Source organism: Chroicocephalus ridibundus, chromosome 10, assembly GCF_963924245.1.
Source record: "Chroicocephalus ridibundus chromosome 10, bChrRid1.1, whole genome shotgun sequence".
NCBI classification, from domain to species: Eukaryota; Metazoa; Chordata; class Aves; order Charadriiformes; family Laridae; genus Chroicocephalus; species Chroicocephalus ridibundus.
The window spans coordinates 7,894,484-8,310,969 of NC_086293.1; the positions used below are offsets into that span (position 1 = coordinate 7,894,484).

The 416,486-nt window shown below is 48.6% G+C and overlaps 8 protein-coding genes and 2 long non-coding RNA genes across 21 annotated transcripts; 3 read left to right on the plus strand and 7 right to left on the minus strand.

The window, feature by feature from the left end:
* Nucleotides 1-138,660: 138,660 nt before the first annotated feature.
* On the minus strand, nucleotides 138,661-147,059 carry DUSP7 (dual specificity phosphatase 7). Its single transcript, XM_063348131.1, has 3 exons — nucleotides 146,387-147,059; nucleotides 143,609-144,037; nucleotides 138,661-141,053 (listed from the first exon to the last, which is right to left on the minus strand). The coding sequence occupies exons 1-3, from the start codon at nucleotides 146,796-146,798 to the stop codon at nucleotides 140,746-140,748; spliced, it is 1,149 nt and encodes a 382-aa protein (XP_063204201.1). The 5' UTR covers nucleotides 146,799-147,059; the 3' UTR covers nucleotides 138,661-140,745.
* A 12,809-nt stretch (nucleotides 147,060-159,868) lies between these two features.
* LOC134521318 (uncharacterized) lies at nucleotides 159,869-166,886 on the minus strand. The gene is made up of 3 exons (XR_010072719.1): nucleotides 165,967-166,886; nucleotides 162,387-164,991; nucleotides 159,869-161,351 (listed from the first exon to the last, which is right to left on the minus strand). It is a non-coding gene; the product is annotated as an uncharacterized LOC134521318 (long non-coding RNA).
* Nucleotides 166,887-170,150: 3,264 nt separating this feature from the next.
* Nucleotides 170,151-259,206, minus strand: POC1A (POC1 centriolar protein A). 7 transcript variants are annotated; one of them, XR_010072714.1, is made up of 15 exons: nucleotides 259,106-259,206; nucleotides 257,577-257,661; nucleotides 253,452-253,623; nucleotides 249,787-249,966; nucleotides 248,574-248,681; nucleotides 247,105-247,220; nucleotides 241,596-241,729; nucleotides 230,389-230,457; nucleotides 227,353-227,451; nucleotides 210,644-210,784; nucleotides 197,806-197,941; nucleotides 197,473-197,619; nucleotides 171,408-177,415; nucleotides 170,455-170,771; nucleotides 170,151-170,280 (listed from the first exon to the last, which is right to left on the minus strand). XR_010072714.1 is itself a non-coding variant. In XM_063347564.1 (11 exons), exons 1-11 carry the CDS (start codon nucleotides 259,121-259,123, stop codon nucleotides 197,843-197,845), a joined length of 1,221 nt encoding a protein of 406 aa, XP_063203634.1. In that variant the 5' UTR covers nucleotides 259,124-259,206; the 3' UTR covers nucleotides 197,678-197,842. The 7 variants fall into 7 exon arrangements, 2 of the variants coding, with proteins under 2 accessions (XP_063203634.1, XP_063203635.1); XR_010072715.1 differs by lacking the exon at nucleotides 170,151-170,280 and having other exon boundaries at nucleotides 171,408-176,007; nucleotides 176,819-177,415; XR_010072717.1 differs by lacking the exon at nucleotides 170,151-170,280 and having other exon boundaries at nucleotides 171,408-171,626; nucleotides 173,726-177,415.
* Nucleotides 259,207-263,757: 4,551 nt separating this feature from the next.
* LOC134521647 (heat shock transcription factor, X-linked-like) lies at nucleotides 263,758-279,836 on the minus strand. Of its 2 annotated transcripts, XM_063348314.1 has the most exons (7): nucleotides 279,738-279,836; nucleotides 279,527-279,610; nucleotides 272,489-272,660; nucleotides 267,373-271,603; nucleotides 266,452-266,729; nucleotides 265,745-265,988; nucleotides 263,758-264,994 (listed from the first exon to the last, which is right to left on the minus strand). In XM_063348314.1, exons 4-6 carry the CDS (start codon nucleotides 268,018-268,020, stop codon nucleotides 265,982-265,984), a joined length of 933 nt encoding a protein of 310 aa, XP_063204384.1. In that variant the 5' UTR covers nucleotides 268,021-271,603; nucleotides 272,489-272,660; nucleotides 279,527-279,610; nucleotides 279,738-279,836; the 3' UTR covers nucleotides 263,758-264,994; nucleotides 265,745-265,981. The 2 variants fall into 2 exon arrangements, with proteins under 2 accessions (XP_063204384.1, XP_063204383.1); XM_063348313.1 differs by lacking the exon at nucleotides 263,758-264,994 and having other exon boundaries at nucleotides 265,682-266,729.
* An 8,109-nt stretch (nucleotides 279,837-287,945) lies between these two features.
* Nucleotides 287,946-291,338, minus strand: LOC134521648 (uncharacterized). The gene is made up of 3 exons (XR_010072822.1): nucleotides 291,111-291,338; nucleotides 289,282-289,448; nucleotides 287,946-288,055 (listed from the first exon to the last, which is right to left on the minus strand). It is a non-coding gene; the product is annotated as an uncharacterized LOC134521648 (long non-coding RNA).
* Nucleotides 291,339-292,729: 1,391 nt separating this feature from the next.
* On the plus strand, nucleotides 292,730-300,205 carry ALAS1 (5'-aminolevulinate synthase 1). The gene is made up of 10 exons (XM_063348163.1): nucleotides 292,730-293,047; nucleotides 293,742-293,948; nucleotides 294,909-295,064; nucleotides 295,146-295,368; nucleotides 295,940-296,124; nucleotides 296,728-296,907; nucleotides 297,091-297,255; nucleotides 298,349-298,617; nucleotides 299,084-299,246; nucleotides 299,824-300,205. The coding sequence occupies exons 1-10, from the start codon at nucleotides 292,855-292,857 to the stop codon at nucleotides 299,982-299,984; spliced, it is 1,902 nt and encodes a 633-aa protein (XP_063204233.1). The 5' UTR covers nucleotides 292,730-292,854; the 3' UTR covers nucleotides 299,985-300,205.
* Nucleotides 300,206-307,942: 7,737 nt separating this feature from the next.
* TWF2 (twinfilin actin binding protein 2) lies at nucleotides 307,943-331,621 on the minus strand. Of its 2 annotated transcripts, none has more exons than XM_063347827.1 (9): nucleotides 331,342-331,621; nucleotides 321,245-321,322; nucleotides 316,843-317,021; nucleotides 315,033-315,128; nucleotides 314,151-314,255; nucleotides 310,300-310,425; nucleotides 310,054-310,204; nucleotides 309,506-309,627; nucleotides 307,943-309,329 (listed from the first exon to the last, which is right to left on the minus strand). In XM_063347827.1, exons 1-9 carry the CDS (start codon nucleotides 331,364-331,366, stop codon nucleotides 309,162-309,164), a joined length of 1,050 nt encoding a protein of 349 aa, XP_063203897.1. In that variant the 5' UTR covers nucleotides 331,367-331,621; the 3' UTR covers nucleotides 307,943-309,161. The 2 variants fall into 2 exon arrangements, with proteins under 2 accessions (XP_063203897.1, XP_063203898.1); XM_063347828.1 differs by lacking the exon at nucleotides 331,342-331,621 and adding an exon at nucleotides 322,985-323,150.
* PPM1M (protein phosphatase, Mg2+/Mn2+ dependent 1M) lies at nucleotides 331,582-339,372 on the plus strand. Of its 2 annotated transcripts, XM_063347824.1 has the most exons (10): nucleotides 331,583-331,894; nucleotides 332,921-333,044; nucleotides 333,717-333,971; nucleotides 334,465-334,577; nucleotides 335,107-335,191; nucleotides 335,510-335,628; nucleotides 336,121-336,184; nucleotides 337,212-337,319; nucleotides 337,621-337,769; nucleotides 338,035-339,371. In XM_063347824.1, exons 1-10 carry the CDS (start codon nucleotides 331,680-331,682, stop codon nucleotides 338,177-338,179), a joined length of 1,377 nt encoding a protein of 458 aa, XP_063203894.1. In that variant the 5' UTR covers nucleotides 331,583-331,679; the 3' UTR covers nucleotides 338,180-339,371. The 2 variants fall into 2 exon arrangements, with proteins under 2 accessions (XP_063203895.1, XP_063203894.1); XM_063347825.1 differs by lacking the exon at nucleotides 337,212-337,319 and having other exon boundaries at nucleotides 331,582-331,894; nucleotides 338,035-339,372.
* Nucleotides 339,373-340,140: 768 nt separating this feature from the next.
* Nucleotides 340,141-357,487, minus strand: WDR82 (WD repeat domain 82). The gene is made up of 9 exons (XM_063347826.1): nucleotides 357,095-357,487; nucleotides 351,876-351,973; nucleotides 348,502-348,568; nucleotides 348,198-348,297; nucleotides 346,526-346,642; nucleotides 345,603-345,758; nucleotides 345,410-345,479; nucleotides 344,282-344,424; nucleotides 340,141-343,781 (listed from the first exon to the last, which is right to left on the minus strand). Exons 1-9 carry the CDS (start codon nucleotides 357,253-357,255, stop codon nucleotides 343,752-343,754), a joined length of 942 nt encoding a protein of 313 aa, XP_063203896.1. The 5' UTR covers nucleotides 357,256-357,487; the 3' UTR covers nucleotides 340,141-343,751.
* Nucleotides 357,488-357,567: 80 nt separating this feature from the next.
* GLYCTK (glycerate kinase) lies at nucleotides 357,568-372,394 on the plus strand. Of its 3 annotated transcripts, XM_063347820.1 has the most exons (6): nucleotides 357,568-357,671; nucleotides 364,127-364,238; nucleotides 366,122-366,517; nucleotides 366,872-367,023; nucleotides 368,905-369,080; nucleotides 369,718-372,394. In XM_063347820.1, exons 3-6 carry the CDS (start codon nucleotides 366,231-366,233, stop codon nucleotides 370,621-370,623), a joined length of 1,521 nt encoding a protein of 506 aa, XP_063203890.1. In that variant the 5' UTR covers nucleotides 357,568-357,671; nucleotides 364,127-364,238; nucleotides 366,122-366,230; the 3' UTR covers nucleotides 370,624-372,394. The 3 variants fall into 3 exon arrangements, with proteins under 3 accessions (XP_063203890.1, XP_063203891.1, XP_063203893.1); XM_063347821.1 differs by lacking the exon at nucleotides 357,568-357,671 and having other exon boundaries at nucleotides 364,044-364,238; XM_063347823.1 differs by lacking the exons at nucleotides 357,568-357,671; nucleotides 364,127-364,238; nucleotides 366,122-366,517; nucleotides 366,872-367,023 and adding an exon at nucleotides 367,049-367,450.
* The last annotated feature ends 44,092 nt before the right edge of the window (nucleotides 372,395-416,486 follow it).

Consider the following 416,486-nt stretch of genomic DNA (forward strand, 5'->3'; position numbering starts at 1 on the left):
AGAACTGTAAAGTGCAGATCTGGCTACAGGTAACACTAGCTAGCACATACCTAGGTTATACATCAAAAGCCCTTAGACACTTAAGGAGAACTGCCAAAATCAGGACAGAGTTCACAGCAGTTGAACCTTTGCACCTCTGAGTCCGTGCGCGCTGCCCCAGGGAGCTGAACTTGGATGCCTCTAAAGCAGAAGGAGAAAGAAGGCTTGGCTGGGTGGATACCGCATTGACAGCCTAAGCCCTGGGCAGCGAGAGCAGCAGTGAGCAGCAACTCAACCAAACGAGCCTTTTACACCCGCACCTGCTGTTAGGATCACCCCGAGGTACCAAAAGAAGAATCTCCAGAGTGCTCACGGCATGAGGCCCCAAGTCATGCCAGTCACTGTGTCCCATGAAAGGAACATGAGCTCCCCTGGAGACAACCCCGCAGGTGCTCACGCAATGCTGAGCAGTACAGCTCTCTGAGCAGCATGTCCCAGTATGACACCGTGGTGTGCACCACCGAGCCCCATTTGAATGGGACTGCGCAGAGTAAGGAAGACCCTGTAAAGTTGGTGGATGCTTCCTCCTTACCGCTCTTCCAGACTCGCACCAGCTAGAGAGCGGAGTCAGGTACAGATTTGCATGTGCTCATGAAAAAGGTGCACTTGGATCCAGCAGGTTGGCTTTCCCAAAACCAGGGTTTCTCCCACCTACCCTACACAAGGCCAGCGCACACTGGTGGCATGCCTTAGCACGCATGCTGTAGAAATTAAACCAGCTCAGCTACAAACAATACTACAGCCCCATGACAGCCTCGGCCCTCCGGGTTCCCCCGGCCTTCAGGAAGGCTGTGAGCCCAGGAGCCACCAGCCTGTCTCACATCCACATCTGGCCTCTCTGCTCACCAGGCCTGGCCTTGGCTTCTAAGTCATGACACCCCGAAAGTAACCTTTTCACTAAGGTAGCCCAGCTGATTTCCAAAGACAACACAAAAAGAAGCTAGATCAGAAGAAGGTGGCAGGCATTAGAGGAGGGGGGAAAAAGAAGACAAAAAAGAGAAGAAAGGGAAATACGGAACAGAGCAATTTTCTGCTCTCCATTCATGCCGTGTTCTCACACACTTCACAGTGTTCCTCTCTACAGCCCCCACAGCAACACAGAGTGCAGAAATCAGGCTGCCATTTCACATAGCGCTCGAGCACACGCATTGCTGAACAAGGAAAGGGCTGAGTCTGTGACTAAGTGCCTTGCAGCCAGCCCTTTCCCCCTCTTGCCCACCCTCCTCTTCTATACAACCTGATCGGGGGGCAGGGACTCAGAAGCCCACCATAACTAAGCCCTTCTCTTACTTGGTCCCTAGAACTGTCTTAATAAACTCAATGAATAATGGATGTGTTGCTTAACTGAGACTATGAACCAGCCTGTAAAGAATTCACCAAAAGTCTCGGTCTTGCATTGCAAAAAGGAATGTGAAATCCAAGAGTAGTATCATTAGCAGCGCGGCCCGGTCATGCCTGTGCTCCTGATTTCTCCAAGTCAACAGAACTCATTGAGCATGAGCGAAAATGACAGGATCAGACCTAGGGCGTTAGTGTCTTCCTTCCTCATTAGGTCACTGAAAACTCTCTGTGTTCCCAACAAGTCTCACTATTTACTAAAGTGCTCCAACCAAATGCTTTGGATGGGTGGGAGGACCATGCACATGCTAAAAAAAAAAATTAAAAAAAATATCATGGTCCTTGGTGGCTATGAAGAAGTTCCTCTGAAGACCACGCTCAGAGCAAACACGGCAATGAGGGGCACAGAGACAGGCTGTGTGCTGGTTGCGTTTTCGCAGAGCATCTGCACGGAAGGCCAAAATGAAGGCAGCGATAACAAATTGCATCTGCCAGGTAATACTTTAAAAATCGTATTTCCTGTAAAGTTACCACTGAAAAGTGCCAGGGAAATAGGGTCTTCAAATGAAACAGTTCCCAAACAGAATCTGTCCAAGGCAGTACAATATGTTTACTTTAAGCCATTTTTTTAATGAATAACATTCAGTAACCAAATAGAGTCAGAGATTAATCATGAACAGATGCTATGCTCCCCTGTTAAGATAAGATGATTATTAAAGGATAAACCACAAAGCTACCTTCGTTTGGAAAGGGGCCTTCTTCTTCAACTATCCACTTTCAGATTAGTATCAAAGTATAACTTTTTCCAGATCAGAGAGCACTGTATTCTTCTCTCTTTTTAAATACCATGGATCTATCTAGAAAAGAGGACAGAGCGTAACTGTACTCTGATTTTCGTATTTCAAGTCAAAGGCTACATACTCGATTCCTTCCCTGTTTCTGAACTCAACTCTGCCAGCACAACTCTTGTTGGGCAACGTGTCTTTTGAAGTCTCGCAGCAGGACAACAGTCTACTCAGTGTGAGCGAAGGTGACACGATATGTCCCGTACTCTTCTTCCCAAGTTTTCAGACAGTCTCCAAAAGGCATTCTGTTGCTAACAAACAGATTGTGACTCACCAGGACATTCAAAATTACATTCCTGTGATTTCCATTTTTACTTCACTCATTCATATCCAGCCCGTTGTGGCTTGCTCAGCTTCTGTTTGGCAAATACTCACTAGGCTGGCTCATATGGCAATAGAGTATGTTTGAACATCAGCTCAAAAAGAGATCTAGCCAGGACAGGGTTAGAATAGACTGGTTTCCATAGATGACAAAAAGCAAAATGAAGAAATCCAAATGAAGAAAGGATGTGAATGAAATATCAGTGTCTCCTCAATACCACTAACGCAGTGGTATTAATGAAAGGCAAGAGCTCGAGCCCCACAAGGGTGATCACAAAGAAGAGCCCAAGCTGAGTAGCAGCCAGCCTGAGACTTCCCAGAAAACACATTGCCAATTTGTGTCATCACAACATCAGCACGTTATCAACAGCAGCTTATATAGTTACTCTCGGAGCTGCGAAGTCATGGTGCTAATTATTTTGGCTGGTTATGTGAGCACTACATAGAAAGGACTTTAACTGCCATCACATCAGATAACTACCTTTTCATGCTAGCTTTTCATGCTGGATGGTTCTTCGATTTCAATCTCCTGCATCTAGATTACCCTCTGTGCAAGCCCAGAGCACTGAGCCTGTACCAGCACCCTGCAAAAAGCACCGGATGCAATCACTGCTCTTCCCAGCTGGGGACAGGGAGGACTCACCCAGCAGCTGCCTGAGCTGGGCTGTGGCTTTGGTACTCAACATGCAACAAGCTCTAACTTAATGTCCCATATTTTATTCCAAATTTTGTGATATTTGGACTCCGAAAACATCAGCTTATCACTCGGGAGGATGCCATGGGGCCCAGACAGTATTTCCCAACATGCAAACTGCTTTAGGACAAGAGAAGAGGAAGACAGGCATTTCTAGGGCTGGTTGGGAGCTAAGACATGTCAATATTTTGTCTGGTATCTACTCCGCAACTCATACAATTATTGATTGCAATAACTGAATATAGGGCTTTTTAAGAAGAGACCCCCTTCAGCGATTTTACATTTATAGGAATGTTTAGGAACTACATTATTCTTAGAACATAGTTAAGATGTTTTATTAATTCTTTCCTCCAAGCTGATTACAGGGATTTACCCAGAGCAATGCTCATACTTTACTACCACGATTGACGTGCAGACTCTCCCGGCTTCGCACAGCAGCTTTCACTGGGCCGTGGGGTGAAAGAAAAGGCAACATATTTCACCTTCTCTGCGGTAACACCAATCCTAACTACCACCTTTGAGCTGATGGGACTGACTTGAGCCAAGCAACGATCGCTGTTTCCTCACCAGCCCGACTCTGTCCCCAAGTGGCCCTGCAGAAATTTAATTACCTCAATACCTACCCAGACTTCCCCTCCATATAAATGCCCCAGGAGAGTCTTATCTGGAGGATCATAGTCCTGAAAGTCCTTGCAGACACACCCCTCAATTAACATGCTCAGGTGCATTGCTGAATCTACAGGCAGAAGAGACAGAGGAGACACCAAAATGGTGCTAAAATACCTGCTCTTGAAGAAATAAATAGCTCAGAATGCAGAAGTGATTTGCGAATGAGAAAGGCCATAGATTTCTGTTCATGGAGATGCTGAAAATACTAAAGAAATTGTTTTAACCAAACAACAGGATTTTAAAGGAATCTTTGTGGCGCTGAAGCAACTGTATTTTAAAGGAATCTTTGCGGAGCTGAAACAGTCCAGATAACAACGTGCTCAACTTGACTTGATTTTCCTAGGACCCTGATGAGTTATATTCTCAAGTAAAGAAGTTGTCTGGGTATCTGCTTGCTTTTCTTTGTCCTGTGGGTTCCCAGAAGAACATTGTCTAAATGTCTGAGGGTCTTGGCATTTCATCATTTTCTACAGCAACGCTTACCTGCCTGGCTTTCTAATCTAAATGGCAGTCATGAAGCAGGTTCTCTAAGATCCATTTGCAATTTCTCTAGAGCAAACACACCAGAAGCTGCTTAATGTTCTCCCTCTACCTATCACACACTCTCAGCTACACTTTACATTACAGTAAATGTTATGTTTACATAATACGTCCTTTACGTTACAGATTACGTTACTGGTACAGCCTGCCCAGGACTTTTCAGCATCCCGGTCTGTTCTCTATTGCACGCAACTTGGCAAAGTTTTAGCTCCTTGTGTTGCAATTTTCCAAAACAGGCAGCTACCTCAAACTGGATTTTTAAGCTATTTCTAAGATTGTATCTAAGGAAATAGATGTTTTTTAAGCATAACCCCCTCTCCCATGCCACCCAAACTAGACAAGCACTGAGACAAGCACAAGCACTGAGAACCACTCACATCTGTACGATTTGGAAAAAGATTTGAGATTTGGGAGCATTCTGAGGTTTGCCCAGGCACACAGCTCTAATGGCTTGCTGTTTTCCCTGCTTTCCTTACTCTTCTTGTTGCACATTTTAAGTTTTCCCTTCTCTAAATGAGATAGAAGAGAGGAAATATAACCTGTTCCAATGATCAACTGACAAAGTTTGGGATTTTTGGAAAGGATCTGATGAGTTCTGAAGAACCTAAAAATACTCTATACATTCGCATCGTCCTCCTCCTCATGAAGCTGTACCTGTAATGGAGAGGAATCATAGAATGGTTTGGGTTGGAAGGGACCTTTAATGATCATAGTCCAACCCTCCTGCCATGGGCAGAGATATCTTTCTCTAGATCAGGTTGCTCAAAGTCGCAGATGAACAAATAAATCTAATAAATCAATTGGTAAACCGAACCTCTTCCATACGGTTTTACGCTGCTCTGCAGATGCAGGCTCTGATCTGACTTATCAGCCAGTCACCCTCCTGTCCTCAACAGTGCCAACTGTGCACTGGTTTACTTGACTGGATTTAAAAATAAAATAGTAAAAAAAAAAAATAAATAAAAGAAACACACACCCCTGTAGACTTCCAGGAGCTGTTAATACTCATTTTAAGCTGTGACCTAAGATCTGAACCTAGATATTCAGAAGACATTCACCTTTTAAGCCAGAGTTTCCAGTTCCCTGCTTACGGCTCATTCCTTAACGCAAATACAATTTGACGGTATCTGGTGCATAAATCAACGATGTGGCTAAAATCTCAGTCAACTCTTCTCAGAATAAATGTTGCCATTTAAAATGTAGCAATCAAGCTGTAAAGGGAAGGAAAGAAATGTCACTTGCAACCCAAGTGATTCTGTTAACAAGCTGAGTTCCTGCTTCAGGTTTTTGTCTGATAAAGCCACTTATCTGAGTGTATGAAAGGTCGTAAGTAGTTGTTGGAACAGTGGAAAGTCCACACAAGGCTTTTTTTGCCATCCTGCAACTTTTGTTTAAACTTTTTGTTGAATCATTATTTCAGTTCCTGGTGCTGAGTCATTTCATCTGCCTTGCACACGAACACGTGCAAAGCAGCTCTGTACTACGGAGCAGGCACGGAACAAGCAGCCTTGATTTTCCAGGAGCGTGTATTTCCCTGCATATGAAAATGCAACGAACTGGCTCCAGTCATTTCAAAGCGTTTGCACGGGGATGCACAACTCTAGGTGAGAACACTGCATTCCTCATCAAACCTCATCCCAGCAGATCCCAGGGAAAAATCCGGGCCTTGATCTCAGTCCCACAGTGCAGATGGAGCCTCCGAGGAGGGACCTTGCATAAGATACGTTGCTACAAGGAAAAGGGTTTAGATGAGACTAACAACTTCCAAAGGTGTGGAGACTCAGTACCAGTATTTTGTGCTAAAATCCTGTACTCGTGGCTTATCTGTGAATGTCCTTTTATACAGCTCAAGTAATTAATTAATTAAAAGACGTATCAGCTCTCTGAATGCTGTTTCTACAGCTGCCTTTGTATGGTATGTGCATGCCATTTGTTGAAATATTATAAACCACCACAAGAGTTACTAAAATATTTTTTCCCCACTCACGCTCCCTCCCCCTTCTTTATTTCAAGTCTATGTAAAACCTTTTGCTGAAGATTCAGATTCTCCCACGAAAGCAAGTGCCACTTGTCTGGAAATAGATCTTTTCTCTGCCTCAAAAAGCACCCAGAGCAGATGGCCAGGGACAAGATGCTCTGGTATCACAAGCTCACGCTGTCTCTCTGATTACACATCAGAGGAGCGGTCGGAGTGACGCATTAACTACTACAGGGTTCGTTATTGAAGGGACCAACATCTGGCTGAAGTGGAGAAGAGAATAATTCACACCAATATTGGGGATGCCAAAGTGGATCCAAGTTTAAAATCTCGTAATGCTCAGATTCAGTGCCAGGCCAGAGCAGAACAGAGTGCTCCCAGGAAATACTGTCCAGGAGAGCTGACCAGAAACAGGTAATCCAAACTAACAGTAAAACTCTGTAACTCTTTCTAAAAAACTGGGAAAAAAGGTCCTTTTAAAAGTTCAAGAGCTGCGGTCCTCATTTCAGAGGATACAGGGCTGCTTACATCAAACTTTATTTTTACAGAACGTGAATCATTTCTCACTCAAAGGGAGCTGGGATCATTCTGCTGTTGGTATCTCTGCCACCAGCAATGCTAAAAATACAAAAAGCTCTGAAGTCGGCTCCGGCATGTTGTCAGCTCTGGACCTTTCTACATGGTCACTGTGTCTCTTGCATCTACTGACAAAGAGCAGGAGCTGCCACCTTTCAGGTCAGCCTGTTCAAGAGTGCAGGACTGGGCCCACTCTGCACACACACACTCCACAAAAGCTCTTGCTTCTCCATTCATCCTCAATAGTAAATATTTGGGTTTTCCTCACGTTCTGACAAAGAACGGCAGCCTACAGTTATACCTAATACCATAAAGGTTGCTGTGCTGTCACTCACTTTTGCTCTCAGCCGTGCTTGAGAACTGATGGACCGTACGTACCATTGCCTTCGCTGCACTGAACTGGTTGCTTAGTTCACGCCCAGCTCAAGAAGTCACGCAGTTGCGACTTTTCCCTTTGAAAATGATGACGTGTGAACCAGCAAGCAGCAGAATATCTTTTTCCAAAACACACATCTTTTTCTATTTTAATTTGCAGCAACAACTCAAGAATGTACGTTGTCCAAGTCTGTCTACCAAATTGCAGCTAGAGAGCAAGCTAATAATGAGCCCTTCGTTTTAATTTATTATTTACATATCCTTTAACATCCACCCCCTCCGGAAGAGAAATTATCTTGCAACATATGAAGATAGCTGTGCTAATTATGATTTCAGTTGGTTGCCATGAAACAGTCTTCAAATGTGGTCCCTCCCCATCTTGTTATAAACAAGGTCTTGGGGTGTGGTTTGCTCAACACGGAGCAATATCTGCAGCTTAACTAACCGTGTGCGTTTTCACATACGGTGCGATTGTGCAACCGCGTGCCACTAGCTGCTGTAGAGGCCAGAACTGTTTTTTGCACCAACTGAGACAAATTTACAAAGTCTGCTGGATATAGCCTCTGGTGGAAAAGAGAAGTGTGTTCGTGTAGAAATTGCTCTGAACCAGCCTCCTCCTGTATCTGGTTGCACAGCTGGAATTTGGGACCTGGGCTTTGGTCTCACCTCCTTTGGCCATTGTAACAAGCCAGCTGTAAGTCGGGCCTCCTACCAGGTTTGATCTGGTAGCAGACTGATAGGGTGGCCTGTTTGTTCTCATCCTCACTTCCACGATAAGTGCTTTGTCTAGGGGAAATGAAAAAAAGAGAAGGCACTTTGTAGTGCTGCTTTGAAACAGCTGTAGTTTGGTTGAACGTGGGTTCAGGACTCACATTTTGTCTGGTTTACACAAGATAATATTTCATTCAGTGGCATGGGAATCTCATCTCATTTCCCTTGGCAGAGTTGCTCTTTTGCGTCTTGTCTCTAACTAGGTGATAAGCTGATATTTGGAAGTATAAGGGTATACTCTGTATATTAACAGGAGTTTTGAATACCTAAGTGAACTTCAGCTCGGCATGATCTATAAGCAAGAATTCACCTGGCATCACGGAAACAAAGCCAGGACAGAACACGTGTCTCTCAGGAGGCAAGGTATATGACCCTGCCAGTATTTTCACTCGCCCAATGAAGCAATGGGAAGATAGAGACAAGACGGTCTCAAATTCATTATTGATACACCACCCTTCTTCCAAATGGAAAAGGAGGCTTCTCTTCACCGCGCACCAAGTCTGGCCTCCAGCAGAACAACCAAGTCCTGCCTTGGAGGCCACGGTGACACCAAGCCTGACTTCCACAGGAGAATGGGGCAAAGAGCTGCTGTCCCAGTAACGGCCATTTAGAAGAGCAAAACTATTTTGTTCAACTCCAAACTAACATTTTTGTTTTGTTCTTTGCATAGAGCAGATTTGGAGAGTGAACACTCAAGCTGACCCAAAACAGTGTCACTGTTCATTAGCGACCAAGAATTTTAAACCCAACTATTCCTACAGCACTAACAGCAAGCCAAGATACGCTTGTTATGATAAGGCTAAAAGAAAACGCTACCTGGGCTACGGAGATTGCTGGCCAAGAGACGGAGGGCTCTTGTAGCTCTGCTGTCGGTTGCGCTGATGCATACAGGATTTGCTGCAGAACTTTGCGCAGTGGAGATGAACCACATGCTCTCTATGCCCAGCATTCAGACTCCTAAGTGCACTGCCCTCCTTTTTGTCCCTTGTCTTTGTAAAGATTTATATCATAAATTTTGTTGGATCACTTCAACATTGAGTTATGTTCTGCAATAATTGTGAAATCCCTGCGTGGTAGGTTAAACATAACAAAGAAATCACTGCTAAAGGCCTGCTATATATCTTGCCCGATGCCCTGTACACCACACATGGTGTTTATTCCCAGTGTAACTATGGCAAGCCCAAGGGAGTTTCATCTTGGAGGAATTTTTCCAACAAGGCTCACCTCAGTGAGGGGGAAAAAAAAAAAAAAAAAAAGACAATTATCCTTCCCTGCCACCCCCCAGGTAAAACCAAACCAAAACACGTGGCTTAGGGCCAATGCAGGGCTCTCCCAACCTTCGAGCTAAAGATTAAAATACTTTAAAAGCAAACAACTATTTGGTTTCTGTATTTCTCCATCACCTTCCAGACAGATAATGAAGCAAAAAAATGGAAGGACTGCAAATACAAATGCTACAGGCTTCTCCTTACATCTGTCCTTCACAGCCATTTGCTTCATCCTCCACACACCCCCTTTTTTTAAGATAAAATCCTATCTTCAAAGCTACCTCTTTAAACCTTTACCAACCACCTCATTATTGTTGGTTTATTTTTCTAGACAAATACTCAGGTCTCAATCACCTGCCTTTAGGTGCAGATGAGTCAACTCTCGTGTGTAAAACACCTTCAAGGGGTGGGAGGCACTTTGAGTTTTTCTAACTTAGGGTCCAAGCAGGGAGGATGGGGAACTGGACTCTGGAGCGTAACAAAGCCCAGTGCTGCGGACTATCTGCTCCTGGAGCAAGAGCAATACCCTGGCACTGCAGAGGTCTCTGATCTGAGCTGGGTCAAGTACCCTAAAGGAGCAACCTGGTCTAGTGGAAGGTGTCCCTGCCCATGGCAAGGGGGCTGGAACAAGGTGATCTTGAAGGTCCCTTCCAACCCAAACCATTCTATGAAAGCTGAGACTTCCAGTGCCTCTTCTCCCCTTGTCCTGAGATAGTGCACGAGCACTGGTGGTGGGGACAGTGATGCTCTAATTACCTTAGAGCTTGATCCTGAGATGCAGGACTCGCTCCACAAAGAGGATACAGCCAGAGCCCTGCTGTACATTTTCAGCAGATACTGCATGAGATGAACTCACATCCCAAACACCTGGCTGTGGTCCGTTTTGGTTGTGAGAAAAGGGTTGCTGTTTCCCAAACCCCACTTTCTTGCAAAGTATGGGTTTTTCCTGCTCCAGGGATGCCCCCAGAGCCATCAGTCTGAAGTGCACAGTGACCACAGAAGAGCTGACAATTGTGTGCTGCTATTGCTATATGATTCATTCACTTGTGTATTTAATAGCAGTCAACTCTGCATTTATATTCAAGATAGAGATACAGCCCCATGTTAACAGCAGCAGCATCTCCTAAAATGGGTTTTCAAGAAAAGCTTTACTATTAGGTCCTGAATTCATTCAAATCAGCACAGCCCATGAACGCCAGCAGAGGTTCAGCTCATACCAGTCGGGGACAGGACCAATTGCTATTACACTTGCAACACTCTGGGTCTGCATTTGAACGGGCCTGATTGTGCCCAAACTACTAAGTGCTTCTAGAAGGCTGATGGACTGATGTTATTGATTGGGATGATGTGGCTGCCAACAGAGAGGCTGCATAGAGCATTTCAAGGCCCAATTTTGTGGCAACACTAAGATGCATTGTCCTGTAAAAGCCTCGGAAAAAGGTTGTGATCAGAGCTTTGTTAAAGTTGGAATCAGTCCCCTCCTAGAAACGCTACCAAAACTGCCTCCATAAGGCTTCTTAGGTAGGTCTTGCTGCTCTTGCCTTCACTTCCTATTGCTTGGGACCAGCTTTTCTCCTCCAAATTTTATCGACCATATCCCTCTCATCCCTCTTGCAGCCTCCAGCATCCCAGCCTCCTTAGCCCTCTCCATCCCCACCGCCTCCTTATGGTAAGGACAGACCTCCAGCATAGACCACAAACACCCAAGCCCAGTGGGTACCAGCCTGGCCCCGCAGCACCTGGGGACTGCTGGCACAGGCTACAGGGCATGTCCACCATGCTTAGGAATTATCTCCTTGCAGTTTCATTATCAAAATTGGAAAAAGCTTATTTATTGCTTTCCTGAGTTTTCCTAGAGGGCAGATTCTTTGCTGTTGTTCTTAAAGAACAGAGGTACAATTGGGATTTCCTTGAGTCTGACACTAGAAGGTATGTAATAATACAGATTAACATTATGTTCCTTCTTTTGGGATGCCCTGGCCCTTTACAAACTGCACAAGCATAACAAAACAACACAATAAAACATGCAAGCATGTTAATTGAAATACCTATCATTAAAATTTCCCACCAATAGTCTGCAGTATAAACCAGTGAAATCGGGCTAGTACTATGGAATAAACACTACTTTTAACTTTGCAGTCAAACTAAGAGGAAATAGGAGGAGAGAGGGCCAAGCCCCTCCTGGTGTAATCAGGTGCAAAGCCATTCATGCAGTGGCTTCACACCTGTTTACAAAGTTCAGCTGTGACCCAGCTCCTCAGTGTGCATCGAATCAACTTCAGCTTCGTGGAAAAGAGGAGCAATGCTCCAGTCTCTGAGGCTCAGAAGATTTTGGCCCTGCCTAATTCTGCAGGAAACAGCTTCCCGGTTAGGACTACTGGCTGCCAGCTTTCTACACAGTCTCGGGCACTGTCAGCTGGTGTAATATCTTAACTAAACTGGATGGAGAGGTCTCAAAGGTATTGCGTATCACATGAATATACCAAATCTAGTCTTCTATTAAGGAATCATATGCTATAATGCAAATAGGTCCTTGCTCCCAGCAGACAGCAGTTACACCGTAGTCCTTCAGCCAAGCAGGAACAGCAGCAGACGGGACCTAGATAATGATTATGGAAAAGCACAGGTCAAAACCACCCAAGTGCCTGACTGCTGGGGCTTGAAGCCACCACTGCTCCCACTGGCACTCCCCTGCGTACCTTGATGAATCCTGTCTCTTGTTCAGATATAGAAAAGGTTGCTGTGAAAATAATACTGCAGGTCACAGCAGATCATGTGGCGCAGAGAAATGCTTGTATTCAATTGTTCTTCAGTTCTGTTAGCCTTTTGGCCAGCTTCCTAAATTTGACAGACACGTCCATCATGTAAAATCAATTCTGGGTTACTTTTTTTTAAATGTCTTTATGTGAACATTCTGCATTTTAGAAGGCAGAAGGCCGATGAGAGCAGGGTAACGAGGAACTAACATATCCCAGTGGAGTTACAGAGAAAGAGGTTAGCAAATGCCTGTGCTGCTGCGGTCACAGCAGTGTTGCTGTAGCCACGATGGTCTAAGGATCGTGAAACAATTAACATCTCCCTAATATTTAGCAGCTTCTTTTTCAGACCTGAAAAAGCTCTCCAGGGCCATTTCTTGTCAGCTTTATTCCCAGCTCCAGCAGCTGGTTTATTCTGATATATTCTTCCCAGAAACCTCGTCTTGCTGGCGGTATTAGAGACAGGCATCTGTTTCGCTATTTCCAACATCTTGCATTTCATGTACAACTTTTACAAGGCACAAAACCCAGTTTACCATAGAATTATATAATTCTAGGATAAACTGGGTTTTGTGCCTTCTGGCATCTGTCATCCTGGACAACTTCTCCCAAAAGTTACACAACTGGAACAGCAGCCAAGGAGGATGATGAGCTTCCACCTGGAATGTAACTACACAGGTCCCACACCTGAGCCTGTCTCCACCAGAACAAGGACATCACCTTCAGCAGGAACAAGGTGTTTGCCAGTGCTGGCTCCTCCTTTGGTCCTGCGTCCAAACGTTTGAGATTTCATTATAAGGTCTGGGAATGGGGATCACGTCACCTGTGAGAAACACCAGGTTCCATTCATTTGGTTAGAAAGAAACAACAAAAAAAAAACCCTTATATCCAGATTTTTGATTGCCAGAGGCCTTCGGCACTGCAGGTCTCAATTAACAGCTGTCCATCAGACATACCAGTTTGCTCTGCTTTCTGAATGGCCTGTGCATGCAACACTGTCAAAGCTATTCAAAGCTATTTGTGGGGAAGGGGGTGGCAGATACAGCCTGTGGGACAAACAGAACACCTGCCCTGCTCAAGCCTGTCTCAGAAGCCATTCAGAAGGACTTCGGGAGATTAGCCCTTTAGGCAGAGGTGAATTTTAGATACCCTTCTTTGATACCGCAGAGATGTACACCACCAGTTTCTACCACTGTCAATAGAAGCTAATGTCAGGCCTCTGTGGGCAGCCCTGTGACCGTCTCTTTAAAGATTTATCAGCTTTACACCATAACACTGGTATCAGCCAGCTTTTGAAAACAGCCTCCGAGTGCACAGGCGTGAGCCTGCTCACAGTAACCCTGATTAAGCCAAGAACAGAATTCATTCCTTATTGCTAATAGAGGAAACAGAACAAAAATGAAGCTGCCATAAATAAACCAAAGTAAAGGCCAATTTCTGCCCTCAGCCGTACGCAAGCTGGAAGGGGTCGTTCAAGGGAGACAAGATAATTGAGCCTGGGGAACGCTGCCAGGGATAGGGCTGCATACCTGCCTCTGCGCCTCGCACTCCCCGAGCACCACCAGCAAGGCAAATTCTGCTTATTTCTTGTGTACCCAGATGGACTCTGGACTAGACTGCAGTCAAACAGGGACAGCCGCGGTCAGTCTAGACACATCTGTGACAGGGGTCCAGGAGCTAGACTAGATACCCATAAGCAGGCTAGCTGCAGTAGGATGGCATCAGTGTGGAAAAAGTCATGTGAAAGCAGTCATCTTCGGTGAGTTTTTCAGCAGGGGGGTAAACCTTTGTGCCAGATGCTCTGCTGACATAGGTGGGCAGCTTCACGGACATCGATGCCTGTGCCGGTGGCTGGCAGATAATGGTTTGGCTGCAAATGCCTTTAACCACATCAGTGCCTGCTGTGTTTCAGGTGGGAGCAAGATGACTTGAGGTTCCTCAAATGCCCCTTTCAAACCACAGTGAAGGGAAGCCATAACGGAAAGACTGATACAGTATACACACGAAGCAATGAATGAATTTACTAAAAAAGCTCCCCTTGTGACAGGGTCTTTCTCTCCATGAGGTTTCATTGCACAGCTGTAGTCCACTTTGCTTTGTCAGCCTCCTTTTTCCTTTATTAAAAATAAAACACTCAAACCCTGCAGCTAATTCAGATGAGAAGACTATAAATATTGCATACACGCAAACACCATACAGCCTCATAACATTTTCTTTTAGGAAAACAACATTTCCAAAACACAGTAGTAGAAGGATCCATTTAGGCCATGCTGCTGTAACTCAGCCCTTACTTTGCTCCTCCTGGCTCCATTGTACTTCTCTGTACTTCCCTCCTTGATGAATTGCACCTCACAGAAACCTGGCCTGGCTTTTAGCTACTCCAAAACCTGAGCCAGCACAGGACTGGGGTTGGCTGTAATCCACTTTGACGCTTTCACTAGTTAAGGACTATGACACGTTCTACCTATCTCAGGGCAACTTAGACTGTGCTTCTCTTAATCCTGGAAACAGAAAATAAAGCAAATTCTACCGGCAGTAACATGGGACTGTTAGCATGGACAACATCTGGGCTCCCAGGGAAAGCTCCTAGGAGTTCGTTACCAGGGGACTGTGTCCTTTCTCCTACCATCTATTTATTCAGCCAGGACTGGATGCTTTAGCTACACTGTAAGGGAGAGTCACCACATTATATCTCATGGGAAACTCATTTTCATGAGTTCAAGTTCGCTACAGCTGAAGGGAGTTGTGCAAAAGGAGTCTGGTAAAATGTAACCAGTCATCGGATGTGCCAGTTAATCATCTACCTTGAAGCTTGTCCCCTTTGATAATAATTTTCCATGGTTGCAGAATTAAAGCTTAACTGGTCATCGGCTTCGAAAATGACCTTGTCTGACAGGGAATGTAGAAGAGGAAACAACAATAACATGACCTTCTCGTGTAAATTCTACATGGGAACAGAAGGGGAGAAAAATACTGCTAGCAATTTCCAATTGACTCAGCGATTTATCTCAACTGTAACTGCCCCCTGCCCCCTACCCCCTTTCCCCGATCATCTCCAGGCCCCAAAGACACACCAGCTCTTGCCTCCAGGAGCTGCAGGGTAGCGTCAGTTCACAAAGGCAGCCTTAACACTGTATATTCTCTAAGACCCCTACCAACGTTGTTTATTAGACACAAAAGAAGCACTCTGGGGAAAGCACAGAAACATTACAGCTTTTGGACCTGACCGATAAGGTGCCAGCAGGGATGGATGCCTTTCTGCTCGGTCACCATGAACATAGGTCCAGGATGTGCCCTCGAGAAAGGACTGCAGGGACAAGCTGGTTCCAGTGCTGGCAAAGACAGGATGAGTCCAATCCTTTCTTCCTGCAGTTACTGACCTGTCTTGAAGAAATATGGTGGAAACATAATAAAGTAGTATTTAAAAAATTCAAACTACAGGTAGGAGAGTTTCTAAACGGATAGTGAGCATGGCAACCATCCTTACTGCATCCCGGATCAACATAAACAAGTGAGAGGTTGAAACTGCTTTTCCGCTGGACTCACAGTGTTAGCACAATTTTACTGCTCAGCCTGCTGTAACTCCAACATCATGCGTAGAACTATTTTAGCCTGCTGATGACGGGATGGAAATAAATCCTAATTTTTCCTAGACAGACAACCAACACTGCAAAGCAGAAGACAAGGATAAGACAAACATCACCATATGTCAAAACCTTAACGTGCTATGATACCCACGCCAGACTTTGCCTGGCAGCCAGCGTTCACTCAGACAAGATACTGGGGAGTCAGGGCTGGTCACGCACATGGTCACCAGAAGAATTTTTTGAGATGGGGCAAGAGGGGAACACAATTCACTGCCAGATATAAGGAGACTTAGTCACACAGTAATGTGGATAAGTGACTACTAGACAGATTGTCAAAACAGAAAAAGCTCTTAGCATGAGTCTTCTCTTTTTGAAAGCATCTTGCTTAAGACTTACAACTCCATTTCACTGACTGGGAGTGAAATTTAAGCTTAAAATCCCTGAAAATATGACTCAGTCCAATGAGATGATAAATCAACTATGTGAAGAAACATCCACTCATTTATGTAATTATTTATCCCATGAGCTAAGATAAAATGTAATTTAAGTTGGTCAAAACCATAGGGAGAGTTAAGCATCTAAGGGAATACTCATTTAAGTAGTAATTATATTTTTTTAAAAAAGGTTTTAGATCAAACCACACTGAAATCAGAAATTTTCAAAACTCCTCACAAATCAAGAGCTCCCCAGCCAGAAGGCCCCTTCTTTCCCTGCTTGTGCCCACTGATGGTGGTCTCAGTTTCGCTGGACACTTGCAATGTGCAGGCTTGGAAGAAACTCCCTGGCAGAACTGCTGAGCTCAAGTCTCCAAGCTTCCTTGGTGCTCTGCTTCAAGCCAGCTTCCCTGGGTAAACTGCCCAACAGCTAGAAACCTGGTGTTTCCAGATCCGCACAGCTATTTTGCCCAGAAAAATGGGATCTCAGGTCGCCTGCTCAGTAAGATCTTGGATTTCTTTGGAAATTGTCCGTGAGGAAACTTGGAGCTGCACTTTGGAGTCTGCAAAAGTTCAGAGCCTGAAACATCTTCGTCTCGGTGACCTCGGTTTCCTGGGAAATACACTAACCAACTCCAATGACACTACTTGCAGATACAGCTTGAGATCACACGGGGAAAAAACCCACGGTAAAAAGGAAGGGAGGACGCTTGAAAGAGTCTTGCAGCTGTGAGGCATCGAGTACTTACTGTTGTGTAACAGGAAAATTCTCCAGTGCCATGAAGAGCACAAAGATGCTGTTTATATTCACTGCCTGGTTTCAGCAAGCTATTTTGTACTAAATTTCCCTGCTGATCCAGCTGCATTGTGATAGCAGGTGTCTGCTAACATCAATCACATGTTATTGCATTTTTCCCTTCCACCTTCAGATGTACGAGACACAATGCATCACTGTACAATAGGAGAGGAAGAAGACGCTGCCTAATTTCCCATAGGATGCAGTATTTATCCTTAAGTGCGGATTAACTGAATAACTTGCTAGCTTTGTGTCAAGGCTTGTAAGAAGTGGTGACTAATCCTAGCTAGTGGGGATTAACAATGTTTGCTGTGGGAAATGTGCCAGACTTTTCAATTATATCATGTCTTACAAACAGACCGCAATAGTTCTACATGAATACAACTGTGTTCTTGCCACAGCACAGTGATAACAGGGTATGTCCTTTCTATTTTTTAATGCCACAGACTAGAGCAAGCCCCAACAAGAACATCACATGGAACAGACAGCAGTACCAGAGGCTGTTCTTCTCTTAGAGAAGGGCATGAGGAGGAGAAGGACTGTGTGTGCAGCCAGGAAGTCCTGAAGTTACATCTTAAGAAGCTACGGTTGAGTGTTCATCACCTGTGCTACCCTCGTAGGCCGACACATGCACATTCACACACTTTCCAGAAGGAAGGAGCACCAGAAGGCCATGCCTGGCAGCCTCGAGAAGTCGTGTTGAAGACTCAAGGTCCAAAAAACACACCAGGCCACTTTCACAGTTGCGGAACGTCACGTTACTAGGGCCCTTGTCGTCATTAAGGAAAAATGCAGAAAGAGGTAAAAACTGCTAAGGAAGAGTGTGACCACTCCAGCTGGTACAAAAACCATCAGCAGCTCAACATAGGCTTAGTTACAAGAACACAACTGAAAGCAAATGCAGTACCGTAGTTCATTAATTCACCGCTTCAGTGCTAGGCTTCCTATGGGACCCAACATCTACTGCAGCTACAAGGCCAAGCGCTTGCGTTCAAGTCCCCATTTTCAAACCTGTGCCCTTTGGAGGAGTCTGGTCTTGGACTGAGCTGCTGACCCATAAGACAGATACAGATGGCCCTCTCTGTATGAGGACTTCACTCTAAACCAGCAAGTTCAAGTTAAGGACAGTCGATCTGAGCAGGACAGCTGGGGTGCTGGTCACCTCAGAGAGGAGGCGGAGGCGTTGAAAGCACAGAGGGGAAGACCAGGATGGTAACTGTGGTGAGCAGCACTGCTAGGACTAACACAGAACCACAAGAGCTTTCTGATGTTGTTCCACTCACTGTTTATGGTCAGCCACAACACTGGGGCAAATATAACTAGTATGTACTAGGCAATCCTAGAGGTCCTTGCAAGAAAATCCTCCTACGTGTCCTTTTCCAAGCATCTTCACAGGGCAGCTAGAATTGCAGAACACCACAGCTACAATCAGGTTTGGATGCCTGGCTTTCAATGTATAGTACCCAGTACCACAACCCAAACAACTTCTGCGTTCTTTGCCCCACTCTTGACTTGTGTACAGCTAAATTCACTATGCTAGTAGTTAGTGGGCAACAAAACACTGACAGGACATGGCCTACAATAGGAATCTAGGTGCCGAAATACTAATTTTTGGGCCTCTGCTTCTCCCCATAGCAGCCTCCTGCCCTGCGGCACAGACCATGGTACCTGCAGGCACCGTCCCGGCTAAAGGAGAGTTACTGCAGGGGCCCTGCAAGTGCTGTAGCAAACCAAGAGCTCCAGCTGGCAAGCGCAACCATCCCACTGTGTTCTTACCAAGAAACCCTTCCCCATGCAACTGTGTTGTGCAGAGTTGCAGCTCACTCAGCTTTTCATTTCACTGCTTCAGTGCAACAGGGAGACACAAGACTCCCTACAATACAGGACAGAGGTCTGTGATACAGTACTCAAAGCAGGTTGGAGTGATACAGCCCATCTTGACCACTCCGATTCATTTCCACATGCCTACAGCCAGACCAAGGGCTTGACTCAACACCAGTTTGGAGCTTCCATTTGTTTTCAAAGCCCTCTGGATAAAAAGCAAAGCAAAATAAATACAAAAATAAAACAAACCACAGCGGCTCAACTTGTGAGTATTGTTATCCCACTTGCTAACCTGACAGCGTCCAATACCCAGGAACCAAACCTCTCATCTTCTGAGTATAACTCTTCTGCTAGCAAGCCTGCATTCAGACACACCCATGGGAGCTTCATGCATTGTACAAGACAAAACCCCCTTGCTGTGCTCCTCCTGGAGCTCTCTTAACAAGCCATGTATTAACCTTGATTTCTCCCACATGTATCAGTAGTTATTACTACTTAATAGTGCTCCAAGGTGCTTGGGAGTAACAGTAGCACAGAGGTAATTAGAGCATAAGGAACATCTACTTATGAGTAAGGTACACGCAGCTGAACAGAGAATTTTGTAATGGCATCACCGCCCAGTGACAGCTGTTCCAGCACACCAGAGCCAGGCTAGTCATTTTTCAGATTAGTGACAGATTGGCCCCTGGTAACTACACCCACCTCCACAAGGAGCTTGGGTGGAAAGGCAGAAAAACCCATCACAAAATGGCCTTCAGTCTATCAACATGGCCATTCTGTGGCACAGGAGACTTTTAAATCCAGATTCTGCATCTAAATATAGAGAGGGGATTTGAAACTGGGTCTTGTGCCTCACCTAGCAGTGCTGTCACCAGCTAATTACGGTGAACAGCACCACCACACATGGGTTTTCTGAATATTTCCGTATGAAATATCTAATTTCTGATTTATTAATTTAGCTGTAGTTATTTGCCAAACACAAACAAAAGCTGCAAGCAGCTTAAGACTGGTTGAAAATGCATTTTGGGAAAAATCACAAGCTTGAAGCAGGATGAACGCCAAAGGTGAGTTTAGGCTTCACACATGTTTTTTCTGGCTCCAGTTCATCACTGGGTCTTCTCCTGGATGATACAAATGTAGACAGACACCATCACCCCCACTTGGCAGTCAAGAGAACAGAAGGACAGGGAAGGGAAGGATGTCGCACAGGCTCTGCTGATCTACACTCAACCGAAAGGCTGGCCTGGTGAGGTTCTCATTGCTCATGTATGGACAACTTACTATCAGCAAAGACAAGTTTCTCCTGTTTGTAAACAGTTATTTAAGTAACAAACATTTCCATTTATTTCCACATTCCTACAATCCTACAAGTCCTCCTTCTGATTTTCAGGTAGCTCTGAAATTTGATGGAAGCTACAAGAAGCCTCTCTCTCTTCAATAGGCAAGTTTATAAGGTCACATAAGCCAAAACGAGAAGTGAGACATGACATGGAGCAGGGCTCAGGCTGCTGCATTCCAGAGGCCTACCAACTTGGGGTCCCCATTTGCTTGGCTGCACCTAGGAGCAGGGCTGCGCAAGGGAGCAGAAACCTGAGGTGGGAATAAGACAGGAGCAGTTGTAGGGGGGTGTACAGGAAGGGCAGGGAGACCAGAAGTGGGCAGACTTGGGGTAGGGAGGACGGTGGTGACAGTGAGACCTACTCCAAAAACACTGGGCTTTGCTGCTTCAGATCCTTCAGTAAAACGTGGAACAGGAAACCTCCTGTCAGTCTCAAAGAAAGCTTTGGTCATCTCCAGGCTGCTGTGAAGAGAGCTGCTTCCACAGCATTTGGAAGTCCTGTCTCCACCTGCCCACTCCTACCTTCCTTGTACTGAGCACTATATTTAATGAATCACACACCAACCTCCCTCCTTGATTTATTTGCCAAAAAAAGATTTGCATGGGGTGGCAATTAAAGAGGTAGAATGTGATATTCATCAGTGTGTGTGTCTCTAAACCTGACCACATCCTGGTGCAGCATCTCCCCACAGGTGTTCAGATACTGTGGTAAAGGGTGTTTGTACAAAAATTACAACACATTTCCCACAGCATTTACTATTTGATGACAGTTTGGGGTGTTCCTTACAAGCAGCCCCATCCACTCCCCATGAGAGTCTGCAAACCTTTTGCCCCGTTCTTGCATCCCAGCGCACTCCTAACACCGCAGAAATAACTACCATGATCACTACGCTCTTCACTGGACTTGCAAGCAACGAGTGACTTACGCAGTCTCCAACAAAGGTCAGGCTTTTGTGGCTCTGAATTACAAACTTTCCCCGGGGCTCTGCTGGACTTAACAAAGCACACAGTTATTACACCATCAAAAACAAGAGGAGGGAAAAGAAAGAGAAGGTTCCTCAGAGAAAGGGGAAGAAAAGATATAGGCTGGGCAGTTCCATTCCCCACAGTTTTTTTATCAACCTTCAGAGATTTCAGTCAAATGCAGGATTGTAATGGAAATGTTACAGCGGATAATATTTTACAGATATAAATTGTACACACCAGGTACCCAGTATGCATACCATGTAAAAATCTTTTCAATAATTCCATAGTAAAACCCACACTCCCCTGGAAGCAGTAAAAAAGCATATACTCATATTCTTTGTTTAGCTCACTTCCTTATGTAAGGTTCATGTTTTCTTCTAACACAGTGGTAGGAGAGTTGTGAAATACAAATAGTTTCTCTTTTTATTTTTCATCATCGTGTACAATATTGACTGCTCCCACTCACTAAGATTAGCTATATTTTGTAAACAGCAAATACACTTTAGCAGTGTAGATTTTTCCAAGTCTTTCTCAATTCTGCTGACGTAAAACTTCACATTGATCTATTAAAATCACTATTTCATTGAAGTACTTTCTAAATGGCCATATTCCTTTTCCTGGCAATGACCATGGTCTTTACCCTGTATTTTTCACCACCATTACAAAAGTACAAAACTCAGACCTACTACACCACATTTTTGACTGAGTTACAGTTTCATTTGAAAGTATTTGACTTGTGATGACCTAAGCATTCCGCAAAACATTCCCTAAACCTTGGCTCTTCTCTCATTTTCCAGGCTTGATGCTCTAACCATTCTGGCACTTCTTGTCCGGAGACGTAAGAGCCGTATAATTTGTGAACCTTCCTGATGGGTTGGTTTCACACGTGCCTTTCCAGTACTTAGATGAACACTTTAGCAATGTCAGATATTGTTTAAAACTCTAGTCCTGTACAGTATAAACCTTATCTAAAAGTATTTTTGTAAAAACCTTGTATGAAATACACTTGATTTCTCTAAGTATTGATTTTGTGTATGGCTTAGTACAGGACCTCATTGCTGCTTCTATTTAGCCATAATCATCATCATCACTGGAGCGTTTGGCCTCTCAGGCAAGAACTGAATGCGCTTTTTTTGGCACTAGAATGTTTAACAGCTGACAGTGTTTTTAAGTTAGCTATATCAATATTTCAACTTTTCCACTGGCTTGGGAGTTTAGTTTTGCTTTTGTTGCTTTTCCACTCTAATGTTTAATTCCTCTTGAGCAACACACATACGCACACACCTCTCCACTCTCCCATTTGTTCAGCTGGTTAATAAACCATTTCCACTTGTATTGTGTGTGTAATCATGCCAGAAACATTAGCTGTATGTTTTATAGCTGTTACTTAGCTGGTATAAATATCATCACTCAGTCTTAATTACCAAATTTTTGCAATATACCTTTAGCGTAAGTGATTTACACTATTTAAAATATGAACCGGTTGGTGCTGGTACAGCATTTTCCTCACTCAAAGAGAGACGTAATAGATTTTCTTGGACTACAGATGCTTTGGAGAAATTAGTCTTTGAAACCTAGACTGTCCAACTGGGCTGTTTCTTAATCACAACAAAGAAGAGACTGATTTCTCTCAACTGAGACTAAGAACGTAGTCGCTCCCTTCAGCATTGCTTTGATAAGCAAATGGCCTGTGGTCATTTCCTCACTGTGGAGCACATAATGGTTGGAAATGGAGCTGGTTCAATGTCAGCACTGCCTTCCTGTCCATCTCCATGCAGAAGTGAGTTAGAGACAACAGGTTTGCCCTGACTCTGGTCTTGCCACTTGGAAGTGGCACCTTTAGAGCAGGAGATATCGGGAAAAGGATTCTTTGTATTGGAGATGATTCTTCTTCATTGCACTACCACAGTAAAAAGGTATAAGATAACATTGATCCTGTCACATCTTTGCATAATAGTTTTACTCCCTTCTTTTGGAAGATATTGAGGTACTGGAGCACATCCAAAGAAGAACAACAAAGCTGGTGAATGCTCCAGAGAACAAGTCTTATGAGGAGCAGCTGAGGGAACTGGGGTTGTTCAGCCTGGAGAAAAGGAGGCTGAGGGGAGACCTTATCACTCTCCACAACTCCCTGATAGGAGGGTGTAGTGAGGTGGGGGTCAGTCTCTTCTCACAAGAAACAAGCAATAGAACAAGAAGAAACAGCCTCAAGTTACACCAGGGGAGATTTAGACTGGATATTAGGAAAAATTTCTTCACTTAAAGGGTTGTCAAGCATTGGAACAGGCGGCCCAGGGAAGTGGTTGACTCACCATACCTGGAGGTATTTAAAAGACATTTAAATGTGGCACTTGGGACAGGATGTAGGGGCGGACTTGGCTAATGGTTGGACATGATGATCTTAAGGGTTTTTCACAACCTAAATGACACTCTGATTTTTCAGAAAAGGTCCTGCTCTTTTCTTCCATGTGTTAAAACCCCTTGAAAAAGGTGAGGATTAGAAAAATTCCCCTCCTCCTTTTGTCCAATACTAGACAGTTGAGGCTTCTTCCTGTGTACTTGCAACTGCTCTTAGTATTTACATAACTGCACAGATAAGGGACCTATGATATCTTGGATCATGTTTCCTTACAGACACCATCTCACTGAAATGACAGCAAAGACCGTAAGGACATTTCTGCAGGTGTCAGAGGTGCCTGGCTGGACACCTTCCCAAACGGGGCACTGGGGTGCCCAACGCCGCAGCCGTCCCCGCTCCTCCCTGCGCACCCACGCCCAGACACAACTGGACACAGCACCGTCCTCTCACTGCCCACAACCGTCCCACACAGCTTTATTGACTCCTGGGCTCGGGAGTCCCACCACCCCCCTGGCTCTGGGAGTGAAGAGCAGCAAGTGCTCTGCAGCAAGGGCTCCTCTGGCTGCTCCCTTCTGCCGGGGCACCGCTGTCAAACAGCACCCTGATGTCACACTGTGATGTCCCCACTGTGCAGCATGGGCATCACAATGACATGTCAGAACGTCCCATTGGTGCCCCCAGTCACCCGGCACCAGTCGGCCTTCGCTTGCTGACTGGCAGGACGAGGCCAGGCTGCTCATGGCGATGGCCAGTGAGGAAAACTTTGGTCCATCTGGGAGAGAAGGAATGAAAAGGGAGCTGTCTCCCAAAGAAACACCATCGATTTCTGCTCCCGCTGTGCTGGACTATTCAGCCAACATGATTTCTGCTGGCTCTCCAGGACAGGGGGAAAGCACACCCTGCGACGCTGCCCGAGGAGAGTGGAAGGTGGAGCTGGATGTCCCACCTGGCTGTGAGGGACACGAGACCAAGCAAGTCCCTCCTGTTTCCAGCAAGAACGCACTTGAAGCCAATGGGTTCTCAGCACTCCGCTTCCCTCAGAAGCTTTGGAAGGTGGTGGAAAGCCACCAGTTTCAATCCATTTGGTGGAGTGCAGATGGAAAATGTGTTGCCATCAATGAAGGACTCTTCAAAGAGGAGGTGCTGGGTGGGGGAGGACCTCAACGCATTTTTGGAATGAACAGCATGAAGAGCTTCCTTCGGCAGATGAACCTGTACGGCTTCACCAAACAGCGACAGGATTTCCAACGATCTGCCTCCCTGCCCGAATTCCTGGCAGAAGAAGAAGCAGCTTCTGCTCACAGCCAGGTACAGCACTTGCTCTGCACTTGGACTGAGGCTCACAGTAGTCTTGGGGGAGAGACGGACCTTCACATCAAATTGGGCCTCGCAATATAGAGGATGGGGACGGTCGTGAGCTGTCTGGGTTTAACGACCTTCTCAGGTCATTTTCAGGAAGGTTTGAGTTAGTCTTTCTGACTAGTAGAAACACAGATAAAACACAGTTTGGTTATATCCGCTTAGTTTGAACCCATTAAGTGCAAAGTCAGATTCAGCATAACCTGATTTCTCTGAGTGTCTTTGCTTCCTGTCTTGCAAATCTGAAACCTTCCTGTGGCACCTGCTGAATGCTGAGAAGGTACATCTAAGCACCAGAGTATCACCTGCCCGCTCATTCGACACTGAAGTTGATGAACAATAGTGGTAGTTGGCTTTCCAAAGCAGCTCTTATGCTTTTGAAAAGCCTACGATGCTCTGGTCCCAGGCAGCAAAATCCTGGGGGTGGCGATAACTGAACAGGACCGTCAGGTAACGTTTAGGTTTCAAACGCTCTGAGAGCCCTTTTCAATGTCCATGCTGGTCTTTTGCAATTCAGAGTCCCAGTTCTCATAGCTTGGGGTTTTCCAGTCTCAAGATGGTGGCAACTGACTCTTCTCCTTTGCTTTTTTAGATCCTCTACTACTACAACCCCGCCTTCCACAGAGACCATCCCCACCTGCTGGCAAGCTGCAAGAGGAGGGTTGGCGTCAAACGCAGAGCCCTGGACGCCCCAGCGGTGGATGAAGGGCACCCCTCCAGAAGCCCGGGTGCTCAGCCTGCAGGGGACACGCAGGCACCCCCCAAGCGATGGGCTGAAGCACCTCCCAGCCTCAGCAGCAGCATCCCTCCGCCTCCCCCGGCAGCTGCTCCCACCATCCCAGAGCCTGCCGGAGCAGCGGGCAGCCAGAGGTTGATCCCTCTGGCCCTCTTCTTTGTGCCACCACCCATCAGCCAAGCCTCGGAGGGTCTCCAGTGTGCTGCTCCAGCTCCTCTGTGCTTTGCAATGCCCATGCTGGCAGCAGCCTCAGCTCTGCTGGGGCCAAGGCCACCCCACTGCCCCACCTGCACCTGCACCCCCAACCCTGCAAATCCTAGATAGAGCATGGAGAGTGGGCAGCAAGTCCATAGTGTCTCAATGCACAACGTTTTAACTAGATAGAGCTAATAGAGTTGTTAAGAAATAGACCCTGGTAGAGTTGGTAATAAACTGTTTGGTCAATGAACCTTTTCTGGTTGTCCTGTCCTGTTTGCACAGCAGAAGCCCAGACAGAGTTTATAGACTCACCAGACTTCCACCCATCAAAGTAGAAGCAACAGGTCCACAAGCCTAACAATCAAGCTTACATTTTTAGATTTTTTAGCTTTTACTCTTCTATTATAAATCTAACTTTAAGAGGGGTCATCTACAACTGCTGGAAAGGTGCAAGCCAAGAGTGGGACACAAAACAAGAGCTGCAGCTGCATTCTGCCTGAATGCAGAGATGGATGAAAAGTGCCCCGGAAGCCACCAAGATCTTTGGCTTCCATGGGGAACCCCTACTGGGGTGGAGAAATAGGTGTCTGCTCACAAAGGTGTCTGCTTACAGAAAGTCCATACTTGCCAACATAAAGCAACTAGATGCTAAAGCACGTCCCCACATCTGCAGACCCCATATAGCTCTAGACACTGCTGCCCACCCACTTCCTGACCCTGCTGGAGCCATAGGCAGGGAGAACTTCTAGGCTTCCCCATCTCTGGCACCACCACCCAGCAGCCAGGCCCCAGCTGGCCTCCAGCATGCTGCTGCGGCACTGCACTGGGCTGCAACTCCTGCACCACAGGTGCCACCATTGGCACCAGGGCTGGGCTTTCCCACCTTCCCCCCCTGCAGCCTGGCACAGCGGCTGAGCTGGTCCCCTGGGCTGGCCTCTCCCTGCTGCAGCTCCTGGCTGGCAACGCCCGTGCTGGCAGCAGCCCTTGCCATGATTTGTGCCAACGCCACCCCACGGCCAAAGCCCAACAGCCCCACAGTGTCCCACCTGTGCCACCAGCGCTGCATCTGGACCCAGTGTGGCATGTATTAGTTCAGGTAGAAATAGTCGTTAGCAAGTGAATAGAGCCTAATAGAGGTGGAAATAAATAGGGTCTAATAGAACTACTAATAAATAGTCTAATAGAGTTAGTAACATACAGTCTAATAGATTTTATAATAAATAGAGCCTAATACAGTTGGAAATAAACTGTTTGAATAAACCTTTTCCATTTGTCCTGTCCTTTTTGTACAGTGGAAGCCCAGATTAAGTTCTTATTTCACCAAAGTAGAAGTGGTCCACAAGCAATTTAATGATTTTCTGTAACAGATAAGCTCTAGATTCTCAGCATTACTTACTAAAAGATGGATAGTGCTTACATGATGTATGCACTGAGAATGATCTTCCTAATGACAACTTTTGAGCAAAAGGGGTATGTCATCAAAACTTTTGGAGGCTACCATTCTAAGGAATAAGATTTAAACAATTGCCCTGGTTATTTAAGGACGCATTTTCATAAGTTTGTATCAAAACCATGTGTCATTGCCCTTTTTAAGACGACACCCTTCAGAGGAGGCAAGGGGATTACTCAGAGGCAGGTCCCGACCAGTATAGCTGTGTATTAGCAAGCAAAGGGGACGGATGGAGAGTCATTTGGCTGCTTTTTGGATGCGAAAGCATCATCTTGGTAGTCTTAGGAACAAAGACCATAATAAGCACAACTTGCAACCATGTGACCCCAGGCTATGACTTGTCTTTCTCAGAGCGCAACAGGACTGGGTGTGGGCAGTGGTGAGCAGAGATCCCACAGGAGAACGTGAGCTCTTCGGGAAGCGGTGTCTGACTCAACCGTGAGGCAGCACACAAGCACAGCAGTAGGGCACTGCACTATTTCAGGGACGAGGTCTTGGATGTAACATAACACGTACAGCCCAAACTAGAGTCATCACCAAAGACTTTGTAGCTGCTCTTGGGAAAAGGCCTATTCCCAGTGATGTGATGACAGGCAAATAGCTACTGTTTATTCTGCCACAGCTTAGTCACTTTGGAAGTTTAAGAAAGAGGTAAGCGTTCTTCACTTCCTGTCCTGACAAACCAGGCGATGTTGTTCTGAATAGTTTATCAGCAGCACCTTAGAGAACATTTCAACAGAAAGACAAAGGTTGCGTATCGTTTCTTCAGTGACCATTTTGAACACGAAGTTCCATTTAAGTGCAAGATCTTATCTGTGCATAGGCACAAACTAAGTATTGGCTTCTTAGCAGGCTTTGCCCAACATAATGCCAACTCTCCCAGGCCTTGCTTTCTCTGTTGTAGTCTGTTCCAAAGGCACATAGCAAAAGACTCACGCGACTTTGCTTACCAACTATAAAACATGTAAATAGATGAATGCTTCGTTTGCATGTACATATATCTGATAACCCACCCCTCTCATTTTTTTTTCCCCACCGTGAGCTGGGACTGAGTCTCCATAAAGTGGTTATGGGACAGAAAAGGCCATCTACTGTGCACGGGTACAATATAAGCCTTGGACCTGAAATGCATTCATTCTGGGTGTTTGATCTGAGACATCACAAGGGACCTCTTTTTCTGCTGTTGGGTTGTTCCACTCCCTCAAGATCAGTATCCTCCTGGACACTAGAAAATGGACTCATTCAAGCTCATTGGTTCCTTCCCTGACCTGCAAGTCCCTGTTGTCACCAACCACGTACGCTGATGCCTCCAAACCCCAGTTAGTCACACTGACCAGCTCCTCTTCATTAAATATTCTAACAGGCACGTAACTCTCAGTCTCAGTAGCTTGGCTATAAGTCCGTATGTGATATGTGATTTTAAGAACAACTACTCGCATGTTGTACAGAACAGTTGCTGTTCTCTTACAGTCGGGGGAAGACCTTGAAGTCTTCCTGTCAGTGATAGCTTTCACCCGTATCTTCAGCCTTTACAAAAATTCTGTTCAAGGGAGGAATACTACAGCCAGTAAGTCCAAAGAACTTTGCTTCTATAAAGGCCAGTCAAGCCCAACCAAAGATCTCCTTCAGCTTCAGGGAGTTGGTTCAGTGAGTTCAGAGTTTGGATTGGGCCCTTAAACAGCAGCAGCACAAGGCAACAGGCACCAACAGAACAAACCAAGACGCTGTTACTGCTTTCGAAGTTGTAAGCGGATTTTTAATTATTTGGAAGAGCACTATTGTTAACAGCTTATTTATACTATAATAACCATCAAAAAGACATTTACTTAAGTTTCCTGTACACTGATACTGGTCAGAACAGCATTTAGATCACAGCCCTATTTCCTATAAGCATATATAAATGCGTACAGAAGAGGAGGATACTGTGAGTGTTTATATCTAACTTCCTGGGTAAGTACTGACTTTTCAGAAGGATCCGATGAAAAACAAAGCCAAACGCCAAATACTTGGGAAACATGGGTATTTAGAAATTAGATTACAACATCCACATCAGAAATATCTAGAGTTGGAAAAGAGTCAGGTAAATTGCAACATCAATTCTGCCAACTAACCCTTCCTCTCCAAACTCACTTTGATGTTCTAGTCAAATATTTCAGACTGCAGATCAAACCCAACTCTTTTTTTGGCAGAAGTATTTTTATGAAGAATTTCAGGAGTCAAGGACTTAGGGGTTTGTTTCTGTAGATCAGAAAGCAGGTTTTCAAAATAATAAGCAGCACAGCTATAGAGCAGGGCACTCACATAGCACTGTCATTGCATTCTCCTGACCAGCTCTGGGCTCTGCGCAGGAGGGAGCGCCGTGCCTGGGATGGGAGACTTCAGAAGAACACGTACTTGTCTTGACAGTCTCTTACAATTTGTAAAGTTTTCTCCCTTTCCTAGCACTGCCAGAAAGACTGAATTAGTGTTTAAACTACATGTATATATGTGTATTCACAAGTGCAGGTTCCTGGTGCCTGTGCTTGCTTTCAAGCATCCACATCAGTCAGCACAGCAAGTTTCTACAGCTATGGCTCAGGAAGAATTATTTTGCACTAGAGAAAAAGCCAGATTGTGGTAGCTTTGCAGCTTCTTCCAGCTGGAAAACCAGTTGCCGTCTTCCCAAGGACATCCTCCCAACTCCGCCAGGACAGTTTTTCTTCAAGAAGAGTTTTCTTCAATGGATACTACAAAAAGAAAAACACTAAAAATGCAGAACTTTGACACGAACCTCTAAAGGAGAACAGTCTCATGGGGCAGACACTACTCTTCTCCAAAAACGCACACATAGCTTAGCTTTCTCCTCTCCCTGGAACAGCTAGGCCAGGAGCATCAGGTACCTTTACCCTGACCTCCTCAAGGTGCACAACTCAGGACATGACCTTGCTTCAACAGGCAAGTCTGACGCTGGATACTTGCAATCATAGTAGGGCATCACAGAACAAACCTCGCACCGATTTCGGCACTACATGGCAACACCCCATGACTTAAAGGCTGCAGGGAGCTCAAGGACTGGAATTTGACTACTGTGAGGGCTGGGAACCCACCAGGAGTGTTTAATTTCCATCAGTTTAACATTTATGACACAGAAGAGCCTGAACTAGCCAAAAGTTAACAGAGAAAATGATTGTTCAAGGTACAGGGATGGAATGGTAGAAATGGAGCCTGGAAAAAGCAAGAGTGTTTGCTCTGCTTGGAAGACAGGGTACTGCCCCGGGGGGTTACCATAGTGTCTCACGCACTCAGGTCTAGTATTTTCAGAGTATACCAGCGCTGTCCCGCAGGGATTTCCTAACTCTTGAGATCATATGTTGCAGTGTGTGACAGCCTACTCATGGATTCCTCCGCAGCGCATCCCAGGGCCTGCTATGGAGAACCAAGGACTTATAAAGGAGAAGAAAAATAATGACACTTTTTCACTTCTCCTACACTGTTGCAGACACATCATTTGCAGAGCTTTTCTCACAGATGAGTTAACCACCTCATGCAGTACATCTTCTGTTGCTCACTCTGAAAAACAGGCAGAAGAAACAGAAGATAATGGACTGTGTCTGAAAAGGCACAAAACACCAGGGTCAAGAATGAGAGAGGGAGGGCTGAGGAGCAGGGATTCAAAGCCGAGGACTCTCCTCCTGTCATGGATTCCCCCTGAGGCCTTGGGCAACGTACTTCGCTCCCGTCCCCAGCTAAGGTCAGGTAGAGCTCTCCACATGACCCATGCCAGAAGCAAAACACTTAAAGAAAGCAAAGCAGAAAGACTTGCTTTTCTGTGAAGCAGCCAAAAGACCATTTCCAAGATACTGAGGACCTCGGATGAATGGAGTTCTATCTCTGTATACACTTAATTATCTCATTTAGTCCTAAGATAAACAGCAGGAAGCGTAAATAACTTCATGGCAACATATCAAACAGGACAAGACAGCCAGACAGTTTCCCTCTCTAACCCTGCTAATTCTGTTTCAGGCTGCCTCTACCATTCCCCTTCCTCTAAAGAAGATTTTTGGGTGTGAAAGAATGTAGGTGGAACAGGAAGTCCTCCGAGGGAAGAGAGGATTCACAGGCCTCATGGGGTGTCTCTTAGAGATGGCTCATTGTCCATGGACTATACATTTAAAATGCTTTCTGTCCCTTGGCGCCCTTTTTTTGATAAAATATATTTATGGAATAAGCTGTTACAGCGATGCAGCAGGAAGCGGAGCACACGATGCAAACCACTGAAGTCAAATACAATTTGCTGGAACCGAGATGGACTTCTCTTCATGGGGAAGCGGGGCACATGTGCGACAAGGAAAGCTGGTCTAGCCTAGGCCAGGGGAGACTGGAGAGGTGTTCACATCCTGGCTGTGAAATGGGAAGGCAGACAATGACTCTGTGCAGATCAGGACTGTGGAGGGAGATTAGTTAGAGGTCAGGAAAAGCAGCATCCATGACGAGGGTGAGGGGGTGTGTTCCCAGGACAGCCTGTTGCACAGCTGCTGAGCGTAGGTTCAGTGCAGTCCTTTGCACAACTTCACCTCGCCCTTCGTTTCAGGCTCCTCTTCCTCCCTGCCCACAGCGCAAGGGGCAGCACGCTGCCTGGGAACTGCCAGGGAGAAGCAAGAGATAATCCAAGCATCTTCTCAGACTGCTTGGTCTGAGAGAGGAACTGTCTTCTTTTAGGACTAAACAGGACCTCCAGCTGTCCCCCCATGGACAAGTTCTGTCCATGTCAGCTAGTCAATAGCCTCATCTTTCTCCTCATCCAGGACCTCTGACTCCTTATTCTCTCTCTAGTCATCGGAAAGGCAGAAGAACTTCAAGAGGTGCATTCAGCCCCCTAAAAGCCAAAGCTGACTGCAGAAGGCAGGCATTGAGGGCAAAAGGAGAACATGCCCCCAGTACAGTTAAATACTGAAGACCAGGTGGTAGGAACCTGCCAAGAACAGGCTTATGCTCCTTTCCCCCTCAGAGAAGGACAGTGAAACTGGGCAGAGACAGCAATGGGCTGATCTGACTGCAGATCAGTTAAGCCCCTGCTTAACATAGCTGTTCTAAAGCTGCCACCAACTATTTTCTTTATAAAATACTGGGTAGGAGTAGGTGCTAGCAAAATTGAGGGGAGAAAGAAGAAACCTCGGGAAGTACTAAAGGCTCCGATACGCCTCTAGCAAGAAGCAGTGCTCTCTCTTACTAGATGAGGTTCAATCTGTCAAAATTTTTGTTGGTCTTCTACTTTAAACGGATAAATTGTAAAAGTTTTTAATCACAGAACAGCGATTTAGGAGAGTTAAACAGACTTTCCTGAACCAGTCAGGTCTCTGTCTGGTCTACAGCAGGGTACTTCGTTGGGAGAAGGCAGGACGTTTCTGAGCAGTACTGTGGGGCTCAGCAACGCGCTCCCCAAGCCGAGGGGAGCACAGCACAGCTGTGACTGTCCGAACGGCTTTGTTTCCTACACATGCAACAGAGCATGCATTGAGATGAGAGATGTTTATTAATTTCGTCATATGAAACAAACTGTACGAAATTATTAAGACAAACTAGAGAGTCTAGTCCTGGCATGGTCTTTAATTCTGAAACCAATATTTATCTCTGTGTGACAGAAGAGGAAAGATTGGTAGACTGTAATAAAAGGGAAATGAAGGTTTAAGGACAAATTCCATTTCCCTGCTGTAGACCAGCTACAGTCAAGATACCAACAGCTTGGAGCGTATGCAAAGAAAAGTGGAGAAAAATTATAACACAGGAAGTCCAGGGCGTCCCATCCTGTTCTCAGATACTCAAAAAGAGGCGATAAAAAACTCTGTTTTCCACGTCCTGCTGTGCTACACTGTTGTCAGAGCCCCTCTTATTTTCCTGTTGGTCCTTTAACAAGCCACACACATACGGTATCACCAATTCCTCCTAACCTCTCTATCAATGCCTGCGCGCAGGATGGGTCATTTGGGAAGACCATCAGAAGTAACAGCAGAGAACGGACAAGATACATACGAAATATTTTCCCTCTTGAGTTGCCTGAGGCACCAGGATTCAGGAGTTTTGCCTACTGACTTCATAGGCACGTGTTGAATACAGATACCAGCTAAGCACAAGCAGGGATACGATCCCAAATTATTCATTCCTTACAATCTTTTGCAATGAGCTCCAGGAGAGCTCCTGCACAGTGGCAGCAGCAGTTCTGGCAATGGCAATGCCATTTAAGCCACACATTATTGGCGGGCTGGCAGTGAAACAGTGGTTCCAGTGGGAAGTCAGGCCTGGACAGATGGAGAACCTTTAGACTTGTGGCAGTATCAGACCAGAAATATCATCTCTCTCAGGATGCACCTGAAACCACTGAGCCCATGGGTGAAGGAAGCAGACAAGGGGCAAAAGCAAGAACAAGGTGAGAGTCTACCTGGATTTTGCCATAACTCCCCAGCTGTCTGTATTTTATGGCCTATCAGTATGTTTGCAATGAAGAAAGAAGCAAGGAAGAGCCTTTTCCTGTCATCTAAATCCAACTGTCCCAAACACCCACTCAGAGTGGGTCCCAGGCCAGAGAGGTCCATCCAGGTTTGCAGACCCCACATGAACGGGTGAGTCATTGTGGAGCAATGGGAGACACGTGTGTATGACAGACGAGCACAGTGGCCTCCATAAGCAACTCACTCATCTGCTCCTGTTCCATAACACAACCTGTCTGCTCAAAATCGTGTGGAAAATCCGTGGATGACTGGGCAAAAGCTTCAAACACTGAGTGACTCACATACATACCGCCTGTGCTGCTCTGAATTTTCTCAAGCCCTCATATCCTGGGAAACTAGCAAAAAAGCTTATTCCAAATGTTAAAGAGAACAAGGTTGAAACATGCTAGTGCAAATCCAGCCTACACAATTGATCCATTACATTCAACAGAGTCTTTTCTCTGGCTTCAGCAGGCTGATTATCAGGCCAAAGTTAAGGAAAAGGGAGAGAAGATCACCATCTGCTTGAATTCGGAGAGCTTAGAGCAGCTTTGATCTAGCCATGCTCCTGGATGCTGAAGAGGACAGGACAACAGCCACAAAACACTATTATGTTTTCAGTAACACCACAGCATGTTGGGCCTGTTGCCTCGCTCACACTACAGTCCTGAACACTTCATATAGAGGGAAAAAAAAAACCAACACGAGAGCCATTCACCTTGAAATACAGCTTCTCCACGGGACACCGAACAGCATTTAACTGTGTGTGCCTAAACTCACATGCCATGTCACTAAATGCAGGTTGGAAGTTGAGCACCAGCTTTGTTAGATCAAGGCTGAAAGGACAAACTGAGCCTTGTCTAGAAAGTACAATTCTGATTTGCAGTATGGTTACAGAAATGCTTCTCCCAGCTGAAGCTACACACCTCCTAGCTCCTATTCCAGTGCAAATTCCAAGGAGCAAGCTGAACCTTGTGCACATCTGGGGATGAGGCAGGTAAGGGGAATAGGGAAAGGCGGAAACACAGGGCAAGCCTACACTGTACAACAGAGCACAACACAGCATCGCGATGGCGGTGCTGGGAAGCTGTTTTTCCCTGTCCACAAACGCTGAGAACTACAAAAAAATATATAATGAACAAAAAAAAATAATATTATACATCAAATATATGTAAAATTTCTGACATAGCAAAATCTAGGGACAACATCATTCTGCTGGTCAGTGGCCATACCATCCTTGGCACGCACGTAATAGGCTAGTAGGAGCACAGCATTGCAAGTAAATGTAAGGCAAGCAGAAGGCAGTGGAAGAGAGGGGTCCACTTCCATCACAGCCCTTGGGGGGGGGCGGGGGGGGGGGAGAGAGGAAAAAAAAAAAGGATGAGGAATTGTAGTCTGTGACTGTTACATTTTGGGGCAGCTGTAGTAATCCCTAGGAAGACAGGAAGAATTTAAACAATGACAACTAGTGAGTGTTAGAAAGGCCAGTTGAGAAGCATGGCAGAGGGTTGAATCATGTAACAAAATGGGCTTCTCCTGTAGCTTGCTGGTGCTCTGCACAGTCTTGGAAGCCATCTCCGGCACCTGAGACAGGTGGAAGTGCACACTCATGCAACACAGCCATTCACAATACATTCCAAGGGCCACGTGTCCTTCCAGCTCCTGTTTGTCCCCTATGTAACTTAAGGCAGCCATGTCCTCTTTACCTCCCCAAGGGCAGCATGGAAGAGGGGACATGGGACTACGTGTTCACAGTGTCCTGCCTGTATTCCCCTCCCTGTTCTGGCCAATGTGCCACCACTTGCAGGGGACAGACCTCAGCAATGGCTCGGTACCCTGCAGTGGGGCACTGACAGGAGCTAGGAGGAGACAGACCCACAAAAGCCTGATATTTTACTCTTATTTGATTGCCATTTTTTCCAGAAAGTTGTTAAAACTATGAATAAAATGAAGTTTCAAATGGATTTTTGTGCCAAAATGGGAGAAGGGGGTGAGGGGTGGGGAGGAAGCCCCTCTTCATAAAAAAGGGATTCATATGTCCACAACTTTAAACTTGTTTTCATAACTACTTTCAGAACAGGAAATTCATTAAATCTGATCCTTTCCCACAAAGGTCTCAATTTTAGCAGAATTTTCTAATAACAACACTCTCATGGAAACATTTGTGGCCAGCTTACATTTTACGCTATGCCTAGGACATGCACCTTATGGTCCTGGAAACAAGATGGTAGTTGGAGGGGAAACAGGCAAGTTTTTCACTTTCGTAAGCGGGAGTTTTGCTTAAGGACCTTTCTCTCACCCAACAATTGGAAATGTTTATTTCACATTTGATATCTCCTAGCAAAGATTTTCATAAATTCACGGGAAAAGGCTGAGGCTGATACTTGACTCTACCTCTGCCTTCCCTGGTTCAGAACTGAGCCTTGACGCTTACACATGATTTCACTATTTCGCTACTCAAACAAACCAAAAGCCCAGCCTAGTCCTGCCGATATCCTGTCTCTGGAGCTATTAACCATTCCCGATTGCTGTGGGCCTTCTTTGCAAGTGAGACTGGTTAATCAACAGCTGCAGGTCTCTATCAGTATTCTTCTGCTCTTCAATACCCTCCCTTTGTCCCCACCAGCTTGTGAAAGGAGCCAGTACATACACAGGCATCATGATCAAATTCATGTCAGGACAGGAAGGACAAAGTCACAGATATGAGAAGATGGGATTATCTGCTTGGCTGCTGCTTGCTCTGAAAAAGTTGCAAAGTCCAGGACAGTAAAATTTCCACTGAGCTTGCATTTTCTATGATGTAACTCTGTTAAATGATTTAAAAAATGGAAAAAATAAAAATAAAAAATGCAAACCTGCTGCTGACAAAATCCCATGTAAACTATGTCACTTGTGATTAGGCCTATTAGAGTCCACTAATGTGCTGAGGAGCTGGAGGCTTTTGTTCAGCAAACAGACTAAGCACGTGCCTGTTCCACCCTCAGCACAAAGGAAGGAGTAACACTCCTCGGAGAAGCTCCAAGACCCAGCTCTCCCTTTGCATGGCCACCATGCCCCCTAGCTTCACCTTCTCTAGGTTCCAGGTGTCCCAGAAACAGAACCAAGCGATTGCTTCTCTCTGAAGAGCCACCAGCAATAAATACAGCTAGGCAAGCACGCAGCTATGTAACTGAGGTGCAGATGACTGGGGGAAGCATGGGCTTTGTTGCTCCACCTCTTCCCTCCTGATTGCATCAGCCCTGTTACACCTGATAAAGGACTGTGTCCCAACTGGAGCTGTATACAAGTCACACTCCTACTCTTAACAACACATTAGGATGGAAAGATTTCAAAATAACTGATCTTTGTTCAAGTGCAGGATATTCTTGCGTACTATATTCCCATTGCTTCACCTCTTCCACATCCAAACTGCATCCCAGGCTTGGAAGTGGGTGAAGCTCAGTTCCACTCTGGGTACATCCACACTGCATGCAGGGAGTTTGATCATTGCTTCATTGAGGACAGTATTTACCCCAGACTCAATCTCATAACATGGCTGTAAGAACAAGATCAGGGCTGAAACCGAAAAGGGAGAAGGCACTGGTTTTGATGCATTTAATTTACTGTTATCACGGCCTGATTCCAAGTCTCTTCTACAGTCAGCAGAATCACCAAAGAAAATCAGCTCACGTGCTTATGTGCCCACTTCTCTCATGTCTTTTTGTTTATGTCAGCTTACTAGTTAATACTTTAAACAGGTTAAAAAGAAAATACATCTTGAAATTACACGGATGTTTGTCAACACAGGCTTACTATTAATTTGATGAAGGCTGGGTCAGATACAGCCCACGTTCAGCTTCCAGGTACACCTTCAGGATAAATCCAGTAGCGAGGCAAGCAACGACACAACTTGCATCTCAGGTAAGAAAACAGATGCAAGCGGTTAAATATTATTGCTATCCTGTTAGCAGACAGGAGCAGGCTACAGGGAAGACTTTCTATTAAATCACTGTGATTGCATGGACAAAGCTAGGCAATTTTAAGAAAAGACTATACTAGAGTATAAGTTGTAAGAAGGGAATCGGCACCAGCCTATGACGCTGCATTGAGATGTGCTGTAGGCACCTGCTTGGGACTTCCCTTAGCATAAAACTGGCTCCGTTGCAAACCAGGGGCCTAGAAGTAACAGTGCAACATTCACCCCCCAGGGCCATTCAAGACATCTGAAACACGGGCAATAGTTGAAGGCTGAAATTTCCACTTAAATATTTTCCACTAGAAACTGTTTTAGACCAAATCATCCTCTGCCAGCGCTCGGTTGTATCCTGCTGCTCCGTTTATCACCACACACTCTCAGGAAGTCATGAAGCAGGAGGAGGATCCACGATTAGATGTAGGCCAAGAGAGATTCCCATAGGTGGACCATCCCCAAATCCCCTCGTTGAAGACACTTTCCAAAAAACTTACTGTACAGCAAGCTATTTAAACAGCTGAACTAAACTGTAGCACCTTTCTTCCCACCCCTCTCCAAATAAGAAAAGCCCTTCAAACCGCTTAGGTTGCCCTTTACCGCAACTTAAGCCTGACCAGAAGTGTTGCTTTGGGTGCCCTGAGAAGCCTGAACCCACTGGCTTGTCTAGCTCCAGGTACAAGATTGCCAATTCTCTACCTTTAGTCCCTTCTCCTGAAAGCAAAATACTTCGCCATGGTATTTTATTGAAGGCACCTTACCCGTAAGCTTGCTCAGATTCCCCATCCCCAGAGCAAAGCTGGGTTTTCCAGGCAGGGATAGGAGATGAGCTTTCTGACCCACCTGTCACTGGGAACACTGGCACCCCCAGGATTTCTCTCGGATCTCCTCCCTTTGCTCCTTGCTTCAGGACAGTGGGACCCTGAAACCTTGCCCTAAAAGCAAGCAGTGCTTTGTGCATTCCTTGTTCTTCCAGCAGCAAGGGAAACCTCTCCTGGCCTGTCAGATCTAACTGAAAACAAGGGTTTGGGACCTCCTTTTCCATGGATAAGGCAAAGCACTCAACTGAAATTGCAGGATTCAGCTTAACACAGCCTCTTGAGGAGATCAGAGTTTAAAGGGATGAGTATTCCTATTCAATTAAACAGGAGCAACAACCAAGGGGAGCTCCAGTTTCCCTTTCGTGGGACTCAGCCTTGTGAACTCAGTGATGGTACGATTCAGCTCTCAATAGCAAGTGCTTGACCAAATGCTGCAAAAATTTCTCTCAAAATCACTGAACATTCCACAAGTCCAGAAATCCTGATATGAAATTAAGTATTGGTGAACAGATCCATGCAAGTTTTCCTTCAGTTCTTTTTCTGAATCTTAGACAGGACAAAATACTAGGGCAAAAATGTGAACACGTATCCACACAGCTATTAATCCACACATTTCTCAGCTACTCAGTCTAAAAACTATACAGCCACACTTTCTAGGAAACACATATGAACTTTAATCAGCAAGATCTCAACCTGTGATGTGAGATCCATTTATAAGACTAATCTATCCTAGAAATTTTTGCCAGGGCTGTAATTGTTGTGGAGTTTTGTAGACACATGTTTGTTTCAAATACAGTAGCAGGCAAAAGCCACAGGAGCACATTCTGCAATGGGGGAGAAAGGGGAACATTTGTCCAGGTTGTACTTGTTTTGTTCATGGATAAATATTCTCAAGGCCAAAATAAGGCTTTTTTACCTCCCGGAGGGATGAAAGGGACTGGTCCAGCTCCCATTGCACAGTGTGACCAAGTTGGCTAAGAGACCAGACCTGCTCCGAGTGAGCTCCATGGAGCAAGCTCTCTGAAAAATAGGAAGCTCCCCTCATTTGAACTTTTGGAAACCTCCTGTCCCTAGTTTTGCACACCAGCAAAAACACAGGCCATAATGTCATTCCACTAGAGCTAGTCCCCTGGGTCCCTGTCGTGTCTTCCCCAGCAGACAGCCAACATCCCTGCCACCCCAAATCCTTTCATAGCTCACATAACACACATCCTCCAAGCACCTCAGCAAAAACCACCCTGGGATATTCCCCAGACGTAGGCCAAGCACAGCAGCACGGTGACAGCGCTTTGGGCGTGTTTTGGGAAGAGCATGTTAGCATTAGACTGGCACCGACCCAACAGCCAAGTCACCCAGGGCAGCTGCCTGCTGAAGCCAGCCCTAAGGACTCATTTCCCCACCAATAATTTCCACAACGTTTGGGTTCCTCAGTGTTTACTTTAAACCCCAGCCGTTTCTGCTAATCCAGTGAAGGCGTGGAAGACTCCTACAACTATCATGTTGATCAGCACAAGCTCAGCAACAGCTTCTCTGCAACTCCCCGCCTGGCACAAGCCTCCTCTTATCTGTGGGCCCTTGGCAAATAGGGCACTGCTGGCTCTCTCAGGCTAGCCTTTGCCTCCACCATCTACCTCTCTGTTTACGTTACTTTCCCAACACACTTGCAAATATGATAAAGGTTAATCTGGTACAAAAGGTAAATAGGGTTACACAAAGCTGGATTTAGCAATTTAGTTTTATTGGCCACTAAGGAAGGCAATTCTTCGATGCAGGTAATGAGGAGATAGCCAAGCCAGATAAAGGATCTGTGCAATATAAACATCCTCCCAAAAGCTTGCTCCCCGCTTGCATAAGCGCTGTAATCATGAAAGCAATTCTTAATGGAGCCACTTGGCAAAGGCCCTGGTACAGCAAGCTGTGAGCCTCTCCCTAGCTGATGGACCGGCTCCAAGAGCGTGTTACTACAGTGCTGCAATGGGGGAGGAGGAGGGGCAGGAGTGGGGGGAAGAGGTTGAAAGCTGGATCAAGTCTGCAAGCACTGGCACTGGAGCAGGGCCAGGGCTCCTCTAACAAGTCACCTGCGTGGTTTGGAGCAGGCCAGTTATCCCTCTGTGCTCTGCATCTGTAAATTGAAATTGATGATTTTCCCTTTCTGCCCCATCTTTTGTAGGTAAACTCTTACAATGAAGGCTGTTTCTTACATGAAGGTAAGGGCATCTGGCTGAAAGTGTCACTGTCACTCAGAAACTTGCAGTAATGTTCCTGCTAATAAGTGACTTCTCATTTTTCCTGACCTTCCAATATTTGTCCTTTGCCTTAAAGAAGGAAAAACAAAACAGATCAAGATCTGAGTTTCCTGTGCCAGTATCCTGCCCTCTTTCACCTCTCTGTACCAAAACCCAGGACAACACACAAGGCTGAACAGGAAACCTCTTGCCCCTTGTGTTTTGTGCTGTTTGGTCTTGCTTGCTCCTTTGTTATCAAATTCAGGATGTCCCCCCAAGTGCCAGATCTGCGTTGTCTCTCAGCAGAGAGATCGGCAGCGTTTCACACTTTCCTACTGCATGGCTTCCCATCAAGGTGACAGCTTGGGCACCACACAGCGGGACACAATCCTGAGCAGGTTCGGTCTATTCAACAGCTCTGGTTCCCCAGCAGTTCCAGGACTAAATACACTCAAGGCAGGGGGAAGTCTCGGGAGAGTCTCTGTCCCTACATATTCCATGAAAGGTAAAAGAAAGTAAAGTTTACTTCACCCTAAAAGTCACTTACTGCGAGATAGGTCTAGCAGTCACTGCTGCTCTTGACGGGGAGCTTTCTTACATGAGCAAAAGGGGCCTTGTTCCCATAACAAACAGTACGCATTTACCAGCTGCAGGACTGAATCAGAGTCTAGGCATTCACTCAAGTATCCATTATGCCGATTTCCAGTGCCATATATTAAGAATTCCTCCTCGCCTGTACTCATTTAGCTTTCAGCAGGGATCTTCATCAGATTGGCCTAGGAATTTTCCCTATCCTCTGCACTCTAAATAATTGTTGATAAATTACCATATTGGGAGTAACGGCGTGATCTATTGAGAAGTATTAGACTAGAAGTAGCGAGAACTGTTTTCTAGTCCACAGCTTGCCACTGGCCAACTTCAAATGAGTAACGGCACTTTGTACGCCTTTTCTGCCCTCTGTAAAACACAATGAAATGTACTTCTGCAAAGTGCTTGAAGATTTATGAATACAAAGTTCTACAGGACAATTTGGGGTTATTATGCAGAGCAGGACCCACACTGGTCCACATAAGTGGCCATTCACCAGCTGTATCAGAGAGGCCAGGAGCATGATATTGGCCAACAAGGAATTATCTCCAGCTGGCAGGCAGAATACATTTAGACTGACTACGCTCTGGACTTTGAGATTTTTTCAATATGCAAGTTAACTGACCTTTTGCAGAAGTACGAATCAGATCTGTAAGGATTATGGCCCTTTTCTTTCAATCTGGAGCTTGATCTTCAGCCTTCTGAAGCTAACACAGCTGTTTGTATCAACATCAATAAACTACCCAGCAAGAATTTACTCACCTAGGCAGCCCCACTGGCAAAATTAAGAAGATGGTCTGCCTTTATAGGACCAGGGCCCATATGAAGACTGCAATTTTATTTTCCATTCCTTCCAAAAACAACCCCAATACCTTTATCAGCATCCACATTTGAGCCAGGACACTGGGCTAAGGTGGGTCACTTCCATTTATATACTGCAAGGATTTACTAGCAGAGGTGATAGCATAGATATCCTCATAGTGCAAAACCTACTCAAATGTCCTTGTTTTTCTCATTTGCCCTTTTGCAAACCACCTTCAAATGACTACATGTAACAGGCTGTGAACAAGCAGTTATTTTTTCACTGAAGATAAGAGCAACGCTGCCAGCAGCGTGGGGTTTGGGCCTTTTGCAGCCACGGATTCAGCATCAGTATCTTGATACACTCCAAAGTGGTATTACTAAAGACAGAGTGATATATAGATATTTATTACACCCCCCCCTTCCGCCCCCCCGCCAAGAGCTATGACTCTTCCATACTTAATCAGCATTGTGAAGTAGAGTTAACCTGCCTTCTTTCCTTTTTCATATACCTGGAAAGTCTCTGACCTATGAGCTTGCCTTATACAACTTTCAACTCCAAATCTTATCACTTACCACCTTTGACAACAGAAAAAGCAACCCTGTCTGAAGACACAGTCATTTTCCAGCTTCAGGACCAGAGCTGGTTTAAGTTGACTGACCTCCACTGGAATTTAGGAAGCTACCTTGATTACTTATTGTTTTTAAACCAAAAGATCTGTTCTTCTAGGTGGAATAAAACAATACCTGACACAAGAAAAACCTTATCACACGTGTTACTTAACCGAGTGAGCAAAGGAGCAGCCCAGGCATTCTTCTGAGAGATTAAATAACAAGTGTTCTTCTGCTGATAATAAAGGCTAACTTAAGCCACCACAACTAATTCACAGTGCAGGCTTGACACTTGTTTATCTGGACAAACAATTATGAAATGTTCTTTTGTCCCTGCGAGTACTGCGTAGGCAAGAGTCATGACTTTCTGGGTTACTTTAAAGGGCCACTGTTTAGGTATCTATTCATTGCTCAGGAAACAAGAGATGCCTTGGGCAGACTCTGACCAAGCTCAAGGACCCCAGTTTCCTTCTGGCTCCCTTCACGGGATAGACTCCAATCTGCCCCAACTGGAGAGATTTCCTGGAAATGGCAGAGTGAAACAAGAAAATTATGTTTTCCCCGAGGCATTTAGTCCCCTAATGGCAAACTGTAATCAGGCATACAGGAGCCCTAGAGTAGTTTTTGGAAACAGAACTTGGGAGTCTAAACAATTTAAACGCTTCTGCCATTTTTTACGCATACGTCTGAACTAGGGCTTTAAAACAATCTGCCATTTTTCTCATTTGAAAGTTATTAATAATAATAGTAGATCACGTTACATCCTAGACCAGCTGCATACAGATACGATGGTCACCTCTCAGCACCTTCCCTGGTAAAGATGATTGCATCCCCTTTTCTTGAACAGGGAAACAAGCTGCTTACAGACCCCCACCCCAGGCGTCAAGCTGAACTGTGTAACCCCAGTCATGGAGCCAAGGGAAAAGACCCCCAGGAAGGTAAAAATCAACACAGTTTCCTGCCGTTTCAGGTTGAAGGTGCCCTATTGTCTGACTGCATGGCCCAGGGTGGCTCAGTTCTGGTCATAATCTCTTCTGAGAAGGAGCAAGTTCCCAGGGTAATGCCTTAAGTGAGAGAAGGAAAGAAAAATCCAAAGCTAGCACAAAATGGCATTTTAACAGTTCTTTTGGGAAGCCAGGGCAGAGCAGGGACAGCCACATTGTTACGTCCTTCATGACGTGGTCATACAATGCCATTACTTACACCGCACATCTGTTTCAGAGCAAAAGCCCTCCCCATTGAGACCTCTCTTTCAGTCACTGACGAGATAAGCAAGGCCTTTGAAATTTATTTTGCATCTGGGAATACAGCAGTGACTTACAAAACCCCTGCAATATACTTGCACATGGAAAAACCTTATCTGAATGTTCCATTACTGCTAACTCATACCCCTGCTTTCAAACACAACACTCTCCTAGCTGACATTGTGGACTTCACCTTTTTCTAACACAAAAGGAGAAAGACAGAGAGTTGCCTACAAGGAGATTCAAGAGCACAGGCTTTGCCAGAAAACAAGGGCGATTAAAGCCTTCATACAGGACCCAGCACCAGGACAAGAAATTATCACAGATGGCTTCAACCACAACCTATAAAGCTAATTGCCAACAAACACAAAGGATATCAAGAGCTTACACCAAGGGTTCAGAAAACAATTCGACAAATTCACAGAAAAGCCCATCAGAAGTTATTAAGCACGGGATACACCTCCACTGTAGGGCAGGAGAGCACATCCCAGAAGGAAGTATCACCGCAAGCTTGGTTTAGTCATCGTAGCCACTGTCAAGAGCCAATACAGGACTAGATGGGTCTCTTACCTGGCTCAGTATAGCCACGCTTCTCTTTTTAGGAAGGGAATAAGAAGCAACAAGACCCAGGGCATAGTCTGCAAGAGTATGGTGCATTGCTCACACCATCCAACAGTGGGTGGAAAGCTCCTTCAGAAGCCTCACACATGGATGAGGGGATAAGGAGAAGCAAGCTCCACAATGTGCCATCACGGATGCAGTCAACCTGTCGGCATTTCCATCTCCTTTCAGCATGCCCACATATAAAACCAGTTGATGGTATGTTCCAAATAGCCTAGCCATGTTTGCCCTTCCCTGACCTGGTCAACAGCACATGGCAAGCCAGATCCCTGGAACAAGAGCACAGGAATGGCTCTCAAACTCAGTTTCATCCAATTCCTTGCTCCAGGCTAGATTGGTTACAGCTGCACCTTTCCAGACAGATGACTACATAATCTGTTCCTTGAGAACCTCCAGTGATTACCCCTTGCCAGGTCATCTGCTCCACCGCTGAAAATCCCAAATCCACAGCAAAGAGTACAGCAGCTGACAAAAGTATCCGTGCCAGGTTAATATGCCCCCAAATAAATTGCTTACTACTATGAACCGAACAGACATTAAACATATTGTCTTTTTAAGGTTTATGCCAGTTCACAGCAACAGAGAAATTACGTTTATACTTTTTTCCCCTCCTTTTGTTTGTCTCAGCCTTATCCAAGACATTTTGCAGGTGGGAAAAATTAACAACACAAGGTCAAGTTAAGTCAGGTTTAAGGGCATCCTCCATATCAAACAAAAAAAATCTATGGAGATACAACATTTCTCCCAAGGCGGGCAATTTATTGTAGCTGTGCTTTTCATTAGCAAAGTGGAAGATGATGAAGAAATGCCCTTCACTTTAGATACACATCTCACCATAAACAGACTGCCTAATTAAACCACTTGTTTTTAAATGGGAACTAGAGAGATTTGGCTTGTTCATAAACCAGCTACGATTAAAGTTCTGAGACTCGCTATTGTCAGGACAACCTGCCAGCTTTTCCCACTGAGCTCAGTCCCTTATATAGTAGACACCAACAGCAGGGCTGCTTTAGCAGCTTGTTTTCAACCACCACTGAGACTTCACCCTGGGCCCATGGACTTAGCCAGGCGATGTCCCTCTATCGCTGAACAGTGCGGCTGCATAATCATAGCGATTCATTAAAATAATAAACGCCACATAATAAAAATGTTAAATACTCAATATATGCCGGTAGATATACAATTGCTTCTGTCCCTGTTAAATGACATCCTGATAAAGATTTATGTCACGTACGCCATTTTCAGGAGTAAAACACTATCTAAGGTGACTGTCCTGCAGGTTTTTGATCACTCTAATCTTATTTTTGAGCACGAAGTGCTGGTACAGATTGAGAAATGAGCAATAAGTCCTTATCACATAAATTAGCTTTCTTCAAAGCAGTGCTAATGTTGATAAGATGTCCGCTGATAGCACGTCATGCAGAAGCATGAGAAAAGCAAGTGACTACGTGGAACCCCGAGTGTAAAAGCAAGCAGGGCCCAGCTCCAAGATCTGCCCTGGACATGTGAACTGTTGGCAAAGGCTTTACCTGGGGAAACCAGCTCACGTGAGCCACTTGGAGGTGAAGGCACTATCCAGGCTGGCCATTTCACCTTTTCAGCTGAGAACACCTTCCAGTAGGAAGATGAAACAGGCACCATAAAGAAGATCAGAGGGCAACAACCCAACTGGGGATAAAGCCTCTAACCACAACATGAACATCCACACAACAGCCCAAATCCAAGCAGCTGTACTGCTTTACCAAGCTTGTTTTGCTGCTCTTTCACATGTACAGCTCAGTCCTATTCTGCTGAACCCATGAAGTCAAAGTTCAGTTTCACATTTACTTTCCTAGCTGCTTTCTGAAGGCTTAGGCTCATTAGGCAAATGAGCATATGACAGCTGCACTGCTGCTGCACAGCTACCTTGGCCCCAGAAGTGCAAGGCAGAGGCACTGAGAAACTGGCAGGTACCTCACAGGCTACAATCCAAAATATCTTGTACTTGAGTACAGACCAAAGTCTTCTCTCCTAAGGGACAGCCGAGCATTCAGAGAAATATGCTGAAGGTGCACAGAAATAGCCCTGTCATCATACCCAGCCTCAGTGCTAATCTACTGCCCTTTCTTATCAGGGAGCCAAGTGGATGTGTTTGGTAGCCCAGGCCACTGACGAAAACCAAAGAGCCCAGGCTAGAGCCATGGTTGTGACAGGCACACACACTCAGATCCACTGCCCACACATACTAGGTTGGGTGAGGCATGTCCATCCTCCTGCTCTCAGACGCACCTGTGTCGGGTGGCCTGCGGTGGGGTGGCAGGGAGTGGTACACACGCTTGCCTGAATCGGGGCCTATGGTCACTCATCCTTTTATCCTTCTTCTACGTTTTCTCTCATCTCTATTCTGCCCTGAGTTCCTGGCGGTGTGATGCTAAGTAACAGGATGAGCCATCTCTGTTGCAATAGGATTGGCTCACCCTCCTCTCAGCTGAGGGTCATTGCTCCCTTCACTTATCGTATTATCAACATGACACATATTTCTTTTTTCTTCCTCCTGTTTATTGCTGGAAATTGGTTTGATCAGAACCAGTGAATCATGAAGCCAGCAATAAAAAAAAAAAAAATAAAAAATCATGAAACCAAGAGGCTCAAATCTCACGGCACTTGTAGCTTTCCTGCATGAGGGGAGATGTGGGTCTCTCCCTCCCCTTGAAATGGAACTGCTTCCAACAGCTCGTGCTGGGGTGGGGTGGGGGGGAAGTGGGATCTGCATAGTCAACTTAACAAGTAAAATACACCTGGAAGGCCAAGGTGCAGAGGACTACAGCACTGCAACATATTCTAGCTAACTATGTTGTAAGCAAGCTGTTAGACATGGAAAAAGGAGGAAAGGCCATTTTTTAACCTACATTCTGAAACTGAAGCAGTATCGATCCTTTACCTCTATTCAAAAACCTAAGCACAATATTCAGAAAGCATGCATACTACACAACGCATTTAGGGGGAGGAGGGGAACAACAAGAGCACCGAGCAAACCAGCAGTAAAGCTGGTAACAAACCCATCTCCCTCCTGCATCCCAGCCCGATAAAGTATTTTGGTGCTACTTGCCCCCACCAAATCCTTTTTAATTTGAGTGTTTCTGTAGTTCCTAATATGTTTGCCTGGGATCAGAGAAAGCTCCCCTACCATGCTGAAAGCCATCCTTGCAACGTGCCTGAAAAGCTTTGCCTTTGGCATGTTACAGCTGACATTAGATTTACTGCAGCTGCAACAGCACTGCGTATAAATCTGCTATTTGGTGGCTGTAGATTTTGCCCAGAACCTCTCAGACGACAGGAAGTCTTACAGTGGCCTGACGGTTTGTTTCAGCAGTCATTTCTCCAGGGCATGGTATTAATATATCTTCATTGTGAGTCAAATACCACACCAGCCAGCGCACTCTGGCAGGAAAAAATCCCCTCCCATAAAACCAGGAGCCTGAGTCAAAGATCAAAAAGGCTTGTGGGCCCATAGGAATTGCACTTTTGGGATGCTTAAACTCATCTCAGCAGACTTTAAAAAGACTGAAGGCCCAAGAGTAGAAAGCCCAGAAGAACAGATTGCATTCTATAACCTGCTGCTCTCGGTCACCTCCAAGACACAAATGCTTTTAAGAAAGCAAAAGAAAAGAGCTGAGCAATGGATTTCATTACTGTTATTAATGCTGAATGAAACTTTTCTTCCCTAATAGTTTGACAGGTGAATCAATGGCAAAGGCTGGCCGCCTGCCAACCCCGGTGGCGAGCACTGGGGAGCACACGCTTTCCCAACCCCTGCAGATATCATCTTACAACCTGAGGCATACGATTTGATTACCCTTATCTGAACTCGCATGTTATTTGTATCAAGAGTTGCCTGGATGCAGAAATCACCTCAATGACTTCCCGTAATGCTGGATTCCACTAAGCTTGAGGCTCTGAAGAGGCTTTTCAGACACTTGCTCCAAGTTCATTAGCAATGCAAAGAAACATTTGTCAGCCTAAATCCTAACATACGTTACTATGATGTGACACAATCACTTTTACATGCAAATTTTTTGAATGAGACAATTCCTGATGCTCAGTCTTTCACCAGGACCCTTGCAGTATTAACTTTTTCTCGGAGACAAGAAAAATCACTGCTATCAGTGATTATCACTGCTACACAGAGGATCACTTAAAAAATGGATCCTAAAGTCTCAAAGACCAGAATATAAGTGAAATACAATTTCTATTCATTTATTCAAACTATTATTTTTACAAAACGTATTCTAAGGGTAGAAAAGTGCTGACCTATGATTTGCTAGACTCCTGAAACAGGCAGCAGCCAACAGAATGAGGCCTGACACCACAAAGATGACCAGAAAGCTGAACTCAAGTCCAAATTCAAGTGGAAATTAATGGGAAATTCAGGTTGCCTTAATGCAGGGGTAGATACACAGAAAGAGGTACAACAATTAACATCTCAACCACCAGAGCAAATGGGTTATCTACATCTCATAATAGAGGGAAAAAAAACCTGAAGAGCAACAGATGGAGGTTAGTGAGAGCAGAATAAACCTCCTCAAGCGTTGCTTTTACCAGACAGATACTGCACAAAACACGGAGATTGCAAATCCATTTCCTGTAGATTGTCTCGGGTTAGACAGCTAGCACAACAGCTCAGCTGTGGATTTAAAAGAAAAAAAAAAGGGGGGGGGGGGACGGGGGGGACGACAAAAAACCCCAAACCCCTAAGTCTCTGTCCACGTAACCTCCCGCATTTTTACATTTCCAGATGGACTCTTATAGGCCAGAAAGGAGAGATGTCTTACTAGACCCACAACTTTTAGCACAGTGTTTTTTGTAAAAACAGTTGATTATATATTGCTGTCATAAATTTAGCCTAGTAACAGCTGGGACAGATTTACAGGGGATGTGTTTTTTTTATGACTATCTATTATTCATGGTGTGTTAGCCCTTACAATGTGTTTAGCCAAGGAAAAAAAAGATAAGATATCCTCTGGTTGATTATTGACAGATACTTGGCAGCTTGCATCTCCGGGACTGCCTGGTCACAAATAAAATGAATCCAACCTCTAAAAGCACTGATTCGATAACTTGACCATGTCAGACTGGGAAATGATATGGACTGAAGAGGACAGGGGCAATCATTTGTAACAAACACTGTATTTTTGTCTCTTAAATCTCAGGCACAAGTTTGTCAGAGGAGCCACGCTGTCAGCTCAGGAAGCGTGCAGTAAGCACAGCCCCAGAAACATCCATGGCAAGATCTACTGACCCAGAAACTTCCTCCACATGAAAGCACTGTCTGCTCTGGAGGTACCGCAGCCCCACAGACCATGGGCTCGGGTGATGAGTGGGTATCCCAGCAGACTGTGTCAGGTATCAGTCAACCACAGATGCCCTTGTAGGGCATGGAGCCAACCTCGCCTCAGCCCGAAAAATGCCTTTGCTAACACGCTCTGCTTTAGCTGCCCAGACAGCTACACGGGCACGTTTAGCTAAGCTATAGACAATACAGATCAGAGCCTGGCCGGTATGATTTATACCATGCCAGACTTCAGGAGACATGGATATCAACTGCAAAGCCACTAGAGAGGACAAAAGTCAAGAATCAGCCCCAGGGCTGTTCAACATGCTGGTGTCCCCACAGACATCACTGTTCTTTCTAAGCAAACCAGAAGACCCCAGGACACGACACTGAACTGTGTTCCTCTTCAGCAGTTAAAGGCTGGTTTCTCTCCCAAGTTGTGCCTCTTGAGCTTCCCTAGTTTTGAGTAGGAGGCAGCTTCCAAGGGGCAGCGGGAATTGCCAGTGCCATCCCTTAAAAAAGGGTAACAGGGATGAGTTACATCCCTCACTTCACTCACTCACACATACATAGTTGCCATCAAAACACTAACCATATGTTTTTACCTTGCCTCTATCCTACAGAGTCCAAATGCTGCTCAGGAACAACACCCCTGTTGCACTTCAAGCATCTATAAGGCCTGATCCTAAGACCATGGCGTGCAGGGATTGTATCATTCAGAGGCTGAGCTTCCCCGAAGAGGAAAACTATGGGAGAAACCCGCAGAAACACGGTGTGTTGAGCAGAGGTACCAACAAATACAGAAGACAGCCCTCAACCCCTTTGAATGCACTGCAATTACAGCAGCTGAACTCTCTCAATGTACAGGTTCACACACACACCCCCCCCCCCAACTCACAATGAAAGAAAAAGCTCTGGGCACATCCCAGCAGCTCAACACAATCCTCTCGCTGGAATTTGACTGTCCTATGTACCACTTGCATCTCCCCTTAGTTTGGTGGGTTCACTCCCCTCCAAGACACCACTGCTCATGTAGGTGTATAAGCACCAAGACAAGCTTTACAGAAGTAATTTCTTTTAAACTAGGCATTTATATTGTGCTCTGAGCTGAGGATCTCTGCCAGCAACACAGGCAAGAGATTTTTTTGGTCAGCTGGGCAGGCTCCTTCTGCTGGGAATTACAAGGGCTGATTTCAAGCCTGAGTTTATTTTAATCTCGGTCAAGTCACTTCATCCCTCCAGAGCTTTTCTTTCCAGACTCACTTGTCTGCCGTTGACTATTAGATAAAGATGAACCTAGGCCAATTAAATAACAGTTCTTTAATTAGCTTTTCCTTCTCAGCAGTCATGTGAAACACTGTTTGCTTGCACAGCAGAAATAGCAGGATCCAAGGTGAACGCGCTTTATTATTGATCTTGCACAGTTCATTGTGCTCACAATTCCCTCACTTAGAAATAGCAAGATAATCAGAGATTGGAGATAGCTTCTCAGAAGAGTTTCCCTTCTAGTTATATCCTGAAGTGTTGTTTTAACTCATTCATCATTTGTTTGCTTTGCCTGCTGGTTAGGTACCTCACCCCACCCCTTCATATGACTTCTTCCTTTGGTTAACTCCATGCGTGACTTGACTTCTAAACTGCCAGAGGTCACCTGACACACAGCACTGTCAAACATTAACTGCAAGAACCCTGGTTCCAGCAGGGCACCAGCTGCTCGTACATCCTGACTCACCAGCCACCAAGCTAGGTCACCCCACCTAGGACATTCACGTACTACGCCGCTAACTGCTCTTACTACTACTCCATTAGCGGGAGTCATGTGCATTTCAGGGAAAAGATAAACTATTAGCTACATGCTCATCACTCCCGTGAACAAGTTCTAAGCAGCCTTCTGCTGCTGGTAGAGAAACCACGAATCCCCCTCCCCAAACATTTAACACCACCCCTGAAAGCTCAGATTGGTTTCTGTTTGTATGTCTTTACCAGGCATTAGTGACAAAAGCCTGAACTTAAACAACAAATACCTTACCACAGCCGGCACTATTGTCCTCCTGGGGGCTGTGTGGCCTCCAGAGATACTCACAGGCAGCATGCCCTGACCTCGGAGGAATGTCTGAGCTCAGAGGGCAGATCCCGCACATTTGCCCATGCCTGCCAGTGGAGAGACCCCCAGGGCAGGTGAGAAGCCGAGGCCACAGCAGTCACAGAAAGCAGAGCCCGGCATCCAGATGACAGCAGAAGAGCTGTGACCATCAGGGAGCTGGTTAAATGAAATAAAGCTCAGTTTGTGCATGCGAAGGAGAGGCTCATCTTCACTCCTGCTAAGACCTTCTGAAGGTGCTAATTGCTCTTTCTAGGAAATCTCATTCCCCAAACTCCAGTTATTTCAAGACACATGGTTCAGCTTTGTTTCATCTCTGGTTGTGATACCAGGTGGGTGAAACTGCAGCAGGGAAAGGAAGAAAACCAGAGAAGGTCTTGTCTTGCGTGACCGAGGCAGTGACGCATATCAAACAGAAGACTTCAAAAGCTCTTATCCAGCACAGGGCTGGGTGATGATGTGTCTCCTCAGCGAAAGCCAATAGCCTCGGCTATCGAGAGACAAAGGGCCCCTGAGAGCCAGGAATACACTGCACTTCCCCGCCTGCCTTCATTAAAGCTTTGGGCCAGTTCCCAAAGAGCCATGTCTCAGCGCTGAGGCTGCTGCCAGGGTGGTAGATAAGAGCACAGAAGAGCTGCATCTGCAAACCCTTTCCCCCCACTCCCCCTCCCCGTGCCTGCCTGTTGCACCAACACATTAACTTTTCTTGCTTCCCATCCTTTTTGGTTGGTTTTTGTTGGTTTTTTTTCCCCCGTCATGCATGTCTTCCACCATCACCACAGCCCCCAGGTACGGAGGCTGCACCAAAGCACAGCAGGTGCACAGCACCCTTCAGAAAGCACCACTGTGACAGTCTTAGCCTTGGTTTCCCCCAGGACACGCAAACCCAATGACCACAGCTTGCGGGGAAGGCACAGGCATCCCAAGGGCAGACGGCCAGCTTTAGGCAGAGGTCTGTGAAATAATACACAGGTGTCATACTGCAAATTCAGACAGGAAGGAGGGAGATGTACCAGATCCCACCAGAGCCCTGGGGAGGACTTTGGCAGGTAGGATGTTCTTACTCATAGTATAATTCATCTGGGAGAGAGCTTCCTTTGCTTCCCATTGCACAATTATCACTGCCACATTTTGAAGCACCTTAACTCATGCCTCAGATAACCTTCCCTTTTAAAAGCACCAGGATTTTAAAATAATTTATCAATTTCTCGTTATGAATACCATAACCAAAGAGTTCTTAAATGTGTGATTTGGCCTGGAACGGGGACAGGATAGCAAAGAGGCAATACAGTGAGAGATGAGAAATAAATGACACCTTTATCTTGCACAGTTTTTCCTTAAGAAACCCACCATTTTCTATTCCTGGATCCTTTGCAGCCCAGGTTAGAAAGGACACACATGAGCAAAATCCTAGGTGACAAGTTTTGAATTTAAGCTTGTATCAGCACAGGGCAGATTATGAAGGAGGCACACTATCACGTCTGTGCCAGGTCACCCCTTCCTAATCACCTTCTCACCAGGGCGCGCTTCTCTCTCAGGCACACACAGAGGTGTCACAGAAGATTCCAGCACCGCTGGCAGACAACACGCAGGCACAGCTTTTGGGCTCTGGCAAAGCCACATGCAGATACGGTGCATTCCCGCCCCAGTCCCCAACTCTGACACCCAGCTGACATTGTGCTTCACAACCTCAGCCTCTGTTCTCATCTGTGGCTGGCGACTTCCTTTCCTTGCAGGCAGCAGCTTTGTAAAAACTCAAGCTACTTAAATAAACCCCGTGACAGGGACTGCCAATGCTCTGATGCTTCATGGGCCAATGTTGCTTGTGACCGCTGCTTTCCTACACAAGCCAGAGTTGCCGACAGACGTGAGGCAGTTCCCCATTCAGAGGTGCAGCAGGGGCAGGTAAATGTCAAGGTTAACAGCCTCAGTTGTCCAGAATTGGTGACGCTGGCTTTCCCTATGCGCTACGTTTCATCTCCTGATCTGAAGCACCACACACAGAGGCTTAGATGGCGAGGAGCATGCCTGCCACTGATCTACCTGCTACGCAGCATTGGGACTTTGGTCAGATTGAAACATCAGCTCTCCTTAACCAGCAAAGCCCGCCCTGCCAGAGATAGCTTTAAGCAGCCAGAATGCAACACTCGCTTGCTCAGGTAGCAAAGCTGTAGTTCACCCTGTCTTGAAACAAAGAGACAAACCACCACACCACTGATTCACACAAACATGTGGGAGCACCTAAAATCAACTTCCAAACACAGGGAGGACTTGTTAAAGTCTTGGATGGTTCTTGCTTCTCATTGCTTGCCAGAGTGAATCTTTCCCAAGGCCTCCGGAAAGCCCGCATGCCCCAATGCGAGGCAGTCGGGGGGGATCTCCGAGCACAGCTACAGGAGGCAGCTTTCTCTTCCTGAATTTTGGAGACAGTATTTCAAAGAAAGCTGCTCAAACCGACCAAACTAGCAAGCTCCCCTCATTAAAAGGGAACTGCTGCCCTACCAGATACTGCTGCCCTGGCAAGCACCATTTGCGGCATTGCCAGTACTAAGCTAGCGGTAATTAGTAATATTATTAGACAAGCCACACTTTTGATGCATTTTACAACAACGGGCAGAAAGGAATACCCAAAGCCCAGGTACTTTGGGACTTTCAAGGAGCCACCTTAGGCCAGCTGCATAAGGTAACTCTGGATGCTGAGCTTTACATGAAAAGGAGACAAACTATTCCCTGTGGGGATATCTACAAGCCCTTTCCATTAATTGCTTTGTTAGCGTCTTGCAGGGAGAGTTCTGGGCACTGGAGCAGTAAAACCTAAGAAATGCACCCTGCTGGCAGGTGAACTCGCTGGCCAGAATCTACTCTCTTTGCATTTGCTTCCAAACTTGAAGCTGTGCCCTGCAGAAACCACAAAGCAACCATGCTTCAAAGCAAACCTCGACAGGGGGACGGGACTGGTTTGGCTTTCCTTGTTGCTTTCCAAAGTCCCAGAAAAAAGAGGATATTATTTGTCTATGGAAATCTCACATGCAGAGTTACATCTGCAGAAAATAATAAAGAGAGCATTGATGATAGAAAAAGCTCTAGGAGTTGTGTGTTCATAAAAAAACTACTATTTTGCTTGAGTGTAAACATATTTAAGAAACATGAAAATGCAAAGAATCTGGTTACATTACAGATCTGTGATTGCTCTGCTTATTTTACACACACACACACACCAGCCTTTTGAGTTACAGCTCAAACTCTGCAGTACCCAAAAGTACTGTGAAACTTCCAAGTCTGACAAACTCCTGGATTTCACTCTTGTACCCAGCTGAAACCCTTGACAAGATTTTCTGACCAGCTAGCACAGCAGCTCAAAATTAACACAGAAGTGACCAAGCAAGTAGTTTTGATGGAACATGACAAGCTGATACAAGAATAGATTGGTGAGCAGGTTTTTAATCTTTAAGTCTGAGAGTTTCTTTGGATCCAAAAATGAAACCAAAAACGCTACGCTTGTAAAATCCCATCACATGCTTATAAGTGATTTGAAGGGCCACTTATAAGCCAAAGCCTTTGACTTTCTCAGAAGCCGAGCTGCTATCCCCTTCTGATGGTAACAGTCAGGTCCTGGGCACAGTAACTGAGGAAAAGTGGATTCCAGTTCTTCAAGCCAATGCCCAGAGCAGGAAAACATGCTGCCAAGTGATGGACACATTAAAGCAGTGGAGAAGCCAACAGCAGAACAATTTGGAGCCACACCACTATCTCTGGCCACCCTGGCTTAGGATGTTTTCTAAGCATCCCCCACGACTGCCCACACTGCTCACCTTTCAGGAGCATCGCATGGCACTCAACGGGCTGTTTGTTTGCAGCCACCGTGTGCTTAGTGGCACCACTATGAGCTGGTCACGCGCAAAGGCAGCAGAGAGCAGCCTCCCATGGCGTGAGCTGTGCAGCGTGCCAAGTCTGATGGTGCAGACTGGAATCCAGATGTCCAATTTCCAGCAAAATCAGGCTGCTTTTCTATTTTTTAATTATGTAGGGCCTAGACATGGGGCTTGCGGGGCTGAAAGGCAGAATGGCACACTGAAGAAAGCGGGAACTCTGTCTGTTCTGGCAGACCAACCTCACGTTCTCGTGGTAAGTACCCACAACAATAATTTTTAAAAGTCCATTTTACATATTTAGAACAAAAAGCAGAAATGAAAGCAATGTCAACTATTAGGGAAAACCAGCAGAGAGGGGAAAGGGTTATAAGTTCTTTGTACAAGCCCTACATCCTTTTCATCGAAGGAACTGCTCAGAGGAACGCAGGCTACTCTTATAAGAGACAGTTTCACCCTCTCAGTTCAAGGTTATTTTGAAGCACACAAAAACGCACCAGTGGAACACAGCATCGCCTATACTCTGCTTCAAGGAGCAAATGTTCAGCAAGAGGAGCATTCAAACGAAGTGAATGGCTGCCAAGGCAGAAGTTACCTGGGTACCCAAAATAAGAATACCTGCAAGATGCATTTTAGAAAGCAGACCTGGTACTGAGAGACACATTAAGATGCAAGAAGTATTTCAACAACAGCAGTTTACCAGAGCGATCCGTTAGAAGCATTAGGCAAATTAAAAGAAAGCGGCTTCACAATTAAACATCAGAATTATCGCACTGAATAAAGTCTATATAATAGTACGGAGAATTTAGTTCTGTATCTCTCCTAGAAATTATGCATGTTGATTTTTCCATCTCAAATCTTCTATATTTGTATCCATTCATTCTCCCAGAATAATTGCACCCACCAGAGTGAGGCAAAACATCTTAAAAATTCCTCAAATTTGCCTGTGGGATTTTTTTTGTTGTTGTTTGCCGTTGTTTTGTTTTTAAATATCCTGTTTAAAATTGTTTGCTTACATCGCAACCTTTTCATATTTGGCATTTCTGCCGATACCAACAGGGAAACGAAGAAGAAAGGGCTTTGCTATTAGAGAACGGGGAACGGATGCAGGTCCAATTACTGGCTCTCCTACAGGAGCCCTTTTTGGGGCAAATCAGCTTGACAGGGGTTTTAAAAAGGCTCCATGTTTCAGAAATAGATCAATGACCAAGATAAAACAAATATTGCTAGCAACCTGTAATCAATATTTGTTGTTTATAGGAATGTTACACCTTACCATACATCAGTCCCCAAACTCTGCTTGCAGACTGCATCTTGCTCACACTACCTTCTTGTGGGGATCTGTAGGAGCACCCTTGGCACCAAGATGATCATTTTACCATTACTGTTCATTAATTTGCAGCAATTTCGTGGAACCTTATGACTTTGAAACTTGTAAACCTATTGCATTTGCTGATACTAGAGTCTTTCTGCAAGCTTACATGGACTTGGAAGGGATGTGCCTTTACTTTTTTATTTTATGAACACCCCTAGAAGGCAAAGCTGAACTCTGCAACCTTTGCACAAGGCTAAGATCCGTGTTATGAAGATGCCTCAAGTGCAAACTCTTGCTCCTGCTGAGGAGACTCCAAGAGGTGCAATAAAACTGTCCCACATCACCTCAACAGGAGAAACAATATACCCCAACCAAGGAGCCAGTACAGTAACACATGGAAGTCTAGAAATCACCACTCACCTATGGTGATGTGACCTGTTACCTGATGGACAAGGCAAAGACAGCAAAGCTAAAAGAGGAGCAATGAATGCTCTTTGCATCCACCAGAAACACATCAACAGATCTGGGATGCTGGGGGGGGGAGCACAGCCTCTTTTCCCATTGCACCCCATGCAACAGATCTTATATTAATCCTTTCCACTTAAGAAAGGAGATGGAAAGGTGCATTTTCACTCCAATGCAGAATTAAAGAGGATGAAGGTTGAAGCTTCAGGCCCTCCTGCTCTCTCCATCCCAGTTCCTTCACCTGACTGTAAGATGTCTGGTAAGTGCAAATGTCACATATGCACAGGCTTTTGCTCCAGCCAGTTTCACCAGATGACATTCCCGTTGTCTGTAGCTCTGGACCAGTGAGCAGTATTTGCTTGGTGAGGCTTTAAAGACATCCCCTGCTGCATAGTCCTATTTACCTTATATTCCGTATGTTTAGACAAGAGTCCTGGCTCCCAACTTGTACATACAACTGGCTCCTTTTAGCCATGGTACATTTAAAGTGATCATTTCATGCTTTCCCAGTGTGTTAGTTCAGCAAACACGGTGTGTTTGTCACTTAGCCACAGCACAAATCGCACCACACTGCTCACGCTCTTTCCTTTCATATGGGGAGATACAAGACTCGCCAGGAACCAACAGACGGTGCTGGGCAGACGAGAGCTGCAGGGACAGGCTGCACCCCAGTCTCTCTGCAGAGCCACAGACTCTCCCTTTGGGATGTCTGAAAAATACTTGTAGCTCCATCACAAAATAAAATAAAAAATCACTTTAATACTAGCAACTGCATTGGAGAAGGTGGATAGAGAGCCGGATGGGATGCCCTCCCACAACAATTTGTGAGGTTTTAAATATCCCAGTTCAGAGAAACAAAAAAGTCAAAAAATCTCACAATTTCCCCAGAAATAAGAACACCGGGGGAGGAAAAGAGGAAGAGAACGTTTTGTTTCTATTCCTTTTCAGGAATTTCATTTCAGTTCCAACATTTTTTTTAACCTTCAATTAATGCTAGCTATCAAAATGAAGCAGCATTTGGACCTAAAAACATTGAAACTTTGCCATTTAGAAAAGGTCGAACAGTTTTGAAAACATTTTCGTCCAATATTTTTCAGCAAATGAAATTCATCAAACCCAACATTTTCCCACGAAATTGTTCTGTCTCAGACAACTGGCATTTTCTGAAGCACAATGCTTCTCGGGGGATCTCCTTGCCAGCCCAAGGGGGTGGGGTCCTTCCCTTTTGTCACCAACTAGCCTCTTTGGCAGGCAGCCCATGCCATACTTTTGGACCTTGGAAAGTCACCCAGGCCCTGTTTTCAGATGATCAAGTCAACTAAAGTCAGACACCAGGCTGGAGTACACACTTCTACAAGGTTCATTCCACACCTCCCATCTCAATGTTATATTTGTGCATTTTGTATCTTGGTTTCCTCACCAAAAATCCACTTACTGAGCAGAGAGGTAAGGAGGGGTCTCTCCTTAGCTTTGAGATACTGTTACTACAGTATAAAGCTCATTTTCCTTTAGCTAGGATCCAAATCCATACCCACCTGGCTGAAGCTGATGCATGCACTAATAGCCCCTGTGCAGAATTACCTGTCTGGAACAACCATTCTGACCTAAAACTACAGCTGCCTTTTCTATCTTCTTTGGAAGATCTTAAATCCAAAGGCTGTCTTCTACTCACCCATGGAAGTTTAGCCCTCTTGAGAGGCCACATTTTACTGTGGAGTAAGGATACGCTCTCAGAGAACATGCTCATTTTGCATCTGAGCCCTGAAAGCTATCCTGAGGAGCAGGGTTCCTGCTGCCCGTGAGCATACCATGAGCCCACAAACCTGCAAATCCCCAACACCTGCTTGCTCTTGGATGGGATTTAATGACAAATGACTGTGCACAGGGAAGCTGTACAGCAAGGACTTCCCAGGGGGTAGGCACGATGCACAACAGGGATGCAACCATCTTCTCAGCTGCAGAAGGTACTTCCATGGGTTGTGAGCGGAGCTTTGTAGAGCCTGGCACACAGTTGCTTCTGCTCTGACTCCATGCTAAGAGGTGTCTGGCTCACATTCAACTTCATCTTTGCACAGGCAGACAAGCTCAGGTTTGTCTACGCTCATCTGTGTAGACATGAGTAACGTGCTGGGGCCAAAGTCACAATCTGGTCCGTAAAGAGAGTCTCCAGCAGAGCAGAGCAAACCACATCAATTAAAGGAGAAGAGACTGAAGCCTTCACCGGGAACTTACATGGGGCTGAGTCAACAGGAATGCAGACATACACCTGCGCTGCCAGTGTTGGCTGACATGGGAAGCAGGAATATCACCAAACAGCAGCCACAGGATTATGCAGGATTGTTAAAAACAAAACACAAAAATCCCATATTCTTTTTTCTATATACACTGTCTCTCCCCAACCCTACCCATTCTGAAAACCAGAGCAGTACTGAAGGAGCACCTCCATATTTCAATAGAAACTAAACAACACCCCCTTCCCTCCCTCGGAAACTCTCAAGATCTGGGCCTGCAAATTCAACTCTCTACACCCGTCGCTCTGCAATACAAGCTTTTACAAAAAATACTCTTACAAACACGCCCCAAGGAGCTATTACAAGGGAGCAGGACTGTGAACTTGCAGGGTCATCACCTACTCATTGATACACAGACCCACAGCACCGTCCTCAATTAAAGAAGCATTGAGTTAAGTCTCATTCTCCAGCTCCGGAGCCTTCTTGCCAGACATCTACAAAAGAGCTGGCTGTTGAAGGCTTTTGGACGTGCCATTCACCACTGCCTGTAGGTGGGAAAAGTGTTGTGCAAGGAAGGTTTTCATCAAGGACCTGTTTCCAGTAAATCCAGCTCTAGCACAGAATGCCAGAGGGATTTCTCTCACAAACAAAATGCTGCCGGACTCCTCACAGTGCTCCAGCCAGCGAGCTGAAAAGGGTCGTGGCACAGTGCCCTCCCTTACAGTACCACCACGGCGGCCTCGGCTCCGAGGGAGAGGCAATCAAGCATACATATTTTTCTTTTAACCTGGAAAGATGGTAAAAGCCAGCGCTGTGGTAACCCAGTTCGATGGGAGCCAGGGCAGCATATGGAAGCTGGAGAATCCAGACAACGCTAAGGTCACCTCTGTTTCCTTCAACAAAAACCTAAACAAGCCCCTCAAGGCCCCCAAAACCCAGAACTGAGTGCACAGGTTGTATCATCACCACTCTGTGCTTCACCTGGATGGTTCATGTTACTGAGTGAACAACTGCTGCATCTAGTAGGAGACAACGTGTGATTTTCCTGCAGCAGCATAAAACAATTCTTCTATGACTTGAAAACCCCCATCTTAGGGATTTTTCAAGTTTCCAAGTCCTCCTTCAAGAGAAACCCATTTCTCAAAGTTGTCTAAACTATGCAAGGGACCAAAAGGGACACTGAGCCACAATCCCACTTCAGAGACTGGGTTTTTTTCTGCTCACATACTCTCTGCAGAAATAATATTTCCCATCTTTCTATCTGAGTCCTCAGGAAGCTCCTGAATAGTCAAGGTGGAGAGAGTCAAGGCCTTCTTGTAACACGAATACAGCAGAAGCAATCAAACAGCTTAGTGGGTTCTCCACTGAAGCGAGAGCAGCTTAAACATTTTTCAATTAAAAATACATATGGCAAATGTTTATTTATAGTTTCAGTTTCTTGAATGCTTCTAACAGTCTAGGTTTTTAAGCAGCACAGAACAATGCCCCTAATCTAAACTGCAGGTTGGATTTAGGGGAAAAAATAATAAGTTTTTTCCAATATGAAGGGTGGCCAGAGCTCCATTTCCAAAACCTGTGTTTCTACCAATGACAACCAGTAGTGGCTGGCCCTCCTGTACACCTGATCTGTCGCATGCTGGTGTTCCACCACTCCTGAACCTTTACTAGCCATCTTGAAGAGGTGCACGAGAGTTACCCAGTCCCAGTTCTTCCTTACGTGCTTATTTTCACAAGATATATGGAGCACGGGTACGAGCAAGAGCCAGTTACTTCCCACCCTGCTTCCCCTATGACCAAATGTGCTGTTTTGGGTTATGTTTCTGCCTCGGCAAAGCTAAGTGTAACCCTTTTCCTGAGTGCAGCAAGTCCATGAGGAGGCAGAGCTGCATCAGGTCTGCAGCATGGGGATGCTGGCCACACGGTGGGTAGAACTGGGCCGGCCTGACACTGCTTGACTCTGGCCAAGGCGATTGGCCTTGGTTTGCTCACAAACCACAGGTGGAAGGGGGAGGCAGTAAGAGAAGAGGGGAAAGAATTAATTTGGAAGAGCTCCTGGATCCTGCATCTGCACCTTATGCTTGACAGGATGGGGTTGGACAGAGAGAATGACTATGTTTATTCAGCACATTTACACAGAGACGCTCTCTTTCTGGGAAACATTCAATATGTGATGCCACCCAAAAGTACCTGGCACCTGGAGACCTGCTAGGCTGGGCTGAAGTTCAGCTGCTCCTATGCCAGGTGGACACCAGTGTTTGTATAGGTGGTACTGGCCAATTGCCTGGCACAAAGACACTGCAGATAGAGATGATTTATTTCTCTTCAGACTCACCCTGTTTTGCTACTGCTGTGCCATGTTTCCCTCCCAACCTGCTCAGGTAAGGAAGGTGAAAGGAAACTGTTTGAATCCAAGAAAAGAGTTAAGTCTGTGGCAAAATTAAATTTTATTAATTCTACTAAAGAATTATGCTGTCTTCCCCCCCTCTCCCTGGCCAAACTTGCCTTCCTGGGAGGAATTCTGGGCAAGTCTTTGGCTTGGTTGTTTTTTGCAAATTCACACCTGAAGCCTACTGCAAAAAAGGGTGATTTCCTGTTCTGAGATGCAAAATATCAGGTAACCACTTTGCTTTGACCCTCGCATACACAAGGGACACCAGAGCAGACAACATCCAAACAGCTTTGTAAAACCAGCAGAGCCTCAGACAGGGCAGGGATGTTGTGACACTAACAGCATTTTCCTCAAGCCTGCTTTACCCTTGGGACCTCAGACAAGTCTCATTCCTTGCAAACATCAAGGTATGCCAGTGTAAACTGTTTGCTGAGGAGGTAAGAGCCTCCATTCAAGGAGGTGTTACTGCTGGGGAGCTGAAAAAAAGTGACATCCATTGAAGTCTTGCTTCTCCTCCAATACTCATTCCATGGAGTTGAATTTAGCTCTGCTACACTAAAAAGACACCCAGAAATCAGGGTGAGGAGTGCTCAGGTTGAAGGGCAAAGTCAGCTTTGGGTGGAGGGCAACTGGGAGACAATCAGATGAACGTTAAGAACAGATTCATCATCTTGGACATCCCCTTGTTACACATCCCTCCACCAAGCACAACTGGTCTTGGAAACCAGGAAGCAGTGAAAGGATGAAGGCAGTGGCACAGGGCCAGCTGCAGCCTCCAGACATAGAAAGATGGCATGGCCTGAGCCACCTACTCAAAAGTAGCATCTGCTGGTTTAAGGTGTCTACGGCTCGTCTAATACATCAACCTTGTGCCACTTCATTGTACCAGCTGCTCTGGTACTGAACCACACTGATGGTTTCTGTGCCTTGGATCCTGGACCAAACAAGGGACAGACCCACGTGGCTCCACTCCTTTGCCAAGTTCACCTCAGAACCTATGTCACAAATGTCACACCCAAACTGAGATGCAGTCACTGCATCAAGGCCCCTGAAAACTCCAAGCTTGTGTACTCATCAGAAGTTCATAAAAAAAAAAAACAAACAAAAAAAAACCCCAAAAAAACCCACCACAGTTTACATATATTTTACAGAGTACAAAAGAGAATGCTCCTTCCCAAATGGTAGGAGGAGGTTTTCCTGTATACAAACTATTCCCAGGAAGTTACAGATTTCCTGGAAGAAACCCTACAGCTCAAAATCAGTATGTGCAGAACAGCCTCCACACAAGCACACATTACGGAGCACTGCAGGCAGCAAACACCCCGGCCCAGCAGGGAGATGGAAGCCTGGTGACCAAAATGCTTGTCCAGCTCTGCTCCTTGAAAGTAGAACAACTTTGACAAGCCTTTGGTCTCTGTCTCTTCATCAGTTAAAAGCTGGTCTGGACCAGGCTGAATCAGACAGACTGGGGAGGTGGAATTGCCACATCTGTTCTTAGAGGCAGCCAAGGCAGAAGTCAAAAGGCTTCTGGCCCCACGGCTGTGTTTTATTAGAGCACTAAAAGGGTACAAACAGGACAAGATAACTCTAAATAGAGAAGAGGCAGGCATGCCATGCAAAACAAATTAAATCAAAAGCTCAAAAGTAAATATCTCTCCTACTGTCTAATCCCTCCCAGGATAAATGCTGCTCTCCACTTTATTCCCGCAACTTTTGGTGAGCTCCCGAGCTACACAAACCCCACAGTCTTTTCTAGGAAAGGCTCTTCATCCGTCCTCTCTGCAACTTGGTGGCTGATCTACACCCCACAGCCAAGAGGTTCTTCAGTGTTCAGAAGGCTGCAGGTTCATATTTTGGCTCCTGCACTCCTGCCTGGTGCCCCACGCTCTCGGGCAGCCCAGCATCCACCGACATTCCTGGGAAAGCAGCAGTCTAGGGCTGAGTGCAGTCAGGAGCATATAAACAAGTGTGCTCTCATCCCAGACCCACTGGCTACACCAGTCCTGGAGCGTTTATTTTTTTTATTACCAGCTAGCAACAACACGAGGCAGGACTGGGCAGCAGGCAGGTCTAGACCTGGGTGCACCAGCACGCTTCACACCTCTCCTTCTGCTTTACCGCTGCTGCCCTGAGCCCTCCCTGCACCACACGCCAGTCACCTCTCCCTGAGCAGCAGAAACACCCCTTACGCATTGGAGGGGTGAGCTCATTCACATTCTGTAGAATTTGGAGGATAAAAAGGATTTGGGATGGGACAGGGCTTTTTCCCATTCTCGGAGCTGTGAGACACAGCTGGGCTCCAGGATTGTAGCACCACGGCTTCGGCCTATTGTCCTACGCAGCCATGTTACTTAAGGAAGCTCCGACTTAGTCAGCGAGTGATGCCAGGGTACAGTCTGGCAGGAGTTTCCCCGAGGAGGTTTCTCAGTGCTGAATCACTGAGGTCTAATCCAGCTATGGGAACAGACCAGTTTCAGCAATCTCCCAGTTGAACATTTTGGGAGGGGGAGGCATTTTGGAATGGGACAGAAACATTCTTGTTTTAGAAAGTTGGAGTACCTTATGTGCCTTTTCTGCTGGTGCTGACCAGTACGGGGTTTTTGTCAATTACCAGGCAACACGAAACTACAGTAACTACAGTATAACTCATTCCAGTTTGGTAGGAAAATACTGAAAACAAATATTGAAAAAATCTTACAGCATGAGAAAACTTCCTCTTCCCTTCAAATCCACCCCTTTGATCCAGAAAGGAAGATGAGACCGCATGAACATTTGTAATTGACCTGACTCTTTCCAGCGAAACCAGAAGTTTCAGAAGTACCTACAGTCACTTGCTGAACCATGAAATGACAGAGGAGAGAAGGAAGAGTATCAAAGTAGGGAAATAAAGCTTTGAATTTGCTAAGCAGCTGCTTATGTTGTTTAAGTCCAAATCTAACTTGGCTGCTCCCAGACCAAGTGGTTACATTCTGGGTTGAAGCAGAGATGCTGGGTCAGAGTATAGTCGAAGATTTGATCTCTTTGAGCAATTTGCTGGTGGCACGTGTTAGAATAAGGGAACAGCCTCGGGGCTGCTCTACCTTGGTGCGGTTGCTGTGGTCTTGACTGAGGGATTAGGACAATACAAAGCTGAGCGTCAACCCAACACAGGCAGCGTTCAAGGAGAAGCAATTCCAGTCTGCGTCATCAGCTGGAGGAACAATGGTGCAACAGCCTCTCCCCACACTTCTCTCTGCAGGGCAGATAAAGCCAGCTTTAAAAATTCCCACAGGAGGTTTAATGGCCTTGTTACGCTGGAGAGTCTGGCTTTTGTGGCTGCAATTTCCAAACAGGTCCAGCCTTCACCAGCAGCAGCTGACTTCTGAAGGAGTTCAGTGCACTGCATAGAAGGATATAAGAACAAGGAGCAAAAGAGGTAGCTGTAGGAAGAGAAGGAGAGTGGAAGGGAAAGAGAGAGACCACTAAAGCAGCTCAACTTTTCTCAAGTTATAATGAGGGTAGAACTCAGAAATGGAGCATGAAGGAATCTGAAAATCAATACAGATGGAAGAAAGGATGCTTCTGCCATTAAGATCTAGGGCAGAGTCCTGTTTCTGTGCCAGAGAGTCCCTCTACGCTCTGGGCTATTATTATTACTTTCACCTCTGCTTCCTCCACAAATCATCTAGCTATGCCCCTGTCTTGCTGGGCTGAGACTCCACCCCAGTGCAAACCAGAGAGGCTGTGGCATTGCAAGGGAGTGGGTACTAAGACACCAGACACATCCAGGATGCACTGCCGGTAGTGTCACCCTGCAGAAACCATTTGACTGTGACTTCTGACCCACTACACATTTTGCTGTCCAGCAAAACTTCTGACTGGGAAAGTAAATCTGGATAGCCTGAATGGATGGTAACTTCACACCAGGCTCTTGTAAAGATACAGGAAATCCAACGTCAGCAGCGGGCCTGGGAGGTTCAACTGGAACATGATACTTTGGTGTGATGGTTATCTAGAGCTACCTCCACCAGGGAGAACCTTCAAAGGACATTGTGCCCTTTCTGGCCCACAGCTGTCATATACTGAGCCTCCTTCACCTCTGTTAGCATGGGTATTTCAGAGACCAATAGCCTTGCAGATTTGTACCTGCCCGTGGGAGGCAATTCTTTCTACTAGTGTGAACAATTTAAACTCCCAAGGAAGCATTGGAATGACAACTCGGGTACTTTTCTGACCCTTTCTCAGAGCTGCTGATGGAATTACTTCAATTTATACCAGCTAAGGAATTACCCCCAAATATTTATGTTAGACACAAAAGGAAAAAAGTCCTAGAGAGACTCTCCTCTTTAAGAAGAAAATACGCATTCAAAGTTCTGTGCTCAAAGCAACAAAGGTGGTTGAGTCCTGCCAATCCCCTAAAAAGAAAGCTAGCAGATTTTCCCATTTTTTATGGGAACAATAAAGGTCAGCAAGCTATGGAAAAGTCCCCAGGTGGTGAGGGTCAAGGGAAGGTGTTTCTCAGCAGGGACGTCAAAACAACTCAAGTTTCTATTTGTTGGCCTGTTTTAAACAGCTTACTTCTGCATAAGATCAGTAAGTAAAAAACAGCCTCCACCATCCCATAAATTGCAATAAGCTAATTAAGTCATAATATTTGTAATTCAACAATGTATGCGAAGGGAGACATTAATGAATTTTACATAACAAGCAACCAAAGAACATTACTTGTCTGATAGCCTCAGAAATTCATTAAATAGTCCTTTAAGAGACATGATTCAAGTGTGGAGCACTAAAATGATAACAAAACCTATTAAGGAGCCTGTTTAATTAAGCTCACTGGCAAATCTGACACTCAGACCAAGGTGTTTGCGCTAAGACAAATAAAGTCTTTCTTTTGCAGCACAGCCAAGGAGACTGTAGTCAAATCTATTCTTAAAACACAAAGATAACTCTGTGACTAAGCAGCCAAATACCACACTGTGGAAAATCTATACAAGCGCTAAGGGAATTGCGCATCTTTTCTGTAAAGGCCTAAATGAGATTTGCATGTGCTCCCGAGACAGCTGACTGACACAGTTTGACTCAGAGTCATGCCAGAGATGTCTGCTACATCGCACAGGAGGATGGAAATAGCTCATGCTGGGCTGCTCAAGTCTAGAAACCTGCTCCTGAGGAACTTGTAAAACACCAGCAAGCCCCCCGAGGAGTGGCATGGGCCAAGCAGAGTGGTCCTTGCACTGTGCAAAAGCGGCTGAGAAGCAGCCAGTGTCTCCCTAGGGCACAGGGTAGCCCTCCTCTGCATCTTTGTTTTCTGTCCTGCTTTTTGTGCATGAACTGCAATGCACTGGAACACTGTGCAATATGTGAGATTTATCATTTTGAGAGCAATAAACATGTTAAGGGTGGCTTGTACATGTATCTATTATACAGCGATGCCTGTGAGGAACAAGCTGCCTAGCAGTATGGTGCACCCATTGCTCACTCCCTCAGCCACAATAGGGACAAAACTCTACATACGTTCCAGTCAAACCACCCACGTTCCCCACATGCTCTGCAAAAAACAAAATACCATTTTACATTCTTCACCAGAAACATTTCTCTTCCTGTCCTGCCCTTCTCCTGCTGCTTCTTTTTGCTGTTGATAAATTACTTACAGCACACACAGCTTAGTTAAAAGCTACTGCTTAATCATCATCTCACCAGTACTTTGGGGATGTTTTATCACAACTGACCCACCAACACTTAAGTCTATACAATATCAGAACACGCTGTATTTTATCATTGAAACAAGCCAGCTGAGCAACTCAAACAAACCAAGGAAGTTCAATTAAAAGCAGTCTCATCCCACCTCCTGCCTATGGGCAAAAAGAGCCAGCCGTCTGTCAGCTGAATCAACTTGTGTTGGAGATAGCTTCCAAACAAGCAAATGAGGGACTACAAACTCTCCTCCTGCTGCTGAGCTTCCTGACCAACACCTTCTTTGGCTGCAGGGTTCTCACACAGGTTTAACAGTGCTATAAGCAGACCCCAGCAGCAAACAGCCTGTGCTTCTCTCCTACCTGGCCCTCTTCTAGTGCTTCTGGACTTTAGCACTGTGAGACTCAGACTCCTGAGTTTGCAATTCCACTGCAGGCCTGAGCAGCCACCTCTTATCATCCTCTACCATTCTGGTTTCTTTGTAGCCAGCACTTTACAAGGGGAGAGGACCAGAGACCACCTGCAGAAATAACTCATTTCCCTTTCTCAAAACTTCTCCACAGGGCAGCAGTTTTCTCAGCTCTTAATTTCTGCATTTGGAAAACTCCAGCTCCCTTACAGCTTATCCAGCTGACCCCTGTGCCTCCAGGGTTTTTTTCACAATCCTACAGACCTGTGCATCCTGTGAGCAAATAGCCACCCAAATGAGTTAGGATCTGCCCACTAGTGATGTGTTTGGGCAGGGGCTTGCACCGTATTCCCTGCTACCACACAGCCCACCTCTCCCCCAGCAACATCCAACACTGCTCTCTTCAAGCCTGTGTACACAAGCTGGAATTGTAGAGTTTCCTGAAGCACTTCAAACATAATCATGGTTGGAGAAACTCTAATCTTCCATTAACCTGGGGAAGCACTCAGGAACAGCAGGCCATTTGAACAACCAGGGCAAGAAGCCTCAAGACAAGCACCAAAGAGACGGAATTGCATGTGGGGAAGGGCTGAGAACTGGATGGGAAGGTAGAGCTCTTTCCCCAGATACACATAAGATAGCCAGTCAATAAAATTCAGATCACTTGTCTGCTCACAGTCACCTTTAACTCTGGAGCTTTCAGGGTGATGCTGCTTCCAGACAGCACCCAGCACATCACACGCCTTGAATCATAGAATCATAGAATTGTTGAGGTTGGAAGGGACCTTTAAGATCATCGAGTCCAACCTTTAGCCTACCCTGACAAGAGCCACTTCTAAACCATGTCCCTCAGTGCCCCATCTACCCTTTTTTTAAACACCTCCAGAGATGGTGAATCCACCACCTCCCTGGGCAGCCTATTCCAATGTTTAATAACCCTCTCAGTGAAAAAATGTCTCCTAATATCTAATCTAAACCTCCCCTGACGTAACTTGAACCCGTTTCCCCTCGCCCTATCACTTGTCACCAGGGAGAAGAGGTCAGCCCCCATCTCTCTACAACCTCCTTTCAGGTAGTTGTAGAGGGTGATAAGGTCTCCCCTCAGCCTCCTCTTCTCCAAGCTAAACAACCCCAGCTCCCTCAGTCGTTCTTCATAAGGTTTGTCCTCCAGGCCCCTCACCAGCTTTGTAGCCCTTCTCTGGACACGCTCCAACACCTCAATGTCCGTCTTGTAGCAAGGGGCCCAAAAAAAAGTTGAGGCAGATCTCAACTCATTACTCACAGAGCTCTCAGTAAAAACACTCTTCCTTGAAACAAGCCTTCACAGTTTGGCCCCAGCCTTTAAACAGACACAGACCCACAGATTCACTGTTTAGGGTCTGTCAGTCAGTCTCTGAGACTGAAGGAAAATAAAAATAGTAGAAACCTACCACACATATGAGAGGTCAGGCATGTTCTCCCATCTCTCCCCTTCTCACACTTGCAAAGTGACTGAGCTTCCCAGAGCAAAGAAAATCCAAATCTGTTCAACCAGTGCAGCTCCAACTTTGTTTCAGAGAGACCTTCTTCCCCAGCCTGACTTGATCCAAGTTCTACCTCGCCTCCTCAAACCACCAAATCAAAGGTAACGGTTACCACCTGCCACAGCAATTAGTGGATCCCACAGCTGACATAGATGAGTCAACCCACCACGACCCTGGTGACCCTGCCTTACACAAGGTGGCTGAGGCCACAAAATCCTCTATATGGTATGCCAGGCTTTATTGCAAGCACAACTTTATAGTTACTTCTATGTTGTTCTGCAACAGAGCAGAAACAAAGAGGAGGGGTGGAAAGTTTGAATACAGTGGTGCTGACAGAATCACTGCATTTCAAATGCCTTTATAAGTAGTTATTTACAAAGCTAAGGGCTCCAAGTATCCTATTTGTAGACATTTTAGACAACCCTATTTAGATGTACCTGCGTCTAGGGTCACCACACAGGAGAGGAGGGAAAGCCTGACCCCCCCATCATTACTGAAAGCATGCAGATCTCTCCTAGCATCTACAGCCGAGACCAAAAGCTGGACACTGGTGGGCAATTCCTGGCTGGGCAAGAGGTGAAGATGTCTCCCCAGGCTTTTGCACCCATGGCTATGCTTGTCTTGTCCCCATCTTCCTGGCTGCTGGGCTGGCAAAGCCAGGCATAGTCATTGCTCAGGCTCACATCTCTTAGGCCATCCTCTGTCACTGCTTCTCCCCTGACACTGTTCTGAAAGGATGGCAGTGTTCTGTGCAATGGCTTTGAAAACTAGAGTGCAGGTGCAGCCTGTAAGGAATGCCATATTGACCCCACTCAACTGGGGAGTAAAATGCTTTAAAAGAGCCAGGCAGAAAAGCCCGGGTGAGGTTACCCTAGGAGCCTAGACAAACTTCTCTTTCCCAAGCATTAGTTGGCATCTGTCTTGAACCCAGCATTTGAAGGGCTCCTACAATGATTCTGGTCTTCATTTCAGTATAGTTCTTTCATCAGGCAAGTCATCAAAAAGTCCTGAAAGTCCTAAGGATTCCCTAGTAATAGCTCACTGTGTTATCAGAACTCTCCATCTTCTCATCACCCACAGTGGTGCAAAGTTAATTGAATAATTAAAGCAATTCAAATTGCCCACAGCTTGTTCCTATCTCTGCCTTCAATTTCCTCCTTCAAGGGCTGATAGAGAAATGTCTCGCCTGTCTCCTGGTACCAAACTTCAGGCAAAGAAGGAATTTTCCCTAGAAGATGTTGTCCAGGGCAGCTGCACTTCACCCTTTCCTCTGCAGCATGCAAGTCCTGGGCTTCCCAGGACAGTGGGAAGGATTTTTCCCCCAGCACTCCTAGCCACGGGTGCTCTGCATTTCTCCTGCTCTCTTTTGTCTTGCAGATTGATCTTTCAGACTTTAGGGTAACTTAAGGGCAGCTCAAAATGAAGTATTTTCTTCCCCTTACACGGTCACCTTTCCCTCACATTACAACCGCTGGTTTCACTAAGAGCAGAGGTCTATCCAAGTGTGATTACACTGCAAGCCCCTGCTTGGCAAAATACATTTTGGAAACCAAGATTTACAAATTCTGATGGTTTTCCTCACTTGAATCTCAGGGAGAAAAAAAAAATCATTCACCTACTGATGACCGAGGGACAGAAAAGCAGCTTTGGAGACAATCAGGCTCCAGGTGTTGGACGTTTTCAAGAGCCACTGTCCCAAGCTCATGGGAGTTGGAGTTTAAACAGCTTCCCCTGAAACTCTGGTTAACGTAATTCAACAGTACAATTAGCTCTGAGTGTGTCGTCATCAGTGATGCACTCAACAATGCTTTTGAGTTATTTGTGGCATATTTATAAATGTCAAGCTCTTGTACAGTTTTAGGGCTAAGCAGCCTTCTTAAGGCAACGAAAAATTTAGCAACTAGCTGCTTTGTTTTTGTAGCTAGAGATAGGCTGACGTGCAATGCAGCAACACCTTGTGTATTTAACACCTCCCATCATCCAGAAGCCCAGCTCTGGCAAAAAGGCAACTGTAGTTTTCAATTTGAACAGTGTCAGCATTACAATAAAAATTACTTTCTACACATTCATTGAGTAAGAAACAGCAAAAAGCCACTCCAGAATATGTGCACTTGTGTGTTTCTGGTTAACTGAATCCGACAGAGCTGCCTGGGCTTCAAAGGTGAAAACATATTTGGTTCTCAGAGCAAGTACCTCTTTGGCAAAGACCAAAGACATCTACGCTGCCACCGTGATCAAGTAATGCCAGTTTCACTGGACACACAGGCCTAGGCTGGTTTATCGCAGGACTGGATAGAGTCTTCTAGGGACTGGGTAGAGCTGCTTCTGAGGGCACGATGGCAATGGAACATCTCAGAACAGAGGGAAAAGATAAAAAGTGATACACAAAAGTAATACCATTCTGATAAAAGCTATTGGGCAGAAAAACCCTGACCTGAACAATTTGCATTCCAAACCACCCTTTCTAGAGGGGAAGCTGAGAGCTCAGAGATCTCCAGGAGTCTGGAAATGGATGAAGTTGTCTTCAGAGGTAAGTCTTGCACAACAAATTACTACGTGATGATGGATGAAAGACATTAGTCTCCCTGTTCACGATTTTGACCCGTGTGGAGCAAACATCCAAACAGGCAGTACAGCTTTAAGAGTTGAAAACCACAACATCATACTTCCCCAAACTCTTGATGAAAAGAAAACAAATGCATTGAAAAAGAATGCGGGGGAATTTTGACATGGCATCCTTTTTTTCAAAGGCTGGTGAACAGATAAGACAGCTTTGCTCTTTCACAATAACCAAATGCTGCTCTTTCCCCATAAGCCCTTAGAAACAGGGTTTCTTGCCACTGGTAAGTCTCTTCCCTATTTGTGTTTTTCTGACCCTGTTTTCCATGCCCCCACAATGATATTTCATTGGGAAAATACTCGCCAGGCTGCTAAAGAACAGAGGGTGCCTCTCCAGGACCAAAAGCGCCAAGTGTAATCCTCAAGACATTTTGTCCATTTTCCCCCGCAGCAAAACTTCAGCCCATTTTTCTCTCCTTGTTTAACCAAAAACAATCGATTGAGATCTCTCTTCCTCCTGTGGGTGATGGTTTGGGAACCTGATTTCCATTTCAATAGTTCCCGTGGACTTAAGCAACGCCAAAAGGGAGCATTTCAATAGTCTACTCATACCTTCAACGGGTATAAATTTCTCGTGAGACAGAGGGAAATAAAGGATTAATAGCTCTATTAGCACATCTTGTTCAGCATCACAGGATACTACAGTTCCTCCCCACCCAGAAGGAACTAGAGAAATGAATTACTATGAAACATTTTCTATTTTATGAAAGATCATTTTTCTCAGGAAAAAAAAAAAAAAGGAAGTTTGCCGATTGAAGTTTTCTTCTGCAAAATTCAATGGTTTTGAAAAATGCAATTTTTTACACCAAGAGAACTGTCAAATTCATAATCTGTCATCCCTTTTTTTCACAATCTCTTATCAATCAGTACATCCTGAGGTGTCAGCTCAGCTTCCAGGTGTCCAAAAATACAGAATTTTCTTAACATTAATGAGACTGTCCCATGCAGGAGGAAACTCTGGTTGGGATGTGAGTGACTACTTCTGCCAACGCTCAACTCTGAAGGACTGACTATCTACTCGCATGTGACCTTTTTGCAGGAGAGAACCAGCAGCAGTGTGCCTGATGGGTTTTGGCTTTGGGATGATAAGTTTAAAATGTTCAAGAGGATCAATCCATTGTAATTATTTTTCATTAAGTGACTGATGAGGAAGACAGAAACAAATACAATTTTCTGATCATATGTCTGGTTCTGATTCAAGGTGAACGTCTCAAAGCAGCAGCCCTTACACAATATTTGCCTTCTTTTAGATAACAAGTCACAGCTCCTTCTCTCCAGCAATCACCTGGGCTGTTCAGTTGTTGCATTTGCTGCATATTGACAGGCCTCAGCTTTCCATTTTGTCAGGAGTGTTTCTGAATCTATTCACCCCACGGGACCTTTGTATATAACTACGCAAGAGCTTCAGAAATCACCTTGAAAGGCTGAGCTGCTGAGTTTTCTCTCAAGTATTTCTTGGTGATGGGGTAAAAAAGTTAAGTACACAGACCACAGTAAGAAGGTTCTTCTCACTGCCTCTCAGCTATCTGCTTCTCCCACCTCAATAACACTGCAAGCTTTATGTTCACTACAGGGGTTGGAGAGCAGAAGAGATGGGACCCATGAGCAAGGGAACACTTAGCTTCCTACTCAGGATCAACCAAATGATGGCAGACAGCGATTTACACACTTCACTTGTGTCTCGGGTTCACAGATGAGACGTGCTTGCTTCTCACATGCTCAGGTTACTTCAAGGGCCAAATGCCACATACGACTCACCTCCTAGGGATAATGGAAGAAGTGCAGATGTTTCTGGATACTGACCCTTTGGCCTCTGGTGTAAGCTTTTAGTAAATCCTTTGATAATGAGCTGATAAAAAATAGGTCACTCCAGCAGAAGACAAGCTAATCCAGCTGTCTGAAGAAGCCAGGAGAAGGTCAGTGGAAAAGCCGACAACATATCTTATAGATAAGAACAGAGATCAACCAGCCATTCAGTTTCTGTGGAGCAGCAGGTTTCAACCCCGAGTTCATATCTCATCATGATGAAGACTAAAGTTTCATTCCCATTATCAATCTTAACATTATTCCTGATGCATTTTTTCCATACTCCAAGGTATTTGCCGCCGATTCTATTCCTACCAATGTTCTGAGGGAGCCACCACTCTTACATATTCTGGGCTGGAGCCAGATCCCCCATGTGAGTGCTGATCGCTCCTATGAAAAACAAGGATCCTGTAAAGCGACCACGTGCACACTGAGCTAACTTCTGTGTTTCACTCTGCAGTACGGGCAGAAGCAGACTTCACCTTCTGTCAGACAGCAAAGAGAATCAGCCACTGGCCCTCTCCTTTCTCTAGCACTGACCAGAAGAAGGGGAGCGGCAAAGCACCAGTGTCAGCAATATTGGAAGGAAGACCGTATCCATTCAGTTAAGAGACGAGAATCATTCCTCCAGTTGCACCTTCCAGCTAGAGAGTAAACTTACCTGGAGCACACTTTGGAAAAGCTTGATTGTCACTTCTCAGCTGCAGCATTTTGCAACATCTGCTATATTTTTTGTGGTTAAGCTTCCTAGGGGTGTAAAATTGCTTTTCCTTATTCACCTTTCTCTTAAACCTCCAGCATTTCACAGTATGCAGAAACGTGATTGCCATGTTAAAGCAAATCCCTCAGTTCAGAGCAATCCTTAGCCAGTGATGACAATATTTTTCAAAAAGGAAGAGCAGCAAAGGATAGCCATGCATAACTTTCTGCAGCTCATTTTGGAGGACAGCTGCCTGTTACAATTTTCCATAACAGATCCAGGCCTGTAGCTAAGAACTGCTGTCTGAAGTTCAGGACACAAAAGTCTGCAGGTCAAGCCACGCACGCTGACTCAAATAGCAAGTTACTTCTACTAATTGTCTGCTTCACAACTACATGAAAAGAGACAAAAGAGTTTGCTGAGGCTCACACAAATTCAGTAGGAGAGAAGAATCCTACTCCTCACATTCTGATTACAGTTTACCCCAGGAACAGAACAGGTATCAGGCTAATGGCATCATGCAGAATCAAATAAGTAAGAAAATAACTGCTTATGGCCACTGCAAAGCTGCTAATTCCCAGGTCCCCTCCCAACGAACATGTTATTATCATGCATCCGTGATGCATGGAAGGAAGCATCCACCACAAGTAGCATATTGAAGACACAATTAGTTGAACACGTAGCTACTTTTAATTTATGAAATGGGTGGATATACTGAAGGGTAAACAGCATGGGTCGAGGGATGTCTAATACAAAAGTAGCAGTCTTTCAACGTCAGACCCACTGGGAATATAAGATTTGCCATAAAACCTTTTTGCATCTGAATCCTGTCTTTTACAGAAGCCAGAATAAGTGTTTGAGGGAAAGCATCCTCATCCCACAGATCTTCCAGTGAGGTGGGAGGTAGGATTATGCAGAAGTCCCTCCCAGGTGTTGCAGGTGACGGGCAGCTTGAGGTCACCATCACTCTAGATCAACACATGTAAAATCTAGCTCTCCGCTGTCTCCTTGTGAGACCCCAGCATAGAGGATACTCTCTTTGGTCAATCTGAAAGCAAACCGGCTCAGTCCTGGATGGACAGATCTGCAAACTGGTGTGCAGATAAATTTGGCAAATCAGCATTACGTTAAAAAAAGTACCCTAAAGATGTTTTTGAGTCATGATAATTTAAGCAGCTCCTGGGTGGTAATCTACATTTGCCTCAAAATAGAATAAAAAATGTGAGTGGAAGCAAGAGATTGTTACTGCAGGCAGCACTCCCCCAAGAAGCATTGTTTATCTAGAGCTGATTCATGATTTTCAGAGGGAACCACATACCCACCCATACGCTGAAGAGGAACAGGAGAAATGGGTTCACCTAGAGCAACATCCACTTCAGAGCAGAGTTTCCTCAAAAGGCCAACACCTGCTGTAGTGGCTCAGGACAGCCTAGCAAAGGAGAACATCGTATCTGAGTGGTTGTTAACTATTTGAAAAGAAACGCATATTCTTGATTTCAGTTAGCAGGTGACATCTTGTACATGCAAGAGCTCTATATACATGTTACCACATCAATTCAGAGGTGACAGGGAGCTTCGGATCCACCTTGACCTGGTAGTACATACGCAAGTTAATACTAAGAACCCATCTTTTCCCCCTGTGATGACACTGTGGATAGTCCAGGCTGTAGGAACATGTGTTGGCAGAGGATCTCTGCAGTGCCTGAACAGCTGGAAATATTTACCCAACACCAGGCCAGCTCCAATGCAGTCCCCACCTGAGAAGCCCAAACTTAGATAAGCTAGGGATAATTTTAAGATCTTATTTACAATCAGATCAGGGTTGCGTTACTTTACATTTTACTTGGGCAGAAGAGAGGCAGTAATAATATAGAAGAGATTTAAGACCTTAAAAGGAAGAAATTACTCGATAAAGTGCAAGAAAAAAGCAAACTAAATTTAGGAGCAGGAACACACTCTGGTTTTACAATAATTAAGAGTCACACAACACCCATTATCTGGGTAAGTGAATTATGTTTCACAAGGGATCACAGGAAAATTTTCATCAGCTTTGATTCAAGTTGTTCAACATTTCCCCAGTTCCAGACTTCCAGTTTAATCCAGTCCCAAATCTCAAGCAACACAACAGCCCTCTTCTGTGACTTTGCGTGGGAAAAACACAATTGTCTCTATTTTCTGCAACAATAAGATTCTTCAGCCTCGATTTGTCTCCACAATAGTCAGAAAAGCTTCAGAGGAACATGGTGTGAATTCTTACTTTGACAAGGACCTGTGCCTTGTGAGCTGCACGTAGTATATCCAATAAAACTCCTCTGCGGCTACAGCATGCAAACACAACAGGGGCTGCTGGATCACCCAAATCCTTTCATTTGGGAAGAAACAAGAGAACAGAGGCTCCCAGTGACAACATAGTTAGCCCACTTTACCCTTCAGTGACAAACGGGGATTTCCAAGAGGCCACGGACGTCTCCCAGCCATCCCCAGAACATGCCTTACGCTCTGCCCGCTGAGGTGCACAGTGCATGTGGGAGGATTTTGCTGTAAATCTCTGAAGGTAAGCAAGAACTTGCAACCTCCAATATCTGCAATCACAGGTGAAGTTAGGAACCTCACAGAAAAGAGGAAAAATGCATTTTATTTGCCATCAGTTTGAGACAAGCTTAACAAGGAAAGAGAGAGGAGCAGGAGGGATTTAGTACAAAACAGTGCTGAATTAAGAGTACACATCACAGGTGAGAACAGGTTTCTTGCACTGCAAGCCCCATGCAGACCTATTTGGGAGGGACAGTCCCCTCTGTACAGCTGTCTCCATCCCCCTGGGACAGCAACAGCTGGCAGAAACTATCACACACTTGCCTCTGTGTATTTACCTGCCCTTCAGGAGGAGAAGCGCAGCTGCCATGAGGAACATCAAGCGAGTGGGGTGACCTGGCAGTGCCTCTCACAAGGAAACCTCTGCTCCCTCCCTTGAGACAGCTGCCCTAGGGCAAAATGCACTGCTTTGCTTAGCTGAGCCTGTCTCCCATGGGACAATGCTGCAGCAATTCAGTTCACACTGCTGTCTTATCAGCGAGAAGGCTTTGCTTCACAGGTGGCCTCTGGACATGGCGCATCCCCTCTCCAGGGGCTGCTCCCCAGCCCCTGTCCCTCCTTTACCACCCTTGCTTTCTTGGCATTTTCTTCCCCCTTCTCATAAAACTTACTATCTAACCCAAGCATTTTTCTTTCCTTAGTCTGGCTCCTATTCTCAGAGGAGCCATTTCCTTCTGTCTATTGTTGATTGTTATTGTTTCTTCTCTGTAAATGCATTTGTCATGATCTTTGCTTCCAAGGAGCTAGCAATCACTAGTTCCTCATATTTTTCAGGGAACCTGTTTAGCAGGGATTCTACAAGAGTGGTTTCTCTTCTTGTCCTGGGAGGCTGCAAGCCTCACAATACAGGGCAGATTGCTGATCCCAGCAGAAACCACTGGAAGTATTAGCAGCTTAAAAAGCAAACAAGAAACAAACCCCCAAATCCCCAAACGTCCTTTCCTGAGACTGGAGAGAAGCTCTTGCCTGGCCAGCATGCTGGGTTAAGAACTACATCACATCCCACAGCTGGAATGCTAATTAATTTTACAATTAATGAGCTGGTGAGAACCTATTTACCAGACTGGAGATTTCAAGGAAGGTACAGCTTTGATGCACGCTGTCACCTTCCCCAGTGGGCAGACAGGATATCCCCAAAGCCACATGCTCTTGTTTTGTTGTGCTACTAGCTGAGGAAGTGTTTCACACCAAGATGAGTCTTTCCAAAGAATCAACCCTCCATAGAGACCTCTCAAGGGTCAGGGAGCAGCCAGGGCTGGCCGTTCTCTATGGGATGAGGAATATAACTCAGCTGGCAGAGCAGGGCTCGCCAGCCAGGGCCCCGTCCCACAGGACATAAGTGAGACGGCACTGGGGACGGCAGCCAGGATCAACCAAGAGTCCAGATCATTCATGCTGATAAGGCAGGTCAAGTCAGAAAGTCAAACTGCACGTCAGAGTCAGCGCCAGTGACAGTAACTAGGGTCAGACACAGTCCAGTGCTCACCAGGCAGGTCCAACGTCAAAACGGGGTCAGTCCATAGGTCAGGGTCCCAGTCTGAGGTCCATGGCCAGGCACAGGCATGGCTGTATGGAGTGGGAGACAGGTACACCTACACCATAGCTCAGGGAGCAATTGAAAGTCACTGACTGTGCTTAAATGGAGCCCGAGCCCATGGGCAGGGGAGCGGGTGAGGCCCCATGGCAGCTCCTCAGGGCAATTAAGTCCTATTAGGTGCACTCAGGGCCCTGACATTTCATCTCTGCAGCCTTGGCCAGTATCATAGCCAGCCAGTGAGATGCCCACAAATTCCATGCCATCTAAGTACAAAAGCTTATACCAGGTAACTGGGGATCAGCCCCCCTCTGACTTACACCTCCTCTGCCTCGCTGCACTTGCTCAGAGGTTACAGATGTATTTTGCCACTGATCCCCTTAGGTGCAAACTCCACAGTCTTCACAATAGACATAAAGGCTGCTTGTCCTCTCCCCTCAGAAATAAGAGGGACGATATTCCATGTTACAGAGCAGCCTGTGTCTAAGGCATTGAAAGAAGATGCAGCAATAACCAGGAACTGCTTTTTCTCTTCACATGCTGATGTGCCTTGGAGCAGAGAAAAGCAGCTGCAGGAGCAGTACGGTACCTCCCAGACCATCAGTACAAGAGCACGGAGGCAAAGACAAACAAAGATGCAGGAAGCGATTATACCTTCAGATAACAGAGTTGCAAAGCTGAGTAAGCAATTGGTTATTTGAGTTTGTTCCTAAGTGTGGGGCTTTCATTAGAGACAAACAACCTAAACCCCACAACACAACAGCAGCAGTTGTTCATATCAGCAAGGGACGTTAAATAACCTACTCCAATGGATACTGCAAAAGCAGAACACGTGGGGTAAGAGTGACAGTAGCATTAGAAAGGCTGGAAATCGGCCAAGACAACTCCCACACCCGCTCATATTTCAGGAGAAGTTCAGTGTTTCAGAAGCATCATGGAACGCTCCTTTCCGGGTGATATTTAACTCAGTCTTCAGACCCCAGCCAAGAACGCACTCCACAATAACTGACGATGTCCAGTAATCAAAACCAGAAAAACCTTTCCATTCTGTTGCTGAATTTTATCCCTGCCATGGTACTCTTTGACCCTGTGTCAGAACATACAGGCTTACATTCAGAAAGATTTAATGAAAAGCATGCAACGGCCAGAGATCCTGCTGCCAGGGGAGGAAGGGAAGAGAGAGAAAGAGAGGAAAAATATATCAAATGGCTTATAAAGAAAAGAAGCATGTGCATTTCCCAGCAGAGGATACAGTCTTTTAAGCCATCCCACTTGGGGGAGCTTCCCCTAACTCTGACACTTCCTTGAAGGCAAAAGATAAACACATCATGGGGCCAGTATAAGGGCTGTGCAGCTGCACAAGTCTCTTAGAAGGTCCCTTTTGTATTGCCTTAGCTTGTTCGTCAAGCTCAGAGGGAAGGTTAAGTTGAAGTCACCTGCTCCCCAATTCCCTGTGTATGCAGAACTGGCTGCAAAAGCATACTCTAGCCATCGCAAAGGGAGATGCAGGTTCTGCCAGGTACAAAATTTATGAGTTAGTCTTTTTAAAGTGAAAAATAAAGGAGAGAGTCCCGCAGTTTTGCTTTTTCAGAAAAACAGTTTTGGGAATAGACATTTCCCTGACAAAAGCTCCACGTAGACATGACATTAAGCAGTCCCTCAAAAATCCCTCTGAGGAGCTGTCAAACCTGCTGATACCAGTACCCGGGAAGCAGAGAGCCTGGTTTCCCGCTCTGAGAAAACCAACAGCCAGCATCGCTCCTTTGGGTTGGCTGTGCTCAAAAGCAAATGGAGCAATGAGACAGGGCCGCACCTTCCAGCTCAGAGCTTCTTTTTCACCACCAGTTCCTACTCCGGCCCAGTCCAGCTCGTGTGGACTCTTGCCCAGCTCTCCCAACCACCTATCAGTTTGTAGCCAGGTGAAACTTTCCAAGAAAATACAGCTTGCCAAATGTTACATTTCCAAAGTCCCACTGTAGCACCTTCACCCAGACCTCACCTTCCTCACCTGCCCCCTCTTGTGCATGGCAGCCTTACCCCTCCTCACGGGGAGGTCCTCATACTCAGGGGATACTTCCCTGTGCAAGCTGAGTCCTTCTTATTTACTGCTTATGTGGGCATGGAGGGCATTAAGGAAGTAATCTCTGAGACTGAAGACAATTTAGAAATAGCTTGGAAACCATTTCTAAGGAGATCAGCTGTCCTTGGGATGTTCTAGAAAGCTTTAGTTGTGCTGATGCTTCTTTGGGGAGACTAAAAAAATCTTAATGTTGTCTCCAGGGTTAACTGTTTCAGAACTCATCAGCCATACAGGTCCACACCAAAGAGTCAACCTATCCCACTACTGTCTCCAACAGAAACTATGAGTTGACACCTAGGAAAGAGTAAGAGGAGGCCAAAACTATATGGTACTTCCCTCCTCAAACCCAAATTATTTACTTAGCCATCAATTATTTTCAGCTGAAGAGACTTTTTTTGGCCTTAGAAGGTTTGTCTATTTAGTAATCTCTAAAAAATCTTGCTTTGAAACACTATTGTCTTCCTTCGAACCTTGCACCCACAAGACCCTTTGATGTGAAGTTCTCCAGGTCTATTACCTCGTATATCCAGAATCATCTCTCTTCATTTGTTTGAAATCTGACCCCCCTGCACACATTTGTTGGCCTCCAGTTCTTGCATAGGAAAAGGAAGGAACAGTCAGTCCCTATGCACTCTTCATGTGACTACAGATTTTGTAGGTTTCTGTCACATTCCCCCCAAAATCATCCCTGTTCCAGGCTGAAGTATCCCAAATTGCTCCATTGCTCCTCATATGGAAGCTTCCAAGTCTGGACTCAGAAGATCACCCATGGCAGGATGGGAACTAGAGGTCATTTGCCAATATTAGGCCAAAATTCACCACTGGGGTCAGAAAGCACCATATACCCCTTCTCTGACATAGCCCTGTTTCTCCAGAAGTCAATTTGACTTGTGCTTTCACAAGGCTTTTGCCCAGAGAAAGAGAACACGGACAAACATTCCTCTTTTACAATCACTTTTCCTCCCTTTGAAATCAAAGTGAACACTTAGAAAGCAAAACTAATGCTCTTCTAAAAGCAGAAAGATCCCCTTCTCAGAAGAGCAAGACGAAAGATCGTGAGTCAGACATGGGGCTGTAACTTCCTCATCCTATTACTCAAACCTTTGACCTCCAACATTTCTGTTTCTCAGTGAGGGTGTCATAGGTCTAGCTGATCTCACGATCTGTCGTACTGATCTCAGATATTCGTAGCACTTTTCAAATACCATTTGATCAACTCAACAGCATGCGTAAGCAGCACCTAGGAATTCAAAAGTTTGACCTTGCAATTGTTACTTTCTTTTACGCAGAACAGATTTGGAAGAGCGGGGAGGAGATGGCAGGGCAATAACTGGGTGGAGAAGAAGGTGGTGTGTTTAGAGAATACAGCTTAACAGAAGCATCCATTATAACCTCCCCAGCAATCCACAGACTTCAGGGACCCCACCCCTTCTGGGCAGGCCAGAGAGGTTTCCTGACTAATGTCAGGTAAGGGAAGATAATTCTCCTACATAGATGCATGCAGTTAAGTGGAGATGTATTTTATCGCCCCTTGGTTAGCCTGGAGCAGTTCACTGCTTGTTGAGAGGATCAACACGTCCATAGTGCTGTGATGCTTTGACATTAGATTCACAACACAGACATCACCAAGAAGTTCAGCAAGTCAAAGGCAATAGTTGGAGGATTTTTATTTACTAAGCCCAAAATAGGTAATAGGGTTAGAAACACATAAAATAAAATTTTAAAAAACTACAAATGAGCATTAAGAGTCATTTTGAAGGTTTCTCACACTTAGTAAGTATCCTGCAAACAAAACCTCAATTAGGAAACCAGTTTTAATACAGTCCTTCACAGTAAGTCTGTGTTTGTGGCACAGGGTGTTTCAGGAGGCCCAGACTTCCTTTCATAGCCTAAAGCCATTCAAGGATCACAAGGATTAAAACCCACTAATTTCCCAAATCTCAGGTCAAGAGTTTGGACCTTCCAGTCACTAGATCACTGTCTGTCCTACTTCCTTCAGAAACATCAGCACCCCTCGCACAGTTATCCCTGGCCTAGGCAGTGACTGCAGGGAGGTCACCAGTGACCAGGGCGCCTTGGCTGAGGTCCTAGTTAATCTCTGGCCATGACCATTCTCTCCTACCTGGTAAAGCAGCTCCCAATGGGTGCCTTTTTCAGCAACAGCCAGCTTATCCCGCAGGTCTTACATTCCCAAACTGGTCTGGAGACACAAATTCAGGCAGCCCTAAGACGACAGCCAAGGCTGAAAGTCAGCGAGAAAGCTCTCAACATGAAAGCCTTTGCAGCTGGAAGGAAATCACATTCTGACATATGATGGCGTTGGGAGCTTTATTACAAAAAAGAAAAAAAAAAAAGGCAAACAAGAAAGCAGAAAAGGAGCAGGAGTGGAAGGAGAAGCTTCTGAACGTACTTGCCACCAAAAGAAATGCTCAGCAAGCCATGACCTCAGCATGAAGCCTCTTCATAGACCAGCCTCATTTCACATCTGGGTATAAACTACCACTCCACATTATACAGGCATAGTGTGGCATTTAATGAACACAGCTTATGACTGGGTTTGATTACAATCCACCAGCTCAGAGCAACACGTTAGGCAAACAGTGTTAAGGCGAGGGAAAGAGGAATTGTCACAGAACAGCAATATTTATTCTAACGAGTGCCGAGTGCCTTTAAAACAACTATTTTTAGATTTCTAGATTTTAAGAGGGCAGCAGGAATGTTCATATTGGTCTCCTGCATAAAAATGTTTTGAAATTTCATCTGATGTCCCAAAATTTCTTCTGGTTGAGATAACAAGACGTGGTTTCTTCAGAGGCTTCAAGTGGCAGAAGAACCACTGTATCCCTTGGTAACTGATGCCAACAGTTAAATAGTCACTGTTAAAACCATGTACCTTATTTCTAGCTTACATTTATCTAACTTCAATTTCTAGCTACTGGCTTACATTATGCTTTCACCTGTTTTTCATCCATGCACAGGAATCACTTTACCCAGTGAAACTCACCCCTGTATTTAGGCCGGCACAGCAAGTGAGACGCAACAGTTTGGGCTGTGAAAAAAAGTATACTACATCCTGCTGCACGTGTAAGCATGTCACAGAATTCAACCAGGTCTAGAAGTAACATTTGCTTTGTAATTGAGGCTTGCTCACAGCACTAATGCCTCAACTCAGGGCAAGCAATATCCCCCAAGCACCCTGTTTCTGGAGCTTTCTGAAATGGTGGCCTGCAGCAGCCAGGCAGCAAGGCTGGTAGCAGCTGACTGCTCGTAACATCACTCTTGAATTACTGCCCTCATCAACCAAAGTTATGAATATAAAAGGAAGTGCAATAAAAGACAGCAAGTGTCATAAAAGTTGCAGAGAAACAATTTTTTAACCATTCCCCAAGGGGAGACATATGTGGGCAGGGGTGAGGACACGTAGCCCCCAGCAGCTCTGCACTACGTGATTGTGCTGCCATCCGTGACCCTGAACTTGCTGCTTACTGCTGCGTTTGAGAAACAAAGGCAGATTTACCCCTTACCTACGCATCTGGGCCAAGCTTGAACAAGTGACTGACTTCTCCAGCTGAAAGGTCTCTTGTCCCATGACACAGACTTTCTGGAGGCTTATGCAGCTGAGCCAGCTGGGACCAAACTGTAAATTGAGAATTTCAAGAATGTAAGTTAGAGTCCCATGGACCTTGCAAGGGCATAAAGAGGTAGAAAAGGGGAACCCAGATCTCTCTGTAGTAGGGAGAACTACAGGAACCGTGGTACCACCGTCTATCTCCAGGACAACAATGCCATTTCACAACAACAGTGGAAACCATATTTGTAACAGCAGCATCATGAACAGGCTGCTACCCCTCACAGTAATGACACGATGGAGGAAGCGGTCGGTGCAGCCAAGCAGCACCAATTGACGTTATCTTTAACACACTGGGCTGTAAACTGTGTCAGAGCTGCTTTCTGCGTGGTTCAGTCACTCCTTCCATGAGGGCATGAGCGCCTGGGGCAGGGGAGGGCAGACAGCCCTGGCCAGGACCTGCCCAGAAGCAGGTCCATACCAGCACCCTGAAGCAGCAGCTCTGCAGCAGACCCTTGGGCACTGGCAAAGGATTGCTACAGTCTTAGAAAAATAGCCACCAGGCTTTTCTCTCCCAGTCGCAGCCTCAACACAAGCCACGCTGGCAAGATGAGGCTTGGCAAAGAGGGCATGTCTAGGTGTAGAGATTAGGAATTTCCCCACTCGGAGCCATTGGGGAAACAAAGAGCAAAGGAGAACCAGCCCACTACACCTAACTGTGTTGTTAGATCAAACAAATCTGTTTTCCCTATGTCTGTCATCAAGAGGTGGAGGATTTTTTTTCCATAAAAAAAGTGACAGTGGGACCTGTATGTCAGACATAGAGAGCAGGTCTCTCTACTTTCCTGTGCCAATTAGTCTCTCATAAAAAACACTCTCTCTTTTTAACTCCAGCACCTTCTCAGTGTAGAAGACGTTCCAGACACAACCGATGCTTGGACAGCTGGGAGTCCCCCGCACCCTGAGCCAGGACAAATCCAGTTCTCCAGGTAGACTGTGCGTCACAGCCTAGGAAAATTCCTGCTTTCTACTGTGCCTGAGGCATGCACACTCGTGCACACACATGCACACACACCTGGTCTAGCTGGGGCTTGGAATTAGCAGGCACAGGAAAATGACTGAAACTTGACTCCAAACCTCCAGTATTGATTTGGCCCAAGTGTTCCCCTTTTCACACCTCAAAACTTCTTCTCCCCCCTCACCCGCATAGAGCGCTCTCAGCCGTTTGATCACCAAGCAGTATTCACCAACTTATCTAAATAAGCACCCCATGTTTCCTAGCCTACCAGGATGGAAAACCTGTCTGATTGCCCAAGCTCCTGCAGGAAGTATGATGAGGTGCTAAGAAAATAATTCTGCTTACAAATTCTTTGGGCTGAAACAGCTGCTTTTGTAGCTGGATGGGGTTTTTGGCTGGCAGTCAGCTCTCCCTCCAAGTTGTCTCTACAAGACACTCCATTTACTTCCTGTTTCCTAGCAAGTCCCTGCAGGAGAGCAAAGAAGCTGGGATTAAACATATACGACAGAGCCTAGCCAAGACACACAATCCGAATTCCCAGACAAAGTACAAGACAAATATAAGCATCACTGAGGAACAAACATAATATGGGCTTAAGTCTAGCATGAGCCCTCTGTAAATGTGATCTGAACAGCAGGCTGCACCTTCCAGACTGGCAGATTCCATAAAAACAAGGTCTGCAACACAGCAGATCTCAGGAAGAGAGACAGGAGGCACCAGGGATTTAGAAAGAGGCTTTAGGGATTCAACATCACCTTGAATGACACAGAACCACTGCCTTCAAACAGCAGTTGGTGCACCGATGTAAAATAAGCAGGTTCCCCGAGTCCCCACCCAGTTCTGCACAACTGGAGCCACGGGGCTCCAGCTTTCTGGTTGGTAAGGGAAGAAATTAAAAAAACCTGTCTGAATTGTCATCTCCTTGTATATCTGAGATAGGCACCCAGTAGCCCCTAACGCCATCAGAACACCCGATGTCAGAGTGACACTACCGGTGTACCTCCATCTGTACTACCTGCCATGAGTGGGCAGATTAAAGAAGGAATAAAGGAGTGAAGCAATATTACCCAGCCATGGCCAGATGGCTGGTGTTATATTCTTAGTTTTCCCAAACTAGCTCTCTGGAGTCCCAGCACAATACCCCAAACACTAAATTTCTTTTGTAAGATTGACAAATCCAAAGGCTGTCTTCCACCCGCGAAGGATTTAAAATAATACCTACTAGTAAAACCCTCAAGTGTGAAAACCTCAAGTATTTAAGTAGAATGTGGTCTTCACCGATTCCTCCTCTGCGCAGGAGGAGCCTGAGACTTCAGTTACTGTGCAGCCACACCATGTCCCCCTCACCACAGGAGAAATCCCACCAAATCCGACTGCATTGTCAGCACAGCAGGAAGCAGAAATCTCACAGGGAAGGCCATTCTAGTGACATCTCCAGGACAGTTTTGCAGATCAGAGACACTTTTGGACCAAAGCCAAGGCAGAGCTGGCCAGCACCTCCAAGAAGGTGGCTAAGTAGAAAATCTTCCCCAAAATAGTAGAAAAAATAAAAGATAGACACTTTTTCTGAAGTTTCAGTTACTGGTGAAAGCAATATGAAGTTTTTCTCTCTCCCTAAAATGTTGTATTCCTTTTGGCACTGGAGAAAAAGAACCCCCTCTCCATCATACATGTGTATTTCCCCACTACTGAAGTGACAGAGTTAGCAAAAACAGAAAAGGAAAAAAAATTCTGCCACCAGAGTCATGATTTTTAACAAGTATTTTCAGTATTCACCATGAATAGGGAATATCAAAGCAACAAACTCCACTTCATACAGTTGACACTTCTCCAGGAAACAACCATCAGTGCCACAAGGACATTTTCTGTCATGCTGGGGGGAGGAAGTGGGGCAGTGAGCTGTAGACAGTAGCTAAATGAACTCTATTCAAATGCTTTGCTGAACTGGTGTCTAAGCAAGGAAATGGTAAGGGAAGCCTGGAGCCAGAGCATTTCCCATGAGACAGTGAATCAAGACCTTCCTCTCTCCTGTGACTCAGTGTCACAGGAGGCAAATTGCAGATGACTTCTGGCTGTCTGAAGCTGCAGCCATGGCACTGCAAGCAGACTGGATCCTCCGGATGTGTGCACGGAGATGGAGCGGAAGCAGGACAGGAGACCTGCTGGGGAGGCCCCATGTTGCAGCTGCTTCTCTTTCAAAGCCTGGCTAGCCTCAGTCATGCTGAGAAGATGTCAAAGGGGCAGCAGGCACCTCTGGCCTGTGCTTCATGCACAAAGACGAGAAGAGAATGAGAAAGAACAAATCAAAAGACTTAGAGCAAAGGAAGAGCTAAGGGCTGGGAAGAGAAACACACTCTGGGTCAGAAGGAACAACCAAAGCACACACAAAACATGCAATTACCTGCTGCAGAAAAGGCAGCAGGATCATTTAATTTCATGCAATGTACAGATCCCTTGAGAAAATGCAGCCTTTCTGCCACTCCATCCTGTTTCAGAGGCTTTCTTTCGTCCCTGTGGCTCTCCTTAGCCTCATAACTCTCATAGAAAGTAAAGTCATTGCTTTCGCATATAACACTAAGCCTCTGGTTCGGTGTGACCACACCAGAGCCCGCGAGGATTACTAACAGCTTCTGCACGGGTTTCTTGCCCACACCCATTCAGCAAAGGGTACCCACAGCTAAGAGAACATGTGTTGTCTTCTCGCTCACTTATTTGGAGCTCTTGTTTGGAAGCTTGAGCCCAGAACACCAAGAGCAGCTATTTCCAAATACTTCTTAGGTGGTTATTCACGCACTTGCAATATTCCATGAGCATTTGTCATTGACAATTATCTTAGCAAGTACTGTTTGCAAAGCAGAGGTGAAGGAGTTGTGCAAAGACAAGCAGTTCACATCCCATCTTAAAACAGGCCCCACTGTTGTGTAGCATGGCTGAAGTGCATAGCCAGCCTCTTCCTAAAAGCTTTCAGGAACAGATACCACAAGCTCCCCAGGCAATCTACCCATCGCTTCCTAATCCTTAACTACTTTAACACAGCCTTCCCCCTTCAAAGTTTCATGCTATATCAGCCATAACAGCACACCTGAAAGCAGGGAGATGTGACGAAACGTCAGAAAAAAAAGAGCATGTGTGCAAGGAAACCCTGAAATTTCAATCCACCTCATGCAGTTAGCCTGAAAAACAGGAGGTGAAACCCTAGCTCTAGTGAGAACTGCAGGAGTCTGGCAACCAATTTAAGAGCTCCCTCAGGTACTGTGCTGAGGAGGTGCTGCAACCTCAACCCCAGGATGGAGAGAGCACAAACTGGAATAAAAAATCCAGGCTGAAGCCCACTCTTCATCCATGATGGAAAATAAACCCATGAAGGAAAATAAACCCATGAAGGACTGTAAGTGAAGTCTTCATCAAGTCTCACTGCAGGGCCAGCTTCTGTGAGCAGCTCTCATAAACACACACTAGACGCTCCTTGTTTTTCTCTTTCACGTCGGGACTCCTCCTCCAGCTGTGAGATACCCACCTGCTTGTGTGCTTTCACGCCGACAGTTTTAGCAGTGGCAAATGGTGCCGCACGGATTGCGCTGGAAAGCATGGTCTCTACTTCTTCACTCACCAGGGAGGACTGTGACAATTCTGCAAACTGCAGAAATTCAGGGATCCCGGAGACATACCTATGAAGGGAAGAAGAGGCATCAGGAGCGAGTAAACCAGAGTGGCTGTTTTAATCTAACAGCTGTCAGAAGGGCCGGTCTTGATTCCACTGTTACTCTGTATTCTGATGTTTCTGGCACTGGAGATAGTTCCGTGAGCCAGTTCAGTTCACTGAACTGGCAGAAAACTAACAGAACAGAAAAACACTACGGCAACAATAGGCTCATCCGTCTTCTCTGGCTGCATCCACTGAGTGCATGTGAAACTATGGCAACAATGTGCCAAAACCAACTATTTTGAGCTGAAGGAGCACTGGACATTTATTCCCTTGAGAAACTCACTTTGTGCACACTGAACAGTCTTTGCTGGGCCCCAGTGCCACTAGTCTACCAAAAGGACGTGGGACAGTCAATGATTCTCTGCAGCCTTTCCCAGCTTTCCCCTTAGCTATTTTAACATCTTCTGTGATTTAGAACAATCTGTTCCTATCCATGCATGCCTAGCCCAAGAGGACCCCATCTCTGATGGGAGCGTTTTGCACACCACGACAAACAGCAGCAGCAAAAGCCCTGCCCTCCAGTGAAAAGCCCCATCTCTACATAAAAGCAAGTCACTCCTACCTCACTGCTGGATGAAGACATTTTCTGCCTCCCACATGAGATAAGCAGCAGGATCTGCGCAAATCACACTTCCTGCAAGGCAAAGCAGCAGCAGGTAAGGCCAGTGTACGCTCCTTACAAGGAAGTGTCTAACACTCCCTTGCTCATGAACTGGGAACAACTGCAGCCACCCTAAAGGGTGAGGCAGCACAAGGAGATAACTGAGAAAACTGAGAAATACGTGGATTCATTAAGTTACTCAGGCTTGAGTTCCTAGAAAAGATTTTTTTTTTTCTGGTCTGCAGCAGCATGAAACATCCTTCAGATGACAGCAGCGTTTCTAATACCCTACAGACCATTCACGGCACTTGGAGAGAACTGGCAGATAAGTCCTGTCTGCTTGCTACTGCGAGGAACCTCTCACCCCACCACTGCTGCCCTGCTGGTCCTATCCGACCATAAGAGAGCTGGGTAATCAGTTTGGTTTTACAGAAAACAGTAAATTCACAGAAAAACATATGAAGCCATTCAAATCCCCAAATAAGTCTGGCAGTAAAAAGTCTGACGGTTACAAGCCCCCAACTCTTTTGAAGCAGCCATTTTAAACTTAACTTGATGTTTTTAGTTGATGATGTTACTTGGAGATAATATATTGCCAGTTGAATAAAGGCAAAATTTGGGGATAAATCTCTTCTTCCTCATTTGCCACCCCTTAAAGGGGAGGATTTCTGCCCTTTCTGTCTTATTTTTCAGTTTGCCCACCAAACTGCACACCTGTCCTCCCTGTCTCAGCCAGGGGGCTGAGGAGGCCAGGAAGTGGCTTTCAAAGGGCTGGGTCAGCTCTAGTTTTTATCATCTCTATGCCACCGGGGAAAGGAGTTATTAGCTGCCTTCTAACCTTACTGAGGAGGCGTCAAAGTCAACTTTCCCCTGCTGAACCTGTCAGATCTTCTAGTAGTACGAACAGGCAAAGGTTTGTTCATCCCGTGGTTACACCAGTTCACACCACCCATAGCTGATGACTCTATAGGAGATCACATTTACTGGTGCAGAGCAAGGCAGTTCGTTACAGGCCCACTCCAAGCAGCCAGGAGAGAAGTCAGAAAACTTATCCAGAAGTCCTGTGCAGTAACTGGGTGCCCCACGTATTTCTGTATCAAGGCTCCCCAGCATCAAGCAGCTCTGCACCCTGACAGTAGCGACCCCAACCCAGCCACTCAGAACTTTGTCTCCTCTGGGGGGAATGCTTGCAGGGGGGACTCTTCTAACAAGATTAGCACTTTTGCTGCAACTTGGTGTGAAGGAGTTAGTGTCTTTGAGTTCTCTTTAAGTTCACCACATCTGGCTTAAATCTGCACATGGCAGCAATGATACAAGATGTATTTTTTCACAAATCAGACTCAAAAGGACAGTGGGTAGGTGTTTCTACTGATGCACTTGCAAAGGCAACTGAAAGAAGTCATGGACGGCCATAGCAAGCAACAGTCCCCCTCCCAACAGTTGTCACAAAAACTTACACTGGGAGATAGAGTCACACCTCTTGGCTCCCAAACCAGCATTGATCCATTAGGCCCTACCCTCCCCAAATTCTGTAGGAAAAGCCTTTCTAGCTAAAAACAAGGATACTGCTAAGTCTTCCTTAACAATTTCATGTTAAAATGAGGAAGGCAGCCCAAGGTCCTTGTCACACCTGAGCATCACTGCAGTATTACTTCAGCCATGACAGTACAATTCCACCGACAGACTGGGATACAAGCTAAATAAGGAGGCTGAATCAAACCTGTGATGCTCCCAAAAGAATCCTGAAGCAGAAGTGCTCTACTCCTTTCTGTAGTTATTTTTAATCTAGGGTGGACTGTGTCATCCTGGAACTGAGTCAAATGAAAATGAGAGATTTAAAGCACTTCACTCTCCCCCTGCTGCCCCTCTGCTCTGCGTCAGTCATCACTTCTTGGTTTGTAAACGCTTAGTGGGATTTGCACAGGGCCAGGCAAATCAGGCTCCTCCATTTACTGCTATACAACAAATATATTCCGGTAACAGGCTGTACTCCTGCCAATGCCTTCTGTTTTCCCAGTCATTTCATTTTCTTTAGTGACTTTCTTTCAGACGAGTCGACCAGAGCCTTGGGTCGACTCCATATGGATTCTGCCTCTCAGCAGTGCCAGTTATTTCTTTGCAGAAATCCTGCTCATGTAGGAAGCAGGTACAAAATCTCTCCTCACCATGCCAGACGCAGTTTATTTGCTCCTGTTTCCGCTCCCTTTTCAGTGCCCACAAAGCACTGACTGCTGCTCTGCCCAAGGCTCTCCCTGGCTGCCTCCCCTGCCTTTCCTGCCAGGCTCTCCCAAGCCAATAGCCAAGGAAACCTGTCCACACCTATGCAGGCTGGGGCTGTGCCTTTGTTTTGGGCAGTGACGTGTGCTTGGGGTGGAGGCCACCATTGTTTCAGCTCCCTGATTCCACAAAGGAGCGTTAATAATTTCTTACAACTGCAGAAAATGAAGGGTGGCAGTTACACCCAACCTATAACATTATACGTCATTGTTTTTCCTGTTACCTGTCAAAAAGGGGGTTTCTTCCTTTTGCTGTGGGAAGGTGGCTGAGGTTGCAATGTCACCTAGGCAGAAGCCACTAACTTTAACAGGATTTCTGTCAAACACATGGACCATATCGATGCAGGGACAGGGTTACCCTGCCCTGAGCAGGCGTAAGAGCTCCTGGGACCGTCTGGATCAGAAATCAGAGCTGGGCCCCCTCTCCCAATGGCCACTGTGTCTCTCCTCATATGGAAGGGACGCAGTGGATAATGCAGCTGCCACCTGTGGTGTTCAAAGCAGCCTGACAGCACCAACAGAAAAATACAACTGTGCTGTGGAAAGCAGATGCTTTTTCACAAAAATGAAGTGACTCTCATTTAGCCCATGAAACGTATTTCTCGCAGAGAAGTTACACAAGAGCCAGTCTGAGATCCTCTAATTTGTCTCAAAAGGTACACAGCTCTTCAGGTGCTCTCTGACTTGAAGAGTGTAATCACACACCAACCCTTGGCTTCTTCAAGCATCATATAAAGAATAGAAAACAGCAGGAAACATCCCCCCCATCATCTTGCATAGCATGAAGGTTATGTACAAGAACTAAAACATTACAGCCAAAAACCTTATTTTGCAGAAGATAATCTCATTTTTCATATTCAGTGCAACATTAAACCCGTCCTTCCAAAACTCAGCTGTGCCAAGGCTTGTGAGCTTGGAGTGAAATTATCTCCAACAGAAAAGTTTCACTGCCCCAGCAAAAAATGAGTAGTGGAAAACATAAACAAAATGACACAAGTGGTGAAAAGTAAAAGGAGGTGGTTTAGACACATCCCATCTTGATATGCAGTGTTTCAGTAACCAGGGTGAGGAAACGGGTTTTCCTTTTACGCAAGGGTGGGCCAGAACCTTGGCTGGACTAAATCAGTGCTGCCCTGCTGAAATCAATGGATTGTTGCTGATTCACAGCAGCTGAGGGTCTGGCATGTGGTTTTCTCTTGACAGTATCACAGTAATTTAATTCTAAATTAAAATCATGTGGAGATGTTGTTTTGATACAACATTGTTAAATACCAAATATACCAAAACTGAACTGAACTAAACTAAAATTAACCTAAAATTAGAGAGAGTAAATGGAATGCCTCTCTATTATAATGCGGACTCAGAGGCTAGAAAGAATCACAGGACAATTTGATGAAATCCCTTGAAGCATTCTCACTGACTAATTAGTCTCTTCATTCTGGAACAAGGCCATTGGTGGTGTGAAGGTTTCAGGGTTTAACACATTTCCTCATGCTCACTAAGAGCTCGGTGTAAATCCCGAAGCTAAAAGCACCAAAGATGCAAAGAACAGCTAGATGAACTGGCATGAAAGATGACTAACGGTGATCCTCTCTCGCTAGCCCCCAAGAGCACAGGTGGCCAAGAGGGGCCTGCAGCCACACTGGCCTTGAAGCCGGTGAGTCCTGCACAGCACCCCACTGCCAAATGAGAGAAACTAAAGGATATTCTTCAGCTGCAGACGTGGAAGCAGCATCCTGGGAACTCCTTGAGCATCACAGCAAACAGGCAGGGAAGAGGCACACCCCACTGCAACCGCTTGCGCAACTCTGTCTCATTTAGTCACACGATGGTGGACGGGAGCAGGACTATTGCAGGCACACACCAAGCAGTGAGTGACGGCCTTCACACAGAGCACCCCCAGGCACTCTCCTCCCATTTGACACTCTCCCTCCTCCTAGATCTGTCCTCCCCACTTATGGCAGTGACCTACTATCATCCTTGCCCTGTCTGGCCAAACCCCAGTTCCCCCTGACCCCGAGTAACCAGGCCTCAGCAAGTGCTCAGCCTCTCTGAGGATCAGCAAGGATGATGCTAATTCACTGCTCAAGTGGGTGGCAGTCTTTATTATGTTTCAGGCCTGAGAAATCTCGCCAGTGCACCGAGAACCACAGGGCTCCTTCCTAATTACACAGCAGAGCACCGCATGATTCATGTCAGCAGCTCCTCAGCCCCCTCACCTCAATCCTTGCTGGTGTGACACAACAAATCCGAGTGGAAGTGATTAGCAGGTTGCAACCGCAGCCGCCTGCTCCCCAGCGCTATTAACAAATAAGGCGCCATGAATGAGCCGTCAGACGGCAGGCAGAGGCCTGTTGAATCATGCTCTTCTGCATTGCAACATCGGAAGTTGCACTCTAAAACCGATCGCCTGGGTTGCTCTCCGATTTCCCAATGAAGGCTGGAGGAGGATGGAGAACCCGGGCTGAGAACATTATATATGCGTTTTTGAATTCCCAGGAGAGGTTTGAAAATTAGAACTAGCTCTGGGGCCTTTTGTTTTTTCCTTCCCTCCTCTCTTTCCTTTTGGTCTGATTAACTTTGGTGACTGGCTTGCATAATTTTATCAGGTTGGGCCTGATGAATCATTCATCTTCAGCAAGCAACAGTGAGAGATTGCAGGCCAGGCAGGGTCTGTGTTTCAGTAACCAAAAACAGCACAAAAAACCCCAACACAAAAACACCCCACCAAAAGAGAGGGAAGGGGGGCAGGGAAAAAGAGACAGTGGGCCAACAGCACTCGTGGACAGCTTTCTGATGTCTGGTCTCAGACAACTAGCAGCACATTCATTTGTAAGACTGCCAGACCTCCTAGGAAACCTAAAAGGCTGCTGTTATTTATAAAGCTATTCTGCGTGCAAGACTAGCTCATTATATTTATAGGTACCTGTCCCATTCACCCACTTCAGGGCCCTCGTTCTCATAAATCTACGAGGCTCACAGGATCTGCCCTCAAACACTAAGATACCTCCCCTTTCTGAGCAGGGCCATTTGGAAGCATCTATCACCACTGCAGGGCACAGCAGAACATACACGTAAATATGTACCTGAAAGCCCCACATTACTGTCAATGCACAGTAAACCAGATTCAAGAATTTGTCTTCCACGTGGAGAGCACCAGATTTTGCATTTCATTTGTAAAAAGCTCCCAGTAAATCTTAGCCACAAAGGTTTGATTTAAAGATGGTTTAAAACTGTCAGCTGGCTTCAGGAGAGAAGATAGACAAGTCAGTCCAATCGATTCTGTCAGCCCAGACTCACAGCCCCCCCTTAAGAAGGAAAAACAAAATAAAATCAACCCTCCTAGGTTTTATGCCTGAACTTCAAACAATCTGCGCATAAATCCAAATCAGAGCTCGGCTGGTCAGACATGAAGAGCTTTGCAAACACAACCCTTCAGTGAAGCTGGGGACGTGGGCAAGCAAAGGCAGCTCCCTACAAATTGCACTGAGGACAGGAAAAGCAAGAGATTTGGCCTTTCCAGTTTGTGGGTGTTCACACACAAACACAAGCGAGCTTTTCTATTTTGGAGGTGAAAGACTTATTTCTTCACAAAAAAAAGTAAAAATGGTAGATACAGATCTTGCCTCCTACAGATAAAACAGGCAAGATTTTACTCTTGAGCCCAGCAGGGCTCACTCCTGGTCGACCATAAGCCTTGCCCAAATGTAAATACGGGAACTGAGGCAAACTGCTGCTTCCAGTTGTCCATATGTTAGCAAACTTTCAAGCAGAACCACGCTGTACCAGTCCCAATCCCAGATTTCTTCGGTGCTTCAATCTGCACCGTGATTTTGGGCACTGGTTACCAATTGCCAAATCAGAACCAAAACTTCATGCAGTCGCCCAGGCCTGACTCCCTTGAGCAGTCACACAATTGTGGTGAGAAGCATTTTGGCTCACTGCAAGTTGCAACAGTGGGCAGGTCTTGAGAGGAGTCTCAAAGAGCCCCCTCAGAGGTAGAAGCTTTCACAGTCCAAGGGCAGATACTATTTTTCCTGCTTAATCTCTTGGAAGGATTCCCTCTCTCAGTCATGAATTAAGAGTCATCCAGAGAAAAATATTTGCCGTTTTTCGATATATTTCAGGGACTGATGGTTTAACCATTTGATGTGGCATAAATTCAAACCCTTAAAAAAAAAAAAAAAGCGAAGGAAAAAGAAAGCGGCTTCCACAGCTTAGAGCATACCCAACCCTGCATGTCTACCCAAGAAGAGCCAACAGTCCAAAGCTGAGAGGGAAAGAGGCTGAAGATCTGGGGGGCTGGCTCTGGAGGTAAGAGCTTTCACATCTTAACTCCAGTGTCTGATCCCGGGCTGTACTACAGTGAGCAGTTGTCTCTGTATACAAGAGGTAGCCACAAAAATTTTAACCAAAATTTACATTCCTCTACTAAAAGTCATCATCTACATAATGCAGCATTTACTAACAAATAATCATCTCAAAAGATTCCCAACCAGTTCTACTAGGAACCTAAACAATGCAGCTTTGGGTTAAGGGTGTGAGAGAGATGAAGCAAAGCTGACTCAAGCTGCTTCCAGTGGCTAAGCTGAGTGAAATGCAATAAATACAGAGCAAACCTGATTTTTCCGTTGCTATTGCACACAATACTTGCAAGCAATTACACTGGCTGCAGCAGTTTAACATGGAGGAGAATAATCAAGATACTTCGTGCATAATTCACATATCTAGTTACGAAAGTTCAGGCCATAAACCAAAAAGGAAGCTGGATTTTTAGAATAATTTTGTGCCTTAAGATGTCCATTGCAGGCACAAATGGGAAACAGATAAATACATTTAGGCTCTTTTCTGTATGGCCTTCCATCTCACAGCCATTTGCTGCTACGTTAGGATTAACAGCAGCTCACAGCTCCCTCCTGTATGATGTATCATAGATTTTACTTGATCACTTATGCCTTATGCCATAACCATGGATGAATTATGGCAGGTTCTTTAAAAACCCTCCAGTCTGACTGTAAAGCAGTGATGAATTCATGTTCTCTGGTAGGTTATGGCCACAATCAGTTGACCTCAGAGGAATGAAATGCCACCATGTGTCCTAGGAGAATGGAAATGCAACGGTCCCTCTGGGAAAGGATGAAGAAAAAAAATCCATTCAGAGGTTATTTTGTTAACCTAACCAGACCGTCTCTCCGGTGCCTTAGAGGATACCTGAGGGCTTATCTAGCACAAGACAGGGTCGTGCTGTAGGGCTCAGCTGACTGGTAACAAGATGGCTACTGCGCACTCACAGTCCAGAACTCAGATTTAGTTGAGGTAAATAGTGGCCTACGGCCACCATTACCTGAAGGCTGATCAGTAACCTGACAGCCACAGTTCAGCTCCTAGAAGACAGCCATACCTTCCCCATCTCAGCAGCAAATCATGCCTGGAAGGTAAGCAGCCCCCTCCATCTAAGGGGTACTTCCCCTCAACATGAACATACAGGATCTACATTGATATGATGTGTGGGTAGCTTCACTGGGCCTGTACTCAGGGGACACAGGACCCTTACGATGCCTGACCTCTAGGTATTCCCCTGACCTCCTGCTCACATGCTACAGGGAGTTGGAGACCAGGCTACAACAAAAAACAGACATCTAGTGTCTCTGTAGGTCACCTCCCCATCTCCAGATCTTCTCTGGTGCCCCCAAAGGTCAACTCCCCGTCTTCAAAGCACGCACAGATTTTTCCAAGAATCCTCTCTCAAGGGAAAACCTTCTTCTCTCCCCTTACCCCCATCCTTGAAGCAGTGCTAAACAGTCAGGAGTCTGTTAATATGGATGTATCAGGGCTCGCTTTGCAGGACTTTTAACATCATCACCAGGGCACCTTATTTTTATGGGGGGAGTGGGGGGAAGAGAGAGCAAAGAGACAGACCTTGAAGGAGGAGGAGGCTCAGATACCACCTTCTCTCTCTCCCTGTGGCATCTATCCGTAAGTGCCTCTGTCAGGGTCACAGCAACTGAGCTGAGCAATAGACGATAGAGACAGTAGCTCTCCAAGCCATTTTGGGAACGTCCCACAGAGTCTGAAAGCAGCATTTACAATGCTGTTTTGCAACTGGGAGAAGAATCACAGTATGACCCAGTAATCAAGGAAAGCAGTCAGATTCACAGAATATTTTTTAACCCATAATAAATAATAGTTTCCTAAACTTTATTGCGGTCACAAAGTTAGAACAAAATTTGATAAAAAAATACAATTATTGTGCACACAAAATTTTGAAAAATGTCACTAAATCCTCAGGGGAAAAACAATGAGTGCCTTTTTAATGAAAACCAAGCTTATGGATTGTTGGTTTCTGAAAGCAGCCTGGTAAATGTTTTTGTTTTCCAATAAGCAAAATAAATACTGGAACAGACCCATGGTCCTTTCTCTTCCACTGCTCCAAACCTCCCCATTTTTCAAAGCAGAATAAAGGATGCTTGTCCTCCGATTTTAAAACCAGTAACTGGTTCCCCACTGTACAGTGAGCCGGGGGTGGGCAGGGCAGTGGAGGAAGGCCAGGAGACCCTGATGTACACTGGGGATTGCAATGAACGGACAACAAGAAGCAGAACCTGCTCCTGACAAACTAGATTGGGAAAGTGCCTGGAGATGGAGCTTATCATGCCACAACTTGAACCTCCCCAAGCAATTCACACACCCATGTCTCTACATGAAAGCAATGAGATGGGAAGGAAGCACAGTTAGGGTTTGGCGCTGCTCAAGCCCTATGCAATTACAGGCAAGAGTAAACATCTTATTCAAGGATGAGCAATCGTCCCTCAAGGGAAAACCCTGGGGCTTCCAGCCCTCCCAAGAAGGTCACAAATGGGTACAGGAAACAAGAGGAGACTTGCACAAAGGGAAGAAGCTAAACCTCGCTGCCCATGAGTGAGGAACTGAGCAGACAGGTCCATGTGCTCCAGCACGGGACACAGATTTCAGAACAAACGCATGGGAAGCTGTGGCATCACTGAACCTTTTGTTTCTGAAGCTCCAAGAGCATTATGTAGTCTTTCTTCCCAATAGAGCAATTGCAATAAAATCTCCAGCTTGCCAGGAGCACCTACTTTAGTGTCTTTCCTTTGTGGCAGGAAGAGGGGGCATTGTGAAGTTGGCAGCAGAGCTGTTCCTTATTGGAGACAGGGGATCCTGAAATTGTACCCAGTCTCTGGTCAAACCTCCCTTAACACACCTATGTGCCCACCACATGAGCTTCAGCATCTCCAAATCAATCCATGGCTTGAAAGAATAGTCTTTAAATTCATTTTTCACCTTCAGTGCCATCTGCTTAGTACAGCTAAGTGTACAGCCTTTCCAGATGCCATTTTCCATTCATTAAGGCCCAACAAAGGCATGAGCTGTATTCCGAGAAATTCATACTGTAAAGACTTACTTACTAGTACCTATTGAGAGCGCTTCTGCAGAGCTGTGGGGGCTCCTAGAAGACAAGCATATGCACTTCTCTGTGGTCACATCCCTGACACTGTCCCACGTGACTGGGCGACTCTCGGCAGGCTCAGAAGTCTTTCCTCCGTGGAGGAAGAGCGGGTACCGTGAAGTTGGCAGCAGAGCTGTTCCTCAAAGATGCAGGTGATCCTGAAACAACACCCAAACTCTGGTCAATCCTCCCTTAACACACCTACATGCCCATCACACAAGCTTCAACAGACACCTCAAGAACCAAGACAGGTAACATATGTCAGCACAAAACATCTAGGTAGCAAGGGCCTGAGGAAAAGTCCATTGAACTCCTTCAGCAGGCTCAGGAGGGGACAACTGACAGCTCATTTGTTGCCATAAGTACTTGTTTCTCAGATGCCAGGACTGGGCCAGTTGATGCTAGCTAATTAATCTCCCTGAAAAAAATGAAACCATCTGGCTGTACAGTAATTACTCTTCCTGCTTGGGCTCAGGAGCCCACATCACAGATCGTGGAGAGGCCATATCAAACAAGCAAGTATGGTAATGACATACTCTTTGCTGCTGTCATACAGCCCAAGTAACTGCTCAGGAAGTCCGGGCAGCCACCCAGCCTGCAGACACTTCCTTCCTTTGCTTAGTGTCCTGCTGCATGGAGAGATCCACCCTCACCCAAACATGCAGCTGGCAGCAAGGGACCTCGCAGCCATGGTGGTCTGAGCCAGACTGAGGGCTCTTTCGCAAGGACACCAGAGGAGGCCCTTTCCAGAGCACCCCACTGGCTGCAGCCTGCAGCTTGTGCAGCTCTGGTCAAAAAGAGCAGGGCTGACAGCACCAAGGTGAACAGGGGCAGCCCAGCTGCCTCCCAGCCCACCTACTCGTGCTGCTCCTTGTCTGTGAACGCTGACTTCTCTTCCTCTGCTGGTTTCCTGGCCTCTTGGGGAGGAGGAAGAGGGAGTTTCCTGCTCTGCAGAGCCACAATTTGACAGAAGCATCCGCAGCCTTCACAACCCTGGGATGGCTGTCACAGGTCCTTGGCTTTCCCCCTGCATAGCCGTATCACATACAATCCCCAAGCCAAGGTGCAGGCTCACAAGAATGATGGATCGTCGTAACCAGTAATCACTCCAGCTGCTCCCTGCTCTCCCACCAGTGCTATGGGCAGAGGCAGGAAAAACAGTGGAGGAAACAAGCCTTTCCTGGGAATGCCCCAGCTAAACTGAATCATCAACAAGTTTTGGAGGATGTTCAATCTGGTGGCCACTGAGGGGCCTTCAGAAATGCTTTTGCATCCCTTATGATGTTGGATACATCCACACATACAAAAGCTTTACGTATTGGTCATATAAACAATGTTTCAGGGCAGTAATGAAACAATCAAACCAATGGTTCATTAATAACATGGCATTCAGTGTAAGCTTTTTCCCTCACTAACCAAAGCACAGTCCATCTACCAAAGCAGGCTCAGAGTTATTCAAAATTGATTTTTTTTTTCATTACTAATGATGATAAAAACAAAGCAAGGATACTAAGAAACCAACACATGTAAACTACAAAAATTCCCTGAAGGAACCACAAATCATACTCCACAACAATCTGGCAGGATAAATAGAGCTGTAATTCAAGGGCCACATGCATCCCCCAACAGCACTACGTGGGCAGCCCATGCCAGCTGCCTGGACAACCTCATCATGGATGGCTTGCAAAGGTCTTCCCCAAAAAACGGGTCTTTGTACAGGGCTCATGTAGCAGTCTGACTGGGAAAGGAGAGGTGAGGACAAGCAGAGAGGGGAGAAGAGCCTGCTACCAGCTCCCTCCCATGCTTCCTCCTGTTCGGGGGAGCTGGACCTTTCCCTTTGGTTTTCAACAAAGGGCAGGGTTAAACTCAATTCAAGGTAGGTAAAAACAGGCAGAGCTTTATTTCAAACTTGCCTCAGTTGCTCAGTGCAGTACAACTGCAAGAACTCGGATGAAGGAGGAAATAAAAAAAGGTTTTGTGGTTAGTTATGAGTATGCTAACACGGTAAGAAACAAGGAAGCAAGAATGGGAGAGATAATTACTCTATGAGTTGCATTTCCGTTTTGGACAGAAGATAATGAGATACCCTTTGCTATGCAGAAGAGTCTCCTTGCAGAGCAAATGCAAGGCTGGCAAAGGGCAAGCAAGTTGGAGTTGCAGAAACCCAGTGTCCCCTTACCAGTGATGGCCAACAGGGCAAAGCTTTCCTAGCAATGGGAGGACAGAAAACGAGATTAACTGCCTCCTGGGAAAGAAAGTAGTCTTCCCTCCTCCTTGGGCACTACCCAGACATTCCTCAGGATCCCTGACCTGCGCAGCTGCCCCAGGTTTCCACAGATGTCACAGATGTGTCCTGCTTGGCAGGGCCCTTGGCTCAGGGAGTGATGCATGCAGACAAGTGCACTCTACTGCACTTCTTGAAGCCTGGGCAGGCAGAAACAAGCTGCTCGTGCTGGGAAGCCCCAGCAGACTCCAGGGAAATGCAAAGAATTGCGCAAAGCTGTTTGGAAAGAGCCACAGTAAAGCGGCCTGCAGATTACCCTAAATCCCTTGGCTGCAGTGAGCCAGAGACTGTTCCATACCTGTCCCCCCTGAGAAGGGTCTGCTTTCCAGTACTGTGAGCCCCCAAGGAGCCCTTTACGAGTGCTGCAGCCTTGCAAGGCCTACAGAGTATTCAGCTGCCCATGGAAAAGGCTCTGTGGGAACACTAAAATAAACACCCAAAACTATGTGAGCAAAATTAACATCAGGTACACGGTTACTCTAGCCAGCAAGGATGGAGAAGCCTCCTTTTACAAAGAGCGGAGACAAAAAGCATTACTGGTGCGTTGCCTTACAGGTCCAAGTTAGTCCTGGAGCTGACAGGTCAGTGGGACGGAGTTCCCTCTTGTTTATTTACGTTTTGAGTCCATCCCAGTACCTCTTCCCCAAGAGCTCCTTTGCTGATCGAGCAAAGTTTCAGCTAATGAGACTATTTTTAGCACCAATTGCTAGGAGAAGCTGAACCTTTTAACAAAGCCTCCTCAACACTGTAATGAGCATATTATTGCTAAGGGGAAAGAAAGAAAAAAGCTGGGGGTGGGCCTGTATCTAGGTCAGCATCAATCTCTCTCTGTCACCTATAGCGTTGTTTTATGGGAAGCGTGTGGATAATAAATGGCGATTATGGAAAGCGGAGGGGAAGAGGCAATCCTGAGAAATTTATAGATAGGAGAGAAATCACATTAATAGGAGATAATACAGAGCTGCAAAACTGTTATAAAAAAAGGCATTAGAAGAGCTCTGTAATTGGGGTTATTAGACACAACTACACCAGGCTTTTTTTTCCTTTTTGGGTGCATGTCACTGTGATGGATGTCACTTTCAATAGTGATAATAACAGTAAAATATCCATGTTAAAGCTGAGTACATTAACTTTTATATTGGTGTAATTTACTGCGTTACGAGTTCCCATCATTCAGGAGCGAAAGACAAAATGCTCTTCCTTACGATGTCGATAACCATGCATACACTTTACAGGAAGAAGAGTTTCTTTAAATATCTACTCTATGTTAAATAATTCTTTTAACTTTCCATTACTTTTTTCAGGAGAGACAAGGAGCAGAAGAAAGGGGTAAGCTATTCATATTGCTAACATACATCATGAGCTGGATTTGCCATTGCTCTATATCTGGTGAAGTCATTCACAGATGCTTTTCTGGCCACACGTACAAGAGATTGATTTGCTGCATGGAAAGGGGCAGAATGGACTGGACAGTAGTTACTATTTTTTAAAACCTACACGTGTGTCAATATGATATTGAAGGCAACATTAATTACCAAAATTAAAAAAAAAAAAAGAAAGAAAAAAAGGATTATTCAGTAGAGAACCCGCTTGCAGCACCGTGCTCTTTTACGTGTGGTTCAATAACGGAAAGGTGGAGTCCCTATCCCTCAAAGTCAAAACAATGCTGTACCTGCTACAGCATTACAGCCACGTGCACTTTAGGTGCTTAGAGTTATAAATAAAACAAGTCAAGCCTCAACTTGTTTCTATCTGTTCTCTATTGCAGAAGCTAAACGACTGCTAAAGGAATGACCTTTATTCCCAGGCTGTGAGTAGAAATCACAGCGGCATGAACACCACAAGCTCTAGGTCAGGCTTAGGCTCCACGAAGAAGCTGGCCGATGGCAGAGTCTTTGGCTCCAGCAACAGGAGAGCCATGTTCTGCTCTCACACTGCCTCCCCAAGCACATCCGCGCTCTTGGGCAAGTCGCTCCTTTGACTACTCTTTCCAAAAAGTGAATGCCTCCAGCTAAGCACTGTGATTGTACAGGACAAGCACAATGAGGCCTTGAGGGAATGCAGCAAGAATCCTTCCTGCTTCAAGATAAACTAGTTTTGATATGGTGCAGAGCTCTAAAGCTGACCAAACTACCCACAACAATGGCAAAAGCACTCGTAGAAAATCTGCTTCAAAACTGCGTAGAAGCTGACTTGATACCACTGTGATTTCAGAAATGGAGTGGGCATCCGGGGGCTGAGCTACAGCAAGTTTTAATGCTATCTAAAAATCACAAAAGGAGGAAATTTTCCTTCTTCCTGCAAGTCAGACCATATATGCAATACAACGCAAGCGTCGCTATTTAGGTGGGCTCCTGCTTTCACACAATTACTCCCAGTCTCTCCTAGCTGAGAGCCCACGTCTGTAACAGCAATGAGACATAAAGGCTCCCTCCAGCCACCGTATTCCTCAGGGCCAACGGGTCTGTAGGGCACTGAACATGAAGACAGTTCTGCTCGCATTCAGTTTTGTTTGTGAAATCAATCAGTTCGCTTGCCTCCAAAAGGCAGACCTACCCACCAGCTCTCACAGCGTGAACACAAAAAACCCCAAACAGGGTTGTGAGTAGCACAAGGAACAGGCACTGAGAAATGCAATCAGCTCCCCCAAGCTGCACTTTCAAATTGCAAATTACAGAATAGCTTCAATGTTAAGGAAGGATTAAAGGACTCTGGTTTGTTTCCAAAACAAAACACTGCAGTGTGGCATGACTGAAAGCCATCCCATCCAAATGGAATTCGACACTTCATTCAAGCCCAAACATTTTTCTTCCATGTGTTCAGCTGATTAATTGAGGATTCAACTGTTTATGCCCTACTATGTGCTGGTTTGGGGTTGTTTTTGTTTTTTTCTCTTAACAGTAACTGCAGTTGATCAAAGTGACTCTTGCCTACACACATAAAGGCTTTAGCTGGTACCTCAGAAGGAAGACAAGACAAATAGGAGGATTAGCTCCTTCCTTCACCTCTGAGCTAGAGAAGCTGAAATCTACTGAAGACCCTGACTTTTCTCTCCTTGTTCCTCACTTTATGAGCCAGACTCTGCTCTCTCCACCTCTGCGGAGACTGCACAGTCGCCTCTGTAAAAGGTAGAGAGGTCTCTTCCTGCTGGCTTGACTGGTGTTATCCACCCTAGCTCTGCAACACTGGACCTACGATATCTACAGCTACCTGCTATCTCCCTGCCTTCCTACTGTTTGTTTCACAACGGTTAGGCCTGCTGAGAAAATATTTGCTTTGCATTTGAGAAAAGGTCACTGACTGGTGGTATAAACCACTCTCCTTTGAGACAACAGGAATGGGACTCAGATCCTAGAAGAGAAAAATCAGCCTGGAGTCTTTTTCCTCCTCCCCTGCTTCCTCCCACATCCCATTCACATGGTATGAAAAGGCTCTCAGTGGCTCTAGGCCCAAAGAAAGGAGAACATATTTCGTGTTCCTCATGAAATCTACCTCCATTGGTCCCTTGTTCAGCTCTCAGCAGGAAGCAGGGCTCGCCCTAAATAGAACCGAGGTGGGTAACAAAACAGGAAGATTCATTTCCTGTAGCACCACGGTGCTGGCAGAAGCAGTTCCCTGTCCTCGGCGTGCTTTCCGAGGACAGTCCCCCAAGGTGGCACAAGCAAACACATGAACTGGAGTAGGGGCCAACCGCACTTTACTGGCCTTGCCTTTGAAATATACTTTGTTAGGTGAGCTCCTTATACCCAGCTGTAGAAGCAGTGACACAAGAGCACATCAGCTGCACCACACTGCTGCAGCACAGCGGGGGATGCAGGATATGAAATGAGTTTGGCAGCTTAACACTCAGTCAAAGGAAGCAATGCACTCCCCTGTGCACAACAGTGTTTTGTGTCAATTTCAAGTTTGCTTTTTACCAGCAACTTGGTGGTTCCTATGCGGTTTCACGTACATAAAGAACAAAAGGGCATAAACACTATAATTTCAATGGAAAAAAGTATCCCGCTTAAATGCAAGGAACAATAAAGTTAATAAACTATGTAATTACAATCCCAGAGTACACATCTGTCTGTGCAAAATACCCCCTAGTATTGTGCCCAGCCACACAGAAAATCTGTATCCTGCCAGTGCAACTGAGTAACGTCAAGCCTAATTCAAAGCCCGTTAAACAGAATGTGGGCCTGGCTGCTGGTTTCAGTAGCTTTGGACCAAGCCACTTCAGCACATGAATAGTTTCACCATTTCTTTGCTTGCATAGAGATATATCTGTCCATTCAGAGCAGCAACAGCTGTTTAACATGGAGCAGTGGTTGGAAAGAGCAAACATATCAGGGAGGAGGATGACTGAAAGAATATATGCTTCGGGAATGGAACGGGGGGAGAAAAGGGGAATTTTAACAAGGATGAAGATCGCTGGTGTATAGATTCTTATCTAGCTTTAAATGACTTCGCTATCTTGCTGTAACAGCACAGCTGCAGCAGCACAGCTTCAGCGTATGCAGTTCTTCCTGCCCCAGATCCTAAAGATGAGGTTTCACAAGATGGTTGGTTCAAACTAAGACCTCATTTCACTTCACCCCCCATCCTGTTCCCTGCTCCCCACAGCACTGCCTCCCCCTTTCCCTGAGCCAGCTGCAACATTGGTCTGATCCCCTGGGGAACTGCTTCATCTTAAAAAGACAGCAGCAAATAAGTTATTAGGGAAAGAAACAGTTGTAGCTTTTGTCTGCGTGTGAGAAAAGCCAATTCATAGACAGGAAGGTGAGTAAACAAGCTATTTGGTTTTTTGCAAGGTAAGGCAGAGTTCTGCAGAAAGCACCAAACTTCATTCATTCACCTCCAGAGTCATCCATACTCCTAGCTGCTCACGGAGGTTTTTGCACACACACGCTCAAGGAAGGGATACTATAGATAACAACAATCTGCTGAGAACATCATGCACTGACTTCAAACACGCACAAAAAGCCAATTGTGACTAGGTCGGGACTTCTAACTACTTTGACACCTTCATGGTCACCAAACATGATATTGCAGGCAGGTAATATTCCCTGCTCAGCGCTCAAGTCAGCCCCTCTCTCCTTTCAAGAAGCTCACAGTCACTAATGGTTATTCCTTTCTATAGAGCACTTACCAGAAACTCAGAGAGACTGCTCCACTGCCTCGCAAGGACTCCACCATGTTTTGCTTGCAGCGAGCTCTGCTGTACATGAGAAGGATGGAAAGGTGGGCTGACTCCTCGTGCAGTCCTTTTTCCAGGGGCCTGCAAGACAAAAAAGTCAGGGAGTGCAGAGAAAGGACAGCGGGGGAAGTTCCCAGAATTAAAAGATTAAGGAAACAGAGTTGCCACTACAATAATTTGTTGCAAGGTAGAGCCCCCATAGAGAGCCGTCTCTGTGCAACAAGAGCACAGGGGATACAGGAAGGCAAGTACTTGGCCCTTGCTTTGCTTCAGTTCCCTAATCCAGCACAAATGCATTTGGGGATTTATGGGTTTTTGGAAGCTTCCAGCAAAGCTCAGGGCCTGTTCCTTGGGTTATTGTTTTCCCATCTGTTTCTCTTCATTTTATTCCATCACAGAGGCCCCATCGTGGGACACAAGAATGTGACCGGAACAATAGGCAGAACTTGCTGCCTCCAGGACTGCAGCGAGGGCAGAGCCGCCATTGCAGGATGGGAGCCAGAGGCTTCTATATTTAGCCCTTTCTTGCTTATTCCAGATCACATTCATGCCCTGCACTCAAGAAGTCAGGAGGCTTTCACCACACCACTGTCCCCAAGCACTGCACATCCAGCAGAGCCCCTGAACATAAAACATTCATTTCCCTTCTAATAAATGCCAACAGGAAGACTTCCTGCTCCCCCCTCCCCTTTCCAAATCCCTATTTTGACAGACTTTTTCCTTCATATAAGCAAACTAAACAAAACCATCTCCTCCTCCGCAAGGCTGGCGGCCTTGCAGCAGCACCAGGACTCCAGAGCTTGGACAGGGCGGCACTGCCAGTCGGAACAGGGCCCTGCAAAGAGGCAGAAATGGGTGAGCTCATTTCCCCCTACGTTTGAACCTGAGCTAAACTCACCAACCCACAGAGACTTGCCCCAAGCCCACAGCCCAACACCTGAGGGACAGGGCAGGTGAAGGAGAACCAGGTCTGCGCACCCATCTGGTCCCAATCACCGCCGTAGCACGTGCATACACCTCTCAAACAGAATGGGCATGAGACTGCTGAGCAAAAGCTCAGGTCTTATTGCAAAGCCCTTCCCACCATGTCCCAAGGCACCTCTCTACCACTTTGAAGGCAGAGAGGGCTCTTACCCCACAGGAAGCCAAGCTGACTGTGGCACCAACCACAGTGCCATTTAGCACTTAACTCACTCACGTCATCAAGGCAAGGGGATCCTGCAGAGCAAGAGGAAAACCCATCACATTTCCAGGAACACTTACCTAAAAGCTGTGCTGCTTGAAAATAGTTCAATGATGGGCAAGTCCTCTTTCTGCTCCTTCCACAAGGGTTGTAGATCAGGACTGCTTTGCACTTCATCTCTCCAGTTCTACCAAAGTTCCACTAAAGACTGCTGGAGTCCCAGCGAGAGGTTTAGCACACATGTGCCTCCTGGGCACCTTGCTGCCATCCATATTACTCCTCCTGTGTACCAATGTGTTTCAACACCCTGCCTTTTCTGCTGTAGGCTTTCCCACCACTGCCAGCTCCCCATTCCTTCTGAAAGCCCTCCCACTCTAAGTGGCTGTATCAAGGAGAAAAGGCTGATGCTGGATGGGATGTAAGAATATTATTTTTTTTCCCTTTAAAGTATGTCTGTCCCCAGAAAATTAGTGGTACCTAGCTGTGGCCAAGCATGGATGGAGAAATCACATCTTCTGGTAGTATCACAAACCATGCCACTAATTTGCTTTGTGGCCTCAAACTTGTTGCAGGTTAAATTTTCCTCCCTGAGGTATTTGCTTCCAAGGCCTGCTCTGAGGTAGGGGTGTCTGATGAGTGTTTGGAGACGCCTGGACAAAAGGAGCATAGTTACAAGGCTGAGCAGGTTGTCTTCCTGCAGCTTGGGATCAGCCCTCTTCCTGTTGTGCTCACTGAACACCTTTGCACTGCCAGCACAGGCATGTGTTCATCTGCCATGCAGATCCCTCCACCTTTACTTCTTTTGTGTCCTGTAGCCTGGCTTCCCTCTGCTCGTGCCATGGAGGCAGTGTACAGGGAGTTCTCTGAACTAGCACATGCCAGCAAGCTGTAAACGAGCCCTGTGTGTACAGTGAGTCTGAAAGGAAGGGAACACTTTCCACCTGGCATTCCTGCAGGTCTTGAGACAGCGGTTATTTATCCAAGGTAGAGGAGAGAAGGGTACTGGAGTTTCCAGTGGAAGAAGCTGACAGAGAAGCAATAGCAGCACTCAGGGCCTTGCTTGGCCAGCAAAGCGCTGAACAAAAAAAACAAAAAAAAAATAAAAAATCATGCTGCTCCATCTTGCAGCCAAATTTTCCCTCAAATCTCCCCCTTCCCTCCCAGATATGCCTCCCTGGAACAGAGGAGATGAAGCTCAGAACCTTTGGAAGCTTCAGCTTCCACAAAGGCTTTGAGTTACTATCACCTCAAAACCAGGGCTGTGCTCAGGCTGAGGGCCACAGCACTGACATCGAACAAGAGAGGATCCTGCATGGAAAGAACCGATCCAGCCAAGGAGGGATGGGAGAAGACCCGAGGCACACACAGGTAACGGTGAGTTTACTGAAGGTCACACAGCAGATTTTATGGTAGTACTGGAAAATTACCTGAAGCCCTGATAAATCCTACACCGCAAGGATGCTTTTCCAGAATATCAAACATCCAGTCTACACCACCTTTCTCAGAGCAGGGACCATGCACAACCCATCAACTGGATACAGACTGTTCCTGCATGCCTCCTCCCCTGTGTGACTGAAACACCCCCACCACAGTGCCCAAGCATAAGTTTTCATGACAGATGCCTGGGGGAAGAAGATACTTGCACACCAGAGCTTTGAAAGCGTGTTTTGCGCAGCCCCTTCCATGAAGTGATGGGTACCCACCACGTGACAGGTAACACCGTATTGTGCAGTGTTACCAAGGAACTGTTTCCCATCTTGTGATTACAGACCTCTGGGGCAAACAGCCCTGATGCATCTCGTGATCACTCTCTTGGTTCTCATGTGAGCACATGAATTTGTTACAGCTAGAGCAGGAACGGCAACTATGGTAACCCTGGTGAATCCATGGGATCCTCAGATAACCTTCCTTTTGACTTGCCAACATCAATACCCACAGGTACTCAAGAAAAATCCCACTGGGTGTTATGGGAAGTGTTTCTAAGCCTAGGCTATGCAAGGGAAAAAGCAGACACAATGTCCCTCCTCAAACCGTCTCCAGACAGGAGCCTCCAGCAGGCTTCATCACTCTAGGTATTATGTTCAGTTGCAGCTGAAGCCATCCCAGTAAGGAAGACAGAGAGAGAGAAGGATACACCAGTGGTCTCCTCAGCACCCCTTTTACATGTACCAAAAAGTCCAATTTCCTCTGTCCTCCTCACCAAAAGAAAGGAAAGCTTGTCCCCCACTCTGGCATTGGCCAAGCCTGCTGTTCTCTCCTCCCCTCTTTACCCCTGAAGGATGTAAACCCTGTACCCCTGTATTCTCTCAGCTAGTTGGGGATGCAGCTGTCAGAGATACTAACTTTTGGTAAGTCGTGCTTCAGCATCAAATTCATCTGCAGGACACAAGCACTAATGCTAATTCTAATGCTATCCTCAACATTGTTACTCTGCCTCTGCAGCTGATTAACAAATGGCCACATCAGTTACCTGCGCCACATCCCTTTAAAAGACACAGACGTCCCAAAAGAGTTGTTCCCCGGATGAGAAGGCACCTTTCCACCCATCAGTCCCATGGCATGTGAGGCAATACTTTTGTATTGACACAGCATTTCCTATACCTGCAGAGCCAAAAGGCTTTCAAGATACCAAACAGACCTTGAGACCGTGTACAGGCAGAGACAGACACCAGGGAGGCCTTCCCAGTACACAAGGTGAAAGCCCCGTGAACACAGACAGCATCATTTCATAATCAACTCCCTTCAAAAACCAGTAAAACTCCCTCCATCAAGCAACTTGATCTCATTCTGCCCCTACAGGAAGATGTTCCATGTCTCAGCACCGCAGTAAATAGGAAACATCTTTGATTTCAAACCTAGATTACTATCAGGTCCTCACCAGTCTTATACCATCCTCACCTTTTAATTCTCAGAGCTCTTCCCCTCTCCTCATCCAATCTTCCTCCCATCCATTTAGAACAAAAGGGAGTAAAAAAGTTGTTCTCCTAGAAGTCAAATCTAGTCTATCTCCCTGCAGATACAGAGCATACACACCCTTTCAGGGAGCAACAGAAAAATCGTGATCCTTTCTGAACCCCAAGGGGAGGGTCTGGTTTCCCTAACCCTGCTGTTCCACCATCATCAGCCACTAGGCCTTGAAGAAATCTCTTATTTCCCATAAGCACATCTGGGCAGCAAGGCACAGCGACGCAGCCACTTTCCAACTGGGTGGAAGGCACCAGATGATAAAGACAAGTATGCAGCAGGGAAGGAGGTGGTAACAGGCTTAACAGAGCCTTGCAGAGCACGGACAGAGAATAACAAGCAGACGTATAATACCAGAAGCTTTGACTGAGTAAGGATTGTAACTTTACAGATAAGTGCAATCAATGCATATGCACAAACATTTGCGGTCAACAGTGCAATTTCATCCCTGGCTGAATGATCCACTGGGTACACATGTTCAAATGTGCACAACACCATTACTGCACAACTAAAAATCCTTTCCCATAAAGCCACACAGACTCCCTTGGGCAGAGGCCAAGCAGTTAAATAAAAAAGTCTATCCAGAGCGAGAACTCTTCAGAGACATTTCACCATCTGGAAAGAGGAGGGGGCCTTACCCTGAGAATGCTTGGAGAGCCCGACCTACCGCGGTTAAACACGTGCCTCGTCCAAGGTTAATTCCTGGGGAAGAGGATCATATCATTCTCACCGCCTTATGCATCAGGACCTGCAGTGAGCAAATGGGCCTGATTCTCCTCCACCCTCCAGACAAGAGCATACAGCCAGAGCCCAAGATGGGATGGAAGCTGGCCATTCAGCATTTGCTTTTTAGTGAGGCCAAACTCGCAGTATTGTTGGTGACAAACAAAAGCCATTGCTGTTAGTGTGGGCTTCTTCATTTCCTTTTATTATATCCCCACCCATGTCACGTAAATAAAGCTGCAGTTAGCTTCCTTGTAAGCACTGGGGCAGTGAAGATTGTACTGAGCTTCAGGAGGGAGGACAGCCACAGCCAAGGCGAGGACACCACCTCCTTACACCATTCCCTGAAGAGACCAGGCACTCCCAACAAACGGGAACAAGAATTTTGAACAAAGATCACAGGACCCTGCTCTCAAAAAGCCTTTGATATGCAAGCTGGACTAGGACAGCAGTGGTCAGAAGAAATTAAGTAGGATGTAGGACTTGGCTCCATCTGCCCCAGGAGGCTGTGTCCTGGTAAAGAGTAGCATTTTAGATGGCCATATAAAAATCTCTGTATTTCATAGTCACACGAGGCCTGTCTTCTGGTGGGCTTCCAAGAGCTCAGCTAGGCAGAGGCACCACCCATATGGATGCAATTGCAAACAAATGACCTTGGATAGACATGGCCCCACAGAAATTAACACATCCAGTGGGAGCTCTCATCCTATTCCCTTTCTGCTAAGGAACACAGGCAACATGGAGGAGCACAGAAAGTCTCATTTGGCAAACCTCAACCTGTATAAGGGCTCTGATCCCTACTCTTTCACTCAAGGCTGGCCCAAGCAAGTCTTGGTACCTCCACCCCTCTCTTGTGGTGGCAAACCAGAAGGAGGAACGCCTCTCTAGAGGTGAGAGAAGAGGCCAAACCCCACTGCCTTAAAGCTCAGAGCACGTCATCGGTCAGTGTCCTCAGTCTCTTAAGGGAGGGGCCCCCAAGGCAGCTCAGCCTCAACCCAGTGGAAGGTCCCAGGGAAGAGGAAGGACAATAGGGCACAGCTCTCATGACTGTAGGACAGCATACAGCTAGACACAGGCAGCCAATGGACCAGGAGTTATTCAGCATGAACAAAAAGAGCTCTTTCCAGCCTCTGCCTCACAGCTGCTCATCTGTATTCCAACCCTTTGACCCTGACAAACCTTCTGGCTGAGAGAAGGGGACCATCATTTCATCTGCTCCCTCCCATCACTCTCCTGTTCCAATATCCTTAGCCCACCCATCCCCACTTGCTATAAAGCTGACTGCTTCCTTCACCGGGTTCCCTCCCTGCAAATGAAAGAACTTCTCACCTGGACAACAAGTTTCCTGGATGTCATCTGACCAGGACGGGGAAGGAGGAGAGAAAGGTCTTTCTCCAGAACATGGGGATGGAATTGGCTGAAGCAGCTCCAATCAGGGCTGCAGTTTCTGAGATGGTATTTTGATTCCAGTCCTACAGCAAGACAGCACAAGGCCAGGCAAGGGCAGATTACACGATCTCTCAAAGCCGCCTTTCACTACAGCACAACACGTCCTCTGTGTTATTAGAGGGCTTTTTCAGACTGAATGAAATAACACTCTACAGCTCTCGATTCCTACCTCATGGCAGTAACAGCATCTCTCCTGCCCACCTTTCTCCAGGGAGGAGATTAAATATCAGAGATGAATCGAAATGCAGTAAATCAGGCAAGGCAATCTGCCAAAGTAGCAAAAAGGAAGGGAAGGAGGGAGGGAGAGAAGGTACTTTGGTACCGAAGTGACCTGTTTAAATGCTGCTGATGGATGCCGAGCTGATGGATCTCTCCAAGGCTCCGAGAGACAGAAAAAGAAAACACAGAAGTGGAACCTTCCTCCTACCCTGGAAGATGGGGATGAACACATGTTACTTCTCAGACATCAGCTGCACTCGAGGAAAGGGGCAAACTCAGCTGGAAGAGCTGAAGACATGGTACAAGGCTAGTCCAACCTGGTTCTGGGAACTCAGATCTGGCGATCACCTAGAGAGGAGAATGAGACTCAAACATGTGCACTATTTCAGGAACTGAGGAAAACGCACCCCCTCTCAGCCTAGAAATGACACAGCTCCAAGGGGCTTTGGGCAGTCCCAGCCTATGAGACCCTCTCAGAGCAGAGGTGCAAAGATCAAGCCTCCAGACCCCTCTGGGCCTCGATGGGTGTCTCCATGCAGGGCATTTCCACTTTCCAATAGCATTAACATAGCTGGAGTCAGATTCTTGGGACACAAAAGCACAAGCTGCTGGGGTTGGAAGCAAGAGAGGCTGTTTTAGTGCCTCTCTGTATTTTGGTCACGTTAGGCCAAAGACAGCTGGAGTCTGGGAACGATTCACATTGTGCTACTATATCAGAGTCCTGCTGCTCTGAACCAGTGCTCTGCTGTGCTACAGTGCTTTGCACAGACACACAGAGAAGGCTTTCCTCTCCTACCAGCATCTGCCTGCGCTTGTCATCTGGCTAACCTGCAAGCCACAGCATCCACGCTGCAAAGAGAAACTGTCACTGCTCAAAGAACAGGCTGATTTCAGAAATCACTGCAGTGTCTTTTCAGGGGTGCCTGAAACCCTACCCACCTCAGAAATCCCATGCCATCAGGGTGAAGGCCAGAGAGCACAGGCCAAGGTTCTCAGAAATGGGTCATTCCAAATCACCTACATCTTCACGTCAAGCAGCAGCAGGTAAACCACAGGAGGAAGGGAGGTAGGAAGGCAAAGCAGACCATCACCAGAAACTACAATGGAAGGATAGAAAAACCACACCAAATACTGGAGAAGCAAGCTGTGGGTCTCTGAAAGGCACACATGCACTCACACACAGGCGCAGTTTCTTGGACTGTTTATCAAGCTCAGGAAGGAAGAGGGATCGGTCTGCCAGAAAGATCAGAGATGCTGGGGCTGTCATATGACGCTCCCTTTAAGAAACAAAACCCACAGAGCGTGCACACACAGACAGAGAGGAAGCTACAAGGAAAGCCTTGAAAACAGCAGAGGAAACCCTAACCCCACCCCAGAGGTGCTACCTTCGACTAAACCCCATCCGAGAAGCTAATGAAAAGCACAGCCACACTTGCATTATTTCAGGCAGGCAGGGGACAATTTTCTATACTCCCCTGGCCCCTCCTGCCCTTACAACGTAGCAATTGGAAAAATCCCTTCTCAGCCTGGCTATGTAAAGGAGAGGGAGTCCTGCCCAGTCCCAAGCCTCTCCTAAGGGTGCTCAGCTCCCTTTGGAAAAAACACTTACTACGTGGGTGCACAGACATGCCACATATCCCTTCCTCATTCCCAGGAGTCTCCAGCTGGTATAAAAATCAGTAAAGTCAATAAAGCTACTGGCTGTGGACCCAGCTAGAAATGGAGGAAGGTTTGGCCAGCACAATGATTGTACCCTGGCCTAGGCAAGAGAGGTTGCCTCTTACCCTGTCAGGTAAATCCTCGTGCAAACTTCTCATACAACCCTACTCTGTTTACAACCACTGCAGAAAAAGGGAAGAAAAGCCTCAGCGGGTTGTTAAGAGGACATTGAGGCATGGCTGAGACTCCCATGCCTGCAAATGCAGGGAGGCCAGAGTGGGAAATACATCACAAGAGCCATACAGCATCAGATGCTCTCCTGCTCCGGTTTTTAACCGCTCATACATGAAGCCCAGATGGTTTCCAGAGTGAGGGAGAAGGGTGTGTTGCTTACACAAGCAATGCCATATTTCAGTAAATATCATATGCCATCCAGACATTCTGGACTGGATCCAATTTCCGTTAGGCTTTGCTCAACTGGGGACCTGGCTCCTCCAGCAGACAGCAAACTCCATTCGTGCTCAATGCATGTCTAAGGCAGATCCGTGTCTCAGGCAGACACACATTTTTACCAGATGATCCTTGTTACACCTGGCACGAAGTGAGGATTTCCAACGTTCAGCCAATAAACCTCTGCTTCCAGGCTTAGCTCAGACAGAGCAAGTTAACTCTTCCTCAACAGCTCTGTGTAAGGCTGTGTGGGCCACAGCAACCTGCTTCTCCCACTCACCTCTCTGGGGGTCCTCAGAGCCTCCTCAGATTCCTTTCACATGCTCCATCTCAGAACATCACGTGTGTACCTGCAGCGCTAGGAAGCACCTAGTCTATTTGTTTGATAACTATCACAAAAGACTGGTACTCACACAATTGGTAGTCCCCCAAAATGAGGTGTTAAAGTCTCTTTATAACATCAGATGGAAAAGAATATCTTTTTTCCTTTGGTCCCTTTCAAATGGTAATTGTTACTGTTGTCTTTAAACTAACAGGGAAGAACAGAGGTAGGAGGCATTTTAGCAACCACCTCTTTAACATAGTAAGTTTAAAGAAATGAGGGAACTCTGCAGGATATATGTAGTCCCAGGGACAGACTTGTCCTTGATATAATACTCTAAACACAATTTTAAAAGATGGTCTCCCCAGTCCTGATTACTGCTTGCTGCACTAGGAAGTCAGAGGTCTCTGCACAACCTTCATCTAGTAGCCTATCTGGCTTCAGGATCTTAAGCTAGCCAAGGCAAACAAGGCCTCATCTCAGGAATACTTGCAGACATGATCTTTAGCCAAACTCACCTTTTCAGGTCACAGTACTCCAAAATACATGCATCCCTCAACCTGCCAAGGAGCAAATGTGACCCTTGTGAAAGGGCAGTAGTAGCAGGAATCAGCAAAACAAGGCAGGAACCATTTCCCCCAAAGGTCCAACCTATGTTTTCTTTGATCAGAATTTCAATGCCTACTTCTCTTTCAGAAAGCACAGCACATCTTCCAGGCAGCTTTACTAACACACTCCCTTTAAAAAGCAAGCAAAACTCTTGCAGGCTTGGCAGAGGGAGACTAGATGTCTGACTCACTGGCAAAGGCAACAAAAGCAGGGCTCCTCTCCTACAGCCCATCCGCACGAGACACTGGAATGGACAACAACTTTGTTGAAGTCAAACAAGAGACCTGACAGCTTTTCTGGCATTTAATTTGGACACCAAAGCTAAAAGCTGCACACGCTCACGAACCAGAATGGGTTTAACACACAAAAAAAAAAAACAGTGAGCAAGTTCTGTTTCACTCAAGCTACAGATTTGGTTGGGGTTCGCCAGCATTAACGTACTGGTCACAGCACAAGAGTTGGAGCAGCTGCGCAGCCGCTTCCTCCCTGCTAACATCTAATGGGACGAAGCAGGAGGTGGGCACTGATAAAGCCACAGCATGAGGCACTGATGAAGCTGTTCTTGCCTTCTTAAGGAGCACTAATATCAAGTCTGCAGAGCCTCTCTAGCTCATTTCTTCACTCTTCTCTGACTTCCTAGCTCAGAGCTGAGAGTCTTTCTTCTTGCCAGCCCTCCCAGACCCTGTGCACTACGTAATGCCTGAGTTCTCCCTGGTGTTGCATCTAAGCTCCAAAACAAAAGGAGGCACATCATTCAGAATAAAGCCTCAAATAAACTTCTCTCTCTGGGAGCAAAGGAGTTTATGTTAAAAACCCAAACCAGGTATCTAATACATAAAGCAGCTCTCTCAGATCAGAGCTCCAGGGAGGTTAGGCTCAGCCCATGAGGCATCCGTAAGCCCCATTTTCAGTTGTTACACTGCTCAGAATACATGACTATCCCTAAAACAAGGAGGAATAAACCAAAAAAACCCTTCTTAAATCAGACCAGGTGGCGACATATTCCTCAAAAGCTCTGACAAGTTGTAAACATGAGTTTTTATAGCACACATACACACCCCAGCAAGCTGTGGGGTACCTTCCATGCTTCCTCAGCACTCTGGAACTTGGTGTTCACCTTGTTCAGACACTTCACTCAGTCCTTTTGCAAGCTCTGTGTGTCTGTGTACATCTCCCATGTCTGCTCCTTCTGTGGGACTCACGCTGTAAATCTTGGTATTGCTACAGCAATTTCCCAGTCTAATCACATGCCTTGTTGCATTACCACAGCAGTGATAGCTGGTTGAACCACACACCACATCCTTGCAATTGTTTCTATTACTCACAATTGACTTATTTATTAAATTTCAGCTTGCCGAGCCTTGCCAGAAGATGAGCAAGATCCCTGTCACCCCTCCTTGCTGTTGATCAGAGTGGCAGAGGGCAGGTGAGTAGGCTGCGAGTCTGAGCTGTGAAACAGTCCCAGCAATTTTGTAAGGACGAGCTTTCTCCAGCAGCCAAGCTCCCTTGCATCTAAACACCAGGGCTTGAGTCCTGGGAAGTAAACTCTTGAATTGCAACAGAAATCAAAAGGGAAAGTAGATGCAAACGAAGCGTAAATTAATTCATGATTTTAGAGCAGACAAGTATTTCCACAGACTTGCATGGCACCAGCTGCAGTCCCTGCATGCTGGTCTATCTCTGCACCCACCCTCACTTGCAGATCTACCTAAAGCAATCCATAACAGAAGAGTGAAGTGCCTCTAGATGCAAGTAACTCTGCTTGTGGGGGATTTCCTAGGCTTGGAACAAACAGCCTGATGGCTCCTGGCTGCTTTGGAGGCCCAACCCACCATCTTGTGCCTCACAAACACTCCTCTGACAAAAGACTTTGACTCCTTGCTTTCAAAGGGGAACAAACAGAAGGCAAGTTCAGACAAGGCTCATGGCTGCTTGCCCAGCCAGGCCTCAGCTAGTCCTTCATAGTAAATATTTGTTCTTAATTACAGTGCCGTTTGCCCCGGGAGCTTGCCTGCAATCTGTAGGAGGGAGGGGGATTATGTTGTTGATAGGTAAATAATAGCTCTTTCATCCAGAGAACCCAATGCATTTTCCAAAGATTAAAGCCTCCTGAATACTTTCCCCATAGGTTAGGGTAAGGATTTTAAATCTTAGTCCCACTCAGGGGCATGCCGAAAACTCCCACAGTAGGTTCAGAGAGAGGGAGACTGGAGCTTCACTGCGACAGCTCCCCCTCCAGCCTTGCTGCGAGCAGGAGTCAAGTGGGACAAATTCAGCGCTAGCAACTGGCAAAGCAGATGTTAGGCAGGATCTAGTCTGCCATCCTAATGTGAAGTGAGGACAGGGTCTGCTGCTGACCAGCAGCATCAACCATGTGCTGCTCTGTCATGCCTGGCCACCACACTGAAGCCAGGTGGTTGAAGTTAGATGGAGCCAGGAACAAACTCCATGCCTCCTGGTCCCCAGATCCTGCTTCTGCCCAGCAGACAGCCACGTTCCTTCATGCCCAGCTCCTGTACGGAGAGCTCCCAAGGACCTGGAGCATCTTCTAGGGAAGGGCAAGGCTCTGCACAAGCACAGAGCAGCCATGTGAAGCAATCCCACATATGACACGTGGGAAGCAGCCAGTTCTCACTCTTCCCAAAAGCTGACAAGCTTGAGTTTTGATCTTCCTGCACTCAGCTTCCAAAACATCATAAATACAAATATTTATCAGCAAGACTAAGGGAAATGTAAGCGAGACGGCTGCCCTCTGCTCTGTCTGAGGACAAAGTGAGAAGTGACTTCCTCCCACCCACCGCGAGAAAACCCATCTGACCCTCTGGGAGGCAGTGAAGGAACACAAGCATCCCCCTTCTCCCCAAGCCACTTAGCTAATGTCACTGACAAGACATCCGGTATCTCAGAGGTCAGAGCCAAGCTCGCTCCAGCCCCAAAACACATTACCCATTTCTTCCATAAAAAAGAAAAAAAAGAAAACCAAACAAAAACAACAACAAACCCCCACCATAGGCAAGCAAACCTGGTATCTACCCATGCTACAGCTCCTATGTTCCTAATCCATTCCCAGTAACCACAGAGAGCAGAGGATAAATGCCTGTAAACACCAGAAATGAGAGGAGGCTTCAAAGAGAACTTTCAGGGGAAAGCCAGACATGAAGAAGTCTGACACTATAATATTTAAAAATACAAGATGAACTGCTCTCCTTTCCTTCCATGTTCAGCCCATTGCTCATGAGAGTTTTTTCGCATGTCCCAGCTAGGCAGGAGCAGCCACAGAGATGATACTGCACTTTTAATGCCCAGGAAACCAACATAAACCCTCCAGCATCACCTCTGCTACTCTGCCCCTCCTTGTCTTATCATTTACAAGCAGATTTGCTGGGCTTGGTTTTGTTCTTCTTTCTAAACATCACCCAAGCCTTTTTTTTCATTCCTCCAAACTCTGCTTAAAAAAAAAAATAATTGTAAAAAAGTGCCATTCCCTCCTCCCAGCTGTAATGGACTGGCATGAAACCTGTTGCCAGGGTCAATAAATATTTGTACAGTTCCCTTGTAACTTCATTCATCTCTCTGTACTGCAACACTTGAATCGTTTATCATTTTTCCCTCTTATCCAAGGTCTTCAAGTTCCTAGACAGAGATTTAATTAAGCCTCTGAAAACCCCCACTCCAATATCCTCTACTAACACACTCACGATGAACTGGACCCATATATGAAATTGGCTGTGGTGTGAGCAGTGGGAAAGATAAAGATTTGCTCCATGCATCCTCCCCTCTACAGTAATACCTCCAATAATTGGGAGACAGACAGGCCCAGGCCCAACAGCCGTGCTTTTACACAATCCCCAATTCCATGAGCAGTTAAGACAAATGGTTCATTGCGTTATGTTCAGTAAAGGACTGCAGTGGATCTACGGGACCAGAAATATGGCTGGTGTCAAGTCTTTCCTATGGTATGTTGCTATGTCCTACCCACCTGAATCTCTTTATGACATCCTTTAGATGTTTACTTTCCTTCCTGCCACTAAATTCGTCAGCTTCCTAGCTATTATGGTAGTTATAAGTTACATGGTTAGAGGCACATTTTATAGCGTGCCTAAACGAGGTGTTAATCCTATAAATCTATGTAAGAAACACAGTATAAGAACAAGAAATCAACAAGGAGGAAAGTTTTGAAAGGCCACTTTCAAACAATCCTTTGCTTACCCTTGACTGAGGCTGAGTCTTTAAAATAACAGTCTGCCAACAAGCCCCAAATTATCTAGACCCTCCACCTGTAAAAGAAAAAGGCATTTTAAAACCAAAAGCACCACTGGATCCCTGTAGCTTGCCTGGAGTCACACTCCTGAGCAGTTCTGAGCCTTCCGAACCCTGATCGCTAGCTTACAACCTTGTCAAAAATGGAAGAACCTGGATTTGGTCTTAATACACCTTCTTCCTTTGAAAGGAACTGGGGAGAAGCAGCCAGGGGGCATAAGCAACTTTACATACAAAGGGTTGAAATGGAAAGAAAAAGTGTTCCAACAAACAAATTACTTTCAGATTAATGTTTTTTCCTTTCCTGATGCAGGACAAACTAGCTTAAAATGCTAGCAAGGAAAGTACGTTTCTCCTAACTCTGTTCCCTAACACAGGTGCAGACTACTACCAGAGAAGCAGAGAACAGGGATGAACAGATTTCTCACCAAAACCTGTAAGCCTGAAAAGAGCTACCAGGCAGTAGCAGCTACCAGTGACTTCTTGAATAAACTCACTTTGAGACCAAAGCAAAAAGCCCAGGCTCTTGATCCTTACAGTGCCTTGAAGTAATGAGTGGAGGGATGCACATACATTTAAGTTAATTCATGCAAAATTTCAGCGCACACCCCCTTACCTTGGGGAATACAGAGCATAAATATTCACCAGGGAATGGAGCAGGGCAGGGGAGACCAGAAGAAACACTACACATCTTGTGAGTCACAGCAAGCCATAACAGAGGATTCATTAACTGGATTCAGGTGATCCTATTAGCTTTGCAATTGCTGCACATCAGGCTGCAGAGTAATTAGGGCTGCAATTCAAAAGGATTTACCAGAAGATTTTTTATTAAAACACAGTCGTTGTTAATCAGCCTGACTAAAGTCTTCAGAGCTATTAGCCTGCTGCACAGAAGTCATAATTACTTCATCCACTGTGGAAGAAGGCATCAAAGAAACTGCCTGGGATCATCTGCAGGTTTAGAGGACTAAAGGAAAGCCAGGGAATTCAATGGAACATCTCCTTTTGGCATCACCACAGGCTTTTGACCAGGTTTCCAAGTGGAGCACTTGACAGGCTGGTGGAGAATGTAAGAACATCAAGCCTACACAGGAAGGATTTGACATCGGAAACATGCCAAGGCAACACCCAGATGTATTAGTTGACTCAGAGTTACTGAATAAGTCCTAATTGCTGCCTAAAAGTTTAGTGGTCCACCTGAATTACATGATCTCTATCTGCTGAGGATGTTTGGCTGCTCTGCAACATCTCACATAAGCGGGGCCCATATTTCCTCTTCCGGAGGGAGCATTTTTCAGTGCAGACAGACCCAACCACTCCAGAGAGGCGCAAGCATCTCCTACCAGAGCAGTGAAGCATGATCAGCTCCTGGGTTTCTCAGTGTATGGCTAGCTGTGGGAACAGGAGGACACATTCCAGCTCCAGTCCCTGACCTCACTTCCACCAGGTTAAGGCAGGTGTGATTCAGGTGACAGAGAACTGGGCTTAACAAGTCCGGCCACAGGATTGAGAAAGGGTGAGGCATCCGGGCACCTGCTGTCCTGCCCTGCTCTGCTTCCACAGACACTACACACACAGCCCTGTATGAGAGCAGCAGGGCAGTGGTGGGCGAAAGAAGAAGGGATTTCCCTCTCCACCCTCTCAAACCAGGCTTGGTGAGCGTAGGACAGGGTCTCTGTGAGTCAGGCTGTCCCTCCTCTGCCACCAGCACTGCACATTCCCCTTCCTAGCCCCCTTTGCTCAGAGGTTTTCTACCAGTACACAGAACATCCTTTCCCAGTTTCATACCCACCATAGCAGCTGGCATCTGCAGCAAGCACACCCACACCAGGAGAGAAGCAGAAGGCAACACTGCCCAACTGTTAGACCACGAGACCACACTTTAATAGGTCCTGTGCCACCAGGTACTCCATAAGAAACCCTGCCAGACCCTCCAAAACACAACACCCTCACCCATATTAAACAATACAGACAGTTTATCAACAGTCTAAATGGAAGCTCAGAAAGAAGAACATGATAAAAGGGCAAGTGGAAATATGCATGTACACACAGGCTGTGCGGATGTGGAAATAACATTAGGGCAATAACAAGTAGCCAACCCTCACCACAGGCTCTGGAAGGGAGGAGATCTGCTTGTAATTACTAGGCACCTTCAGAAGAGATACTTTGACTTTTATGCTCTGGAGAGCCAAGACTCTGATGCATTCTGCTTTGCCCAAGGTCTCTAAATAACTGATGGGATGCACCTTTGAACCGCCTGTCCCGGCTCCCAGCCTGGGCTTGCTCTGGTGGGAAGAGCATAGTGGACCTCTGACAGGGTGTCCCTCAAATGTCCTGCTCGGTTGCATGGCACAGAAATTATAAAGGAGATTCTAACTAGTGCAGGGATGTACTTCTGAAGAAGAATATTCTGTTTTAATAAGCAGGCTAAATGAGCATCTTAAATATCTTACTATTCCAAGCGAGGGGATAAGGGGCATTTTGCCAGCTTCCCCTCCTTCAGCACTTCAAACACTCGAGCACATACGCCCTACAGGGAAGCCTGTACAATGTCTAAACCTAGCAAAGGTTTTACATCATTAGGCTCGTACAACACCTAGCACAGGACTAATGAGGTAATGCAAATAATTAAACATAAAATCATGGTTGGCAGTTGACAGAAGAAGGGAGTTGGCTGGAACAGCTCACAGTGACAGTTTGTTCTTCCTTTGCCCTAATTCAAATTGCAGAGGTGAAAAGTGCTGTCCTGCCTGGGAGGACCACAGTACAGCAGAGACAAGGACCTCTCCAAATTTCCAGACCAAATAAACTGCTTGTTAACCGTCTGACCAACTGCAGAGGGGATAAGTGTCTGCCTCTGACCTGCTAGCATCCTGTCAAAAGGGTTAAAAAAGGAAAAAAATACAGACACACACCTCCAAAAACTTCTGAAGTCTTCCCCAAATAAAGCAACAATAATAAAAATAGATCTGATCTTCATAAACCATCAATACTGAGCTTAACTAAACATTTTTCTCTTTTACAGCTGGACACTAGAGCTAGGTGTACAACTTGGAACCAAATGCTTATCAAATGATATAGCTCCTGTGTCAGTTCACAAGTTAGCCACGAACAGACTTCAGTTTTGATGACTTTACTCATCATATTCAATTACTCAGTGTATGGTTTATGTGAGCATATTTCACCTAATAGATAATTCACAAATTATTCCTTTGGTTGCCCAAGTCACATGGTGACTTTCAAACATAAGATAACCTGAATCGCCTATTAAATCTGGATTCCAAGTGGAGACAGCTTTAAGGGACGTGATTTTCTAGACGCTATTTATGGGCTATCTCACCACTGGTTTGAGGGGAACTTCCACAGTCACTTTTTAAAATCTAGGACAGATTTCTCTTTTATTTTAAATTTGAAAGTCATGCAAAAAGTTTCCAAATTACAGACTCACATTCCACAGACACTGCTGAGAATAAACTATTAACCTTCCTGTGAAACTCATAAAAAGTGCTGCATACACAGTTGGAAGCCCTATGTGCTGTTTCCCTTTGAATCCTCCTCAGTTGTTTTTTTCTCTGAAGGCTTCATTGAGCTCTACTGGACATAAATAAAAAAGCTAAACATCTCCTTTCCTGGTACATCACACCAATTGATACTTGACCCATAGACCTTCCAAGGCCTAGAAGGTTTTGCATTCTTGAGGGAATATGGCTCCAAAATGAAGACTTTTTTCTATGTTTTCCTGTTTACACTTCCATTGTGTTGCAGTCGTAGTTTGCTTTTTTTTTTCCAGGCAAAGCAAGAAACAGTTTCAATTAACAATTACAGGTTCCTGTAAATATTCTCTACTTGGGGAGGGTAAAGGAGAGATTTTTCAAGGCAGAGGAAGAATAAAAAAAATAACAAAACACAGGATAAGGGTTATAAAACTGAAGAGTAAACAGGCTAAGTAACTTCTTCAAATCCCTTGCACAGAAGACACCTGTCTTCCAGCAGGCGCAGCAGAAGCAGTCATGTGAAGCAGCAAAAGGGGATATACAGAGACCCAACAGCAACTCAAGAGCCATGAGGCTTGCTAAAAGCCATTGGCCTTTATCAGAAAGGCATGCCAACAGCAGAACCACCCGTTCCTCTCAGTCTGTGTCTGCAGGAAACATGATAAAAACCTTCACCAAAATATAAATAAGGAGTCAGGACTTGCCAGCTTGTTCTTTCACACAACAGCCGTGTCACAGAGGTGCTGCCTGGGGTCACGTCCCTGCTGACTGGGGTACTGAGGAAAGTGGAAGGCAAAAGACAGCACCCACCCTAAACTGTCTCTCACTGCTTATTTTGGAGCCACACACCTGAAGTCATTCTTAGAGCCAGGAAAGAGGAAGACATAGACTAGAGGTAGGCTGTGCTCTTCATTCAATGCTTTGCTCTCTGCTCACAAAGAGTATCTGACTGCAGGCAATTAAAACTGGCTCCCTGCTCTTTGGTGTTGTTTGTTGCTCTCTATTCTTGTCTGCAGTCACCTGTAATGGAGCACACAACAAAACTCCCCGCTTTCCCCACCCTGCTCTTCCAGACATAGCAGTTCACCCAAACCCCAAGATCGGGTGCTCACTCAGAGAAGGCCTCCACTTTCAGGAAGCTGGTTACTTCCACCAAAGCTGCCTTTGTAGCAAGTATAATGAATGAAGAATGCCCTAAGGAGAAAGGAGACAAGCGAGAGTTTGGCGCAGAACATCCACCCCACCCTGCTCACTGAACACCAGTCCCTCCCAGTGCTGTGAAGTGCGTTTACCAGGGCTGCCCCAGAGCCGGACCTAGAAGTCAGCCTGAAACCCCACCCCAAGATCCTGCTGTGTGCTCTGCACCTCCTCCTGGCTGAGCCTTCTCTCTTTCAGGGCTTCCCACATGGCAGGATGCTGCTGCTTACATTTCTCCAGAGGAGACCAGGTGGGGATGGCTATAGATCAGGACTCCAGCAGTTGAGTACTCCAGCATGACACCTTATGCCTAAGCTTAGAGCAGGCCTTGGAGAAGGCGGCTGGGCCATAAGGTTCTGTGAAAGCTGGTTTGTTAAAAGCTCAGGGCTCAATGCCTGCTCTGCCACCAACTGACTGTTGGTGGCTCAGTCCAGGGTCTGCTCACAGCCTGCGTAGGACATTCCTTTCCCTCTACCTCCTGCCTGACTGAGCACCTTGTTGCTGACATGTGCCTTCCACAGCCAGACTGCAGCATAGAGACTCCCTTTCCTGCAGCAGACCACATCCCAATAGCACACACAAAACAAGAGTTCTTCAATCTGTCTTCTTTCTGCAGCAAGCCTAAACTTTCCCTACAGTCCTTCCACCTTCCCAGACTCCAGTGCCTCACCAGGCCACTCAGGGCTTTGCAGGAATGCTGGCACCTTCAGCCTCACAGCTCCTTCAACTGCAGGGTATCTATCTGCCACCCGTAAAGGGGGAAATACCACACAGCAGCACCTGGCTAGCAAAGGATCAACATTCAAACATCCACGCTACAGAAGGTCTTGGAGAGAAAACTAATACACAAGGACCGGCTTTGACCTATGCAAAAGAGTGAAGCACATGGCAAGGAGGAAAAGACAGCAAAGGCAGCGAAATCCAGTGAGCTCAGCAACCAGGCACAGCATTTTAGCAGATACCATGGAGCTCCACAGTCAATGTTTCCAGACCTCACTGGCAACCAGGCAGGATTAAAGCTCCACTTATAAAATTACAAGGTTAATAGATGTTACAAGCACGTTACCAGGTGTCGTGACTTGCTGGAAGCACATCCCTGAAGATAGCAAAAGCAATTATAAGCACTCTGTTCACTATCCAGCTGCATCAACCACCCGTAGGCACTACTTAGCAACCCTTTATCAAAGTAGACTTAGCACAAAGGAGGATCTGGAGTGCCCACACCAGTGTGTATGTCCTCTGAACCAGCCCTGCTCCCTGACAGAGTTCATCTTCAACAGAGCCCAAATGCATCAGTCGTTTTAAAATTTAAAAAAAACAAAACCAAAAACCACCAAACAAAAAAAAACCCCAGCCACCAGAGCCAAACTGTGCACTGTTTATAATAAAATAGAACCCTTAGATCACATAACCTGCTACAGTGAAGAGAAAACAACAAAGAAAACCACCTGTGGGAGGAATGGAAGTCCACATGGCATGACTCTTCTGCTGACTTTCAGGCAAAAATCAGCTATCCTGGGAGGGCCAGAAATGATAGGAAGTGGAAAAATTAAAATAGAGATGGCTGAAAGGCCTTGTCCTAACTTATACAGGAAGCCTGGGACAGGGAACTACTGTATCGTTCATCTTAGGCCAAGCCTATTTAAAAGGGACATAAAGTTTCTAGGAAGCAGCAGGGGTCTTGTACGTCACTGTAGCTCCACAAACTTGGTCCAAGACAAAACCTGTAAAGCTTCCGAAAGAAGAAGCAGTGATCAGCCCAGAGATGGGTAATAAATTAAACACCAACAAGCACCTGTGAGCTGGATGGATAGTAAAAAGTCAAACGAGTCCGAACCCGCAAGGACATGATGGCATTTTCCAGGAACTTGCGACACTGCCTTCAGGGTGGGGATGAGCAACCAGTGTCCACACCTTCTTGCATTGTAGTCATTTGTATGGTTATGGGATCATGCTAGAATACCGGCTGCACATGAATGTGTGGTTAAGGACCCTCACACACCCCTGTAATGGTAATTCTCACAAACATGCACATGCTCTCACCCTGCTGGCAAATGAAACACACAGAGGCATCAAGGGCTCTGTGTATGGTGTTGTGGTGTGGATAGGACAAGGACAGGTAGGAGGGAACTCTTCATTTTAACAGGTTGTCTAAAAAGGTTCACAAAAGCAACTGTCTGTAGAGAACTCTCCACCACAAACAGCTTCAGCACACTCCACCCAGCCCACGTGAAAGGCGAGCATGAGGGACAGGCCAAGTCTCTGACTGGTACAGGCTCCAGCTATGGGTCTAGGTAGGGGAAAGAAACACTCCACCCCACCAACCCACTTGTGCTAAAAGAAAAGATTTGTAGTTTTCTCTGTTTTCAGCAACGCCACGCAACATTAAATACTTGATGGGTATATTAGCACATCTGCTTCAGGAAAAATCATACAGCCCTTTTCTCCTCCGTATTTACTGTTTTATCCAAATAAAAACTGAGAAATAAAGCACTCCATCCATGCACTGCAGCTTGAATCAGTACACAAGTGACAAAAAATTGCTTTTAAAGACACTTTTCTCTGTTATTTTCTCAGGCTACTCCTCCTCTGGAGACACAAAGCAGAATCTCTCTTCCCCTCTGCTGAAGCTGAGATCAAACAGCAACTTTACCACATCATAAGTTACAATTAAGGCTACTCCTGGCAAAAGATGATCCTTCTCTAACCAAATGCTACAGCTCTCCTGGCATTTCTCTTCCTATTGTCTGTATCCAGCCCTGTATTTATAAGATTAGCCTCAAATTAGGACAGTTTCCTCATTCTTCCTTCACTCTTACTACAGCCTGGTTCCTGGGAATCTGATCCTATCTTCCACAGAGGTTACTCCCTGTTGATAGGAAATATCTAGTGTATGTGGGCAGGAAGCGCCAACTGAGGATAATGAGGATTAAGAGAGAGTCCTTGTTATGACTTATCACCACAGCAGATCAGGAGACTCAGAGGGCCATTTGATCAACAGGAATATTAGGGATTTGTCTCACGCTCCCACACAGTGTCTCGCCCCACTGTGTTGTTGGTTAAAGTAGCACACTGGGGCTTTGAGGGCAGAATCATAGGATAGAACCATAGAATCATTTAGGTTGGAAAAGACCCTTGGCATCATCGAGTCCAACCATCAGCCCCACTCTACAAAGTTCTCCCCTACACCATATCCCCCAACACCACATCTAAACGACTCTTAAACGCATTCAGGGATGGTGACTCCACCACCTCCCTGGGCAGCCTATTCCAGTGTCTGACCACTCTTTCTGTGAAGAATTTTTTCCTAATGTCCTGTCTAAATGAGTTGCCCTGGCCCATCCAGCTACTTCCATGTCATCCAGTTCTTCCTAACCAGAAGCACAGTACTAAAGAAGTGATGGGAGAGGACAGGTCAAAGGAAGTGAATCCTTTTGGAGTTGGTTTCTTGCCGAAACGTTCCTCAGAGGAGACAAGAGGCGAGTTTGTTGACCTGGGTGATGGCTTTCCATCACTTAAGGAAACTATTCATTTCAGAGTGACTGGTGCTAGTGGAAAAACAGATGTTTCTGTTGGTACAAAGCCCCTCTCCCTGCTTTGGCTGTCCTACGCCACATTGCAATGTCCCTTTGGCTGTCCTACACCACATTGCAACGTCCCTTTGGCTGTCCTACACCACATTGCAACGTCCCTTTGGCTGTCCTACACCACATTGCAATGTCCCTTTGATAACAGATGTACAACGACTTCAGGAATTTTCTCCTCCAGCCATACACTTCATCAGCTTTCTTCACTGAACAGAGAGAAAGAGAGCACAGTATGTCCAACCTCCATAAAAGCTCCTCATACACACACAGTGCGCCACACATGGCTTACTCCAGGACAGCGTCTTCTTGGAAAAGCAGATGAATCACAGCCACTAACTGTGGTTGGATCAAGCTTCATCCTGACCTGTGTCCTGTGTCTTCAGTGGTACTTGATAGCAGCACCTAGGGAAGAGTATAAGAACAGGCCAAGCACACAGCTATGTTTCACTGCAAACGCTTTCCCAGGCCCCAGCTATTTGCAGCTGCAGGACTTTCTCAACAAGAGAGAAATTACGTATTGATATTTAAGAGCACTCAATGGATTTTCCTTGCATTAGTTATTCCAGTCTCCCCCGAACCTACATAAATGCTTTTGTTCACTACAGATTCACACAGTGCATTTACACAGGTTGTTCTCAACTCCTTTCCTAGAAATTGATTGTTTTTGAGTTTTCTGACCATACTCAGAATAGAGCCTTGCTCCTATAGCCCAGTTCATTGCACTTCTGAGATCTCTCTCCCAAGTGACATTATCCCATTTTGAGCCCATTGCACTGCATTTTAGATTAAGATGGCTCCCTCTTCCCCCTTGGTTGCTTTGCTTTTCTCAGCATCATATGCGGCAACCCCACCACTCCGCATTGCAAGGACTTCCTACAGCTATTCAGTGCAGCTTTGCGGTTTTGCTACTCTGAATAGTCAGCAGTGAACTTCATCTGCCACTCACTCCTCTTTATCATTACCAGACACATTCAAAAGCTCTGGCCTTCGATAAGCCCTTGTCCCATTTGACTGATGTCAATTTTCCACTGAGAAATATGGCCCTTCACCTCTCCGTCTTTGTTTCCCATCTTTCAGCTTATTATTTACCCATTAGAGACCCCATGAGATATCTCAAAACCTTGGGAGCACAATAGGACCTCTGGCTGGCCAGGGTCCAGCCACCCATGGAGTATCTTGAAAAAGATGTATTTTCCCTTTTGCTCTCTCAGCCCAGCTCCTCAGCTTGCAGGCCTCAATGGCCTCCCCCAGGAAGGCTCCCAGTTAAATCACTGGGGAAAGAACAGCTGCACCCCAGGCACAGGGCAGTCATTAACATTTAGGACGGACTGACACAACATAATGGCAGCAGCCAGGCATCAAGGAGGCTGAACATCCTTGACTCTGCTGAACTCAAGCTATGCCAGACCACTGCAAGAAATTCCTGGAGATCGGTTTCCTTCCTGGGGGGATCCTGAACAGGTCCCCACAGAAACACCACCAGGACTTCCTCCTGCAACGCCCTGGGCTTGGAGCAGCCACAAAGAGAACTGTCATTACTCAGCAACCCAGCTTGCTCCCAAACCCTGGAAAACATCCGGAGAGAAGAAAAACATGGCTCTTCCTAACATCCCTTTGCTGAATACTATTCGTCCATCCTAGGGAGACAAACAGAGTGCAGCCTTTTCCTCCAAGTGGCAATCTTCCATCCTGCCACCCATCCCTAGCCCCTGCCCCCGACTGTCCCTGTGGACTTCAGTCTTCACCTCCCTGCCACACCATGCTTTTGCAAAGTGCTCCTTTCAGCCTCCTCCACCCCAGAACTACCCACATTTCAGCGCCCAGAGAAAAAGCCTCAGGAAAAGCACCTTCCTCTTCTTTCACAAGGAGCGGCCGACTGCTTCAGATAATGATATTAAGTGAACAAGTCGGACACTGAGCAGCAAGATTAGTTCCCACAAAGACTGAGTAGTAATGACAGTGGTTAAAGACAGGTAATGTGTGGGTGGCATTTGTCAGCTTCATAATGTAGGCTATAATTTGTTTATTACTCTTGCTACTGCTTTCGCTGCTGTTGGAATGCAATTAAATAACAGCACCTATGAGTCCTGCTGAGTATCTGTCATCCTTGACCTACAAACATCCCTGAGCCTACGCTGCACATGCAGTAGCACTGGACACGTGGTGGCATCGCATGGCCACGGCTCAGGAAGAAATGTGGAGAACTCCATAGATAAAACCAGACATATCTCCACAAGGAGCAGGCTCACAGAAGTTTTGGAGAGTCAGGAAAACTAAACATCATCCAGAGTTTCATTCATAGTTATTTCAGGACGGTGACATCTGGGAGTTATTCTGGACTACCAGGGATCAGAGTTTGATTTTAACACTGAGGGAGGGAAAATGTTCCTGTGTGTAACTCACCACTAGTCCCATCTCCAAGGCCAAGTGCTTCATCTCTTGGTGGCCAATCAACACAAGCTGCAAGAGCCCATCATTCTCCAGAGGAGCCAGCACGTATGATCCAGAAGCGCTCTTCACAAGACGGACATCCCTTTTCTAAGAGGATCTGCCTTCTCCCTCTCCATTTAAGAGGAGCTTGGTTAGCCCAGGCTGGAGGATGAGGCTGGAGGCACCAGACTGATACGGACACTAAGCGGAGCATGGAGAGGGGACAAGATGGGGCTTTCCTGGCTGCTGCTAGTTCGAGCCACAGATAGTGGCAGTCCCATTATGTTGACTGGAAACTGTATTTCAGTGGAAGCACTGATTTTGTATCAGGAATGCACACTGGCAGCCAGCAGCTTCAAACGTGACTGGATTTGTTTTCTTAAAAATACTGACATTTGTAAATCTTCATGCACACACATGCACTTTTCTCCACTTTTACCTGATTTAAAACTAGGTAGTTCTCTAAAACTGCCTGAGCAGCTGGCAACACAGGAAGGCAGCAAGTTGGCTGCTCCAGGCTTTTTCAGACGCAGTTTTTTTACAGTTTGGACACCCATTGGCATGGCACCCCTCAACACATGGTGCCTTCACCATGTTCTGCTGCGGGATTCACTGGACAGAGGCAGACAGGGTCAGCGGAAAACCTCTGCTTCACCAGCTTTCAATAACAACCCTCCTGCCCCTCCCCAAACCACTTAAGTCCTCCCCTTGCAAAGAAAAACATGCTGCAGGGACATAAATAAAAATCAGCGGCGAATTTCAGCACTGAACTGCACTATCGGTGCATGTTTGGGCACAGGCTAGCGCCCACTGAAGTCAGCAGAAGTTTGGAAAGACAAAAACACCTCCCACACAAAGGAGAGACAGAGGAAGCAGTCAGAGCTGCAAGGCAGATAAGCCGCCTGTCAGAACAGGCTTGGACTGTCCTAGCAGGAAGATGTTGTCCAAGAAGAGGGAAAGCTATTTGGGGAATGAATGAATAGTGAAGCTTCTTGTTAAAAAAAAAATTAAAAAAACCCACCAAACAACAACAAAAAAACCCACAACACTTTCCCAAACATATCTCTCTCTCTCAGCTTTCTGCCAACTGGATGCAAGGCCAAGACGTGCAGGAGCCTGCCTGAACCTCTAGCACAGGATCATTAGAAGGCAACAGCCTGAACGGGGGCAGAGGAAAGGTGATGAATGTCAGAGAGGACACGGAGATGGAGCTCACCTCAGAACTGATCCTTGTTCTGTCAGAGGACAGGACAGCTTTCTGCAGGCTCAACACCCGGAATCCCCTCAAACTCAGATTCAGCATCACACTTTGCACAGCTCTGAGAGAATCCTGCTTGGCTCTCAAGGATGCGATCCTGCCTGGACCGCTGCCTGCTCCAAGCAGCGGAGAACCAGCCATCCAGGGAGAGGAAGTGGCAAATTTAGAGTAAGAACCAAACTGCATTACTGGAGCAAAGCTTTAAATCTTCCACCAGGTACTCAGCAGTTAACTGCCAGGATTGCATGGTAAAATGACAGGTCCAATACAGAGCCACATTGGCGAAAGGGAGTGCTTACCCCAAACCCAAAGTCACAACCCCTCCAACCGCACCCCCTCATACACATTTCAATTCAAAATCTTCTGCACAGAAAAATGCTGTGCTTCTAGCGTGTCTCATCCGCAACCAAAGCTCAGAGGTCAGCTTCTCGCTGTTACAGAGCTTTCACTAATGCCGTATCAGTGCCCAGGGTCTCGCCAACACACCAGTCTGCTCCCTCCCACTTTCTGCAGGGTTTATCACAACAATTCACCTCTCAGAAGAAAACAAGGCAAAACCACAAGCCAAACTTGAGCAGTCCTTACAAGAAAAGGAAAGGAAAGAAAAGAAAAACACAACACAGAGCAGAAACAAAGAGTAAACTTCATAAAAGCAAAACCCCAAATCATGAAGAATCTGCCCTTGAGGCAGTGATGGGAGATGAGAAGAGCAGGGAGATGAGAAGAGCAGAGTGCCTGAATGCGGAGACTTTCAAAATAAAGCAGGGAGAAACCCAGCAAATGGCTTTACATAAGCCAGATGTTTCCCCAGGGAAAGAAAGTAGGAAAATAAATAAATCTGTCTGGATTCCCTTTCCCCCACTCATACTCAGTTCCCTCACCAGGTACTTCTCAAGGCTTTACATGCTCTTGGATCACTCACACCACTGAGGAGCACAGAAGTAACACGTATCCCTCCCCGAACCTCCCATAGCACAGCTGGTCTCCATTTCCAACATGCCATAATGTCTGTGAGACAGAGCCAGGGCTCTGCAGAAGGACCACAGCTTCACAGGAGCAGCCACCAGGTGAGAGTACCTCAAGTCCCAGTGATCCAAAGAAACAGAAAGCAGTAGAGAAACCAGGGAGAAGCAAATAAGGATAACACAGAACAAGTGCAAGTTTAGCTATGAGCACAAACAAACAGAAAGGAGAGAAAAAAAGGCCTCGTCTCAGCATGCACCAAGCAGGGGAGGGGGGGTCCCTATTGCCCCAGCACTGAGGGGTCCACACAGCCCAGAGCGGCTGGGCAGCAGCAGTCTGGGGCTGTACAGCCAGCCTGGGTGTCTGCGCCTGCCGCATGATTAATTCCCAACCCATAATTAATCCCCAACCCTTGACTGAGCCATCAAAGCTGAACCACAGCTTCCGCCCTGACCCAGCTCCCAACCTAAAAACACGATCGTGACACGGCTGAGCAGGGCAGCATGGAGGTGTCAGGGGAGGAGCCCGGAGGCACCAGAAACTTACAATTCCATTGCAAGCAGCTCATTGTCTCTGACCGCTGGTGCCAGCGCCATCACGGCTGCCGAGGACTGCCACCGCCATCACAGGCTGAGGGGTTCAGCTGCCGCCAGCTGCACGGAGCCTTCTTCCCCTGTCTGTTCATCCTCCCACGCCTCCTTTGCAGGACCCAGCCGTGTTTCTGCACCATCATGATGGCCACAAGTATTTCAGACCTTCCCAGGACTGCAGTCGGGGTCTCCACAGGTGCCACAACAGCTCCTCGGGTGTTTTGGAGAGGTAAAAGGTGAGAGCAGACAGCTAGCCAGGCTAGGAAAAGATGACATTTCTAACTGAGGTACTTTCCCCCCTCCCCCCTGCCCCCAAGCCCTGCTGGCCCATGAAGGGGGGCTGGTGCACTCTCCTGAGGGCAGCGGCGGCCATGACAGGAAGGGGCATCCAGTGGAGAGGCAGGACACAAAATGGCTGCCACTGCCCACCCTGGGGAGAATGCTGCCCCAAGCCAACGCCATATTGCTCCCTGCCTCACAGTTTCCCCAATTTAAGGCAGATACCTCACAAAAAGCCATTTAAACTTGAGCATGGACCCCAGGAAACAGCCACATTTGCTGCTTCATCGTCATGTCGCTACCTGAACCCCATATGGCAACCCAAACCCCACACTACCCAGCCAGACATGGCAGTCCTCAGCACCCGCTTGCCCCTTCCTGGCATGGTGAGCCTCTACAACAGCCAGCACACAGCACAGCCATTTCCCTCATGCCACAGTCCTGCCGTGGTGTTTCCCACACAAATCCCAGGCATCGCCTGGGCCTGGGATCCAGCAGCAACATGGCAGCAGCTCTGGGCAGCCTCGCTGCAGCCGGTCCTTTGGGCCAGCATGGCTGGGCAACACAGGGAGAAAGTCAAAAGACAAAGCCAGCAGACAGAGAATGTCGCAGCTTGAACAGAGGAACTCACAAGAACAGGACATGGAGGCTGGATGGGGCTCCTATGAGCTGCTCTCCCTACCTGCTGACCATTTCCTCACTTGCCCTCTCATCCCAAAAGCCAGCCCACCACTCTGACCTCAAGCATGATTAAGAAAAAAACCTGAAGACGCAAAGGAGCAAATGGCACAAAATCCAGAAGAAAGCCCACTTTCACATGCTTTCTGAGCAGCCCAGAGCATAACTATCACAGCCTGTGCCAATCAGCTGTAAATACAGGGATGTGTTGATTAGCAGAGCTATTTACATGCCTTCGCAACACTGCAAATAGCCTGATTTGCTCACATGAAGGATAAAAAAAGAAAATAACAGCCCACAAATAACCTGGTTACCTTGGAAATGTGAGCACCCAAATTCAGATGGCAGCAGGAAGAGTCTGCTTTCCCACGTGTGTCTCGGGGTGACGCAACAGCCAGCAAGTTCAGAGCTGCAGAGGTTGACTTGCATCATGTTCAGAGCACGTGTGATGCCACACCAAGAAATAAGAGCCCGGGAGAGGGGTAAGGGTAGACACAAGCAAGGGAAAGAAAGCTACAAATAACCCCATGGCCCCTTCCCTGAGCTCACATCCTGCTCATTGGGCTCCTGATGCTGCCTCCGCCACCCCTTCACACCTCCCTCCCGCGGTTGTTTGGAGCACATCTCCCCGGCCTTTGTGTTGTCTATGGCCACCAGTAATCCTCACTGCACTGCCCTGGGAACCTACTCTTTGCTCTCCCGTTTCACAAGATGCCAAACAGTCACCCTTGTGCTCAGGACATACCTGCTTTCCTCACCCTTCCCTCTCTGTCTGGGGTGAACAACCAGGCTCTGCCAGCTACCATGCCCACAGCATAGAGGGATCTAGGATGTGCTATGCTGTGCAGAGGGCTGCTGGAAATGTTTAAAATCAGCCACCTGGGCTTCCTGGTGGGGAACTGCAGAAGTTTAGCTCTACCTGAGTTCAGAGCTTTGTGCTTTTGCCATCACTTGAAACGGAGGGAGAAACTTTTTGAAAGCACCTGGGACCTGTGGTCCCTCTAGCTGTTCAAATCAGAGGTGTAAGACAAAGTCATCCATTAAAAACAAACAAAAAAATCCCACTTGTATTGCCTGAGGGCTTGTGGCATCACAAGTGAAAACCCAGGGACAGCAGATCTCTCTGCTTGTGTAGTTTACCTGGTTTTGTAGAGCAGAGCACCACAGAGCATCACGCAAGCGGCTTGTCTGGAATCAATGGGTTAACCAAGGAGCTTCTCCCTGCTGCGTGTGGGAAGCGGTATCTCCTTGCCAAATTCCACTGATCTGAACATAACCAGCTTTCTCACTCAAGCCTGTGCTCCTACGCTCAGCTAGTGCTCGTGCCCGCCTCTGCAAGGGAGTGTAGACACGCTCTCTCTTCTCTCTGTAACTATTTCTCTGGCATTGCCCCTTTCCTGATATCAGTTCTTGTCTCCTCACTAAATTACAGGACATCAGGTCTCCCAGGAAACCCCTCTGAGCCAAGAAGCACCACGCAATCCATTTGTAAAACACTGATGGCAGAAGACCAGCCAGGCTGGCTGCTCCCTGCTGTCAAGGCCAGAAAGCTTGGAAAAGGCTCCTTTGGGTCCTGGAGGAAAGGGCACTTGCAGGCAGCAGGATGGTTTTCAGACAAGCCATCTCCTTTCTTTGGCAACAGGGCTTTTGAGCGCAGCAGTGGTGGGACACACAACAGACTTGCATCTCCCAGGATCAGGTACCCCGAGGGAGCTGCCTGCTGAGGAGCAGCCTGGCAGCTGCCTGCACACCAGCTCTTCGACCCAGACCGTCACAAACAGCAGCTGTGCTGTTCCAGCCAGCCACAACACAGCTACCGCACAAATGTGCTTACAGGGCTAATGCTAACTGCTAATATCCTATTCCACACCTTAGCAGAAAATCAGAAGAGGAAATTAGATGGAAGCAAATATAGCACTACACCTGACAAGCTGTTCTGCACTCCTTGAGTGCACAGCCAGCCTCCAGCATGGTTTCATATCTACCTCAAGATACTCTACCATGTAATTACAAGGGAAAACCTAAAGGTCTTCTTTTTCCTGCATACCAGGTAGATTTTCATTTGTTGAACCACAAACAGGTCTCAAAATCAATATATAGATTCCCATCATGCAGTCAAGGAGTAAACAAACAAATTCTCACACACGCGCTCTCCCTTGGCTCCTGCTTCAGCCTCTGACCACCTACCCCCTGCTCTGCGATGGACTCTGCACCCATCAGCCTGAGCTCCTGGAATAAAACTAGCTGTCTTTGGTGCTCAGGCCCAGACACACACATGCACACTTTGAGGAACTGAACAACTGAGTAGATAGCAATTTAATTTCTTGACATTTAGGTTAAAGCAAAGAATGGGGACACACACCCCCCGCACTGCTGCTCAGTCCTGCCCAGCTATGAGCAGAGGCATGGGAAGCCACAGCTGCCTTAGCTGGGCTGCACTTGGATGCTTGGAGCCACCTTTCCCCCTAAAGCAGCCCCATCAGCCCTTCCTTGTTTCCCCACAAACCGCTCGCACCCACCGCCGAGGAGCACAGGGGGACAGCACAGCCCACATGTGACACTGCAGCCAGGGGCTTGGCCCCCAACCTGAGGATGCAGGACAGGGCTCCCACTCTCCATGAGACCCAGAAGAAGTCATCAGGTGGCTGCCCACGGAGCCACGACTTTTTGCTTTCCTACTGAAATAAAGCCTGCTATCATAACAGTTGTGGGCAAGGCCTTGCCATGCCTTTGTAGGCCACGCTTAAACAGTGAACAAAAGTGTCTTTAGTATCTATTTATTTTTGGCACAGAGGAATGGCTGGGGTCAAAGCCGGTCCCATTCTCAAGCTGTTCTTTGTTCTCTGGTTTATCCAATACCCCATATCCCTCTCTTTGCCCTCCCACCTCCCCCTCTCTGTTTTACCACAGGTCTTAAAAATTAAGCTGTGCATGAAACCAAACACCACACTTGAACACTGCCCAGCAAATGCTCTTCATGGTCACAGAAGAATACTAATCGGCCACAAAAAAAAAAGGGATAGGAGCAGCATGCCCTTATATGGGCAGAGGCTAGACAAGCATCTGACACAAACATCATTTTTAAAGAAAAAATAATATTTATTTGCAATACAAACAAAGTCCCAATATTGGATCAGTATATATAGGGTCACTAATTTTCCTTCATAACTCAGAAAGCAGAACCATTCCTCACTAACAAGCTCTCATTTGTACTAATCAGAAGATGCATCTTTTTTTTTTTTTTTCCTTTAAAGAAGAAAGACCACTAACAGCACAGGAAGCCTTTACAAACCAGCTTAGCTGTAATGCAATACAGATGCACTGTCAAAAAATCCCTGAAAAAATAAATTCCTCCATGAGGTAAGATGCAATTAGGATATTCTCACTTTTCTCACTCGCAACCATACTTATGCTCATTCTCCCTCCTAATGACCCACGATCCCAACATTGTTGCAAACAAAACCCAACGAACAAACAAACAAAAAACAACCAGAAAACAAGAAAGAGAAGTTCATTCCAACATTCTGGTAACATCTTTAACAAAAAGAACAGTTTCAGGATGTGACAGCGTCAAACATTCCTCCAGATGGAGATTTTTTTTATTATTTTTTCTTTTTCTTGAAAAAAGTACAAAAAACTGGATATTTAGAAAAAATCCGTGGCTTTTTTTTTTTTTCAGTTACATGAGAGTTAAAGTGGAAAGGGAGGGGGGAGAAAGGAGGGACTACATTGCAGCCAATAAAGAAATCTCCAAATCCGTTCTGCCCTCCTCCCAGAAATTATTACCACTTCCTCCCCCTCCCAGCTCAGTATAAGGTGTTTGCCAAACACTAGCCAGAAATATAAACAAGTCTTCTCAGAATAGAAGGCACGGCATAAAGTTATTTGAAAGAGGAGGAAAAAAAAAAAGTCAGAACCTCTGTTGAAAGCTCCAATCATCTCAGAATTTGCCAGTTAATATATATATTCATATATATATATAAAAAAATTCTCTGTTACAACGCTCTTGTCATCATTTCCACATCTCTTCACTCCCCTCACACGCACCGTGCGTGACGATTCAGTCCCGTCCCGCTACGCAATCCTCGCTCTGCTCCAGGCGCTCGCCGTGTTCCCCCCTCCGCCCCGCGCACGTGGGGAAAGAATTGAGTGTGCACGAGAAACGCCAACATCACAACTACCTTCTGTACTCGGGAAGCTGGAATGGTTTCAGGCCAGCTGGATGACGTTAAGTCAGTCAACAGGCAGCAGAGAACGAAGCTGGGCTCAGACATGCTTCTACCAACTCTGGAGGCTACAAGAGTTTCACCTCTGGCAATAGCAAACAGTGTTTTTGGCAGGGGTGGCATTAAAAAAAAAAAAAAGCTTGCGGCTTAGTCACCTTGGCTGAATCAGTGCAGAGTTTGTGATTGTGAGTGCAGGAGTGGTGAAGGGGTTGCGTTTAAGCCCAACTGGCCTTCACACATAACAAAGCTTCCTACCAGATGCTAACAACAACAGCAGCAGCATGTATCTCTCTCTGGAGTACCCAGTAATATGCCAGGACATACCAAGGCTTCACAAAGTGTGCAAAATGCATTTGGTCAATATAAACATTTGATTAAAAAAAAATAATAAATGATCAAACAAGAAACAGAATAAAATACTGGTTTTGCAACCTCGTCTGTACAAACAGTCAGGAACTTACATATTTAAAAAGAGTTTGAACCCAAAGCTCGAGTAAGATCTACCTTTTTTTTTTTTAAATCAAAAAAAAGTAAACTTGGGTTTTAAAACAGTCTTGGCCCAAACCTTTTGTTCAAGGTTTCCAAGTGCATAAATCTCCTCACTTTCCACAGCAAGCTAACCCCTGGTAGCTCTTCACACGTGTGCGTGCTCTGACAGTCCCAATGCACCCAGGAAAGCGGTTATTGCCGGTAACAGCTGCGTTCAAAACGCTGTAACATCGCCTGTATTAAGTAACCCCCTGTAAAAAGACTACCTCTTCAAACCACTTTGATCAGGACACTAATGAACGGCATTAGCCTTCTTAAAGCAGCGATCAGGCACCTCTGCCCAGAGAAGCTAGTCCTTTCAGAGCTGCCTGGCAAGACAGATATTTTCCTAAGAGTTGAAATGCTCAAGAGAAGCGATTCGATGCTCGAGTTCCCGACCAGGCGGCATCCCCTTCATGTGGACTCCAGAGTGTTCAGCTGAAACAGGTTGTGGTTGGTGGGGGTGGTGAAGTAGAGCTGTTCACTGGGCGAGCGGTTGTCACAAGGGCTGTTGAGTCCCAGAGTCCTCTCAAAGTCCAGGAGCTGGCCCATGAAGTTAAAGTTTGGGGAAATGTTGGATTTTTTCCTTTTCACAAAGTCATAGGCATCGTTCAGGGACAAGTTGAGTTTTTGCATCAAGTAGGCGACAGTGACTGTTACAGACCGGCTGATGCCAGCGAGGCAGTGAACAAGGATCCCACACTTCTTGGAACGGGCCTCATCTGAAACAAGACAAGGGGAAGGGGGAGTCTATTATTCTGCACCAAAAACGCATGGCTTTGGAGCAGGGCCAGGTGGCAGCTGCAGGCTCCCAGGACCAGGACGACTGCCAGAACTGGATACCCCGCTCCTAGGGACACCATCTCCTGTCCCTTTGACACCCGCATCTCTCCCCAAAGGGCTCCTGAGATATCCCCACTGCACGGCGAAGCTGCATATCCCCGTTTTGCACAGCAAGGCCAAGCATCTCACATGCTTGAGAAGTGTTGATCAAGCCTGGCAACACATCCCTTGGCAAGGGAGCATCGGTACCCCTCTATTCAAACCAAGAAATGGAGTAACCTACAAAAGGCAGGTGGAGCTGGAGACAACAGCTCCAGGGAGATGCTGGTGGTCGGGCACAGCACACCCACCTCAACACCAACTAACTGGGGAAGGCTGCGCACTTGATGTGAGCCTACAGACCAGCAACACGCCAGCTACTCTGTTCTGCTGTCCTTGTCCTCCTTCCACTACAAAGTTATCTGAATGTAGTCGGAGCCAATTTAAGCTGAGTCTGAAGTGCAGGAACTTCCCTTATTGTGAAACTGTTCTTCAGGATCGACAGAAATGCACTTCACTACAAACAAACGCTTGTGTTGGAGGAGACTCTCAGGATGAATGGTAGCGGGGAGCAGGAATGCAAGCTGGACCAAAAAAATGGCGAGAGAACTGCGACGAAATTTCCCCTCCGTGGCCACCAATTGAAAAGCGCACACACACACTCATTGTCTCTCGCACAGCCGGAACAGTGTGATCCCTTTATGAATTGACATCTTAGTGCTGAAAGAGGGACACGCCGCTGAGACCGCTGAATGCACGCAAGTACCCAGCGCCGCTTACTTCTGGGCAGCCCTATTTGAAGTCAGTCATTTGACTGAGAGCTTGGAGGGGAGGGAGAAGGTGGCAGGAGAAAGAGGATCCCCAGGCAAAGCCGGAGGTAAGGGACACTGGCACCACGAGAGCGGGGAAGGGCAAAGCAGAGCAGGCAAAACAAAATCCAGACCCAAGCCACAACAGGTTTTCTGCCCCAGCTTGCAAAACCAGGCAAGAATTTCCAGTACAGTAGGCAATAGCCCCCCAGCGTACCCAGCCCTCCCCCTAGCCTCTCTCCATTCAACATTTTTCTGAGACATTTTTGCCTTTCATCTGACCTGTGCTGCATTTCTCGGTGTTTGGTTTTAGAGTGAGGTAATCCTCCATTTCCTGTCATTAACTGGAAAGCACAAGCGCAGTGTTCAGAGACATCGTCTGAGCAGATGGATCCCAAATGCCACATGCCAGCAGGGACCCCGTACCTCACCCCCGACGTTTAATACTACACTTTGTGTGGGAAACGTAGATGGGACATTAGATGGGTCCCTGCTGCCACACTGGAGCAGCCGCTTCTGACCACAATCGTGTTACTAGAGGACAGAAGCTGGGGGCAAAGGAGAGTGCGTGGGAACCCGGGTTTCTGACAGCTGAAGAGCAGAGGAGGATCTACCACCGCTCTGCCCCATTTCAGGCCTTACCGCACAGCAAGCAAGCGCATGCAGCAGGGTCCAAAATGGGGAGGCAACACAACAGCATCGAAATGGGCTGCAGAGATTTCAGTCTGAAGGTAAAGGTCCTCCTTGCCTTTCCCTACACTGGTGTTTTTAAACCAGATGTGAAGCCATAAGGCTTTTAATAGTTAATGGTGGTAATGACTACCTGTGCCATTCACCTCCCGTAAATCAGAACTGATCAGGCTAACGACCATCGCCAGCAGACTGCACCGGTCATGCTGGAAGTACACATCCCTATTCAGTCCAACAGACACTTCTCACAGAATAAGAAGCAATTTTCAAAGTCTATGGTAGCCTGGGAGAAGAGATCTGCCCCCCACACTCCTCCCCACGACCAGCCACAGCTGTCTCAGGGGCCGTCTGCACAGCAGTTTTTCCAGCTGAGCTCTGCACTGCAATTATAATCACTAACTCATTGTGTTGACACTTACCTTAGGAGAAGTATCCATACAAGGAGTTAGTTATGCTAGGGCGACATACAGCGGGATCACAACTAGACTAGCAAATCCCCTTGGGAAAAGAAAACATCCCCCCCCCCCCCCAACCCCAGATCTCAACCACACTTGGGGCTAAGGAATTGCTGACACCAGTCAATGCAGCTCCCATCAACACTCATTCCTCCGAGCAACGCAGGCAAAGGAGCTCCCCACCACCTCGGTTCAGCCATTTCACACAAGCGCAAATCCCCATAGAAGGGCAAGAGACAGCCGGGTCCAGCGGGGCCGGTCCTACCACTTGCAGGTAATCCAGCTGTGGTGCTGTAATAGGGATGAATATTCGAAGGAGAGACCTCCCTGAACCCAGCCAGGGTGACACGCACCAGAAGTGTCACCTCGGCTCAACTGCTAAGCTAGCACCGATGCTGTGCCCCAGAGAGGTGAGGCCAGGGATGAACGACAGCCCTGGGAAGCAGCTCGCCACATTCCCAAGCGGTGAGTATGAAGAGAGATGTTCTGCCAAGTACCTACCAATGAAAGCAATGGCCTCAGGAAAGAACTGCGAGAGATTCTGGCTCCAGTGATCTGAGATGGGGATCTGCTTGTACTTGAACTCTCCATCGTGCTCAAACATGTTTGGCAGGTTGGGAGTCACATTCAGGATGTATTTAATGCCGTATTTGCCCAGGACGTCCAAGTTGGTTGAATCTTTGGCACAGCCCAGGTACAGGTAAGGTAGGATCTGGACTGGAAAGGCAGGCTGATTGTTAGGGATGGGGCTCCCGTCCGACTCCGTGGCACTGCTGGGTTCCCTGTCGGATTCGCCATCCGAGCAGTCAGAGCTTATCCGCAGCCCTCCCAGGCCAAGGACTGATGCCGGGGGAGAGTTGCTGGGTGAGGAGCTGTCAAGGTTCGTCTCGCAGTGCTCCGAGTATTCGGTCTGAAACTTGTTAAAGCCACCTGGGAAAGGGGAAAGGAGAGAGGGAAGGGGAGAGGCAGAGAGAAAAAGATGTTTTATTCTGCAGAACAGGAAATTCTTCTACCTAGGCAGAGGCGCACATTACTTAGCAAGTCTTTGCCAGCAAAAAGTTGGTATAACTTCAACTTCACCCCAAGAAAAGCATCTCCCTGCTCCCTCACCTTCCCTGGGCCAACTGTTAGCGAGCAAACAGGTCCCAAAAAGCCAAAGAGTGTTTCTTACAAAGTTCGATATTGCTTGAGATAAATAGGGGCCAAATCTCAATCACAAAAGAAAAACACCCAAAAATAAAATCAATGGCAAGAGACAATCTCATCTCGTTTAGCTTCTTTGAAATATGCGTCTGGGGCAGTTTAGGCAAGAGCTATTATGCCACCTAGACAGAAAAGCACAAAAGTATCTGCGTCTGAAAAGATAAAGCAAGAACAACCACATACCCAGCCCCGGCACTAAACCCAATGAAATAATTCACCTTCAAGCAGGAAAAAAAGGCCATAAGTTTTGCCAAAGAGCGATCCTCACACCTATTTTATCACTACAAACACGTTTTGCAACAGGTCAGTGTCACAGGTTTGTTCTTCACCTAAACCTCAGTGGGCTTCAGGAGGCAAGGGACCCCTCATGTCTGCTCCTAAGTCCTTTTCTCCAGCTCAACAGTTTGGGAAGGAAGGCAGAGGCAGGGAAGCAAAAAAAAAAAAACCAAAAAAAAACCAAAACCCCACCGATCTACCTCCTTTCCAGGCAATATTAAACCGGAGCTCAGCCATCGGTATCTGACACTGACAAATGGTTTAATTAGAAAGGCCTCCTGGAAACTTTGTTAGTGGGTTCGGTGGTTGTGGCGGGGTCACTGAGCAGGACAGACAGCTCCTGCCACATCCATTCATGAAAAAAAGGCTCGTCCTCGTCCTCCTCCCCTCGGTCGTCCCCCCCCGCGCCGCCAGACAGCGCCGAGGAGCCATTTTGGAATTTTAATTGGAAACATTTCCCACCGAGGCTCCCGGATAAAGGCAGAGAAAGGGGCTCAGCTCCTCCCCTGCCCATCGGGGAGAGCTTAGGAGTAACTTCAAAGTTGCTCCTTCCAGCTAGGGGTGAGGAGGACGGGGAGAGGAACGGGAAGACAAAGCGAAGGAGCAACGAAGCCCCTCGGGAAACCCCAAACCGGGATGGGATGGGATGGGATGCGATGGGATGGGGGACTCGCCCACCGGCACGGGCGGGGAGTGGAGGTACGAGAGGGGAGAAGTGGGATCAACCTTGTGCTTGTCCCCCTCACCATGTCACCTTCGAAGGAGGCTTGTGCGGGCAGCACAGCCCTGACGGCTGGTCCCCAAATACCCGCCTGTCCCCTTGCCACCCCAAACCCTTACCAGGGGCTCCCCGGGATACGAAAAAGGGTCTATCAAGAAGCAGCAGTGTTTTTTAAAGGGCTGCAAGTGGCAACTTTCTTCACCACTCTCCCCCCCACCCCCCCGCACCGCTCCTCCGCTCTCCTGTTATTTCTGCCTCAAACCCGCCACCCAGCGACCGGACTGGGAGCACTGGGAGGATGGGAAGGGTCCCAGCAGCCCAGCTGTGGGCTCTGCTCAGCCCGCTGCGGAGGCCTGCTGGGATCTTTCAAAATGGCCAAAAAAAAAAAAAAAAACCACGCAAAAATCACCAAACCCCCCAAAAAGCCCCAAACCACCGCAGCCCTCACGGAAGGGCATGTGCGGGGCTCGGCTCCCCCACACCAGGCTCCCCGCTCCTCCATCGCCCGGCCCCGGGGGACCAGGCGGGCTGCCCGCTCCCAGCCCCGCCGGCATTTCCAGGGAAAGCGGGAGAAAAACCCAAGCGCTCGCTTTTCGGAGATGAAGGGGGGGGGGGGGGGGACAAAAACAGGGGTGCGTGGGCTCTCCTACCCCCCCAAAAATCTGGCCATCTCTTCCGGAGGGGAGCCTGGCGCCGGGGCGGGGAGCCTCCGAAAGGCCCCCTCCGGGTAGCGGAGATGAGGGGCGCCCCCGGGGTGCCCGGCCGGGGTCGGCTTGGGACAGGGCAGCGCTAGAGAGCACCCCCCCGGTGGCAGGGTTGGGGGGCTCCCTTCTGCCGCTGCCGGAGGAGGCGACGCAGGAAGAAGCGGGGCGCTCCCGGCCGCTTCCAACCTGCGACCATTTTGTGCGGGGGATTAAAACGGGATGCAGAGGAGGAAAAAAAATACATTAAAAAATAATAATAATAAATTAGGCAGAGAGAGGTGAAGGGAAGGAAGCAAAACAACACAGCCACCTCCAGCCGGGGATGCAGGGGCCAACCGGGGGGGTATGGACGGACAAGGGCTGGGGGCACCTCACCTTTCAGGTAATAGGCTTTACAGCCGTCATCGCGCAGCTTCTGGAGCAGGAGCCCCAGGACGGAGGTGGCGGCGCCGCCGTCCTGCCAGTCGGCGGTGGCCTCGTCGTAGAGCAGCACGGTGTCGGCCTTGCAGCGCTTGACGAAGCGCTCCTTGTCCTCGTGGTTGGGGATGATGGAGCGGATGGGCAGGTTGCCCTTCTTGAGGCGGCGGAGCATGAGCCCGGGGATGGCCAGGTTGATGGCCGTCTCGATGTGCGAGCTCTCGAACAGCTCGTGGGGGCGGCAGTCGAGCAGCAGCAGCGAGCGGCCGCCGCCCGACTCCAGCTCCTCCTGCAGCCACTCCGCGCTCTTGCACGGCATCGCCGCAGCCATGGGCGCCCGCGGGGAGCTCCCCCAGACCTGCGTTTTCATGAGGCTCGGCAGCGGCGGCCGCCAGCGCCCGGCCCACCGGCCACCCACGCGGCGGCCGGACGCGGCCCCGCTCACTTCCCCGGGGCCGGGGTGGGCTTGCGCTCTGCCGGACGGCGGCTCCGCTCCCGCACGGCCGTGGGTGCGCGCTGCCTTGCGGCCCGGAGCGCGACGGCCCCCGCTCTGCCTTACGCGGTGCGCCCCATCCCGGCGGCCTCAATTAAAGCGGGGCTTCGCCGGCGGCTCGGCGTGTCATGCCTCGGGAGGCGGGGCGGGCGGCGGGGCCGGCCGAGCGGCAGCAACGCCCCGTCCCGCCCGGCCCGGCCCTGCCCGCCGCGATCGCGATGGGGATCGGGATCGAAGCGGCCCCCGCGCACACGCACCGGGGCGGTGCGACCCCGCGCCCCGGGCCCCGCCCACCGCCGCCGCGTCACCGCCTCCCGCCACGCCCCCAGCGCCAATGAGGCGCGGCGGGGGGAAGCGGGCGCTCCCAAATATGGGCAGGGGGCGGGGTCGGCGGCGGGGGCAGAGCGCGGGAAGGCGCGCGCGGGGTGCGGCGCGGCGCGGTGCGGCGGGAGCAGGGGGACTCGGAGCCGGGCCCAGGCTGGCGGGAGGCCGCGGTGCTGCCGGGCAGAGCCAGCAGCCTCGCCGCCCCCTGCCCCCCGCCCCGGTTAGTTTTCAGCCAAAAGCTTAAGAAAAAGTTGCGGGGGTTGAAGCGAGAGGGCCCACGGGGGGCGGGGGCCTGCGTGGGTTTTGAGCGGGTCGCAGGCAGCCCTGCCTCGGTCTTCGACGGCAGCACGCAGTTCCAAAATAACATTGACTTGAGGCTCGTTAAGCCTCCAGATTCTCTTTTGAGCCTCAAAAATAGATTATTTCATCTGTGCATCCTCACTTATTTTTAGAGTATCATCTTCCCTATTGGTATCCACTACTATAAATACAAACCTTTTGTGCTGCAATACTGAAATTTCAAGATAGGAATGTATCTGGAGGCATCCTTCTGGTTTCCTTCCATCTTTTACGTGCCTTTTCATGTGAATCAGTCCTCTGGTACCAGAAGTTTTCCGTGCCTCACATAAACTGTTTCTGCTACAAAATAGATTTGATCTTTCTCTTTTTAATGAGCAGGATGACATTAAAAATGTGGTTTTGCATGAGCTGCTTCTGTTGCAGTCTATTTTCACCACGCAGGCAGTCAGACATTGACGGCTAGCTCAGAGGGGTTGTGCAATCTCCATCCTTCTTGGTTTTCGAGATCCGACTCGGCGCAGCCCCAGGTAACCTGGGCTGACCCCGGGGCTGACCCAGCTTTGAGCAGGAGGTTTGACTAGAGCCCTCCTGTGGTCCCTTCTCACCTGGGTTATCCTACAAGCTCCCCAAACTCCCAAGGGCATCAGTGGGAAGTGAATGGCTCCTCTTCCCCGGTCTGGGACAGATGAGCCGTTCCTTTTTGGCTCTAACTTATGTTCACTTTAGCCTCTTGCTATAAACTTCCTCAGCAAATACTGTCACAAAGGGAAGAGCCGGGGTCTGTCTCACCAGCAGATTCCCAGGCTCAGCGACCTGACGAGGTCTCGACAGAGTTTTTTCCCAGCTGGCTGAATTTCAAGACCTGGGCTGTATTTTGTGTAACAGGAAAGATATTGTTCTTTAAAACAACCCCCACACGCAAACAAACACGTGCGTGCGCGCGCACACACACACACAGAGTCTTAGTCATAATGTTTAAAACTGTGCTGTTCAAATGACGTCTCAAGGCAAAAAATACAAATCGGATTGTATTTGAGGATGCGTCTCATCCAGTCAAGATCTGCTTTTCTCAAAGCCAAGATCTACTACTGAAACCGTCACAGAGCCGCTGTCTCCCCAGTGGTCTTTTATATACCCTCGACACATAAAACATCCCAAGGAGGCCATTTTCCTCTGTCTTTAGTACAAAAGCAGCACTCAGTTGCGCTGGGGTCCCTGTCTCCTTTTAGTCTAATTCCTAAGTCTGGATCCTGATGAAAAATACAGACTCAACACAGCACTCAAGCACATGCTTAACTTTGAGCACGCTGAGCATCCCATTGCAAAACACTCTGTGATTTCAGTGGGACTGTGCTCCCGACCGTTCGTGGATTTCATCGGCATCAGCAAAATAAACGGCTCGTCCTACATGGCTTTTTTTGTGACTCAAGGGTGCCCGAGAAAGCGGAACAGCAGAAGCCGTCCACTTCCCCTTGCCCAGTTTATTTTTACCGCTGGTTGCTGTGGGAAGCTATTGTGATTCAGTGTTGCAGTAGGAAGTTACTAACGCTGCTCTTGCAGCAGAGGATGTTGAGGTTCTTATGCAAGCCACAGTGAAAATAGCTGACCTTTCAGTATGTTTATCGAAGCACCTTCCATTCACAAGGGGAAGAGCGGCGGGTTGTGCAAACAAACCCCTTACCTCTGGGTCTAAAGCCCCTGCTGTACTGAAAACGGTGCCCAGAAATCTTACGGGGACTCCTTGGCCGCTCTGGGGCGGCGCGAGGGAGGCAGGTGTAACCGCCGGCATGCGGTGCCGTGAAACCAGAGGAGAAACGTTTCACCTCCATTTTGCGGTCGCATTAGCAACCGCATAAGTTTCGGGACAGGCTCCAGGCGCGTCACCTGCAGAGGCAAGACCAGATTTCGCCCTGACGAGGGCGAAAGCAAAATAATATCACCAAACGCTGGTGTGGCATCCTCTGCCTGCCCAGCCAGGGGCCGAGGGACGTTGGGAGGGGAGCAACAGAGATTCCCATCGCTTCTCCCAGCCGGAGCAGGGCTCATCCCGGTGGGTTCCCCCTGCAGCCCAGCAGGCAGGCGCAGGCAGGGCAGCGGGCAGCGGCCGGTGCCAGCCTGTCGGCATGCTGCCCTCTTGAGTCAAACGCTCCAAAATGCACCGCAGCCAGAAGCCAGCCCGAGGTAGCATCCTCCAGCGCCAGGCTCCCTCTGCCAGGCCCTGCATCCTGCCGGCAGCAGCCGGAGCTGCCATCCAGCGGGATTTCTTCCGTGAAAGAAGAGACCTCTGCTCTGCAGAGAGCCGTGGGCATCCCCCTCAAATCCCCTCCCAGGAAGAAGGCACCTCACAGCCGTGAGGTTTCCCAAAGTATGGCAGATCAGGGGCACGTAGACTGGGGCCAGGATGCTGGGGAGGAAGGCCAGGCTGGATGGGGCTTTGACCAGCCCGGTCTAGTGGGAGGTGTCCCTGCCCACTGCAACGGGGTTGGAACTAGATGATCTTTAAGGTCCCTTCCAACCTAAACCATTCTAGGATTCTATCATCTGTGCCAGCACCAGCGCAGAGGGGCTGGCCAGGGCTCAGGGCTCTTGGTGGTGTTTGTCTCACCATGTACATAGCTTTGCTGACAGCTAAAATGTCAGCACACGTCCAGAAATGAGCAGCTTACAGCTAAACTCCAAAGAGTCCCAAGTGCCTGCGAAAAGGATAGCATAAAGCGACAACCACTCTACATGTGGACCGCCATCGTCTCCATGCCATACCACCGCATGTGGCCTTGGGTTTCTAATACACAGGGCTGTGTGTGTCTTTCTGGTTGTTGTCCTGCTGTGGAAAGACTCTCTCCTCCATCAGCCTTTTTACTCAATGCCCAGCACAGTGACCAGCAACTTCCCCATTCCCACAGACGCGTCTTCCTGGCTTGATTTCAGATTGCTTTTGTTCTCATCCATCCCGGTCTCCTGCGATGCCAATGAAGCCACTGTCTCAAGTTCCTCATTTCCATCGCTGCCACCTCTCTTCTCCCAGCCTGGGTTTTGACGTCTCTTTTCTACCTGGGTCTTCATCTTGTGGTTTAGAAACACAGACCACAACTGTGAGTCACGGCAAAACACGAGATAAATGCATTGTTAGCAGATGTTTACCCCAAACTCGCTCCAGGTCCTGACTTAGCCCTGCCGCGGGAATTGCTCCCAAGGATGTCACAGCTGCTACTTTGAGCTGAAGGAACAGCCAAAGTCTGAGGAACGGGAGGAAGGTGTCACACAATGAGGGGACTCACGATACTAAATGCAGCTTAGGTGAGGGCTAGGGTTCCCAAGGGTTTGAAGAGTAAAGCAAAAGTATTTGCAATCAATCAGAAGCTGGTCAGAAGTTAAACCACATTTCCTTCTTAAAAATGAACCTCTGAAAAGCACATCTTTGCCCTTCTTTTTTTTTTTTTTTTTAACATGCACTTTCTCAGCAACATTGCATCACAAAACGATTTTCTTTCCCATCTCAGCTGTCAAAGCAGCCCTTTCCCCAAAAACTCTGGGCTGTAGCAGCTAAACCTTCCTAAGGCTTACTTTCTCATTGCTCAGTCAGCTGTTTGCAACATCTAATAACAAGTATCAGGTATGATTCATGGCCCAGACATCAATCCATGTACCTATTACGCTCCTCCTTGCAGGAGTCTTCACCTGTCTCAGGTGTGGGTGGTCAAATATCCATCAGTACCGAGAGAGGATGCTCCTTCCTGGCAGTTTAATGATGGTCTGGCGGCTCGAAGCAGTATTTTGTGAGCAGTATTTCAGCTGGGAATTTGCTCAGATGACCTGGGCTCCCAGGAAAGCTTCTCGTTTACTCTGTCACGTTGAGCGAAATCACAATTTTCTATACTGCAGTCTTCCCATCGGTAGAACGGGGCTGGTGCCTCCCCATCACCTTTGCAAGCATTTGGGTGCTAGGGAACCGGGCAGGTGGGCTGGTGTGACGGTAACATCCTCTCGCAGTGCTGAATTTCTTTGATTGAATCACTTTTTTCTATCTTTAAAAAAAAAAAAAAAAAAAAAAAAGGCTTTTTATTTAACTTCAGCTTTCCTTCCTAATTACTTAATTGAGGTAGGAGTTGTTTTGTCAGGGAAGGGCACTTGTTGATGGTTTACCCCATGTTTCATTAATGGATGTAAGAGGTTAACTCCTGGTAGAGAAATAGATGCATGGTTTTAACAGAAAAAAAAAGAAAAAAAAAAAAGGCCCAAATTTGCTTTCTACTCCTGCACTAATTTGTGACTATTTTTATCAACGTTAACACTGAGCCAGGGTAAAAATACTCCCTAGAAAGTTTAGAATTTACATTTGTCTTCATATATATTCAGCAGAAATCTAGCTCCCCGGCCTCCGCACTGCCTAATCGGGATTCATTAGCTTCACCCGCCCCCGAGAAAAATGTCAGATGACTTTGGCCTGGTGAAGCGCTTCACCCACAAAGGCTCAGCCGGAGGATCTAAGTGCAGTGCTCTCCTTTCCGCAGCGAGTCGTCCCTGTGGAGCATCAGCGCTGACACTGCAGGCGTCTAATTCGGCGATGGGAACAGATTCTCCTCCCTAACACATCCCCGCTTCAGGGCAAAGTGTCTGGTGGGCTCCATCCTGCAAGGATGCCGAGCCCTGGCAAGCATCTTCCCCTCTGCTGTCCCAGGAAAGGCAGGTAGATGGAGGCTGGAGAAGAGGAGAAGAACCGCCATGTGGAGAAACCTTTGTGGAGCATGAGGCAGCCACGAGCACAAGGAAGCTCCACGGCCAGGTCTTTGGGTGGTGAATTTTCTCCTTCGCCTCTCTGGGAGGCACTTTTGCTGCAGAGCTTGGAGACTTTCCCATCAATTTGTCAATGAGTTCTGGTCCAAAGACTACAAAATTATTCTCTGGCTTGTTCCTGCAGAAGCAGCAAACCAACCCCTCCTGTGCAAAAGCCAGAAGGCATGTGCAGTGGCTCAGGGCAGTTGTACCCACTTTGCGTCTGCACAACCTGACTGATGTAGGAGCCTTCTCCTTGGGCTGGTTCTGGCCTTTCCACTATGCAGGTCTCCAGGTAGATCTAGAAGCTCTGTGAAACTGTGGAGGAGCAAAGCTGTGTGCTTCCTTGGGGAATGTGGATATTTGCTTCCCTTTAAACATCTCCACAGCAAAAATCGAGGCTCCAAGAACCCCATTTTGCTGTTTTCTGTGACAAATTCTTAGAGGTCACAGAAGCCCAGAAGGGTTGAGGCTGGAGGTTCCTCCGAGGAGCCTCTGATCCAACCCGTGTCTCACAGCAGCATCCACTAAGGCAGGTACTGCATCCCAGTTGGCTATCCCAATATCTCCGAGGATGGAGATTCCACAGCCTCTCTGGGCAACCTGATGCAGTGTCTGACCACCCTCCCAGTGAAAAAATGTTTTTTTTATGCTTAACCATCATGTCCCATGCTTCCATTTGTTCCCATTGCCTCTTATCCTTTCACTGGGCACCCAAGAAAAGTCTATGTCCATCTTCAGGGTTTCAGGAAACCTCTGCATTGCTACAGAGTAGGGCATGCTTCCACCTGGGTGGAAGCAAAAAAATCAGATTTGCAGAGCCAAAAATTAATATATCTGGGAAATATTGGCCCAGCTCTTCTCAAAATGCTTTGGTTGGGATAGCTGCTTAAATGAGAACTTCAGACATCCCCACACTTTCTATAAAACCCAGGAGAGAAAGAGAGCTCATGTTTAAGCAGGGGCCAAGACCCCCCCCATGGGCTCCACCACCAAGGGAGGGCAGCTCCAATCTAATTAAACTGGGAAAACATTGTTGAGCATGACCGCTTCCCTTCTTCTCTACCACCGCTTCCTGAGCTCCAGGCTCCTTCCACAGGAGAATATTTAAGATTATTTACCCTTTTATCAATGGATTTTAAATGAGCAGGTATGGAAGCGGTGTGCCACCGCCTTTACGAAATTAGAGGAGGGGGCAGCTCCGAAGCTCCCTTTGGCATTAGACCCTCTAGAGTCTGTCACTGCGATCATGGAGCAGCACAGGGTATTTATGGGACTTAAAAAGTCAATAATACCTACTCTCAAGCCTGTCTCGTGCATGTTTGGGACACAAACTGCATGGTGTGTAATTGAATATATACCTACATACCCCATTTATAATCAAGCCTCCTTTTGTACACCAAAAAAAGAAGTCCTTTCTCCTAAGAAAACAGGCAGCGAGGAATGGCCCGAGACAGCGAGTGCAGGACCTGTTGGTGCTATCTGAGCACCTCCCCTTTGATCCGCTCACATCTCCATCGCTTCTCCGGCTCCACAGTTTTGGCGTCCTCGGCCGCCCGCCCCACGCACACGTCAGTTCCTCGGCAGCTTCTCCTGGGCGGCCGGGCTGTGTTCAAGAAGCAATTTCCTGCAGAGAAATATTTCTTTTTCAAGGAGCCTAAGTGGCAAGCTTCCTGGTGCGGGCTTTTCACAGGAAACAATTGCGAAAGCAGCTTCACCACCCACCAGGAAGGGCTGGAAATGAGCAGGGCGGGCGCAGGCTGCACCCAGCTGTGTGTCCCTAACCCAGCTCCCGCCCCATATGTGCCCAGGGGGTGAGTTTTGTGCCCCTCGCCCACCTCTCCCAAGCTGCTGCTGGGGTGCTGGCTTGGGGCAAGGGGAGGAGACGGATGGGGAAAACCTGAAATGGGTGCAGGCAGTGCAGAGCCTCCTGGGAAAGGTGCTGTGTCACCCCTCCAGCTCCCAGCCTGTCCCTCCAGTGGGAGAAGCTGAGAGAAGGTGGGAGAAGACGCCGTATCTTTGCCAGGCTTTGGCTCACCAGCCTTCGTGCTCTCCCTCCTCACTACTTTTCTGGGTCTGATTTCAAGCAGGGCCACCGAATACCAGGACAGTCTTCTCTCCCCACCCTGAGCTGGGTGGTCGCCGCTCCTCTGCCTGGTCCTGCAAGGTGCCTGGGTTTCTGGGTGCTCCTCTGCCACGCAAACCCAGCCAGGACTTTCCCTGCCACTGAAAGGGTGAGGCAGCCCAGCTCAGCCCTGCTGCGGCGGATCTGAGGCCGTCCCGGTGGCTTTGGCAGCACCATCTGGGATTTGCACCGTGACAAGATCAGAGGTGGACTCAGCAACGTGGCGGTGCACCACATCCCTGCCTATCAACGAAACCCCAAACTGCACCAATTAAGCCCTTAGCTGATGCAGAGATACTGGGGAAGGAGGTTGCACCATGCTGCCACTTCTCCATGCCTGGCTTTAAAGTCAATTATTTTTCATATCCTTTTCTTCCAACGAGCAGGGCAGGTCTCCCAGCCAGTGCACGTCCTCTCACAACGCTGCTTTTCGTGTAGTTGTTCTGGTTTTGGATGTATTTGGTGGCTACTAATTGACGGGCAGCCCAGGCTCCTGCCCTGCTTCAAGGTCTCACCAGCTGTGCTGTGGCAACACTGCTTTCTCATTGAGAAGTTTTTTCAGCCATCTGTGAAGATGCTCCGGTTCCTGAGGGTTGTTTTTTTCTTGCACCAAGTCCTCCGGTATTGCAACCCCTCACTGCGATTCAACTAAAACCAAACAAAACCCAAGAGGCCATTTCCGTGAAGCGTTACAGGAGCAAGGCGCTGGTTCCCCTTTCAGAGCATCGGAAAATGACTTCTGTTTTCCTCCCCGTGTTAGTCATGTTCAGCTGAACCCCACTGTTTTTCCCCCAAAAGTTTAGTTTCCAGGAAAAAAAGCTTTATTTTGAACACAAACCATCTCTTGGGACGATCTCTTTTTCGCTTCTTTTTGGTGCTTTTTATTTAGCGTATTTAACGGAACTCCAATTTGCTGTGGACTTGTTCAGCAATCCCTGCCGGTCACTGGTCCAGCCTGTTGGACACTCTTGGGTACACTCACAGCTTTCCAACGCACATATATGACCTGCAAGAACATGACCCAGCACAGGGGGAACTGGATCAGTTCTCAGGGAAGAGACTGGTCCCTTCCCAACTCACCACTGGCCTAACGTGTGATGCTGGGCAGGTCCCTACCCCCATCTGTATCCCGTTTCCAAGCCTTGAAATGGGAGTAAAGCCCCTCCATGCAGTGCTTCACTGGACCTAAGAGTTAGCAAGCAATATCTGAAACACCCACGGGGTGCAAGTCCCGTTTCCACCAGTGGCAGCAGTGCTTGGTGACAGAGGAACCAAAGCCTTCTTCATTCGTCTTCCTCGGCTTGCTGGCAACACTCTTCCTAACGCAGCCCATGCTGTTGCTGGCTGTGAGAGTTCATTGCTGTGAATGGTGAACTTGTCCACCAGGAACCCCCAGGTCTTTACCTGCAAAGCTGCTTTGCAGCTGGCTGGCCCCCATTGTGTACTGGTGCATGGGATTATTGCTCCCCAGGGGAAGGAGTTCATACTTCCCTTTGTTGGACTTCACAAAGCTTCTCTCTGCCCATCGAGGTCCCTCTGAATGGCAGCACGACCCTCTGATGGATCAGCCGCTCCTCCCAGTTTTGCATCTTCTAAAAGTTGGTGCACTTGGTCCCATCATCCAGGTCACTAACAAAGACGTTAAACGTATCGGGCCTGGTGCTGACCCTTGGGGCACACCACTGCCCTCCAGCTGGGCTCTGAGCTGCTAACCACAACCCTCGGAGCATGGCCATTCAGGCTGGTTTTAGTTCATCCCACTGCAGGCCAGAAAGGACGCACCAGCGTTGTCTGGAGAAGGAGACCTGCCCTCTGAGTGCCGTAGGCCTGTCTCGCTGTGCCTGCCTGGCTGCTGAGACACAGCAAAGATGTCCTGGCTGCGGCCTTGCTCCTCCTGTGCCTGGCTTTACAGCTGGTCCCATGGTTCCTTTGGTTCCTTGCTGTGCTGTAGGTCAAGGAGGAAGATGCCCCAATTTCCCCAGATATCCTCCGAGCCCCTCGGTGTGGCATCAAGCAATGTATCTATGTCACAACAGCCAAGCCCTGGAAGCTTTGCTGGACCCAGTCTATCACCCCAGCAAACACAGCGGACAAGACACTGGATGGTACCAGCACAAGGCAGCAATGCACGAGAGGTCATCGTCAAAGGCACTTGCTAGATCCCACCCAAGACACCATGTGCGTTGCTGTGCCCACTGGCAGCATCATCTCTGAAGGGTTCTCGAGGGTCTGGGGCTTGCTCGAGCGTGGCTTGTAGGGGCCAGCTTTGGTGGCCAAAGGGGACTTGGGGGAAACCTTCCCAGCTGTAATGACAGCCCAGCTTTCACAGGTGCTGCTGTAGCTGGGCTGGCCCTGGGGCACACGCAAAGCCAGGGGGGCAGGGAGAGCTCACATCATAGACATGCTTCTCCATATCTGACCGCTGACCACAACACGAGGGGACACGTGGCCTGGGGACACACAGGGCACACGGGAAGTGGGATCCTGCAAGTAGCTTGTGCCGTTTCAGCACAGGCGTGCGTTGTGCCTGTGTGTCACCGTTTCTTCACTCCCGCTTTGAAAAGCGAGGAAGCAGCGAGCAGAGAAAAGAGGTGACCAGGCAACTTTTAAGCAAACACATCCCGGGGAATGAGTCACCGGCTTTGCGTAAGAAGCCAGACTCATCTCTGGAGGGAGAGGGGCAGGCAGGGCAGCAGGCAAGATGAACGCTCCGGGGAGATGCCTGCAGTGTGATTAAAAGGTAACTTGGACCTTGCGTTCAGAGACCCGGCTGAGATGGCAGGTGGAGGTGTGAGATCAAAGCCGAGCAGGCTCTGGGCGCTCCCACGCAGGGAGCCCGTCCCAGCCCCGCAAACCGGCTGGCCATGGGGACACGGTGGCGGGAGCACAGCTCATCAGGGCTGCTCCCAGGAGCTGGAGACATCACAGCATCCACCTAACCCAAGCTTTTCTCAGGAAAGGTCCGGGTGGTGGCATTTCTCACGGGGAACGTTATTTCCTTGAAAACCACGGGTATTCAGGTCAAGTAAAAGCTATTAGCAAAGTGGCATCAGACGCATTGAGCCAGTTGAGTCAGAAGGTAATTTCCAACAGCATATAAGGTAATTTCCAAGGATGAGGAGTGTTTCGTCACCGTTGTTTTCCTGGTGACATCTTCAGCTGTTTTGCTTTTAACAATCAGCCTTTTGTTTACTATTTTAGCTTATTTCCCCACGGAAAGCCTTTCATTTACTCCCCAACATTACCTGTAGCTTTCCATCTGAGTGGGTGAAGAAGGAGGTGGAAGAGGAACAGCTCTTCAGCAGCGTGGCCACTGTGCCAGAAATTATACTTTTTTTTTTAAAGCTATTCATAAAGATAATGAGAGATGAAAAGGTTGTGTCGGGAGGGAGATCTCCTCTGGTTGGAAAACATGAGATACGAGAGCGCCGCTGTCTTTTCTGCCGGGGCCCTGGCATTTCTGATCTTATCTCTCCCAGGGTTTGCCCTACGGGGCAGATGCCACGGAAGGGCAGGCGAGGTGGATGGACGGGAGAGGAGCCCGCCGAGGGACTCACACCCATCCGCGAGGGGCTGCAAGGCCTCAAAGAGAAAAGAAAATCTGTCTGAAAAAAAAAAACAAAATAAAAAAATCTCAGAGTCCAGACTTGTTGGGTGAAAGGTGTTGGAAATGCAAATTATTAATTTAAAGAAGTGGGACAGGAACCAGGGGTGCCAGGCTGAGCTGTTATCTGCTGCATCAGCTGCGAGTCTGGCTCAGTATTTCAAAATAAAATTAGACTTGCAGTATATGTCTTTAAATATTTAAATTACTTTCAGTAATTCATATGGTGACATTTAAACAAAGTACACCAAGCAAACGGCTCCCAGTGCTAAAAGGAAATGTTTGCAGGTAATAATATTTAATTTAAGAGGGAACAGCTGATATCAAGGCAGAATCTTAATGCTGATTTCAACCTACATTCCTCTCTGAACCAAGCAATGAAGAATAAATCCCTGGGCCTGGGAGCAGTGAAACGCGCAGAGTGATGCGATTGAAGTGCTGGTCCCAGGCACCCCAGCAGAGCTGCAAATTGCGCCCGTGCCAAAATATTTGCAGGATCGGGGCCCCTGTGCGGACTTGCTTCCTGGGCTCCCAAAAGTGGGGATGGGCAGCTCCAGGGTGGGAGCTGAGGAGCGCCAGGCTTGGCCTTGGCAACCCCTCCTGCCCCTCTCTGCGGCACCTTCCCCCCTCCCCTGCGCGCCCGCGGCCTTCTTGGCCCCTTCCCCGTGACTCTGCGTTGGTAACTGAAGGTGAAATCCAGCCCGGGTACAAACAAGCAAAACTCAATGAAGTCAACTTACACACGGGGCTGTTGGTGCTCCCGGCCAATTTGGAGAGCTTAGCCGGCTCTGTTACATCAGTCACACTGGATTTCATAACATTAGACATTTCAATGAGGGTGACTCATTCTCCCTTGAAGTGTATTGTATGTATGAGCAAAGATGATTAACTTTTGCTGAATGGTATGATTTCTGGGATGGGAACTGCTATTAATTAGGAGCGGATCTCAGATGTTCACAAACCCTGTTTTCATGGCCTACTTTGTATATTTTTCTCCATTCTACGTGTTTTTTTAGCTCAGGATAAATACTAAAGTGCGCTTCCCTGCTATCTGCTAAAGCAGCCAGATGTCCAGCGAAGGCATCTGACTTTCACGGCCAGGCACGGCCCAGGGCTGTCAGTTCCTGTGGCCGAGCTCCAGCGACCTGCCCCAAAAATCTCTGTTTTCACATTAAAAGCACACAAAACAAAACAAAAGAGAGCTTCCAGCCATTGCAAGTGCGGCAGATAAAGTAGCAAGGGAAGTAAAATAAGCTTAAATGGCTCAGAATGTAAAATGTAAAGAATTACCCTTCCCCATCCTCCCCCAAAATTTTCTTTATCAAAAGAAACACAGTTGGGGGCTTGTGCTAATCTCATGCTTCTGACTGTTGAGGGTTGAGCTTTTGGGGTTAGCAACACCAGGGACCTTTGGGATAAAGAGTCTCCCAGGTTTGGGGAGAAATGTACTGTACTGGCTGCAGAACAGGACGATTTGCAAGTGCAAAGGTCAGGATGCTCAGCGGCTTCAGCCGCACCTGCAGCGCCCGACACGGTGGTCCTTTGTGAAGCCTGAAGGTATGAAGACCAGCCTGCTTGCAAAAGCCAGAGGAGGCAGGTGTGGGACGGAGTTGTCCTTCCCCACCCCACCCCAGGCACGGGCCCCAGGCAGCGCCAGGGGGATGCTGAGGAGCAGCCAGGGCCGAAGCTGGGGACCCGGCCGGCCAGGCCATTCAGTGGCATCTTGCCATCACCTTGTGACTCCCAGCAACCCCATTCTGATGACAAGGTGCCCTCCCAGCCTGTGAGCTCCCTCCCGCGCCATCCCACAGCACCGATCGACACACCGTCCCACAGAGCCAAACGCTCCTCGCTGCTCCGGCTCCATCGCTGCTGTGGGCAGCAAAACAGTCTCAGGAATAGACAAACTGTGGCCAAACTCTCTGCCTGGCCAGCGAGGAGCTGGAGGCAGGTTTCTTGTCCTTGGTTCCTGGCAAGTCAACTAGGACTTCCAGAGAGAGAAAGGACAGGCCACGGCTCAGCCTGGTACTCCGCCAGCAGGGATGAGGCTCGTCTGCTTTGCCCAGCACCCCCATCATCATGCACCCCCCCGGCACTTACGGTCGCTTCTCAAATGTCAGGCAGGGGCTGTGGGCAGTGGTTGTGCAAACAAAGGTCACTGGATCTGCGCTTTTCCCCTTCCATCAGCTGAGGCCGCACGAAGCTCCTGGGCACAGGCTGGGGGTCGGGTCCTGCTCCGCGGGAGACAGCCACAACGAGTGCAGGCAAAGCCCGAGAGGAGCAAACCTTGCCCATCTTTTTAACTGATCGAGACCGGGATTGCTGAATTTTTCAGTCAAAACTGGGATGAAAGGGACGGGCGTCTCTGTGCGAATGGGGGGTGAGCAGTGAATCCGCCCGTGTGGCTGGCCAGCCCTGACCCGGGGCGTTTTGGAAACCTCTGGGGTAGGGACCTGCTTGGTGTCCTCTGCTCCTCCGGCCTGCCACCAGGCAGCCCCTCTTCCCTGGCAGCGCGGGGTGACCCGCTCTGGCTCGGGCACTGCAACCAGGCTGGTGGCAGCAGACCTGGAAGCACCCGCTGCCCAAGCTTCCCCGTAACCACCGCGGCTCCCAGGCTTGCTCTCAAAAGCTGGGAGGTGTGGGAGCGTTAAAAGGCTTCTCCTTTCAGACTCAGCGGCGAGGAATGTGCATTCGAAACAGAGATAGGGCTGGTTTCTCTCGAGCTCATGGGAGGACATCACTTCTCCTGCACGCCAATCCAACCGTGAGAATCTTTGAGATAAAGTGGCATCTAGGGATGTGGGAAAACCCCACAATTTGCCTAAAATGGGGCTGTTTGCACTAGCAAACTGTAGATGGAAGTGTGGATGAGTGATTCAGGCACAAGTCTGGGACACGTGAGCCACTGCCCAAACTCCAGGCTGAGCCACGCAGCCCCAAGGGTTTCCTTGGAGACTGACGCAGAAGGGGCTGCTCCTCCTGAGGCTCCTTCTCCCAGCCTTACCCGGCAAAGGAACACCCTAAATCCCATCCCCACCAAGAGAACCGGCAAGGCCCCACCACGCCGCCGGAGGAAGGGGTATTGCTGGGAGCCCGGCGGGTGGTTTCCCTCCCCTCGCAGCGGTTTTCCTGCTGCGCAGCTCACTCACGCTTCTAAAAATGTACGCTGGAGCGACTGTCTCTAAGGCGATTTCCATAACAATGGGTGCAGAAGAACAATCCATGCTGCTGGTGTGCCTGGCTCGCTCGCTCGCTCGCACGCATGCCGAGGAACGGGCACGCTGCGATTTCAGCGGTGAGACGCCTATGTGAATGAGAGAAAAAAAATGAGTATTTAACCATTTTGCTCTCGATAGCTGCTAGAAAGCTCCCCAGGGGACCCGCTGTCCATTGCCCAGCCAGGGGCAATGCCCTTGCTCCCCCCTGCCTTGCCCGGGGGATAGAGCCTGTCCCCGGGTCAGTGCCAGACCGCTGTAGCCTGTAGGCATAAAAACACCCAACACCACGGGTACAAAATGACAGAAAGCGCTTCCACACCCTGCCCACCGAAGTGGCTTACCGGTGCCTTGCGACTGCCCAGTAAAGACACACCAGTGCAGGCAGACGGCAGAGGGGAAGGACCAGCGCCGGCTGCAAGGTGCTTCCGTGGGCTCCTAACACCAGCCAACAGCTCGTGCTTCATCCGAGGCCTCGGCCCTTGAGAGGCCGCGAGTTACACAAAACCCCCGAGTGTTGCTCTTTCACCTCACAGCTCGGGGCGCCCAGCCCCAGCCAATTCCCCCCCCGGCTACGCTCCTTCCCCCCATCTTTTCTGGCTGACCCGTTAAATCCAACACTCCGCCACTGCCTCCGGCTTGAATCGCTCGCATCCTGCCATTACAGCTTTGTTTAAATCCGTGCGGAGCTCAACCTGTTGTCAGACATACACTAATTTGTGTGTTTCTAATTATTTGTTTCCATCTTAAAACCTGTTTTTCAGCAGATTGCAGCTTTATTTTAATACGTGCTTGGCTAGAGCTCGATATACTGGTTGCCAGTAACCTAGACACAAATGGGCTTGCATTGCACAGGGGGAGCGGGGGGGGGGGGAAGAGACTGAGTTAAACTGAATTAAAAGCCTGTTCATAAAAATGAATTAAGCAAAACCATGAAACAAGCGGCAGTTTTGCATCACAGAAGATTCTGCTTTTATATTCCTCTGTTTCTACCCCTTGAAATAAGATGAATCCCAGCACTCGCAAAAGGGCATTTGAAACATCTCCTGACAGATACGCTTTGACCACCTCCATTCTATGTGATTAAAGCTCTTAAACTTCTGTTTAATCCTTTTTTTACTCACACGCTTGGCATTAAGGACTCGCTCAGGAATGCGTGACCCAACCAGGATCATTTTCCACCTGCTTTCCCAGGATGCGAGTGCAGGAAGTCGGGCACCGTCCTCAGCCTCTTCGCTCAAGCAACGCCCTGCCAGCAGCCTCTTACCCTGCCAGCAGCAGGCTGGGTGCTTTGGTCCTTGGTCATTTCCACACAAGTCTTCACAGGGCAGAAGAAGTAGCTGAAAGCAAGCTGGGGTGCTCCTTCCAGGCAGACGGCATCGCTGCAACACACCAGGCAGCCTAACTGGTGCTCCGGGACCTGCCCTTGTTTCCTTCTTTCTCTGGAGCTCTTTCTCCTCCGCTGAGGATTTTGGGGTCTCTGATTTAAATGCAGATTAGAAAACTTACTCTGAGGCAATTAAACCGAAAGAAAAACCATTATGTTATTCACTGGCAAATACTGACTTTTTAGTGTGTCAGTTTACTGACTTTCTGCATAACATACTGGGCTGGCTGCCCGGCCGGCCGGCCTGGGAGAGCAGGAAGGGTGCTGTGGTGCTTCCAGGGGGCTGGGGACATCCTCCCCCGCTCCTGGGCAGGACCCTGGGCCGACCAAAGCTGGAACAGCTACAGAAAGGTCCAGTCTAGGTTTAGCCCGTGATAGTGCTGGCTGCTCCCTGCGTTAGTGCTGGGATGGGGGGAGTCATTTGCAGGGGGAGATGCTCAGCAGCAGCAACCACCGAGCAGGTCCCCACCCCACGGTGTTTCACCCTCAGCTCCTGTCTTCTTCAGGTCCAGGACACAGTGCCGGTCCCTTCCCATCCTTCATGTGCACGGCCCTGCCCTCGCTGGTGATGGATGGAGAAGTCACCTGCCCACTGTATCTGTGTTAAACCCTTCACACTCAGCCACGTCAGCCCATCTTGCTGGAAAGCCATGAGGAAGCCTTGGTTTAAATGGCCAAATGTAGGGACACAAGACTCCAACATGCAGCTTCACAGTCAAATCTGCCTATCCTGCAGGGATGGAGAAGGCTCCACAACTAACCCTGTGAATGGGTGGTTTAAGAATCAAGTCCTGACTGAAGCTGCTCGCAAGAGTCTCGCCTTTGGCTTCCTCTCCCTAGCTCCCTGCATGTGTGAAAACCCAGCAAGAGCATCCCACAGGATGAAAGCTTCATCCCCCACAGCACAGGAGTTGTGGGTTGCCCTCCAGGACAGGCAGGAGCCACAGGAGGAGCCGGCAGCCACACGAGGAGCATGCATCTGGCAGCACGTTGTTTTCCCAGTGCAGCCTGGCCTCCAGCTGTCTCCATCATCAGCCACAGAGGGAGAGTGAAATCCTTGCTCAGTTTTTTCCAGCGGTGAACGCGGGTTAAGGACACTCTGATTTCTCTGCAGGCTTTATGTCAGTGGACATAGGGGCTCAAAAACTTATGCGACCAGTAGGGTGTGAGGATACACCTCCCAGGAGGAACTCCTAGAAGCAAGCCGCTTCCCTGTGTCGACGGCGTGGCCTGGGACTTTGGAGGAGGCTCTCAGTTTCAGTACACAGTCCAGAGCACCTGGGAAAGGCATCTTGCTCCTGGTGTGCAGAGGCCCAGCTGGAAGGCTGATGGCGTGCAGCATCTCCACGTGAGCACCAGTGACCTTCTCCTTCTTGCAGGTCTTGGACTCTGCGGGGTACGTGGCCCGGGCCAGGCCCTCCATCGGTACCAGACACTTGGCAGCAGCATGAAGGTCACCTGGGAAAAGGCATTTGCCAGGCCAAATTTTGATGTGGGCACCAGCAGCGAGATGCACTGGAGGTGGTGGCCACTGCCTTCTGGTTTCATCATTGCAGAGCAGCATCTCGTCCAGACACAGCTGCCTCCACCTGCCGGCTGAGCCAGTGGGGACACAGAGGGCCCATCACCTCCTTGTAGCCTTTCCCTATTTCTGCCCAAAGACATTTTCTGTGAGTTTCTGCTCCTTTTTATTATTTTTTTTTTTGCTAAAAAGGAAAGAAAAAGGGAAGAGACGCACTTGATGTTAAGGAAATCTAACAGAGCGTGCAGCAATCCAACTGCTCAGACACATATGCCGCCTTCCTTCTGCTCTGTACCAGCGAGGCTGTGCCATATTTAGATCTGGCTCCATCTCTTGCAAACTCGACCAACTGTTCCTCCACAGTGTCATCTTAGCTTGTTTACCCCCAAACTGTTCACTGAAATCCTCAATTCAGTGAGAGGAAAAAAAAAAAAAAGTTAAAAAAATAAAGTAGGTTTTTCTTTTTAATGACAGGAAAAGCACTAAACGTCAAGAGAGCCAGATCGCAACACTGCTGGGTGGAGAGGTCAAAAGATCCCTTGGTGAGTCACCATCTTCACCAGGGACCTGCTGTGTGTGCCAGCAGCCGTGCTTCCTAGAAATCGGCTCTGCCGCGGCAGCGGGGTCAGCCCTGCGCTGGCTGCCAGGGCCACGTCCGGCCAGACGAGTCATCGGCCCGCGGGATGCTCCTACTGTAAGCGTGCTCCCAGATGAGCGGCGAGTTCAGTGACCACAGGTGAAGGCAGGCAAAGAGCCGTGGTCATGTTTGCCGGTGGTGTAACTCCCCCGAGGAGCCGCCCCAAGCAGAAGCACTGCACACCTGCAAAGCAAATGGGTAAGAGTCTCCCTGAGGGAAAGGCTGCCACAAGTAGGAAACACGGGAAAGGACAGAGGACATTTCCCTACCTTCCTCATTGTGCTAAACCACTACAAGTTCACCCCAGTGTTTGGGCATTGGTTTTGGGACCAGGAGCCAGGCAGAGATGGTCTTGCCCAGTGCTTTCACCCACGGTTATGTCATGCACAAGGCAGAAGTGAGCCCTTGTCCTCCTGCACACGGTGGGGAGTCTTGGAGGCTTCTCGTCGAACATCTACATCCCTTCCTGGCTTGCCCTTGATGTCAACATACTGCTGTCTACTGGAGGATCTGGTGACAATGTGTCCTGCAGCCTTGCAGGACGCTGCGACATGCAGCATCTCAGCCCTCCCACCAGCTCTGGGGCTTGTATTGACGAACCTTTCTCATGCTTGAGGCAGATCTTACGGAGTTAAGAGCGTTTTCTTGGCTTGCTGTGCCAGTGGAAGAGCGACTTACAGCACAGCAGATGGATGAAATTCTAATTTGGGTTTCACATGATTTATATAAATAGGCTTAGACGAGGTTGCGCATAGATGGCGCAGTCATCTGCCAGCTTTGCTCTGTTTACCTTAAGACCCTCTCCTCCCTTCCCACTAATCTTACAGAGCACCCCGGTAACGTCTAGTGCATTCGCAGTGACGAGTCATCTCAGCCGGTGCCATCCCCCTGCAAACCACACAGAGCAGGTCTGGCCTCCCAGTAACACAAAGCCACCCCAGCTCCCTGGGGACAGCATTTATGTTCATCCCTCAACACAAGGGACAGCTTGCCAAGGAACACACCAGAGCCACAACTCCCCCGGGTGGCTCAGGAGACTGGGGACAGGGGGTATGGACCATGCTGCTTCCTACCCAGGTGAGGGGGGACAAGAATGGGGCTGCCCCATCTCCTCCACTCAGTCATAGGACACCAATTTCTGGCAGTGCTCCTCCTCACCTGTGGGTGCTCAGAGTGAAAGGACACCAGTGGGGCCACTGCCACCCTCGTGAAGATGACACAGCAGCTCCCTCCTCCTCCTTCTCCCCACCAGTGCATCACAAAGGAGCCTCCACCACATCCTAATGAGGAAAAAAAACCAACAAGACATCTTTATGGGGTTTAATTAGAAACCCCGGCCTCATCCCCACTGCTCCTCTGTCCCCTGAAGGGTGGCATGGGCTGGCGAAGCTGCCAAGAAGGGACTTACGACAAACAGATGAAAGTCTGGCTCCTGTGGGGCTCCAGCACACATCTGCTGAACATCTCCATCACGTTTATTCTCTCCTAGAAAACAAGCGTGACATGATCCCAGCAGTCCTGTTTTATTTACGCAGCCACCAGAAGCTGGTTATGCGATAGCTGCATCTTCCCTGGATACGGCTCAGGGGGTTAATCCATGCCTGGTGCAGAGGACAGTGGAAGGGCTCTGGTTTTAGCATCCATCAACCTCAAGATATCCCTATGTCCGAGCTGCAGGGTGATCAACGCCATAAACACCAAGTCTAGGCTGCAACGGGAACTCAGACAGAGGTTTCTCCAGTTTGAGGGCCAAAAGCCAGACTGCTAAACAGACCAACTCCACTCAAAGTACTCCAGCCCAACACTTTGTCATGCAGCACCTCTGCCTTTTGAGGTGCCTTTGCCCCCAGCAAAATGAACATCATCACAAAGTGGATGCGTAATTTGGGACAGAAACCGGTGGAAACACCATTAAGCTTCCCCAGAGGATGCTCTCTTTGCATCCTTCGTTTTACAACCTGATCTTCTATGGAAACAAGGTTTCCGCAGCCATACCGCCCGTGCACCCTCTTCTCCGCCTCTCCTTTTTTATGGACACTTTCAGCCATTCTGTACAGGGGCTCCCAGTTATTACGGGAATGTAAATTTTGTGAAGTCTGATGAGGAGCCGATGAGCACATGTTTAGCTTTTACTGGCCAGCGAGAGCCCACGCACACCCTTTACCCCACGACACAAACCCGTCGGAAACCCGGCTTTGCTCGTTTCCGCCGCTCGTGGAACAAGTTGTGTTGTTTGTATTATTGTATCCTAGGAGCCCTACTTTCTGTCCTGCATTCAGTCCCCGGCATGAGCAGGATTTTCCATGGTCAGCCTAGAAGGAGGGAGCAGACTTTAACCCCTTCAGTGCAAAGAGCAGATTCCCACATCACGCTATTTCCATGCAACCCTCCCCATGAGGAAAAAAGCCCTCCTAGGACCAAGGCACACACCCAGAAATCCTGGCACCAGCACGGGGTTGCCTCTCGGAGAGGTGCAGATGGCTCAGGAGCAGCTGGGGAGGCTCCTGGGGGGCTGCTCATGCAGCTGGTACCATGCTCAAACCCCACCTTCAGCCCAGCCACTGCCAAAACTCTCTGATTCAGCCTCTCTTTTCCAGCCGCACATCATAAAACAGCTCTTGCCCAGCTGGGCTAAGGCACAGGTCACCAAAGAAATGAAGAAAAAGGGATTTCTCAAGAGACAAGGTAGATAAACCATCATGTTTTGGCCTAGTTTCCCTGCTTGTGTGTCTCTGGTGGAGGAGAAGAGCAATGCTACACTGGCAGTCGGGGCTACCTCTACTCAGGGAGATGCAAGCAGAGCCAGGGTCCCTGCTCTGGACCCCTGTGGAAGTTAAGAGGAGCTTCATCATGCACCTCTTGGCTTGAGATGGGCAGGCCAAGGCTTTGCAGAAGCAACATGTGACTTGGAGCTTCCTGGGATCTGAGTCTGGTACACGTTGAAGGACGCCAAGTCAAGAAGACAAGGACTCAGGGAGGTCTTCAGGGAGATCACACCCATCCCAGAGTACAGCCACCCTAGATCTTGTGGTTTGAATCCATTATCGAGGTCCTCCTTAGCCAGCCTGAGCCACATCAACTACCATTCCCACTCCTACATGGGTCTGTTGTCTGAGATCTGCCCCTAATTATGGACAGCAGAGAGAAGAAAGGAAACACAGAAGAGCTAGAGATTGAGGTCTGGGAGCGGTGGGGTCCTGGGACACCAGCAATCCCTGAGGGAACTGCACACGTGCTGCAGATGGGGGCTAGGAGAGATGCAAAGTGCAGGGACACGTGGTCCATGGAGCCCCCCACCATCAGCACCTCCGGGGGCGCAGAGCCAAGCTGGGCCACTTGCAGTGGGGGTTGTGGTATACGTGGACCATGAAACTTCTGTTGAACTTAGAGACTCGGTTCCCCACTGCCCCAGGGAAAATACGAGCAAGTGGCAGACTCAGGATGCTGCCGGCAGAGCAAAGTTTACGAGGGCTGTTGGGCAAGCGCTCTTGCATTTCCCCAGTGCCCACGACAGTGGCTGATGAAATCATGTCATCTGGAAAATATTTGGGGTTTTCTTCTAACTTTTGCTGCCTCTGTGCTGAGGACATGCAAGAAAAAAGGGCTGGATCTTCCGTCAAAACCATTTCCCACTGTTGCAATGTTTTGAAGCAAAACCCCAAGCATTCCAAAGACGACTGAGGAAGACGCCCATAAGCCAGAGGAAAATCACTGAGGGGATGCAAAGCAACTCCCGGGTTTGGGTGTCATGTGCTCATGGGAGGAGTGGCAGCCTCTGCCCCGGAGTCACCCGGAGAGGAGGAGAAAACGAGCCCTGGGCTCAGGACCTGGTGTCCCCTCCTGCCTCCAGCGCTGGATGGTGTGTACCGGGAGGTTCGGCACCTCAGCAACCCATCGCCCAAGACGTCTCACTGTCAGAGAGAGAGCTGGGAACACGTCAGCTGGAAACGCCAAAGTCCCTGTGGAAAACCATTTGGAGGAAAGGGGCAGCCTGAGCATCACCAGTGGGGAGCGGCAAAGGCAGCAGGAATACCCCGCGGGGACGATCCCTGCCACAGAACCCAATTTTGGGCTGAAAAGCAGCCCTTTCACCTGCCAGGGCATCTCCGCTGATGGAAATTCAGCCCCCACCAAAGCTACGTGTGTTTCTTGCCGGAGTCACAAATGATTTGTGGCTGGATGCCGAGTCAGAAGAGTCGATACGCATCCCTCACAATTTTTCATACAGAAATTTCTCCAAAAGGGTTTGGGTTTAGAATCAATTTCAGAACTGGATAATTTGATTATTCCTGGATTTCATTTCAGCCTTCATCTTTCTAATCCTTTTAAAAAGCACCTGCTTAGTAGTAATGGCAAAGATATTCCCTTGGAGAAGTTTGAGTAGCTTGTAGAGGTGACGCTTGAAAAATAATAAAAAAATAATACAACTTTGCTAGCTCCCGAGAGTAAAGAAAAAAATCATATTTGTCTAGAAACATACTTACACCAGCAGGATTTTACTAGCACGGGAACCAGCGTTTAGTACGGACATAGTCTCTGAGGCTTTCTCTGGGTATTAACAATAAAGTGACGTTATTTCAGTCCCAAGCAGTAGAATTTCTTACATCTTTGACAAATACCCTGTGACCAAGCCGAGAGCTTGGATGAACAGGAAAGCTGACTCCCGCAACAGGTTACAAATCACTGCTTCCCCTTTGCGAGATGACCTTGAGTTAAGCACAGATTTCGGTGTGAACCATTAAGCACAAATCCAGACCTCGATCCATGCCAGCATAAAAGCTTGGATGAAGCATCTCCTGAAGCCTCTTTCATGAGCGAGAGAATTTCCTGAGCCAGGCACTCGGCGTCTCTGCTTCTCCCCTGGGATACAAGGGCATCGCCTCGGTTATTTCGGTCTCACACCGAGTGAAGTCACAGCTGCCTCAGCGCTACTTGCCCAGAGCCGTTCCCATTCACAGCTCCCGTTCATTCACTCCAAAGCATTCCCGTTGGCCAGATAGTTATCGTTCTTGTGTCACCCTCCAACTATTTTGCAGGGGTGGTAGGAGTGGCTTTTGGAAGACATTTGAGCACACATACAAACACAGACTTGGGCTGCTGTGCGTTTGGACAAATAAATAAGTGCAACACATCAGAAGAAATGTTCTTATGGTAGCTACGAGCAGGAAGAAGGTATCCCAGGAAAAAAAAAAAAAATCCCCGTGGGGATTTCTGGGCGCACCCAAAACCAATTAGACTGACACCCTGCCTGTCCACCCCGCTGATTTGCGTGGACAAGGAATTTGTGGAAGTAGGAAGCTTTTAAAAAATAAAACTAAACAAACAAAATAAAGTCTCCTTACCTTCACAAACACAGTCTGAAAACCAACACGGGTGCGCGGGTCAGGTGATACGGCCGCCGGACCAGGTGTCTCCAGCCCTGAGCTGGACGTGGAGTGCTGATGGAGGTGGCTGCTCCTGCAGCTCCCAGCACTTCTGCCCAAAACAGACACTCACATATATATATGTGTGTATATATATATGTATGTATATATATAAATATATACACACACACACATATATATATGTGTGTGTGTATAAATATAAATAATTTTTTTTTTTTTTTTTTTTCCAAATACCTCTTTTTCTACCCCATTTATAACACACCTAGGGAGGTCAGCCTGCCTGGGAGTGCTTCTCTTGGCCTCCTGTCATGGCAGCAGCAGGCGAGCGGCAGCCCTGGTGCAACACTCTCAGTGGTAGCGGTTTTCCAGCCACAGATAAAACCATCCCTGACCCATTTTGCCTCGACATTCAAAACAGATGCTGGCAGGATCTGGCATTCCTGCTGGCTACAGGCAGCGACGAGCTGTTTCTGTATCAGGAGATGGTTTCGAGGTGACTGAAGAATTAGCAGCTGCTGCTTGATGAGGTTTCACGGATGGCTTGAACGGAGCAAGGTGGGCTTGGTCTGGAGCCGGGACCTGCACAGGGGAGGGAAAGCACAAAGTTGGGTATCCGCTGCCATTTTAAGCGCTCTGCGAGCATGGCAGTGCCCGGGGAGCAGGATCCCAGCCGTGTGCTCGCCCCGGGGCAGGGCAGCCCGTCCTGCTGAGGTGGGTAGGGCAGATGTGCTTAACACCTGGCAGGAGCTCCCAGCCCCGATCCCTCTGACACCAGCAGCTAAAGCCCACATTTAACTTCAATGGGGCCAGGATTTGGCCTGGATGTCAACTAAATCCATGACTGTCAATGGCTTTGCTTGGGATTTAATTCCCTGAATTAAAGGGAATTTGCCCCGCAGTCCCCCAGGGAGCCCCAGCTCCCTGGGCAGAGCTCAGCGCCCACATCCCACCACCACTCCATCACGGCCGATAAGAGCAACCCAACCCCAGGTCCCCGGGTTTTAAACAAACAAACAGCAAAAAGAGAAAGAAAGAAAGAAAGAAAGAAAGAAAGAAAAGGAAAAAAAAAAAAAAAGAGCAGCAGCATTTATTTTCCCCGCAGCTGTGCTCTCCCGGACAGAGGATTTCTGTGGCAGGACAATAACGCTTTATATGGGGAGGTTAAGTTTCAGTTACTTGAAACTATCAGCTCTTGTGTTCGAATCATCTTATTACCTCCACAATCAAACAAGGCTTCCCCATCGGCAAGTATTCGGTCATGCTGTTTAAATCGGACACAGAGGCCAAGCAGGGCTGGATTTAAAGTGATCTAACAGGAGCTGCCCGAGGCCGCTTTGGGGAGGGGGGGTACAGCCATCGTGTTATTCATCCCGTTGTGTTGCCCAGGCCCTTTCCTGCAGGGGAGAGGCAGATCCCACATGCCGAGCCCTCTTCCTAAGAAAGAGGAACCCAAAAAATCAAGCTCTAGAGTTGTGCTTTTTGTTCCCAGATATCCCCTCCGACAGCGATGGGCCACCACCCAGCATCAGTTTTGGTCCTCTGCAAAATGCTGAAGGTATCTTCAGGCCCGGCGAGACATCCCCAGTAGACCTTCTCCTAGCAAACCTTCAACCCAGCTCTCTCCTGGCTGTCGCCTCTCCCACCAGCAGGTTGGGGAGGGCAGCGTCTCCTCTACCTACCCAAATGCTCTCCGTGACCCAATTGCAAAGAAACAGTCCTAGATCCCAGCAGTCTGAGCCAGACCCAGCTTGGGAAGTTACTTAATATTTGGGCACATCCCACGGTCAGTTCTAAACATGTGATAAAGCCAACGTGTGCTTCGGAGCTGTAAAGCTAAAGATAGCAGATGCTACAGCCCGAGAGGTGCTTCTGAGCTACGACTGCAAGGAGGCGGCAGGAGGGCAGGGAGGCGCGTGCCGAACACCCCCTGGGAAGGCAGTGGGTGACCGTTTGCATCTGTCCCCACGCAGGGGACAGATTTACAGACCAACTCGATGCCACGCAGACCCACAGAGACAAGGGGAACATCCTGGCCTGACACCTCACTGCACAGGCACGGAAGGCAACCAGCAGCGAAACAGGAGGAAAACAAGTTGCCTGTGCCTCATTGATTTGTACTGAAAACCGCTGCTCCTCCATCCAGTCTCACCCTGACGGCTCCGCTTCCCTCTCCCCCAGCCCGGAGAGTGCCTCGGAGCCACGGTTACAGAGAGGAGAAGCTGCTGGTAAAAAAATCAGTGATGCTTCAGCAATAAGCAGCAACCAGTTGCTGGTGGCTGCCGGCACCTTCTGCGGGCGGCGAAGCAGTCTGCCCCCGATGCAGGCGAGCTCCTCACGGCCTCGCAGACACGGTGTAATTGCGTTTGGGTTTCAGCCGCAGCGTGACAGCCCTTCTTCCACCGGGCACCCTGGGTACCAGCCGAAGCCTGGCTGATGCCGCGCCAGCGTCGGTCTGTCTCTTAGGTAGGATGCCGAGATTCGTTAGCAACAAGCTGCGCGGAGGGAGCGGGCAGCACTGAAGGAAACAGCCTCATGAAACACGCTCATGGGCTGGGGATACTTTACCCATCCAGGTACCATGGCTTGTGCCCCACAGCTACCCCAAACAGATGCTCCAAGCTGAAATCCCTCCCAAAACATCCACTTTTGAACCCATTCTGGGCTTCCTCACCGGTAAATGGTCTCTGGCCCTGCTCTGCACCAGAGCAGGCAGCTCCTCCGAAAAAAGCAGCTGAGCTGGTCTTGCAGCAGGATCCTGCAGGTTTCATAGCACCGGTGGCCTGGCTGCTTCTGCCAGCCTAAACCTGGGTGCTCCATCAGCCCCTCAACCAACGCGTCCTGGCACGGAGCAGGCACCAAGCCTGGGAGCTGCACTTGGAGCTGCTCCAGCTCGGCACAAGTCTCCAAGCGAAAACTGTGGCTCCCGTGATCTGATCTACCCCCTCGCCCCAAGGTAAGACACGGCATTCTCCATTCAGGAGCTGTAGGATGAACATGTGGCATGAAATTAGCTTTCTACCCTGCAGTTTTGACTACCAATGGAGTAGATGTCACATTATCAGACCCCAGTGCTTGGTCCTGGCTCTTGGGAGTTCTTCTCATGCCCTGGGAAGGGAAGGTGAGGGAGCAACACAGAATCCCCCAGGGATGCAGACAGGCAGTGAGCTGCTCAGAGCAGCCTTCTGGGCTGCATGCAGCAACACGCTAAGGAAGATCCAAAATGCATGAGGCCGGGGCACGTGTCAACTAACCCTGTGGCTCCTTTCAAACTAAAAGGCTTTTTCTCCCACCCAGCTTCCTTCCCAATTCCTTGGGATCTCAGTTGAGGGGAAGGAGGCGGCCAGGAGAAGGCACAAACACAGAGAATTTAAGCAGAGCCCTTTCCAAAAGCGATGTGGATACGTGGATGTTTCCACAAAGCAGGACCGACTCTGCTCAAGTCCAGCACCTGGGGTCTGCGTCCCAGATCTGCACGCCCCTTCCTGGATCTCCTGCAGGTCCTGCCCTAACGGGCACCACCAACCTGAACTCACTGGCTGGCTCCTCAATGCGAGGTGACATCCTGGCCTTTTCAGGTGAGCCCCAACCGTTCTGCTGAGACAGAGAGGACGCTTAGCCGGGCTTTCTGCGGGAGCAAGCTCTGCCCGTCCCTCCAGGGGCACAAGCCGAGAACCAGAGTCGCTGCAAACAGCAGCTCTGTTGGAGGCGGGCAGATGCTCAGGGGATCATCTAGACACGATCGCCATTTCATATGCCTGATTTCACATCTTCCATCTTCAAGTAGCTCTCAAGCAGCTCGATTTAATGATCCAACCACATTTCCACCCAAGCCCCAGGCTACGGGGAAATTTGCACAGGTGTGGCAGTGCTTCATCGCACAGCAAGAAGCAACAGCTCCCGGCCGCGCACTGGGGCTTCCAGAGTGCTCCAGACACAACCGCTGCGTTATCTCCTGCTCGGGATGCTCAGTGTGCGGCTGACATAATCCTCGACACCTCTGAGCTCACCGTCATCGGGCGGAGGAGCCAGCACAGCGCCGAGGCACGGCCACGTCCCACAGCAGTGGAGGAGCTGGGTACATGGAGTCCACCTGCCCTAATTGCTTCGTCTTGTACTTGACAACCTGTGGACACCCAGGGTGTGAAAAAGCACGGCGTAAATGAGCTAAATCCCATAATTGTTTAATATAACTAACCACAGGACTGGAATGGGTTCGTTATCGAGAAGATAGGCTGCTACAGATCTCCCCTCTTAGAGCACTAACCTGAACACGGGAAGGGCTTTGCCATATCTTCCCCACTGGAGGAGCAGAGAGGAGCAGGTCCTCCTTTTTATTTTATTTTCACAGATTATTGATCCTGACTTCAAAGAGAAGCCATCTCTCATCTCAGGCTCTGGCACCGCAGGATGCCATCGTGACCCCGGGTTTCCGGACAGCCAGCATGGGTGCTCACGCTGGTTTGGATCAAAGCAAAGGAGCAGCCGCCTTCCACAGCCCCATCAACCGCTTACCAGGGCTGTGGCCAGCACCCTTCCTATGAGGCTAGTGAAATTAATTGATTAATTGCCTCCATCCTTTAGTGTTTCATGTGAGACAGCTTACAAGAACCATCTGTTCTGCATTTCTCTGCCTTCCCAATGCAAAACAGATCATTTTAAAGCTCTTTTGGCACTCCAGCGGAGATGCCTTTGATGAACCTGCTTCTTGCTCTTGCAAAAGCAGCCCCGCGGGAGGGTTGAGGGGGACGGGGGTCCTCCCTGCACAACGCACAGCGATGGGCTCTGGCCGCATGCAGCCCTTGCACCCGGACTGGAGTGTTCCTGCAGTGCTCTTCTGTTGCGGTGGCGGGTTGCAGGGATACCTCACAGCGTGCCGAGGCCTGGGTTCGTTTCACTGGCGATCGATTCAGCCCAAGGGAGCTGAGCTGTATTCAGAGACCCCCACCATGTGCTCCAGGTGTAGCTGGAGAACATCACATCTGTAAATCCACAAAATCCTCTTCTTGCAGGCTGTGGGGTCCAGAAACAGCCATACTGGGTTGATCGTTCAGGCGGAGCTCATTTACTTTAAGAAAAAACAGCCAAATAGCCAGCTTTCTCCTTTCACCTCTTCCACTCCCACGGAGCCATCCAAACCCACCGCTGTGAGCCAAAACACACCGTGAGGCTCTCAGGGCTTTGAGCAGAGCCACCAAAAGCCACGTTTATCAGCCGAGCTGGCTGGCTCCTCACTGAACAGCATCGCCTCAGCGTTTGCAAACACTGCCCGTAACGGGGTACGAGGATGAAGACATTGTTGGCAGCGCTTCGCTCGGGCTCCCTTCCAGCAGCCCTCACTGCGAGGAGGGGGTGACCGATTCCCGGAGCGGATCCGTGAAGTCATTCTCTCCCCACGTGCCTTCTCCTCCCCGACATCATCAGCTGGGGAAAGCAGGCACAACAGCGGTCCCCTGCTGCAGGATTTGCTTCCGAAGGCGCCAGCAAAGGATGTCTCGCTGCTCTCAGAGATAGCCGGCACGTCAGAGGGTACGGCCGGGTGCGCCCAACACCTTTGCTCTGAGTAAAGCGCCGTGGAGAAGCGTCCCCAGAGTGCCGATGTTTGGTGAGCTGGGTGACGCTGGTGGGAAAAGGCTCGGAAAAGGCAGGAAGGAAATGACTCACCCACCTCAGTCCCTCTCATTGAGCCTGGCTTGGGAGCACCATCACGCCACAGATAACCAGGAGTTCAGGGGCTCAGCTAAACCTCCGTCTACCCTCAGGTCAAGGTCTCACAGCGGAGATCCATGTGGTCCAGAGCAGGGATGCAGAAACCTTCCTTTAAATGACAGAAACGTGGCATCAGCGATGAATGTCTTTCAGAGGGGCTCCGACAGGAAAGGAGGGCGCACACTCATCGCAGCTGGGTTTTTCCTCCAGTCCCTTTGATGCCCAGCAAAACACCCAGGCAGAGAGGGCAAGGTGCTGTCCCGGGGGATGCTGGGCACCCAGGCTGCTGGCCCCAGGAGCGGGGCATCCCCCAGACCCAGACAGAGCAGCTGGGAGTAGCTCCCAAAATTAACAGGAGTGGGGGCTGAGCTCCTGTGTTAGAAGTATTTAAAGATTTTCTGGGCTGGCGTCTTCACCTCCTCATCCACCCCAGCAGCACCCGCCGTGGTTTTACCCGGAGAGAGTCCCAGCGCTGGGGCTGCACGCTGCCCTTCCAGAAGCTTTTATCCACGCAGGATGCCCCTGCCAACACACCCACAAACACTCACCTTCTGCCCCAGTTTCCAAATCTAACTTTTTAATTTAAGGCAGGATGAATTATTTCAACTGGGGGGGAAAAAAAATTAAAAAAAAAAAATCACATGCACAAAGTGGAATTTCTCTTCTTTTTTCCAGAAATTAGCATGATCCACTTCTTTAAAGTTCTTAAGAGATTAACCAGAAAATGAAACATTTGGCCTTTTCATTACTTCTCTTCCATTTTTTCCTTTCATTTTTTTTCCCCCGTGACAAAATGAAAAGAGAAAAAAGAATTAAGTGTTGAAACCATTGGAAGTCATTTGTTAAAGAGAAGAAACTTCTGTTTCTCAACTACAACACAAGGGAGATTCATAGTCTTTTTTAGCATCTTCACTTTATACCTCCTTACTCGTAGAATTTAGCAGGAGGAGGAGACTTCTTGAAAAGATTTGGGGAAAAAAAGCTGGATTCCAGAGTTCCTGGCTCCTCATGCTCTAGAGAAGTTGCCAAAACTTATGGATACTTGAAGACCACATACTAGCACTGGAACAACGTTGGTGGTGGAAATAGCCAAGAATTGATTTGTAATTAAGTGGGTTTGATCGTGTCTGTAACCTTTTTGTCTTCACTTTCATGCTGTCAGAGTTAATAACGGGCCGAAACACAACCCTTAGGCTTATAACTCTCTAACGGAGGCAGGAATATTCCTCCAGGCTGGGAACAGCAGCAAAGCCACGCGCAAAGCCGCATAACCAGGATTTGCTCGTTTGACTTCCAACCAAAGATCAAGCGCCATTTGAGAATAAGCTTCCCCTGAGCAACTTCCATGACCAAGTCCGAGATAATCATGGCTCTCTTTGCGGATGCTCTGCCAGCACGGAGGATGCGCTCACGCAGGACAGGATCTGTTCCGACTGCTGGCGGTGGGCTGTCCGCAGTTTATTCAGATGGCTGGGGGATACCAGCTTGGGAATGAGCTCTCCTTGCGTGCCCCAGACCTACAGAGAGAAAACACAGAACGTGAAGGTTGCATGTAGCTCAATGCGCTTTAGAGGGGCTCTTTCAGGGGCCTCCAAGCTCTTGCAAATCAAATGCACCTAAATACCAACTGGATTTCAACCTAATTCCAGAGGTAACAACCACCTACTCACATGCCAAAGCAGCGAGCAGACGGCTTGCTAATTACCGTGTCTCCTTCATGAACATTACGCTTTCCGAGGAGGAATTTGGTGCTGGAGTGAAAGACTGCTGAAAGCGAGCCAAGCTCAGCTGAGCAGCGAGGAGGCTTCAGAACTGCTGAGATCCCCGCGGCAGGGCTGGTGCTAAACCCAGCCCCTGGTTTTCACACCCGCCGGGTGGGTCAGTGGGTGCTACCCCGGTGACACCTCCAGAACACACACAGAGCTCACAGCCACGTCACCGGGGACACAGGAGAGGTGGTGGCAGGGACTGCGCGGGGGAAGACAGCAAACCACAGGGTGTTTGTGGTCCTGAACCTCCGTGACATTTGACAGTACCTAGGGCCTGACCTTTCTTAACCCACACCCAAATCCTCCCCCTAAAACCTTCTGGGAGCTTCCTTGGGCTGTGACACCCCGCTGGCGCTTGCCATAATTTCTGCCGCAAGCAGCCGCCCCGGGCAGTGTCCGACAGTCCCATCCCCAGGGAAGGGCTAGCACAGCCACACGCTTTGTGCTGGGAAGAGCCGGCCTCGCCAGCCCGAATGGAGCCAGGCAGGCGGGTTTCCCTCAGCCAGGGCTCCCAGGGCTCTCCCATGACGAGGCGTTACCTCGGTCTCTACTGGTTTCCACTGGCAGCCTCCTTTGATGTTACCCCACGAGACTGAGCGGGGAGAAACCAAAGAAACCTCGCCGAGATGCATCTGGTGTTCTCGGAAAGCAGCAAGTTCCCTCAGTGTCCTCCCCACCCCAGCATCCCTGCTCCCGCTTCAGCACAGCTCCAAAACCCACCTAGCACCTAAATCCCCTTGGTCTTGTGTATGGTTTAGATATTTAGGTAGAAATTGCGCTCCTGAGCCTCTCCAGGAGTCTCACTTTACTAATTGTAATTGAACTGGACAGGGAACGCCAGGTCTCGCCACATTAAAAGGTTTCCTGGTTTTAAGCAAAGTGCCGGAACTGCTGCGCTGGGGTCAAAGGACTCGTCATTTTGGATGCCTGCAAACTCAGCTGCCGTGCTGACAGCGCTGGAGTACAACCAACCAACAGTCCCACCATGGCCTCATTAGGAAGAGGGTTCCAGAGGTACCAGACAGACACCTTTAGACTACAACACATGCTCCAGAGGAGGAGACAATGTCAGGATGTTGCAAAGGCATCATCTGCCAAGCCGTGTGGCTCCCAGCATTGGCTGCAGCCCCTACTCTACCAGTGTAACACGTGCCATGGGCTTTGCCGCTCACGCCTGACCCCATCAGAGGTGAGCAGGTTGTTGCAGAGGGAACAGGGACCACACAAGTCCTTTGGCCCAAAAGTGACCTACCACGAGAGAGGGTGGCACCCTGATTACCCCAGCAGAGAGGTGAAAGAAGGATGATAGAAGGAGAGCAGGATGGACCAGGGTCTGCAGAACAAAAGAACCTTTCCATTTTCCTCCCAGGTCAGCTCGAAGGATGCTGGTAACTCTGCTGAGAGCCAACAAAGCAGCTCTGTCCACCAGGCTGTCCATGGCAAGAGAGCAAGCATGGTCTCATCTTCATCACTGGTCAACCCAAAACACAGTCCTGCCCGGCTCTTGCTCTTAGGAGATGAAATTCAAGGGCTGTGTCGAGCTCTCCCTGCAGCCTGGCTGTTGGCATTCCGCCCACGACCAACAGCCACCCCCAGCAGATGACTCCAAGCTGAGACTGGATCCCACAGCAACCTTTAAAGCCACTTCCAAGAAAATACACAGCCCATGTTATTGCCCTGTGGGACAGGTAGAGACTTCAGAGACCTGCTCCGTCACCCTTTCTGGACAACCACCCTTTAAATTTAGGTCCTACTACAAGCATGCATGAAGTCTACTTGGCAGAGCAAAAAACCATCCCAGAAAACTCACTCAATCTTCGTTAGCCTTTCCAGCACTGCACAAACGGCCTCCCTAGCGGCTGGAAAGTCTGCCTTTCCCCAGCCAAAACGCTCCTCTGCAAGTCATTTGAGCTCTTACCTCAGAAAACTCCTTCCCTGCCTGCACACACGGAGAAGCAGCTGTAATCTGACTTTATTATGGCCGCGCACGTGCCGTTGCCATGGAAATGGCAGCGATGCTACTGGGGCCGACTGCGGCACAGCCGGACACAGGCAGGGACCGCAGCCAGGCTCCCCGGGACGGTGCTGCTGGAGAAACCCCCCTTGGCCAAATTGCTAAAAAAAAAAAAAAAAAAAAACAAAAAAAACTAAAAAAAACCCCACAAAACCAAAAACACCACCCAAACCAAAAAACAAAAAAAACCCAACACAACCTACCAGCAACAGCAAAACCCTCTCAGATCAGGGGCAAGAGGGTTTCACAGCTGCTCGAGCCCTTGGGGTAGCACCAACAGCATGTACCCCAGGAGAGCATTAGAGACCACTTGACATTTATCTTGGTAGCAGCGCAGCTCTTGCTATGTCCTCATCGACACACCTGCTTAATTGGCTCCACTGAAAAGTCATTAATAACCCCTAGGTAAGCTAATGGATAAACATCCCCAAATCTTTCTTGTTCTTCAGATAACTATTCTCAAGGGCTTGGTCTCTTCAACAGTTCGGCCAGTCAAGTCAGGAGTGAAGGTGTGATATCAGCCACCACAAGGAAACCGAGAAAAGTCCTTGCCAGTGAAGAGCAGGACATCTCCCAGTACAAAACGTCCTTCTCCTCAGTCTTAAACCTACAAGGCGAACGAGCAGGAAGAAATGGAAAGGTCTCACTGCCCTCCTTGCCATGGCGGAGCAGGCACTGCCTGGGTCCTGATCCTCAGGGTGTAGAGCAGCCTCAGGAAAGTAACAACAGCCTTGGTGATGGGGGCACTTCCACAGAGCCTGGAGGACAAGCTTAAATTGTGATAAAAAAGAAGGCTATAAATTCCTGGAGAATAAGTCATCCTCTCTTAAATCATGATGGATTGCAAACCACCTCTGCTGGGGAAGCAGAACTTAAACCACAGCTTGCCAACGGCTGCCTGCCACGGAAAGACGGGTCTACACATGCCCCTAATTCTTCTTTTAACCCCACGGTATCCCTCACGGTTGCTGCTGGAAACAGGAGATGCTTCCAGTTGGACCCATGGAGGCTGTACTTATCTCCTCCTTCAGGCCTGTGCTCAAGCCCCGTGATGGGCAGGGTTGGGGAGAAGCCCAAATCCAAGGCTTGGGCCATGCCGAAAGGGACCACGCACAATCCCGCACCAACCTGCCCTGGGGCAGGCTGGAGGATGGCTGCCCTGGGGCTGCACAGCAGCGAGGGCTTTGTAAGCACAGAGAGATGCAGAGACAGACAAGTCTTGCGAGTTTAAGAGTCACCAGGGTGTCAAGCAGAAGGGGCTCTATGGCACCCAAAGACGACAGCAAAGGAAAGCAGAATAAAAGTTTGATTCACTGAAAACAGAGAGAGGACAAAGCTTCATCTGTCACGTGTGGGACTTGAGGAAGCAAAAATGCTTCTCTAAGGCACAAGGAAGGAAGGAAGGAAAGGCATCACAGCACCAACCTGCCCACTGACGTCCAACTGCTCCACCACCACGAGGTGCACGGGGAGTGTCAGCGCTCCAAACCCCTCGCCCTTGAGCAGCGATGCAAGTGCCTGGAGGTGCATCCTGGCGCCACGTCACCGAGCTTCGTCTCTTCATCTGGGCAGGAACGCTTTTAGCGTCCTCCCATCCTGGAGCCAGCGCGAGTTATCTTCCAGGCTGGTGTTTGGCAGGTAGAAACCGTGGCGAAGGGAGATTCCCACATCAAGCGCGTGCCTCCCTGCTACACCTCGGCACTTGGGCTCCCAGACCGCATGGCTGAGCGCCCCGCTCGCAATTACAGATCTCCCCGACTCTTTGGCCCTTTCATCATCCTAGACGCGCAATACCAAGCAAACCTGGCAACTGCTTCTCATTTGCCTTCAGAAGAGTTGAAAGAACCTGGCCAATATTTATGGCAGCACATAGAGCTAGCAGTGCCCGGGCTGCTTTGAGAAAAATAGCTGAGGCTTTTCTGAGCCTGAGATTATTTATTATTCATCAAATTGGATTCCACCTTCCCCCTTCAGTTTTATGTGGTTTTTTTCCTAAAATATGGATTTTTCTTTACACTGAGGTTTTACTTAAGGATTAAAAAGGAGGACGCAGAAAGGGAAAACAGGAGAAAGGGAAAAGAAGGATAACAAAAAAAATGTCATTTTGTAAAAAATAAAAAAAAATATTCAGCTAACAAAACTTACCCTCTCAGAAGCCTGCAGAGGAGAGGACATCAACAAATGGCATGATGCACGTTTTTTTTTTTTTATGAACTACTTCTTACAAACTACCCAATGGATCAAGAACCCAGTTTACAGCAACACCTCCGCCAGAACCAAACTGGTTCAGCTGATAGAAAATGGTGTCCCAAATTGGCTGTGGGAACGAGTCCCCCGCAAACCAGGAGGATCCCTCTGGGAGGGCTGCAGTGGGGCAGGAGCGGGCGTTTGGCTGATGCAAGGCTCCTGCTCGGAGGACCTCGCTCCTCCACCAGCCACCCAGGGCACGTCTGACAAAGCTGGCTGACCACAGGGCCGTGAGAAAAGGACGGGATCTGCAACCGAATTACCACATCTGTTTTCTCCAGGGCTTGCCCAGGAGTGAGTCACGTCAAGAGGCGGCTTTGAGCATGGTCTGGACCTGGGCAGATAAAAGCCGTGTTATTTGTGTGCGTTTGCTTGAATTAGCCAGAAAGAAGAGTGCACAACACATCAATCCCGCAAAAGAAATACTGCGCCAAAGTGACTTCCTGGGAAATGCTCTCCTTCCTTTATCATCCGCCTGGGGAGGAGAAAGCACAAAGCATGAGCCAGAGGAGAAGTGCCAGGGCAGGGGACACCCTGTGCCCACCCAAACCCCGTGGTGGTGGCTGGGGCTGTCCCTGCGGAGGCAGAGAGTGCCCGGCACCGAGCGGGGCTGGGAGCAGGATGACAGGATCAGCTCTTGCTGAGGTTGCTCCTCGTGGGTCTTCACCTTTTCCCTCGGAGAAAGGCGTCCCCAAAGCAGAATACAACATCTGCCTCAGAGGTGGGAGAGCAATGGATGAGCCCCCTTTCCAGCACCAAAAGCAAGGCAAAACCGACTACAATAACCGCCCACTTGACATCTCCTCACATCACATGTCGGGCTGCCTTTCCGTGCTGTATGAGGCCGTGATGGGCTCATCGTCCCTTCTCCCTGCGCCGGGGACCCCATGCTGCGGGGTCAGGGTAAGAATTACCCCTGGAAGCACAAGAACACACTCCCACAGCACTGCCCAGTCTTGAATAGGGAAGGAAAAAAGACCAGGGGACTTTCTCTCCTGAGCAGAGTCCTTTAGGAGAGCCACCATAAGGGCTCGAATAGAGTCAGGCAGGCATTTTCCATTTCCCTGGTCAGTTTGGCAGTGACTGCTTTCACCCCTGTGTCAGAAGTACACTCCATGTGTTAGAGGATCACGTCAGGACAATCTCTCCAGTCCCCGGGGCTTGAGCAATTGGAAGTCAGAGATACATAGCCAGAGCGTGTCTATTCCACGCAAAGGAGAGGGAGAGACAGCAAGAACCACCTGAACGAGGAAAAACAAGTACACAAGAGGGGTACTGCTTCAGGGATCAAATCCAACACAAAAAAAAAATCAAACCCAAACCCAAGATACCGGTATGTTGGCAGGAGGAAGGCTACAGAGCAGGCTCAGGGTGGAAAACTGGGAGGGGGAGAGAGTAGCACCTGCAGTGGGGACCATGAGTGGAAAGAAGAGAACCAGGCTGAGGAAGACACCAGGAAAGGCAAGAAACAGATGGTCTGAAACGACAGGCAGGTCCTTGCGCGTCACATCAGGCACCGTTGGTAACTGTTCATTGCTGACGTTTGACACCTACACCAGGGAGCATTGTCACATCTCAGCACCCAGAAGGTGAGACAACATCCTCACCGTACTCATCCCCAGCGCCAGGTCCTTCAGCTCAGATCTCTGGAATTAGACTCCAGAACAGATCCCTTTCGCCCTCCCTGCAGGTGCACCCGGAGGAAGCATCGCCCTACCACCCCTTCAAAAGAAAGGCACTTTCCTTGGCAGGGGCTACCAAAGCAGTAGTATTAAACTTAACAGCTTTATGTGACCCTGAAATGTCTGCTATTAATTGGGCCACTGACTGAGGGAACTGAAGATCCCAAACTTCAGATAGACCAAACGAAAACTCATGTAGAAAAACAACCAGTGATATTTTCCACTGTTCCTTGAATAGCCTAAACAGGTCCATGCGTGGTGGGAAGGGAGTCTAGTTCAAGTGGCCTGCTGCTCTGGACAGATGCTGTGCCCGAGACATCTCTGCTCTGGAGGTCTCCCATTTATTTGGTCACTTTTCCCTTGTGGTTCAGTTCAAGGCAAGAATTTGCAAGTTTTCCAGGGACAGGAGAGCCCCTGCCTGAATTCCCTTTGATTTCCTCGCCAACCCGAGGGTCACAGCAGCCTTCCAATGCTTGTGGTGAAGGGCCACATCACTTGGAAGGGGACACCACTAACATCAACGAGTCGTTTCGTCATCTGAGCCCGGAGGGGAAGCACGCAGATGTAGTTACCCAAGCAGGACACGTCACCGCAACGGCTTTGCCAAGCCAGGGTGCGTGGCTTAAAGATCCTTTTCCTTCCTGACATTTCAGAAGTTACCTCTGATGTCTAACACCTTGATCATTCAGGGTTTATCTTCCCTCATCTCCATGGGCTTGACGACATTACAAACTGAGCAGCTTCCCACTTGACAGAAAAAATGTTGGAAAAAAAAAAAAAGGACAATAAATTTTCTCTCTGTCATAAAAAAAAAGTATTCATCGTTTTTTCTCCCAAAGACACCCAGAAGTCTCTAAACAGGGAGTGAAAACAGAAAATTGCTGCGTTGTGCCTCCTCCACAACATGACTCTGAGCATATGAAAACATATATGACATCTAGGTAACATAAAGGAGGGAGATCAGAATTACCTCTACAAGAGCAATAAGGCTCAGTTTCTAACATCCAATCGTGTATATTACAACTTATACTTGCACTAAGGGTGACTGATTACCCTCCATCCCAAAATATTTCAATGGCATCTGGAGTCAGCTGGAAAACAAAGGCACTTTTTAATGGCAAAAAGATTCACAGTGCTCTTCTGTCCACACATGTCAAAATTTGGGGGAAAATTAGGAAAGACAAGTAATGAGGGAACACAATAGTGTCACTATTTCCACCAAGATACTTGCTCTGCCTTGCCCAGCGGGCTGCGCGCCCTGGCACTGCTCACAGCCCGCCGGGGTTCAGGGCAGAGGGAAACTTTCATCTGTAACCTGGACTTTGAATGCTGAACCCCTGCAATGGGTAGGACACAGTCCCAGCTCCTTCAGCCGGGGAGCTGAGATGCGATTTTGTTGAGCTGGGTTATCACATTCAACAACAGAAACCGTTAGAGCTCTGAAACATCCCTCCCAAAATGAGTTTATATCGAAATGTTGCATAGGCTTTGAGCAAAGCAGACATCTGCCCTGGACCACAGCACCCGGAGAGGACACACTTGCTGCAGTGAAACTGGGGCTCCTTCACCAAGAGCTTAGACCAGTTGAGTAAGTGTTTCCCAACACTGCAGAGGACATGTCCCGGAAAACCATGGTGAAGCCGGAGGGCCACGCTCCTTTCCCTTCATTCACCACATTCTCACTGCCATTTTCTGCTCGCCAGCACGAAACCACACGCTCCAGGGCAGCACAGAGACCCAAAGCGTGGGGTCTTCCTTCAGGGGATGGAAATGGTTGAAATCAACTGGCCCAGATGCTTTCTACAAGTGTCATGCACCAAAGACAAGTTATTGCAAGCTGCCCTTCACTGCCAGGCATCTGCTGCTCACCCGTCCACACCACAGCTGCCACCTGGCAAACTCATTTCTACTCAAACCTGGAAGCTTTTGTTGCAGAAGACACAATTGAGGACCTTCAGATAAGAGGCGGCATTTAAGATAAGAGAAGGTATGATCATCTCCCGATTATGCCGCCCATGCAGCCTAATCTGCCCCCACAATCCGCACGCTGGCCTGACCAGAGACACCACCAAAGCACTGATCCCACTCCCCAGTGGTCGCCCCACGGACCCCCAGGCGCCGTGTGGGACCAAAGGCGTGCTGCACAACGAAGGCCAGATAAGCGTGCACGCTGCTTGACTAACGTCCTCTCCCTTTGATTTGCAGCTTATTGTCTTGGGGACAGTGTAATGAACTAATTTCTTCCCCATGGCTGGGGACTGGACACACCAACCTCCCAGGCTTCCCTCCAGCTGTGCAGCCCCACACACCGATAGTACTGGGGGGGAATTGAGCTGCTGGTTTGCCCATTGGCAGGTCAAGCTCACAAGCTCAGGGAAAGCATTAAGCATGTCCAACTTTTGTGGACTCCCCATTAAAAGCACCTCTGAAACCCTTCTGCTCCACAGCAGCCAGCCTGAGCAGCAGGAGCCTCACCACCCTCCTGGCTCCTTCTCCTGCCTATTGCACCAGCCTCCCCTCGTGCCCCAAACCACCCTGAGAAATGGTGAAAGTGCGGGTGTCACTCCAAACGTATTGGAGAAGGAAGTAAGACTGCCTGAGCAATTCACTTTGTGCAACACTGGTGTAACACGACCAACCAGGGCAGATCCCATCCAGCACAGGCTTATCTCATCGGCACAAGCCCCGTGGGTCAGGTTTGAGAGGTGATTTCCCACCGCACGTTATCAGGAACACACCACGCAGCAGCTCCTGTTGGGCAATAGGAGATGCTGTTTCTCTTCCACCGGACAAGCCAAGTCACCGAGCTCCGCGGCACCGCCCACAGCGCAGAGGACCTGCTCCTCTCCCAGCCTCCTGCCCGGGATGGCAGAGTCCCACCAGCCTTGGCTGAACACAGCGATGGGAGAGTGGTACGAGGCTGGGAAGGGAAATTTAAGCTTGGGATTTGTGCCTGAAGCCCCACCACCACGGTAAGAGGTCTCAAAGCGTTAGCAGCAGCTTGTTGCACACCTGATGCTAGAGGAAAGGGATCATTGTAAGGAACTACAAACCCTATTAGCAAATTCTGAGCATGTTCAGGGTGAGGAAAGAAAATGGGCTTGAAGTAGGGACATACGCCTGGTCACTCAGCACAACACAATGGGGAGAAAGGCTTTGTATCAAGGGAAGCAAGCTGCAGGGAGGAAAAAGGATAGATGGATCTCTCCCTTCTCAGAGGTCCCCAGTGAACCCACCAGGTAGCATCAAACTCTTCGGAGACAAAGGAAGGGAGTAAGTCACAAAATCTGACTGTAGAAATCAGGTGGTGGAGAGTCAATAAGGGAGGAGGTTTGGTGTAGCAGACAAGATAGCCTCTTGAGAAAGCACTTGAGAGATGAGCTGTAAGATGCACAGGAAATCAAACAGCTCCGCACCTGGGCTGTGACCCAACCTTACGCATTTCAACACAGCCACAAGCTATTTCCTCAGCCGAGCACGGACACTGGTGAGGGATGAAGGCAGTTGTGAGGACCTGGCTTTAGGATACTGTTCTGCAGTCTCCAAAGAGACTGGCTCACCCTCAGCAACCCTTGTTCGGACCAACATTTCTGCCTCCTGGAGTGTATTAGTGGAGAGGAGAACATCACCACAGCAGGGACTTCTTGTAGCTTTCCAACACCTGCAGGTCTTTCAGCATTACCTCTGCTCACTTGGCTCGGACTTTCACACCACCCCATTAATAGAAATATTATCCCTATCTATGGGAGGAAAAGGCCTTCGGGACCCAGCTCGCCAGTTCCAGCTCAGGACAGGGAACCCAGAGCCAAACCAAACTCTCCCTGCAGCGCTGCGTCTCCATCCAGCGCCCAAACGCCGGGGCGCCTTCCAGAAGGCAAAGCCGCAAGTGTCCTACGGGATGGCCCGGCCAAAAGAAACAAGAACACAGGTGCTGATCTTGGCTCAGCCTCTCGCTGGCTCAGATCGTGCAGCTGCAGAAGCTGAGCTCCGCACAGGCTGCAAAAGTCAGCTGAGACAGTGGCAAAACAACCAGACGGTCCAGCCATGCTGGCTTCCACCGCCAGCAGCACCCTAGCCAGCCAGCTTAAAGCAAATCTGCATCTCCGTGTCCAAGCTGGAGATCGCAAGCAGACAAGTTACAGAGTCTTAAGCAAGTCCCTCCACCTTCCAGTGAGTCAGGATCCCCATCCACGAGGGGTGGTTTGAGTATGACCCCTCCCATCTCACAGGGCTCCAGCAAAGATCTCAAGGGTGCTTGCACAATGCCACGATTACACGACATACCATCTACGTGATAGCTTTCATCGGACAGGAGCACTGGGAAACCTACTGGCAGGGATGTGGTTGGGCTCTGTGAAGGATTCCCCACTGGAGGAATTCCAGCACTATCCAAGACTTTTGGGGGTAGGTTGACTCGCTGGTGAGACCCATATATCAGCACACGAAAGCGGTAGGTGTTGTTCCCTTCAGCCCCACTTTGTCAGGTCCAGCTCACAGAACTGGCCTGGAAAGCCTTTCACAAAGGGGCTTTGCAAAAGCCCCTCCATTCCCATCTCTTGAACGGCCCCTTCCTCCACAAGGGAACTCTAGCAGACAAAGCCTACCTAGAAAGGGTAAGAAATCCTGATCTGTTAGCACAATAAAGTAAAGGAAGAGAGATTTACCCTTCAACATCGGCAGATGAGACAAGGATGGCCCTGATGCTAGTGAGAGGATCTGAAAAGACAGGCTTCCCACGTGTCATTGGAAGAGGTCCCCTTCCTCTGCACACCGACTGCCCTGAACCCATCAACCAGGCTTCAGCCTCCAGACAAGACCTCAGCCAGAGGGCCTGCAGGAGCCCACAACTGCCAGGGTGTGATGAGAAACACAGCGCGCAGTTTTGGTAATGTAGTTCAGCCAGGCCAGGCTTCTTAGCAGAGGCCACAGGTAAGTAGAAGGAGCAAAGAAAAACCAGAGCTGCCCCATCAGGCAAACTCCGAGCGACCCTGCTGAGCTGCCAGCTGCTTGGTGGGCTGCAACCACATTTCTTCTCTTAAGGTTTCCCAGCTATTGCTTTCCTTAGCATTCCTGACATCGGTTTTCTGGCTTTACCTGGTTGTCACACCTGAGGGCGACGAGAGGTTTCCAAGTGCACGCCATCACCCTGAGACACAGTGGTCTGTTGATGGGCTGTACCAGCTGATGGACTTCATCCCTGCACAGCATGAGAACAAAGACCACAAAATTGAACACAACCCCACACAAAGCCTCCTGCAAATGCCACCTCCCACACTTTGCACAGGTCTGCCACCAGCCCATCTGTTGCTTAGGTGCGACAGGACCCATTTGAACACCACCAGCTGCAGGAACAACGTGCAAGTCATCCTGCAAGGCCACAAAGCAGCTTTATGTCCATCCAGGACACAAACACAAGGAAAGAAAAGGCCCAGGGAAAAGGAAAATCAGTGTTGCGGCTCAGAGGAAAGGAGGCATTAAAGTCTCCCCAGCACAACAGTCCTGTAAATGGTTGCAAAGACACTGTGTTCAGTCAAAAGCAATTTCACTGCCGTCTTTCCACGCAACACGTTTTGCATTTGGACAACTCAGCAGAGCTGATAACCTCGGAAGGGGCCTCCCAAACCATCTGGCCCCAGCCCCAGCTCTGAACAATTTCCATACAGGTACCTGATCTCCCCTCCGGCGAGGGAAAGCTCCCGGGTGGCCAGCTGGGACGTCACTGCTCACTCTGTGCGACTGGGAAGGGAAAGCAAAGGCTTAAATCCCTTGCAAAACCCCTTTCGGTTAGACACAGAGGCTAGTTTTAACTAACCTCGGGGATTTAAAGTGGGTTATTAGTTAAACTGGTGCAGGTAGATGTGGATGGATTACAGCAGTATTGCTTAGATTGCCAAGGAATCAACTTCAGATGAACTGATGTAAAACTTTTTAAGAATAATTTCCATGCAGCCCAAGAGTGAGTAAGAGCAACAAGAGGGGAAAAAACCCTTCACTGAGTAGTTAAAACCACTTGAAATTTCTCACTGTATAAAACCAAGGAGTGTTTAGTGGGAAAAAGGCAAAGGGGTACTCAGAAGAATGGCCAACACAGGCTACAGTTCTCCACCACCCCATAGCCACAGTTCACCAAAAGCCCTGGGGCGGTTCACACCTTGGGGAAAGCAGAGATACCTGGGGAGGCGGTGGAGCCCAGATCCAGCATCTCCCCCTCCGGCAGGAAAGGAAAGTGTTCAACTGTCCTTGGACCACAGGACGGGACCATCCCAGCTCGTTGCAGGGTGAGGGGCAGCTGATCCCGCAGCTTTCCAAGCAAGCCTGGGTAATGCCGGCGTGAATTAGGGAAAGATGGCTTTAGCTGACCTTCATTTAGCTTTCTGCTGCTCCTTTACCATCATTGTACATTAGCAAGGTATTTGCATCTAAAAGGCAGGCAAGCCAATCCCAGAGGGGCCAGGGCAGCAGGCACTTGCAGAAGGGGGCAAAGGGGCTTTTCATTTAAAAGAAGGAGGGGAAAAAAGCTACTTTCCTGACTACTGGGGCCAGGCTGGAAACCCCAGTAACACAGAAGCAGGTAAAGCATGCCCCTGGCTTTCCCCTCCAGTGCTGCGGTGGAGCCCAGCGCAGTCCTGGTGAGCTGACCACATGTGGTTTCAAAGCCACCTCCCACCTTCAATAGGTGGGAGAGAGGGAAGGAAAACGGCCCCCAACCACCGTGCCAATTTTCATTGCTATTAAATATAATCATCTCTGCTCTTTCATCTTTGCTTCTCCTCCGAGAGCTGGCAACAAAGGCAGCACACAGCACGGAGAGGCAGGAGAGTGGGGTAACTGCAGCAAATAACGTAACCTCCGAAATGCGCTGCCGAGCCGCAGGGCGGGGAGCGCAGGGAAACCCACCGGCCGCAGGGAAGGGAATGGGCCCATCGCTATCAGAGGGGTGAAGTGAAGTGAGCGGTTGATTCCCAGTGCAGGGAACAACTCAGCACCAATCCCAAGCAAGTCTCACTATGTTAAAATATCACTTCGGAAGCGGGCAGGAAGGTTGGCCCTCGGCACAGGCAGCTGCTTGAGGCAGCAAATTGCCAGAGGTTGGCAAAATCCTCCCAGGCTGTGCCATGCCCTCACCCACAGCCCGGGAACAGCAAACCCATCGCTGAGTTACACAACATCGAGCTTCCCTGCCAGCTCCCACCTTTTGCAGCACCGGGGGATGATGGAGGTAACTCCAAGCAGGAATCGCTGCTAGGGAGCGCAGGTACCAGAGGGGCTGTTGGCACAGACCTCGCGCTCCATCCGGAGATGCTGTCAGGCAGAAATCCCTCAGAGGAGAGCAGCAAGGGGCCAGGGTTTCACCCCGGTGCTTGCTCCTGACCCCACAAGTGGGTATGGCAGCACAGCAGACCTCCCTGTCCTCCAGGAGCAGGACCTACACGTGCACAGCACCCTGCCCTGCAGAGCTGTGCTCCCCATCCCACCCTCCCGACACAGGAAGAGAGAGTGGTGCTCCGGTTACTTAATTTATTACCTGGTAGCAGCAAAGGGCAGTTTAACCCCAAGCTCCCCCTGGTCCTGCTGCCTGTTTTTTTCCACAACTCTTCTCCCCTCCCAAGGCCACCCCCACAGCCCCCGAGTCCCTGCTCCAGCTCTGGAGCATCCTCCAAGGACTTATTCTGCAGGCTTCCGTGTTCCATCCTGTGGGACCCAGACTAGCAGCTGGCCTTTGACTCAAAGGGAGCAGACACTCACTTGCAACCAGAAAAAACACAGCAGCAGCAAGGGGGAAATAAGCACTTTCTCTTACTCAGCTCCACATTTGCAGGAGATGCCTCTGCCCAAATCCCCAGCTGATATCAAAGGCAGGTGCTACATCAGCTGGCTCAGAAACTGGTTCTTCTGGTGGCTTTGGTTTCTCTCAGAAAGCCATGTCAATGCTGGGCTATTAATGCCTGGAGCATTAGTAACAGTTGGCTCTTCGCTCACAGCAGCTCGTGACCATACCTGAGCCAGGCTGGAGGCTGAGGGCCCCTCTCCAGCTCGCACGGGTGCGGAGAGAGAAGACAAAGCCAGGATGCTCCTAGGCTGCACCCCGCTGGCTGGGTCAGCTGAGACTGCTCACTGCTGCCTCGTTACACACAGAATTTGACTCTTCCTGTCTGCACAGAGAGGCTGGCAGAGCCACAGCTTGGAAAAGCAGCAGGCCAGTTTGGGGTATGGGACCCCAGAGGCAAAGGAACACGTGGCACCTTGCCAGGCAAAATCCTGGGCTGATGCAGATGTATTCGTAAATGACAGTCTGGACAGTCTCGGCAGAGGCGAGGGACAGCTTTGTACCATCTTGTGCAGGGTGCTGCACAGCAGCAACAGATCTGCCCTCCAAAAGTAAGATGAAGCAGCCCCACGGACTGCGGTAAAGTCTCCAGAGCAAACTGAGCCTGCTCAACACCACCAACACGGCTCCGGTTAAAGGTATCTAAGGAATTTTCAGTGTCCTCCACAGCACATAGCCCGGATCACGCCTCCTCTTTCCCACCTGGGCTGCCAAATTTAGAAGACCGATCCCATGGCCCACCCTTACTCCTGCCCCTGCCTCCCTGAGTGACCTGCAGGTACGCAGGCAAGAATTTCTGCTTTTGCCACCCATCACCTGGGCCACTGTCAAGGCATTTTCAAGGACAAACCACCCCTTTGTGCTCAGGTGAGCTCCTCTCCCCGTCTCCAGAAAAGACGCCTGGCTGATGGGAAAGGCCATGCCAGCAGGCAGGTTTTCACATTCTTCTCCAGCACACCTTGCCCCAGACACTTCGCGCAAATGTTCTTTTTTAAGATCTATTGATTTCATAAATAATAGAGTAAAGGAAAGAAACACATCACACAAATACACAGGTCAAATAATCTCTCCCTTAGGAAACAAACAGGAGCTAAAAAAAAAAAAAGAATAACCCAGCAGGCGCACACTGATCTTTAAGCAAAAGATCAAGTGGTATTAAAGCTATTTCTTAATCAACTTAACAGCACGTAGGTATGGCCAGATTAAAATGGGTCACCTTGAGGGGGTCTTGCTCCACAAACCTGCAGCTTGCAGCCTGCCCTTCTCACTCCTGAATCTGTGGAAGCAGCCGTAGTATTTTGTCACATTGTCGTACTGAAGACAAGCCCTTGAAGAAGAGAACAGCTCCATGGCGGGGCAGCTGTACCTCTCCCAAATCACTCCTCTCCATCATGCGTGCAGGATTTTAGTCTCTGCTGCTAGGGCATCGTCTTGACAGCTTTTGTTGCAGTACCTCCCCCCCGCCCCCATCCTGTGGTTTTGTTTTAGCCAGATGCTTTCCAGCTGTGCCACCGCTGCTGCAGAGCACGACAGGGGAGATGCCCAGTGAGCAGGAGGGTTTGCAACCACCTTTCCTGGGCAGCATCAGCGCCAAGAACAGAGTCAACCTGCCATTCCCCACCTGTGCTCTCAGACCTGAAGCCTGGGGTAAGTCACTTCCCAGCTGAATGCTGCCATTTCCACTCCAGCCCTTCACCTCCACACAGGAAAGTACCACCCTGTTAACAGGGACTTCACCTGCAGCCCAACACAGACAGTGCCAGAAATAAAGAAAAGTAGTAAGTTCCCTCACTAGACATTTCCAGAAAAATCATGTTGCCACACAGAGCACCACCACTGTGTCCTCAGCCTGACCAGGGTCCGGAAGGCAGCAGTGAGTTATCATCCGCATGGAAGATGCCTACAGGGAGGAGAAACAGTGAAGGAGAAGCGAGGTGACAGGTTTTTGGCACTGGGTCACAGCACTGATTCAGCCTAACTGTTTTGCAACAACAAAATGGTGCATTTCCAGCTGTATTGCATTATCAGGGACAAGGGCTGGAGTGAGTATAAAGAAATCTAAGGGTAGTCACTGGGGAAAGACTTCCTTGCAGATGGCAAATTCATGGCCTCAAGCAGTGGTCACCTGGCATGTCCCAGCTGCAGCTAAGCAGACAATGAGCCGCCCTCTGCCAGAACATCCCCAATGGTTCACCATGCTCATCCCCCACCAGAAACCACCCCACAGCACCCTCTCCCAACAGGCTGATGTAAGCACATACCGCCGATCTTTGCTCAGAAGTGATACCAGTTAACTCCAAACTCCACCCAAAGCCCTAGGTGACAGCCACCACAGGTGCCAAACAGCAGAAAGGTGCGCAGCACAAATCCCCAAACAGCAGAAAGGTGCCCAGCACAAATCCCCAAACAGCAGAAAGGTGCCCAGCACAAATCCCCAAACAGCAGCGCCAGCTGCTGTGCTACAAGGAGACAGGGAGGAAGTCAAGGATGCTCAAGACCTGTGCTCTGGAAGCAAGCCCACCTCTCTCTTCCCTGACACACTACAGTCAAATCTCTAATGAGCTCTTCATCCACAGAACCTGTACCTCAAAAGAGGAAGTCATTTCTGTGCATCTCCCCTGACAAGGAGAACAGGGGATTGAGGAGTGATGTTTGCCTACGATGACAGTTCTGATGCAGGGCTGGAAATAGATCCCAGCTTTCCCAGAGACACACATACGCTTCCTACAGCGGGCTAAATCCAGGTTAAACATGCAGAGGAGCATCAATAAGAGCATCTTCCTTCCCATTGCGTTTCCTCCCCAAAACTCCAGCTGATCAGGTCATGCCGTTTGAGAAGCAGTTGGAGACCAACCATTTCTAAAAGCAAGAGAAGAAACGCAGCCCTGCTCTCACGTCACAAGTGACAAACCTTTGCAAAACGACTCACTTCCCTCCCCTCCTACTCACTCGTGTTCCAAAAAAACATTTTGTTCAAAAGCAGCTCTTCAAAGAGGTTATATAATAAGTGATTTGTACCACAAGGATGGCTAGTTTTAGCCCAGCTACTTAGATCATAGTTGGATTTTTGTTTTCTAGTTAGCTGGCAGACTCGCGTCCAGTGACGACCCTGCGGGCAGAGGGTGCTCCTGGCCATCTCGCTTCCCGGTCAGAAGAGTCAATACCACAGCACTCTGGTGATTTTTGCCTATTCAGTTATGAGCTCAGCTGTGGTATCTGTCCAATTCCAGCTCCCAGACAGGAAGGAAAGTGGGCAGTGCTTGAAGATTCTTACTTTTTCACAGATCACCGTAATGTTTAACATGCTCCATACTCATAGCAGCCAAAAAGCCATTTGCAGCAGCGCCGGGCTCCCCAGGGGCCAATCTCGGCACAAAGAACTGTTGCTAAAAGTTTAGTGAGGTCATTCATCTGGCAAATGTAATGGCAACAACTTAAACTACTTTTTTAAGAACTTGGCTTCAAGCATGCCTTGGAGATCCAAAACAAAATCCTTAACTCTTTGTAGCCTCCCCGTCCACAGTTCACCACAAGCGGTTTTCAAGGTAGGGTATGTCCTCATGCGGCGTAGAAGCGATGTCAGCCAAGTACAAACAACGCACTCCTCCTCCCTCGGCTCTTCCACGGCTCCCCGAGTTAACAGCTTCGCAAATCAGTCACTGTCAATGTTCCCAAGTCAAAAAAAGATTGTGAGCATAAAAGGAAAAGTGGATTTAACTCATTCCAGAAGCTACTCTCTCCTCAGCACTCAAAAGCCATGGTGCTTAGTGGATCGAGTTAAGCATGGAGCCTAGGGACAAGACAGGCAATAGGATGTGTTTTTGAGGTTATTGCTCAATGTTTAAGCACAAGGATTATAATTTAAATCTCATATTGTCCCCACCTTGCCTGCTTCTCAAGCAATAGCCACCTTCAGAAGTGCTGGTACGTTTTAAGTCCTGATATCTTACTCCAGGTAAGAGGTTGTAAGGAGGGGAAATGAAGAGAGGGCAAGATGCTGAGATTTGGGACAAGGGAATGATCACGATGGAGCGTACTGTCAGAAGAAATTCCTTTCAGATTACCTTTCTTGCCATCTAAATCGTACAGCGGTTGTTGGATTCCCTCTTCTGCTGCTCCCCACACCCACTCACCCTGGGTTACCTCTACAACAATACATTGTATTGATCAAATGAGTGCTTTTAATAAGTTGAGTCCAGAAAAGCAACTTTCCCTATATCCCACTGGCTTGCCCTTCATCACCTGAGCATCTCATCTGTTTTAAAAACACAATTAAATCTTTCAAATGGATTCACTCAGAACATCTGAAAAGAAAGAGTGTCTATATTGGATGTGTCCAAGTCATTTGTATTGCCATTCTCCCTAAAATATTATATACAAATTGCTGCTGTGGTCTCTAGGATATTAGAAACTACACATTAAAGGGAAGCAAAGGCTATTTTTAAAGCCAAGCTTAAAACTAATGAATGCTGGAATAGCTTAAATAGTCCTCTCCCCTCTACACCCCCACCCCAAAGGCCAGTGCATAACATTGAGAATCAAGTTGATAAATTAGGCTCTTTCAACTCATTTTTGTCATTGCTTCAGCAGCAGCAGCTCAGGGCAGGACCAGCCTTCTCCTAGCAGCAAATTGGCCACACGTACCTGCGAGTCCCCTCCTCCCCACCCACCCGCATCCCAACATAAGCTCATTTCAATCAAAATGATGTCAGCCTCTCAGCAGAAAGCCACTGAAAGCTTATAGCAAGAGCACAGAAAAAGATCGCTGAATCGATTCCATTAGCGTAATCTAACCGAAAATAATGATTTATCAGCCTCGGAGCTTGGAAACAGAAAACAAACAGTCTGTGGCAGAGCAGAGAGAAACTCAGATTTATAATCTACCCAATAAGCATGGAAATGAGAAAGCTCTCAGCCTCTTGCAAATGAAAGAGTGAAATATTGTGATAATACCAACAAGGGGCTTTTAGAGATATAGAAAGTACCAGGAGGGAAGGAGACCAGAAGCTTCCTGGAGGTGGCAGGGGAATGCGAACAGCTTGACCCAGATGGGATGAGGAGTACTACACTATCAAGACGCTGTAGGAGCAGACACAGCCTGCGAAAGAAACAGGTGCAAAAACAAATGAACCAAACCCAAAAAACACGTGGGCTGGCCTTAAGATCTGCTAAGCCCCATGTGAAATAAGGATGCCAGCCAGTTCTCAGGCAAGCATCCAGAATGCCCACAGCACATCTGGAGATGTGCGAGGCTGGCAGGCGGCGGCAGGAGGGACCACCAAGGGTAGGGATTGAGGCAGACGCCCCCTTTTCGAAGAGGTCAGACAGTGGTGAGGAGGGTTTCATTAACCCTGAGGTGCTCAAGTTCCCACAGCTCATTTCTCCAGGATGTGGGTAATGATTTATTGCAAGAAAGGAGATCTCCAGTGTGCGTTAGCAGAAGAGGTGCTGGAGAACAGGATCTCCCAGAAGTCCAAATTTTTGTGCAGCTACATATTGAACACCTGCTAAAGCCCTGAAAAAGTCATGAGGAGCAATAAGGGGACCAGGGTGAGAGCGTAGGTGTGAGTAATGACCTATTCAACTGTGAAAACATCTGCAAAACGCCTGAAAATTAAAGGCAGTCCAGTGCAAGAAGAGTGAAGTTTCACGATGGAGCAAATGTTCTGCTATTTGGTTGCCTTTCCTCTCCCTCTACCCTGCCTTTAGTTTAAGACGACGACAAAGCAAAATCCACTTGGAATCCACCCTGCCTCTAACCCGTCAGGGCCTCTCTCCCAGCCTCAAGCAATTGTTTTTCACACCTACTCCCATCATTGGATTTAATCACCTCTGCACAAATACCACCCAGGGTCTGAACTGCTCTTTGTCAGATTTGCCAGGCACCACCAGGGACCCGGTGAGACAGACCCTTCTCCAGGTTCTGGTCGCACAGGGACCTCACCTGCTTGCTACGGTCTGAGAAGAGATGTGAACTCCCACTGCCCAAAATATCCTGGGAGCTCTTTGCTTGTCACCTGTAGCCGGCACTCACCTCAGCAACAAGCTTAATACAGCCCGCACCAGACATTTGGCAACTTCAAGATTCTTAAACATTTTAAAAATAACTCAGCAGCACCGAAGGCAGGAGAGATGCAATCTTCCTAGTTAGCACTCAGACCACACGCTGGCTGCTATATCTCTGGAAAACACAGGAGATCACAAAAGTTATCCACGCTTATGAATAAAATATTCCTTTTATTTTAGTAAAATAACAAAGCTTATTTACAGATACAATAACTGTACATTCCAACTGAAAAATAGATTGCGCTCAAAATTGTTAAAGCAAGTCACACGCAGTCTGTTAGGAACACAAACAACTTCAAACCTCCCAACGCCTTCAGCTCCCATCTTCTCTCAGGAAATCAGCTCGTTTTGTTCTGAATGATTTTCTGCTGATTCTCAAGACATTCCTTCAGTTTGTCTTCAGTGAGTGTCAGCCTCTGCTCCAGGATGGAAACCGTCTGCAAAACAAAAAGAAAGCTGCTGTTGAGCTGCTCAAAGACAAGCTACGTACTGTATTCTCAGTGGGTAATAAAATGCCAAATTCACAGGAGTATTTTGAGGTATTTTAGCAGGGCAGAGCCCCACACGACTTCAGAGAGCAGCAACAGAGGCTGGCAGGCATGAAGCTCTCCTGCAGACACCACCAAGCACCCATTTCAGCATTTGGTGCTTTCAAATTGGACTCTGCATTTTCTTTCACGGACAGGTTCTGTCCTTCCATGTTCATGAGCTATCAGACACCAGAGTGACACCAGACACTCCTCTGCTAAGGAGACACAGGTTTTGAACAGTTTTGCCCAGTTTTAGCTTTGATTTTTGCCTCTCTGCTTCTGACTCTTTCCTCTCTTCCCTGAACGCTGTCAGTTTTCTGCAATTAAAAAATGCAAAACTTGCTGGACAAGCCCAATGACAAGCAAGAAAATCCTCCCAGCATAAGGCAGCACAACAGGTGATGGAGGGGAACTGAAACCCAAAGTAGCAACATCTACCTCAACATAATGCCTAAATGTTTCTGTGTAATCCAGTTACCCCACAAAAGACTGTTATATCTTTCTCCACAAGCTGCAGTGACCATGTACAGGATGCACAGGAAGAACATTTTAACCACGTGGCAATAAAAGCTTCTGCTGAAAACCTTTTATTGATCACTCTGAGGTAATCAAGGGACCCGGCTATGCAAAACCACTTTCAGCTTCCAAAGACACCGGAACAGCTGATAATAGGCCGTGATGATTTAATACTTTAATATCCATAAACTTATCAGCAACAATCAATAGCTTCACATTTTGAGCATTTTTACTGCATAAATAACATCCTCTGTTAGAAACAAAGGATGTTCAGAACCTTGGACTTCAATAAAGTAATGCAAATAAACTTGGACAACCACTGCTTGTATAGAAGTTATACAGAGAAAGCCTTTTAACAGCACGCTTCGTAAGCCCATCTCTAAGTCCCTGACAAAAGAAAGCAGGTCTCACTATCCCCATTTTACAACTAGGGAAACTAAAACACAAAGAAAGGAAATAGCTTGGCTAAGGCCACGCTAGTGACTAAGGAAAAGCCTCCCGTAAAATGATTTGGGGAATGAGATGAATAGGGGGAAAGCGGAGAAACCAGACGTACTAAAAACACACCACCAAGCACTACGGCAAAGCCCTTTCCCTCTGCCATCTTGTAAGATCACATATCAACAGAGTCAGAAAGGGCCATGTACCATGGCATTTACCATGATGCACTTCGTTCTTTTTTTCCCCCTCCACAAACATAGTTCAAGGCCTATTTCTACTACACACGCGCTACCGCCCTGTGACAAGGCAGATGAGCTAACTCCGCTGCCTAATGCGGCATTGCTGCACCGGTAGAAAGCTTCACCTGAAAGAACAAACCCTGTGTTGCTTAAACATTCCCCTGGGCTATGGCACTAGCTTCCTTTAAGTTTTTTCCTCCTCTGCTGTCACCCCTTTGAGGCACAAGAACTCAGTACACAGAGAGCCAGAAGGAAACTTGTGGAGCCAGCAGGTAACATCCCAGGTGCCCCAGAGCCAGCAGGAGCCCTCCCATCTATTCAAACGGGAGAGGATTTCATCTTTTTCATGCATCCAGCCATGCCATTGCCTAGTGACTGTCTCACAGAGGTCAGGAGTAAAGCTGCTCAGGACAGAACACAGCAGGCTGAACGTCTACCAGGGGTTTACAGCAAAGATCTTACCCCGCAAGCAACCAGAGAGAGAATGAAAAGCAGTAGGGATCCTGGCTTTTCCATTTAAAAAGGAACTAGTAACTTAAGACTGTTAAAAAAAGGAGGGGCAGCGAGACATTGCATCAAATTTCTTTTAGAAAGATAATCAACTGAATTCATGTGCTGGTCACACTGCCCCACTAGAAGCAAAGCCACAGATTATTTATGGTTCCTATATCCCATGATTTACCGCCACCACGATCCTGCCGATCCGAGTTAAGTGCTGTTACATGAGGCACCGTGAGACCAAGGCACAAGTAAAGCAGATTTCAGAAAGTGTTGAATTTGTGAAAAAGTTGTAAGGAAAATGTTTATTGGAATGGAAATTGCATGTAAGTATAAGCAGAAAACTTGTAGTGAGTATTTTTTGGAAACTAAAAGTGGAAAAGTAGCAGTCAGAAATTAAATCCAGGAAGTCCAAAGTAGGAACTGATGACTACAGTCCATTTAGACTTCAATATATGATGCCCAAAATACCCAGGGCATCTGACATCCTACGAAGGCAAGGGAAAGCACGACTACTGCCCAGCTGCTATTAGTGCTATATTGTAACTTACACATAAAAAAAAGCTCCTTATTAGCAGCTGACAGTTTTAGTGTATTTCCATGTTGTTGTTTATAAAGCAAGTCCTTGTTGGTAGGCAAATTAAACTGTACTCATTTGACTCCTGCAAGTTTTTGCTATTGCTTTCCAGAAGACAACAAACCAACAATGAAGCCAAGGAGGAAAATGTTGTTAGCCAGATTCAGTGAGGATTCACCAGAGCCAGGTTCGCACTGGAGCCTTTTCTCTGTGGCAGGATCTGGGCCTCCCCGTCATGTCAGGAGCACAAAACGTGTCTCCATTACACACCAGGGAGTAAATGCTAGATAATTTCTTAAAGTCCTGGCTCAAATTGGCAGAGAATAACAGCTTAGGCTGAAACAAGAAGAAAGATCAATCTATTTGTTTTTTTAAGGAGTATTTCTGACATTACAGTAATATACTGAGCATTACTATGGACACCAGCACAGAATATGGAATTTTTCACACAAAAGAAAACTCACTTAAATCACTTTTACTGACACTTCCTGCAACATTTCTCTTCATTCATCTTCGCAGACTTAGCCTAGAAGAAAAACTGTTCTTCTCTTTGGAAACATTAATGAGAAACTATGTAGAAAAACCCCCAATTGCCTCCTATTTAAGTTCTGGGGAATACTCAGCTCCATCCTCCCTGAGGACACCTAAACTGAAGCACCCAGTAGCCACGCTTGCTTACATGACAAGCCCCCTGTGCTACTCCTCCAAGTTATTTTTACTCCCTCAACCCAAATAGTATCGATTTGTGATGCTGTTCCAAGATGCTTTCATCAGTATCTTTTCCTTAGTCCCTGTTAAACGCTTCCCTGTCTGATTAAGCAGCACAGATAGTTTAAGAACCATTAGCCTCAGGGTTGAGGCTTTTGCAGCAGCCCTGGAGGGGCAATCAGTCCTGCCTCTTTTGAGGACTACAGATAAGGGGAACCAGGTGCTAACTGAATGCCAACAGAAACCAGTTCTGCAACTGCCAAAGGAAACCTGACAAGCGAAGTCCAGAGCGGCAAGCAAGCAGAGGCCATCAGCAACCCTCTGGAGCAGCGGTGGGAGTCCCTGCCAGGAGAGAGGGACCCACCGAGATAGGCTAAAGCATTAACTCCTCATTAACTAAAGCCGGGCTTACCCTGGAGCTGGGCAAAGCCGGCAAGAGCACAGGAAGGGTGGAATAACGTTAGGCTCACCCCGCTACAAGGGACCACTGTTCCGCATGCTGAAACGTGCAGCTCCTGCCCTGCAAACAGCACACAGGATTTCAGTATGTCACTCACACCAGCTTTGATTTTAGCACACATAATAGCATGGGGGACATAACACTGCTCCAGCTGATGATCAGTAATCGTAGGACCCCCAAAAACCCCATGTATGATACAACAGTTACGCAAATCAGGTAACAACAGCTTGGCTGAGCCTACAAGGGATGCGATCCCGCACACTGACTGCAAAGCAGATATGCTCTGGGCTACATGCAGGCAAAGTATTAACACTTGCACTTCTATTCCTGCCATCATTTCATAGCATAAAATCCACCTCTCCATGGATCTCAAAGGAGGCAGAAGTAGTTTCCTAGCTTTACTCAAATAAAAAGATTCTTAAAAGTTTGCTCCACCAGTGTTTCTAGGCATATACTAAAAAAAGATTTTGCAGGACACTAACATATCAAATAGCCCAATAAAAAAACCCCATAACTTCTACCTCTTCAGATTTTTCTTTCCCATCTGACACATTAATTTATGAAGACAGCATTTTCTTTTCAATTTATCAAAAAAAATGCACAAGCAAAAGAACATACAACAAACACAGAAGTCTAAAGTTTCTGCACCCTCAGTTTCCCCACTGCACTGTGCTGGTATAAGATGAGGCTTAGGGATGCCTTGCAAGAGGTCCAACGAAGGCTGCAGATTGCCATCGATTTGCAGAATGAGGGTTGTCAAGTCTGACCCGGAGCTGCAGGCATGAGAGCTCTGCCCTCTGTAACGAGCAAGCCCAACGCTGGTTTATTTTCAATGAGCTACATGCCCTGCTGTAACTTCTTATGGTTTTCCCTAAAAATGGTCATTTCAGAGCTGACTTCAGTCCCAAACATGGCCAAGTACAGCAAGAAAACTGCATCATAAAAAAACCTGCCTTAGCATCCAAGGGTCCCTTCCTCAGCAAGTGCTAATGAGCGGGTTCAGAGGTACCTACGTACCTCTAGGGCACACCTGGACCACAAACTGCAGCCCAGCATGGAGGAGAGGTGTTGGCACTACACTGGAAAGCGAAAACAGTCTTGCACAAAAGGAGTACAGCTGCCAGTACAGGCACCAGTTACAGTGAGTAATATCAACAAGAGACCCCAGTTATTGTATGTGGACGACTAAAATAGTACCTCCAACACCCCCTGTACACAGTCTTGAGCATATACATAGTCTATGTGGAGACAAGAATTAGCAAATATTTGGAAAAATTAAGCTTGGGAGCCCTTTCTCTAAACTAATGCAATAAGGGAAATAAACTAGCAAAGGAAGGATTTGGACCAAGGTAGCCCTACCTATCTTTTACAGAAAAAAACCCCTAATTTAACTCCTTCCACCAACAATAGTTTAAAACGCCAAACTTCAGCTGCAAGGCTGAAGGCTCATGGGACAACTTGTGCAGCAAAAGTCACTCTGATGTTCAGGCATGAACCTGTCTGGTAAGGAGCTGCTTCTCCTCCTATCGTACTAAGTTTTGCCCTGACTTGCTGTCGGCCTCCCTTCGATCTCAGCAACTGCATCCAGTGCAACTCAAAGCGGACCCCTGCTATTAGAAAGCACGCGTAAAGAAAGTCAGGCTGCCCTCCGCACACGCAAGTTCTATCTCAACACGGTTTTGGGATGGGACCCAAAACAGCTACTGACATTCAATATGCTCTGAAACATTTTCGGCAAAAGCTGGCAGTTCAGACTAACTGAGGAAGAAAGCCTCACATCTGAGAGTGTAACAAGGTGTGAAGCCTTCACAGCCATTAACACTTTATGTAGCAAACAAATGCATGCGAGGCTCTTTGCATGCTGGGACTAGCCTTACTCTAGTGGTCAAAGCCTTAATCTCAGAGATCAAATACATAATTAAGGCTTTTTTTTTTTTTTTTTTAAATGTAAGATGATAGCTCCTCATCTGCTCAGACTAAAACAAGATCTGCTACCCCAGAGCCATTTTAAATAAGTTCCGTAGCACTTCACCATCTCAATTGCTTTGAATGTAAACTCTAAGGGAATTCTCACAAAGCCTATTTGCATAGACTATTTCACACCAGGCTGATTTAGAGATAGCATATTGATTATTTCAGGATTAAGAAGACAGTTCGTGACATGCTTTAGTCTTCTCCTTGATATTTCTTCATTAATTTTCTTGGATTTACTTTGTGACATGCTTCAAATTCCGTAATTTTATATTTGTAACTACAAAGCACCTAGCTCCAGTGTGGCTAGACAGGAACACACTGGGCACTGCTACTGTATAGCTGTGCGTTAGGAAGTCCCTTGACACAGGTTTTGAACATTCATCCAATATCACTGTTGTGTCACGTGGATTAGGAAAATGTGACTATGCCTGCAGATGTGCAAATGCCTCATCAGGATCCCTACGCAGAGCTCCAGATCTGCTCAAGAAGTCGTGCAGCTAAACCACCTTGTGGGCTGTTCTCTAGTGCAGCGTGCAAGAGCTCATAGTCCCACCAGTGCTCTTCAGCCAGTCCAGACCTGTGCTACTCACAATACTTGAAAAGAAAGAATTTTTTTATATTTAGCAGCCCAAAGCACTACAACAAGGAAGTGGGTAGTTATAAAATTCAAACCCAGTATTGCTTCGCTATTGCTTCCTCCTTAGTACTGACAGTGGTGCGCCGCTGGCCCAGGTTGCCCAGAGAAGCTGTGGCTGCCCCATCCCTGGAGGTGTCCAAGGCCAGGTTGGACGGGGCTTGGAGCAACCTGGTCTGGTGGGAGGTGCCCCTGCCCAGGGCAGGGGGGTGGAACTAGATGATCTTGAAGGTCTCTTCCAACCATATGACTATGATTATCAGCTGCCATCTCTCCTTCCACCTTCCAGTACACTCCACTTCCTACAGATCCTTGAATCACAGTTAACCAAACCTTTAACTAAATTATAGTTGCAGCTTTGGTCTCCTCCTAGACTCAGGCAGAAGACTCAGAACAGCAACAACAAGTTATCACTCACAGTGCTCATGCTTTTTATTTACAGTAGGAAACCCATACAAATGTACCTGAAAATTTTAGTATTGTCCACTTAGACAGACCAAGCAGCATGGTCAGTACCACATTCACAGTGACCCAAGGGATCCTGGAGGACAACAAAGGGCTCCTTTGTACTAAGCCAATCCTAGCCACAAAGATGATGAGCCACAGGCTCTGCCAGTTTCCTCTGCGCAGTGTGGGGACACAAGGCACACAAGCCATCTGTAACCGAGCATTTCCATTTACAGCACTCTTACTAAAAATGTTTCATCACACATTGCTGGTGCTTCAGCCTTGACAGTTGATCATCCAAAGCTAAACTGATGGCACTTGCATCAGATCATGCAAGCTTCTGGAAGGGCTTGGCTGCGTGTTTCTGCACAGGTATGGGCAGCCTCCCTGGTGCAGAGCTCCTAGACCTCTGGGGCTACACCAGCACAGCCCAAGGAGTCAGGAGACTCCAAGTTTCACCACACGGTATGAAAACACAGCAAGTTATGATGAGCTACAACAAAATATCCAAGCACATACCATCAGAGCAACTACATAATACAGAGTTTAGCAACCCCAAAAGACTACAAGCCTCCCTCAACCACAAGGACTTCAAAGGCCTCCCATATCCTTCCTCTGCCACCCAATCTACCTCTTGAAAGGATGCAAATCACTCAGCTAAATTAACCCAGCTGCTGGTACCCAATGGCTGAATAACATTTTATATTAATCTTCAAGGTCTGCTTCTGAAAACAAATTGTGGGAGGTGTTTAATATTCCTCCCATTGAAGGATAACGGAAGGTGAAGGTCCTGTGGACCTCCAGGGAGATGATCAGCACTTTTGAGAAGCCAGCCTTTGCAGTGTCCTGCTAATACAGCAATATCCCAAAGAGTGCATTTAGTTTAGGCAGCCTTAGAATGAAGAAAAATCTATTTGCTTCTAGACTTAGAGATTTTGTAACAAGCTTATTTTGAAAGCAAATTTCAGAGAAATAGCTCTGATGACACGATGCAGAGGACCAGCAACAACCAGGGTACTTCATTTGTTTTCTTTGAGTGAAAGATCAAAGCTACTGCATCTCCAAGAGATGGTTCTGACTCATGAGAAATAGCCTCTCTGTCCTTTAAATTAAGATTTAAAACCAAGCTCATCTGATATGTCACAGATTTTTTTCAGATGAGGGCTTTTTTTGCTAGTGTTTTGGATTTCAAACTATTTCTTTTGGAATAAAGACTGCTTGCAGTTCTTCTCCCATGTATGGGGTCCACCTGTAGCCAGTGAATGTTCAGGTATTGAGAGCAACATAGAAACTAAGACATTTGTGCAAGGCAGAGGTAGCACTTATGACCAACAGGAAAAAAAAAAAAAATCTTTATTCTTGACTTAACTACTTGAAGTCATAAAAACATTTATTTTACTAAACCAGTTGCTTAATCTACATTCAATACTTCTCAGAAGAAAGGAGCCATTCATTCTTCCCCAACACAGGCTTTGGAGACCACATCTCAAAAAAACCAGGAATAGTAAATTTGCTTTACTGGGTTTCACTAGAACTGAAAATGTTGTGCTTATAATTGAAAAGCAACCTTACTTGTCCAAGTCTTTTTTTTTTTATGCTAAAGAATTTCATTTAAAAAAAAATCTCCTCCCTTCCCCTGCAATCTTTTCTGGAGTGAAATAATCCTTTAATCTCACATGAACTAAACTGTCCTTCAGTTCAGGCTTGGATTATTTTACAGATTTAGCAAGTCTTCTCAATTTCACTGTGTTGTTTTCTCCCAGTTTCAATGCAAGATTAGTTTGGGGAAGCGTCTAAAGCTGTTTCCTGTGGGTGGATTATTGCAGCTATTTATGAATTTTTATGCTAACCTGATTCTGAACTCTTCATTTGGAGCAGACATCTTCCCTCCCACATAAAACCAGCGGCTTTTGCCTTGGTGCCTGTTGCCCACCAGTCCTATGGATTAACAGTTTGAATGTGGCAGCTGCAGGTGTTTGGAGTGAGGGCAAGAGTACACAACCTCTTTGAAGATGATCATTGCAAAGGCAAGGATTCTACTGTGGCCAAGATGGTTACTCACAGATGATCTTCTTTTAGAAGTGCAGTTCAGCAGCAAATGCAGAAGATATATTTGAACCAAGTAAACTCTTAATATCTGCTCCACTTTTGTTCCAGCCAAAACACACCTTTCTGTTCCAGGAAGTTATCCAAGAGATAAAAATCACCTTGCTTTTTGCCTTAAACTTTAATATTCAGCCCGCCTCTTCATAGAGGCACTGAGATACTGAGATCCAGCCTTTGATTAAAAAAAAAAAAACAAACACAAACTGATGAGCATTTTGCGTTTTCCTCCTTTTCACGTCTCTGAAATGCCAGTAAAAACCATGACTTTTAAACCTTGAGACACTGACAAGATACTAAGCTGCAGGAAAGGGAGGAGCAAAGCATCTATATCATACATTTAATACTCTCATCTTCCTCATTCCTTTGCCAGATTTGAATTGCCTGCTTTCCTACAGAGGGGCACCAGGGTATCTTTTAGGTCATCCAAAAATACCGGAAACAACTGCCTTATGTCTGGGTCTCAACTTCACTCCATCCTTCAAGGCAGCAGAATTACTAAGCACATGCTACTCTTTTGAAAGAGGCAGTCAAACATTAACTCCTTTATTTGCACGTGAAGTATGGCCAAACACAAACCACGTTTAGAAAATACACGAAGACCCTGCCAGGTTACATTAGACCGCTTTCTTACATGTAAAACAAAAGATTTCCTGACCATTCTGGTGAGAAGGGGGGAAAGGTCTGACTGAATCAAAAACCAGTTTGAAGAAAGTTGCCAAAACACTAAAGAATAAAATCATAGCACAAAGTCAACACCACGAAAATGAAGCTTCGTAAAACCTGAGGGGGGCCACACCTATTTGCTACAGCGGTTACTGCTAGATGTGGTGCACAGCAGCCACTAGTTTCTTCTGATACATCTTTGGTAAGAGCTGAAGTGCCCAACTGAGGGAGCGAGTCTGCTCCCGTGCACGGTGCTGCGCGGGGCACAACCCCTCTACAGCCTCAGCGCTTCCGCTTGCGATGGGTGTCTGGCAGCAAGAGACCTCGTAATGGAATAAAAACAATCCCGCTGTCTCCACGTACATGGACACCCCACTTCATCTGGAAGTCTCTTGTCAAGAGAGGGAAGGTGTCGATCACTGGTGAGCAGCAGACAATGCAGCTTCAAGTGTGCAGCTCAGAACAAAGCCGGGCACCGGGAAGCGATGACAGCCTTCAGCTGATGTCTTACTATTACCTCTTTCAGCAGAAATTGAAAGTATTTTCTCTCCTTCCCACTTTTACATGATACCAAGTTTAGCGTGATAAACTTTAAAATGATAGCTAAGGAAAAAATTTCAGGAAAATACATTAGTTTTATATTTGCATAATTTCCCAGAGTAGTTTATCACAACTTTAAGTTTTCCCTCACCGGTACATTACATCACATTAATAGTGTTGGAAACTACACCACCACAAAGAGTGCAGGAACTCAAGGTACCACATTAGAAATACACCCAGTCTCCCACAGAGCTAACAAATTACAAATTGCTGGAAAACCTGTGGATGGCTACGTCCATAGAGGGCTTCTGGGACTGTGCCCTTTCGCTCCAACTGTATGGCCCTGCCTATGCCATTACTGTTCTCTTTGAACAAGCACCCCTCAGGAATTATGAATGGATGATTTATAACAGAGCACCAGGAGACTACCGCTACATCTTCAGCCCTTCCTTCTTCAAGGAGGGAAATATACTGACACCTGTTATGCATTATTTATGAAAGCTTTTTGTTCTGTTTTTGAAGTAGTGGTGTCGTCCTTTCACAAAAAGGAGTCAGTACGCCCGAAGCTGCCATGTGAAACACACAACATTGGTTTGAATCTGCTACACGCGTGGGAGCAGCATGCAGCTTTGCTGCGGCGGAAATGGTTAGGAAGGACGACCAACCCAAGGCCAGCTGCTGCTGTTTCCATTTCACTTGGATCTCTGATAGCAATCGGCACACCATGGCTCCTCCCGGTCAACATCTAACTGCACGAAAGAGGGGTGACAGCAGCTCTCTCAGAGCCGCATTCCCTTCTCTGTTACAGCCATCAGCACTGGAGAAACCAAAGTTTAGCTACACAAGCAGATGCCCTCCAGAGTTACCTTCCACAGCTCTGCCTTGCCACCTGCCTGCATCCCTCCTCTTTGAGGAACCTCCTCCCTTACTCTAGGAATGAGGACTTCTTCCATGCTCATTTGCATTAGCTTGACTATTTGGTGTTGGTTTGTTTCACTGCTAAATATCAAAATCTTGGCATGAAAATGAAGAATTATGAAACCATTTCAACAGCGTGTCAGAACATCTACTTGTACAAATGCATTAAAGCGGTGTTAATACAAAATACAACATACAAAGATTAGAACGAATGGGAAATTAAGTACTTCAAAGATGGCAGAAAAAGCTCCAAAAAGGTAAAAGGTTGCTGAAAGCACAGTTACTCAAGGCAGCTTTTTGGTTTTTTACTATAATTTCAGGCCTATTTCCAATTTTATCCTATAATCTACTAATTTATTCCTCCCCCACTGATCTCAGTTTCTCTTTCTGCTAGGTTTAAAACAACATTTGGAATCTTCTACGGTTACACAATATCTTCGAGAGAGATGTTTGCATTGCTTATATCTAGTTTAAATCCCCCACATACTGTTTACTGCAATATTTGCCTCCTCTAAACACCTATGAAGTTGAAAAGGAGCCATTACATATCCATCATCAGGAGCGTAGAACTGATTTATGTAATGAAAGATAATGATCACATTCCAAACTTACTAGGGAGACGTAAAAACAGTAATAAAATATTTTGTATATACACTGGGTTGCATTTTACTTACAAGCACAAGGGCCCAATGTCATACAACATTTCCATCCCACCCCCCCCAGTGTTCAGCGTTTCAGAGATCACAGGGTAAGTGCTTTCTTGCATTTCTGCCAAATGAACTTAAATACCTTTTGGTTTTCACCCTACGCTGTTTTAGACTGTCTGTAGTCCTGGAGTGATTTTTAATCCCCAAATCAGCCCTACTTCAATCCCCTGATGGGCTCTCCAACCCATCATCTTACATTTTTTGACAAGTACTTCTCAAGAGCAGATAGCTAACTCGGACTAGTAATCAGTATGTTCAATACCAAGTGTTCAAGACCTGCTTGTTCTTCCTTAGAAACAACACTCAAACTCACAGAAAAACCCTCCCACACAGATTCTTTCATCGTACGACCACGGTCTCATCTACAGGAGGTCGCCATTGCTTACTATCCCATATTTTCTCCCTGCTTCTCACATACCTCAAAAATAACACAATGAAATTCAGCCCCAGACAATGATCAGAAACAGTGTTTCTTCACAGAAGCAACAAGCAGCTGTACAGTTAAGCAAAAAAACAGCTCTATCCCCAAGTTCTTATTAAGTAAACACATACTGTGAGGATCCCCATTAAGGGTTGGTGCTACTCAGGCATTGCTCAGTGACTCTGAGGAAGAGCTGTATGTTAATGCTTTAGCAAAGGATTAGCTGTTTGCTAGCTGTGGGTGAAAAGCATGTTTCAGAGATGAGGCACAGAACGGCCCAGACTTGTTGATGGGAGGAGAACACTGCAGAAATTGGACTGTGTAGGTGAACGTCGGGTGGGGGAAAGGAGTGGGATCTGAACGGAGTTTACCTATAGACTGCAGTATAACGGAGGAGGGAAGAGAGAGAGAGAGAGGGAGAGATTATTCACCAAAACAGCCCTACTGCCAACCACTCCTTTAGGCATCACCTTAGATAAACCCTGGCTAACAGCACAGGGTACCAGAGCTGGCTCAAGTAGTGCTTTGCTATACTGCAGCACAAGGAATCAGGGGAAGAGCATGGCCTGAGCTGGAAGTCAACAGGAGGGAACCAACAGAGATAAGCCGACAAGCAGATGAACACAGATTTATCAAAAAAACAATGAAAGCATACGTTTTGAACTAGCCACACTTTTATTCTATGAAACTATTGCAAAATATTCCCAATTCTTCCAATCAGAGGTATATTTTTTGTTGCAAAATTAAACACCAACCATACCTGAGTCAGAACATCCAGCTGTCCCATAATATGCTCCAAGGTATTTGCGAGACTCATCTCCTCCTCTTGCTGCTCCTGGTTCCTACTAGAATCCTGAGTTTTTGTTTTCTTAAGATGAACACCACAATCCATTTCTGATTGCTAAAAAAAAAAAAACCAAACAGACAATCTGCTATTGCCATAGTTAACAACTGGAGAAGGATTGCTGTTTCATGGAGGGCAGACAGTAAACAACAGTTTATGTTGGGACATAAAAATAGGCAAAAGAGAACAGGAATTGTTTGTTCTTGCCACAGCTAGAAAAGGAAAAGCTGCTGCAGACTTGCCTGTCTTTACCAGGTAGAGGGGTTTTTTTCCTGTTGTTTTCAGGGGTTTTTTTTGTGCATGGTTTTTTGTTTGTTTTTAAACCCTCATCAGGAAAGGCAAACTTTAGATAACAATCTTGAAGCAATCCTGCAAGGTTCAACTTCTGTACGTGCAAAGAGCTTTGACATGCTCGTGTGATACACAGGCATAGACAGTACAGGCAAATGAGGACTTAACTGGAGCCACATGGAAGCACTACATCCAAATTATAAGAATAAAGCAAGCTACCCTGAGAGGAATCCAATTATTTCACTCCAACAGTAAAGTAAAAGCCTCTTGTTTGGCAGTTGTAAGAAGGCAAGGATGCCATACCACAGTTAAGTTCAGCAGAAGCAAGATGTTTCAATATGCATTAGAACAGGCAGTTTTGATTTAGTCATTTTCATTTTGTTTGTATCTTAAACTGGTTTTCCCTCCTCAATGAGGTTAAGAACAAGCTTACTTTGAAGTTTCAATTTCAACTTTTAGTTATGCAAGCCTGAATATTTCATTCAGAATAAATTAAGTTTTAAAAGCACAAATAGATCTCTAGTAGAGAACTTATTTTTGTTTCCTTTTCTTCCAAAATGGTATTTTCCTTCTAAAGCAAACACTATTTGCGTTATTTGTCTGCATTACCACCAGTAGAAGTTCAGAGTTTATCTAACTAAACGAGGTAGCCAACTGATTAAGCAATTGGAGACTTAAGTTTCTCAATTTACACTAACAGACAAGATTTGAATCTAAAGCCAAGATCACAGCACTCAAAATGTAGTTCTCCATGGCCCGATGCCCAGTGCAGCTCCATCCCATGCACTTATTACTCACATAAATGACTGAAGTTTTGCAAATCAACAAGGCAGCAAGGAATTCTGACAGAATGAAAAGTGGTCTCTGAAAGTTCTCCCTCATGTACTTTTTCTAAGATTGAAAGGAAGAGTTGCTCCCATCTCTTCTCTCACACGCACTACTGTGAATGCATTTCTCATCAGCGCTGCACCGATCTACCTGCTCATCTCCATACCTGACACCAGGTGTATGCAGATGTGCAACTCAACTGCAGCAAGGCCTCAGAATAGCTCACATAACTTTAAACCTAAAACTGTTTAGTGCATTATAAAGATATATACACACATATTAAAAAAAATTTAAAAAATAAATATAGAAGAAGAAAGAGAACCTTGTACTGCTGGGAGTCGCTGATTTAGGAAGTCACTGATTTGGAAAGGAAGGCTCCCAAGACTGAGGTCAGTCCAACAGTTAGGTAAAATAAGCAATAAGCAGCGCAAAGAACAGAAACATAGGAAAGCGGAAGGGGGGAGGGGAAGAGAAAAGGGGAAAAAAAAATAAAAATGAGGCCACAGCAATAGTAGGCTTTGACAAGAGAATGGCCTGCTGCTGTCTACTAACTGCTAGTAAGGGCCAACCATTCTTCCAGACCCTGCCAACCAGACTATCCTTGTACAGCCAAGCATCACAAGACCAGTTTTGCATAAGGAGCAGTAAAAGGAAGGGAAAGGTTTAAAGGATACATATAACAACTGCTCCACAGGGATCCCTGTGTTACACCACAGGCTTGGGATGCAGCTGGGTAGCAGTGGTACCAGCCACACCAGCCTCAGCTAATTTGCTTCCTCCTACTTGCTTGGATAATTTGGATTATCTGCAGGCCCTAGGCCAATGCAGCCCACACTCTGGGTCGCATTGCACAGCCCCACACGGGAGCCACACTCAAACTACTCCTGTGCTGCAGGTAGCCCAAGAGCCACATGTTGCTCACCGATGCATTGATTTCATCAACTAAAATATGCTTTTGCAGAGACAAGATAAAGCCAGCTTTACAAAGCTGCTATTTGCTGTTTAAAAGTAAAAAACAAAAAAACAAAACACTGCTTTTCAATAGGTAATTAGCATTAAAAAGCATGTTTTCTTCTTATTTTAAGGCTGACTATCATATTTTGATGATGTAACTTTAGGCCAGTCAATCATGGCAGAGCAGAAATTTGAGTGAGCTAACACTGCATACAACCTGCACTTAAAAACCCCAAATGATGATGAGCTATCCACTTCAAAACCCATTAGAACAAGCTGACTCACAGAAGCAGTAAAATGACTGTACCAACATATTTTCTCCCTCTACCTTTATAGCATATGTCAGACAGCTTTTCATAAAAAGCTGCTGGGTTGAAGTCAGAGTTGATATTCTCTTTGTTACAGTCCACATAGTTTAAGAGTCTGGCATATTTGCAAGGACAATATTGCATAGATGTTCCCACACCTGATGCTTTAGGGGTCAAGTGGTCCCTCATCATATCAAGTTGAAGCCAGAGGCGGCGGCAGCAGCTCTTTGTCACTGATGCTACATTCTGCTGATCAGCTCACAGGCTATGTACCACCTCCGTGAAAAACCAAGCGAGCCACCTCCACGAAGCCCATGCGGGCTCCCAAAGGCACTCTGAGTGGTGGCACTACCACCCCCAAGAACAGAAGTATGAAGAACATTTAATAACAGAAGCACGACAATATGGCATACTGCCCCATTTCAACTACAGCTGCTTGAAAGGATGCTTACAGCCCACCATCATCAAGAAGAGAAGCTGTAGCTAGTGCCTTCAGCAATGAAGTTCTGAGTTAGTTTATCTACCTAAACCAGGGATACATCCAGGCATCAAATTAAAAAAAAAAAAAAACAAACCCTACGTCAATGTGTTATGGAGAGCGACTTCCAAAAGGGAGGCTCTCAACTGGCCAAGGTCTTTGAATATTCAATTCTAGGAACACACACATCCTACCCTGCCACAGCGGGTGCAAAAACCAAGTATCCAACACCCACACCTAGAGACAGCACTCTGAATCGCTGCCCACCAACAGCCAGGCAGAGCAGCTGAAGTCAGTTTGCTCTACCTTCTTACTCATCCCACCCACTTTGATGGCATCAAGCTGCAATCCAAAGTCTGAGACCCATCCAAGTAGGCTTCTCAGAGGGGCCCTAGACAGAGCGCTCAACCAAGGTTAAGCCTGGATTTGCCCAACGTAGGCATGTCCAGCGCAAGGTGGGGCTCACTGAAAACGCCTGCAAACCCTCAGCTAGACACACACGGCAAGCTGGAAACGCAGCCCATGGTGTATGGAACAGCAGACGGACAGAGGCAAAGGACTGGCTGACAGCCAACATGGACATGCACTGCACACTGCTGCTGCTCACAAAGGCACAGCACTCTCACAGGTTAAAGCAGAGCGTTTGCATCCATCTGTATCAGATTCACTAGACTAATTTCAACTTACTTTTTTTTTTTTTTTGAAGATGCTGAGGAGCCCAAGTAGGAATATTTGTATTGACACTGGCCAAAGCACATCCCTCCACTGCCAGCTAACAGAAGCCTTGTGAAGAGAGGGGAAAAGTGATACCGTGGCCTTCCTACCATGGCATCAAGGAGAAAAACAGGCTGAGTCTTCCATGCCAAAGTCTAAATTTTTTTTATAGTCAAGGAAAGCTTTGCCTGCTAAGTAAACACAACAACTGGGACTTCACAGGGCATTTTACAAGTATCCTGGATCTGAACAGACACCCTGAATTTTGTTTCACATTAATTTTAGAAGCTGACAAACATTTAGTGAGCTCAAACACGCTCTTCTTTAATAAAAAAACCTGGAAAGAGTGCAACGCTCAGAGAGACACTGTCTGCCATAAGCACCCACCTGAACCGTAGTTCAAATATGGCAGTGACACCGGTTGAAGCTGCCTTACAAAGGCAATACGGCTGCCTCTACCGAATCGTTAATACAGCTTCCAAATTAGACAGCGGTAAGCATCACTGTGGGGTCCTTCAGGGGAAGCTTAACAAGAGGGAAATGTTTGGGAACTTTCCCTTAACAGCCAGACCACACCTTGTACTTACCACTACCTTAATGGCCAGTACATTTGAAAGGAAATGTGCTCCCAAGTGAGGAAGAACTGAATTGCCCCCAGATTGAAACCTTTTCAAATTTTCTAAGAGAGGATTAAATCATCCCTGCTACTGTCCATAAGAGTGAAGAAGAAAACCCTCACAGACCCAACTAAATCTACCCTTCTGCTAATCAAAATCTGTATCATGCGGTGAGGCAGCCACTAGTGATTTAAATTCTAGCAGATTTAAAAAAAAAAAAAAAAACACATTGCAAAAAAATACAGAAAAAGCCCTGAAATATGCATGGGCTTTGTGACAGTCTCAGTACTGATGAGCATCACGATTACAGACACCTGTGCTCCCATCTGACTCACCTGCAAGGTGAAGTGCCAGCTGAATCCTGGGGACAGGCACCAGAAACAATGACACTGCTGCAGAGGTTTAATTTCTTTCAGTCAGAGCTCAAGTGCACAATTTACTCAGCACAACCGAACAAATGTATTTGCCATTAAATATCTTATTACAACATCTGCTTATTAAGCACTGGGAGTATAGCAAGAAGCAGCTGAACATTAAAGGAAGAATAGATGAGCAGTTTCAGAATACAATACAGCTCTCAGTGACAAAGGGAAAACAGAAGTGATTTATTTATAGCAACCACTTAAAGACAGCACAGTGCAACTACTTGGGGGAAGGGGAAAATTAATCAGCCTTCATTCCAGAGGTCTCTTACAAAAATTCTTCTGGCTAAACAGCATTCTGGCCAGCTGTTATAGTGCTGATCGGGGGTGGGGGGCAAGCACTAACTACACAACACATGTACGTCCACATAGTAAAACTGCAAAAGATTTAAAAACATGCCATTTTGCTTTCCAAATGGTGATATTTAGAAGACATATTGACAGGATAACCACCTGTCTGAATTTTACACCTACTAACAAAAAGTAGGATTCTTATAATTCAATCCAGAGGAAATATTCCTTTTCCCTTCATCACTCTCCACTAAAAGGTAGAAACTGAGTGGTGCAAGGAGAGTAGGCTCAGCTCTACCTTTAAGTCCCTTTAAATCAATTTCCACCATGTACTTACTGTTATGTGTTTGTCTGTTTTTTGTTTGTTGTTGTTTTTTTTTTTTAAAGAGAATGTGATGTTAATAAGAATGAATTTTCAAGTATCTAGAAAGATGTCATTCCCTTTAAGCATCACATACATCCAGTGTATTCAATTCACTACAGACAGCTAATGTATTGAAATTCACTAAGTGCAATTAAGTTCACTTCTTAACTGAAAAAAAAAAGAAAATTCCCCTAGAAACAACAGAGGAGCAGAAGACTCCCAGAAGTGATGTATGCTGTTTATTTGGACCCAAATTCTACTAATCCAAATGAGAAAGAAATACCATTAAAGGTCTTCTATTTGGAGGAGTCATTTTCACCACAGGTAGAGTGATATTTTAAATGTGTTCCCAGAGAGCAACAGTGACATCCAGTGGAAGCATATTAGCTTCAAGGTAAGCTTCACAGGAAGGTCAGACTGCGTACACCATGCTAGACAGGACAACTCATTAAAAACTGAGAGGTAACCTCATTTCTCCCTGATACATAAAAAATACCATTGACTGAACACATCTCCAAGCACAAGCGCATCTCTCTGGTCTGGAATAGCATCCCTTCTTCAAGGGAGCACTGAAATTTCTGGAGCAATCGCATTCTCCAAGACTTGCGTTACTCCACATCTACTGTCCAAAGCAGCATAGGGTAACAACTACAATTAGGATATAAGTGAAATTAGTTTTGTGAAACAATTCATAGGACCATTCATCCCTGTCACCTCTTATTTCAGGACTCGAGTTTTGATAGTGGAAGGGGATCTGGGAGGGAGAAGGAGGGGAAAAAAAGGAAGGGAAGTGAAAAGAACATTATTCCCTTTTCCCCCCCTCCGCCACATTTCTGCTTCACACCAAAAGGTAAATTGGGTTAGATATGCAAGAGGCCATAAATGATTGAGACAGAACCCTTCTACCTACTAGTGCTACTAAAAATACCAAATTAAAAACATTAAAACTTGGCACCTCTAGAGTAATGGCCATGTTTTGCCATAGGCCAATAAATATTAAGTCTGTGATAAACCCAAGAAGAAATACAGTTAATAGGTACATCTCAAACCTCTTTAAATCCCAAAGCACTCTTGCGCCAAAGCCTAAGTGAATCACAGGCAGAGGCGGGCGGATGGAGTAAGGTTCATGTACTTGAAGCGAAGCAGCATCATCCCATCCAGCTCCGCCGACCAGGCTGCCAGGAAGGAGAGAAACAGGGGTAACAGCTTGCACTGAGCCAGCTGCAGTACTCAAACATGTGTGAAACCAGCCTGGCCACACACAGAAGACTGCATGCGGAGTGAAATTTGTATCTGCCTACAGAAATACTAGGATCCCATCTCTGAAAGTGATGCTGTCTGATACTCCCTGGCCAAGAGTAGGTCCTTACCCTGCTCCTGCCAGAAGGAAAAAGCTGCTCCCCTCCCTTGTTTTCAGTGACCTTGCTCTTCTGGTTCACTGTCTGCTGGTCCACCTAACTTACCGCTATATTCTGTAAGTGTCACTTTTAAATTAGTATCATGGTTTTCAAGGTAACTTCAGGTAACAAGTGACTGCTAAAAGCACCCAAGCTACACGCTGTCCATGCTTTTCAGTTGGCTTTTACTGAGCACCACTACATATATACCATGGCATCAACTGCTGTGCCAGCTGAGATCAGGCTCATAGATTTTTTTTTTTATGCTATCTGATCTTTATTTTGTATTAGAAGTTGAAAGAAAGTAGATCCCTGCGCTGATTTCTGAGGAGGAGTGTATCTGGCACTGGAAGGAATGGAAGTCACAGCTTCTGATAAGTTCTGGTGAAGGGGATCGCCACAATCCAAACCCAGTAAGGAACACACCTCTAAAAGCTAGGGTTTTCAAATGACTCATAATTAATACAATTCTCCACCAATTCACACAGTCTTACTAAGAAAAGATGCTAAAATAATAGGAACTAATTTTCCACAGTCAACTCCTTTCCCATTTGAATTACTTTTTAAATTGCTAAAAAAAGCTCTCTATAAACAGTGAAGAAAAATGAGAAAGTTTTGTACAGATTACATTTCCACAAGCACAAATGGCATTTCTGTGATAAGTGAAAATGAGGAACAGTGATGCCAGACACTGAGAGACCAGTGAAATAGTTCATGACCAGGTAAAACTTAAGTGACTACCAGCTGTTGAAAAAGAAAAAGAAAAAAAGCAGGTCTTTATTTACTGAGAAGAAAAAGCTAAGTATCACCTTCAACATTTTAGACATTGTCTTTTCCTACTTTTCCTAGGCATTTTACCTCCCTTAATCAATTCTCCCATCCCATCAGTCCTAGCGTTTTGTTAGGAGATATGAAGACGACTTCCAGAATTTAGGATGGAATAATTAAGCTTCGCTGTACAGGTGATGCCCAACTGGCTATCCTGGAGAATAACATTACCAAAAACCTCAAAAGAACAGTTTTGCGTGGAAACAAGCCACTATACAAACAGAAATATAAATATGAGAACCATTGGTAAGGAATTTCACCATGAATTGAGCAAGCTACTGTCTTCTGGCCCCTTTTAAGATCGCTCTTGGGAAAAACTCCCGAGAAAAAGCAGCCAAACATTGAAACAAAGTGTTTCTCTTCAGCCTTGGGTTATCCAGCTCCGGGTTCTTTTATACTAAAAGCGACAGTCCCCAAGGCAAAAAGCAAAACATGCACAGCGAGCTCCTGAAGTGTGAACAACAGCTTCCAGCTTATTTTCTTCATCAGAATCATTTGCCTCTTTCTAATGAAATATGTATACGCTATGTAACATACATATATGCATGCCTGTGTATGTTACTTACATATAAATAATGCATGTTACATATATACACATATGTAAACATAAGCAGACACACACATAATATGCCCCTTTGTTATTACTCTTGCTGGAAGTTCGGATTTTAGCAGAAATGTTTGAGACCTTAGAAACTTTAACTTGAGCCATCTTCATCCATCTCAAAGCTGACACAGAATAGCTTCTTGGAAAAAAAAAAAAGAAAAAAGATTTCACCTCTGTCTCTTCTCTTTGAATTATGACTCAAGCATTAAAACAAGCCACATACAGTGGCAACCTAAGTGGATGAATTTACATTAATTAGCCTGAGATGCTGAACTTAAAAGGCAATTTTTATTCTGACCAATAATGACTTGTCAGGACTTGCCTTATTGTTCCAGAGCCTTAAAGAACAAATCTATTCGCTGTAAAATGACAGAAATTAAAAGCTGATCTCTTATTTCTGCAAAAAATCTTGTCAAACCAGACCACAAGGGAAAACAGCTGTAGCAGCACGGCTGCTCCCATCCACTAACAGGCAAAGCTATTCCAGGTTGTTGCAGTCATTCAGAGCCTCTTGGAAGGCCAAGCTGAAGGTGCCTATACCCTGCTTTTTCCCCTCTCAAGCCCCTCATCAATCAAGGTACGAAAATTCTGATAAACAGCCTGCAATAATGTGTAAAAAACCCCACCATTAACACACAAAATCAGAGAAGACATAAGCGTTCATTTGTCATGCACACCCTTCTCTCCTTACGTTTACCAGATCAATGGAAAAACAAACGCAAAAGTTTCAAGGGAAAAGAGCAACAATGTAGGGGCAAAACCCACTAGCTTGTGGAAAATTCAGTTTCACACAGCAACAACAAGCTGAAACAGAATATTAGAGGGCTAGCCATAACAGAGGCTTTCCAGAATATCATCCAGAAAGAAGCTCTGCTGTTAGCTGTTTGCGAGGTAAACACTCATTTAGGGGAGTGAGAGAAAACCATTTATTTTGCTCTGATGCAGCCTCAGAGTCAAATTAAGATGCAGAAAAACGGTGAGATCTGCAGGGAGGCTCCACAAAGAGCACAGTCAACTGATACAGCTAGCCAGTTCTGCTCAGATAAACTCTGCTTCCTGAGATGAAGACACATGGTACTGTTGCTAGACTTTATTCTCCAATGAATTACAGCTGGGACTCTTAATTCATTGGACTCAGTTGGATCCAGCCTTTTCAATGACGAAACTGAAGGGTTACTCACTCAGGCTACCCACAAAATAGATGATGCAACACTGATGCCTTCCTGCCTGATGTTCTGGGCTGGAACTAGGTTATCTGTATCAGGGTGAAGGAGATCAGATAGGTCTGTAAACACACAACATAAGATTAAGTTTCCATCTCTTTTGTTAACAAGAACGTGTGTTTATAAATGAACGGGCAGTCTGCTCTTTCTGGCTCACATTAGCCATAGTTCCTACTAATCACACTACCACAATGGGAAGAATGATTATTTTCCCCAAGTCTGAGGATGCTGAACTGGGCAGGAAGAGCTCAAGCAAACATTCTCAACTCGCCAGGCTTGCTCACCATGACAACTTAGTCGACTAAGTGCCTGGTACCTCCTGAGGGTTAGAGTTCATTCCGCTCTATATCTCTGGTTTCCAGCAAGATGAGGGGAATACACCATGGGAGCACACTGCTTGCACAGAAAGAACTATTAGCTGTTCTTGCTAAAAGAAGGATATGAACAATGAAAGAAAATTACATCCTTCTGGCTCTCAGAAGGTTTGCAAGCACAGCTTCTTCAGGCACAGGCCAAGGTAGAGTCCCAGCTTTGTCCACATCACAAAGGAGGGAGAGGAAAGAAGCCTTTTCCCCTGTTCCTGTTGAGCCTCTCTCTCCTTGCAAAAAAAAAAAAAAACCACACCAAAAAACCCCCACACACAAACAAGGTCACACATTGCAATAGGCTTACATGAGTGGGCTTCCTTCAGTGAAGGAAGAGTGAAAGGTTAGGCAGCTACGAGTAACCATCTGCAACTGCACTGCTTGTGAAGGATGTGGGGAAGAGCTCCTGAGCATCCCGTGATCCGTCCTAGGAAGACTCCTGCCCATCCGTATGAAGCTTCTGCTTCAACAGCCAAGGCGGGTAGAGAACAGTGGAAACATCTTGAGCACTCATCGCACTGTTGTTCTTTTAAGTAAATAATCTACCTATGTACTCCAAAAGGAAGACAATCCTGTACCAGACTAAAGCTTCTTGGAGTGGGAACATATCCTCAGAAAAACAAGGTGACAAGCAGATCAGGAAAAATAATAATTTTGCAGACCACATTTATCCTGAAGGCTGAAGGTTGGATCCCCTGCTGTTGAATGCAGGATTCCTCCCTTGTAACTCTTAAAAATAAATAAATAGAAGGGGGTGGAGGAGGTGCAAACGACAACACACATTCACATCCAATTGTGAAGAGTTGCAGCTCTGTGCAATGAAACTACTTCCCGGGAGGGGATTTTGCAGCAAGGAAAAAAAAAGAAAAAATGTACAAAAGTATTCATAAGTATTAACAGATGCCAAAATTAGAGATAGTTACCAATTCGGAAGCCAAAAGGTCAGAAAAAGAAAAGGCACATCTGGCCTATGAGTAACTGAGGAGGAATTTATTTACACAAGGGATGAGTGGCTGACAGAACGAACTGCTGCAGTCAGCACGGAGACCACGGGCTGAGCACAGGAGGCACCCAAGGTCACCAAACACAAAACAGAACCAGCAAAGGAGAGAGGTGGAGTCAGCTTTGGATGTTCAGTTATAGCCCTCAGACAGCTTTATGATCAGATTTGGAATTACTCTCCTATTCAACAAAACGTTTTGGAAAAATTGCCACTGAAGAAATAAGCATATTCCAACGCCTGGAGAAAATTTTAAACCAGCAGTGCAGAAAAAAGCCTGTCTTAACTGAAAGATCCTCACGGGCTACTTACCTGTTTAAAAGTCCCTTCCGTTGAAGTGCTGTGCTGCTCTTCCCAAGCTTCCCTTTGTGAAGTCTGCTACGCCATTAGCTTTCACATTTTGTAGCTCCATAATTGAATACCGTTTAACTTCAAAGGAGGTAGAGATACTTAAAACATTTGTGCTCTTGAACTTCAAAAGAGCAGAGAAACTTCTTGGCAAGACAGCGACAGAGGACAACACTGCACCTCTGCCCATGTCTCCCAAGTTGCCCTACAAAGGGATTACTGGCTTTTGAGTCTGTCTGCACATCCACTCACACAAGCAGATGTCTCAGAGTCCTACCAGGAGCTGAAAACTGAACTGCATATATTTAAGTTATATGGTTGCAGAATTCACAGCTGACATGGCAAGAGAAACGTTTCCCCATCACTTAAAGCTTATGTTTGCTGTACCTATTATCTCTCTCGCCACGATACCCTTGGTTTGAGATAAACAGACTATACACAACCCTTGCAGACTGTGCATTTCACTGCCTTCCGGACACCTGAAATTCCCACTCCCCCTCTTCAAGATATCTTTGTCTCTGACCTTCTGCAACACAAGCACATTTTAAAGTACTTTTCTTTAGAAAGCTACATGTAAAGACTTGGTCTAAAGTTTCCTTGTCAGCCTCCTCCTTTGCAAAATAGTATTTTGCACAAAGAATTACAACATGCCTAAAGAAGGTTCATGTTTAAACTTGAGTAAAGAATCTAAGAATCTCTCTATCAATGAGTATTTCCTATTTTCCATAACATTGTATGAAAAACTGTTTACCAACTTAGCTTATACTACAATGTTTTTATTCATTATTTTCAGCATACAAGTTTATCTAAACACCCAAGTACTTTCTAACTGTCCACATGACATCAACTGGTCAGCATTTGCTCGTAACACTTGACCATACATAGTCTTCCTGGAATTAGTCAACAATAGCAGCAAATCTGCCACATAATGAAACAAGTGTTCTTCTACACTCACGTCAGCTGTAACTGCATGTACGAAGCTTTCCTTGTATTTGGAAGAAACCACCACCAAAACACATTATCTGCCTTCTCTGGAAAGAACAAATTGTATGATGAATGCTTTCACAACATATCAGATCCATTAACATATCCTTCGACCTGATCCTACACAAATCTTCATGCAGAAGATGCATGCTTACAGTCACCGACCCCAGGACAAGCACAAGAGCCTGTATCCATGAAGTCACGTGCAAAATCTATACCTCTCATTCAGATTTTCCTCTGGGTCCTCACCACTCAATACTACAGCTTAAAGAATTTACTCTTACCCCTTAGATTCTAGATTAACACAAACACAAATGCTTATAAGATCAAGACGCAAGACTAAGACTTCATTTCTCCCAGTCAGCTTCCTACAAGCATGCAAGACAAGTGCCCTTAACTTCGGTTTTCAAGGCAATTATGCAACACTTAATAGCGACAATCGTTAGCATATAATTTAAGAGTAAGAATTTATTTCAGAGCTACTGTAACTCAGATCTAACATTTAGAGCCTCACATCTACGCTAACAGATATTTGTAACTCAATTCTGACAGCTTGAGTGTTTTCTTTATCACACTTTTGCGTCTATGCTTTTACACCAGTCGTGAGTGCAATTCCTGCTCATCGTGAGCTTCCCTTTCATACACATTAGTCCTTGCACAGAGCAGTTTTACTCTCAAAGCAAGCTGCATCTCCCAAACCTCATATTATTTACAGAAAACACAAGCAGGTGGGCAGAACAACTTTGAAGTCCATGCTGATTGTTGCAAACAAGCCCAATACCCTGATTCATAATGAACTTTAACCAACTGCCTGAGAAACCAACATCTTCTAAAGGCTCTGGTCTCCCTCTGCCTATGGAAGTGAAAATTGTTTTAAAGCAAGTTTGTTTCAAGCTCATCAACCTTGACAGTGTTTCATGCCTCTGATCCCACAGGCTATTTAGGATTCTTTTTTCTTCCTGTTCATCTTGATGACAAACTAGTTTTGAAGTCTGTTTAGTTATTCTTTCTTAGCACTGCATGTTAGTCTGACTCTCCCCGTGAGAAGCAAGATACTAAACTGAGTGTTTTTACACAGTCACCGTTCTGGTCACCATTTGTGCTTTCACAATGCTTAAGGACAAAAAAAAGTGACACAGCTACACATGACAGCATAAGCTCTCCTTGGAAAAATATTCTCTGAATTAAGTAAAGGGTGAAAACAGAATAGCGTCCATGTGTTTCAAGGGTACCAAACCCAAACAACAACCTATAGAGCCGTTTCAAATCCTAAAACGTCTGCAAAATCTCAGTATTATTGAAGAAGCAGAATCCCGGTGCACTAACACAGCAGTAGAGAAGGATGAAGCAGCTTCATTCCTCATTGAAGGAAAAGGTGATCTTGGCATGGAATCAAGAACCACAGGTGGCAGTTTCAAGTCTGATTTTGATGGGAAAAATAACTGATCTCAACTACACAAAATCCACCAAAATAAATACTTTGTTATTAAAAAGCAAACTCTTTGCTCCAAGGAAGGAGGAACTCAATATACAGCGAAATTTAAGTCTTGCAGTAAGTTAGTGACAGTACACTTTAAGAGCCTGGCATGATACAGTGCTAAAAGATAAAAGTCATGAAATTTACTTGAAAGAAAAAAAGTAGACTGCCATGAATGGACAAGTTCTTATGGAGCCAAGATTTCCATGTTCAGGCTGTACTTATTCCTTAAAATAACAAGCCAAGCCATTTTCAGAGATATCAGCTTCTTTTTAACAGCAAAGAACGTTTCATATCAATTCTAAATTTAAGCTTAACCTATACTATTCAAAACTAGCTCTTGGACTACACTGTTTATTCTTCCCCTTCTAGCTTCTGCAATTATAACTGCCTTAATATTAAGTGTTGCATTCCTAACAACTTAATACACAGAAATATTGAGCACTAGTTGTATTTTGCATTTCCATTCTTATGAAGTGTGGTGAGCTCTTAGTAGAGGCCAGGTACAGGCTCCAGCATGCTACATGACTGTTCTTATAACAGGCAGCCACGATACAGCTGACGCCACCCCAAAATTTAGACTACATTGGCTTTGGCAGCACCATTCAGACTGTGCAACAGGAGACAAAAACTGAAACTCCACTCCTTTATGGGAGGACAGAGCTGCACCAAGTTTCCAAGGTAAAACAATATTCTTAACTGCGTAAGAGAAATCACATTGTTGAACTGCATCAACAGACTATTCGATTAAGACATTGGTCTTAATTGTGCCAACTGGCACCCAAGCTCTCCATTGCAACCACCTTCACCCCTGCTTTATAACCAGGGAGAATTTTACTGTTGAAGGCAAAGGTTTAATTTACTAGCCTCTATCCGTGCCCATAGCTGATCTGGCAGACCTAATGCAAGCATCATTTGTGCTATTCAGACCAAAAGATAACACCATATCTGCCCAAGGAATAAACTGGAAGGAAGAATCCCACTGACTATCACTCAAGTTTGATCTTCTGGAAGTCGCACATAACACTTTTTATATCCAGGTAGTACTGCTGGGATCAGCAGCTCCCATGCTGCACACTCAAGCCAAAGGCTGCATTTGGGTGGCAGCTCAAAATACTCACTCCTTTGAAGTAATTTAGGTCCCCAAACCAAAGTCTGTGTTTCTTCTGCATGACTCAGCATGGATTCACTTTGCCCTCTGTAAAAACACAGCACCGAGTCCAAACCAATACATTGCACCTCAAAGAATTTGCAGCATCCTGTTTCCCATAGGGTCAGAGCAGGAGTAGAGCAAGCCCTTGTCAGACAGCATGACATGGATTTGCCTGTCAGTAGTACCCAAACAGTTGGTACCAGCAGCACCTGTTAGTGGTATTGTCAGGTAAACTCTTCCACAGGGGCAATTCTGGACAGACAGTTCAGTGTGGTTAGTCATTGTTCAAGGGTTTTTTTCAGCAGCTACCTTCAATGCAAACCTTGCCACCTGCTGACACAGGTTTTATAACACAGAGCTAAGTTTTAGAGAAGCTCAGGCATTTCCTTCCTTTCCTTAAATCACTGCTTGTTAACATACTCTAGTAATAACAGTGGTATAGGCCAGGGTAACCTTACCGTAGCATAATCTCCTATTAGCAGCCACCTCATCTACACTATTTAAGCCATTCCTTGGAACATTACAAACTGAAAACACTATTTCTTCCCACAAAGGCCTTCTTTGTCCCTGCTGTATTTCAGTCCAGAATTATACTACACAATATCTTAAGTTAAAGCAGATAAGAGTTCAAAGTCAGTCCAGTTCAACAGGCTAACAAAGAGGTCACTGGACTGCTAGTTTCATAGCCTCGTAACTTTAGGGTTAGAACACAGGAGAGGAGGAAAAGGAAGAAGTCAGTTTTAGCCAAAACCAGCCAAAGATCAATAAACACTTTCACCTCCTCCTTCCTTCTGTGTTTGCTTCCTACCATCCTCTCCCAATCCCCTACCACAAACATCCCCTGGTTTTCTTTGCTTTCTTTATAGATCACTCCACATCGTAAGGCACCATGTTTAGAGCTGCAGACTCAAATCTTGTCTGTTATAAAATACTACAGCTATTCCAACACCTCCAGCAATGGACTGAAGTCACATTAAATAAAAATGCTACTATAAATTTAGTAGCCTGATAAAGATGATCTAAGTCAGTAAGATTAAAGACACTGCCACAGAGGAACGGAGGTTGGCTAGAAACTTACCTTTCAAGTGAGGCAGTGCCATATATGCATAAACCCCCTGGTTCACAAACTGCTTTTCAGCTTATAGCTCAAGTTGAACAAGATGTACCAAAACCCATCCATGGTAATAATGTATCTCAGAATCCTGTAGGAATACTCCCGTGTATCATAAATACCCAAAGATCGACAAGACAAAGTAATCAAGTTTAAGTAAAGCATCACCACGTGCAAAACTTATACCTCAAACGGGCAGTAACTTTAAAGGGTTACTCTCATAATAGCGATGACATCCAACATCGGTTCTACGCTTAGATCAGTGCATCACACTGAATTTACTCAGCTGGTGGAGTTATCCATTAGATACACTCTAATGTCTCATAACACATGGTTCAGGGAACGGAGGTGAACTGGTGCCTCCAAGTATTTAAGAAAAAAGCTCCGGTACAATACGTCACCTATTTCTCAAGCGTGAAGTCTGTGCACAGATTTCTTTTGTCCCTGCTGACTGTCAGTGAAAAGGTATCATGAACAATATCTATTTTCAGGACTGACACCAGCTGAAAGGATTCATATCAGCTAGCAAAACTGACTTCAGCTGTTACTCATGTCTGTGCTTTTTTTGTGGACTGCCATCCAAGCCTATCACACATTCTTACACACAGGCTGTTAATAAAAAAATGCATATATACCTGCACTAAATTTGCTTCCCTTTTAAAATCATCATATATCATTTTCCTATAAAGTAAGTACAGTTTAACAAAACAAACAAGATGAGATCAGTTAAAAACAGACATCCTGCAGCTCAAATAAATACCAAGGAGAGATGGCTCTAGAGTTCAACTGCCTGAAAGAGACATGTGCTTTCCAGTTGCAGAAAGTGTACTGAAAAGGAACTCCACGGGATTTCTACATGCTGACGTACCAGAGTACGATGGGTCCCTTCCACACTAGCGCCAGACTTCTGTGTTTTCAGTACATCACCATAATCTGCTGCGTCAAAGTTAGTCTTCCACACCATCACCTGCAGGAGAAAGGCAAGTGACTAAGTTATCTCTGTTTTCCATCTACATTTGCTTAAAGGTCAATTTTGTCAACACATCAGAGTCAGACGCACACCAAAGCTTACTTAAGAAAGTTTTGGCATCAATTAAATTAAGGATGTAATTTGTAAATATACTACTGAATACAGACATAGCATAACCGAGTTCTCAATGGGTAAGTGATCTCCATCTTTCAACATTCTTTGTGTCAGGAACATCATGACGCTAGAGCTACCACGAGAACTTCAAAGCAACATACAGAATATACCATTAAAACCACAAATATATTAAAATGCTTGGCATTATAGCAGTTATCAGCCACACCCCAAACAAACAGTCACTGGTTTATCATCAGATTCATTCATAGGAAAGGAGAGTTAGTATTTTGAGACTAGCATTAGAAATCTTGAGCTAGTTTGTCAGCTACATACCAAACTTAAGTCCCACTTACAGTCGTCTTCTATCCATAATGCAGTATTCATTTCAGAACAGAAAAGAGGCCTCTAACATATAAACCACTTCACCATATCAAGAGCAAATTTATGGAGCAAAATCCTTAGCAGTGTCTCTAAAAGTCTAAAAACGTTTAAGAGCAATCAATCAACTATTTCCAAAGTCTTGGTTATTAGAAACATCAGTGTTTATTATTAACTTGCAAGTTCTCATCCGTGCTTCACCCAAATAAAAGGATTTTTCTTCTGAGCTGCATAGTTAGCCAATGAGGCCATTCCATTGCGTAGCAGAAAAAAAGTGATGCTCTCATTGTACAGATTGTCTCTTCACAGCTAGCAAGGGTGCTATTACAACAAAGATGGGCATTGCCACCTAGTCTAACCCGGGGGTTAAGGGCAATGAACACAGCTCTGCGAGCAGCAATGACAGGAAAATGGATACTCATTCAGACCACTACTTTAGATTGAAGTCTGTCCGTATCTTCAGCAGGGCAACTCACACTATGCTAAAACCAGCATATATTTGCAGCATAGGGTGCAAGTCACACCACCTGATTCCAGCAGGCTCCTACAACAGCCCTGTTGGCAGTTCAGTAATTAATCATGGCTTATTTTAGACAGGCTACGTGTCTAAATTACTCCACAAAAATAAGTTATTGTTATTTCTCTTGGATCCAGAAAGCTAGTGTTCAGCAAAGTCCATTCCACTGAAAAAGCTTCTTGTATATACACAACTGGAAGTCTAAGACTAATGTTGTATTTCATACATACATATGTTGTATGTTAAAGTTCTTTCTCCGTCCACAGAAGGAAGCACTGCCTGCATTTTCAGACACATACCTAAGTGGAGAGAGGCAACTCCCTCATGGGAGCTAAGAACGGGAAAGCCAAGAGCCACCCTTCCCAATGCACACAATTCAGAATCGCGCAACCTTGAGCTACGATGGAAAGGGCTGCCGAAGAAGTCAGTATATGACCACGTGCCAAAACATACCTTTAACAAAGCACTTTCTAGGGAGGCATTATCACTCACTGTTTCAGTTTAGCAATACCAGGTGATACTTTACAACAAGTATTGCTTTCTTTAAAAAAATCTCAACCATAGGAAAGACAAAGAAGGACCTGATAAAAGAAGCCTTTTGAAGTACTTTACACAACGGAGAAACGCAGGCTAACATATCCTCTGAAGCTAAAAGTGAAATAAAAAGTCAGTTTCTTGGCTATGCCTAAAAAAATCAATCACAAATAATTTCTGAAGATTTCCATTGAAAATAAGTAACAATGAATTGCTATATAGCTGCAACTTCCAGCTACACCAGGGCTTTTATGGAAGAGAGAAACAGCAGCAAAAAGGCATATTTATTTCTTGTGTTAGATAAGCATTTCAAGACCAAACCTTAACAGTGACCCCAATATACTTTTATTAAGACAAAAACAGGATGCACTACTTCAAAACAGTCTGTTTAAAGCCTTAAATAAAAAGTGGTCTCAAAGAGAGAGGATCACAAGCCATGCCACATATCTAGGCAAATCTATAAAACACAGTTAAAATGCAGTGGCTCATGAAACTGTCATGAGCTACAATCCTAGCACTGGTTCCTCCTCAATAGTATACAACTGAGCACACACATTGCGTAGAGAACCCAGCAAGTCATTTCAGCACAGTCCAGGCCTACTGGGTACATTTTTGCTTTCCCCCACTATCAACAGAAAACAAAACGCAGCAGGTTTTAAAGAAGTGTGGATCTGGATAATAACTCGGAGCCAGAAGTAGAAGGGAGAGATTTCCCCTTCTGCCCCAAGTGCTTCATTCACAAAACCCCTTTATCAACAGTATGAGACACCCAGGCTCTCAACCCGAGCGCACACATTAAGGTCAGCAGAGAAAAGTCCAGCTCTGACCTGAAGAGCTCTGCAACTGCAGCATTAGCGCAGCTTTGCGCCATTAATAGAGAGACTTGCAGCCTATATTTGTGTCCAATCAGACTCAAAACCGCCCGATCTCAGTCACTGGAGCTGGCTTTGCCACAGCAGCTCACATAAGACTGAGAGGACAGGTCTGTGGGAGGAGGAAAGCACTGAGGAATATCAAACACAGAGCACTGTAGGTCAGTGGAGCCTGGCAGAGTACTCAGAGGAAGCATCCCTGCCTGGTTGCCTTGTCCTTACCCTTGTGTCTCAGAACAGTGGCAGATCAGAAGCTGATCCATCAGCACAGCCCATGATATTCTATTCCTCAGCAGCAGATGCCTCAGAAGGACATATAACAAGGGCTGTACGTAGGCTAGTATTTCTTCTGTTGTACATACCCATTCCCAGATAATCCAGCTGAAGCGCTTCCTTGGTAAGCAAAATCTATGTTAATATCTTTCACTATTTTAAATATTTGTTTCCTCTTTGAAAGCAGTAAGATGCCAAGAAAACAGTAACAAGGCACAAAACGATCAAATTAAGTTAGTCAGATACCTGTTCATCAGAACCTCCAGAGGCAAATAAGTCTCCAGCTCTTGAAAACGCTACACAGGTAGCTGGCCCCTGCAAACAGATTTAAAAGATAGATTTTAAAAAAAATGTGAAAGAAAACAAAGCATTGTAAAGCCCCATTCATTACAGCTTTACAAGGCGTTTCTCATTTGACATCAGCAATCTTTACACAAAGTTTAAAAAGCTCTTACCTGTCAGGCAAGTAGGCCATGATTAACACGCTAAGCTCACTAGCATGCATTTACTATTTCCCACATTTTCGCCCCCAGTTTAAGACACCATATCCATGGCAGAACATCCACGGCATTAAGACAGAGACAGGAACAAACAAAGTTTTACAGCTTCAGGCTTTTCCTTGTTCCCTCTCTCTTCCCTTTAGAATTAGAAGTTTCTAAAACTCCTGTTCATTTATTAAGAGTGGTGAAACTTGAGTTTTATTGAATGCAACCTTCAGTTAGCCACCTGATGGAAAGGTTTAAGGCAGAAAAGGAGGTTTCGCACACAGATACACACAGAGCAGCATCAAAAGGCATACTAAGAAAGATTTTCAGATGTAAGATACCCCCACTACTGACAATTCTAAGCATTCATGAATCATAAACAATGTCCCACAGAAATACAAGCTTTTTTAAAACAAGTTTGAGGAGTGATGAATCCACCTTTCAGGCTTCAATTGCCAAGTCTTCAGAACATACATTTTCCAAGCTCCTCCTTACACCATGAATACTAGAACCTTGAAAAGTAAAATGCACTAAGCCAAGATTTTCACATAATCATGGAACTCCAGGGGCCAGAACGTCAAACATTACCTAGAATCCAGACACAGGCACCACAAAACAGCAAATTTCATGGACCACTGTGTGTACCAGATTCACCATGGGATCTTCCCTGCACACGCTTTCCCAAAAGACTTTCTTTGAAAGTACATCACTGTCACTAAGGGATAGTATAAAACATGTGACTGATGATAGAAATAGCCAACAGGCAGGGATACAAGACAAGAAGTGAAAGAAGTTCTATCATGAAGGAAAGAGTTGGGGGGGAGTGAGTTTCATTTTGTTGTTTTTTTATTTTATTTTTATAGTCATCACATGCTCTCCTATTATACTTCTAGGATATTCCACACAAACTACTCACTGCAGGAGACCCAAGGCTTAAAGCTCTTGCTTACCCCACCACAACATAACTTGACCAGCTATCAATGAAAGCAATCAATTTGTATCAATTAACTCGGCCAAGGTTCCAAGCATTTTAAGTCAAGAAATCTGTACTGAATATATAGCAGAATAACTGAATGCATAAGATTCAGTATTCAGAGCAGAACCCAATTGCTCATTATATTTATGACTTGGCAGTCAAGAAACCCAGAGTTTTCAGCACAGGAGGAAGACGAAGCCAAGGCTACCTGAGCAGCAGTAGTAAAAAGCACAGGTCACTGCATGGCAGACAGAGCAGCATCAGCAGATTATACCGTATTTGTACATTAGCTTCTATTCACTGTACTCTGTGGTACTATCTAGAGTTTTGCAGGAGGCAGCTATTCTCTTTGGATACCAACTAGCAGGACAAAGGCATGGGGGGACATCCAAAGGCATCAGAAACAAAACAGAATCACTGCTTCACAACCCCTTATATGTGGAACATGCGGCCAAGCAGTGACAGAAGCTTCAAACCAAAACGGGCACCTGGAACAGCACAGGAGAACGGAAGCGGCAGGCAGGCACTCCTTACAACATCATTTGATGTTTTAAACATACAGCCTAGTGTTCTCTAAAGGTTAGCGTTAGTTGTCAAGTCTTTTAACTGAAGAACAGAATCCTAGCTTAAACTGCTTTTCTCTTAGTAGTTTTACAGAAGAGAAGCCAGAATTGATGCACCCAGGATCATCTTTGTACAGCACAGGTGCTTGCATTTTCAAGAAGCCTTGCCCTTAAAACAAGTCAGTTCTGAGAGACTTTAAATTGGTGCTGACTGCTAAAGCACGGCTTGAGCAAAAGCAGGCATTTCACACCACGCATCTATTTTAATACATTTTCAACCTTTCAGAAAGCACACAGGAGGAGGCACACGAGAAGGATGAGGCAGGCACTCGGAGATGCAGTTAAACAGAGCTGGGAAATAATTACGTGTGTTCAAGCACAGGCGCAACAGACAAACTGTTCTGCTTAGAATGAACAGACAAGGACGCAGAGAGTGAAGTTTCATGTCAGCTGCTGAGCACCTTACTTCGCAGACTGCACTAAGCCTGAGCTTCTGCCCATGCTGGAATGGGCAGAGGCAGGGATGAGCACTTGGAAGAGGCAGCCTATGGCCAAGTTTGCTGGGGAAGTGAGCTGAACTAGTGACAGGCTGAAAAATCCACCAGAAAAGCCACAACAACCACCATCAGAAAACTCCACCACACACATACACTTCCTGACAGAAGCAGAGTTATCCTCCTTCAATTAAGATCATGGATCTCAGAAGCCAAGTAAGGAGCTTCTCACCATGTATCAAGTGGCAAGGACACACTATTCTATTAGGAGTCCACATCTTCCCAATGGGCATCACATGGAAATCTCACATCCATTTTGTTTCTGGTTGCCCTTCTTTCTCTCCTTTGTAAAAGCAAACTCATCATAAATCCTGAAGGTAGACAAATACCTAAAGATCACATTTGGGACAGACGCACAACTCACACTGCAGCCTGTGTTCCACAGTCCTGCGTGCTTTCAAATACACTGGCACAAGGTTATGCCAGCAAAACCGGAGTCTTCATGTGGTCACTCCCAGCGTGGAGAGTTTTAGCTTCCTTAAAACACATTAAGGTAATTCCATATTACCATTTCATGCTCTGTTATTTCCAAAGGTTTTGAGGTCTTCTCATAGCAACATCTCACTCGAGAGACCTTCCCAGAATTGATCTAGTAGCAGCAATTTCAAAATGCATGCGCAGTCATTAGCGTGACTAAGCTTGTTCAACCAACACAGCATTAAATAGCACAGATATTTCAAACCAAAGACACTGCCATCAACCAGCTGAGACAAAGTGCACTTCTGCCTTCTACTCCCACCCACCTTTCCCAGCCATTCAGCTCTCTGACCATACTCTCAGGAACGGAGACTCTAAAAAAATGCAAAAGACAAATAAACAGAAAGGGCAGAAACAAATGCATAGCCAGAAAACTGCACAGTGGTGAATCTTACTCAAAGATAACAGAGCTGAGGATACAGAAGCTACGCTGTGACTGTAATAAACCAGTCAGGGTTGGGAGGGCAAAAAAAAAAATGTTCAAGACATTGCTTAAGACAAAATGTTCAGGAACAAGCACAAGTGAGGAATACTGGAGAGGAGCAGTGTTTCACAAAACTATTTTTATCAGTCTAAATATTTCCGTGTATTTAGACAAAGTTTAGCACAATACAAATCACATCAAAACAGGCAGTGACTCCGAAGTCATGGCATTCTGAAGGGAGGGGGAAAAAAAAAAAAAAAAGGAAAAAGTCCAACAGAACATATTCCTCCCAAAATAGAAACTGCTATCAAAGACTGAATGTGCCTTTATAAATTGAAAGAAGTGGAACAGACAAGTCTATAGACAAAACATCCTCTACAGATTTGTTGACATAAATTAAGTGAAAAGTATTTTTGCTACGTACACTTACAGCTTTCCTCCCGGATAGAACAGGTTTGCTACAGCAACATACAAATAATAGTTTCCCAAATACACTCACAATTTAATATAAACACACAAAACAAAAATAAAGCACTACACATGCCAGTGATTAGACACAGACTAACTCCCATTTGTTCCAGGTAAGCACAGCAGAGATCCAACAGGTTTCTGATGCAGTCCTGGACAACAGGCACATGGTCAGAGACTGAAGAATTCAAATCTTCCTTCAGATTCCGTCCCCCCTTCAAACTTACCGCTTGCATTAGAAGTACCAAAAAAGCAGCAGTTGCCTATTCTTCTATAGAAGTTGTAGGGAGAATTTTAAGCTTATTTCCCACGCAACTAGAACATGAGTGATACAGCAGCCTTCTAAAGGACCACTTTATTCCTCTTCCTGTAGCAGCATACAAATGCCTGTCTGTTAGTATTTCCTGAGGGTTCAGAAGTTCCAGTTCTGCATCCTCATTGTGCTGGGTGCTACACACAAGCTGCTAGCAACAGTCCCCAAATCCCTACAGCTTCTTGTCTCAGATTAAACATCAAGCTGCAGAAAGAAGGGATTGTCCAATGAGATACACCAAGTCAGCGGTAAGGAACATTTCTAGTCCTCACCAGGCCAACAGCATGAGGACTGTTGCGCTTTTGTGCATGTCAAAATTTGACATTATAATAATAGTTTTGGTAATAACTGGGAAAGCGCTGCAGGAAGTTTGAGGGAAAGCACAGAAGAGCACAAAAAGTCATCCACTGGAAACGCCGAGTGGGAAAAATATTGCCACTAATCAATATTCAACTCATCTCCTCTAGTGAAAGAGTACCAGGCAGGGTGGAAATAAGCCCCAAGGAACCTTGGAAAGGACAAATAGCTCACATACTGCATGCAGCAAAGAAACTGGAAATTAAAAGAGGCAGCTATAGAGAAGGAATGGTAACAGGATCAAGCCTACTCCTTTGCAGCAGTGTTCCCAATGAACAACATTTGGGAAAGACCAAATAGCCATGCCATGGTAGCGGAAACACCCGGTGACATCCCAATTCTAGCTGCAGGAGTAAGTAAGAAGGGTAAGGCACAGCATGTTACACAATCCGATATATGTGCACACTACCCCCTGGAAACAGAAATTATACCTTCTTCTTGTTTTCCCACTTCTTACAGATTGAGGCTAATGATCACAAGGCCTTCATTGCCCTCGCAATTCACAGGTTGATCAGCTTACACTAAACATTAAGTGTGGCCTTTAAAAAAGATGTTCAGAACTATTCTGAGTGGCTTGAATGCATTCATCACCTAAAGAGATGGGATCCAAAGCCAGAACACAGATTACGACACTGAAGGAGTGACTGGCAGGATGCTAATTGCATCAGTAACAACTGACACAGGGATGACAAGAGACAACAGGAATAGCATCCCTGAACAGAAAAGCTTTCAAAGGTGGAGCTAAAAATAGATCTCTCTGAAATAAATACTTAAGAGAAAGGCCAAGAGTTTAGTTTGGAGAAATGGAAATATGCCTGGAGTAAACAGTCTTACCTGCATGCAGATAGCAGATGAATGTGTACTGTCTATAAATAACACGCAGGTACTGACAGAGAAAGCCCTCTTGAACACCATTTCCTCCCCCATAGAACTGCTGGAGGACAGAAGGCACAGGATTTCAAGAGCAGTAGGGCCAACACCAACAGTCAGTTCAAGTCAAGAGAGGCCAGACTTGCGAGCTTCAGCTAGGAACAGAGCTAACATTTTGGCTTCAGCATAACAGAAGAAACAAGAGCCAGGCTGGAGAAGGTCCAGGAATAAACCAGAGGAGAGTAGTTTAATAATGCACAGTCTGCACAGTGAAAGGAGAGGCAGAGAGGAAGGTAGCTGGAGAGACAAGCGAGGTCAAGGATGCCAGTAGAACTTTCTTCTCCCCCTCCTTTTTTTTTTTTTTTTTAAATCCAGAGAAGAACCAGATAAGAGAATAAGGAAGGTGCCAAAAAGCTGGAACAAAGCATATCTGGAGGATACAAATAGTTGAATTAAAGGAGAGCTTCCTCTTCCACTGTGCACAAAAAGGGGATGTAGAAGTGGGAAGATAAGAACCAGTACATTCAGTCAAACTCTCCCGGACTAGATTAATTGTGCGAAGAGAAGACGACGACACAAGTGCTAATGAGGTCTGAGAAGCAAATGAGAGGCGGCAACAAGCACACTGGGATCCTAGACATGGGATCATCAGTCCAAGGCATAAAAGGAATAATAATAAACAAACAGAGCAGTTGCTGACACTGTTCTCAGTGCTTTCAAATACTTCGTGGCACAGGAGAAGAGGGCAAGTCACACTTGGACATTGAAATGACAGAGGGTAGCGTAGCAAAAGATGCTAAGAATACGTGATCAAGACATTTAAAAAAATACCAAGAGCAGGTAAGAAACTTGATAAATGCATTTGAGTGCCAAAGAACATAAGAGGGCCTGAGACAAGATGCTGATGTCACATGCCTTTCACCTATCACTCGGTTTCAGCAGCAGATAAAGCAGTGAAGAGGGTTCAATGAAGACCAATTCAAATTAACAGACCTTTTGGTAAGGCAGAAGCACTCAGTCTGTATCTCAGGATCAATGACGAACTTGCAGCAAGGACACCCACAGCTGTGAAGATCTATTCAATCTCATCAGAAAAGGGGAAAGACAATAGCAGGATACATAGTAGGAGAAGAAAGCTGAATTCAGAGAAGACAACAGAGGCAGGAAGAAATACACGGGACAAGATAGGTGACAGTTAGACACCCTTATTTCACAGTCTGGTAGAGGATGCAGCACATATCCTCCAGAAGCAGCATCAGACAGGAAAATCCAAGTCTTAGAACGAGGCAAGAGCTGAAAAAAAGAAAAAGCTATGAAAGCCATGGATGTTTGTTGCCTTGTTGCAAACAACACAGATACCCTACAGAGGACGTGAAGAGTGGAAAAGGTGTCAGCATAGGCACTGTACACTGGCAAACAAAGATGTGCCGGACAGAGCTACGTACTGTCCTACATCCCTAAAGGTAAGGACAAGAACATACTCATCAATGACCTGGGCAAGGGGAGAGAGTGCACCCTCAGCAAGTTTGCTGATGACACAAAGCTGGGTGGGGTGGCTGACACACTGGAAGGCTGTGCCGCCATACAGAGAGACCTGGACAGGCTGGAGGGTTGGGCAAAGAGGAACCTTATGAAATTCAACAAGGGCAAGTGTAGGGTGCTGCACCTGGGGAGGAATAACCCCCTGCACCGGTACAGGTTGGGGGCTGACCTGCTGGAGAGCAGCTTAGTGGAAAGAGACCCGGGAGTCCTGGTGGACAACAGGATGACCATGAGCCAGCAATGTGCCCTCGTGGCCAAGAAGGCCAACAGCATCCTGGGCTGCATCCAGAAGAGTGTGGCCAGCAGGTCGAGGGAGGTCATCCTCCCCCTCTACTCTGCCTTGGTGAGGCCACACCTGGAGTGTGTGTCCAGTTCTGGGCTCCCCGGTTCAAGAGGGACAGGGAACTGCTGGAGAGGGTGCAGCAGAGGGCTACAAAGATGATTAGGGGACTGGAACACCTCTCTTATGAGGAAACGCTGAGGGACTTGGGTCGCTTCAGTCTGGAAAAAGGACAGCTGAGGGGGGATCTTATCAACACTTATAAATACTTAAACGGTGGGTGTCAGGAGGATGGGGGCAGGCTCTTTTCAGTGGTGCCCAGTGACAGGACAAGGGGTAACGGGCACAAACTTGAGCATAGGAAGTTCCACCTAAACATGAGGAGGAACTTTATTTTGAGGGTGGCAGAGCACTGGCACAGGCTGCCCAGAGAGGTGGTGGAGTCTCCGTCTCTGGAGACATTCAAAACCCGCCTGGACACGTTCTTGTGCAACCTGCTCTGGGTGACCCTGCTCTGGCAGGGGGGTTGGACTAGATGATCTCCAGAGGTCCCTTCCATCCCTATGATTCTAAGAAAAGTGTTTAGATAAAAAGGGCAGATTCCTAGACACTGCACAACGGGGACAATAAAGGAGAGAAAGGGAGAGTGAAAGGGAGCTGAGGAGAAAAGCACGGGGGACACAAGATGACAATGGCAACAAGGGATGTTTTCATGCAGAATACCTCTGACAAAGTCACAATGATTCTCAGTCCACTGAGCTTTGAAAAACTCCTGTATCACTACACAGACCAAGACTGTCATGCCTGCACCTTCCTTCGCCAGGGAGTAAAGGCTACAGCTAACCAGGAACCAGCACCTTGTAATTGAATCTTCAGTAGCTTTAACTCCTCAAAGCTTCAGTTTAAAAAAAAAAATTACAAGGGAAGAAGAAAGCACTCATATTTCCTTTTAATACTCAGAAATGCTAACCTAAAATCTATTGTTTGCTGTTTGCAACACATCCCTTCCCTCCCTTCACTGGTCCAGTTCTGTGCAGCCCTGAGATGTCCTCACACTCTTCAAAGACAACTGAGCCTGCACAGATGTCTAATGCTACCTAGGCAGAACTGGTAGGAGACCGTAAAGGAGCACATTTGTTTCCTGTGCACCTGCTCAGAAGATCTCGCTCTTTAGCCAGGCAGCAAAGCAGGGAGCACTTATGCCACCCAGGTAGGTGGAACGCAGCTACTTCACAGTTCAAGTTAAGGTTGCTTGGAGAAACATAACTTCGCATTTTCTGTCTTCCTATTTATAAACATAACCATACAGATGTTTTCTAAATATTTACCGAGAACTTCCATTCCACTAAGGAAGTCAGTCTGGAAATGTTCTCATCAAACCACCCCAAAGGGCAGACAGGCGCTGTGTACATACCTGCTCTCCTTTAGCCACTCTCCAGAGGTAACTTAGGGGCCCCAAAAACATTCTGTTCCTTAATGATGATTCCGTACCAGAGGTGGACCTACATACCAACTCAGTGTCTCATCTGTATGGAATTAGGCAAGAGTACTTCACAGCTTGAAGCGCTCCAGAACTAAAATATGCAGCACAATACAGAATGATATTTCGCAGCTGCAAGATGTCAGCTCCAAGCTGCAAATTCTGTCTCTAACGATCCTTCTGCTACAAGGAGGCCAGCTACATTACAATTAAAGACAGCAATGTAAACTTGGCAATCCTCCCTTATGTAAACTGCAGCTAATCAGCTGCTAACAAATTCCTGGCACTCCAGCAGTTGCGTCAAAGTATGTCTAAAGGACCTTACGTTTTTTTCCTTTAAGTGTCCATTCGCATCCAGCCTTCCCAGAACAACATAACAGCAGTCAGCTGTCAAGAGTCAGACCAAAGTCTCAACCAGCATATTCACCCACACAAAGTCACAACTCAAGAATGTCTTCAGAACAGGCTGTTCATTTGATGACTAACCTATAGCCCTCACTGAAAAAGGCAAATCTACTTAATAACCAAAAAAATCCACACCCACTTCATTTTTAGCCACTTGAGATATACTGGCAGAAATCACAGTGATCCTGGAGGAGAAAAAAGCAGCCCTCAGTATTAAGTGGCCTGGGTTTATCTGTGAGCAGAGCAGGCCAGAGAAGCAGCCAGCGCAGGAATCCACCCCAGCAGCTTCTGATGAAAGCAGGGCCTGTTGTTATTGTCAATGAAGCACAGGTTATCATACCACTTTTAGCAGAAAAGCAAGGTATCAGTTAAAACAGGCATTAAATGCACCAACCTACAGCAATATGGCACATGCCGGCAGAGGGAATGCCTGTCTAGGGCTATGCCAGGAACGGTTCACAGCCACCTCAGTGCAACAGCCTTCAAGAAGGCCAGAATGCAATACCAAAGGAGATGTAACCCCACAATGGCAGATATCCTTCAGCTGTGCCAGTGTCAAAGCATTTTGAATGTCAGTTAGATGCCTAGAAGAGAGTGGCAGGCTTCTAACTGATCGGAAACAGGATAGGGGGTGGGGAGGAATAATACAGAGCTTTAACTCTACTTCTGAACAGATGATTCACAAAAACTGTTTTGTAGAAGCCCGAGTCGAGTACAGCATCAGCCTAAAGGGACTTCTGTCTAATTCTGAGAGACCTTGATCACCATCATCAGTTTTGAACTCTTATTCAAAGCAATACCCTTTCTTTGTGCCACTGCACCGCTCAAAGAGAAGCCTACAGCTCAGAAGGGAGGAAAATGGAAAGCAGTTTCAGCCTCCTGCTGAACAATAACCTCCCTTCTTGAGGCAAGGATAAGAGGTGCGAAGACCCACGGTCCCTTCACACTTACTCTTTTCCAGAAATCTACTTCCTAAGCACTCACTTGGCCAATTAACACAAAAGACAAGTATGAAAATGAGATTAGGACAACAGTTTGAAGCTCTGCAGCCCTTGGTTGACAGGAGTATCCACTTAGTCCTGTTTTCAAACTAAGAAAGTTTTATGCAGTCAAGGTTTACGCGTTAGGATAGCCAGCATTTATCTTTCCCTCATTCGTTAAGGCATTTGAACCCTTTGGTCAGTTTAATCAGATCTTTCTACAAAGCAGAGCTTTAAGTATGAGGTTGTCCTATTTTTCCATTAATATGACAAAAAAGGAGAAAAGTTTATTGACACATAGTATAAGAGAAGTTACAGAACAAATGTGATCTTTTTAGACATCAGACAAGGTGGTCACTAAATAAAGCCACAAGAAGCCAGAATTATCAGTTTTGCATCTTACACAGCTACCATTATTGCTCAGAACCATCTCCACCTCCTCCAACAGCTTCAGGCTGTGTTTTTTTTCCACAGCTGGTTTTGATGCTTTAAGACTCATCCCCCATTTTAACAAGGAGACAAATGGGTTAAACATCAATTCTCTTCATCCCTTTGGAAAGGGAACCTTTAAAGCAGGTCTGCTTCTCCATGCCTTTGAGCCCCACTCAGCATGGACAATTAAATTAGTCTATTTATTTTCATTTAACATTTAAAATGAGAGCTCCAAGCATTCATATAATTAACCATACAAGCAACACATCCAGCAGCATAATACTAATAGGTCAATCAGTTAAACTTAACCAACCAGCAGCATTTATCACCTTCAATTATTTAATTCAGACTCTTAACAAAATGGAAACACGTTCCCAAAACACATCCCCAGAATATATTTTCTCCATTTTACTGCTACTGTCCTCAAGTCTCCTGCCAGGTGAATGGCATTTATCTTCATAACACTTAAATCAGGGGGTCAAGTGTTATTTGCATCACTCTGGAGAGGGAGTCAGAGCTACAGAGAGTGCACAATAGACCCAGGATTAGAGTCTGGGAAACAGCTCTGACTGTGGCCCTTAGGGCTCAGGTCTGCATCCTCAATACTGCAGCTCCCTTTCTGCCTTGTTTTCTCACCCTCTCCATTCCTGCCTTACCTCTTTCCCTCTCCATAGGCCTTCTCTTCAAGAGAGTCATGATCTTGCAGATTATTATTAGTACTATCATCATCATTTTATGCCAGGAAGTTTCCTAAAGACTTTTGGCCTTGAAAAATGAAAAGCTTGAGCACAAATTCACCCAGTTTGTTATGGGTTTGTACATTACTGTAGAAAAGGTTTTATCTTACCTGGTGACCATGAAGAGTATACAGAAGTCTTCCTTCTAGCAAGTCCAGAATTTTAAGAGTTGAATCATTGGAAGCAGTAACCAGATAGTTTCCAGAAGGGTGAAAGGAAAGACTGTTTACCACGGCACTGTGCACTGAAGATGGAAAAAATGTACATAATAATCACCAAGACCAGTTTACATAAGCCCAAGGCAAAAGAATAAAATAAAGTACAAGCACATTCCAATTTTCTGTTGTAAAGTTTAACAGGAAAATTATCATGGGGGAAACATTCCACAAAAACTCTTCAAAGCATTGGAGAACAAGGTCAGTATTAAATTCCTGTAAAAATAGGCACTACTTTATTGAGAGGAAAAAGAAAGAAGCTCTGCCAATTATTCTAGGAGATTTAAGACTACAAAAGCTTCCAGTGTAGCCCCCAGAAGAAACCATATGCGCAAGTAAGCGAAAGGATTCTGTGAGAGCACTGGACGTTGACATATTTTACCACCGTGGAGTCTTGTTCTCACTCCCAAGTGATTCTAGGATATAATCTATATGTTAGTACATTAAAATGACTGAAATTATGATGAAAGACAAACTTAAAGTTGGCATTGCACAGGTTCTTTTGGTTTACTACCCGACTCTAACCAAGACTGGGTTTCAGAGGAACTAGGAAAGAATAATCAGCAACTTGAAAATGATCCAGTACGAGCATTGTTCCTTCAGCCCTCCAATTCACCACCAAAACTTTAAAACAAGTATGAATAGCCAAACTATCAAGAGTGTGAACTTCCAGTAAAGCAATCCTCCCTGTATCACGATGAAGCCTAGGAGTTACTCTGAAAAGAGTTAAAGAAAATGCTCTAGGAAAAAAGTCAAACTACACTTTTAAATTCACTGTAACATTAAACATCTACCTAATGCAGGGCTTTTTTCCTCCCCCCTCCCCGAACTTTCACAAAACAGGCTATTGAGCATATTTATTTAGGAGAACATGCAGTACTTCACATATGCACAGCTTTCCCAGCGTATGTGACACTACAGAATATTAAGACTATGCTTGCAGAGGGTTTTAACTATCCAGTTACTCTTAATTGTATTATGTGCCCTCCAAATGTTCTGGTATCTCAAATCTACTACTACTACTACACACCCCTCCCCCCCAGAAAAAATTTATATTCCCTTGAGAGGCTACCGTGCCTTCCAAATCAAAACTTCATGTTAAGACCCTCAAAATACAATTTTAAAGACACTAGAAGCAAATATTACCTTTTGCAGATGCAGATTTGAAGCAAAAATCCGAAATAACCTTGCTCAATGGTAAAACAGAATACATCTACCTTTTAAACTCTCAGAAACACTAGATACCTCAGCTTAAGTTCTGAGAACATAACTCCTCTTGACCTGGACTACTAAAACACACAGCAGAAAACCTTAACACAGATAACTTCTGAACAGTTATTCCTGTTAGTGAATACTGCCTCTATCACACAGCTAGATCTTCATCTACCCCCCCCAGCCCTGTATTAAACTATGTATTAAAGGAGAAAAAGTCTATGTGGAGTTTTTTCTCATGAAAGAGTGCTAAATACATTTCTCCTTTGAAAATTTTATTCCGAGTGATTTGTAATATTCCTCACCCCATTAGTGTCTATATTCAGATAGCAAACGTTACTTTGTCAACTAAGGCAGGTCCTGAAAGAAATCACACCAGAGGCAGGTAAGTTAATGATACATACTCCAAATTCCAGATAGTGAATAAAGTATTTCCAGCTTCACCAAAAAAACCTTTTCATAATGTCAAGAAATCACACAGACCATGGCCACGTAAGCAGTCACAGCTTCTGTGCCCAAGGAGTTCTTGGCTGTGATAAGCTCAGAGAAAACGTGATCTCTCTTCTGCCAAACCAGCTCATACCTCACATGAGACCATTCACAACACCTCTCCAAAAATTTGCCAACACATCCAGCAACCCTCACTTGATTTTATGCTGTAATCAATAAATCTGGTGCAGCACAAGGTGGCATCTCCCAGTGATTTGTTGCTACAAGCCTACCTTTCTGCCAGCCAAGCCCTAGAAAAATAATGGCCAGTTAAAGGACTTAAACTGGGGGGTTAACGACTAAAATTGAGTCATGCCAGCCTATAGAGACTGAACATAACTGTTCTAAGTCTGACAATCCTAATTTTATGTTGTTGCAACAACTTAGTAACCACCAATGAGAAGAAAAATTACAATGGACTGGACACAGCCACAGTCTCCAGTCAACAGATAACCACCATCCAGCCCTGTCTGAAACATATAGAAGTACCAATTGCTCTTTTTAAACATCAATTAAAAAATAGGTTAGAGCTGTTTCTATAGACCTGCAATAGAGCTGCACCCCCCAGCTCTGCACAGGGGGAAAAAAAAAAAAAAAGTCATGCAATAAACATTGTCCATTTTTGTAGGGGGCTGATCTGCTGTACAGAAAGAGTTAGTCCCAAGTAGAGGAGTGAATAAAGCATCTGCCCGCTCTCCTGTACAGTAAATGTGACCAGAACATGCTTTACTCAGCTTAAAAAGAAAAAAAAAAAAGAACCACACTACACCACAGAAAAGATTTTGCAGCTTGCTCTCTACTTCCAACTTTCATTTCCAAATGTCACAGCTGGAACAAGTCCCAGCAACAAGAGCAACACTGCTAAAAGACTCACCAGTTTTTGAAAACAACCCAACTCTAACACGCAAGAGTCTGCGGCAGGGACACTCAAAGCTATTAACTCCTCGATGCAACTCAATCTTTAAACTGGATTCCCTTGAAACCAGGCAGCACAAGCGCACGGGGGGAGGAGACGCCCTCTAGTGGGACGGAGGCGGCAGCTGCACACGGCAGAGCCACAAAACCCAATCAATCCCATTTAGCCAAAAGGCATGAGCATAAACCCTCGGAAGAGCAAGACTCACAAACACGTCTCCAGAACACGGTACAAATGCATCAGTTTCCAGCCACAGGTGCATAAAGATACCACTGCAATTTCTGCAATTCAAGGTTTCTTCGGCTTTTATGACTATTCCTAATCCAAAGTTTAATACACAATTAGGATTTACACAGTAGCTGTTAAAAAATAACACTCATAACAGGAAAAGATAACTTCAATAGCAAGGGTGCCACTCTAAAATGCCATTCAGTAAGGGTGGGATACAAGGGAAACATATAACTCCAGGACACAAAAAATAAACCTGGCAGCCAACCTTAACGGCATTAGATTTGGACAATTTAATAGCAGTAAGTGGAAAGCAGGAAGAGATTATTTTTAAACCAAGTTATACTGTGACTGGAAACACACACTGCAGATCTTGCCACTGTTGAAAAGCTGATAAAGTAGGTTAAAGGACAATCTGAAACTGTTTTAGTATTTAAATACATTACCTAGTAATTTAGCAACAAGACTTCAGAAAGGCATTTCCAAGTTTTGATACAGGTCACAAGATAACAATACTTTATTACACAAAGAATCACATGTCGGTATTCATTGTTGTAATTGTACCAGCTCCATACCAATGAACCGGAACAACAGTCCTCAAAAGGTTTGACTTCCGTTAGATTTTGTTAACTATCAGAGAACTGGAAGTGACCATGAGTCCATAAGAATAACTGAAGAAAAAAATAAGTCACATTATATGAGAGTTCAAGGAGCTCAGGCAGGTTTACAGTTGAAAAGAGTCCAAAGAGTGCTCGACTGCACAGGGACAATACACTTGAGAGGAGGACCCTACATTTAGAAGCCAGGAATAAAAAACAATCCAGGAGCTATAAGCCGATTCTAAAAATAAGGAATGTGGTGGGGGTTTTTTATCCTAGAAAAAGCCCTGCTCCAGTGATGGTAGTGTCACCATCAGCGCTTAATAGTCAGATCAGATGACCATTATGGTAGTTCCATCTATATGCAAAGAGGAAGAGAACAGCCCCCTATATACAGCAGAATTAGAAAAGCATTCTGAAGTTTGCAGACTGTTTCTACTCCACAGCAACACCTCTTTCTGGTGAGCTTTTACTTACTTTTTTTATGGAACCCAAAGGCTTTCATAATCTTAACCGCGTCTCTGCAGGCAATTTGCATTTGCTTTGAGATGAGTAACTCCCATCACTCTTACCCCCCAGAAGCAGTCTAGTCTTGCACAGATTGCTGTGAAGGTAGACAAACAGAAGAACTCTGCAACTTAAACATCGCTACACTTTCTGTGCCTTTCTATATCAAGGGAAACTAGAGAACCCGTATTGAGAGCCGGCAAATTCTTCCATTGCCTTGTGAGTAAAAGGAGTCTAAAGCTCTGTCAAAAACAATTCTAGTTACATAAAGCCAGGAAGACCAACAGCTTTAATTTAGAGCTCAATTTTTGTCTCTCAACTTGCAAAATTAGCAGAAATCAACTGCAAGCTATTTTCCTACTCTGCCTTTCCTGCCTGGCATTCAGCTGTGAGGCTGTTGCAGCAGGAACCGAGAGTATCTGATGCAGATGGCAGAAAGAACAATACACCAGGCTCCAGCCCCCTATCTCTGATCTGCTTTACTAGCGTACCAGCAGTAGTCTTCATGAAAAGCTAAAAAAAAAAATAAAATTAAGTTTAATAAGCTATCTGTACTGGAAACAGTACTTGAGAACATATGGATTTACAAAATACTACAGCAGGCATAAAAATCACTAATAGCAAAGGAAAGAAAAGCTACATTTAGGCTCAAGCAACTAACATGCACAACACAGGACGATCAAACTCCAAGCAGCTTGCAGGGATGGGAAAGGAGGCTTTTCTATCCAGTTCTACCAAATAGCAGCATTAATTGGTTTGACAAGAGGAAGTAAGAAGAGGATATGCCATTTTGAAGGTAAGGGTGAAGAGAGAAAAAAAAATATGTAGAATTCTAAATATAAAAGCTAGCTACTCCAAAGACAAGCCAACCTGGACAAGTCATAACATGGTCAAAGCTAATTCTGGAAGCTGAAAACCAAAGGAGATACTGGAAAAAGAGCTGTAAACATGGATCACGGTATAGAAATGCAATTGGTCGATTTTGATTTTCCTCTATGTTAACTTTTCCTAGTTTTCTCATTGGGATCTTAACCTTTTGCTTTGCTGGAAAGCATCCTACTCCTCCTATAGGCTTATTTAGAGGCAAAGGCCACATCCTTTTTACTATTAAAAATTTCTTCAAGAACAGTGAAAACGAGACCAGTGGCATGGCAGATAACACCTATACACACCCTGCAACATGGGACAGTTTCAGCATCATGGCTTTTTTGCTGTTTGGTGGTGCACAGAGAAGGAGAAATCAGGCCAGAGGTGTTTTTCATCAATGTGAGAATCAGTCTCGGAGCCAACACAAAGCAAAACATGACGTTTGGTGAAAAAAACGCTTCCAGTGGCAGGTCTAACCCAGTGCCTTTCTGGCAAAGCAGCAGATGATGGAGAACCAGTCCTTGGACTTCAGAGCAATTCATATCAAAATGTGGAAAGGTCTGATTTTTTGAATATCTTAACTTGCCTTGATAATGTTGAAGAAGTCTATTCATCCTAACGTCCCACACCTTCACTGTGTTATCTGTGCCAGCCGCAGCAATGCATGTACCACTGGGATGAAAATCCACATGATTCACAAACCTGTAAATTGCAGTTAAATCCAGTTGTTTACATTCAACTCTTGCTGAAGATCAAAAAGGTCTTTTCAAGAAGGGAAGCTACATCATGATGCAGTGAACAATATGGAAAGGAGGAGATAACGTGAAAATTTGTAGCGCTGAATTTCTCTTAAGACCTTGCTTGCAACACCGAGTAGACTGCAGGATTATATCTAAGCATATGTTTTGCATTACAGCTGTAGGAGCTGTAGATACAAGCCTCCCAAAATATGATGGATCCAACTGTCAAAACAACATTTTCAAGTGTTCGTTTAATGTTTGCATAATATGTGTCTTCTATTAAATTAACATGATTTCTAGAGTGGTGTGTACAAGACTGAACAGATATTTTTCTTCTATTACACTTAACTAATTTTAGGATAGAACTTAACTGAATTTGTGCCCGAAATCATATGTTGCCACTTGGAAGGTAGTAAGGCTGAGAGCAAGTTCCTTTCTGGACCTGTATGCAATCAAATTATTTTGCACACACAGCAAAACCTTCAGAACCTTCTCTGAAGGGCACCTCCTAACTCCTCACCAAAACCACACAAGAAATTGGATGAAATAAATTATCCTTTGAGAATTCTTGTAACAAATGCTGAGGAAGTTGAGATATTTTAATTGGTTGTTTGGACAAGCTATATTCCTAAAAGCACTGGAAAAAAATAACACTGTCTGAATTCGCCTTAATATCATTCTATATTACCTGGAAAGAACAGAAATTTGTACTTAGAAATTCAATGCAGTGAGAAACTAGAAAGATTCTAGTCTCACTTCTCCAAGGACTTGTTTTGTGTTTCTGGACAAATTAACTTCTGCTGTGGCTCGATATTCTTCATGAAAAGAAATCCCAATTCCACAGCTGCTTTTCTGAATACAAAGTGGTTTCTGGAATAACTTTGTTATTTAAGAAATTGAAGACGAAATAAAGCATCCAAGTACCAATCTGCCAGTAGGCTTTTGCTCTTTTAATTTACTTCAACTCAGAGCAAAATAAAAAAAGCGTAACATAGCTGACACAATTTAAGCATCTCAAAAAAATAAGCATAAAGAAACTAAGGCTTGACACATTGGACAGTTATTGAAATATAACCCTCAAGGTTCCAAACTGGAGAAGTCATAAAAAAGCCAAACCAATTCCGGAAGCTCTTTTTTCATCTCATCCTCTGCTGGCTGCTTTTGCAATAGGTGCTAATGATTATTTTAAGAGGAAGAAAGGATAGCCAGGACAAGAACCTCTGACTGCAGTCACGAAGCCAGGGGTACATTCACCAGACACCTCCGTTTCAGAAATCACAAGGTGGCTGGTCCTCCTGCACCGCCAGGTACTTACCCCCCATGCTCACAGAAGGAGTGTATGCATTCTCTGCTGGTTTTATCCCACAGTTTGACAGTTTTATCATCACTGGCTGACACTATCAATCGTCCATCAGGAGAGAATCTAAAACAAGAGTTACAGCAATTAAGAAATGCCCCCAAACAAGAGGTGTACAGGGTCAACTGGATTTGGCCAGCTGTCAAAGTATGTTAGTAAACATGCCTTGCTCTTCAAGACGTCATGCTGGCATCAGTAAGCCTACAAATATGATTGCTGTAAATTGATGGAAAAAAAAGCAAGCCATAAGCCCTCAAACTATCCCTGCTTCCACAAGCACATAAAATAGCCCTCAAGAAAGTCTTGAGTCTGACTTAAGATCTCCTGTCCTACTTGTTTCAATTTATCTCAAGTTGTTTCTTGACCACGATTCAAAATAATTCTTACCTTTGCCACAAGCATTCAAAGCAATACAATTACCCCCAAGATAACAGCAGCAGCAGGAGAAACTTCATTATTTGAGTGCCTTAGAAGAACATATTAAGCTCCTATCTCAAAATTTCGTATACAAGACAGATATCAATATCTCTCTGCAGAGGCATACATTTTACAGGATCAGGACTTGAGTCCCTATCTAGAGATCATCACCATACATACTGGAAAAACATTTTTCTGCTTTACTGTGGGCACCTATAGCATAGATATATATAGAGTCACCACCACATTCAAGAGCTATAATGAACTTTTTCCCTACAGAGAAACTGTGACTTCATCCTAGATGCATAAAAACTCCTCAGAACAACTGAGATCGACAACTGAAAGCCAAATCTGAGAGAGTCATCAGGAAATAATGTTTTCATAGTGGCAGTGCTTTCAGCATTTTCAAAGGAGCACAGGTGATGATTTATAACTGGAGACATGACAAGTTTAAAAGTAACTAAGCTGAAATAAGCATAATAATATACATCTCTCATTTTGCTTCTGTTGGCAACTTCAAGATGCAGAAGCCTCCATACCAGGCAGAAGCAAAACACAACAAATCACTAAGCAGGAAAGTCCCTGCTTGACAGAGATCACTGCAGAAACACAAAGTGGGTACACAAGAACATATTTCAGTCACTAGGTACAGTTGAATTATCCTGAATAGAAACGCGTTACGCAAGACCATGATACTCAGTCTCTGCTTTGAGGGATAAAGCCCCATCTCTATTTATCAGAAAGCTGTCCTTACCTGGCACAGCGAACCCAGTTTATGTGTTGACTAAGTGAGAATAGAAACTTCTGCCTGTGAACCGTCCACACTTTGACTGTTTTGTCATCAGAAGCTGTAACTAAGGACTGTCCGTCGTTGGAAAAATGAACACTTCTTACAGTTGCCGTATGAGCCTTGAAGACAGTAGATTCCCCTTTGCTATACAGAAAGGAAGGATACTTTAGAACTGCACAATAGGACAGCAAAGACATTATGTACCTGAAAACACAAAGCTTCTGTATGCTGAGCGTGCTATTAACCAGTATTTCTATGGGAACTGCATGTGCTTACATTAAGAAGAAAATGTTGATCAACCCAAACACACACGCTTCACAGGCTATACAGAATATATAGCTAAAACCAGTTGTTCCAGTTCAATACTGGAGCCCAATCCAACAGGAAACAACCCACGTTCCCTATACAGGGGAAAAAATGCTATTGTTAAATTTGTGCAACCATTTAAAGACAACATTTATGGAAACATCAATACAAAAGAAGGCGCTGAGATTCTGTAATGTTACCAGGTCCTTTGCTGCAAGGCAGGCGAGGAGGGAGGTAAGTGTTTTCACAATTCATCTAGACAAACAGGCAAATACCTCCCAGCTAGTCCGGTAATGGCCCATACTCCAGCCAAACGCCTCCGATGGGGCACCACACAGGAAATAACAACTGAACTCAGCATGCCTGACGTGGTATAACGTGGAGCAAGCTACCATTAACTTAGCCAGGCAAGACGAAATACAAGGTATTGTTATTCTCCTTTACCCGTCATTTCCAAATAAATGCAAAAAGCATTCTTCTGGCAAATAAACACAAGGCATATTTAGAGATCGAAATTAAAACGTAGTTAGAGATCCAACAGGTATATGGGGCTCTTAGTCCAAAATAGATCTCCAGCATGTACTGTACTACCAGGAGCTCCATAGTCACAGTCAGAAGAGAACAACAGAAAGACACTGTGGTTTGCTCCCTTCTCTGTTAGGATTTAACAGACTTTATACTGAGGCTAAAACTGTAAAGGCCAAAAATCAAAATACTATATATCTTCCAGTAACATTCCCTCCCTCCCCAGAAAAGGTCAGAGCTGCCTAGTTTTATTTAATCTTTCAGCTGCCAGAAGGCAAAGAACAATAAAGGTTACTTCTCAGGAAAGTTAGCTTTCTGTCCAAAACCACAGAACATCCCCAAGTCTGATAAAAACTCATGCAGAAACATGAGATTACAAAATTCTGTCAGCCTGGCTTAAAAAAAAAAAACAAACCCCAAAGACAAAAATCTATACACCAGTGTAGCATTATCTCCTTGAGTAACATATCACCTTTCAGAGGGACTGCAAGTTTTCAGATTCCTTGGAAATAAAGTCCTGGCCCGCAAAGAGACTATAGGGCAGTTTCTCCCTTCCCTTTTAACGACGGCGCAAAACTAGCAAACTGAAGGTCTCAATCCTGATTCAGCCTCCTTGTTTTTTTTTTTTTGTTCTATCTAAAGAAGGTAAATTGACAAGGAATGCTAAATGAACACAGATTAAAGGTGCCATGCACTGAGGCATTGACAACTGGCACAACAATAACAACTCCCTTTCCACACTCACCCTTTTCTGACATGACAACTGAAGGTGCAATTTAGACTACAGAGCTCACATCCCTAAGCAACCAAGATAAAAGTCACACAACATATCCTTTAAGTTCAGTTTTCCCATCACATCCCAGCCCTTTCTTAAAATTTTAGCTTCTGAGGAATCTAACAAGTTTGCACTGTAATTTATTTTCAACGTGCTGTGTTAGCAGCACAGCTCTGGAGATAGCAAAATGACACTGTTCATCTCTTTATAGGAGATTGATGAGCAGTACGGTTAAATTTTAATCATAATCCACCTTGGGCCTTTTAATAATATATATGCTGACATGTCATTGTGATAATTTCTTCCAGGAAAGTTTAGTTAAACTGAAGTTAACTACAATTGAAGTTACAAGCTGCATATTTTAGTGTTATTTCACTATAAGTTTTAACTTTATGACATTTCTACCATATTTACTGTTTAGTCTCAGTGCATTCATAATGGTGGAGTGACAATTCTGTAGCTAAAAGATAAACTGTAATTTGCCCAAAAAGCAGGGTCTATACTTTTGCCACATATGAGTAATAGCATATCTGCCTCAGATGCATAACTCGATCTGAATACAAAATGAGTGCTAGGAATTTACATTTACAAGAGTTCAGGCATTCTGATACTTTCAGGTGAGTGTCATGATGATTAATGGGTTGGGGAAAACGGGGTCATCTATCTGGTTTAACTTAGAGCAGGGTATTACTCTAGCAAACATTATCATAGATATTTAAAGGTCATTTTTATCACAGAATTTAAAAAGTCACTTTCAGAACGTACCAGTTCCATGGCAGAGGTGACTTATGGTTTAATAGATCATCAAATAAAGCTTCCAATGGGTAATCATAACCAGAATAACTCATAAAAAATAAACTACAAATGCTTTCCCAGGTACCTGAAGTGTCATGTTTATCTTGGAATTGGGATACGTTTTTTGTGTGGTTTTGTTTAGTTTGAGTTTGTTAGTTTCTTTTAAAATCCCTTTTATTTGCCACCATAATCATCACGATCTGGACACGATCCTTTAGTCTTTGACAGTAGCAATTTACAACTTCTCACAAGCAGAGGAACCTCAAATACCTTTACATATGCCTGACCATTCCGAAAAAACAATCCCACTGGTTAGTGTGGGAATCAGGAGACAAGAGGAAACATTGACAGCTGCTTTTATGCATCTCAGCTGCAAAAAGCTTCTCATTACTTGCAGCAAGTTTTCAAGCAGAAGTTCTGCAGCTCTCTCCTGTCTGTGCTGTATTTCAACTAAGTGTTCCTTGTTGAAGCAGCATCACTTAAAACAATGCACTGCTCGGTGAAACAGAAGTTATGAGGTCTCTCAGACAATGATTGCCAAGGACTTGCCAAGTGTTAATGAGTTAAGGCAACTAAACCCTCTACTCAAAAATGGAAACTTCATAATTATACATTAAGATGGCTAAGGTACTGAAAGGGTAAGTAAATTCTTGTTAATCATATGCAGGCTCACAAAAATTCACTACACAATCCAGAGTAGTCTTTTGTCGTAGTAATATGCCATCATTTACTATCAGTGGAATGCAGAGTTACTAGTTTTAGACCAAGAAATAAAAATTAAAGGCACCTAACAGTTTTGTGGACTACAGCAAGCATGCAAGCTAGTAACCTCCACCCTGCTCACAGAACAGACATCTCCATCACTAAAACCCCAACTTGTGTTTCAGCATCTTGTTTAACACTGATCAGGAAAGGATCAGTTTGCCAGGAGGAAAGTAGGAGAAAAAAATCCAACAACACACCACTAATGAGTTACACTAGTGACTTGTTATATTAGCATAGGAAGTTAACACTGACTTTAAGCTTTGCAAAGGATTTCAGTTTTGTTTCCAATGCAATTTCAAGTGCAAATTACCTCTCCTCTCTTAGAGCTGCCACATAAAACAGTTCTTCTTTCCTTCAAAGAGATCCCAGTCCCATAGCTGGAGAACTGCTATCAAGAAGCAAAGGGAAATCCCAATCCATAGTTAAAACACAAAGAGAGAGACAGAAGGGAATAGATACTTACACACTGGGAACCCATAAACGGACCGTTTTGTCTCTAGAGCCTGAAGCCACCAGGTGACCAGAAGGTGAAAACTGAACGCACATCACTGCATCTTTGTGGCCCACAAAGCGATAGGCTCTCATCTGAGGTCTCATACTCCAGATCATGAGGCACGAATCCATCGAGCCACTTGCTGAAATAAAAAAAACCAAACACACAAGACCAAACTTGCGTTAATTCCCCTACATTGAAACTACATTTCAGACCCAATTCACCATCACAGCTTCCAGCAATCTCAAGCACATTGTCCTTTAAGCTTCACCAATGTATTGCATCCTTATATTTCATTAGTAATTAAAGCAAAAAAATCATGCATTGGTTTGGACTGCCAGTTCCACTTCCAAGGGTCAATTCATGCAACAGCTGCAGAGGCAAAAGCCACACAAGTTGCAAAACCTCTTCCAAATAAATACACACTACGGAAAGACATAAAAGGTCTGTGGATGAAGGTTATCTCATCACTTTATTGGGAAGCAGAGGCAGCTACCAGTTGCAGCAGGTTAAAGATTGCTTTAAGTCACCACCCTGAGTTGGTCACTTAAAGCTACATCTCCGTCCAACACCTCTCCCTTGTTGCAAAACGTTGATCAAAGCCAGCTCAGCAACTCTTAACAATATATGAAAAATCCAAGCTTGCAACACAGTTTGAGCAGTGTTCAGTTTGCTATTAGTAGGAGAGGTCAGCAGGACTTGATGGTAGTCATGAGGGGCTTTAAGGAAATATGGATGGAGATGGGATCCCCTTCGTCTACTCACACCCACTCTTTCACTCATGCCTACTTCTGTACTGTCCTGCATGAATAAAAAACAACCAACAACCACCACAACTTGCCTTTAATCTTGGGCTTCTCAGAAAGGGGTGGAAGAGGGCAAAGGCATGCTCCAAAGACAAGAAAGAAGAGAAAGGGCTGGACCTTTCTGGACCCCAGAGGACAAAGACTACTTACAAGGCAGCAGCTATGCCCCAGGACAGATGCTGCTTTTTCAAGATATTCCTCAGCAGCAAGAGGAAAGGGTCACTTAAGTAGAAGGCAGAGTTCAGGTGCACACGCTACATCCATTGCGAGCACCACTGACAGCTCATCTCCACAATACTGAACTTCATGCAAGCTACATCCCCCTCCCTATCTGACAGGAGCTGTATCAGTCCCCGCCAAGAATACCAGGCAAGAGGTTTCCCAAACACAAGAGTAAATTCCACTTCAGTCTAAAACTCTCCTGCTCAGGTCCTATCAGCACCTCTGCGCAGTGAAAACTGAAGAGCTGCTCCTCCCCTGTAACCCGCCATGCTGCATGAAGTCCAGAGAACTGGGACCCTAGTGGTTTGTAAAAGACCAAACATATGCCCGTGGCAACTTAAAGTCTCAAACAATGACAGTAAAAATACCCCTTCAAATCAATGTTAATGCCTAAATAACAGAAAACTTTGTAGATTTTCCACAGGCAAATACAGAAGACACACATCTTAGCCTGCCAACAAACCCAAGCTGCATCTGTATCTCTCTACCCGAGTGCCAAGTGGGACATATCTCCAGGGAGATCTTAACACGTTCCTAGGAAAAAAAAAAGATCAGTTTGATGGTAGGTTCTGACATGGCAGTATCATCATTACAAGATTTCAGTTCATTAGCATTATGGCAAAATACCAAATAGATCTTGCTTGAAATGTCCATCTATTTCACAGTCATTTCAACACAAAAAACAGTCATCTCTTCTGCTATTGATTTGGCATTAATACATTACCATTTCAAACAGGATCATTCATTATGCATGTCCCGTAAGGGGAAACCAAAAACCTGACATATTTGCCAGTTCAATTGTTGGGTTTGTATTTCATACAGGCAACACCTTTCCTTAGGGATATCAAAATTTAAGGGGAGACAACCGTGTAAAAGTAAATTAAGCACAAGACGTAGTGTAAAGAGATCTAAACGTTAGTCATAACTACACGAAGTCATTGTCTGGCAAAGATATTAAGTTGCAATATCACAGCTTACCCAGGACTGATGTTAAAAAAATTAAGGAAAACAATGCTCCAACATCTCAATAAAGCACTTCAGAATGATACTGCTTACATGCAACTTGTTGGCAATAGCTATTATCCCTCCTGGATTAGGCAAGCAATCTGATAGAATAAAAAGACTGAGTCCTCATCTAGGTTTGGCTGATTTATTTTTGGGGGCCAAATGGGGAAAGAGAACTTTAAAATCGCCTAAGAGTCAAGTACACACAACTGACTCAATAGTACCTGAAAAAGAAAAATTTCTTATAAGTTGTTTCTCTTTTTTAACTGATCTCATTTAGTAAAAACATCGACTATTCCATGGTCTAGATGAAGGCAGCAAGGGGCCCCGTACTACTTCTCAAAGGCCAATCAAAAGCAATGCTAAATTACATTCAGAGCACCCTTGCTAAACAGATCTGCACTGACTGAATAAAGTTTTAGGAATACAGAAACAGAATCACCAACACAGAGCAGACTGAACGTTTTTCTTTGCAATCAAGGACACAGGAACTGGAAAAGAAAAGATACCAGACAGCAATAAAAACAGCAGCAGGGGGGTGGTGGTGCAGACCCGCCCAGCACACATTGCAACGTCAACGCCAGACAACATCGTTCTTGCTTCAGTTACAAGGGCGGTGGACCCAACATTGGTCTTGTCTCAACTGTGAGCACAGGGAGCTGGCACAATCTGGCACTGCCTACTGGGCAGTGAACGGAGACAATCTGGTACCTTCTTGTCCCAGTGTAAGTACAGCAAGTTGGGGCAATTAGACACTCCCTGATTGCACCTACAACTCCTGTTGCCTGGGTAATGGGCCCAAAACTCCTCCTGCCTGCAACACAAGCCCACTCTGAAAGCTGCCAAGATCACCAGACAAGAACTGTGGCCACAATGGAAAAGTACTGACCCAGTCAGTCATCTTGTGACCCTATAAATATCAAACCTAAAGTGAGGCCCTTTGCAGCTCTCCAGGATCACAGCAGGCTGCTAATCCCTATTTCATGGCATGATTCAGACCATCTGCTGACAGAAGCTGACGCAGGGATAAGAGTTAGGAGTTTCAGACTGTCCGCTGACAGAAGCCGACAAAGGTAAGAGAGTGAGTAGAATCCATTTTTGATCACGGATATGGAAGTTTACTATAACCTGCATAAAAGGAAACAATCATAGGTTAACTTCTATATCTGTTTGTGTGTGTGATTGTGCATTTTGATTCAGGAAACTGTTGCAAGTCTCAGGTGAACCCTGCCATTTTCAAATCTTTAACTAAGTCACTGTGTTGATCATAGTAAATTTTGTTAAATCACTCTGATAATTGGCTGATGATCAACTATTGTTAAAAGTCATACAACCTAATCCTATGTTAATAAATCTTAAATTGCCGCTACCTCAAAGTTGCGTAGGATCCTAAATTAGCATTCACGACAGAGGGAGGGGGTCCATGACAATCTGATTCAGCTTCATTTCCTTGCAGCTTCCAGAACGCTGCGTAGGTTGCAAAATCCAGAACGGTACTATTACCTGCTAGACTGCTACCTTTCTATTTATTCATGCCTACTGCGCCCACTGCCTACCAGGTATTTTGCTTCAAACCATCATTTCTGTGAGCCAAAGCAATGTCCACACCATGCTACGCAAACTGAATGGTGACTTCACTAAGACCCCAAAGCCCTCCGAGTTCCTATTCAACACACACGCAGTGGATTATTGAATAGCAACTATGACACGTGCCTTGGCATAATCACAGGTAATTGTCTAAAGGGGAGAAATGTAAGACAGAAAAAAAGTAAGGTTTTACCTTAAGCTTACTGCATGGTAAAGCAAGGTAGATGAAACAATATGTGACAGTAGATGCCCCTAAAGCACCAACAAGATGCACACAATCTAACACTCCTATGGTTTAACAACAGGATTTTTTTCAAAGCACATAGAAATGTTTGTCCTGAAATACACCCAAATCTTTTCATGAAAAGAAGTTCTTTGCTCTTGTACAGCTCAGTACCTCCACTGCTCCCTCCATTTAACTAAAGGAGAGAAGCTCTTTATCATCTGGCTATCAGAACACAGAGAAACAATTTACCCAATTGTTTCTTATTGAGACTGAAGTCCACACTAGTGATGGCATCTCTGTGGCCTTTGAAGTGCCTCTCCAAGGACGGATCTTCCTAAAAGACAATAATGTTCAGACACAACAGATTAAGAACCATTTTTGCACAATAAAACCATTTTATTTCTACAACAAACCAACCAAGCCACATATTTATCCCAGAAAAACTGGGCAGAGATACAAACATCGTACAACACAAAATGCAAATTTCACATGTCTCAAAAAACTTGAAGAGGCAAATTATCCAAGCTGACTAGCCCCCTGGATCTTAGGTGGCTTGCACAAATCATTCATGCATTTTAACAACATGCTGCTGGTGCAGAGGCCTCAAAGCTGACTTTGGGACAGATCAGCCATGTTGATAACCACCTGAGCAGGCCGTCAAGCTCAATTTTGCTCTGACAGCTGCTCATCTTAGCCCAGGGGTAGCCAAGAGGCCACCTGGGACAAATTTGCAAGAGCTAACACACCTGTTAAAACAAGCAGGTAGAATCAGAACTGCACTACCCACTACCCTTCCCCTACAGCCAGGGAATACTGCACATCCTTACACAGCACCTTGCTGCAAAGGCAAAACAAAGCCCGAGGTCGGGAAAAAAAAAAACAACAACCACCACTAAACCCAAAACACTGAGAAGACCATTACAGGGGGTTGTAACACTTGAAAATTGTTCAGACTTCAGAACACATTGATTAGCCTTCATTCCCTGCTCTTGCACATACAGTCACTGCCTCCCTGGCAACCCCCACCACAGTCTAGCCTACCTCTTCCCCCTCCTCAAGCATCAGCCAGCTCTCCTGTCCCCTAGATGACCACAGCACCCTCCTAAGCTGCAGCCTGCTCGCCCCCCTTCAGGACTTGACCACAGTCCCAGCCTGCTCAAACAAGCACCCAGTTCCAGAAGAATGTGGCTGACACACACCTCCCTCCTCAGCACAGCCTTCCCCAGATCCAGAGCTCCCCCCCCCAGCACCACCACCACCCCCTCCAAAAACACAGTCCAATCCCAGCTGCAACAGCACCCTAGGACCCAGAGCTGCCCACCCCAGCAGAATTAAGCCACCCCAAGCCCAACTCTGCCCCCAGTTCCTCCCCAGCCCCAACTGTATGAGGCCACCCTACAGCCCAAGCCGAGGAGAGCCCTCACCACACCGCCCAACCCCAGCAGCACTAAGCCTCCCCCAGACCCAGAGCTGCCTCCTCGGCCTTCCCCTACACAGTCCAGCTCCAGCAGCACCAGGCCTATCCCCCCCCCCAAACCCTCAGGGACACCCTGCTTCCCCAGCCCTGCACCGTGCCATCACCCCAGGGACTACCCCCCATCAAACCCCGAGCCCAGGGACACCGCGAACCGCCACCCCCAAGAGCTAGAGCCCTCCAACGCCACCCCCAACCACGGAGGCCACGGCCCCCCACTCCAGCCCTCTCCCCAAACCAGCATCAGCAGCGTCCCAGGCCTTCGCCGGTCAGCGGCACTAGACCCCCAGGCCCGCCCCCTCACCAGGCAGCCGGCAGCCATGACGTCCCCCGCGCGCCACAGCTCCGTTCCCGCGCCGCTCGGTCCCCGCACCAACGGTTCCGCCCTTAAAAGGGCCGCGGCGCCGCGCCGGAAGGGGCGCGAGGGGGCACTTCCGGCCGCGGGCGGGGCCTGCCCACTGAGGGCGCCGCCATTACAGGCTTGGGAGCCGGGGTTGGGGGCCTGTCGCCCGTCAGGCGAGCTCGGGGAGCGTGGGGGGACGAGCCGCACAGGCCTTGCCGTTAAAGTCAGTTCCTCCGAGCGCAGCGGGCCCTGAGGGTGCTCACCTGCGTGAGGGAAATGTCCTTCCCTCACCGCTACATCAGTCAGTCTTTACAGTATGAAAGCCTTCTAGCTTTGGAAATATATAGTAGTTCACGTTACACGCTGCCATGTGAGGAGGTAGTGAAGTTTTACTGGAGGCTTCAGTTCCTGCTTAAGTAAAACAAGCTAACGGACAGCCCGAGGCATAAGGCCTGTGCTGTGTGGAAGCTCAGAGCTGCCTGCGAGGGATGAAGGAAACCCCTGGACAACCGAGAGAACACCAGCGTCCCGGCCCCTCCGACTGCGCCTTGAAACCCTCCCAGCATCTTACACAAACAACTCCAGCAACGCCGACTCCAGGGACGTCTGGATCGCCCTGGGTCAATAGACAAAACAGCAAGAATGCTGCAGAGACAGGGTTGCTTTGCAAAGTTTTCCTACAATTAAGTGATCAGTCACATTGAGTTGTACCTGAATGCTTGAAGGGTGTAAGATCCCGGTGTAAAACCACATTTAGGGTGCCCTGATTTGGCTGGGACACCTCATGGCGCATGAATATCTATCTACCCTTGTAATTGTAGACTTCGCGTCCCGGCCTCTCTCCTCGGTCAGCATGTGCCGGTTACAAATTTTCATAACATCGAACGTTGCTCGTGGTGCTGCCAAAATGGCATTTTCCATCCTGTTACGCCTCTCCCCAGCACGGCTCTTACCACATCAGCAGGAGACGTGCTTCCTAACTTTGTGCTGAAGTCCAAAAAGAGCAGAACTGCACATAATTCTGCCTGTATTTTACAGGCTCATTTTCAGACTGTCAAACATTGCATTCCTTCCTCGTCACCCTCTGGGCAGGAGATGCTCCTGCTCACTTCATCTGAGTCACTCCTGCTTTGTTCACAAATGCAGAGCACTTACTTGTTCGGAGGCCTTGTGACTTAAAAGCTGGATTTTTTTGAGGGAGCTTGTTCTACCATGTGAAATTGGGTTAAAATTGAAATGGATTTTTCTCCAGTTATTACGGAACTGACAGCTTCATTAAACACACGGGGAATCCTCCATCTTTTTTCCAGTTTTTTCCAAACTACTTCCAATTTACGCAGGTCGGGCTTTGTTGTTGAAAATGCCTGTTATGGTGTAGGGCCGGGGATGGGCTCTAACACGGCGCTTCTGGGGAGCACAGCTGAGCAATAAGGATCTCTACAAGACACATTTCAAGCTGTGCTGAGGTTGGACCAGAAATTATGTTGCTCCCATTCCCAATCAATAGCAAATAAAAGGAGTTTTCCCTAATGTGAATCGGCCCAAGCAATCAAGCTCTCCAATTCTCAGAAAGAGAATGTATTTTGTTTAAATGCCTATTTGTGCCTTTTACAGCTTTTTTCCTTTTTCTTCTTTAATATCTCTAACTCAAAAGTTGCTTCATGCAGGGTTAAAAGAAATTTCTTCCTTAAGGAAAAGCAGAGGCAAGTGGAACAGCTGACAATTTCAAACCTTTTCCTTATCTTTGGGCAATGTCCAAACACACCTCTCCCACCACCAGATCCAGATTTTTTCCACCTAAATCAGCCAACAGCATCAAGCAGGTCTCAGCGTGTGCTGGACGAACCCACAGCAGTTGTGACCGGTCCCTGGGGACAGCACTTGCACCTCCATGCCAGATTCCAGTGAGTAGGAAAAGGACAAAAATCCCCTGAGGCTGACATCGGTGCAAGGCTACATACACCGCTGCCAGCTTGCAGTCACTGTCTACATGTTGCCTCTTGAGCCTACTGATGTCTCATGGCCACAGCAAACCAACACTGATGCGATCCAGGCTGCCATGGAACTATAAACTCAGTCCCATGAATTCTGCTTCTCAGGGAAGCCATCCATCCGTCTCCCTCTTGCGCTGCCATCCCGTGGTCGTCAAGTCTGCTGGTTCAAGAGTGTTGGTGTGTCTGAAACGCTCTCCCTTTCCCCCTGCCCTTTGAGTTACCAAGTCTGAAGAGACACATGCCTCCCTCAGACACGGCCTTTCTGCCCGTGTCACTATGGATCTTGGATCTATAAATCTGAAGCAGTTTCCAGCATTGCTTAATCTGTTCCTCATGAAATACTTCAGCATTTGACTATTAGTTTTTCTTTCTCTGCACGGAAATAAACCAGAACACAGAAAAGATGATAAATATGCCCAAGGCACTAAAGAAGCCTTGTGCAACCATTTTAGAGAAATATGAAGTCAGAAACATGGTGTGGTTGCACTCCCACTTATAAAACCAAGAAATGGGAACTTTTGCTTTTATTGAAAGATACTACCACCGGAAAAAAAAGCCATCCCACCTTCTAGATGATACATTAGCAGCATCTCTGGTGGTCATGGATGGCCTCTTCACTTACCAAGTCCTCAGCCCTGGGGTGACACTGTACAACACCAACAGCTAGAGGAAACAGCAGCCCATTGGTGAGACATTCACAACTCCAGCAGCCCAGAACAAATGTCAAAAGAATAAGAACTAAAGAATATTCATGCCAAGGTCTTTGGAATAAAAAAGGGCCCTCAGGTGCAACAGGCACATATCAGGTCTTGTGGTGGAGACGACAGGGTCTCCAGATAGCCCAGTTCAGCTAGAGCAGCGCTGGCCAGGCTCTATCCCAGCTTCCAAATGTCTTTTGGGTGTTACCTGCCCTGGGTTTGGGCAGGATGGGATTTTCCCATCCCTCAGAAACCGTGTCCCTGGGAGCCAGCCCCCTCCCAACGCCCCAGCCAGGGAGAAGGACCTCAGCCCATGTGCTGTCACCCCGCCACAGGCAGCACCCGCTGTCACCACCCGCTGCCAGGAGTGTGATTCCTGCTTTTCTTCAGATGACCACCTGAGGGCAGGCTGACACCTCTTCCAGCCTTCAGTTTTCTAAAGATACAGAAATAAGCAGGAAAAATGGATAAAAGGCAGCATGATTTCATTAAAGATGAATCATGCCAAATTAGCCAGCTTCTTCATTAAGATTACCATAACTATGTGTGAAAAAAGCATTGAAGAGCCCCTTTCAAATACCACTTCCTGGCTTGCAATCTAGATACATTATATAGTAATTCTCAGCAAGTCCTTCCCTGGTGTTATTTGTGTATGACCATGAATCAGGAAGAGCGCAGAAGCCCCAGGATCTGCCACCTCTATCATCACAACAGAGCCCTGCGTTGCAGCCCCTGCACGCTGCAGGGCAGCACGCAGCCACGTGGGCAGCAAAGCTACTGCACAGCATCAGACCCACCCAGAATTCAGGTGGGTCATTCTTGCATGAAATTACGGCTAACCTTTGACTTCAAGCCCAATTCAGAAAGCCCTGAACTTCTCGCTATAGTGAGTTGGTCTAAGATTAGCAACTAAACTGAATGTTTACCACTTCTGTATTGCAACCCCACGTTCTCACGTGTCCTGTTAATATTTAAACTGCTGAGCACACCAATCTCTATACATTTGCAGTTTTAAGAATATGCCAACTGGGGGACAGTGTGTTAGGCTTTAGAAAACCACGATGAGATTGTTTTCCTGGAAAAGCTGAGGTTCTCAACGAGTAGGAAGAAGTATTTGTTGTCTACAGGGGAAGCACCAAGAGATGTGGAGTTGGTCAAGGCAACATGCATGAGCTAAGATGGAACCAGCAACCGCACCCAGCTCTCCCAGTTGCTAGCAGCCCCCTCAGAACAAGCTTTACATCAGCTGCAAATGTAGCTTGCTGCCACATCAGTGATTTTCGCTCTTACTAATGACTTCGCCCTCCCATGTGTGCCAAACCCATTTATTTATAGCCCACAATTTTTTTCTCCCTCCTGCCTTTGTGCTTATTTTCCTTTCTTATGGAGTTAAGAAAAAGATGGAAAAAAAATATCTTTTCCTCAAGTAAATCTCTCACTGACCTAAATGCAAATTTGTTCAAGCACATTCAAGGAGCTTTGATCCTGTGTGAGTTAAGAGGGGAAAGGGGAGGGGAGCAGACTCTGCTATCAGAATGGATCTTAACTGCTGCGTAACAACTAGGCAATGAAGCAAAAGCTACCAGAGTTTAAAGAGGAACCTCAGCCAAAGGTCACCTGGCTGTCCTAGGTGCTTGTTATCAGAGCCTTGAAAAGCGGGAGGAAGGTGACATGAGCTGATTATAGCAACAAGTGGAAAAGGCTGACAGGGCTGGGGGAGCACACCACCCCCCCACCCGCAGCATTCAGCATGCAGGAGTGTTCTGCTGTTGGAAAGCAAAGGGCCGGCAGAGCCTGGGCTCTGGAGCTGCTAGAGCCACTAAGAGAACACTTGTCCATCTTGGATCCAAAGCATCTGCTAGGCAGAGAGCCAGAAAGCACCCAGTTAATTGCAATACCGTATTTTATTTGCTGCCTTGTCTTTACAGGTGATTTGAACTACTTTCACTGTTCATTCATATAGCTGAAGTGGTGAGGGGAAGGGTGACAAGGGGACAGAGACATACTGTCACCAGGACATATCCTGGAGGGCCAGAGGGATATACTACTACTCCCTGTGTGAAGCTGTACAATTCTTCAGCCATCCAAGAGAGGTGGAAGGAAGGGAGCTCATACATGCCTACAGTTTCCAGAACTGGCCTAAAGGAGGAGAAGGATTCAGGAGTGAGAAATCATGGCAAGCTGGATCCATCCAGAATCCCATCAGCAGCTTTCTGAGCATCTACGAAGTTGTCTCTGACCACTTATGTTGGTTATATCTCCCAGTGGCCCCAGCTCTGCTGATCTTGGTGACCAACGGCAGGTGGCTGCTTTCAGTCCCTGAACTTTCTCTGCTGTTGCCTGCAGGGGTGAACGGAGTTCAGACTTTGCTGAACTCACGATTGCATCAATCCAGAACCAAAGGGCACGGAGACTGGTACTAGGAAAATGATAGCTGAGTTCACAGGAATGAATCTGAGACCTTTGGGATGTGGAGCTCCCCAGCATCTGCACCCGGCAAGGCCACTGCTGCACAGACCCTGGCACTGGGGCAGGCCTGCCCTGAGCGGGTAATGCTGCACACAGTCAGCACCGCCCACCTGATAAACCAGAATGGTATTAGCCAGAACAGTGCTAGAGGAGCATGCTTCGAGGTCTTCATCTCTCTCCATTAGGCTGCTTTCCAATCAACACTGATCACTGGGCTGGATCACATTTGGCCTTAACTTTCAAGCCTAGAATCCTATTGAAAATCTTTGTCCCAAAATATCCAAAGTCCTCACTCTGCAGATAGAGCAGAGTGTGGGTCTGCCCCTGCTCAAGGGTATCGAGTTTCCATACAAAGTGTTACATAGGAAGAGCCAAAAGGATCCGCACCCAGCCACGCCCAGAGCAGAGTGGGCAGGAGGACATAGACCTTTCTAGAGAAACTGCTGTTGGCAGTACTGAGTTTGGTCAGCGCAGGCAAGCACACAACCATCTGGTCCTTCTTCTAAAGCTCTGCGCTCACAATGGCCTTGCACCTCCTGAAGACCCAGAGTGGCCGTCTGCTCTCCTTTCCACACCATTCCTGCATGCTGCAGAGGGGAATGGCAGATAACACAGCCGGGGCCGACCACAGAACAAAACCAAGTATCTGCTGCATGTGGTGCCTTTACATGCTGAAGGGAAAGATGCATCTGTTTGCAAAAAGTCAGAGCAGACCTAGTTCAAACCAGCATTAACTTGATAGCATCCATCTAACCACCTCCCCTGCAGCTTCCTTCTCCTCTCTGAGCAAACTTGTAGAATTACTAAAGCCAAACCCTTCTGCAGTGAAATTAACTGCCTGAGGGGACAGTGGTCCTTTGTATTTCCAAGATAGTTTGAGGTAGACAGAGCCTAAAAGGCGGTGCGGCCCACAGCCCACCACCCAAACCAGTTGCTTCCCTTGCATGGATCATTTCCCCTTCCAACATCTCATCCTGGGAGAGAGGAAGGGATGCCTAGATGCTCTTCTGTGCAGTGCCAACAGGAGCTCAGCCTTCGCTGGACCTCTTGGCACTACCCTGACATTGCCATATGCTGGTGCTGGGATGTCTGTCTTGCTAAGACCACTAAAGAACAAATGGGAACATTAAAGCCACAGAACTAAATATGAACAGTGTTTTCCACTGTCCAAAAAGGACAGAACAACTGGAAATACCAACTCTGTTTGGCTCAATTTATTACTAACTCTAATAGACTATTTATTACTAACTCTATTAGACCCTATTTATTTCCACCTCTGTTAGGCTCTATTCACTCACTAGTGACTATCCCTACCCAGAAGCTCTCCCTGCCTGCAGCTCCAGCAGGGTCAGGAAGGAGGGGGGTCAGCTGTGCCTGGGGTCTGCAGATGCAGGGATGCTTTACCTTGGCAAGTATGGACTAGCAATTAGTTGCTTTACCTTGGCAAGTATGGACTTTCTGCAAGCAGACACCTGCATGTCCTGCGGTGGAGCTGGTGTGAACACCTTCCTGCACCCCAGCAACGGTTCCCTGCGCAGGCCGAAGATCTTGGTGGCTTCTGGGGTGCTTTTCATCCATCTCTGCATTCAGGCAGCTGCGGCTTGTTTTGTATCCCACTTTTGGCTTGCACCTTTCCAGCAGCTGAAGATGATCCCTCTTAAAGCTATAACAGAAGCCTAAAACCTAAAAAAATATAAAAATTGAAGCTTGATTGTTAGGCAAAATTATTAAAGTGCTCATGGACACATTGCTTCTGTTTTGACAGGTGAAAGTCTGGTATGTCTATAAACTTAGTCTGGGCTTCTGCTGTGCAAACAGGACAACAAACACTTTATTATCAACTGTCTAAGACCTGTTTCTTACCAGGACTATGAAGCTCTATCTATCAACAACGCTACTAATAAGAAACTATGGACTTGCTGCCCACTCTCCATGCTCTATCTAGGATTTGCAACACTGGGGTCCACCTGCAGGGTTGGGGGTGCAGGTGCAGGTGGGGCAGTGGGGTGGCCTTGGCCCCAGCAGAGCTGAGGCTGCTGCCAGCATGGGCATTGCAAAGCACAGAGGAGCTGGAGCAGCATGCTGGAGACCCTCCGAGGCTTGGCTGATGGGTGGTGGCACAAAGAAGAGGGCCAGAGGGATCAACCTCTGGCTGCCCGCTGCTCCGGCAGGCTCTGGGATGGTGGGAGCAGCTGCCGGGGGAGGCGGAGGGATGCTGCTGCTGAGGCTGGGAGGTGCTTCAGCCCATCGCTTGGGGGGTGCCTGCGTGTCCCCTGCAGGCTGAGCACCCGGGCTTCTGGAGGGGTGCCCTTCATCCACCGCTGGGGCGTCCAGGGCTCTGCGTCTGACGCCAACCCTCCTCTTGCAGCTTGCCAGCAGGTGGGGATGGTCTCTGTGGAAGGTGGGGTTGTAGTAGTAGAGTATCTAAAAAAGCAAAGGAGAAGAGTCAGTTGCCACCATCTTGAGACTGGAAAACCCCAAGCTACGAGAACTGGGACTCTGAATTGCAAAAGACCAGCATGGACATTGAAAAGGGCTCTCAGAGCGTTTGAAACCTAAACGTTACCTGACGGTCCTGTTCAGTTATCGCCACCCCCAGGATTTTGCTGCCTGGGACCAGAGCATCGTAGGCTTTTCAAAAGCATAAGAGCTGCTTTGGAAAGCCAACTACCACTATTGTTCATCAACTTCAGTGTCGAATGAGCGGGCAGGTGATACTCTGGTGCTTAGATGTACCTTCTCAGCATTTAGCAGGTGCCACAGGAAGGTTTCAGATTTGCAAGACACGTAGCAAAGACACTCAGAGAAATCAGGTTATGCTGAATCTGACTTTGCACTTAATGGGTTCAAACTAAGCGGATATAACCAAACTGTGTTTTATCTGTGTTTCTACTAGTCAGAAAGACTAACTCAAACCTTCCTGAAAATGACCTGAGAAGGCCGTTAAACCCAGACCTCTCACCGCCATCCCCATTTTCCCTATTGCGAGGCCCTATTTGATGTGAAGGTCCATCTCTCCCCCAAGACTACTGTGAGCCTCAGTCCAAGTGCAGAGCAAGTGCTGTACCTGGCTGTGAGCAGAAGCTGCTGCTTCTTCTGCCAGGAATTCGGGCAGGGAGGCAGATCGTTGGAAATCCTGTCGCTGTTTGGTGAAGCCGTACAGGTTCGTCTGCCGAAGGAAACTCTTCATGCTGTTCATTCCAAAAACTTGTTGAGGTCTTCCCCCACCCAGCACCTCCTCTTTGAAGAGTCCTTCATTGATGGCAACACATTTTCCATCCGCGCTCCACCAAATGGATTGAAACTGGAGGCTTTCCACCACCTTCCAAAGCTTCTGAGGGAAGTGGAGTGCTGAGAACTCATTGGCTTCACCCACTGCCTTGTTGGAAACAGGAGGGACTTGCTTGGTCTCACGTCCCTCACAGCCAGGTTGGACATCCAGCTCCACATTCCACTCTGCTACGGCAGCGTCGCAGGGTGCTCTTTCCCCCTGTCCTGGAGAGCCAGCAGAAATCATGTTGGCTGGATACCCCAGCACAGCTGGAGCAGAAATTGATGGTATTTCTGCGGGAGATTCCTGCCTTTTCATTTCTTCTGTCCCAGTTGGACAAAAGTTTTCCTCGCTGTCCATCGCCATGAGCAGCCTGGCCTTGTCCTGCCAGTCAGCAAGCGAAGGCCGACTGGTGCCAGGTGACCGGGGGCACCAATGGGACATTCTGACATGTCATTTTGATGCCCGTGCTGCACAGTGGGGACATCACAGCGTGACATCAGGGTGCTGTTTGACAGCGGTGCCCCGGCAGAAGGGAGCAGCCAGAGGAGCCCTTGCTGCAGAGCACTTGCTGCTCTTCACTCCCAGAGCCACAGGGGTGGTGGGACTCCCAAGCCCAGGAGTCAGTAAAGCTGTGTGGGACAGTTGTGGACAATGAGATGACCATGCTGTGTCCAGTTGCATCCAGGAGTGGGTCTGAAGGGAGGAGTGGGGATAGCTGCAGTGTTGGGCATCCCAGTGCCCCTTTTGGGGAGTTTTTGTGATTCACTGGAAACATCTTACAGGCCTTGGCTGCACATTAGCTAAAAGCCAGGCAAAATACTCCCTTGTCTAAATACTGCAGGACTGCACAAGAGTAATTTCTAGCCTCCCCAGGCACTGACAGTAATTTTGCTCCAAGAGAAGCCTAATGGGCTGATGAAAGATCAGCATCTTTCCCCCTGAGTTGCACAGTCACTTTCAGAGGAGCCCAGCATATAGCTCAGCCTGGCCCAGCACACCAGGGCAGTCAAGCTGTGCCTGATATGGGTTGTCATAACCTTTGTCACACCCACCAGGCACCCTCGTGCTCCAGGCATGTGGTGCCATGACGGGCTCCGACCTTTCAGTGTGCTCCCTCCCTGGTACTGGCTGCATCTTAAAGGTCCCCTCCAACCTAGACGATTCTATTGTGCCCTTCATCCTTTGGCTTCTTTAGCCCTGGAGGAATTTAACTGAGAGGAAGACATTTTGCCTTTTGTTTCTTGTATTTGACGAGAAAGGGAAGGGGGTACCTGAAGAAATTTGCCCTGAAATACCCTATTTGGGTATGAAGAGCTGGCAACAGTTTGTCCTGAGCCAGCTTTACGTGTTTGACACAAGCTATACTGACCCAATGCTCCAGGCACTACGACAATACTGATAAAGCTCCTTCAGGCCAGCATCTAAAGCAAGGACTCCTCATATGCCCTGAGATCTGTCCTGCAGCTGGAAAAACTCCCTGGTAGCAAACTACCTTTCAAAGGGGCTATGAACACTTCTGCCGAGCAAGGGGAAAGGGCTTCCCTTGTTGAAACACATTGCAGCAAGCCTTTGTGTGGCGTAAACCCTCTTCACGCCAGCAGGATCAACTGAAGGACCCATCTATGGTACCCAGTATCTGAGCTCCTGCTTCTCTCTCTCTTGCAGCCCAGTGTGAGGCGGGCTGGCTGCAGCATTTTGCGAGCTCTGTAACAGGGGAGGTTATTTCTAAGGTGACAGAGACCCAGCAGAGAGCCGACAGCCCAGAACAACCCCTGAGCTCACCTTGTTAGCAGTCCCAGGTTACTGTTCCCTAACAATCTGTTCTAAGCATTGGCTAAGTTTGGAAACGGTGATAAAAGCAGGCTTGCTGCTATCATGCCAATGAATAAAGAACTTGTCAACAGAGGGAGATTCACCAGCAGCAGGACAAGGGATCAGCACAAACATTACTGTCAGCGCAAACATTACTGTACAGTACTTCCTCTATAGAATGGTTTATATAGAATCATAGAATTGTCTAGGTTGGAAGGAACCTTTCAGATCATCAAGTCCAACCATCAACGAAACATGAGTCCTTCAAATTGCTGTAATAGAGCTTTAATACTGCATTTAAGTGCTGGAAAATGGAAAAAGCAGAGGGTATTTCACCATCTAGCTTCAGACTTTTACAAATAGATGTGAAATATAGAATGGTTTGGGTTGAAAGGGCCTTGAAGATCATCCAGTTCCAACCCCCCTGCCAGGGACTTCCACTAGACCACACTGCTCAAAGCCCCATCTAGCCTGGCCTTGAACACCTCCAGGGATGGGGCATTCACAGCTTCTCCAGGCAACCTGTTCCAGCGTCTCACCACCCTCACAGTGAAGAATTTCTTCCTGATATCTAATCTAAATCTACCCTCTTTCAGTTTAAAGCTATTACCCCTTGTGCTGTCACTACATGCCCTTGTAAAAAGTCCCTCTCCAGCTTTCTTCTAGGCCCCCTTTAGGTACTGGAAGGTCACTATAAGGTCTCCCCGGAGCCTTCTCTTCTCCAGGCTGAACAACCCCAACTCTCTCAGCCTGTCTTCATAGGAGAGGTGTTCCAGCCCTCTGATCATCTTTATGGCCCTCTTCTGGACCTGCTCCAACAGGTCCATGTCCTTCTTATGTTGGGGGCCCCAGAGCCAGATGCAGGACTCCAGGTGGGGTCTCACTACAGTGGAGTAGAGGGGCAGAATCACCTCCCTCAGCTGCTGGCCATGCTTCTTTTGATGCAGCTCAGGATACAGTTGGCTTTCTGGGCTGTGAGCACACATTGCTGGGTCATGTTGAGCTCATCAACCAACACTCACAAGGCCTTCTCTGCAGGGCTGTTCTCCATTCTCTGCCCTGTCTGTATCTGTGCTTGGGATTGCCCTGACCCATGTGCAGGACTTTGCACTTGGCCTTGTTGAACGTCATGAGGTTCGCATGGGCCCACCTCTCAAGCCTGTCCAGGTCCCTGTGGATGGCATGCCTTCCCTCCAGTGTCTCAACTGCACCACGCAGCTTGGTGTCATCAGCAAACTTGGGTGCACTCAATTCCACTGTCCATGTTGCTGACAAAGATGTTAAACAGTGCCAGTCCCAATACCAACCCCTAAGAAAAGCTACTCATCACTGGTCGTCACTTGGACATGGAGCCATTGACTGCAACTCCTTGAATGTGGCCATCCAGCCAATTCCTTATCCACCAAGTGGTCCATCTGTCAGATCCATGTCTCTCTAATTTAGAGACAAGGATGTCATGCGGGACAGCGTCAAATGCTTTGCACAAGTCCAGGTAGATGACATCAGTTGCTCTTCCCTGATCCATCAATGCCATAACGCCATTGTAGAAGGCCACCAAATTTGTCAGGCACAATTTGCCCTTAGTGAAGGCATGTTGGCTCTCACTGATCACCTCCTTATTTTCCATGTGCCTTAGCATAGTTTCCAGGAGGATCTGCCCCATGATCTTGCCGGGCACAGAGGTGAGACTGACTGGCCTGTAGTTCCACAGGTCCTTCTTTTTTCCCTTTTTAAAAATGGGGGTTATGTTTCCTCTTTTCCAGTCAGCGGGAACTTCACCAGACTGCCATGAATTCTCAAATATGACAGCTAGTGGCTTGCCAACTTCATCTGCCACTTCCCTCAGGACCCGCGGATGCATCTCATCAGGTCCCATGGACTTGTGCACCTTCACATTCCTTAAATGGTCTCAAACCTGATCTTCTCCATCCAAAACACAGATTCAACTAACAAGCCAGCTCCTAACATATTCTGACCGTTGAAAAGTATCCATATTCAGCTTTGGGCTTTCACTTTATCTCTGGAAAATCCTCAGCAATTTAGGCTTGCTCCAAGGGTGAAGCTTACCAAGTGTTCACATAAGTCGAAGAACAGCAAGCAAGGTGCAGTTGCTGGCAGCAGGGCAAACCCTTTGGGGTGGAGAGCCAGGACCCAGTGATCACAGCCACCTCTCCCATCTCTGCCTTCAGGAAGTGACTCATTCTGTTTTCTCCTGTGAAAGCAGGAAGGGGAAGAAAGAAGCTGGTTGTCACAGGTAGGCAGACAAGTCAAAAAAAGAGAGGTGCTACTGCTTCAGTGAGTTTGAGATGTGGTACTCTGAGTCATCCTGAGGTGTAGGAGAAGCCACTGTCCCCTGCAGCACCTCAGGCCTTCTTAGAAGAATTTATTTCTCACCACAAGTCACCCAGCCCTGCATTTCTTGGTCAGGTTTACTCCCTCTTGGAGAGCAAACACATTCCCCTGCCTTTCAGCTCAATGCCAGGTCTGCAATGTGCCTGACAGATAAACCAAGCCCCATCAAGACAAAGAGCATTCTTGTCTATCACTGTACCTTGACCTATTGTACGAGATCTTTTTTTATCAGCTCCTGGAGATGTGGGAAGCAGATGGAACCTGGGATATGTGTGAGGAAGGGACAGCATATCAGGCATCTCAAAAACAGAAAGATCAGAAAGGTTAGGCTTGAATCAAGTGAGGCAGACAAAGCCCATAACCCCTGCCAGGAGGATGAGCAATGCAAACAGTGGATGCCTGCATCTGAAGTAGAGATTTTTTTCCCAGTCACAGCAGAGGAATGTGTTTTAAGTAGCTGGCTTTTGGCCGCCTGTTTTGTTTACGCTTCCAAAGTCAAAACCAAAAGTGACGTCATATCCTGCTTTATTGAAGCACAGAAGGAAGCATCTGGGAAGGGGAGACAGAACATGAAAAAGTCCAGACCAGCCTAAAGTGAGACACGCACAAACCCTCCTGCTCAGCTTGCTGAATATGTAGATATTTATCTACACAGCCTGCTACCACAGCTGAATGGAAAATACTTGCTGGGCTTTGGGATGCTCCAAGAAGCCAGGAGGAGAACAGGGAGAATATCATACTCAACTCTTCCTCAGAGGTTGCTTGGTTTCTTGAATAATCACCACTGCACAGAAGGACCAGACTCTCAGCTGATGCGAGCAGGCTCCATGGCTTCCACCGTAGCTGTGTTCATACTTACACCAGGTCAAGAGCCATGTGGCTACTGCCCAATTTTCAAGTTCATGGTAACTTTTAACCTGTACAAGTAGAAGAGTAGAATGAGGAAGTGATCCACTGAAACTTGTCCTGTGTGAGGGACTTTCCTGGAGAACCGGCATGAGAAAGGTGCTGCCTGCCCAGAGAAGTGCCGCACTAAACCAGGCACTGGAGAATGGCCAAGCACTGGTTCAAGCTGGGTGCTTTGTCACAGAAAACAGTACCTCTGCCAAGCGTGGGCAGTGGCTGAACACTGTTATAATTAGAGCTGAGGTGCCAGGCCAGTTGTTTCTAACTCCTGTTATTTTTACCATGCGTCTTTCAGTATTTTGTATTAACCTGAAGAGAGTCCATGTTTGATTTCAGGGGGTAGGAGAACTTCATGCTAAGAGCATCCAGTGTTTTGTTTTCCTAGTTATGCAGAATGGTCCTCATCGCAAACCTAGGTGCGTGACAAAGGCTTACAACTAGAAGGCAGAGGGGAAGGACCCCACTTGCTAAGTTAATTTCTTGAACAATTAGGGTTGGCAGCATTTAGTTCTGTCAAATTACTCCAGGCATAATTTTTCTAATCAGCAAACGTTTATTAGAAATTGCAGAGGTACAGTAAGGGACTGGCACAGGGAGGGATAGGCTATTTCACCTGCAACTGTCCTGACCTTCAGGGAAAAAACCCTCCGGCATAACATAGTTGCCATAAATACTTACACTATGACAAAAGATGTCAGAAATGCAAGCTGTTGACATTACGGGATACTCAGCCAAAATGAAACCTTATGCCTTTCAAACTGTGAGCTGTAAAGACCAGCAAGTTTTATGACAGTATAATATGCTATCCTAGAGTTTATAGGGCGGGAAAGCGCAGCTGACGTTGAACACACAATACTAATTTCTTTGAAGGAAGTTAATTTCCAAATGATACACAACTGTCCAACTCATTGCCAAGTTCTGGATCTAAACTAAGCAAGTTCATAAAAGGGTTAGACAGATCAACGTATAACAGGTTGTGTCCTGGGCTGTATCCTCTTGCACAGGGGATTGCCAGGAGCATAGTGCACACCAGCATCTTCCCTTAGTGTCTGCTGCTAGGTGGATGGACATTTGGCCTGACTTGCTTGCCACATACAGTCAGCCAGGACCCAAGTATTCAAGGCTTAATTTTGTTTGTGTAAAACAAAGCCTCCTCGCCTGCTTGTGTAGGATTTTACAGGCTTGTTTCTCAGTGTCTCATGCATTTAGTTCTTCCTTCTGTCTCTTGTAAGCCTGAGCAGAAGACACCATCTCCAAAGAGGGCATACACCTCCACACAGGGCTGCTCTGCTTCTTGTTTGTAAGGTATTGCAACACACTGTACAAACAGTCTAACCCCGTATGAAACAGACGTCTTAGATAAATCCCATGCAGGGGATTAGTCACACTGATGTTGCAATCATTGGTGTCATGGCTAAAAACGACCCAAGGGAGTATGAGAATCTTCCATCACAGCTTATTTACATTAATTATAAACAAAGACACACAACTCTCTTGTGCTAGCCCAACAACTACTTGCATCTACCCAATGCTTGTTATCTTAGCTCAGGACTATCCTAGAGCAGATTTTCTGCCACACCTCTGGAGTCGGCTGCCTTCTTCTTCCAACTTCAACCAAACAGCAAAAGCATATTTTACTGCAACTGCTTTACATAGGTTTCTTGCACAGTTACAGCAACAATTCCTTGCTGCTATAAAGATGTACCCTCATCTCACCTCCAGATGACACAATTATAAGCTAAAGATTCCTGATGCCAACCACACCATAATCTCTTACATAGCTGAATGTCCTTGTTCAGCGTGGTACAGCACCAAACACTGCCCCTGAGCTGAGCCGTGGTTGCTGCTCTGCTAGTGATATTAGCACTCACAATGGTTGCTCTGGGCTTAGACCATGGAGATAAGGCTTTAGCATTAAAAAAAAAAATCACTAGTAAACTTATTAAATAGTTTTAAGTTAAACATATAGCTTGGCAGTGCTAAGTTAACAGTTGGACTCGGTGATCTTAAAGGTCTTTTCCAACCTCAATGATTCTATGTCTTTTATACAACCCTTCCCCTTCCCAAATGAAATACAGCTGTGCAGATGTGATGCTCTTACAGCTTTTGACCTAATGCTTTTATGCAGTAGAGGAGGTGGAAAGACAATACAAAGCCTACGCATGCTAAACCACCTTTGCAGCAGGAAAATCAAACCCCTTACATAATAAGAGCAACCACGAGAGTCAGGTCATGGGGTTAAATCAATTGGTCAGGTGGACAAACTGAGATGCCTGAGTGGTTTTCTTAGGAGTGGGTGACCATTTACACAGATTGTGCAACTAGTCAGTCTCTGCTCTGCAAACAGCCTGATATCCAAGCACCAGCATCTGTAATAGCATTACTCTGTATTGATATCCTTTGCGTGCGTTTTGTAAATAAACAAACAGTGACTCATAACTGATGGGCTTGGAGAAACCCAGGGCAGGGTTTCTGCCCAGGACACAGTCTAAGTCATCATCATCTTCTCATTTGTGCAAAGATACCATCGTACGTAATGGGACTGATTGCAGCAGGGTAACTCCAGAGAGGAAGCAACCCTGGATGCTGGGGCCAAATCTTCCTGCCCGTGCTTGCTGCAAGTAGCACCTTGCCTGTGGCAGAGCCCCGCAGCAGCACACGTTCACTCCAGCAGCTCAGTGGCATTCGCTCTAACCGGCAACAGCAGCCCTGGCCTGGCAGGATATCCCATAAAGGTGGACATTCACACTATATCCTCACCCAAAAGCACCTCTTTCCCCCAGCGCCATGTGTGCCATCCCACCCTCCACATAGCTAACACTGAATTAGTACAGAGCAAGTGAAAAAAAGTACATGATCACACACACACAGAATCACAGAATGGTTCAGGTTGGAAGGGACCTTAAAGATCATCTAGTCCCAACCCCCCTGCCATGGGCAGGGACACCTCCCACTAGACCAGGCTGCTCAAAGCCTCATCCAGCCTGGTCTTGAACACTTTCAGGGATGGGGCATTGACAACTTCCCTGGGCAACCTGTTCCAGTGTCTCACCACCCTCACAGGAGAGAATTTATTCCTGATATCCAATCTAAATCTACCCTCTTTCAGTTTGAGGCTGTTACCCCGTGTCCCTGATAAAGAGTCCCTCCCCATCCTTCCTTTAGGCCCCCTTTAGGTACTGGAAGGCCGCTATACAGAAGATACTAGATAGATAGAAATTAATGTTTAACCTTGTGTCTGCCTTACGCTACTGGCAAATAGTGGCAGGCAATCCAGAATTTTTTTTCACTTACTAATTTGTGAGCAACTTTGTTTCCTCTGCCATGCCAGCAGCTCCATCAGCAGCAGACCTAAGGAAACCTGGTCCCTCATGGATTCAGTATTTGGATAATTAGTTTCTGCATGTTTGTTCTTTTTTTCCTTCACGGCTACTACGGTTCGAGTCTGCTATAGCCTCTTTCATGGTCACTGTATTGTAAAGTGTCTTTCCAACAGCTATGTGGTTTCAGAGGTCCCTTAGGGACCTTTAAAAGCTTTACTGTTCCTTGAGCTTTTCACTGAACTGAAGCGTGGCCACCACATTCAAAGCTGCTGGCAGGCAGGCAGCATGACCACAACACAACTGTGTGCCATCGAGAAGTTCAGCTTAAAACTGATGGAAAAGGAAGCCAATAGGGAATCATATAATAGCCTATCTAAAATCCTTTAAAACACAAGCGAATTGCAATACCAAATCTAAAAAGAATCAAATCAGAACATTCTTGTTTGTAGCCTTGTCTCCTCAATTCCCAGAGACAGAGCTTGAACCTGCAAACCAAAAACCTTGAAGAATCATGATCTAGCTACCAGATCTTCACCCCTGAATGCCCTGACAGTAGGGAAGCTCTTCAGTCCAAATCTGGAGCCTTGTTCTTCTCTCACAAACAGTAGCCAGCCACAACTGCCTAGCATAAACCCTCCTGTCACAAGAGGAGAGTCAGTCCTTTATCCTTGCACCCCATCACCCTGCAGGACTGCCTGGTACCACTGGAGAAGCAGTAGCTGTAGATAAATGGATGGCTGATTCATGCTGGGACACTGGTCTATTTTCTTGTCCCCCCAACACGATCTCACACAGTACAAGAAAGCTGTAAAGCCAGTTCCTTGCGTGGTCCCACTCCAAGCTGCAGTGACCACATTGGGATGAGCAACCAGAGACGTCAGTGGCTTATTGGAGGCTGTGATCCTTAAGGCTTTGTCTGGTTGTAATTAAGCCATCTCATTCTTCTTGATGAAGGCTTGGTGGGGAAGGTATCCTGCTCGCTTTACTTGGCAGTGTCTGAAAATACTGTGTGAACAAGGGAGCAGTGTGGCCACAGGGACAGAGGCTGCTAGGACCTGTTTTCAGGCTGCAGAAAGAGGAGCAGAGCCATGCTAAGACCATCAGTTTGAGCTTCCAATGAAGCTCCTGCCTCCTCACCTCCCTCGACATGCACCCAGAGGCGCACAGTCATCTCCACGTCCTTCCTCTCTTGCCCAGCAGGGCCCAGCTGTGCTCTCCACTCCCACCCTGGCAGCCAGGTCTGGACTGGGGCCACTGCACCACCCCAGAAGTGGAAGCCAGGACCTGAGCACTGACAGGGCAGGGGGCATGCAGGAAAGAGCAATCCTGGGTTACAGTGAGCTCAATGCAGCACCAACAGCCAAGGTGTTTTACTCCTTCAAGCATCCGCTACTTTGAGATTAATTCAAATAAAAGTCATTTCATTCATAGGACAATGGAAGCTTGCAAGACTAGTAACCAGTGGGACAGCTACTTGCTAGCAGCCCTAATGATTATTCAAGACCCAGGCTGGTTTTTACTTTAAAGACCCTCCATGTTCCAGTACAGCTCTTCCACTACTCACAATAGTTCAGCAACATCTGAGGCTACAAGAACCGTTAAATTGTTGTCCCGTGGTTTGGATGAAAACCTGCATTAAACAATATCAAGACTTATCTTGAGATGAGCTAAGCAAAGTTGAGCAAACGAGAGATGTGCTGTCGCAACAGAAAGCTGTGCAGAGCCACAGGCTAGGTAGAGTGTTTCCAACACCTCCATCTCAAGAAGTCAAGTCCAAGGGCTGCCTGACCTCACCTTTTATCCAGACCAACACCAGATGCTCCCAAAGATGTGCAAGAACCCCAGCCTGCCTGCATGGGTCTCACCTGCCCTCCAATACCTTGGACTGGTTTATGTGTGGACCATAACACCCATTGCTCCCTGGGGAAAGTATCACCATTCATTACAAGACTGGGTTGCCTTGCTTCCCATTTAAGAACTTGAGTTAGATTCTCTGTCTTGCTAAATTTATGGCCTCACCAACTTCTGAAGACAATGAGACACACATAAGTAAACTCAGTTAATCAGTGGTTAAAATGTTTTTCTCACAGCCCAATCATCCTTTAGTTAAGTTCTACAATTTCATGGCAAGAAGCCTCAGACGGGCTGGAGATGTTGGGAACAGGAGGTTCTCCCCAGCTACCACACAATACATACAATTCCCGGGTAGTTATTTGTTGCCACTAATCATGCTGGGAACAGCATTGTGCCCTGCAACACAGTGGGTTCAATTTACATTAAAACCAAAAAAAGAAAAAATAGGGCAGCCTTGACAAGATTTGTTTGACTCACCCCTGCTGCTGTGTTTAATATTGTTGGAGAATTGCTCCTTGCAGGGAGCAATTTAAAAAAAAGCTTGATGAGGAAAAGCTTGTGATGAGGAAAGCTCATCTGCTTTCCTTTAGACCAGCTGTGTGTCTGCCCAGGACAGATGCACTTGGCACGTACATGAAGATGGCTCATACATACTGAAGGAGCAACTCATTCAATAATCACACATTTATGAGACAGTTTCTAATCAAACCCTTCCTCCAAGCAAAGATAACACGCTATCCTTGACGTTCTTACCACAAATACATGACAGCTCTAGCACTCTACTGTCTATAGCACACAGCAGCCTCATTGTTCAAGGACCCACCAAGCCAACGTGACAATCCCAGCCTCAGGGCACCCATCCCCTGTCTAACTCAGAAAATCTTGTGCTAGGAACTTACCCTAATCCTACATCTTAAGTAAGACTTCCAAGCTGTCTGTGGTACACTGGCAGATTGCATGGCAGCGCCTCTAGCTGAGATACATGCCTGCTTGCTTGCTTTCTTAATGCTCTGCTCTGTGTGGGTGCACAAAGCATGGCAGATGACATTTTACTGTAGGTGAAAAAACGTCATTCTGTTCAAAATGTCCCTGCTGTGTTGCTTTCTGCATTAACTGGTCTCTAGACTACTGTGGTGGGATGAGACAAGGAGGATTGCCTAACCCTGGGTTAGACAGCAGGAGAACTAGGATCCACAGAGAGATCTTCATAAATTAAATAGAAACCACCAAGATCAAGATGCTGAAGAGGGAGGACAGTCCAGTCACAGACATGTATGTGCTTTATCTAGACAGCACACCAGATGCTGGTATAAAGCAAAGAGCAAACGCTGCAGGAAGCGAGCACATGTAAAACAAAGTAAGCAGCTCTGCAAGAACCTGTATTCTGGGAAAAGATCAGTCACACCTTCAAGCACAAAAGTTTGTGCCAGGCGCCTCCTGTAACTGGAGAGGCTTCACTCAGGGTTGGCAGGAGTGAAGGCAGTGACAGCACAAGTGCCCAGCGAGGGGGTGCTCAGCCAGCCCTGCTACAGTGAGAAGCGTCGTAGCAGTGATGGGGACCTGCAGAGGGGACCCTGAAAACAGCAGAGGGGAGCAGAACCCTCTGCTCACTGCCCAACCCACCTCCACATACACCTCTCAAGAATGCAGCATATTAAAATCTCATTTCCTAAGGTATTTATGAGATTGTATTGTCTCACCTTGATTACTAGTGAAGCCTGTGAGTTGTTTCAGCTTCTCCTGTCATGCCTGGTTGTCTCAAAAACATCACATTTCTACGCATTCTGAAGGAAAAGAGAAATCCCTTAGTGAACAAATAGAGAGGGGAGTCGCATTCATGCTCCTGCTAAGGAAAGGCTGCAGCTTTATACCTGCCTGCTGGCTGGCCAGCAAACATGCACACACACTTACCCAAGTGGGAAGTAGCCAGGGCACAGGGTGTCTCCAGCCCAGCTGATATCTGGGGAATTTGGGAGCAAAGAGAGGATAGTGAGAGGTATTAAGAATTATTGCATCAGAGGCAAGAATGAGTGAAGTCAGACAGAAGCTGTTGTTCACAGAGACGTTTGTCCCTTGCTTAGATTACAGTCAGGAGTTTATGCTAAGGGCTTTCTCTTTTCTCAGTGGGTATCACAAGCTGTCAGCTCTGCTTCAAGCAAAGTGGAGCAGTCACAGGGTAATGGCACTGGCACGACACTGAGATTAATTTTGGTTCAGGTCCCAGTTTTACTTTTGGCATCCAGAGGCATTTGCTTGTTCCGTGTCCCCTTTTTACCCCTGGTGGGACAGTCTTGTCTCCCAGCAGGGACTGCTCCTCCAGCACACATGACACAGGTCTCTGCTGTGCAGACACATGACCAAGGTAAGACCAGCAGAAACAACCTCCTAATTACCAGAAACAAGCCCAAGAAAGAAATTAAAGGACAAACAACCCCTGACCATCCAAGTCAAGTCCCTATTGTCTACCTTAATGCACTGTTCCCCCATCACAGGGCACACTGGATCTGCTTGCTTTCAGTGTTGCACATCCCTCCAGCTACAGTTTCCCCTCTGACTGCTCTGCCCAGGGTGAGTGGAAGAGGAACAGGCCATGCTGCCTGCCACCTCCCCCAGGGCAACTTTCCCTGCTTTTCCAGAAAGAGCTGCTCAGTAGAGGAGCCCTGCTAGATTTCTCCTACTTTTGAAATTGTTTTTTCCTTCCAGCTTATGATGACCTACATAATAAGCAGGTCACTGGAACATGAGAGATGTTTTCTGAGGCAGAGGAGAAAAGCCAAACAATTCCCCCACTGCGTGTGCTTCTGAGGACAAAGTGAAGTGCTGTTTCCTAGGGGTGCCACTCAGCAGCCTCCTTCATGCTCTTCCTGTCTGAAATCAGTGGGAGCTGCTGGAATCCCACCAGGGACACGATCAGACCCTGAGCAGAACATCAGGCTAGTTAAGGACCAGCTCCACAGGGGACCGAGATGAGCTTCAGGAACATAAACCCTCCTCATGTGAACAGTAAACCTGCCATGTGCAGCCCCTGTGCTGTGAGCCCATGCAATGGCCCGGCTGCATGAGAGTCAATCCACCAGGCGAGGCAAGCTTTCATCAAACAAGCAGCAAAGGGAGGGAAGGAGAGAGCAGGAAGATGTGAAGGTGACAAGTTCCCACCATGATCCCTGTGGTGCAAGCCCTCCCCAGCCGAAGGAAGGATCTGGTTGTAGCAGGTCTGCAGACCACAGGAATACAAGACCAAGTCATCCCCAGCTGGAATCGTGCCCTACCTGAAAAACTGGCAGGCAAGAAGCAGCGTTAGAAGAGCTTGAACTCAATTTACTTCTCAAGCTGTAGTCATTTCTGCTCCTTTATGGGAAGCATTCATAAAGGCTTCCTACAATGAAGTACAAACTGGAAATAAGATGGATTTGAGTAGCCGAGAGAAGAGAGACCCTTGGATATCCCCTCAGCATCAGTATGGTTTAAGGCATGGCAGCAAGGAACTGGACTGTGTCATGGAACTGGAGGTGTTGTCTCCAGCACCATCCTCTCTAATCTTGCAGCTGATCTGCCCCATCTTCAGATCCCCCTCTCAAATGGGAGACAACACAGAGAAAGATGTAGGCCAGCTTATCTAATCCCTACAATGGCTAGTGCACTGCAAACAGGAAGCAGGTAGCTACATACCCAAGGGTAAGGCAAAAATCTACTACAGAAATGAATGTAACATGATCCTGCCTGGGGCTCAGAGTCAGTCCCAGAAGGATATGCAGAGCGAGTAACCAGAGCAGACAAGGGTAACAAGCTCTCTCAAACAGCCTGATGGCTCAGAGATCTCCAGTAACAATAGTGCAAGTCTGGTAACTAGGTCACAGTTATGATCCTTAATTAATCCTGAAGAGACCCCATCTGCCATGGGGAACATGACAGATAAGGTAGCTCATTAAGCCCAGAAGCAGGCCAGGGATAATGCCAGACCCCAGCCTAGCCCCCAGAGGTTTGGGGACAAAATCCTGTTTGGCAGCGGCAGCTGCTTTGCCCAGCCTGCTCTCTGCCAAGCTTTTATCCAGCAGACGCACCAGACTCCCCATCTCCTCCGAGGAAGCGATGGCAGCCTGGAGCCTGTTCACTAGACGCTGCCCAAACCACACTGACATAAACCATGAAACAGGAGAGAGACAGGATCAAAACCAGACCAGGGGCAGGCAGACATGAGGCTTCAGCAGAGGAGCTATACATAATTCTGCTAGATAGCTGAGCCCTGGCTCCCTGTACTGCACTTCACGTGCAACCCTGCTCTTTTCCCCCACACCCCTCTGTGCCAGGGTATGCTATCCCGAGTCACTTCTTCCCCTGATTCCTCTGGGAGAAGCTGAGAGATACCTGCTTCTCCATGTGTGCTGTCTCAGCTTGCACAGGGAGTTAAATTAACATGCTGGGCTTGCAGCCACAGCCCTGAGACACAGGTGCTGCAAAGGGGCATCAAGGCCAGTGGAGAAAAGGGACTGACACTACCACTGAAGTTAAAAGAGTTCATGTGCCAGCAAGGCCAGGTTGTTCACTTGGCAGAAAGACCTGGCCCAGACCACGACAGTGGAAAGCACATCTGGCAGCGGGTTGGCAGAGACTGGCTGAGGGCGAGGGCAAGGTCATGGATGACTGACACCTGGGAGAAGAGTCTAGGGGCACGTGATCTGCCCTGGCCTCTAGAGCTAGCTGTGTTTTGCATCTACACGGTCCCTACGAATGTCTTGATCTGTGTAAATCCACTGGTGACAGGTAGATAAGCTGAGATAATACTGATTGGGTTTTCAAGCCCCGCTTCTGCTACCTGAGCAATTAAAAAGCAGCCACCATCAGCAAAGACAGCCAAATCTAACAGGGCTTCTGAGGACTCATCACAGAGCAGCCGCATTAAAAATAGTTTTTTTCAAAGAAGGGATGTGTGACTAATAAGACCTAAACTAACAATTGTCTGGAGATGGGGGCAGCTTAGTACTAAAGCCACCGTCTCCAGGGCCCCTTATTAAGGTGTCACTTGTGCCCACTACCACCCCCAAAGGCACTGTGTTCAGCAAAATGCACAACTGACAGCACACCAGGGAACTGACACGACTCCATACAATTAAACTAGAACAAGTAGCAAGGAGAAGGGCTGCCTTCTATCCAAGGAAACTGTGAATAACAGAGCAATCAAACTCCAGGCATACACACCATAACCATACACAGGCACTGTTCTCCCTCATCCAAGTGAAGTGGGACTGCACCACTGCAAGATCACTCCATGAAAACTAGGTCACTGGCTATAAAACCCAAGAGACAGTGCAAGAACTTTGTGAAGGGTGTACTGAAATTACTTCTTCCAATTAAAACACAAGCTTAGGAAGCAGCTCTGGTTTATGTGCTGTTGTAATTGGGGCTTTAAAACTCAATTATTTGCTTAAAATCTCATCGTCCTTCATGGTAAATATATCTTAACAGGGGTTTTACTGTGGAGGAGACACACAGTTTTGGGAATCAAGCTGAAGCAAACATGGGAAAGATTATCACCCTTCTGAGACAACAGTACAGAGAGCACAGGTAGCATGGAGCAGTCCATGGTCCCAAAGGCTCACAAGGGAACCCAGAGCTTGCCCCCTTCACTCACACACAGAAGAGAGGCACTCTTGTTTGCTGTGCCAAGCACCAGCCTCTTCTCTCCCTCCTCCAGCCAAAGTGCAAGACCAGGCCCCACACAAGCCCTGAAAATCCTTCTGGATTTCAGCACTAGATATCGCAAGGATCCAGAGAGTTGGCATTCCTTTGCGTATTAGAGTTGTTGGCTTCTGTTTTGAGGCTGAAGTGGTAGCTGCCCCCCTCCCAGGTACCCCAGTACTCTGCTGCAGGTTGGACAGGATGAATGTCTGCTTCATATCTTAGAGCCTGGCCTAGTAAGTGTGTGTTGCCCAGCATGACATCTCTTCCCAAAACTGCTTCTTCCAAGACATTGTCGCCCCACAAAATGCACATTGGCAAAAAAGCCCTACCTCATACCCACGCAGACACAGAGGTTGCTTAGCACATTCCATCAGAGGCAGAAGAATTAATCAAGTAGGGCAGCGATCATCCCCCTGTACTCAGCACTGGTGAGGCCACACCTTGAATACTGTGTTCAGTTTTGGGCCCCTCACAACAAGAAAGACATTGAGGTGCTGGAGCACATCCAGAGAAGGGCAATGAAGCTGGTGAGGGGTCTGGAACACAAGTCTGATGAGAAGTGGCTGAGGGAACTGGGGTTTTTCAGTCTGGAGAAAAGGAGGCTGAAGGGAGTCCTTATCGTGCTCTACAACTACCTGATAGGAGGGTGTAGCGAGGTGGGGGTTGGTCTCTTCTCACAAGAAACAAGCAATAGGACAAGAGGGAACAGCCTCAAGTTGCACCAGAGGAGATTTAGATTGGATATTAGGAAAAATTTCTTCACCAAAAGGGTTGTCAAGCATTGGAACAGGTGGCCCAGGGAAGTAATTGAGTCACCGTCCCTGGAGGTGTTTAAAAGATGTGTAGATGTGGTGCTTAGGGACAGGATTTAGTGGTGGACCTGGCAGTGTTAGGTTAACGACTGGACTTGATCCTAAACGTCTTTTCCAACCTGAACAATTCTGTGATCCTATGTTTGCACTTCCATCTCTTTCTAGGACATTTCCTAGATTCTTCACCCAGGGCTGCAACAATAAGCATTTCCAAGAGAAAGCACATGCATCTTGCCTGATTAAGTGGAGGGATTCCTGAAAGAAGACATTTGATACTCCAAGTTCTTTACCACATGTCCTGGAGTTACAAGAACATGTTTTTCAACCATTACCACCACCCCAAGCCAACACCTGACAAAACTAGGTTTGCTCAGCATACTAACTCAGAGACTTTTAAAACTCACTCCTTTGAGTCCCCTAGTCCCGTGAATCTCAGCTGGAACGCTGTTCAAAGCACCTGCAAAACCATCAGGTCAAATAAACTACATGCAGAAAAGGCTGCCAGTGGGGTCACAGTACTCCAAGAAACCTCCCATGCCAGTTGTCCTGGCTGATCCTCACTTGCACTCCTCCTGGTACCGCCTGTGCTGCTTGGCAGGCAGAGCGGCCCAGGAGCCTTGAAAGCAGAGCCCAGAGCTTTGCGTGACTTATGCTGTTTGTAAGACAGTGCAAACAGAGCACTTGCCAGCTTTTTGAAGAGTTCAGCACAAAGGCAAACAAGGAATGGAAGCCTCATACACTCGAATAACCTGAATGTGTCACAGAGTTTCTCTAGTCTGCAGCTCCCAAATTCAGATTTGGAGATATGATGTGCTAATCTCCTCCTTAATATTTCAGCACTGGCCTCTTCTTCCCTATTGCTGACACTCTTCTCATTTTAATACCTTGTCACCACCGTCTAACTTTTTATCTATAATCTTTAGAGCACAAGTAGGAATAATAAGTCTTGCACCTCAAAGGTTAAGCAACAAGAGCTATTGCAAAATAGCACAGCAAAACCCATGGGCAGAAAGCACCAACGCTTACACTGGGAGATGGAAAGATTTGCAGAGGAAGGAGCTGGACACCAAGGCAGCTGTAGCTCATCCTTCCAGCTGTCTGCTGTGGCACACAGGCTAGGATGTTACACTGACTCGCCTCCCACTCACAGGAGTGGGTTTGGCCCTGTGATGTTTCATACCCACCGTTGCCACACATTTTCGTGCGATTTTCATGTCTGGAACATCTCCACTTAGATGGGAGGCATCCTTCTGCTCTACTGCTTGGCCACTTCCCTCTCAACCCTTTGGATTGTTTCTTTCAAGGAGCTAATTCTAATTGACTATACAACTATAGCAATTAATATTAACTACAACAACTAAATCTTTAACTATAAAGTTTCCCTGACCATTGATGGAAACAATAAAAGATCAAAACTGCTTTACACTTCCCTCCGTTTATTGCTTGCTTTCTCCAAGACAGTTCTTCAGATTGTCTCAAGACCAGCTATAGCTAATGCTATGGAACAGCTGCATAAGAAGAAAAGCCACCCAGATAACAGAAGAGTCCTGTTGCCTCACTGGGTACTTGTTCATGGGATAACACCCACACAGAAATTCCCAGCATGGGTCTAGTCAGGAGTGGGATTTTTCCCCACCTTCTCATGTCATCAGCAGGTATTTCATTCTGAAATGCTTCTCCTTCTCCTGAAATATCCATCCTTGCAGAAGGATTAAAATACCAGATGCATAAAAGAAGAATAAGCCTTTGCCGAAACATCAACTAGCCTTGCTTGTAGGTATACTGTACCTACAATAGACATTTTAAGGTGACAGCCTTTTGAAATCCCATAATTTTCACCTGCCCAAGAGAGATCAGAGACTATTAGGACTTCACAGGATGCCTTTATCCCTATTTCCATGATGAAAAGGCAATCTTATTTGTTTTACTACACTTGGGAAAAGAAAGGCAGCATGTACATCTGCAGGAAATAGTACTGATTAAAACCCTGTCTACTCAGGGAATCTCCATTTTGACAAACAAAACTACATTGACTTATACAAAAGATTTAACTTACTGTGTCAACCTGACTCTGGGGTGACAGGGGAGGAGTGAGGGCACTTGAATATGCTACTTCCTTGTAAGGTGTCCCTGGCGGGCCCACGGGGCAAGTGTACAAGTCAGAGATGATTTCTTCTTGTCATGGTTTAACCCCAGGAGGCAGCTAATCCCCACACAGCCACTTGCTCACTCCCCCCCAGCTGGGATGGGTAAAAGCGCAAGAACTTGTGGGTTGAGATAAAGACAGTTTAATAATTAAAAAAGAGGAAAAAAACAACAGAGAGATGAAAACACCCGCCAAACCCAAGAAAAAAGTGATGCAAAAGAAAACAATCGCTCACCACCAACTGACTGAGGCCCAACCAGTCCCCGAGCAACAGCAGCCCCAGCCAACCTCCACCCCCCGCCCCAGTTTTACTGCTGAGCTTGATGTCATATGGTGTGGGATATCCCTTTGGTCAGTTGGGGTCATATCCCCCCCCTCCCTCAGCTTCTCATGGACCCCCAGCCCACTTGCTGGCAGGGCAGTGTGAGAAACAGAAAAGCCCTTGACGCTGTGCAAGCACTGTTTAGCAATGACTAAAACATCTCTGTGTTATCAACACTATTTTCATCACAAATCCAAAACATAGCCCTATACAAGCTGTTAAGAAAATTAACTCTATCCCAGCCAAACCCAGTACATTTTTAGAGCAGGCTATCTACTTAATTCCTGTCTGGAAACTCCAGTTACAAAGAACTATAGAGAGCTCTGACTTCAGAGCTAAGTCCTTTCCCCACCCTCTCACGCCTTCACACAGGAAGCACTCAGATTCGCTTTTTCTAAGGTACTCCTGCTCTCTGCTGACTTCATCCAGCTCCTAACTGGATGTAGAAGATGGTGTTTCTGCCTGGTAGCTGATTAATGAGGAGAAATGAGGGCTGAGTTATGCAAGAAAAATGACAGGCTGAAGCCCAGCAATAAATGCTAACTAAAAATATACTGTTTGGAGTCTACTGGTTTCTTCTAAGAGAAGGACGAAAACTGTGTGAGAGAGGAGCAAGCAAGGGTACAAATGCAAATCATTGCAAGTACAGCAGAGCTCACAGCAGCAGGGAGGATTCGTGTATCATTTCCTGCTCTGTGCCACAAAAAGCAAGACAAACTCAAGGATCCAAGATGAAAAAAAGACTATGGTGTGATTTTCCACATCTGAAGCAACTGGAGGGATGTCAGGGAGATATTCTGGAATTAAGATAAATCACTGCTGGATATGTTAATCAGATGGGCTGTAGACCACAGCAGCCCTGGTGTGGGAGTGGTGCCCTTCAGCAGAAGGGCAGGGTACCTTGTATGAGGGAGGCAATAGCTTCTGCTGTCCTGACTGACCATGAGTCATGCCCCTGTAATGGGACTTTGCCAAGAGACAGAACTCCTCTGCACCAATGGGCAGCACCTGGGGCCTGGCAGATGGGCAAAAGCATCCCAACCCAACACCCTTGTAAGGACCCACAGGCAGTTCATTAATTTTAAAAGATATCCATTACATTGCAGAGAAAAACAACCTGGCGTTTGTTTGTATGAGGTGGTGTAAGAAGCTTGCCTGGCCTGCATCCGTGAAATAGGGGTGCTGCTCAGTCACTCTGTAACAGGTCACACGTGCCTCAGCATTTGGCAGGTCTTCCAGCTTGGTCAAATTCTCTATCGATTAGAGTGTCCTGTAAAGAAATGAGATTTCCTGTTCTGTCATGTAAAGATGACACTGGATCCAAATGAGGAAAATCTGCTAAAGAAAATCTGCATGGGAAGAATTTTCACTATGCAGCTACTATCTCAACCCTCAAATTTTGCCTTAAAAGGTAAACGAAGTTCTCTGTAAGAACTGCCGGTCTCAGGACCGGAGGTGGAAGTTCTCAGATCTAAGCCTGGAATTTGAGTCTGGATTAAATCCAGATGTCAGGATCACATCCACTCCCTTGGAAAATTCACATCTCAATATAGACAGTGGCTTGTGCTTGGGGAGGGGGAATTGTTTTTCTGGCTCGCCCTCTTGTGACACTGACTGGGTGGGAAAAAATTAGGAATACACACAGCTCTGACTTCAAAAGTGGGCAAAAGGGATTAAACGTTGCTAATGGTACAGTTATATGATTTCATTTGGATAGGCTGAGCGCAGAGGGGCTTTGACTCTTGCTTTTCTGCTGGAGTATCTAAATGCTCTCTTAAAAACATAAAATTCATTAAAATTCCGTGAAAGGAAGTAACTGCTGACAGATGTGAGGCCAGATGAAGGCTACAAATCTGTGAATAGAGTTCTGTTTTCAGGAATATTGGGCAAAATGTGCTCAAGGGATGGAAGGGAAGTATTGAACCCAAGCCTGTGTATTTTCACAGTACGTGGAAAGAGACCATCTTCAGCAGCAACTCTTCCTAAACATCTGCAGAAATCAACTTGACCCTGTGGCAGGGGATTTTTTTCCCCATTTCAATTTCTATATGGGAAGCGCTTTCTGTGACTTCTCATCCACCTCCCAAACTGCTGGAATTTAACCTTTTTTTTTTTTCCCCCTCTTGCAACTTATTTAGCAAAGAAATGGACAAATCATCAGAATGGAATGTGCTTTAGAAAACTAAAATCAGCAGAAGCTCTCAGGGTCAGCCGAGAGTCTTCCCTTCCCCTGCTGCTGCATCAGATGGGCCTTTCAGGCAGATCGAGCTTCCTCTGCTGTATCCATCCGGTACCCAGCATCTCAGGTACCAGGTCCAAAACACAGTTACAGCTAGGAACTACCCACCTTCCAACCTAAACTTTGTCACAGCCAGCTCAATAAATTTGTTCTCGCACCAATGCTATCCCCTCAGCTTAAACCATTTTCCTTCCTTATTACGTGCTACTCTGCCCTTAACATATTCACAGGAATCGCTTCTCCCCAGCCTGCCGTACCTGCTGTCTCTCTCCAGAGGGGCTCCATAAGCCTGCTTTCTCTCTCAGGACGGGCTCCCTGTTCCCCCTTGGGCTGCTAAGGTACTGTCCCTTGTCGCAGCCTGAAGTCCTCCTGGAGTGTGGCAAACAGCATTTGCATAGCACTTCACACTAGTTTCTCCTGAGCTCTGTAGGATGACAGTAATACATTGCCACAATTAACATCTTTAAATACCGTTTAATTAATCCACTGAAGCTGTAAGAAACTTTAATTAATGGCAGCTTTATTAGTATTTACTTTACTTTCAACATGTAAGCTCTGGCACTATTTCCAAAGGGAGCAAACTGTCAGAGCAGCTGAGAAGACACTCTTTCCCCCTGACTTTTCCCCGTTCTGTTGGACCCAGAGTTCACAGCCATCTCTGGACACTGACAAGGACATGTTCCTTCGGCAGCTCTCCAAGATGAGGGTCAAGTTAATGTCATTCCGTCACTATTTAGCTCTGCGCAACTCCTGTCACGTACAAGGTTAAATAAATTCACCAAAATCAAGCTCTGAAGAAGTGTTATTGTGGGGTCTGATTAATAGCACGGATTGTAGGGAAGTCTGACAGGAAAGCCGAGAGCTCTGCTCCACTTGGAGATCTCTGTATCATAGCCAAGGTCACTGTGCCTCAGCTGCCAACCTTGAATGATGTTTGTGTAAAAAACAGATGCTCTTCGAGCTTCAGACTTCACATGCACTTTTGAATACAGAACCACAAGTTTCTGAATTCCAGCAACAGAGCAGACTAATGTACTGCATCTCTCAACCTTGCAACGTGGTAAGATGCTGCTGTTAAGATTATCAGGATAAAGAAGGATTATCAGATTTTTGTGGGATTGAACCTGCTGTGGCAGGTGTCCACCAGAAGAGCTCTGCAGCCTCTTGCAGTACTCTGCCAGCATATTTGCACACCACCTTTCCCTGGCACCTCTTACAACAAAACATGTATTCCCTCTGTCCCTCTTAAGTACCACGGCCGATTAATAAGGGAAGAATAGGAGAAGCAGGAAAAATACTATCAACATACTACAAATCAAGCACGTGGGACTTAATTGCTGTTGTTAAAACTGAAATTAATCCCAGGAGCACTGGAGTGATCCCTTAGGTTCAGACACGTTAACTCTGTGCTTCTAAGGACGCTCATCAGATATCTACATGGTAGAATGTCATGCTGTTTCCTCTTTTTTTAAATTTGTGATACAAAGCTTCAGGGTAGGGAGTCAAATGTTGATGGTCAGGGGAATGGGGACAGCAGTAATCTGAAACACAGATCAGGTATCTTTAAACTTCAAGTACTAATTAACTATTATATTTTGCAAAATTTAAATATTTGAGGCATGTAACACTAACTGAAAGCCATTTGTGAAAAAAGAGCACTTTTCATGAGAAAACTGAACTAATAATTTGAAGCACTGTCCTGGTATTACCAAATGACCAAGACTCTTGCTATCATAACTGCTATATAGGCTCGTGTCAAATACTATAGCCTTAGTTTAATCATTTATTTACAGAATTAAAACTAGCATACATCTAGTTTAACAATGCCCACTGATGAAAAGCTGTTTCTTTATGGTAACTTCTGCATTACATTACTGGAATAACGAATTGAATTGTTTAAGATCTAAGCATTGAGACTCATTAAACAATGTTGTTTTAAATTTCTAATAAGCAAGAAGTGAGCTGTGTTTAAAAAACCATCTAGCCCTACTAAAACCTAAATCCCATGCCTCCACCTTGTAAAGCCCTACTTTTTTCACAGCCCCACAGGGAGTATGTGAAGGCAGAACTCTGTCCTGTTTCCTACCTCAGAGCTTAGTAACATGCTGGAGTTGACAGCGAGTCTGCTGTTTGACTATGGTTTAAGGCTGCCTTCCTCTTGATCCACATCGCATATCACAAAGTTTATATACCGCAGCCAGCATCCTCAAAGTGAGTCAGTGATGAAGAGAGGAGCGTCAGACAATATCCTGCTGGTCTTCTCCCTGCCCTCCAATGGTGGGGTTATCTAAAGATTAATTTGCAACATGTAAATACTGACCAATACTTTCTGAGTGCCTTTGGTATCCAAAATTGAATTCAGCAGCCACAGCCCTACGTAGGTTTTGTATTTCCCTAATCACTACTACAAGCACCTTCTAGTAACTACATGATGTGACTGCATGCAAGACATGAGTCAAGTAAGACCGAGCTTTAAAGAGCTCTCCTCAAAACTCTGTACCTGTTACAAAGAACACTCTTGCTTCAAAGTGCCCGAGCCGGCTCTCAGCTGGCTGACGGATGAGAGGCCGAGAGAGGCAGTACTCTGCCCGAATCCTGTCTTCCGTGAAATTATTGTTTCGCAAGATGAGGAAAAAAATGCATCGTCATCTTTCTTCACCATTCTTTCCACACTTCAGCAGTTAGTATACGCTTACAGGAATTAGTACTACTGCAGCTCAGCCAGATATCTAAGGAGAGCTCTTTTTATCATTACCCGCCTGTAAATATGCTTTTAAACAAATAAACTTTAATGTCCGTTGCAAACCAGGGGATGCAGGATTCAATTTTACTTGCTGCTGTCATTCTCATGAGCCTTACTTATCTTCAAAACCTGGGCAATGGTGCCATGCTTCAAAAACACAGTGGTGGAAGTCTGAGCATCACCAATAGAGAAACTCTTTAAGATTCATACCAGCTGTAGGCAAAGCGAGAGGGGTTCAGGATCCCACCACCAGCAGTGAGAGTACCTGCTGCTTTCTGAGCCCCTGTGCAAGGACCCCACAGTAAGCCAGAGGTGCGTGTTAAGGAAGAAAATACACGAGATGCACATGAGTAGCGCTGGGTTTCCCCACCCAGCTGACACACAGCTCCTGTTTTCCAATGAACAGGTGCGCTAGGGTCCCCCCAGTCTCCTGTCCTGGGTATCAGAGAATCCAGTACTTCTAGGAAACAAGCATTGCATAGTCTGGGGTTGAGGGGAAACCCAGGCAGAGCAGGATGACTACCCACTTCTTCCTCCCCCGCGGGCTACATCCCCCTAGTGGGTTGCCCTCTCACAGGCCCCCTCTGTCCCCTCACACACACCCCCGGCAGCGACTCGGGCCCCCTCCGTACCCTCACGGCTCCTCCATCCCCTCATGATGCCCCAGGAGCCGCCCAGGGCCCTCCTGGACCCTCACGCCCCCTCAGGAGCCGCCTGGGCCCCCTCTGGGCCCCTCCATCCCCTTACAGCATCTCAGGAGCCGGCTAAGGCCCGCTGCATCCCCTCACAACACCCCAGGAGCCTCCCGAGGATCCCTCCATCCCCACACGAATCCCCCGCAACCGCCTCCAGACCCTCACAGCAACAACCCCCCCTCCTCGATCACCGCCTCCGTCCCCTCACGGCCCGGCCCGGCCCGCGCCTGCGCCGTGCGGAGGGAGCAACCACACCGCGCCTGCGCCGTGCCCGGCGGGGCTATATAGGCGGCGGAGGAGCCGGTACCGGCTGGGAGAGCTGTTCGGTTCTTGAGTCCTCTGCGGTGTCCTTCCCGCTGAGGTCGCGTCCGGTCTCCCCTCAGGCGGCGAGGATGGAGGCGGTGGTGCGGCGCTGCCCGTTCCTGGCCCGCGTCTCGCAGGCCTTCCTGCAGAAGGCCGGGCCCTCCCTGCTCCTCTACGCCCAGCACTGCCCCCGCATGATGGAGGCGGCCCCCGCCCGCGGCCTGGCCACGTCCGCCGCCCGCGGGCAGCAGGCGGAGGAGGAGACCCCCGCCGCCCGCCAGGGTGAGTACGGACACGGGGGAGCGGCGGCCGGGCCTCTCCTCAGGGCGGGCGGCGGGCTGGGTCACGGCGGCAGTAGCGGGAGGCTTCGCTAAGGACAGACCTAGTCGCCCTTAATAAAAACAATGTATACACAGACATCATATATCGTAGCAGGAAACTTCTGGAATGGGCAGCTCCGAGATCAGGGTTGCTTAATGCTTTAAAGGTCTGTGGTAATGAAGCACGGGCACAAATGGGGCCTGTTAGGACGTTCCGCAGTGAGCTGCGGTCGGGAATCCGCGATCCTGGATTGTGGAGCTGGGATTTCCAGCGCTTGGGCGGCTCTTCACCCCAGCTGGTAACATTCCTTGGGGGATTCTTACCCTGGCGCTCGGGGGAAAGCCTTCAGGCTTGCAGCACAGGGAGGGCTGGTGGCTGAAAATAGCTGAACTTAAAATCTCCCCTTTGGGAGTGAAAGAGAGACTATTATCTTTTCCCCCCTCAAAGGGTACAGTGCTACATCTGGTATCTCAGATCATATGCCCCTTGGGTGTTACAGGGGTTTTGTGCTTGTATAAATGAAGTCTGACTGCTCAGTTAAATGCTGCTGAATAGCTTGTGCCAAATTAATTGTGAAGTAACGCATAGAAAAGCTTAAGGCACTGTATTAAAATGATGAAGCTGAAGTGCTTTCCTTTCTCCACCCCCACCTCAGAGGCCAAAAATGCCAAAGAGGTGGCCCAACAGAATGTAGATGGATCCCAGACACCTGCTGGCCACCCACCTGCTGGTGCTAGCCAGAGCTCTGCCACCAAATGCCCATTCCTGGCAGCTCAGATGAATCACAAGAACAGTAATGTTTTCTGCAAAGCCAGCCTAGAACTTCAAGAGGATGTGCAGGAAATGCAGGCGGACAGGAAAGGTATGTATTCTGTGCGGTGAAGTGTTGGTTCCTTCCAAGAGCTTCTGGTGCCTGACTTGTCCATAGAGTGTGCTAACTCTAACAGTCACTACTTAAATTATGCAGGTAGGATTGTGGGAGACAGCAACAAAAAGCTGTTGGAGAATGTAGGTGTTAATGCAATATTGCATACCTGCAATATCATGCAGTGTTTCCCCTGGATGACTTTCCTGTGGGAATACCATTTTGATACGCTGGCTCTAAATGTATGAATTGAGCTGTTACGCTTGCACCCAAAGTGGATGCTTAGAACTGAAGAGAGCTTTACCAGGGTGCTGGTATAGACAAAGGTGGTATATCCGGAAATGGAAGAAACGGGGTTGAGGTACTAAGCAAGTACCAGCAGAAATCCAAGCTGGAAAGCGAGCAAATTTTTTTTGTTTATGGAACTAAAGGGTGTTGGCTGGCTTGCAATCCTGACGCGGAAGGGCTGTCCCTTCAAAGGAAGGAACTCTTCACCAATATCAGTAAAGCCTTACTGTCTGTCTTAGGAAGCTTATTTTACTTTTTTGTTTTTCTGTGGCATAGTTTTTAAAAAAACCTGTGATAACTGAACAAAATACTAGGAATGAAAAGGAAGCAGCTAACTAGAACCCTGCCTTCAGTTAGGTGTGTACCAACTCTTTCAGATAAGATACTGTAGCTGTATAGAGTGGTGTTCTGAGTCATGATGAACCAAATATGATGTAAGGAAATGACATGTTATATTGTTATCGATTAGCAAGGCTTTCCTTTTGTCCTGTACAATACAAAATTGTAAGAAAATTAAATAGTAGATCCTAACAGAGGCACGTGGATTCAGCTATGTGTTTCCTAAAGAAAGTGTTAGAGTTACTTAAAGTGTTTGCTTTGCTGAGCTCAACTTACTTCATTTTGTTTCAAACTGATTCAGCTCACTGGAATTTATTACAATATCTGTAGGTACAGAATTTGCCAAAATACCAACTACTTCTACAGTGAGGAACATTGAGACTGAGGCAGAATCGCAGAGTGGCTTGCTCAAGAAGTTTAAGGATATTGTGCTGAAGCAAAGACCGGAAAGCGTCTCTCATCTGCTTCAGGATAACTTGCCAAAATGTAAGATTGTCTGGCAAAACCCCCATAGGCCTGGTCCCTTGTAGTTATTTCCCGTGTGCTGAAGTCTCCGTCTCATTTCAGCTGTATCAACCTTCCAGTATGATCAGTTCTTTGAGAAAAAGATAGATGAAAAGAAGAAGGATCACACCTACAGAGTATTCAAAACAGTGAACCGAAAGGCACAGATCTTTCCCATGGCAGATGACTATACTGATTCTCTGATCACCAAGAAAGAGGTGTCTGTCTGGTGCAGCAATGATTACCTGGGGATGAGTCGTCACCCTCGTGTGTGTGGAGCAGTTATGTGAGTAGTGCCATCTTCTTAAGAGGCAGTGTCAAGCTATAGTGCCTTGCAGAAGCTTTTGTGGGAATGCTGCTGAAGAATTAATTTATGTACTATATGCTGCGTAAGCTGCTTCTGATATTATTCTTGGTATACAATTAAGCTTATGCTTTTCTCTTGAGCTAGGGTAGCTAACTTAGTATTTAGCTCCAGGGCTGCAGTATACCTGTCAGTCACTGACCTTGCTCCTTGTATCTTCCTCACAAGCCCCCAGATCATAGAATCATCATGAATAGTTTCAGTTGGAAAAGACCTTTAAAGGTCATCTAAGTCCAGCCCCCCTGCAATGAGCAGGATGTCACTAGATAAACTGGATGGTATATTGCAGCTGTACTTGGTAACTGTTTTCTTAGCTTATCGGATTCCTGAGTTGTGCGGGTTGCTTAAAGACCTTAAACCTAACAGCCGCTTTTTGCAGCCAGTTCCATTTTAGAACAATACTGATTATGTACTGGAGTGTTTTCGGCAATGATCCTTTATTCATCTGTGTATCAGGCAGTAATGCTAATGCCTCTCTTCGGGCCCTCTGTAGGGAAACACTGAAACAACATGGTGCTGGAGCAGGAGGCACAAGAAATATTTCAGGAACAAGTAAATTTCATGTCGATTTGGAGAAAGAACTAGCTGATCTTCATGGAAAAGATGCAGCACTGTTGTTCTCATCTTGCTTTGTAGCCAATGACTCCACCCTCTTCACTCTAGCTAAGATGCTGCCAGGTGAGATCTCAAACTGTGCCCCCTCTTTACCACAAAAATACAACCCTGCCCTAAGCAGTTGAGAGTACATTTCACAAATGGCTACCCAAAGTGAGGATTCATCCTACTCTATCAGCAAAGTATGGTGGTTTGGGTTTTTTAATGCCATATTCAACTTATATTAGACACGTGCAAATCATAGTAGCAGCCTACTGAGATTGAGATCTAGGAGGTAGGAACTGCAGAAGGCATTAGACAAAGAGGACAGAACCTTCTGCTCTTACCTTTAAATTCCACCTGAAAATGAGGCAGCAGGAATTTAGTGTCCTCTCACCTCCGAGTGTGAACTTCTTTCCCTCTATAACTTATAAGGAGTTAGGGGAGTTAGATAAAAAATATTAAGGAGTTGGAAAAAGCCTTCTGTATTTCCTTAAGCTCATGTTTGTGTTAGTTTAAACACCTAAAATAAGCCTTAAATATTATTCTTGCTTCATGATCTGTAACTTGCTCTTTTGATCGCGAGCATTACTCTCTAGAACATCCTACCCTTGCTGCCTGAATACTTTCTGTACATAAAGCACATATGCTTTCTATACTTAAAGTGTAACTGGGCTGTTCCCTCAGGCTGTGAGATCTACTCTGATTCTGGAAACCATGCCTCCATGATCCAGGGGATCCGAAACAGCAGGGTGCCAAAACACATATTTCGCCATAACGATGTCAACCATCTTCGAGAACTATTGAAGAAGTCTGATCCATCCACCCCTAAAATTGTTGCATTTGAGACTGTTCACTCAATGGATGGTAAGCTGACATCAAACCCTTCTCTCTCTTCCATTGCAGTTAGTGCTCAAAACGTCTGTATTTTAAGTCTGGAAGTGTCACTGCTATAAAGGCTTACATGAAAGTAGTCTTCTGAAATGCCTAGTATTTTGGGGTACTGAGTACAGCGAATCCTAAACTGCCAGTCACTGCTTTGGTTCCTAGGTGCAGTCTGTCCTCTGGAAGAGCTGTGTGACGTGGCCCACGAGCATGGGGCAATCACTTTTGTGGATGAAGTGCATGCTGTGGGGCTCTATGGAGCTCGAGGTGGTGGTATAGGAGACAGGGATGGAATCATGCACAAGATGGACATCATCTCCGGAACGCTTGGTATGCATGGCCTGGCACTTTTACAGAAACTAAGGCAGCAAAGCTTCTGAGGAGCCAAATTAAGTGGGTTAACTCAAAATCAGTCTATTCACATGAACTTGCTAAGGGTTGTTGGGGGCTAGGATCTTTCAAAAAGCCCAAAGGATTTAAGTATGCCCCACAGTTTGAAAAGCTTGTGTTAAGCTGCTTACGCTGCTTTACAAATCAGTTAAGGTAGCATTGGTATTTTTTTTCTTTAAACAAGCTAGCAAAAAGTACTCCAGTGGCATATTATACAACTCAAGAATAAATTCAGGTGAGAATGCTAGTAGGGTAGTACTCTATATTTAGTAGTACTTAGTTCTTTTATGTGAAGTGGAGTGTTCCTAATCTAGAAACCTGAGATGGGGAGTTATGTAAAGAGATTTGGCAAGAACTGAAGCAACTGCTATTATCTGAGTAGAATGCAGGCTTAGGAGTAAGTTTACTGCTGCAAATTAGAAAGTTTAAATGGCTACCAAAACATAAGTAAAATTTACTAGGAAAGTTCATGGCTCTGAAGCTTACAATCTTGGGTTACAGCCTAATAGAAACAGAAGCAGTCACCAGACACCCTAGTTCTACCTGTGGCTCCGTTCTGGTACCTGAACGTTTGGAAAGCAGGGCTGGTATCAACTGCACAATCACAGTAACAACCTTGTGTGCTCCTTAGAAGCATAGGCTATTTCTAGCATCTCTGAAACAGATTAACTTAAATCTACTGAGAGACTTAGCGTTGACTCTTGGGGTCACTGTTGCAGTCTATGCTTGATGATTTGGCTTATAAAGTCTTCCCCAAAATCAAAACTTGAGTATTTGAGAAAGTCTTTAACTGTCCTTGCTGTGTAATAACTAGATCCGTGTTATCAGGATTGGCTTAAAAAAAAAAGCTGTAACATGTGCTGAGTAAATACAACATTAGCTGGGGGGCAGGGGGGGCTATAATTGTTGCCTGCCATGACTACCTTAAGTATGTAGTCAAAATAACTCATTCCCTCAAGTGAAAAGCTATAATACTTCAAGCCATTCTAGTGGGTAGAAGGAATAAGCTTGGCTGCCTTTTTTTTTTCCACAGGCAAAGCGTTTGGTTGTGTAGGAGGATACATCTCCAGTACAAGTTCTCTGATAGACACTGTTCGTTCATATGCTGCTGGCTTTATTTTCACAACGTCCCTGCCACCCATGCTCTTAGCTGGTGCCCTAGAATCTGTCCGAACTCTGAAGAGCGCGGAGGGGCAAGTCCTGAGGCGCCAGCACCAACGCAATGTGAAGCTTATGAGACAGATGCTGATGGATGCAGGGCTGCCTGTGGTGCACTGCCCCAGTCACATCATTCCAATAAGGGTGAGTACAGACCTGTGTCAACAGTGTCCTATTTTCCTGTCCATGATCACATTACACTCTTTCAGGTATTGGTTAACATTCACAAAGTTCAAATCTGTCCTTGTATTCAGCAGTGATGTGCAAGGAGTCTGGCTTAAGTTGACCTCAGTCTGCTATAAATGTTGTAAAGCAGAGTAATAAAGTGTATGAAACCCACAATCTCACAGTATACAGAAAGCAAGGAGGCTGATAACAAGCTAGTGAAAATAAGAGCTCGGGGATAAACAGCTACCTGTCTGGGTTGCGATGGTGTGCTTGTGCCCAGAGGGCTGTACAGCACAGGCTTTTAGCTCTCTTTTTCTGATGTATATGCTACTTACAGTGGCACAAGGAAGACTAATGAGCCCTGTTTGATTCTTCTGGATGGCTAAGTTCTGCCACCTTGCATGTTTCGATTGATCTTGTAACTTACAATTTTGAACTTTAGGTTGCAGATGCTGCTAAAAATACAGAGATCTGTGACAAGCTGATGAGCCAGCACAGCATCTATGTCCAAGCAATCAACTACCCCACAGTTCCCCGTGGAGAGGAGCTGCTACGTATTGCCCCGACACCTCACCACACCCCTCAGATGATGAGTTATTTTCTTGGTGAGTGGATTCTTGCATCAGTGCAACGAAAATACTGGGTTGTCTATGTAGTCCTTATACTAAAGATGAGACTAGGAAACGCTTAAGTTTTAGATGCCCCTAGCTGGACACTGTCTTTCCACTTCTGCAGCATACATAGCACATGCTTCTGCACTTAACCTGCCTGGAACATGACATGTCACACGTGCAAGGCCAGTGCAGTCCTGTATCCAGCCAGTTCTGTCACAGCCACCTCTGCATGAGCAGAGCCCCAGCACTGTCCAAACCAATCTTCATTTGTTACATGGGGTCCAAAGAAATCTGCTCTCCTCTACTGAGCTGTTAACATGGCTTAAACATGCACCTGTCCAGGGAAAAGTAGCTGCTTGATCCTGTCAAAAGAGGTAGTGTGAGGATAGCTGAGACTTAGTTGCAGCCCAGTCACCTCACTCAAGAGGTAAGTTATGTCACAGTGAATTCCTGTTATCCCTCCTCACTTGCTAGGTAAAACAGGTATGCTGACGCTACTGCTGCTGCTTCTCTAAAGCAATCCACTGTCTGAAGACTTGATCTTGATTGACTTTTCTGTTCCTAACAGAAAAACTGCTGGCCACATGGAAGGATGTGGGTCTGGAGCTGAAACCACATTCATCAGCTGAATGCAACTTCTGTAGAAGACCCCTGCATTTTGAAGTGATGAGTGAACGGGAAAGATCCTACTTCAGTGGCATGAGCAAACTAGTGTCTGTCAGTGCATGAAAGGATTGGTGTTAATTATATTCTTGTCTAGTTCTAGTACCCAGTCAGTAGCATTTTTAAATTGCTTAATATGTATTTTAATCATAGTTAAGCACTAAGCTCTGAAAATAAATTTCTAGAGCCATTATGCCCAGTTGTGGTTTTGTTTGCTTTTCTGCTAATCTCCCGTAAGTGAAACTGAAGCATCATTTGGTGGAATAAAATTAACTGCTTTTCAGTGAGTGTATGCCAAAAGAACTTCAGTAGTGTTTCCTGGTGTACTACAAGGGATGCATTTATTTCTCATGAAAATAAAAAACCCCTCTATACCTGAAAGCTTTTGAAAACATGCAGGTAGAGTAGTATTGCATGCTAAAACAAGGGTCTACTACATAAACAGGCCCAGGCTTATACAGCATTTCTTATTTGGAGGCAGGCAGTTAGACTGGGTTCCGCTAGATGCTGTCTCCCTCTGCTGCTGTATTCTTTGTTGTTGTGCGCACAAGCATTCCCCCTTTGGTGTTCAGCATGGTACTCACCATTAAGAGGAAAAGCAGTGCCAATGGGATTTAACGAGCTTGACAGAAAAACCAGGGTGGCTGGGTGGTGTAGTGGCTGGGAAAGGGAAGGCACATTAGCCACTGCAGGTGGTAGATGCAAGCTACTTCTGCCTGCCCCTGTCTCTTCAAGTCTGCTCTCCAGTGCACCCAGAGCCAAACTTCAGTGTAAAAACTGATAATCAGTAAGCAATCTAATAATTCAGGTCCCTGGACAGAAGTCATCATAAGAGAATACCAGTGCTGCTTTTGCAACCCCTCTGGAAACTTAGGCCTTTTGCTTAATTACCGTGCTAGTTAATGCTTTCATGAATAGCAAGGGCATGCTTTGAACAGGGGGAAGTAATTTTGTGCATTTATACATGTACTCAAAGGTCAATATTAGCACAAAGTCTAGAGTAGAACACTGAACGGCTTCCTTCATGTACAGGCATGTCCAAGAACTGCTACAGTCTAGCTTTCACAAGCTGCTCTGGCTGGGTACTCTCATTTTCTGAGTGTGACAAGCCAACCTCCTGGCACTGCCTGTCGCTGTCACGCTCACAGGCATGCAGTGAAGCTCCCGTTACGGATCCATTATAATAGCACAAACAGCCACATGTTGGGGAGGTGGAAGCCCAAGTTAAAGCAAATCATCAGCTCCCATCAACTGGAAGTCACCAGACATTTAAGCACATCCTGAACTGCTGTTCTCAGAAGAAGTCTTATAAAAATATTTGAGTTCCCAAGCAGTCAAGCTACTTTTTAAAAAGCCATGTGCCAGCCAGTCAAGTGGTTGCTGCCTCCATCCCATGCAGGTGTTCTGTAGGAGGGAGGAAGCTACCCGCCATCAGGCTACAGGATGAACAGGGTGGTTTGTTGCTGAACAAGGCAGTTTATGAACTGGTGTGCTCCAACCCGCCGCCAGGTCATCCTCTGTGCAAGTAGCTGCATTGCTGTTCGAGAGGATTAGCTTTCACACGCCGTGACACTACCCTGATCTCACCAAGGCAAGTTCAGTGCTACTCAAGGAAAAACGGTGTCACGCCCTGACTTCTTTGCCTTGCCATGAGCGACTAAGACAGAATGAATATGCGTCTTCATTACAGAGCTTTTCTCATTGTATGTTGGGTTATATCAGTACATTAACTTGAGCCATCAAGTAAAAAGCCACAGATCCTCCATCAGCCTCTCCTGGAGCAGCGCTCCCAACACCACAACATGCCTTCAGTGCCATTCCGAACTGCTGGCATAGGCAATCAACGTGTGGGGGGACAACACATGATGCGTTGACTAATATATAGCCATGACCTGACAGTACAACATTACTTGCGTTTCTAGTTTCTTCACTGAAAGCATTCAGAATTGGCCCAATGCATTTTACATACCAGTTTATAAACCAAATTTTTCTTTTTATAGCATCTGCTCTACACTCTGTACTGCAGAGGAGAAGAAAGACGACACAGAACAGGTATTGGCTACCAGGAGTCTCAAACATTATTCCAAATTAGTCACAGGAGAGGACCAAATCCTAAGATGCAAAGCTAGCAGCCTTTGAAATGACAGGAGCACGACTAACCTCAGCACGTGGCAGTCGGTACCTCTGCGCCCATTAACGTCCAACGTGACGAGTTACTTCAAGTTCAAGCGAGGGTGTAAAAGCGGAACCAGCGCACAGTAAGAGGCCGGCAGACGTCCATCACTTAACTGCAAAGGAAAGATAAAGACAAATCCAGTGACACATAGGAAGGATAAATTTTCCCCAATGAAAAGGCCAAAGAACGAAACCACAAACACGTATTGTTTCCCAGCAAACAGAACTTGAATGGCCGGTTGCATAACCAGGGGTGTTTGTGTAAGCTTTAGTTTGGTTTCTGGAAAATAATAGAGGAAGTAATCGGTAAAAGATGTTTAAAGTCTGAGACAAATGGCCCATGGCAGCAGCAGAGTAAGCAAGCACGAAGGCAGCCGTAAAGCCACCTCTGACATTTTTCTGGGGTGAAAATAATTCATCTAGTTGAACATTGCATAGCCCTAAATTCACAAACTCCTCCATTTCTCATCCTATTTACACAGCAGGGAAACCCCAGGTGGCACAGGGGCCATGAACACGTTCCCGGTGCAAAGAGGAGCACGCGTTCCCCCTCGCTGTGAGGGGGCATCAGGAGGATGCTCTTCCTACCACAGCCAGGAGCAGGTGCCAGGCCGGGCATGGTGGTGCCTTCCACCCCCTGGCTCCCTCCTCCTCCCCCACACAGCCCCACTGGGCAGAGACAGCTCATTTCTAGAGCTGTTAACGTTCATGAAGCTTTTTGGGGGCTTCATTTTTCTGCTAAGCGTCTCGCTGCTTGCTGTAGGTGGTTGGAGATAACTCGTGGGTTCAGCCGGGGAGGAAGAACCCAGCATCACGAGCCCGTTCTTTAGGGAACTGGACTAAAAATAGCCTGTCAGGCTGGGGTCAGCTTCTCCCGCCGGCAGGACCTTGCCGCAGGAGGAGGAGGAGGAGGAGGATGCTGTCACGGCTGCCGGACTGTGTGCTCATCCACCCTGCCCAGCCCCAGCCGCCCCTCGCTGAAACAAGCTCCTGCTGGGAAATAAATGCCCTGACCACCTTTTCCAGCTCCTGCTCTCACTGCTGCTGCTTTCAGCCGTTAAGTCCATGCTGTTTCCTGGACAGCTATTAGTCATTAATCATAACAATAATAGTAATTGAAGCATTATTAACACCACTAGACTCACGGCTCTTGTGCCCCTGGCGCCTTGCACCCATTTATTTTAGGGCACATCTCACACTCCCTCAGCCCCTGCTCAGTCTCCCAGCACCCACATTCCCCAGGGTTTCCCTCCCGGCACGGGGAGGGCCACGCAGCCCATCTCTGCCTCCGACGCCGGGGCTTTTAAAGCCCCATGAGCTCCCCGATGTCTGCAGCTGAGGGGAAGGGGCTCCTGTCTGCTGATGGGTGTTTTAGAGCCCGTGCTGGCGGCTCACAACGGGCACTTCCCTCAGGGTGTGTTGAGCCCCCAGAAGACCTTTCCTCTTTTGGTCCCAAAAAGCAAAACCATACTTTACTCCCCTTAAAAATCCAGGATGAATTTTGCTCCAGATAGACGCACACACCAGGTCTCAATCCAAACACCAGCAGCACAACCAAATAACTGCATCGTGGATCCAAACCTCCCGCTTTTCTTGTATTCAGATGGTCCAGCTAGCTACACATCACTCTGGGACTATGCCTTGAACCGACACTGGCTTTTAGATAATATTTATAACATTAGCTAAGCCTTAAATCATCGGGAATGACTGCTCATACCCCTGCCTAGAGGGACAGACAGGGCGCTTCAGGCACGAACAAGCTGGTAATGGAGGGAAACATCGAAGGGGTCAGGGATCTTAGGCCCCGGCCTTCTCCCAGGGTCATTGCATGGCGTAGAAGGCGGCAACCAATCCCCACTGCTTGGGGTTTTCCCTGACCCCCAGCAGAGCCTGATCTGCTGCTGCTGCTCCCCAGGGAGATGCCAGGGTGGGGAGGAGCTGCCTTTCCCCACAGCACCCCCCCTTCTCCTCCTCCAGCAAGAGCCATTCCCCCAGTTCTCCATCCCAGTGAGGGGTTGCAAAGGGATGCCACAGCCACAGACCTCACACCCCCCAGCATGGGGGACCCACTGGCCCCAACACAGGAGCCCCCCTGGGCTGCTTGGCTTGGCAGCCTGGGCACACAGACACCCCCATTCCTTGGCAGACAAGGGGTGGGCTGTACAGAAGGGAGAGAGGGGGCAATACTGGGCTCCTGGTTATTTAGGATGCTCCGTGCCCCAGCCACTCTCCAGCTTGATCCCAAACCCTCACCATCCCCCCCCTCCAGGCTCACACAGTCCTGGGGGGCTGATCCTGGATATACTTACCCCGCTTGGGTAAATATCCTTTCACTCCTTACTGCTCCTACACCCTCCTCCCTGCCGGCTCCATCCCCCAAGCAGGGTTTTGGGCAGGACACGGAGCTTTTGAGAGGGCGGGGGCTCGTCTCCTTTTCCCGCTGGCACCTGTGCTTTCCTGGCCCGGCCGCCAAGCAGCTCCTTCAATTCACACGCCGGGCTTACAACCAGGTGTAACTCCTCTGCAGCCCCCGCCCTGGCTCCAGCCCTCAGGGGAGCAGAAGCCAAAGGATTTCTCTCCTCTGAGATTTTGCCCTTTGCCCTTTTCGACCTGGGAATCCCATAAGGAAAAACATCCCGGTCCCATCTTTTCCCTGTGGCTCGTTTGCCGTGAAGCCTGTGAACCCTCATTTGTGAGTCCTAAGAATCCCGAGCGCTCGGGCTGGCTGTGGGGACGCTCAGTGACATCCACCCGCAGCTGCCTCCTCTCTCTGAAGCTGCTGTTCCATACCGCCCCCTCCCCGGCTGCACAAACACCCTGACGGGGTGGCCTTGTCCCCCGGCACACGTGCCCCAGGGTGGCACCAGCAGCTGCCGACCAAACCTGGGTTTCCCACGCATCAGCTCAAACCCAGAGCTTTGCATAGGCAGCAGGGGAGACTTTTTTAGCTCAAACCTCAAAAAGGAAGAGAGGGGTTGCTGCGCGTGTGAACCAGCATGTGTGCTGGGGGGGCGGGATGTGGGGTCAGGCAGCAGCAGCCCAGTTAGTGAGTGCTTTAATTGCCCCCGGGATTTGCTCGGCGTCGAGCCGGCGTTGGCTTTGTAACCCACTTCCCGAAGGGAACCCAGCGCATGCGATCACTGGTGCTCTGCCTGCGAGCAATTCGGCTCCTCTCCTCCTCCTGCACCACTTTGGCACCCCCCGGCCCGCTCTGTAGATTCTATTCCACTCATTTTCAACCCAAATTAACAGAGGCTGAGCTGCGACTCGATCTAAATCTTGACAAGCTTCACAAAAGCAAAGAGCTGCACGCGTGTCCCTGCTGAGCTGTGCTGCGAGCGAGGCAGCAGTCTGCACTCAACCCTTGTATTAGACCCTAGAGACTCCACTGGCCACCATCACTGGGAGAACTGGTGGCCTCCCTGGCTCTGCAGCTGGGACAAGGAAGGTGTTGTGTGGCGTGGGACAGGCGAGCAGGAGGAAGAGGGGAACTCGAGCTCCACACGAGGTGGGGTGAGCAGAGCCAGGCTGCCCTTGGCACAGTGCTGCATCCCTGCCTGGAGCATTGGTACCTAAGCTTGGTGAGGGGATGGGATGGGATGGGATGGGATGGGATGGGATGGGATGGGATGGGATGGGATGGGGGGGACAGTAGGGACAGACTGGGGTGAGGTGGAATGGGATGGGAGGGGATGGTGTTGGAACAGGATGGGATGGGATGGGATGGGACAGGGGGGACAGAAGGGGATGGGATTGGGCAGGATGGTATAGGAGGACAGGAGGGACAGGCTGGGGTGAGGTGTAATGGGATGCGGGGATAGTATTGGACAGGATGGGATGGGACAAGATGGGACAGGAAGAACAGGAGGGATGGGATGGGGCGGGACAGGACAGGGGAGGCAGAAGGGGATGGTATTGGACAGGATGGGATGGGACAGTAGGGACGGGACAGGATGGGATGAGATGGGGCAGGGGAGGCAGAAGGGGATGGGACTGGACAGGACGGGATGGGATGGGATAGGATGGGATCCCAGCTGGGGATCTACAGCCCTTGTGCTGCTCCTGGTCATCTCTCCCATGGCCACACGTAGTTGTCCTTTGGCACGGGGTGGGGGGACTTTCAGCTGCGGATGGCTGGGGGTCGGAGGCAGTGAGGGGGAGCAGCAGGTGGGAAGTGTGGGACACCCCTCACTCCCTCTCAATTTTGGGGCAAGTTTAAAAATTACCGAGCACAGAAGGGGCGGAAGACCCAAAGGAGGAGGGTGAATGAGCTTGTCAAATGACTCTGGTGGTGTCAGCCCACGCTGTCACCAAAGCACCTGGCTTCTGGCAGGCTTGAGCCTTGGTGACATTGGGACAAAGGACCAACGGGGCAACCTGCCTGCAGAGATGTGTCTTCTCCTTCCCCAGCTGTGCAGCCACCACCTCTGCCCCGGCCGAGGAGGGACTTGGCTGTCCCCCCCGCCTTTGGCGTCCCCGCTGGGGCAGCCCCCTCCCGAGCATCCCAGGGAGCAGTTGGGGTCTCCCCGCTGCAGCCGAGCCACTTCGCTCACCGGAGGGACGCCCACCAGCCCAGGGGAGGCTTTAGTCCTATTTATGGTGCAAATCCCTTCGACCAGGTTTTTCTCTCCCCATCCCAGTTTTTAACGCCCACCCCCCTGGAGTGAGCTCTGTACAGGTTTTACCAGTGTGTTCAGTGAACCATGGTGTGTTTGAAGGATCATTAGTAATTATACACAGAGGGACCTCTCCTGCACCAAGGCTGCTCCACACATAGCAGCATTCTCCCTCCTCCTCCTCCTCTGCACCAAAGGGAAACTCATTTGGGGTTGGTTCTTTTTTTGTATCAGACTTTTTTTTTTCTTTTTCCTCCATTTTTCTGGGAATAGTGGTGTTTTATAGCCAGCTTCCCAAATCGTCCATCTCATCCTGGGCACGGCGAGTAAAGAGGAGACACGGCACAACTCTGACCTGGTGCAAACCCCACCAGGCTCATTGCAAAGAGCTCCTTGTGCGGCTGTCCTGGCGTGGCACACAGGGAGCCTTCCCTCTGGGAAACCTGCTCAGGACAACATAATAAATAAATTTTAAAAATAAAAGGTTACATCCAAATTTCAGCTGAGGTCCTCTGGGGAAGAAGCAGGGAGGCAGCAGCTTTCGGTGGCTGCGTCGCAAGCTGGGACATGCTTCCCTGCTTCTCCATCAGGACCTGCTGTTGGGAAATTCAGACCTCGCAGCCCAGCTGGGGTTAGGAGATTTTGGCTGTGGGTCATTCTTCGGAGCTGAAGAGTTCTGGCAGGGCAGCAGAGACGTGCAGGGTCTGTCTCCTGCTCCAGGAGCCTGGGCGAGGAGCAGGAGGGATGGGGGCCTGGCATGGGGACAGACCCCATCGCCTTCCCAACCCTTCTCTTGGCTCAGCATCATCCCATGTTCTCTCCCCATCACCATGCAGGGATTCGCCCCCAGCCAAGAAAACAACAGCCCCAGGCAGTGGCGTCACAGCCTCACAAAATCATCACCCAGCCCTTAAAAGAAGGAAAGCCGGGCTGAGCAGGGATGGCACCTCCCGCAGCCGGCTCTGGCTCCGGGCATTGCTGGCGTTAAACCCCTGATGGGCATTAAAGGGTTGTTCCAGAGCTCTGGATTAAAGCATAAAGTCCTTGGGGGTGACGAGGTCTGGATGCGGCCACAGCGGGCGAGCTGCAATGGCTGCTGGCTAGCGAAATCCAAGCAATTTGCTTTGCGGATCCAGGACCTGCTAAATGCCCAAGCCTGGGGAAACCCAGGGGACCTCCAAAGAGCACTAGACTGTTTTAAAAATACTTTATTCTTTAGAAAATACAGCGTTCAGTACAGTGTGCTCTGCTCCCCCCAGCTTCAACCTCCCCCACCGCCCCACTCCTGCTCCCCCCAGGCCAAGGCAATGACGCCACATTCGCCAGGGCGGCAGAAAAGGGGAGGGCAGGTTTCACGGACCCCATTTCTATCTTCCCAGGGAGGCAGGTGGCTCTTGAGCCCTCGCTGGTACCCAGCAGCAAGGTGCTCTCACCACCAAAGCCCCCACTGAAGCCCCATTCTCAGCGCCAAGGTCATCCCCGAGAGCTGGTGATGGCCCTTGGTGGCTGGGGACGACCCTGAGGGGGCACATAAGGGCTGCCACACTTCCCCACACGAGGATTTGGGGTGGCCCACGTGATTTTTAAGACATGGGGCTGCCCCAGACCAGAGAGCCAGCAGCAAACCAGGGGGGTGACAGTAGGGACTGGGGCACAGGGCAGACCAGGGCTCAGGCCCCTCACAGCTCCCATCCTAAACAGGGATGGGGCTCCGTCAGGGCTGTAACAGCTCCCTCCCAGGGGAAAAGCCTTATTGGGGGGTGTCAAAAAGTAGATGCAAATATCACCAAAAGGCAGAGTGACCTTTTTCCAAGGCCAGAATGAGCTCAGGACTCGGGGGGACCTTCTGCTTCCCTCCTGCTGGCTCCCCCCAGGGACAAACTCCTGCCAGCAAAGCCCATGCCGCGGGGAGGGGTCCTGCCCGCACCCTGATGGGGTGCAGGATCGCTCCAGGCCTGGGGCAGAGGGGCCACGCACACCAAGAGAGGGACGGGGGGAGCAAAATCTGGGGTCTGGGGGAGCAGGGAAAGAAGCATTTTCTCTTTTCAAACAGGAGTCCCCAACACCATCCCCTTCGCTTTGCATAGAGCAGCTTGCAGGCGAGTGCGTCCTTCAGTCACCCAGGGGACACCCAGAGCAGCGGCTGTGACCCGGGGTGGACAGGAGCAAGGCTGCGGGACACGACCCTGCTGCTCCCGTCCTCCTCCGGCAGCCCCGGGGCTCGCACAAGGACGCAGGGAAAAGAAACACTGACAACCCTGAACCCTCCCCATCGCTCTGCCCCCAGGTGCAACAAGCCATCCTGACGTTTAAAAAAAGGAATGAAATAGGAAAAAGAAGGGGAAAAAAAAAAATATAGGCTGACATGGAGGGGAAGATCCCCAGGTCAGCGGAGAGGAAGCCGGGAAGCGCCGCGGGGATGCTGTCCGTTCACCGCCCGGTCCTGCGGGATCTAACTGTCCTCGCCGTTCTCGTCCGGCCCCTTAATCAGCCGCTTCTGTCCCCGTTTCCCCACGGGCCCCTTGGGCTTGGCGAAGGCCTGCTTGAAGGCGTGCTGCTTGGGGTGCACCTCCTCGTAGAGGAACTCCGCCGTCAGCTCAGCTCCATCGTCGATCTCGATCTGCACCCAGGAGCGGCGAGGGGGGGTTAGCGGGGTCTCCACACCCACCTTTGGGGCACCCAATTCCCTTCCCCCCTGAGCCCACCAGTACAGCTGGACCAAGGCAGTGGCATGTTCCTTTGACGATGCCTGGCACGGATCTCTGCTCCATCACCTCTGGGCAGGCTTGCACTTACCTTCTTGGCTATCTCCAGGCAAAACTCCTGCTCCACGGTGTCCAGCAACCGGCTCTTGCAGCTGGAGTAGAGCATGCGCTCCTTGATGCTGCATTTGTACCCGGGCATGGAGTAGATAAAGACTGCGAGAAGAGAGCAGGGCTTGTGGTGCTGCCCGGGCGCATGGCCATGGAGCACCCGGCAGCTGCATCCCAGCCCAATCATGGCTTTTCCAGCCCCGAGAGTCTACTCATCATCAGAAGGCGAAGCCATCCCCGTCCCACCACCCCTCCCCAAACCTCCCCCGGCTCTAGTATGCCTGGAACACAATGGCTGTACAGGTTTGCCCATGGCAGCACCTGGAAAACCCTGCACCACACATAGGACCTTCTCTTGGCACCAAAGAACGTGCCAGCAGCCCCCACCACGGATGGACGGCAAGTGGGAACCGACTCAAGGTCCCCTGCCATACCATCCCCATCCCCGTTTGCTCCCCACACGAGCCATGGTCCAGAGCGTGGGGACCAGTGTGGGCTCTACTCGCATCCCCCCGGTGCCAGGGCACTCACCGACGGACTCCAGGTAGTCTCCCTCGTGTGAGTGTTTGTACAGGAAGAAATGGTAGCGAGCAGAGTCCTGGGGGATCCTCTTGGGCAGGTCAGCGATCTCCGTGGGGCTCGTGTGCACCAGGTCGATGGTTTCCCGCTCCAGATCCAGCTTCTGATGGACAAGAGTGGGATGTGGGAGTGGACAGGAGTGAGAGGCGGCAGCAAGAGGCAGGGGCAGCGGGGTGCGGAGCCACCCGAGGGACCTACCAGCTGGATGTAGTTGATTTTCTTCTGCTTGAGCGCCTGGATGGCTTGCTGAGCATCCAGCTGCAAGGGGAAGGCCAGGCCCTGCAGGGTCTGGTGCTTGCTCTCCACGCTGATCTCCGTCTTCACCTGGGGATGGAGATCACCCGAAGTGTCAGGGCCGAGACCGGCAAAGGGTGGGAAAGGGAGGCAAAGGAAAACTGGCCAGTGCCACAGCAAAAGGCTTCTCAACCAAGGAGCCACCTGACACCCAGCTCACGGGAACTGCAGCATTAAACTACCAAAAGTCATCCAGGCTCGGGGTGGTGATGCTTGTCACCGTACCGCTGCTCTGGGAGATCACCCAGCCCCAGCCACGCACCCCCGAGCCCCCCTGTTTCACTCCCAGCAAAGACCATCTCAAACCCGATGTTTCCCAGAGAGCCCCTGGCAGGGATGCTGTGACCAACGCTGGCGCACGTCCACCTCCGACCATCTCCAACCGCAACCTGCGGGTGACAGGGGGAGCCCTAAAATCACAGCGTTCAGCTGCAGGGTCCCCTCCTCGGTGGGGCAAGCCCCTCCTCGGTGGGTTTAATTGCAGCAGACAGGCAGCCGCTCCAGCGCTGGAGCTGTGAAATTGGAGATCCACAGCTCAGAAAGATCCCGGCTGATCTTTTCCCCGGCAGAGGCTGCCGCCTGTACCCCAAGCAAAACCCCCTACTCCAGGAGACTGAGCCCCACAACAAAGAGGGAAGAGACAGAGATTGCGGAGACATCGCACCGCCCTTGGTGCCATCCAGCCGCAGCGTGGGGGTCCCTGACCGGGACTGGAGGGTGCCATGAGCCGGTGGCGGGGAAGGGGGTGCGGGACGCGGCAGGCGCGGGGCATACCTCCTCAGGGCCAGGGTACTCTACCAGCGATGGGCAGCAGCAACAGCCCCCCACCATCTGCCACAGAATACAGGGAGACGGCGTCACCCCGATGGCGGAAGAGCCCATCCAACCTCAAGACCCCCCCCACCAGGTAAACAGTCTGGACACGCAAACCCAGGTGCTCTCCAGCAAGCGTAGGTCCCTTTGGGATCAGTTTGGGGGATTTTGGATAAAGACAGTCCAGCCTTTTTTTTTTTTTTTCTTTTTTCTTTCTTTCTTTCTTTTCCCTCCCCCCAATAGAAAAAAGGAAGAAAAAAAATCAAAAATCACGGCATGCCAAGAGAAATGCGGGAGTTTTAGCTCACATCTCAAGAACAGCCCAGCAGCACCAAAGTGCATCTCGTTACACGGCTGCCCCTCGTTACAGCAGCCCCACACGGTACCCACACCCCGGGGAGGTGATGGAGCCGGGGTGCCCGGAGCACAGCATGCAGAAAAACACCACCGGGAGAAGGGAAAACCGGGCATCAAGCGGGCAGAACGGCCTACCATCTCGGTGTTCGAGTCCTGGGAACAGGAGTCCTGCGAGCATGGGGAGAGGAGACACACCATCAACAGCCCCCCGTGCGGGGACGGAGGGCAGGGGGGGTCTGGTGTGAAACGAGAAGGGGAGGGGGACACACGGACATGCCGGGAGGATGGAGGCGTACCATCTCTCTGCTGGAGGCCAGGGAAGGCAGGTCCTGGCGGTGCGGGCAGAGAGAGCGGCAAAAAACGACAAGGGAGACATCAGTGCTGGGGAGGAACGAGAGGGAGAGCCCCGGCTCCGGGCCCTGGCAGCCCCGCACGCAACATCTCCACCAACATCCCCGCGTGGAGCCCGTCCCTGCCCCATCTCTGTCGGCTCCACAGCCAGGGTGTCCCCAGCCCAGGGTCTGGAGGAGTTCCAGCAGCCACAGCAATAGATTTTTGGGCTAGCCCCCACCCAATAGCATATCCTACAGGTATGGGGGGAAAAAAGTACCCAAGCCTCTATCCATGCCAAGCATCCTGGAGGATGAACAGGGTGCGAATGCGCAGCTCTTGGGAAACAATTGCTCAAGGGTCACCCAGTGCTGGGTGGGCAAGAGGTCCAGCCGACCTCCAAGCTCTGCTGTCCCACTGTCCCCCGGGGTGCTGTGGCACCAGCAAGGGCCCAAGGGCAAGTGCGCAGGGGTTGAGAGGGCGCACACAAGCTCGCCTGGTCCTATGGAGAGGTGCAGCGTGAGGATGTTACCCCTGCCAGCACCTCCAGATCCTCACCTTTCGCCCCCATAAAGGCAAGGAGGCTGGGAGGATCATAGCGGGACTGGAGAGAGCTAAAGCACGCTGAAGTCCAAAAGTCTCAAGAGGTGGAAAGTTGTCCTAGCACCGTCAACTCCCCCATGTACCTCTGTATTTTCTACTCCTTCTCTTTTCAAAAAACATTAAAAGCTGCCTCACTGAAACACTCCCCAGGGCACATCCCGGGAGCCGCGCATGGGACGCTCCCCTCAGCCCCAGCCTTGCCAGCAGCAGGTTTGGCTGGGTCGGCCCCTGCACCAACACAGAGACCCTTCAGCACACCCATCTTCCCACCTTTACATCCACAGGCAAAAATATATCCACTTTGCTCTCTTTCTCAACGCCGGTGTGGCCCGGGCTGACACAGGTGACAGCATATCTTTACAATAACCCATCACCAAACCAAACAGCAGCTTCACCCGGGAGCTGCGTCTCACAAAGGCGAGGGTGGGAAGCAGAGCACGGTAGAACAACCAGAAAACAGGCACCATGAGCACCACTTACCTGGGCACCTGACGCTGCGAGACACAGGCCCCCCCAAAAAACCCAAAACTGCTTAATCATGCAGCACTGGCCAGCCAAGGCAATGGCACAGCCACCCAAAGATGCCAAACAAGCTGCAGAGCCACCGTCAGCATCCACCTTCTTCTCCAAACATGGGCATCACTTTGGATCCTCCAGCATAAATCCTGCCCAGCCCCTCCGGGCTGGGAGCTGGAATAACCACACTGAGACCCGTTGGTGGCATCTCCCAAGAGTCACTCAACTCCACCACCCCCAACCTGCTCTGGCCCCAGACCTCCTGCATCATCTTTTGCCATTAACTAATGCCATCAGGCTGACTGGTGTCACGTCTCCCAGGCATGTCCTCATCCACCCATGAGCCCCAGAGCCCCAGCACAGGCGGAAGAGAGAGGGATGCTCCTCTAGAGAGGAAGGCTTGCCATGGCATCCAAGTGAAATCCCCTCACCCCAACAAAATCCTGCTTCCAGGTGGGGTGGTTTTCCCACCCGGTGAGGCCATTCCCTCCCCTGCCATGACATTTCGCAGCACCACAGAGGTTGGCACGAGTGCCGTGAAATGCTGGCTGGGAGACGATGGCGTGGCAGCCAACCCTACCCCACGCCACTTCCACATCTTTTTCCAGCACATAAGCCCCCAAATTTAGGCTAAAGATCTGTATTTCTTGGGACAGCATCCCTCATATTTATAGCCACAGAGGAAGAGTATGGAAAAGGGGGCTGCTGCAGCCCAAAGACAAGCCTGAGGCTTCCTGCCTCCCCCAGGACTTCAAACTCAGCTCTGGCTTTTGCCCCAGTACCCAGAGGTTAGAGACTGCCGCCTGCTTTCAGCCTCAAACCACCTTCTGGCTGCCGATTACAGCGAGCAAAACACAGCCCTGAGCTCATGTCCTAGAGCAAGAGGAAAAGTATAGCCTGTAAATTCCTCTTTATGCCACCAATTTGACCGTGAGGATGCTCAGTCCAGCTCGGCAAGGGCAGGAATGGGTTAAACTGCAGAGGTGCAAGTGAGCGCAGTAAAAATGAGCCATCCCTTTTAGCTGGATGCTCGTTCCTTGCTCCCACACCTCCAGCAGCAAACACATCCCTGCATCCCGCATCCCTGCGTACCCCGAGGGCCTCGGGCTCCTTTTCCCAGGCCAGCGGACACCCACCTCGTTGATGCGGATCTGCTGGAGCTCCTGCTCGGCTGCAGTCAGTGGGGCCGGGGCAGAGCAGGAGGACACGTGCTTTTGGTAACCGCTCAGGGACACGTCCTCCTGCAGACAGAGGGAGAGGGAGAAGCATCAGGGGGTGGTTATCGCTGCGGGGCTGGATGCACCCCCAGCCTGGAGGCTGCGTCTGAGCAACCCAGTGGGTCCCAGGCTCAGTCCTCACCAGGAGGAGCAACCCGAGCAGTGCTCTTGGATGCCTCCATGCAAATCCCACGGTCGATTTTAAACAGTGCCCGTGACCACCAGTGCCCGTTGAGACCACCCTGCCCCTCTCCAGACACCCACGGCTGTGGCAGTGTGGCTCCTCTGGGTGATTAACGGAGCTCGTGAGCACTAAAGACAGAGACCGTGGCCCGGGAGCAGGAGGGCAGCAGCGGGGATGCTGCCTGGTCCCATCGGCGCCAGAAGCCCCAGAGCAGGGCTGATGCCCAGGAGGCCCTGGCTGTGGAGCTCCCTCTGTGAAAAGCCCATGGGAGAGAAGGAGAAACCTCCCACCAAGCGCCGATGGGGAAGCGCAGCCGGACGACCCCGGCGCAGCAGCAGCTCTCGCTGCTGGAGTGACACTGCCACCGCCTGGCGCTGCTCTTCCTGCTCAGAGTAAACCTCTGGATGTCTTCTGAGCCTTCCTCCCACCTCTTCCACGGTCCCCACCACAGACCGACCGCAGCCGTGCAGGCAGGAGAAACCGGCAGCGGCCACAGGGGAGACTAAAGCAGAGCGGGGGACAAGCCTCCACCCTGCCTGGCTTCCGTGCCAAGCCCAGGGTAGGGTGCCGACGCTCAGGGTTGAGCCCAAAAGGCCGCCCAGGAACCACCACCGTACCTTCACCGTTCCAAACATCTCGTCCTTTATGTGGCCCCCGCCAAACTCCTTCTTCACGGTGGCTCTGGTGGCGGCGTACAGCATCTTCAGCCGGACCTGCGCGAGGAGGCGAGCATGGTCAGAGGGGATCGGAGAGCAGCACCTCCGCACAAGACGCTCCCACTCACTGTCCCACCACCGGCTCCGCAAACTTCAGCCCTCCCTGGGAGCAGCCACCTCCTGTCTATCCAGGCTGATTTCCACCCGCAGCGCCTCCGGGCCGGGAGCAGCCAGGGAAACCCCTCAGCACGGCGCAGCCTGCGATCGGCCAGCTGATTCTGTGCTTTGCTTTGCCACCCCCGAGCTGCAGCTCGTCACTTCTACCTGCGCCCGGGTACGAGGGGGCGCAAACACCGCCGGAGCGGCCTAAAAGGGACTTTTGCCTTTCGGCACTTCTTTTGCATCATTCTTCTGCAAAATGCAGGGAAGCGTGCTCTTTGGCACACCGCCCTTGCAATAAGACCTTCCACACTTTGTTGAGATGCATAGATAAAAAAATATCTATCATTATATGTATACACATCTATATGTACGTATGTATAAAGTTATATATATTACCTTATTATAATTGTGTATATGCGTGTGTGGGTATATGTACATGTACACACATATGTCTATACACACACAAAGTTATACATATTATACATATTATAATTGAATAATTATAATTGTGTAGATATGTGTGTATACGTATGTATACATGTATACAATAATACGTATTTGTCAGCTGTATCTCAACAAACTGCAGAGGGTCTATTTTATATATGCATGTCATATTATACATGATAATGTATAATAAGAACAACTATTTGTTAGATATATAACAAATATTTACATTTTTTTATATATGACAAGCGCACATATTAACAAGGCAGTAAATCTATATAGCATATAGATTATATAAAATGTGTAACATACTTTTATACACATACATATGTGTATATATACATGTGTGTTATGTATACATGCGTGTATACACATATACGTGCATGTATACACATATGTGTATATACATATATACGTGTATATACATATATGTGTATGCACATGTGTGTGTATACATATACGTGTGTGTGTATACACACATGTATAGAACACGTATACGTTAACACTGCAGTAAATCACGGACTCACTGAAAGCCCGTTATGGAGATGTGCTCAACAAGACGGCATTTCCCAAGCCGCAGGGCTGACATCCTCTGGACTACCATCCCACCCAGCCAGACCTTCAGCGCCCGCTCTCCGACGCCGTCCCCGTCCCCACGAGCCAGCCCAGCAAGGGTCGATGCCGGCCCGGCCACACGCGGCTCGGGTGGAAGCAGCCTGCCTGGCCCTTTTTAAGGCTGGTTTTGGATCCGGGCTCGGAGGTGGACCTGCAGCTGCTCGGCGTCACCCCTCCAGCAGCGCAGGGCCAGGCGGGTCGGTGCCAGCCCCAGCTCCCCCCAGCGATGCTTTTGGCTAGAGCTGCGGTGGGACGTCTCCATCCCAGCCCCGCGGTCCACACCGCTCCCCCCGCTGCTACATCCCAGTCCCTCCACCTCCTCCCGCAGCGCTGCAAAGGGGACGGAGACGGCGTCCGGTGTATCTTACTGTGTTTTTAAAAAATCCCCCATCCCCAAAGCCTTCTCTGCTTCTTAACCAGGGCACGGGTGTGAATGCTCTTCCTCAGCCTCTGCTCAAAGTCAACTTGGCCAGCATCTCCTCCGTCCTCCACCTCCCAGAGCACGTCCCTGTCCCTACGCTGGGGTGCCACAGCCTGGCGCGGTGCTCACCGGGGAGCTGTCGGGGGACCAGGAGATGAAGAGCCACTCGTAGCCCTGGGCGTTCTGGCTGTCCAGGCGGTACAGCACGTAGCACGGCTGCTGCTCGTCCAGCAAGGGCAGCACAAAGGCATCGTAATCATTGTCCCAGCGCCGGGACAGCTCTTTGTGGGCTCCCAGCACGAGCTGTTCTGGAAGGAGAAGAGGGAAAAGGTGGTGTTAGGTGAAGGCAAGGCTTCGCTCACCTTGCAGGACCACGGGATGGCTCATCTAAGGACTCGCTGCAGTTCCATCCCTGACAATGCCATCCTGCAGAAAAACAAATGAAGGTCTCGAACCACATGCATGAATGTACACCCCCATGGGTGACCCCCAGCAGATGCCATCAGGGCTGCAGCCACTGTGGAGCGGCATCCCACTGCCTCCTGTCCAACCATCTCCTCCCCTCCCACGGTCTCCTTTCTGGTGACCATCTATAGCCTCCTTCCGCTCTGCTCTCTCCAGCCATGTAGTCGCCAACCATCCCTCCTTGCGCACAGGGGAACATAAGAGCTCCTCCATCCCACCTGGACAAGCTCTAGTGGTTTGCACACTAGAAGACCTCACCAGGGACACGAAGAACCACCTAGATTTGGGATGCTGAGAAAAATGAAAGTCCCATAGCAAAAGCCAGGATGATGAGCCAACACTGCTCTTATCAGATTCCCTGTAACTGAAAAGGGGTCAAAATCAGAGCTGATACCCAAAGCCCATGTCCATGGGGACCGGACCTGCCCCAGAGACCCCAGCCTGGGGGGGGGCCCATGCTGCCAGGAGAACCCCAGCTTCTGGAAGCGACCTACATATTTCACACACGTGGTTGCATCTCAAGTGTCTGGAGGGGATTTTTTTCAGCTGCTACGCAAGAGACGGAGGGGCTGGGAGCCCTGCAAGCTGGGCAGCGCTCGGCTGGGATGTGAACACTAGCGCAGGCATTCTAGGAACATGAAAAAAAACACAAGTTTTGAGACGGTTGGGTGGAAAAGCGATGGTGCTGGAGATGATCGGTGTATGTTGCTGGAAAACAGCCTGTGGTTTTATTCCATTTTTAGATGCAGAAAGGTCTGGGGGGAGATATCGGGACTCAGAACAAGACGTAGGAAAATCTGGAGGTGCCAAAGCAAAAGGAGTTTGGGCCTTGGACAGCTGGCACTCGAGGGGATGCTCAGCCTGGCACGTGCCCTGCCTGGACCTCTGCCCCTGGCCCCGCTGCCCATCGGGAGCGAGGGAAGCCCTCTGCTTCCCAACCCATCCAGGTCAGCAGCTCTGAACCCCGTGGCAGGAAAGCTTTTAAGGGAAAGAGGAATAAAGGGTTTGGGATGAATTACTCTCACCCCCCGCTTTCCATCCGAGCAGGGCATTCCCCCACCGACAGTGGCGTAGCCCTTCCCTGCCCAGCGCCACCCTGACACGGCATCTGCCACACACGCTGAACCCATCAGTATTTGTGTTTGAGGGGCACGTGCTACCGGTACGGTAACAAGGACAGCAGAGGAAAAGGTGCTCAAAATGCTTTCCCTTCAGCAAAACTACCTGTTTTGTGGAAGAAAAGTGCAAAATTCTCAATGCACCCCTAGCGTAAAGAGAAAGTCCCGCAACTGGATTTGTGCTTTGCAAAGACCTGGGATCCCAAAGAGACTGCAAGGAATTTCGCCCGGCCAAACCCACTGGCAGCTCGCGGGTCTCTCCGTCTGCCAAACATCCTGACACCTCACGCGCGAGGCAATCGCTGCCGAGTCACCCCAGGCTATTCCTGGGCTGCGCCCAAGCTGGATCCCGGACGCAGCACCATGAGCCGGGAGCCTCCAACTTTCCCTTGGGCTGGGGGAGCCGCTTATTCCCTCCCATTGGGCTCTTCGCAGTTCAGCTCAACCCATTCGGGGCCAAATTTTCCTCCCTGGGAAGCATCGGGAAAGGGAAACCCGGAGCAGCCGCCCTTCAGCAACGCACCATCGCCAGCGCCGGCCACTTCAGGCTGCGTTTCTGCAGGGCGCTGCTGCTGGAGGCGGCACAGCCGGGAGCGTTTCTGGCCCTGGAGGTGCCCCCAGCACTCAGCTGCGGGCAGGCTGCCTTGCTCCGAAATGTCCCTACAAGGCAGCGCTGCCCGCAGCTCTGCCTGGCACGGCGGGGGGACAGCACAAGAGCTGGGAGTCTGCAAAGCTCAGCGCACAACATCACCCACGTGCAAAGAAACGCACCCAGCGGGGAAGACCACAAAGCCAACCTTGTCCAGAAACCTGCTGACAGCAAGGAGTAGAGCATCACCTAAAACCGCGTTGGACCACAAGTAGTTCTCATGCCAGGAAAGCATTGCTGAGCCTCAATACACAACCTGCTCCTCCCCCACACACACCTTCTCCACCCAAACTTGGCTTCTCCTGGACAGCCCCCAAAGGCAACATCAGCTCAGGGAGTTCCCAAAGGGTTGCTCAGCCGTAGCTGGTGTTCTGGGGAAGACCAGACACAGAGCACCTGCCGTAATGCTCCTTGCACCATCTTCCTCTCCTTCCACCCACCCACACCTGCTCTGACATGCGCCGAGACTAATGCCCCGTAGGGCAGGAGGTCCTCTGCAAGTCATCGAGCAGGGCTGGAGGCTCCTCTTCCACATCCTCTGTGCAGGCAGGGCAGGTGACTTCTCCTCCCCAGCTGGCTCAGGACACATCCCCTCCAGGGTCAGCATGCTCGGGTCCATCTGTCCAGCTGTGACATCTGCCTGGCTGTTCATTACTGCCCAAAGGTCCTTCTCTGGTGAGTGGCAGCAGGCTGATGTCCCTGTGTTACACAAGAGTGGTGGCCCAGAGAGGCCAAGTGCTTTGTCCTGAGTCATGCAGGCTGGCAGATGGGAGGTCCCTAAGCCAGGCTGGTGGGACCACCACTACCTTGTCCCCAGCAGACCAAGCCCTTCAGCGCAGAGATGCTCCTGGTTGTCCTCCTTCCACCTGCCTCCCCACAGGACGCTCAGGCTCTGCCGCATCTCAGAGACTTCTGCAGACATCCAAGCTCCTCCAGAGCCACTCATGGCTGGTCCAGGAGACGGGAAAGGAGCAGGCAGGTGGGAGAGACAGACTGGGAAGCACAAAGCCCTGCTGAGTGAGGTTGGTCCATGAAGCAGCTGCTGCCGCCAACACATCAACAGATAAATATACTCCACTCAGCCCGAGTGGAGACGGTGGGACATGGTTTACATTCATGGTAAACAATCTCCCTTGCTGGTGTCACTGGCCACAATCCAGAGCTGGTGGCACAAGCCCTAGAACCTAAGTCCAGGCCTAGGGGTATCCATGACGTATCCTAACGCAAACCTGACTCCCACTTTTTAAAAAAAAAAAAAAGGAGCCAACAGAGCAACATCATTGTCAAAGATGCTCTGAAGAAACAATGCAGATGTCACATCCCAACAAATGGGGACCTCACCGAGGACAAAGCCAACACCGACAAACCCCGCAGTGGCCCTGCTGATGTGTCCCACGTGTTTCAAGTCACGCTGTTCTTCCAAATGAGTTTCACAGCCCCTCCAAAGCCAGAATGAGTTCCTTATGACCGTGTCCACCTTGGTGTTAGCAGCATGGTCCTGGTGGCCCACCTGAGAGAGGTGGCAACAACAGCTTGGCAGGGCATTAACTTCCCTGCTGCCATAAGAAACAAGTCATTCATATGCAATTGTACGAGGCTGCGGTAGGAAAACCTACACCACGGAGGCTCCCCGCTGGGACGTTCAATCAGTGCTCTGCTCCGCTCGCTTGTTTGATAGACGTAGAGGCCACCCAAAGGCATCTTTTGGTGGGGCAAACGCAGGCCAGGTTGGGACCAGCCTGCAAACTGGGCAGGGGCAGCCTCGCGCACAGGAGCCGGGGCTGGGACGGGATGGGTTTTCGGTGTGTATCATCCCTCCTGGGATGCAATCGGGGCCCCTTGCTGAGCCCCACGCTGAGGAGCGCCCTCCTGCCCAGAGCGTCTCCTTGCCTGGTGTGGGATGCCACGTCCAGGGAGGAAGATGCTGCGCATCCCCCCCAACCACGGTCCCACGGCACCCGCAGCAGCTTCTCACGGAGCTCCCCGTAACAAAATTCAATGCAGCTGCGGTAAAAGCCACCCAGAGCCCAGCACCAATCCCAGAAATCAGCGTCGGTCCGCCAGCAAAGTTGCTGCTCCTCCCTGGAGCCGCTCCGGGGCTCCCATAGCTGCTCACCAGCACACCCAGATTTTGGGCTTATATTTCAGCTCTGGGCTGCCGCGTGCCAGGGCGCCCCAGCAGGATTTTCCTTGGGGTTTCCAAACACACGAGCTGGCACAGCAGCAACAAAGAGGGAAGGAGGAGAGGCAAAACAGAACCGACACGGCGTAAATCAAAGCGCTTAAAAACAGGACTTACCGTCCTCAATGATGACCTTGATGAGCCGAACTGAACCGTTTCGGGCTTTAGCAAAAAAGTCCCTTAATTCCGTGGTGGCTGAAAGAACCAGAAACATGGTGATCAGATTTAGCAATCAAAGCAGGCGCTGGGCTGCTTGGCGACCGGCTGGGGAGAGGAACAACTTGACAGGATAGAAATTTAAAAATTAAAAAAAAAAAAATAAATTCTGGTGCCAAAAAAATGATAATAAAAATAATAATACAAAACCCAAACAGCTGGGAGTGAAGTGCTGCGGCTCCCCGAGGCGTCAGAGTTAAATAGCAACTGGGAGCGCATGTGATCCAGAGAACTTGATACTTGGCCTGGGTGAACATAATCACCCAAATTTAGACGACGGCTGGGCCGGTGCAGGCGGGGAGAGCTCAAGTGACAAGTTTATTCGCTTTACAGAGCAGCAGGGTTTGCATACAGGGGGTGGCTGGAAGATGTCCCAACAGGCTGTGACATCCTGGGCTCGTGACACGCGTCAGGGATGCTGCTCCCAAGGCAGCTGGGGACCAGCGTGACTCCAAACTGGAGGCACTGGTTTGAAGCTGAGCCCCTGGAGAAGGGAAAGGCAACAGCCCTGGGGTTTTGCTCCAGAGCCGGCGGGGCTTTGGTTGCGGGCGGCTTTTGGGAAGTGTTCTGGGGAGCCGCCTTCTTCCTCACCCCCCCTCCCTGAACACAGGCACCAGTCACCAGTCTTTGGCATCCCACCAGGAGGGAACAGTGGGCAGTCGATGTTGACCCGCAGCCGGTGTTGGAGGCTTAATCTGCCCACCACAAAAGCATCACCAGCACAGAGCTCCCTGTCCCATCCAGGACATGCTACCTGTGAAGGCAATGCCCAAGAGATGCAGCTTGGAGGGGCCAAACCCCCCAACAAGGAGCATCTCCCAGCCCAGGGAGTGCCCAGCATCTCCCAGTCTGACTCCCCACAAAAACCCCTTCCTGGATGCAGCTGCGCAGCCAAGGGGGTCTTGTGAGTTTGAAGCCGCAGGCAGCTCTGCGCTTGTTAGAAATACTAAAGAAATGAGCATTAGAAAGATTAGAGACGCCCCTTAGTCCGCACCAGGATCTGTGCTCGGAGTCACCATCAGCAGCCCCTCGCTCCTGGCACTCTGCCGCACCGCCCGCCCCATACCGATCACCGTGCTGGAGCAGCCCGCAGCAGGAAGGAGCCCTGCTTTGGTCCCCAGAGCCTGAGAGCATCCACGGCCGAGGCACTTTGCAAAGAAAGCCGTCCCTACGCCAGCAGGAAAGGCGCGGTGGCCAGAGAAGCCATCCCCTGCCAGCAAGGGCCGTATCCATCCCGCTTCAGTCCCACCGGCAGCAGGTACCACCCTTCGGCGCAGCCCCCCAGCATCGCCGCAGGAGGATGTTACCCATCACTCACCCAAGGGACATGGGGGGCCACCAACTCTGCCACACAGGGGCTCTCCGTCCCCTGGAGGGGCTCTCCAGGCTGGGGCACTGCCCACAGCTCCCCCAGCCCCGAGGGAGAAGGAGCGGGCATGGATTTGTCCCCATGCACAAACGTGGATGATGATGCAGGCAGAGAGGCGGACAGGGATGTCCTGGGGAGCCCCCTGGGGAACTCCTCCCTGACCCCCCTCCAGGCTGTGGTACCTCTGAGACGCATCTGCCCCGCCAGCACAAAGCCTGCCCTGATCAGAGATTCAAAGAGGGACAGATGGGGAGGAGCTCCCAGGCTGGTACCTGCACACCACAGCGCTCCCGAGGTGCCACCCCAGCAAGATCCCGCGGCAACTGGCACACAGACACCCCGGCGAAGGCACATCAGTCCTTTATGGAATTTTAGGGGACATGCAGAAGGTTTGCTGGCGTAATTCCACCACGAGCAAACCATCCTTCTCCCTCCATCAGCACCAAGACCCTCCCAGTTCCCAGAGCAGATCGTCACCCTCTCCCAGAGCCAGCTGGGAGCTCAGCCCGCTCCCGCTGTTCCCACCCAAGGATGAGCTGATATTTTTAGCCCTTTTCCCTGTTGAGAGCAGCTCTTTCCTTCCGGCAGCATCTGTGGTTATTGCAAACACACGAGGCGGAAGAGGAGGAGAAAAAGAGACATTTATACACCCAGGAAACCTCACGCAGGAGACAAAAACGCTCCTAATAAGCATTAAGCTTCACCGGTTCCCATTACACTGCCAAAACAGGGGAGAAAAACATCGGTCTTGGATGTTTCTATAGCATCAGCTTTGGGGTAGAAAGAGGAAAGCTCTGCAGCGCTAATCGGATCCCTCCAGCCTGACCCCATCCTTCCCAGAGCCCAGGGGCATGCAGGGGTCTGGAAAATGAGGAGTCTGGGCAAACGCCACCCCCCGGCCCACCCGGGAATGCCAGGAGTGCCCAGAAGTATCGAATCGACAGCTGAGATGACTGACAGTTGAGTGACTGACAAGTGACGGCCAAGCGCCGGGACCTGTGTAGGTACAGAGGGCTTTAAGGGGATGGGGAAAAGCACAGATGCTGCCGGAGGAGCCGGGAGCACGACGGGAAACACCACAGGGTCTGCCAAGGAAGGAGATGCTTTCCAGAGGAGACAGCGGCAGAGCTTTCAAAAAAACCTCAGAAAGGGCTTCTGAGCTTTAATTCTGCTGAAATAAATGATAAAGAAAAAGCGATTTTCATTTAAATGAAAAAATCACCACGGTGTCTTCGACGTCCCCTTCTGTCTCTTGCAAGACAGCCAAGAACCAGCGAGGAGGGAGAGGAATAAGCTAGCAAAGGTTTTCAGCACAAGCTCAGCAACTGCTTCATTATGGCATGATTACAACTTAATTGGCACAGCAGACTTGATGAGACAGCTCGCGTGTCTGAAATATTAATATAAAAGTCCAGAGCCAGCTCTGGAAGAGAAGCAAGGAGGAGACCTTACCCCAGAGATGGTGGTACCTCCGCCCCAAGGCATCTCCATGCCAGGAAGTCTCTAGGACCCAACGCAAGGGCTGAAAAACCCGTGTGTGAAGAAACCACAAAAATCAGCTTCTTTTTCTGGTTTGTCTCCTTCTGCATTTGACAATGAGGCAAGGTGGGAAAAAAGATGCTGGGCACACATCAACACGGCCAACGCATGGGGCCAGCTCCGACCATCCTCAAGCCCAGATGGGGAAGGGAGGAGTGATGGGGCAGAGGACTGGAGGGGCACCCGCATGTCCAACTCACCCTCTTGATATGGGTTCCTGGAAAATCCTGGAACGAATAATGCAGAAACAAACCCAAGCTGGGCTACAGCCAGCAGGAACCTGCCGAGAACAAAGTTGTATGAGATCTACAGCTTCCTCCAGCAGAGCCACAGACCCGTGGGCTTCAAGGGTCTCAATCAGCTTGGCTTTCTAAGTGTCTCCAAGAGTTGGAAGCCAGTTTGGGAAACACAGTCGTCGTGAACTTCTACAGCACCAGCACAAAACTGCATGGACAACTCAGTCTGGGAGGCATCAAAGGCTGGATCAAGCAAGGTCTCCTTGGGGGCCTGTGGTGGGTCCAGGTTTAGTCCATATTTCCATAAACATCTCTGGCAACTGCAATAGTGTTTTCTGCAGCGCTAAGGTGGGAAGCTAGAGGAGATGCGAGTGCGCGCTAGAGAAGAATTCACCGTTCTCTCAGGAGACTGGAGAAACGGTCTAGAAAAAAAAGAAATAGGATGAAACTCAATAGGAGGCAAAGTACCGTAACTAGGAGAAGGACCAGCTACACCAATGCAGGGCAGGGTCCAGCAGCTCCAGAGAAGAGAAGTGGGTTGCAAGCCAAGTTACAGGTTAATCGCTTCATGTTGTTACAGGCAAAGTCATTCGTGAAGGCATGAACAAGATGACAACCACGTTAGTTGGTGGTGATGAGGCTTCAGGCACAGCACAAACAGCATGTCCAGGCTCAGCATCGTGCAAGGAACAACGCACAGGACAGATGGCACCTATGCCAGGAGGCACAGCGTGCAGGAGTGACCGAAGGAACCAGGGCTGGTCAGCCCAGAGGAGAAAAATATGAACATTTTGTACTGGCTTTCCAGCCAGAAACATCAGGTCCCACCTCGGCATTTGGGAAATCTCACGATGAGGGTAACCAAACACTGGGAAGGACACCATGCCTCCATCCCTGCCCTGAAAGGCCTCCAGAAATCCTCCTGGGATGCTGCTGCTTTGAGGCAGGGTGAGCTCGGTGGCATCTTGAGGAACCTTCCGGCCTTTCTACAAGGCAGCCCTGCTGCCAACCCTCCTGGCAGACACGGTGGGCGCAAGCACCCGTGCCTCCTCAGCCACCCTCCCGTGACAGCCCAAAAATCGCCTCCGGCCATCGAGTCGTGCAACACCTCCCTCTTCCGCCTGTTCGTGGGCCGCAGATGAGCTGTCCCCTATTCATGAGTCACCTCCATGAATTAAAATGCATTCAGCAGCCTGCTAACAGCGCGTCCCAGGTCCCCCTGCGCCGCAAAACCTCCCTGCCCAGCAGTGCTGGGCACCCATTAGGGATGGAGGGCTGAGCAGAGCTGGCCATCGGCACCAGGGCACCCAGGTTGGGCAGCTCGCAGCATGGCAGGGAGGTGACATTTTGGCCAGCAGTGGCCTTCAGGTGGCCCTGACCATGCAGGCAAGCTGCCAGAGGGGAAGAGGAGCCGGTGGTGGGAAGGCACGGTGGTGGCTCCTCTCTTGGAAGCCCCAAGCGGACATGGACCAAAGGCTGAAGACTCCACGCCTCGGGGACCACAGGGCGGCCAGATCCTTCACCTACTGAAGGGACACGCTGTTTGCAGCCAGAGCAGGCAGCTGCCCTGCCCCAGGACGTGGTGATTCGGATCAGTGCCTGGGAGATTTCCGTGCCGGGCTCAAAGCATCACACTTCCCCAAAACCGCTGCGAGATGGAGCTTGTGGGTACCATCCCGCCACAAAAGCCGAGCCTTTTTTTTTTTTTTGCTGTTTACATCCCCAATTAGCTTATCCGAGCAGAGGCGGGCTGCGATGAGGCCGGAGGGAGGCAGAGGCACGGCGTAGGGATGACAGCCGTAGCCACAGCAACCGGCCGGTCTCTCCCTGGGGGATGCCGGGGTGCCAGCAGAGCTGCCCGCGCAACCCCCGGGGAAGCACCGCGGGGACGGGAATGGAGGCGACAGCCACACCGCTGCCCTGGCACCTTTCCCTCCTCCATCCTCTCGCTCACTTTTTGGGGGAGAAATAGGTTTTTAACTCTTCGACCCTTCTCGATCTCCCCCCCGCCACCCCGGTGACAGCGCCCAGCTCCCAGATCAATAATACATGCTGCCTGAAACAGATGCCTCTCTCAATACATCAAAGTCACCTTGCCCTCCCGACGGGAAACCCGAGCCTCCGGCCATCAATCTTTCATTCCCTGGACATAATCTTCACGTTGATGCGACTCCCGAGCGGCTGCTTCCCGTTCACCACCTGGGGCACAGCGTGCCAGGGACGCCACAGGGAAACTCAGTCAAAATTCCAGACACAGACCTGGACAAAACTTATCCCAGCTCCAGGGATGCTCGGCCAGACAGTAGTGGAGATGCTGATGGAGAAGACACGGTTACACCCGCACCACCCAGGCTCTCCCCGCACAGGCAGCTCTGCCGGCTCCTGCTGGGGCATCCTGGGAAGGGCACGACCGCAACAGGCGCAAAGTAGCTGTTGCTGCCACTAAAATTCCTTCTTTTCAGTCTATCCCAGTGTAACTCCGTCACGCAGCGCCCACTCAACCCGCTTGCTGCAGGGAGCTTTTCCGCTGAGGGATGTGGCCAGCCAGTATAAGAGGATTTTATTTCTCACTATGGAAAAAAAAAAAAAAAAATGTCCTTGCAGGGAATCTGCTCTGGGGAAAAGCTACAAATGTCAGAAGAAAACAGAAAGAAAGGAATAAAAAAATAAAAAAACAGGGGAAGAGAGGACACAAGCAAAGCTTTTCTCCCAATTTTCCAGGGGACTGGGCCATATCCCGCAGGATTTCACACAGACGACTCCTGGTCCGTATTACAAATCCTGCCCAGAGACTTTCAGGCACCCGCCTGACGCCAGCCCTTTGCTTCTCAACACCCCATTTTCCAGGTGCGTGGCTGGGACCTGTCCTGTCTCCACTCTGCCACCTCGGATCGGAGCCATTCGGCCCTTCCCTTGCTCCGGGGGAGGCAGTGCCTGCCCTGCGGGCACCGTCGGTCGGATCCAGCCGGCAACACAGCATCCCAGAGCAAAGCGGTGGTGCCAGCCCACATGGTCCTGCCTCGCCTGCAGAAGTTGCTGGTTGCTGTTCTGTTTCTCTGCCCAGTAAAGCCACCACTGGGAGCACTGGTTTGGGCATCAGGGTGGACAGGGACCCAGGGAAAGACCCTGGCATCGATCTTGTTGCATTTACAGCCTCCTGATGCATGTTTTCCGAGGGATTTCCTCTACCCCGCCATTTTAGGTGCTTAACTTCAAGGGGTTTGACACCTCAGAGCATTTATCTGGTCTTCCACCCACACCACTGGTCTGGTCACCCTGATGTGCCACCCACTAGCATATGAGCCATTGCTCCAGGTGGGTGTCAACCTCCGAGTTGGGTGCTGGCCCCAGGAAAGAGCTCACCAACAGGAACCAGCTCCTTAAAGCCATCCTTGCAGCAGCCTCATGCCCTCTGTCCCCTGGGGACACCATGGGCCACGGACCAGGGGCCATCCCTTCTCCTCCTCTGCTGATGGCACGGTGTGACATGTCCCCAGCATCCCAGCCATGAAGCCGCCCCCGAATTCAGGCAGCCAGGCACCTCGGGAGCCAGCGCTGCATCCCAGCGCGGCGGGAGGAGAGGGAACGAGGAAGCGGTGGGCAGGGAGAGAAGCTCCTTCTTTTTTCTCCAGCTTTCTTCTCGCTGAAGAGCTTTCGAAGGAGACCTTTGCAGACACAGCAGGTGTCCCCCCCCGGCCCTTTCTGCTCCTCTGTTCCCATCTGACATCACTCCTGCCTGCGTGCATCCCGGTTACTCTTCTCCTGAAGCAAACGTCTGTTCCTTCCAGATGCTTTCCCAATGCAAGATCCAGTCCTGGGGCAAAGTGGAGGCTCAGCCATGGACGGGAGCAAAGGTCCTTCCCCAGCCCCACGTCTTGCCACCTCTCCCAGAAAAAGCCAACACCAAACTATTCTTTTGGTTGAAGAACCAACATGCATTTGATTTCTTTGCTTTCTAGATGAAAAAAAAAAATAAAAAAAAATCTCCTTTAAGAGACTTTTTTCTCTCTACCCAGAGGTCACGAAAGAGCACCCAGAGGCAACTGGGTGACCTCCCACCACCATCAAAGCCCTGGTTCAGCATCGCCTTCTTAAGGCACAGGCCTGGCACAGTGAATGCTGTCCCCATCTAAAGCAACTCAGGGCAGAACAGGGATTGCAAAAATACTCATTAAATCCTCCCAGCTGTAGTTAAAAAGCAGTTTTCCAGCCCCAGGAAGCCCACAGCAACCCTCGATAGCTTCCAACCACCTCCCCAGCCCAGCAGTCTCCATGGCAGCCCCGTTCTCTTGCCAGCACCTTCAAGGGAGCTGCCACAGCTGCCTAAAAAGACAATAATTAGCCTCTTGCCCCTGTGTGAAAGGCTCAGCCCTGATTAAACACCTCAAACCTGCAGCTCTGCACCCCCAGCAAGCGCCGCCATTGCTCCCCCTCCCCGGGGACCACCCGCTTCTTCCCCAAAGCCAGGATGACTCGGTGGCATCGCAGCGGGGGGCTGATCCGGGGGCTCCCCCATCACCACGTCACCCTGCTCTCGCGCTGATCTACCACAGCGGCAACCAAAATCTCTCGCCGGCTTGCCCACAACCTCCCCTAAAGCCGGCTGGCGGGTCCAATCGTAATTCCCCTGGGAGCAGATGCCTTCCTGCAAATGGGGGAGAAATGGGAATGAAAAAACACACAGCGATGTGCGCACACAAAAACAACAAGGCCCCAGACACCAGGAAGATGTGGAAAATCCCTCCTCCTCCTCGGCAAACACCAAACCTCAGCGTCTCAGCACCGGGGATGAAAGTAGCAGCGGGATTGTTGCTCCTCATCCAATATCGAATCCGCTCTCTGCCGAGCAAAGGAATTAATTTGATCATCGTGCCGGGGTGGGGAGGACTGAAATATCCCCCCACACTCCTCCAGGGGGGTTCCCTTAAAGCATGGAGGGCCCCGGTTCAGCATGGCAGGTGTTGGAGGGGCAGATTTGCATTCAGGGAGGAAACAGCCGCTCCCCGGAAGAGGGACGGCGCAGCAGGGGATGGAGCAGCCCACACCACGAGATGAGCGACCCCGAGGAGCCCAGGGCGCTGGGAGAGCGAGACCACCCGACTCAAGTTCTTTTCCATAACCACGGGGAGGTTTTTACGTGGGATTCGCTGCCTGGGCAGAGCCGCTGGGTCTCTCCCCGCCCTGCCCCGGCTGCAGCTCCTCGGGGGAAGTCTGAGTCCCTTCCCCTTTCCAGCAGAGCGCTGCTGACGGGGCACGTTACGTCCTACAGGCAACGGGTGACTTGCAGTGACTCACAGCTGGTCCCGGCAGGGCGTGCCAAGAGGTGGGCAACCAAGGTGGGCGAAGGTCGGTGCTCTCATCGGCTTCTCCGAGGCAGCGCATCCCACTGGCTGGCGCGGGGGTGCCGGGGAGGACGGCATGGGCAGCGTAGGATCAGATGGGCATGGAGGCAAGCAACAGGCAGCAGCCTCTTGGGGTGCTGGCAGCCCAACAGGCCTCGCCTGCACCAAACCCCAAGGGAGCTCTCTGCAGAGCGGGGCCGGCACACCGAGAGGCCAGGTGGGCGCTGGCATCCCTCCTGCTGATTATTTTTTTTGTAAGTTATCATTATTTTTTTTTTTACAGTAGAGGGAACGTTCAGCTAAAACTTGAACTTCAGGGTCCCACCTTAAACCAGAAGCAACAAATCTGAACTCAAACGTTGTCAGCTACCAGCAGTCACCGGCAACGCAGGAGAGACATCTAAGCCCCATCGCTAACCGCTTCTCAACTACAGCTCCTCCGGGAGCACCTGCAGCGGAAGGATGGTCTTGACCAGGCAGTCAAGGAACAAGGATGCTCATGCCATGAAGGAACAGCAGCCACAAATTCAATGCCCTCACGCAAAGCTGCCGGCCGTGAGGAAGGGAGCTGGGAGGCCAACGTCCCAGCTCCCCTCCCAGGACATGCAGCGGCGCCGGACTGGCACCCGAGCGGCGCGGAGCAGGGCTTCAGGGGCGGCTGCTCCCACATCCCGGCTTGCATATTGATTCGGTTCCATAAATTATGCAGCACCTCTGCTCCTGATTAATATCGTTAATTGAGCTGGCAGGCGAGGAGCTGGAGGGAAACACCGTGAGGACACAGAGCCATGCACCCAAGGCGCCTATGGACGCAAAAGCCATCATCTCGGGGTGCTGGCCGGGTCCCGGAGGGAGCGAGTGGAGAAAGCGCAGAGCTCCCCCCCCCTCCCCAAATCCAACGGCCAGGCCGGAATGTATGCAGGCTCCCTGCAGTCCCCCTGGGAGGGGGCGCAGCGGGGGGGCCCGAGCGTCACGGCAGGGTGGGGAGATGCGGCGGGGGCCGATGTGGGGCTGCGGCGAAGCGGATCTGCGCGGATTAGGGTGCCGCCGCAGCAGAAGGCGCCTCGGCGAGCCCTGTCAGGGCGGTTTACGGAGCATCAGCCCAGACAAAAGGATGCAGGAGAGCCCCTCACCGGCAGCATCCCCGGAGCCAGGCCCCCCCCGCCTTCACCTCCTACGAGCACCCAGACGCTCTGAGCCTGGCTCAGCGCTCCCTCCCTACCCCCCCGCCCCCACCGCCCCCCCCGGCTACTCGCTGGAAAAACTGCCGGCTCTTTCGGGAAGCTTCATCTTATCGCTCCCATCATCGCGACACCGTCCGGCAGCCTCCCGCGGCGGGGCCGGGGGATGCTCGGGGCGCGTCCCCGCTGGCCGCCTCCCCAGAGGGGTGCGGAGGAGCAGCCCAGCCCGGGGAGGGGGCGGGGGTCCCAGCCCTGCCGAGCCCCGCACGGCGGCGCGGGCCACAGACACCCCGCAGGCAGGGGGCCGGCGGCTCGGCGGAGCGGCGCTTACCGTGGATGCCGGTCTGGTGAGTCATGGCTCCGCTCGGCTCCGCTCCCCCGCGCTCCGGCTCCGCCGCGTCCCGGGCAGGAAACGGCTCCGCAGGCAGCACCGCCCGCTTCCGGAGTCTGCAACCCGCCGCCGCCGCCGGGAGGAGCCGCCGCCGCCCCGGGGAGGAGCCACAGGCCCCGGGAGGAGCCACCGCCGCCCCGAGGAGGAGCCGCCGCCGCCGGAGGAGCCACAGGCCCCGGGAGGAGCCGCCGCCGGGAGGAGGCGCCGCGCTGGGGCCGCACTTTGGCGCCCCCTAGCGGAGCTGCGCGTGTCTGCGCGTCCCCGCGCCGGGCCCCGCCATGTCGGCCGAGTGGCTGCGGCGCTTGCGGCGGGGCGGCCCCGCGGAGCGTCCCGGCGGAGCCCAGGGGCCGGGGCCGGGCCCCCCGCCCGCCGCCCTCCTCTACCGCCGGCCGAAGTTCCTGCGGGGCGGCGGCGAGGAGAGCCCCCGAGACGGGCGGACCGTGCGGGGCACCGGGCCCGAGCGGGCCCTGCCCTGGGGTTCGGGCTACGCTGAGTGAGTGGGGGCCGCCCGGGGAGAACCGCGGGGGGTGGGGGGTAGAGGGGCTCCTGGGGCGCTTGTAGGGTGTTTATGGTGGGGGGGGGTTAGCGCAGATCTGGGGGGACGCCCAGGGTGTGCGTGGGGTCGGGGGGGTGTAGGGAGTGCGTGGGGGGGTCCCCGCCTGCCTTTGGCTGCCTGCACCCGGCCAGCCGCAGAGCGGGCCGCCATTCCTTGTGACAAGTGGCAGGGGCGGCCCCGAGGACAGCGTCAGGCCAGCTCAAGTATCTCGTCCCCTAACGAATGGTGGTTTTGCCGCTGGGATGTCACCCTGTCACCACTCTCCCGCGGGGCTGCTGTGTGGGGCAGGGGCGGGCAGCGCGCCCTCCCTCACAGGGGGACGCGCTAGGGGAGCAGGGAGGATGTTTGGGGCTGGGGGTGTGTTTTGGGGCCAGCGGCAGCAGGTGTCTATCCCTTCACTCCTAGCAAAGTGCCTTAAAAACAAAGGGAGGGGGAAGACCCAAGTTTTTCAAAATCTCTGAGTTTGCCTTTTTTAAGGGCAGAGCAGATGGATCAGGCGGAACGACTCCAGCCACAAACTGTCCCCACGCCCCAGCCAGACTATGTGACAACCCCATGTCTGTGGGATGGGAGGTGCAGGGAGAAGAGCAAACTCCCACCCAGGGACAAACATTAGCGAGGCTGGAAGGAAAAACAGCGATGGTGGCTTCGCCATTCACTGGGACGCCAAGGAAATCGCACAGCGTGGGCTGCCGACAAGGGCTGCCTGAGGCCAGGGTGCTCCAAAACCACTCATCCCTGTGTCCGTGGCCAAGCTTTTTCCCCACTGCGCTTAAAAGACTTGTTATTTAGGCCCCCAGCAAAGAGATCCTTGAGTTTAGAAAGAGAGCTGGGAGTGCGGGACTGGGAGGAGGGGGCAAAGCACAGCCGTCCACTGTGGCTGTGGGCACCCAGCAGAGCTGGCTGGGAGCAGGCGAGGTGCAGCATGTCCACGCACCTCACATGGCACATTTGCACCCCTAGGGTTATCAATGCCGAGAAGTCGGAGTTCAACGAGGACCAGGCGGCCTGCTGTCAGATCTCCATCCGGAGGAGAGAGCCGGGCCTGGAGGAGGACGAGGAATGGCTGATCCTGTGCTCCACGCAGGTATAGCCCACGGGCAGGCTGCGCTCACCCTGCTGCCGGCCCTGGTCCGCACCCAAGGGCTCAGGTACAAGAAACACAGGGTTCATGCCACATACCCACACGCTGAAACCCTTCCTTGGATGCATTTAGGGGACCTGTGTTCCCTGGCCCATGCCTGGCCAGCAAACACCCAACTCTGCCTGTACGTGCTATTTCTATTTCCTCGGCCCATGCCTTTCAGCATTTGAGGTTGTCCAAGCCCTTTACTCGGTGCCTTCACCTTTCCTTTACTGTCCTCGCTCTGCTTTCAAGGGCCGGTGTGCGTTGTCATCACCGGGGGACAGCAGCACGAACCGGGCACACGGGATGCGCTCACCTGATAACAGCTCTGCCTCACTGCTTGTCAAATGGCCCCATCTCCCCTAAAGCCCAGAGGAATAGTGTGTGAAGGGGGTGGCTGCGAATCCAGCCATTCAGAGCTCTCAGGATGGGCCTGGGCAGAGCAGCACACGGGCATCACATGAGTTTGAGCTGGGCAGGGGATTAACTGGTGGCAAGGGTAGGGTAGCTGGGGTGGAAGAGCCTGGCAAAACACATACAGCGACATCCTGGCTGCGAGCCTGCTGCCTGTACAACCTCTCCAGCCCGTCTTCTCCCTCTTCTTTGCTATCTTGTCCCTCTTCCCCACTGCAGTTTCTGACTGGTTACTACTGGGCACTGTTTGATGGGCATGGAGGCCCAGAAGCTGCCATCATCGCTTCCAACTATTTGCACTACTGCATCAAGCAGAAGCTGGAGGAGGTTGTGGGAGGCATCACAGAGGCCCGTCCCCCCATGCATCTGAGCGGGCGCTGTGTTTGCGACAGCGACCCCCAGTTCGTGGAGGAGAAGCACATCCACGCAGAAGACCTGGTGGTGGGAGCCCTGGAGAACGCCTTCCAGGAATGTGTGAGTACCCGGTGCAGGGCACCAGTCCTGATACCCCAAGCAGTCAGTCGGTCCCTCCCCGCCGCCCGGGGTGCACCAGGTCTGCAGTTCTGCCTCTCATCAAGGAGACAGGAACATTCAGCCAAACCTTTAAGCGTGCTGAGATCACACTGGGTCTGCTCCCCAAGATCTGCCTTGGATCCATTGCACATTGGCAGTACTGACCCAGAGCAAAGCTACAGCATCTCTGCTAAACTGCACCCAAGGGATATGTTTCTTTAGTGCTAGACAGTGGCTATTACCAGACTTGTACAGCATGAACAAGTTCCTCGTCAAGCTCCTAAAGCAGTCCTCAGTTCAGTGGCAACGGCTTTGTTGGCTGTACCGAAGCAACATCATCTTTTGCCTTGCTGGTTTCCCATGGCCCATCTGCAGTTGGTTTTGGCTCTAGATTTCTGCTGCAAGGCACGAGGCAGCAGTTCATATCACTCTCCAGACTTGTTTAAACCAACAGGATGAAGTCATCGGCCAGGAGATGGAAGCCACGAAGCAGACAGGAGGCTGCACTGCTCTGGCTGCCCTTTATTTCCAAGGAAAGCTGTATGTGGCTAATGCTGGGGACAGCAGGTGAGCCACAATAAAAGGGGGAAGTTGCTGGGGGATGAAAACTGTGAGATAAGCAGTTTCCAGCACCTTATTTAACCCCATGGAAGGTAAATGTGCAACCCAGACATTTCCTTCCCGCCTGCCGTGGGACATGTTGGGTGGAAGGATGCTCTCATGCCTCCTGGAAGGGTTTTGGGATTTCAAGGGACTAACCCTGCCCAGGCACAGGGCAGCGTTGGGAGGGTAGTGCAGCAGTAAGCTCAGCCTGGAAGGTGTTTAAAAGTGGCAGGTGATTTCAAAGCATTATAAACAGCTTCCTCATCTGGCTTTGGCCCACTGTTCCTGCAGGCTCAGTTCTCTGCTGCAACAGTGCAGTTGCAATTGAGTTACTTAAAATACACCGGCATTTTTAAACGTTCCTGGGTGCAGAGCTATTCTCTGGCATTGCTCTGCCGCTGGTTACCCCCGGTCCCACACCTGGCTGAGCCTTGGTAAGAGGAGGGCTGTGGTGATGGACACAGCTCAGCTCTTTGCCTCTTCCCCTTCATAGGGCAATTCTTGTTCTGAAAGACAACGTTGTGCCCATGAGCTGCGAGTTCACACCAGAGACAGAGAGGCAGCGGATCCAGCACTTGGTGAGTGACTCCTTCTGCACATCAGGCAATCCAGCTGCAAACACCCCATGGGGTCAGAGAGGGCTTGTCGCAGGAGCACCACCAGCTTTCCTCAAAGGCCTCAAATGTGATCTGGCACTAGCCAAGCAGGGCTGGGGGCAAGACTCAACCAACAGCCTTTAGTACGGGGGATGCTCACATCCTCCTTGGGATGTACTTTCCCGCTTCTGTTCTCCATTCTGCTGCTGGGAGTGCCAGTCCTGAGGCAGAAGCAGTTCTGATGCCCTGCTCTGGTGAAGCAGAGCCTGTCCATCCTCACGCCTTCCTTCCCTCCTCCAGGCTTTTCTCTTCCCCAAGCTCCTGGATGGTGAGTTCACACGCTTTGAGTTTCCACGGAGGTTGAAGGGAGATGATGTGGGCCAGAAAGTCCTTTACCGGGATTACTTTATGGAGGGCTGGTGAGTCCTTTCTACCTGAGGATAAGGCTGCAGCACAGGGCAGCTTTACCTGCTTGTAGCGATGGGGAGGTGAAGGGAGAAGGGCCATGCCCCACTGGTGAGAGCAGTGGGCTTAATGGTGCAAAGCCATGCCAGAGCAAGTGAAGGATGCTGTGAGCAACCTCCCCCCTGACCGAAGGACTGGGGCTGTGGCAGGGTGGTTAGGGAACAGTTGGGATGGTCCTTCTGGGATCCTGCAAGGTGGGGCTGGAACAAGGAGCCCCAGCCTGGTGCAGGTACAAGCTGGGGAGGAAGGGAAGAGAGAAAAACACCTGGCCATTCAGCAGAGGTCATTCTTCACTGCATCTGCTTCAGCAGGTCACCTTGCCCCTGCTTAGTCAGCTGCCTGTGCATGAGGGCACCAGAAGGGTTGAATCACAGTTGAAATGCTCTGGCTGTGTGGTACCTTTAAGTCAGACAAATCCCAAATCGACGCTGAATCCTCTGTTCTAGGGGATACAAGACGGTGGAGAAAGCTGACCTCAAGTATCCTCTTGTCCATGGTCACGGGAAGCAGGTAGCTTAATGCTTTACGCACTGGGAAGGCAGAGGTAAATCTGCTGGGGGTCCTGAGTGTCCCTGTCGGTCACGCTCTGGGACACTATGGCAGACTGTGGCTGCAGAGCGCAGTCCCACAGCCCTGATACAGCAATTCCCTTCTGGCCATGCTGCTTAGTTACCATAAACTAGAGCCCTCCAGAGCAGAGAGGTTGCATCCTCCTCCAGAGTAGAGAGGTTGCATCCTCCTCCAGAGTAGAGAGGTTGCATCCTCCTCCAGAGTAGAGAGGTTGCATCCTCCTCCAGAGTAGAGAGGTTGCATCCTCCTCCAGAGTACCTGCTAGCGGAGCAGACAGCAGCCCTGAGCCTGCCTGCCCTTTCCTCACTCCCCTTGCTCACAAGAATGCATTTGAGATGAGAACTTATTTAATCATCCCACTTTGGACTGCCTCCTCCAGCTCTAATGAGCACCTTTCCCACAAACCCTCTTCTTTGAGGAGAAGATGAGAAAAGGAGCCTGGAGAAGGAAGGAGGAGGCAGGGAGAAGAATGACTGCACACATCCAGCATCTGCTTGCTGGACTCGAGCAGAAGGAGCCCTGTCACCTCCCCCAGCACTCCAACCCACTTGCCACCCCCATTGCAAGGAGTCAGTGCAGAACCTCCTATGCCAGGGGAAAGGACTTCCCCCTCCCCTTTCTTCTTCCCCCCCAAACCAACCCAATTTTCTCCCTCGCCAGCCCAAATCAAGAGCAGATGCCACGATGGGCTTCCTGAGGTCCACAGCATTACCCAGGGTACGTGCTATTAACTCCAGAGCGCCCCGCAGGCCACCAGGAGCTGTCTGCATGCAGGCTGGCTGTCTCCATGCTCACGTCAGGTCACTTCTGATCACTCTTCCATCTCTCCGGTCTCCAGGGGATGCTCTGGGTGATGCTTGAAGGGTCCTAAAGGCAACACATAGGTCAGTCAGGACAAGCCACACATCAGCCTTGAAAGGTGCCACATTCTTACGTGTCAATACTGTTTTGCTTTGTTTGGGGCCAGGCTCGCTTGCTGGGGACTCTGGCTGTCTCTCGAGGTCTGGGGGATCATCAACTCAAAGTCATCGACACCAACATTGAAGTCAAACCTTTCCTCTCCTGCATTCCCAAGGTCAGTCATGGCACATGGGAACTGCAGGGTGGAATTAAACATCCTGCTTCCCCCCTCCACAGCAGCCACCTCTTACAGACCTGACAGGTCTTAGCTGTGTCCTTTTTGCATCCCCCATCTCTCTGCACGCTGCCCAGAGAATCCCCAAGACCGAGTAATCTAGAGGCATAGCAGCAAGGGGACATAAAAAATTCAAAGCACCCTGGTCCCACTTCAAGTCATCTCTCAGGAGAAGAATCATCTCCCTGACCCCTCCAGTACCTTGCAGGGATTGTCACTGATTTACTCCTGTGCTTTCCAGGTGAATGTATTTGACTTTGCTCTGCATGACATTAATGAAAACGATGTCCTCATCATGGGAACTGATGGCCTTTGGGATGTCCTGAGCAACAAAGAGGTGGCCCATGTGGTCAGGAGCTTCCTTGCAGAAAACAGGACTGATCCTCACAGGTAATACCAGCTTTGCCATCGTTTTCCCTTCCAGAGAACCTGGTCAGACCAAAAGCAGGCTGAGATCACTCTGCTTCTAGGTCAGCTCCAGCATGACCAAGCACTCTTCTGTGACTCTGGAAACTGCCTCCGAATCTTTCCCCGCCCTAAAGAAACAATTATAAAGCTGTGGTCTACTGTTCTGACAATGCAAAGCCACATCTCAATGTTGCCGTTAAGCGATAGTGACACATTACACTAAACCTTGCGTTTTTTCCACCCACAGATTTTCAGAACTGGCCAAGTGCTTGGTCTGCAGAGCAAGGGGAAAGCAGAGTGGCCACCAGTGGATGCTGGACGACAGCCACGAGGCATCCTACGATGACATCTCTGTATTTGTCATCCCACTACACAACAGGGATGAGGACTGACTGTTGGCATGGCACGCAGGATCTCGCTGTCCCCCTGCTGTACTGCTGTTCAGCATCAACCTGAGACTGAGGGATTTCTGCTGTGCAAGTATACTCTCTTCCAGCAAAACCGTCTGCAGTGGGACCTGAAAATGCACAACCAGCACTTATGCAGAAGATCAACAAGAACATTAGCTCCTTAAGAACATGCAACAGTGGGCAACAAATCATTCCCCTGACTCCTTTCTCTTTGCTGGGCCAAGGAGAAATTGCGAAGGGGGTACTGCAAGCTGAAGGGTGCTATTGCTAAGATCTTTGTGGTACAGTGAGCCTCAAATCCATGTTTCTAGTGACCCCTTCCCCCTTTTTAATATTGAAGAATGAGGATCAGTTAAGATCCAACCAGTCTCAAGAGCTGGATTTGAATCAGACTTGAACTAAGTTGTATAGAACTGGATGTATAAGCTAAACTGTCCCTTGAATCCATTTGCTGTAACACGAGATGTACCGAAAACCCGGGAGGTGCTGGTGAGGCAGGATTAGGCATGGCCGTGCCTAATTGCAGACGCTGAAGCAGTCGCCCAGACCTCTGGAGAAAGTTGCCATTTGTAGGCAGCACCACCTCAAAACAGACGACGTTAGCAGCTGGAGCTACACGTTGGTGTACAGGAGCCTCCTGTGTAAAGATACGTGCCTTACTGTTAATTAAGAGCATTTAAGTACATCAGCATGTAATGCAACTTACAGATTTCTAACAAACCTTAGTCCATAACACTTGCTAACGCGTTTTCTATTCATTCAGGCAATTTTTGACAGCGAAGCTGGTTTTGTAGCAGTAGCACTGACGAGAACGGCAGTGTTTAGGTACATCAGCTCATTTAGAACAGCTCCAAGTAAAATAAAACCGGTTTGTTCAAATTCATCTGCAGTGCTGGATCACAGGCCCTTACACTCATTGCAACAGGAACACCAGTGCACAAGACACGCCAAACCGAGTTGTGCCTTAAACTCTGAGGATCTGCTTCTCAACCACTTCATTAGCCAGGCAAATTCAGATCTGGACAAGCTTCCCATCTCCCCAGATTCCCACTTCTCTTTTCATTATTCATTACACTAGTCATAATACTCCCTAGTGGAGTGGACAGAGGCCAGTGTGCATTCAAGTTCCACAAGGATGAAAGTCCAAATAAAAATACTTTTTTCCATGTATCTTCCTGCAGTTTTATTCCTGTCACAGGTTTTACACAGACCTGGCATGGAGAAAAACGGTCTTAGAAAATTGCAGGGGAGTTTTTGCTTTGGATTTGTCTTTGCCAAGAACCAGTTTGTCACTGAAGTATTCCCTTAGCAGTACTACCCCGAGGGTTGGGTGTCAAAAGATGATTTCCTGCAGTGGGAGGCCTGGACCGAGGAACGAGGCAGCCTTCTCAGCTATCTGCTCATGGTTTCAGCAAGGGATAGAACAAAAAAACCCCATTTCTCTCCAGCTTGGCTCTTCCCCAAGCCTCTCGAGTTTAACCTGAAAATGATGCACTTGGGGTTTTACCCACGTTAAGCCGACACTAGCTGCCGTTCCCTACAGCAGCTGTAATGTTATATATACATGGACTTCAGTGATCCAAGTCTCCTGTTAGTCCAACCCAACAAGCTCTTTTTCCACCTTCCTGCTGAGAAAGGGCTCAGCTCTTCCGTCCAGACCACAGCTTCTGCGAACACCCCTCTGCCTGGGGCACCACACCTCGACAGGTAGCTGTCGCAAGGCTGCTTCCCTATCCTGACACATTCCTAGGCAAGAAAAACCTCTTAAAATGGGTAATTTATGTAAGGATAGCTCAGAGCATCACCATTTCCACTACAGAGCTTTGGACTTTACAAAACAAAGGGGCCTTAAAAAAAGAGGATGATTTTCCCATTCCCCCTCTTAAGAAACCAGCGAGTTGCATCACACCAGACAAATGCAGAATTTACAGCACTCGGTGATCTCTCTACAAAATATTTATTGTTAACAGCCACAACACTGAATTCTCCACATACGTAGTATTTTGTGACAAAGCATAATTTGACTTCATGTATTTACACTCATCTGGCAGATACCACCTAGGAGTAAAACTCCGCATACCAGCTCATGACCATAAAGACCAGTTTCTGAAAGGCTCGCCAGCATCCTAGCCCCTGACCCAAAACCAAGGTGAAGTCTCTTAAAGTGCAAATATAGTCAAGAGGCATTGGAAAAATATACACTGCTGCTTCCAAATTTGGTCACTCAATTGCTCCTGTGTCCCCCAGAGCAGGGGCTGGGACTTAACCAAGGACCTGGGTGCCTCAAAACTCTCAAAGACTAACTTGGAGAAGAGATTACACCCAAAGTCTCCTACAGCCCAGGCAGATGTGCTCCGCCACCACCACTGCTTAGAAAGGGACTGTTGAGTCTCACTCCCCTCTTGTTTTGAAGGTCTTTACTTCATCCCAAAGAATATGGCGGGGGGGAATTCATCTTTTAAACGTCAAATTTGGGGAGGTAATGCTGTTTCCTGCTTGGTTTTACATAAGGTTGGACACGCTGTTAGACCTGGGAGTGCTGTTTTTAATGAGGTCCGTTTCTGGTTAGCTGCCTGCCTTGAAGAGCACAGGAATTGCAGTCCCAATACTTTTAGAGAAACACGTGAAAGCTGGAAGCTAAAAGTTTTATTCCCCTTTCCTTCCTAACCTTCTAGAAACACATGATACTCGTGTTTCTTGACAATACTTGGCACATTTCCCTCTCTTCAAGGCAGATGGAAAACACACAGCACTACATTAAGCAAGAAAGAAGTCGTTACCTGGGTGGGTGGCACTCAGCCCTGGGAAGGCATTCGGTTTTAATTCTGAACTGAGCATTAGTGCTGTCTTGCGCATGAACCTGTAAAGTTCTCCTCCCTCCAGAAAGCCACTGATGTTCTCAGTGTACGCATCCTTCCAGATCAGTCCTTTGGTCCTCTTTTTCTTAAAGATTTCATGCTACAACGCACAATGTTTTACAAGACTGCATGTAGAAGAGAGCTGAACAACTGTCCTTAGACAAGCACTGGAACCACATTAGCAAAGAGCATTTTTAGAGTAAAAGACTTCCAAATGCTTCTCTGTGAAAAGTAACAAGAAGAATGTTCGCAGGGGCTCTCTGTTCACTTCCTCAGGCAACAGACTTGGTAAAACCCTGAATGATTTGCTACTGAATGCTGAAGTTTAACTGTTAAAATGCGCTACAAACCCCAAATACCTCTATGTTACAAAGCACTGCAAAATACGGCTGCTTACAGAAACACCAACAATGGTAAAATAGCACCAAGCAGCCTGAAATGCAACAATACCGAGTTGAAGAGGTGGCTGTGGAAACCTAGTCAACTGTGGGGACCGAGATAACCATCTCCCTTCACGATGGGCATTTATAGGTGACAGTGGGACAGTACACACCAGGAAGAGGGATGCTGCTGTAGTAGTACAAATTTTTCATCTGCGTCTCCAACAGCAGGCCTGTTTGTCAAGATCGAAAGCATCAGTCCACTGTTCCCTTCCCTCCTCCCTTCTAGGAGGGTGGCAAACTCACGCCACAGACCCATGCTGTTAGAAACGGCTCTAAACTCATGCAGTAGCATCAGCAGAGGCAACCCATGGGGCCTAAGGAGAAGCTTCAACCACAGCATCAGTTCAAACATCAAGCTTATCAGAATGCCTCGTGCACGGCAGTCCTCATGCCAACTGCCACAGGCAAATGCTGCGGCTCAGCATCAACAGTGGAGAAACGCTCATTCCCCATCCCCAGCCCTTCAGCACAGCACATTTCCACTGACAAGGGCTGTTAAAAAAAAAAAAAGGCAAGGAAAAGCAAAACAGAAGAAGCCATTCTACACGCTGATTTACTTTGCCAGGGAGACATAATCCGAAATATATACAGGGCACCACAGCTGAGAGAGCTGAGACGAACTTTGCTGTAATAAGGGATGTTCTAGACAACTGACCTAAGGGAAAGTCCTCGAGCACTGTTCTACAGTATGGACTTGCACTTGACAGCGGACAGAACACGCCCACTGCTGTGCTTCTCACCTTACTGGCATTTTACATTTAGGAGAGGGGAAGCACATGTGACTGGGCAAAGGATAGAATGGACTTTCCAAGCTGTGACCCAGCACAAGAAGCCAAGTGTGTTTGGAAAGGCAAAAATACAATCAACGCCATATTTACGCCAAGCCTGTCCCAGCCTGCTGGTGGATGCATCTGATCAATGCAATGCTTCAGGAAAAAGAAACTGGAACCAGGCTTGAAGACCAGCTCGCCAGCCTTTGTGTGCCACTCACCCACAAGCCCCTCTGAGGCAGGAGAGCACATCCCTCCCGTCCTTTTGCAGGGGCGTTCCTTGCAGCAGGGCCACAGCAAAGCAGAGTCAGCACAGTCACATGTGAAGTTTTTAAAATTCAATTTTGAAAACGTCATCTGACAAAGGAAACATCGTTGCTCTTTCAGGGCTATCACTGAAAACCTGCAAAACCTGTAACAAAATGCAAGATGAACTAACTGCAAGTCAGTTTTACCAGCAAGGGGATACAGGTCTAAGCCTGGTGTGGGGAGAATTTAATGGAGCTTATTTACAAACCAGGAAGAGAAAACTGCATCGGTGAAGGTAAACAGCCTAGACACCCCACAATACTGGCCCACATCATATTCTTTAATATCTAAAAGTAAAAAAATATGGCCCATTCCCACTGCCCTCCCCCCAACGCTATTTACAAGTAAAAGATCAGCCAAGATGATACATAAGGAAGGTACACAGGCAGACTGTGCTTTCAGTCCCGGTTTGGTTTCTCCATCTTCCTGCTGTCAGACTCCTTTATTGCTTGGGACACTGACCGCACCTCACCAGCACTGTCTGCGCCCTCCGGGATCTGGCACAGCAAACAGCAGGGAGGCTTCGGCAAGCTCTGGCAGTGGACAAAACCTGCACAGTTTGTCGCACGCTAAATTGCCATAAAAGGATGACAGGATGTATAATGAAAATTTACAGTCATCCACTCTTCAGTGCACGTTCCACTGCAAGAGAATCCAGCATCTGCTGTATCAGTTGGTCACTGTCAGTGTTCACATTTGGCACAGAAGTAACTTTGCATCTGTGGACTGCAGTGAAACCGGAGAGATCCCAGATGTGAAAAAACATGCACTTATGGGAAGGAACTGCACGTTCCACCTTGGAACATCAATAGCCGTTTGCACTTACAGAAGGAAAACACACAATTACAGCTTAAAAAATGCCACAAACATTTTGTAAATAAAACAGACTTAATTGCTGTTAGAAATAATACTGTGTCAGTTCCAACTTCGGCTGAAGCCTGCTGGGCACGGACTGGAAGGTGAGAACGTGTAGCATGCCGCTTCTGAACATGCTAGGAGGCTGAGTGGAAGAGTCCTCGCAAAGGAATGCAGCAAATAAAGGTAAGACATATGGAAACATACGCAGGAACAGGAACACAGTCTAGGAGACCTAGGCAATTCCAATACTATGCTTGCAATGATGTGCTGCTGTTAGCAGTATGGAAGTCATCTGACAACAGCTGCAGCGTAGGAATTAGTCATCGATAGTTGGCAACCAGAAGGCCTACAAAAGAGGAAAGAACAAACATCTTTTACAGAGCAGAACACAAATCTCTCCTACAGCACACTGCAGGAGCTTATCACTGCTACCTTCTATAAGCACACAGGCAGAGACTACCTAAGAGGCAGCAACACCCTGCCAACAGTTTAAGGTTACAAGCCTTGCTTACGCTGCTTTGGTTTGCGTTGCACGGTCTCCAGAGCAAGCCAGTCTCACACAAACTGAAAATACCAGCTGCGTACAGTAACCTAAAGGACTCACACTCTACATGTGCATTCACTCACTGCTCTGCTTTCATGTGTGTGTTCAAACGCTGGCTTGCCAGGTGAGCCGCCCACATATCTACCTGCCAGGTAAGGCGCAATCAAGGCACAACAGACAGGGGCCTGGCTCTCACCAAAGCCCAAGAAAATGCCCACCAGTGGCATTAAGCCTTCTCAGGTTTGTTTCTAAAAGGCTCAGCATCCCATTGAGCTAGGAGGAACTTAAAACACTTTCCTTACCATATTTGAACATGCGCTAGCAAAAGTCATGAATTTCGGGTTGAACTGCAGACAGGTTATAGGACCTGTATGTTTCCCATCCAGCACAGCCACCTTCATCCCACTTTCCCCATTCCAAACATGAATCTTCCCATCCTCCGAACCTGCAGGCAAGAATGGAAAACAGGACACTGGAGAGACCAACAGAGAAAATGAAGTACATAGTCTTTTCTGTCCAAGAACTGTAGGAACAAGTATGCCTCATGAACAGAAATAAGTGTTCTGGAACTTCTTCCACTATAGTTTTCATTTGGAAGGGCACAACAGGAAGGTAAATATGTGCAATAAAGTGCTCTCCAGAGACAGGCTAAACAAAGAACACACACACCCCGCTTTCACTGCAATCAGGAAGTTCTCAGCCAGAACAACAACAACAAAAAGTTTTGCCAAGACCATCACTCGTCCAGGAAAAATGAGGATCGGGATACCAAATACCACAAAGTTAAACATATTTGTTGTATCAGCCATATAAATAAGAAGCAGACTTGGGCCAGAGGAATCATGCTGGGAGCCATTAGGCTGATGCCTACTGCTTCTATCAAGGGTTAAGCAGAGCTTCTTCCACAGACATGGGGATTTGTAAGAGCTACATGAATAAAATACAGCTGCCCCAGCATGTGACCAGTGCAGAAATGTCCCTGAGAGGTGTACAAACGCAGCAGGCTATGAGACCAAGGGCCCAAGTACAGACAGGTGCCTCGCTCATCAGAAAATGGAGGGCAGGCACAACATACAGCCCCGAAACGCTTTGAGGCAGCACATGAGCACATCCTAGCCATGGGGTGAGGATCACTGACATAAATTACGTGACAGGTCTCCGTGCATTACAACGGTTTGCCAGTTTCTTATCTTTTTGGGAATAACATTCATATATAAAGGAAAAAAAAAGTCTTCTTGCAAGCTCGTTTATGTTTCAGTCCATAAAATGCTGAGTAATCTGGCAAAATGGAAAATTCTCAATGCAAAAAAAGTTTACAGCTGCACTGTATTATTTAAATACATTCTGCTTCCCAACAAACACAACTTCAGCCCCGCATAACAGACTTAATTTCAGAGCACTGAAATTCTTTCCAAGGAGAATCATCTTACCTATCATGATGAACTGAGAGTCTGGTGTGAATGATGCCTCCAGCGTGACAGCCTTACTATTGTTATAACCCTATGGCACAAAACAGGAGAACAGGTATTAGAGTGCATGTTCACAGTAATCTGGCAACCAAAGGGCACCTGCTCCCAAAACTAATACCAGTTTTCAGAGAGGTAACACGGGGAACATGCTCACCCCAAACGTATGCAGGATAGCTCCTTTAAAGGCATCAATCAGTCGAATGAACCCTCCATTAGTTGATATGAGGATGAGTTTTCCATCGTTACTGAACTTCAGGCCTGTCCACTCACATGTTCGATCATACTGCATCTTAAACGTAGCAAATGGCCCCTTCAAAGAAAAAATGGGAAATACAATGTAGACTCTCTATGCATTGCTGCTAACAAGAGTTTGCTTTTAACCTTATCTCGGGAATAAGTTTAAGATTTTTCAAAACAAGTCCCAAGATACCAAAGGAAAGTGTCATGGCAAAAACATGTCACTGCATGTCTAAGTTTCAAAGTAGTAAGAATCCAGTTTCCATAGCAAAGGAGAGCCACAGAAGGGTGTTTCAATACCAAATAGTCTCTACCACACTCAGCAGCAGAAATTAATTTAAGGTAGGAAGAACTTTTCAAACAAGGCTGCTAATTGAAGTTGGAGCAACAGCTTGAGCCAGTGTTATTGTCATCTGACTTTTTGAGAACCATGGAACTAATTATGCTCCGTGCTTAGCCAGTTCAGCTGCTCATCCAATTACAGTTTCCTTGGAAATTTCCATCTTTCCTGACAACTCTGGCTCCATCTTTGCCAGTGTTCTTCCAGAAAAAGCAGCAAGGAAAAAAACCCACAACAACAGAAAGCCTAAAAAGGAGTTTGGAATAACTTGAAGGGTTAGCAGAAGTAAACTTTAACGGTGGTTCAAGAGTGGATTTCAGGATTTGGTGACAGCATGTACACCTCTGTGTACTTACTGAAAACTCTCTAGGTGCAAAGTAGGCACCCCAGATAGTATATTGGAGTAAAGAAATCCAGTCTCTGAGTCTCTCTCTGAGCACTGAGTTTAGACTACTTCTTGCAAGCTAAAGTGTTTAAGAAGTGAAGTTAGGGTAGCTCACCTTGTCAAAAGAACGGAGATCGTAAAGCTTCACCATTTCAGAATTGACCCCAGCAGCAAAAATCAACCCTTCTGGGTCAAAAGAACACACAGGCTTCCCCTGGAGATGCATTAAACCCTAGAAAATAGAAGCAGCCCAAATTATTTTGCAAAACTGATGCTCGCATTTCTACCACCACCCTTTGAGCCCACTCTGAGCAGGACATCAGCCTACGGGCAGAATAACTGAATTACAATTGTAAATTTTGAAGGTTTACAAAGGTTCAGAACTCAGCTTCTCAAAGGCAACTCTGACTACTTCATGTCATCATGCAGAGCTTCCAATTTGTTGCAAAGACAAAGTTTACATTAGAACAAACAAAGACCTCAATCGAGCTGCCATCCATTCAAAAAGTACCCAGAAAAGGAAGGATGATGTGGCTGTATTAATAACTAATACTCGGGGCTCTCGAAAGTGGGACATCTCTGGTTTCCCGGTAGTATTTCTAGGCAGTACGGCTGCCATCTCATGGGCAAATTGAAAATTACAAGTAACACTTCCTCAACCTGTTCCCTAAACTGCTGCATGCAGCTTCCAGTTACAAGTCCTAGTTTTACCATTCTTACAACTTCAGGCATTAGCAAAAAATCACAGAACTGCTACTGAAGTTATAACCCTATCTCATGCGTAGCAACTCTGAGACTGAGATTCATCCCAAGGAAAATTTACAAACTGGCAAAAGTACACTCCCAGAGAAAGGCAAAATTAAGACTTCTTGTCAGAAAAACCTTGGGTTTAAGACAGATAAAACCATTTTGTAAGAAATGTAACCTTTTCTTCCTTTTGCATTTACAGTTCCATAATCTGGAATAAGTAAACAGCATAAGCAAATCCCCTCATAAGCAAAATGGTCCCAGTAAGATGGGAAAATATGAGACTACAACACTATGTGTCCAAGTACGGGGACAAAACAGCTCATCACCAATAAAAGGTGGAGATTCTACTCCTAGACTTCCATTCCTCCCCTGCTGTCAGCTCTGGTACTTTTCTCAGCCCACACAAGCCTGCTTCCACTAAAGTAAACTATTCCAGTAAAATAAATAGATAAAAACAAATAGGGGTTTGCCTTGCTAGAAAGTTAAATCTGCTCACAAACAGGTCTGATGAACAACAAAGGTGATGCAAGGAGGGGGCAGACCATATGGCTGCTATGTTACTTTAGATCATCAGTTTCTTCATCAAATTTAATTGCATCGAGGCATCAATTATAAACACAAACACACTATAAATGCTCAGATAAAATGCATCTCCCAATGCCCCTTCTGCTGCCATTCCCATCTCAGGAGAGATACCAGCTAAAAGACAACACTCTGCATGGGATAGCAGCCTGATGAAGCAGCTGATGGACAACACCCAGCTCTTCTCTTGTTTCATCAGCTGTGGGTGTTATTTCTTGCTCTTCCCAGCACCTCTCCAGCAGAGACATTGGTGAAAGTGAGTGGTGTTACACAATGCAACATACATATTTCAGAGATTTGTGATTGAGGTTCCTTCAGCATTCCAGGAAGGTGTCAACACTAAATCAGCAGCACATGTTTCTGGCAGTATTTTTGTTTTATAACAAGCACGCATCCATTTTTCATCCTTCTAACTGAAAATGCAACACACTGTGCACATGAATATGATATCCTACCTGGCAATTTGGAGAGCGGAGATCCCAAAGTCGAATAGTTTTATCAAGGGATCCAGAAATAAAAGTATCATCCACTGGAGACATTGAAAGAGCAACGACTCTGCAACACAGAAGACAACATGCATCAGAGACAAGTAAAAGAAGTGAATGGAGCAACACCCACCCCAGCAGTTGTGTACAAGCTTGTAATTGCCATGAACAGTTCTACAAAGCAAAAACCAGAGTGAATCAAACGTAACGTAACTCAAGCTCATTACAATCAGTATTTTGATTTCTCCTGTACTGTCTCCAAGCCACACCTTACCTTTTTGTATGTCCCGGGAAATACCGAATGTATTTGTTGTCGTGCAGGGAGAGGTATCGAATTGTATCTGAAAACACAAACAAACCATAAGCTTTATTATACCATGAACCCAATGTTATTAAAAGTGGTCACACAGTAAACTTGCTCCCTACAGCAACAGCAATTTTGCCACAAAAAGTCTCATTGTTTGATTTCAAGTCGATTTCAGACTTTGAAAAAGAATCAAGTTAGAAACTGACATAAAACAACTTGGTTTCCAAGGCAGAAACGGAAATCAGGCACCAGGAAAAGATACTTCCCACAGTCTGAAGTCATATTACAGCTTGAAGGCAAACTGTCATGTGATTTATTCAAGTTAGTTTCAAAGCTGCTAAAATTTAAGTACTAGTAGGTTTTATTCCATCTTTCTCACAAAATTGAGAGCATCAAATTTACAAAGTTGATACTACCACTTTTTTTTTTTTTTTGCTATACGGCATGAGTCTTGCTGTCTTACCAATATATGTACCAAGCAAGTAAGTCTCCAACAAGACGGTAAGCATAGGAAATGTGTGAATTCTAGCATTTAGTCAAAGAGAAGACAAACCCATGAACACCAAAGCCAGGACAAGACCATTAAAAAGAAGCAAATCTTTTCTTTATTTCAATCTGACAATCAACAGCTTCACAAATTCTCTGCACTCAGAGCAGTTAAGCTTTAAGAAGAGGACAGAGGAGTAATCTAAAGCTTAGGCCACCTAAAGCAATCTTAAAAATATACTGAATAAATCAGAGCAGCAACACAACATTCCTCAAGTGGTAATTTTATTCTGAGTACAGATGAACATATCAAGAGCCGCCAGAATTTTGGGAGATGCTTTCTCCCATGATTAAAAGAAATCTTTGTAAGAGGAAACAATTATTAAAGCACAGAAGCCGCTTTTTAATCTTTATGTGCAGATCCATCTGAGCAATGAAACGTGAAGAGCACAAGCTAAACCTCTGCTATCGGAGAGTAACGGCAGCAAAATCCCTTCTCACACTAGTTAGAGGACACTAGTTTAAGTTATTGCTGACTGGAAGAGACTGGTATTATGCACCTGCACTGTTTAGTGCCAAGAGACTCCATACTGCTGTAACACCAAGTCCTGCTGAGGCTCTAAAAATAAACTGAGGGAAAAGAACATTTTTACTTTTAACTCGGAAGAACAAGAGCCAACAGGATGCAATATGCACAGAGCATTTTAACACTCATAAGGGCTACTGTGTTCAGAGCTTTTTGAAAGGTTCATCAAGCAAAATTTAATTTCTGTGAAAAAATTATCAAGTTACCATTTTTGCCTGAGGTTTTGCATCAAGCTGAGATCAGTGTTCTAGATCACCCTCCAGTGTTTGACAAGAAAACTAAAGCTGACTGATCAAACTGGAAACATGACGCTGGTGACACACCATTCTGAAAGGCTCTAAGTGACCTGAGGTGACTGTCCAAAACATAAACCCCCAACACCACTGTCACACCCCATCATGGCTAGAACCGACATGCTTCAAGCATGCTATTAAGACATATCTCAATTTTTCCTGCAAAAACTGTCGTTACCTGATTTCCGAAGTATCCACGCAGAATTTCATCTTCCTTTGCTAAATAGGAAGTGCTGGGGAACTGTAATCCTTTGTGATCCTTTTTGTTGGCAGCGCTCTGTCCCAGGCAAGGCAGTGGCCTGTACAGTTATCTCCTGTACCGGGTGGTATCATAGACCCTCAAACTGTACAAACTACTACCTCAGCCTGGAATCAGGCAAGAAGAGCTAGGTTGAAAGGTCCTGACGAAATCTTCAGAAGTGGACTGGTAGCAACTCAGCACATAAAATGCCTGGGAGCAGGCGCCAGCACTCCTATAACATATTCCTGGGTTTATTTTCCCTCCCGATAACCGCGTAACAGGTTAAATACAATGCACCTTGCCTAAGACTGCATGCATTAGGGACTACAGTAGCAGTATCTGGACCCCTACAGAACACACTGTTGGTTTTATTAGGCTTAAGGTTCATAACAGCAGCAAATACATTCACACTCTCATGTTTTTCTTTTCTTCTAATCAAGTTTTCATCACAATGCTACCCCACAGGATGACAACTCTTCAGTTTTGGTTCCTCAAAAGCTTACCAGTGCTTATAAACAAAAACTCACAACTCAAAATGGCATTAAAAACGCTTCACTAAACTGTTAATTAATTGTAAATTAAATAAATGTGACATAATAAACTAATAACTTAATAAAAAGTAGGCTGTGAAACAGACTAAAAAGGCAAGTGCTTCCCCTCACACTTTTAATCCTTTTACACTGTTAAATTCAAATCTGTTGGAAAGGTTCTTGCTCCTCTAGTTTCAGGCCCAGGTTGTTCTGCTTTAACCTGACTTCCTAACTTGTAACTTCCACCTGCTCTAAATTCATACTCTTTTAAATTCCCAAAGTAACCTAAAGCACACCACAAGGCACGAGCACCTCTACCATCAATCTCCATCTCTGCAGAGGAAAAAACAAACCAAAACCCCTGTTGCAGAAATGGTTGAGTTTACAAATACAATGTTAAAACCCACTTATTGAGACAAACTTTGAAATTAACATTAGCTGTTTCCAACCTTTGGAAGTACTGCCTGATAGAAGAATTAATGTATCTATCTGTGCCAGTTCTTAAATTTGAATTTTAAATTAAACTCAAATACATTGATAGCCTGTCACGAAGCTCTAGAAGCCCTTCAATGTCATCGATTTACACAGCATAGCTATCGCAGACACTGACTGTGGAGAAATGGTATGAAAATGGGTTTTTTGTCTATTACATGGAAAAAACAGATTAACAGAAGCAAAGCTCATCTCAGAAGAGCTGTGAGACCTCCTCCAGGCTTGGCTAATGGTCTGATAAGTTACCTGAACTTCCTGCCCTCCCTGCTCTGTACAGAGAATGGAAAAACATTCCCTTCCTTTGCAGTTGACTCGTGTGTGTACGAGACAGAGATACGGTGCTTAGCCCACCTTCTGGCCACATCTTCTTCCTACCTCATTTCACATGTAAGAAATTAAGGCACAGAGTCTGACTGGTGGCACTGGTATCAAACAGCAAGGTGACTGGCAGAATCAAGAACTGAACTTTTATCACACTAACAATGTTTCATCCCTTAGTTATTGCAGCAGTGACCAAAACTCACATCAGCATGCACAAGGGAATATCACCAAGGTGTGTATTAGAGTTGAAAATTAATTCCTCTGTCTCTGACAGTGCATTTATCACTGAAAAGTGTCTATAATTTTTTCCTGGCTCTTAAGAGCTATTTGTCCAGGCATGTAGTTTTAAGTGTAAGGAGATTAAATATGCTCAAATCTAGTGGATCACTTACCATCTATTTTGTTGGAGCTGTACACGACAGTGTTGGCAGCATGTGTGTACCTGATGAGATCCACTCCATACTTCTTACTATATAGCGTTCTCTTTGGTCTGTCAGAAGGAAGCAGAAACAATTGCACTCACTGCAACAAAAAGCTCAAACTGAAACTCACCCCATTAACAAGGCCTGTTTTTATTGCGATATTACAAGATTGTTTCAAGTAGTCCAATGTTTTTATACAAGGAAATAAAAGTTTTCGTATTTGATTTTCAAACAAGCACCTTGGTGCTTTCTCTAAGACCATTCCTAGGCTTGAGGAGTTCCCCGTAACACCTGCAAAACGCACTTGTCTCCTCCAAAAATTCTTTTTCCCATGTCTACTGTAAAAAGAATACGAGGAGCTGGCATAATGAGTCCTTAATGTCAAGCAGCACTGCCTCACCATTCCCTGGCCCATCCAAATCTCTAATTCATCTGCTGCTTATTTTAGATTGAGAATAATTTGTCTTTTTGTTCTATGCTACTTCAAAACCTAGAACTGGGTGTCTCATTCAGAATAGGGCTTCTCAGTATTAACACAAACACATAGATATACCAGTAGTCTATAAAAGTAATGCTAGCACAGGGACTCAAACTACTGGAGAATTATACTCATATCCAATCTTAATTAAAGCATGAAACTCAAATGTAACATTCTGCAACAGAATTAAAGACATTACAGTGACAGCAAAAACAATATACAGAACTAGATTGTTAGGGGTCTGGTAAGCAAGCGATGTACTGTGGTACTAGAAATTTAAACTGCAAAGTAAACTTAGAAGTAGCTGGTATGGGGTATCTTGCAGCAGCACCTGTTTAAGCAGTACAAGGTCTCCACCACCTTCCTTCCTCTTTCTTGCAAAACTGAGGTAGCACAGAGGTTTCAAAGCTGGGCAGTCAACCAATCAACACCAGAAATAATACAATCTCTTCCAGGAGTTATTTTTAAGCCAGAAATTCATAACTCTGGTTATTACACAGGCCCACAAAATATTTTACCAACACACACCAAAGATGATAGCATGGGAATGGACACAAACAGCAGGAGTGGTTCAAACCAATACTGCTGCCAAAAGAAAAGTTTATCAGACTACACCCTCAGACAAGGTATTTCTAAAATGCTTGACTTCTTCCTTGTTTTCATTAGCCTCAAATCGACACACCCTAACAAGAGCATGACTTGGAGATTTTTCATATCAGAACAAAAATAGATATTAATTTTTAAAGATTAACTCTCAAACAGCAGAAGCCACAGGGCTTTGACTTCAAACGAACTTGCTGGGGCCAAGCTTGCATTAACTGAAAGCCAATACAGCAAGTGTAATTAAAACCCATACACCACCTGTACCACTTAGACCAAATCTCAACAGATTCTTCCTCAGTTCCTCCAGTAGATTTTGAAATCAATTTTCAGAGGCAAACATGTTACAAACTGAAAACACCACATCAAATATTAAATTTAGGCACCAAAATTCTGTAACATTACACATACACTTCCCCACACTGCTCTCTGTAGTTACCTCAGCTATGATGTTGACCAAATTGGAAAAAAAAAACCCCAACCAAAAAATAACCAACAAAAAAACCCCACCAACCTCAAAACATACCAAGACTCTCATGCCTAGCCTGGCTCTTCCTTATCTACAAAAAGTTTAAAGCTTAGAAGCTCTATTGAGAATAAATGAATATACACAGACACTAAAGATCGACAGATGGACAAAAGTACATTTACCAAAGAGGAGGAAAGAAAGTACTTCTGTGTTTTAAGAAAGGTGAAGTTTTCATGTAAGCTGACACATGCAGAAACATGTCATTTCATACAAGATTGACCACCTGTTGACGATTGAGTATTTAAAAAGACAAACAAGAAAACGAAGTTTCACATATTTTTTAAACGAATCACAATGCCTAAACATAATTCCAAGTTTTAATTAATCTATCTAGCCCACTTGCAAATCAGGCGATGTCACTGAAGAAAAATGTTTTACGAGATCAAAGTCAAATCTGTTATAAAAATGAAACAAAACACAGGCAAGGTTTGTAATAATATCTGTGCCTTGGTTTGAATCACTCCTACTGCGGGTAAAACCATCATCCAGAACCAGGCTCACTGATTTGTCTGGTGAACACTATGGCTAAGCAGGAGCCCACATCCACCACTTCTTTATTTGTATAAATAATACACAATTGATATATATTGAAGTACAAGCTAAGCCTTTGCTAGACCACCATTGTATCATACCAGGGTTACAAACTCAGCCACAAGCCTCCTGTTCCCAGCCTCAAGGACTGCTGCACATCCCAACACACAACCGCGTTCTACAAGTTTTCAGAGTTCATTCTTAGGCCCCAACAGACACAGGTAAGATTCTTCGTTATACTTTTGAGCCAGCCTACTGTGGAGGTATTTGGTGATGCAGAACAGGTTAAAAAAAAAAAAAACAAGATTAACAATTTAATTGTTTACACATTTTGAAATTGAAGTGGAATCTCAGGTCCAAAATTATTGGATGCTCATGAAGAAGCAGGACAAATTTTTCAAGCTTCTTGCCTAAACTGTGTTTCAAGGAGATAATCTTGTCTTGTCAGCTCTTGGCTGTTTAAACCATCCTGACACTTTTGGAAACTGAAGTTGACCGAGATGGGGCTTGGTCATACTGGTACCAACTCTCACAGGTGTATGGCTCATTTTAGTACGGCAAACCAAAGCAAACTAGGTCAGGATGTACCTAACGTATAACCAAACAGTTGCATTTTAATTCTACCAGCAGAACTGCTCATTAACAGTGGGGAAAAAACCCAAATTTGCAACTTTTACATGGGGAAAAGTTTTAACATTCAGGCCATTTGATGAAGTAGCGTATCCTATACTGAAACCCAGCAAGCAGGACATTTCCTCCTGGCCATTGTATTCACTAGCAATGACACATACAAGAAGGTGAGAGTTCTAGGCCCTTGAAACTGTGGTTTAAGAAACAAAATAAACTATAGGCCTGAAACTGCCACATTCCACCATGTCACAACAGTCATTCACAGATTTGATTCGTCATCTCCACATGAATCTCTAGTGACAACATAATTCACAGCCAAAACTTTGTAGGTGAGAGAAAAACTGCACCCTGCATCCCTAGGTACCTCTAAAAATCACATGCTTTTACATCAATTGATAGTATATGAGAAACTTCCAAATTAATTTTATAACCACTAGAGAAATCCATCCTGAAAAAGGGGTTACCTTGACGAAACTACTCTCATTGCCCTGTAGCACTGCAGTAGACAACCATCGATCTTCTACATTTAACTTAATTAAAGCAAATCCTCTGACTGTAAAGCATACGTCAGGGCTAGATGGAGACATGGATGAAAGGACCAAATGCCTCCCAACCCATCAAACTATTCTTTACAAGTTTGAAAGGGGGGAGCAATCAATACGATCTGCATTAACATCACTCAGCCCTTCCACTATTGTGTATAATTAGGATCTAGAATACAATCCATGCCAGGCACAGTATGTATAAAATTACCTATCCTTACCTAAATAAAAATTAAATGATTTCAAATAAGAGTTCACTCTATCAGATGGGGAACCCCAACAACTTTAACGTGTAAAGCAAGCAAATTGAAGAGAAGTGTAAAATAACATGTAGTAAGTGGTCTACAAAATTAAGAGAATATGCAGGGTGCAATCTTTCAAACACAGCAAGAATGATGTCGTGGTCTGCTTGAAAAAGCAGGAGGACTAGGAATATCTGGTTTACTAGAAAATATACATAACACTGACACATGTACCCCCTGGTACTTCCAAATCATTTCTTTTTCATTCCTGCATTATCCGGTGCTTTTTATTCTCTCTCCTACAACACACATGCTCATTTTTCTTTCACTTTCTATACATATATATATATATGTGATGCTTTCTAAGGTCTTGACTTTACAAAAAAAAAAAGAAAAGAAAAAAAAGAAAAATCACCTCAGAATTACATCTCTACACCAAGAAGCACATGAAAATTAAAACTTAAAATTTAAAAGAATTTAAAGCAGTCAAATACATACTTTTACCAACCAAGAAAGTTTTTAATGGAATAATGACATCATTTGGCTCAATTTTTTCCACTTCTCATAGAATACAAATGTCTTTTGCATACATTCCAAGACATCAACTGCAAGTATCACTGGTGGTCTTATTTGCATGCTTTTATCCTCTGAACAAGAGCACCATATCTCAAGTGCTGCACAAATTTCTAGGGTTTTATCCGTAGGACAGGACAAGCACTGTGTGATCAATGAAAAAAGAAAGATAAACTGGACAACTCTGTTCAGTGAGAAACACACACACCTTAATTCATTACCTATAAGTAACAGAAAACAATAAACACCTTGACTGATTAAATATAAATTAAGACAACGTTTGAAGATGCATGTAAATCGCACTTGTATTTAAATTGTGCTTTACAGACAAAAACGCAACTAGAAAAAAAGGTTTTAAAGCACAGAGGACCACCTTTATCTGCAACGTTCTCAGGCACCACTGAAGAATAAAAATACCATCAAATTTTTAGAAGTTATAATAAACGCACGCCACACCATCTTAGCCTTTTGGCTTAAAACATTTATCCAAGAAGTTACAGCCAAATTAGGCTGTTTAAGATTACATATTTGTAGCTGCTCATAGCAATTGCCTCTATTTTAACTAGTGAGACTTAAGCCCAGGGAAGCATGAAAAGTCAAATTTGTGTATCTGCAACCATCCCGAGGCCTGGAAACGTGATCAGACTCAACCCCTTAAGCTCAACAACTACTTAGTTCTCACAGCAGTGAACTCTCTCACACGTGGGAAATCACCATGGCTGGCTCCAGCCTACCAGACAAAACAAGCAGAGACACCCGTTAATGCGGACAAAACCATGCTGCTCCCATTTCCGCGCCCCACTTTAACTGTTTAGAATCCCCCACACCCCACCCTCCGGGTCAGACATCGCTACAGTTTCACTTACAAGCCTACGCTAAAAAACGAAGAAAGAAAAGCCAAAGCTTACCAGCCAAACCTGCTACCTCTTCAGCGCGCTCCCAACAGGCAGCAGCCAAACCGGCACCCCTCACGGCACCCCCCCCTCCACCCCAGAAACCCCCCAGCCCTCCGGAAGGCAGGTAACCCCCTCAGGAACGGCCCAGGCCGGGCCCCCGCCACTCACTTGCCCTCTTGGCAGTCGTAGAGAACGATGGAGTCGTCGTCGCTGCTGGAGATGACGGTCTCGCCGTTGGGGCTGAAGTCGAAGCAGTTGATCTTGTCCGAGTTCTCGCGGAAGACCTTGGCCACGCGGAAGCTCCGCAGCACGTTGTCCGTCAGCTTCATCCCGCCGCCGGGCCGGGCCGGGCCGCGCCTGAGGGCGGCGGCGGGGCTGTGGGGAGCCGGGGCGGGGCTCCGGGCGGCGGCGGGAGCGGACGGGGGGGACCTCGCGGGGCGGCGGGGAGCGGCGGAGGGCGGGGAGGAGCGGCGGGCCGGGGCGGCCGGCGCCCTCCAGCTGGGCTGGGCCCACTCAGGCCGCGGAGAGGCGGCTCCTCCTCATTGTGTCCGCCATCTTGCTGCTCGGGGAACGGCGGGGGGCGGCGCGCGGGGCACACTGGGAAGGAGGGGGGAAACGGGATCCGCGCAAGGCCTGCTGGGACGGGGGAGGGCGCAGCGGGCCCGGGCGGCCATATTGAGTGTGGCAGGAAGGACTGCCCTCCCGCGGCGGCTGCCGGCGTCCCCCGCCACCCGCGGGGCCTGAGGTGGGGAAAGGGGCGATGCGATGCGATGCGATGCGATGCGATGCGATGCGATGCGAGGGGAGGGGAGGGGAGGGGAGGGGAAGGCTGGGCCGGGCCGGGCCGGGCCGCCATGCCATTCCCCACCCGTCCTTCGTGGGAGTCAGGTTGAGGGTGTGACGTCATCCCGTAGAGCGGGCAACGGCTTCGCGCCGCTGCTGGTGGGGGCCGGGGGGGGGGGGCGTCACTTCCGGTGCCGAGCGGGGCCTGGCGTCGGTCGGGGGCTGTGAGGTGCAGCCGCGGCGACCCCCGCGCCGGCTTTGGGCCGCGCGTAATAAACGCCATACGGAATTTAACGTGGTTTTTTTCCGCCTTTCCCGTGGTAACCGGCGAGGAAGCGGCACTGGGGGATGCGCGGCCTGCGCTGGCCCCCCGGGGGTCCCGTCGGGGACCGGCGGTGACAGGGCCGGGAGGTCCCTGGCGGGACCCGCTGGGGACAGCCCCGGGCGCCGCTCCCCGGCGGCAGGAGGGCGTTCCCGGCTTTGAAACACGCAGCGATGGCTTTCCCATTCGTATTTTCCGCGAGTCGGTTCAATCATCGCACGTTTTTATGTCCCAGTATTTTTTATTGTTCTAAAAACTGGCCTCCAAGGGGTACTACGGAAACGCCACAGCTATAGCACGACGGCCTCGCACCACGTAAAGATGAGCAACGCACACTTCACCTTTGAGAGACACCTTGGCCTTGGAGGCTGGTGCTTCGTAACCTTGGAACTGTTATTTTTCTTTTCTATGACGGATCCTGATGTCAGGCTCTGTGTTCGTGTTTCTGTCCATCTCTTCCCTTAAAAAATGTTATTCCTGGAGTATAACAGTAGCTGCAAGAATCTACACACACACACACAGAGCCCACCCCACAAAGATTTCCAGCATCCCGCTGTTTTAATTTTAGAACGCCAGATCTTTCGTCATTTCGGTGCTCCAGAAACTCTGAATCAAAAGGAAAAAAAAAACCCACCCATAAATGCCTTCATAAATGTTAATTGCATTTTCTTTTCATAGTCTCAGGAACAGAGTTTGATTTTGCTTTTAGAATAATGTTGCCCTCCTGTGGTCAAAGAAAAGTAAGGGAACTATTGTCCAAGGTGTGCGTGCACATCATTCACACATGCTTAATTATTTTATGTGCATATACGATTTAGTGAAACAAAAGTATTTTCTGCAATTACTTGCTCTTTCTGTTTGCTTACTTCAGTACACCGTTACAGGTTTAGACATGATTCCCCATTTCATGCTGTGGTGGGATTGGCTCAGCAGAACCATTCACCAATTCTTACTTTGAAACGGAGACAAGGTTTTCACAGAGGAGTCTAGGGAGACTCAACAAAAGACGCCTTCTTTGCTTCCGAGGGTCTAAGGGTCAGCTACCCCACTGCGGGTCCGTTCAAAACCTACAATTGATTTTCAGGTGATAAGAGATATTACAGAAGCGCAGAACGGCAGAGTGCCTTTTGCACACTGTAAATTGCAGGATCAAAGCCTGGATTATCTCACGCGGGACCTGAAGGTGACTCACCAATACCATCATAAGACAATTTACTTCAAAACACCTACAATACTTAGCTAAGTTTTAGAGTTGTGTAACACCGTGGGTTGTTGATTTGGTATTTTGTCACTCCCTTTTTATTCTTTCTTCTGCCTTTCTTCCTAATCGTTGGAACTTAGTTTGTCAGTTTATACCAAGCTGGAATTTATCTGGCAGGATAATTGGATCTCCTAGCAAAATGTCACATTAAGTAGGAATTATGGATAATGCCCCTGCAAAACCAGCTAATGAAAAAAATGTTTAATTGCTGCTTGAGTAATATTGATCAAATGCAGTCATTCTACCTATGCGTTTCTATATTAGATACTACCACAACCTGCACAATACAGACAGACCCGTGCTTGCTTCTGGATACAGCGCTGCTCAGGTGAATATATTTCTGTTGGACTCTGCTGGGAGTGATGATTCTCGATGGTTAATGGTTATTACTGAGGGCTTGTGTGGGGACTTGTATCCTAAAACTTGGCATCTCTTTGTGAGTTCTTGAAATTAAGCATGATGCTCTGGAGCATCGAACCCTGTCCCTGCTGTGACAACATGGGATCACAGATGTGTGGGGAGAAGGGACCTCTGGAGCTGCCTACTCCAGCCTCCTGCTCAGTGCAGGACTATCACCAGTACAAGAACAGCTTGGCTGTGGCTTTTTCTAGCCAAATCCTGAAAACTGCCTAGTGTGGAGACCATAGCTTCTCCGAGCAGCCTGATGCAGTGTTGTGCAACGCTCCCTATAAAGAACTTGTTGCTAATATCGAACGTGAACGTCCTGGCTTGCAAATTGTGGCCATTGCTCCTTCTTATACTTTCTGCCACTACCAAGAAGGGTTCATCTCCATTGTCTTTATAATCACCCTTCAAGTAGGTGGAGCTGCTATTAGGTTGCTCCTTAGTTGATTGCACTGCTTGTCTCCCAGCCCACCCTGATCCATGGGGATCCTGCCCCTGCAGCAAAACTTCACACTTCTCCCTGCTGAGCATCATGAGGTTTCTGTTCTGTTTGCTCTGACCTTGAGTTTATCACCGTTTCTCTGGAGGGTGGCTTCATCAGCACTTCCCCTAAATAAGGCACTCTGAGCTACCCTCCAGGTCGCTAATGAAGCCGTAGGTGACACGAACCCCAACAGAGTCCCTGTTGATTACCCTGAGCCACTGATTTCTACCCTCTGAGCCCAGTGGTCAGACTGTTTTTCAGTGAGTCTTAACAGTGTGTTTGCCCAGCCCACAGTTCTTCAGCATGCTCATGAGAATGGTGTCAAAAACCTCACTAAAGTCAAGGTAGATTACATCTGCCACTTTCCACTTTCCCCATAGCCTCTTGTCTCAGCCTAGAGGGCAGCTGTAATTGTCATCCTGTGACTGATTAATATGCCTGGCTCTTTCTCCTCTTAAGTTATTTCCAACGGAGGAGCTCATAATTTTTTGTTATTAATCCCAAAGAGCATGACCTTGTATTTTGCAATGCTGAATTTCGACCCTTTCTATTATTCCAGTCCTCAAGGCTGGCAACTTTTCATCTTCTCTAGAATACTGTGATCCTTCCCTGTATTTTAAATTACTCTCAATTTTGATTGCAAGTTGACTCAGAATAGGGAGTTTGAGAAATTACATCATGAAAGGAAGTAGTCTTGGCACGGACTTGGCTTCAGGGTAGTAGTGTTCTGCGTTGAGCTACGGAAGGATTTTTTTAGTGAAAATTTTTTCTTCCCTGCAATCCCCAGTGCATGGGAAAATCATTTCCAAAAGGTATATAGGGAGTGAAGGGAGTGTGACCTAGAAAAACTAGTAAGATGCATATGTCAAATCCAGTTAATTTTTTTACTAATGATACTGATCTATATATATATAAAAAGCTGAACAGAACACTTATCTTCCCTGTGTTTGGCCTTAGGCTACATTCCCCATCAAAGGCAAAGAGACCCTGTTGACACTCTCCTGGTGAGTAAATCAGTCATGAGTGCAACATATTTCTTTTCCAAGAAACATATAGAAAGCCGTGTATTGGAAATTAGGACTCCCGGGTGTCCCAGAGCTCAGCATATTCTTGAAACAAAGGTATTTGGACTCCATCCTACTTTCTCCCTTGCCTGCCTAGCAAACCCTCTGTGCGGCTCTGCACTCTCGTCGTACTGCTTCTGTCCGCCATCATCCTCTTTCCCAGTTGTGGATGCAGGAGCACCACAGTGGGCACGGGCAAAAGGACTTTTCACCCTGTCCCTGCACACCCACTTATGTACCGGACCCTTCATAGCTGACCAGGGATGAGTTGGTCCGTCCGAGATGCAGACATTTTCTCTTTTGCAAAATGTGAATGAGGCAGTGCGGTAATTTTATGCAAATCCATGTGCAGATTAAAAAATTAATCAAATTCTGAAATTTTCATTTAAAGAGATTAGTCTTGAAAAATCCCCCATCTAATCCTCCTAGAATAGTCACTTGGAACAAACCTTCACCGCTTTGTTTTCCTCTTGGGTTCAGTGCATCTCCTGGAAAATTTTCTCGTAATGCGTTTGGGACCATCTGGAGCAGCAAGTTTGAGTTTGAGCAGGGCTCACCAGGCGAATTAAATTTGATATATCAAATGATAGAAAAGATGTGTCAGTAAGTGGGAACCTGGGAGTTTAAGGCAGTAAAATCTCTGCTCCGTTGTACTTCAAAGGTAAACTCCCATGGTAATGCATGAAAAATGGAAGCGGTAAGCCTCGGTGAGTCTAACGGTAATTTATGTACCAAGAGGCCAGAAGAAAGTCATGTAGCAAGAAAAACGAGTAGCAAGAGACACTGTTAAAACTTGCTGTGTCTGGTAGTTTACTGCTGTAACAAAGATGTAATCTGTCTTTTAGAGCCTGAGCTCAAAATTATCCTCAAACAATTGGGGTTTGATCCAATGCCGTCTCAAATTTTTTCCAAGCCCCTCCGGGACTTTGGAGTTGACCCTGTACGCGGTGGGCCAGCCACCAATCACTGCCACACTGGGGGAAATCCAGAGAAGTCCTGATGATATTAAAAATAAACTACCTTTGACCCCTGAAGATCTCAGTTAAATTAGCCGTCCCAGAGCATTAATACACAGCATCCTCCAATCTTGCAGCACCTGAAATGCCCAGGGTGTGTGATTGGGTTGGCCTGCAACAAGCCCGATTGCCCCAACTTCAAGAAAACCACAAGCCCGTGATGCAAACCCTCGAACAAACCTCCAACCACAGCATCTGGAATAGCTCAGCTCTGCCCAGCGATGGCAGACTGGCCCCTAGAAGGGAATATTTTTCTGGCTCCTGCCATGGAGCGAGGCGATGGCTCGTTTTTCTCACTGCACGGGCATGGCCAGCTCATTTGTTCACTGTTTTCCTCCCCAGTGTGATTCCAAGCTTATGGCTCAGACTATGCCCCCCTATGTCCTTGCTTTTGGTCTCATGCCACCATCCAATTTACCTGGCAGTTTACCACATGTCTGCCCCTAGTGCTGGATTGTTTCTGTTTCCCTCTGACTTTGGCTCCTTGCCTGCAGAACTGCTTTAATTAAAAAGTTAATGAAAGGTAATGCATATGAGCACTTTGCCTGTATTTTATCACAGTCCAGCTCCTCTCCCTCCCTCTTTCCCAGAGACGGTGAAAATGAGGAGCTGGGGTTTTGCTGCTTTTTGCTGTGAGAGTTTTAGCGGTCTAAGTTTCTGCAGGCTTAGGAGGAGCCCTATGAAGAATGAGCTTATAATGGTAATGCACGCCAACAAGTATGTAGACGGTGAGCATTATTCATCAGTGAAAGCTGAGGAAGTTTTCATTTAAAGGGGATTAATCTAAAGCCCTTTTGCTGTCCTCCTGCTCTCTTTGGAACATGCAATTCTTAGCATCATTTTCCTCCTAAGAGGAGTGCAAACTTCTAGAATACTTTCCAAAAGACTATGCCCAACTGAGAATTATCCCAAGTAGGGACAAAGGGAAGGTGTAGAACCCGACACTAGTGCCTATAGCATGTCACCTTACATCCATATAGAAGAGGGCTCGTTCTCATGTGATTTCCATGAGAAACTGGGGGACAAATTAGTGTGTGAAGCGACATGAGTCACATCATCAGCCCCTTCTCCCCCCAGCCAGCTGTGGGAAGAGGAAAATGCAGGGATGTGAGGATGTGATTTCCCCATGTGCAAGATGCAGCAGCTAACTGGCAATTACATCATTTCTAGACCCACCATCCATGGAGGTCATCTGGGAGCTGCCATTTGGATTATTTTTCTTTCCAAGGCTGCCTATGCCTTGGTGTGGGGTAGTGTTCAGTTCTCTTGATCTTGTTTTTAAAGCCCTACTAAAATGAGTAGGAGTTTTATTTTTTGTTAATATCTACAGTGGATTTCATAGCACTGATTTATAGCTGTTCCCTGATGACATTTCATACCCAGTGCCTGAGACTGTGTAAATAAATTACATTAAAATGGATTTGTGGCATCATTACCAGCACCCCCATTCCAAGGGGAGCCTCCAGTGAGCCTGCGTGTCTAATCAGAGCTGACAGGGAGCAGAGTTACACACTGAGACCTCCAAAGCTAATGGGCCTATGCCAAATTCAGCTTTTTGTTGCGTTGGTGTAAAGTTGGATAACCTCTGACTGCAAGGGGGTTCTACAACAGATTTACTCTGCGTTTACACCTGTGCACTGAGATCAGTGTCAGGCTGCATGCCCTAAAATCCTTAGAAGCAACAGAAAGATGCGTGCCGACTTCAACAGATTCTGGATCAGGCCTCGATGGTTAAAATATAATCTGAGTTCAGAGTGCAGAAAACAGATTACATGCCTGCTATTGTAGCGAAATGCTTTCCAGAGCGAGCATTAGCAGTATGTACACAAGTGCTGGATGAATTAAGCTGCATTTATTTTTTTCAGGTCCAGTAGGAGAGGATTGCTTTTAAACAACTCGCGCCTGCTGTGCCGTGTCTGGAGTTGGAGCTGAGCGGAGCCTCCGGGAGGGCACATGTGACAGGAGCCACAGTTGCAGGTCTGGTTGTGCTCAATTCCCCTGGTCTTCTGGGTCAGCTGTGCACAGAAACATCAAGGCAAGAGACAGAGCCTGTTAAAAGCTTTGGGGCTTTATTTTCTTAAACTCCTTTGGCTCCATTTAAGCCTTTTTCTCCAACCACTCCCTCAAACCCTCTAGCGCAGCTCAGCCGAGGCGACCTGGGGCGTGATGCACCTCTGTTTTGTAACACCTTCCTCTGATTGTGCTGTGCTGCCAGGTGAATCGGAGACCTGCTGGCAACGGAGATGCTAATCTCAGTTCCTGAGAAGTGTACTGCTGACTTGTTAGTACGCTTACTCTGGCCCTCGTTGTAAGAGGGCTGAGGCTCAGTGGTTTAAACTGCTGGCAGCACCAGCTCTCCTGAGTTTATGAGTCTGGTAACAAAGTAGTTGGGACACTCTGTCTTTTATCTCTCCTTATGATTGAAAAGCCAATTCTGACCAGTACCTAAAGGGAGTGTAGGTAGGTAGTTTATCTGTCCTGTGTTTTGCCTTTAAAATCTGTTTCTCTCAAGCACTGAATCATTTTTTTCTCCGGCAAACCTATGATTCTCCATAAAGTTCTACCTGCAAGTCCTTTGTCCAATAGATTTCAGATTGTAACCAAGTTTCACAGCCTGAGAAGGTGCTTGTGTGGAGGTTTTCACAGAGCCTTTGGGTCCTTGCAGCAAAATAAGGCAGATTTAGGCCCAGAAGAGCTGTTGGAAAGCTCACGTGGCTTAATGATTAACACCTTGCAATGCTATGGGAGTGTTAGGACAGAGAGACCTCTGGACTGCTGCACTCTCCCAGAAGAAGCCAGCCACTGTCCTTGCACTGAAACAGATCCATTTACTAGGGAGAGGATTAACTCTTTCAGGTCATTTGAATGGGTCTGTGATCAAGCGTGTTGCTTGGGCTGCTTCAGCCTCCTTGCACCCTGCCTTAATTGCCTGCACTATAATTGCCACGAGCGGGAGAGATGCGGATCACAAGGATCTTTGATCCTGAGAAACCAGCAGTGAACTTGCTGCCAGTTAACGGAGGGAAGGAGAAATGCTGGGAGAGAAGTGTGCATGTTGGCAGGAGCTGCCTTTCCTCTGTCAGGACAAGTGTCTGCCCTTGAGCAGTTGAGATCCTTTGGTCCACACTCATCTCTGTTGCATATAATGCTAGTACTCAATGGAGACTGAGTCAAATGGGCTTTCACAGATATGTCTGGCAACTTTGCCTGGATCTGAAGTCCTATTTGGGCTCTAAATGTGATTTTAATGGATGATGAGAGGACTAAAAAATAAAGGCGAATGAAGCCTTGTGTTCATTTGCTGTTTGGTGGGAAAACCTTCTTACTGGTCTCTACGTAGGCACCAGCAGCAAAGGATCAGGCAGCCAGCAAGCCTGTTGTTTCTCCCAAGTCCGTGCATGATGCTGCAGGGACACATGGGGCAACGCGCAGCCAGAGAATGAGATCAGCATTTGGCTAGCATGAGGAAGGGAGTTAATGTAGTGAAAAGCTGTTCCACCCAGATACCCTGCTCTCTCCAGGACAGAGAGCAGCTTCCACAGTTTGGAAAGGCGTCAAATGCTGAGCAAATAGAAATGATGGCTTGCAAGTGGCAAATCTAGTGATGGAGAAGCTGGCTGCCAGGGCTCACCTTCCCTGCAGGAGGTGATGGGATTGCAGGGGAACACAAGCTAACATATAGTTTGAGCGTGACACGGTTCTTCCCTCCCTCCTGCCTGGGCAGAGGATTGAAAATCCTGCTGATTTGGCATCTTTATCTAGAGAAAACAGGAACTAGAGCTCCATGGTTCATGTTCTGGCTTCCCTACTCTCCCTGTGACGGCCCTGTCTCTTCTGCTAGTGTTCATTTTCCCTTGCAGGTTGGAGGCTGCCGGCTGACCCAGCTCTCGAGGCCTTGTCAGTGTCAGCGGAGTGTGTACAAGCCCACCCCACCGAGCAGATTGACTCAGCCCAGCCACCCTGTGCAGCATGTCCCTTTGTGAGCACGCACTGTCCCTCTTCCGCAGCGCGGTGGGCACCGTCCGTCCAGCTCCAATGCTGAAGAAGGCTGTGAAGCTCCAGGGAGATGGGTGCCCTCAGCTGCTGGTGAAGGGCAGGGCTTTTCCAGTTAAGAGGGACCTGTACCTGGTGGGTTTCGGCAAAGCTGTGCTGGGAATGGCTGCGGCAGCAGAAGAGATCCTGGGAGACCACCTCATCCGGGGGATCATCAATGTGCCACTAGGCATCCAGGAGAGCCTGCAGCGAGCAGGAATGCAGTAAGGGCAGCTGTGTCTGGACAGTTTTGGGGGAGTAGACTACCAGATTTATCCTCTGTGGGATGTTGCTGTGAACCCCTTCAGTCCTTTCCAGTTGCCCTCACTCTGGTGCCCACCCCGTCCACCACACTGCCCTGGAATTCAACCTCCATCATGTCCCAGTGGCACCAGTGACACAGCCCATCTCTTGCACTGGATGTGCTGCCTCCCCAGCCCTGGGGAAGATGCACTTAGCAAAGGCCACTTTCCTGTCCTGGTCACTCGCCATGCACCTCTGGTACACCAGGCTCATTTGTCTACTGAGCTGTGTAGCTGCACATGTCAATGGTGTGATTGCCTTTCTTACCTCACCAGGGAGATGCTCCTGAAGCCGCGCAGCAAAATCCAGGTCATCGAAGGTGCCAAGAACAACCTCCCGGACCCAGAGGCTCTGAAGGGAGCAGTTGCCATCCAGGAGCTGGCTAGGGGCCTGACTGCAGACGACCTGCTCCTCGTGCTCATCTCAGGTAGTGTGGGGATCCCAGGGAATGGTCTCTGCCGAGGGCCCTCCAGCTGCCTGCCCACATGTGGCCGTGCAGTGGGGGAGAACTGTGCTGTGACAGCTCTTTCAGCACTGGCACTTGCACCTCTGCGACTTTTCCTCTCCCTTCTCCTGCCAGCCTTTCTCCAGGGAAGCAGAAAGGGAGGGCATAGAGCTGCCTGCTGCTGCAGTGGACACGCTGCCTCCCAGCGCTGAGGAGAGGCTGAGCTGTAAAGGCTGGATCCTGCAGTTGCGCCACCACTGTGAGATGGCACCTCTGGGTGCAGCCTGCCAGCTGCTCTCACCCCTTGGCAAGGAGATGCCTTCTTCCTGCCCCTTCCTTACATTTGGGGATGCAGACTTGGAGAAGCAAGCACTTGGTGGACTTGCATGCTTTGAATTTGTGCAGGGGTGTGAGTCTGTAAGCTGAGATCCAGGACTGACCCTTCCCAGGGCTTTGCTGCTTCCCAGACAGTGAAAATGAGGCCCCTAGGTTCCAAAACAGCGAGCTGTATGCCTTGCAGGGTCAGCCCCGAACACCCCCAGCCCCTGTCTGCTGGGGCCCTGGGCTGTCCCCAGACCCAGGGCTGCGTAAGGAAGGTCGATATTGTGCATCAGAAGGATGCAGTGACATTACCCCAGCCTGAGCTCGGCTGGGTGAGTGGGTGTCACAGGCCAGAAGCATGTAGGGGCTTGGAGCAGCTCTGTAGAAACCCTTTGGTCTCCTCAGCTCAGTGATTGTTTCTCTGTGGATGCTGGAGCCTGATCTTGGTGCAGAGAGAGTAGTACCATTAGGCAAACACCCAAGCAATTGGAATCTAGCTGCACTTGCTGGGGATTCCCCTGGGCTTCCTCCTGTCCTTTGGCTACGAGGATCTCCAAGAGACTCCTCAGCCCTTCAGGGAGCCTGTACAGGATATCCCCGCGGCTGCGGCTCCCTGTGCATGTGCACTCCCACACAGCAGCCGGTTCCCAACTGCTCCTGCCTCTCAGCTAGATCCCTGGCTATTGACTGAAAAACAGGCATTTGCATTTGTTTTTCTTGCTCATCATGTTTTATTGATGCTGATTCGTCTCAAACCTCTGAGCAGGCTTTGCCTTTTGACAGTAGCTTTCAGCTGTACTTCTGTGCACGTTCACTCTCTGCTAAGATCTAGCTTCTTTCTACTCTGTATTTTCCATCCATTCCACTTTTCCATTAGAACCTTCTTTCTTTGCCTTCTTTTCCACATTTCCAATGCCCGCTTGTATCAGACAGGATTCCCATCAATGAGGCTATCACTCTGGACTCTGGGTGTGCTTTGTCCTTTGCGTTACTCTCTCCCCTTTTCCTTTCCTCCCAGGCCTAGATGAGTGCAGTTCAGCAGTTTCCAATCTTGCTGCAGCCATGGCTGGTGTTTTTACACGCTGTCCTGAATAAATGGAGCAGCAGGCAGTCTCTCCATCTGCTTAGCACTGACTGCTGTGTGAGTCGTGGAGCCTGTGCTCCCTGCTTACCCATCCAGGTAGTCCTTGAAAAATAGTATGGCGACACACCGGTAGGCTGATGTAGTGGGGATAGTGATTGCTGGCTCTTCTCTCTCATCCCCGCAACGCTGCAGGCATGTGGTACCCAAGTCTGGTGAGGTTTACACTGCCTGGGTGAAGCGTAGCTGACTGCAGACAGCGTGGGGCAGCAGTGGTTAACACCCATTAGTGAAGAAGACTGAATTCTCCAGAGATATTAGCATAGTTCCCCAACACCTTTGCCTTCCCACTGCACACTGGTGAGGGAAGAGGAAAGGCTCCAGCATTGAACAGCCTTGCTTTCCTCCTGTCCTCCTTTTCCTGCTGTCCTGATGTTCTTAATATCTCTTCTGCATCCTAGGGGGTGGATCAGCCCTACTGCCTGCTCCCATCCCTCCCATCCTCCTCAAAGAGAAAGAGAAACTTACTAAGATGCTGGCTTCCCGAGGAGCTGCCATACAGGAGCTGAATATTGTTCGGAAGACTCTGTCCTTGCTGAAGGGTGGAGGGCTGGCCCGGCTCGCATATCCTGCACAGGTAACCCAGCGGAAGCCCCTGCTTGCCCAGACATCACCCATCTGCCCTCAAAATAGGGGTTTAATCTAAATGTGCTTGCAGGGTTGTTTTTTTTCCTCACTGAGTGAACAACCTCTGCACACTGTTTTGGGACTCTGTTGCTCAGATTTCATTGAGGAGCCAAACTCTCAGGGAGACAGAGGTGGAGAAAGGGGAATTCAGACTGCAAATATCAGCCGTCCCATCACACCACTCTCAGGAGACCCCAGCCCTCACCCAGCAGGCACTTCCAACATGCTCGTGCTCCACCACGACGCTTTTGAGGCTGGGTCCGATCCTTGACTCCCCAGGGACTGCTGTCAGTGTGTGCCATTGCTGAACCCACACTAGGTTACCAGCCTGACAAGTGCAGCGGCACGGGTTACATCTTCCAATGTGATGGTCAGCATCAAAGATGTTTTAGATCTGTGAGTTCGAGAAGGGCAAGGTGGCTCTCATGGGACCTTAAAACAAAAGTGTGCCAAGATCTGCCCCTGTTTCCATCTGCTTTGACATGGGCATGGCACAAGTGTAACTCAGAGCAGTGCTTATGCCAGGGTTCTTGCGTTGCCACCTTCCTCTGCCTCCCACGATGATCTGCAGGTGTTTCTCTCGGTAGGTGGTGAGCCTCATCCTTTCTGATGTGATTGGTGACCCCCTGGACATCATAGCGAGTGGGCCCACTGTTGCCAGCTCCCACAGCGTCCAAGACTGCCTTCAGATACTCGCCAAATACAACCTGCTGCACAACCTGCCCAAGTCAGTAGAAACGGTTCTGTCCAGCTCTCCCACCAAGCCCACTGCTCCAGAAGACTACTCCCACGTTTGCAACATCATCATCGGATCAAACACGCTGGCTTTAGATGAGGCCAAACGCCAAGCTGAGGGCCTGGGCTACGCGACTCTGATTCTGAGCGCAGCGATCTGCGGGGAAGTCGGCTGTGTCGCTGCGCTGTACTGCCAGCTGATCCAGCTGGTCTGCCTGGGCTTTGCCAGCCTCGGAGAAGGGCCACTGGGTGATGAGGTGAGACGGAATCTCCTGCAGCTGGCGGCAGAGCTAGAGATCCCGGGTTTGAACCTTGCTGAGTTTCTACAGGCCCTGCAAGGATTAGGGCGCGAAAGACCTGTCTGCATCCTGGCTGGCGGAGAAACCACGGTTCAGCTTCAAGGAACTGGCAAGGGAGGGAGGAACCAGGAGCTGGCCTTGCGCGTGGGGCTGGGGCTGCACAGGGCACAGGCTACAGAGACCGGCAGCTTCCTGGGGAGGTGCGAGATCGTCTTCCTCAGCGGGGGAACGGATGGGCAGGATGGGCCCACGGAGGCGGCGGGGGCCTTCTGCAGCCCGGAGCTGGTGGACGAGGCACTGCAGGAGGGCCTCAATGTGGAGGCCTTTCTCAGCAACAACGACTCCTATACCTTCTTCAGCCAGTTCCAGGGTGGGCATCACCTCCTGGTGACAGGCTTGACGGGCACCAACGTCATGGACATCCAGGCCATTTTAATTAGAGCCACAGAGAGATCATGAGAGCTCCCTCTGCAGATATCCAGATGCATTTAATTAGGACTGGGGGTAAATGAAGGCATCAACACTGCAGACTAATGCAAACTACTTGAATTAGGGCTTGGTGTCATGGCTGCTAATATCTTTGACAGAAAGAATCCACTAATTAAACACGTGAGTGGATGTCCACAGCAAAAGCAAGCGCTTGTAATTGGGATCAGAGGAAGGTAAGAGGTCACATTACTGACACAGAGGCTGCATTTAATGCTTCTGCTGAGAGCCACCACTCCTGTGTCTGCTTCAACTATAGTTAAAAGACGTGGGGAAAGCGAGGCCATGGTACAGCTGCCAGGGAGAGCCCTCACTGCAGCTGTCGCACCTCCAGTGACCCCAGCTCAAAAGCAGCTCATCGGGGGGCTTTGCAGGTTCACAGAAGTGCGTTACAGTGACTGAAGGACATAAAAGCAATAGCAAGGCCTGCCCAGCTGGAGGCACGGAGGTACTGGGGGGACACAGTGGGAAGGGGACACCCAGCACCAGTGCCCTGCAGCTCCTCCGGCACCAGGATGCCCGAGGCGACAGACCCTGAGCCCAGCACAATGCACACCCAGCAGCGCAGCTAATGAGCACATTGGCCGAGAGCAGCGTTGTGTCTCAGACAGGTGACACAAAAGCAGTGCGCAGTGACAAAAGGTGGCATACCTTCGCAGTGCAGCATAGGAAAGGGTCGATTGAGGTGCAGCAGCAAGCCAGCTGAATGGAGTCCTCCTCCAGACACCTTCCCCACTGATCCCTTCAGGAGAGCCTCCGTGCCAGCAGCATGTATGCTATGAGCTGTCACGGTGTTGTTTTCCAACTGCCTAGAAAACAGTTGCGCATCCAGCCTGAGCCACTGACCTTTCTTCTGCGCTGAGGCAGAAGTCGCTGTCACTCTGATTAACTCCGCTAATTCTGCAGAACAAAAGGCAAGGAAACCTTCATGCTCAGCTCTCCTGACCCATGCTGCTGAGCTGATCAAAGGGCAAAGCTGCCAGAGCCGTGCTTTGACAGGGAGCTGCTTCCCCGCATGCATAAGGACATGGCGGTTATCACAGTTTCGTCACCTACTGCAGTGCAATATGTGGGAGGGCAGGGATGAGCTGGGTTTCCCAGGATGTGGATCCCACTGTGGGGCTGGATTTCAGAAGGGCTCTGCCTGTAGCAGCAGGCACGGCGATGGTTTTGGCTGGATATTCAAAGGACTTCAGCTCAGCAGCCAGTATGACCCAACACGTCCGACTCCTTTTGAATATCTGCCTGTTTGTTACAGAGCCTAAGCGGGAGCTGAACTCCTTTGAAAATCCAGCCCTAATTTAATAGGACACGCTTGACTCAGACTCTTTCCAGACAGACAGACCTACTCCGTGTGGCTGATCTCATCTCGTGACATAAATACACCATCCTGCCAACACCACGAGTCACGGTGTATCACTGAAGAGTCGTTCTGCACCCCGCTCCAAGATGGATCGGAGGGTGGATTTTTGAGGAGGATGCGACACCTCCTGCTTTGGTTTTGAAGCCAATATTTAACAAGTAGGGATATCAACAGGACCATCACGGGGCCTGGTATTGATGCCAGGCTGGCAGCTGGACAGTCTGGGCCACAGCCCAGGCGTAGTGTCAAGGCACAAGCCTGGGGATTTCAAAACCCTGGTCTTACCCCGGTGGTTTAAACTCATCCACGCATCTCATTTGTCCTCTGAGTCTGAAGGTCTTCTGTAACGTGCCTGAACTTGCTCACGCTGCCAAGCAGCTTTGAGATCTGCTGGGAGAAAGCTGCCAAGCGGTATAAAGTTCACTGTGCCCCCGTAATGTCAGGTGGTGGTCGTGCAGGAGAAGCTGCTTTGCGCTGCGTGTTTTTCTCCAGAGATCGCCAGCAGGTTTCAGAGCATTTGGCTTTTGCTGCATGCCCGGCATGCCAGCACCGCGGGGGCACTAACATGAGCAGTGATACAGCCAAAAAGTATGGGCTGCGGCCAGGATAACTGGCTAAATCTGGCTTCAAAACGTTGTTAAATGGTTCCTGTCCAATTCTGCGCCGGTGACATCCAGAGTGACTCTGGTTTCGGGCTGGGCTGCCTGGCAGAAGGGTCACTGGCATCTTCAGCAGCAGATCCAGCGTGCCAGCCTGGGCATGCCATTACAGGCCTGCCGTAGCCCTGCGCTGTGCCCACAGCCCTGCCACGCTGTGGAGCGCCGCGCTAATCCTTGGAGCTGCTGCTTGTGCTGCGGCACAGCCAAGTTCAGAAGACCTTGGGCTAGGGCTTGCCGGCTTCTCCTGGGAAATGCCTGCGCTGGTAATACCACATGTACCCTGAGCAGTGTCCTTGCTTTCTAAACAGCAACTTTTCACTAGTGATTAAAAGGAGTTTGTATTGGGGAGGAGAGAAGGCTGATAAAAGGTTTGTTGAAAGGATGGAGCTGTTTGAAGTGCACTTCACATCTACATTTGCTTGGCCTCCGTATACGGGTTTTGTTCTTGTCCCTTCTTTTCTAATGAGGAGATAACAGGACAGGAGGAGGTTGACCAAGGACACCTAGGTTACAGAAACGCTTTTCCTCTTCTGATGCTTCTACCTGGATAGAGTGAAACTCCGTTTCTGGTGGATTGCTTGGGTGGACCTCATGCATCTTCTGCCTAGGGAGGAAAGGCACTTTGGAGCGTGTGCAGCCCTTATGAACAAAGCACCATCATATTCCTCTGGATGATGCTCAGCACAGAATTGCACGTTACTGCTCCAGCCCAAAGCCAGCTCCCCCGACCTGCAGTCCCTTTGCTGACAGTGGAAGACCCCACACATGAGCCAGCATACATTCGGGCTGCGCTGGTCGGCTTTCACAAGGATTTGTGAGATAACAGTTGCATCTAAAGACATAACAGCATCACTTACCTGCCAAGTACCAGTTTGCTTCTGGGCTGTCAGAGCCTGCCAGGAGCAATGGCCTTCCCACCGGGAGCTTGAGTGAGTCACCACAGCCAAGCAGGGCTTTGCAGCTTGCCCGAACTGTGCTGGATGGCGTTGAGTGTACCCAGGCAAATGAAGAAACCCAAAACGGGACTGTGGTCACACCGAGTGACCCTAGTGTGCAGGCCATACTGGGACCATGCCATCCTGGCTTCAGGGCACTTGCACCTAAGGAGACAAGTCACAGAAAGAGCGAGGACAACGAGAGCTGCTTGGGCTTGGTGCTCCTAGTCCCTGCCCTTTTTATTGGAAAAGCGAAAACTCTTTCTACACCAGCCAGCCTCCAGGAAGGAGATGGCCAGCAGCTCCCTGGCCACATCCCTGTACATGGGCAGGAAACACAGGGACAGCTGTTGGGAAAAGCATGCCCAGCCGCTGGGCAGGGAGCGGGCGAGCAAAGCCCAGGCGTGTTCGGGGTCGATTTGCTCTCCTAAGCCAGCTGCTCGTAGCCAAACAGCGCTAATGGCCAGGAGAAGTAACTGCGTTATTAACAGCACGAGCTTTTGGCAGTAAATTAAAAATCTTGGCTGCCGCCCTTGGCTCTGCTCTTGCCTCTTAGGAGACATTAATATCACAGCTCCCCAGCATTCCCATTATCACTTCATTAAGGATCCAATAATGATAAATGTGGATGGTTTTATTTTGCACAGAGCCTGATTAATGGCTAATATTTCACTAGGTGTTAATGGGGCCCTTCCTTTACGGAGGGATTGGAAGGGGGCTGCCTTTCATCTCCTCCACAAGCCGGGTAATTTTCACTATTTTTACTAATGTGACAGATTTAACGCAAACCTTGAAAGAGCGGCTGAAGCCTCTTGAGAAACTTTGAAGAGTGTCATGCTTGGGGCAGCCCTTGCTGCTGCGGCCATTCCCCAGCTCCTTCCTCCTCTTCCTCCTCCTCGTCCGCTGTCCTGCTGGCAGCGCCTCCTTCCAGTGCCCTCACTGGGAGGCTGACACCCATCTCCTGGGATAGCAGGGGGCAAAAGCAAGGCAAGGGGCTGCCCAGGGACCTCCCCACCTTGGAGCTGAGCCCATCCACACAGCTGCCGGGGTTCTCCTCAGCAGACATGCTGCAGAATCAGGCCCACCCTTGCAAGGGGATGCAAAGCAAGGGGTGGGCTTACGATGGCGTCACCACAAAGCAGCTTGGCACCCCTCACTTGCTCCCTGAGGGGGGAGCCTGGGCTGAGGCCAGTAGCCCTCCTCCAGCACCCTGGGGGCTCGCTTTTGTGACTCCTCCAAGGCCGGCTCCCGTGGCACAGGGGCTGTTCTCCGCCGTAGGACCCCAGCGTATTGCACGGCTTCAATCCCTATATGAAGTGGGATGTATAATCACATAGGAATAAAAAGCCATACAAGACGGCAGGCTGCGAGTTGCTCCATGCTGACAGCGTGACAGACCAGTCCCTCTGCAGCAGCTGCCACGGCCCCCGCTGGGATGGGGATGGGCCCCAGGGAGCCCCCAGGAGCCTCTCCCCAGCCCCTTTGTGGGGTCCATGGAGAGACAGAGGAGCCCTGCATCAAACAGAGAAGAGAGGCAATGTTTCAGCCAGGAGAAAGCATGGGAGGTCCCAAAGCCGCTGGAGAGGAAGTCCTGTGGGGACTTGCTCCCAGCTCTCCCAGCTAATGGGGGCTCCTCAACCCAGGTCTCCCTTTGGAGCTGAGACAAGACTCACCCTATGGTACACCCAGACCTCCCTTCTGCGCGTTCCTGTCCCAGAGCATCGCCCTCCAGGGGGTCCACCAGCTGCAGGGATCCTCTGCTTTATCATCACCACCGAGGCAATGGATACCACAACCTCCAGCACCATCACAAACACCTGATAAGGGCAGAAAAAGGAGTCAGCCCCCTCCCCGTGGTGGTCGGAGCATCCTCCACCATCTGACCAAGAAGAGGAGAGCCCAATGGGTGGAGCGAGCGGTTGCAGGGAGCTGTCAGAGCACAAATCCCCCAGCAGCCCATTAGGAGCAGCTCTCGGCTGCCTGCAGGAGCCCTTGACAGGGGACCAGGCACCAGCACGAACGAGTGTGGATCCTTGGCTAAGAAGGTGGACGTGGGTGGAATGAAACTATTGCCCTGGAATGAAGCTATTGCCCAGCACGGCCACCGCAGGCAGCCCCATTTGCCAGGGTGTGACTAGGCAGGCTCCCGTGGGAGCCCACCCAAGTGATGCTGGGGATAAAGCCAAGTGGTGGCCAGCAGAAAGGGGGTTTTGTGCTGTCTCCTCTCCTCCTGCCTTTCTCTGGAAGCTCCTCACATCCTGGCAGCGATTCTGGCATCCACGGGATGGGAGACCTGGAGCAATGCCTGCAGCAGGAGGGGACAGGCTCATCTAATGAAGCCCAGACACTCACCAAGAAGGGAAGAGCTTCTTTTAGCTAAAAGAAGAGCAAAGCAGCAATGTACAGCCATGCTCTGCTTGCTGAGGGCATCGAAAAACCTCTTTTTGCTGGCCCAAGAGACCACAGCTGATCACCAACCTCTAGCCGAGTGCCACAACGTTGCCTCAGGCAGTGCTGGAGGGGCTGAGTCACCCCAGAGCCATCACCCCTGGCTCCTCTTAATCCACGAGGAGGAACTTCAAGCTCCAGGCTACCTTTTCAAGCCACGTGGCAGCACTGGGAAGCATCAACACCCTTCAAAACACTCCCAGAAACCTTCCTCTATCCCCAGGGTCAGGGTTTCTCCAGGGGCTGGAGCAGCTCAGCAGGGTGGATTCTGCATGTCATCCCTTGTGGGATGCTCCTGCCCAGACAGACCCTGCACTATAGATGGGCAGGGGTCCCCACATGTCCCCTCCCTGGGGTGGGAGGGACATCCCTCACAGCTGCCCCACACTGAGTAATTTGGAGCAAGGGGCCTTTTTTTGGTGCAAAACCTGGAGGGTTTGGCTTTCCACATCAGTATTTCATGAGCTCTCACCCACCTGCTCCAAGAGCTGTGAAGAGGCGAGGGTCAAGCCACACTGCTGCCAAGTTTTGGGAGGATGGAGTGGTCATTCCCACCCTGGAAGGGGGCAGCCCCATCTCTCCCTCTGCCGGGCTGTGCCATGGCGATCGCTGGATCATGCACTGCAGCTCTTCAAAAAGCACAAATCCCACAGCTCGAGGGGCTCGACCCAACCAAAATCCCGAGCAGAACCCACGCAGGAGGTGAGTGGTGACAGCCATCAGCGCGGCAGGGGGGAGGCACACATGGGACCGCACCACTGGAGGGAACTGGGCACAGTGATGGTGCCACCGGGGTCCTCGATCGCCTCTTAACCGCCTCCAAACCAAATCAGCAATTAAGGGATCGTCATTTGATGAATTGTACAAAAAGCAACGTTTGTGAATCACTGTACCCAGGCTGGGTAAGAACACCGCTGGTGCTGTATTTGGGAGTAATTTCTCTCCACGAGCATGTGAATCATTAGGTATAATTACCCTAATAAATAAAAGGAAGATAACTCCAGTCTCTAGCCTAATCTAGCACAAGCAATTTTCGGGGTGAGCTGTGTGAAAAGAAAACCAGGAGCTTGAGGAAGAGCAGAAAGAGGAGAGCTTCAAAACCTGGATGTGCCATTAATCCCTCCCACAGCGGTCGAAGCCGGCTGGTGGTGATGGGGTCTCTCCCGCAGGTCCCTGCCGGGGTTTGGTGGCAGAGGATTTGCCATAGAGGGCTCGGGTTTGGCTGCAACGGGGTTGTCCCTGCCCAGGGCAGCATCCCACCGGAGCAACTGGCTTAAAAAAAAAAAAATTATTTTGGAGGTGATGGGGTGGGGGGCAACAGTTACTTGAGTCTAATGAAACAATTTAGCTTTTCTCCTGGGAAATGCTGAAATTAAAAAAAAAAAAAACACACAACAAAAACCAAACCTGAACCCACCCCACTCGAAGTTGACATTTTGAAACGAAGCAGCAATTTTCTTCTCCACTTAAAATGTCATCACAGACTTGTGCTTTAAAAAAAAGCAGCCTTCCCTGAGTGACATTTTAAGGGGAAGTGTTGACTTAAAAGCAGAAGGAAACCCCCCAACCCATGCAATGAAATGTTTCGAGCTGCAGTTGAGACTTTTTGCAGGGAAATCGGTATTTTTGCAGAAGAAAAAAAAATAAATTTCAAGTAACTGCAGATCTTTTCTAGATTGAATTTCCCATGGGACAAATCCTTGAGGAAGCAAGACATTGGGCTGCTCTTTGCCAAATCTGCGTGGAAAAGGATGGAGCAACATCACTGCCCTGTCCCGGAGGAAACAGCGTCCTAAATTCTGGGCAAGTTTTCTCGAAAGCAAAGCAAAAAATTGGAAGCAGAGGCTGGTTTTGTCCTAGAGGGGTGGTAGGCGAGCAGTGCTGGCTCCATGGTGTCCCCAGGAGATGCCAGCGCAGGACCTGCCCCTGCCCAGCCCCAGGGAAGATGCGGAGGACGGGGGATGCCAGCACCGGAGAGCAATAACGGGGTTTATTCCGCCTCCTCCAGGGCTCCATGGGGAGAAACAGGATTTAGTCTGCAACCTGTGGGAATCCCCACTCACTCCCCAGGGAGCAAGAGGATTGCGGCTCATCCCTTCTCCGCTTGCAAGAGGAGCTAGGCTCTGCCTAGAGATGCTCCACGAGATCCGTGCCGTGCCACCTCCGCCTGCAGCCCTTCTGCTGGGAAGGGGGTTTGACTGGGAGCAATCTGTGCCTGGGCTCTCCCAGGGCCGCAGTTATTGCTGCCTGGGTTTTGGGTTTTTAATAACCCGTAATATGAGCAGGCTGCCCGGGGGAACGGAGGGATTATTGGCAAATATCACTTCCCATTTGCCGGGCTTCCAGGGGCTTTAGCCACGTGGATTAGTTGGGAGCAGAGAGAGGGACACAAACCACAGGGCTGGGACAGACCAGGGCCGGATCCTTTTATGGCAGGGCTGCAGCAAATCCCACAGACAACAAGTACCCTCCAGTCTGCGAAGGAGAGGGCCAGGTGGGAAGGGCTGTAGAATCCTAATTAGCTCTTTGATATTAATGAACTGGCACTGAAGCAAACAAGCCGGCAACAGCAGCTGGCACAGCTCCTGCCACCACCTTCCAGTCCTGGCACCGGCCTGCCTGCACAAGGGGGCTTGGTGGCACAGCCAGGGACATGGGGACCCAAGGAAACAGGGGGGACGTGTGCCACTGCAGGAGAGGAGCCGCTTAGGCACGATGGGACAGGGAGGATGCAAAGCATCCGGGACATAAGGGCACATGGCAGGGATCACAGTCCCCATCTCCACAGCTGACGCTGGGAGATGCCACCGCTTGCACAGGGACACCCACCTTGCCAGGGGCTCTCTGCGAGACCAAGGCCTGAGTCACTTCATCCTCAGACGAAGCCAGCAGCCCAGGGACGGGGCACCCTGTCACAGGCTCTGCCAACAGGTGCTCACTGGCTTGGAAACATAAAAGCCCACAGCTGGAGGCACAAGGCACCCAAATAAACCCTTACATAGGACACCCGTGCCTCCATCCCTGTTTAAGGGCTCCAGAAGCCTAAGGGGCGCCCAGCCAAGAGGGAGCTGTAGGGTGCAGAGCCAGGGCCCCTGCCAGGGGTGCTGGCGACATCCTGCAATATTAATTAGCACTATTAGTTATTAAATGCCACTGGGCAGGGAGGGGAAGGAGCCTCCCTCTTGCCCAGGAAGAGACGGTAACTGACAGCTCCTTTCTTGTCTCTGAGGCTAACGCCTGCTAAGGCGCTCCCCAAAGGGGAGTGCAAAGGGCCTCCCCATACAACTCCCCAGCACCTTGGGAACCACCCACCGGCAGCTGCTGCATGCACGACCCAGCCACAGCCCCATCACTAGCAGAGAGCACCCAGAGAGCGCCAAAGTCCCAGCCCAGCACAGCAGTAAGCCCTGCAGAAAACCACCCCCAAGCTCAGCACGATGCCAAAAACAAGCACCGTGAGCAATTCTGTGCAGAGGCACCACCTCAGGCACAGCCCTTGAGCCCAGCTCACCTCCCACCTGCCTCTACCAGCATTTTCAGCCACAAGCCCAGCCTAGAAGGACACATGAGCCACATCCCAGTGTCCAGCTAACACAGCTCCCCTTACCAGCACAGCCCCACTAAACCTGCAGAATACACCTCACCCCTCCTCAGCTGCTTGAACCTCTTATAAACCCCTCTGGAAAGGCAGGAATCACTGTTTGCCGTGCTGAGCCACCAGAAGTTGATTAAGCCCTAATTAATTGCATTAAGGTCAGCCAATGTACTCTGTTAAGGAAGAAAGCCAATAATTAAACTCCACGTGGGGTGTGCTTCTGCCATTAGCTCCCCAGGCTGCAGCAGGGGAGTCGGGCTCGGTGGGGTCACAGCCAGCACCGCTCGCCAGCACATGGCTGTGGCAGTTGGGGAAATAATTAAGTGCCAAGCATAAAACCATCAGCGCTTTTGCGGCTGGTTGACAAAACCCACCCAGCAGGGCTGCCCGGGAAGGCTGGAGGTGGAGGGGACCGCAGGGGGATGTTGGCTGCTTGGAGAGCATCCTCCATGGGGAGCACTGGGGGGGTGGATCCGTGTCCGGCCAGGCTGAGCCATTTTCCTGGCGGTGCTGGGGCGAGGCGAGTGGCGGGGGCTGGCGCGGGTCCCTGCCCGGGGAGGGAAACCCTGCGGGTGCCAACAATAGGGTTTTGTGTAGCCCAGACGAGAGCACCTGCCCCAGCGCTGGGAGCCGGCCAGGGGCACCATATGGAGATGACCTGCCCCTCGCCACGGCGGTGCTGTCTCGGCACGGGGCCAGCCTGGCTGGGGATGCAGCCCCCAGTACAGAGAGGAGCCCCGGTGTTGAGCCGTGCGGGATGGGGCCATGCGGGCCCTGCCTCTGCCCATCGCCCGGCCAGCCTGGGCATGCAAGCGCTAGGCACAGAGGTGGTGCGTACAAGATGGGTACGAGCACCACGTTGGTCCTGGCCACCCCATCCCTGGGTGCTATGTGCCCTGAGAAGGGGAGGGAGCTGGGGGTCTGCAGGGGAGCCCCAGCCCTGAGCCAAAACCTCACCTGGCCTTGGGGCTTTGTGGCAGAGCAGGGATGGGGCAGCACAAGCTGTTCCTAGGGCGAGGGATGGGGTCCTGCAGCTTCTGGGGAGGGAAGGAGCCTGGGGCAGTCATCCCTCCCCATCAGCAAGCTCATTCAAGGGTTTTCTTTGCTCCCAGCTGAAAAAATAAAGGCCAAGGTAATCTGCCTGCCTGTCCCTCTTTGTCTCGGGGATAATAGCAGTGTGGAACCCCCCAGGGCTTTGCAGATTACAGCTTTCAGAGATGTCTACAGTGCCTGGGCCAAAATGAGAGGTGGTGGAGCAGAGCAGGGCGGTGGGGACGCCACAAGGTCACCTGCTCCCTGCCTGTCTCTCCGCATCTCCCCTCTCCTTCCCCAGCATCTCCCCTCTCCTTCCCCTGCCGCTGGCTGGGCGGGCGATGGGACGGCGGGCGATGGGACGGTGGGATGGCAGGCGATGGGACGGCAGCAGAGCATTTCTCTGGGCTCCCCAGCTCCGAAGGCTGACCCTTCGCTGCGGGCAGAGTTATGAATATTTCACGGAGGGTTTTTGCTTTATAATTTACACTTCACCGATTCTGATAATTACTCATCTGATCCAGGGAGGGGGGAATGGAGACAAAACCACGTAACCCGCTGCAGTAACCACAACGGCGCGAGCTGCTGTACTCCTGTACTCACGCTGACTTGTTTGCAAACCACCTCCAGACCCGGAATGACTGGCTGGAGACACGCAGGAATCGCTGCACAGGGCTGAGTCGCAGCTGGCTTTTCCATAACTCAGAGGGTCCAAAACCAACGGAGTAAAAAAAACCCGAACCAACTCCCCCATTTCCCATTAGTTTCATCTGGCAGGAGGCATCCCAGCCTCGGAAACGAATATCCGCTCAGGAATGTCTCATGTCTAAAAGAGGGGAAAAAAAAAGGGGGGGGGGGGAGGAGGTGGGAGGAAACCCTACGCCTGGCCTTCTTTCCCGGTGGATGAGTTCAAACGGCTTTGAGAGGGCAGGCAGGGGCAGGCAGGGGCTGGCAGCTCCTTGTGCTGGTGCTCAGCAGCGCGGATGCAGGCAGAGGACGGGAGGAAGCCGCCATCCCTCGTACATCCCTCTCCCTGGCTCCCCGTCCCCGCTGCGGCTGCCCACGCCAGCCCCGGGTCGCGGCCAGGCTCCGGCTGCCGCTCGGCCCCTGCTCGCCCTCCCTCCCGTTGCCGTGCACGTCATTCCTCCAAATACAGTCCACGGAGCCGGCGCGGCGGTGCCGACAGCGGCGAGGCGGAGGGGGCCCGGCTGGCGCACCCCATGGCGCGGGGCTCAGTGCCTTCCTGCTCCGCTCCCACGCGGCCCGGCTTTCCTTTATCAAAGCCATCGGGCACCCGAAGCCGCAGCAGCATCCTCCAACAAAACTTCCCGGGGATGAGCCATCCGTGCAGGCATTTTGTAGACCCTAGTGTGTACGTACGCCCACAAAACAAGCCGCACGCCCTCCGTGTGCCACCCGCCCCGAGCATCACCTCTTTCCTGCCTTGTAGAGCCAGCCCCGGGATGGAGAAGGAGACAAGGGGAGAGGGAGGCACCAGACAATGAAGCCACAGCTAAACTCGCGCTCCTCGAGAGCCCGGCTCTGGGCTCAGCAGACCTTGGCACTCCTCTGCCCCACGCGGGGTGCCCACACCTTCCCCCGGGCACCCCGTCCCCAGGGGGTGGCACCCACGCCAGCTGCTGCCCAGGGCGATCCGCAGCATCCCCTTGAAATTCTAGCTCCGGCCTCTCTCTGTAGCGGATGGAGATAAGGGCAAAACTACTCCCCCGCTTATAAACAAGGGGCCAGATTCTGCCGCCGGCATCCGGCAGGCGATAGCTGAGCCAGAGAGGCCAAACCCGGCCACAAAGCAGCTCCGTGCGGGGATCGCAATGGGATCCGGCAGCCTGCCCACGGTACGGGGAGCGGGAAGCACAGATCGGTCCCGGCTTCTCCTTTTACCTGGGGCCAGTGTGAATCCCAGCAGCGCAGGAGGAGCGACGGGAAGCAAAGGCGGCTTGGGGAAACGGGATCCCCTCCTGGGGACGGTATCAAAGACACATGCAAAAGGGAAAATAAAGACTGACCGCCCCCCCCCGCCTCCGTCCCCCATCTCCATCCCTGCTCCAGACAAAGGCAAACCTGGGCATAGCAGCGCACATGTGAAACACAACCCCCCCGAGAGCCCAGGCTGGCCGAGGCACCCCCAGCCCCACGGGACCCCCAGGGACTGGCACCACACACAGACCCGTGTGACAGAGATGCCCAAACCGAGACACGGGGCCCGTGATGAAAATCGTGCCGGGAGAAAAACCCACCCTGGGGAGAGCAGCGCCGGGGGGAGGTACCTGCGCGATCCCCAGCCAAACCGCCGGTGCCCTCCAACCACGGGGCACCCCAACACCACACTCCCTGGGAGGTGACAGGTATTTATCAGGGCGAGCAGCTGTCCCCCCGCGCTGGGGACAGTGGCTGGAGGGGCTGCCATTGGCTCCCGCGCCACCCGGGCAGCATCGCTCTCCAGGGGCTCACTCTGCCAGGGCCAACTTTACAAGGGAAGCAATTATTTCTTTTTTTTTTTTTTTTTTTTTCCCCAGCTGAAACAAAGACGAGGGCTAGAGCGAGCGAGAGCACGGATGAGAAAACAAGCCGGGGGGGGGCAGGAGGGGGGGGCTGGGGAAAAAACCACACACAAACCCACGGATCTTGAAACAAGAGGGAAGGATAAAAAAGAAACCGGAGGCTGCAGAGGTAGACGTGGAGATGGGAGGGTAAAAAATTGCAGAGGGAAGAGGCGGCAGCCGGGATCTGAGTGGGGAGCTCGGCCGTGTCACACGTATCGCACCCCTGGGGAGCCACCGGCCACCCCGGCAGCCCTCCGAGGCCAGCCGGGGGGACACCGTGCCCCCACAGGGAGTGAGTCCCTCGTGGGCCAGGGCTCTGCGGGGAGGAGAGGGTGCAGGGGAGAGAAGGGCTCGCCCCCCTCCCGGGACACGGCCCCTGCATCCCAAGGGTGCCCGCCACTCGGGTGGGCTCTCATCCAGGCCCCCGCGTCCCCACCACGGTGGCCAGAGGAGTGACCGCTGAGGCCGTGGGGGGACACGGCGAGCGGCCGAGGCGTCCCACCGAGCTCTCCCGCGGATCCACCTGCCGCCAGGCTGCCCCGAGCCCACGCCCACGCCAGCCCTCAGCATCCCACCACCTCGCTTTCCGAGAAGCACCCCCATCACCCCGAGGTGGCCCCGGGACCACCAACCCTCCATCCCGGGAGCCTTTTCTCCCCGCCCGGCGAGGCAACAGCGTCCCTCCCCGCCGGCTCCCGGCACCCTCCGGCGGCAGGATCCGTCCCAGGCTCCAGCCCGGCGGCAGCCGGGGAAGGGGGGGCAAAGGGGGGGATCGGGAAGACCCCCGCGCCGGGCTCCTCCGCTCCCCATCCCCGGGGATGCTCCCGCCGAGGGCCGGTACCGGCCGGGCAGGATCCGGCCCCGCTCCCCGCCCTCACCCAGCACCCAGCGAGCCCAACCGGGGCACACGCACCCCCCCACCCCCCGCTGCCCGCTCCTGCTCCCGCAGCAAGGTCCCCATCGCCCGGTGCCGGTGCCGGTGTCGGTCCTACCTGCGCAGCGCCGCCGCCGTCCCCGTCTGCAGCCGCCGCCGCCGCCGAGTCGCGCTGCCGCGGGGGCGGGCAGCGGGAAAGGAAGGGGGGGGCGATCGCCCCCTCCCCGCCCCCGGCCTCCCCCCGGCACCGCCGGTCCGCCCTGCCCGGCCCCGGCCCCCATCCCCGGCTGCGCCCGCCGGGGCTCCCCGCCCCCTCCGCAGCCTCCCCCGCCACCCCCCCGCCACCCCGCACTGCCCTACGTCCCCCCGGGACCCCCCACCCACGGGCAAAGGGGCAGTCCAGCTCAGGATCGGGGGGCACAGCCCGGGGTGGAGGGCACAAAGGGAAAGCAGCCCGGGATGGGGGGCACAGTGCAGGATGGGGGGCAGAGACCAGGATGGGGGGCACAGCCCGGGTGGGGAGCACAGTCCAGGATCGGGGGCACAGCCTGGATGGGGGTTACAGGGGCAGCACAGCTCGGGATGGGGGGCACAGCCTGGGATGGGTGGCACAGCTCAGGACGGGGGCACAGCCCCGGGTGGGGGCACAGACCAGGATGGGGGTTACAGAGGGAGCACAGCCCAGGACACGGGGCACAAGGGGGAGCACAATCCAGATGGGGGGCACAGCCTGGGAAGGGGGGCACTAGGGGAGCACGGGGGAGCACAGGGATGCCCACCCTGGGAGAAAGACCAAAAGCATCTCAGCCGGGACGGAGCATCATCACCAGCTTCTTCCCTCCTCTCTGCTTGCCAAGCTGCGGCAGCTCCAGGGAAGGGCAATGACTGTCCCCAGACACATGGCAGTGGGTGCTGCAGGTGCATCCCGCACCGCAGCCCTGGGGCACACACAGGTCCCCAGAATGGCACACACATGGACACCCCTCCGTGCCCTCAAGCCGGGTACCACCACCTCTGCCTGACGCTCCTGGGCAAGGTGGCTGCCAACCCACCGCCCCGGGCGATGCCGACCCAGAGGGGACATTGGGGCTGGTGTTGTGTCCCTTCCACACGCACACCTCCCTCTTCGATGCCTCAAAACCAATTTGCCTCCCCCTTCATCTCCAAGGGCTGGGGCTGAGCCCGCGGAAAAATCAACGGGAAGGCACAGATGGCACCCAGGCTTGGGGATGGCAACCCGGAGCGCTCCCCTTCACGCCAGGCAGAGAGGGACGGCAAGAGGGAGACGCCAGGCTGCAAGAGGCAGACCCTGGCTGCCCTTCTGCCATGCCAGTCTAAGGGCAGCAAATTCATCCCAAAACCATGAGGGAAGGTGGCCCTTGGGGCTGCCACCACGGATGCAGGTGGTTTGGGCTGATGTCCCTGCTCAGCCGCTTCCCAAAAAGCCGCCCTTTGCCCTTTTGTGGTGTCTTGCCTGCCCCCAGCTCCATGGCTCTGCTGGCTGGAGGGTGGCACAGCAGGCAGGCTCAGAGCCGTGATGGCAGAGGTGGCCCTGGGGCTGTCCCTGGAGGATGGGGACAGGGAGCGGGTGGGAGCTGTGTCCCACTAGGGCAGAGCCCCCGGGACAGCCTTGGGCTTTGTCTTCCCACTCAAGCTCCCCCGTCCCTCGTGTCCACAGCCCCTGGCCACAACCTGTGCCATTCCTCTAGCATTAATAAAGCCATTAATTAGTGAATAGATTGGAGAGACGGCTCAGAAATGCCTTTTTGTGAGTGAGCGGGAAGCACCTCAATTGGGATCCCGGCGATAAGCGGGCTCAAGGAGGCAGAAGACATTTTAATGCCGGGGTGGCTGTTTAATACAGGCAAATCCTTCCCTGGGCGGCTTCTGAAGCCCCGGGCACCCCCAGCACGGGCCCATAAAGAAAAAAAAACCCAGGGTAGATGAGGTGGGTTTCCCAGGAGAAAAGCGGGCGAGGGGAGCGGAGAAGCCCCGGCCGCCGCACCGCACAGAGCCGCCTTTCATTACAAAGGGCCGGGAAGTGGCTGGGAGCTGCCAGCAACACCGACACGATGCAAGAGGGGATTTTTCCAGGCTGATGCAGCAACAAAGGCAGTTAAAACTAGCCAGGTAAGAGGCTTTCGAGGTTAGCTGGCCGTTCCCACAGCACAGGCTTTTTTTTTTTTCTTTTCTCTTTTTTCTTTCTTTCTCCCCCCCCCCCAGCCCCTCATTTCTAGGGGGAATTATTTTTCGTAATCCGTGCGTTGCTGCTCGTTGGGCGCTGGAGCAGAAGTAAGCAGGTAAGCGGCGCTTTCATCCCCAGCCCAGCTTCCCACCGCGGCCGGGACTCCAGCGAGGGGCTTTGAGCCTCAAAGGGAAGCGGCGCGGCTGGGCCAAGGCAGCTGGAGCTGCACGGAGCTGGTGGCAGCTGGGAATTTGCTTATTTATTTATTATTTTTTATTTCATTTGAAGTGATAGCAGCAGAAAGCTACCTGGAGATCGGCAGCTTCCGCACCAAACGCCTGCTGCACCGGCGGAGGCTGGGGGCTTGGATGCCAAAAGGATGGGGTACTGGGGATGCCCCTGGAAAGGTTGGGGGGACGGGGGCATCCCCAGCAGCGGGGGGGGACAGAGAGGTGACCTTGCTGTGGGAAGCAGGGCCTGGGCACTGCTTTGGATGGCAGCTGCTGCCTGGCCCCTCCTGGCAGGGCAGAGGGGCGCTGGGAGCAGGAAAGCCACCCACGTCACCCGTGTCCATCGCCCCCAGGGAGCCCAGCACCCGTGCAGGGGGAGAGGCAGGTGCTGTGGTCCCAGAGAAGGAGGATGCTCCCATCACTGGCTCTGCAGGGAGCCTGGGCGGTTCGGGCATCTCAGTGGGATATTTTGGGGATGGACCAGGGTGGAGACCAGATCTCGAAGCCTGCTGGAGGCCGGGAGGGTGGTTCCCATGGGATCTGTGTCCCCGGAGACCTGCACACCAGTCCTGATCCTGCCCGGGGAAACACCCCGGGCCAGGGTGGGTTTTGCCCTGGGCAGCCGCCTTCCCGCGCTTCGGCCGGGTGGAGGGTGTGCCAGCGGCCCGTGGCTCAACACCTTCTCCCGGCACTTGGCATCAGCAGGTGGGATGTGAAACGAACCCAAAGCTGCAATGAGCCGTGCCGGGGGAGGCAGTGCCGGCTCAGCGAGCTGTGCTGCCGTGCGGGGACCGGTGTCCCCTCACCATCCCGCGTTTGTGGCCATGATGGGGGGAGGGTGGCCACAACTCATTTTCCTGGTGGAGCTTGTCATCTCATCCTTCTTCTGGTGAAGGCTCCTCAGACATCACCCCACCGAGCCCAGAAGCCCCAGCTGGTGCGATGATGCCGTTGCGCAGACTCCATCCATCCTCTCGTGATGCCTTTTACGTCACCCCGGGCCACGTGCGGTGCCGGTGCCGTGCCGTGCCGCTTGCTTCCTACAGCCTGACCCTGCTTGGGCTAACGGTGCAACGAGAGCATCCCACTGCTCCGAGCTGCCCGGCACCCTGCCCGGGGACATCACACCCTGCCCTAGCGCGGGGCAAAGGCAATGGAGGATCCCTCTTGCTCCCCATCCTCCTCCTCCTCCTGCTGCTCTCCCCCTGGCCGGCTGGCATCCGCCGCCCGCAATGAGATTAAACCAATTGCACCGTTATTTGTTTCATATTTAATAAGGGCTGGAGGAGCAGATCTCCCAGCAAGCCCCTGCTATCAATCAAACCTGCACAGAGTCCCCCCTCGCGCCTGCCTTTCCAAGAAGAAAGAAAACAAAATTGGACTAATTTATTATTCATTCGTTCATTAAGTCCGTATTAACCAGATATATTATAAAGGAAAACAGGATTGCGCCTTTTGATCAGCGAACTCTCTGCTCATGAATATCCATGAGGCTCCCCTCGCCCCGGCACCTCTCCCGTGTGCCGAGAGAGCCGACGGCGGGTGCCGGTGCCGGTGCCGGGCTGGCTCCTGGCACACGGTGGGGCCGGGAAGCTGCTCCTGGGAATGGCACAGCGTTGGGGAGCGGCTGTGCCATCCCATGGCGCCAGATCCGGAGCTGCGGCCACCCATGGGTGCTGGAAGGGAGAGAGCCCGCTGGGGACAGGGGGGCGATGGGGACCTCCCGGGGGGCACTGGGGTGCCGGGCTCCCCCCCCGCCTGCCTGGGGCTGAGCAGGGAGCCGAGCAGGTGTTGTTTCTGCGGCGTGAAAAAGCAGCATATGTCCCCGGTTCCCCAGCGAGCGGCGGCGGGCGGCGATGCCCGTGGTGCTGCGGGGAGGCAGAGCGGGACCCCGAGGTGCCAGCGCCGTCCTGCGGGACCGGCACAGGGGCAGCGTGTCCCCTGGCTCCACGGGCCACCTTCCATGAGTCCAGCCCAGCGAGGAGGGCCGGGCAGAGCCGGGATGCTGCTGTAGGGACCAGCTGGCACCAGGTCGTCAGCTCACAGCGGTACGTCCCTGAGGGAGCCAGCAGCGTCTCGGGCATCGGCAGAGTGTGGCAGTGCCACGTCCCAGCGGGGTGGGGGGATCCCGGTCGTGCCTAGGAGATCCTGCACCCTGGCACACACGGAGAGATGCCGGGCGGCACATCCGCACGGATGTCCGTGCACCCATGCAGCCGGACCCAAAAATAGGTTGGTTTAAAAAATGCATCACTTTGAAGTTATGTAAATGAAAGGCAGCAGCAAACAGAGCACACTGGCAAAAGGTTTCCTATTTTATTCTTTTTTTTTTTTTTTTCCTCCTCGCCAGCTTCCTCCGGTTAAAATTGGGTTGCAATTCATTAATAAAGGAACAGTTGTACTGAATAAGCTCCCGTGCTTAAATCAGGACAGAGAAGCGTAATTAACCCAGCTCCAGTCTGATGTGATGGAAGAGGAAAATGCTCTTCTGTTTTGGTCCCTTCTCTTAAAAGCCCGCCGCGTTCCCCTGGCCTCTTGGGAACGGAGTCGAGCTTCTTATTTAAAAATGAAGCTTGCAGCCTGGCGGAGCGGGTTCATGTATATATATAAAAGCTGTCATGATGATATTTTATTCATACCCCTCTTCCCCTTCCCTTTGCTTGGAAAATCCAGGAGCAGCCAGCAGGCAGCTTGGAGAGAGAGAAAGCAAGAATCCCCTTTTAAAAATAAATTACAGATGCAAGTCACATTAGTTGAAGCCCCAGGAGGCGGCGGATTCCTGAGCACCGGGGCTGGCACCAGCGGCTTGGCCAGCCCGGAATGGGCACGGTGGCTTCCCACCCCGAGTGCCACCCCCCGGGGGTGGGAGGGGACAGGTGGGGTGGCTTCGGCACTGGGGTTACGCCACTGATTTATGCAAGCAGAGGACATGGCCTCGCTTCTCTAATTGGAGCCAGCACGTAATTATAGCCTAATTACAGACAGGGCCGCAAGGACGTCCCATCAGTGGGTCCCAGCCGTGGGATGAGCAGGATCCAGCCCACCATCCCAGGCTTGACGTGAGGGAGATCTTTCTTCACTGTTATTTTTGAGGCTGCATTTGCCACCTTTCGCCACGGCGGTTTGTCTGGGCGAGCTAGACGCCGTCCGGCCACCGTCGAGCTGGCACACCGCTCTGCATGTTGATGCAGCATTCCTGTGGCTCGGCGCTTCTCTGCCCGGCCTCCTCCTCCCCCCTTCCTCCGCCGCCGCTTTCTCACCTGCTGTAAAAATAGCCGGATGCTTGCGTGGGAAGGTAAACTCTATTTTGGGTGGTCTCAGGGTGGGGAAGAACTACCCACAACGAGGGGGTTGGATTTGCGGTGTGGGGCACAGGGGTCCTGCAAGGCAGAGCCGGACAAGGTGGTCCATTGGAACTGGGAGAGCTGCGGGAGGGTCCCAGCTTGCTGTGAAAGGTGGGAGCTGCTGTGGTCCACATCAGCCCCATCAGCATCTCCTCTGCTCCTGCTGGAGCCACGCTGGTCCCTGTGTCACCTGGGGTGAGCAGGGGTGAGCGCCCGGAGGGATGTGGCCAGGCAGCACCAGCGCTGCGCAGGAGCATCGCCACGATGGGGGCGTGCGGGACCAGACCTGAGATGGGGACGTGCAGAAGCACCTCTGCAATGGGGACATGCAAGAGCGCCCTTGTGACAGGGACATGCAGGAGCATCCCTGTGACAGGGATGTGCAGGATCCATCCTGCCATGGGGATGTGCAGGAGCATCCCTGGGACAAGGATATACAGGATCCACCCTGCCATGGGGACGTGCAGGAGCATCCCTGGGACAGGGACATGCAGGAGCACCCCTGTGCCGTGGGGGTGCCCAGATTCCCGCTGCAGCCTTCCTGAAGGGCTCTGCCCCAAGCATGGAGGCGGAGCAGGGGTGACACTTGCCCCATGGCACCGCTGTCCCCACCCCCGTCAGGGATCACCCTTGGGACCTTCTCCTCCCTATTTCTGCTTCCCTCCGGCTGTCCTGTACCCATTTATCCCCCTGTAGCTCTGCCCCAGGGGACTTCGAGGCAGCAGTAGTTTTGTTATCCGGGTTGATTCCCAGTGCACGGGGAATGCTGGAAATCACTGTGCCATGAACCCATCCTACACCCCACGAGTGGCTGGGCTGGCACCAGTACCAGTACCAGGGTACCAGCGTGCAGGAGCAGGAGCATCACCAGGGCTCATCCTGCCCCGCCACGTGCTGTCAAGCCTGGAAACCCTCAGTGGGGCAAGCTGGGACCCCTGGGCTGGAGAAGGTGCGGGGCAATGCTGGCCGGCCCTTTTACAGCAGAGACGCTTCTGGTGAGGAGGAAAAAAACAGAGAAATCAGTGTTTGTTTCTTTTGGAGCAGATTGCTCTGTGCACGCTCCTTGTATTTAGTTATTATTAAAGGGTTGTTTTGCTGTCAGTGAAAGCCTGCAATTACGGGCTCTCTCATTTTTTTCTGGCTGTCACTGCTGTTCCCCATGAATGCATTGCCCGCAATTTTAGCATTTCTGCATTTCAATGTCAAAAAAAAAATAAAAATAAAATTTTGAGATTTGGGCTGACACTTTTCACATGCGCACGGCTGGTTTCAAACTCCTCCCATTGTTTCCCCGCAAAAAAACATCATTTTGGGGGCTCAGATGGGAGCAGGACGTAGCTGCGCACTAGCAGGGCCTCATCGCTCTTTTCCCCTCCGCTTGCTTGACCCGTATCCCTACAGCCAAAATCCTCACAGGAATCCCACTGAAGCCAATGCCACGGCCGGGAAGCCAATGCCACCTCACGCCCTGCTCCCATGAGCACTGGCGGGGAAAAAAATATACTATTTTCATTGAAGATCCTTCGGATAAATTTCCCTTGGTCAAATAAATAACAGCTGGTGGCTGAAAATACACCTTGTGCCCTGCATCTGTCCATGGCAGCCCCGCATGGTGCCTCTCGTGCCCTACATCCCTTCCCTCATCCCATGTGGTGTGGGACATCCCCAGCCGGAGCTGGCATCCCCGCGGGAGACAAGGATGCAGCAGACGGGGCAGACTCGGCTCTGCCAGACCCTAAATCCTCACCGTGCCTGGAGGAATTCCCCCAAAGTTCACGGGGACGTGGTTCCTCTCCCCGAAACCCTCCTCCCCGGCTCCATCACCGCTAATCTAATGTGGCTAATTTTAAACGGAGCTGCCCTCCCTTGACACGCGTCTCCCCGTGGCATTGAAATTAAATGTAGGCTGTAATTTGGCATTTGAGAAGCGAAAGGGATGGTGGCCCTAAGGGAAAAGATAACAGCTTGGCTGTTTGTGTTAAATAGCTGTCTGCGAGCTTCAAACTGCAGCCGGAGATTCGGCTCGCCGGCGGGCAGCCTGCCAGCCGCCAGCCTGCTTTTTGGCTACAGCTTCTTTGCAGCAGGAAGCCCAGCGGGGGTGTGTGTGGGGGGGAAATCTCAGCCCTGACCCCCCCCCCACCGCATCTCGCAGGGCGTCTGCTTTCCCCCCACAGCCCTCCACGGCTTCTGCTAAAATTGTCTCGCAGGCTCCTTGCTGCGGCAAGGGCGGGCGTCCAGGGGGCACAGCTACCGGGCAAGCACCAGGGATGGATGCGCAGCCCTGGGGAAGGAGGAGTGCGCTCCTCCGGGGCAGATGGAAACCTGGCATGGGACACCACAGCTTGGTGGAGACATCCCCATTGCGCGTCGCGTGCTGCACGGTGAGAGCAGCCCACCAGGGATGTCCCCATTGCACGGTGGTGGCAGCCCATCAGGGGTGTCCCCATTGCCCATTGCGTGTTGCACGGTGGGTGCCACGCAGCTGGGGAGGAGGGACACACCAGGTGACAGAGCACCTTGGGTGCCACCGTCCCTTGCGCCATGCCCAGGGACAGCACCAGGCGAAGGTAAAGGCTGATGTTGTGCCGAGCAGGCAGGAGCTGCCACCGAGCCAAGCGAGCTTGAACCCTGCTTGCAACGGGAAGCGCAAGTTCAGCTGCCACCAAATGCCACACCGGTGCGGAATTGCAGCCGGTGACACTGGGATTTGGCCTCGGCGTGGCACAGAGGGCTCCAGAGCGGCTCCAGCCCCCGGCACTCACTACGCGCAGAGGAAAGCTGACGGGCACCCGAGGACTTTGCTTTAAATAAAACTTTGCTTTGCTCAAACCAAATATTTCTCTTGGCCTGAAACAAAAATTAATTCTAATTTCAAGCTTGCTTTTTTTTTTATTATTTTATTTTAATGGATGTTGTTAATAAAAGGGAGACTTGGAGATAGCAAATTCCAGCAGCAGAACATGCCTGTTTTGGGGGCAGTTTGTTTTAAACCGGAGAAATTCGCCGAACGGGTGGGAATTTGCCTGTGGTCTCTTTGCAGAAGGTCCCCTCTGGCTGGGGGGTGCTTGCCTGGGACAGGGACCCCCACCTTCAACATGGCTCTGCAGGGGATGCCGCGGCAGGCAGGGGCTGGCAGTGGATGGGGACAAGGCAGATGTCCCCGCAGCCGGAGCTGGCCAAAGCCCGTAGATGAGGCTCCACGACGTGGCGGGTGGCCTGATGCACCCCACGGCCCCCCGGCACCCACGGGAGATCCAGCCCACCCACCACTCGCCTCCGTTCCTCTGCCCTCCTCTACCTCTATCCCTCTGCCTTCCTCTTCCTCACCCCCACCCAGTTGCCACGTCCCAGGAGCCGCTCGTCCCTCCCAGCCCTTTGTACGGCTCGCCTCCATCCTCCCCTTTGTTTAGCATTTTAATTATTTTAATTGCCTTGTTTGCCAGCTTATCGCGGCGCTCAAACCCATCTGCGTGCGCGCAGGCAGACACACAGACTTTTATCTCCAGCCCGCCGTCAGCCCCATTAGCATTTTTTACTCCGGCGTTTTGGTGGAGGAAAGGAGAAATTAGCATTTCTGCCTGGGCCGGTGGGGCAGGCACCGCCACCGTCCCTCGCCTCGCAGGGTCACTTCATTCTTCCCAGAAGAATGGGGCCAATTTATCTCTCCCCGCCTTGTATCCATTTCAAATGAGAGATTAAAAAAAAAAAAATATAAACCCCAAGCGGGAGGCGATGCCCGCGCCCCGCCGTGGGGGTTTCCCTCCCCAGGTACGATGGGTGCCGTCCCCGGGGAGCACCGCTGGGTCTCCAGGAGCAAGGTGTCTTTGGGAAAAAAAGCTTCTAGATGATCTTTAAGGTCCCTTCCAACCTAAACCGTTCCATGATTCTAAGATTCTATGACTCTTTCTGTGGAATTTAGTCACCAAAATGCTGCTTGGTGGGGGAGGCGGCGGTCAAAGGCGGGGATACCGGACCCAACGACAAGTGGGAGGGGATGCGAATGTGGTCGGGGGCTTCAGCCCCCAGTTAAAACCTCCACGTTGCCACAGCAGCGGGTGCTTTTCAGGAGGGATGCCTGGCTGGAGCCCCCTGCTCTCCTTCAGGGACAAGTGACAGATTTCACCGCTAGAAACGCTTTTCCAGCATCCTCTTAGCGCTACTTAAATGCCTCTCCCAGAGAGACCCGGCCACCAATAAATCTGTATCACCTCACCTTCAAACGCACTTCGGTGCCCTGTTTTCTCTCCACAACAACAAAATAACAGCCCTGATTTTGGAAATGGCCCCCAGCCCCTCCGGCCAGGTTCCCCTGAGTGAGCCGAGACCCCTTTTTCCTGCAGCAAAGCATCGGTACAAGCCCCCCATGAGCTGCCCCCGCACGACCTGCCTGCGGGGAGGGGGGTGTAGTGAGAGCATTGAGGGGGAGGAGGGGCAAAGCTGGGTGATCCCCTGGGGGTGGCTGGGTGCCCGGGGGGGCTCACGGTTGCCCAGCTGTGCCATGGTGTGAGCAGGGTCCCATGGAGTGGGGCTGGGGGGGCAGGGACCCCCATCTCAGACAGGACATCCGTGGGGACAGGGCACCTCATGGGGAGAGGACACCCCATGGGGACAGGAGACCCTTTGGAGAGAGTACCCCCATCCAGGGAAGGATGACCCTTGGAGACAGGACACCCCTTGTGGAGAGGACGCCCACGCAGCACAAAATCTCCCTTGGGGACAGTACCCCCATTCAGGACAGAAATCCCCTTGGGGCAAGGACACCCCCTGGGGACAGAATACCCCTTGGGGACATGATGCCACCCCCTTTGCTGCCAGGGGCCACTGGGCAGCCCCACCAGCGACCCTCAGAGCTCCCGTCACCTGCTTCTAAACCCTCCTTTAAACACTCAGCACACTTTAATGTGTGAATAAAGGGCCTCATGCTTCTGGTTTGAGTCAGTGGGGACAAGGGAGAGAATTCACGAAATTCCAGATCAGGAGAAACCTCCCAAAAGCTTGTGCACCTTCCCTGCACCCAGCAAAATCCTTTAAGACCCAGGAAAGGCAATAAAGACAAATTTATTGGTCCTAAACTGGTTAAACAAATGAGCCGGAGGCACAAAAGCATCCGTCATCCCAGAGAGGCTTGAGGGAGGTGGTAGGGGGGGTGTCCTGTGGGATGGAGTGCAGGGACAGTGGCCCCAGCAGCTGGTGACCTGCCATGGCTCTGTACCACAGCCTGCGCTGGGAAAGCAGCAGGGAAGTGTTTTGCTGAGGTTTGGGCAGTCATAACTTAACGAGGAAGAAATTAGAAACAGAAACCTTATTAAAATAGCATTAGGACATCATAGAATCATAGATTCCACCGAAGCAGTGGGATGAGGAGCGATGGGAGGCGTAGGGACAAAACCCAAGGGACGGTAACATCTGACATGGCACCGTTCATTGAATCTGCTTGGGTGAGGAGGAGGAGGGTGAGGAGGAAGGGCCGCCCAACCACCTCGGTGCAATCCAGTGCCACTTGCTGGCGAGGACAGGCTCGGCTGTGTGGTGACGGCGGTGGCAGGGCAGGTGGGAGAAGAGCACCAGCCCCAAGGTGTCCGGCCGTGCCGTGGGGGACAGCCACTCCATTCGCAAGCACGTCACGAGCTCGGCTGCTCCGCTGCTGCTGGAAAGCGCAGTGAATTTGATCTATAATTCACAGAGACGTCCGCCTGGGGAGCAGCTCCACGAGCCTGGGAGAGCGGCGCTGCCCTCCTGCCTCTCGCTCTTCTTTTAATTTAAAAAAAAAAAAAAAAAAAAAAAAAATCTTTACATCGCGGGATGGTATCGATAAAAGCCAGTGACAGGTGCCATCATGTCCCTACCCTGCCACCGCCACCCCCCCTTGGCTCGCCGCAGCAGGTCCCTGCACCCCGCTTTTACCCTCCCTGGGGCAGGGTTCAGAGGTACCGGCTCCTGCAGTTTTGACTCAGGCCGGTGGGACGCGTTTTAGGAAGCCCCCAGAGAGATGCCACATCTACCAGGGCCGGCCGGATGATGCTGGTTGCTGTGGAAACGGCAGGGACAGACCCAGGGACTGCAGCATCCTCCCTACACCTGGGACCAGGTCATCTCGCCCAGTTTGCGGCTGGAGAGCAGAGAACGCAGGAGAGGATTTTGGCGGCATTGGGCCATCCCTGGCCCCAGCCTCTCCAGTCCCATCTTTCCCAGGAACTGGTGGGGTCACCCCGTCCCACTCCACTTGTGTTATGTGCAGGGTGTCCCCTCGCACAGGGTCCCCGGGATGGGAGACAATGTTCTGGACCTCGGCCACCACCTCTTCTCCCAGCCACCTGGGCAGGTGGATCCAGCCATCCCACCGGGCACCGCATGGCACTGCCTGGCACATCCAGGCCACCATTGCCCCCAGAAAAGCCTTTTGTATTGTCACCAAGACTTCACCCACCTGGTGCACCACCACAGGCTCTCCTAAACGTCACCCAGACCTGGGGGAGGTGGGACACAGTGCCAAGGCACACAGGGTCCCCCATGAGCGTAGCCAAACCCCACCACTTGCCAGGTAGGTGCCTGCTGGGTGCCAGGCTCCCACCCATCCCAGGCGCATCCCCGCTCCACTCACGGGCAGCTCAGCTCGTTAGGGATGCCGGGATGATGGAGTATCCTGCCGGAGCAGAAGAAGCCAGGCAAAACCTCTCCATCCATCAGGGCCCCCACTTTCTGCCAAGCGCATTAGGGGATAATTAAGTAAAAATAGGCCTTCCGACCAGTGTAGCTCATTAAGGGCTAATTAAGTTAATTAGTGCCAGGTGTGGATTGCAGCGCTTGCGCGTGTGGCTGTTGTTTGCTGTAATTGCATTTTCTCAGCAGCTTCCTCCGCCGGGCTGGAGCGCGGCCAACAAGGAAGGTATTCAGTGCCCCGCTGTTGGTGCAACACGGAGCGGCTGACGCGGTTGACGGGCACCCAACGATGGCACCGCTCCGTGGGCAATTAACCCTTCTCTCCCCGTGTCCCCTCTCCATCCCCCCAGGACGGGTCTCCCACCCCAAAGCCAAGGCATGGGGTGTGCAGTGTGCGCAGACCCTGCCCATCCCTCCCGATGCGGTCCTCCCACGGAGGGACGAGAGCGTGTGCCATAGAGGTCCCCAAAAGCAGACAGGAGGGCAGGGGACAGCAGCAGGCAACTTCTGTCCAGGGCCCAGCAGGGTCAGCAGGACTGAGATCTCTGAAGGCATTTGAAGGCAAATGCGGGCAGGGATGAAGCAGCTGAGACAGCTGAGCATGCTGGATGTATCGGTGCTGGCAAATGGAAGAGGGATGGCAGAGAAAAGGGTGGAGACGATGAGAGGAAGGTGAGAAGAAAGCATGCAAGGGAGAGAACTGCTGTGCTCTGATCTCCGCTCTCCGCACCCGGGAGCAATTAGAGCTAATCCACCTGTGCCCCGTGGAGACGCTGGAGGGATGAAGATGTGACAAAGACCAGGCAACTTTTTGCTGAGGTTACTGTCACTAATAAACGGAGACTGTCCCTTGCCACGTGTTCCTGCTCCTTCCACTGTCTGGGCATGTGGCATCTTCCTCCGAGCATGGCCCTGCTGGTAGCAGCCTTGCCCAGGGCTGACCCACGCTCCCTCCGGAGAGGCGAGACTCGGAAACAACCCCATGAAATACGGCTGGCAGCCGGAGAGCGGACGGAGAGGCTGTGCAGGCACTGGCAGCTCTCCCCTCATCCCTCTCCCCACGCCATGAATCAGCCCCTGCTGAGGAAGGAGCTGGGCAGAGAGCCCCATCCATAACCCGGGATGGGTGGGAGCGCAGCCGGCATCGCGGGGGGCTGCCTTGCCTGCGCCCTCCGGCCGATGGCAAGTTACTGGTGCCTGCGCCGCCGCGGCAAGCACAATGGGGAAAAGGGGGCTGGAGGGGAGGCGGGAGGAGAGCTGGGTCCTTGCATCCCCACCGCGATCTCTCAGCGCCGAGATAATTGCCTGCCGGTGACAGCTGAGGTCAGGCATGACGGATACCTCGGGAAGAGCTCCCGGCTCCGAGACCTCCCTGCAGCAGCCCAGCTCAATATCAGGGCTGAGAGGCAACTTTCCTGATCCTTCCCCAGCGCAAGCTCTCTCAGGGTGGATCAGGGTCCACGGGGTGATCCTTTGGGCATCCCTACCTTCAAACTGCACACATTCCCACGAAACAGCCCCATGCCTGGGCCATGAGCCCCAGGGAGGGATGGGAAGTAACAGGGTACCAAGCTTGAAAACCCAGAGCTCCCGTGGGGTGCGGTGAGAGCACTGAGGCAGGAGCAGTGCTCACCTGGGGTTCGGTGGGGCACAGATGGACCTGCTCCTGCCCTTTATCCCTCCGAGACCAAAGGAGGCTTTTCCACCTTCCTCTCCCCGCTCCCTGACACCCCATCCTGACACCGCAGGGATGCGCAGAGCACCAGCCAGCCCCACTTCATCCCTGGGGAAGGGGTTGGGGAAGGGGTGTCCTGCAGAGCCCCCTCAGATGTCCGGGAGGTTGGTGGGCATGTCCTGGGGCTGGCAAGGGCTTCGTCCCTCCTGCTGCACTGGGCTTGCTGCAGCGGGGCTTTCCTTGCCTGTCCCCCTGCTCTGGCGGTGGGATCGGGGCAGGGCATGGAGAGGACGGGACGAGACGTGGAGCGGGATGCCACTGACTTGGTGGGAGCAAGCGTGTGGCCAGGCAGGCAGGAGCAGGCAAGGAGGCAGGAAGGCAGGCGACGCGCGCCCAGGCAGCTCGGCAGCACCCTGGCTGCCCTCTCCCCTCAGCCAGGCGCGGAGGCTGACAGGATCATTACAGCCGCTATCTGGGCTCACCGGCTGGTCCCTCTCCCTTTCGCCTTTTGCATAATGGATAGGCTGTGAGTAATGGGAAATGGCAGCCCAGCCGCGCTTGCTGGCAGCCCCTTAATGAAGAATATGGAAATCTCATCAGTCCAATCAGGCCAGCAAATGAAACTGCTTTCCCCCGCCGATGTGAGCAGAAGGCTAACGACCCGCGCTCCCCAGCTCCGTCTCTCTCCCAGGAAGCCCCCCCTTCCCCTTCCCATGTTGACAAGCGAGCTGTGAACTTCATCTTTTCTGGCAAGCAGAGCCCCAGCTCGCCTTCCTTGCCCGCCCTTCCCCGGGCTTGGGCCAGCAGGTATTCCTGGCCTGAGCCTTCCTCTTGCTCCTGCAAGGGCTTCACTCCCCACCCATGGTGGTGTCACTGGATGGGTAACACCATCTGCAGGTGTCACCCATCCTGGCTCCTGGTCCTCCTTTGTGTCCTCCCGCTGTGCCTGAGCCTCCCAGCATCAACTTTGCCACAGCTGCAGGTGCAAGTCTGTGTCCCATGGTGGGGATGTGGGACACGTGTGGTCCCCCAGCTGCAGCCACCTGACATCGCTGTGTCCGTGCAGGCACCCGGGGTCTCTGTTGCTCTCATGTCCAATGAGTCCCAGCACAGCCACTCTCCACAGACTTGTGCCTTCTGCAGGGACATTAGCAAAGAGCTACAGCTTGGAGGAACCGCTGTTCCCTTTCTCGTCTTCCTTGTCCATCACCTATAGCCTTTAGCTGGGTGTAGAGAGGACAAGTCCATCTCCACTTATTTCCTGCCGCATGCACCATCTCCAAGCAAGACCTCCATCCATCACCTGCACAGTGATACCTCCTGTTTTGCCAGAATTGGAGCATCTTTCAAGAAACTGTATGCCTCAGTCACACAGGGGCCGCTCTGCCAGGAGCTGGAACCAGCACCCTGCCTTGAAACCCACCCCATTTTGGTGTTACCTGCAAACTTGATGATGTGCCTTTTGTCTCCTCCTCCCCATAAGTACTTTCTTGGTCCTGAGCAGCCTGGAAGTGCCTCCAGTTCACGTCCTGCGGCTTTTTCAGTTTCTCTGGGCTTCTGAGCTGTTGTCTCCATGGAGCTGTGAAATGCTGTCCTTCAACTGGTCTACCATGGCGGTCTAGTAATTTGGTTTGTGTATCTTAGTAGGAGGTTTGGCTGAGAAAGCCTGGCCTTGTCCATAGTGGGACACAGATGTGGTCAGTGCTGAGATCTCAGTCCACCCTGGAATCCATAGAAGGATGGTCACCTTGGATAAGGGCCTTAGGGATGCAGGCTGAGCTCTGACTCAGACTCCCTCACACGCTGTTTGACCAAAATCTGCAACAAGACTTCATAGCTGGACTACAGGGTCCAAAACAGGGCGGAAAATAGGTGTTTACACGGCACCTCACACCAGCAGGTCCCAATGTCCATGGCAGCATCCTCTGGCTTTTGCCACACGTCAGGCAGGGGAGAGCAGCGGCATCATCCCCTGCATCTGCCTGCTCCATGGGCAAAGGCAGGAGGCTGGCAGGGTGTATTGGGTTTGCGTGGCAAGATTTTGGTGGCAGGGGGGCTAGAGGGGTGGCTTCTGTAAGAAGCTGCTAGAAGCTTCCCCCATGTCTCATAGAGCCACTTGCAGCCAGCTCCAAGACAGACATGCCGCTGGCCAAGGCAAAGCCAATCAGTGACAGTGACAGCGCCATTGCGATAACATACTTAAGACAGGGAAAAAGTTATTGTGCAACAACAACAGCCAGAGAAAGGAGTGAGAGTGTGCGAAAGAAACAGCCATGTGGACACCAAGGCCAGTGAAGAAGCAGGGGTAGGAGGTGCTCCAGGAACAGGAGCAGAGATTTCCCTGTAGCCCCGTGGTGAAGACCATGGTGAGAGAGATTGCCCCCTGCCCTGGCCATGGAGGTCCACAGTGGAGCAGAGACCCACCTGCAGCCCATGGAGGACCCCACGCCCGAGCAGGTGGATGCCCGAAGGAGGCTGTGACCCCGAGGAGAACCTGCACTGGAGCAGGTTTGCTGGCAGGACCTGTGACCCCACAGGGGACCCACGCTGGAGCAGTGTGTTCCTGAAGGACTGCATCCCATGGGGAGGACTCACGTTGGAGAAGTTAGTGGAGGACTGTAGCCCATGGGAAGGACTCACTTTGGAAAAGTTCATGGAGAACTGCCTCCCATGGGAGGGACCCCACGCTGGAGCAGGGGAAGAGTGTGAGGAGCCCTCCCCGTGAGGAGGAAGGAGCATCAGAGACAACACGTGATGAACTGCCCATAACCCCCATTCCCCATCCCCCTGCGCCATTGGGGGAGGAGGTGGAGAAATCAGGAGTGAAGTTGAACCTGGGAAGAAGGGAGGGGTGGGGGGGAAAGGGTTTCAAAATTTAGATTTTATTTCTCATTATCCTCTTGATTTCATTGGTAATAAATTAAATTAATTTTTGCCAAGTCGAATCTGGTTTGCCCATGACAGTAATTGCTGAGTGATCTCCCTGTCCTTACCTCCACCCTTTTTGTTATATTTTCTCTGCCCTCTCCAGCTGAGGAGGGGAGTGATGGAGCGGCTTTGCTGGGTACCCGGTGTCCAGCCGCCGTCAACCCAGCACACAGGGAAACGGCCGCTTGCTGTTTTGGGGGAATGTTTAATTGCTGGCTTTCACAGCCAGCGCGGAGCTCCTAAACCGATGGTGTGCTTCAGCTGCGAATTCGCCCAGAAGCACCGAGGTGGGTATACGTTCTAATAAAATCCCAAGCTACGCATACATCCAGGGCATTCATCCAGGCACAAATACATCCGTAGCGTACGGTCTTTGTGCAGCAGAGGATGCTAGCTCAAGGCTGGAGGAAACCATTCGTTTTCATGAGTTATAAGATCATATCTGGAGACACCTCTAACAAGCCAAGACGGGTGCGGGCGCTGGGCTGGCGCTGGTCCCCAGCGCAAGCTGTTTGCACACACCAGTAATGATGCGAGCAGGCTGCCGTTCAACATCGCCGATCGACATCAAACCATTGAAATTAAAGGCTGAGGAGAGGCAGAGCCATAAACATTTATTGCACCACTCTGTGTATCATCAGCTGCTGATTTGGAGGCAGCGGAATTGTGCAGCTGAAATAATAGGATTTATCAGAGGCTGAGATGAACTGTCCTTGATGGATGGTTGGAGAAGGGAAACAATGCGCCATCTCCAGCGCAAGGCCATTCTTAAAATAAAGCAAGAAGGGAGGGAGGGGGATTGTTGCCTTTATTAACACTAATCTTTCACTATTTTAAAGCCCACACCAGCCGTCAGGACCCAACCGCGGCTGAATGAGAAAGCCAGCTTGAAGATGATGCGCTGGAATATCCCGGAGGACTGGAAATCAAAGTTGTGGTCTCTAAACGCCGAGTGTGTAATTTGCTGGAAAGTTGACACTGTTTCTGCTTTGTCTTGATGCGTTTTCCATTTGTTTGATCTCCTTTATATTTTTATCACCCTTCTTCAGACAGAAAATGCGAACCTAGGAATTTCTTCAGCTGCTCTCTCTTTTCTTCCCTATTTTTTTTCTGTTGCTGCAGTGACACAACTCAAGTCCGTTAAATACGATACCAACAAGTCGCCTTTTAAACCAGAAGCATCTCCATCTCCTGCCACCCGCCGAAGCAACGGATGCCCAGCTTTGTGGGGGGGACGCAGCTGCCGTGCCCCCCGCAAACAGCAGCTGAAGGCAGGAGCTGACGGTGCTTGAAGCCCAGCGCGGCTGTAATCGAATTGTCTCCTGTCACCTCAGAGCACCCGGTAACGCTCCTCCAACTAACGTGCTGGGGGGAGGAGAGCACTGAGAAAAGCAGTGTCAGAAGAAAGCAGGAAGAAAACAATTTGATAGATTTTTTTTAAATTATTTTTTTACATTGATCTGAAAATTGAGGGTATGGATTTTTATTTTTTTTTAAAAGGCAACATCAGATAAAATCTCCCTCTCTCGTCTAGAAGTGACCCCAAGGAAATACTTCCATGCAAAACTCTCTGACTTAGAGATCATCCGAGGTGTTTGATGCACGTCAAAGCACCCAATATTTGAAACAGGAGACAAACCCCATTTCACTTCATCAGATTTACAGTTTTGCTTTGGCTGCATTGAATGTCTGCCACACACCCCATGGAGAACTGTCCTGTACCTCTGCCCCTAAACCTCTCCCAGGCACCCCTGGGCTGCCGCTGTGACAAACTGGCCCTAATTTGCCCTCTAACGATTGGGGGTCAGCATTACAGCTGACCCCTTGTCAACCCTCCATGGCACTGAGAGCATAAACCCCGCCGGACCAAAGCAAGAGGGAATGCAAAGACGTCCCTGTCCCATCTGAGACACTCCTGACAGCCCAAAATTTAGGGCAACATTCATGACTCATTCGGCTCTTTTCTATGCCCCGGACACCAGCATCTCCCCAGGAGCCTCTACTTTATCTCATTTTTCTTGCTCAAATGGCTTGCAGAAGGGACTCGCTTTTGTTTCCACCAACACAAAGCCAAAAAAACCCTCAAGACTACATCAGTATGGGACGTGGGTGGCTGAAGAATGGGTTTCCTGCTGCTTTCTATGTCCTAAAGCCTATTAACTGGTACTCTGTCTCGACCACTTCTTGTTTTGCCTGACAGGTTAAGCCCGCGTTGGCTTGATGAGACATGAGTGGCAGAACTTCTCTTGTGCCAGCCTGCCACGATTCCCACTCCGACAATTTGGACGTCCAGCGATTAGCTGCTGTGGGAGGCAGCATTTGAAGCTGCGGCACCACATCCCCCTCACTGAGACCTCGAGCGGACCCTGTGGCCCACGTTTCCAAAGAGGAATCCCCTCTCTGGGTGTCTCTAGATGATTATTGGGGAGCCTTTCTGCCAGGGTGTGTGGGACATGGAGGGAAAGGGGTAGCTGGAGGTTGCCATCTTTCTCTCTGTCATTGTCCTGGCCCCTGTGCTACTTCTGGGTGAATAGTCGGAGGGAAGCTCGCAGGGCCACTAACCAGATTGCACACCATGCCAGTTTTCCCTGTCTCAAAACCTTCCCTAACAGAACTGCTCTTTCCCCTCCCTCTTGTGCCTCAAGGATCCCTGTCTCAGCCTTTGCTCTTCCTCCTGAGCTGGTCTTGCCTCCTCCCAGTCTTCCAAGAGCCCTGTTCCCATCAGCGGTGAGAACTTCAGTCCTCCTTCTCATCCAGAAGAGGATCTCTTCTGCCGCACTTTCTACTGGAGATCTGTTTGTGAGTGCACCTGAGCTGCTCCCTCCTACCTGTCCTGAGCCCTCCTCAGTGCCATGAGGAGGAAACCTGGGAAACATGAATGCTAATGCTCCTACAAATGCAAGGAAATGAACTTTTTTTAGTGTGGTTTCACGTCTCAGGGGTTGCTCGGAAGTTGTTTGCAAGCACTTCAAATCCCATGATGAAGTTTGCAGCTCTGCACCTTTTGCAAGAGGAAAAGCAATGCTCAGGCAACCTGCCCGAAAATGAGGGGTCAGCGGGCGCAGGTGATGGAGGAGGGATGGGAGAGTGCCTCCGGGCGCCTGATCCCTCACTGTGGCTGAATCCTTAACCCCTGGAATGCAAATTTCAAACCCAGCTCGGGGATTACCCCTGTGGGGATGCTCTGTTCTCTCCAGGAGGGCTCATCTCAGCAGCAGCTCTTGGAAAGAGCTTTCCCAGACTGGGCGAGGGGAAGGAAGGGCTGCCGTGTGTTTCTGTTTGCATTGACACGGTTGCCCCATTATTCCCGGCTGGTGTGCAGTTTGCTTCCGCTTGGTTCCCAGCTTACTTTATAGCTGGGTTCTCATGCCTTCGAGGCAAGCAGCGCTGAAATGGTGCCCAAGCGACAGTCCTTTGCCAAGAGCCAAGTGGGCATGCCCTGGGCTTTCGTTTTCGTTGGCGATAGACCCAGGAGAAGGTGTCCATGGTCCTCCATTGTCTGTGTTGCCTCTCCTCTCCCCTGCCCAGCTCACTTTTTAAATTTACTAGCTGATTGTTTTGAAGTAGACATGATGGAAAAGTAGGAGTCTCAAAGACAATTGCTATGAAAACAGGTGTCCAGGTCTTTTTTCTCCGTCTTCTTGCAGTACCAGCTGAAGGGAAAGGCTACGATGTATGAGTTTACCTTTAATTAGACATCGGATAATCCAGCTGGGAGAGAGCAATACCACCTAAATCCATTCGGGGCTAACGAAAAGCTTCCAGCAGTGCCTCTCGCCATCCATAGGATACTCAGTGTCTCTGCCAAGAGTCGCAGGCTCTTCTCTGCCACCAGATCCACCGAGGCAGAGTCCTCCGGCATGGCTGGACACTGCGGGAAGGACAGCCATGGGACCGCTGCCCACAGCAGGAGCCACTCGCTTCTTGATGGGTCCTTTTTCCCAGTCAAACAACACTGATTTGGGCTTTATTTTCCATTTCTGCCCCCAGCAGAACTGAAGAAAACCCAGCACCCATCCTGCCCGGCATCCCGTCTCTGCCCATGCCTTTTGCTTTGCACAGTTGCCCTGAAAACAGAACAGCATGGGGCAGGGTGCGTCAGAAACAGCACTACCTTGCCATTAACAGATCCTCAAAGCCTTCTGCCCAAACTGTGGGCTTCTTTGCCTTCTCCTAAGACACTATGAGATCTGAGGGGCGGGAAGGGAGTGATGCTATGGGGTCCACCTCTGAAACAAGCCACCCGAAGCCAGGCACAGGTCGGGTCAAGCCAGGTAAGAGTTTCTCCAGGGGGTTTTGGCTGCTGCTGGAGGGGGACGAGGTGAAAGACTTGCCTGTCTTTCCTCCGCAAAGCCACCACTCAGGCTGCACCGCGCGCGGGAAGGTGCTGCTGCTCTCCCAGCGACTGGCACGAGGAAAGCAAACCAGCCGTCCCGGCATTTGATATAAGGCTTTCCACAAACACCAGCTAATGGGAATTCCTCAGTGGTGTCCCTGGGAGCTTCAATATTGGATGTCAAGGCAGCCTTTTGTCTTCTCAGCAGGCGGCCGGACCTGATGTGCTTAACCCTTTCCAGCCTGAACCCGAGGGCGAGCGACTGAGTGTGGCAGGTCTCCGGGTGGGCTGGGGGTCCCGCTCCGGCTCTCTGTCATGCTCGGCTGCTCCGTGCCCCGGCCTTCGCTGCACAGAACTTCTCCTCCCGCAAACTCAGTGCACGTATTTTATCGGCGAGGTGCCTCAGCGGAGGGGGACGCAGGAGGGTTGAACGTCTTGCAGCTTGGAGCTGGCAGACACAGGCGAAAGGGTTTTGTTTGTGCCCGGTGAGAGCAGCTGTAGGCAGGAGCGGGTGTGTGGGGAAGTTTCAAAAAGAGAAATAAGGAAACAAAAGGCACTTTGGGCGGCTGGGGGGGGTGTGTTATGTTTGCATGGGGGAGGGCAGGAATTTCTTTTCTTTGCCCAAAAGTCTAAAGTGCCTTTCTTTAGTGCCTTGGTCGCTGCATGGGGCCTCGGTCAATAACATTCCTCCCTCACCCTGCGGAAGGAGACGGGCCAAGCAAGACGTGGCTGAATGAAATTCCTCTCACCTCACCCCGTAAACATCCCGAGAGTCTGGCCCCATTATGGCTGGGTACAAAAGTCTGGGTCCGAGGCCGAACAAAAGGATGGGGAAGAAAGTGCAGGTTGCCAGGGCAACGCTGTCCAGGCCGCCTGGTTTTATCAGCAAGGGGCCTGGGTTTTCTGCCTGAGTTACAGGAATCTGAGGCAATTTATTTCCACCGCAAGACAGAGGCTTTAGAGGGCAGGCACGGCGAGGCTCCAGCTCCGCTTTTGGTGTTCGCAGCAGGGCAGGTGAGGTGGGAGCAACCCTCATGGTCTCCAGGGAAGCCGGGTACCCAGACAGTCGGCAGCATCCCAGGTGATGCGGGGAGCAAAGTGATGCTCAGGGCATCTCCTGCAAAGGGGAACACAGAGTAGTGACCCTCCAGAGGCTCCATCCCACCTGCCCACTACAGGACATGGGCTCTGTCCCAGTCTCCTTTACAACACATGGGGTCTCCGTTACAACACTCTGTTCACTGAGTCCGTTCGTCTGAGGATGGATTTACCCCTTTCTTCTTGCTCTGGGATCCCAGTGCCCCTGAAGGTTGGATTAAATTGGGAAAAGCTGGTTTTCAGTGGCTTCGTGGAGACGGTTTTACAATTTAATCAGCACTGTTATTTTCCTTCCAGATGAAGGCTGGTGACTCCCAGGTCTACCGTTGTCCCTGCTAGAAAGGATCTGGTCCATCCCCAGAGAGCATCGAAGTTGCCTCTGGAAGGCCTGGATTGCAGTAGGAACATCTGGGACCCAATGCCTGAGGGTCAGAAGAAGCAGGACTACCAGGTCCCCTGGCATGGCATTTAGCAAAGCTAATGTAAGACCTTAAAGCTCCTTGAGCCCCTAACTGAGGACTGGATTTGGGATGTGTTGGCCTCACATTGTCAAGTGAGGGTTCAGCTATGGGAATTCCAGTTCTCCCTCTACCAGTTTTGGTGACAAGAGAGATGGTACTCTAAAGACCTGGAAGCAGTAAGGATAACATGGCAGGCTGAGCTGAGATAGATCTTACAGAGGGTGTTGTGACACAGGAGAAAATACCATTCAGGCACCTATGATTCTATGATTCCATGATCAGTTCAAAACAGTAGGTCTAGTGGGGGTGTCAAAGATGTTTGTGATGTGGCCACCAACCAGCCCGGAGATGACAGTGCTGGGTGTAGGGTCAACACACAAGATAGACAGAGAATAACAGTATGAAGACTGAATGGTATAACAAAATAAGAAACAAAATCCAGATACACTGATGCACCGCAGCCAGGACAAGCAGGTAAGTGTGGTTTTCAAACTAACTAAGGAACCAAACTGCAGGTTTGATGGGAAGGTTTCCAGAGGCAGACCTCTCGCAGAAGAGAAAGAACCACACTGAAGATTGTGCACATAACATCCATTCTCCCTTTGTTTTATCTTTTTTTTTTTGCTGTTGGGCTTGGGGATGGATCAGTAGCACTCAAAGACCTGGAACAAAACTTGCAGACCAGCATGGTTAAGTGGCTAGAGGAAAACCAGCTCGGCATGCCACAGAAAGCATTCGGCCGAGAGAGTCTGCTCATCTCAATTTATCTAGACAAATTTCTAGACAAATGCGGCAAGCTGTGCTCAATGGAGTAACAGGGAAATTACTAATTAAACTGAAGATGATGGGATTAGCGGAAGAAATAGGAGTCGGGTACAGAAGCTGTAGCTCTGGACAGAGGCAGTAGCAGGCTAGACAGAGTTCACCACTGGAGTTTCTCTGGAATCGATCCTGGGATCGATCTTGTTTATTCTCTCCATGAATGATGTTGCCATAAGGAGTGGAAGCGCTCAGGTTAAGCCAGCTGATGACGCAGAAGAGGGAGGCATTGTGAATGCAGAGGAGACGGGAGATCAAACAGAAAGCAGCAGACAACCTTGAGCCCGGAGACACAGGAACGAGTTGAAATTCAACAGCACGAAATGCAAGACTAATCACAGGGGTGGGCTTTTTTGTGCTAGACAGGGAGTGTGTCAGTTGGACATGACTGAGGAGGAGGTGAACTTCGTTGCAGCAGTCATGGGCGATTATGAGCCACCAATGAGCTAAAGGCACAAAAAGGCGAACGAGACCCGAGGGGCCTGGGATATTTCCAGTAGAAGCAGAAAATTATTAATAGCATTTGCAAAGTACCTACAAGACCTCGTCTAGCATCGGGTAGGAGTCCTGGGCAGGTAGGCTGAATTCACGCCAGAAGCAGCACAGAAAAATTCTCCGAGTATGATCAAGAGACTGGAGATCCTACTTCACAAGTAAAACAAAGGCTGGAAGGAGTTATCTTCTCCGTTGGTGCGCTAGCCGGGGTCGTGGAGAGAGCACATGGGAGGAAGAAAAGCTGTATAAAATGGGTGTTGTTGGCATAAGAATGAGTGAGATCCAGGCACACCAGAAAAACTCAGTAATTAGAAAACAAGGATCTTGAGAACCCCAAAGGCCCTGTGTCCCAGTGTCTCCATCCCACCTGAAGCCACCCATGCTCTCGCCTTCTGCAGGGTCTCTTTTTTAGAGCGATCACTTGCGCCCTGCTCCTTCCCCCTCCCTGTCTTCGCGTCTGGAAACCAATCCCCACTTCAACTTTAAAGAGGGAAAAAGAAAAGGAAAGCCAGTAGACTGGGTCTTTTGTACAGCAAAGCAGATTAGGGGCCTCCCAGGGACTTGCAGCTTGTGTTCAGAAGAGGGAAGGGCTGGGAGAAGGAGGGAGGGAGGGAGGGAGGGAGGGAGGGGAGGCTCTGCTCTCGTCCGCAGCCGGTGAATTTCATTCCTGCCTTTAGTCTTCTTGCAAACTCTTTTTTTCCACCTTCCTTCTTTTTTCTTGAGACTGTGGATCAGCATTTTGGGGACAGGACCTTTTCAGTTCCTGCAACAGATTTAATTCCTGAAACGTGTCCCGTGTTACCCCGCTCCCATAACTGAATCAGGAAAGCATTTGCCCAAACAAAAGCCAAATCCCCTTCCTAGGGGCAATCAGGAAGAGGGGTCCCTGCAGTGGTCTCTGGTCTGACAACAAAAGGCTCCTTGGACTATAGACAAGCAGGTTAGTGCCGCCATGGATTACAGAAACAGCTGTGGATGGCAAGGATTAGCCACCACCTGTGTGATGAAGGCTACGTGGCTCCAGTCCCGGAGCCAGGAGGACACATGCCAGATGCTTTGTGCTACCTGTCTGCCCAAGCTTGACCCTCAAGGTGTTTTCTTTATTTTTAACTTGCCCCCCAAAATGCAAAGTGCCTGGGCTGGGATGAGCCAGATGTGTCTAGACCCAGATTTGGACAATCTCAGACTCTTTTCATTTGAAATAACCAATACTCTCTTTGGTTCTGGGCTGTGGGAAATGATCTGGCACCGGGGAGCATGCTAAGGTGGTGTGATGCCTGGGTGCGGTGCCAGCAAGGAGCCCTCCGCTGCCAGCCAGGCACAGAGCTGCTCTTCCTGCAGCACTTGGTAGAGCAACTCCTTCCACACTGGTGTGCGCTTCATTTTCCAGGTGTCTGCTGTGGGGCAGCTGGCTTTCAGAAAGACTGCCGTCCTGAAAGGAAGCTGCTACACCTTTCTAAGTGCTCTGTAACCTCCCACCCGAGGTGTGTTCATACAGCGCCCCAGAAATCCCATCCCTTTAGCCCTTCTGGGCTCAAGTTTTGTCCTGCGTAAAACAGCCATAGTGCAGACCCATCCTCTGTCAAGGGAGTTGCAATGCTAAAATCATTAACAGTTTCGAAACATGCAGCTATTTCAGTGAACTAGACTGAAAAGCTTTTTAGGAGACTAATAATTTTACCTCCCCAGCAGAGATTGAATAAATTCTGCCTAAGGCTCCATGCGTTGAACAACACGGTGGAAAGGAAGTATTGTGAGAGTTTTTGCTAACCGTGCAATGTTTGTCCTGTGTGCGGGATGAACCGGCGTCCTCTGGAAAATAGCTCAACTGTGTAATTAACATCAAAATTAAAAAAGCTGTGCAATAAAAAAAAAAATTAAGGTCTGTGCAAATGACTTTAGTCTAGCATTTCTCATGCTGCAACCAGATTGATCTTGGGCAATTTGCATGTGCATATGCATGTATGTTTTCTTCTGTAATAGTCACCTACACAGTCCTTTTTGCCAAAGAGCTTTTTATTTTGGCCAAATTTAGGTATATTTCACAGGGACGACAGGAGCTGAGAAGAACAAGAACTTCTCTTTAAACATTAAACAAAATACTTTATTGTAAGGGTGGTCAAACACTGGAACTGGCTGCCCGGAGAGGTTGTGGGATCTCCATCCTTGGAGACATTCAAAACTCGATGAGATGCAGTCACAATCAACCTGCTCGAGCTGACTCTGCTTTGAGCCAGGCGGTTGGACTACATGGTCTCCAGAGGCTCCTGCCAACCTCAACTATTCTACGATTTTTAAGTAGCTGTAGAAGGTGACAGAGTAAATATATACATACACTTTCCCCCAAACTTAAGACGTAGACGGCCTATAGAGAAAACTCAGTGAAAATTATTAAGTTGGGCAAAATTCTAAGCAACTGAAAAATTGGTCTTACAGAGGAAAATGTTGAGCAGCCCTAGCTGATACTTCTGACTCTGCTGACAATGGGGTTGTCTCTCCTGTTTTAACTACCTTCTGCAAACTCTAAGGCTCCTTTAGGTGTGGGGAGCTGCTATCTGTTATAATAAGATAGGCACAGCAACAGAAGCTTGAATTTTGACAGGGGGTGCAAAGAAACTATTTTTTCCAATCCTTTTTCGCAATATTTTAATTGGGTTTCTTCATCATATCAGGTCAGGCTGAAGACTCGCCTCCCCTAGCACTGTTCCTGCTGGCAGCCATGGGTGGGTGCCTGGAGGAGAGACAGTGTGTGACCCTTCCCTCAGGCTCCTGACAACCAGCAGTTTAGGATGCCAGGAGGTTGGGAGAAGATGGTTTAGCCTCTAACCTTCAGGGCATGAGGTTTGCCATGGGAAGTGACCATCCAGATGCAACGGCACTGAGCCTGTGGTCCCTTGTGAGCTGAGGGGCAAGGTGACACCCTGCTACCCACAGAACATGAAAAGCCTCTTCTTTTTGCTTCTTCCATTCAGTCAAGAGAAAAAGACAGTGATGGTGGCCTGAATTATGGCACTTGTGGGTTTTTCCTGTTGCTGACAATAACAAGGGGCATCATTAGTTTCCAGGCAACTGATTTCGTGGCTTTCCAAGGGCCTCTGGCAGTGGGGTTTCTCACTGAGGACCCTGTTTTCTTCCCTTCCTCTTGGAAGCATTACGCCTTCACCCAAATCGCACAGACTCCACTCTCCTGGTTGCAGGGTTTTTGCCATCCCTTGGCTTTGATTTTCAGATCCTCACAGATCTTTCTTGAAATATCAGCCAGCATGGGCTCTCCTCATGGAAACCCCCAAAGGGGGTAGATCTGCAGGGGCAGCAACACTAAGTGAGGATGGCAGAGGCTAAAGAACTGGGTTGGTGAGGTTGGCAGAAGAAGACACAGTGGTAAGGTATAGCCTCACGTAAGGGCATGTAAGCTTGGTGCTTCTTATAGCCTGGAGTGATTAGACTGAAGACAAAAGACAACGAACTGGGATCAGCACACAGCTTTGACAGGCTTTCATACCTACAAACCCTACAAAGCCACTCAAAAGAGATTTGGCTGAACTCAGTCAAGTCCTCATCTTGGGTCATGGTGCCACTGCAGCAGGACCTAAGCAAAGAGACACCCATGATGATGCTGAACACCACAGCATATTCCCTGCTAAAATCAGAGCTATCTCCCTGCTGAGCCTGTGGCTTCTGAAGAGGAATAAATTTAAAATACCAGTCTTTACCAGATAAAGCTGAATAAAGCTGGGTATTTCCAGGAGCAAGGGAAATTAAATTCTCCAGATTACATTGTAGAAGTGGTCCCCAGTGTTCTCTGTTCCAAAACCACACAGAAATGTAGATATGCTTCTTTTAGCCATAGAAACTTGACTTTTTAAAATGAGAATGATTGGCGCTTTTTTTCCTGGAACTACACATTTTGCCTTTAAAATGTGAAATTCCAGAAAAGAAGGAGAGCTTAAAGGTTTCTAGGAACAGCAAGGACCGACTGCTTCCTAATGGAAGGCAAGCCATGAGCCAAAGATGAACCCAGTACAGGCATTGCCCTCACCAGTCAGGGCACTGTCCCACAACTTCTGAACCTACCAAGGGCCAGGTTGGCCAAAGGCCACAGACAGTCCCAGACAAGGTAAAATGATAACCAGCTCCAGGATCCACCCATGAGTCCTGCTAGGGGGGCAAGGGCCAGAGGCAGAATTGGAGACAAGGCTACAACATGGATTTAAAGTCCATCCAGGAAGCAGGGTGAGAGATGGGACTGGAGATGGACACACCCATAATGTAGTTCAGGCAAGAAGTGTGGGTCCAGGTCTGAGCTTAAATGGTGCTCTTGGAGCAGAGTAGGGTGGGGGGGGACACCCTAGGTGAGGCTGGTCAGGGCCACTAAAGCCTATTAGTGTCCTCAGGGCCCTGACAATATAAGCTTCACAGCCTCACTGGAAGCTATAGAAATACCTTAAACCCCTACAAAATCCCATAGGTAGATCCTGCTCCTGCCTCTGCTGATAACCACTTGAATTTTTCCTGGTGTCCTCTTGTGCATCACTTGCATCTTGGGAAGGGGGGGAACTGGAGCTGGGAATCAGAATGCTCAGGTCAATCCCAGGGACACAGCAAACACACCAGACATGCCCAACATGAAATGGGATCTTACGGGGAAGAGGAGAGGGAAGGTGGAGGGGGATCCATTATTTATGAATGCAACAGTAGCACAACACAGCCTCCACAGACCCACGCAGCGTCGGATAAGGTTACTGCAGAAACAAGGGTTGGTAGTGGCATGCCAAAGCTCTGCTTCTTGCGTGCAGAAGACAGAGGTGTTGGGTCCTTCCCTTCTCCTTCCCCTTCCCTCTCTCCTGGGGTATATGGCAGCAGAAATAAGCTTCCTTGGAAGGCTCTACTTTTGGTCCCTTGAGGAAGATTTGGGAAGTTGGAAGCCCACACAGCACAGGAAGAGGGAGAAGCAGCTCTCTAGACAGACAAGGTAGCAGAGGAGCAGAGGAAGCGTGAACACAAATCAGATGGTCAGAGGCTCCTGGTCAGCCGGCCTCAGAGGATAGGGTACAAAACCTTTGGTGCAGACTGCTGGATGGGTGTATCAGAGCATCCTCTCTCCCTCTGCGTGTAACCTGTTCCCCTTCTCCGCCTCTTACCAAGGCTGATCCGGATTTCCTGGGGAAACATACCAGGGATTGGCACTTGTCTCAAATTACAGCATCTGTTTGCTATGGCTCTGCCTTTTCACACAAAACAATGATTTCTATTACATCTCCTAAACATCCTTCTTTTCTTTTTTTTTTTCCTTCTTACATTTGCTGCTTTCTCCCTTTCTTCCCCCTGCAGGCAGAGATACTGGCTCCTGGCTGCTTGGGCAGGAGACTAAGCTCTGGCTTTGCACCACTTGCCTTGGGAGCATCCTCAGAGCACATTGGAATATTTGTTACAAAGCCGGGAAGCCACCGGCTCCTGAGAAGAGGGAGGTTAAACAGAGCTAGATTGATTTACAGAGAGAGGGCTGTAGCCTTTATAGCTCGTTTCCCCTGGAGTGGTGTCACCTGCGATGGTTTCTTTACCAGGCTACTTGAGTGCTGCGTGGTGAGCTAGGTCTAGCTCATCTTTCAGGTGGCAAATGGTGGCTTTTATCTGCGTCACTGTAACTGCTAGAGCTGCATCAGGCCCACGGTACAAGGAGAGGAATTGCTTCCTGGATGCTTGGTGGTGTGTACACATAACACAGGTGTGGGGCAGGACAAATGTGGAGGTATTTTTTTCAAACTGGTATGTTCCTGATCACCTTTTGGGTCTGTTTGATATGTAGGGGAGAGGCAAAGGGGGGGAGGATTATCTATTAAAAATACAATCAGATGTTGAATGTGAATACGGACTGTCAGCCAGGGGAAAAAATTCCACCACTCGCTATGGTGCTTTTGTTTTGCCTTGAACAGAATTGGACCCGAAATCCTGAAGCTGGTAGAAAATGAAGTATTTCCTACCCTGGGTAGCTTGTGCAAGGCAGAAATGTGTGCAGGCATGTGAAGTGAAGATAATCTCGCAGTAGGTGAGGATGCAGCAGCAGATGTGAGCTCATGCTGGCAGCCACCGTGGTGGTCCTGGGACTGCAACACATCTGTAGGGGCTGCTTTGATGTACTGGAGCGCAGGCTGAATCAGGTCCTCCTGCAAAGAGCCCTTACTCAGCCAAGGAAAGCTTTGCAGACCCTGTTGGTGCTGCAGGGAGTGCTAATACCGTCCTGGTGCATGTCATCGTCAGGTTGCCTGGAGGGATGTATGGCTTGAGCACACTGGCTTGGATCATGTCCCAAGTGTAGTACCGAGGCTGCCACGCACTGCAGCCAGGAACACTTACTGCTCACCTGGAATACACTGCACTATATATTTAGAACCCCCCTCCTTTTATTTTTTTCATTGTTTTTAATTACATTCAGCTTTTCTGATATTCCTGCCAGTGGTTGGCCACATGGTTTTGCGAAAAAAAAAAAAAACCAAAAAACAAACACCACCCAGCAGCGTGTGGGCCCTGTGCCTGCCTGTGAGCCAGGTCCCATCTGGCTGTAATTACTAGCTTCACATCAGCAGAAGAGTGTAATATTTAAACACAAATGTTGGATGTTTGCATAGCAAACCTCAGGATGGAAAACTCCTGATAATCAGCCTGCAGGAGGTGGGCCTGCCACAGGTGAGCACTGAGATGTATGGGTTGGAGTAAGACTTTGTGGGTTTTCATGGGAATAGAGGGAAGGGCAACACTGAGTCCAGGAGCTCTGGAGGCCTTTATGCTGTGCAGAAGCTCCACACAGCCTTGCAAACATCATTTCTTGCTTAGACAAAGAGGAGCTGCAGGCAGAGGAGCTCCAACTGCAGGCTACAAGCCATGCAGAGGGTGCAGTATGAGCTGACCCTGGCAGGGGTCTCCCATCTCCTCCCATTCAATACTTGTGAGATGGTCATCAAGACTTGCAAGATGGTAGAAGAGCTACTGAAATCAGCACAGGCTCCTTGGCCAGCGCAGTACCCATCAGGACAGACAACAACGTCTGGTGGATCTCAGCAGCTCAGCAACCAGCTATTCCCAGAGAGGAGCACAGGCTCTGTTTTTTCTTGAGTACCCAAGCTCACAGAAAAACAGATGGTGTATTGCGCTGGGCCCTAAAAAGTAAGATTGAGAACACTTCAGGTATTAGCTACTACAGGGTGGACATTATCTCCCCTGGAGAAGGTGGATGATGGTGAGTTCCAGCCCTTCTAAGCGGCCTTCCCCTACCCACAGGGGACCCAGTCTGATCTCTCCTGGTTATGAGACTTTGCTTCTCTGCCCTTCCCTGCTGATCTTTGGGGGAAGAAAAACAACAAGCTAGTACTTTACCCTGCTCTGAGTGGGATGACATGCAAGAAAACAGTTTCATCTGTTCCCAGGCACATCCGGAAGGTGACAGACACACGTGTGCTGTCTCCAGCATCCTCCTTTTAGCATTAAAATCCAAGGATGACCTGGCACACCTGGCCAAATGATAGTCCTGGAGCTGCTGGCCTGTGTGCCACCTCCTGTAGGGTAAATGACACCCTCCACCTGCTTTCCTGATGGAGAAGAGAAGGCCTGGAGATGGCTTTCATTCATGGTGCCATCGTGTGGCTAGTGGCTGTCTCTTCCTGAGCTCATCCAGCCAGGGCTCAACCTGTTGCAGCTTGTCATTTTATACCAGCAGGAGGCTAGAGCAGATGTGGGGTAACAAATGCCTCCACACTGTCTTGAAGGGCTTGGGGGCCTCTTCTCTGCAGCTTGTGCACCCAAGGCGAGCCAGCCCTACTGTTGTCACTGCCTCTCAGAAGCATTGCTCATCTCGGCAAACTTTAAAGCTGCATCCTGACAGACCAAAATAAATCAATCAATAAATAAATCGTCCGTCTCGTCTACTGGATTCTGCAGTTTATTTCCTCAGCGCTGATGAAAAATAGTTGGATGCTTAGTAGCTTCATGAGACTAATTATGATAAACGGCCCCATCGCTGCTAATATCCGGCCATTAATTCCCAGATGGAGCTGCAGAAAATGTCAGGAATGGAAATGTCAGCTCTCTAAAAGGACCTGGCAGGTATTGAAGTGGGGACTGGAGCGTCAGCAGAGGAGGGA

What these genes read in the sequence shown, in the direction of transcription:
- PPM1M (XM_063347824.1), top strand. Translation starts at nt 331,680, where the DNA reads ATGTCGGCCGAGTGGCTGCGGCGCTTGCGGCGGGGCGGCCCCGCGGAG. An exon ending in GATTACTTTATGGAGGGCTG is followed by an intron (nt 335,629 to 336,120) that starts GTGAGTCCTTTC and finishes CCTCTGTTCTAG; the next exon opens with GGGATACAAGACGGTGGAGA. An exon ending in AACAGGACTGATCCTCACAG is followed by an intron (nt 337,770 to 338,034) that starts GTAATACCAGCT and finishes TTCCACCCACAG; the next exon opens with ATTTTCAGAACTGGCCAAGT.
- LOC134521647 (XM_063348313.1), bottom strand. Translation starts at nt 268,020, where the DNA reads ATGTCCCATTGGTGCCCCCGGTCACCTGGCACCAGTCGGCCTTCGCTT. An exon ending in CAGCTTCTGCTCACAGCCAG is followed by an intron (nt 266,730 to 267,372) that starts GTACAGCACTTG and finishes TTGCTTTTTTAG; the next exon opens with ATACTCTACTACTACAACCC.
- GLYCTK (XM_063347820.1), top strand. Translation starts at nt 366,231, where the DNA reads ATGTCCCTTTGTGAGCACGCACTGTCCCTCTTCCGCAGCGCGGTGGGC. An exon ending in CTGCAGCGAGCAGGAATGCA is followed by an intron (nt 366,518 to 366,871) that starts GTAAGGGCAGCT and finishes TTACCTCACCAG; the next exon opens with GGAGATGCTCCTGAAGCCGC. An exon ending in GCTCCTCGTGCTCATCTCAG is followed by an intron (nt 367,024 to 368,904) that starts GTAGTGTGGGGA and finishes TCTGCATCCTAG; the next exon opens with GGGGTGGATCAGCCCTACTG.
- POC1A (XM_063347564.1), bottom strand. An exon ending in TCCTTCTGTGAGCATGGGGG is followed by an intron (nt 247,221 to 248,573) that starts GTAAGTACCTGG and finishes TGCAATTTACAG; the next exon opens with GTTTGTGAATCATGTGGATT. An exon ending in AAGGGACCCATCGTACTCTG is followed by an intron (nt 210,785 to 227,352) that starts GTACGTCAGCAT and finishes TTTTTTTTTTAG; the next exon opens with CAATCAGAAATGGATTGTGG.
- DUSP7 (XM_063348131.1), bottom strand. Translation starts at nt 146,798, where the DNA reads ATGAAAACGCAGGTCTGGGGGAGCTCCCCGCGGGCGCCCATGGCTGCG. An exon ending in TAAAGCCTATTACCTGAAAG is followed by an intron (nt 144,038 to 146,386) that starts GTGAGGTGCCCC and finishes CCCCTTTCCCAG; the next exon opens with GTGGCTTTAACAAGTTTCAG. An exon ending in TGAGGCCATTGCTTTCATTG is followed by an intron (nt 141,054 to 143,608) that starts GTAGGTACTTGG and finishes GTCTTGTTTCAG; the next exon opens with ATGAGGCCCGTTCCAAGAAG.
- TWF2 (XM_063347828.1), bottom strand. Translation starts at nt 323,135, where the DNA reads ATGGTTTGCTCGTGGTGGAATTACGCCAGCAAACCTTCTGCATGTCCC. An exon ending in GGGAGCGCTGTGGTGTGCAG is followed by an intron (nt 321,323 to 322,984) that starts GTACCAGCCTGG and finishes TGGTTCTTTCAG; the next exon opens with CCACCACGGAATTAAGGGAC. An exon ending in GCCTGGAGATAGCCAAGAAG is followed by an intron (nt 309,330 to 309,505) that starts GTAAGTGCAAGC and finishes TCCTGGGTGCAG; the next exon opens with ATCGAGATCGACGATGGAGC.
- ALAS1 (XM_063348163.1), top strand. Translation starts at nt 292,855, where the DNA reads ATGGAGGCGGTGGTGCGGCGCTGCCCGTTCCTGGCCCGCGTCTCGCAG. An exon ending in TCAGGATAACTTGCCAAAAT is followed by an intron (nt 295,065 to 295,145) that starts GTAAGATTGTCT and finishes GTCTCATTTCAG; the next exon opens with CTGTATCAACCTTCCAGTAT. An exon ending in TCTAGCTAAGATGCTGCCAG is followed by an intron (nt 296,125 to 296,727) that starts GTGAGATCTCAA and finishes CTGTTCCCTCAG; the next exon opens with GCTGTGAGATCTACTCTGAT.
- WDR82 (XM_063347826.1), bottom strand. Translation starts at nt 357,255, where the DNA reads ATGAAGCTGACGGACAACGTGCTGCGGAGCTTCCGCGTGGCCAAGGTC. An exon ending in TACGACTGCCAAGAGGGCAA is followed by an intron (nt 351,974 to 357,094) that starts GTGAGTGGCGGG and finishes TCCTTCTGACAG; the next exon opens with ACCAAAGAGAACGCTATATA. An exon ending in ATCTCCGTTCTTTTGACAAG is followed by an intron (nt 345,759 to 346,525) that starts GTGAGCTACCCT and finishes TTTTCTTTGAAG; the next exon opens with GGGCCATTTGCTACGTTTAA.